Raw genomic sequence first — 576,716 nt, 5'->3', positions numbered from 1 at the left:
AGAGAAGGAAATTTGTGGGAGGTAGTAGAGCTTGTTCCCCTGGCACAGTGACTTTTTACTAATTGGCTTGAATGCTTGCAGCCATAGCCACTAACTACCTTAATCACTCTCATTAACCTTTCCTGCTTACCGGGGTTGGGTCCGGGTGAAGAGGTAAGGGTAGATTGAAGAGGGAGACAAAGGTCAAATATTCTCTTTCATCTCTGTATAACACGATGAATAAAAGTTTAGAGCTTAAGTCAAAATCAGTGAAGGCGGTTTTGGGTATTTGAGTAAAATACAAATGAAACCACTCTGCAGTAAAATGTTGGATGGTCAAAGAAATGGGTAAGTTAAGATGCAGGCTCCTGAGCTAGGGGTGTGGCTCAGGAGTAGAGTGTTTTCCTAGCATGCACAAGGCTCAGCTTCCATTCCAAGCACCACAGGGGGAAAATTTTAGGACAAAACCTCCAGCTCCAGAGGCATGTTTTGGTCTTCTTGAATTTAAGACAAATAAGACACAATAGGAAATGAGCCTGATCCTGTAAACTTACCTTCCCCAACTTATTACTATTTGTGTATAGTAATAATACATTAAAATTTACAAATTATGTACTTTTGACAATCAGGAAAAAATATGCATAAGAAAAGTAAGACTCGCTCATAATTCTACCACACAGATACACTGTTCTGTTTTTTTGTCTGTTTTTCTAAATTGTTTTCAAAAGTCCAATCTTAATTCACATATTTTATAGTTATTATAACCATAAAACAAATGGCAAATTATTTCCTTTATAGCTATAACATATGGGTTTTTAATCATTTAATAGACACTTCTGAAAGTCTATATACTTAAAAGCCAGGAATAAATAAATAAATAAATAAATAACAATGAAAATAAAAAGGAAGGCTGTTGTTTGACTAAAAATATAAAATACTTAGAAGAAAGCACAGGAGAAAACATTGGGATGTTAGATTAGACAAATTATTTTTTTTTAAGAAGGACACAAAAATTATGAAACAAACCAAACCAATAAAAAATAAAGGACTTCATCAAAATCTATTTTTGCAAAATAGAGATTTGAAAAATGACTTTTGGTCAAAATATATTTTTAAAACATTAATTAGAAGGAAACATATAATATCTCCACCCCAACAAAAACTTGATGAAATATTTGAATATACACATCACAAAAGAGAATTTATGAATAGTCATTATGATGTTTTATGTGTCAATCTGACTGGGCTATGGGCTTCCCAGACATTTAGCCACACATTATTCTGGGTGTGTCTGTAAGGGTGTTTCTAGAGATTAACTTTTGGATTGGTAGACTAAGTAAAGCAGATGGGCCCTCCCTCATGTCCTTGGGTCTCATCCAATCAGGTGAAGACCTGGCTAGAGCAACATGGTTGACCAATAGGAAGTTATGTCTGTCTGACTTCTGAGCTGTTGTAACAGGGGTCAACTTCATGCTTTGATCATAACCCTTGCTACTCGGCCACTGTGGCTTATTTTAAAGCTGACATTTAATTTTTCCTTTCTTCTTCTCCCTGTCCCTAACCATGGGGGAAGCAAGATTAACCTTCCCATTCTAGACTGAGTTACCTGTCCTTCAGAAGGAAGTAATGCAGACTTCAGCACTGGCCCTGAAGATCTAAGAAACAGTTATCTCTTAAGGCTACAAGTGAATTATGACCCCTGACAGGGCACAGCTGGAATGTAGTGTTTGAATCACTCTTAAAAGCCCTTTGTTTCCCCTAACAGCATTATGCCTTCAGGACAGGAGTCCCCTGTGTTTCTCCTTTGCTAATAAAGCAATAAAACATCCTTTTCCTTTTTCTCAAAACCTCATCCTCATTATTGGATTGACCCTGGGAACAAAGACTGAGTTTCCAATAACACTGAGACATTGGTTTTCCCTGTCCTCAGAGAACTTACACAATTGGTTGTCCTGGTTCTCAGGGTCAGTTTCTGACAGGAAATACACCACTAGCTCTTCTAGGACTCCAGCTGCAGATTTGGGAAAATTTCAGCCAATTTCTTTTTTTATTTTTTTTTTAATCTTTAAATATGTTCATTTTTATTTCTGACTTTAATAGTCTACAGAAAATTTCTTTTAGGAAAAAAGAATTTTTATTAGACAGTTATACATAGTTGGGTTCATTTTGACAAAATCATATGTGCACGGAAATTAATTTATTCCATTTCAGTTTCCATTTCCCACCATTTCCCTCCTAGTCTCCCTTCCCCTATTTTCCTTCCACTCCCCTACTGATCTTTCTTTTGTTCATTTATTTATTTTTTTTTATCGTTGCTTTGTACATATGCCTAAAGGTGAAATTCCCTGTGGTATATTTATAGATGCAGGTAACATGGTCTTTTGTTAAATTCATTCTACATTTCCTTCCCTTTCCCATTTCTCCTCCCCCTCCCCCCTTCTCCTTGTTCTACTCCACTGATGTCCCTATATCTTTATGATATTTGACCCCCTGCCCCCACTCCTCGGCCTGTCTTCTTTCCCTTACTTTGCTTTAACTTCCACATATGAGAGAAAACATTCAACTCTTGACTTTCTGAGTCTGGCTTATTTCATGTTGCATGATGTTCTCCATCTCCTTCTATTTACTGGCAAAAGTCATAATTTTATTCTTCTTTATGACTGAGTAAAACTTCATTGTTTATATATACCTCATTTTCTTAATCTTTTCATCTACTGATGGGTATTGGGCTGATTCCATAATTTAGCTAAGATATCCTATTGGTTCTGTTTCTCTGTAGAACCCTGAGAAATACGGTAAAAGAACATGAAACATAAAAATTATTAGTCATCAGAAAATGCAAACTAGAACTCCAAAGAGTCATCACCATAAACTTACCAGAGTTACCAAAATCAAGAGGACAGACTATACTAAGCGTTAGAGAGGATATAGAACAATCGACATTTTCACACATTGCCATTGGGAATGTAATGATGATACAACCACTTTGGAAAACAGTTTGGCAATATCTTATGAAATTAAACATTCACTACATATGGTCAAGCAATCTTATCCCAAGAGAATTAAGATAAATGCTCACAAAAGACTTTTGAATTCATAAATATTTATCACTGTTCAGTTAAAAGTGAAAATAACCAAATATTTTCTGCTTCAGGAATTATTACACTGTTATTACATTTATATGAAGTGTAGATGAAGCAGGTCAAGAGGTAAGTGGGGACCAGGCATGGTGGTGCATACCTATAATCCCAGTAGCTGAGAAGGCTGAGGCAGGAGGATCTCAAGTTCAAAGCCAGCCTCAGCAACTTAGTAAGGCCCTAAGCAATTTAGCAAGACTGTGCCTCAAAACAGAAATACAACAAAAGAGGGCTAGGATGTAGCTCAGTGGTTACGTGGCCCTGGGTTCATTTCCCAGTACCAAAAATACATTAAAGATAATTGGGGACAGTCATCATGAAAAGGGATCCTGGTTACATGGTTGTGTACAAACTGCATATTTAAAACAATGAATTGTATTGTACATAAGTTAATCTTTAGCTGGTGAAGAGCAGGAAAAAATAAATGAGAATCATTATAAAGAAAAGCTCTCATATTTGGATGCCTTGACCATACATATGTCACAGAATCATTTTTCCCTTGGTAATATCACCTCTGGTAGATATGACTTTTGGAAAAGGCACTTCTTTGCTTTCATTAGTAATATTTTATTTGTCTTTTGGACACACATAACAAATATTCTGTGTCATTCTTGAGTCTTTTTCTCAGAACCTAATCTTATCTACTTTCAATATCTGTAAACCCATAGGAGCAGAAGGGCATGATCCTTTTCCTCCCCATCATAGGGGTCCTGGTCAACATTCCTATAATAAAAGACAGGCTAACAAGCAAACTTCACAATGGATTTATTTAAACCAAGTTTTATGTGCACAGGAATTTCACAAATGGAGAACCAAAGACCCAGGGGAAATGGTTTTGATGCTTCAGTTTGGCGAAAAGTGGACATTCCTGTAGAAATGTGATTGAAAAAAAGGTTATGATCTAATTGTGATAGACTGAAGGAAAATCCAGCAGGTCCCATCTGTACAAAGTCTTTTTGGCATCTCTGTGTGGCATCTTTCTTTCCATGTGTTTGGTCTATGACTGCATATAGAATATATGGATTGCTTTTGGGGAGAGGGATTCTAGTTTTGATGATCTGTCTTGGAAAAGAGGAATTCTGGTTTCTATTATTCACTTCAGGAGAGAACAAAGGATCAGAGAAAGGAGGGCAAGAGAAGGTCAGAGAGAGACCTGCTTCTCAGACTGTTTCCGAGGGCTTATATCCTCTTTAAGCTCAAAGTACTCCACATGCCAAAACATCACACTTTGGGGTATCATTTTCTGATCTCCAACAGAGTGAAGAAGACAAAGTAAATTGAGATGGAGTAAAAGGGCAAGGAAATACAATGAACGTGACAAAATCAAAGGAATTTATAACAGCAAGCTAAAGTGCTATCAAATCAGCAACTGCCTCATAGTTGAAGACTGTGAGTTATCATATATCTTATAGATGTACCCATTGCTCATTATACAATTTAATTCAACATTTATGTAGTCTTTAGAAAGGAACCTTTTGTGGGATCTTCAGGATTCAAAGATTGGGAGGCACAAAATACTTGTCCTCAGATGATCTAGTGAAGAAACAAGAACTCTAGCAAATATCTGCAATTCAGATTATTATAATGTAACTATATATAAAATGCAATGGCAACCAGATCTGGGAACAATTAATTATGCCTAGAAATTTCAAAAATGACCTCGCAAGTGTGTGTTTTGAGCTGGAGTTTTCTAGGTAAGCAAAAGGAAAGAGAGTTTCTTGTAGAAGGAACCAGCACAGAAGAATGGGATGAGGGGGTGAATATATAGGGAAGATTCAGATTTTAGGGAAAAATTGACTGTAGGATGGCAGATAAAGGAGAGAATGACAAGACAGAGGGTAGAAAGAGTCAAACAGAGGTGGACCATGCTGATGGTTTTATTCTATTCTACAGGAATGGAGAACTAAAATAGGCCTGTAAGCATGGTGCAGCCACTGCTTTGGGGCCATGCCCAGGTCCCCTTCATTGAGTCAATGTATATTTCTTCCACTGTTATACATGTTAGCTGCTAATGTCTCATGACTGCTTTTTGTCTCTGGAGAATTTTCCTTAGCAAGCTACTTTGCCCAGGAAGTCACTCCTCTTCCCCACCAATATCTAGGGCAATCCACAGTCCATGATGGAAGTTATCTGAAGATAGACAACTAGACCCTTTACCCTCAAGGGAAACAACTGTGTTGTTTGAGAGTCCTCCCCTGTGGATTGGGCCAAGGCTTGAACTTCACAAAATTCTACTTACTTTTTCCCCTGTCCTCTTCACTCCCTCCCTTGTGGGGTTGTTGGTTTGTTTTTTTTTTTTGTTTTTTTTTTGTTTTTTTGTTTTTTTGTTTTTTTTGCTTGTTCATTTGTTTTTGTTTTTGTTTTGTTTTGTTTTTCCTGGAAGGACTCCCTCAGTAAATCAAAAGCATCCCATTCCTGTCTTAAGTTCTGTTTCTAGAGAAGCTGAGTAAAAATACTGGGGAATAAGATGATTGGATTTGCATTTCAGAATGAGATCTCAGGATGGTGGAAGTTGGTTGGAGTTTAGCAGAGGGAAACATGCAAGGATGACAGATTTGGGAGGTAATGGGGGCCTGGATCAGGGTCTCAACTGCATGGGGGCAGGAGGAGAGGGAGATGATTCTACTATCTCCTGAGTTAGGATATGTGAAAGAGGAGAAATTTCTAGGATTACTCTCAAGTTTCAAGGACAGTTGGGAGAACCATGATATCAGTTACTGAACTAGATAATGAAAGAGAGAAAACACATCCGGGAGGTAAGATGCAGACAGAATTAGCTTGATACATCTTAAATTGATGTAGCTGATCATCTTAAATGAACCTCACAGGTCATCCAGAAGATAAAAGAGCACAGGATAGAAATGCAGACTTGGGAACCATTGGCATATAATTGGCATTGAAATCATGACCACAGATAAGGGAAAGTGGGCCATAGACAGTCTCTGGAGACCTAAGGCTTGAGAAGTTATTGGAAAAAGAAAAACCAGCTGGAGAGATCACTGAAGGGGTCTATGGGGGAGGAGGAGAACATGGAGAAGCAATTCCACACAGCAGCAACTATATCTGAAGAAGAGAATGGTCTCAGATATTAAGCACAGCAGAGAGTTGAGGTAGCTAAGTCCAGCAATAGATCAACAGAGTTTGGAATTTCTAGATGCTTTTGACCAAATATTTCTTTGGTGGGATTAGAACTAATGGGCATTGAGTTCTGGGGTCACTGGGAGGTGAGATGGTACAGCTCTGATGTTCGAAACAGAAACACTTTGTCCAGTGATTTCTTCCTGCATATTAAGCACTCAGCGTTCTTTTTATTTCTCCCTCATACCTAGTTTTCTGTTTGGGCTGTAGATGTAAATTGTGTATCTGTCAGAAGTTAGAAACACCTTAGGGCTAGGGATGTAGCTCAGTGTTAAAGTCCTTGCCCAGCAAGCTTAAGGCCCTGGGTTCATTCACAGTACCCCCCAAAAACAAAACAAATTTTAAAAAAGCAGAAATATCCCTCAACTATGAGGCAGAGGCAGCCCAGACATTTTTAAAACTGATAAAGTGAGATCCAAGTCAGTCTTTCTGTCCACCTATGACTCACAAACAGCATTAGTTCCTTACACAGATGTCTCTGAGACATCTCTGCCTACCTAGGGCATGTGGATCACATGCTGGATTCACAATCAGCCTCCCTGGTGGCAGAGGCCTTGGGGTGCTGCCCTCCAACTCCAGGAACTAAAGGTTACAGGCACCCCACTACGTAAAAAATACATTTCCCATGGAATCATGTCGACTTGACATTTGTGGAAGAATAAAGAGAAAACTCTCAAAGTTGGACTTCCAAAACTGCTTTTCGTTTTACATCCTTTCCTGTTTCTTTCTCATATACTTCTTTCTTTTAACTAGGTCATTCTTGGTATTAGCAAATTCAGTCTTTTTTCCCCCCATACTCCCATATTAAAAGCATACTGTTTTATTTATTTTTTTTATAATGCAACTTTTTTTAATTGTAAAAAAATGGGATACATGTTGTTTCTCTGTTTGTACATGGAGTAAAGGCATACCATTTGTGTAATCATAAATTTACATAGGGTGATGTTGTTTGATTCATTCTGTTATTTTTTTCTTCCCCCCCAACCCTCCCACCCGTCTTTTCCCTCTATACAGTCCTTCCTTCCTCCATTCTTGCCACCCTCCTTAACCCTAACCCTAAACCTAACACTAACCCTAATGCTAACCCCTCCCACCCCCCATTATATGGCCTCATCCACATATCAGCGAGATCATTCGTCCTTTGGTTTTTTGAGATTTTGATGCCATAATTTTATCATTCTTTATGGCTGAGTAATATTCCATTGTATATATATGCCACAGTTTCTTTATCCATTCATCAATTGAAGGACATCTAGGTTGGTTCCAAAATCTGGCTATGGTGAATTGAGCAGCTATGAACATTGATGTGGCTGTATCTCTGTAGTATGCTGATTTTAGATCCTTTGGGTATAGGCCAAGGAGTGGGATAGCTGGGTCAAATGGTGGTTCCATTACAAGCTTTCTGAGGAATCTCCACACTGCTTTCCAGAGTGGCTGCACTAATTTGCAGCCCCACCAGCAATGTATGAGTGTACCTTTTCCCCCACATCCTCGCCAACACCTATTGTTGTTTGTATTCTTGATAATCGCCATTCTAAGTGGGGTGAGATGGAATCGTAGGGTAGTTTTGATTTGCATTTCTCTTATTACTAGAGATGTTGAACATTTTTTCATATATCTGTTGATTGCTTGTACATCTTCTGTGAAGTGTCTGTTCATTTCCTTAGCCCATTTGTTGATGGGATTATGTGTATTCTTGGGGTAGAGTTTTTTGAGTTCTTTATAGATTCTGGAAATTAGTGCTCTATCTGAAGTATGATTGGCAAAGATTTTCTCCCACTCTGTAGGCTCTTTCTTCACATTACTGATAGTTTCCTTTGCTGAGAGAAAGCTTTTTAGTTTGAATCTATCCCAGTTGTTGATTCTTGCTTTTATTTCTTGTGCTATGGGAGTCCTGTTAAGGAAGTCTGATCTTAAGCTGACATGTTGAAGATTTGGACCTACTTTTTCTTCTATAAGATGCAGGGTCTCTGGTCTGATTCCTAGGTCCTTGATCCATTTTGAGTTGAGTTTTGTGCAGGGTGAGAGATAGGGGTTTAATTTCATTCTGTTGCATATGGTTTTCCAGTTTTCCCAGCACTATTTGTAGAAGAGGCTATCTTTTCTCCATTGCATATTTTTGGCCCCTTTCTCTAGTATGAGAAAATTGTATTTATTTGGGTTTGTGTCCTTGTCCTCTATTCTGTACCATTGACCCACCTGTCTATTTTGGTACCAATACCATGCCGTTTTTGTTACTATTGCTTTGTAATAGAGTTGAAGATCTGGTATTATGATACCCCCTGCTTCACTCTTTCTGCTAAGGATTGCTTTAGCTATTGTGGGTTTCTTATTCTTCCAGATGAATTTCATAATTGCATGCTCTATTTCTGTAAGGAACATCATTGGGATTTTAATTGGAATTGCATTGAATTTGTATAGCACATTAGGTAGTATGGCCATTTTGACAATATTAATTCTGCCTATCCAAGAACATTGGAAATCTTTCCATCTTCTAAGGTTTTCTTTAATTTCTTTCTTTAGTGTTTTGTAGTTCTCATTGTAGAGGTCTTTCACCTCTTTTTTAGATTGATTCTCAAGTTTTTTCTTTTTTTTTTTTTTTGATGCTATTGTGAATGGGGTAGTTTTCCTAACTTCTCTTTCTGAAGATTCATCACTTATGTATAAAAATGCATTAGATTTATGAGCATTGATCTTGTAACCTGCTACTTTACTGAATTCACCTATGAGTTCTAAAAGTTTTCTGGTGGAATTTCTGGGTTCCTAAAAATATATAATCATGTCATCAGCAAACAGGGATAGATTGAGTTCTTCTTTTCCAATTCGTATCCCTTTAATTTCTTTGGTTTGTCTAATTGCTCTGGCTAGAGTCTCAAGAACGATGTTGAATAGAAGTGGTGAAAGAGGGCATCCCTGCCTTGTTCCAGTTTTTAGGGGGAATGCTTTCAGTTTTTCACCATTTAGAATGATATTGGCCATGGGCTTAGTGTAGATGGCCTTTACAATGTTAAGGAATGTTCCCACTATCCCTATTTTTCTAGTGTTTTGAACATGAAGGGATGCTGTATTTTATCGAATGTTTTTCTGCATCTATTGAAATAATCATGTGATTCTTAACTTTAAGTCTGTTGATATGGTGAATGACATTTATTGACTTCCAGATGTTGAACCAAACTTGCATCCCTGGGATAAAACCCACTTGATCATGGTGCACTATCTTTTTAATATATTTTTGGATGCGATTTGCCAAAATTTTGTTGAGAATTTTTGCATCGATGTTCATTAAGGATATTGGTCTGAAATTTTCTTTCTTCGATGTGTCTGTGTCTGGCTTAGGTATCAGTGTGATATTGGCTTCATAGAATGAGTTTGGGAGGGTTCCCTCCTCTTCTATTTCATGGAATACTTTGAGGAGTATTAGAATGAGCTCTTCTTTAAAGGTTTTGTAGAACTTGGCTGAGAAGCCATCTGGTCCTGGACTTTTCTTTGTTGATAGGTTTTGATGACCTCTTCTATCTCATTGCTTGAAATTGATTTATTTAAGTTGTGTATGTCCTCCTCGTTCAGTTTGGGTAATTCATATGTCTCTAGAAACTTGTTGATATCTTCAAGGTTTTCTGTTTTGTTGGAATATAGATTTTCAAAATAGCTTCTAATTATGTTTTGTATTTCACTGGTGTCTATTGTGATAGTTCCTTGTTCATTCTGAATTTTAGTAATTTGAGTTTTCTCCCTCTTTCTCTTTGTTATAAGGGTTTATCAATTTTGTTTATTTTTTCAAAGAACCAACTATTTATTTTGTTAATTTTTCCAATTGTTTCTTTTGTTTCAATTTTGTTGATTTCAGCTCTGATTTTAACGATTTCCTGTCTTCTACTACATTCTGGAGTTAGTCTGCTCTTCTTTTACTAGGGCTTTGAGGTGTAGTGTTAAGTTGTTTATTTGTTGACTTTTACTTCTTTTGTTGAATACGCCCCATGAAATAAATCTTCCTCTAAGTACTGCTTTCATAGTGTCCCAGAGATTTTGTTATCGCATGTACATCAAACAAATCCTTCTCCAGAGAGTTTCAAGATGGCGGCCTAGAGGGTGCCTGCATTTCTTGTTGCTCCAGGATTCAGGATTCAAAAGAGGAGATATTGAGACACTTGGAACCAACTCAAAGCAGCCGGGTGACTCTCTCCCGTTGGGGAGGCGTCCCGGATGGGACAGTAGTCCCGGAACGCAGGGAGCTTTGTGAAGTAGAGATGCCGACAAGACACCCCTCCCCCCACTGGAGCAGTGAACTCGGGCAACTGGGAGCGTCGGAGAGGAGGCCGCTCAGCATAGGGCTGGGACTCGGAGCAACCACTGGGGCTCCGGTGGCTGCCCAGGGGAGGAGTGGCGAGGAGAGCTGTGTGGACTCAGAACACTGGGGCCTGTCCTGAGGAGGAGGAGGAGGAGCATGGCCGCTTGGATTCGGCGTGACTACACCAGAGCTACAGGCGGTTGCCAGAGGAGGAGCGGCGCGGCGAGCTGTTTGGACTTAGAGCAAAGCTTCTGAACACCAGGGCCTGCCCGGAGGAATAGGAGGAGGAGGAGGAGGAGCGCGGCGGGTCGTTTGGACCGGCAGTGACTGCATTAGAGCTCCAGGCAGCTGCTCAGAGGAGGAGGCGATTGGTGAGTTGTTTGGACTTAAAGCGACCGCTCCTGAACACAGGGGGGCTGCCTGGAGGAGAAGCGCGGTGGGTCGCTTGGTCTCGGGTGGCCGCACCAGAGCTCCGGGTGGTTGCCCAGAGACGCGTGCAGCGGGTCACGTGGTTTCAGAGCCACTCAGAGCAACCGCTCCTGAACACCCGGGGGGTTACCTGGAGGTGGAGGAGGAACGGGGAGGGTCACTTCGACTCAGAGTGATTGATTGCCCAGGGTTATGGGTGGTTGGTGGGAGGTGGAGGCACGCAGTGAATTTCTTGGACTCCTAGTGACCGCACCGGAATGCTGGGCGGCTGTCTGGAGGAAGAGGCGTGTGGCGGGTCTCTGGGACTCAGAGCGATTGTACGGGGACCCAGGTGGCTGCTCAGAGGAGGGGCCGCACAGTCAGGTGATTAGGTGCAGAGCAGGGTCCCAGGATCTAGGAGACTTCTTGGTGGAAGAACCGCACAGAGACACGCTTAGGGCGGAGCGAAGGTTCCAGGCCTGCGGGCAGATTCTCTGAGGAGGGGCAGCCTAAGGAGATTCATCTGCAAAGGGTGAGGCTCCCAGGCCCAGGAGGTAGGGCCGGGCCCCTGGGAACTTTGCAGAGGAAGGCAGCCCAGCCCAGGCGGTAGCTGTAAATTTGAGGGGAACCTCTAGGAGGGAACTGACCAGCGAGACCTCCCCACAGGGTGAGTCTTCCCTGCCGGGTGAGGTTTCCCCACAAGGATGGTAAAACCAGAGACACAGGCCCAAACAGGCCTTGCCTCAGCCTGCAGCCTAGTTCCCCTTTGGATGACCATTGGTCAACAAATGCAGGCACCTCTGCCCACTAGCAGGGAATATACCCCACCTGAAGGCCACCACTCCTAGAGAGGCAGCTTCCTTGTGGAACACCGCATTATCAACTTCCTCCAAGACTTCCGCCTACTGAAGGCTAAGGGGAGATATATATAGAAATCTTCAGGGACATTGTATGTCAATAGAGGAAATCTGCAATATCTCAGCAGTCAACTGATACCTGAACAATATGAGAAAACAAGGAAAGAAAATGCTGCAAACAAATCTAGATGTTACATCAATAAAACCCAACAAAGCATGGCAGAAGAAATGACAGAAAAGGAGTTCAGAATGTACATAATTAAAATGATCAGAGAAGCAAATGATGAGATGAAAGAGCAAATGCAGGCATTGAATGATCGCACTAATCGACAGTTAAAAGAGCAAATACAGGACGCAAAAAATCATTTCAATAAAGAGTTAGAGATATTGAAAAAAAAAAAACAAACAGAAATCCTTGACATGAAGGAAACAATAAACCAAATTAAGAACTCCATAGAAAGGATATCCAGTAGGATAGAACACCTGGAAGACAGAACCTCAGACATTGAAGACAAAATATTTAACCTTGAAAACAAAGTTGAACAAACAGAGAAGATGGTAAGAAACCATGAACAGAATCTACAAGAACTATGGGATATCATGAAAAGGCCAAATTTAAGAATTATTGGGATTGAGGAAGGCCTAGAGAAACAAGCCAAAGGAATGAACAATTTATTCAATGAAATAATATCAGAAAATTTCCCAAATCTGAAGAATGAAATGGAAAATCAAGTTCAAGAGGCTTATAGGATTCCAAATGCACAAAATTACAACACATCCACACCAAGGCACATTATAATGAAAATACCTAACATACAAAATAAAGACAGAATTTTAAAGGCTGTGAGAGAAGAGAACAAAATTACATTCAGGGGGAAACCCATATGGCTATGAGCAGATTTTTCAATCCAGACCCTAAAAGCTAGAAGGGCCTGGAACAACATTTTTCAAGCCCTGAAAGAAAATGGATGCCAACCAAGAATCTTATACCCAGCAAAACTTACCTTCAAATTTGACGATGAAATAAAATCCTTCCATGATAAACAAAAGCTAAAAGAATTTACAGAAAGAAAGCCAGCATTACAGAACATTCTCAGCAAAATATTCCATGAGGAAGAGATGAAAAACAAAGAAGCAAATCAGCAAAGGGAGGAATTATCCTAAAGGAAGTGTCAAATAAAGGAGGAAACAAATTGTGTCAAACAAATAAATAAATAAAATTTTAAAAATGAACCAAATGACCGGGACACCAAATCATATCTCAATAATAACTGTGAATGTTAATGGCCTGAATTCATCAATCAAAAGACATAGACTGGCAGATTGGATTAAAAAGAAAGATCCAACAATATGTTGCCTGCAAGAGACTCACCTCATAGAAAAAGATACCCATAGACTAAAGGTGAAAGGATGGGGAAAAACATACCATGCACATGGACTAAGCAAAAAAGCTGAAGTATCCATCCTCATTTCAGATAATGTGAACTTCAAGCCAAAGTTAGTCAGAAAGGATAAAGAAGGTCATTTCATACTGCTTAAGGGAAGCATAAATCAACAAGATATAACAATCATAAACATCTATGCCCCAAACCGTGGCTCATCCATGTATGTCAAACAAATCCTTCTCAATTTCAGAAACCAAATAGACCATAACACAATAATACTAGGTAATTTTAACATGCCTCTCTCACCACTGGACAGATCTTCCAGACAAAAATTGAACAAAGAAACCATAGATCTCAATAACACAATCAATAATTTAGACTTAACGGACATTTATAGTATATACCATCCAACCAAGAGCGAATACACTTTCTTCTCAGCAGCACATGGATCTTTCTCTAAAATAGACCATATATTATGCCACAAAGCTAATGTTAGCAAATACAAAAAGATAGAGACACTACCATGTATTCTATCAGATCATAATGGATTGAAGTGAGAAATAAATTAAAGAGTGAAACACAGAAACTATTCCAACATCTGGAGATTAAACAATATGCTATTATATGATGAATGGATAACAGAAGATATTAGGAAGGAAATTTAAAAATTCTTAGAGGTAAATGAGAACAAAGAAACATCATATCAAAATCTCTGGGACACTATGAAAGCAGTACTTAGAGGGAAATTTATTTCATGGAGCGCATTTAATAAAAGAAGTAAAATTCAAAAAATAAACGACCTAACACTACAGCTCAAAGGCCTAGAAAAAGAAGAACAGACCAGCACCAAAAGTAGTAGAAGACAGGAAATAGTTAAACTCAGAACTGAAATCAATGAAATTGAAATAAAAGAAACAATACTAAAAATTGACAAAATAAATAGTTGGTTCTTCGAAAAAATAAACAAAATTGATAAACCTTTAGCCACTCTAACAAAGCGAAGACGAGAGAAAACCCAAATCACTAAAATTCGGAATGAACAAGGAAATATCACAACAGACACGAGTGAAATACAAAACATAATTAGAAGCTATTTTGAAAATCTATACTCCAACAAAATAGAAAATTTCGAAGCCATCAACAGGTTTCTAGAGACATATGAATTGCCTAAACTGAACGAGGAGGACATACACAATTTAAATAGACCAATTTCAAGTAATGAAGTAGAAGAGGTCATCAAAAGACTACCAACAAAGAAAAGTCTGGGACCAGATGGGTTCTCAGCCGAGTTCTACAAAACCTTTAAAGAAGAGCTCATTCCAATACTTCTCAAAGTATTCCATAAAATAGAAGAGGAGGGAACCCTCCCAAACTCATTCTATGAAGCCAATATTACCCTGATACCCAAACCAGACAGAGACACATCGAGGAAAGAAAATTTCAGACCAATATCATTAATGAACATTGACGCAAAAATTCTCAACAAAATTTTAGCAAATCGCATACAAAAATATATTAAAAAGATAGTGCACCATGATCAAGTGGGTTTCATCCCAGGGATGCAAGCTTGGTTCAACATCAGGAAATCAATAAATGTAATTCACCATATCAATAAACTTAAAGTCAAGAATCACATGATTATTTCAATAGATGCAGAAAAAGCATTTGATAAAATACAGCACCCCTTCATGCTCAAAATACTAGAAAAAATAGGGATAGTGGGAACATTCCTTAACATTGTAAAGGCCATCTACACTAAGCCCATGGATAATATCATTCTAAATGGTGAAAAACTGAAAGCATTCCCCCTAAAAACTGGAACAAGGCAGGGATGCCCTCTTTCACCACTTCTATTCAACATCGTTCTTGAGACTCTGGCCAGAGCAATTAGACAAACCAAAGAAATTAAAGGGATACGAATTGGAAAAGAAGAACTCAAACTATTCCTGTTCGCTGATGACATGATTATATATTCAGAGGAACCTGGAAATTCCACCAGAAAACTCTTAGAACTCATAAGTGAATTCAGTAAAGTAGCAGGTTACAAGATCAATGCCCATAAATCCAACACATTTTTATACATAAGTGATGAATCTTCAGAAAGAGAAATTAGGAAAACTACCCCATTCAAAATAGCCTCGAAAAAAATAAAATACTTGGGAATCAATCTCACAAAAGAGGTGAAAGACCTCTACAATGAGAACTATACAACACTAAAGAAAGAAATTAAAGAACACCTTAGAAGATGGAAAGATCTTTCATGTTCTTGGATAGGAAGAATTAATATTGTCAAAATGGCCATACTACCTAAAGTGGTATACAAATTCAATGCAATTCCAATTAAAATCCCAATGACGTACCTTACAGAAATAGAGCAAGTAATTATGAAATTCATCTGGAAGAATAAGAAACCCAGAATAGCTAAAGCAATCCTTAGCAGGAAGAGTGAAACAGGGGGTATTGCAATACCCGATCTTCAACTCTACTACAAAGCAATAGTAACAAAAACGGCATGGTATTGGTACCAAAATAGAAAGGTAGATCAATGGTACAGAATAGAGGACACGGACACAAACCCAAATAAATACAATTTTCTCATACTAGACAAAGGGGCCAAAAATATGCAATGGAGAAAAGATAGCTTCTTCAACAAATGGTGCTGGGAGAATTGGAAATCCATATGCAACAGAATGAAACTAAACCCATATCTCTCACCATGCACGAAACTAAACTCAAAATGGATTAAGGACCTCGGAATCAGACCAGAGACCCTGCATCTTATAGAAGAAAAAGTAGGTCCTGATCTTCAACATTTCGGCTTAGGACCAGACTTCCTTAACAGGACTCCCATAACACAAGAAATAAAAGCAAGAATCAACAACTGGGATAGATTCAAACTAAAAAGCTTTCTCTCAGCAAAGGAAACTATCAGTAATGTGAAGAAAGAGCCTACAGAGTGGGAGAAAATCTTTGCCAATCATACTTCAGATAGAGCACTAATCTCCAGAATCTATAAAGAACTCAAAAAGCTCTACTCCAGGAATTCAAATAATCCAGTCGACAAATGGGCTAAGGAAATGAATAGACACTTCACAGAAGAAGATCTACAAGCAATCAACAAACATATGGAAAAATGTTCAACATCTCTAGTAATAAGAGAAATGCAAATCAAAACAACCCTAAGATTCCATCTCACCCCAATTAGAATGGCGATTATCAAGAATACGAGCAACAACAGGTGTTGGCGAGGATGTGGGGAGACAGGTACACTCATACATTGCTGGTGGGGCTGCAAATTAGTGCAGCCACTCTGGAAAGCAGTGTGGAGATTCCTTAGAAAACTTGGAATGGACCCTCCATTTGACCCAGCTATCCCACTCCTTGGCCTATACCCAAAGGACTTAAAATCAGCATACTACAGAGATACAGCCACATCAATGTTCATAGCTGCTCAATTCACAATAGCCACACTGTGGAACCAACCTAGATGCCCTTCAATTGATGAATGGATAAAGAAACTGTGGTATATATATACAATGGAATATTACTCAGCCATAAAGAATGATAAAATTATGGCATTTGCAGGCAAATGGATGAAATTGGAGAATATCATGCTAAGTGAGATAAGCCAATCTCAAAAAGCCAAAGGACGTATGATATCGCTAATAAGTGGATGATGACACATAATGGGGGGGAGGGAAGGGTTAGTGTTAGGGTTAGAGTTAGGGTTAAGGAGGGGGGCAAGTATGGAGGAAGGAAGCACTGTATAGAGGGAAAAGAGGGGTGGGAGGGGTGGGGGAAGGGAAGAAATAACAGAATGAATCAAACAACATTGTTCTATGTAAATTTATGATTACACAAATGGTATGCCTTTACACCATGTACAAACAGACAAACAACATGTATCCCATTTGTTTACAATAAATATATAAAAAAAAAACAAATCCTTCTCAATTCCCCAAATAGACCACAACACAATAATACTAGGCGATTTTAACACACCTCTCTCACTGGATAGATCTTCCAAACAAAAATTGAATAAAGAAACCATAGATCTCAATAACACAATCAACAATTTAGACTTAACCGACTTATATAGAATATACCATCCAACAAAGAACGAATTCAGTTCCTTCTCAGCAGCACATGGATCCTTGTCTAAAATAGACCATATTTTGTGCCACAAAGCTACTGTTAGCAAATACAAGAAGATAGAGATACTACCTTGTATTCTATCAGATCATAATGGATTGAAATTAGAAATAAATGACAGAATAAAAAACAGAAACTTCTCCAATACCTGGAGATTAAATAATATGCTATTATATGATGAAAGGATAACAGAAGACATCAGGAGGGAAATAAAAAAATTCTTAGAAGTAAACGAGAACAAAGACACATCATATCAAAATCTCTGGGACACTATGAAAGCATACTAAGTTTTAATGTTAGAAAAAACCATACCAATGTCTATTTCTAACTTGTGTTTTAAGGGCAGTTGTGTTGGAAATAGACATTGGCATGCTATTGGACCCATCCCATGTTTGTCCTTGTTGGGGGCTGTGCCATGTTGGCGGTGCCGTGATGGCGCCTGATCACATCAGCAGCGAGGAGGTTAATTGACATAAGCACACTCAGGTGATTTTCTCGTCCACGCACACAATGTATATGCATGTGTTCTCGAGCACTAATTGCCTGCTCGGAGCGTCTCGCCTAATCTTTGCATAAGAGGCGTGGCCCTGCTCTCCGCCTCCTGGAGGTGATATAAGCGTAGGCAGAGTGAGACAGAGACACAGCAGCCATTAGCAGAAAAGCAGGAGAAGAAAGACACGCACGGCAGCAGCCAGAGGGAAAAACTGCGGCAGCTAGTAGGGAAAAGTGGCGGCAGCTAGCAGGCGTAGCAAGTCTCTCTTCCTCTAAGCAAAGCCTGTCCTTCTCTCAAGGTCTCTCTTAAGCAAAGTCTCTTTCTCTCTGATAAACAAAGTCTCTCTCTCTCTCCTCTCAAAGCAAGTAAACCTCATTTCCTCTATCCTCTATAAATAAACAAGGAAGAAAGTAGTGTACTAAAGAGAAAGATAGAAGTGCCTCAGTTTCCACTCCACCACCCATAAGACCCGTGCAAGTTGTTGCTGCAGGTGGTGACAAATATCCACGGATTTTGGAACCGCAAAGAGCCAGCGACAAATGGTGGCCCGTCCGGGGAGTGGTGGCCCGTCCGGGGAATGGGGAGTATGTAGGGAAGGAAAATTAGCAACAACCTTACAAAAATAAAAGGGAAATCTGCACGGTGGGGAAACTGAGGAACCTCACAGGAATAGGGCAAGGGAAAATTCAAGATCCGCCTCCCGGAATAGATACAGCAGGGAAAGTAGGAACCTTGCAGAAGTCTCTGGCCAGAGCAGTTTAAGGGCGAGGGATAGTAAAAAGAAATAGTGTTGGTCAAAAACTAAAGGTCACAAAGGACACGACAGTGAAGTACAAAAACATGTATTTGTGTTATTTGTGTTTAAAAATAAAATAAGTCAAGTAAAATAAGTCAAGAAAAGTTAAAGTAGTATACAGGAAGCTGAGTCGAAGAGGGCTCAGGTACAGGGAGCTGGGTAAGAAAAACCCCAGCAGAGCTGGGTCAAAGAGGGCCCAGGTACAGGGAGCTGGGTAAAGCAACCCCCAGTGGACTGGCCAGGTATTATTAAAATAAGATTTTGTGTGTTTGTTGTTTGTCAAGAGTTCATGTCTTTGATCAGAATGGATGAAGGAGCTCTGGAATGTGTGTATTTTGTATTGTTTGTGTGTTTGCACTACTGTTAGTGTGGCCTTTGTACAGTGAAGGATAAATTCAGAAATATCATGAATTCAAATTGAAGGGATAATTCAAAAAGAGGCGTGAAAAACATATAACAAGAGGGAGAAGAAGTGCTGGGAGAGATGAAAAAGGAAGTTAGCTGGGGTAACCAGAAACAGGAAAGTTCTGGGGAGGAAGGAAACACTGGGGAAGAATTAGAAAATAAGGAAACCACTGTAAGAGCAGAAATAAGCCCAGGGTTTATAGAGGAAAAGTTGCTCAATGTGCCACAAGGGGATCTTCATAAACAGGATCTAATAGCAACAGAAAAGAACTGTTAAAGAAAACAAAGTGAGGGATAACTGTGTGGTAGTGACTTAGAAAACAATTACTCAGAAAGTTTAAGAATAAGGGAGAAACGTAGGAGAGAGTTAAATGTAATACAAAGAACCCCAAAAAGGAATAACTAAGTGGTAGTGAAAACTTAACAACAAGGGAAAAAGGTAGGAGAGAGCTAAATCTAATATAAAAATCTTAGAGGCAGTTACAACTGATTGGAAAAAGCTATGCAGAGCAGTATTATCTGGAGGACGATGTCTGGCTGGAGAGCTCAGTGGCAAGAAATAGCTGTTGACACTGCTTGCAGAAATGTAGGAGCAAGGTTTCCTGGTGGAAATGTTGGAATGCTAGTAGAAGGCTAATATGCTTCAATAGATACTCAAAATCAGTATGATCCTGGAGTGTATGCACATATATACAGCAGCAAAGAGACAATGCCCTAACAAAAGAAAAGCCAAGAGATAACTATAGTAAAATCTGTTACACCTTGTACCCCAGGCCTCTGCCCAAAGTGCAGAAAGGGAAAACATTGGGTTAACAAGTGCAAATCAGTTACTGATGTTGAGGGCAAGATGTTACCAAATCATTTAAGAAACAAGGCACAGAACTCTTCAACTCCAGGCTCACAAAATGGAAGCAGTTGTCATAGCCCTTGTAGAGTTTGGGGAGTAACAGATCTTTTTGCTGATAGTCATTGCATCACTCAGGCAATTCCTAAACTGGAATTGTTTGGACCCATAGCCCCTCATAAGCTGATTTAGCCACACAGATGATTTTCATCTTTTTCTCAGTAAAGCAAGCTGCTTATTTTCATCCTGTGTAACTTACTTCTAATTCCTCATGTTGATACGTCACCTTTAAGAAGGGTTTATAAGTAAAGGGAAGGGCACTGACTAGAAGGTTAACAGAGTTAATATTGAAAAATGTAGAGAGGGTGAAACAATTGTTTTTTCAGCACAGTTTGGCACCAGATTTTGGGAATTTTAGGTTTTACACTAATAGGTTTGGGTGTGCTTGTGTTAATTCTATCTTACATCTCAAAGCCAGTCAACAGGCTTATGTCATCATAAAATAGGTCATGGCTGCCCTTGAAGCAGAACAATCTCCCAGTATATGGCTTGGTGTGCTGGATCGGTAGTCAAAGACGGGTAAGATTCATGGGGAGCTCATACCAACCTAAGACAGGGTTCTGATGCTTGAAGGTCAGAATTCCGATGACGGGTAAGGATGTTGCTCTGCCGTGGACAACCTAAGACAGACACAATCCCTGCCAGCTTTCTTTTCATTGTATATAAAGAAGGGGGAATTGTTGGGGGCTGTGCCATGTTGGTGGCGCCGGGATGGCGCCTGATCACATTGGCAGCGAGGAGGTTAATTGACATAAGCACACTCAGGTGATTTTCTCGTCCACGCACACAATGTATACGCATGTGTTCTCAAGCACTAATTGCCTGCTCGGAGCGTCTCGCCTTATCTTTGCATAAGAGGCGTGGCCTTGCTCTCCGCCTCCTGGAGGTGATATAAGCGTAGGCGGAGTGAGACAGAGACACAGCAGCCATTAGCAGAAAAGCAGTAGAAGACACACGCAGGGAAAAGCAGCTAGGAAATGCATGATGGCAGCTAGTAGGGAAAAGTGGCACAGCAGCGAGTAGGGGCAGCGGCGGAAGGCAGATGGCGGAACGGAGAACTGAGACGCATCACTAGGGCACCTTGGGTGGACGTACCCTTAGTTCACAGGATGCAGGACTTTAAGGTGTGGCAAGTCTCTTCCTCTAAGCTCTAAGCAAAGCCTGTCTTTCTCTCAAAGTTTCTCTCTTAAGCAAAGTCTCTTTCTCTCTGATAAGTGGGCTCTTTCTCTCTCTCCTCTCAAAGCAAGTAAACCTCATTTCCTCTATCCTCTATAAACAAACAAGCAAGAAAGCAGTGCACTAAAGAGAAAGATAGAAGTGCCTCAGTTTCCACTCCACCACCCATAAGACCCGTGCAAGTTGTGGCTGCAGGCGGTGACAAATATCCACGGATTTTGGAACCGCAAAGAGCCAGCGACAGTCCTCAGATCTGCTCTGCTCCAGTGGCCTCAGGACTTGACCACTTTTTCAGAGAAGAGCCCCAACTGCTGCCCTCTAAGAGGCCCTCCTAATTCCTCAGGCTTTTTTTCAGCTTCCCTTAGAATAGAACCAGGGCAGTGAGATGTTCACCTCTTGACCAGACAGACCATAGCTCCCTCAACAACCAGGTGCAGATGAACAACCCCGCTGCAAGGCATAGGAGCTAACTTTTTTGGCAACTATGCTGAAGGACCAGGTAATATTTCCTAGAAATGTAGAATCAATGTCCTGTGTGACCAACTTTGACCAGTAGGAAATAAAAGATGAAAAAAATGCCAGCAGATGATTTTTGCTCCGCAACAGACTGCAGTGAGGTGTGGTATTTCTACCCACTCTGACTGGGTGACATTCCACCTGCTCAAGCCCTGGCTGTGTATCTTGTGATGTGGTCAGCACAGTATGACATCACTTTGACTTTTTCCTCTTCTTTTTCTATTACAACCCTTACCCCTCACACTACTGCCCTGAAAATATGCCTTTGAATAAAGCCTCAATAGATAAGTTTTGCATCAGATTCCATTTTCTATTGAATCCCAGGGTAAGCCAGAGGCATAAACCTAGAAATGAAACTCGTTTATGGAACTAGAGTTGGAAGTGTCTTTAAAGATTATCAAGTTCAAACAACTACCTACCAGAGGAGATTTTCTTGCCCATGCTTGAGCATGTCTAACAAAGGTTGCTCACTTTCTGGATAGTCTCTCGACACCATTGTAGAGAAAAAGTATGTGGACATATCTTTCTTTTTTTGGGACTGAGTCAGTTGCTCTTATTGTTTTAATTTTAATGTTTACCCATTAGTTCTAGTGCTTACTTCAATAAACAAAAGTTTGGAGAGGCAATTGTTTTGGATGGAGCTCCTACACTAGGCCCCAACAGACCGACCAAACTAAAATGGAATCCCTCATGCTAAATGCCACATAATCTAACTGAAACTTTAAGGAAGCAGATAGACCACACACCCCGACCAGAGAAGATTTCCCTGGAAACAGGAGATTCTTGTCAACCCAAATCAATATCATAAGGAAGTCCCTCTGCTTTAACCCTTTCAAAAAGGTAACCTGCAATAAACTGATGTTGACAATCAGTGTTTCTTTTGCTATGGTTCTGTTTCTTCATTTTCACCTTACAAAACCCATTGTTCTGCCCTTACCCAATGGGAGTGCTCATTCTATTTTGTACAATGGAGGCTGCCCCAATTCATGAACTGCAAATAAAAGTCAGTTACATATAGATATAGATATATAGATATATATAGATATAATTATATTTGCTGTAATTTTATCTTTTGACACTTCTCTTATTTCAATGTCAGACTTGAAAGAAAACCAAGTGTTTTAGTCAGGTTTTTTTGCTGATGCAACTGCAAAACCAGACCAGAACAACTGTAGAGGAGAAAAAGTTTATTGGAGGACTCATGATTTCAAAGGTCTTTGTCCATAGAAGGACAGCTCCATTCCCTGGGGATCCAGGTGAGGCTGAACATCATGGTGGAAGACTGTGGCAGAGGGAAGCAGCTCACATGATGATCAAGAAGGAGAGAGAGAGGAGCGGGGAGAGAGAGAGAGAGAGAGAGAGAGAGAGAGAGAGAGAGAGGAGGAAGGAAGGTAGGGGGAGAGAGGAGGAGAGAGGGGGAGAGAGAGGGAGAGAGATTCAAATATATACCCCCAAAGCCACTCACCAATACCCTACCTCCTCCAGCCACACCACACCTGCCTCCAGTTACCACTCAGTTAATCTCATCAGGATTAATTCACTGATTAGTTTAAGGCTCTCACAACCTAGTCATTTCCCCCCTGAACCCTGTCACATTGTCTCACATATGAGTTTTTGGGGGACACCTCACATACAAACCATAACAACAGGATCCCAGGGTTACTCTGGGGAACCCAAGTCCTTTAAAAAGTGGAGATTTAGAAATTATTCCACTTTTTCAACTATTTTATCCTACTATGAAAAAATAGGGAGTATAACTGAAATTGCTTGATTCGTTTCCCTCTTAATCAGTACATAAGTACAGGTTATGTCTAATTTGAACCCATCTCCCTCTCAATGGTCCAAAAGAAGTTTATGGAATTAAAGGAGGTTGTGTCACCACATAAATTGCACCTTAACCCTGGTTAGTCACTAAAGCACCCAAGACATTTTCCCATGGAGACTCTGTGTTTGCCTCCTGTGTTCCCATTCATATTCACCCACCTGTATCCTGGCACTTACCTCATCGTGTTAGAACTCTTTGCTTATGTCCATCCTCCCCAAAGGTAAAACTGTTGTCTTCATATTCTAGCCCACTCCCTGCCTCTGAACATTGTTGGCCTCAAATGTGAAATGCCTGAGTTAATTAACATTCCTGTTTCCTATCGCTAAGGTAAGAATAAAAATGCAGGTGAACCTGTTCTCTGTCAGGTTAGGATGATTGTTGTTAAATGACTAAGATAAAACATCTGAAAGTTGCACAAGTTTTGCCTAGAATTGCAAAAGAAAATATAAAGTAAAAGTATTTTCACATTCCCAGTAGTGTTTTGGATAAGTGGTTTGAATAGGATTAGTGGGAAAAGATGTAACTTCTTAATCCCCCTCCTTTTAATCTTTATTCTGTGGCTCTTTGTTTTCTTGACATAAAAGTTCTTTTCCCTCCAAACAGAGCTCTTAGATTCCTTTCCTGGTTCCCTGAAGAAAACTTCAGAATCAGAATGTTTGCATCATGCAAACCTGTGGAAACTGTGCCTTTTGGAAAAAGCAGCCGGCAATGCAAGCACATGATACTTCTGTTTTCAGCATTGCTTTTCTTAACATATTTCCCAGAACTACAGTCTGACATAGTTAACATTTTTCCTCTTTTCTTGAAAAAACTAAGTGAAGAGTTATGTTTAGGGATGAAGAGCAGAGTTGGTATTTCAATTTTGCTTTCTCTCAGTGGTGATGGGTTTGTACCTTTTCATCTATCTCTGTCATTATTTACTCTTATCATTAGCAATGTACATTTGTCAAAAAGATGGTTCACTTCAGACTGTGGTCTGTGGCCTTGGAATAAAGTTAAGGTGCTGACCTAGTCCAAGGCACCTTTCATCAAGCTGGCATTAGGACACCTACCTGACTTGGTCTGACAAATACTACTTCTAATGTTACTTCTAATTCTTCCTAAGGAAAATTAACTCATTCCCATCCAGAATCACATTTTTCACTTTTAAAAGCAACAAGTGTGTTAGATTTCTGTCATTGTGACAAAATATCTGATATTGCAACTTCCAAAGAGAAAAAGTTTCTTTGGTGCACACTTTCAGAGGTTTAGGTCCATGGTCACTGGCCCTGTTGCTGTCCCTGTGGTAGCATAATACATCATGGTGTAAGCGTGTGGAGGAAGAAGCCTATTCATCTCATGGCAATCAGGAGGGGGGAAAAAAAAGGAAGAGGAGAGAGTAGGTCGTAAGGGCACACATTCAACGACCTAACTTCCTTCCATTAGGCCCCACTTTCTAAACCTCCCACTGAAGCCAGATTTAAAAACAGGCAGTTATCATAGAATAGGTGATCCAGTCAGACTGGGAAAATGGAGGCTGATTTGAGTCAGGGAAGTGGGAAACCGCCCCTGGAGATTGGAATATTCATGTCTCCAGAGCCTTTGATACTGCCCCTCCGCAAAAGGTTGTTAATAAAGCAACTCCTGAGCAACTTACTCAACTAACTCAAGAGCTACTAACCAATGCCCCCTTGGCTGCTGCTCCCTTCCTCCCTAGCTCTCCACCTTGGCCCTCGCAGCCCACCTGCTCACCCCCTGGTCATCCCAGGATCTTCCAGTCACTATGCAGGGTCAGGGAAAATGAATAAGATAAGGGAGAAGAACGCAGGAGAACATAGGGAAGTGTAGATGTATAAAAGAGACAGGACTTCCTCATCCCACAGATTCCGACTTTGGGTCCCCTTCTTCCACCAGGAGAAGTCTGTTTTACTATCCTTTAATAAAGCTTCTTACTTTCTATTCTATGCTTGCCTCAGCCTGCTCCTCTGGTGCTTACTTCAACATTTGAGGAAGCAGGACTTGTCAAGGATAGTTGGAGGTATCACCTCTACCTCCTCAGAGTGCCACAGGCTGGGGACCAAACCTTCAACATTCAGCCTTGGGGAGATTCAAGGTTCAAACTATAGCAAGTAAGTATCCTCTAAAAATGCACAGAATTACGTGAGAAGGTTAATTTAGGTCTTCCTAGCCATTAATACCTTTGTTCCACTTACTTTATCAAATTAATTATCCAGTAATGTGGCAGATCCCTAGGAGAAGATTTTGATGAGGTAGGGGCAGGAAATGTCAAGATTCTCTCTGAATTCTGGGATAATGTTAACTAAGTAAAGTCTAACGGGGCACCATAATAGGGGTTTATGGCTGTAAAATGATCTAGGAACTTTAGGTGGAAAAACAGGGCCTCTGAAGGAATTTTACAGAGACATTTATCTTGCTTTGCAATTTTTCTTAGTGTCTATTCTTCCTGAAAACAGCCTTTACCCCACTACATTGCTTAAAACAAAACATCAGGAAGCAAGACTGCAAAAGGGAAAGTCAAGTGAAGTATCTATTTTTAATTTGAAACTCTAGCCTAGTTCTTTTAATTAAATATGGTTTGTTGGACTGCTGGAGATGTACTTTGAAAACAAAACACACACACACTCACACTCAATCACACACAATCTGAAAAGAACTTATATCATGTATTTAATATTTAATGTCATCTGTAAGTGGGTAAAACTTTGGTCTAGTTATCTATACCAAAACAATAGCTTTCCATATTTAGATAGGTTGCAAAATGTATTATTTTCCAACCCATGAAGTGACATTGAATAGAGGTCTCCACATTTTAATGTGAAACAGCTATGAGTTTGTAAGAGTGCATGCTGGCTTGCTCTGTGCTCATCTGGAAGAAAGAGAGGAGAATGGAATGCATTTTCATCTCTATCTTGCTAGTTAAATTAGAACTGTGCTCTTCTGTGGGACTGTGCTTAATCACAAAGTAAGTGGCTGGAGTCATGGGGTTGGTAGACATGATCACCATCCTTCTATCCATGAGAGAAGTCTCCAGAATAAAAATCTATGAGTGTAAAGGGCAGGGGTTGAGTGGTAGATAACATAGCCACCAAGTGAAAGCACAAACTAGCCCTCCATTTAAGTTAAGATCTATTCCTCAAGACAAATCCTCCACACTTCCTTTTGAAAAAACAATGGATACATGGACAGACAACAATGGACACATGGACAGATAGCAATGGGAAGAATCAAGTAGAGATGGTCCCTAGCCAACCTCCTACCTTTTAATGGATAACAAGGAGACTTTCCATCATAGCTCTGGCTAGTATTTAGGATGGTCCTCAAGCGTTGCCATGTAATCGCAGAGTTGACTAATGTCCTCCAGTGTGCCTTCATTTCCCTTTGCCCTACTAACTCCTCCCAGGCACATCCAAACTACCCCCTCTCAACCCTGGGGCCTAGATTGAAACCATTGCTTCAGAACAACTCTCCCAGTTCAGGAGCCAACTCTGGGAAAAAGGTGATCAAGCCATTTAAATGTTGCTTTAATATTTAATTTCTGGTGAGTTTATTTAAAAACCTGGAAAGCCTAGAAATGAAAAGGCCTTTATTATTCTATCTGCTACACAACTGACACAATTGTAGCAGACAGACTTGGAGAGTATCTGGGAATAAAAACTCTACATAATATATCAAATTTAACGCAACTCACTATGGTTTTATTCATCCCCGGTGTCCACTAACGTGACCTCCTATCTGCTGCTATTCATGGTTTGAGACTTGGTTTTATGCTCAACTGTCCATTCTTTGGTTTTATAGTAACTAAACTCCTGTCTCTGAGTACAGCTGGGGGATATGCAGATAACTGTAAAGTCATGGGGAACATTTATTACCATCATTATTGAACCCGAGGTATTAAAAGCTATGAAATGGAAACAATCATACTGTGAAACCTTAGGAGCAAAATGCTGACCAATTAAATCTTGAGTATGAAAGCCAAGGATGAAACCTTCTTAATGTGAAAGAAATTAATCCAGCTGTGCTCCACTCTTTAAGATACTGAGAAGCAAAATGCCAAAAAAATTATGGCAAATAAATTTACATCTTAGCTAAAACTCCAGATGTACAAAGGATATTGTATTTGTTATAAGCAAAGCACTGTTAACCTCTATGTGCCTGCTGCTCTGTGGCAGATCTTGAAATGACATACTTACTATTCACTTGTCTTCCCCCACCATACACCACAGCCATGCAGGATTGAACTAGAAATAAAAGACATTGGATTTAGCTCCTTAAAAACCTTTACTACATGCACCTCCAGAATATATAAAGAACTCAAAAGACTCAATACCAAAAAAACAAATAACCCAATCAATAAATGGGCTAAGGAACTGAACAGACACTTCACAGAAGAAGTACAATTGATCAACAAATATGAAAAAATGTTCAACATCTCTAGCAGTTAGAGAAATGCAAAGCAAAACTACTCTAAGATTTCAGCTCACTCCAGTCAGAATGGCAAATATGAAGAATACAAGCAACAATAAATATTGGCAAGGATGTGGTGAAAAAGGGACATTCAGGCATTGCTGTAGTTCTGTAAAGTGGTGCCACTCTGGAAAGCAGTATGGAGATTCCTCAGAAAACTTGGAATGGAACCACCATTTGACTCAGCAATCCCACTCCTCAGTTTATACTCAAAGGACTTAAAATTAGCAAACTACACACAGCCACATCAATGTTTACAGCAGCTCAATTCACAATAGCCAAACTATGGAACCAACCTAGATGCACTTCAACAAATGAGTGAACAAAGAAACTGTGGTAAATATACACAATGAAATATTACTCAGCCACAAAGAAGAATAAAATTATGTCATTTGCAGGTAAATGGATGGTGCTGGAGAATATCATCCTAAGTGAAATAAGCCAAATCCAAAAAACCAAAGGTCAAATGTTTTCTCTAGTATGCAGACGTTAAGTCACAATAAGGGGAGGCTAGGGAAAAATAGAGGGGAGTGAAGGGAGGGGAGGAGGTATGGGGGTAGGAAGGATAGTAGGATGAATCAGACATTGTTACCCTATGTGCATATATAATTACATAACTGGTGTGATTCTACAACATTTACAACCAGAAGAATGAGAAGTTATACTCCATTTATGTATGATGTGTCAAAATACATTCTACTGCTTTGTATAACTAATTAGAACAACAACAACAAAAAGATTTAGCTCCTTCTTTGCAGCCCGTCTCCATACTACCCTGTCTCTCCATCACCTTGGACAAATTACTGGAACTTCCTGAACTCCAGCCCCTTTACCTATCAAGGAGGTTTTTAGACTAGACAAACTTTTACATCGCTTTTCATATTAGAAACTCAGTGCTCTCTAAAATTCTGCTGAGGCAGACTCAACCATGATCATCTTCTCTTTTCTATCTGCCTCATTTCATTTTAAGGCTAGGAAGGACTGTGAAAGGAATGGGGAAAAGGAGGGGAAGATGAAGTGAAGCCCAAGGCACAACTAAAATCAGCCACAAAAATTGGAACAGCAACTGGCTTCATTGCATTTCTTCTCCTTCCTGCCTGAGGTCATATTCAGATCTCTAAGAAACACAGGACTCAGTACTGAGAGCCCAAGAAGTCATTACCTCCCTACCACCTCAATGAAATGAAAGAACTGAAGAGAGGAAACCCAGGAAAGCGTTTCCAGCATCATTCATAATTTGCTGAGTCACTCTGGAGCTGCTCTTGGGTCTGACCTCCTAATTAGGTTTCAGCCATTTGTTTGGGACAGGCACAATGCAGTGTTCTGCGGGACACTGAAATAAGAGGGAGGTGGAGGGCTTTGTGGCTTTGAATGACATGGATCCCTGCAGCTGTGTCACTCAGCCAGCAACATTTTTCCTTGTAATTCTGGGGTTGTTTTTCACCAATGGCTGGGAAGAAGCAGAAGACAAGGCGACATGGACCCCGGCCTCTGCTGGTCCATACACAGTCATTGTGGATCAGGCTGAATGGCAGAGTCTTCCTAAGGACCGGGAGAAGAAAGAAATCAGCAAGACAGAAACCTGGAAGAATCTGGCAAATTCTGATGACCTGGAACTCAGCTCCCCAGGGAGCTGGAATGTGTGAAATAGAGAGTTATGAGAAAGAGGTGACAGGGTCATGACCCTTGAATATCTGTGCTAAGGCTAATCTCCACATCTTGGTTTTGTCACTGTAGGTGAGGGACAATACTTAGAAAACATTTGTTGAGTATCTGCTCTGTCCTAGGCACCTGGATTCTACGACCTTAAGGAGTTGCAGTCTAGTCAGGATGCTTATGACCAGCAAAGCACCAAGACAGACAGACGGTAACAAGAGCTAAGTCAGAGACACCCAGGAGCTGGGGAGGCAGGGGAAGGAGAGATGCCCTTCCCCCTGCCCCCTGTCAGGGACAGGATAGCCTTTCTCCCCTGACTTTCATGGAGCGGAGTGTCTCTCTTCCAGAATTCTGGGCATTTGTCTTTCAAATATGTCATCATTGCCAAACACCACCCTTTTAATGACAGAATTGACTGACTCATTTCGGGTTTTTTGTTTGTTTTTTGTATTTTTGCCAGGAAATGAACCCAGGGGTGCTTAGACACTGAGTCACGTCCCCAAACCTTTTCGGTATTTTATCTAGAGACAGGGTCTCACTGAGTTGCTGAGTGCCTGGCTAAGTTGCTGAGGCTGGCTTTGAACTCACAACCCTCCTGCCTCAGCCTCCTGAGCCACTGGGATTACAGGTGTTCACATCTTGCCCCACCTGACTTTCATTTCTGATTATGGATGACACTGGGTTGTGTACTAACCCTGGAGAACGTAGGCGGACAGGGAGAGAAGATGAGCATCCCTTCCACCAACGCCGCGTGTGGACTGGGTCTTCCTCAGCTACCATCACTCTTGCTCAAGTCACATCCTCTTCCCTAAGTCACATCCTCTTTCCTGTTCCTGGCCAATATCTGTCTTTGCTGTACAACAGAATTTTCTCATTATTTCAGAAGCAGAACTAAGACATGTGAAAATACATAAAAATTATTTCAGAAAAATAATTTTCTAACCTTCTAAAGGAGAAGGGTAATTTTGGATGTAAAGAGGAAAAATACGTATAGAAAAAGAGCTTTTCAAACTTCTTAGAAGATTCTGTTTACCCCAAGCTTTATAGCCAGGAGGTTATCTGTCATGTGTGTTCCACATTGCTCTCCCTGAGTCAGAAAGTGTTGCTACTGTTCTGTCTTCAGTGGAAAAGAGACCAACTCTGAGATATCCCTCTCCATCTCTATTGTCTCTAATGAGTATATAGGGTTTGAATTTATCCAACTTAGATTTGAGCCACTGGTCTGTCATTAACAATGGGTTACTTTCTTTGTCTGAGCCTTCGTTTCCTTTTGTAACTCAGTTTCCATCTATAAAATGGAATACCAATTACACCTAGTCTATAGAATTGTTTATTATGAGGATGTAAGGAAAGAATCTGTTTAAAACACTTAGGACCATGCCTGACACATAGAAAACACTTAAAATTTACATATTGTGATACAGCATAGTCCTAGTGTGCTCAATGGCCACGGGACTACCTTGACCCTACTCTTTTAGAGAATTAAATCTTTAACCCCAAAGGGACTTAGGCTATTAAACCATGGGCTTTGGAATCATTTAAAATAAAATAATCTCTGATTTAGTACTTTTCTGCCACTTACAAACTGCACAATTTGAGGTTTAATCTTGTTAAGCTTCTTTTTCTTCAAATCGGGGATAATAATATCTACCCCATATGTTTGTTGGAAGGATTAAGTGAGCAAATGTATGCAGCTTAGCAAGATACTTAAATAAATTGGTCAATGGTTTCTGCTTTGCTAAGGAAAATGGTCCTTCTCACCATCCCTAGAGATGGTTAAGACATTCCTACATGGCTCCTTGGGTTGTGACTCAAGGTAGCCACAAATAGAAAAGAAACAGAGTAGAAAAAAGATTTAAAAAAATGCCTAAGATGAGTTAGACCAATCAAATACTTGCTTTTAGAAATATGAATGAGAAAAATACCAAGAGAGTTAACTGAAATCAGAAGAATAACAAAACTGAGAAAAGTAATGAAATGCAGTTCAGACTATCAGGGTGCATAATAAATTTCAATTATGAATAAGCAAAGGCTGTAACCATGAAAATAGACATACTAAGTAGAAGCCAAGGACACTGGCAAGAAGAGAACAGAGAACAGACATGTGAATGTATTTGAGTTCCTTTAATAGTGGAATAGTTTAGAGAAGATCCACAAAATGTCATCATTGACTGCCCTGGAGCAGCCTCATGAGGCTGGGTCAAATGTTGGCTTCTGTTCTTGTTTCCCATGCAACTCTCCACCACTTGTCTGCAGGATTCCTCCCCACCCCACCCCTTTCCTTTCCTAAGCTAGTTTGTGTGAGTTCTGCTTTCTATTACTCTAATAAATCCTGTGGCTTTTCTCTCACTCTTGTGTCCTTAGATATCATTTTTCAAATTCACAAGACAACCCACCTATCCATGCTCCATGTTACAATATGACTAGACTGCTGAAAGAGAATTCAAAAAAAAATGTTGAAATACATAGTTTAGGAAGGGTTCTCAAAACTTGGAGAAGAGTCAGGGGAAATAAAGCTGTCATCTTTTTTCTTTCTTTCTTTCTTTCTTTTCGATACTGGCAGTTAAACACAGGGCATATTACCACTGAGTCACATCCCCAGCCCTTTATATTTTTTCTTTTAATTTTGAGACAGGCTCTTTCTAAGTTGCGCAGAACTTTGCTAAGTTGCTGAGGCTGAGTTGCTTTGAACTTGCAAAACTCTTGCCTCAGCCTCCTGAGTTGCTGGGATAACAGGCAAGAACCACCATGCCTGGCAAGACAATCATTTCTTTAACAGAAACACCAATTATGAACTATCCTATCTGCAGAAAGTTAATGAACAGAAGGTGTGGCTTGATAGCAGAGAAAATAAAGTTCAAAAGTCAGATGCTGCCAAGATAGACATACAGACCAATGGTACAGAATAGAAGACACAGAGACAAACCTTCAAAAGATGGTTATCTTGTACTTGACAAAGGTGCCAAAAACATACATTGGAGAAAAGATAGCTTATTCAACAAATGATACTGGGAAAACTGGAGATCCATGTGTAGCAAAATGAAATTAAACCTCTATTTTTCATCCTGCACAAAAATCAACTCAAAGTGGATCAAAGACTTAGGTACTAGAACAGAGACCCTGCACCTAATAAAAGAAAAAGTAGACCCCAATCTTCTCCATGTCAGCTTAAGGCCTGACTTCCTTAACAAGACTAGTAAAGCATAAGAAGTAAAATCAAGATTCAATAAATGGGATGAATTAAAACTAATAAGCTGCTTCTCAGCAAAGAAAACATCAATAACATGAAGCCTACAGAATGGGAAAAAATCTTTACCACATGCACCTCAGATACAGCATTAGTCTCCAGGATATATAAAGAACTCAAAAAACTTAATACCAAAAAAACAAATAACTCAATAAATAAATGGACTAAGGAACTGAACAGACACTTCACAGAAAAAGAAGTACAATTGATCAACAAATATGAAAAAATGTATTGGGCAGAAAGGAACTTTTGATTGGGCAGAAGGGAGTGAGAGGACGGGAAGGAGGGAGTGTGGGGGTGGGAAGGATGGTGGAATGAGACAGACATTATTACCCTATATACATGTATGATTACACTACCAGTGTGACTCTGCACCATGTACAGCCAGAGGAATGAGAATTTGTGCTCCATTTGTGTTCAATTCTATAGTAGAATGCATTTTGACACATTGTACAAACTAAAAAATTAAAAATTAAAAAAAATTGCTATTTTGGTATTGCAGGTATTATAGTACTAGAAGATGATATCAAGATGGAAGACGTAAGAATCCAATGATAGGTCATGAAAACTTCCTGTGAATTAGCATATGACTGGTTGAGTTTGTATCCTTCAGCATTTGTAAGGGTGATAGATGAAAATGAGTCTCTCTGACTAGGATCACTAGAACACTGTAAGAGGTTAATAGACAAGATTTTTAGGATGGGCCCAAGAAAAGATGCCCTTGTGTCTGTAGAAGTGTTAGAATCTAGTGTGGTATAATAAAAATACACTTATCAGATCTTAGTTCCTGGCACAGAATCTCCTATGTGAGAAGAGTGTCTTTCATTTGTAAATGAGATGAATTTTGGCAGGGGCCTTTTGGTAGTTTCAAGATGGGGACTGTTCACCAGAAAGACACGATTAGAGGGCTTGGATTTTAAACTTCTCTTCTATAATCCTAGACTTCCAATGAACTTCTCCATTAGAATATCTCACTACAAGGTTTCAGTGGGCTTGTACAAAATAGTGCTCACTATAAATCCTGTTTTCCTTGTGCTTGCTCCAACAGCACTTATGATAAAATTGGAACCATGCAGAGAAGATCAGCATGGCCCCTGCACAAAATGACACGTAAATTCATGAAGCATTCCCTGCTTTTGTGCAGGAAAATGGATGGAACTTGAGAACATTATGTTAAGCAAAACAAACCAAACTTAAGAAGCCAAGGATTGTATGTTTTCTCTTCATATATGGAAGCTAAAGAGGAAGAAGGAAAAGAAAGGTGGAATTTCATGAAAATGTAAGGGAGATCAATAAGGTACAGGAAATGGATGAACGGGAAGGAAGAGGGGAGGGAAAAGGAAAATACTGGGGAATGATATTGACCAAATTATATTGTTATATTGTATGCATATACGAACATGAAACAATAAATCCCATCATTATGTACAACTATAATGAACCAGTTTAAAAATGGAAAAAAATTAAAAATAAATTCCCACTTCATAATTTCCCCACCTCTTCATGGACCATGATGCTGCCAAGTGTTGGCCTCCAAACCTTGGAATGGACTAGGACCCCAAAGGTCCACCAACACCCTTTGTGGCTTCCTTCTCTATATGCAAATCATTACCTTGCCAAGAATCTGACAGGGGCAGAGTACAGATTTTCCCAAAACCCTTCCTACCTATTTCCACTAGGAAAAGTGCCAACTCACATGTGATCACATGACCAAAGCCTTCCCCAACAATGAAGCTTCTCTTCAGGAACCTCTCTTGCCTCATTCTCAGCAGACGGTCATTCCTACAGCCATCTCCAGGGTGGCAGTTTCCCCTCTTCCCTTCATCCCCTTTTCTCCAACTTTTCCATGGCTAGCATCAGACCGTGTACTGCATGTCTATTACACATGTGTGGCAGCAGCCATATTGCTTACATTTTCCATCTAGATTATTACCCTGTGGCTATCAGTTCATCTAGCAGCTTTGCCCAGGAAAAGATGAACAAGAGACGACTGAGCAGTTGGCATCATTCTCAGCTCTGCTGCCACTGGCTCATTATGTATTGTGGTCACACCCCAGCCACCGACTGCGTAGGGCAGAGATTCCCTCCTCAGAAACCTTCCACGTCACGGCGCACAGCAAAGCGGTGTTGTGATCTGTCAGGGCCAGCTTCTGCGGCATCTGGCTGCTCCCAGAGCATTAGGCATTCTCCTCATCTGGCATTAGGTATTCTTCTCATTCTTCCCATTCTGTGTGCTGGTCACAGGTCGCCTTCTGAATGAGGTGCAGGGCCAAAGCAGGGGCTCCGAGGTGGGAGCCTCACTCTGAAAGGAGTTCACTGCAAAATGTTCACAGATAACACGTGTGTTAGAAGGTGGGTGTCATTATAGACCCCCATTGCCTCAGATGCTCGATTTAGTGAGACCTTGAGGGAAAAGACGAACAGTACTTTATCTTTCAGAAGGTTGGCAAGAAATGCACTAGCACTGACGTTTTCCTTAAAGGGAAAGAAAAAAGGAGATCTTGCAAAATTGCACTCTCTCAAATGCAAATGAAGTCAAATCCCTGGAGGAAATTAAGATACTGTGTGCTGTGTGTACAAACTAAATGGATCTTAGATTGTGTTAAAAACCAAACCCACAGTCATCCCCAAATCTCACGTCTTCTTAAGAATTTTTAACTCAATTCCTAAAAATAAACTCTGCTTTTCCCACAGATAACTCAGAATACTATTTCTTATGCAGCTACCCTCGATGCCACCTCAACATCAATGTAAAAACATAGGAACTGCTTTTTGATCTCTCCCTGAATCAGGAAAATGTATGAGTACATGCATGAATGAGCCAAAAGACCAGCAAAAGCAACACAAACATCACAAGGACATAACTCCAAAGCCAATAGATACCATTTTCATTTAAACCAGAGGACAGATCAAGCTCTAAAAACTGAAAGATGAAGTAATGCTGTTCATGCATGTTCACAAACACTCAGATTCATTTCCTCTGCATTTTACAGTCTTATGCATTCATCATTCTCCCGCACATTCCTTCCTTCTTTGCTCTCACTCCCCCTCCCTCCCTCCCCTCCCTCCCCCACCTCCTTCCAGTGTGATGAGGAAAGAGTCCTAGATACAGGATGTCGAGCCAGAGGGTAAATGAATATAATTTCTGCTAGATATTGCCTAGTCCCCGCTGCCTGTGAGAAGTTCAAACCTAATAGCCCTGTGATTTCACATGAAGATTTTTTGGGATTTTTTGTTTGTTTGTTTGTTTGTTTGTTTGGAGGGGTGGGTTTTTCTGTCAACTCAAGGTTTACCAGGTGGGAAGAAGCCAATACAGAACTCTGCTGGTCTTCTATACCTTCTCCACAAAGTGACATCAGTTCATGCCCATTGACCCGAACTTGTCATATGAATCTGCTGAACGGCAAGGCGTCAGAATTCAGGGACAATAGATCCCAGGTATCTGGTGAGCGGTTACTATACCCAGATGTTTAATCTTTGAGATCATGTATAAAGATTTCACTAGAGGCTCATCAAAGAGCTGTTTGTAATAGAAACAGAAGAAGAAGGGAAGGAAGGAAGGAGGGAAAGAGGAGCGACTCAGAGATTTGACAATAGGGAAGGGTTGGGTATTGGGTATACCAGAGTAAATTGATTCAAGGTATAAACTCTTTTCCAATTTGATTTCCCTTACTCCTTAGATATGTGAACTTGGAAATTATATATAAGTTAGATTTTTATTTCTTTGGCTATAAAATGAGAATGATAAAAATTAATAATATTAATACCCTATAAAGTTATTGTGAAGATTAAACTGTAAAAAGAGAATGCAGAATACTTAGCACATGGCTAGTTCTAGGAAACACTTTGTTATTAAATTTTTCCAGCTATCAAATTATGTAGGAAAATATTTAATGACATGAAAGAGGGTTCACTTTATGATTGTGAATGAAAAAGAAAACTTAAAACTGCTTAGTGTACTCATGGTTCTTTAAAAATCACAAATATGTGCATAGGAAAATCTGGAAGGTACCCCAAGATATGGACAACAGTTGCTTTCAATTTATCCTTTTGTGGAACTTTTTTGTAATAACAAAATAGAATTCTCTCCAAAAATAAAGACAATAAATGTAGATAGAGATTATAGCAAGAGCCAAATTGCTTGTAAATTATAAGTCTTCCCTTTTCCTGCATTTTCAATATGACCTGAAAATGTATCTTCAGTTACACTTATAAAAATGTGAAATTTATGTTCCAAGAAACTAGCCTTCTGTGCCAGCAAGTATAGACACCATGCCCAGAGGCCTTTGGCAAATCTCTTGGATTATTTCAAGTGGAAAAAATGTGTACCCAGAGACAGAGATTTGCATGCAATTGCAATGTTTTTCTGTAACTCTGCTGCCCCTTCATTTGACATCTTCCGGTGAACAGATGCTTCCCACACTATGTCTATGGTACTCTGCCTTCAGAGACTCTCCTGCCTGAAACGACCAGAAGGAAAACATTGAGGCAGTGTACTAAGTGACAGTGTTTCACTCGCTTCATTACTGCTTTAAAAGGTTATAATCCCCATGTCCATATCATTGAATGCTAATTCAGGCTTGACTTTAAAACCTTCTCCTGTGAAATGTAGGCCCTGACACTTTTATAAGTAAATTAATATGCACCTCTAATTTTACAAAAGCACACATAAATTTCAGGTAATTTCAGTGTTTTCACAGAATGAAGATGATCTAGTACTTAATATGCCACTACTAATAATGACCTGAATCTCAGCAACTAAGCTAGATGTCAACCAATTTTAAACCAATCATATACATTTTTCAGTATGTGTTTTGGTATGTGAGACATAGAGTAATAAAACAGAATGCTTTTTATCCACTTTGAAAAGAGAACAAGCGTAGGCCTCTACAGATACTCCCATTTGCCAGATCTGATTTCCCTATTAGCTTATCATAACTTTTTTTCTACAATATAAAAACATGGTAACATTGGAGCATTTAGAGTCCATCATGTTAGCTCCTATTTGATGATGATCTCTTACATATATCTTCTTCACTACCTCATAAAGATCTTTGATACAATTCCATTTTCCCTCCTCAAAATCACTATGAACAAAGATGTTCATACTTTTGGATGATCAAAAAAGAAAAATTACCAAACAATCATGAGAAAGTGAGCCCACATTCAACAGTTCAAATGTTGGATCAGTTGGTTCTAATTCTCAAGTGTGACATAAAATGATCTAAGTTTTAGATCAGATATGGTGAAGAGGACCCTAAAGTTAGTCTCCAGCATGGCCGGACACAAGCTATGGGATCCTACAAATGTTGTCTGATATTTCTGCATCTTAGTTTTTCTTACCATTTAAATTGGAGAAGTTATAACAATGATCAGTAGGATTATCACCATTTATAAAATTCTGTGATTCTATATGCATTTGAATTCCTAACGATTAACTCTAAAAACCAAGTTCTGCAGTTAAACCTGAGCTAAATCTCCATACATCCTTGACAATATTGTGATTAGGATTATTATAGAATATGGTATATATATCACATTACTTTTCTAAGATAGGAAAATACTTAAGTATTTTTTTTTCTGGTACTGGGTACTAAACTCAGGGGTACTCTGCAACTGAGCTACATCACAGTCATTTTTATTTTTTATTTTGAGATAAGATCTTACTAAATTGTCCAGGCTGGTCTTGAACTTGCCATCTTCCTGACTCAGCCTCTAGAGTAGCTGGGATTGTAGACATGTGACACCCCATCTGGTCAGGAAAAATCTTAAATCCAAAACATATTTAACTTCAGGATTAAATAAGGTGAAGACTTGATTATCACCCTTCTAAAAATGACAAAACTGAATCACAGTGAAGTTAGTTAACTTGTTCAAGTTCAAACAGCTAGTAGTACAGGACAGAAAAGGATTCAAACTCAGTCAGCATGACCCTAATTGCCTCTCACTACTGTATTACTATTTTTAACTACCACAGTGCTACAACTACTACAAAGATGACAAAACAATGATTACTTCTATTTCTAGCATGTATCCATGGCATTTAATGCAACCTTGATTTATCATACATTCATTTACTGATAACTACTTTGTGATGTAAGGGGCATCCTAGTAACTACTAGAGAGACAGTCTCAGTTATCAATGTGTACATTCTAGAGATGAGATAAAAACTAAATAAGCAAAATGTAATAAGAAACAAATAATTACAGATTTTAATAAATGTTAATAGGACAGTGATTGGAATAATAAGTTGGGTTGGCCAAATTAACTAGATAAAGTCTTCCCTTGACCTGCAGAAGTCATCTTTCATAAACAAAAAGATGAGTTAGAATAAGCCATTCAATGAGCCATATGTAAGTAATCTAGGTAGAGGAAGGAGAAATCTTGCTTAGAAATAAAAAGTAGCACCTACATCAGGAAACCTGAGAAAAAGCAATGAAACTCAAGAAACCAGAGGCTCAACCTCTGGGTTTTAACTATGAATAGAATCTAGATTTTATTCTAAGTGACATGGGAGGCCATGAGAAATATTTAAACTGGGAAGTGACATGATTATGATTGTGCTCAAAAAGAACAATGCTGTTCTTCATCCTTCAGCAATAGAACATTAGATCATTTAAACAAACTACTTGAGCTGTAAAGTAAACCAACACAGGCATGAACTGTAGCTCAAACATGAATCATATCAATTCCAAATTGGACTAAATTGATTCTGGATTGCTAATGACCCCAAGCTCTTGGCAAAAAAAAAAAAAAAAATGCTCACTGGAGGAAAACATGTTTGTCTTAGTCCTTACATTTTTTCCTACAAATTAATTTCCACTTACTATACCTTGAGCACAAAACATAAACAGACACGTGTAAAACCACATGCAAACCACCAAGAGAAAAGAACTACAGGGACTCTATATATTGGAATATTTCATAGACTCTTCACTTCATGTGTTCTTGTCTAGATTAAAGATTTTAGCCAAGAACTACAAACTTTTTAAAATGACAAATTTGGAGAAGAAAGAAACAGAAAATTATAATTAATAAAAGAGAATAGCTGAAATAAGAACATGATGATGGATTCGAAAGCAGACTGTATATGACTGAATAGAGAATTAATGGACTAGAAGTTGAGCACAAGGAAAGATCCAGAATGAGACATAGGGAAACAAAAAGAGTGCACACGCAGTCATACACACACGTGTGTGAGATCTTCCTTCATGCACACACATGAAAGAAGAACATAAAGTAATGATAGTTTTGAGATACATAAAGTAATGCTTCCTGGAAAAAATAAGACAAAGAATGGAACGGGGCAATATTTTGAGAGAATTTTTCAAAATTATTGAATGGTAAAAGACCTAGTAACCCTCTAGCAGGATAAACACACACACACACACACACACACACACACACACACACACACATTATGCACACATCACAGGGAAATTAAAGTTAAATAAAGTGAAAAACAAAATCTCAAAAGCAGCTAGTGAAAAAAAAACAAATCAGACTTCCTTGAAAGGAGAAACAACTATCACCTGGGTTCTCAAGCAAAGAAACTAAAGTCAGAAGATAATGAAGTGAAATCCTCAAAATGATCGCAGAAAATAACTGCTGATCCAGAGGCAATAACTATAAGATCCTGCAGTCATTAAAACATAATAAGAGGATATAAAGAACAAATTTATGATGAGACATTTAAAAGTAACAAGTAGGTGTAGAAAAGCACCAACTTAACAGAAGTGACATAAAAGGAAACAGAAAATATCTGTATCCTACAATGATTAAAGACATTGAACCCATCACTTAAGTTTGGCCCAGATAATTACACTAGAGAATTCTGCTAAATAAATATATAAGTATTAAATAATGTTGACTAATTAATTAGTTAATTTGATTATTTCATTATTTAATTAAATAACAAATTACTTAATTATATATAAGTAACTCATTATTTAATTAATAAATCTGAGAAGGATAAATCATGACCAGATTGTGTTTATTCCATCAATGCTTACTAGTTTGACATAGAAATTTCATCAATGTGGGTCTCCATATTGACAGAATAAAGGAGAATTTTGATTACTTCATCGGATGAAGATTAGAAATTCAATCAATATAATTCTCCATATTGATTGAAAAAAGGAAAATTATGTGATTATCTCATCAGATGCAGATGAAATGATAAAATTCAATTTATTTTTTGAAGAAAATTCCTGTGCTTAGCAGCTAATTAGTTTTCCTAATTTGATAAAGAGTATCTACAGAGAACTTGCACCAAACATTAACCTTAATGGTGATGTTGAAATTATCCTCTTTGAGATCAGGAACAAAACACCATCACCTACCTTTGGCACCATTGTACTGAAATGTACTGGAACTCATATTCAGTGCAGTGTATCAAGAAAAAGAAATGGACATGAGTAAAGTTGGGAAGAAAGTAAAAAATAGTCATCAGGTAGTAAGGAATTTGTCCTCCAAAGAGAGGTCTATGCTCCAACTCATGAAAGGGAACTGAAACACTTGGAATTTCCATAGTGGTAAAGGTGTTTTTGTTATTCATGGGAGATCCCTCAGATCCCACCTCGTAGTTCATATGCTAGCGATTTGATTTTCGTCAGCCCAACTTCTGTGGAAGGGTGGCTGGAGATGATTCAATCAACCATGCCTGCACAATGGACCCTAGGAAAATTTACAGACATGGAAGCTCAAGTGAGCCTCCCTGGTTGGTAATACACTGCACATATTGTCACACATGACCAGGGGGAGGCAGTGCCATCTGCGACTCCGTTGGCAGAGGACAGCTGACGCTCAATGCCTTCCCAGACCTTGCCTGTGTGTCTCTCCCTTTGGGTGGTTTGGATTTATATCTTTTTCCTTAATAAACAAGACTGTCAGTGAATAGCATTCAGTGAGTTCTGAGTATTTCCAGCAAATTTTCAAACCTGAGGTTGGTTTTGGGAAAACCCTGAACTCTCACTTGGTGTCAGAAGTCTTGGATAAACTAGGCAATCTGTGCCCTTGAGCTCAAGTTTGGTTAACTGCAGATATTCACAAATAATGAATGTGCACATAGAAAAAAATGATAAATTTATAAGATGTTAGATTAATGTGCTTAACAAGATTTGTTGGTTCATGATCTGTATAAAAATATTAATTGTATAGGTACCATCTACAAACTCAAAATTTAAATTAAAAATGTCATTCTCAAATAACATCGAACATATCATCTAGAACCAGAGTATATAGTTCAGTGGTAGAACATCTGCCTAGTATGTGCAAAGTCCTGGGTTTGATCCCCATCACTGACAAAAAAGCAAAAACCAACAAACCATCATATATGTAAATAAATTTATAAATAAATAAATATACATTTATTTATATATGAATTAATAATTTATATACACAAACATATATAAATAAATTCATTTGTATTAAAAATACACAGAATAAACCTAGGGATGAAAGTTTCACAAAAATAGAACAAAATTTCTATTTCTATGTAGAAACTAAGATGTTTCTAAGGAAATTACAATTGACTTGAATAAATTGAGAGATATACTCAGATTTTAAATTGAAGATTCAGTATCTTAAAGATGTACATTATTCACAAATTAATATAGATTAATTTCATTCAATAAATCCCAACTTCAGTTAGTTTCTTTTTATATTCAGATTAGCCAATTTGAATGTGTAAAGTGAAATACACAACCAAGAGTAGCCAAAATACCCATGAAGGACAACACTGGGTAACAAAATTTATTAAAAGTAAGTTGTCCAGTCTACTATTGTCATAGAGAGAGATGAATGGAAAAGTGGGACCAAGTTCGAGATACAAAGGCAGATTCACTTATGTATTAGCACTTGATTTAGGACAAATGTTTAATGGGAAAGCAGCTGAGAGAAAATAATTACTTAATAAATGGTGTTGGAATAATTAAATATCCTTGTTGACCTCTACTTATACCAAAAATCTGTTTTGGATCTAAATGTAAAAAGCAAGACAAAATAATAATAATAATAATTTAGAGAATAAAACAGGAGGGCACCTGTGATTCAACAAGTCACGTGTGACCATCTGAAGGGTTTTGTGCCTATGGATGGTTGTGTTGGTGCATCACACACCTGTGTGTGTGTGTGTGTGTGTGAGTGTGTGTGCTCTCATACGCACAGTCCATCTGCAGGTATGTCTGTGGGGGAACTATGATTGCATGGGCACTTCCTTGCTCCCTGTGACACCTTGGGGCTGTGTGACTGCTTATCTGTGGCTCAGTGATAGGGACCCAGGGTGGCAGTGAGCAGCACTATATAGTTGTGTATGTATACAACTGTGGATGTAGGAATTTGGGGGCCCAGAGGACCTGGCAGGACCATGTGCAATGGTAACTCAAATGCTGAGAAGCTGTTCCTTCCAAGACAGATGACAGCTCTGTCCTTCCCACCTCCCTGGCCAAATACTTCATGAATGGACAGAGGAGTAGCCTGGCTTTGCCCTCCCAGAAAGCTCATCAGTGGGGAGAGTTCACCTTGCCAGGCTCTCTGACCACCCCAGACTCCTCCGTGCCTCCCTCAGACAAGTACTAAGACTCAACTCCTGTTGCTCCTTCCATCTAGAGAGCCCCAATTCTCTGGAATATCAGGACAAAATATTCTGATCAGCTCAGCTTTACAAAAGTCACAACATGTTGGAGCTTGTCATGAGATCTTTGGGATCTTTAGGATCTCATGATAAGGAAATATTTTTTTAAACAAATGAAATTACTAATCACAGAAGAAAGAAGTGTTTGAGTACATTCAAGTGGAGTACTCCTATTTATCAAAAGTCATCATTAAAAGAGATAAAAGGCAAACCACTGCTGACAGAGAGAAAATATTTGCATCATACATATCTTTCCTAGTCTGTTTTCTGTTGCTATTACAGAATATTTTAGACTGAATAATATATAAAGAAAAGAGCTCTGGCTTATTCTTCTTGAGGCTGCAAAGTCCAATATCAAGTTACTGCATCTGATGAGGTGCTGCTTCAAATCATGATGAGAAAATGGAACAAGAAACATGTGTGTGTGGAAGAAAGGAAAAGAGTCAAATTCTCATAATAACTAATCCATTAGCTGAAACCAGATTGCACCAGCTTATGAGAGCTGTTGATGCATATCTCTTCCCAACCTCACATTTAGTGACCTTACACTGGTGGACTGCTATTAGCTGTGAGAGAATTTACATCATAGGAATAGGCAAGTGCTGTCCCCAGGACTTTTCTCCCTGGAGAATCAGTTCCTAAATATTTACTAAGAAAATGTACAAGAATGATCTCAGAAGCATCATTCATTATAAGTCCAAACAGAAATCATCCAGATATCTTTCAAGAAAAGAACAGGTAAATGATTTGTAACCATTAATACAGTGAAATACTGTATACAGTAAAATGAGCAGTCTGAAGCTACCCATAGCAACAGGATAACTTCTCCCAAGCATAATATTGAACAACTGCATTAATAAAAATTGATAAACACTAAAGGATTTCTATGGCATGATATTGTTTATATAAAGCTCAAAATTAGTTAAATTTATAGGACAATAACTTATAGGAAAGCAAAATAAAGAGATAAAAGTTTGAAGAAAAGCAAAGAAGTGATAAGCATGGATATTAGAAAAACAGTTGATATTCATTTTAAAATAAAGGAGTCGTGATTGGGAATGAGGAGAGGGTGGGGTGCTTCAACAGGACTGACGGTGATCTATTTCTTCATCTTAGCTATGGTCATATGGGTTAAGCTGAATATTTGACCTTCAGACAATTGCACATATAGGAATGTAGCCAATAATAGTCCTACCTCCAGGATAAGAATAGAAAGTTCTTGGAAACATGTTCAGAATATAGTAAGCACTAAGGATGAATAAGTGGTAGTAAAAGTAGTAATAGTAGTAGCAATAGCAGTATAAAACAGGATTTTTAAGTGGAATCTGCTCAAGGAAATGGTAATCTTGATATAAAGGAGTTAGAATGGCATTTCAATTGAATATGAGAATGATAAAACATGCATTTTAAATTCAGGTCACTTTCTTCTCTAATGTAGGGCAGATCAAGTGCCGGGAGCCAGTTACACCGTAGTCTATAACACAAAGCTCCTACCTTTGAAGCCAAAGCCTAGAAAAGATAATCCATTCATTCATGTATGCATTTCACAGACATTTGCATGGTCTCTGCTTTGTACCAGTTCTAAAGCTACAAGTAACCATTTCAAGGAATATACATGAATCTTATGAAGACACACAAATAGGCACATTAAAATATTAATGCTATGTCAGAGATTAGTGCACAACGCAATGGGGAAAAGTGCTAGCTAAGAGCCACCTGCTAAATAAATGAAGTGATGAATGAATGTTCTGAATTAAATCAACATACCTCTATTCCATACTCATACTAGTTAGATACATTGGGCAGCTAAAAATTACACTTTGGTACTCCCTTGCAACAAGGGTTCTAAGTGAAAATTATGCTGTCCATGAATGCATTCATGAGATGTGGAAGGAAGGATTGAGGTAGAGCCATTTTTTCCACAGTTACTGCCCTTTCTGCTGAATTGGGAAAGAAAGTGACATGTTTCACTGCTGTCGTATCTGCTATAGTTTGAATATGCCCCCAAAGTTCATGTGTTTGAAAACTTAATCCTCAATTCAACAGTGTTCAACAGTGGGACTGTCAAGAGTTGATTAGCAGTGCTCCAACCTTGTGAATGAGTGTCGTTTTCATGAGTGGGTTAGTTATTGAGTGAGTGGGTTCCCCATAGAAGGCTAAGTTCTGCCTTCTTTTTCTCTCTTGTGCACGTTCTCTGACCATGTGTTGTCTTCCACCATGTTAAGATACAAGAAGGCTCTCCCCAGATACAGGTCCCTCAGTCTTAAACTTTTCAGTTTCTAGAACTGTGAGCCCAATACATTTTTGTTCCTTATAAATTACCAGACTCATGTATTCTGTTATAGCAGCACAAAACTGACAGAGACAGCATCCCTGTGTCCATTCCCCAGTTTCCTGAATATAAAGAATTTGTGCAAGTCCCAAAAGTTTTGTGACCTGGGTTACAGTTGAGGTAGCAATAGTCTCTGCTGAATGCACAGTTCCAGGAATGTACTCCAATGTATCAATGCATATGGTGGGACAATTGTGTTTTTTCTGTAATGTTCCTGAAGGTCCATATTGACCCAGCCCCTTCGATCCTTCTGATGGTTTGTTAGGACCTACCTTCTGTGTTTAATCTCTTTCTGATTTGAGTGACTTCTGTTTTCTATACTGAATTGTAGAATAATACAAGTGGAAGTATGCATTTTCATATGGTAGAATTCATTGGAATAAAGAAGTTTATTTCTCATTATAATTTTAACACCAAGATAGTGTCTATTGTTCTAATTACCACTTTTCTTCAGGAAATTCTATTCTATATCTGCAGATTCATTGTGAAAGAATGTCAGATGGACTACCTGAAATGAGCAAATACATATTCTTACTGATAGCTACTACATAGAAATACAACTTTCTTTTTGCAAAAAAACAAACAAACAAACAAAAAAAACTTTTTCCTTTACTGAACCTGAAGAGTAGTACAAGCTTTCATAGTGTCAAAAATACTCATGTTGTGTATTTTACTTCTAGGAATCAACTGACATTAAAGGGGGAGTCAACTTAACCAAACAAGTGAAATACAGGCTGATAAGTTTTCAAACTTATTTTTAAGGATGCAGTAGATTAAACAAACACACACACACACACACACACACACACACACACACACAAACTCCCAGACACTTTTTGTTCAAGGAATTATGAGAATTAGACTGGAAATTTTCCTAGAAGAAATCTGTTTCTTGAATGCCCAAGAGCTAAGAATAAAGTGAATTGGCAAATGCTGATTCACCAACACATTTGCTTGAAAACCATGATCCCCTTGAGCACAGTAAGAAACCATCTAGGTAGAATTCTCTCCAAAGCTTTCTAATCAGGGAAAAACATATCTCACCAGTCAACAAGGTAGTGATTCTTGTCTTACATTAACCACATAATTTTTTTGGATGTGGAGAGTTCTTTTGATGTCTCTCCCTCAGACATGGTAGGAGTCATGGGGGGAAAATAAAGCATAAAGCTTGCACATGGTAAGTGGTCAAAGAGTGTCTCTTGACTTGATTGTTCGCCATGACCAAAAGCACAAGCCAGCCAGTCCCTGTCTTCTCACAAAGGACAGGAGTGCTTAACATTTATTGAGCACCTACTATGTTTAGCTTATGTCGGTCCTGAGGTACACTGCATTTTCATAGAAACCCTACACAATGGATCCAGTTGCTGTCCGCAGTATACAGGAAAGTGATTTTTGCTAAGTCACATGACCAAAAGATTAGTGCCAGGAAGATAAGCCAGAGGTGACTTTCTTTAGGAGAACTCAATGCTGTCTTTGAGAACACTACACCTCAGATGTGACTTTGTATATAGCCAAATGTGCAGCTACAACCCATTCTCAAATTCTCTCACAGTCTTCAGATGCCTCATAAAGTCTCTGAAGTACTTAGAGATCACAGAGTATTATTTGCAATAGAATACATTTTTTTTTTTTTTTGGCAGAATGAGGAAACATCCCCACTTGTTTGTTTTAGAAATTCAGGTTGCAAGAATGCCTGGGTGGATTATGAGGCAAGAACATCTACATTTCTTCCTGGAGTGTACTTTGTGGGTCTGTGAGTCAATGTTCTGTTGCTGTGACAAAATACTTGAGATAATCAACTTGGAAGAAGGTTCATTTGATGTATTTGTTTATTTAATAATAATATTATTATTGTCATTGTTGTTATTATTATGTGGAGGATTGAACTCAGGAGCTCTTTGCCACTGAGCTACATCCCAAGTCCTTTATAGTTTCTATTTTGGGACAGGGTCTCTCTAAGTTGCTGAGGGTCTCACTAATTTGTTGAGGATGGTCTTGAACTTGCAGTCCTCTTGTCTCAGCCTCCCAAGTTGTTGGGATCACAAGCATATGCCACCATGTCCAGCAGGAAAGGTGTATTTTGATTTATGGTTTCAGAAGTTTCAGTCCATGGTCTCTTGGCTCTGTTGTTTTGGGGGCATATGGTGAGGCAGAATATCATGGTGGGAAACATGTGGTAGCAAAGCTGCTTACCCTATGGAAGCCAGGAGGCAAAAAAAAAAAAAAGAAAGAAAGAAAAGAAAAGAAAAAAGAAGAGTCCAGTGTTCAGATATCCCCTGCCCCAGTGACTTCACTTCCTCCCAGTAGGGTCTCTCACCCCAAACATCCCATTTCCATCACTAGCCCCCAGGCTGGTGACCAAGCCTTTAGAGTATGAGACTTTGGGGGACATTTAAGACTCAAACCATAATGGTGGCATAAGGAACCTTGAGGAGGGGAGAATGCTGCTCTGAAGTAGGCATTACTGTAGGACCGTGCAACACATGCGAGTTTCACAAAAGTGAAAGATCACAATGCTAAACACAAACCAAGAGCTTAAATTCAAGGTCCATCAGTTATGTCAATGAGCCTTATTTTGTTAAAGCTCTACTTTCTTTTCCCTTGGGCACACAAATCCTACTAACTCCAAAATTGCACAGTACTATGTTCTGATATTTTTTAAAGGCCAGTGAATTGCATCACACATCTACCAACTGAGATTTGCCAAGGGGCTGTACTACTGCAGCTCATGATGTATACTCCTCTTATCCTACATTGAAGAACAGTCATTATCAATCCACTTATGCATCAAGCAATTAATTCTTATTAACTCAGCATCTATCTCATACCATCACTGTTTATAAGATGAATTGCCATGCAATAGAGCAGTCACTTATTGAACTGTAAGCCAAAATAAAGATTATGAAATCTTTCCTATAAGTGTAGTATTATTATATAATTATTATAATTTCATATATTATAATAAATAATTTAAGATCTATGTTGAGACTTTTAAAAACTGTGACCTTATTACATATTAAACTTTTTATTTAATGATTCATTTTAGTATCTCCCAGAATGGTATGAGATTAATGCCAAGCCATGGTAACCTCTTATTCTGGCATTTGTATCCAGGTAAAATTAGTTCAATCTGTTTTATTGGGATGGAGCATCATTCCGGGCTCTTCATTTAGCCCTGAATATTATGGGATTCAGCAATGTTGGGTCTCTCTGACTACACATTCTCATCTATCATGACACAGAAACAGCCTGCACATGACCGTTCAGCATGTGTTTCCTTCTTCCTGATTCATATAAAGAATTATTTGCATCTTGTATTCTGGATGTGGAGGAAGAACACAAATGTCAAGTAGCTGAGCTAAGAGTACTTTGGTTTATGGGCAGAGACAACAAAAGCCCAGAGTTATGGACTGGATGTGTCCCTCCAAAATTCATGTTGAAATTCTAACCCCCACGGTCATGGTATTAAGAGATGAGTATTTGAACAATGGAATATTGCTTGGCCATAAAGAAGAATGACTTTATGATATGTGTAAATGGATGGATCTGGAGACTATTATGCTAAGTGAAATAAGCCAATCCCAAGAAACCAAAGGTCAAATGTTGTCTCTGAAATGTGGAAACTAACCGACAATAAGGTGGAGAGAATAGAAATTCAGTGGATTAAACAAAGGGGAATGAAGGGAAGGGAGATGGTAGGAAAAAGAAAGAATGAATCTGACATAACTTTCCTATGAACATATATGAATACCCCACAGTGAATCTCCCCATCATGTTCATCCACAAGGAATTAATTTAAAGATAATAATAACTATGGGTAAATGGCAGAAAGATCAAAAGTGGGAAGGGAACAGGGGGTGGGGAAAGGGAAGAGGAAGGAGAGGTCCTTGGATCTGAATTAGAATAAGATATATTCCATCCATGCTTGTAAATTATGTCAAAGTGGTTTCTACCGCTATGTATAACAGAGAGAGAAAGAGAGAGACAGAGAGAGAGAGAGAGAGACAGAGAGAGATATAAGAGAAATAGATGGGTATTTGAAAGGTGATTAGGTCATGAGGGTGGAGCCCCAAGGATGGGATTAGACACATGAGAGCTTGCTCTTTGCTCTCTACCAACTGAAGAAACAAAGAGGAGATGGTCATATGCAAACAAGTATTGATGCCTTGATCTTGGGCTTCTCAGGGCCCAGGCTGTGAGAAATAAATATCTGTTGTTTAATTTACCTAGTCTGTGGTATTCTGTGATAGCAACCCAGTATCCCAACATTTCCTAAAACAAAGATTAAGTTGCAGCAACAATTCTTTTTAATTTTCCTTTCATCCCCTAACAAAGTATATGGCGTTTACTATGGTGTGTTGGGAGAGGGCTTCAAATAGGATTATGTAATAATACATGTGGGAAAAGTTTCCTTGACCTGTACATGTGGGCTAAACCTTTGAGACAAGCTTGGCTCATTGTTTTGCTTGTTCCTAGTCATGGTTCTTTGGCAGCCCAAAAACAAAACTTCCAAATCTATGACAAAACAAATAGGCCTTTGTCTTTAAGTGAGTTCCATCAAGAACTCAAATGACAACAGTGATGATAAAAGCTGTCAGTACTGACCTGCTGCCACCCCTCCAAATACAGGAATGTCTCAACCCTGAAAGAGAAAAGGAGTCATTGAAGACACTACGTGAGAGAGAACACAGATGGATCCTGGGGCAAAACAGCCCAGCCATCAGGATGAGCACTTGGTACTTGCTCTGGAGTTACCTGTGTTCAGTTCTGATTTGCACACTGCCTTCTGAGGCACACCCTGATCAGGCTATTGCAGCAGAGCAGAAACCAGAAGGTTGCTTGCCTTGGCAATGACCCTGGAGGTTCAGATTTTATTGTTTTAATACAACATAGAGCCTCTGCCTTCCCCAATCAGGCAACTCTATTTTTCCTCCCAGTCAGGAAGTGGGACATCCAGGAAGCCACACAGAGAGAGACTGTCCCTGACTACACCTGATCCAATGACCCAGAGGCTGGTAGATTTTGTCAGTTTGTTAGCATTATTGTGGCAGAAAAAACTTGACCTAGAGTTAGATCTACGTTCCACCTCTATGACTAGGTCTATGATATTGGAAAGTTGTGTGTTTTAGCACCTATCTGTTAGGTCACATTTCCATCACCAGCTTCTCCTGGGTACTTGCACCCCCACACTAACACGCTCTAGCCACAGGGCTGCCATGTTATTACATGATGCCTGCCTCAGGCTGTGGATGAGGGGTGGGGAGACTAGAGACACGGTTCCCTGGAGAACTATGTTCTAATTCTGTTTGCGGCAAAAGGTGTAGAACATGGTAGCTATCAGAGATCATATTTGCTACCATCTAAAGAAACATGATCTACAATAAAACAATGAAAATAAAATCTATGGAAAAATGGGAAGAAAAGATAAAGCAATCTCCTGGCTGCTTTCATATGACCCAGAGGCATTCTTAAGGCTCAAATATATCTGTGCTGTTGCTGCAGCTTGATTATTTAACATCTGTTGGTATCTTCTAATAATAAATAGCTTGGTCAGAATTTAGTGACTTGGAGCCAAAAATCCTGACTAAAATTAGATCTACTATTTATTAGTTTTGCCACATTTACTTGCACAATTGAAGACAATTCTCAGGATGAGGCTGTTGACATTCCAGACAATGTCGACATCAGTCTGAGGGGATGCACACTTACTGGGAATAATTACTAGAAAAAACCTGCAAAGGGACTTCACCCACATCAGTGTAGAACGCCTTCTCCTTGGAAAGAAAAATAAGAGACTCTGGGTTGAAAAATTGGGTAGGGGAGGACACTGAAGGAAACTGGCCTTGTTCCCACTAGCTCTAGTTGTTCCAGAGCATGGTATAGGGTGCTGCACTAGGCTTTCCTACAGATGACCTCTGTATACATTCCCCTCCCTGTCGATGTTGTTATTCAAGAGCATGGATCTTTTGTTGAAATCTGAGATTTCTTTTTTTATTTGTTCTAACTAGTTATACATGATAGTAGAATGTATTTTGACATATTATTCATATATGGAGTATAAGTTCTCATTTTTCTGGTTGTACATGATGCAGATTTAGATTGGTCTTAAAATTATATATGCACATACGATAGTAATGCCCAATTCATTCTCCTATCTTTCCTATTCCTATTCCTCCCTCCCTTCCCTTCATTCTCCTTTGTCTAATCCAAAGTACTTATTGTGAATTAGATCTGCATATCAGAGACAACATACCATCTTTGGTTTGGGGAAATTGGCTTATTTCATTTAGCTTGATATTCTCTAGTCCCATCCACTTACTGGTAGATGCCATAATTTCATTCAAGACTGAGTAATATTCCATTGTGTATATATACCACATTTTCTTTATCCACCCATCTGTTGAACAGCACTTAGATTGGTTCCATAGTTTAACTATTGTGAATTGAGCTTCTATGAACATTGATGTGTTTGCTTCACTGCAGTATGCTGATTTTAAGTCCTTTGGGTAGAAACCAAGGAGTGGGATAACTGAGTCAAATGATGGTTGCATTCCATATTTTCTAAGGAATCTCCATACTGCTTTCCATAGTGGTTGCCCTGAGATTTAATCTTACTCCAGTCAGAATGGGAACTATTGAGAATACAAGCAACAATAAATGTTGGCAAAGATGTGGGGGAAAGGCACACTCATACACTGCTAGTGGGAAATCTGAGATTTCTTGGGTAAAAAATACACCTGCATTTTAGTTTCTATTTTGAAGAGTAACATCCTTCTGGGGGAGAGGCTATTCTATCCTGAAACCTCTTCCTCTTGCCTCCTCTTTTGAGGTAATTAATCTAACATCTTTACCAAACCATAATATTTGTGTCTTTCTCTTTGAGAAACCAGAACAGAAAAATCCATATCAATTTTAATTCATTTGATTTGAAATTTGGTTTGAATAAGGCCAGGCATTGCCCATTCAGTATCTCAAATCCAGAAAAGTGAGTCAATCCTTGAAGTAAACAACTTTGAACTTGCTAAAATTCTGCTGCTTTGTAGAGTGTAGTAGAGCATGTCTGTAATTCCAGCAACTCAGGAGACTGAGGCAGGAGGGTCACAAGTTGAAGGTCAGCCTCAGCAACTTGGTGAGGCCCTAAGCAACTGAGTGAGACCCTATCTCAACATTAAATAAAAGGGATGAGGATGTAACTCAGTGGGAAAGTATTCCCCAGTATAGAGAAAAGAATCCAGCTGCTTTGATTCAGCAAGCCACAGAAGTTTAAAAGAAGGATATCAGAAAAATTTTAGATGGTATCTGTCTCTAAGAAAGGAGCAGTTCAGCAACTCAATGAATAAAATTTAAAGGTTGTCCATCTATTGAAACAAGTTTCTGGATTAGCAAATCAGTTTGTGATATTTTAGTGACGCAATAAAAGATTTCTATTGATTTGAACATAAAAATTTCTATACTTATTGAACAACCCCAAAGTTGGGTATTTTGCACACATTTATTATTCCACTTGATTTAAACAAAAAGCTTTCCAAGCTGGAAATTATAGTCCCATTTTGCATACAGGAATTTGAGGTTCATAAAAATAACTCACCCAGTGTTATAAATAATTGTCAGATTTGGCAAACCCAATTCTGTCTAATGCCTGGCTCAATGCTGTGCCTCATTAACATGATTATTTTTTATTTCTCAAAAGACTTGAAACATCAATAACATCCTCATAGAATTTTTGAGAACCAAATGATATGTGTGTAAAGCCTCTTGGAAAACTGTAAAAGGAATGTACAAATATTAAATGTACTGCTTTAGGTAGTACCTGACAGAATTTTTCACTGAAGGTTTAAATAAAACTATAAAACTAGTGTTGTCTGAAAGTAATAATTACATTCTGAGCAAGCTTAGAAACATCTCTTTATTAACGATGTTTTAGTAATTCCAGATTTGAAATTATATTTTTTCTTTTTTCTTTTATTAATTTTTTATTTGTTCTAATTAGCTGTACATGACAGTAGAATGCATTTATACATTTTGATAAATCATACACAAATGAAATGTAATTTCTCATTTTTCTGATTGTACATATTGTAGGATCACATCAGTCATGCAGTCATAAATGTACATGAGGTAACAATGTTTCACTCTACTGTCCTTCCTACCCCCTTACCCCTTCCTCTCTCTTTACTCCCCTCTGCCTAATATAAAGTAACTCTGTTCTTCCCTAGTGCCCCCAACCCTTATTGTGAAACTACATTTTTAAAACTACCTGTTTCTCCTAGTACTGTTTTTGAGTGTGTTTGTGCTGATTCTGTCTCTAGGGTCTTGCACTCCCATCTCCTTGGTCTCAATTCTTCTCTCTTGTGCTCATTCATGAATTTATCACCTTGCTCTGTTATTTACTCAATGCCCAGCTTTCCTATTGCCAGGATGCTGTTGCACACTAGTCCATATTCTCAGAGTTGTTAAGAGAATAGATTCTGGAGACAGTCCTACATGTTTAAAGTATTGTGTTATTTCTTATGAAATGTGTGATCTGACTTCTTCACCAATCCCTCTGGGTCTAACTTTCTCCTCTGCACATAGGGTCAATATCAGTGCTGACTTCATAGCGTCTTTTATAGTAATGCACATGAAGTACTTCTCACATCATGGCTTAATGTTTATGTGCTGATGCTGTGATCCCTGTAGCTATTTGTTGTGATCTTTGGTTATAAAGGACTCCTTGGTACTCTGGTCATTTCTCCTGTTATTTCTCTCCCCACTCTTTCTGTATTCTGTGGTCAGCATGTATTCCCTCTCTCCTGTGTATTTTCTTTTTCTGTGGACCCACATTCAGAATACTTGCACAAATTGTGCTTGCTTTTCTTCTGCTACGTGCTAATGCTGTCATCTCTAAACCTCTACTTATACTATGTCTCTGGAATTCCTCATAACACTTCAGCCTTCTGCTGAAGCTCAACCCACTGAATTCTGCTTTTGCATTTTAGTTACTCTGGATCCACCTCGGGGTGCAAGTAACTGTTATTAATTGCTATTTGCAATGGCAATATGGTGGGGGTGTTTAAAGTGTGGAGTTTGGATGGAAAGATATAGTTCCAATTCCTGGGTCTGCCATGAACTGTGGGTGTTGAATTTTAAAAACTTGCTTAGACTTCCCAAGTCTACAAATAAAACACATGCTGATCTCATTGAGTTTTTTAAGGATTAAATGAGATAATGTATGTTAAAAATAAAATGCTTGTAAACTGGGAAAGTGCCACACGGACATTATTAGTTGTTATTGTCTTGGAATATGCCATTATTTTATAAAAGAGAATACCATTCTAGGTGAATCAACTAGGAAGGTCATATCTCTAAGAAAGAAAGCAAATACTTTTCCTTCCTTACAGTTCTTCCCATGACCTGATTTTAAAGTATTTTGTGACTCATAGAAAAGTAGTTACCATGTCAAGAGTGTTAAGAAGCAGGAAGAATATTGTCCTGAAACCTCTTTCATTTGCCTCCTCTTTCAAGGTTATTAGTCTAAAGTTTTTGCTAAATCATAATGTTTGCATCTCTTTCTTTGGGGAACTATAATATAGAAAAATCCATAATTAATTTGTACTCATTTAATTAGGAAATTGGAATAATTGTGGCTAATGCTTAACAGTAGCTTACCTTTGCTCTATCTATAAGTTACAATGTTTTCTTGAAATATAATTGTATAATAAATACTACCTACTGATAAAAAATCAGGTAACTACTTTTATAAGTTTTTCTCAGGTAACTTGAAAACATACCTTTAGTAATAATAACTGGTACTATATGACCAGCATGGTTCTTTATAAAATATAAACATACCTAAAAATAATTGACTTAGTAATTTTAAAACCTTCTCATTTGGACACAGAATAGAAGGATAAATTTATCTAAGTAAGATAAGTTTAAAACAGAAAACAATTTGAGACTGCAGCTCAGTGTTAGAGCACTTGCCTAGCATGTACAAGGCCTGGGTTGCATTCCTAGTACCTCAAAAGAAAAAAATTATGAATATCTATGCACACATTGATCTGATTGCTGAAAACTAAAGATAAAAAAAAAATCCTTGAACTCAACCACAGGAACAACACTATGAATAACCTGAACTCTAATCAGAAATAGTAGAAGACAGAAGACAGATGGATAACACCTTTACAGGCAAAGAGGAAAATAACTGCCAACCCAGAATTCTCTACCTCAATAATAATATCCTTCAAAAACTAATGTGATCATTATAGATGGGAATGAAAAATGGCAGTCACTTTGGAAGACAGTCTGGTGATTTCTTACAAATCTAAACCTTCTTTCACCACATGGTTCCACAATCACAGTCCTTGATATTTACCTGCAAATTGAAAACTTATGTCCATACAAAAACATGCACACAAAGTTTATAGTCATTTTATTTACAGTTGACAAAACATGAAATCCACCAGGATCTTCTTCAAGAGATGAACAGATTTGTGGTGGTGTATCCATACAATGGAATATAATTTGGAGAAGAAAAGAAATGAGCAGGGCAGGGGATATGGCTCAGTGGTAGAGCACATGCTTAGCATGCATTAGATATTAAGTTCAATCCCCAGTACAAAGAAGGAAGGAAGGAAGGAAGGAAGGAAGGAAGGAAGGAAGGAAGGAAATGAGCAGGGTAAGTAGCACATGTCTATAATCTGAGTGGCTCAGGAGGCTGAGGAAGGAGGATTGTGAGTTCAAAGCCACCTTAGCAAAATCAAAGTGCTAAGCAACTCAGTGGGACCCTGTCTCTGAATAAAACACAAAATAGGGCTGGGGATGTCATTCAGTGGTCAATTGCTCTTGATTGCAATCCCCGGTACCCAACCCCCCAAAAAAGGAAATGAGTTACAGAACCAAATACACACACACACACAACAACAAAAAGCATATTGTTAGTAAAAGAAATCAACCTAAAATGGCCTTACACTGTACATATTAGGCTTCTCCAGAAAAACAGAACCAGTAGGATGTGCATATGGGTGTATGCATAAAGATTAATTATAAGGACATAGATCACATGATTATGGATGCTGAGAAGTTCAATATCTGCAGTCAGAGAACTGGAGACAGGAGAGCCAATGGTGTAGTTCTAGGCCAATTTCGAGTCCAAAGGGAAGAGAATACTGATGTTGCAGCTTGAAGATAGTCAATTAAAGAAAATTCTCCATTACTCAATCTTTTCATTCTATTCAGGCATGCAAGAGATTGGATGAGGCCCACCATCTTATCCAGAAACATTGTTCCAGACATGCCCAGAATAATGTTTAAACAAATATGCAGGCACCCTGCAGCTCTGTCAAGTTGACATGTAAAATTTATTATCACAATGTATGATTCCAACTGTATGGCATTCCAAATAGAGTAAAGCTATGGAAACATTTAAAAGATCAGTGTTTGCCAGGGATTCATAGGGATGGATAAAGGGAGGCATAGATAGAGCACAGGGGATTTTTAGCACAGTGAAGCTGTTCTGCATGATGCTATAATGGTAGATATGTGACATTACATATTTGTCAAAAACCCATAGAAAATACAACCCCAAGAATGAACTCTAATGCAAACTGTGGAGTTAATATATCAATATTGTTATTGTTATATAATATATAATATTATATAACATATCATATAATGTTATATAATATATCAATATTGTTAATTATATCAATATTGTTTCACCAACTGTAAAAAATATATTGAACTAATGTAAGTTAATGGGGGAAATGGGAGTGGGGGAAAGGAGGTTTATGGGAAGCCCTTGTACTTTGTGTTTGTTTTTCCTATAAAACTAAAACTGCTCTAGAAATTCAAGTTTATTACTTTTTTTAAAAATCTAGGTGAAAGAAAGCACTTTAAGACTTAAAAAAAAAAAAAAATTAACTTTCCCCAGATTGACTGGAAATAGTACCAAAAGGAATCTCAAATCTTTTGGAAAGAGTGAAGAAGAGTACCAGAATTCATAACCACGTGGGTGACTGTAAAAGCTCTTGTTTTCTCTTCCTAATGATTTTATTGGTCAACATAATGTCACCCTGAGGCTAATTAATAACCATGTAAGAGAAAATACAAATTAATTATTCAAAAATAGCCAATAACTTGTATTTTTGATCCTTTAAAAAGCCCCTTTACCTTAATTAAGTTGAATTTCTAAGAGAATTCACTAAGAGATTATTTATGGTATCTAAAAGAAGAAAAAATAGATCAAAAAGTAACAGCTCTTGAACCGAGTTTCGATCACCTCAGGTTGACCTATGCCACTTGGACATCCGCTGTTAAAGAGAATTCCACACAGCTGACAACCTCCAGCTGCAGCCCCTCTGGGATCCACCACAGCATTCAAGATGAGAACATGGGAACATTCTTTGCTGAACAGCTAAACCAATGAGGAAAGGGAAGGTGAGAGGGGAAAGGGGCTATAGGCAGTAAGCTGATGTAGTCTTCTAAGCCACAAAAAGGTTGTTGAATTTTACTGAGGTAGACTCCCATAGTCTCTGGGGAATGGTGAACAGAGGAGAGAGGTGAGCCAACCAACATTTTAACAGGAACTCTGGCTGCTACATTGAGGACGGAGGGTGGACAAGCAAAAGCATGCTCCTCTTCAGGGGCCTCTGTCCTGGCAATTTCTTTTGCTGTATGGTCTTCCTTTAGACACCAGCATCTTGAATCCCCATTGTCTTTATGAAGTGTTTCCAAAGTTATTCGGGTTACAATGAGGTCTACTCAGTCCCCTTTGAGATAGATATATCTATCTCAATGTGTGTGTGTGTGTGTGTGTGTGTGTGTACATACATTTTTTTTAAGTTTATGAAGTGACTTGGAATGTTTCTTCACATCCTTCATGCCCAGAAATGTATTTAAAAGTATCTACTTCGCACGAGTACACACTCTTAGTTGTTTTGTGGCTGGTGGGCACTGCTTCAGAATTTTCTGTACTCCTGGAAGCAGAATACCCCTGGAACTTGTTCTTTCCAAGTACAGCATTTGAAATAACTCATGAGAGGCAGAATGTAAGCCAATTGACTGGAGCCATCAGGGGAATTGGAACTAGACAAGCAAACCAAGATCTAGAATTGGAGAGATATTCAATGACGAATTCACTAGGCTTGACACAGGTAACCATAAAAAAGGGGCTGTAGAGCAGTTGAGGCTTCAATTCTGGAGTCATTCTTGTTAAATCCAGAGTTAGAGGATCTGGTATGTTCCTGGGCAAATCACTTCATCTTTCTGTGTCTCCGTTTCTTCATCTACCAATTAGAGATGAGGATAATTGTAAATCCTAGGGGATGGCAGGATTAACTGAGATAGTTTTGAGTACCTTTAAGAATTAGCCCAGTGACACACAGAGAGGCCAATGGATTTCTAATTTACACCTTTTAAAATGCAAAATGTTTTCTTTCTTCAGACTTTATTCTTTAAGTTTAATTTTTAATTAATTTCTGCCTATGTGTGCATGCATGTTACATATATTATTATGATTACTATATTGTTACTTCCTTTCCCTAAAGTAGATCTTCCTTTATCTAAGAGCAACTGCCATCTCTATAAGAACAATGGGGAGTGTGAGGCTGGGTACCTGAGGTATCTTAAGTGTATTTGAGAGGAAGTAAAGGGTCATGTTGTATACTCACTACACTACCTTAAAAAAATCATCTGTTCATCCTATGTGTTAATTTATGTGCTAACATGAGATTAAACATTCAGCAATTTTACTAGGGGCAATGTCTATGGGAAGGAAAAAAGAAAGAGAGTTGGCCAAGCTGGAACTGTCAGACAAACAAATAGGGTTGATTCCAAGTGATGAAAAGAAAGGCAGGGAGTAGAAGCACCCTAGACTTCCCAGATAAGGAAGGTTCAGCAAAATCTTGAGGAACAGGCAATTCAAAAGCATCCATCAAAGAGTGCCTTATCTGTGCCCTATTTCTTCCTTGGAGCAAATGCTCCGGAAGCACTCAGTCATTAGCTGGGAGTAGCCAGAGGGGCGTAGTTTCCAGCTGAGATTCAAAGTGAGTGGCAGCTTGGTCCTGCTGGGCTGTGCAGTGCTGTGTCCTGGCCCCACATAAAGCCTCAAAACTATCTCATGTTGAGCACTGTAACAATCTGACTGTTGAGACTAGGTTGTCTGCGGACCCAAGTTCATTAACTTTGCTTATCCTTGCTTTGTTTAGATATTTAACTGTCACACCAAACAATTTTTCATCATTTGCAATGATGTGCTATTCTAATGAGATTTAGCTTATCTATAGAACCTAACAAAATGTTCTGTGCTGGAGGAGCCTTTCTCTGATTTATGAATTCCTTCAACGAGTTCATTCATTTCACAATCATGCCTTAAGCACCTCTGTGTGTGAAGCCTGAGCTTGAAGGGCAAATGAGACACCAAAGTCCTTACCCTCACAAGGGATAATGTTACATATTTTTCGTAATGTCTATAATTTCTCTCCTGGAATATAATGGGCTGGGACTTGAAAGATAAACCTTTCTAATGATAAGTTTGAATGATTACAACAGATATTGGTAAGAATATTTTTAAAGAAAAAAAAATAATTAGTCCCACACTTTCAAAGATTTCTTTTTTTTTTTTCTCACTGAAAAATCTTGGTAGAAGTGAGGGTAGATTGACCATTCTGAGCTTTGGGGCCCTTACAGGCCCTCTCCAAACCTCTGGCTTCTCTGTCAAGAATCAGTTCCTCTAGATTCTGATTTAATTTGCTGCCAGGTTTGATGTGACTTACAATAACATTTACACCCTTCTTGTCAAGTCCTGTGCTGCCTGATTGAAACTCTGGTCACATTTTGATTAATTTTGGCCTCTATTTATTCTATGTACTCTCACTGTGGAATTAATTATTTCTGGGGCCCCAAATGCCAAGACTGGCAGAACAATTGATGGGTGCTACCTGGAGTCCTGGAATGCAGCATTGCTTTCCTGTGGCCCATTCCTCAGGGGATATATTTGTCAACAGAGATGGAAATTTGTTCACCAGATTTATATGCAAGTGATCCCTAGTAGTGCAGAAGGTAGTGAGTGCCATAAATCTTGAGAAAACTTTGCATATATCTCTACCCTGGATCCTTTAATATCCTTATACTCTCTGCTCACTAACAACATCACTCCTCATTGGAAAATCTGAGTTAGGCCCTTGGACCTCATAACATTGGTAGAGAAGAGGGAGTAGTTACCTATTTTCTGACCTGGTAATGAGGGTACTGAAAACCTAGACTTTATATGATACCAAAAAAGGCTTATTTATCTTAGATATAGAAATCAAGGTCACCTCTTTTAAATGTTGTAGAATTCTGGTAACTCCCACATGTTGGACACTCAATTAGAAGTACAAATAAAGTCAAAAACTTAAGGAAGATTTCCTTCCTTTAAATGGATCATGTATAATCATTGTAAATGGTGAAATTTAACCCTTGATAAATTCTTTCTCGCCTTGATGTCTATGGACATATTGTTCTCTGGTTGAAACCACTGTATGGTCAAACCAGCTATCTTAGGGAACATTTCTTTGCCTCCACCCTACATTGTAGATCTCTTAGCTTTTAAGACATTTCACTTACAATATATGAAAGTTTTTCATCATAAATTGAAGCCCAAATTTCAGGCCTTCCATTTCAGAAGGAGCAGGTGACTTTAGGTCAGACTAAGTCTTCATTCACCATTACTGTATTTTTATATTAGTCTATGGGTGATCATATATGATACTGACAGTTTCATTCAAACTTTATCTTTTGCTCAGTGGACACGAGTTAGTTATGGGCACTCCTATATGAATCTGGTTATGGAAGCTTGACTTCAAATACAGATTTAGGATCACTGAGAGTAGCATTGATAAATTTAGTAACACTTGAACAGAGAGGGATATAAGGGAGAACACAAGAGGGAGAGGGGCCAACAGCATGGCAGGTCTCACTCTCCAACCCAAGCTGCTCTGGAAAATTTTGCTCAGTGCCATCAAGAACATCCCTCCTTCCTTGACAGATGAAATCATGTGTATTTATCAAGTGCAAATAATGTTTTGGAGAAACAAAAGAAGTGGGCTGGATTCAGAGTGTTATGGCCAATTATAGATGTTTAATCTGCTATCTCATTTTTCAACTGCCCTGCCCCTCTCACTCCCACTCCCCAATGTCTGAAGAAAGTTGGTTTTGTGCTTTCAGGGACCTACATACTCTGTACTCTGCTCATATTCTATTTATTCACTGATGTCTAGAAGAGCAACAAATATTTGTTACGTAGTTGCTGAGATCTACAGCTTGTCAAATGGAACCTAAAATGAGGGTGCCTAGTTGGGGCACATGGATCTTCAAGTAAATTTGGACATGAATCAACATTTATGCCTGACCCATATCAGATAATTCTCCTCCTGCTGGGGGCAGTAAGTCATGGAGCTGTAGCCCCAATTCCATAGGGTTGTCTCAGAGAAGGAAGATGCTATGTAAAGGAGCTGGTGGCCAAGAAAAATATGAAAGAAAAATAGCCAATGCCAGACATTGATTTATTTCGTAGAGGAAACAGGAGTGTGGGGAGCAGGCACTGGGGGCCTGAACACAGAAAGCGTTGCTCCTGAGCTGGCAAAGATGTCTATTACAGAAGGTGGGAACACTGGCAGTCCTGCCCAAAGTTGTCCTTTGTTCCTCCATTGGCACGAATGGATGGCGGCTCCCCTTGAGGTATTTTTGTACTGTGTTCTTCAGTGAGAACGTGGCTGAATAACAGGAGCATCCCATTTTTATTGTTGTTGTTGTTTAAGTCAAGTGGATTACACAATACCTTTGTTATGAGGAATTTGAGTTTTTTTCTATTTTTTTATCCCCTTCGTCATATCATAGCCATTCTTACCTTTACAAATTGTACTTGTAGTTTCTCCACTGTAGAATGATGGGAGGAATAGAGAATTTGGATATCAGTTTGAATTTAAAAGATACTGCCACTCACATCAAAGTGCTCTAGAGAAGTGGTTGGACTGGTTTCCTCATCAGCGGAAATTGGAATACACGGGTCCTCTTTTTCAGAATAGTGGTATCAGTTGAGAATTATGGTTTCAGAGGTTCAGTCCAGGGTCAGCCAACTCCGTAGCTCTGGGCCCAAGATGAGGTAGAACATCATGGCAGAAGGGTGCCACAAAGGAAAGCAGCTCAATACAAGGCAACCAGGAAGCAGAGGGAACTCTGCTCACCAGGGACAAAATATAAACCCTAAAGTCACATTCCCAGTGACTTACTTCCTTCAGAACACCCTACCTGCCTACAGTTATCACCCAGTTAATCCATATCAGTGGATTAATCCATTGATTAAGTTGAAGTTCTCTTGATCTAATCATTTCACCTCTGAAAATTCTTGCATTTTCTCATACATGAGGCTTTGGGGGACATCTCATATCAAAACCATAACGTATGACTTCCCATCTATTTTTGTAAATCAAGTCTTATTGAAACAGTCTTACCTATTCTTTCATATCATCTATGTTATAAAACAGAGTTGGGTAGTTGTACTCCAGGTTCAATGTGGCCACTAAAGTAAAAAATATTTACCATCTGACCTTTCTCAGACAACATTTGCAGACATCTGTCTTAGAGAAATGCTATGGCCAATAGAACTTGTTGAAATTTTACTAAGTAGTAAGCTGTTTATATATAATTTATCAAAAGGAACTGAACTAAGTAAAACCCAGTATTGGGAGGTACTAATCTGAATTTGCCTGAATATCAGTTTCTCCTTCCTCAGATACAGATACTACCCATCCTCTTCCTTTAGAGTAATTAAATTGCCATCTGCTACAGTTGTGATCTGGAATGTTCTCCAAAGTTCCATCAGTTAGAAGCTTATTCTCCACATTGGCACTTTAGGAATTAGTGGAAACTTTAAGAAGTAGGTTCTGATGGGAAGTCTTAGGTCATTAGGGAATGTCCTTGAAGGGGATAGTGTGGGACTAGTGGGAATATAGTCTTCTCTTCTTCCTCTCTTTCATTCCTGACCATGAGGTGATCAGTTCTGTTCCATCGTGTTCTCTCTACCATGATGTACTGCCTAGCTATAGATCCAAAGCAGTGGAACTGATCAACTGTGGATTGAAACTATAAGCCAAAATACATCTTCTCTTCATCGGTTAATTATCTCCACTATTTGTTATAGTAACAGAAAGAGCTAACTTAATACATCATCATAGCCCATATAAGAGGAACTCCTCTGTTGTCTACAAAAACCATAATTCAATCTAGATGTTTTGAAAACATTATACCATTTAATCCACAGTAGGAGGTCTATGTGTCTCACATGTTTGTTTACATTTGTATTATTTTATTTACTTATTTATGCTATGCTTCAGGAAACAAAATTTTTTCCAAAGGCACCCATCTTCTGGTTTCAGAACTATGATTATAGCCAGGAAAGAAATCTTCTAGCCATATACAGGACTTCCTGAAATGATGCCTCATAGAGAGGATAGTAGCTCCCCACTTTCACATCATGTAGTCTTTGTGTTCATTTTAAGCCATAAAACACTGTAGAGATCATCAGATCCAACAGCCTATCATAATGATCCTCTCTGCATAAACAGTCCAGGATGCACAGCCCATGACCTCATAAACCAACCAAATCTATTCCAGGCCAGTTTTCATTATTAATTTATAGTGTTGGTAGCAAACTTTATTGTTTTTATAGACTTTATTATTTCACAGACTTGATCTCATGATTTAACCATCTAGTCAGTGTTTGGATGAATCATGTTTCTGTCTAAAGCCAACACTTTAATGTGGCACTAGATCCCCTCTGTCTCACCTACTCAGTGACATCATCCCAACTAATCCTCTTTTTATCTCTTCTCCACTACTGAAGTATATGCTTCTCAGTATAGGAGCATTACATCTTACTGATATGCTTTTTTATGTGGAAGTTTAAAAAATTCTATTGGTTTTATCATGGTCCAGCTATTTTTCCCATTTCCTTTCTTTCTCAACAAACTTCAATAATTGTTGATATTCATTGACTTCAATTCCTTATTGCTTGATGCTTCCTTCTTAAACAATGTTTTAAAAATTAAGTATAATTTAAGATAAAGTTTTATCCACATTATTTACCTGTATAGTTCAGTCAAGATACAGAACATTACCACCTCCCCCAAAATATTCCCTTGAGCTCCTTTTCAGTTTTGATTTCTATCATTATAGATTCATTTTCATCTATTATTGAATTTTATACATAAGGAATCATACAATGTAAACTCCTTTGGATCTGGTTTCTTCTCCTAATACAGTGTGTCTGAGACTCATCCACATTACTGCATATGTCAGTGATATGTAACTTTTTAAATTCCTATTACTTCACTAATGATGTTTAAAAATCCATTCCCCTATTGATGAACATTTGGGTTTCTTTTCAGTTTTTCATCATTGTGAATAAAGCTTCTCTGGGCAAAAATAAATACTTTTGTGGGCATAATTTTTATATTTCTAGAATACAAATACATCACAAAGATCAGGAATTGCCTCATCATAGAATGGATAAATGTTTGACTTTCATCAGAAACTGCCAAATCATTTTCTAAGTCGCTGTAACATTTTGCAAGCCTTCTGAAATGCATACATTCACAGTTAATGTACTTTTTTCCCTACAAAATTTAGTGTTGTAGTGTTGTGTGGTTATGAAATGATATGTTGTCTCAATATGCTTTCAGGAAGTTTAATAGTATTAAGCATCATCTCATGGAATTACTGACCATTCATATGTGTCCTTTTGTGAAATATCTTTAAATATTTTTCTGATTTTTTTTTTAGAAAAATGAGCTATTCTATTATCAAATTGTGAGTTGTATTATTTTTTCCGTGTGTAAGAAATTACCACAAACTTGATGGCTTAATATTTATTTTCTCACTCTTTCTGTAGCTCAGGAGCCCGGACACAATGGCTAAGCTGTGTCTCATGCTCAGAGTCATACAGATGCCACTAAAGTGGATGGCAGGGACTGGATTCTCATCTGGAGATTGGTGTCCTCTTCCAGGTTCATTTAGACCATTGACAGAATTCAGGTCCTTGTGGTTGTAGGACTGAGATCTTCCTCTCAGAGAGACCCCCCCCACACACCACACACACATCGCATCTCTGTAGATACTTCACAAAGGAAGGAACATCTTGCTTCTTCAAAGCCAGCAGTCAGGGGTATCTCCTGTTTTGAATCTCTTTTGAAAATTTATCACCTGGGGTAACCTCTCTTTTGATTAAAATCACCTTTGTTAATTACATTTTGTTATTAGTTTAATCATTGGTTAAGTCTAAAATCCTTCACCTTTGCCATATAAATCCTTCACCTTTGCATCATCACAGGAGTGACATGCATCATATTTTCACCACATTTACAGGTTGCTCACACCAAGGGGAGGGATTACACAGGGCATATACACCATTGGGCAGGAATCTTGGGACATATTAGAGTAATGCATATAGGAGATGATGTTTTTGAATCTATATCCTAAATATAAGTTCTTTGTCAGAAATATATATTGCAAACTCTGATTTCAGTACTTATTTGCTTATGGTGCCTTTCAATGAGGAAAAACTTTAAATTGTAATAATAGCAATCCGTAAATTTTTTCTTTTATATTAGTGATTTTATGTCTTCTTATGTGTTGTGAAGATACCTATATTTTCTTCTAGAACTTTATAGTGTTGCTTTAATATTCTAGTCTAGGATTCATGTAAAATCATTTGTGTGTGGGTGTATATAATGTGAGGTAGGGCCAAGGTTCCCCTGCCTTGTGTGTATATCCAATCACTGCAGCAAATTTATCACAAAGATTTTTCTTTCTCCACTGAATTGCTTTGATGCCTTTGCCAAATAGCAGTTTTTCATAGACCCTTTATTTTGTTCTGCCAATCTAGTTGATAATTCTTATATAGACATATACTCTATTGATTAGTATAACTTCAGTGTAGACCTTGAAATCAGAAAAGGTCCCCCAACCATGTTCACCCCTTTAAGGACTGCTTTGACATTAGGTCCTGCCCCAACTTTCTCATGTGCACCAGAGGAGGAAACACTTTTTGTCTCTGTGGCTCCCAGTGGATATTCTCACACTAGCCCACACTTGTACTTCAGTCATTTGTCATAAATGTTTCTTCTCACCCATGTACACGGTGCCACTGACTTCTCTCAGGCCAATGAACTCACTTCTTATCTCCAACAAGACCAGACACTCAGCTTTCTAATAAATCTAACACAACCATTTCTGTGCAGTTTACCCACTATTCCTATTAGAGTGAGGGTTATCATATCATCCATGATGATGTCCTCAGTCTAACACAGATGGTTCCCTACCTATGACAGTTTGACTTAGGATTTTACAACTTTATAACTGTGCAAAAGCAAAACACATTCAGTAGAAACAGTACTTTTAATTTCGAATTTTGATCTTTCCCTGGCTATGTGTGGTGTGATACTCTCTTGCCATGTTGGACAACAACATAAGCCACAGTTCCATCACAAGATCGTGAGAGGAAAGAACCAAGACCCTATAGTCTACTGCATTGCTAAGCTGAGATGTTCAGTAGGTTAAGTATTTAAATGTGTATTCATTGAAAAATGTGTTTGTTATAAGTTGAGAGCATCTGTGTTGCTGATTTATTCCAATGTGGCTAAACTAATGTTTATGTTTTCTTACCTTTTTTGATTGGCCTTGCCAGGGCGTTCTCAACTATGTTAATTTTTTCAAAGAAATCACTTTCAGCATTGCTAATTTTCCATTGTTGTTTATCTGTTTTCTATTCACTGATTTCTACTCTTACCTTTATCATATCTTCCTTCTACTAACTTTGAATTAAATTTGCTTTTCCTTGTAGTTTTTTTACATGAAAGCCCAGATAATTGATTTTCACCTTTCTTCCTTGCTAATATGAACATTTGTTGTTAAAAGATTTTAAGGACTACATCAGCTTCATCCTACAAAATTTGATTTTTTTTTTTTACTCTCATTCATTTTTAAAGAGTTCCTGATTTCCTTATTGTTGTTTGTTTTTTTTTTTTTGACCCATGAACAACTTAGAAATGTGTCTTAATTTCCAAATATTTAGAAGTTTCCCAGACATCTTTTTGTTATTGGTTTCCAATTTAATTCACTTTTAGTCTAAGAAGATGTTTCTAAAGATTTTGATCATTTGAAGTTTATTGTGACTTGTTTTTATGGTTCAAAATATGATTTCTATTGGTGAATGTTCTGTGTCTACACATAAAGTAATGTGTTTGCTGTGGCTGTTGATTATATTGCATAAATGTCAATGGTTCATATTTGTTGATAGCAGTGTTCACATTGACTTTAACTTCTGTGTATTTTTATTTTTATTTTTTGCCATCATTGTTTTCTTCTTTTCTCTAATTGTTTTGAGAAATAAATGTTAAAGTCTCCAGCTATCATTCTGGTTATCTCTAGTTTCAGTTATGTCAATTTTTGTTTCAAAGCTCTGTTTTTAGGAATATATACATCTAGAATTGCTATGTCATCCTGATAGGTTGGCATTTGTATTATTTTGAAATAGTCTTTCTTTACTTCTGGTAATTTTGACTTTATGGCATTAATATGATCAAATCAGTTTTCTCATGACTAGAGATTATAAGACATAATTTTTCATATCCTGTGTTTTTACCTGCTTGCCCTTTGATATATAAAATCCATCTTGTAAACAACATGTAATTGGGTTTTACTTTTTAAAATCCATTCCAATAAATGCTCCCTTTTAATTGTATTATTTAGTTTACTCATGTTTACTACTCCATCAATATGGTGAAATTCAACTCTACCATCTACCTTTTCTTAATTTTGTTTGTCTATTTCCAATTGAGTCTAAACCCTTTTTCCCCCCCTTTGGAGTTAAATTGAAGGGTAGCTGGGTGCCCTAGCACATGCTTGTAATCCCAGCAACTTGGGAGGCTGAAGCAGGCTGCTGAAGCAGCCTCAGCAACTTAGTGAGGCCCTGCGCAACTTAGCGAGACCCTGTGTCAAAATAAAAATGGCTATGGGGGCTGGGGCTCAGTAGTAGAGCACTTGCCTAGCATATGTGAATCACTGGGTTCAATTCTCAGCATCGCATATAAATATATAAAATAAAGGTTCATTAACAACTAAAAAGAATATATATATTTAAAGAATGACTAGGCATGTGGCTCAGAGGTAAAGTGCCTCTGGATTCAATCCCCAGTACCAAAATAAATAAATAAATAAAAGTGAAGGGCAACTGGTCAAATTCCTCCTAGAGTTGCTTTGAGCTGTAGGTGTGCCACAAATTTAAATTAGATCAAAATCATCTGGGTTATCTTAATCTCTAATCTCCTACATGCTATAGTGTCTTTTTAATATTGTCATTATTTGAGTTGAGAGGAAATTGGACAACAACTTCAGATATTTTTTATATACCTATAGATTCGACCCCAGCAAGTTTCTGGAGTTGCATGAGAATGTGCTGCATAGGACTTCTCCCTGCTCTGCAGGTCCTCTTGCATTGCAGCTTTCTCTGTAAAATTATGGGCAATGGGAGATGAGAGCTAGGAAGGACCAGGCTAAGAAACTGTTTTTCTTTCTTGTTCGCTTTCTTGCATTTCCATTTTTTGTTTGTTTGCATTTGAATCTCTTGGAGATTCGGTCTGTCCCACCAGCCCACCTGCAGTCTAAAGCTTGACTGACTTTTGGTTTTTAAGTTGGAGATGGACACATGCCCTTTATTATTATTATTATTATTATTTATTTATTTATTTATTTATTTATGTGGTGCTGAGGATCAATTCCAGTGTCCCACACATACCAGGCAAGCACTCTACCACTGAGTCACAACCCCAGCCCCTTGACTGACTTTTTATTGCTTCTGCCAAATTTTGTATGGTAGACCTGCTTCTCTGTTTGCCCAGATCTGGGATGAAAACCACTATGACTCTCCAACCATCTTTGAAGGGCAGTTTCACTGTGGAATTTGATTTGTTAGGGCTTTTTTTGCCTCAAAAGTTCTTTACTAGGCCCACAGTAAATATTATTATTTGTCCATGTTTTCATTGGAAGAAAGGTCTTTATTATGGTTTGGATGTGAGGTATCCCCCATGTGTGAGACAATGCAAGAAGGCTTAGAAGTGAAAGGATTGGGTTATGAGAGCTTTAACTCAATCAGTGAATTAACACCCGATAGGGATTAACTGGGTGGTAACTGAAGGTGGGTAGGGTGTGGCTGGAGGAGGTAGGTCGTTGGGGGCGTGCCTTTGGGGTATATGTTTTGTATCTGGCATATGAAGTCTCTCTCTGCTTTCTGATTATCATGTGAGCTGCTTTTCTTCACCACACTATTCTGCCATCTGCCTCACCGTGAGCCTTGAGGAATGGAGCTAGCTATCTATGGATTGAAACCTCTGAAACCTTGAGCCTCTAAATAAATTTTTCCTCCTCTATGTTGTTCTTGTCAGGCCTTTATAGTCACAGAACTGACAAGGCTGACTAAAATAGTCTTTCATATAGTTCTACACTGAAACTGGAACCTCTTAATTCTTTATTTTCTTGAGCACATTCCAAGCTTGCTTTTATTCTGATTACTCAGCTGAAATATTTTTTATCTAACTCATCAATGATCTCCAATGTTTCTAAACTCAATGGTCAATTCTTAGTCCTCTCCTCTTATTTTATCCATTTAACCATGTGAAATTGTTGATCACACACTTCTTCAAACACACTGTACCTCACTTGGTCCTTGGAATATCACTCTATTGATTCTCCTCCTATCTATATCACTGCTTCTGTGTGTATGTGTATGTGTGTGTGTGTGTGTGTGCGCATGCATGCATTCCTCCCAATCTTCCCTGCTTCTAATTATTGGTGTGGCCTAATGTCACACCTCTTCTCTATTTATGACCATTCTGTGGTGATCTCATCCAGACTCGTGGTTGAAAATGCACTTGCATGTAGATGATTCTGTGATTTATATTTTGAACTCATATTTGTTCTTAAACTCCAGATTTCTAACCATCTATTTAATAATGCAGTCTAACATATAATTTGCATCTCAGACTTAGCATACCCAAAATGAAACTCCTGACTTTGTGCTTAAAATCTGCTTTTTCTGCTTTCTCTCCCAAAAAAGTAAATGGAAACATCATTCTTTCAATTGCCCATGTCAAAATGTCTAATTCCTTTTAAACCCTCTCTCTCTAGTAATTTACAAACAATCCATTAACAAATTCTAAGGCTCTGTATTCAAATTATAGCTAGAATTTCAACACCCATGTCTCTGGTATCACTCTTTCAAGCCACCATCCTCTCCTCCCTGGATTATTCCAATAGCTTCCTCACCAGTTTTCATCTTCCCTTCTGCTACATTCTAACTCCTGTTTGTATTATTATTCTCAACACAGTCAAAAGAGAAATTCTAGTAAACCTTCAATCAAAATATCTGATTGTTGTTCTCTGATGAGAACTGTACTATGGCTTCTTTTCTCCTTCAAAGTCAAAGCTAAAGCCTTTCAATAGATTAGACGATTTTATTTAATCTGGTCCCCAGCCACTTCCTTGACCCCATCTGCTACTTCCTCTCCTTTGTCCATTCTTTTCCGGCCATACTGACCTTCTCGTTATTCTTCACACACAGGGAGCATGCTCTTGCTGCAGGCCTTACTCATATTATACTTTTCAGCTTAGAACATCTCCTTTCAGAAAGCCTCATATTTGCCCAACTTCCTCTAAGTCTTTTACACCCTTTTACTATACTAGCCTCAGTAACACCTCCCGAGTAGAACTGCTCCCAACTTCATGCTGCCTTTCTTCTTTATGGTTTTATAACCCTTTGCGATAGTTATATACTCAGTCATTTTCTTGTTGTCTTTCTTTCATCTCCCATAAAGTATGCTGAATTACAGCAAGAATTTTGCTTATTCCATTCATCACTGTATTACCAGTGTCCAGAACAGTACCAAGTATATAGTATGTGTCAATAAATGTTCTCTGAATGAATGAACAAGCTGTAGACCCACTTGAACCTTTTCACTATTGTTATTAGGTTGTGTGACTCACTCTCACATTTATTTCTGCTAAGTGCTGTGAAACTTTAAGCTATAATGGTATCATTTGGAGGAAACATTTTCCCTATTATTCTTGCTGATTTTCATTTCCTAGAGGCTAACAGTTAGGATCTGAGGCAGAGATATGAGCCATAGTACACTTGGCTGTAAATACCCTTTTGTATTCCTGTCCCTAGACCGTGCCTTGATGCCCCTCTAATCTTGTCTTTTACATTAAAGCTCTACTCTCCTGTCACCTTTAAATCTTCGCTGATTTGCCTTAAGGCACATAGGTCCCAGGAGTAGCACAAAATCTCTGAGCAAATGCAGCATCATCCAAAGACTAATAGCCACATGCTAGTCTGATATGTGTGCAAGGTCCATAGTAAACAGGAGCCTGGGAGTAATTTGCAGCTGGGGACATGAATCAGAAATTAAAACAGAATGAAACTATGTCTTTGTGCTACAAAATGCTAAGAAAACAAAAATAAACATAACAATTCTTCTGAAAATACAGGCAATAAAATTCGTGATGTATAAACACACTATTAGCTTCCATTCTCCTCTCTCCAGGCTGAAGCAACTAACCTGGTAGTGAGGAGACTTGGGTCGTATCCTTCTGTCTCCTGATCTCACTGATGAGCTGTATGACATCAGATATTGGGCTGGGGTTGTGGCTCAGTGGTAGAGCGCTTGCCTGGCATAGGTGAGTCCCTGGGTTCCATCCTCAGCATCACATAAAAATGAATAAAATAAAGGTATTGTATCCATCTACACTAAAAATAAATAATAAAAAAGATAAACCAGCTCTGCTTTCTTGTTTTCTCAGGTCAAAATTCTTGATTTCATTTTCACTCTTTTCTTTCTCTAGTAACTTACATGTCATCCCCCAGAAATCCTGTGACTCTGTCTTCTACTCATATCCAGAATTCAAATACCAAGTTAACTGGTCTCAGGTCACCATCATCTCTTCCCTGGGCTATTATTTTCTTTTTTCCAAGTCTAATAAATCCTGAGATCACTTCAATCTCTTGCACTGGATGAGTCTATGAGTTTTGTGAACATAACACTCCAAACGACTTAATGCATTCTCTCAATATAGGATGTATGCCATTCCTTCCCATTGAAGACAAAATAGGTTTGTGGGCAACTTATATTCTAACAAGCAAATCAGGGGTACCCACTCACAATGGACCCAGGGAATTCAGACCTTGTAGCCAGAATGTGTGGAAATTGGTAAAGTCTGCTGTCTAGTGGTCACTGGAGCTGGTTTTTTCACTAACTACACTACTTTTTTTCAAAAATCTTTTTTTTGTGGACAGTGCCAAAAACCAAAGTAGGAAGAGTGACATGAGCCACCATGTCCTCAGCTTTCAGCTTCAATCTTCAACAATCGTTAACTCCTAACTACTCTTCTTTCATCTATATGTCTAGTCACGGGATTGGATTATTTTAACCCCTAGATTTCACATACTTAAGAATGTATCTTTAAAAGGTAGGAGGTTTTTTCCCCTTAAAACATAGCCACAAATAATTTCTTAAGATCATGATAGAGTCTTAACCAGTTATCAAAATCTATGTTAATAATAAGCTTGTAATGAGTTAGGAAATGAATATAAATTTATGTGGAAGAGAATATAGTATAATGACAACTATGTCAAAAACATGCTAGACAAAAGATGGAATAGAAATGTAACAAAAATGCTCCCTTTGGCGGCAGGCTTCTTCCATGGCCAGCTTCTCGGAGCAGGCCACCCAATGAGAGCCTTTCTGCACAGAGCCAGCTCCAAGTCCCGGAGCAAGCAGCAAGCTCCGGCCCGCAGGCAGCCTCTGGGACCAGGGCAGGGCAGCCAGAGACTTCTCCAAGCAGCCCTGCTCCTCCGGTGGCAGGCTCCTTCCAAGGCCAGCTTCTCAGAGCAGACCGCCCAGTGAGAGCCTTTCCGCACAGAGCCAGCTCCAAGCCCTGGAACCAGTAGCGGGCTAGGGGCAGCTTTCTTCAGAAACACTGCATTATCAAGTTCCTCCAAGACTTCAGGCTACTGAAGGTTGGGAGGTAATATACTGGAAATCTACAGGGACACTATAAGCCAAAGAAGAAATCTGCAATATCTTAGAGTCCCACTGATATCTGACCAATATGAGAAAACAAGGGAAGAAAATGTCCCAAACAAACCTAGATACTATATCAATAAAACCCAATGACAGCACAGCAGAAGAAATGTCAGAAAGGGAGTTCAGAATGTACATAATTAAAACAATCAGGGAAGCAAACGAGGAGATGAAAGAGCAAATGCAGGCATTGAAGGAGGAGATGAAAAAGCAAATGCAGGCATTAAATGATCTCAACAATCAACAGTTAAAAGAGCAAATACGGGAAGCAAGAAATCATTTCAATAAAGAGTTAGAGATACTGAAAATAACCAAACAGAAATACTTGAAATGAAGGAAACAATAAACCAAGTAAAAAACTCCATAGAAAGCATAACCAATAGGATAGAACACCTGGAAGACAGAACATCAGAAATTGAAGACAAAATATTTAACCTTGAAAACAAAGTTGAACAGAGAAGATGGTAAGAAATCATGAACGGAATCTACAAGAATTATGGGATATCATGAAAAGGCCAAATTTAAGAATTTTTGGGATTGAGGAAGGCCTAGAGAAACAAACCAAAGGAATGAACAATCTATTCAATGAAATAATATCAGAAAATTTCCCAAATCTGAAAAATGAAATGGAAAACTAAGTACAAGAGGCCTATAGGACTCCCAAATATGCAAAATTATAACAGTCCCACACCAAGGCACATTATATGAAAATACTTAACATACAAAATAAAGACAGAATTTTAAAGGCCACAAGAGAAAAGAATCAAATTACATTCAGGGGGAAACCAATAAGCATATCAGCAGATTTTTCAATCCAGACCCTAAAAGCTAGAAAGGCCTGGAACAACATTTACCAAGCCCTGAAAGAAAACAGATGCCAACCAAGAATCTTATACCCAACAAAACTTAATTTCAGATATTACGACAAAATAAGATCCTTCCATGATAAACAAAAGCTAAAGGAATTTACAAAAAGAAAGCCGGCATTACAGAACATTCTCAGCAAAATATTCCATGAGGAAGAGATGAAAAACAATGATGCAAATCAGCAACGGGAGGAACTAGCCTAAAGGAATAGCCAAATAAAGGAGAAACCAAATCATGTCAAAAAACAAAAATGAGTCAAATGACTAGGAATACAAATTATATCACAATAATAACCGTGAATGTTAATGGCCTGAACTCATCAATCAAAAGACATAGACTGGCAGATTGGATTAAAAAGAAAAATCCAACAATATGCTGCCTGCAAGAGACTCATCTCATAGAAAGAGATACCCATAGACTAAAGGTGAAAGGATGGGAAAAAACATACCATGCACATGGACTCAGCAAAAAAGCTGGAGTATCCATCCTCATTTCAGATAATGTGGACTTCAAGCCAAAACTAGTCAGAAGGGATAAAGAAGGACATTACATACTGCTTAAGGGAAGCATAAATCAGCAAGACATAACAATCATAAGTATCTATGCCCCGAACATTGGCTCATCCATGTACGTCACACAAAACCTTCTCAATTCCACAAATCAAACAGACCACAACACAATACTACTAGGTGATATTAACACACCTCTCTCACCACTGGATAGATCGTCCAAACAAAAATTGAATAAAGAAACCACAGATCTCAATAACACAATCAACTATTTAGACTTAATGGACATATATAGAATATACCATCCAACAAGGAACGAATACACTTTCTTCTCAGCAGCACATGGATCCTTCTCTAAAATAGACCATATTTTATGCCACAAAGCTACTGTTAGCAAATACAAGAAGATAGAGATACTACTTTGTACTCTATCAGATCATAATGGACTGAAATTAGAAATAAATGACAGAATAAAAAACAGAAACTTCTCCAATACTTGGAGATTAAATAATACACTATTATATGATGAATGGACAACACAAGACATGAGGAGGGAAATAAAAAAATTCTTAGAAGTAAACGAGAACAAAGACACATCATATCAAAATCTCTGGGACACTATGAAAGCAGTACTTAGAGGACTATTTATTTCATGGGGCACATTCAACAAAAGACGTAGAAATCAACAAATAAACGACTTAACACTACAGCTCAAAGCCCTAGAAAAAGAAGAGCAGACCAACACCAAAAGTAGTAGAAGACAGGAAGTAGTTAAAATCAGAGCCGAAATCAATGAAATTGAAACAAAAGAAACAATCGGAAAAATTAACAAAATAAATAGTTGGTTCTTTGAAAAAATAAACAAAATTGATAAACCCTTAGCCACACTAACAAAGAGAAAGAGGGAGAAAACTCAAATTACTAAAATTTGGAATGAACAAGGAAATATCACAACAGACACGAGTGAAATACAGAACATAATTAGAAGCTATTTTGAAAATCTATATTCCAACAAAAATTCTTGTGCTATGGGAGTCCTGTTAAGGAAGTCTGATCCTAAGCCAACAAGTTGAAGATTTGGACCTACTTTTTCTTCTATAAGATGCAGGGTCTCTGGTCTGATTCCGAGGTCCTTGATCCATTTTGAGTTGAGTCTTGTGCAGGGTGAGAGATAGGGGTTTAATTTCATTCTGTTGCATATCGTTTTCCAGTTTTCCCAGCATTTGTGGAAGAGGCTATCTTTTCTCCATTGCATATTTTTGGCACCTTTGTCTAGTATGAGAAAATTGTATTTATTTGGGTTTGTGTCCATGTCCTCTATTCTGTACCATTGATCTACCTGTCTATTTTGGTACCAATACCATGCCGTTTTTGTTACTATTGCTTTGTAGTAGAGTTGAAGATCTGGTATTGTGATACCCCCTGCTTCGCTCTTTCTTCTGATGATATCTTAAGCTATTCTGGGTTTCTTGTTCTTCCAGATGAATTTCATAATTGCTTGTTCTATTTCTGTAAGCTACATCATTGGAATTTTAATTGGAATTGCATTGAATCTGTATAGAACTTTAGGTAGTATGGCCTTTTGACAATATTAATTCTGCCTATCCAAGAACATGGGAGACCTTTCCATCTTCTAAGGTTTTCTTTAATTTCTTTCTTTAGTGTTCTGTAGTTTTCATTGTAGAGGACTTTCACCTCTTTTGTGAGATTGATTTCCAAGTATTTTATTTTTTTCGAGGCTATTGTGAATGGGGTAGTTTTCCTAACTTCTCTTTCTGAAGATTCATCACTTACGTATAAAAATGCATTAGATTTATGAGCATTGATCTTGTAATCTGCTACTTTACTGAATTCACTTATGAGTTCTAAAAGTTTTCTGGTGGAATTTCCAGGTTCCTCTAAATATATAATCATGTCATCAGTGAACAGGGATAGATTGAGTTCTTCTTTTCCAATTCATATCCCTTTAATTCTTTGGTTTGTCTAATTGCTCTGGCTAGAGTTTCAAGAACGATGTTGAATAAAAGTGGTGAAGGAGGGCATCCCTGCCTTGTTCCAGTTTAGGGGGAATGCGTTCAGTTTTTCACCATTTAGAATGATATTAGCCATGGGCTTAGCATAGATGGCCTTTACAATGTTAAGGAATGTTCCCACTATCCCAATTTTTTCTAGTGTTTTGAGCATGAAGGGATGCTGTATTTTATCAAATGCTTTTTCTGCATCTATTGAAATAATCATGTGATTCTTAACTTTTAGTCTGTTGATATGGTGAATGACATTGATTTCTGGATGTTGAACCAACCTTGCATCCCTGGGGTAAAACCCACTTGATCGTGGTGCACTATCTTTTTAATATATTTTTGGATGCAATTTGCTAAAATGTTATTGAGAATTTTTGCATTGATGTTCATTAAGGATATTGGTCTAAAATTTTCTTTCCTCGATGTGTCTCTGTCTGGTTTAGGTAGTAGGGTGATATTGGCTTCATAGAATGAGTTTGGGAGGATTCCCTCCTCTTCTATTTCATGGAATACTTTGAGGAGTATTGGAATGAGTTCTTCTTTAAAGGTTTTGTAGAACTCGGCTGAGAACCCATCTGGTCCCCGACTTTTCTTTGTTGGTAGGCTTTTGATGACCTCTTCTATTTCATTGCTTGAAATTGATTTATTTATGTTGTGTATATCCTCCTTGTTCAGTTAGGTAATTCATATGTCTCTAGGTAATTCGTATTGATAGTTTATTATGAATGAAATACAAAAAATAATAGAAAGCAATACACCTGCCACCAAAAGACTAGGGAAATTGCTGAAATTTACGAACCTAGGTGCACTTCTCAGTTGCTAAATGAGTATAACACCGATAATCATCATTTTTATTTTGAGGATCAAGTATATTCACTCACTATATTTCTGACACCAAGTATGTGTGTGTTTTCCACACCAACAACCAGTTCTCCACCTTTCCAAACACCAACTGCGTGTCCTATAATTCCACTCCATTCTCTGGGTCGACATTGTTAGAATTCAGTCCACGTGTTCAAGAACTCAGTCCTTAAGGACCTTCTGTGCATATTGTCCTACCAACACCTCAAGGTATTCACCACCCCAGAAACACCTCAAACCTCCCAGTTCAGATGTTTAATTACATAGGCATGATTGACTGTCGTTGACCATTGATGTCTAACTCAATTTCCAACTCTTCTCCCCAGTTCATAGGTCAGGTTGTGGAGTTGAAAATTCTAACCCTCTAACCATACCTTGGTCACACCTCTCATCCTTTAGCACAAAAATAGACACACATATTGTTTCAGAGATTCCAAGGGATTTTAAGAGCTTGTGCCAGAAACCCCGGACAAGGACTGAATATTTAATTTTTATTATATCACACCATCAAATGCATAGCTTCTCTTTCCCTGACACAGGCACTTCCTGCCAAGGTAATTCAGTTTAATCTTTTCTTTTGGACTCCATTGTCTCATTTCTTATGACAAACTAGAGCCAAGTTAAAATACAAAAAAAAAAAAAAATCACATTTAGAGTCACCGTTTTCTAAAAAGCATGATTTTTATTAATGTAATATAAAGCCAATGTTGTTGCAAAAGTGAGTTTCTCATTATCATAGGCAGAAATACATAATTTTGTCCTAATACAAAGGTCTCAGAATGATGTTTTTATATCAGATATTAACTGAATTTTATTAAATTTATTTCTGTTGTAGGTCTATCAGAATAAATTTAAGCTCTACTACAACTGCTTCAAAATCATGGTGGCTCATAAGAACATGGGTTTATTTCTGCTCCCATTACACACACCTCTTGAATCATCTGGGATCCCCTCTGCTTATCTTAACATGCCAGGAGTCAGAGCAGCCACCATTGCAAATGCTGCCAGTGTCCATGGTGGAGGGAGAGGGCTCTGGATGGCTTTGAAGTGGCAATAAAATGGTCTGTCCTGGACATGATACCTGATACCTCAGCCCACAACTCATTGTCCAGAACCAGTCATGTGGCCCCACTGTTAGCTATTAAGTAAGTACTTTTAGAGGCAAGCTTCTATAGTTATAAAGAAAGAGCTGCTGACCCTTTAAAAGAAATCTAGCCTTCTTTTGTTTCTGGTGACTGGGGTCCCTAAAGACCTTCCAGAGAAAGTCATAAGAAACTAGTTTCGTCCAGCCAACTTGGCCTAGTCCCTCTTTTAGGTGACCCAGAGTAAACTAAATTCTATCCCCAGGGGGTGTTGCCATCTGCCATATTTTGTACATGCAAGATATGAAGAAACAATCTGAGCATGTTCAGGAATGTGTCCACCTCTACATGTGATGATGAGTCTTTCCTATGAATATGCATAAGTTTCCCCAGTAAAGGTCTGACTTTCTTTGTTAGGGGAGAAGTACTGCCTTGAGAATTCTCCTCAGTGCTCTCCTTACTTGCTGCAAGTAATGAACCTTTATTCACTCCTTTATCTCCAGTTGTTCTTATTGGCTTTGCATTAACCAAACAGCAAACCCATTGTGTTTGGATACACCACTCAACCAAAATAATTTAGAAGATAAGAAGTGCAATTCTGTTCTGTATCCAAAAAGTAGAAAGCTGGAATGTTTGGTGAACAGCATTAACAATAATCACAAGTTGCAAGTGACAGAAGCACAATGCAAGCTACCAAGCAGAAGTGGGGGGGAGGGGGTGGATACAGGACCTAAGATGGTAAAAATGATCAGACCTCAGGAACCATTAGAACCAGATTGGGTGGGGGATCTCGCCTTTCATTCTCCCTTATCTCGCTTTTTGCGCATCTCTTTCATTCTTTCCTAACCATATTCTGACTTCTAAATCTTGGGGATGAGGTGGGGTAGGTAGAAAGGAGACAAGCAGGGAAGGAAAGAGGGATTGTAACTTGAAATATAAAAACTCCACGAACACCCTCACCTCCACCCCACGCACAACTGGCCTGTTTTTCTCCAGGCGTAAATTCTTAAAATGTCCAATAAATCTTAAGGAATTATGTCTAGTTAATTAGTGCTTAGGTACTGTTTTTGCTTACAGAAAGTATTTTTAGAGTGATCGAAAGAAACCTAGAAAGAGGTGTTGTTAGGGACTCATGATATGCAGTCCAAGCACTATTAAATATTATCAACCTGAAAATTCTGAGAAGAATCAGACAACTGTGGCTGGTTCTGTGATCCACCATCAAAAGAATGGAGCTCTTCGACTGCGTCACCCTCTTTCACATCTCATATTCGCTGTTCACAAAGTTTCCTTTCAAAGAAGACTGAGGTTCCCCAAAGTGCTTGTCCTCTCTAGAATGCCCCCTCTCTTTGCCTTTGAGCCCATATCCTGCTCTGTTGCTTGCTTTCCTGAATAAATCTCCTGACTCCCCTGGATAAATCTCTTCCTATGTTCTTTGGATGCCTCCTGAGATTCCTTTCTGTGGTGTAAGTCAAGAACCTGCCAGGACTCAATCCAGATCCCCTTTCCTCTTCTGAGGACCTGCTCAGAATCCATCCAGCAACAGGGACATGTGGATAGGTGGCCACATCAGATCTCTAGGTTTATACTAGAAAACTGCTTCTTCTAGTTCCAGGCGAAAGACATTGAATGCTCACACCTGGGTCAAATGCTCACAAATGATCCAAACAATTTTTCCATATTAGGGCCATTTTGAAGAACAGCAGTGACAACTGCAGTTGGTATATGAACAGGATGTGAACAAGAACCATTCTTAGAGGAAGAGATTATTTGGCAGACAAAAAATAATTTTTTAAGTGTTTGATGCAAGCCTCTTTGTATGTAAGACTAGAAATGTGAAGAAATGTTCTGTGGGTCTAAGGCATAAGAATGTAAAGGGAAAAACAGTTATAAAAATAAGCATTTGGAAAAAAAAAGTAAGCATTTGAATAAACAATGTTTTTGTTCAAGTCTTTATGAGCATGAAGATTTTCTGTATTGTATCACTTACTAAATATCAGGGCTTCATAGTAAACACAGAAATAAATAATAAATACTTTTAAATTTTAGTTACTAACAATGTGGCCTAAAATTGCACACTGCACAAAATGAACAAAAATGTAAGAAGAAAAATGAAAATCTACCATCATGTTGGAGTACTTCAACCACATTGCTCATATTAATCGATAAGACAAACAGATCAAAAATCAGTACACATATAGAATGTTTAAGCAACAAATTAAGAAAATTAATGTGTATGTATATGTGTACCTCTTAGTTGCTGAATATATGTTTTTTCTAGACACACACAAAACAATTAAAAATTGAACTATATAGTAGACCTCATATTTAATGTCTCAAAAAACTTCTAAGGGACTAAAATCAGTTAAGTTTCTCTCAATATCTCATTTGCAATGAAACCAAACCCAAATTCACTCGAAAAAGTAAAGTCCTCATATTTTCACAATTAAGAAGCACATCCATAAGTAGTACATTGATAAAGGAACAAATCTTAAAATGAAAATCAGAGTATATTTAAAAGTGAACAATAATGAGCGTCATATTAGCAATTTGTATGGAGTATAGCTAAAGCAATATGTAAAAAATGTATGACTCTCACAGCTCATAATACCAATCAATAAAGATGAAAAGTATGAGATAAGCATTCAACCCCGGGAATTTAAAAAAAGAGCAAAATAAACCAAAATAAAAAATAAGGAAAAAAATTAATAGATACAAAAGCAAAAAGTAATAAAATAGAAAATAAAATTGATGAATGCAACAAAACTAAAAATTGATCTTTTATAACAACCTATGATAACTACTCAATACTGAAATCTTAAAGAGAATATTGTGAGCAGTTACATGCCAGTAGTTTCAAATGAAATGGATAGATCTTGGAACCATACATCTGACCAAAACTGACACAAAAACAAACAGAAGCCTTTTTATTTTATTTTTTTAATACACTGGGAATTGAACCCTGGGGCTCCTAACCACTGAGCCACATCCTTGGCCCCCTTTTTTAAAATATTTTATTTTGAGACAGGATCTTGTTAATTTTTATATTTTATTTTGAGACAGGATCTTGTTAAGTTGCTTAGGGTCTCCCTAAATTGCTAAAACTGGCTTTGAACTTGCAATCCTACTGTCTCAGCCTCCCTAGCTGCTGGGATTACAGGCATGTGCCACTATGTCCGATAATAGAAGCCTTCTTGATTTCTATATGCTAGACATTTCTAGAAAGCCAGTATATAGTACAATGGACTGAGTAAAGAAATACTCATTCTATGAAACATTAGAAAAGCACTGAAAATGAAGAGACTATAGCAGGATACATGAGCATGGATAAATCTCACAAGTGGAATAATGAAGAAGCAATTCACATAGAGATACATAGAATATGACTTCATTTATACGAAGTTTATAAATCAGTAAGACAAAGCCACAATTGTTTAAAAATTGTAAGATATACTCCATGTTGGTATAAATATGTCAAAATAGACTCTATTATCATGTATAACTAAAAAGAACAAATTAAAAAAAAGGATTACATTAGTCAAGTTTTCATTGCTATGACCACAATATCTAACGAGAACCATTTAGAGGAGACAAAGTTTATTTTGGCTCATGGCTTCAGAGTTTCAGTTCACGGTTGGTCAATTATGTAGCTCTGGGCCTGAGGCAAGGCTGAACATTATTGACAGAAGGGTGTGGCAGAGGAAAGCTTCTCAGCTAAACCAGAAAGCAGAACAAGCAAAGGAGGAGCCCAAGACAAGATATAGTCCAAGGCTACCCACCCATTGATCCACTCCCTCCAGCCATGCCCACCTTCCTATAGTTACCACTCAGTATTCCATTCAAATTACTAATTCATCATTGAATTAATCAACTGATTGCCTAAAAAGCCTATCTCTGAACCTTCCTATATTGGGGACAATGCTTTCAGGGAGACCCTGTCTCAAAATAAAAAGTAAAAAGAGCTAGGGATATTGCTCAGTGGTTAAACACCCCTGGGTTTAATCCCCAGTAATGAAAAAAAAAAAGGAAAAATTAAAACATGAGCTTTTTGGAGGACATTAAAAACCTCAAAAGGATACTGGATAGGTGATGAAACTACAGAGTAATGCAGGGGATCGGTGATCACAGAAGTGAGGGTAATGGTTGTCTGGGGGTCAGGGAAGATCTAGTGGTGGGCAGTGTTGTGTGTTGTTTCATAGCAGAGATAGTGGTTATATGGGCATTTGCTTTATATTTTATTCTTTAAAAATGCACTGGCATTTTAAAAATAAATGCTATCATTATTTAAGATACACAACATGATGCTACGGGACACATATAGACAGTAAAATGGTTACTATAGTGAAGCAAATCAACATAGTCAGCATCTCATACAGATACCCTTTTGTGTGTATGTGGCAAGAGCAGTGAAAAATCTACTCACTGAGCACAAATATCTAGCTGGTACTTTTAAAAACTAACTACAATCTTCATGTTATATGTTAGATCACTTGTCTTGTTCATCTTACATGTCTGCTCCTTTGCATCCTCTCACCTACAACTCTTAATTTCCTCCTCTGCCTTCCTGTTCCTAGTAACCACTGTTTTATTCTTTATCTCTATAATATTTGACTTTTTAAAAATATAGTCTCCCATATGCAGACACATTTCATAAGTTATAAAAAGAATTGTAACCCAAAGATAACTTTTTGGCTCAAAAACATAGATTTCATTTCTGACTAAAAATTAAACTTCAATTGTAAGCATTTTTATAGTCTTTTCCACCACAATTACCTCTATAAATTACAATATATTTATTGACTATTAACTCCCCAGTTCAGGGTTAAGCTTACATTTTTCAATATTAAATTGACATCAGTGGAAGTGAAAAGTTTATCTACGCCTCTATGCTGTCCAATGGGTAGATAATGAGGCACGGGTTCTCTTCAGCTATGGGAGAAAGGGAATAATCAAAAGGTTGGATAAGGTTGCAAATCTTTTAGCATGACATTTAGGACCTGGCTCATCTCATTATTTCCACCAATATACCCAAGAAGGGGTGGCAAGATAAGAGGAAAAATGAAGTCTCCTCCTCTGGTCATTTCAATTTATAGGCTAGCAGATTCATTTTACCAGAAATAAATAGATATATCCCATGTAGGGTAAGTAGTCTATCATTCTTTACAGCACTGGATTTGTGTTTTATTCTCAGTTCCTTTATCTCCAATGCATCCTGTGACAGAAATCTTCCTGCCTTTCTCTTTCCCTAGTTCCCCCTCTCTCTTTTCTTTCCATCCCCCGACCACCTGCGGGGGCGCCTGGCTCTCCCTGCAGTGCTTGACGGAGTTCCACTCAGGATGATTGCAGAGACTCATCCTAAAAGGATTGTAGCCAGATGTATACCTCCCTAGCTTGGATGTTATTCTGTGGAGTTTTCCTAATAATATATTACTCACTTCAGTCTGGGGATCTTGCTAGAGGTGATAGGAATAATTCTACGAATTTCCAGAAAAATATCATGGAGACAAAACACACGTTGAAACCCTGTGATGATTAACCTCACAACAGCAGAATGTTTTTATTATGTTAAAAACCAAACACTGCATTTACTGGCACAGCCGGAACCTGTTGGGGCACAGAAACTTATAGATAACAATGTTCCCCAAGTTCTAAGCACAAAGCACCTCCCAGAGTAGCTACTAGATATGGACCAGCTTATTTTATCAATGGCAAGCCCTGGTGATTAAGTAAGGATAATCTGTAAGGTTACTGTTTTCTCATAATCTTTCGGTAAAAACAATTCCTGCCTATGCTTTGGAAACTTCTTTGATTTATTAGTCACAAGCCTCTCATCAAAGCCTGAAGAAAAATGTATATAAACCCAGCCTTCCCCAGAATAAAGTGGGAATGATTGCACCAGAACTAGAGTCTGTGTCTTTCATTCTCCATCCATCGCCAACGCTGTCTCCCCGCGCCCCCTTACCAGTGTGGAACCCATGGACTCCTGCTGGGGCTGGACCCCGGCAACCACCTTTCTCTTTCTGAGACAGGATCTTGCTGTATTGCCCAGACTGGTCTCAAACTACTAGCCCCAAACTTGTGATCCTCCTGCCTCAGGCTCCCAAGTAGCTGAGATCACAGGTACACATCATTGTATCCAGCTATACTCCAGAAATTTTATTCCCTGCAGACCCTGAGTCAGCTTGAGTAGTGCTTTGTTCAGCAGGAAGAGGAACCCTGAATACAGAATAGTATGACTTACAAGTTAATGAAATCATTTGGAGTACATGCCCCTCACACTTGCGGGAATCTATTGCTCGTGGAGTGAAACCAATGGGGCTAAGCACAGGGGTCCAGGTCATCATCCCATGATGACTAATCAGTACCTGGAGGTGCAAACTGCATTCACCACTTTAGCTGAAGGTGGAAGGAGGGAAAAGAATTCACTGCTAGGTCCCCATGCCTCAACACTGAGCTTCACCATGGACCTTTATGCAGTTTTTGTCCCTGAATTTGATTCAGCCTCCCTTAAGTCTGGCAGAGCACAGAGGATGGGGGCCTAAAACTTCACAAACCAAAGGAGGTACAGCCCTGTTAAAAAATAAAATCCCCCCAATTTTTTCTCCTATGCCTTCATCTATTCTTAAATTTTCAAGGTAATTTAATACTACCTGGTAATCTTGGTCTCAATATGTTCTCATTCACATTGAAAAGAGTCAAGGTGTTTGAAGCCAGAAGACTTGGATTTGGGATCCCTAGAACAAAGAGAGAAAAAAGTTTAAATTTTATTAAATTTATGGGAAGATCTGTATCCAGAGGTTGAAGTCTTGGTTCTAGTTATCCAAAGGCTAAAATATTGCAAGCACATTTCTTATTCTCAGCCTCCTTTCCTGCTTTCATTATACCGATAACATGGCCAGAGGCGCTACTCCTGGCATTGACCTAAGTTCCCATTTGGCAAAGGGAAAATCAGATCAAACTTCCTTGGAGTGTTTCTTGTGCTCTCAAACCAGTTCTGGCATAATTTTTTATCCACGGGGTCAGTCTCCCTAGGGTTCTCCCCAGTTAATTGTCTTTACTCTTCACCATAGCCACTAGCATTAGTAAAAGTAGAAAGGGATAGTTGGTCACTTTTTCTAATCATTAGAATAATAAGAAGCCCAAGAAACATCTGTCATCATTTTGTGAACAATCTAAAACTGGCAATGAGTATATGTATGCACATATGTATGCATGGCACATACTTAATTGCTTGTGAAGTAAACATATGTGCTTTGTATGCATCTATAAATTCCTTCTTGTATCATGCATGCACAAGTGGATGCAAATATCTACAGAATCATACATATGGAGGCCATTATTTTTGTAAATTCCATTCATAATTGATTTTTATTTCAATATAATTCCTTGTGTCTGAAGGCAAGTTCTTACCCAATACACATGATACCATGTTTCTAGGGAGAAAAAATTCCTCCAAAAGAATTTTTAAATTGACATGCATTTTCATTCATTATTTTGAAAATTATGATCCTATTGAAGAAAATATGGAAAGAGCAAACTAAAAACAAATCACTTTGAATCTAAGTGTCCAACACAGTGACTATTAGCATTAGTGTCATTTCTTCCAGTTTCCTTCCTTAAAAATCTTTTTCTTCAGTATTCTTTTTACAACTACCGGTTAAAGTATCTTAATTCAATGAAATAACTCAATAATCTCACTGACAATATTAGCCATTATTTCCTCCCCCAGTAGACTTTAAGTTCCTTGAGGCAGCAACCATTTCTTATGCAACTTTTTATTTCTGAATTTTCTCTTTCCCCAAGGCCTACCCTGGTGACTTGTACCTAGAAAGTATTCATGACTTGTATCTAGAAAGTATTCGATGAGTGTTGCTGAATCATATATTACATGAAAATTGTAGAAGACCTATGAAGCCCTGGGAATAAAAACTCAAGGGTCAAATAAAAGATGGATTTTAAACTGAAGACATAGTAATAAAGTATCTATGCTCGTCCCAGGAGACCAGCCTGATTCCAAATATGCACTCAACATTTGGATTTCTATTTTGTCCAAGTTAATAGTGTTCCAATTTATTGGATCCATTCACAACACCAGCAGATTCCTGTCATTCAAATCAAGTTGACCTGCAGAAATGGATTTACGCAACAGGAAAATGCAAAGTAGATTTTTTTTTTTAAATATATTATCAAATGTTTCTGCTCAGTCTCCAAAGGAAATGGCAGAACTGCTTTTCATGATAAAGAGGATTAACTAAATGAAGAACTACAGTTAATCTCTGAATGTGTCCCTGACTGTTCCGGAGTCTTTTTTTTTTTTAAATAATATTGGAAGGTCTTGGTTTTGCTTGAGTCTTTATCATTGCACCCTCTTTCAGACTGGAAAAGGAGGGCTAGGTGTAAACAAAGTGTGTTGTATGTGAGACTGTCTTTCTTTTTTTGGTACTGGAGATTGAAAGGAGGAATGCTTAACTACTGAGCCATATTCCCCATACCTCTTTAATTTTTATTTTGAGACAGGGTCTTTCTTAGTTGCTTAGGGCCTTGCTAAAGTGCTGAGGCAGTATTTGAACTCAAAATTCTCCTGCCTCAGTCTCCCAAACTGCTGGGATTACAGGTGTGTGCCACCATGCCCAGCTGAATTTTTAAATTTTGTGATAATCATAATACCAAAATAAAATGAAATTTTAATAGAATTATGGTTACTGAGGGTTTGTCATCTCATTAATTCCTCCTCCCAATATTAAATTTGTTCAGCAGTGGTCTCTCAGCCCGGGCTTGAATGCTTTTCACTGTTGGGGGCAGTTAGGGTTATTGCCCCTAACCACAATCAATCTTTAAATGTAGAAATTTCTCCCTTAATTGAACTGAATATTGTCTCCCTGTATCTTCCACTCATTGCTACTATTTCTGAAAGAGACAGCTAATGAGACAGTTGTCCATTAAAGTTCACCTGAACCTGGACCTATTTTCTACCTTTTCAGATCCACCCATCCTCCAGGCTGATCCAGGAGCCTTTAGATACTGGGTGTTAGCAGAAAGAATTGTAGACCTGTGGTGTTATAATATGACTAGATGTAGCCATGGGGAAAGGAATTAGAAGACAGAGGAGGAAACAAGTTCCAAGGCAGAGACACCACTCGAACCAGAACATGAACTTGAAAATTATTTTGAATTCAAATTTTGAGTGCCTGAGATTTTCTATTGGATTCCTAGATCCATTGCCCAATTCATCTCCTACTCCTCTCTGGGCCACTAAGTTGAGGGGACAGGGAAAAGGACCATCCTCTGGGCTGTCTGTACCGAGAAACTTCTAGAAATCATGCTAATAATGCCAATTGGGAGGAAGTATTAAAGCCTGTACCTGTGTCATCTATATTAATCCTTGCAGCCGCCCCCTGTGTTATCATCATTTTACAGATGAGAAAACCATCAACCTAAAAGGTAAGTTGAGGCAGTGTCAGAACAGGGTTTATTGCAGTCAAACTGAGGGAGGTCATTCCAGGGGGAAAACCCACAAATTACAGTTACTGGGATCTGAGGGGTCTGGTTTTATAGATTAAAAAAGGAAGAACAGGAAGGAGGTTACAGCAAACTAGTTGTGAGAATTGCTGTGGTTGACAAGAACAGCACAGGTCCTTGACTGGCCATCATCATTTATATTATACATTCCAGGTAAGAATTTTGATAAGCAGCAAGAAGAATTTTCTAAGTTTTTAATTATTTTAATGACATCAGTGTGTCTATTAGGAACTAAGTGGAAGTAGTTCAAGGTAAAATTAACCACATGATGAGACTCTGGAATCCAAGCAGTGTGACTGCTGTCTCATAATCCTTGTCCACCAGACCTGATAGGGAATTGCAGATCCCGCTGCCCTTTTTTTTTTCTATTCAAACCTGAGCCTCAGACAAGCAAATTTCTTCTTAAAATTAAAACAAATTAATGAGTGGACCAGAGTTCAAACAAGATCTATTAGCCCCTAGAGTTCATGATCCAATCTTTACATTTCACTATCCATATATGTTCTCTGTGGTCATGAACATGGTCATGGAAATGGGGGTGGGATAGGTATGAGGTGCATTGTGTAAGGCACGATGTAAGAGAACATCTAAAATCAGAGCCAACTCAAGTATAATCCTTCAGGGGAATGGAAAGAGATGAATGTTTACTGAGAATCAACTGTATACCAAGTAGAGCACTAGGAACTTAAGATTAATAATAAAGCATATACTGGATAAAATAATCTAAATAATAACCTCTCATTTGAAAACTAAAGATTTGCAGTCATAAGACCTAAATTAAAATGAGTTTCTTAGACCCCATACATATATAGATCTAGCTCTAATTTCATGCTTAATATATTTAACTGATTGATAACAGATGGATAAAAAAATAAAAAGATCAAATTAGTGATGCTTCTAGAAACCCAACAAGATCCAATTTTAGAATGACTAGGAATATAAAATGAATAAGACACAGCACCCCCCCACACACACAAACACACATGCAGGACAAGATAAATGTATGAATCTACACAAGATGGCATATGGTAAGTATCACGCATGAATAGGTAAATGAGAAAACATGAAGAGATGCAGGTTTTAAATAAAGGAGGAGAATAAATGAGAGCCATTTCACTGTCCTTGAATTTCAAGGCTGAGCTTTGTGAAATTGGATAAAAGTAAAACTAAAAATAAAATCTTTTGTTCTTGCACGTAAAACAAGTCCTGATCTACCCACTAAAATGACTAATGATAACTGAGCCAGAGACATGCTTCGGAAGCCATCTGTGAGGACCCACTGCTGTACTTGTTGCCAGCGGGATTTACAGGGAGGAGAGTGGTTTGTTGCACTTCAGACAAACTGCATTTGTGACATCAGGTTTTCCTTTACTGTTAACTGCATTCCAGTAAAATAAACCAGGATTGCTGGTGTCCCTGAGGCCTCCAAAATATTTTCTGCTCAACCTTCCTATCCTCTCACTCTAAGAGCAATTGTTTAACTCTTGAAAGTCGTATATGGTTGTGTTTCTTTAGATAACTCTTCAAGCATTGATAAATTCTGATTTATTTATCTTGGTCATTTGATCCCAAGATTCTGATCTTTAGTCTGTCAATTCCAAATGCCTCAGATTTTCATTTAACAAAGCAAAATGGGAGTTCAGGAACATTGCTAAAGATTTCTAATGTGATGCATGCTAACAAGAGAAGTGGCATCTGTGAATCTTTGAGTTTATTTTCAAAGAAAGTGGAAATGGTAAAAACCAAGGTGCAAATAGTGTGGAATTCCTGTGCTAATGGGGTGACATGGGGTCTTCAGAAAAGAGATCATGTTTCCACACAATGATGGGAACCTATCAGCCATCAGGAAGCAAAGGTGGCACTGGTTGCGGCAGTTACGTTTCTGTTCTCTTCTACTAATTCTTCTGCATCGTGACAGACAAGGTAAATGCTGTAGCTATTTAATACCCTGATCAAAAAGATAATATCTCAGGACTCATTTTCATCAGTAGCAACTATTTTAGTCAGATAAACAGCATGCTATTCTTCACCCACATCTGTGCAAAACATGACATAATTTTTTTTTGAGGGGGGAGGGTGCTGAGGATGGAATCCTGGGCTTCATGCATGCCTGGGAAGTCATATATTGTACCACTGAGCTACATCCCCAGTCCTATGGCCAAATATTTTAACAAAATGGGACTGTTGGATTGTAATGAAGTCAAAATGACTCACATTTTCTTCTTCAATAGTGGTATCTATAAATGTTTAACAACCTGCTTTGGGGGGTAGGAGGCTGGGGAAGGTCCCAGTGTGTAGGATGTGTAGTGTTTGTTGATTTCCATGATATAAGTACTCCCATGACTGCCGATTTCAGGCCACCAACCTGAAACCACCGAATGCGAAATCAGGAAGAGATGTGCAATGCTGTAGGCACCAGTTCCAGCATGACACTACCTATAAACCATGTAAGATTCTACAAATGAAACTTGTCCCTTGAGTTGGCACTCTAATATTCTTCATGACTGAGTTCTGACCTGGCAAGCAATTACATTCAAACTAAGATAGATGTATTTATTTACTATGATATCATCATAGTGAGTATTGAATTTTTTATATGTATTTCCTGATTTCCTGTCCAAGTAAACCATAACTCTAAAAATAAGTGCTGCCACTTAAAGCTGACTTTACATTGCCTATATTCACACATTTCTCTGTGCTTTCCTGGCAAGTCCCAAAATCAAATGCTTTGTGTAGCCTCTTTTGGTAAATGATTATCATTTCTGAGGTATCATGTGTATCTCTAAAGGAACCCTGTGATGGAAATAATATAAGGTAACAGGGAATCCCTTTTGAAATATTTTTACCAGAAGATTTTTGTTGAGTCTCTTAAAATAATTTCATCTCTTTTTCTCTGGATAGTCTCTCCACAGAGTTCAAATTACTACATATGAAGGTCTGCAAATAAGAATGAAAGAGGCAGAGGTAAATAAAAAGAAATGATTGATAAATGAAAGCAATGAACTTTGAAAATGATTCTAAGCTTTTGGACCTGTAGGAGACAAAAATTCCAAGGTCTAAACTCCACAGATTCCTAAAGTAGTTCTGATAATGTAAAAAAGAAAAGAGAAAGAAAGACAGAGAGAGAGAGAGAGAGAGAGATCTGATTTGAGAAAGACACTCAATGAGACTGAGAAACTTTAAGTGATAAACTTCTTCAGGCATTTAGTCTTATCTTTGTTGCCTTTTCCTTTCACCCCTAAGTAAACTTTTTCATCCCCTAAGCTCTTCTAAGGAAGCAGAAGCAGAATCTATCACTCCTTTTGGTAAATGGAACATACTATAAAGCATCATGTGATACTGATCATGAATTCCATCTACTCTTCTCACCTTTTTATTTCTTCCTCCTCCTCCTTCATGTTTTACCTTCATAGAGAACAGAATATGCAACAGTAACTTATCTGCCCATAGCATCAATTCATGCAACTATTTAGGATAAACAAATTGCATTACCATCTCTACCAGCTGGGAACTTTACTTCCCTCACTGTTTCAGTATGTGAGCTCCCATGATAATTGTTTTCTCTGGTTTCTTACTTCTAAAAGTACACGAGGTGCAGCGTGAGACATAAAAAGTGTTGACACTCAGTCAATGCACGTCCATTTCAAGAGAGAATAAAGGTGGCACAGGCAGAGGCAGATAGCATGTGGCCAGAGTGGCAGAGTGGTAGCAGCACTTTGTAAGGAACTAAGTGTCTTTGTAAAATGGTGATGTCCTTCTGTTCTTCAATACTTGATCACATTTTGAGACCACTAAACTTGTAATTGCTTCATTTCCCATTGCTGCTTCCATAAGCACTGAAATATAATTGCTACTTCCCCTACCAGTTCAAGATGACATTGTCTCTTTATTGTGACTATTTATAGTCACAATCACAATCTTTAGATCCTTCCTTCTGAAAAGCACAAAAAGGTGATATTCATTATTCTTTCTTTTCCTGGTCAGTTCTACTTTGAAGGAATATAATAATAGATGGAGTGCTTTAGCATAAAGCCAGAAGAGAGAATCCCCAAACTTCCTTTGGTAATGCTTTCCAGTGCCTTAAAACCCATGATATCTGTGGGACCTTGCACAGAGTAGTTGTTTTATAAAAATCTACTTCTTGAACAAATGAATTAATGGATACCAAAGTGACAAAGGGTTCCAGAGCTACTACCTGAAACCAATCTTTGGGCTATCACACACAGAGATTTCCTCTGCTTCTCCTTTGTGCTGGAGGAGCTTGTGGAAGGCAGGGTATGCTTTTGGTGACCTCTAGATTGTGGTTTTTACTTGGGCATCATCAGTACTTGAGACTATATTTGCTCTGTAGTTTTATTTTTTTGAACTAGCATATTTGGAAATTGGAAATTGTTTCTCAACCCTACCAATATGTTAGTCCAGACTGGCTATGTGTTCTGGTTCCTTGCCCGGCCATTTGTTATTTCATGATGTCCAAGGAAATGACTGGATCTTCATTTAAAATAAAATGTGCTTTTGTAACCAAGTCTGATGTAACAAAATGAAACTTAGGGAATAAATACCTCTTCCTGACGGATAAGAGAAAAATCACAATAGGATTGAGGCTGGGTTTCCTAGTTCAGACATGGGTTATTGGGAATTCTCAGTGGATGGGACTCATGCATGACCAGAGATTTTGTTCAGTGGCATATGGTGAAGTCAGTTGTCCCTACATACTTTGCCCAATAATTCATTTATTATGACTGGGGAAGGGAAGTTTCTAGCATGTTTTATATAAATGATCAGTTGTGCTTTGTGGAGTGATTGGTTAAAGCCATTTTAAAATATAATGTGTGTCAATGTGTGTCATTATCAATACAACTCATAGTGATGCTTATAATACAGTATGCCCTGTACTTCTTTTAAGAGATTTTCTCTTCTAATATGTAGAAGGTATTGCCTGGTATCCTTGTTGAATTTGCACCTGCTATGGCAGAAAGCTGAGTATGACACCTCAGGTGTTAACACCTTGGTTTCATAGAGTGAGAATTGAACTGATTCTCTGCCAAGTCCCAAAGGAATTATTAGAAGTGAATGGAGACTACAAAACACAGGTACTCCTTGATAGTGGAATAACCATTTGATATTCAAAGTCATTTTTGCCCTTACCAGTTAGATTGATATTCCTGCTAGTGTTCTTTAAGATTTAGGTGTATATTTGTGAAGGGTTAAGTTGTGTTGATTATACTCCCTTTGTACAAACTGTTAAATCTTATGAAAATTGGCTATCACAGTTGGGGGAAGTATAGAAATGATCTCAACTGTTTTCAAAATTCATAAATGAAGGCAGGGCCCAAATGGTTGGGGAAATCACCAGATGAAAATAAAACACAAATATCTTTGGTTATAGAGATTGCTCAAGTTTTTGTCCTCAAAGTGTAACAATTTGTTTTTAAAAGTATGCGTATATATTATTTGCTAATAAATATTATTGTTAATAATATGTATATCTTTAAAGGAATAGGAAGGCAGATATATTCAACAAATGAAATAATGTCATTCCTGTAATATGTGAATCCTGATTATTTTCTCATACAATAGACATGTTCCCTTTCTTTGATACTCAATAGGAAGTGCTTGTGTGGCTATGGCTACCATTTTTACTATGTCTTCTTACAAGGTTTCTGGAATCAAGCAGTCCCTGATCAGAATATAAAAGCATTCCATAATGTATTTAAATGAAATATGAAATCATTACCAGTTACTTTGCAAGGGAAAACACCAGAGGACCAGAGAAGAATGGAGTTGAACTTGTATTAAGAAACACCTGTGATGGTACCACAGGTATGCCACATAAAGTCCTGGTTTTGTCAAGTTGAAAACATCACTATTAGAAATTTGATGTGAAAAATCCAAAGCTAACAATATAGTAAATGGGGAAAACTGAAAAATCTAGAACAAGACAAGGATATCCACTCTCACCACTCCTATTTAATATAGTACTAGAAATTTGAATGTGGTTGGTTAGAAAAGTAAACACTGACACTCTCTTTTTATGCATTGAGTTAATGAGTCATAAAAATGTGAAGTCATTTCAGATAAATAAAATAAAGATTAGATAGGGATTAATTCTCAAAGCAAATTAATCCCAAAGTCAATAGTTAGCTCAAGTGTGATGTTTGTTGGAACTTCTGTCAGACCTGTGCTGAAAACAAGCAAGCAATTTGGGACAGTCTTTGACAGCTGGGGTTCATCCTAAATCAAATAAGTGATGGTATGGTATAGATGAAATACATTTAGCAGGGTCATTTGGATCATGTCCTATCAGTTACTATTTTGGCATTATCCTTTTGGTCATGGCATATGACGCCAGCCTACCTAGGGATAATGCTTGGGAGAAAAATCTGTCTGTTAGGAATACATTTTCCATACTCATCATGTATCCCTCCCTTTCTTCCCTCCTTCCTTCTTTTTATCCCCTCCTCTACCTCCTTCTCATCTTCCTCCTTTTCTTCTTCTTCTTTTCATTTTGGTGAGTCTTTGAAGTGAGGAGGAGTTTTCTGTGCTATGGGTGATTTTTAAACAGTCCTCCTAGCATTAGGACCACAGAGGTTTTCAGGTCAATTTGGGCAGATAAGTATGAGAGGTGGTCTAATGAGACTGTATGTTGAAGACTATCTTAAGTTCAACAGAATGCCCACAAAGACCGTGTTAACAGGTAATGCCATGGGATGCTAAATGCTCCTGAAGTGAGAGGCCACCCTTACAACCACCTATTTCAAACTCGATAGCCCATCACCTACTTTTAATCAAAATGAGAAAAGGCAGAAAATTCTCAAAAAAAAAAAAAAAAAAAAGAAAGAAAGAAAATTCTTTGAGAAATTAAAGAAACCAGGTGAGGAGGACCTAGCACAGAAAGAAATGTTTTCTATGTCCATCTCACATCAAGTTAGGGGCCTTCCAGAAAACTAGTTTGGGAACTCAACTGGTGATCTCCAAAGTTTGGAGGACACTAGACCTAGTAACCAATGTATTCCTAAGGAAGTCTAGAGGTGGAAAATCATGGCTTTTTCTTGAAGAAGAAAAAAATAAAACCTAGATGGTAAAGATCTGCACATAAAGAGATTGAGGGACAAAGATATTCAACCTCATGGGCTAAAACTATCCCAGTGGAGAGTTTCTGGCATTGATCATCTTTGAGGGGTCCACCCAGGGAGCCAACTTGGAGGATGAAGTGATAAAGCCTACAGATGTACCTGAGGAAAGAGAAGAAAGATATGCTAAAAGGAAAGGTAACAACAGCTGTCTTGAGTGATTCCCAACATAAGAAAAACCACAGGAGAGAGATCCTTAGGGCTGGGAAGACCTCCAAAGAACCCCAAAGTACCCATGAGAGGAAAACAGTCAGCCTTTGGTATGCATCATACACAAAGAACATCAGGACCAGACACCTGTCTGGTCAAAGAAGATTTTTCTTACCTCTTATCCTTACTCCCTGTGGTGTACAATAGAGTTCCTTCCTTAGGACAGAAAGGCTCATATCTGCCAGGTGTGGTACTACATGCCTGTAATCACAGCAACTGAAGAGGTCGAGTCAGGAGGATCACAAGTTTGGGGTTAGTTTGGGCAACTTAATGAGACCCTCTCTATAAAGAGGGTGGTTGCAGGGAGCTGGTATATGACTTAATGGAAAATTGCTCCATGCTCAATCCCCAGGATGGAAGGAAGGAAGGAAGGAAGGCAGGAAGGAAGGAAGGAAGGAAGGAAGGAAGGAAGGAAGGAAGGAAGGAAGGAAGGAAGGAAGGAAGGAAGGAAGGAAGGAAGGAAGGAAAGTAAGGAAGCAGGGAGGCAGGGTTATGTTTCCAGATTTCTGGAGTGCTGCTGGAACAGGGCCTTGGGCTTCAGCTTCTTTAGGGATTGCCCCCAGAGAAGAATACTGCCTTGCATAATGTTGCAACTTTTTCTAGGGGAGCAGCCCATTCAATGACTGCTTAAAGTGGGGTACAAATAAATCTCCAGATCCTCACTGTGACACGTGATAACTATGACAGACCATCCCAGTTGTGGGGTTCTGCATGGAACCATCTGAATGAAGCCTTGTTGGGATGTTCATACTCTCCCTTGACTCATCCCTTTCACTGGTGTTGATCCCTAGAGCATTCCTTGAATATCCATCTCCATCTCAGATTGATTCCTGAGGAACCCAATCTGCAGCCCTCCTTCCCCTATACCTGATCTACAGGGGCCAAATGCTCTACCACTGAGCTACACCCCCCAACTTAAGGACATCCCCAATTCTAAATTGCGTAAGATATTCAAACTGGATCTTTGAAAATGAATGAGTGACCAGACTAAACTAAAAAAATGGATAGATGCATCCTTCATGAGCAGTAAAGAACAGGTGCACAGTGTGGTCAACAGGGATCCAGTGCAGAGCTGCATTCTGTTCCTATAATCAGTGAACTGATTATAGAAGTGTAGGCTTTAGGAACCTGGGTTTTGAAATCAGTCCTGGGTTTGATTCCAATGTGTCATTCACTTGTATGCAGCCTTGACTTTAACCTCTTGAAGTCATAGTCTAAATATGAAATGGAGAGATTGCTGTGAGGATTAAATGTGAATGTAAGCAAAGCTCTTAGCATAGTGCTTGGCAAGGGCTAAGCATTCAGATTTGCTCTCCTTCTGAACTGCTTTTGTGGTTTCTGTCCACAGTGATCTGTTTCTGTCCAGCAGTGATCTCCTGGAATAGGAGCTATGCAGGAAGTGATGTCTCAGGCCAGGCTGTTCCTTCTCACAGACTGAGTGCAATAAGATAAAGCGAAGAGAGAGTTTATGTAAATCCCAAACCATTTTATTTCCCATGATCAAATTGTAAGTAAAGGCAATGATTCTTTGCAACTTTAATTGGCTTGTTGCAATCATATCTTTTCTAAATTGATTCATGACAACTTGTGTTCAACTTACTAAATCTACCTATCAGCAAAACTGTTTTTTCTCCTGCAGTTACTACACAGATTCATGGGATATGAAGTTTTTTTATACCACCTCCCTTTCCTACCCACATTTTTGGTCTGGAGAGATTTGAATCTTAGTGACTTTTCTGTACACTAAGGGACTCCTTAATCATACTTTCTTTTCCTTTCTTTTTCTTTACCTGGTACTAGGGATCCAACCCAGCTGTGTTTTCTAAATATGACTTATTCATTTTCCATTGGGTTCTCTTGTCTATTTTCACTCTAGTTTCTCTGCTGGAATCTAAACCTTCCCTGTCAATCACTGAGAGATGAACTCAGTGATTTCTGATAAGTATAAGTCAAGAAGACTCCTTCCTTAAGAGTCTAAAGCTTTTGATTGTTTATCACTCACGATATATGCATTGACTTGGACACTATCAAAAATTTAGGAGGCTGGGCATAGTAGTGTACACCTGTAATCCCAGTGGCTTGGGAAGCTGAGGCAGAAGGATGGCAAGTTTAAACCAGCCTCAGCAACTTGGTTAGACCCTGTGTCAGAATAAATAAGTAAATAAGGCTGTGGGTGTGTCTCAGTAATTAAGTGACTCTGGGTTCATTTCCTGGTACCAAAAAAAAAAAAAAAAGGGCACATATTCAAGGGTGTATTGGTCAGCTTTCTGTTATTAAAACAAAGTCTTCAGATAATAAATATATAAAGATAAAAGGTTCACTTTGACTTACACTTTTGGAAATCTTCATCCATGGTACATTGACCCTGTTGCTTTAGGTCTGTAGTAAAACAGTATATCATGGCACCAGCACCTGGCAGAGGAAAGCTCTCACCTCATGACAAGAAGCAAAATAAAGAGAACTAAGAGGTTCTGGGGATCCCACAATCCCCTGTGAGAGCACTCCCTTATTGACCTAAACTTTACTAGGTCCCAACTCTTAAAAGTTTTTGCCACCTCCCAATAGCACCAAGCTGGGGACCAAGCTTTCAAAACATGAAACTTGGGGGTACATCCCAGATCCAAATCATAGCAGTTTCTTTGTGTCAATAAAATTTAAGTTACATAATCTTTTGGAATAATCCTAAGTACGATGATTATATTAGAATTTTAGTTTATGTATCTATAAAGTCAAATAATTGGGCATCAATTAAAAGGAAACTACATGCACCTTTTCCTGCAGTATTAAACATACATATTCTTCACATATTCACTCATAATAATGAGACTGAAACCTACAGAATTCACTTTGTCATTCTAAATCTAGGAATTGTAAACTATAACCCTAATCTAGGTGACTATTAGACCTAGCCCATTAGTTTTGGAGATGATTTGAGCATGCATCTTATTCCACAGAAAAACCCTAGCTACATCCAGTAAATTAATATCTCTTTTGTAAAGAAGGTTGTCTTACATTTAACTCAAACAACTCTTAAAAACTAACTATCTGCTTATAATTACTGACTTTTTCCAAACATGCAAACCCACCTTCCCTAATCAGGTTGTATACCCCAAATTCTGGGAATGTGCATTTTTCAACAGTATAAAATGCTTTCGTTTGGGAACTATTTTGATTTAACATTTATTTTCTGTGAAATTAATCTTAATTTTTTACTGTAATCTTGTATTATTTGTGGCTTCATTAGAGTTTGTTTATTTATAAAGTCTTAAGTTCTTTTAAGTCAAGGGCTTAGAGTTTCTCAGGATGTTAACTCCCATGGCACTTCAAATCCTGAGTATAGACAAGAGACTTAATAAATATCTGTCAAGTTAAAATTTTGAGTTTCAATTTAGCAAAGTCAAACTCTCACTCTCTTCTAAGATCATCTATGTATGTAGTCATATTTTCTTCTTATAATCTTTCCCCATTTCGGTAATTTTCCCTGGAACTGTCCTCCTGGGATTAACCCTCCATCCCACATGAGTTGCTCTGCCTTGTAGTTTTGTTACAACATTCTCTGTTTGCTTCTCCAACCGGATCAAGGTGAAATAATTTTAATCTTGTTTTGTTTTATCCTGTGTCTCCATGTCCTAGCATGTACTAATTGCTAAAATAAATGTTCTGGGAAAGAATAGGAGAGAATTTGAGCAACAATAGAGGAGAAACATTAAAAGAGGGAAATGAAAGATATTTAATGTTCCTCTTCCAACTCTGTTTATCAATTTACCACTGTAAAACTTGAAACCAGTCCATCAGGTTGACATGTTGTTAGACTGTCTTGGTTCATGACAGATTCACTAATTCTTTTTTTTTTTTTTTGGTGCTGGGGATCGAACCCAGGGTCTTGTGCTTACAAGGCAAGCACTCTACCAACTGAGCTATCTCCCCAGCCCCAATCACTAACTCTTTATCTGTTATTTATATTTTCCTATATTTTTTAAAAAGCTATTGAACAGCTAAAAATAAAAACAAAAACCACAAGAATAACAACATTAAAACAAGGGTATAGAACTTAGCACCTCTTAACCAGGGGGAAGTAGATCATTGGCTTAGAAACCTAAGACTGAAGAGAACTCCAGCCACTGAACATAGCAATTAACTCAGAGCATTCTTAATATCATTGTTGGGATGTGAAAATGTCACATACTGCCTTCAAAAAATGCGTAATAGACATAAGCTATTGATAGTGAACTTGAACAAGCATGGAGTAGTTGCAAGTTTACTCATACTTGCTTAAATGATTTATCATAGAAACCATGACCCCAATTGTCAGGAGTTTTGAAGTTCTTAGGTAGGAGTCAGTGAACCCTTCTTTAGCAGGTGCACAGATAGTGGATGCCAGTGAAGCTCAGTTTTATGACATTGACTAATTCTATATTGTTGGTTTCAACAATGGTTTCTTTAAAAAGAAGAAAGAGTGATACCTATGACTACCACTAGAGTCAAAATCTATTATTTTTTTCTTTTTTTAATTTTATTTTAATTAAAAATAATAAATTTACATAGGGCAATGTTGTTTGATTCATTCTGTTATTTTTTTCCCTTCCCCCCAACCCTCCCACCCCTCTTTGCCCTCTATACAGTCCTTCCTTCCTCCATTCTTACCACCCTCCTTATCCCTAACCCTAAACCTAACCCTAACCCTAACGCTAAACCCTCCTACCCCCCCTTATATGTCCACATCCGCTTATCAGCGAGATCATCCGTCCTTTAGTTTTTGAGATTGGCTTATCTCACTTAGCATGATATCCTCCAATTTCATCCATTTCCCTGCAAATGCCATAATTTTATCATTCTTTATGGCGGAATAATATTCCATTGTATATATATGCCACAGTTTCTTTATCCATTCATCAACTGAAGGGCATCTAGGTTGGTTCCACAATCTGGCTATAGTGAATTGAGCAGCTATGAACATTGATGTGGCTGTATCTCTGTAGTATGCTGATTTTAAGTCCTTTGGGTATAGGCCAAGGAGTGGGATAGCTGGGTCAAATGGTGGTTCCATTCCAAGCTTTCTGAGGAATATCCATACTGCTTTCCAGAGTGGCTGCACTAATTTGCAAACCCACCAGCAATGTATGAGTGTACCTTTTCCCCCACATCCTCGCCAACACCTATTGTTGCTTATGTTCTTGATAATCGCCATTCTAATTGGGGTGAGATGAAATCTTAGGGTGGTTTTGATTTGCATTTCTCTTATTACTAGAGATGTTGAACATTTTTTCATATATCTGTTGATTGCTTATACATCTTCTTCTGTGAAGTGTCTTTTCATTTCCTTAGCCCATTTGTTGATTAGATTATTTGTATTCTTGGTGTAGAGTTTTTGAGTTCTTTATAGATTCGGGATATTAGCACTCTATCTGAAGTATGAGTGGCAAAGATATTCTCCCACTCTGTAGGCTCTCTCTTCACATTACTGATAGTTTCCTTTGCTGAGAGAAAGCTTTTTAGTTTGAATCTATCCCAGTTGTTGATTCTTGCTTTTATTTCTTGTGCTGTGGGAGTCCTGTTAAGGAAGTCTGCTCCTAAGCCAACAAGTTGAAGGTTTGGACCTACTTTTTCTTCTATAAGATGGAGGGTCTCTAGTCTGATTCCAAGGTCCTTGATCCATTTTGAGTTGAGTTTTGTTCAGGGTGAGAGATAGAGGTTTAAATTCATTCTGTTGCATATGGTTTTCCAGTTTTCCCAGCACCATTTGTTGAAGAGGCTATCTTTTCTCCATTGCATATTTTTGGCACCTTTGTCTAGTATGAGAAAATTGTATTTATTGGGGTTTATGTCCATGTCCTCTATTCTGTACCATTGATCTACCTGTCTATTTTGGTACCAATACCATGCCGTTTTTGTTACTATTGCTTTGTAATAGAGTTGAAGATCTGGTATTGTGATACCCCCTGCTTCGCTCTTTCTACTGAGGATTGTTTTAGCTATTCTGGGGTTCTTATTCTTCCAGATGAATTTCATAATTGCTTGCTCTATTTCTGTAAGGTATATCTTTGAGATTTTAATTGGAATTGCATTGAATCTATATAGCACTTTAGGTAGTATGGCCATTTTGACAATATTAATTCTTCCTATCCATGAACATGGGAGATCTTTCCATCTTCTAAGGTTTTCTTTAATTTCTTTCTTTAGTGTTCTGTAGTTCTCATTGTAGAGGACTTTCACCTCTTTTGTGAGATTGATTCCCAAGTATTTTATCTTTTTTGATGCTATTGTGAATGGGGTAGTTTTCCTAACTTCTCTTTCTGAAGATTCATCACTTATGTATAAAAATGCATTGGATTTATGAGCATTGATCTTGTAACCTGCTACTTTACTGAATTCACTTATGAGTTCTAAGAGTTTTCTGGTGGAATTTCCAGGTTCCTCTAAATATATAATCATGTCATCAGCGAACAGGGATAGTTTGAGTTTTTCTTTTCCAATTCATATCCCTTTAATTTCTTTGGTTTGTCTAATTGCTCTGGCTAGAGTCTCAAGAATGATGTTGAATAGAAGTGGTGAAAGAGGGCATCCCTGCCTTGTTCCAGTTTTTAGGGGGAATGCTTTCAGTTTTTCACCATTTAGAATGATATTGGCCATGAGCTTAGCGTAGATGGCCTTCACAATGTTAAGGAATGATCCCACTATCCCTATTTTTTCTAGTGTTTTGAGCATGAAGGGATGTTGTATTTTATCAAATGCTTTTTCTGCATCTATTGAAATAATCATGTGATTCTTAACTTTAAGTCTGTTGATATGGTGAATGACATTTATTGATTTCTGGATGTTGAACCAACCTTGCATCCCTGAATAAAATCCACTTGATCGTGGTGCACTATCTTTTTAATATATTTTTGGATGTAATTTGCTAAAATTTTGTTGAGAATTTTTGCGTCGATGTTCATTAAGGATATTGGTCTGAAATTTTCTTTCCTCGATGTGTCTCTCTCTGGCTTAGGTATCAGGGTGATATTGGCTTCATAGAATGAGTTTGGGAGGGTTCCCTCCTCTTCTATTCTATGGTATACTTTGGGAAGTATTGGAATGAGCTCTTCTTTAAAGGTTTTGTACAACTCGGCTGAGAACCCATCTGGTCCCGGACTTTTCTTTGTTGGTAGGCTTTTGATGACCTCTTCTATTTCATTGCTTGAAATTGATTTATTTTAGTTGTGTATGTCCTCCTCGTTCAGTTTAGGTAATTCCTATGTCTCTAGAAACTTGTTGATATCTTCCAGGTTTTCTGTTTTGTTGGAGTATAGATTTTCAAAATAGCTTCTAATTATGTTTTGTATTTCACTCGTGTCTGTTGTGATATTTCCTTCTTCATTCCAAATTTTAGTCATTTGAGTTTTCTCCCTCTTTCTCTTTGTTAGTGTGGCTAAGGGTTTATCAATTTTGTTTATTTTTTCAAAGAACCAACTATTTATTTTGTTAATTTTTCCGATTGTTTCTTTTGTTTCAATTTCGTTGATTTCGGCTCTGATTTTAACTATTTCCTGTCTCCTACTACTTTTGGTGTTGGTCTACTCTTCTTTTTCTAGGGCTTTGAGCTGTAATGTTAGGTCGTTTATTTGTTGATTTCTACTTCTTTTGTTGAATGCGCCCCATGAAATAAATCTTCCTCTCAGTACTGCTTTCATAGTGTCCCAGAGATTTTGATATGATGGTCTTTGTTCTCGTTTACTTCTAAGAATTTTTTTATTTCCCTCCTGATGTCTTCTGTCATCCATTCATCGTATAATAGTGTATTATTTAATCTCCAAGTATTGGAGAAGTGTCTGTTTTTTGTTCTGTCATTTATTTCTAATTTCAGTCCATTATAATCTGATAGAGTACAAGGTAGTATCTCTATCTTCTTGTATTTGCTAACAGTAGCTTTGTGGCATAAGACATGGTCTATTTTAGAGAAGGATCCATGTGTTGCTGAGAAGAAAGTGTATTTTTTCTTTGTTGGATGGTATATTCTATATATGTCTATTAAGTCTAAATAGTTGATTGTGTTATTGAGATCTGTGGTTTCTTTATTCAATTTTTGTTTGGATGATCTATCCAGCGGTGAGAGAGGTGTGTTAAAATCAGCTAGTATTATTGTGTTGTGGTATATTTGATTTCTGGAATTGAGAAGGATTTGTTTGACGTACATGGATGAGCCAATGTTTGGGGCATAGATATTTATGATTGTTATGTCTTTCTGATTTATGATTCCCTTAAGCAGCATGTAATGTCCTTCTTTATCCCTTCTGACTAGTTTTGGCTTGAAGTCCACATTATCAGAAATGAGGATGGATACTCCAGCTTTTTTGCTGTGTCCATGTGCATGGTATGTTTTTTCCCATCCTTTCACCTTTAGTCTATGGGTATCTCTTTCTATGAGATGAGTCTCTTGCAGGCAGCATATTGTTGGATTTTTCTTTTTAATCCAATCTGCCAGTCTATGTCTTTTGATTGATGAGTTCAGGCCATTAACATTCACAGTTATTATTGTGATATAATTTGTATTCCTAGTCATTGGACTCATTTTTGTTTTTTGACATGATTTGGTTTCTCCTTTATTTGGCTATTCCTTTAGGCTAGTTCCTCCCGTTGCTGATTTACATCGTTGTTTTTCATCTCTTCCTCATGGAATGTTCTGTAAGGCCAGCTTTCTTTTTGTAAATTCCTTTAGTTTTTGTTTATCATGGAAGGATCTTATCTCATTGTCAAATCTGAAAGTAAGTTTTGCTGGGTATAAAATTCTTGGTTGGCATCTGTTTTCTTTCAGGTCTTGCTAAATGTTATTCCAGGCCCTTCTACCTTTTAGGGTCTGGATTGAAAAATCTGCTGATATTCTTATTGGTTTCCCCCTGAATGTAATTTGATTTTTTTCTCTCGTGGCCTTTAAAATTGTTTTCATTTTGTATGTTAGGTATTTTCATAATAATGTGCCTTGGTGTAGGTCTGTTGTAATTTTGTATATTTGGAGTCCTATAAGCCTCTTGTACTTGGATTTCCATTTCATTTTTCAGATTTGGGAAATTTTCTGATATTATTTCATTGAATACATTGTTCATTCCTTTGGTTTATTTCTCTAAGCCTTCCTCAATCCCAATAATTCTTAAATTTGGCCTCTTCATGATATCCCATAATTCTTGTAGATTCTGTTCATGATTCCTTACCATCTTTTCTGTTTGGTCAACCTTGTTTTCAAGACTAAATATTTTGTCTTCAATATCTGAGGTTCTGTCTTCCAGGTGATCTATCCTATTGATTATGCTTCCTATGGAGTTGTTAACTTGGTTTATTGTTTCCTTCATTTCAAGGATTTCTGTTTGGTTTTTTTCAGTATCTCTAACTCTTTATTGAAATGCTCTTTTGCTTCCCGTATTTGCTCTTTTAACTGTTGATTGTTGCGTTCATTTAATGCCTGCATTTGTTCTTTCATCTCCTCGTTTGCTTCCCTGATTGTTTTAATTATGTACATTCTGAACTCCCTTTCGGAAATTTCTTCTGCTGTGCTGTCATTGGGTTTTGTTGATATAGTATCTAGGTTTTGTTTCGAACATTTTCTTCCCTTGTTTTCTCATATTGGTCAGATATCAGTGGGACTCTGTGATATTGTAGATTTCCTCTACTGGCTTATAGTGTCCCTGTAGATTTCCAGTGTATCACCTACCAGCCTTCAGTAGCCTGAAGTCTTGGATTAACTTGATAATGTAGTGCTTCCGAAGAACGCTGCCCCTAGCCCGCTACTGGTTTTCAGGTAGAGAGATCTGGAGAGGTCTCTTGCTGCCCAGCCCTGGTCCCAGAAGCTGCTTGCAGGTTGGAGGTCTCCACGGCTTGGGGACTTGTAGCTGGCTCTGTGTAGACAGGCTCTCACTGGGCAGTCTGCCCCTAGAAGCTAGCCTAGAGAGGCGCTTCCTGCCGGAGGGGGCTGGGCTGCTTGGGGAAGTCCCTGGCGCCCTGTGCTTATCTCTGAAGCATCCTGCGGGCGGGCCGGAGCTGGCAGCGGGGTGGGCTGGAGCTGGCCGCGCTGCTTCTGTGCAGAAATGCTCTCCCTGGGGGGCCTGCTCTGCAAGGCTGGAGAATCTGTCCCTGTGGGAGGAGCCCACCACCAGAGTGCACAGAGCTGCCTGTGACTCTATCTGTCCAGTCCTACTCTAATAAGCCACTTGAATCCAGGCCTGCCACCCAACTGAGCTTCACTGGGTGGGGGAGACTCACCCCGCAGCTCATTTTAGTCCGAGTCTCTCAATGCCTCCCCTTCTTGAATCCTGGGTTCTGGAGCAACTGGAGATGCAGTCACCCTCTAGTCCACCATCTTGGATCTATATCTCTATTTTTCTGGATGGTCAAATACAGTAACTGCACATCATTCTCATAACACTTGATTTATGATTAGATTTCAGTTTTAAGAACCAATGGAGAACTAAGCATGAAAGTGTTCCTTGCATTATCATCAGATATTTTGCCATTTACTGTTGAGTTGGACATACTTTATACTAGATACCACGTAATACATATAAGAGAGCATCCTAGTTTGGATGTTGAATAATCCCCAAAGACTCATGTTTTAATGGCTTGGTCCCCCAGAGTGGTGCTATCAGAAGGTGGTAGAATCAAGGTGGTAGAATCAGAAGGAAGTGGGGCTGAAAAAGAAGTTGGGTCATTGGCAGTGTGCCCTTGAAGTGGATTCTGGATCCCCACCCCTTTTCTCATCTTTTATGTTTCCTGGCTCATAATGTAAGTAGTTTTGCTCCACTACATACTCCCCACTATTGCCCTCCTGCACCCACACTAGGAACCCTAAGCAATGTGGCTGCTTGATCATGTACTGAAAACCCCAAAACCCTGAGCCAAAATAAATGTTTTTCCTTTATAAGTTCTCATATATTTTGTTATAATAAGATAATTTTCTCTGTTTTTTTTTTTTTTTTTTGTTATAAGTACAGAAAACCAAATCACACAATAATCAAAGTGAAATTTAGATGATCAGGACCAATAATTGTGAAGTATGTGATTAATATTTCACGGTTATTTAATCATTTAATCACAATTATTTACGTCCAAGGCTGTGAGCACAAAGGCCAAATAAAGTGGAAATTAAATCAATGATCTGATTAGTTTAATCCATTCACACCGTGAGTTAGGAGAATTGTTTTTTGATTCCCAATAGGAGCTTTTAGTTGTAATAAACTATCCAGTTAACCATTTACTATCCTCTTTGTCTCTTTTTCAGTATAGCTATGTATTGTCTATTTATCTGTGCCAATGTGATAGATCTGTCTAATGATTCACTGAAAAGTCAAACTTTGTCACCAAACCATAGCAACTTGACAGATTAACTAGGCAAAGCAACACGGTTGAGTCCCCATTATTGGCAGGTTGTCCACTGAGTTGGCACAAGAATCAGGGTTTCTAAAGCTCAGAAATACTGATACCATCTCATCTGGTTCTGCTTGTAATAAAACCAAAGCCTCTGTGTATCACTATAAACTGACTCTAAGGTCTCATCCTTGGGACTAATTAACCTCTCTCACCACTCCCTATCTTTCTCCAGGTCACTGCAGGGCTCTTGGCCCAGCAGAGATGCTAAAAATGTAAGCAAGACCTGACAGCTTGGTGTTATGAGAAGAGATTTGGAGTTCAACAACCTTGTATAACTCTATTGTTGCCTCTTATTCCAGGTGTCTTTTAGGTAAGTCAGTCATTTTGAGATTTCGTTTCCTTATCTGTAAACTGGTGCTATAGTTTGCATGTACCCTCCTAATTCATGTGTTGGAAGCTTGACCCACAAAGTTGTGATGTTGGGAGGTGGGGCCTAATGAGAGGTGATTGATAAATGTATTCATGTTGTTATCCGGAAGTGATACCATGACGATGAAGGAGTCCGCCTTTCCTGCTTTCTTTTTTGCACACACTTACTTGCCCTTTCACCTTCCACCATGTTATGATGCCGCATGTGGGCCCTTACCAGACACCACTTCTATACTCTTGGACTTTCTAGCCTACAGAACTGTAGCTAAGTAAACTTCTTTTCTTTATAAACTCTCTAGTCTGTTGTATCTTGTTAGAGTAAAAGAAAATAAATTAAAACTCTTGGGAATGGTTATGTATACTCTGTAGGATTTTTGTGAGAAACAAATGATATGCTGATGCCCATGAAAATTGGCCAATACATTAACCAACACAGAATAGGTATGCAAAAAATCAGAATTGTTAGTTTAAAATCAGTCTGTAGGCAACTAGATCCACTTTTTAAATAATTTAACCTTTTTGTTAAAAACTTTCATTGTCATTTCATAGCAAATCAATAATAACTACTTGGGTAAAGGAAATAATGTAGCAATAAAGACACTTCTCATATGGTAGGAGTGATGTGCCATATTAATGTATGCATGTTCTTTAAGAAAACATTTTCAATCTCAGACTACTTTAATATTATTCAAATGGTATTAATTGTTCAAATTTTCTACAGAAATAACCTTATAATTAACCTATGGATTTAGAAAAGGAATTCTATTTTAAGCTGCTGGATCTGCTTCTTGGCAATAAAGAATAGAGTCATTCTTGAGTCAGTGTTTTAATATGGTCTTGCATAGTGTAAAAGTAATTAGGGAGGACATAATGCATACTGCCAGGGAAGATCTAATTATTGAAATGTTTTATTCATTAGTAATATACCTTTGACAAAAACCAGTAATGCTTCCTAAAGTGACATGTGAAAAATAAAACATATCATTACTAAGAAGTATTCACTTGATATTTTTTGATCTGACATGGTACAAAAAAAAGTTCTTTATGTGGAGTTAATGAACCTGGCTTTTAGACCACATACTTTGTGACTTATCAGACAATGGATTTGGGTAGAACATTTAACCTCCATGAGCTTTAGTTTCCTCCTTTTGGAAAGTGGAGCTGGAAGCAACTACTAAGACTGCTTTCAGATAATTTTTCCATGAAGGAAATGTGATAAAGGATATAAACACAAGCTACAAATGTAACTATTATGGAAATGTAAGATATTATTGTTATGAAAGGTTTAAACCAGTGACTTCTTGAAACTTTCAATCTTAGGTTTCACATCATGCAAAGTACCTAATTCAGACAATATTAACAATTCTTGGCCAATGGCATCTGTTAAATTTAGGTTTGAAATCAGTAAAATATGTTTTACTTGAATATTCTATGTAGTTTGGTTATATGGTATAAAATATCAATAGTGACTTATGTAAAGTATTTCTAGAATAAATATAAACATTGATGAGATGCAAATTTGTAACTGAGTACCATTTCTGTAATTAATTGTAAGCAATCAAGATTAATTAAGTGATATAACTGCTGAGGAAAAAGATAACTTATCATTACAATAATGCAGAAAACATTCCTGTGCCAAAGTTCCAAGAACAACATATAGTTCTAGAGTTTATACAGTATTTTCTCATTTTATCCTGTAGTCATTACTTAAGAGCAACAATTCTTTCCCTACTGTGGTTTGAGTCATTGTCCTTCAAAGGTCCATGAATTTAAATGCTTGGTCCCCAGCCCAGTGGTATTGGGAGGTGGTGGAACCTTTAAGAAATGAAGTCTAGTGGGAGGTCTTCCATGCAGTGAGAGAGTGCCCTTAAAGGGGTTATTGGTGCACCAGTACCTTCCTTTTCCTCACTTTACTCCACCACTTGCTGACTACAATGATGTGCTGCTTTGCCATGGGTTCTAAAGTGATTGGGTCAATTGATCCTGCATGGAAGACTTACAGTGAGCTAAAAATAAAACTTTTCTCTTTATTAGTGGATTATCTTAGGTATTTGTTACAGTAACATAAAGATAACTAACACGTCCCCATTTATTTGATGAATTTGAAGCTCATGGAAATCAAATGAAAACCAAGAAAACTATAACTTAAGCAATTAAAGAAGTTAATATTAAAATATGGGTATTTTAATGTCAAGTCTAGTGCTCTTGAAGATAAAAAAGTAAAAATGGGTTATGAAGTGTTAGCAGCCATTCAGCTACCTATTCCCCATGGCTTATTGGGTTTTCATTATGCATAAGGCACTATCAGCCCAGAGAAGGATCAGGCATGGCCCCATTTCCCAAGAAGCCAATGGGTTAGTAGGATAGATAATGCGTAACGCCTAATTTGCATTCAGCAAACGTAAGGGCTATGAAAAATGTTCAGGAAAAAGTGCTACGGGAGTTAGTTAATTCAACAAGTTTAATCATTTTAATAGTGTTTTTGGTGCAAAAAATCCCAAATTACAATTGGTTATCCTCAGGAATACCATTTTTCTTCCCTCTAATAGGTTGAATTGAGTTCAGTTTTATATGAAATGTTCTTTTGAAGGTCACCCAGAAAGTTTCATATAACTGCAATAAACAATAAACTTAGGAATCCAAATAGAAGAAAAAGAATTATGCATAATAATGCACCCACATTTATTTGACATTGTTGAGTCCACTTTAATAATGTCTGACACACTATAGAAAGTAGGTTAAGAAGGAAAAAGTAAAAATTTATGCCTTACCTGATATTTTTGAGCCATAGTAAACATTATCCATGCAATTATTAGTTCAAAAGTTTGCTGTAACACATATACTACCTGTATACGCTTCAAAAAATGGAGAAGGTGGCGACTACCATAGTGTTTTCTCCTGAAGGAGTATGATTTTAAAAATCCATTCAGTTCGAAAACTTTGCTTGATAAGCAAAGCATTTGTTTAAATTCTTCTACAGTAGAACATGCTATTATTATTCTGAATTGGGTATCTATCACAAGTCAAGGTTTGGATTTATTACTGTTATGGTTTAGATGTGGTGACCCCCAAAAGCTCACAAGTGAGACAATGTGAGGTTTGGAGAAGAAATAATTGGGTCATAGTCTTAACCCAATCAGTGATTTAATCCCTTGATAGGGATTAACTGAGTGGTAACTGAAGTGGTAGGGTGTGGTAGGAGGAGGTGGGAACTGGGAAGTGGCTTTGGGTATATATTTGTATCTGGCTAGTGGAGCCTCTCTCTGCCTTTTGATCATCATGTGGGCTGGTTCCCTCTGCCACACTCTTTCTGCTAGGAGATTTTGCCTCACCTAGAGCCCTGGAGAATGGAACCGGACTTCTGTGTACTAAGAGCTCTGAAACTGTGAACCCTCAAATGAACTTTTCCTCTTCTACAATTGTTTTGATCAGATCCTTTAGTCACAGCAGAAAAAAGCTGGCATAAATAATTATCTATAGTATTATAGTGCAGAAGACAGAAATATTCTTTGCAGAAGGGCAATCAGGTTTTTCTAACATCAATATTATAAAAGACTATATAATTATTTGTAGTTATTTAAGTTGTGTATTTATATTTTGAAAAGCAAAGCCAAAGCTGTGAAGAGTAAAAACTTGGAGGAATCCAATGAATTGTAAAATAAATTCTAAGAGTATAAAATGCGAGGTACTATATGATTGAATGTAGGGTATTTACAGTCTTTTAAACCTGGTTCAAATACTTATTTGGAAGTGTAGTTTCTGCTTTAGCTTCAGTTCCTTTACTGAAAAATGGGTTAATGTCATTTATATTGAAGAATAGCTCTGAGACATATTATCCACAGGTTGGTGACACCCAGCACAATTCAGCTTCTGAGAGAAATCAATCTAGCATAACCAAAAAGTGTGTGAGTGTATGTGTTTAGTTGCTCCATTCCCATATTGACTGCTTACAGGGTTTTATTTCAACTAATGTTTCTACAATACCATTTTGGGGGGATGCTGGGGATTGAACCCAGGGCCTGCCACTGAGCAATGCCCCCAACCAATACCATATTTCAATATGAGACTCTGAAAAAATATGAGACACAATCATTGTCCTCACAAAAGTTTGTCAGATTCCAATCCTGAGTCTCTTTCTTCAAAACCATCGTCCAAGCAGGACAGTTCCTGGGAACAATTATGCAAAGGGCTAGAAGAGGGTTCAGTTTGCCCTCTCCAGCTCCCTTCAAAATCACCAGTATGCTGTTTAAATTTACATCCACTACACTAGTTTTTAAACGGACCTGACAAATCCTTAACACTAATGATTTAGCTTTTCCATAAAAAGGCAAACAAAAAATGTTTTGAGCTGCTGACTTCAAAAGACAGCAAAACATAGATTTTAAGATTTAATTATTAACACTGTCACTTTAATCATAATGTTTGTCTGTTTCAGAGTGGGCCCAGGAGGGAAAGCAGACGTAAAAACGCTCGGGAGAGTAAATCCTGGCCGCGGGGGCCTAGAAACTGAGAAAAGAAACTCTATGGCAGTCGGACAACCCACGCCTAACAGTTCAGGTCAAAGCATTGGAGCAGCGTTATTGCGGGCGCTGGATTACTGTCCCAGGGATCAGGTTGGGTCAGTCTCTGGGAGCCTTGTTCAAAGTGGACTCTGAGGGCTGGGGAGCAGTTGGTCCAGCAAGGCTGTCCGCTGAGAACTGCACCAGGATGGGATTTGCATCGCTACAGCCCCAAGTGAAAGTACAGTGCAAGGTTCAAGAAAATACATCTCCCCGTGGCCATTTTCTAGGGGGTGCTAGTTATCCTTTGCTCTAAGTCTCCCATGTCGGGACAAATGGGCTCTCGAGGCGGGAAGTTAGTGAACTTTTAGGTTAGGAAAATGGGAAGCCAGAGCGAGTGGGGCGTCGTGAGGGGGCGCGTTGGATGGGGGCGGGGAAGGGCGGAGGTGGTTTCCTGAGTGTCTCCCTCAGGAACCATCCCCGCGCTCCTACAGCAGGAGGGAGGAGGTGCGTAGACAGCGCTCACTTCTCCACCTGCTTGATGGCTTTCCAGTAAAAATGGGCGAGGGAGAGGCGCAGGGCTTGGGGAAAGGCGGGTAGTTGCCGGAGCCAGCCTCCCGGACTGGGCGCAGCAGCCGGGGCGGCGGCCGCACTCGCAGCCCCGGCCCCCGCCGGGCAGCAGCGACTCTTCACTGCACCAACCTGCGGGCTCGGCTGGCTGGGCCAGCGGCGGCCCCTCCCACCGCACCCCACCCCCGCCGCCGCCGCCGCCGCCGCTTGCCCGGGGCAGGCCCGCGTCCCAGTCGGTGCAGCAAGCAGCCGGAGAGCGGAACGCCCGCTCGGGACCGCAGCCGCCGGGCGACGTCGCGGTCCCCGCCGCCACCACCACCGCACCGGGCACTTATATCTACCAGAGCAGTCTCCCCTCCTCCCTGCATCCCTCAGTCCCCCGCCCCAGCTGTCCGCCCCCTCCCCCGCCCCGTCCCGACCCCGCCCTCGCTCCTTCGGCCCCACTTCTCCTGCGACCGCCCCCTCCCGCCCAGCCGCGCGCTCCCCGCCGGCGTCGGCACTCCGCGCTCCTGCGCCCGCACGCTCTCTCTCCACCCCTGCTTGGCCTCTGGCTCGCCCTTAGTGTTCCACTCCCTGCGCCCTGCTCTCATCCTGAGTCCGCTGCGCGCCGGCTGCCGCCTGGTCATGTCAGGATGGAGATCCGGCAGCACGAGTGGCTCTCGGCCTCCCCCCACGAGGGCTTCGAGCAGATGAGGCTCAAAAGCCGCCCCAAGGAGCCCTCGCCCAGCCTGACCCGAGTGGGCGCGAACTTCTACAGCAGCGTCAAGCAGCAGGACTACAGCGCCAGCGTCTGGCTCCGGAGGAAAGACAAACTCGAGCACGTAAGGACGGCTCATTCCCGGGGGCCTCGGCCGGGCACCTGCCGCACGCACCCCTCTCCGCGGTGGTGACCAGAGCGCGCTCGGGGTTTGGGAGTCGGACGCGGGGACATGGGCGTCCGCTTCCTTGGTCCAACCCCGGGGCTTTTCGTCCTTTAGTTTCTTGCCCTAACGACCAGGCTGAGGGGGAAGAGAGTGGGGATTCCCTTTCAGGCAACCCTTGGCCCCTGCAAACCCAGACTTTCCCACCAGCTTCTCGCGGTAGGGCTCATATGCACTGGGTTTTGGGGGTACCTGTGTGAGGTGTGAGGTGTGCATACAGTGTAAGTGCCATAAGCGTGGCTACGAGGAACTCAGCGTTGCACTGTAGAGGGCTTTAGAGGGGCGTTCTCTTGGGCCTTATGGGTTATTTCACTCAGTCCAGAAACTACAATTTAATGAAATCATAAAGTTATTACAGGAGACCCAGGTTGAGTCCGCGCACAGGCCATTAGTTTTCTGCAGTGTCCTCCTCCGAGGTGGGCGATCTTCTCTACTCAAGCCCAATTAGGGAGAGATTTGCGCGTTACAAGGAAAAAGATGAAAGAATGAGTGCATTTCTCTGCTCCTGGAAACCCGCTCCTCTGCAGGGTGGGAGCCTGCGAGCTAAGATCTCCACTCAAAATGAGTGCGGGTTTCGCGTGCAGTATTATTGGCTCCGGGGTTGAGCCCCTAAGGCTGGCCATTCTGAAAGGAAAAAGTCCTTCTGAAAAGGTGTTTTGTGAATCCATAGTGGCAAATCCGGCCCGTCAGCATCTTTTTAAGCCAAATTAAACTAAGAATTATCTCAAGAGTGTAGCACAACTAGGTAAGGAGAATTGCTATTTTCTTCCCTCAGAACAGGATAATTCAAATTGAGTCTGTTAATGGAATGTGGAGGTTTCCTTGTATTTGGGTCATGACGCCAATAATGATAAAAAAGATAAGACCAAAAACTCCTGGTAACTCACACATCTTCCATGCTGCACCAACCTGAATCCCATTTGCCCCCCCACCCCCACCCCTAGGGCTTTTCTTGGACTTTGCATCACCCAGGGCTTCCCAGGATGAAGCCTTCAAAAAGGTTTTTCTCTATTACAATTTGGGTCTTTTCCTTTTTTCTGAGAACCTGATTAAGTCTCTGGAATGACTAATTCTAAAGCTTGAATTTAAATTTTTGAGTTGACTTACAAGGCTCTATCTTGTGTTTAGAGTCATTTACTAATGCCAGAAAGATGCCTTAGATCCTTAAGACCATGGACCCTTAGAGAGTCTATGAAAGTTGTTTGAAAAGCAACAGCAGTATCAATTTAAAAAGGCACACTCCAGGGACTGGGGTTGTGGCTCAGTGGTAAAGCACTGGCCTAGCATGAGTGAGACACTGGGTTTGATTCTCAGCACCGCATATAAATAAATGAAATAAAGGTCCACTGACATCTCAAAAATATTTTTTTAAAAAAGGCACACTCCAGAATTAACCAAGGAACTGGTGATGTGAGTTTAAAGATGCTAATAGCATCTTTATGTAATTTGGTTCTTGATACTGTTGATTTAGTGCCAGGAAAAAAATGATCCAGCCTAGAATGGTGATAGAACAAGTCTTCATTTTAGTTTCACCCTGAATGTGTGTTCATTTGCAGTTTGTGCTTTTAGCCGATCTATTTCCTTTATTCTCTTACTGAAAATCAATAGTGCAGCCTTCTATGACTGTGTCTTCTTGAGTCACAGATGCTGCATGCATTATACTTAAATGCTTTTCCACTTCGAGATTTTCATTGAAAGTATTGTGCCTACCATGTGGGCCATGGCAGCCTCACCTTTTTGCATGGGATGTGTGTCTCTCCTGAGGATTAGAGACCAAGCAAAGGAAGGAGCTGGTTGTTTGAAAGCATGTGTGCATCTGTGCATTTTTCTTCACTCACATGCTCCAAAAGAGAGCAATGCATTCATTAAATTAAATTCATTAAAGAAATCAATCATCTCATTTGTTATTAAAATCAGCATAGTGTTTGTTCTGCTTTCTCAACTATGTTTCATGAGAGATGTGTATTCTTTTCTGACTTTTCTATTTAAACCCACTTTCAAACAGAAATGGAGTTTTGCTTCAGATGAATTTTGTAATATTCTCCTGCCCCTTTGAGATATCCACAAACAATTGTAATATCTTAGTATTTATGAAAGTGCTATAAAAATTAAAGTCATACAAAGATGTAAAATATTATTGAATTCAAGCACTCAGTATTTATAATATATGTTGGGTTTCATACACTGTGATGTTTCAGGTATACTGATATTAATTTCTAACTCAATATTTGAGTTTTAAAAACCCATGTCAAAGGTAACTTGGTATATGGTTGCCATGCAAAGCATGAGAATATCATGTTAACTTTATCATAGGCAATGTTCTGAACCTTTGTGGTGCTTTCTAGTTCAAATATTGCAGGAATTAGGATGAATGTGTCATAGAAATTAAAAGGTGATGTGTGGTTTTAGAAAACATCTTTCTTATTTGTCTAATCAAATGGATGACCACCATTTTTATTGTTAAAAAATGAATTAATAATTATAATGGAGATCATATGCCTGAAAACAGCCTCTCAGTTATTTTACTGGTACTTTAAAAGCCAACCCAAGTATTAAGGGGATAAATAAATTATGACTTCAAATGACACACGTATTCAGTCATCACAATAACGGGATTCCCTGAGATGAGATGTGGCAGTGTGTGGATTCTGTCAGACTTCAGAGGCATGGCTTAATCTGAAAGTCAATAACAAGATGGAAAGTGACAGCTACAGAATACATTTCCACCCACTTTGCTAAAAGTGAGAATAATTTCTTTCTTTTTCTGGTTTGAAGGCTACTGGATGCATCCCCAGGTTGGACAAGAGGAAAATTACATGAATTGGTTGAGGATCAGAATACTTTGAATACATCTTTAAATTTGATTCCTATCATTGATTGGTCAATACTTAAGAGGAACACCTACCTATTAATAAAGAAGTATATGTAGAGAATTTTTCCATTCCTGAATCATGATTTGAAAAAGGTATAAGCAAGTTGTGTTCTATATCATGAATTCTGGACTTTGAACTCTGCTTAGACATTTTGGGAAAAGGTAAAATTACTGGCCACATACATAATGTTGTCTTGTTAGCTGCACATAAAGCTCTTGGTTCTTAGATTATGCTTCTCGTTCTGTCGTAATGCCTACAGCTTTAGAAGACATTAAGCTTGGGAAGCAATGGAAGAATTATTGTTTGCAGGATCCAATATTTACTTTAGTTATAATGTAGCAGTGAAGAATTATAGTGTAGTAAAAGCAAGAGGGGCAAGGGCCACCCCCCCAACCCCCAGTTCCCCAGGGCTCAGCCCTCTGTGGGATAGGTCACTTTGAGGGCAGTGATTTCATAGGGGTTGACTATCCCACAAGGATAGCATGATATTAGGCTGGTGTCCTTTATGCTATGTGCCCTTTTTGAACTTTTTATCTTTTTTAAAGGGGGAGAGGTGCAGAGGCTACTGTTCTCAGATGCCTGGTTTTATGCCAGTTAAAAGTCTCCTGGTGCTATTAATGGAGAGGGTGATTACTTACTTTTTTCTCTTCTGTATATTCAGTTGACTGTTGCTAAAGTGTGGTTGAAAGTAGGGGTTCTGGTTAGACAGACCTGGGTTTAGACTCTGACTCCATTTCTTACTAACTTTTGCCCTTAGGCAAAGGGCTTACAGTTACCAACATGCACGTTAACATTCCTCCTTGAAGAGTTTGCAGATTCACTGTGATGATTAAATGGGGCAGTCTATGTCTATACTGCAGGAATCAACAGTCCCCAAGTGTCAGGGGCTTGGCACCACCAAAGTGTACTTTTTCTCTCATTCTTCTCAACTCTGCAGGTCTTGGAGGACTGTCCTCTTCTTATCTTTGGTTCTTGATACTGTTGATTTAGTGTGGGTGCTCTTCTTAGGGGCCCTACCTGGTGGAAGCTCCATCCTGATGCTTTTTTCATGATTACCAAGGCAGCTTAAGGGAAATTTGGTAAGTCAAGTGATGACTCTGGGTGCTCCACTCAGAAGTGATACATCCATATGACTCATGTTTATTGGTCAAAGAAAGTTCATGACCAAGGTTTACTTCAAAGGGAGTGAGTGAAGGAGGATTCTCCCAATACCCAGAAGGTAGAAAAGGAGAACACCACTGCTTAACTCTCATGAGGAATACCATAGTACACGAAGTACTTAGTGCAGTGTTGGGCTCATTTGAAATGATCAACAGATAGTACTTATATGTATAATTACTTCTTGGGTACTGCCTAACTCTTTTCTTTAGGTATAATGTAGAACCTTCCCATTCCACCCATAGGGTTCCCAGACTTCACATTTATGATCAGCCTGTTTGCCTTTAATCCTGGACCCAAAGCATCTGGGTCCTTTGGCCAGGCAGTCCAGCTCACTCTCCTGGGACTGTTATGCTGTTGCTTTGCCTGGTTTCCAGTCCGATGTGTGGGTGCCTGACTCTGGCCAGCATGCCATTCCCTGGCTCCTTGCCTGGTCATTCTAAGGGGTCTCTTCTGGTAACCCCTCTCTCTGCTAACCCCTACAAGCAGAGGCCAGCGCACCCTGTCCCCCAACACCTGTTTCTTTCCCAGCTTGTGCTAGTGGAGTTAAGTTGAGCAGTATTTCATTTATCTGCAAGAAGACTGTGATAACTTATTTAAAATGGAAAGAGAAGACTGGAGAGAGAATTGATAAAGAGTAAAAGACAGAATCCTTAATGTTCATACTTGCAGTGAACCATAGTATCTTGATTTAATGTCTTACACTTGAAAGATTGTCTCTTCTGAGTGTGAATTTGCACCTACCTTAATAAAGTTTATGCTGCCAGTGAATAGTAAATAAATGCCAAGTGCACACTTGCCTACTGAAATAAATTATTCACATGATGAGCAAAGAATAAATAGATTAGAGCAAAATTGGTCTCAGTGGTCCCGGCTCATGTTATGTAATGCCATTTATGTCCCACAGAGCAGATCCATGAAAGTGTTATACCCCACAGAGCAGATCAGCAAAGCACAGAAAGACAAAGTTCAGCCTCAGGGAATGGATCTTTCAAATGCTCCATTAAAAGTCAAACAAATAAACAAATAGTCTAGCAAACACTTAAGAACAATTACCAGAATCATTTCCTGTGATTTTGATCAACGGAACAGATTCACTCCAGGCAGACTCAATACTCTGCCTTTCTTACTCAATAGTTAGAGTGTTGAGGTGTCTCATGAGTAGCTTCTAATGGATCTTACTGTTCTGTCCATGTATTTTACTTGTCATTACTACAACTGACTTGTTATTTTCCCACTAATGGACTCCTCTCACTGTGGGTTGCCATTGCAGTTTGTTTTGAAGAAGCTCCAGTTTCTTTGAACTCTGTTGGGTGTGGCTTACTGATTTATCTTAACGTAATCATAACCTGTGACTTACCATATTTAATAGATTTAATTTGAGAAGCTCAAGATGACTTGACTTGAAGATTTCTTTTTCTTAACTTCCCATAACAACTTCTGTCTAGTTTATTTAAAAGTTTTAAGTCTCCTTATAGACTTCTGTAACTGTCTCAGGTGGAAATCTATGTAACTTTCTTTTTAAGGGGTGTGCTGGGGATACCCAGGTCCTCACACATGGTAGTCAAGTGTTCTACCACTTAGTTACACTCCCAGGCCTATGTAGCAGTTTTTAATGATTTTGTTTTAGCTTTAAAGATCAAGAGTTCTGATGAAACTTTTGAACTTCTAGACATGCCTGTAGCTACCATATGCTCGCATATTGACTTGATGGATAGATAGATAACATATACGATAGACTTTATGGCAAGATCTCCCCAGAAACTATGTTTAAAATATATTTTCTAGGGGAGTTAAAGTTACTGAATTGCCTAGGGTTCATACCTTCACAGATTATGCTGTGAATATTCTGGGCACAGTACATGTTGAAGAACAGTTGAAATGCCAAACAGTGGTTGTTGAGGGGAGAGATCATTTTAACCAAAAAAAAAAAAAAGAAGAAGTACAATCCCAAATCCCAAATTTAAGAAGGAAAAGTTCTATTGCGTGATATATATGAAGGAGTCCAAGTTGAACTGTTTGACCTGGTGTCATGACCTTTAGGTGATTAATATGCTTTTTATTCTCCCCAAGTAGACAGTGAGAAACCTTCTAAACATAAAGTTTCTCTGAAGTGAACTATTGTTGTGCCCCAACCAATAAGTTGTGAGGTCTGATCCAACATGGGGAGTTAAGGTGAGAACATGGAACTCATTGGCATAAAAAAAGCACCAACTAGAAGCTCATCAGTTAACAGATAAACGTATTGAGAGTGTCTTGTATGTGAGAGACACTGTGTTAGAATACTGTGAGGACTTTAATTCAACAAGTATTTTTCTGACATGAACTGTGTTGCAGACATTGCAGATTAAACAAAGATAAGATGTTTATGTTTATGTTTTTATGTGCAGTAACAATATGAGATAGCATTATCAATCACACAGAAAAAAACAGTATAAGAATACTACTTCAAAGGGTCTTAATGTCTTAATGTTTGGATAAGGAGAAAGAACAGTTAAAAAATAAGTAATGAATATTGTCATGTATATTGATAGTTTTATAACAAAGTTGAATTTATTCCAGTAATGTGAAGTAGATATACAATTTGAAAATCCATTGATGTAATTAATCACATTAATAGACTAACTAAGAGAGTAAACCCATATTGATCTTGATTTCTCTTTTGCAATCTGCAAAAATCTGTTTAATGTGAGTTGTGGCTATAAATTATGAAGGGAAACAATGAGGCTCCTAGAAAATTTAATTAAGTAAAAAACAAATTCATTACCTGGAACTAGGGAAGAAATTAAGTAGTTTTGATAATTCCAGTTTATTAGGATTGATATATGTTACTACATGAAAACGAAGCACTTTTGTCTTTAAAAGATTACATTTTGAGGGTGAAAAGACAATTCTCAGAGTAGAAGGATATATTTCAATATACCTTCTGACAAAGGCTTTTAACCATAATATATAAGGAGTATCTACAAATAAATAAGGAACTTTAAGAGTTGAAACGAAATGTAAGCAAGGCACTTGAACAGGAACTTCACAGAAGGGGCTATCAGTTATCAGTCATCAAGAAAGTACAAAGTTAAAACAAAAACGTAGAGCATATAACCAAGTAATAGCTAAAATTAAAATGGTTGACAGTAACCAAGTGTTGATGAAAGTAAGGAGCGTTTATAGTTCTCATTACTTCTGGTAGGACTGTAATATGGAACCACTTTAGAAAACTATTGATGGTGTCTATTAAATTGTACATCTTATGACCCAACAATTTAAATCTATATCTATATCTGTATCTATATATGTATATATACCTCAAACAAATGCATTCTCACCTATACCAAAGATATACACTGATGTTTATTGAAGCATTATTTGATTAACCCCCAAGAGAATGCATCTTTAATATCCAACCATAACTGGATGGACTTTATATCGTAATTTATTTCTATAATGTAATACATTAATTGAGCAGTTAGAAGAAATTATGTAATGTATCTATTGCATATGTATGCAATAATGTGAATGACTTTCTTGACATAGTAATGAGTGAAAGAACACAGAGATGATCTGATCCATATATAGGGGAAAAAAACAGGCAATGCTCAATTATGGAACTAGCATTAATGATACCTTTGAGTGTCAAATGGGTTTGAGGGTCTGAGAATGTAGCCTAGTGGTAGAGCACTTGCCTAGCATGCTTGTGGCCATGTGTTCAATCCTTCCCATCTCAACATAGATAAATCATTAGAAATAACAAAAGGGCTTGAGGGAAGCTTCTGGGGAACCAGTATTTTCTCTTTGGGGGGTGGTAGTTATGAAGTAAACATTTACTGAAGATATGCACTTTTGATGTATATCATATGTCAGTGAGGGTTACAAAACGTAAATAAAACTGAGTGCCCTTTACCTTGTTTACTGCTCATCTCTGGCTGTGCCTCCTTAGACCGTTTGCCTCTCCCATCTTATTCTCTTTATCCCACAGCCTTGGGCCACCATGCCCTCCGTCATCATTGTCTTCATGTGGGACTCCTTGTGTCATCTCCCTCATACGGCTTCCCAGGTCCTTCCTCTCCTCACCTCATTATCTGCTTTGAACAACCCTACCGTGGCATTCCATTGTACATATTGCGCTGTATTCTAATTGTTGCTTATTTGTCTTTTCCACTGGAGTACTCCCTCTTTAAGAAATTCTTATTGAGCCCCCTCAATGAACTTAGTGAATTGTGACTGTCTTGGTTCAGAGACCTACAGTCACTCCTTTTCCAAAGAAGGTAGTCAAGGAAGGCTGCACCTTTGTATTGGTGAAGCTAGTGCTGGGCTGAAGAATACTGTTTATAAAGGTTCAATGAGCCCAGGAGGAAGAGTGGCTGGTTGTAGGACAGATCTGAACCAAGACTTTGATCAGAAAATGGGCAGAAAAAGCCTGTTGGGAAGACCAAAGAGGAAAAAAGCCTATTGGGAAGACCAAAGAATTTAGCATGACTGGCACAGAGTTTGTGAAAACACCCACTGTGGGGCCTTCAGTGGACCTGAGGACTTTGAAAACATTGGGCTTTATTTCGTAAGCAAAGGGGAGATAATTGAATAGGTCCTTTATTTGAAAAGTCCAAGTTTCAGGAAATACAGTGGCGTCATGCAGGGTTGAGGATTGAGAGCCTAGAGTTGGGGATACCAGTGCAAAGTGTTTTCAGTGGTCTGTGCAGGACTCGCCAAGGAAGTGACAGGAAGGTGGAGAAGGTGGAAAAAACAAAGAGGCACAGAAGCAGGATGTATTGTAAAATAAGAATTCATAGGACTTGGTGCTGGATTGAATGTGGGGACTCTGAGCAAGCTCATCCATTCAGCAAGCATTTATTGAGTGTTGGGGATGTGCCAGAAATTGCTACTGGCATGATGGCTACAAGAATGAACAGGGAAAATTTTAAAAACTCCTTGGGAGTTGGAATTTTGCCCTGTTCATCTTTGTGTCTTGGACTCAAGCCATTGTTATTGTCTCTATCCACATTATCAATTTTATTATGATAATAATTATCATTAACATGCCAATACTTGCTTTCTAGAAGGAACTGAGCTTCAGGCTTGGGAGATTCAAGTGTGTATGATTGGATCTTTGACATCAGGATACTTGGAATTTACCCTTCAGGACTCAAATTACATTTCATCATCTCTAAACCTAAAACCTAGTTGAGTGTCCATCTTTCTCATGTGGACCTATAACACCATGGGCAGGCATCTATTTCAGCACTTGACATACTGTTAATTGTCTGATTAAGCATCTGTCTTCTCCCCTTATTGGAAAGTTTGAGGACAGTGACAATAACAATGTATTCTGAATGCCCAGCACAATGCCTGGTAGACACCAAATATTGATTAACTTATGTTTTGAAAGAGTGAATGAATGAATGAATTCTTTAGTGAGGCTGGTCTTATCCACATGAGTGGGAGAGCAAGGTAGCTTATTATGTTGCTTGCCAGGTAAATGCTACAGATGCTCAATACAGCAAGAATTCAATGGAAAGAAACATCAGATGCTCCAGGAGAAACTACTGAATAGTCATTCACAAGGTCATGATTAAATGTCAGATGGAGAAGATCATAGGCTGCATCCAAGTCATCACAGGTTGAGACTCTATTGATCTTTTTTTTTAAGACTTGGGAAACAAAGTTACTTTAATAATTTATCTAATGTTATTGTTTATAGGTGGACTTTTTGGAGTGTATTTTATTTGTCATTTATTTTGTCTGTATCTCAGTTTTAATTAGTAAAGAGAGAACATTAGCTTTTTTATTTTCCCTGGACAGTTTGATTGTTGCCCTAAGTCTGCTGGTTCATTATTTTAGTTCCTACATGCTCTGGCTGAGTACTCTTGATCAGAGGCTGGGGAATGTGTCAAAACTGCCAAAATTTCCATAAGATCCTGACAGTCTTGATCATTAAGAATCTCTTCCTGTGATGTCCTGACGCCACTGTTTTCAAACTTTTTTTAATTTCCTAAAATCTTCTTGCTTTAGTTCCTGACATGTGCACATGTTGCTTAAAACCTGTCCTATAAGATTTCTAATACATCTTTTTAAAAAAAAATAAAATTTTGATTTTGGAATAATTTAGATTTAACGAATAGGATTCATAAAGACAATACAAATATTTTCTGTATACTCCTCACCCAATTTCAGTTTTCCCCAGTGCTGATGTTTCAACTCCAGCCTTTATTTGAATTTTACTACTAAATGAATGCCCTTTTTCTGTTCTAGGAATCCATCCAGGGTACCACATTGCATTTGGTTGTCATGTGTGCTTAGTCATGTCTGGGTTGTGACAATTGCATAGGCTTTCCTCATTTTTCTTGACCTTTACAATGTGAAAGCATACCAGGAAAGTGTTTGTAGACCTCTTCTCACTTTGGGCTGGTCTGACATTTTTTTTTTTTTCCTAATGATGAGACTGGGATTGTGAGGTTTTGGGAAAGAGTACTACTGAGATAAAGTGTCCTTCTCATTTCATCATATCAAGTTGTACTTGCTAGCCACATGACATCACTGATAGGTATGGGTCTCAGTCACTTGGTTAAATTAGTGTTTGACAAGTGCCTGCACTGCCTTACATACTCTAAGTGTTGGAAATTAAGTCTGAGGTCCCCACATTCAACAACTCCTGGACTGGAAGTAACAGTATTTATTATTTGGAATTCTTCTTTTAGGAAGATTTATCTCTTTTCTCTCAATATTTATTTGCTCAATCCTTTATATTAGTAGAATTCTTGGATATTTATTTTATACTGTGGATTTAATCAAATTCTTTTGTTCCTTAAGTGGTTCCTGCTTTAGCCATTGGGAAGTTTTTCAGGTCAACTGCTATAACCTTAGATATGCCTGCATATTTTGAGCACCTCCTTATTTCTGGTACTACAAAATTCTCCAAGCTTATCTTGTATTTTTTCTGCTTCTTCTTAATGTGGCCTTAAATATATTTTTTCACAGTATCATCAGCCCTAACTGAATCCACTTTCAAAAGTCTCTACTAAGAGAAATACTTAGTCGTTTAACAGATCCAGTAAAAAATCGATACACATATTTTTTTCTCCTTTGGAAGCACAGGCTTTAATAGTAATAATAAAATGAGTTTTAGTGGGAAAAATTACATAATCATTACAGTTGTGTTAAACTTTCATCCATTTCTTACACTGTACAAAACTCGACCCCTTCCCCCCCAAAACAGCAGCAGATTAACCTCCTTGAACTCATAAAATTATGTCCAACTGAACACACACTATGTGTGTTTGATGTCAATACACATATTTTGATAAAGATGGAATATCTTCATTTGAACTTTCTGTAGAACTCCTTAAATATTCTTAATTAAAACCTGGGTCTGTAAAGTCTCATCTAGATGATAGAAAGAAGTTTTCTACTAAGCAAATGAGAGGGCAGCTGAGTGATTTACTGAGTTTATGTCATATTCAAATACAGCGTGTGCATGTTTATGTGTGTGTGCACATGAATGTGCACACATGTGCATACAACAAACATGTACCTTTTTGTGCAGATTCTCTCATTAACCCCCCACCCCCACCCCCTGGCATCAGTGATTTTTTTTTTTTTTTGTTAGAAGATTAAGTTCTGTACTTGGGTATTAATAATTTCATTCATATTCTAGTTCCTAATTTGGTACTGTTTTCCAACTTCCTTCTTCATGCTTAGAATATCTGGCCTATATATGAAAAGGGGGTCTTCAATGATTAGCCATCAAGCTTTTGTCTTACCTGAGCCAAGATGCTATCATCTGAGGTTTCAAATCCCCTTCAAAAACTTACTTGGGAACTTTTCAATAGTAGCCCATTACACTAAGAAAATATCTCCCAGTAGAACCAAGAAAAGACGGGTAAAAGAGAAGGGAATGTTGTGAGATGTGCAACACAGATTGTTGAAGTGTCACACTCCAAGGCTGATGTTGATGTTCAGTGGGACACTTCAGGAGTGGAGAAATGTTGAAAACATGAAGAATTTGTATCTGGAGTCTTTATCTCTCTTTCCAGGATGTTTTCCCTTCTTTTTCCACCTGCATACTGTATGTGCTGTTCCAGTAGGCTGTCAATAATTCCAACTTTCTCATCCTTCTAATTCTTTATGGGTATGTGCATGTTGGGTGTTCATTCACAATGGTGTCCCATAAACCAAAAAAATGAAATTAATTATTATTATGGTAATTTTTCATTCTAGAGTACATTAAAAAAACAAAACGAGATAATGGCATGACAATTCCCAGGGCTTTGATGAAAATGGTCTGTGGAAAAAAGTGCTTTACTACCCCTCTACACATTTTCTTTAACAAAAGATAAAGGTGAATTGGAAGCCATTCTTCTGAGGGCAAAGGAGGAAGACAGAAGGGCAGATACTCAGGGACCACATGGAGCAGATGACTGGCAAGAGAGAAAGAACATCAGCAACGAGTAGTGTAGAGGGAGGCTTAACATAATCATTGCCAGATGTAACATCAAGATTACTTGTCCAATTTGAGAAGGATATTAGGTGGATAGAGTTATCCTTGATTAAGATTTATTTCTCTAGCTCAGGGTGGCCATTATATAGATACATGAAAAATTTCACATTTCTTCCACTATCACTATAACTCTTGTGAAAGAACTATGGGTTTTAATAAGGAAGGGCCAGTGCAGCATTTTCCTAAATAGAGTTGGAAAGCTGTGTTGAAATGTAGAAGCTGGGTGACCTGCTAACTTCCATTACTTCTGCATGACATCTGTGATTCATATTTGTGTCTCAAAACTTTATAAATTACTGCACTGCAATGAAGTTCAGAGTTGCTTGTGAAAAATTTAGATTAAATGCATTAAATCCCCCCAAAACCTATTATTCTTACTATTTTTTTTTTTTTTTTCTTTTTTGGTATTGGTGCTTTATCACTGAGCTACATCCCCAGTCCCTTTTATTTTTTATTTTGAGACAGGGTCTCACTAAATTGCTGAGGTCAGCCTCAAACTTGTGATTCTCTTGCCTCAGCCTCCTGAGTTGCTCTGATCATAGACATGTGCCACTGTGCCCAGGGTTCTTCTGCTGTTTAAAACCAGAAGCACATTGTTTTGAGCATTAAGATTTGTAGTGATTAAGGTTTAAAGAATTTCTCAACATTAGCTTTGCTAAAGATCATTCTAAGTAACTTAGCAGTCTGGGGAGAAAGAATGGACCCCAGAGGTCAGCTCTAAGTCTCTAAGGAGACAGTGCCCTTGCCAAGGGAACCACTTCCTGCTGTATGCAAAGCTGCTGGGCTACCTGTTCTTCTTGATATGGTCCATGCTGCTTCTAAGGATGGTGTCCCCACTGTGATGACCTTTTCTCCTGCTCTTCTGTGGCTATCAAAGGCACTTGCAGATGCTGAGGCTAAGGCTGGGACTGGGGCTGGCTTATTTACTTGGCTACCTGGGAAAGAATCTCTTCCCATCCACTTCTGTGCTCCACACCATCGTCTTGCTTTCACAGTAATGCTGCTTTATGCTTCCTGTGCCTCTGAGATTTTCTGTGGAAACTGACTTTGCTATTCTTAATCCCTCTTTCTCTTCCTAGGAAAACTATTACTTTATGAAAGCAAAGCTTTAAGGTGGAACTAAGGGATCAGAAATCCATCTTTTTTGAAATTGCTCCTCTTGTCCAGTGCCCAAAGCATATCTTGATTTCTTATTTTGTTTTTCAGGATGCATTCCTTCCTGGGAAGCTCATTATTCACCCTTCCCTAAGATGTTTAAATTCAACAGCTTTGGCCTCCATCCTGAGTCCCTCATGCCCCTGACTGGGAAGTTCATATTCTTCATGAGCTACAAAGGTGTTTGGCATCACTGTCCAATCATCCTCACACATAGGCATCTCAAAGTAGAGAATAGATGTCATAAAATTTAGATTTAATTTCTCTAAAACATTTTCATTGGTGTATAATAATTACAAAGAATAGGAGGTTTATTGTGGCATATTTGTGCATGCACATAACATAATTTGATCAATTTCATCTCCTAATACCTCCTTTTACTCTTTCCCCCCTCCCTGAGATCTCCTTCCTTTAGCATACAGGGAATATCTTTCATGAGATCTGTACCCCGACTCCCATGCTTCCCCCCTTTTTTCTTTCTAACTTCTACATATGAGAGAAAGTATGACTCGATTTTCTGAATCTGACTTATTTTGTGTAACATGATGCTCTCCTGTTCCATCCATTTACCTGAAAATGACACACTTTCATTCTTTCTAATGACTGAATAACACTCCATTGTGTATACATATCCTGTTTTCTTTATTCATCTGTGGAGGGACACCTAGGCTGGTTATAGAACTTGGCTATTGTAAATTGTGCTACTGTAAACATGGGTATGCATGTATTGCTGTAGTATGCTGACTTTAATTTTTTTGGATATACACTGAATTGTGGTATACTGGGTCATATGGTAATTCCATTCCTAGTCTTTGGAAGAAACTTCATACTGATTTCCATAGTAGATGTACTAATTTACATACACCAATTGTGTATGAGTTCCTCTTTTCCCCATCCTCACCAGAAGTTGTTATTATTTGTATTCTTGATGATTGTCGTTTCTAAGTGGAGCAAGGTGAAATTTCAGTGTAGTTTTTTTTTTTTTTTTTTTTTTTTTGGGTGCTGGGTATCAAACCCAGGGCCTTGTGCTTACAAGGCAAGCACTCTACCAACTGAGCTATCTCCCCAGCCCCTCAGTGTAGTTTTGAGATATATATATATATATATATATATATCTCAAATATATATATATATATATTCCCTCTTAATTGCAGCTGGCTTATCATTACACCGTAACTTACCAAACAAAGCACTGAAGCACCAGAAATGCCTCCCAGCACTACAATTCTACACCCTGTCACATATGAATTGTTGAGCAGATGGATCTAATGTTTACCAGGACTTCACCAGTTCTGTATGATTGGCAACAGTGTTTTTCCATAAAGTCTTGAGAAAAAGTGGAAACTTTTGTACTATCTCCAGTCTGTGCTATATATTTGTTTTCCACTTATTGTGCTCTCCAAACCACTTTTACTACTTTTCATTTCAACTCCTACACTTGTGCTTACACTGTTTTTATGACACCATCATTCTGCTTCGCGTCGCTGGTGGCAGAAGGGTGAGGAAAAGGATGATTTCTTAGCAGGCTGGTTAGTCTGTGTGGGGCCGTGACCAGGCAGTATAATTGCAGGGAGAAAACCTGGGCATATTGCCTCCAAGTGCCTCAGGAACCTTATCTTGAGGTCTTAGGATGCTTTTTATTTAATTCATAGCTCAGAGGGTAGGTCTTTTTTTCCTCTGATTCATTATGTAGAACCTTAAGCTCCAATGAGATAATATTATTGGACCTTACCATGATGTCTGAAATGTAAGAAAATCACAAATGTATGAGGAAAATATGCCCATCACAGCCTTACTTAGAAGTACATGCTTAAATAAACTGTTTATTTAAATTTTTTACCATCAGTTTGAATAATAGGCAGACAAGCTATTTGTGTGAATTAGGGTTCTTCAGAGAACCAGAATCAGCAGGACATGTGTATATAGAGAAAGATTTATTTTATGGATTTGTTTATGGAATGTCTTTTTGTTCATCAAGGAAACAAGGAGACTGGTTTTGTCCTAAACTAAATTATCAGACTTTTCCAGAATATGGCAAAAGATAGTGAGAGCAAAACCTTAATGTGTAAAAACAATTAAATATATATATAAAATTGTGAAAGAGTTCTGGAAAATAAATTTTATAGGTCTTAAAATTCTTGCAAAATGGTAAAAGTAATGAAGAGTGTTAAAATTTTGACAAAGAAAAAAAAGAAGTGCATGATTATTTTCTTGATATATTCTTAGGTCGATGCACATGTTGATTGATTCCTTAACTTGGCTACTGTGAATAATTCTGCAATAAATGTAAGTCTGTACCCCATAAATATATATAATTATAATTTTTCAATATTCTGTTAAGAAATGCATCTTTGTGTAGAAATCTCCTCGTAGTATCTAGTAAAACCTTCTTGTTATAAATGAACCATTTCTCCATTGTTCTTTTCTCATCAGAACAATGTTGTATTTTGGATCTTATATATTCCCTCACAAAGGCCCACATACTAAAGGCTTGGATACCAGCCTGTGGCACTGTTGGGAGCTGGTGAGACCTTTAGGATGCAGGGCCTAGTGGAAAGAAGTTAGGTCATTGGGAGCAAGCCCTTGAAGAGAATTGTGGGATCCTGGTCCCTTCCTTTCTCTCTCTTTGCTCCTTGGCTTCCAAAAGGTAAGTGACTTTGCTCCAACACATTCCTGTCATGATGTTCTGCCTCACCACAAGCTCAAAACTACAAGGCCAAATGACCATGGACTGCAATCTCTGAAATGGTGAACCAAAATAAACTTTTTCCTTTATTAAGTTGATTTTCTTGGGTATTTTGTGACAGACAGAAAACTGACCTAATACAAACAGAATAAAAATGTGTTGATTCACTCAAGAGTTTTTTTAGGGGAAACAGCTTCAAACCATCAGTTTAATTTCATAGTAATGTTAATTTTCCAAGATTTGAATCACATATATTATGCTGCATTTTAATAGAATTGCAGTTTGTAAGACAAAATTTTAAAGATTTTCAAATCTTATTTTTCAAAAAAAAAAAAAAAAGTCTGCAGTCAGGAAAACACCTTCTCCCTAAATAACCATAATAGATATTTTAGCATTTCTAAAATAGAGACAAATACATGCTTAAGATAAAAAGTAAACTTAAGCTATAAGTTTGTTTGGGGGAGACATTAGAATTTATACTTAGAAGCCACAGTATAAGAAATGCTTTCATGGATGGAGGCAGTGATTGCAAAAGAATAGCGTGCTGATAATTGCCCTAGGATTAAAGATTCAGTTTGTTTGGTTTAAAAGTGAATTGAGGAACCTTCTGGTTTTATTCAAGGATGATGACTCTCAAGTGAGCCCTGTGGATTGCAGAGTGCCAGAGGTTGGCATCTCAGGCGGTTTGAGTCCAGTAGGCCCTTGAATGATAGTGGTTGGCGCCTATATTTGTCCAGTCTTGACTTACAAAAACTCCAAGAATAAGTCCAAGGTAAATCGTCTGGCTGCCCTTGACGGCACTTTACGGACTGGAAGGAGTAGAATGATGCTTTTGGAGAGGAACCTAAATGTGCAGTTTGTTCCTTTTAAGTCAATTGAATCCGCCTTTTTCCCCCTCAGTGGTGTGTTTGACCTCCCATTCGCTTATATAAAAAAGGACTAAAATATATACAAACTATTTCCTGTAGTTTCTCAGGAGTGAAAAAATGTCAAACATGTATTTTGTAATATTGAAAAGAAACACAACAAAATACAAACTAGGCTTATTTAATCTCTCGCAATTAGGATGCATTCGGCCTTGACGAAGTGAATACTCAGGTCAGAAGGTTTTAAATAGAAAGGAAATTTGCTGTCTTCCTGAAGAAAATTAGTTGTATCATTTAGTTCAGCAGCTTTATTAAGTGGTCAGGTTCCTTTGATTCTTTCTGTATTTCTGCTCTGCATCCCCAGCTTCCAGCTCCTGTCTCCAGTGACAAAATGCCATCAACAATTCCAGGTACCATGTCTTCATTATGAAGAAGAAATTCAAGGGTCCGAAGAGAGCACTTGATCTTATGTACCTTTCTAAGAGCAGTGAAATGTTTCTCAAAAGCTCTTTCCCTCTGGATTTACCCTCACATCTTGTTGACCGAGAGTTCCATGGGGCTATCAGTAAGCCGGTTACTGGCAAGAGGAGTAGGAAACTTCGCTGTCTGAGGTCCTTCTTTGATGTGGACTTCTTTGAAGCACAGGACTGCTGATAACTCATCAAAAGCAGCAGCCTCCTCTTCACAAAAATGGAGGAGGGAATGGTTATTGGGTGGCAAATTGGACCTGCTACACAGCTCTTTGTCCTACATCATTTCTTTTTAATCTCTTCTTCATAAATTTGTTTATAGAAGTCAGGAGATATATACACCCACCTGCACACACAGCACATATGCTCACACACACCCGTGCCTACACCCATGTACACACCCATGCACAAGCCCCCACAAACATGTATCAATACATGACTTAATTATTTATGATTTTCCTGAGACTTTCCTTACTTGATAAATAAGTACACGAAGGATTGCCGTACATTTTTCAGTGTTGTATGTTTCACTTCCTGAAAATTAGCAGTTTTAGTGACTTAATTATAATAAATATTTGGTTATACAGTTTTCTTCTTTTACCATTATTCATTAACAGGAGGCTATTTAAATATGTATTACATGAATTTCTTAAGATTTCATAAGATTTCTTAAGAGGGGGAATATGCATGCGTGGTTACTGAATAGATAAGGGAAGTAATCAAGAGGACTATTCTGGATCACTGTTTCTTGTCTTGGCTAATTTACTAGAGGGTGGCCAGCAAAGGCAAGCACAGAGTTTGAGGGGAGAGATGAATAGTTATGTTTTTTAACATGCTAAGTTTGAGGTTCTTGAGAGGCATCAAGATAGAGATGTAGAAAGCCACATGTGTGTCTGAAATTCAGGAACACATAGACATAGGAATCATCAGTGTATGATAGTAGCTACAATCATGAGAGGTGAGATTAGCAACTGGATTGTGCCTTAGCGTCCTAGCCCACTTCCAGATTTCTGTTCTCTTTATATGAAATCTTTCAAGCCATATCTTAATTTTAGATTAAACAAATAAGAATTGAGAAAGTAAATCTTTTTTGTTTTCCTCCAGCCACATAATGCATTTCACAGATTAAAAGAAATTCTCTTTGGATTTTTCCTTGCTTTATTCCTTAGCCTTTCATATCTCTGAATTCCAGTGAGAAGTGCTTAGTCTCAAGATAACTATAACTGTTTGGTTTTAATTCATTTTCTTTATTAGTATTCATCGTTAAGAATTTACTGTGTTTGTGTCAATGAAATAGGAAGAGGTCAAAAGCACAAATGTGGCAAAGCTAAGGAGAGTTCAAGGTGAAGGTCTTATGCAAATGAATGATAATAACTATGATAAGTTATAATAAGTGTTATTACTCCAACTACTATTATTATTTTTGATATGGTACAGAGAAGTGCAGTGTAGTCATATATACTCCAGTCCAGCTGCTTTGCTTTCTGTTCAGGTTTGTTGGCCCGAGACTACCTGAAGCACCGCAGGTGATGGTGAGTGAGAGAATTTAGGAGATTCAGACATGATGGGACATAATTTTGGATCCTTTAATTAGCCATTGATTCCTTCTTCAGTTTTCTTTTAATCCTGCCTATGTAGTGAAGGGAAAATCTCAATTCAGTGCTAGTGAGCCTTTAACCACTGTGTACCATTAATCTCCCATGTAGAAAATCACAAAAAGAAGGAGAAAGGAGAAGGAGGAGGAGGAGGAGGAGGAGGAGGCGGAGGAGGGGGGGGGGGCGGTGGTGTGGTGGTAGAGGAGACTCAGCAGTCTTCCATGTACAGTACTGTTACAAAATTCTTCTTTTACATAAGTGGATAGTTTGCCATCCTCTGTATCTGCTAGTTCTGTATCCATGGATTCAATCAACCTTAATCAAAAATATTTGAAAAAAATTGCGTGTGTACTAAACATGTACAGACTTTTTTCTTGCCATTATCCCCTAAACATTACAGTATCAACAGCTATTTACATAACTTGCACATTGTACTAGTTATTAAAAATAATCTAGAAATGATTTGACACATATAGGAGAATAGTGTGTAGGTTGTGGATATCACCTGTAGATTTTGGAATTGGAGGGGGGTCCTGGAACTAATCTTCCACAGATACTGAGGAGTGACCATACTTAGTTTAAAAAAAAGTGAGTCAATTAAAAAAATAATACTACCACCATAGGTGCTATGTGGTTATTACTCCTAGTGACTGTCCCTAACTTTCTATCTTTCTTTATTCCATCCTGCATAGCTTGACATTTAGTCATTCTAAACATGATTTTCTGATAAGGATTCTATAATAACCCTCTCTTGAATGGAGTCCAGTGAATCCTTTTTCTTCCTAAGTTATTGTCTGTCCAGCCCATCTTATGACTGACACCCAGTCTATCCCCTCAGCCTGAGATGTTCCAGCCACCTGGGCTCTAGACCTTTCTTTGATCATTCTTATTTTCCTCCTCTTGACCTGCTCACTGCAGGAGTTAGATCCCAAATTCTACCCAACAGCAAAAGCCTTGTTTTACTGCCTTAGCCACTGACTGCCCCAACCCTGGCAGCATTCTTGCTTGTATGAATTTCCATTGCCTCTTTGAACAGTTACTGTAGTTCAGCACCTAGTTGCACTCCTGTTGTTTCAGGTGGTTTTCTCTAACCTGCTAAGCTCCAGAATGCTTTGACCAGTATGCTAGGGCAAGTCATGTTACGCGGCTACTTGGCATCTAAGGCTTGGTCATAAAAGACAATACAGCTTTGGAAACACTCTTGTAGCTCTGAGTTATACAAAAGTGTGACTTCCCTGTTGCCATCTTGCTGTAAGGAAACCTAACAGTATAAGAGAGGCCATGTGTAACAGTTTCAGTGACTGTTCAGCTCAGCCCTGGGTTTGGTTTTTCCAGCCAAGACTCTAGACAGGTGAGTAAAGAGGTGTCTAGGTGATCTCTGTATTTAGTCATTCAAGTCACCCTCGGCCTTTGGAATCTTCCCAAATGGAGGCTCCATATACTTAAGCAAAAATAAGCCTTTACTGTTCTCTGCTCAATTTCCTGATTCACAGACTCCCTGGACATGACAAAATTATTCTTGCTTTATGCCATTGAGATATAGAGTAATGTGTTTTATGGTTATAGACAACCAGAACATTTCCTTAAAAAGATATCATAAATCTTCACAGCTCATCCCCTGTGTAATCCCTCTTATGGCCAATCTCGTTTCTACTAAGACAAACAAAAACATGCAAGTAAAACAAAATTCAGAGTAAAATGCAGAGACTATCAAAAGACAAAAAAGGAAAAAGTAACATAAAACAAAGGCCAAAGATAAAGATATATAGATACAGGTGTATAAGTAGATAAAAATAGATATAAAGATGTAGAGTAATGGCTCACATATACTATTAGCATAACTATTATCAGTAGATTTTATTTATCAACTATTTTAAACTCTAGATCTACTTAAAAGTCCTTTCCTGCAATTATTACTTTTTCTACCAATTTTTATTTCTCTGTAGAGTCTACTTGCTACATATTAAAGCCTGAACAAAAAACAAGAAATGATGTCCAAACTTTTCCCTTAATTATTTTCTCTCAGATATTAATGAGCAATAAATACATGAAAGTTGCTCATTTTATTAACAAAGAGTTGAAAATCAAAGAGTAGTAGAATTTTTAATGTTTTGAAAATGGTACTACTAAATACTGGTGAGGATATAGAAAATGAGTCCTTTCTCTTTTGGGGAGAGTAAATTATGAAACATTTTTGTCTTATAATTTGACAACATACATCAAAAAACTTAACACTGTTAATACCCTTTGACCCTGAATTTTTTTTCTTTAATGAACTTGTGTTAATGTAGTTGCTCTGTGTATATGTGTGTGTGTGTGTGTGTGTGTGTGTGTGTATGGTGTGTGTGTGTGTATATATATATATATAGTACCAGGGATTGAACCCAAGGATGCTTAACCACTGAGACACATCTCCAGTCTTTTTTGTTTTTTATTTTGAGACAGGGTTTTGCTAAGTTGCTTAGGGCCTCACTAAATTGCTGAGGCCGGCTTTGAATTTGTGATTCTCCTACCTCAGCCACCCAAGCCTCTGGGATTACAGGTGTGAGCCACCATGCCTGGCTATGCATACAATCTTTGAGAATGTTCATCACAACATTCACTCATTTATTTATTTATTTAACAGATATTTGTCGACCTCTCCTGTATGGTAGGCAGAATTCTTGGCCTTGGAGGTACTCCACTGAAGAAGGCAAAGTTAATGGCCCTGTTGGGCTTCTATTCTGGTGAGGTAATAGCACTAAACCCATCCATCTGGTATAATTTTAAAATTATAAGAAAAATGAAGAAAAGAAGCAGAGACCAGTTGTGGGGAGTGGGAACTATTTTAGAGACAGCCGGGAAAATTTCTAAAGAAGGTATCTTTAGGATAGTTTTAATTTTAATAGAAGAAAGAGAAAAGGAAAAAGCTTTTAATAACTGAAGACAGAGATTATTGAATAAATTCTGATATATTCAGGCAAAGGAAGAGCATATAGTAATTGAAATGGTGATGCCATATAACTTTTTTCATCAGTTTAAACTCAGAAAAGGAGATTTAAAAAAAAAAAAAGATGTACTGTATATTGTCTATAACTTGTATATTATGTAAGATTATATTTATTATGCAGAGATAAAATGAAAGATGAAAGGATATACTCCCAAATATTAACATAGTTATTTCTGAGTGGTATAAATTAGGAATATTTTTATTTTTTTACATTTGCTTATCTAGATTTCCTAAAGTCTCTGCAATTAGCATGTATCACCTCATATAAGAAGTAAAAAAAAAAAAAAAAATGAAAACGAACTATTCTTTCAAACTTCCTTTCTCTGCTTCTGCTATCTTTCTTTGTCATCTACAGGAAAGCCCTGTGAGGGAATCATCCTCTTTGGAACCATTTACCTTCTTTCCAGTTTGGGCATAGTATGTGGTACTTCATAAATAATGTGTGTGTGTGTGTGTGTGTGTGTGTGTGTATATATATATATATATATATATATATATATATATATATATATATACCAGAAATTGAACCCAGGGCTGCATTACCATTGAGCTACATCCCCAGACCTTTTTATTTTTTATTTTGAAACAGGGTCTCACTGAATTACTTAGGGCCTTGCTAAATTGCTAAGCCTGGCCTGGAATTTGCAATCCTCCTGCCTCAGCCTCTAGAGTTGCTGGGATTACAAGCAGGTACCACCACATAAATGATTCTTAAATGAGTAAATACATGAAAGAAAGCAAAGAATATTTATTGTGCTCTTCTTACATGGTAAGTACAATGCTCAGTACTTTAAATATGTTGTCACAATTAATTTCTGCAGCAATGGTGTGAGAGAGGGGTGAAGTTCTTTTTCTGTTCTGAAAACAGGTTACAGAAGTTAGAAAACTTATTTAAATAGCTAAATAGAAGAACTGGTATATAAGCCCAGGGCATTTCATGACTTTGGGCTTAAGGGGGCTGAGTCTCCATTTCATTGCCTCCTGCATCTCTCCATGCCCACTGCATTTGCACATGCAACACACATACACACACACACACATACACACACACATGCAAACACACAATATGGCCCATACATAAGGAAAATTTGGCAGAAGAGGAAGACCTTTTAGACCTCTGCTTTGCATCTGAGAGGTAGTTATTTTTTCCTTTAATAGCAAGAATTTAGGTATGCTCATCAAGCTTCTATTATTGTAAGGAAATACCTGAGATAATTGACTTAAAGGGTGGAATGGTTTGTTTTGGCTCACAGTTTCTGAAGTTTCAGTCCATGGTTGCTGGCCCTGTTGCTTTGGGCCTGTGGTGACGCAGTACATCATGGTGGAAGCATGTGGCCCAGGAGCTATTCCCTCATGTATGCAGGGAATTAGAGAGAGACAGGAAGGAGCCAGAGTCCCTTCTCCTCAGTGCCCAATCTGCTTTCCCAGCGGCAGGATGGAATAAGGACAAGAAGGGACTCCCTTTCCCCCTTTAGAACATATCCTAGAAGCTGTGCTTTCACACGCGTACCCATCCTCTTGTCTAAAACCGAATCACATGCTGCACCTGGCTGTGCGGGAGGCTGACACATGTAAACCTTGTTTTGGGAAGTCATGTAACCAGCTAACATCCAAATGTGTTCTGAGAGAGCAGATATTGAAAGATACTTAGAAATCAATGTCAGAACCATTTAAGGACTGTTGTAGCATTCTGTAATTCTTTAACTATCCCTAAAAACATGAGTGTTAAAAATTAATTTGGTGTGTGCACATTGCATATGTAAGGACAAATGAAAGAGAATTGTAAACCACAATACTGGCAATTTTTAAGCTACCATTTACTTAGTCCTCTTGTAGAAACAGTCTCTCGAAGTTTGATGAAGTAAAAAGAATGTGAATCCATCCAGAAATGCTTTATAAAAAACTGCCAGTAGGAACATAATCAAGTGATGTTTGATAAGGCTGCAGTAGAAGCTATTAAATCCTTACCTTATATGACATTAAATAGCAGAAACCTCCATTTAAAAAAATTATTCAAAGAGGTGTCAATCTGTGCCTACTGAAGTTGAAACTGACTTTTTCAAGAGTAATTGTATGGAGTATTATTTTCTTCAAAGCTGCCTTCCATTTTCAGAGAGCAAAAATTCAAGCAAGACAGGGCCCCCCTCCGGCCCCCGTTTTATCTGCCTTATGCAGTTTTAAACAGAATTAAATTTATTTTAGTCCTCTTGATTTTTTTCCCCTTTTCACAAATTTTCTGGTAGGAACATAATTCAGCATTCTGAGATATTATTGTGGTCTGAGAAGTATCCCTGGTTGTATAGCTGCAATGCTAAAGAAAGAAAGACTTTCCCTGCCAATGATGATTGCAAAACAAAAGGGAACATTGGAATGTAAGTGCTGGCAATAATTTCTTTTTTATTTCCGTTACACCAATTTGATGCCAAAAATTAATGGGAGCATTGTGGTTACATAATTTAGCATAAAACATGACAAAAAATGTAAGGACCTTATAATATCTCATATACATTTTATAATCACACATTAAGTTACCATAGGAATCTGATTATAAATTACATATTTGGTTAATTTTAACAATTGAATAAATTGTCAAAACACTGTTGTTTAAATCAGTGTTCTCTAAAACTCAAGGAGTCTAAATCCTGATGAGGTTGTTTTGGATTTTAACCAGTGATTTTTAGGGTTGCAAATCAAGCTAATGAAATTTAACCTCCAGTCCTTTTCTCCTCTTGTTCACATTCCCATTTGTTCCCTCCATTTTATTTTCACCCACTTATTCATTCAGCAATTTTCCTTGAACACTAATATGTCTGTAACAAAATTATGTTAAAGACATTCTAAAATAGAAATAACAGCTGAGTAATATCAAATGTATTATTTCCCTTCTAATTATAGAAGGGTTGCTATGTCTTTGCTTGTGTTTCTCCCTGGGATACTTCTGATATCTTGTGTCTTTGTGGCTTTTTTTTTTTTTTTCATTTATGAACTTGTTTGGAATCCAGCTCTAGAACTTTTCTTTTTCTTTGCCCGGAGAAGAAAAAAATATATCAATGGATTCCCCGCTGAAGGAAATGGTGTCAGTATAGCCCTGTTCCTCACTGGACCTGAGGGTGCCAGATGCTGGTGAGCAAGCATTTGTTGAACATCTGCTAAGTTCACAGCCAGAGGCTGGATGTGGGAGACTAGAAGGGGATGGGAAGTTTGCAAAAAGAGATTTGGTGCCTTCTTCTAGAGGTAAGAGATAAAATTTAGTTTGTATCATTTGCTGCTAAGACTGGGTTCAGTTGAGGCAAAGTGTCTATTTGACTTGGCTAAATGATGTATATGTAAGGGTGAGCATCTCTTAAACTAGAGGGAATAATGGTACTCTGTCCTACTGCTTCTTAGCAATGTGGTTACTTAGCTAACAGTGTAGATTCCTGCTTTCAAGGGGGGTCTTGGAGACAAGAGTGAGGTAAGGAGGGAGAGCAAACTGGTATAGGACAAAACAGATGTGGCAGTGTGGCAGGGACTGGCCATGGAGGGGGAAATAAAAGGGGTCTTCATCCTCAGACTGTCTCATCACTTCAGACTTGGCAGGGGTGTGCTGCTGAAGTAAATCGTAACTCAAGAGGAGTAAATAAGAGCAAAGATGAAGATTGAAATAAATAAAAACAAGGCAAGTAAGGACAACTTGGATTTATTTATCCATAGAGACAAAAAAATTAAGGAAATTTATGGTTGTGTTAGCTGATTTTCAAATACAGTGCTTCTTTGACTTACGGCGAGCTTCCATCCTGATAAATCTACCATAAGCTGGAAATACCAGGAGTTGGAAACACACTGAATTCACTTGACCTTCTGCACGTTCTAGCTTAGCAGCACTCTAAGGAATCACTTGTTTCCTCCAGTGATTGCACAGCTAACTGATAGCTATTGCTCACTCTCTGCCCAGTTGCTCAAAAGAGAATTATACCATGTATCACTCACCTGGGACAAGATCAAAATTCAGATTCAAAGTATGGTTTCTATGAAATAAGTATGGCTTTTGCATCTTCATAAAGTCAAAAGTTCATCCGTCAAACCATCTTAAGTTGGGTACCATCTGTGGTCTCATAAAAGGAAGTTTTGCAGAAAGAAAAATGGAGGCCTGGAGAGATGGAGATTATGTAAGAATTCTCCTAATGAAATAATTGGTGATGATGAGGTGATGTTCTTTTTCATGATTGAAATTCTGTGGATGAGAGAGTCAGAAATGAATTTGGACGGTTTTTGGTCATTTTGGAATATAAAATAAACCTTGGCTTGAGGCAGCAAACATCTCCAAATACCAACCGTTTCTGTTACGTAAAGCCTGGTGCAGAGGCAGCCCTGCTGGCTCGAGATGTGATGTGTGGTTCAGGATGCACATGGTGAGTAATTGAGTGATTCCCATGATAGGGACAGATGTGGAGCCTGGAAAAAAGTGATTGGAAACTCACACCCATGGAACCTGCAATAAACCATCTGCTTAAGTCTGCTACCTGCAGGGGAAGGGGTGTGCTGCAGCCCTGCATGTGCAGGCAGTTCATGTAGATCTGTGGAGCATTTAAATAGGGGCTGTCACACACCTGAGTGTGCCGGATGTACGGAACAGGGCTCTGTAGGGCACAGGGAAGAAATAACATCTTGCATAACCTGTGGAAAGGGTATGCAAGTGTCATTTGGCCCTAGTTAGAACTAAGAAGGAAGAAAAGCAGGAAGGACACCTAATCTAGAAGCCATAGAGAAAAGTAGGAGGCACACAGATGCAAAGACAGATGTAATTATTAGAGATGATGAAAGATTGAAAGAGAGGTTTCTGAGATACCTACCTGGTTTCATTCTTAAGGACCCCATTTTAAGTTAAAAAAAGAAAAGCTCATTGCTTAGTTCCTTTTTGGCAGAACTTAGCTGTGAAAAGAGACTTTGCAGTCAGGAATGCTAAGAAGGAAGCTATAGGGGGTATGATTTTGAATACTTTGAATTTCTAGCATCTCTGCTGGAGCCCTGCTTCTGGGGCTGGTTCCATGGGGATGGTGCCTGACCTGGCACTATAGGCAGGAGCACCCTTCGGTAATCAGGGAAGGCTAACATGAATAGTTTGTTAACTGGTCTATGCTGGAGTTCCCCAGGGGAGTGCATGGGTGAGAGTAGAGAGCTCTGCATCCCATGGGGCCCATCCTGGTGGTTCTTCTTTTTCTCTCCAGCTATCCTGGAGGACCCTGTGGCAGCTTCCAGCTGCAGAGGTGGAGAGGGGAGTCTGACAGCTCCTACCTGGCTTCTGCTCGTCCTCCCTACCCAAAGTTTCTCATGTGTTCTGGGCTTGACCATCCCATGATCTGAAAAATTTCCTCTGACCCTGAGAACTAACACTACCCAGATGCAGCACCCCTTATTCAACCTCTGTCCCCTTTCTGCTCTGACCTTGCCTGTCAACGCTTAGACTAACTGCAGTTTTCTGTGTGTCCTCTACCCTTGTGACATTGAATATGAAGTTTAGGAAAAGAATGGACTAACCCCTTCATCCCTGTGGGTCTCCAACTTTTCTTTTTCCCTGGTTAAGCTCATAGATTGCTCTTATTTTTCATTTCAAGAAGATAGTAGTGTGTGACCAGGGTCACGGTGTGTGTGACAGTAATGGCAATCAGCCAAGTAAAACATTTTGAATATCATTTAGGAAAATTGCTAACTTTGAATGTAAGAGTGAGGTATCCTAAGATAGTATACTAGTCAATTTTCCGTGCCATAACAAATACCTGAGATGATCAACTTATAATGAGGAAACATTTATTTTGGCTCATGGGTTTCAGAGGTGGTTGCTTGGCCCTGTTCATTGCACAGTACATCACGGTAGGATTGCATGATGAAGGAAAACTTCACTTCATGGCAGCTGGGAAACAAAAAGAAAGGAAGGTGCTGGGGTCCCCATATCCCCTTCAAGAGCATACTCCCAATGACCTAAACCTCCTTCCTCTAGGGACTTGCTCCTGAGGTTTTCACCCCTTCCGAGTGGTGGCATAGACTGGGACCACACCGTAACACATGGGCCTTTGAAGATAGTCAAGATCCACGCTAAAGTAGATAGTAAGAATTAAAATATTTCTAACTTCTTTTTCTGATGAGCCTTAACTACAAATATATATAGGTCAGGTTTATGAAACAGGAAGAGTGTCCTTACCAGACCCTGAATCTACCAGTACCTTGATCTTGAACTTCCCAGTCTCCAGAACTGTGAGAAATAAATGTTTGTTATTAAATCCACCCACTCCATCACAATCTGCTTTAGCAGCCCAAACTAAGAGACACAGCAGGGATAGATGTTTTGCACACTCATCAGCTGCATGGAGTTGCTGTACTGTGGAATGCTGCATGGTACTAAGCTTTTACACTGGTGATTGGGGAGGACAGACAAAGCATCAGAGGAGAGTAGGATGTATTCATAGAACTATTGGCTGTATGTATGGAAACTAGCCTATGAAGGTAGTAAGAAATAGTCATGTTGAGCTTGATATGTTGCTTACACAGATAAAAATGATAATGTCTAGCAGAGATTGTGAATTTCAAATCTATGATAAATATCTAGCATTCTTGAGCTGCAGGTCCATAAAAAGTTTGACAGTGACAGAGTATTAAGAATGAAGGTGGAAAGGCAAGGCATAAATGAGTCAAATTTTAAGAGTATGTGTGAAAATTTACTCCTGTAATTTCATGGACTTCGAAGTCCTATTAGTGTGAAGGAAGCACGGGAGCTCCAAACAAGGCCCTGAAGTCAATTTTTAAAATGGGGAACACAGTGCCACAGAATGAGGACATATAAAACCCTGAAGGCAGAGTTTCAGGAGAAAGAATGAGGCAACATATTCAACTGGAAAATGAATAGAGAAAGTTGAGAGCAAAATAAAACAGTGGGCTGTGTGGAAAATTTTCTTTGTGGAACACAGCCCAACTCATGGAATGATTTAAATATCTGAAGTATTCAGATATAATATGCAATGACTAGTTTTTATTGTTGTACCATTTTATAAAATTGGATTTTGAGTTGAATGGAACTGGACTATATCCAATGTATTTACCTTGTCAAAGCTTGACAATCTGGTGTTTTATTAAGCAGCTCTGAGTGTGCACATGGACATTTCTGAATGTTATCTACCTCTATTTCTATCTATTCCTCTCTCCATCTATCTATGCATCTATTTGTCTAGTTATAAATGTATGAAAGAGTAGAGAGTGTTTAAGTTTTCTCTTCTAGAATCACAATTAATATCCCTGAGAAGAAAACCTTTAAGTTAATAAATAATTACCCTCAAACATTAGTGAGTGTGGATTTCTAAAAAGAAGGTGCTGTATGTAAGTTTATTGAACTAAGAGTATGAAAACAAAAGAATGTTAAAGACAAGGAGGCTGTCCAGAAGTTTTAAAGATGTAAGATTACCAGGGGGAACTAGGAATATAATTTAGATCAGTTAAACCTGAGACATCTCTTAGTTGAGCTCAAGGCAATAAATGAAGGGAAGATACTTCCATGCCCCAAGGAAATAAATGGGGGAAAAAAATCAAAGCATCGTCTGCATGTATCTCTTCCTTTGCGTTGATATTCAGCATGTCTTCAAAGAGGCAGCATGAGATTCGCCATGACTCTGGTTAGAAATGCAGAACCCAGGGTGCCTCCTCCCAACATCGCTGAGTTAGGATCTGCAAGTTAACCAAGATCACAGTGTGATTTGAAGGCATATTTAAAGTTTGAGAAACACTGTTCTTGGGTACTATATAGCAGTAGGTTGGCTGGGCAAAGTTTTTGGAGGGTATTGAAATCCTCAAGATTAGAGGAAATGAGTAGAGAGAAAATTCTAGAATGCAGGTGTAAGTTCTAGACAAAGGGTTGCAAATAACTGAGGCATTGCTATGTACTCCCAGTATTGAATGTTTTAGAAATAAAGTTTAGGCAATAAATGAGCTGTTCCATGCAGCAAAAGAACCTAGACTAACAGTTAAAGAGAAGAATATGGGTACACACATACACACACACACACACATACACATAATTATTGAGAACATGTGTACCTAAACAAAACTGAAGAGGGTCAAAGTTATAGTTGTGAGGGTTTTTTTTTTTTTTTTTATTTAAAAGAATGAAAGAAAATTTGTGTGTACACACATAATCGTAACATAAGAAAAATGGTGTTTGGTTTATTTTAGAACACTTTAGCAAAGCAGCGGTCTCTGAAGAGCCATGAACAGCTTGCTCATTTTGAATTTCTGGGTTTATTACAAATGAATATGTAAAGGCCTTGAGGTAAGAAGTGGACCTCTGGGAACAGATGGTGCAGAATCACCAATAAGAGCCAAGCCTGAGACGTCCTGCCTCACTAAGTCACCATCGTCATTCCTCAGTACTGGGCTTCAGAACTCACCAACTTCACAGGCCCTGTGTGTAGAGGAAGCTGTAGACCCAGCTCCTTGCAGAGGGTAGCCATTCCAGGGGATCCCTTAAAAAAATCCTGAATCAAAGGTCCCTCCATTCTGAATGGAACTTTTTCTCTGCTTACCAACATTCTGGTGACAGAGATGCTCTAATCATTCCACTTTTCAGCTTCAGTAACCTGTCTTGAGCAAGCTCATTTCTGCTTATTACCAGTGTCTTCTCCACCTGCAGTCCTACAGAAGTTCTTTCTTGCCTGTGCTTGGTGAAATCCTGCAAAATTCAGTTGATTCTGTAAGATCCGACATCGTCACCTCCTCTGTGAGCAGTTTCTTGACTCCCCCTTCTGGACAGACTGCCACAACTACCTAGCCTTCCCCTCTTTCCTTCCTTTCTTAACAAGAGTTTGGTTATTCTGATTATTTTATTATTATTTATTATTATTATTTTTTTAACATAACAATTCTATTACAACAGGATACATATTCATTTTTGAATAGAATAGATATATAAAAAGAGCTTAAGAAGAAAAAAATTATCTACAACCTGTTTTCTAAAGTAATCATTACTAATTTCTTTCTTTCTTTCTTTTCTTTTTTTTGGTACCAGGAATTGAACCCAGGGGTACTTAACCACTGAGTCATGTCCCCAGCCTTTTTTATATTTTTATTTAGAGACAGGATCTTGCTGAGTTGCTTAGGGTCTCACTAAGTCGCTGAGGCTGACTTTGAACTTGTGAACCTGCTGCTGGAATTATAGGGATGCACTACCACACCTGGCTAATCATAACTAATATTTTATTATAATGTATCTAGTCCTCTTTCGGTTCCTTTCTCCCTGTTTCCTCCTTTTTTCCTCCCTCTGGTTGGAGCTTCTGTGTTGTTCTGCGTTGTATGATTTACACTCAAGAAAATATGTGTATAGTTCGATCAGTTTTGACAAATATGTATGCCCGTATGACCAACACTTCGATCAAGATGGACAATGTTTCACCCCAAAAAGTGATGAGCCAGAGACCCACTCATGCTCCCCAGAAATAAGGCCTCTCCCAGCTTCCTGCCACAGGTAACTGCTGACATGGATCTTACCACTGGAGATGAGTTCGCCTGTCCTAGGCTTTGGATAAATGGAAAAACTCTTTTGTGCTTAGATTCTTTCACTCAGCATAATATTTTTGAAATAGATCAATTTTTTTGCTGATGCCAGTAGTTTGTTCCTTTCGTTTCTTAGAGTTTTACTTTCACAAATATTTGCTTGCGTTCACATTCTTATTGCTAGTATTTCCAGAATTCATTTTCAAATTTTTATCCTCAGTATTATTTTTAAATGTCTTTTATTAGCAAACTGTGTGCATGTATGTCTGTTGCTGGGGCCTGAACCTGGGTCCCTGTGCATGCAGGCAACTGCATTATACTCCCAGCTCTGTAAACTTAATTTTTTTTATTTGTTAAATATTTTTGGCTGTAGATGCACATAATATCTTTATCTTATTTATTTTTTATATGGTGCTGAGAATTGAACCCAGTGCCTCACACATGCTAGGTGAGTGAGTGCTCTACCACTACGCCACAACCCCAGCCCAGACTTTATTTTTTAAGCCAGTTTTAGGTTTATAGAAAAACTGAACAGAAAATAGAGAAAATTCCCAGATACTCCCTCTCCCATCCCTCAACATTTTCCTCTCTTATTAACATCTTGCATATTACATTTATAATTATTGATGAGCAAATTTTAAAAATATTTTATTAGAGCATTATAGTTACACATAGTATTGGGTTCATCCTGACGAACTCACATGCATGGAGATTGATTTCAGTTCATGATCCCCCGCTTCCCTCTCATCTTCCCTCCACATCCCTGTTCTCCTTCCTCTACTAGAACTTCCTTTTACTCATGTATTTATGTATTTATATTTGATTGTTTTTTTTTTCTTATACATAAAGGTGAAATCCCCCCATGGTATATTTATATATGCACATAACGTGCTTTTTTTTAAGATTTCATTCTGCATTGCTTCCCCTTTCCCATCCCTGCACTCTGCCTCTTGATCCCCTTCTACATTACTGATCTTCCCTTTATCTTTATATTATCCTGTCCTTCCCTCCCGCTTCCCTTTGTTTTACTCTAGCTTCCACATTTGAGAGAACATTCGACCTTTGAGTTTCTGAGTTAGACTTATTTCACTTGGCATGATATACTCCATTTCCATCTATAGAAGAATGCCAAAATGGCATTTGCTTTTATGACTGAATAGAACGCTGATGTTTATAGATACCGCGGTTTCTTAATCCATGTATCTGTTGATGGGTACCTGTGTTAATTCCACAATTTAGCTATTGTGAATTGTGTTGCTATAAACATTGAGGTGACTCTATCACTATAGTATGCCAATTTTAAATCTTTTGGGATACCAAGGAGTGGAATAACTGGGTTATATGGTGGTTTTTTGAGGAATCTCCATACTATTTTCCAGGGTGGTTGCACTAGTCTGCAATCCCACCAACAATGTACAAGTGTTCCTTTCCCCCCCAAATCTTGCCAGCATTGATTGTTGTTTGTATTCTTGATCATTGCCATTCTGACTGGAGTAAGATGAAATCTTAGTGTAGTTTTGATTTGTATTTCCCTGACTGTTGGAGAGGTTGAACATTTTTTTCATGTATTTGTTGGCCATTTGTGTTTCTTCTTTTGAGAAGTTTCTGTTCTTTTGCCCATTTATTGATTGGATTATTTGGCTTTTTTGGTGTTGTTTTTTGAGTTCTTTATATATTCTGGTTATTAATCCCTTGTCAGAGGAGTAACTAGCCAAGATTTTCTCCCATTCTGTAGGCTCTCTCTTCATGTGTTTAATTTTTTCCTTTGCTATTTGATAGCATCCCACTTAATGATTCTTGGTTTTCTTTCCTATGCTTTGGAGGTCTTGCTAAGGGAGTACATGACAGCACCTATATGATGGAGTGTTGTTCCTATGTTTTCTTCTAGCAATTGTAGGGTTTCTCGTCTAAGTCTTTGATCCATATCAATTTGAGTTTTGTGCAGGGTGAGAGAGAGAGGTCGAGTTTCATCTTTTGACACATAGCTATCCAGTTTTTCTAGCACCATTTGTCAAAAAGGCTGTCTTTTCTCCAAAATACATTTTTGGCACCTTTGTCAAGTATCAGATGTCTGTGTCTTTTATTCTGTTTTATTGGTCTTCATGTCTATTTTGCTGCCAATAGCATGCTGCTTTTGTTACTACAGCTCTGTAGTATACTTGGAAGTCAGGTATTGTGATGCCTCCTGCATCACTTTTCTTGCTTATATTGTTTTGGCTGCTCTGGGTTTCTTATTCTTCCAAATGAATTTAAGAATTGTTTTTTCTAATTCTGTAAATAAGTCATTGGTATTTTGATGGGAATTACATTGAATCTGTATATTGCTTTTGGTAGTATGGTCATTTTGACAATATTAATTCTGCCTATCCAAGAACATGGGATGACTTTACATCTTCTAAGGTCTTCTTCAGTTTCTTTCTTTGTGTTCCATAATTTTCATTATACAGTTCTTTTTTTTTTGGTGGGGGGGGGGGTGCTGGGGATTGAACCCAGGGCCTTGTGCTTACAAGGCAAGCACTCTACCGACTGAGCTATCTCCCCAGCCCCTACAGTTCTTTTACCACCTTGATTAGGTTAATTCCCAATTTTTTTTAGATTATTATGAATGTTAAGGTTTCCTGATTTCTTCCTTGACTGAATCACTGTTGGAGTATAGGAAGGCTATTGATTGAGGGGTGTTGATCTTCTCTCCTGCTACTCTGCTGAACTAGAAGGCTTCTTCTGGTAGAGATTTTTTGGTCTTCTAGATAGAGGATCATGTCATTGGTAAAGAGAAATAATTTGAGTTCTTTTCCTGTTTGTATCCCTTTGGTTACCTTTTCTTGCTCAGTCGATCTGGCTCATGTTTTGAGGACTACATTAAATAGTAGTAGAGAAAGTGGACAGCCTTGTCTAGGTCCTGATTTAAAGGAAATGCTCTCGGTTTTTCTCCATCCCATATGATGTGGACTTTGGGTTTGTCATAAATGACCTTTATAAGGTTGAGGTAAATTTCTTCAATCCCTAGCTTCTCCAATGTTTTTAACATGAATGGGTGCTGGATTTTATCAAAGACCTTTTCTGCATGATCATGTGATTCTTGTCCTTAATTTTGTTTGAGTGGCGAATTACATTTATTGGTTTGTGTGTGCTGAACCAGCCTTGCATCCCTGGAATGAAACCCACTTGATCATAGTGTATTATCTTTTTGGTGTGTTTTTGAATATGACTTGCCAATATTTTGTTAAGGATTTTTTCATCTTTTTCATCAGGGATATTGATCTGTAGTTTTCTTACTTTGATATGTCTTTGGTTTTGGTCTCAGGGTTATACTGACTTCATGGAATGTATTTGGGAGTGTTCTGATCCTTTTAATTTCATGCAATAATTTGAGAAAGATTGGTGTTAATTCTTCTGTAAAGGCCTGGTAGAATTCAGCCGAGGATCCATTTGGTTCCAGGCTTTTCTGTTTTGGAAGACTTTTCATTGCTGTTTCAATTTTATTACTTGATATTGGTCTATTTAGGTTTTCTATGTCTTCCTGATTCAATTTGGTAGGTCAGATGTGCTTAGAAATTTGTCAGTGTCTAGATTCTTCAGTTTATTGGAGTTTAAATTTTAAAAATGGGTTCTGATAATCCTTTGGATTTGAGAAGGATCTGAGAAGGGTCTTTTTCATCTCTGGTTTTGTTGATTTGGGTCTTCTGTCTTTCTTTTGGTTAGCTCGGCTAAGTCAATCTAATTTATTTTATCAAAGAATCAACTCTTTGTTGAATCTATCCTGTGTATTGTTTTCATATTCTCAATTTCATTGATTTTTAACTCTGATCTTAATTATTTCCTGTCTACTACTAGTTTTGGAATTAGTTTGTTCTTTTTCTAAGGCCTTGAGATGGAGCTTATTTATTTGGAATCTCTGTATTTTTTAAATGTGGACAGTCAGAGCTACAAATTTTCCTCATAGAATTTCTTTCATACTGTCTCAGAGATTTTGATAGGTTGTATCTCTGTTCTCATTCAGAAAATATATTTTTTTCTTTTTTGGGTACCAGCGATTGAACTCAGGGACACTTGACCACTGAACCACATCCCTAGCCCTATTTTGTGTTTTATTTAGAGATAGGGTCTCACTGAGTTGCTTAGTCCTCACTTTTGCTGAGGCTGGCTTTGAACTTGTGATCCTCCTGCTTCAGCCTCCTGATTTATGAGTTTCTTGATCTACTGTCATTTATTCTTTTATCTGTTCTTTATTTAAGAGAGTATTATTCAATTTCCATGTGTTTATGTGGTTTATATTATTTTTCTTCCTGCTGATTTCCAGTTTCATTTCATTTTGATCTGAGAGCATGCATGGGATTATATTGATTTTATTTTTGTATTTGCTAAGATATGCTTTGTGGTGTAGAATATCCCTGATTTTTTAAAAAGTTCCGTATGCTACTGAGAAGAGGGTAAATTCAGCTGTTTTCAGGTGAAACATTCTGTATATATCTGTTAGAGTCATTTGACTTATAGTATTTTTTATGTTGGAGATATTTTTGTTGATTGTATGCTTTGATGACCAGTATTATTTTTTTGGTGTCTATTTAGGATTTAATATTGTGGAGTTTTTTTTTTTTTTTTTTAAATATAATTGGGTATGCTGATATTTAGGACATAAATGTTTACTATTATAATATTTTTCTGTTGGATTATTCCTTTTACCAGTATATCATGGCCTTTTTTGTCTCTTCTGATTAATTTTTGCTTTATCAAGTAGGAGAATAACCACTCCTGCCTGTTTTCAGGTTGCATATGTGAGGAATACTTCTTTCCATCCTTTTACCTTTAGACTATGGGTGTCTTTGCCTATAAAATGAGTCTCTGGTGAACAGCATATAGTTGGATCTTGTTTTTAAGTCCTTTCTGGTAAACTATACCTTTTAATTGGGACATTGAGACCATTAACATTCAGCGTTAGTGTGGATATGTGTTTGTGGTTTTCTGCTATTTTGATTTTTTGCTATATTTATTCCTTTCTTGACTCCTGATTTAGTGGATTACTCTTCTATTGATCTCCTTCTGTTTGGGAACTCTGGGAATTGTTTTTTAGTTCCTCTGTGTGACGTTTAGCACCGAGTATTCTTTGTGCTCTTGAGTTCTTTTAGTTTATACTTGTCATGGAAAGTTTTTATTTCCCCCTTGAATTTGAAACTGAGCTTTGCAGGATAGAGTAACTTTGGCTGGTAGTTGATTTCTTTTAAAGCTTGGAATGTCTCATTCCAGACCCTCCTTGATTTTAGGGTCTGTATTGAGAAATCAGAAGTGAGCCTTATTGGTTTGCCTGTAAATGTGACATGATGTTTCTCTTTTGCAGCTTTTAATATTCTTCCCTTATTTTCTACTTTAGGCATTTTGATTTTGATATGTCTTGGAGAGATTCTTATTTGAATAAGTCTGTTTGGGGTCCTCTACATCTCCTGTATATGGTTGTTTCATTTCTGATATGGGAAATGTTTTTTGTAACTATCTCATTGAAAATGTTCTTTATGCCTTTAGTTTGTGTCTTGTTCTCTTCTATCCCAGTGATTCTTAGGTTTGGTCTTTTAATGTTGTCCTAGAGTTCTTGTGTATTCTGATTATGTGCTATAATTTTTTCCTTTTATTGCATTTTGTGTATTCAAGGTCATATACCCTGTCTTCAAAGGCCTGAATTTCTGTCTTCAAGGGATGAAGTTCTATTTTCTATGCAATTAATAGGTTAGTGATGCTTTCAAGTGATTTTTTAGTTTGATCGAATGTGTCTTTAATTTATAGGAATTCTGATTGATTTATTTTCCTGATTTCTGTTTCCTTATTGAAGTGGCCTTTCATCTCCTGTATTTAATCTCTTAATTTGTTCCTTAGATCTTCTTTTAGTTCATTGAACTTTTTAATTTAATTTTTAAAAATTATTTTTATACCAGGGATTGAACCGAAGGGCTCTTTGCCACTGAGCTATATCCCTGGCCTTTTTTTTTCTTTGAGACAGGGTCTTACTAAGTTGCTTTGAGCCTCACTAAGTTGCTGAGGCTGGCTTCAAACTCTGATCCTCCTGCCTCAATCTCCAAAACCATGGGATTACAGGTATGTGCCACCATGCTCAGCAGTTCAGTGGATGTTTTAATAATCAGTTTTTAAATTATCTTTCTCTGGGATTTCATCACTATCACTATCAGTGAGATCCTTTGATGGGAGAGTGTGGATTTATGGGGCCTGTTTTCTCATGTTTTCAGAGATCTTGGACTTGCACATCAATTAAGATGGATTCCTTCATGGATTTCTTCAAAATCTTTCTTGTGTGTGTCCTTTTGTGTGTAATTATCTTATTTGTTCTGGAACTTCTTTCCGCTTTTGATACATGAGTAGATCCCAGGGTCCTCAGGTCCCACCCTCTCTGATTGTTCTTTGGTGAGTCCTTGTTGTAGGTTTAGGACTTTAATCTCCTAATTTCTTTGAGTTGAAATAATTTCGGGGGTCAGGTGGGTTAGATTGTGTGTGGGATGGATTCAGTATTGCTTAGTTGAGACGTGAGTATTTCTCAGCTTCAGGATCTCTACTCTCTCTTCTTGAAGTGTTCCAATCTCTTTTCAGCCCCTCTTGGAGTGGGGAGCCAGGAATGGCACTAACCTTAGCAACATACACTTTAAGATATAGGTCCAGTGTCTACTTTGCTTTCTTTAACACTAATTTCTACCTGTCTAGGAATGGTGGGTTCAGTGTTTAAGAATAGTACCAACAATAAAAGCCCATGAACTAAATCAGGTATTAGACAGAGGTGTCTACTACGTTGGCCAGTATATGATAGTCATACCAATTTGAATGGGGTAGGAATTACATAGTCTTATCATTAGTTTGAGTTTTTATCTCTTCTCTTCTTTGTATGAAAGGGTAGTTAAATATTGTCATTAAGTTGTGTGTGGCACAAGGTGTGCTATCTTTTGGTACCAGAGTTTCCACCCTCTGAACTTGTAGTGTCCCTGTAGGTTCCCAGCACCTCACAGAATAGGGGAAAACAAACAATAGCAACAATCAGTGCAAACAATACCCAGCATTAAAGTAAATACCCAGTTCTTACTATGACATCTTCAACATTAATTACCACAAAAACCAGAACAGGTGAGGTCAGCAGTTGTCAACAGTAAAAACAATAACCATGAACTAGATCTGACTTTAAAGCAAACAGCAGGTGTCACCTATGTTATCCACAGCAGTAATGATTGCATCACCATTAATGGTGGGGACAGGAGTTATATAAACCAATTAGTTCTGAAAAATGGTAAAAATACAGTTAATTAGGAGAAAAGAAAATGTGCTAGGAAAGTAGAAGAGAATTTAGAATTTCAAAAAGTGAACAAGGAATGCAGAATAGATGTAACAGGTAGTGGTTATTAGGAAGAAGAGGAAACACAGGAGGTACAAAGTAAATGAAAAGAGGAAGAGAGGATAGAATCTGGATGTTAGCCAGAGAAGAGAGAGAGAAAGAGACAAGAGAAGCAAACAAGTGAAAATGATACAGAATAAACCAAAATATACTAACCCCAAAACCCAAATCCTCAAAAGATATGACAAGTAAAAATAACTACATTTAAAAATGCTAAAAATGAGATAAAAAGAAACAAATAAGTATATGTATATATGTCTTTGAACCAATCAACCTTGTAAGAATCCCCCCTCTCCCTCCCTTTCTCTCTCTTTGTCTCTGTCTCTGTCTCTGTCTCTGTCTCTGTCTCTGTCTCTCTCTCTCTCTCTCTCACACACACACACACACACACACACACACACACACACACACAATTATTCATGAGGAATAGAGGAAACATTTCCACTGAGGTGAACAAAATAGTTGACCAGAATGTATGGTTACTGTCTGTGCCTGACCCTTTCTTTTAATTTCTTCTTGAGCTGTGTTCTGAGAGACGGAGCAAGGGGTGGGGGTTGTTAATGCCTTCCTGTTTTTGTGCTGTTTTCTGAGCTGCCAGTTGGAGTGACCTAAGACTGAGACTCAGCTTCCCTTCTTATCAGTATGAGGTGGGATGGATTAGGAAGTACTGCCTGTTGGAACTTCGTCCATATAGACCAGGTTGGTGCACTCCAAGGGTAAAGCTTCTGCAGAGTTCTGTGAGTGCAGTTCCATTAGGTGGGGCTTAGGTCTAATCAGGTTTCGGGGGCTTTGTTGGATGGTGTCTGCTTTGGCCTAATTAAATCGACACATTCTTAGGGCATGCCAGTTGCGGATATCTGAGGGGAGTCTGGATCTCAGGAGCCTCCCATGAATTCCACTTGTGGACTAGGGGAGCCAGGCCCATGAACACAGCCTTCCCAGGCTTATTCCCTGACTGTATTCACACCCACCTGTTCAGATTCCTGGACTACTTCATCTGGTCACTTGAGCCACAAGACTCAAAGGAGAAGCGAGTTGAGCTCCTCTTCCCCTTTCCACCTGGAACCCCTGGGTACAGTCTCGTGTGTGCCTGTTTTACTCACATTTTGGTAGGCACACGTTAGGCCACACAACAGGCACTTTCCAGGACAATGTGGTAATGTTCACTCTGGTCTCCTGGCTCCTGTAGCTGCAGCCACGGCCGCAGTGTGACCGCCTCCAGATGGTTTTGCCTCAGTCCTTTGTGGCTAGTTGGGAAAGAGAGAGCACTTTTCAAGCATCAGAGTGAAGTATGGCCTCTGGATCAGATACGTTTAGTCTGCTTTTTTGATCTCAGGCTTTTCCATACCAAATCTGTGTTTCTCCGTGTTCTTCCTCCCTCTGGTGAATCAGTGCTTTCGCTGCCTCTCCCAGCACTAGTGCCACAACCTGCTCAGCTCCAGTGTGTGCTTTCTTCTTTGTTTGTTGTACCCCAATTTCTGAGTACCTAAGACACTTTGAATGTCCAGAATTGAATTTAGTGAAAAACCTCACTGAGAAGCAATACTCCCACAGCTTGAATCCTGAGCCACGGATTGATTAGGACAGCAGCTTTCTTCAGCTCAACCGTGTTTACTTAATAATGAGCAAATATTGATGCAGTATCGTTAGCTAATGTCTGTAGTTTGCATTAAGGTTTACTCATACATTCTCTGGGTTTTTGACAAATGTATAATGGTATGTATCCATCATGACAATATCACATACAATAATTTCACTGCTCTGAATAGCCCTTGTGTTTCACCTGTTCATCCGTCACTCCTCTGAGCCTTGGGTAACCAGTGATTGATCACGCTTGTCTCCTTGTCTCCTTAGTTTTACCTTTCAAGAAATGTTTTATGGTGGAAATCTGTTAGTATATGGCCTTTTTGGACTTGCTTCTTAGCAATATGCATTTAAGAAGCATTCATATTCTTTTTATGGGATGATAGCTTTTTTTTTAGTACTAAATAATATTCCATTGCATGTGTGTATCAGTGTGTTTATCTGTTCATCTCTTGAATGACATTTTGGTTGATTCTAAGTTTAAACAATTATAAATTAAGTGGCTATAAATATCAGTGTGCCAAGTTTTTTTGTGGGTGCTTTTATTTTTTATTTAACTTATTGGGCAAATACCAAGAAGTGCAATTGCTAGATCATATTACCATATGTAAGAGAATGTTTAGTTTTGTAAGAAATTGCCAATCTGTCCTCCAAAATGTTTTTACCATTTTGCATTCCTGCCAGCAATGAATAAGGATCCCTGTTGTTCCACATCCTCATGAGTGTTTAGTATTGTAAGTGTTGTGGATGTTAGTCATCCTAATAGATGTAGACTGGTATCTCACTGTTCTTTTAATTTTCAGTTCCCTGATGATATATCAGGTCAAGCATTTTTTATATGCTTATTTGCTTTCTTTTTATTTTTTATTTTAACAGACTGTATTTTGATTCATTGTACACTAATGGGGTACAACTTTTCATTTCTGTGGTTGTACATGATGTAGATTTGTACCATTCGTGTAATCATACATGCACATAGGGTAATGCTGCCTGTCTCATTTCACCATCTTTCATACCCCCGCCCCTCCTCCCTCTCATTTCCCTCTATGTAATTCAAATTTCCTTCATTCTTCTCTTACCCACACCCTTCCACCCTCATTATGTATCATCATCCACTTATGTGAGAAAACATTTGACCTTTGGTTTTTTGGAATTGGCTTGTTTCACTTAGCATGATATTCTCCAATTCCATCCATTTATCTGTAAATGCCATAATTTTATTCTTCTTTATGACTGAATAATATTCCATTGTGTATATATATCACAGTTTTTTTATTCACTCATCTATTGAAGGGCATCTAGGTTGGTTCCACAATCTAGCTATTGTGAATTGAGCTGCTATAAACATTGATGTGGCTGTGTTACTGTAGTATACTGATTTTAAGTCCTTTGGGTATAAACTGAGGAGTGGGATAACTGGGTCAAAAGAATCCATTCCAAGTTTTCTGAGGAATCACCATACTGCTTTCCAGAGTGGCTGCACCAATTTGCAACTCCACCAGCAATGGACAAATGTGCCCTTTTCCCCACGTCCACACCAACACCTTTTATTGCTTGTGTTCTTGATAATAGCCATTCCAATTGGAGCTAGATGAAATCTTAGGGAGGTTTTGATTTGCATTTCTGTAATAAGTAGAGTTGTTGAACACGTTTTCAAATATTTGTTGATCGCCTGTGTATCTTCTTCTGTAAAATGTCTGCCCAGGTCCTTAGCCCATTTATTGATTGGGGTCTTTGTATTTTTCGTGTAAAGTTTTATAAGTTTGTTATAAATTTGGAGATTAGAGCTCTATCTGAAGTGCATGTGGAAAAGAAGTCCCCACTCTGCAGGCTCTCTTTTCACATTATTGATTGTTTCCTTGGCTGAGAACAAGCTTTTTACTTTGAATCCTTGCTTTCATTCCTTGAGCTTTAGGAGTCTTGTTAAGGAAGTCTGATCCTAACCAACTTGATGGAGATTTAGGCCTACTTTTTCTTCTATTAGGTGCAGCTTCTCTTGTCTGATTCCTAGCTCCTTAATCCATTTTGAGTTGAGTTTTATGCAGGGTGAGAGGTAGAGGTTTAATTTCATTTTACTTCATATGGATTTCCAGTTTTCCCAGCAACATTTTTGAACAAGCTATCTTTTCTCCATTATATGTTTTTGGCATCTTTGTCTAGTATGAGGAAATTGTATTTTTATGGGTTTGTCTCTGTGTCTTCTATTCTGTACCATTGGTCTACCTGTCTATTCTAGTGCAAAATGCCATTTTTGTTACTAATTGCTCTGCAGTATAGTTTAAGGTCTGGTATTGTGATACCTCCTGCTTCACTCTTCTTGCTCAGGATTGCTTTGGCTATTCGAGGCCTCTTGTTCTTCCAGATGAATTTCATGATTGCTTTCTATATTTCTATAAGGAATGTAATTCAGATTTTAAATGGAATTGCATTGAATCTGTATAGTGACTTTGGTAGTATGCCCATTTTGATAATATTAATTCTGCCTATCCAAGAACATGGGAGAACTTTCCATCTTCTAAGGTTTTCATTAATTTCTTTCATTAGTGTTCTGTAGATTTCATTGTAGACGTCTTTCACCTTTTTTGTTAGATTAATTCCCAAGTATTTTACTTTTTGAGGTTATTGTGAATGGAATAGTTTTCCTGATTTCTCTTTCAGAGGATTCATCACTTATGAATTGAAGTGCATTAGATTTATGCATGTTGATATTATATCCTGTTACTTTTCCAAATTCATTAATCAGTTCTAGAAGTTTTCTGATGGGGTTTTTTGGATCCTCTAAATATAGAATCATGTCATCAGCAAATAGTGATAGCTTGAGTTCTTGTTTTCCTATTTATATCCCTTTATTTTCTTTGGTCTGTCTAATTGTTCTGGCTAGTGTTTCAAGGACAGTGTTGAAAAAAGTGGTGACATCCCTGTCTTGTTCCCATTTTTAAAAGGAATGCTTTCAGTTTTTCTCCATTAAGAATGATGTTGGCTGTGGGCTTAGCATAGATAGCCTTTACAATGTTGAGGTATGTTCCTACTATCCCTATTTTTCCTAGTGTTTTGAGCATGAAGGGATGCTGTATTTTATCAAACACTTTCTCAGCATCTATTGAAATAATCATATGTTTCTTAACTTTAAGTCTGTTGATGTGATGAATTATGTTTATTGATTTCTGGATATTGAGCCAACCTTTCATCCCTGGGATAAACCCCACTTGATCATGGTGCACTATATTTTTAATATGTTTTTGGTTGTAGTTTGCCCAAATTTTTGTTAAGGATTTTTACATCTATGTTTATCAGGGATGTTGATCTAAAGTTTTCTTTCCTTGATGAGTCTTTGTCTGGTTTTGGTATCAGTGATACTAATTTGGAAGGGTTCCCTCCTATTCTATTTAATGGAATACTTTAAGGAGTATTGGTATCAGTTCTTCTTTGAAGCTCTTGTAGAACTCGGCTGAGAATCCCTCTAGTCCCAGGTTTTTCCTGGTTAGTAGGCTTTTGATGGTTTCTTCTATTTCATTGCTTGAAATTGATCTGTGTAAATTGTGTATGTCCTCCTCATTCAGTTAGGGAGGATCATATGTCTCTAAAAATTTGTCAATGTCTTTGATATTTTCTGTTTCGTTGGAGTATAGATTTTCAAAGTAGCTTCTAATTATGTATTTCATGGTGTCTGTCGTGATCTTTTCTTTTTCATCCCCCATTCTAGTAGTTCGAGTCTTCTCTCTCCTCTTCATTAGTGTGGCTAAGGGTTTATCAATTTTGTTAACTTTTTCAAGGAACCAAATTTTTGTTTTGTCAATTTTTTGAATTGTTTCTTTTGTTTCAATTTCATTGATTTCAGCTCTGATTTTAATTATTTCCTGTCTTCTACTACTTTTGGTGTTGATCTAGTCTTCTTTTTCTAGGGCTTTGAGATGTAATGTTAGGTCGTTTAGTAGCTGACTCTTTATTCTTTTAATGTATGAACTCAAGGCAATGAATTTTCATCTTAGTACTGCCTTTCATAGTGACCCAGAGATTTTGATATGTTGTATTGTTGTTCTCATTTACCTCTAAGAATTTTTTTTTATCTCCTCCCTGATGTCTTTTGTTACCATTGCATTATTCAATAGCATATTATTTAGTCTCCAGGTGTAGGAGTAGTTTTTGTTTTTTATCATTTTTTCTAATGTCTTTGCATTATGATCTGATAGAATACAAGGTAGTATCTCTATTTTTTTGTGTTTACTAATGGCTGCTTTATGGTATAACATATGGTCTATTTTAGACAAGGATCCATGAGCTGCTGAGAAGAAAGTGTATTCGCTCACTGATGGATGGAATATTCTATATATGTCTGTCAGATCTAAATTATTGATTGTATATTGAGTTCTGTGGTTTCTTTGTTCAATTTTTGTTTGGAAGATCTGACCAATGGTGAGAGAGGTGTGTTAAAGCCACCTAGTGTTACTCTGTTTTGGTCTGTTTGGTTCCTGGAATTGAGAAGGATTCGTTTATCGTACCTGAAAGTGCTATTGTTTGGGGCATAAATATTTATGACTGTTATGTCTTGCTGATTTATGCTTCCCTTAAGCAGTATAAAATGTCCTCCTTTATTTCTTGTGACTAACTTTGGCTTGAAGTCCACTTTATCTGATATGAGAATGGAAAACCCTGCTTTTTTACTGAGTCCATGTGCATGGTATGTTTTTCTCTATCCTTTCACCTTTAGTCTGTGGATGTCTTTTTCTATGAGATGAGTCTCTTGAAGGCAGCATATTGTTGGGTCTTTCTTTTTAACCCAATTTGCCGGTCTATGTCTTTTGATTAACAAGTTTAGGCCATAAATATTTCAGGGTTATTATTGAGATATGACTTGTATTCTTGGTCATGTGGCTTATTTTTGACATTTAATTTGACTTAGTTTCTCCTTTATTTGGCTATTCCTTTAGGGTAGTTCCTCCCTTTGCTGACTTACATTATTGTTTTATATTTCTTCCTCATGGATATTTTGCTGAGAATGTTCTGTAGTGCCGGCTTTCTATTTGTAAATTCCTTTAGCTTTTGTTTATCATGGAAAGATTTTATTTTGTCCAAATATGAAGATAAGTTTTGCTGGGAATGAGATTCTTGGTTGACATCCATTTTCTTTCAGAGCTTGAAAAATGTTGTTCCAGGCCCTTCTTGCTTTTAGGGTCTGGGCTGAGAAATCTGCTGATATCCATATTGGTTTCCTACTATATATAATCTGATGCTTTTCTCTCCCAGCCTTTAAAAACCTGTATTTATTTTATATGTTAGGCATTTTTATTATAACATGCCTTGGTTGTAATTTTGTGTATTTGGTGTCCTGTAAGCCTCTTGTATTTGATTTTTCATTTCATTCTTCAGGTTTGGAAATTTTTCTGATATTATTTTTTAAACAGGTTGTTCAATCCTTTGATTTTTATCTCTGGGCCTTCCTCAATCCCAATAATTCTTAAATTTGGTCTTTTCATGATATCCCATTATTCTTGGAGGTTCCATTCATGATTTCTTACCATCTTCTCAGTTTGGTCAACTTTATTTTGAAGATTAAATATTTTGTCTTCATTGTCTGAAATTCTGTCTTCCAAGTCATCTCTTATATTGGTAATGATTTCTATTAAGTTTTTAATTTTAATTTTTATTGTTTCCTTCATTTCAAGTATTTCTTTTTTCTTTTTTCCTCTAGAATCTCTCTTTGGTGAAATGATCTTTTTCTTCCTGCATTTGCTCTTTTAACTGTTTATTGGAGTGATCATACATTGTCTGCATTTACTGTCTTATCTCATCCTTTGCTTCAAGTATTATTTTAATTAGGTAGATTCTAAACTCCTTTTATGACATTTCTACTGCCATGCTGTCATTGGATTCTATTAAAATAGCATCTTGGTTTGTTTGGGACACTTTCTTCCACTGTTTTTTCATGTTGTTTCTGTATCTTCCCCTCTAGCAGTGAAGATCTGAGGTATTGCAGTTTCTACCCTGTAGGCTTATTGTGACTCTGCAGGTTTCCAATCTCTCCCCTTAAGGGGGGAGATAAATATTAACAGCACCAAATATAAACAATATGCAGCCCTAAACCAGATAGCCCCTATGAAGATGCTATCAGTATTGTAATAATCAGATGGGATGAGTTCAATTATTATCTACAGGACAGCCAATAGGCTTGCAATGAGATCTATAATTTCTTATGGTGGACAAAGAGGATGGGGAGGGGTGTAGAGTGTAACGCTTAATGGGATAAGAAGTGAGTATATAGAGGTACTAAATCATGGGAAGAGTGAGAACGGAATCAAAAGAAGTTGGTTGTTATCAGGAGAAAAGGGAGAAAGTGACTCCAAGGAAACAGGTAATTAAAGGAAAATAGAGTGAGAAAAAATAAAGGAATAAAAAAATTAAAAGTTAAAAAAAAATTAGAGTACAACAGACATTAACTATTCAAACCTTCCAGTGTTCAGTATCCTGATAACAAGAGAGGTACCTGATAAAGAGCGTTCAGTCTCCAGCAGGCATCTTAGGATGGGAATTTCCCCACCCAAAGATGACTGCTTCCCCTTCAAGGATAATCCAAGATGGCTGCACCAGCTTTCAAACAGATGGGGAGCCACAGCATGGACTCTGAGTCCTTGCAGGGCACATTCTGGCCGTGGTCCAGAAGTGGGGTGTGGTCTGGGATGGGCTGGGGTTCGGAAGTGGTGGGCCCTTATTTGCTTTCTTTATATTTTCTTTGGCAATGTGTCTTTTCAAGTCTTGTGCCTATTTTTAAAATAAAGTTATTTGTTTTCTTATTGTTGAGTTTTAAGAGCTTTCCACATAAGGCCTTTGTCAGATGTGTTTTGCAAATAATTTTCTCCCAATCTCTGGCTTTTCTCTTCATTCTCTTGATAGTGTCTCTCATAAAATAGAGTTTTGAGTTTTCATGAAGTCTATCTTGTCATTTATTTCTTTCATGAATTGTGCCTTTTATATTGTTTTTAGAAAGTCATTGACAAACCAAGATCAACAATATTTTCTCCTATGTTATCTTATAGGAGAGTTATACTTTTGTGTTTACTTTTTGATCTGTAATTCATTTGGATTTAATTTTTAGATCTGGTCTAAATTTTTTTTTCAGGTTTTTAAAAAAATATGGAGTTTATTCCTTTTTATTACTGATAAAAATGACCACATAGTATGTTCTGGTGTTAATATACAACATTTTGCCCACCATTCACCTATTGATAAACATTCTCATTGGTTTTGTCTATTGTGAATACAACATAATAACTTCATGCTAATATGGACATTCATGTAGAAGTCTTTGTGTGGACATATATTTTTATTTCTCTAAGGCAGAAACATAGGATTAGAATGACTAGGTTATATGCTGAATGTACCTTTATTTTATTTAATTAAAAAGAAACCTGCCAAAATAATTTGCAAGGTGGTTATATTATTATGAACATTCCACCATTGATGTAGGTGAGTTCTGTTTTCTCCACATCCTTGCCAACACTTAGTACATCAGACTTCATTAATTTTATACATTCTATTATACATGAGATTGCTACTCATTGTGGTTTTACTTTGCATTTGCGCCTAGTGACTAATTGTATTGAACATCATTCTATGTGATTTAATCATTCATGTTTCTATTTTTATGAGGTATCTGTTCAGATCTTTTTAAAAATTTTTAAATTTTTATGTCTTCTTTTTGGGTAAACATGACAATAGAATCTATTTTGATATATTTATACAAGCATGGAGTACATCTTCTTCTAATTAGGACCCCCATCTTGTGGATGTACATGCTGTTGAGAATCACTGTGTTGTGTTCATATATGTACACAGTTAGATAATTCTACTGTCTTTTCATTTCCTATACCCCCTCCCTTCCTTTCATTCCCCTATGTTTAATCCACTGAATTTTTATACTTCCCCCACCCCCTTGTTGTGGGTTAGCACTTTTAGAGAGAACATTTGACATTTAGTTTTTTGGGATTGGCTTATTTCACTTAGCATGGTAGTCTCCAGATCCAGCCATTTACTAGTGAATGGTCATAAAGACATTATTCTTTATGGTTGAGTAATATTCCATTGTGTATACATACCACAATTTCTTTATCCATTCATCTGTTGATGGGAAGCTAGGTTGGTTTCATAGCTTAGCTATTATGAATTGTGCCACTGTAAACATTTATGTGGCTGTGTTACTGTAGTATGTTGATTTTATCTCCTTTGAATGTATACCAAGAAGTGGGTTGACTGGGTCAAGTGGTGGTTCCTTTCTGAATTTTTTGAGGAATATCTGAACTGCTTTACAGCGTGGTTGCACTAATTTGCCATTCCACCAACAATGTATGATTGTACCATTTTCCCCACATCCTCTTCAACATTCATTGTCAATTAACAATTCTTGATAATTGCCATTGTTGTTAGAGTGATGTAAAATCTGTGTAGTTTTTAATTTGCATTTCTCTAATTGCCAGAGGTGTTGAACATATTTTTTATATATTTGTTGATCATTCATATTTCTTCTGTAAAGTGTCTGTCCAGTTTCTTTGCCCATTTATTGATTGGGATATTTGGTTTTTGGTGCTAACATTTTTGAGTTCTTACCCTATGTAAACATATAGTTACACAAATGGTATGCCTCTAATTCATGTACAACCAGAGAAACAAGTTGTATCCCATTTGTTTACAAAAAATAAATAAATAGAATACCCAGTTAAATAAATATTTTGTTAAAATTTAAAAAAAATTTTTTGAGTTCTTTATATATCCTGGAGGTTAATGTTCTGAGATACAAGTGACAAAGATTTTCTCACATTCTGTGGACTTTCAGTTCACATTCTTGATTGTTTCCTTTGCTGTGATGAAATTTTTAATTTTGTTCCATCCCATTTATTGATTCTTGATTTTACTTATTGTGCTGTAGGGGTCTTATTGAGAAAGTGGGTACCTAAGCCCACATTAGGGAGAGTTGGGACTACATTTTCTTCTGGTAAGAGCAGTTTCTGTGGTTTAATGCCTAAGTCCTTGATCCACTTTGAGTTGAGTTTTGTGCAGGGTAAGAGAGAGGGGTTACATTTCCATCTACTACATGTGGATTTCCAGTTTACCCAGCACTATTTGTTGAAGAGGCTATCTTTTCTCCAATGTATGTTTTTGCTCCTTTCTGGTATGAGATAACTGCACTTATGTGGGTTTGTCTTATGTTCTACTCCTTTGATGTTTGTGCCTGTTTTGGTGCCAGTATCATGCTGTTTTTGTTACTATCACTCTGTAATAAAATTTGAGGTCTGGTATTGTGTTTTCTCTTGCTTCCTTTTCTTGCTAAGGATTTCTTTGGCTATTCTGGGCGTCTTATTTTTCCAAATGAATTTCACAACTCCTTTTTCTATTTCTACAAAGAAAGTTATTGAAATTTAAATAAGAATTGCATTAAATCTGTATAGTGCTTTTGGTAGTATGGCCATTTTGACAATATTATTTCTGCCTATTGAAGAACATGGGGAGATCTTCCCATCTTCTAAGGTCTTCCTCAATTTCTTTCTTTAGTGTTCTGTAGTATTCATTGTGGAGGACTTTCACTTCCTTTGTTATACTGATTCTCAAGTTTTTTTTTTTTTTTTTTTTTTGAGGCTCTTGTGAATGGGATGGTTTTCCTAATTTCTTTTTCAACAGATTTATCATTGGAATATAGGAATGCAGTTGATATATCTGTGTTGATCTTGCTGAATTCATTTACGATCTGTAGAAGTCTTCTGATAAAGTAAATGTAAGATCATTTTGTTGGCAAACAGATAGTTTGACCTCTTCTTTTCCTGTTTATATTCTTATAATTTCTTTGTTTTGCCTTATTGTTCTGGCTAGAGTTTCTAGGACTGCGTTGTATAGAAGTGGCAAAAGAGGGCGTCCCTATCTTGTTCTAGTTTTAAGAAGGAATTCTTTATTTTTTCCTCCAGTAGAATGATGTTGGCCTTGTGTTTAGCATAGATAGCTTTTACAATGTTGAGGTATGTTCCTACTATCCCTAGTTTTTCCAGCGTTCTAAACATGAACGGATGCTGTATTTTGTCAAATGCATTTTCTACATCTCTTGAGATAATCATTTGATTTTTTTCATTAAGTTTATTTATGTGGTGAATTCCATTTATTGATTTCCACATATTTAACTAACCTTTGTATTCCTAGGATGAAACCCACTTGATCATGGTTCATTATCTTTTTAGTATTTTTTGTATGCAATTTGCCAGTATTTTATCAAGAATTTTTGCATCTATGTTCATTAAGGATATTGGTCTGAAGTTTTCTTTCCTTGATGTGTTTTTCTCTGATTTTGGTATTAGAGTGATAACTCCCTTCATAGAATGAGTTTGGAAGGGTTCCCTCCTTTTCCATTTCATGGAATAATTTGCTAAGGATTGATGTTAGTTCATCTTTAAAGGTAGAACTCAGCTGAGAATCTGTCTGGTCCAGGGCTTCTCTTTGTAGACTTTTAATGGCTTCTTCAATTTCATTACCTGAAATTGATCTTTTAAAATTTTGTTTCCTCCTGATTCAATTTCAGAAGGTCATGTGTCTCTAGAAATTTGTTTGTCCTCAAAATTTTCTTAATCATTGGAGTTTCTGATTATGCTATTTCAGTAAACTCTGTGGTGATATTTTCTTTTTCATCATGAATTTTAATAATTTGAGTTTTTTCCCTCTTTGTTTTACATGGTCAAGGGTTTATCAATTTTTTTTATTTTTTCAAAGAACCAATTTTTTCTTTTGTCGATTTTTTGCATTTTTTAAATTTCAATTTCATTGAATTCATCTCTGACTGATTATTTTCTGTCTTCTACTGATTTTGGTGTTGATTTGTTCTTTTTCTAGGGCCTTTAGATAATACTAAATTATTTATTTGATGTCTATTTGTTCAATGAATGAGCTCAATGCTGTGAACTTTCCTCTTAGAATAACCTTCATAGTGTCCCAATGATTTTGATATGTTGTATCACTATTTTCATTTAATATTTTTTTGTTTCACCCATGATTTCTTCTGCTGTCCATTCATCATTCAGTAGCACATTATTTAGTGTCCAGATGTTACAGTAGCTTCTATTTATTATTTTTTATCATTGATTTTGAATTTCATTCCTTTATGATATGATAAACTGCAAGGTTTTATGTCTGTTTTTTGTATTTGCCAAGAGTTGCTTTCTGGCATAAGTTATGGTCTATGTTACTGAAGAATCTGTGTGCTGCTGAGAAGAAAGTGTATTCTTCCATTGATGGATGAAATATTCTGTATATGTCTGTTAGGTCTAAATTATTGATTGTATTATTTAGTTCTGCAACTTCTTTTTTTAAATTTCTTTTTAAATTTATTGTTATTGTAAACAAATGGGATACGTGTTGTTTCTCTGTTTGTACATGGAGTAACAGCATACCATTTGTGTAATCATACATTTACATAGGGTAATGATGTTTGATTCATTCCATTATTTTTTCATTCCCCCAACCCCTCCCACCTCTCTTTTCCCTCTCTATACAGTCCCTCCTTCCTCCATTATTGCCCCCTTTCCATCCCCATTACGTGTCATCATCCGCTTATCAGTGAGATCATTCATCTTTTGGATTTTTGAGATTGGCTTATGTCACTTAGCATGATATTCTCCAATTTCATCCATTTGCCTGCAAATGCCATAATTTTATATTTCTTTATAGCTGAGTAATGTTCCGTAGTATATATATATCACAGTGTCTTTATCCATTCATCAATTGAAGGACATCTAGGTTGGTTCCACAGTCTGGCTATTGTGAATTGAGCAGCTATGAACATTGATGTGGCTGTATCTCTGTAGTGTGCTGATTTTAAGTCCTTTGGTATAGGCTGAGGAGTGGGATAGCTGGGTCAAATGGTGGGTGCATTGAAGTTGTCTAAGGAATCTCCACACTGCTTTCCAGAGTGGCTGCACTAATTTGCAACCCCACCAGCAATGGATGAGTGTAACTTTTTCCCCACATCCTTGCCAACACCTGTTGTTGCTTGTATTCTTGATAATCGCCATTCTAAGTGGGGTGAGATGGAATCTTAGGGTAGTTTTGATTTGCATTTCTCTTATAACTGAAGATGGTGAACATTTGTTCATATGTTTGTTGATTGCTTGTAGATCATCTTCTGTGACGCGTCTGTTCATATCCTTAGCCCATTTGTTGATTGGGTTATTTGTATTCTTGGTGTAGAGTTTTATGAGTTCTTTATATATTCTGGAAATGAGTGCTCTATCTGAAGTATGAGTGGCAAAGATATTCTCCCACTCTGTAGGCTCTCTCTTTGCATTGCTGATAGTTTTCTTTGCTGAGAGAAAGCTATTTAGTTTGAATCTATGCCAGTTATTGATTCTTGCTTTTATTTCTTGTGCTATGGGAGTCCTGTTAAGGAAGTCTGATCCTAAGCCAACAAGTTGAAAGTTTGGACCTACTTTTCCTTCTATAAGATGCAGTGTCTCTGGTCTGATTCTGAGGTCCTTGATCCATTTTGAGTTGATTTTTGTGCAGGGTGAGAGATAGGGGTTTAGTTTCATTCTGTTGCATATGGTTTTCGAGTTTTCCCAGCACCATTTGTTGAAGAGGCTATCTTTTCTCCATTGCATATTTTTGGCACCTTTGTCTAGTATGAGAAAATTGTATTTATTTGGGTTTTTGTCCATGTCCTCTATTCTGTACCACTGATCTACCTATTTTGGTACCAATACCATGCTGTTTTTGTTACTATTGCTTTGTAGTATAGTTGAAGTTCTGGTATTGTGATACCCCCTGCTTCATTCTTCCTGCTAAGGATTGCTTTAGCTATTCTGGGTTTCTTATTCTTCCAGATGAATTTCATGATTGTTTGCTGTATTTCTGTAAGATATGTCATTGGGATTTTAATTGGAATTCCATTGAATGTGTATAGCACTTTTTGTAGTATGGTAATTTGACAATATTAATTCTGCCTATCCAAGAACATGGGAGATCTTTCCATGTTCTAAGGTCCTCCTCAATTTCTTTCTTCAATGTTTTGTAGTTTTCATTGTAGAGATCTTTTACCTCTTTGGTTAGATTGATTCCAAAGTATTTTAATTTTTTTGAGGCTATTGCAAATGGAGTTGTTTTCCTCATTTCCCTCTTAGCTGTTCGTCGCTTGCGTATAAAAATGCTTTAGATTTATGCGTGTTGGTTTTATAGCCTGCTATTTTGCTGAATTCATTGATGAGGTCTACAAGTATTCTGGAGGAGGTTTTTGGATCCTCTAAATATAGAATCATGTCATCTGCAAATAGTGACAGCTTAAGTTCCTCTTTTCCTATTCATATCCCTTTAATTTCTTTGGTCTGCCCAATTGCTCTGGCTAGAGTTTCGAGGACAATGTTGAATAGAAGTGGTGAAAGAGGACATCCCTGTCTTGTTCCCATTTTTAAAGGGAATGGTTTCAGTTTTTCTCCATTAAGAATGATGTTGGCCATGGGATTAGCATAAATAGCCTTTACAATATTCAGGTATGTTCCTACCATCCCTATTAATTCTAGTGTTTTGAGCATGAAGGGGTGTTGTATTTTGTCGAACGCTTTTTCTGGGTCAATTGAAATAACCACATGATTCTTATCCTTAAGTCTATTGACATGATGGATTATGTTTATTGATTTATGGATGTTAAACCATTCTTGCATTCCAGGGATGAACCCCACTTCATTGTAGTGCATGATTTTTTTAATATGTTTTAGGATACAGTTTGCCAATATTTTGTTAAGGATCTTAGCATCTATATTCATCAAGGATATTGGTCTAAAATTTTCTTTCCTTGATGTGTCTTTTCCTGGTTTGGGTATGAGGGTGATATTAGCTTCATAGAATGAGTTCTGTAGGGTAACCTCCTTTTCTATTTCCTGGAATACTTTGAGAAGTATTGTAATGAGTTCTTCTTTGAAGGTCTTGTAGAACTCGTCCGAGAATCCGTCTGGTCCTGGGCTTTTCTTGGATGGTAGATTTTTAATGGCTTCTTCTATTTCATTGCTTGATATTGATCTGTTTAAATCGTGTATGTCCTCCAGGTTCAGTTTGGGAGGAGCATACGTCTCTAGAAATTTGTCAATGTCTTCGGTAGTTTCTGTGTTGAGTGGGCCAACCTACATTAGTTGTGTCACAGTGAAATATTAATGAATAGGATGGACCATGGAGGTGTACCTCTAAAAACAAGGTACAGTTAACAGGAGGCTTTACCCAGCATCAATTGTTACCTCCTGAGTGAGCAGAAGGTCATGATCAGATCTGGTGTCTGGTCAAATAGGCTACTATTTTGTTGGAATACAGGTTTTCAAAGTAATTTCTCATTATGTTCTATATGTCAGTGGTGACTGTCATGATATTTCCTTTTTCATTATGAATTTTAGTAATTTGAGTCTTCTCTCTCCTTCTCATTGTTAGTGTGGCTAAGGGTTTGTCTATTTTGTTTATTTTCTCAAAGAACCAACTTTTTGTTTTGTCAATTTTTTGAATTATTTCTTTTGCTTCAATTTCATAGATTTCAGCTCTGATTTTAATTATTTCCTGTCTTCTACTACTTTTGCTGTTAATCTGTTCTTCTTTTTCTATGGTTTTGAGCTGTAATGTTAGGTCATTTAGTTGTTGACTTTTCATTCCTTTCTGGAATGCGCTCCATGCAATGAATTTTCCTCTTAGTACTGTTTTCATAGTGTCCCAGAGATTTTGATATGTTGTATCATCGTTCTCATTGACCTCTAAGAATTTTTTAATCTCCTCCCTGATGTTTTTTGTTATCCATGTTTCATTCAATAGCATATTATTTAGTCTCCAAGTGTTGGAGTAATTTCTCTTTTTTATTTTGTCATTGATTTCTACTCTTAGTCCATTATGATCTGATAGAACACAAGGCAGTATCTCTATTTTTTTGCATTTCCTAAGAACTGCTTTGTGGTATAACATATGGTCTATTTTCCAGAAGGTTCCATGTGCTGCTGAGAAGAAAGTGAATCCACTTGTTGATGGATGGACTATTCTATATATATCTATTAAGTCTAGGTTATTGATTGTGTTATTGAGTTCTATGGTTTCTTTGGTTGGATTTTGTTTGGAAGATCTATCTAGTGGTGACAGCGTTAAATTCACCCAGAATTATTGTGTTGTGGTCTATGTCATTCTTGAAATTGAGAAGGATTTGTTTGATGTACAGGGATGCACCATTTTTTGGGGCATAAATATTTACTATCGTTATGTCTTCCTGATTTATGGTTCCCTTAAGCAGTATGAAATGTCCTTCTTTATCGCTTCTGACTAACTTTGGCTTGAAGTCCACTTTATCTGATATAGGGATGGAAACCCCTGCTTTTTCATTGAGTCCATGTGCGTGGTAGGATTTTTCCTATCTGTTCACCTTTAGTCTGTGGATGTCTTTTTCTATGAGATGAGTCTCTTGCAGGCAGCATATTGTTGGATCTTTCTTTTTAATCCATTCTGCCAGTCTATGTCTTTTGATTGATGAGTTTAGGCCATTAACATTCAGGGTTATTATTGAGATGTCATTTGTAATCCCAGTCATTTGGCTTATTTTTGGTTTTTAAGTTGGCTTGGTTTCTCCTTTGATTGGTTTTCCTCTAAGGTAGTTCCTCCTTTTGCTGACCTCCATTGTTGTTTTTCATTTCCTCCTCATGGAATATTTTGTTGAGAACATTCTGTAGTGCAGGCTTTCTATTTGTAAATTCTTTTAACTTTTGTTCATCATGGAAGGATTTTATTTCATCTTCAAATCTGAAGTTTAGTTTTGCTGGGTATAGGATTCTTGGTTGGCAACCATGTTCTTTCAGAACTTGAAATATGTTGGTCCAGGCCCTTCTTGCTTTTAGAGTCTGGGCTGAGAAGTTGGCTGCTATCCATATTGGTCTCCCCCCATATGTAATCTGATGCTTTTCTCTCGTGGCCTTCAAAATCCTATCTTTATTTTGAATGTTGGGAATTTTCATTATAATGTGCCTTGGAGTGGATATATTGTGATTCTGTGCATTTGGTGTTCTGTAAGCCTCTTGTATTTGATTTTCCATTTCATTCTTCAGGTTTGGGATATTTTCTGATATTATTTCATTGAATAGGTTGTTCATTCCTTTGGTTTGTATCTCTGTGCCTTCCTCAATCCCAATAATTCTTAAATTTGGTCTTTTCATGATGTTCCATAGGTCTTGGAGATTCTGTTCATAATTTCTTACCATCTTTTCTGTTTGGGCAACTTTATTTTCAAGATTAAATATTTTGTCTTCATTGTCTGAGGTTCTGTCTTCCAAGTGGTCTAGTCTTTTGGTGATGCTTTCCATTGAGTTTTTTATTTGGTTTATTGTCTCCTTCATTTCAAGGATTTCCATTTTTTATTTTATTTTATTTTATTTTTTGAGAATCTCTATCTCTTTTTTGAAATGATCTTTTGCTTCCTGCAGGTGCTCTTTCAACTTATTGGTATTATCATTCATTGCCTGCATTTGTTCTCTAATCTCATCCTTTGCTTCGTGAATCATCTTAATCATGTATAATCTCAAGTCCTTTTCTGACATTTCTTCTAACATACTGTCATTAGATTCTATTACTATAGAATCTAGATTTGTTTGGATCATTTTGGTCCCTGGTATTTTCATGTTGTTCATGTATCTTCCCCTCTAGCGCTGCAGATCTGGGGTATTGCAGATTTCCCCCTATAGGCTTATAGTGGCCCTATAGGTTTCCAAAACCCTTTCTTTAAGGGGAGATCAATATTAGCTGTGCCCAGTCTGACACTATGCAATCCTAGATCAAATAGCCCCTATGAGGACAACAACAAAATTGTCCTAATAAACAGAATGATTTCAAATATTATCTTTGGTAAAATGAACAGATTTGCAATAAGGTCTGCAGTTTCTAATGGAAGACAAAGAGGATGCAGGGGGATGTAGAATGTGGCTGTTAATGGGATAAGAAAAGAATATACAGAAGTTCTAGATAATAGAAAGGGTGATAGTGTAATCAAAAGAAATTGGATATTAGCATGCAAAAAAGGGAGAAAGAGACTCTGAGGGAACAGGTAAACAAAAGGAAAAGAGAGCAAGAAAAGTAAAGAAATAAAAACAAAATTTTTCAATAAGGAGAAAAAAGAAAATCTACAGTATAACAGTCATATAGTAATGAAACCTCCCAGTGTTCAGTAGCCTGATGCATGAGAGGTACCTGACAATGAGCTTCAAGCCTCCAGCAGGCGTCTCAGGATGGGTTTTGCCCCATATAATGATCGGAGCTACAGCTTCCAGGATTATCCAAGATGGCTGCTCTGGCTTCGAAATGTGTTGGCAAATGGGGAGCTGCAGCTCAGGGTGTGGACGTGGTCATCAGGAGGTCCTGGGGCGGGATGCGGTTGGTCAGACAGGGTTCCTGGAGGTCCGGTGTGTTTGGTGTGGTTGTGGGATCCTGGAGGCCATTTGCAATCAGTCTCTCTGGGGGCCCGGTGATAGGGCACAGTCAGTTGGTCTGGAGGTTCTGGCAGCAGGGAGCAGTCAGTCGATGTAAGGGCTCCAGAGGCAGGGAGTGATCGGTCGGGCTGAGGTCTCCTGGAGATGGGGCTCAGTCAGTCTGACCAGGGGTCCTATGGGGCCTGGCTGTTGTCTCAAAATGGTGGCAGCCATGTGTAATCAAAATTGCAGGTACTGTGGCAGAGAACTTCCAGGCAACAGCAGGCAGCTGGTGTTCCATTGGCGGTCGGCGATTAGTTTGCTGACTGTTGTCGGACAATCGGGAGGTGAACCTCGTGCTTTTGGTGATGGATAGGTATAAGGCAGGTGATGGACTGGCCAGAGGCAGGCAAATGGTGGATGATAGGTGCCTGACAGTGAACAATCTGCACTCAAAAAAGGTGTCAATATACTAGAAGACTGCAGGTCATTACAGCAGACAAATGGGGTAAACACGAGGGAATCGATTATCCTCTGTTTGAAAGCAGAGTTACAGAGCGACAAGGAACACAGCCTCCCTCTAGTCCGCCATCTTGAATCTCCCCCTGTAACTTCTTTTTTTAGTTTTTGTTTGGAGGATCTATCCTGTAGTGAAAGAGGTATGGTAAAATCACCCAGTATTACTGTTGTCTTCTTGAAATTGAGAGGGGTTTGTTTGATGTATGTAGATGCTCTATGTTTGGGGCATAAATATTTATGATTATGTCTTGTTGATGTATAATTCTTTTAAGCAGTATTAAATGTCCTTCTCTGTCCCTTCTGATTAACTGTGGCTCAAAGTACACTTTATCTGATAAAAGGATTGAAAAGGCTGGTTGTTTACTCAATCCATGTGAGTGATATTTTTTTCCCATCATTTCATTTTCAGTCTGTGAATGTCTTTGCATATGAAGTGAGTCTCGTGGAGATAGTATATTGTTTGGTCTTGTTTTTTAAACCAATCTGCCTACCTATGTCTTTTGATTGATGAAGTTAGGCCATTTATGTTTAATGTTATTATTGAAAGATGATTTTTATTCCCTTGTATTTCAATTTATTTCTAGTTTTTAGTTTGAATTAGCTTCTCCTAGTTGACTATTCTTTTAATGTAGTTCCTCCCTCTGGTGGTTTTTATTTTTTATTTCTTCATCATGAAATATTTTATTGAGCATGTTTTGTAGTGCAGCCTATTTGTGAAGTCTTTTAACTTTTGTTTATCATGTAAAGTTTCTTTTATTCCATCTTCAATTCTGACACTTAACTTTGCTAGGCATAGTATTCTTGTTTGGCATTCATTTTATTTCAGAGCTTTGTATATATTATCCAAAGACCTTGTTTTTAAGATCTAAGTTGAGAAATCTGCATTGGTTTACCTCTAAATGTTACCTGATGTTTTTCTCTAGTAGCCTTTAAAATTCTATTTTTATTCTATATGTTAGGCATTTTCGTAACAATGTGCCGTGGTATGGGTCTATTGTAATTTTGTGTGTTTAGAGTCCTGTATGCCTCCCATTGATTTTTCATTTCATTCTTAATGTTTGGGAAATTTTCTGATATTATTTCACTGAAAAGATTGTGCATTCTTTTAGTTTATATTTCAGAGCCTTCATCTATCTCTGTGAATCTTATATTTGGCCTTTCATATTTTCCCATGCTTCCTGAAATTTGTGTTCATGGTCTCTTCACATATTCTCTCTATGGTCAACTTTCTATTCAAGATTATATATTGCCTGAAACTCTATCTTCCAAATAGTCTAGTTGTTGCTGATGGTTTCCATTGAATTTTTTTTTTTTTTTAGGTGCTGGGGATTTAACCCAGGGTCTTTGGCTTATGAGACAAGTACTCTACCAACCGAGCTATATCCCCAGCCTTCCGTTGAATTTTAAATTTGGTTTATTGATTCCTTCATTCTGAGGGTTTCTGTTTGATTCTTTTTTGGACTCGCTGTTTATTGAAGTGATCTTTCACTTCCTGTATTTTCTCTCTGATTTTAGTCCTTACCTTGTGTTTTACCTTGCAGATCAGTTTAACTTTGAACTTTCTAAATTCCTTCTGACATTTTCTCTACTGTGGTGTCAATGGATTCTGTTATTGAAGCATTTTGGTTTGTTTGGGGTGGTTTGTTCCTTCTCTTTTTCATATTGTTTCTACCCATCTTTCAGTATGAATCTGAGTCAGCAGTTTTCCCCCCATCAATTTGTAGTATCCCTGAAAGTTTCTAGTTCTTCATGGTTTAGGGGGAGACATATAATAACAACAATCAATGCAAACAACATACAGTATTAACTAAGATACTTAGTTCCTACTGTGCCATCTACAAAGCTAATTGGCACAATAAGCAGATATGGTATGATAAGCAATTGCCTATAATAAGAACAGTAAGTTTGCAGAAGGTTTTGCAATTTCAAAATGTGAACAAAGAGAATGTAGAACATTGATGTGACTGTATCTCTGTAGATGCTGATTTTAAGTCCTTTGGGTATAGGCCGAGAGTGGGATAGCTGGGTCAAATGGTGGGCCCATTCCAAGTTTTCTGAGGAATCTCCATACTGCTTTCCAGAGTGGCTGCACTAATTTGCAAACCCACCAGCAGTGTATGAGTGTACCTTTTTCCCCACATCCTCGCCAACAACTATCATTGCTTGTGTTCTTGATAATCGCCATTCTAATTGGGGTGAGATGGAATCTTAGGGTAGTTTTGATTTGCATTTCTCTTATTACTAGAGATGTTGAACATTTTTTCATATGTTTGTTGATTGCTTGTATATCTTCTTCTGTGAAGTGTCTGTTCATTTCCTTAGCCCATTTGTTGATTGGATTATTTGTATTCTTGGTGTAGTGTTTTTTGAGTTCTTTATATATTCTGGAAATTAGTGCTCTATATGAAGTACGAGCGGCAAAGAAAAGATGTAGGATGTGATGCTATGAGGGAGAAGGAGAAAACAGAAGTAAAAAATTATAGGAAGAATGAGAGAACAATAGAATTTGTCTGTTAATAAAACAAAAGAAATCAAGAGAAGTAGACAAGTGAAAACCAGTAGAAAATAAAACCAAAATATACAAATCAAAATCCCTAGGCCTCAAATGACAGTCATGAAAAATAACTACCTTTCAAAATGCTTGAAATGAGAAAAAAGAGACAAATGTGTATATGTATACATGTTCATGAACCTTTCAGCACATGGTCAAAAAAAGAGAAAATCAAAGCAAAGAAGAAAAATAAAATTCTTGATGGAAATTGAAGAATTGTTTCCATTGTGATGGTCAAAATTGTCAGTGTGAGTATATACTCATTGTTCACAAATATCTTTCCATTTCTTCTTGAGGCATGTACTACACACAAGAGTAGTGACTGCAGGCTGTCAAATCCTTCTTTTTCTGTTGCTAGTTAAGTTGCTTTCTGGAGTTCAAAAATTGTCAGCTACCCTTGTTGGCAGTATGAGGTACAGCGGTTGGAGAGCATTGTCTGCTCCCCGCAGGGTGGATTTACTGTAGAGTTCAGAGAGGTGTTCTCATGGGCAGAGCTCCTGACGGTGGGGTTTAGGTCTAGGTAGATCCCAGGTGCTTTCTTGAGTGCGATTGGTCTGAAGATTTTAGATCAGTGCCCCTTCAGAGCTTGGAAGCCACCAATCCACACTGGGAGTCTGCACCCCAGGAGTCTTCCCTGGGTTCTGCTCATGCGTCGGTGGAGTCAATTCTTTACCTGCTTTGCCCCCATGGACCCCCACCCTTGCTGGTCTCCCAGACTCAGTCCCCAAGTACACGGTCTCCCCAGGCCACCAGATCATATTCCTGGTCAGCCTCAGCTGATCCTGCAAGCTGCCAGACTCTAAGGTGGGGGGTGGACCCCAGGATCTCTCAGATCTCTACAACCCATATTCCCCTGGGAAAAACACTCTCTGCCCCTAATTTTCTCCTGGTCTCCTGGGCACACAGAGCTGTGCGGTGGGTGTCTGCCAGGTCTGTTTTTTGGACCCAGCTTGGATTTCCTAGGACTTGCTCCCACAGCCCCTGGCTGCTGGAGCACTGGGGCAAGATTCCTGCCTCTGCTCTCTCGGGACAACTGGGCGATTTGCAGCATCTTTCCTGCATGAGAATATAGTGTAGCATACCTTCTGGAACAGCCCAATAGTGTCCTTGACCTCTGATTTCTTTGTACCAAGACATGCCATTGTGCCACGTGAAATGCAGGATCCCTTAGTCCCTCTTCTTGCTTTGCCCATGGTAGATCAGCTCTGGCAGTTGCCAGCACCAGCAGTGGACTTTCTTCATTATTTTATTGTATTGAACTGTCCCCAAGCTGTTCTGAGAGTCCAGTATTAAATCTCAGTAAAATCCCTCTTTCACCCCACCTCACTGAGAAGCTGTTTATCTGCTTTCTTAGTCTCACGCTGCAGAGCAGCTTGGAAAGCAACTTCTCTACTCCACCATCTTCCAAGAGACTCTGTGTCTGTGCAGATCTTTTGCACATTTTTTTATAGTACCAGGAATTGAGCCCAAGGGCACTTAACCACTGAGCCACATCCCCAGCTCTTTTTATCTTCTATTTTGAGACAGGGTCTCACTGAGTTGCTGAGGCTGTCTTTGAACTTGTGATCCTCCTACCTCAGTCTCTCAAGTCATAGGGGTTACAGGTGTGTGCCACTGTGCCTGACTGTATGCACATTCATTTCATTAGTGTTTTGTAGAACAGACATTTTGCATTTTGATGATGAGTTTATCTTATTCCATATATCTCTTCATCAAAATCATCTTTAAAAATTTTTATATACTCAAAAACATCTTAATAAAAGCTTCCATTTAATGCCTGCTTGGTATGCTATAATATGAATGTCCTGTAATTTATTCACTTATTCCTTTATTATCAGGTTATTAGTTTACTTTTAGTAAACCTTTTAATGTCAATTTTTGTATTTCTGATATAGCAATTCATTCATTATATTATAATTTTCTTACGTGTGCTTCTCCATGAGAACAATGGATTATCAGCTTTTACATCTGTTCTGTATCTAACAGGATCATGAAATAGGATGAACACTAAACAAAGAAACTGGAACATAATAATTACTCACTAGATTTCTCAACAGTGCTGGGGTTGTAGCTCAGTGGTAGAGCACTTGCCTATCACTTGCAAGGCTATGGTTTGATCAGCACACATACACAGATAATTCCCATAAACAAATGAGACTTCCTACTTCGAGTAAGTTAGTCAACAATACTGCTATATGATAGAAGAAACTGATATATAGAGGAGTAGGAAGTAAGGCCAACCAGCTAGTTTCTGGCAGTGGCAGGACTAGGGTCCCAATCACCTCACTGCTGCTCCTCCGCTGTTTCTGCCAGCTCAGTCTGGATTCTCTGAACCAAGCTAGCCACCTGGAAGTCTGAATCTCTGTGTTCCTGTGCTTCATGTTCTCCAAATGGCCGTAGAATGCAGCAAGCTTTAGAAGGCCTTCCTACAGCATAGCTTTCCTGTGGGATTCTGGGTTTAAGGGTCAGACCCTTCTGGAGAGCCCATCAATGGTGATTAGTGGAAACACTCTCCTGCCTTTGAGTATTTTCAGACCCACTCTTCTCTGTCACGTTCCATTTGGCAGCGTGCCCAGATTTTATAGCATTCCATGAGGGTTCCTGTGTAACTGTATGCTTTGAAATGTGCTTTAAAGGACATATTCTTAATGTAGAGCTTTTGCCTAGTAAATGTGCTCAAATTTTACCAGTTGCAGATACCAATAATGGCAGCTTTATGTTTAAAACTTGTATCTAGAGCTTTATTCTGTTCACCTGTATAATAGGGGGACTCACACACATTTTGATATTCCTCATCTCTTTTAGTAGAACTTTGCACTCAAGGTCCATCCAGTTCATATAGTCTTAAAGCAGATTATTCTAAGATTGAATTTATACTGCTGTCCCTTTGCTTTGGCCAATCTTAATATGCCCCTGGGGCCAGTGTTTTCTGCAGCCCCACTCTTTGCTTGGATCGAATCTGATGGCCCAAGCCTTGGCTCACCCTGCCACTTGGAATGCTCTCAACCACCAGAGACTGCTGGACTCATACTGTTGTTCAGCCTGGACACTGTCTACACTTTGCAGCTCAGCCTTTGCCCCCACTGCCATGCCCTTCACCTTTGATCTGCTACTTCCCCCCTCCAGTATGCTATTATGCTCCTCTCTGCCTCACCTGTATACATAGCTCAGTATCCCAGGGAATACTGGTACATACTATTTGTTCCCATATTGATTGAGAAATTACTCTGTGATTGTGTTCTGTGCTTTAGAGTGGCCCAGTGCCACTCAAAAAAGTTGTACAGAATATAAGAAGGCAATTTTATTGATCTTACACCTATCCTGCTCTTTGCATGATGTGAGTGTGACCAGTGAGGAGCACCGTGTCCATAGTACTCGAATAAGAACCACCACATAGTACCCAGATCCAGTACTTCCTTTCAGTCTTGATCCCAACTGAATGTCTTTCTTGGGACTTCTCTCTCCTTTCCTAGAGTTTTTCTTCTGTTGCTTTGTTTGCGTATACCATATCAAATTTCTCTATCTGCCCTGAGTAGTAGACAGCTCTGACTTCTTTTCCCAGGAAGTTCTTCAACCTGCGTGTCAATCATTGGAGGAAAATAAATGTAGGCCAGGGAGGTGGGTTAAGGAAGGGTAATCAGAATATCAGAATTTTAGTTTTGGTCCAGCCATTTCTGCCATCCTGTGATATTTAAATGAAGTATTACTTAGATACTGGCCATTTCTGGAAGTGTTTTGAGCTCCTTAAGGCAATTCTTAGGCCTGTCTGTAATTCAACACCCTTTTAAGAAGAATATCTCTTTAAATGATTCTAGAATATCAGTTCTAGAAAGATAACTGATCCCAGTTATTAATTCTTCCTTATTCTGAGCTGGAATACAGTCATTCTAGAAAGAATGACTGTGATTTTTTCTCTGTCTACCAGCTTTTCAGATGCTTGAAGACAGTCCTCATACTCCCCAGGTTTCTTCTGTTTCTTACTAAGCCCCTCCTTAGAGCGGTTTTCGTGTGCGGCAGTTTGCTAGGGTTAAGCAACAGATACTTATTCATTCACAGTTCTGTAGATTGAAAGCCTAAGATCAAGATGCCAGAGGGCTGATTTCCTCAGAGGGCTTGGAGGGGAGGACCTGTTCCAGACGTGTCCTGTGGCTTACAAGTGCCCTGTCCACTGCCCCTGCAGGGTGGTGCCAAGCATGTTTCCCTGGCATCTTCCTTTTCTCATAGGACTCCACTGATGGCCTCCTTGTAACTTAGTCATCTTTTTAAATACCCTGTCTCCAAATATGATCACATTCTGAGGTACTGGGGCTTGGACTCCAGCACATGAATTTTAGAGGAGGGACACAATTGAGCTGATAGCACTGTGTTTGGAGTCTCCTAATTGCTGTTTCTCTCTCTCTCTCTCTCTGCTGAAGGGGTTCCTGTGAGCTACCTTGGCAGAATATCTTAGAGAACAGGGAGAGATAATTTTGATCAGAGGTTTTCTTTGAAAATTTTTAGTAGCTACTTGCATTTTCTTGCAATGTGGAGGCCTTTCATTGTTTTCTTAATCTTTGTTTCCCCCTCCTTTCTAGTGCACGTGTGTACATACATGCACTTCTGTTATTTGGGTGTGAAGGTAGATTTTCCTCTTATTTGGCCCCCAAGGGGGAGAGCTGACCTCTCCTTGATTAGTGGCTCAGATTTTTCGATTCAAATTCATTTTTTGAGTACTCTTTTTGCTAGGCACTATGCTAGACATGAGAGACAGAAATACATAAGAAACAGATTTTCCCTCTGAGCTATAAATTATGGGGCAGTTTATATACATAATTATGACACAGGGTAGTAAGTGCAGTGATAGAACAAGGAGCAGGCTCCAGAGGTAGCAGGAGAAGGTAGCAATTGACAGAGAGCGGGTAGAGGCTTCACCCCAAAGATTATGTCAGGCTTGGGTTTTGAAAGATAATTAAGGAGATGTCTGAGGGATGTATGTTGTGTTTTGTCAATGACAATACTTATGGATATAAATGAAAGATGATGCAGAAGTGATGCTACTGAAGAGAAAAGAAGGAGCCAGATCAGGGTGTACACCATGCTTGCATTAGGGAAGTTTCAGGAAAGGAACACTTTAACCAGTTTCTGTATTTGGATGATAGCTTTTGTGACAAAGTGGAAAAGATACAGAGGAAAGTGGAAGGAAGGCAAGTTGAGGCTCGATTGTAATATTTTAGATAAGGGATCACAAGAACATAAACTAAAACCATGGCGGTAGAAATCAAGGCAAAGGAATGTAACTGAAGTATAGTTCATATGTAATTTTGGAGGATGTGGCAACAGATTTTTAAAATATTTTATTTATTTTTGCATTTTTAAAATTTTTACAGACTGCATTTTGATTCATTGTGCACAAATGGGGTACAACTTTTCATTTCTGTGGTTGAACACAATGTAGATTCACACCACTCATGTAATCATACATAGACATAGGGTAATACTATCTGTCTCATTCTACTATCTATCCTTCCCCCACCCCCTCCCACCCCATTTTCCTCTACACCATCCAAAGTTCCTTCATTCTTCTCTTCCCTCCCCCTAACACTCCCTCTCATTATGTATCATCATCAACTTATCAGAGAAAACATTTGGCCTTTGGTTTTTTGGGCTTGACCTATTTCACTTAGCATGATATTTTCCAACTTTATCCATTTACCAGCAAATGCCATAATTTTATTCTTCTTTATGGCTGAATGATATTCCATTGCGTATATATACCAGAGTTTCTTTATCCATTCATCTGTTGAAGGGCATCTAGGTTGGTTCCACAATCTAGCTATTGTGAATTGAGCTGCTATGAACATTTATGTGACTGCAACACTGTAGTATGCTGATTTTAAGTCCTTTGGGTATAGGCCAAGGAGTAGGATAGCTCGGTCAAATGGTGGGCCCATTCCAAGTTTTCTGAGGAATCTCCATACTGCTTTCCAGAGTGACTGCACCAATTTGCAACTCCACCAGCCATGTGTGAGTGTGCCTTTTCCCCCACATTCACACCAAGACTTATTATTGCTTGTGTTCTTGATAATAGCCATTCTAATTGGAGTTAGATGAAATCTTAGGGTGATTGTAATTACTAGGGATGATGAGCACTTTTTCATATATTTGTTGATCACCTGTATTTGAATAAGGGGAAGTACAATGAGGAAGCCAGGTTTCTGACTTGGTTTCTGGCTCCACCAGCTGAGCGTAGGACATGAACTAAGAGTAACCTTGGGGATGAGGATGAGTACTATCACACATGTCGACCTCAAGGAACTGCAGGAATCCAGGTGAATGTGGCCAGTGGCACTGAAGGTGAGAGCAAGCCTTACATCTCTGATTCCTTAGCTCAACTTTTCTTCCCTGAAGGTGCCAATTTTGGAAAAGTGTCTCCTTGGAATTAATTCTGCAATGCCTAAGTGTTAAAGCTATTATCATATGGCTTAACAGTCCATTTGGCGCTGGGTTTATTTGTATTTGAAACTCAACAGATTTACAGGTAATTACATTCTACAAAACTAATGTCTTGGGAATTGGAATGTTCTCCAGTAGTTGAAACTCATTTAAAAAAAAAACAAAAACTGAAAAGCACTCATTAGTTTCTGTAGTTGCCTTTTAAAATTTCTTGCTATTTTAAAGGGATTTTTTTTATCAGGTCTTTGATACAACACTAACTTGTAATAGCCCAGTAAATTCTTTTAATGCATACAAGCAACCTTGTATTTTCTTCCCTTGTTTTCCCTAGGAAAATTGTAGACATACTTGCCAGAATCCTAATTACTAGAACTAATCTATGACTTCTAATAAGTATTTCATGTTATGTACTCCATAAGATTATTGTGCTTTTTGGGAGAAAAACTTTTATATGATATTTATCTTTTTCAGTGGACATCATGCTTTGTTAACAGAACATATCTACACTCCTTATTTAGTAGAAATGGAAATACAAGCCAAGTTAATTTTTTCTAATAGCCTTAACATTGCAACTAACCTGTCACATTGATCTACTTTTACATTCTCTGTACTTACTGAATATTGTCTCATTTATCTTCATACTGTTCTGTGAAGGGACCAAGTATCATCTCCCTTTGGAAATTGAATCAAAATGGAGCCACTGCTTTTGACTCAGACATATAGCAAATTTGTATTGAGTCAAAGACCAACTCCACCTTATTTTGTCTTCCCAATTCTATTTCTATCTACTTGTTTTAAATTACTCTACCATTTTCAGTTATTTTTAACTCAGAAGAATGATACATTAGTCTTTAAATCTAGATTTGGGAACTCCGACAGCATGGAGATGTATTGCTAATTGAAATATCCTTTTGGGGGCTCTTATTAAGTATCACTATACTGCTGACTGCTAACTTGCTATTTTAGGCTTATATTTGAACATTCTGACTTCTTTATATTCTCTTCTGTCTCATTTCTCTTTCCATTTTCTTCTTTCTCTTTTCATATAAAATCTCAAGATATTTGGAGATTAAGAACATAAAATGAAACATTTTCTCTTTTCTTTCAATTTCTCTTCTAAAACATTTTAAAACTAATGATTCCATTGTATTGTTTAAAACATAGTCAGATATAAACTTTTAGCATGGGCATGTCTGGATTCTTCATTTGATGGGCTGCTTCATAATCTGAAGTCATCCATGTTTGGAACACATGTATTTGATAAAGTAAGGACTATTAACCAAGAAAAGTAAAATGTTTTCTTCCTATCTTATTTATTTTTAATTAACTACATATATTTTTGAACTCATACATAAAAATGAATTATACATATTAATGGAGTAATGTGTTTTGTTACATGTATATATGTGTAGTATTGTATCAGGTTAAAAAAATCCATCTTCTCCAACATTTATCATTTTTTTGTGGCAAAAACTTTCAAAAATCCTTTCTTCTAGCTTTTTGAAGTATACAGTACATTATTTTTATCTATAGTCTCCTTACTGCACACCAGAACTTACTCTTACCTAACTATAACTTGGTCAACCTTTCCCCATCCAAATAGATATATACTTCATTTTAATTGATTTTTGCTGAAAAAAAAAATGGTAGTTACATATTAAGCCATTTGATGAAATAAAATCACCGATAAACTATTCAAGCCAGAGACTGCTGCATTTAACAGATGAGTACAGTCTGTGGTTGAGAACGTCAAGTACAGAGCATCTGACTCAGGTTTCAGGTTTTTCACACCTGAAAGCAGTTCTGTGTTTTAATTCCAGCAGCCTTGAACAAGAACTTACTACCACACAGCAAGATGTAATCAAACCTTGCCCAGCTTTTGGCCACAGGGACCCACATGATAAGCTAGTTCTGGGATTTGTCTCCAGACTCATAGGGTTATAAAGCAGGGTTCACCTTCTGCCCTGTCAGCTAACCTTGACATTGAACCAGACTGATCCTGGTCACCCAGACACATCCAAAAGCATTCAAGCAAACAAAATGTGCTCCTTGTGCTCAGCCATCTGAGAATGTCTTTGGAAACCATGAGGTTATTAAGCTCATACATCTTCAGATTATCAAACCTTGTGATTCCACTGAACCTCAAGCAGTTCAGCAGTGAGAAATGAGTGCCAGCTCCCTTTTCCATTTTCTGCTTTGTAAACATGTCCAATTTAAGTAAGAACACCTGCCCTTCTGTGAAAAAAATCAGCAATACTTTTCATTTCTTTTTCTATGCTGTTTAGTTCAATGTACCTATTTTTTGCAACATCAAGGAAAATACAAAATTTTGTGGATTATTGAAATCCAACAAGCTGGTCTCTCGGAGTCCTTAAATTTCAAAACAAATGATGTGTGAAAGCAGTTCAGTAAATGATTTCAACAAGTTTCCCTCACTTCACTGACTTAATTAAAGCAAATTGCTTTCAAAAACTACACAAACTGAGATACCATATTTCACTACATAATTGCTACAGATATTATGCCAAAATGTTTTTTTTTTTGCAAAAAAGTGGGGTGCAACCATTATGTGAATTATTTTTTAAATTGTGCCAATATTACTTAAAAATCATTTATTACTGATATGTCTTTGGTATAAGACTAGGATACAGGGATTACTCATGAATGCATGTTAAAATTGAATAGTCCAAATTGATATACATCATTTCTTTGTGACAGTTCAGTGAACATTTTTCTAGTCTGAAAAAAGGTTAATACATTAATCGTTATAAATTTGTCTGTTACAGTCAAAATATTAACTTTGAGAAAATTTACAACAGTATTGCAAAGTATGGACTTGTAAAATTTAATCTTCTGTGTCTGAAGATTCTACAGCATTATCATTGGTTTTGTTATCTAATGGGCCATCCTCAGCACTACATGTATAATATCTGTTTACATTAATAGTGCAGCACTCTAAACAAACCATGCAAGCCAGCTTTTGAAAACATGCTTGACAATACGTGTGCACTGAGAATTCTAGACTCATAGCTCACAATGTACAAGAAGACAGATGCACATCCATATGCCACTGGTGAATGTATTGCTCCTCTGTTTCTTTTTCTTTTCTTTTTCATTTCTGGGGATTAAACCCAGGGTGCTTTACCATTGAGGTACATCCCCAACCATGTTTATTTTTTTATTTTGAAATAGGGTCTTGCTAGCCTTGAACTTGCAAGCCTCAGTGTAGCTGAGATTATAGGCATGTTACCACTGTGTCCTGCTGTTTACCTTGTAAACGGTGTGACAGAATTATACCATATGACAATTATGCAATTAAAGGTAATAAACCAACTTTTGGCCTGAAAAAAAATGATGCAGTGATTTTGTGGTGGTGATGATTATGTGGTAAAATACGGTAGCTAATGGTAGGATTGTGAAGAAAAAAAATCATATTTGGCTTTTCTCCAGCCCATTACGTAATGGACTTGATTGGCTTCAAAGTTCAGAATACATTTTCTTCCAAATGCATGCTGCCACCAAAGAAGTCATAGTTTGTATACATGCTATTTTAGAATTCCAGCTGTTGTCATTGTTCATTGTGTGTGGATATCTAGTGCTCATGGTGCTAGGTATAGAAGAATGGCTGAACCTGGAAGTCCCAGCAAGGTAGGTGATATACTCTGTACCCATTTTGCTCTGGATTTAGCTTCCTAAGTTCCCAGGTGAGTCTGCTGCCTTGTAAGGAACTAGGATGGGACTGGATCCTCAGAAGCTGCATAAATCAGAAAAGTTTCTTGTGAAATGAGAAGACAAAAAGATAGCCAAAGTGTCCATCATTGTTTCTTCCTGAAATAATTTCTCATATTCTGCAACAAAAAGAGATATGGACTGGGGCAGAGGTAAAGAACTTATAAGTTGAAGATGGGAACTGAGCTGTCTGGAGGATGCAGGGTGGGGTGTCACTGATGCACCCGGGACGTGGAGGTGGCTCTTGCTGACATAGCTCCCCTGGGACTATAGAGTGTAAGGAGATAAAAAGTGGAGCTCCAAGCCAGCTCCATCGGGAGCCCTTGAATGAGTTTAGTCCTATGTCACGATGGCATACAAACTTCTTGCTGCTTAAAAACCACTGTTGGTGTGAGAGAACTGCCCACATTGTCATGGACAAGGAGTGATGATAGAGGAGTCCACTAACTTCAAAGAGGAACGATTGAATTTGGTCTCAGCACTTTAAGATATGAGCAGGCCAGGCTGGGGCTCTGAGCACAGCTGAGGTGCCTGGACATGGAAAGAGAAGACAAAGGCAGAAAGGGAAGATAGGCTACTTACTCAATGGGTGAATGGAAGCAGGCATCATTTTCACTTGAAAAAAATGAAAGAATGTCACCAGTTTTATCCATACCTAAGTTAGCACAGCCAGTCATTTGCTAATGAATTATATTTGGCAAGTCAGAACTTTTATTCTCTTTAATCTTTGTCAAAAATATTAATACTGTTAATCATAATAGCAATAAACATTATTGTTCAGTACTAATAATCAGGTATTAATTATGTGGCCAGACTCTAACAGATGCTTAAAGACATTTTCTGTAATGCTTATAACTTTGCATGATAGATCTTACAAGTCTTCTCTGGAGGTTGGTGGTGGGAAAGGGTAACCAACTTGCCCAAAGCTGCCAAGCTAAGTAAGTGATGGCCCCAAAATTCTAACCCAGGTTAGTCTAGTTCTTTAGCCCCTTCTGGATCTTCTTGACAGCCATCTTTTTTTTTTTTTTTTTCTTTTCCCATGTTGGATCAATACAACAAAGGACAAAGATTTCTCATGGGCAGATCATGAGCCTCAGATAGACTATATTATCCATTTGTTGTGCAGGTGATTTTGCTTTGGGCAAGCAACAGATTTCATGGGTTCTGTTCTCAGACCTTTGCCTCTGGACCTACACAGACACCTGTTCTGGTTGTGCAGTCACAGTTCACAGTGCTGCCTGGGGATTCTGGCCTGGGTTCATGCAAGTTCACTGGATGGCAGGGCATGTAGGTTGAAAAGCTTCTCCAAATCCATAGAAAAGACAACTTGATAAAATAAGGGACCAGAATGTGAGAAAGTGAAATTAAAAGACAAGTGGGCAAGAAATGCAAGAAATGCTGCTCAAACTCAGTAGAGAGTTGGGCTATGCAAATTCAAGAATCATTATGGTGCTGTTTTATGTCAACTGTTTTATCAAAAAAAAAAAATTGACTAATAGCTGCAGGGTCAATGAGGAACAAGAACACAGCCCTGTTTGGGGGAATGTAGCTTCTCTGGAGGCCAATTGGCATTATTGACCACATTTTTAAATGCTATATAAATCATCCCACTTTTAGAAATGCATTTTCAAGAAATATAATTTTACATTTATTGTAGGATGTTTAAAATAGTAAACAAACAATCCCAATGTCCATTTCCATGGAGATTGTTAAGCATTGTGTGTCAGTCAGGCATGGTGGTTAATACCAGAGACTTTGGAACCACACTGTTTGTGGTTGTGCTGCCTACTAGCTCTGTGACCTTGAGGAAGTTATTTACCATCTGTGTCTAAGTTTTCTCATCTGTAAAGGGGATAATAAATAGTAACTCCCTCATAGGGCTGTTGTAATGATGAGTGAAGACATCAAGCACTCGGAGCCTGACAACGTAGTAAACATCATGGAACTGCAGTCATCCCCCGTGTCCTCACTTTGCTTTCTGTGGTTTCAGTTCCCTGTGGTTTACTGCAGTCAGAGAACACTAAATGGAAAATTCTAGAAATAAATGATTTCACAAACTTAAAATAATTTTTGCAACAGTATTTTGTTATAACTGTTCTATTTTATTATTGTTAATCTCAAACTATCATAGGTGTGTTTGTGCATGATAGGAAAAAATAGTATATATTAGGAGTTGGTTCTGTTGGTGGTTTTCTTGGAACACATCCCTTGTAGATAAGGGGGGATACCTGTATTTTAGAAGTTGGTTCTGTTGGTGGATTCTTGGAACATATCCCTTGTAGATAAGGGGGATACCTGTATTTTAGAAGTCTTCTGTGAAATGTTACCTTAATCAGCCATCACTATAATGAAATACCAGATTCAGTCAATTTATGAATTAAAGAGATGCTAATTTAGCTCACAGATTGGAAGGTTCAAAGCCCAAGACTGAACAACCTCATTGGTTTGGCCTCTGGGAGTTGGCAGGTTTTGGCACATTATGGTGGCAGCACAGGTAAGAGCTAATGGTTGCATCTTGAATTGGAGCAGAGAGCAAGACAAGACAAGTGGAGTGCCCCAGTGCCTCCCCAGGTCATACCACAGAGACCTCCTGAAGGTCACACCTCCTACAGGTCTGTAGCACCTTTAAAGGCCCCCATAAAACTGTCACGTTTTATATGCTTGTAAATTACTTGAATTTTGTTTACTACAGGTATGTGCTTGTAGTAATAAGGGAAAAATTTACCTTTCTAGCATTTTATAAATTTATTACATATAGCATTTTTGGATATTAATCAAATCATGATATTGGAAAGGCTATCTGGTAGTTTTTGGCATAGCTTAAAAATGGAGATGTTCAGCTTTGGCTAGTTCAGAGCCCACAGCAAGCATCTAAAATCAATAGAGTGCTATGAAAACTCTACCGCTGGGGGACCCGAGCTGTTTGGGAACTCAGAATTTTCTGGCTAAGTTAAAAGACCTTGTTGTGAAAATAACAGATTTTCATTTCCCCTCTAATTTTATAACTCTTGGCACCACAACCTTTGTTTTGCTGAGAAATGTTTGAAAAATAAATGAGTGTACACATTGAGTCTTTAACCACTGAGCCACATCCCCAGCCCTTTTTATGTCTTTATTTTTTATATTTTCCAAGATAAGTGTGCACTTCTTATGCGGTCTAGAGATTGCAGGATTTGTGACACTGGAGGGGCTCTCAGGGAGCGTGGGGGGAGGGGCTTCCTTAGAGCACCGGACTCGAGCCCCAGAGTCACAGATACACTGAAATGGCTTGTGAAGTCTGCAACCAAGGACTGTCGGGAAGCATCTTGCCCCGACGCCTGGGAGCCCCTGTACAGAACAGCAACGCCCGTGCAAGCGCACCACCTGCTGGGCCTGGGTGGTAATTTCAACTTGGATTGTCAGGGCGAGTTAATGAAGAAAATCCTATTTCTGTACTCAAAATTCTGCGCAGAAGTTCCTTATTCCAGTGAGAAGAGGTGGATGGGGCAGTTGCCAAACAGCTATATTTGGTCAAGAAAGGGGATTGTTATGGAATTCTAACAACATTATTTTTATTCTTTTGGGAAGAGCAAAAGATTTTTTTTTTTTTTTGCTATAAAAACCAGAGTTTTTTTTTTCTTATTTTTCTTTAAAATTTTGAGAAATATAAGCAGTACAAAAAACATTGCAGAGAATACTATAACCACCACCTACAAAATATCCAGAACCAACCAGTGCCAATATTTTGTAATCCTGAATACACTTTATCCTTTGAAACTAGAAGAAACAAAATATTACAAAGATGAAATCCCTTTAAAATTTATTTAAAAATTTTGATTTTTCACTAATATGAAAATTGCATATATTTATGAGTACAGTACGATGTTTTAATATATATTTAAGTTGTGGAATTACTAAACCAAGCTACTTTTTTTTCTTTCTGGTGCTGAGGATTGAACCCACTGCCTTGTGCATGCAAGACAAGCACTCTACCAACTGAGCTACATCTACAGCCCTAGACTAAGCTACTTAACACACCTCACATACTTCTTTCTTTGTGGTGAGAACATTTAAAATCTGTTTCCCCAGTTTTGAAATTGTAACACATTATTACTAATTACAACCACAGTGCTGTGCAGCTGGTCTTTAAAACTTGTTCACTCTAATTGAAACTTTGTATTTTTTGAACTACATCTCCATATTACTCAGTTCCTTCCCACCTCCCAGCTCCTAAAGCCACAACTTGAGTCTCTACCTCTATGAGTTTGATTTTTTTAGATTTCCACATAAGTGAGATCATACAGTGTTTGTCTTGTGTGCCTGTCTTATTTCGTTTAGCATATTGTCCTCTTGGTTCATTCAGGCTGCCATAAGTGATAGAATTTCCTTCCTTTTTTAGGGCTGAGTTGTATTCCACTGTGTAAATATTCACCTTTTCTCTATCTATCAGATGAAGTCATTTTGAACCTACCCTTAATCTTATGCCTCTTCCTAATTTCCTGGAAATTACTCTTATTAATTTGGTAAGTATCTGTGTATTTCTTTTTTTTTTTAATATATTTTGATGTTCAGTAAATATTGCTGAATGCCTTCTACAAGCCAGGTAGAACACATAGGAGACATCAGAGGGGGAAAAACAGAGAAAAATGTTTCTAAATATGAAACTTATACACTACCAGAGAGACAAATGAAACTTATGGAATTATGTATTCTATTAGAAAAGAGTGCAATGAGAAAAAATTAAAATTGGTGTAGAATAAGGGGGATCAGAGTTATTTGAATGGTATGAGTAGTTTTTTTTTGGTATAAAATGAGGTGATCAAGATAAACCTTTTTGACAAGGTGAGATCTGAGCAAAGAGTTAAAGGAGATAAAGAGTCAGCGAAGTGGTTGTTAAGAGGAACAGCGGCCAAGGCTAGGAGAGATGTGCCTGGCATTTCAGATAGCAGAGAGGCTGCATTAGATCTAGGGAACAAGTGGAAGGATGAAAGGAGAAGGTATTGACAAGGGCAGGAGTTAGTGGTAGGCCCAGGGGACTGGATCGGGCAGAACCTCTGGACCATTGTTGAAACTTGGGCTCTTACCCTGAGAAAATGGGGAAACCAGGGTTTCAAGTAGGCCAGTGAGCTGATGACTGGATGCCGTGTTGAGATTCAGTTGTAGGGAGGCGGCAGCAGAGGAAGGAAGGACCAGTGGGAGTCTACCATAATAATCCACAAAGGAGGCGACGCTTGCCCCGGCCAGAGTGGAACAGGGTGAAGGTGAGACATAGTCAGTTTCTGGGTATAATCTGAAAGTAAAGTCAGAATGAATTTCTGACAGATTAAATTGAGAGCATGAGAGAAAGAAAGGAGTCCAAGAAGATACTGTGATGATGAGGAGGATGACTGTTCTTGTCATTATCGAGGCTAAATTCACATAAAATGAGCCATTCCGATCCAGTGACACCTAGCACATTCACCGTGACATGGGGCCACATCACCTCTTGTGTCAATTCCTGTCACTGTGACAAACACTTGAGAGGAACACCTTAAAAGGAGGAAAGATGTATTTTGGCACAGTGTCAGAGGTGTCAGTGCATGGTCACTTGGTCCTGTTGCTTTGGGTCTGTGGTGAGGCAGAACATCATGGCAGAAACGTGTAGCAGAGGAGCTGCTCAACTCATGCTGCCCGGGAGACAGAGTGAGAGAAGGAGCCATGGTCCCAGGGTTCCCTTCCAGGGTCCATTCCCAGCGACCTAACTGCCTTCCGTTAGACCCCACCTCCTAATGGATCCACCACCTCTCAGAAGTGCTCTAGGCTGGTGCCCACGCCTTTAGCACACAGGCCTTGGAGGATAATTACCCAGACCTCAGCATAGTTCCAGAACACTTTCAGTGCTCCAAAAGGAAACCCAGACTCATTAAGTGGTCACTCCCCATTGTTTCCTTTCCCAGGTATCTGGTAACCACTAATCTACTTTCTGATACTATGGATTTATCTCTTCTGGATATTTCCTGACTATGGACTCATACAATAGGTGACCTTTTGTGTCTGATTCTTTCACTTAGCATCTGTGTTATAGCATGTGTCAGAACTTTTATAACAAAATCATATTTTGTCATATGGATAGATGCCACGTTTTGTTTCAGCCATTCATGGATATTTGGGTTGGTGCCACCTTTGGTTGTTGCAAAAGTATTGCTGTGAATATTGGTGTTCAAGTATATGTTTGCATACTTATTTTCAGCTCTTTAGAATATGTACCTGTGAGTGGAATCACTGGATCATATGGTAATTCTCTAACTTTTGGAGAAACTGCCAAACTTTTTTCTGCAGTGCACGAACCATGTACCAGCAGTGTATCAGGGTTCCGATTTCTTGACAACACTTGATATTTTCCATTATGCTTTTAAGTTTTTATTTTATCCAGTTCTAGTGAGTGTGATTTCAGAGTTTGGGGCCTATAATAGAGTTTCTATAACAGACAAGAAAGACTTTGTGTACAGTAGGATAGGATGGGATGGATGATCTGTGTCCAGTTTGGATTTGAGATACCTCCTCAACACCCAAGTAGCAGTGTGGAATAGACACTGGAGAGATGAGTCTGGAGTCAGGAGGTTTGGGCTGGAGGTACAATTTGGGGAGTGATTGACATTTGGTTGCTATGTGAGTCTGTGGAACCAAAGCATACACACAAAAGAAAACTAAGGATTGAGTCCAAAGGCACTCCAAATTTAAGAGGTTAGATAAACGAAGTAGTGTCATGTGATGCAGACCAAAAAGGAACACCCAGGAAGGTGACAGAAAAGCAAGTCCATCAACTGAAAGGCCAAGAGGAACAAGCATGTCAAAGAGAAGGAAAACTTGACTGTGTGAGAGGCTCTCAAAGACTCAGTGCCACTGGGCAATGGACCTGGCAATGTGGTGGGCGTGGGCAGCCTTAAGGAGGGCAGTGCCCATGGAATGATGGGGAGTGGAGTCCCCAGAGGGAACGCTTTCCAGGTTTGGTTACAGAGAGGTGAAGGGAAAATGACATGGGAAGGCCTCTTTTAATTTTTTTTTTTTTTAATATGGGAGAAATAGTTGCGTTTTATATGCTGACAAGAGTGATTTAGTATAGAGCAAAAATTATATACACGTGTGTCTGTATATCTGCACACATACATACACACAAACAGCTGCAGAAGAGGGGATGATTACTGAGATGTCCCTGAGAAGTCAGGAGGGAGGGGATGGGATGCAAGGTACGGAGAGCATGACTCTGTCAACCGTGGCGAGACAGAAAGGCAAGCTTAGGAGATTCAGGTGCTGGGAGGTGTGAGGATCAGGCAGTGGGGTCTGTGGAAGTGAAGGAAGAAAGGTCATTAGCTGAGAGTGAGCCAGAAGGAGAAGGTGTTGGAAGTCTGGGAGAGGCGAGGGAATGCGGAAGAGCCCTTGGGAAGGTGGGACGCGGGGTGGAGTAGACGTGGGGGAGTGTTGCTGGGAGCCTGAGGGATCCACGTGTGCGGGCATGAAGCTTGCTTCCCTCCAGCCAGGCTTCGCTGCGTAGGTGGGGAGTGAAGAGTGGGAGACCCCGAGGGCTGGAGGACAGGGAGGTACATCAGAGCTGGGGGCGCTAGGGAGTAGAGGGCGTATGCATCAGAGAGATTCTGCCGGTGGGTTTTGATTTTCTTTGTGTGTATGTGGGGGAGGGGGGTGCGCGCGCACTCGAGGGATTGAACCCAGGACCTCACTCATGCTAAGCATGCAGTCTGCCATTTAGCTACACCCCCAACCCTGGTTTTGATATTAGAATGAAGAAGGAGGAAAGAGACAACATCAAGGGTTGAATATTAGTGTCACAGTACTATGACCTACAGGTTGCAAAACCTAAGAGGGACAAAAATAAATAAAGGTTGGAGGGAGGTTACCTGAGAAAGTGAGAGGAAAAGATAGAAGCTTGTGGGCAGAGTGGGTGGGATGTGTGGAGCTGAGACTTCGAGTTCGTGGTGCTAATGTGGGGGTGAGGCTGAGGCGGGATGGAGGATGAGATTACGGAGAGGGGTGGTTCAAGAAACAGACACCAGAGCGCTGGAAAGATCATCTACGCCTATGCTGAAATGTTGAGGATTGAGCCACAAGTGGTATTGAAAACAGTGACGGCGAGGAAAAAGGAACTGAGCTGGGGTCCGGAGGTAATGGTGACACCGAGGAGCGTCAGGTGATCTGGCCCCATGACCACAGACCCAGAGCTGGTCCTGTTTGGGAGAAGGAAGGGAGAATGAATGTTCTGAGAGCCAGTGAGAGGCGGGGAGGACATCTGCGGGACCTGCCACCCAGCCATGCAAGGTCGAAGGGAGAAGCAACAGCTTCCCCTCAGAGGGCTGCAGGGCACACGGGGGCGCCAGAGGAAGGTCCATGGGAGCAAGGAGTAGGGAAGGTTGAGGAATAGATTCTACTGCACAAATTGTAGAATTGTTGTGTGTGTATTTGCAAACTTTCAAAAGAAAAGCAAAGTCGTATTGAAAATGATATTCGTCGCCCATGATTGCAAATCCCTTCCTAAACGTATGCCTGTGCCTCGGAGAATGGATTGCAGCACCTCTAATACAGCTCCACCGGAGTCCGAGCACGTGAAAAGCCTCTGGAACCTGTTTGTTGAATAAATTAGTGTAAATATCACCATGTCAGGTTGAGATCAAGCAGGGTATGCTAGAGGCCTCGCATTCTGAAAGCCATGTTCTGCTTTCTTTCATGGGTCTGTTGTTCCACCTAAGAAATATGTAGTGAGTGCTGAGTACCTGCTACATGCCGGTGTTGAGCAGGACAAATAAATTCATGGAGCTTAAATTTAAATGAATAAGATTCATGGGCATGATAATAGATTTTTGTTTGAATGAAGAGACTTGTGTGTGATTGCAGTATTTTTACATTAGGCTCCCAAATATTACTGGAAATCTTATTTTTCATTATGTACAACTAGACTTTTTTTCAGTTTGTAACACTTGAGGAGTGTGTGTGTGTGTGTATGTGTGTGTGTGTGTAAGGCAGAAAGATAGAACAGAGAGAATATGAATGGAGGAGCAGGGAAAACTCCAACCAACTTCGAAAGCCTAGAACATGGAGTACAAAATTACAGATTATGAAGTGCAACCTTTTTATTTTGAATTCAGTAATCCAATTTCTACAGTAGACCAAAGAGTACTGTATGGATACATGGTAATGGAATTTAATATTTAAAGAAACAGAAATAATGAGCAAGAATGGTTTTGCTATCTTTGCTGTTGTTTTATTAAGGACATTTTCTTATTGCAAAGCTAGAGACTTTTTTTTTTTTCCTATTCAAATGCATATGCAAGAGAAAGTAGGAAATCATGTTGAATTTGGTAACTGATGAGGGATTTGGGTAAACTAAAGGGCTCTTGTTCTTTCTAAAGAGACAGCAGCTTCTGGTCTCCAGGTCTGGGCTCCAGTGTGGGAGTACAGTCCCAGAGGGCCAGGTCTTCCAGTTTTTTCTAATCAAAAAACTAGATTTTAACGAGGTCCCAAGTTTTTAATCCCACCATTTTTACAACACAGCAAAAGCCAAATAAATTATTCATCCCCCAGGTGGCCAGTTTTATAGATCATCACCAAACAAATGATACTATTTGTAATGTCTGGTAACAGTCATGAACACTTCAGACTGTAATTCCAAATATGCAGACTTACCATTTGATTGATGCCCTTGGCATTCAGATGTTTCAGTCTTTACCACTTTATGTTTTCTCTGTTGAGAGTCCTTCGGACATCTTTGTTCAAAGGAATATTCTGGAATGATGGCATAGTTGTAAATGTGTGCTTACCAATACAGTAGCCACTAGCTGCATGGTACTGAAGAGTATTTGAGATACAGCTAGTGTGACTAAGGAACTGGGGTTCAAACTTTTATTAGATTGGCACTAATTTAATAAACTTAAATTTAAAAGGCCAGTGACCAGTGGCTACCAAACCTTACAGCCAGGTCTGTATAGTTCTCATCCCCACAGAAATCCAATCAAGAGTTACTGAAATTTCAAGCCAAACCAATGTGTGTCTTTGATCACAAAGTAGAACAAGAAGAAGAAAAAACAATCCATTCCAACCAAGGTAGGAATCATGACAAAATTTCATGTCTAAATATATGAAACTTACAAATCAAGCTGACAAACTCTCAAATAAAATATAGTCATCCTTCTACCTCCTACTATGAAGTATTCCTTCAGAGTGGCTGGGAAGGTCAGGTTCAGACTTAGACTCCCTGGACTCCAGGGTCTGTTGTGGAGCATGGTGGCATGGGGGTAGCTGATCTTTCAGTCCCCACTCCAGCTCCACTCTGCACAAATGGCCCGGTGTGCCTGCCGGAAAAGAGTGGAAATTTACATAAGTAGAGCTCTGGGACCCTCTTTGGGACACTTCTGATCCTGCAGTAGGTTCTTTCTTTTCTTCCTCATGGGTGTAGCTGCATTTGACTTCAGACACACACAGCTTTGTAGAACCGCCCTGTATAGTGAGCTCCTGTATTGATTTGGGCACGAAGCTCCCCTCTGGGACAAGCACTATCGTCTGATTGATGCCTTTTGGGATCCCATGTAAGCACCTACCTCATTGCCTACAAATTGAGGGATAATCACTCTTCTAAATGGGCTTGTACTGAATTCTTCAGAGGCAAATTAGAACTGAACTTGGCTGCCGTATTTAGAGTGTTTAAGATCTGAAGCAAGGAATGGGTACAGATGTGACTTTGGTCAAAGGTTAATGAGCATTGTTCACTTCATTAAACTGCTTATTTGCCACCACTGAATTGTCCTCAGCAATGAGCCTCAAAAGATTCTTTGTACTTGGAGCAATAATTTATGCTGGAAGAATTAAGGAATAGAAGATGAATTACATATTGCTTTTAATTTATATAAAGATCAATCCAGTGAGTTCCATGTGATTAAAGTCATTAGTTTAAAAATCAGGAGTCTTAATGCTTAGAATTTATGTCTGGATTATCCGCATCTAAATAAAACCTTTTAGTGACTTAAACATTCTTATATTAAGGTAGATAGAAGGAAAAAAAAAAACAATTATCACACTTAAGTACGCATATATGTATGTAAAAAATTTGAGACGTAATAGTTGAAGGACGGCTTCTGAAGCTTATTTTGAACAGTTGATTTATCACATTCTTTCCTGGTTGAAGGTATCTTTGTCCCAGAATTGTCACTGGTAATAAAAGTCATTTCGTTACTGCTTAGAAAGCTAAGAACTATACCCTTATTGTGGTGTGGCTCCCTCTTGTGGTGGAAAAGAAGAACACATGCATGCACAGTTGAACTGTGGAAGAAAAGTATGAAGGTCCTGGGGATAGTACAGAAAGAGTAAATTGTGATGGTTTGCAAAGATTCAGGGCTTCTAGTAATTTCTCTTGGTAATTCAGGATTGTCTACAGAACATTCAGTATGCTTTCTATTAGATATTTTGGATCTTGCAAAGCTCTGTGAAGTCTGATTTACTACTACCCCCCCCAACAGCACTCAAGTTTTACTGCTGCCTTCATTTCTTCTCTGTGGTAGCCATTTGTTATGATTAGAAACAATCTTGTTAATTTTGTATCTCAAAAGATGCCATAAGTGTAATTAACTAAATATTTTACTCCTGAAATATATTTTGCCGTGTGTTACTCTTCATATGTACAAATGCTTGGCAATCTTGGGTTAGTTTTAGAAAGTGATGGTTCCTTTTTCTTACTGCCTTGACCTAATTTTGCCTCAGCCAACATCAGTTTAAGTCTATTGAAAGAGAAGCCTTTGAATCATTATTAGAAACTGAAAGGCATCCTACATGCTTTATGGTTCTTAAACTAAGTTTGCTTGAGATTAAATGTGAAAGCACCATCTTGCTTGGGTGATTATTCTTAAGTGACTCTATAATCACTGGTCCATGCTGCGCTCTCTCATCCTTGCTGCCTGAATTGGTTGCAGCTGGACAGGGGTGAGTGAGGCTAAATATCTCCAATGCCAGAGAAAAACAGGTCATATAGGAAGATGGAATTTGAACTTCAAATTGGAGATGAGAGAGACAAAGTAAGATAAACAGTTCCCAACACTTTTCTACATTCTTTGCAGGGTGTGGGGGATAGGATATATGAATGTCATTCTTTTGCTATGGACTAATTGGAAGTCTACTTTTCTTTATTTCCTCTGGATTCCTGTGCACCAGAAAGGTCTGGATTGTGGTGACAATAAATGTGTGTCACAGTAACCAGTGGGAGCTTTCATTTTCTTGTGATTATCTTTTTGGAATGCCTAATAAACTTTTCATTAATGCAGGACCAACATTTGAACATATTGAATAGGTGAATAATGAGTACTCTGTGGAGAATGTAATAATGTCTTATTAGGCTTCTCAAATGCATTTTAAATAACTTTGAAAGATGCAATAAAGATTTCATTTAAAAAAATGGATTCACTTATAAGAAAACACTAAATGAAATAGATGCTATTAATATAACTTTTGTCTTAGTCCATTCAGGCTCCTGTAACAAAAATACCATAAATTGAGTCTTATAAACAATGGAAATTTATTGCTGACAACAGTCTTGGAATCTGGGAAATCCAAAATTAAAGCAGTTAGGTTTTTAGTGAGGGCCTGATCTCTGCTTCATCAATGGTAGTTTCTTGCTGTGTGTACACATGATGGAAAGTACAAAGTTCCCTGAGTTCTTCTTGTAAGGGTGCCTTCATAACCCTGTCATCTCCTAAAGACTGCCTCTTAATGCCATCATAATGGGGGATTAGGATTCAACATGTGAATTTTGAGGGGAACATAAAGATTCATACCATAGCATATTTGTGGATGGATTTCTCTTTCCTTGCATGCTTCCATGTTCACAGGGGAGGGAGAAACTCCTTTGGGTCTCTCAGCTCCTGGATCTCAGATATCTGTTTGTCGTACCTGGAGATGCTACCTGTTAGGGTGTGTGGAAGAGCAAATTCTAGGGGTGCAAAGGAAAGAACTGGCCTTTTAAATTTCCACATTTGTTTTAATGAAAATATATAAACTATTGTTTTATAAAAAATTCCAAAACTTTTTTTCTTTCTCTCTCTAGAAATTCTTAATTTCCTTCCTGATGATGTCTGGAGGTGGGTATCAATGAGGTGGCTGTGATTCAGGAATCAAGCTGAGAAGTCTAACAATTTCAATTAACACAAGTATCCACACAATTTTTTACATCAATTTAATCCTGATTCATCCAACAGGCAAATGATTATTCAGAAATCCGCTTTTCATGATCCCTTGTTGTTTCTACTAGGTTAATTTATTCGAGAGACAAAGTCAGTTTTTCTTAGGGGAAAAGGTGCCAATACACTGAGCATTTCTTATTGCAGCAAAAGCACAGATTTTAAATCTGCTTAAGTTTGTGCAGGGCTCTGATACAGATGGAAGGAAGGTGCACACTGACTTTAATGTACCTCCTGCCTTTAGCTTGTCATTCAGTCCTTGGGGAGGATGAAGGGAGGTGGCACAGATAGTGAGTGCTGAGCAGGAGTCCCCATGGGAATTGGTGGTAAAAATCAATCCTGGAAGAGAGTGTTTTATATGCAAAGGCCTGGAAACTTGAGAGAGTATAGCCTTTGGAGGGCCTTGCAAACCAGTTCTTTGTGACTAAAGCATAAAGTACTTCTAGGGGTGTGGTGGGAAAAGAAACTTGAAGGGGCCCCTCCAGGAAGAACCTTATATGACAGGGTGAGTAGTCTTAGTTTTACCTGACATAAGGAGGATGCCATTTAAGAATTTTAAACAGGATCTGAGGGTGTAGGTCAGTGATAGAGTGTTTGCCTAGCATGTGTGAGACCCTGGATTTTCTGGTATGGAAAAAGGGTTAGGGTTAAGGGGGCAGATTTTAAACGGGAATAGCATGTTTACAGACTGACTAGATATGCCTAAACATAAAAATAAAGCCCAGGGCATCCTAGACGTGGCAGAAGATACTGTGTGATTACATGTTCAATGGTTGGCATGGAGATGAGTGCCAGTCAGAGGAGAGGCAGAATTGTCATGGGTTGAAGCCATACGAAATGTCTTCCCGAAGGAGGAAGGCATATCTTTGCACCTTGAAGAATAAGTGGGGAAAAAAGGGTGATGGTTTGCTGATGCTGTTGAGGGGACTTTCATTGCTGACAGAGACAAAGGCTAGTAGGAAGAGGCAGATGAACCTTTTTCCTGGTCATGCTGCAATAGATGTGACCGTCTCATTCTACTGGAGAAGTGTAACTGGGCTTAGTGTAGGAATAGTCAAAGCAGTGTATCTGGGTGTCCTTGAGAAAAGATGTGGGGATTAAATGAGACCCCCAGATTAAGCAACATTGCCTCATTCCACCTTGGGGACAAGTGCCTGACACTCAGAACTGCTGAGCAGTCCTTTAAGGGAATGTATGCAATCCCTAAGTGTCTAGAACCTACTATATATAAGCTTTGAGCTACGTATTAGCCATATATTGTCTCCTCTGGACACCTGATTTGTCTACTGTATCTGCTGTTCGAAAGTCCATTGCCCATAGGCAGTGAAGGTGTGATTGGTTTTCTTGGATGCTGTTGAGTCATAGTTCCTTCTGGATGCTATCAAACCTGATAAGTGCTTTGGACTCTTCTGAAATATCAGATCACTTGGTCTTCAGTATGAATTTTATTTTGCAGGTTGAATGAACTCTGGAACAAGGGTTTAGAGTTTTGCTAATAGTTATTCCTGCACCTTTCTCAACCTAATCATATGAGGGGATGTGAACGTTGTCTTTTTGATAAAAGGAAAAGCAGTTATGAAAGAAACTTAACCTGATAGAATGCATCAGTCTCCAAGCAAAAGTAATTTTTTCCTATTTTTTATTGGTGCACTGTAATTATACATAATAGTGGAATTTGTTGTTACATATTTGTATGTGCACATAATGTAACAATATAATTTGGTTAATATTGTTCCCCAGTATCTCCCCTTTCTCTCTTCTCCTTCTTCCCCCTGGTTCCTTTTTTCTGCTCGATTGGTCCCCCTACTATTTTATTGAGACCCTCCTGACCTTTTTAAAATTTTCTTTTTCACTCTGACTTCCAAGTATGAAACATATGACCCTTGACTTTTTGAGTTTGTCTTGTTTTACTTAATATGATGCTCTCAGGTTCCATCATTTTCCTACAAATGACATAATTTCTTTCTTCTTTATGGCTGAATAAAATTCAGTTATATATATATATATTTTTCTTTATTCATTCTTCTATTGATGGCTACCCAGGCTAATTTCATAATTTAATTATTATAAATTGTGCTGCTACAAACATGGATATGCATGTATCACTGCAGTATACTGATTTTAATTCTTTAGGCTAAATACGGAGGAGTGGTATAGCTGAGTCAGATGGTGACTCTCTTCCTACTCTTTTGAGGAACCCCCATAGTGATTTCCCTAGTGGTTATACTAATTACCACTAGCAGTGTAAAAATGTTATTTTTCCCCCACACCCTTTCCGGCATTTATTATCTTGGTGTTCTGGATGCCTGGCATTCTAATTGAGCTGGAATGAAATGAAATCTCAATGTGGCTTTGATTTGCATTTCCCTAATTGCTAAAGATGTTGAACATTTTTCATGTATTTGTTGGCCATTTGTATGTCTTCTTTTGCAAAGTATCTGTTTAGTTCATTTGCCAATATATTGATTGGATTTTTTATTTTTTATTATTTTGTGGTAGGCTTTTGAAGTTTTTTTGTATATTCTGGATATTAATCCTCTCTTGGTAGAGTAGGTGGCAAAGATTTTCTCCCATTCTGTAGGCTCTCTCTTCTCATTCATGTTTCTTTGGCTGTGCAGAAGATTTTTTTAATTTGATGCTATCCTATTCATTAACATAGTATTATTTCCTGAGCTTTAAGGGTCCTATTGAGGTATATTGCCTGTGGGTATATGTTGGAGTATTGTATCTACATTTTATTCTAGTAGTTGCAAAGTTTCAGTTCTAATTTATAGGTCTGTGATTCATTTTGAGTTGACTTCCATGCAGGCTGAGAGATAGGAATCTAGTTTCATTCTTCTACATATGACTATCTAATTTTCTAGCACCATTTGTTAAAAAGGCTGTCTTTTCTCCAATATACGGTTTTTGGTATCTTGGTCAAGGACGAGATGACTATATCTATGTGGGTTCCTCTCTGTGGGTTCTTTCTTTTCCATTGGCCTGAGTATCTCTTTTTATGCCAGTACTATGCAGATTTTGTTACTATAGCTCTGTAGTATAATTTGAAGTTGGGGATTATTATGCTTTGCCTTTTTTTTTTTTTTTTTTCTTAGAATAAAGAGAAGGGATTTGGCCAATCTGTGGGACTCTGCCAATATTTTCAACAATTCTGGGAAAATAATAATGAATTCATCTAATAAATATCATACAGTGGAATAGATGCCCTAGTGAAGATACAGCCACTCAAGCTCTGGGGTTACTTTTTATTAGAAGGACCAGAACACCCTTGCCATAAAAGATGTCATTTTTGAAAAATGATTCCTTGCACATCAGAGCTCGTGGTACCCTCATCACTAATAAGGACCTTTTTCTGGGTTCTGCCGGGGAAGGGCAGTCCCACGGATTTCAAACATAAGCCCTGATTAATACAGTGCCCATCAGGCTCCAAGCAAAAGGAATTTTTGCCTATTGTGTGGAACTCTGCCAACATTTCCAACAGTTCTGGGAAAATAGTATATTCATTAATTCAGCTAGTAAATACCTTACAATAGAATAGGTGCTAGAGTGGGGATACAGAAGTGAGCAACAGAAATACTGTAATTACCCACCTGGAACTTACAAGTGGGAAGGGAAAGGAAACATTTTGGCAATCAATAGACATTTTTGCTTAAATGGACTATTATTTTGAAGACTCATGGCCTGAGCTTTGGATGAGGTCCAGTTATTCTCGAGTGCTAACTGGGTGGTTAAATCCTTCTGAGGTTAAAATTTTAAGCAATAAAATGTGGTCAAAGCATAGGAAAAGCAAACTGAACAATAGTTTACAATGGAGTGAAAGCCTTTCTGCACAGAACCAGCTCCAAGTCCCTGAGCCAGTGTGTGGCGAGCTCTGGCCCACAGGTTGCTTCAGAGACCAGGACAGGGCAGCCAGGGACTTCCCCAAGCAGCCCGGCTCCCTCCAGCAGGAAGTGCCTTTCTAGGCTAGCTTCTCAGAGCAGACCGCCCAGTGAGAGCCTTTCTACACAGAGCCAGCCACAAGTCCCCAAGCCAGTGGAGACTTCTGACCTGCATGCAGCCTCTGGGACCAGGGCAGGGCAGCCAGAGACCTCTCCAGGCAGACCTGCCCCCTCAGGCCGCAGGCTTTTTCCACGGGGCAATCCAAGATGGCGGACTAGAGGGTGAATGCATCTCCAGTCGCTCCAGAACCCAGAATTCAAGAAGGGGAGGCATTGAGAGACTCAGACTAAAATAGAGCCATGGGGTAGGTCTCCCCCACCCAGTGAAGCTCAGCCCGGGTGGCAGGCTCGGATTCGGGCGGCTATTAGAGTAGGGCAGGGTGGCTAGAGTCTTCTCCAGGCAGCCCTGCACACTCCAGCGGTGGGCTCCTCCCACACGGCCAGCTTCACGGAGCAGGCCCCCGGTGAGAGCCTTTCTGCACAGAGCCAGCTCCAAGCCCTGGAACCAGTAGCGGGCTAGGGGCAGCTTTCTTCGGATGCACTGTGTTATCAAGTTACTCCAAGACTTCAGGCTACTGAAGGCTGGGAGGTGATGCACTGGAAATCTACAGGGACACTATAAGCCAATAGAGGAAATCTGCAATATCACAGAATTCCACTGACATCTGACCAATATGAGAAAACAAGGGAAGAAAATGTCCCAAACAAACCTAGATACTATATCAATAAAACCCAATAACAGCACAGCAGAAAAAATGTCAGAAAGAATGTACATAATTAAAACAATCAGGGAAGCAAACAAGGAGATGAAAGAGCAAATGCAGGCATTGAAGGAGGAGATGAAAGAGCAAATGCAGGCATTAAATGATCGCAACAATCAACAGTTAAAAGAGCAAATGCGGGAAGCAAGAGATCATTTCAATAAAGAGTTAGAGATACTGAAAAAAAAAATCCTTGAAATGAAGGAAACAATAAACCAAGTTAAAAACTCCATAGAAAGCATAACCAATAGGATAGAACACCTGGAAGACAGAATCTCCATAATTATGGAATATCATGAGAAGGCCAAATTTAAGAATTATTGGGATTGAGGAAGGCTTAGAGAAACAAACCAAAGGAATGAACAATCTATTCAAAGAAATAATATCAGAAAATTTCCCAAATCTGAAGAATGAAATGGAAAACCAAGTACAAGAGGCTTATAGGACTCCAAATACACAAAATTACAACAGACCCACACCAAGGCACATTATTATGAAAATACCTAACATAAAAAATAAAGACAGAATTTTAAAGGCCACGAGAGAAAAGAATCAAATTACATTCAGGGGGAAACCAGTAAGAACATCAGCAGATTTTTCAATCCAGACCCTAAAAGCTAGAAGGGCCTGGAAAAACATTTACCAAGCCCTGAAAGAAAATGGATGCCAACCAAGAATCTTATACCCAGCAAAACTTACTTTCAGATTTGACAATGAAATAAGATCCTTCCATGATAAACAAAAGCTAAAGGAATTTAAAAAGAGAGAGCCAGCATTACAGAACATTCTCAACAAAATATTCCATGAGGAAGAGATGAAAAGGAATAGCCAAATAAAGGTGAAACAAAATGTCAAAAAACAAAAATGAGTCAAATGACTGGGAATACAAATCATAACACAATAATAACCCTGAATGTTAATGGCCTGAACTCATCAATCAAAAGACATAGACTGGCAGATTGGATTAAAAAGAAAAATCCAACAATATGCTGCCTGCAAGAGACTCATCTCATAGAAAGAGATACCCATAGACTAAAGGTGAAAGGATGGGAAAAAACATACCATGCACACGGACACAGCAAAAAAGCTGGAGTATCCATCCTCATTTCTGATAATGTGGACTTCAAGCCAAAACTAGTCAGAAGGGATAAAGAAGGACATTACATACTGCTTAAGAGAAGCATAAATCAGCAAGACATAACAATCATAAATATCTATGCCCCAAACATTGGTTCATCCACGTATGTCAAACAAATCCTTCTCAAATCCACAAATCAAATAGACCACAGCACAATAATACTAGCGATTTTAACACACCTCTCTCACCGCTGGATAGATCGTCCAAACAAAAATTGAATGAAGAAACCATAGATCTCAATAACACAATCAACTATTTAGACTTAACCGACTTATATAGAATATACCATCCAACAAAGAACAAATACACTTTCTTCTCAGCAGCACAGGGATCCTTCTCTAAAATAGACCATGTTTTATGCCACAAAGCTACTGTTAGCAAATACAAGAAGATAGAGATACTACCTTGTATTCTATCAGATCATAATGGGTTGAAATTAGAAATAAACGACAGAATAAAAAACAGAAACTTCTCCAATACCTGGAGATTAAATAATACACCATTATATGATGAATGGATAACAGAAGACATCAGGAGGGAAATAAAAAAATTCTTAGAAGTAAACGAGAACAAAGACACATCATATCAAAATCTCTGGGACACTATGAAAGCAGTACTTAGAGGAAGATTTATTTCATGGGGCGCATTCAACAAAAGAAGTAGAAATCAACAAATAAACGACTTAACACTACAGCTCAAAGCCCTAGAAAAAGAAGAGCAGACCAACCCCAAAAGTAGTAAAAGACAGGAAATAGTTAAAATCAGAGCCGAAATCAACGAAATTGAAACAAAAGAAACAATTGGAAAAATTAACAAAATAAATAGTTGGTTCTTTGAGAAAATAAACAAAATTGATAAACCCTTAGCCATGCTAACAAAGAGAAAGAGGGAGAAAACTCAAATTACTAAAATTTGGAATGAACAAGAAAATATCACAACAGACACGAGTGAAATACAAAAAATAATTAGAAGCTGTTTTGAAAATCTATACTCCAACAAAACAGAAAACCTCAAAGACATCACCAAGATTCTAGAGACATATGAATTACCAAAACTGAACGAGGAGTACATACACAACATAAATAAATCAATTTCAAGCAATGAAATAGAAGAGGTCATCAAAAGCCTACCAACAAAGAAAAGTCCGGGACCAGATGGGTTCTCAGCCGAGTTCTACAAAACCTTTAAAGAAGAGCTCATTCCAATACTTCTCAAAGTATTCCATAAAATAGAAGAGGAGGGAACCCTCCCAAACTCATTCTATGAAGCCAATATCACCCTGATACCTAAACCAGACAGAGACACATCGAGGAACGAAAATTTCAGACCAATATCCTTAATGAACATCGACGCAAAAATTCTCAACAAAATTTTAGCAAATTGAATCCAAAAATATATTAAAAAGACAGTGCACCATGATCAAGTGGGTTTTATCCCAGGGATGCAAGGTTGGTTCAACATCCAGAAATCAATAAATGTCATTCACCATATCAACAGACTAAAAGTTAAGAATCACATGATTATTTCAATAGATGCAGTAAAAGCATTTGATAAAATACAGCATCCCTTCATGCTCAAAACACTAGAAAAAATTGGGGTAGTGGGAACATTCCTTAACATTGTAAAGGCCATCTACGCTAAGGCCATGGCCAATATCATTCTAAATGGTGAAAAACTGAAAGCATTCCCCCTAAAAACTGGAACAAGGCAGGGATGCCCTCTTTCACCACTTCTATTCAACATCGTTCTTGAGACTCTGGCCAGAGCAATTAGACAAACCAAAGAAATTAAAGGGATACGAATTAGAAAAGAAGAACTCAAACTATCCCTGTTTGCTGATGACATGATTATATATTTAGAGGAACCTGGAAATTCCACCAGAAAACTCTTAGAACTCATAAGTGAATTCAGTAAAGTAGCAGGTTACAAGATCAATGCTTATAAATCCAATGCATTTTTATACATAAGTGATGAATCTTCAGAAAGAGAAGTTAGGAAAACTACCCCATTCACAATAGCATCGAAAAAAATAAAATACTTGGGAATCAATCTCACAAAAGAGGTGAAAGACCTCTACAATGAGAACTACAGAACACTAAAGAAAGAAATTAAAGAAAACCTTAGAAGATGGAAAGATCTCCCATGTTCTTGTATAGGAAGAATTAATATTGTCAAAATGGCCATACTACCTAAAGTGCTATACAGATTCAATGCAATTCCAATTCGAATCCCAATGATGTACCTCACAGAAATAGAGCAAGCAATTATGAACTTCTTCTGGAAGAATAAGAAACCCAGAATAGCTAAAGCAATCCTCAGAAGAAAGCACGAAGCAGGGGGTATCGCAATACCAGATCTTCAACTCTATTACAAAGCAATAGTAACAAAAACGGCATGCTATTGGTACCAAAATAGACAGGTAGATCAATGGTACAGAATAGAGGACACGGACACAAACCCAAATAAATACAGTTTTCTCATACGAGACAAAGGGGCCAAAAATATGCAATGGAGAAAAGATAGCCTCTTCAACAAATGGTGCTGGGAAAATTCGAAAACCATATGCAACAGAGTGAAATTAAATCCTATCTCTCACCCTGCGCAAAACTCAACTCAAAATAGATCAAGGACCTCGGAATCAGACCAGAGATCCTGCATCTTATAGAAGAAAAAGTAGGTCCAAATCTTCAACTTGTTGGCTTAGGATCAGACTTCCTTAACAGGACTCCCATAGCACAAGAAATAAAAGCAAGAATCAATAACTGGCATAGATTCAAACTAAATAGCTTTCTCTCAGCAAAGAAAACTATCAGCAATGCAAAGAGAGAGCCTACAGAGTGGGAGAATATCTTTGCCAATCATACTTCAGATACAGCGCTAATTTCCAGAATCTATAAAGAACTCAAAAAACTCTGCACCAAGAATACAAATAATCCAATCAACAAATGGGTTAAGGAAATGAACAGAGACTTCACAGAAGAAAATATACAAGCAACCAACAGATATATGAAAAAATGTTCAACATCTCTAGTAATAAGAGAAATGCAAATCAAAACTACCCTAAGATTCCATCTCACCCCACTTAGAATGGCGATTATCAAGAACACAAGCAACAATAGGTGTTGGCGAGGATGTGGGGAAAAAGGTACACTCATACATTGCTGGTGGGGTTGCAAATTAGTGCAGCCACTCTGGAAAGCAGTATGGAGATTCCTCAGAAAGCTTGTAATGGAACCACCATTTGACCCAGCTATCCCACTCCTTGGCCTATACCCAAAGGACTCAAAATCAGCATACTTAGAGATACAGCCACATCAATGTTCATAGCTGCTCAATTCACCATAGCCAGATTGTGGAACCAACCTAGATGCCCTTCAGTTGATGAATGGATAAAGAAACAGTGGCATATATATACAGTGGAATATTACTACGCCATGAAGAATGATAAAATTATGGCATTTGCAGGCAAATGGATGAAATTGGAGAATATCATGCTAAGTGAGATAAGCCAATCTCAAAAAACTAAAGGACCAATGATCTCGCTAATAAGCAGATAAGGACATATAATTGGGAGTAGGAGCGGTTAGCGTTAGGGTTATGTTTAGGGTTAGGGATAAGGAGCGTGGTAAGAATGGAGGAAGGAAGGACTGTTCAGAGGGAAAAGAGGGGTGGGAGGAGTGGGGGGAAGGAAAAAAATAACAGAATGAATTAAACAACATTGCCCTATGTAAATTTATGAATTTTAATTTAAAAAAATAGTTTACAATGATAGAGAAACACAGGCTATATTTTATACATTTTAGGACATAGGGTCCCTGGGTCAAGTTTATTCTTTAAGATACTGCTGTGCTTAGCATGATATTCTCCAGCTCCATTCATTTACTGGCAAGTGCCATTATTTCATTTTTGAGGGGTATTGAGATAGGAAGGATATTAGAATGAATCAGACATTATTACCCTGTGTACATATTTAACTGTATGAGTGGTGGGATTCTACATCATGAATAACCAGAAGAATGAGAAATTATACTCCATTATATATGATGTATCAAAGTATATTCTATTGTCATGTGTAGCTAATTAAAACAAAGAAGAAAAAAATTTTTAAAAAGATAGCTCTGTGCTGCATGCACTATGGTGACCCACAAAGAACTTTTCTTCCCACCTGTTCAGGTTTAATAGCACTACACCAAATGATTTGGTCTGAACTGTGCAGACACCCACCAATGACTGGGCTACTGTAACCACGGAGTGCTCTGTAGCTGTGTTCCTCTTCGTCTCTATCTAGGCAGATGATCCTATACTCAGATTGGAACAGCAGACGTTTCTGCTCAGTTTGGAGGTGTGTAGACATCCCTGTGGTTTCTGCATCCCCTGGGTCAGCTTGAGCTCTTTGGTATAATTTCATTCCACAAGCAACACAACTCATCTTAGTTTAAAAGCAAAAGAGAGAGAAACATAATTGAATGTAGCCGTCCTCGGGATTTGCTAAAATGCTAAATGAGGGGCCCGCATTTTTAAGAGCACATTCCAGGGGAAATTCTGAAATTGCAAGCTGCAGCTCTTTCTCTTTCTGCTTGGTTTGGCTGATTTCCAAAGCACCGAGGCCAGCAATTGAGGGACTGAAATATAATCAGTGGCAATACATTTGCACCACATGAAACCTTCTCTGCCTCCGAAGGCTCCAGTGGCTGAGGGAAGAAGCACATCAGCAACAGCTCCCGGCTGCTACACTCTGCAAGGAGGGAGGATTGAATCACAATGGTAAGAAACTCCGGGAGTTTTCTGCAGACTTCATTTGTTACCTGGGAATGGATAATTAGCGTCTGTTGGTGAAAATGGCTGTTGGTAGCATGAGACTGAACAGCCACTCGAGCTCTGGGGCACTGTCACTTTTTTACTAGAAGGGCAAGAACACACTTGCCACCAGAGAACTGGTTTTTGAAAAATGATTCCTTTTGTGTCAGGGGTAATGATGCCTCGTAATTAATAAGGACCGTTTGCTGGGCTCTGCCAGGGAAGGACAGTCCCACGGTGACCTCAAACGTAAGCCCTGATTAATACAGTCTCTGAAGTGCACTCTTTCTTCTGAAAGTAATTGTAATTTCCATGAGATGTCTTCAAAGAAATCACTGGCAGTTTTTTTTTTTTTTTTTTTTTTTGATATTTTCATATGGAGGGTATAAACTCATTCAGACAGAAGGCACCTTTCTTTTCTGCCTCATGAGTTGTCACAGTTTGGTGAGCATCACTGTTTACTGGAGACATTAAACGTTACTGGAGCAAACTTCTAAGTGATTTCATTTTTCTTTTAAAACTGTCGTATGTAGGCAGTGACAACGGAGCCCATGTTTTAAAAGAAAGTGCTATGTGACTTAGGAGGGAGTTTGTTTGATTCACTCCAGCAAATATTGCCAGGGTGAGGTGCACCTTAATGTAAATCTGTGGTCTTTGGAGGAGGATTTAGAATTCACAGAGGAGTTGACAATGTTGATCTCACTGTCTGCTGTCTGAGTGTATTTTCCAGGTCTTCCTTTCAATCACCTGTGGTACAAGCGGGGACAACTGGGGGTAGAAGTGGAAGGATCAATGGCAGTGGAGCTTCTAGACATTTTCTTTAAAAAATTAAGGGATGAAGGACATTGGTAATAATATTACATAACTTTTAAAAGAAAATAAAACCTATTATTGCATAAATGGATAGCCTGAAATATACTTATTTGACTGCACAGCTGATGTGTGGGAAATGATTATTCCATTTATAATCCAGATGAATGAAGAGACTGCTGATGGGGTGTGGAATTTTTAGAAGTGTCTGACTTTCTAACAACTCAGGGAAGGGAAAACTGGAATTCAGGTTTCTGAGAATACTGTATTTGCCTTCCCTCTCCAGCCCTCAATCATTCATAAGCACACAGGCCGTAGAAATAAAGTTGCAAAGACAAGGTCAGATTTGTCCCTTCTTTGTCAACTTCTGGTGCCATTTGTCTTTGCATCCATTTTAGCAGCCCTGCTAACCTGTTGAGAACTGTAACCCCACCTATTTCTCCTCCATCCAAAAGGATGGGTAAAAGAAATCAGCATGTCCAGCAAGAGGATGAATGGGACTCAATGCTTTGGCTTATTTTGCCTGGATTCTTGGGACATATAAGTGCTTTTCTTCTCTGCATTGGCCTGAGAACATTCTTTAGAGAATTACCAAGGACCAGACTGAAATGCAGATAGAATCCCCTGCCAGTACACTTTGAGCCTACACATAAACATAGTGGGAGTCTTTTGTGACATTCAGAGAGAAAATAAGGAGCAATTCAGGGGTTGAGATAACTGAAGTGCCAATAATACAACTTGATGGATGAAGATGTATAGACCTCCAAAGAGAGGGAATTGCCTTTGAGGTTGGAGGAGGATATGATGGGGAGGGTGACTTCTAATTATTCACATCCAGGCCATTCTCTGGTTGTGCTAATTACTACTTAGAAGGCTGGAAAGAATTATCCAATTGTACATTAAAATAAGAGCTTTGGTCTAAATGAGCTCTTAGTGGTGGACGCTGTTATTATATAAAAAGAAGACCAGTAGTGCAGAGGAAAGGGGTCAGGGAGAGGGAGGAGGGGAGGCAAAGAGGAATTACTAGGGACTGAAATGAAGAAAACTGTGTTATAAGCATTTATAAATATGTCAAGATGAGCCTCATTTATGTATAATGCAGTAATTAAAATATATTTTTTAAAAATGGTCACACTTATACAGTGAAGACCCTAACGAGCTAACTTTTGGGTAGAGAACCCTATTTCACCTTTCATTTTCGTGAGAATTCTGTAAGAGAGAATTGCCTTTAATTGAAAGGGGGCGTGAATCTATGGATTAGATTTTCATTAAGTCCTCTCCATGATGAATGGAAACCAATCATGTTTCTTATCATGCAAATGTGATCAGGTATCTTACTTCCAAGAGAAAAAGATGCTCTCTCTGTTCAAAACAATCTCCTTGACCTCATTAGAATCAGGAACATGTCAGAGCTTGCTGGGTGTTACAGCAAATAAGCCAGTCCTGCTAAGGCTCTGGCTCCTGATTATTTTTTTGTTTGTTTGTTTTCTTTATAAATGTAAAGTGAATGAAAATAATTAAATCTATCCTACATGCTTGCAAACAACTCTAAGTTATTTCAAAGCAAGGGGAATGTGTAGTTAAATTCTTAAATAATGTTTTACAAATATTTAAGCAGTGTGCTGTGTGTTTTATACGTTCGTCTTATCCCTCTTGTACTAAGGCTCATGGAAGGTAAGTGGCTTCTGAAGGACACACAGCTAAGAAGTGGGAGTTCCAGGGTGGGAACAAATGCAGACTAGCTCTGTTGAGAGGGAAGGGACCCTTACTCCTCAAACCACCTCATCCTACTGTTTCCAAGATAGAGGGGAGGGGAGGCAGTTCTAGGCAAGCCTGTGGCAGTAGTTTAGAGATCTTTAGTGATTCAACCTCCAAATTCACTCATCTTTGTCCTTCTTTTTCCCCCTGTTCGTCCTTCCCAGTGTCACCTTAGTTTCCTGTCATTTGCATACTGTTTACATTTGTTTTTGTTACTCTGCTGAAATACTTGAGGCAGGCTAACTTTGTAATGGAAGAAGGTTTATTTAGCTCACAGCACTGGAGGTTCAAGGGTGTGGTACCTTGATCAGCTTGGCTCTGGTGGGGACCTCATGGCGGATGGCTCCACGAGAGGGAGATCACGTCCCTAGGCAGGGAGCCAGACACCCATTCAGGGTCAGGTGGAGGCTTTTACGACAACTCACTCTCCTCAGAATGAATTCAGGGGTTCCTGGGAAATGTCCTAATACCTTTTTAGGGCAGTACCCGGTGACCCAAGGACCTCTAGCCCCCACCTTTTCACATCTCCATGCTGAGGACCGAACTTCCAACACATGAACCCTTCAGGGACAGACCAGATCCAAACCATAGCACATAGAACACTGAAATGCATGCCTTATATTCCCATTCTGGCCGTCCTCCTTCAGTGACTGTCTAGTAACTGGGAGAGAATCTGATGTTGTGGGAAGAGGGTTTAAATTTGCCAAGATCAGGAGTTAAATTTCTGTACTATCCCCTTAATAGTTGTGTGATTTTAGATAGAAATGTGTGTGGGGGGGACTCTTTTAGTCTTCTTATCTGAAAAATGGGCATATGATTCTTACTGCATTGGTTCATTGTAGGGATTTCATTTTTATGTTTGAGTAAAGTAGGATTTTCAATTAAGCTGGAGACCTTGTCAGGGAGAGGAATTAGAGGGAAGCTTTTAAGATTACCTACATACAAGTGATTTATATCAAGATTGAGGAGAGAAAATGAAAAAGAAATCAAAAGAGGACATGAAGGAAGAATCCACCTGAACTCATCAGATGCAAAATGTGAAGGAGAAAAGACAAGACGGCATTTGAAGCAGGTTGCACAAGAAAAGGGAATCTGTCTTGTTGTAATTCTTACATTACCAGGCATGGTGCCTTAGTCTGCTCAGGCTGCTATGAAAATGTATCTTATCCTGGGTTTCTTACAAACAACATAAATTTATTTCTCGTAGTTCTGTAGCATGGTTAGTCCAAGATCAAGGCTGCCTCTTTATTCGGTGTCTGGCATGGGCTCTGTGCTTCATAGGTGGCTCCTCCTAGCTGCATCTTCACATGGTGGAGGGACTAGCTAGTGCCCTGGGGTCTCTTTTATAAGAGCATTAATCCCATTCATGAGGACAGAGCCCTCAGGACCTCATCGCCTCCCAAATGTTGGGGATTGGGGTCAACCCATGAATTTGGGGGGGAAACAAATATTCAGACCATAACAGTGCCTTATACAAAGTAAGTTTTGTGTGTTATTGAATCATAAATAAAGATACAAGTTAAGGAAGAAAAAATCTGAGTCTATAACATGCACACACACACACACGTTATATGAAACACATATGACATATCTACATATGATATACATTGTTTTATATATTGGACTGTGGGTAACAGGCTATAGGCTCTTCTCATAGTTATATGCGTGTGAATTATAATAAAATACACACACACACACACACACACACACACACACACACACACACACCTTGCTATCCAACATCCAGTGAGGTAGTTCAAGCGAATAACAACGTAATGTGCTCTTGGAGAACCATATCAGCTTAAGTTATGACGTGTTCTTTTGATTATGTTCCCGAGGAGAAGGTGCTAATGGCTACAGTGCTGTTTTCTCTAGGGTGAATAACTTACAGCCACACTGGTAAGATGCATAGAAAGATGTGGAGAAGGAAGTATTTGCAAAAAGATCTCCTTCCCACGAAACCAAAGCACATATGATAAAGGTATGAGTGCTTTTATTAATAGGATGGATAAGATGCAGACTGTTGGGAAAAGGGAGTGGAATGTGTTGGTTGGTTTTGAGTTTCTTCTTAAAGATGGTAGTAAGAGCATTAAAACTCTAAATGACACATATCAGCAATATAATGAGAATGAGTAGTCTCTCTGGGTCCGTCTTATGTGGTCTTCAGTGAAGGCGTGCTTGTGATGCATAGAGGGAAGTGCAGAGCTGAAAATAAGCAAATAGGAGCTTGGTTCAAATTTTCATCCCACGGAGCAGCCTCAGTGGTATTGGTGACACTATGGATGCTACACTGGTCCCACTGGGTGACCAGACAAAGGGCAGCACATGGGATGCTAGGGAACATGCCACTGAAGTAGTTGATGATTAAGCCTAATGTTGATTGTAAAATCAATATGACAGATACAAGACAAGAATAAAGAAACTAGTTATCTGGATAGCCTAAAAATTAAATAGTTTTGGGATGGATGAAGTCTCTGGGGAGATGCCTAGAGGATTAGAGGATTCCAAGAGAAAGGGCATGGTTCACTCTGATACTCTTGACAGCAATTGTAAATGTGAACACAAAAGTTCCCTTTTTTCTGGCGGGGGGCGGGGGGCGATACCAGGGATTGAACTCAGGGGCACTCAACCAATGAGCCACATCTCCAGCCCTATTTTGTATTTTATTTGGAGGGTCTTTCTGAGTTGCTTAGTGCCTCACCGAGGCTGGCTTTGAACTTGTGATCTTCCTGCCTCAGCCTCCCAAGCCACTGGGATTACAGGCATGTGGACGGCACCCAGCCAAAACTTCCTTAGGTATTTTGAGGCAGCATTTGTAACTCAGTGGTACAGCCCTTGCCTAGCATGTGTGAGACCTTGGATTTAATCCCTAGCGCTCAAAAAAGAAAACAAACAAACAAAACAAATTTCCTTAGGTATTTCAGGTTGAGCTTACAATATGGTCAAAGTTCATCCTTCCTTTCTTTGTATTTTCTTGATTTAACAATCCTCTTTCATTCCTGATAGGAACTCTCTGGTTCCTATTAGTGTTCATCTCTAACTTTCCATCTTACTCTGTAGATTTAGTAATCCAGTAAGTAGATAGTATTCCCAGTTTATATCCTAGACCCCTCAGTTCTTATTGGTTCTATGAAGTGCCCAGTCTTCATGAAACCCACAACCTGAGTCATCTGCCTGGATGTGGCTCCACCTTAGAAAGGAGAGCATATCTATTTGGAGAAATTTGGTGTCTGGATTCTGAAAATAACCTTGTTTGGATTCATATTATGTGTTGTTCCAGCATCTATTTCCTACCACTCCGACACTTAACATGGTTCTGCTGGAGAAGAGGACTCAACACTTGACACAGTTCTGTTGATCATCCTCCCTCTTGGGGGCCATAGGCGTGGCATGTCTCCATGTGTAGTTGCTTTTTAATATTAATAATCAATATATCATTAGAAACTTATTGGAAAAACATTGGGAAGGTTTTACTGTGTTGGGACACAAAATAGTACACAATAAAAATTTAGTAGTAATACGCAGTAATAGTAAAAATTTAGTAGTAATATTTAGTATAATAGCAGTATACTTTTTTATATAAAAGTAATACTTTTATATAAAAGTAAACAATTGTAGCTATGCTTGAGTTAAAAGGAGCCTGTGATTGCTTTAGTATAATAATTTCTAAATATAGATGGATAAAGAGGCATTGCTCTGAGCTTGGATGCGATATTCAGCCTTCGTTGCTTTCCTAGTCTTAATAGTTGATTCTAGAGATACTCTACATAATAAAAACATTTAGGTTAGTCATAAATATAATTTGTTTTTCCTATGGTTAGTCTAATTCTTTGAGAATCAAAATAAGATTGTAGTCCACCATTAAATGAAATAGAATAGACTAAATATTAACTATAAGTTGATTTCTTTGCCCTTTGTTAATAATAGTAAAAGCTTTTCACTGTTAAACACTGGAGTTCATGGTGGGGTGATTTCTCAGAAAATCTAGTGATGTGTTTGTTCTGGAGGTTGAAGGTTGCCACATCATGGTGCCCTCGGTTTGGCTGGGGGACGGGGTTGTTTTGGTCTGACTGGGAAATAAGGTTGTTTGGGTCTGGGCTGTCACACAGAGGGAATGCATACTTTGGGAAGAAGCATAGGTTGTACTTTTGAAGGTTTTTCTTATTTTAAACTAACCATAAAATGATATAATCATTACTAAAGAAAAAATGTATAAAAAGACTGGCAGAAAAATAGAGATTCAGCCTCAAAACACTTTGTGTCTCTGTCTGCTGTTTCTTCACCACGCCGATGCCTCTCATCCACCTAGGACCCCCACCCGCTGCTAGGGCTGGACCCCGGCATGTTGCATACTTGGATTATTTCCCCTATTTCACTACTGTGCTTATTTTGGTTTCAGTAGTGAAATCAAAATATAACAAGCCTTCTACAAGTGTTTTTAGAGATGGATAAAAAAAGATTTTGTTAAAGAATGAGAAAGAAGGAGGACTCACACCTGTGTAATCTTAAATCTCACTTTTGAACTAATTTCTGCTTTACCCATGTAGTTTTAATGTATCTGATGAACTCTATGACTGGTTAATAAGTTTGAAAAAAGTATGGCTTCTCAGCATAGGTATATTGCAAAGGTTCTTACACCTAAGACTTCAGCAGCGTGTTCAGTCAACATGGAGATTCTGGGTAGTTTATATTTATAACTTAGGTTTGATGCCATTAAAAAAAAGTCAATACCCATTTACCCAATCGAGGACTCAGAAGAATTGCCAATTAAATTTGTGTGAAAGTGCAATAACAAATAATGAATTAATTTTAAGGCACTGAAAATAAATACTGCATAAAAATGCATTTCACTGGTTCTCGAATTTTGTTTCCCCTCCTTGCCTCTCATATTTATCTGTTGGAATGTTGATTTACTTAACCAGAGGTTTTTAAGTTTAAAAAAAAATTAAGATAACATAAAAACTGAAAAAGTGCATAAATCATAAATGTACAACTCACATTTTTGCAAAATGAGCACAATCTTGTAATGAGCACCCAGCTTGAAGAATAGAACATCACTGGCTCCCTGAAGCCATCATGCGGCAACTCGTGATCCTGATTTATAACCCTACGTTAAGATCTACTTATTTTTAAACTTTGCATACCCTTCTTCATTCTCATTTTTAAAAAGAAGCAAATGATCCTATTTCTGTAAAATCACATCAGTGGATTGCTACATATATATGGATAGAGATGAGGGATGTGTTCACCATGCTACTGACAGTGGCACAATTTGGGGGACATTTTGAAAGTTTCTTCTTAGTTCCCCCCTTTTATTTAAATAATGTTCCTTATGACAATGAATATATGTCTTTCATAAAAACAAAACAAAAAACCCAAAACCAATATATCAGTATCTTTATAGGAACTATGATGTTTATAGTAAGCCCTTGCGGACAGGTAGTGGCCAGGGCATCCACCAAGTCACCTGGAGGCCGAGGCTGCCTCACAGTTTGTGTCCTTAGTGGGAAAGAGCTTTGGGGTCCAACCAGAGGATCTCTTAACTTGTTCACAAGAGGTGCAAATAGGGTCCTTTCCTCTTGCCTTAATACCGAAACTCAAGGCCGAGCTACTAAAAACATTGAGAATCGTTGTAAATACTAGAGATAAATTATAAAAAGCAAAGATTAAAACATGTCACAAGTTAATTTCTATGTATCTTTCTAAGGACTGGAAATAATTTAATAGTCATTTGAGGATTTTCATATTGAGATGCACAGGCTTTTGATGGATGGCAAACCATGTCCTCTGGGAAAGGGTGTCTGCCTGGCTCCCTTTTATTTTTCCAAGTTAGGAAATATAGGTTCTTATTTTACCTTAAAAGCAGATGGAAAAGAGCTGGTAACTCTAAATCTTAAGGCAGCTTGACATAAAAATGAGAAAACCAAATAAGACAAGCTTAGTAAGCCAAATTAAATTAAAAATTTTTTTCCTGATTACCAAAGAAAGTTGGTAATCTCAGAAAGTTCATAATGTGTTGACAAGAAAAATAAGATCATTCACAGATAATAACTGTTGTAATTATTGCTGGTTTTCACAACGTTTTTAGCTTTTTAGCATTTTCTCTATATGCCTAGAATTTTTTGTTTGTTTGGTACCAGGGATTGAACCTAACCGTGCTTATTTATTGAGACAGGTTTCACTAGGTTGCTTACAGCCTTGCCAAGTTTCTGAGGCTGACTTCTTCCTGCCTCAGCCTCCCCCGAGCCACTGGGGTTATAGGTCTGTGCCACCATGCCTGACCCTAGTTTTTTCCTTCTATATTTATACATATATTTACACACATCACATACACAGGCGGTTTTTACTAATGTCAGTAGGTTAAGTTTTTTCTTCAGTTGTATGCTCACAGTATCCAGGTTTTGGTTCATGGTGCTTATCACTTTTAAATTATATATTTATTTATACTATTATTTAATTAATGTGCTCTTCCTCAACAGACTGTTTGCTCTCAGTAGTAGAAACCATCTATGCTATCATAATCTTGATGACTAGAATAGTATTTGCATGTTAAATATTTGTTGAAAGAATAATAAATGGACAGGATACATACTGTTTAATTCTGACTTTTTTTTTCATAGCTATCATTTCATAGCTCTCTACCATTATTTCAATGCATATCAATATTTTCCCAATTTCCCTTCAAACCCATTATTTATGATAATGATGAATGAGCACCTTTGTATATATAAGTTTAAGCACTTGCCCAAATCAGTTCTTTCAGTATTTCATTCACGCTATATCATGGAATAAATGACTTCATTTAAAGTGTCAAGTAGAGTAATGGACAGGGCAGTGGAAGGAGGCAGAGCGGGGGCGAAAGAGAGATGTGATTGTGTTTTCAGAAAGAATAATATAGAGTTCTGTGTTTAACGTGCGTTGTGCTTAGTCTGTTAATTGAGAGGAGGACTGGGAAGAGAAGCATGTGAATGAGACCAGCAGGGTTCTCTCAGGTCCTTTGTACCTTAAATCTCTGACTCTGGAAGCTGCACCACCTTGAAGCACAGGGACTCCCTATCCAGCTTTTACTTTGCATATGGTCCTCTTGGCTCTTATAACTGGTCAGTTGTACTGATGTTTATAAATGGTTTATAGTCTGTCCCCAATCAGGTTTACAATACAGTCAGCCTTGTGCAAATCATACCCACTCTTTAATCATTTCACATCAAGCACTGATAATTAGAAACAATGCTCAGGTGGGGTGTAACCTGCCCTACCAATCCTGCAAAGGTGCTATTCCAGTCAACCCACTCAAGACATCAGAGTTGGCTGGTCCTAATTAATTCTTGTGACCAGTGACCTGCTTTCAAGCTTCTAATGGTTTGGCAAAACCAAACATTTTCCCTTTTATCAGGGTGACTCAAAATCATGTTACTGCCTAAAAATAAAAGATTAAAAATATCTACTTTTAAGAAACAAAAATTCCTTCTTTCAAAGACACCCTTAATGCAATTGGGGCTCATCTCGTTAATCTAGATTGAACTGTTTCTTGGAACTGCATTTGATTTCCAATTGCTTGGAACAAGAGCCCCATGTAGACCCTGTTCTAAGTGCTTAGTATTTCCAAACATTACTCTTAGAGATTTTTAAAGGATTGAAATATATGCCAAAACGCTCACTACTGGTCTCAGTAGGTGTTCAGGACCTTATTTTGATGTGGAGTCTCCCAAACTGAACCTTGGTCGATGAAGAACTTTCAGCTGCTTGTGGCTTCTACTATCCCTGTTTTTTTCCCTCTCAGTATATGTGGAACAAAAGGATCTGGCTCTGCTTTGTTTTTTTCCTCAAATATTTATTTGAGGCATGACCTTATTTATTCTAGGAAACTGGAATTTGAGAAAAAGCTCTAAATTGCATGGAATTTGCAATTTATGGGAAAATAGGGCAAACATGTTAATACTGCCTTTCATGGCATGGCTTCACAGCCAATTGAATGGTGTTATGGTTTGAATCTTTAATGTCTCCAAAGGCCCATGTGTTAGAGATTTCATCCCCAGCTTGTGATTACTGGGAGACATGGAAACTTTAAGAGATGGAGCTTAGTGGAAGATATTAGGTTCAGTGGCCCATGTACTCAAAAGAGTTAGTGAGACCCCTGCCTTTCCTCTTTCTCTCTTTTGTTTCTCAACCATGAGCTTTGCTGTGCCACACGCTTGCCACCATGATGTGCTGCCTTGCCATAGGCTCAAAACAATGGGGCCAACCAATCATGGACTTAAATCTCCATAATTGTGAGTCAAAACAAACTTTTTCTTTTTCAAGTTATCTCAGGTGTTTGTTAGAGTAATGGAAAACTGATTAACACAGATGGTCAGATACAATAGGCATTTCCACTGAAAGAGGCATCATCTCACTCAGTTATAATAGGAAAAGCCTGTTTTCCTTCTTCTTTGCTTCCCTTTTCTTCAACAGATACCCATGGATCGCTAGCTGCTTCCCAGCTAGCATGCTCTTGCTTTTTTTCCTGACACATAACTAATCTATCTTTCTTCATCTTCCCAGCTACTAGATATGGCCCCATGATGGACATCAGGCCACTAGCATGCCACTATTGCCAGGCCTGCCCATGAGTGCTTCCCATGCATGCATGTGCTTCTGTGATTTTTCCCTATTCTGCTGGATGAATGCTGCTTATCAGGATTACTTGCCACATGTTAAAGATGGCAAAGATACCATGTGCTTCTGTCTCTGAAGGACCCTGTTGAGCAAAGCCCTCTTCCCCTTCCTCAAGTACAGCTGACTTGAACTCTATGTGAGCAAAACACAAACTGCTTCCATTTGGCCCATTCTGCATTTTGCTTTATTAGAGCAGTGAACTACCCTAATTTTATCAAGTTCCTAGTAGGTTTTAGGCTCTATGCCAGGTGATGAGGATACAGTGGTGACCAAGGAAGATGAGGTCTCTGCCCCTCCTAATGAAGGAAATAAATCATAAACATGTAAACAAACAGAATTTTACATATGGAGATCAGCGCAATGAAGGAAATAGAAACACTGATAGAGATATCCTGTTAGGGGTACATGGCCATAATCTGGAGTTTGAATAAAATGTAGGACTTTGAATGAAATACAGATCTTAACTCCTAAATAGAAATTACTGGCTAAATTCAGAAGGTAAGAAAGTAACTATCAATTAAAGGAAGATGTAGGAAAAATCACAGAAATCTAGGAAAGAACCCAGGTTCCCCTCTAAAACTTTTTCTACTGTTTCCATGAATGGTAAGGAATTTCCAAGAAAATTCCAAATGTCTCTAAAGTTCATGTCCTGATTAGTTGAACACAATCACTTAACTTTAAGTAGGATGTGTGGGTTTCGAAGTGTCCTTGAGTTTTCTTAAAGATTGTAAAGACAGAGATTTGTGCTTAGTGGCTCCAAATGACTTTGCATTGATTTCTCTCCCTTCTGATGCCTTTAATAATCAAAGGAAAAATATCAATGAATAAGGGACTTCAAGGGACTTTAATGGTTTGAATGACCCTTTGTGAAGTGGGAAGTTGGAGAGAGGTGATCTTTTTTATCATAATAGTCTTCAAAACATGATAACATCAGAACTTTTGCTTTTGGTTGAAATGATAAACTTTTGTTACTGGTTAGTATCTTATTCACGGGTAATTTTTGTATCTGAGATACAGAAACATACTCAAACTGACCTAAGTTAAAAACAAAGTTTCATTATGAGCAATCAGGGCATGTTAATAACACCTAGGAGGAAGACAGACATGAGTCTTATGATTCTGGACCTGACTGTGGAGAAGAAATCAGGTGAATTCTCCCATATCTCTTACTGACAATACCTCTGGGTCACAGCACTAATCTATTCTCCTGTTTATCTCTGAATATTCCTGCTCAGGACTCCTTCATTAATATATCAATACAAAACACTGTCCCTCACCAGCTACTGTCCCAAGTGGTAGCCTAACTCCATTTACTGGAGCACCTGCACTCCACTTCCAAATCCCCACGAGTGAGCTTTGGAATGCCCACCCCACCCCATCCCTTCTCTCTGTTGTGGACCCTGATTCAACCAGTCAAGTCTGGGAAGGCAACTCACATGGCCCAACTGCCTCCTAACCCAGGCCATGTGAAGGGTCTCTGAGAACAGATGACATCCACACAAATACAGAGAATAACACCCCCTACCACCTTCCATCCTGAGATCAGCATTTACACATAACGTCATTCCCATATGCACTATTGTAAACATACTTTCTTGACCTAATCTTACTCGTGCCCAAACAATCATAATACCATTATCCCTTTCCCTATTGGAGATTACCCTGAGTGGACCACATATACCTCCTTCACCCAGAGGAGAATTTGGGGCCTATAAAATTACCTTCCTTCTTTTAAAATTTCCTCTGAAAATTTCTTTGGCACTACAGCCAAAGAAAACTATGTGTGCTCCAGAATGCTTGCCTGTCACCCTCTTTACTATTTTGCAACCAATGGAATAAATGATAACTTATCTCCCAAAGTGTAAGAGTGGGTGGAGAGAAAAAAGTTTCAATTTTAAAATGAAGTCAGGAGGTAATACTTTTCCATGATAGTACCTTCATGGGTTAATGAGCCCAGAGCTTGTACAACAACAGCATTGTGATTAGAGCATGCATTCCAGATTTGAATCTCAGCTCAGTCCCTTAGTTTATGACCTTGAGCAAGTGACTTAACTTTTTTGTACCTCAGTCTCTTCATAATCATAGCTAGTTCAAAGGGTGAAATGAGAATTAAACAAGTTGATATCTATGAAGCACTTAGAATATTCACAAAGCTGACACACCATTACTTACACAGAGGTTTGTTAACTAAATTCTTACAGAATGGAGAGAAAGCAATGAGAATGAGTGAATCACGGGGCATCAGTTTTCTGAGCCACTTCCTTGGCAGGTCCTAAAATCTTAACTGCTCCAGTTCCTGCCCACTGGGAAGACAAAGCAAAGACAAGAAGTTTTCTCTAGTTACCTTCTTTGCTGTTTCTGAAAGGAGTTGGGGAAGGTTTCTCCATAGATAGGGATAACTTCAGTTATTACTGTTTTCAGGTATGTCCACTGACTGCTACACCACAACTCTGATCCCTTGTGTGGTCTAATAAAAAAATAAATGCTTGGTCTTTGTCCCTGGTTCTTGGCACAAACTCCTATGACCTTTGGGATTTACTGAGTGGTAGGATTGTCTTTATTATTCATAATGAGTCCCTTCCCCACAACCCCCCACCACCAATACCTGAATTGATGCTAATATGTTGACTCAAGGCAGCCCCTAGAAAACTTTAGATGTGAACTGTTATGTTAGACAACTTTTCACAGCCATGATCAAAATATCTGAGAATAAAAACTTAGAGAGGAGAGATTTATTTTGGCTGAAGGCTTCAGTCCATGGTTGGCCAGCAGAAACATCATGGCAGAAGGGCATGGAGGAAGAAAACTTCTTAGGTCATGGCAGCCAGCTGGGAAGCAGAGGGTGTGTGGCAGTGTAAAGAGAAACCCTTCCAATGGCCTATCCCCAGTGACCTACTTCTTACAATTAGGTTCCATCTCCCAGTAGTCCATTAAGCTATGGATTAGTTCACTGATAAGGCCAAAGCCCTTACGATCCGGTCATTGCCCGAAGTTCCACCTCTGAATCTTACTGCACTGGGAACCACGCTTTCAACACATGAGCTTTTCTGGACACATTTCAGATCCAAACCATAACAATTAGTTATCGGAAAAACTGAGTATTAGATTACAGGGTTAGGATTTGTAAACTTACCTTCGCCCACCCTTAGTATCTGTGGGAAAGAGAGTTCAATCACCAGTAGCCAATTATTTCATCATTTATACCTATGCATTGAAGCCTCCATAAAACACTCTGGAACAGAGAGGCTAAGGGAGCTTTCAAGTGGTGAAAGAATATGTCAGTGTGCTGGGAAGGTGTGTGCCTGGAGAGGGCATGGAGCTTGCACCCCTTTCTCATACTTTGTCCTATGACTCTCTTCCATTTGACTAACCCTGAATCATATCCTTCATAATAAAACTGTAATTTTAAGTATAGTGTTTTCCTGAGCTCTATGAGTCATTCTAGAGAATAATCAAAACTTGTGGGAGGAAGTTGTGGGAACCCCTGAGAGACAGTCAGCCAGGCAGAAGTGCAGGGAGTCTGGGACCTCATTTCAGGCTGGCATCTTCAAAATGCAGGCAGTGTTTGGTACTGCCTCCTTAGCCTGTGGGGTCTGCACTGACTCTGGGTAGTTAGTGTCAGAATTCTGGAACTTTGTCCTTAACTTGGTGGAATCTGCACTAACTGTAATATGTGTCAGAATTGAACTGAATTGTATTTACTCAGGCAGCCCTGCAGAGTTAGTATGGGAATGATGGAGTGGAATTATCGGAAAATAGCAATGCCTTGTTCAAGGGAAACCTAGAATTTATCTCCAGACTCGGATATGTCCTCTTGGTCACTTGATAGACCCTGTGGAGGAGCATGTATGGGACATGCAAATATAATACATATTCACCAATTAATGTAGACTTAACCACATGCATGATTTGTGCCATCATGAATTGGTGCCCTAAGTGCTTGTGCTTGCTATAAAAGCACAGACCTTTAAGTAGTAGTGACCTGAGAGATCGTCTGGTACCTTCTCTTAAGGAGGATATGTAGACTCCAGAAGATCAAGGGACTAATCTTAGGCTTCACATAACCTTCTAGAAGAGGGCTCAGTTGTCAAAACTACTGAATTAGTATATTGATTTCCCATTCCCTCTTGTTTGTCTAACCATGTAGTGGTTTGGCTTTATAACCCAAAGAGAATTCTTTTGTCCTTTGTTCTTTTAAATTCCTAGGCCAATTTTTTTTAGAAAATTTCTTAGAATAGTTGATAAATGTGATAGAAACATTTGACTGTGTGGTGGTGGGTAGAATATGATCCAAACTCCTGATAGTCCAAACTAAAAGCCCTGTTGTTTTTCCAAAGTTGAATATTTAGACAGTAACAGGACACATTGCCATTAGGACTTAAACCAAACAGCACCTGAGCTTTTACTCAAATCCCCATTCCCCCATGGGTATATTCTAAAAACTTAGATCAGTAGACATCAAACTCTTTATAATTAGCTTGCATTTACAGGCTGATTGTTTTCAGTTTCTTCTTTTTTTTTTTTTTCTTTTGGATTAAAAGCTTTTTCTCTCTGTGCACTTGAACCATTGTCTTCAATAATTAATGTGATTTCATTGTGATTTTTTATTTTAAAAAAGGTTAATTCTTAAGTAGAAGAATCAGGAGAACCAAGACATGATAAAATAATTGCTAATGGAGATTTTAATATGAAATGATACTACCAGTTAAATATTTATGATCAGTATATGGGCTCTGGAAGTAACGAGATGGAAACTGCAGTACTGAACGTATCTTTTAACAAGGCAGAAAGGATGACATGATTGGATTAGTATACTAAAGCAGAATGAATACCATACAGATGATTGAAGGATGGAAAATAAGACCTAAGAAGAAAATTTTAAAGAAGAGGTAATTGTTTTCCTTAGAGAATGGAAAATCACAAATGATTGAATATGCATTTGAGTATATGAAAGATTGTTATATCAGAAGTTGGTGATCAACACATTTCCATTACTACCATCAGTGCAAAGAATAGATGGAGTTTCAACCATAGTGGAAATATGAATAAGACACAAAATACTTTTCTGAAAAGTTGGTAGATAGCCTATTGTGATAGGAAGTTTCCAGTCAATGACATTCTTGTGAGTCCACAGTGCAGATCATTGGACTTTTTTTTTTTAATAGTTTTTTTGATAGACATTTATTTATTTATTTGTTTGTTTATTTATTTATTTGTATGTGGTGCCTCACGCATGCTAGGCAAGCACTCTACCGCTGAGCCACAACCCCAGCCCTCCCTGGACTTTTAATGGAGCTTTTTCCTCCTTCTCTATTACTTCTTAGAAATAGTTTCCAGCCTCACCTCTCTGTTTTGGTTTCCCTGAGGTTCTACTTTAATGCTTAGAGTACTGGTAGTTGAAGATTGAAGTACTGAAGAATACTTCAGTGAATATTGAAGAAACTTCAGTGTTATGCTTTCCTTGTAAAGGGGAAACAACTTGTAATCCCCTTGTAAAGGAGATAACAACTAAAAGCATGTAAATCCAGTCTTATAATTTGTAGTGACACTGAATTAGTGAATGCTGACAGTGTTCCTTTATAAAATTCAGGGGTAGGTTTCTGTGAGCCTGTGGTTACATTTTCTTCAAGTAATCAATACATTACCTTGTTTAATGTGTATTTTTGTTTAAACATGGTATGTGTATATATTGTTGATTCCATTAACACTGATCTCACAGCCTATAGCACTGTAGCTCATGCCTGAACAAAGTGTATCTAGAGTGAATTTTCTCCTCAAGGCACAGCATAAACTTCTTGTATTTAGGAACACTGAAGCACTTCAACACTACACACAGGGCCATTTTAAAAACACAAAGTGCAAAAAATGTGGCACTAAATAGATCACAAAAGGGGTACTTCTATATAGTATGAGAACTAAAGAAAAAAGCAGAGTGTCACTTTCTTTGATCTTAGCTGGGAGTATACATTAAGGGCTCAAAATTTTCATCGCTCTACACATGACTGAATGACTTTGAAGATAATGAGTATCAGTTTTACAGTTACAAATAAATTTTAGCAAATAGAAGAATTTGCAGTTAATGGAATCCACAAATAGTGACGCTCAACCATACTACATGTCCAGATTTTTCTTTAAAGCACTTATCTTCATTTTGATTTAATATATAAAAAATTCCTTATTGTTCAGCTGCTTAGAAAGAACAAGGAAAATCTCAATAGGTTGTACCATATTTACAGTGGATGTGTTTCAGAACACCATCAGTATACTAGCAGTTCCCACATCAATAGCCCCTCCCCAACCTCTCTGTTACTTGATTTGGACATCCTGTATCCTCCTTAACATTCCCACTTGTAGGTCTTACAGACATATCAAACCTGCCATATTGAAAAACAATGTCTTCCTGATCTCTCCTTTCCCAGAAGTATGCTTCCCATTTATGTGAATGGAGACCCCATTTTTAGAGTAGTTTAAGTTAGAAATCAAAATCTTCCTTGACTCTTCTTTTCCACTGTCCATGTGCCGCCCATTGGCACCTTGTGACCTCCTTCCATTCACTATGTATCCAAAATTCCACCACCATTCTCCCTTTCCATTGCTACTGCTCTTATTCATGTCAGCATTGCCTGTTGCCTGGACTGTTGTAACAGACTTCTAATGGATCTCTTTGTTACCAGCTTTGCTGCCTGTACCTTCTCAATACAGCAGAGTGATCATTCTGAGATTGTACATGTGGTGGAGGAAAGCTGCTCACTTCATGGCACCTAGGAAGCAGAGAGAAAGAGAAAAAGGTCAGGGATCTGATGTAGTCCCCAAAGGCAGGCCCCTAGTGACTTACTTCCTCCAGCAATGCCCTGCCTGCTTATAGTTTCCCCCACCTCCCAGTATCCTTTCAACTATCACTGATGAGGTCAGAGCCTCATAATCCAATCACTTCCCCAAAGCCTTACCACTGAACAGTGTTGTATTAGGGATCAAACCTTCAACATGTAAGCTTTTGGGATCATTCCAGATCCAAACAATAGCAACAACCACTATTACTCTCTCTCCTGCCCTGGTTTAATTTTTAAAATACTGATTACCACCCGATACCATATATATTTACTGGATGCTGGTTTGTGCTATGATTTCCTCTATAAAGAGTGAGTTCCTTCAGAACAAAAACATTAGTTTGTTCACTGCTTTGCCAGATGCCTGGATCAGTATCTTGCAAACAGTGGGTGTTCACTAAATATTTTTGAATGAATGAATAAATGAACATCGACATCCTTAAAATGTTAAGTGGAAAAAGTAAGGTACAGAATGATATGTTTTGACTGCACTTTATGTACAAAGGGAGATAATAAAAGTGTGTACATGTCTCTGTTCTAGCATTAAATATGAATTCTTGGGGCTACAAAAAATCAGATAAGGATGTTTGCTTCTGAACAGGGGAGTTCTCTGAAGGATGAGAGACACACATTTCTATATCTCACTATATACTCATGCATTCTTAAAATTGCTTGTAACATCTTCCCCTAAACAAACCACAACTGAACAAGTTAGAGAAAAAAAATTTACTGTAAAATCCACTTGAGCACAAGCTATATTTTTGGAAGAATCAGAACTTCAGGAAACCAGTACATATTCTCCATTCCTGCAGAATAAGGGCTCTCAGGCAGTTCCTTTTTTCTTTTTTCTTCACTGTTTTGTGTATTTTTGATAGCTTCTTTTTATTATAAGAAAAAAGGATTGACATTTTTGGGTCATTTTTCCCCTTGCCATCTGCCACAGAAATTTTGACATGGGAAGGAGGTAGGCACCATGTCAAATTGGCAGCACTTAGAGTGCATTTTTCCACTTGAAAAATTCAGACTCCATATCTCGGTCTCATTTTACATGGCCACATTTTCCTGCTAAAGTCTGCCTTTTGTCTCTTTGACATTTTTCCCCTTCCCGTGGCTTTACCCCTATGGTTTTCCATTTGGGTTTCCTGCACCAGAAATCTAATTGGAAAAAAAAAAAAAATGGACAAAATGCCCAGGAAGGTGGCCTTTGTCAGCCCTGTTCCCTCCTTGGCCATGGTGCCCATTGTGTGACCTCAAACACTGCACAGCCTGCTAGTCTTTATGCCAGGGGAGACTTCCTGGGCATGCCTTGAAAAGGGAAGAGAGTTCCATTTGCTTCTTTGTGATCATATTTAAACCTGTATGTCTTGTGGATAAAGGTCTTGGAGATCTGTTATTGGCCTTAAGCTTCAGATTTAGATGGCAGATTTCTCAAGACACACTGTCCTTGTATGAGCCCAGAGCCAGAATGTGGCGAAGATCCTGCCAATATTATGATGTGGCCCCTTAGTCTTCAAGGAAATCCCTTCCATTGGCAGCTTCCCTGGTGACCTTTCCTCCTTTGATTCCTTAGGAATGAATAACTTCCTTCTAATAGTTATCCTTGCAAATGTTAGAATTTCCCATTAATGCTTTTCTATTACCTTTCTCCTGTCCTTCCCAGTAGTTTTTGGATTTGCATATATGGTAGGTGAAAAGCATGGAATGAAAACAAAAGGAAATATAAGAGAAAAATATCATGATGTAAAGTGTCCAACTATTGTTCCCATAGTTTACTACACATAGTAAATGGTGGCATCAATCATGACAGTACTAATTAGAGCATGGAGCTTTATCACTTTCAGTACTCTGAGTGCCCCCTCCTCTTTCATTTCCATCATGCCCCCTTTCATCTTGCTGGCAACATTGGATCATTTCAGTTTAACTTCTGGATGGTCAGAACAGGAGGTTTCTCAGATTTCCTTGTCGGGTTCCTATGACTGATACTGACTTTCAAGGTGGGATTAGGACAATTAAGTGAGTTTACACAACCAGAGAGTTCCCCTGAGAGAGTTCCCCTGAGCCTGCTGGCTTGTAACTCCTGTCTTCATGATCTTCTAACACCGTTGTGACTAAGTGGTCTAATTTTCAAAAAGGAAGAGTTAAGACATCTGGTGGATGTCTTAACCATCAGAACCAGAGTTAACACAGATGAAGGAATATCAGGGTTTATCTCCTGAATAACAAGGTGTTTGACTGTTTGGATATATGTGACTTAAAGTTCTATTGCCTTTGTGGACAAAATTAAATCTGTTATGTTAGGCAAGTGACAGAGTTCATAAATGTTACTGCACTCCCTTTTGTTTCTTTTTAAAGGAGCTAAAACAAAAGAAGTTGCATAAATAAAGCCATGAATGAGAACGATAGCAGGATCTTGGAGTAGCACGAATAGTGCTACATAGGCCACATAGTTGCATCTTTTGAGATCTGATTGAGAGTGGAATAAGAAGGCCTTGATTGGTGTGATGTGGATGAAAGATTTAATTACCATGTGGGAGTGACTCACATTTTTTTCCTTTCCTGGAAAAGGGGTCTCTTTTCTCCTTTAAGAGAGATCATATCCACACAAATTCTTAACAAATATCAGTGTTCCTCAAAGCCTATAGGTTGTCTTGTTTCAGGCAGTAACTTTAAAATCAGAACTAGGTTTCTTTAGAGGAAGAAATAAAGGGGAAGTTATTTTTTAAAATCTACACTTTATTCTTTTTTTGCAGTGCTAGGTTGGAATCTAACCTACACTGTGCAGTTACACAATGATTAGGATGGTATATGGTGTGTTGTGTGTGTTTCACCACAATTTTTCTAAACATGTGTCTTTAGAGATGTGTAGAATGACCCAGGGCTTGGACATTAGGCTTGTCATCAGGTTGAGGGGACACAGGGAAGGCAGGGTCAGAGGAGGTGCTATGCTTAGGAATAATTCCTGCTCCCCGCCACCAGGCAGAACAGGCGATGAGACATTAGTACAGGGACCCAGTGTGAGAGGCTCCCTCTAGAGGTTCAGCGGGCAGGCACAGGAGCATGATGCCCCTCGTCCTTACATTTTCAGAGTTCATCTAGACCCAACACCAAACTAAGAATCTGAGCAAGCAAGTTGGACATGCAAGCCAGTTGGAGGAAGCAAGACTTTGGGTACTGGGCAGTTTAGGACAGGAACTTTATTGTAGGAAGCTACAAATGGCATAGGTAAAGCAACCAGCCAACCACAGGAGTAGGAAAGGGGTGGGGTGAAGCCAGGCACAGCATGGCAAGTACAGGGATGATTTTTGGCCATTTCTAGATGTTTTGGACTTGAATGTTTTTGTCCTTCCCAAGTGCATGTATTAAAACTCCTACCCCACTCTGATGATATTTGGAGGTGGCACTTTTAAGGAGTAACTGTGTTTAGATAATATGAGGGTAGGGCCCCATGATGGAAGGAAGAGAGACCATAGCCCTCTTTCTCTGCTAAGTGAGGACACATAGAGAAGGTGGCCCTTTGCAAGCCAGGAAGAGGGCCCTCACCTAGGAAATTCATTAACTGGCACCTTGAACTTGAACTTCATAGACGTGAACTGTAAGAAATAAACTTCTGTTGTTTAAGCCATCCAGTTAATGGTATTTTGTTATGGCAGCCCAAGAAGTCTAAGACACTGAAGATGTTATGTGCTGGACCTGAGTCTGATGTCCCTGCAGGAGACTGGAGACCACATGAGATTCTAATATTATTTATGGATTCCTGGTCCCTGAGATACATACGGATTCTTAAGTGGCAAAGAAGCCAAGATAATGTTGAGGTGTCCCAGCCTGAGGCATAGCTAATGCTTTATGTAGTTATGCTAGGGAATGGAGAGCAGTAACTTTGTGTGTCTTTGTTTATTACGGGGGGTCTGAAAGTCATGATGGTGGAGATGGGGTGAGTTGACTGACAAAACTACTTAAATTGAATTCTGGATTTATTCCTGGGAAGATAATTACATTCATATCATGAATATTTTCACTTTATAGATTATTGCATTTATGAATGTTATTTGGATGAAGAATAGGGTCAATGAACATGATTTGTATTTTTCCTTTTATATTATGGCCCAATCCTCATGCTGACTTAAACATGCAGAAGTAGTGATTAATCTTGATTATAGGAAGGAAACAATGATTTAGATGCCATTGGGAATGTACTCATGAATAGAAGTAAAAATGGCAATCAGAAAACCAGTTAAAATATTTTGTACAGTTTTCCTGGGTTGTTGCTGATATTTGGGGCTATGTTGACAAAATGCGTGAAGTATAGTCCATTGTTGTTCACAGTCCCTGTAGTTAAACGTAGGCTGCTGATTTGCTTTTCCGTGGGTAAAATTATTTCTGGAAAGCTTTCATTCTCACTCCTGAGTTTAATGCAAAAGTTTTCTGCCAAGCCCAAGTTAAACGGCTGTTGGCAGACTTTAAAGTTGGATCAGCATTCAAGGAAATTCTCTTTGGCTTGGAGGGTTACTTGAACTTTTTCAAGATCAAGTATTCCTTTTCATTTTAATATTATTTGCAACATCTGATTTCTCATCAGATGACTTTTTCATAGTAATTCACCTTTGAACTGTAGCTCCCTGTTCACAGAACCACAGCATCATAAGACTTGAAGGGACCCTGCACCCTGCCTGGCAGGACTACCTCCATCTTCAGAAGAGGGTGCTGCCTACACCTGAGTCAGCTGAGAACCTGTGCCTAGGTCCTCATCATTGTGGACTCTGAAAATGATTCTAACTAAATGAACAACTTTGTCATTGGTTTATTCAAAGTCAAACATTTCTCCACCTGTTTTGCCAGTGTAAGTAATTATTGATATAGTTTGAATCTGGAATGTTCCTAATGGCCCATGGGTTAAAGGCTTTGTTCCCACCCTGTGATGCCATTGGAGAGTGGTGAAAGTAAGAGGTGGAAAGACGTGAGAGGCCTTATGTCCTTGGGGCATGCCCTCATATTTTATGTGGGGGCTCCAGTCCCTTCTCTCTTTCTCTTTGCCTCTCTGGTGGCCATGAGATGAAAGGCCTCCTTCACCATGCACTGCCTTCATGATGTACTATGCCACCACAGGCCCAAAGCAACAAGGACAAGCAACCATAGGCTGAAACTCCCAAAACCATGAGCCAAAATAAACCCTTTCTCTTATTAAGTTGATTATTCCAGGTATTTTATCATAGTAACATAAAACTGACTAATGTAGTCATCATAGTTTCTTCCCCTCCTATTCCTTCTCTACTCCTGTATCTTCTAACCATTAAATTAGTGCAAGGAAAAGTTTGTTTTATAAGGACTTTTTTCCTCCCAGTATAGAACCTTCGTATGAGATTATAAAGTACTAGGAAAATATAGGATAGGGAGCTATGGGTTAAGGAAACAGCTGCTTAGGTTAAATAAGACATTGAGTGAATAAATAATCTGCAGCTGAGAGCTGAGCTAATTGAGGCTATGCGTTTTGCTGATGAATTTTAATGATAACCTGGCATTTTGCACAGATAGGAGTCTTGTATGGATAAACAGTTTAAGGAGTTTCTGTATTAGGGCTAAAGTATCCATCCATGTTTCCAATCACTGTTTACTGGTAACTCTGTACCTACTAAGTTAATTTTTGTTTTAGAATAAATATTGGAAGAGTAGTTAAGCTACTTTTCTAACCAGAGAATAAATATTTCCCCATATAGAATAAAACTGTGAGACTCTGCAATTGGTTTATAAGCCAAGGCAGTTGAACACAAAATAGGAAGCGATTTTGGCTTTCATTTCTGTCATCCACCAGATTTTAGCAAAGTGCATTTTCATTTATTTTAAATGCTTATCAGAGTCTAAAATGGTTGTTTCTTGGAGGAGGTTTTTGCAGCACCCTCTTCTTCCCTAACAGTCTGTTAAAATTCAGCATGCCTACTTCAAGTGCAGACAGTAAGTTAACAGGAAAATATTACAGAAGTGTGTTTGGAAATTTCTGAAAAATTTCTAGAGTCCAATTTCAGCTCTAGAGAAGGGCATATGAGATTCAGCTCTATTTCAATCTGGTTACATTTTTTTCCTCTTCATATCTTTAAAATTTTTTTAATTTAGGCTAAAGAAACACTATCACAAACACTGAAGAAAGTCTAATAATCAGATCTTCTCATTAAAATGGTAGAAAGAATGGAGAAAAAAGACAACTGTCCTTAGAAGCACTGGCTTGCACGCAATGGCAGTTAAAGTCATTTTTCAAAGGCTCACTGCCATTTGTTTATTCCAGTAGACAAGATGAAACAATTTTGTCAGCTAATCATCGATCTGCTTGGAATGATGCACTGGTCTAAGAATAAATACATTAAAAAGGAAAGCAATTAGCTTTCCATATGGGATGATGGAGTTTCTGCCACGTAAAATTTCCAAGAGTTTAAGACTTGCTGATTCAAAAGTATTAAGATGAACTAAGAAAACCTTTTGTGCTCCCATCTGCCACCATTGTTCTTTTTCACTTTTCCTACAGATGACACAAAGTTGGTTATTTAACCACTGAGCGAACTTTTACAAGATTTCTGTGGTCATTAACTCATATGAAACATAATCACATACTCATTGGGATAATTTAGAAGACATGATGCTTTCCCCTGATGAAAGTATAAAGAAAGGCACCCAGATGACAGTTTTATTTGGTAATAATAATTCAGTTATTAGTAACAGTATTGTTAATGTTGATGACGTCCTTTGGAGATGAACTCTGGAAACCTTCTATAGTATTCTTGAGACTTTGATCTCCCAAATGAACGACTTAACTGTAGCTCATAATTATATGTTAATTTTGGTAATTCCAGCTATTGTTACAGATAAGGTACAAAATGTCAGTGAGTTTATAGAGTAGAAACTTCTTTGTTCAACTGAATTTCAAATTGTATATAGCATAAGGTAAGTGTCTTTTCTTTGAGGGATGAGTCAATGGTCTGGGGTCCTTCTGTCTCATTCTGTCACCTTCCACATGTGACTTCTAAAGCATTGATCTTCCTTAAATCAAATGGTGTAATAGCAGAGAGGTCATGATGGCAGTTTCTTCCTGGTGAGGCCTGGTGGTAGGGTGCATCACCTCTGCTCACACCCACCAGCAGGAGCCCAAACAGAAGGCCACACCTACCTATCAGGAAGGCTGGAAATGCATCTAGTGCACCCAACAAGATAAATTTGTTTGGCTAACAATTAGTCTCTGCTCCAGTAACCCAAGAATAAATCTATGTAAGCTATAAAAGTATATTTTTGTTGCTATTGTTTTTACTGCATTTCCTAAGTGTTAAATTGAAGAGACTTACCTCACATTTATATGTAATTTAAAATAGTATGAACCCTTTGGCTCAGTGAGTTGTTTTACTTTAATTCCTGTAGGTGGGAGAAATGCCTGTGAATTGCTGTGCAAATATCCTGAGGCAAAAACAACTTATTCTATAGCTTTTGAAAAGCAGTTAGCAACTGTGGTCTCTAAACTAAAGCACAGCAGTGAGTCTGAGAGAGGGGCCCTGATTTGTGAGTAATTTTACAGGTGGAAAAACAGTAGAACTTGAGAGTTCAGTAGGTTGTAAGTGTTGGGGAGAGAAGAGCCAAGAATCATTCTGTTGTTTTTCCAGAGGGAGGAAAGAAATTTGGAATAAGTTTGGGAATAGGAGACGGTAGAATGAACTCAGGTTTACATATATGAAATTTGAGGTGGCTGGAGGAAACGTTCTGGAGACATTTGGAAATTACATCTGTCATTCAGGGTAGATAATCAGCTTGGAGCATCTAAGTAACACTCAGATCTTCAGATCCCTGAAGTCATGGAATCAGCTCAATTCACCCAGAGAAATGTGAGGAGAGAACGATGCTGTAGAGGCTGCAGGCAAACAGCTGCAGGCTGGAGGCTAATAAGGTCCACTCTAGGCTTAATATTCAAAGATATCCAGTGACATTGTCAGTAGAGCGGGGCCGGGCAGAACCTTACTGAGCGGGGTTATAAAGCCAACGGAGGTGAGAGAAGGGATTAGAAACACTGTCTTCACTTTTATAAGCTCAGCAACAAGGCAAACTCTGAGCAGAGTACAGTGTGGTGTTCAGTAGCATCATTGTTGATTATCTTTTCCAGTTTCTAGATAAAGTGACTTACTGTGAGGAGTTTGTTGGCATTCATTCCATTCAAGGGAGGAGCATTTCAAGTAAAGCTGCAGGGGAAAGAGTTCAGCAGACAATGATGGAAATGAAAGAAAAAACCATTTCAGGTGTGGGATAGAGTAACTTCTTCCACCATTTCCCCCAGGTCATTGCACTTTCGGGGGCTGGACACCCCACCAGGCAGCAGAGTGGAGCTGTGAGCATAACTGCCCTTTTCCAGGAACCTACCATTTCCAGAAGTGGTGGGGACGTCATTGTAGGAGAAGGGGCTTTCTGATGAGAATGTTCACATGCAGAGTGGTATTGATACAAACTCCTGGGGAGATGACTCATGGGATTATTCCCATTTTATAGATGAAGAAACTGAGGACCCAAACAGCCTAAAGATTCTGGAGTCACCAGTTAGTCTTGAGTGAGTATAAATTGATGTTAGGAGTGTATTTGCTCACTGAGATATTTTGCCATGGTGTTCCGTCTGCCAGAAATGACACTTCCTGCTTTTCTGCGACATATGATTTTATTTACATACCCCACCCATCTCACCCTTCAGGCCTGACACAAGGCTTTCCTCCGCTGGAACACCTTTATCTCTCATTTTTCTGATGCGTTTGTGTTTATTGTCTTTTATATCCAGCTGCTGTTTAGTTTTCTTTCTTGGTTTTGATTTGTTGTTGCTGCACATTTTAACCTTTCATAGCTACTGTGGGTTACTGTTTGTTTTGGAAAATGTTTTATCTGCCTGTCTCGACTGTCACCTCATTGTGGGCAGGAGCTTCATTCAGCTCTTCTGTCTTTCTGCAAGTGTTCAGTACAGGAAGGCAAAAACTGGGGCTATGTTTTATGTTGTGATTTTCTCTAGCCAACAATGTACCTCAAAGACTGTGTTCTCAATCTTCGGATATCTATCATTGCAAAGTAATTTCCAAGAGTGTGATGTAATTTGGGGAATAATTCAGTTCTCTTTTTTTTTTTTTTTGCTAAATAATTGCCACTATTACCTACTTAAGTATTCCAGTTGCAGTTTAGAAGCTCGTACATGATATATAAATTATGTATCTTTGAAGAACACTTTGAAAGTCCTGCCATTACTAGATTTACCTTCTAATAATTTGCTATGCTTATTCCACTTTTATAAAAATATTTTTCAAATTATTTTGCATGAAGTAGTGGGCTACATTTTCTCTCCCCTATTCCAAGAAGCTGAACCCGAAAGTGTCCTGGTTCAGGAGGCGGCTTTCTGATAAATGAGTTGCACCAGCCAAGCACTTCTTGCCACGAATTTGGCAGTTTGCTGGGTAGCAGATGTTGTCTTTCTATGCATGCTCTTCCTCTCTTGCCCTTCCTCCCCATGGTAAATATGTCGGGAACAGTACATATATATTTAGTGCTTTTCACTTATCTGGGACAAGCCTATGCCTTGCATGAAAACAGAGTGTCTCTAGCAAAAAGGAACAGACTGGATCATAAATATACTGAGGAAGGAGACTGAAAAATGAGGACCTTCTAGAACCAACCCAAATTAGAGTATGTCTGAGAATCAGACAGTAATTCTTTTGAACTGATCACATGGCTTCCTTTTCTTCAGTTGAAGTGTATCTTGCTTTTACCAACAAGATGGGGTATGCTCTGCTTTAGGGAAACAAGGTATCCCCCAGACATATTTCTGCACATGTGCAGAAAAAGATATTTGCATTTTACAAGGATTCTTCATTTCATCAAATTTTTATTTTTTTAAGCTGAACTTCTTTAATACATTCAAAATATATTTAAATACATTCAAAATTTAGTGACAGTAACATCAACAACAAAATTACATACGTATGAACTTTGAAGAAACTTGCAGTAGATACTAACTCTGTAGTAGCTAGGACTTGGTAACTGGGACCCTCCTTTATACCATTGCCCTTCCAGAGGAAACTTCTAGATGTTCCCAACTTACATATTTACAGTATGCCAGGAATTGTATGATTGTTCTTGACTCCTCACACTGTAAGCTTCCACATCCCATGGCCAGCCTTGGCCATGTGATTTGCTTGGCAAATGGAACCTCAGTGGTGTGCCTCTCCCACAACAAAGGACTGTGTCCTGCCAGGAACTATTTGTTCTTTTCAGCCTCAGTCTGAGAATACTTGCAACGGGCCTACTTTAGTCAGCTATTTCACTGCTGTGATTAATGACCCAACCAGCACAACTGTAAAGGAGGAAAGACTTTTTGGGGGGCTCACGGTTTCAGAGGTCTTAGTCCATATAAGGCCAGCTCCATTCCTTGGGGCTCAAGGTGAGGTTGAACATCATGGTGGGAGAGGGTGGGAGAGGAAAGCAGCTTACATCACGGTAATCAGGAAGCAGAGAGAGACTCCACTCGCTAGATAGAAATATATATACCCCAAAGCTGTGCCCCAATTCCCACCTCCTACCTTCCTTTAGTTACCACTCAGTTAATCCCATGAGGGATTAATTCACTTATTAGGTTAGGACTCTCAAAACCCAATAATTTCTCCTCTGAACCTTCTTACATTGTCTCACACGTGAGCTTTTGGGGGACACCACACATCCAAACCATAACAAGGCCCAAACCCAACCTTTGTTATCAATTGTTTATTTATTCAATAAATCTTTTAAAAATTGCTAGACATAGGTGATACAGTGAAGAACAAAAAGATGGTGTCATTATTCTCATTCAGATTAAAATTCAGTAATTCAAAACATTATTTTTTGGTACTAAAATAACTAAGAGTAAATTATAGGATGTGAAATAGGGAAACTTTTTTTTTTTTTAAAGATAAAACCCTAGAATGCTATGAAGGTCCATATCCAACAAACTCCCCAAATCTTTGAGATATACACCATTGCATTCATTTTAGTAGGAAAGTTTTAGTAGCTTCAACAGGCCTGCGTATGAGATGAGACTGGGGTAATTAATGGGCTCAGGAAAGTACAAGTAGAAAAATAGAGAAATTGGAGCCACTGGAGTATTATGTCAATTCCTTCTAATGCTAGAATTGATTATTCATGTATGAGAAGAAATCAGAAATGTGGGTGCAGAAGCAAACTTTTTGGATGATGTTATTAAGATGTATGCTTAAAGAAATTTCTCATATTTATAGAAAGAGTTAAGTAATAACATATGGGGTAGGAAATCACATAATATCACAAGTATAAAACCTGCTGTAGTCCTTGGGGCTGGAAGAATGAGGTGCCAGTTTTCTCCACAAGAGACTATTCCCAGCAGGTGATGTAACATGTTGACTGAGAGCAAAGGTTCTGGAGGCTGAGCACCTGGGTCTGGTGCTTAGTAATTGAGAGCCTGGGCAAGTAACTTATTTTTTGTTTAATTTCAGTTTTCTCATGCATGTTATGGGGCACATCATAAGAACAGACCAATCACCACTGAGAAGTCCAAATTTGAGAGTCTATTAAGCTGGCTGACTGTCTCACATAATGCCCCAAAAATAGCTATTGGGAGAACAGCCCCGACCATAGGGTTGCAGGGATTTTTATACCATAAATCAGTACATCAATCATAAGTGTTGTTGCTATGATTCAAAATTACAAACTAACATCATGGGATCTGAAGTCATTAGCAGAGGGGAAAGTGGGTCACAATGACCTTACTTAGGTACAAACTAAAGAATGGTTACCAACATCTAAACAATCACTGTTGACATCACCATTAGCATGGTACATTGTTTAGGAAACCAGGAATCAAAAAGAGAACAATTTTTCATTATACAGAAATTACCATTTCTTCACTTTGTATTGCCAAAAAAGTCATGTTAAGCAATTGTTGACGGGTACAGAGGCGAGGTGTTCCCGTGGGAGATTATCCAGTTACCCAGATGATGAACTTTAGAGCTTGCTTGACCCTGATATTTTCTCTCAGATGACAGGTCCAAGACTGAAAGTAACTACTGTAGAACCTACCTTCAGGAGGTATTCAGAATCCATTTTTCACCACTTCTAATGCTACATTTTTGATCTATATCTGTTGTTTCTCCCTTGGATTGTCGCAAAAGCTTTTCTGTTTCTACCCTTATCTCCCCAAGCTCTTGTGCACAGCAGCACAATTGTACTTGAGACAACTATGTTAGATCACTCGCTTTTCTGCTAATAGTCCTTCCTTCCGTTTCTTGTTTCTCTTAAAGTAAAGCTAAAGTCCTTGCAATGGAGCATAAGCTCCTGCTGGACAAGGCCTTGTATTGCCTCACTGACTTTTTCTCTGCTATTCTTCCCCTTGCTCTGTGCCCACCCCTTTCCCCTCTGGCCTTTCTCTTCCACAAAATGGCCCCAGTATTATCACTTCACAACCAATAACTTCTTTCCACTGTCTGGAATATTCTTCCCATAGATTAACCCCCAGAGTAACTTGTCCACCTGCTTCAGGTCTTTACACATGGATTCATCTTAGCAAGCTTCCCCTGGTCATCTTCAAACATTACAACTCTCTCTCTGGTTACATTTACGGCCTCCTGAAGTATGAATTTTTTTTTTTTTTTTTCAGTGCTGGGGTTTGAACCCAGGGCCTTCTGCATGCAAAGCAAGCACTCTACCGACTGAGCTATCTCCCCAGCCCTGAATTTTATTGATTTTTAAAAACTATCTTTTCCCCCTTCCACAAGAAGGGGGAAGACATTTTTGTCTGTGTTCCATCAGTAAATGAATACTTGACTGAATAAATGAAGTAATATGTGAGAGTGCTATATTGACATCAGAGCTGACATGCATTGATGAGACTGTCTTTTTGTCTTTGAGAGCAAATGTTTACCAAAGAAGTTATTAGGGGAATCTATTGAATCTATGCCTTTGTTCACAAGTGAGATTTTTTTTAATCCAGTGGAATAAAGTTTTAATTTTTTTGTTTTCTCTTATAAATGGATTTTTAAACATCTAAAGGTATTTGCTTTTAGGGCTGCCAGAGCTGTAGATTATTAAGAAGCCACTTAGGAATCTAACTAGAATGAAAAGAGGATCAATTATTGACTTGCTTGTTAAAAGTGTATGTTACCTTGTATAAATGTATGTGAGATTGTCTCTAGCTCAAGAAAGCTTTTGTGATGTAATAACATAGGGCATTAGTGCAAGTGAAATAGCATTTTTTTCAAACAACATTTATTTCTAACAATTTTGAAGACTGGAAGTTGGCAATTGGGGTGCTGGCTTGGCTGGGTACTTGGTGAGGGCTATCTTATCTTTTTTTATTAAATTCATATTAATCATACATAATATTAGGGTTAATTTTGACATAATTATAAATGCATGGACTATAATTTGCTCCATTTTAGTCCCTAGTACTTATCCTTACCCTATCTTCCTCCCTTTTCCCGTTTCCTTTTCTCTACTCTACTATCTTTCTGGAAATAGCATTTTTCAACCAATGACCAGGAAGCCAAGAAGTTGTTCTCTATGGGGTAATTGTTCCCTTTAAGGTAATTATACTTATTTTGCTAATTTTTAAAGTTCATGTTATTAACTGAATTTGTTGAATTCTTGCATTTTTCAAAATTCTAGTTGTAGATTCAGTATAAAGAGAAACTAGTAGTCTTCCTTTAGCCTTCTTATGGAAGGATCATAATTACATAATTCCTGTCATATAACTTACCGGAAGTCTTTCTTAGAACACCTGTAGGAAATTGTGCTTCCTCCATTAGTGGAAGTCTTTTTTTTTTTTTTTTTTCAACATTCAACATAGAAAACTTACATACTTTTATAAAGTTGATAGAATATAATGAAATTTTCATGAATCTAAATGTAGCTTCAAGATGTATCAACAAATAATCAATCTAATTTTCTTCATTCCTTTTTTTAATGTCTTCTGTCTTCTTTTCTTCCATGCTAAGAATCTCAGTTCTCAACAACAGTGGATGATATCACTAGAATACCACATCATTACTTTTTTTGCTCAGTTCCACAAGTACACACAAAACAATCTCAGAAAACAACAACCAACATTGCCACAAATAGTACAGTTCACTCAACAAATGTTGTAAGAGTTGCCAGCCTATGTGTCCTTGCATTTTAACATGGGAATAGTTCTTGTGTAGGCATACAGATATATGCACATTTAGGTTAGTTTGCTTTGTTTTATTTTAAATTTTAGGTATTATTCTTTAAAAATTAATTTTGCTTTTAATTATGAAAAATAAGTCAAATCCACTAAACAAGGTAGTTTGAAAGAAGTCTAGCCTCTTGTGACCACTGCATTCTAGAACTTTCCTTCTTCATGAATAATACTTGTTTTTACTTTTATTTTATATTTTTGTTGGTTCTTTTTCAATTCACTTTCTTTTCAACTGATGCAATATTGCTTGATGGAATGAGGTCTATGAATGCTTGGTAGGTAATTAAGAAGTGGGTATACCCATGGTGGGAGTGCTCAAAATTGAATAAACTAGTCCTCTGTACTTGGGTTGTTTCCAGTCTTTTGCTGAGTCACAGAGTCCAATGGTGAATTAATCTTTTCGTGTGTGTGTGTGTGTGTGTGTGTATGTGTGTGTGTGTGTATCCACATATATACTTGTATATGTATATCAATTTTCCCAGAAGAGAAATTCCGGGGTGTCCGTCTAAATGCATATATAAGTTTTCTAGATGCTGCCAAATTCTCCTCCCTAGGAATTGTGTCATTTTGTGCGTCTACCACCAGTACTTCGGAATGACGCTTTCCTTCAGCATCACCAACAGTGTGTCTCCATACTTTTAGATTTTTACCAATATCTTAGGTGAAAAAACTGTATGGAAGTCTATTTCTGATCTGAATTTCTCTTAATTTAAGTGAAACTGAACATTTTAACAAGTAGATGCCTAAGAGAAATTTGCATGTCTTTGCTTGTGAACTCTTCTCCAGCCCATTTCTATAGGGTAATCAGTCTTTTTCCTTTTCCATTTTATTACCCCATTCATCTGTGATACAAATAATGTATTTCCCCAAATTGTCATTTAATTTTTAACTATGCTTATGCTGCACTTGGTCAACAATAGTTTTTTAGCACTACTATTCTATATAAGTAAATGAATTTATCAATCATCTTTTCCTTCTGTGTTTTGAGTCACATTTGGGAAACTTATTCCCTCTCTCAAATTTTAAAGGATTTCAAACATTTTCTACTAGTCTTAGAGTGAATTTATTTACATCAAAATTTTTAATCTGTTTGGAATTATCTTTATATATTTGGCAAATAAAACAAACTAATATTTTCCATGCAATTTTCCTGTTATCTCAATGCAATTTATAGTCTCTTCCTACCCTCAACTGATTTTAAATGCAACCTTTATTGCACCCTAAATTTGCATTTGTCCTTTCTGATGCTTATTAACTCAAAAAGTATTCACCTACCTGACCTATATTATTTATGCTTCTATCAGAGCCATTTCCTTTGGGAAAAGTGAGGAAGATGTGACTATACTCTTAAATTTAGTATCTTTTCATAGGAGTAAAAGTCAGAGTCAAATTGCCCTTTAGATTAATAATCCCACATTTTAACTTGTTCTAAAGTCTTCTCTCCATGTAACCTTTAGTCAGTTAGATGTATCCTTTTACAATGCTCAAGTCATTTTTCTTCTCACTCTTAGTTCCTCTTTCTTCTTTTCTTACACAATTAAGTGCATAATCATAATTTTTGTCTCTGATTATTTCTCAAAGCATTTCCCTGGCTTCCTTACTTCCTACCACTGCCTTAGTTTTCAAACTAAGTGTGTCTCAGTTGGACAATTTTAACAGCGTTTCATCTGATACTTCTTACGATGTTGTCCCTCTCATATTCCTTTTCTCTACAGCTTCCAAGAGGACCTATCTAATATAGCAAGCTGACCTGCCCTGTCTAATACCCTATTTTCAGCAGGAAATAGAATTAGCAAGTCTAATGAGGCCTCCCTCCTCCCTCCTCTACCTCATCCTCTGCCCTTTGTCCCTCATGAGTTAGGTTTTGCATGCCCACACAACTTAGGTGAATCTGATACTCCACATTGTTTAAGATCACTCAGAGCTGCTCTCCTGCGTACAGCTAGTGGCTTGGGATGCTTGCTTCATGCCACCTCTCCATGAAAGCATCTCTTCTCACAGCTTTCCCTTCCCTGAGTAGACCCCAATCTCCAACCCCACAACTCCAGCCCTGCCCCTTGCTCTCTTCTTGTGTTGAAATTATGTGTTAGGCATTTATCCTTCACTTGACTGCAAATTTTGTAAGTGGGAATGAAATCTTCATGAGTCAATTTGGTCCTCCATGAACAATAACCATCCTATTCATTAGTCTCAGTATACATCTCTATAAATAACATTTACTGCACTATACAGTGTAGGGAGTAGTTCATGTGTTTGTTCCCCCTACTAGATTGTGAACATTTTGTGAGATGGAACATTATTTTTTATCCATATTTCCCTAAGCCTAGGACAGTCTGTCCCTTTTAAAAGGACCTCAAAACATTTAATTCCTTGAACAAAAACAAAAAATAGAGAGAGAGAGAGATTGTGATGACAGTGGGTTTGCAAAACATGATTTTGCAGAAATGATTGAAACAACTGAGAATGCCAACCTTAGAAAACAGCATCTCCAAGATGAACAGAAAAAGTGTGTGGTCATAGAGAGTGGAATGGAGGCCAGGTCAGGGCATTTATCAATAGACAAATCAGCTTCGTAGGGTAAATTGAAGGATCCCTTCCAACTAATGGTTGGAAGACCCTCATGGAAAATTACCAAATACCCATTAGAGAGGCTAAAATATAAGATAGTGAAAACATGGGCTGGGGATATAGCTCAGTTGGTAGAGAGCTTGCCTCACAAGTGCAAGTCCCTGTGTTCAATCCCCAGTGCTGCAAAAAAAAAAAAAAAAAGATAGTGAAAACACCAATTCCAGAGAGGATGCAGAGAAACTGGTCACTCATACTTCACCGATAGGAATGTAAAATGGTACAGCACCTCTGAAAGACAGTTTCATAGTTTCTCATAAAATAAAACATGCAATTACCATACAACTCAGTTTTTACACACTTGGGCATTTATTCCAGAGAACTGAAGACTTATGTTCACAGAAAAACATGTACACACCTATTTTAGAGCTTTATTTGTAATGTCCAGAAACTGGATTCAGCCATGATTCGCTATGCAAACTGTGGTACATCCACACTATGAAATACTACTCATCAATAAAATGAAACACACTTGAACCTGGAAAAATCTTGAGAGAGTTATGCTGAGAAAAACAAATGAATCCCAAGAGGTTACCTACTATATGATTCCATTTGTGTCTTTTTGAAATGACCAAATTAGGAACTGCTCAGTATCGTCACTGTGGTAGTGAATACATGAATCGACAAGATAAAATTGTAATAAAAACATAAACACAAATGAGTATAGTAGAACTGGGGAAATCTGAATATGATTGGTGGGTTGTATCAATGCCAATATTGAGTGTAATATTATGCACCAATTTTGCAAGGTGTCACCAATGAGGGAAACAGGGCAGAATGTGCAAGGAATGTTTCTGTATTATTTCTTACAACTGCGTGTCAGTTTACAATGATCTCAGTCTACATCTCAATGTAAACATTGATAATAGCCAAAAAAATCCTACAGAAATGCTGAGATAATTTATAAAATCTATTACACAGAATAATAATAATACTCCACATTAGGAGCTAAAATTCAGACTGCCATTAAAGCCAATGCTAAATGTTAAAGTACACAAAAATTCAGCCTCTTCTTAGAAACCCTGTAGAGAGAGCTCAAGCATTGATTAGAGCTGGCATATGTGACTCTCAAGTGTCCTTCCATTTGAAGAACTTATTATTTACTGATTCTTTCTATTAATTTTAATCTATTTCTTTTATTTATCAAAGTCATCTTGGATCATTATTTTGTCTTCCAAATTGCAGACTTTTCCCCATTTCCATCTTGGAGTGATTTACATCTCTTAATCATACACACACATGCACACACACACACACACACACACACACACACACACTCACACTTTTTTTACTTATTGGGGGCCCTGGTACAACATTCCAACTCTGATCCATTGACTCCCATTCTCTTCTAATTGGTAGGGCTTGGCCACCTAAGATCACACCCCAGAATCCTAGAATCTCAGCACCACACAGGACATTGATAGTGCTTGGGTGCTACGTTTCAAGCCTCAGAATCATGTTTTTATAATTTACTGATAAATATTTAGTGGTGTTTGATTTCTCCTTAGTTTCTGAGTGGGAAAAATAAAAATAAAATAGCATTTTGCAGTGACAATTTATAAAACTCTCTCAACAGTGGTTTTCTTACCAGTGAAGGAATAAGGCACAAAGTGAAATTTCTAGAGATTTGGAAATAATGTCATTGTATTACAGGTCTGTCCAAGAAGACCTATTTATGTAGTCACAGATTTGCTTGTGTGTTAGTCAGCTTTCTGAAGGTATAACAAAAACCTGAGATAAATCAAATTATATGGGGGAAAAAACCCTTTATTTTAGCTGTGGTTTCAGAGGTTTTATATTTTTGGCTTCATTTGAGCTTGGTGGCACAGGACATCATGGCAGGACTACATGGCTTGTTTACTTCATAGTGGCTATGAAACAAACAGCAACAACAACCATAAAACAAGGGATGGGGAAGAAGAGGCCAGAGTTCCAATATCCCTTTCAAGGGCACGCCCCCAATTACCTAAAATTCTCCTACTAGGCTCCGCCTTCTAACGGTTCTTCTGAGGTGGTGGCATCTCATCGTAATAGCACTAAGACTGGAGACCAAGCTCATAATGCACAGGCCTTTGACAGACATTCCATATCCAAATTGTACAGCACCTTGGGTGCTGAGTTTGGGACAGTTCTTATAGTACCTTGGATAATTCCAATTTTCTCTTCTTCCAGTATATCCCTCATTTAGGTGCTTAGCCGTGTGTTCTAAAAGTGTCTTTGTATTTCATCTAGGACTGTCCGATGGATGCTTTCAGCTTCTGCCTGTACAAATAAAGTAAGATGTACAATTTTTTCTTTATGTAATAAATGAAAATGTGAGAAAGAAACTCCTTCCTCTTAATTATTGTCGGGATTTGTCATCATCTTAAGTGAAACAGGCCTCAAGAATCATCTAGTTCCATTTCTTGTGCCCCAATTTAAGTTTTGTACGAGAATTCATATTTCTTCAAAGCATTGTTGTTCTTGATATGTAGAAAACTGCCAAGATAAATAATAGATGAAGAATCAGGCAGGTTGCATCTCATCCAAGGCTGTAATAAACCAGGGATGACAAAACCAGGTCTAGAACACATGGTAGAATTTCCCTCCAAATAAGCTTGGACTGAAAGTTACTTTTCCTAAAATTTTGAAAGAACAGGAACATCACTGTTTTCCTGACTTGTCTCCATAATCATTAACCATCCTTTTCTGTTGAAAATTCTTGACTTCAAAACTTAATCTAGCCTTCATTCTACCTGAACAATTCTTCTAAAACAAAAAAACAGACAACCAAACACTTTACCAAGGTATATTACTCCTCTGTTAAATAAAGCAGCTGAATTTTTAGTTTCCACACAATGTGTGGTTTCAAATAACTTTATAAGCTGAATTAATCTTTAGAGAATGTTTATTTTAAAATGTTTTGATCATTTAAAGGAATTGCAAAGACCTGTTATACTCTGAAGTAGTCTTCATCTATTAAAAGAATACAAAATAGCTGTGGGTAGTGATGTAGAAGAACTCATAACTTAAGTGAAAAAGCAAGCAGAAAAAATATGTATTCTTTGGTTCACTTTTATTTAAAAAAACAAAATTACATATTTGTGTTTATATATATATACATTTTTGTTTTGTATATATATATATATATTTTTGTTTTGTATATACATATATATATATATTCATATATGTGTGTGTATAAAAATGCCTGGAGCTCTCTAAAGAAATATAGCAAACTGTTAACTGTGATTATTTCTGGAGAGGAGTAGAAATGGGGATAGGAGACATTTTAGTATAGATTAGAGTTTCATCCATATTTAAGAAGAGAAATGATGTATTTATTGAAAATTTTAAAAAAGTCATTGTAAGCCTGGGGTTGTGGCTCACTAGTAGAGTGCTTGCATAGCACATGTGAGGCACTAAGTTCAGTACTCAGCACAACATAAAAATAAATAAATAAATAAATAAATAAATAAATAAATAAATAAAAGTATAATTAAATAGAAAAAAAAAAAGTCATTGTAGAACCAAAGAGTATAGGCACACCCCCAGGAAACAAAGAAAACAAAACATAAACTCCCTAACAGTAGTTCATATAACACATACCTCTGTTAAATTAAATGCCTATTCCAATTTGGAAGTTCACTTATAATCCCCTAATGGTTAATAGAAAGCTCTTTACTTATGAGCCAACCATAGGGCGTTCCAAATCTTTTTCTTACCCTAATTCAGTACCTATGGTTAAATTTTATAAAATAAAATATTTTTTTAAGTTGCACTAAGATCTCAATTTGGAAATAGTTTTGAACACTATTCTGAAAGAAGTTAGCCTTTGTCCAAAATCTTGTGGAGACTCAGCATTTCTTTCAAAACTAATGTCAGAACATGGAAGTGGAGCTGACCCTGAGTTCAATTCCCAGCACCAAAAACCACAAAGAAAAATGCATCAGAGTTGGTATCTCTTCATCTTTCCACAAGTTTTTGTAGCTTTTAATCAAAAACTCCCTTGGCAGTCAGCAAGTAACCTGGATATAGGTAGTTGGTTTTATTCTACTTAACACATGCCTAGTGCTGGATCTACAAAATCTCTGGTTGTGTATGTGAAGTAAATTTTCATTAACATTTGAGAAATGCTGATTTTTTATGCTAAAATAAATTCAGAAGTCATTTCTTAGTGACTCAGTGTCGTACAGCTGTCAGCTCTCCCTTTGGAGAAATGGAAGCCACTATAAATGGGAATGGACATGTTTGTTCATTTAGTTATTCTTTACACTGTAATCTGTGGAGTGACTCCAAGATGCCATGACCTGTGCTGAGCTCTGGGTGGACAGAGTAAACTGAACCTAGCAATGAGTCACTTACTGTTCAGACCTGATATCAACTGTCTCCAGGAGACTGGTGCTTTAGGAGGGGATGCCATGGGAACACAAAGGACAAAGGATGTGCACGAAGGCTTATTTGTCATTCTTATAACTCCTGGTAGAGCTGTTAGGAAGGTGCAACTGGATCTGGGTTTTCTAAGATAAGTAGAAGAAAGCAGTGAGAAAGGAGCACATTTAGACAGAAGAAACACAACGAACATGTTGTTGAATCATATGATCATGAAATTGCTGAGGTTTTTAGGTCCACATTGTCAAATATTGTAATTGCATTTGGTGGGACGTAACATTTCCCTGTGACTTGAATAAAGAGTGCTGGGATGAAAGCAGAAGGTGATTCAAGAGTGATGGGCAGGACCAGATGTGGAAGAGAAACCTCTGCATTCTTGACAGATAATCTTTGTTTGGGGGCTGTCTTGTGCATTGTGGGATATTTGGTAGCATCCTTGAGCTCTACCCACTAGATTCCAGTAGCTTTATTTACCAGCTGTGACAAGCAAAAATGCCTTGGACATTGTTAAATGTCCCGGAGGGGAAAATTGCCCCAGTTGAGATAAAGAATTTGAACACAACCTTGAAAACCATGGAAAAGTAATGAAGCAGTTCATGAAGAATATTGGATTTGCAGTGACAGAAAATGAATTAGCCAGAAACAGACAGAAATGGATCTATGTAGAGCTATAGAAATAGTCAGCCAAAAGTGTGGTGGCTAGAAGGATGGGAGACACAGACATAAAGAAAAAGGGAGATGACACAGGTTTGGAAACTGAATTAGGGGAATATGGGGAAGTGGGGAGGGGAGGTGTCTAAAAGGAAGTGTTCCACCATTATTCCCAAAGAAAAAGTGTGAAGATGAGAGAATGAGTCTTGATTGGCAGTAGTCAGGAAGACTAATGTGGGGCATAATAAACAAAGTGTATGTCTAGGGAAACTGAGGATGTGGTGGTAATCACTAGAAATGTTTACAACAAAGATCAGAAATGCCTGCTTCAGCGTCCTTTCTCTCTCACCATCTCCTATCTGTTGGTATAAGAGCAACTGTCACTCTGGCTAACTATGTTATAATTTCTGACATAGTTAAACTCCAAGTAGTGATGAGAATCAAAAATGATTAATTTTCCTCATACCTTGTATATCCAGGTCATCTGAATGTCTATCCTTCTGACTTGGAAGCTCTCCTACCTCTCTTCAACGACCCCTTTCCTTAAGGTCTTAAAAATAACTTCATCAGGAAAACTTTGATGACATCTTTCTATACCCCAAGACTAGTTTAGTTCTGCCTGTTTTATTCTTTCATAGAATCTGGTACATCTTGTGCAATGTAACACATGTTAAGTACTTACCTTGTGATAATCATTTCTTTACTATGCCTCTCCCCTGTGTGTGTGTGTGTGTGTGTGTGTGTGTGTGTGTGTGTTCACTTAAATAATAAGTAAATACTATAAGGCTTCCAATAAATTATTAAGTGTTATGTAAGGTAGGCAACCCTAGTTTAATTATTCACATTTTATTTATTTGTTTATTTTTAATTTTTTAATTGTAGATGGACACAATATCTTTATTTTATTTATTTGTTTATTTGTATGTGGTGCTAAGAATCGAACCCAGTACCTCACATATGCTAGGCAAACATTACACCACTGAGCTACAATCCCAACCTTAATTATTCACATTTTAAATTATTTTCTTTAGTGTTATATAGCTAGAGCTACTTTGAAATCTATTAGCATTTTCATTACAACACTTTGTTTTTCTATCTTTTTACAATGCACTAGAAACCTTAAGTAAAAATTGGCTCTTTGTAAAACTTTTGATGAATGCAATGAAGGTCAATGTAGTGAAGATTTGAGAAAAAAAAAAAAAAAAACCTACTTCTTATTTGTTTTGATCTCTTTTTATTATTGGAGCTATAAAACTATGGATAATCCTATATATCAGTTTATTCTCTAGTTTATATAAATTGTATCCTACAGTTATCCTGTCATAAGTTTAATTGACTAACCACCTTGCACCTGAAATGTATTCCATACCATTCTCTCAGCATGAATAGACTTGAAATCTCTTGCTCATTTTCTCAGCAATACTGTTGGTAGGGAGAGTACTAAAGCATTGGAGAACAGAAGTTTCACATAAGGTGAAGCCTATGAGAGAGAGTATTCTATGTAAAGCAAATATGTTATTTTCCCTTGACCTTAGAATATGACTCCAACCTTATTCAGTCATTCAGCAAATGTTTACTGACCACCCCTATGTACCAGGAACTGCTATAGCCATTGGGAATGTGACAGGCAGGGTCTCTGCCCTCATGATGTCAGTGAGTAGGAGGATGGAGTGAATGGGAAAATGCCAACATTCAAATCAGTATCAGCCACAAGAAATAAAACAGATCAGGGATAGAAGGTGCCAGAATATTTGGGGGGGTAGGTCTATGTAGGGTGAATTCTTTGAGGAAGATCATTTAAACAGATCAGAATGAAGACATTCAAAGGTCAGAAAGGACAGAATGCTAGACAGAGGGAACATCATGTGTAGAGGACTTGAAAAGGCACCATATGTCTAGATGGAATCACACCATGTTACATCTCCCACATAGCCAGAGGAGCCTAAGGTGAGGAACATGATAGAACCATGGTGTTGGAGAGTCAGCAAAGACCAGATCATGGTGGTCCTCACAGGCCATAGGAAGGAATCTGTTTTATCCCAAGAGTGGCGAGAAGTCTGTGAAAGGAGGTAAAGGTCCACATAATCCTGTTTCTGGTTACCAAAGATATCTCTGGCTACTGGGTGGTCAGTAGACCAAAGGGGTAAGAAAAGGCACAGAAGACTGTGTAGCCGCCTGGGCAAGAGGTGAGTGTTACTAGGATGAGGCTGCCAATAGTAGGAGTGCAGAGATGTGTTTCAATTTTGGAATACATTTTGGAGCTATTGTTGATGGGGATCGGTGATGGAAATGATGCAAATAGAAGAAATAGAATCAAGGATCAGCCCCCAGGTGAGGGGCTTGAGCAGAATGACTGCTGGTGTCATTAGCTGGGACAGGAACTATGAAGCAAGGAGCAGACTTTGGGGAAATATCAAGACTTGTGCTTTGCCTGTGTTTGGGATGCTTCTGAGACCTGCTAACAACAGTTTATCTAATAAAAGAACCACAGGTTGGAGCTCAGGGAAGGGACAGAGCCAGAAATAAAATTTAGGCATCACGGGACTGTAGATGATACTTCAAGCTAAAGGGTTGGTTTTCTTCCCTACTTTTCACCACTTCTGTGGACTCCAGTATTTCCTTCTGTCCCATGAAAGTGGCTTCCCTCTAGATTAATGCTTCAGCTGCATCTGTTTTTCTTCCCAATAATACATTAAGAAAAATCGAATGCCCATGGAGATTTATTTGAGGGGAGGTTTTCAGGGGACATGAAGAGTGTGTCATGCTGCAAAGATCCCTAGACTAGGTATCAGAGAACATTGGCTTTAGTGGCTCAGAATAGTGGCCCAACATGGACCACTCCCACCCCAAGCTTCCAGATCCTTATCTGAAAAATAATGGTGATAATAATAGCCAACTCATGGGATGACATGAGGCCTTTGTGTATATAAAAATATAAATACAGTCACACATCTTAATGGCAGGGATGTGCCATTAGGCTGTTTTTTCATTGTGCAAACATCATAGCTTGTACCCCACAAAACTAGATGGTGCCTGAGTGTAACATTAAGGCAGTGAAGGGATTTGGTAAACTTAAGATGTATGAGACTTCTGTCTTTGTAACTGAACATACTATTCTATAGAAAACTGTTTTTTTAATAAGTAGAAGGAATGTTTAGCATGTGTGAGGCTCTGGACTCAATCTGTAGCACCACACATGTACCAAAGAGAGAAAGAGAGAGAGAGAGGAAGAGAGAGAGAGAGAGAGAGAGAGAGAGAGAGAGAGAGAGAGAGAGAGAGAGAGAGAGAGAGGAGTATACTTTAAAATATTAAGAAATGTAACATAGTAAATAAATAAGCCAGTAACAGATGTTTCATATATATATATGAAATACATAATTCTATTTGCTATTATATACATAATTCTGTTCGCTATAAGAAATTTTTCAGCTCCATTAAAATCTGTTGTATATCTGATCTGTCACTGACTGAAGAGATATTATGAGGTATGTGACTGTATAGAAGTAGATTTAGTTTATAGTATGTGCTTGAGTTAAAATATAATTAAATCTAAATTTTAGCTTCCTTGTCTAGAGCATGGAGTTCAAGGTGGATATATTTAACCTTTCCACAACTGAAGCTTTGTGAAAAGCTCATTTTTCATCAGAAGCTGGCACTATGGAGTTTCTTCATTTTGTGTCTCATTAAGCCTGAATAGTCGGGCATTCAGTATATATTGGACAAAGTGTATTAAGAAATTAGCATTTATTTACATTTTTCCTTCCACCCAAGGCCCAGAGACAACAGTTTAAAATAGTCAGCAAGATTCTTTCTGTTTTATAATGATTAAAACATGTTTCTGAGACCAAATAGGGTTTTATTGTCTCGAAGCACTTGCTGCTACTTCTAGGAAAGAATGAATAGGCTCAGCTAATTTTACATATCCAGTATTTTCTTAATTGTTGTTCTGTGTTTTTGTCCAGAATGCATTTAATTTGGAAGCATTCCAAAGTCATGTAAAAGTGAGTGCCAGCATCTTTTTCAAGTACAAATTGGATTTAATAATGTTTATATTGAATGCAGGCAGTTTAGTTATTTCTTTTCACATGAATTCTCTCTGCTCACGCTGAGAAAACCTCTGGTAGAGTGACACTCATTATAACTTTTCTCAATCAATTAACCAATATTTATTGAGCCCCTACTATGTGTGGAACACAGCACTAAGAATGTGAGGAATGCAATTAAGTATCATGCATAGTCCTGCTCTCCAGCTTGTGAATTAATTTCTGAGAGATGGTTGAGCCATGTGAGGAAGGGAAATTCTCATTGAAACTTCTCCACTGCTTGATCAATATATGTGGCCTTTCTTACTGCTTCCCCCAATGATGTCATCTTCCTTAGATTGATATGTTATTGAGGGGGCTTACCAAATCCATGGATCTCTTGTTAGAATTTGGGTCAACTTCAACTTGAAATTTTGTCCTAGTGTTGTATTTATATCTCTGTGGATGCAAAGGTTTCATGAAAGGGGATAAGCATATTCTTTCCTGCTGTATCCTGTGTTATGGTTTGGATATGAGGTGCCCCCAAAAGCTCATGTGTGAGACAATGCAGGAAGGTTCAGAGGAGAAAAGATTGGGTTGTAAGAGTCTTAACCCAATCAGTGCATTAATCCTTGATGGGATTAATTGAAGTGGTAGGGTGTGGCTGGAGGAGGTGGGAATTGGGGGTGTGGCTATGGGGCATATATTTTGTATCTGGAGAGTGGAGACCCTCTCTCTGCTTCCTGATGATGTGAGCTGTTTCCCTCTGCCATGCTCTTCTGCCATGATGTTCTGCCTCACTTCAAGCCCTGAGCAATGAATCCAGTCTTCTATGGACTAAGACCTCTGAAACTGTGAGCCCTCAAATAAACCTTTCCTCCTATAATTGTGCTGGTCAGATCCTTTAGTCACAGCAGTGAAAAAGCTGAGTAAAACAGAAATTGGTACCAGGAATGGGGTCATTGCTGTGACTAACCTGACCATGTGTTTCAGAAGAATTTGGAGCTTTCTGTAATTGGTGGGAGGAATTTTGAGATGTATAGCAGTGCAATCTGGAAATGGTTTAGATTGTTGTAAGCAAAGAGTAATAGCTGATTCTGTTGGGAGCTCAGTAAACATTTCCATTTACAAAAATAGAGGTATAGAAAGAAGGGATGGGACCAAATGAAGACTGAAATCCAGCTGGACAAACAGGTCCTGTATCTCCATGTCTGGCATCTGGGACACATGGCATTGTGACGTTCTCTCCAAAGTCTCGTGTAGCTAGGCCCCTGTGGTCTTGTCGTTTGCAGCCCAAGTGGCCTCTCTCTGGGCTTGTCTCTGCTCAATTCCTGCAACTTTCCTAGGACCATGTCTGATCTTACTGGCATTTCTTAATCTTGGAGGTCTCCACTGCAGCTTCGGCTTCCTCTTCAAATCTCCACATTTTGCCCTCCCAGCGGGTGCCCACAGGGACTCCGACCCTGCTGCACCTTGCCTGGCCTCCAAGGCCTTCCTCTGAAATCCGGTGGAAGCCTCCATGAACCCCTAACTCCAATATCCTGCATTCTTGCAGAACCAGCACCATTTTACAGGTGAACAAAATAGATCTCAGAGTTTAAGCTCAAGATCATCAGCTAGTATAACAAGAATTTTAGCCTTGAAGTTGAAACTCCAAAATCTATGTTCTTTCTATCCAATCATGGTATCTAGGATTATAAGATATTCTGCAAAATACTTGGTGATGAATAGCCAAACACTGTTTTCTTATTACATTTTTGTGCAAAGAGGATTATTGGAAAAGACATCAACCTAAGCTGCAGGTGGGTGCAGAGGTTTTGTGGAAGAGGATGAGCACATTCATTCTTGCCATGACCTGAGTGATCATAATGAAGTTATTTTCAACAAATAAAGTATTTTCAACAGAAAAGGATTGAACCATGAGAAGCTTCCCCAAAGAAACACAGCCCTTAGGAACTTAGTAGTGTTAGATGTGGTGGTGCATGCCTGTAATCCTAGTAGCTCAGGAGGATAAGGAAGGAGGATTGCATGTTTGAGGCCAGCCTCAGCAACTTAACAATGCCCTAAGCAACTTAGCAAGACCCTGTCTCAAAATAAAAAATAAAAAGTGCTCAGTGGTTACGTGTTTCTGGGTTAATGGGTTAAATCCCCAGTACAAAAAAAAAAAAAAAAAAAAAAAAAAAAAAAGGAAGAAAAAGAAAAAAGAACTTAGTACATATGAGCTTTAGTAAGTCTGTAGAATGGAAAGTTGATCCCCCCCGAGCCTGGGTCTAATAACGAGCATCCCTGGGTTGTGTATGTTAGTGCTATATTGTTAGAATCTCTGTGCACCTCTAGTATAAACATAGAAGAAGTTTTCACCTAACCCCCCATATATTATTTGTACTTTCACCACATGTCCTTGATTTACCCCTCTTTCATTTGAATTCATCTTTACTTTCTATAATTAATAGAAAATCTCTAATTTGGAAAATATATCTCCAGTGTATTCTCTAGAAAGGTGCTTGAGTTGAAGTATATCCAAACCTGGATTTTTTTCTTTCACATTTCTAATTTAGCTTTTCAAGCCATCATTGAGTCTCTAAAATGAATTAAATGGACTACCTAAAGCATTATCTCATACTTCCAAATATATTTATTTATTTTTAGGTAAACATGTATGTACATTCTTTCTCTGTTCCAGGAAATCTGGTAAATATTGAGAATAAACAAAAGACATGCAAGGAAGAATTCACACATAAAGTGATATTAGAAAATAGATTGACTCTAGATAGATATTCTATCTCTTAAGCCTTGGTCCTACCTAAAAATAGAATCTCTATTCTTCTTTTATCCTTACCGAAACAGAACACATGTGATGGATAGTTTGCATATATGAGCCCTTATGATTATAATTGTTCATAGTTTCTTAATCCATCTGATAGTCTATGACTTCTTGTTTCACATTTCTTCTCTTAAAATGGTTATTGGGACCAGCGTGACAACTGTGGAGATCATGAAGAGTTTTGAATTCTGGGTATATTTTGAAGTTAACACTCAAGGATTGACCCGTTGGATATGAGGGAAAAAGAGACATCAAAGATGGTTCAAGCAATGAAGGTTGAAGTTGCCTTCAACTGCTGGGTTCCTGGGAGGGATAACCTTGTGAAGTTTGAGGTGCTATTAGGTATCCATTTGGGGAAAGAGTCCAGCTAGGTCTGTGTAGAGATATAAATGTCAAAATTGTCAGAGTCTTATGATATTTAAAGTAACGAAATTAGATGAGAATATTGGTGAAGCTAGGAAATGGAAGAGGTCAAAAGTTGATTCTTGGTTCACTTCAACATTTAGAAATATGAAAGAGAAGGAACTAATGAATGACACCATCTTTGTCAAAAATCAGTTGACTTTAGGTGTGTAGGTTTACTTCTAGGTTGTCTACTCCTTTTCATTGGTCTGTGTTTTTGTTTTTTGATGATACCATGTTTTGGTTACTCCTGCTTTTTAGTATGCTTTGAAGTCAGGCAGCATAATGCTTCTTGCTTGGTGGATCAAGATGGCTCTGTCTATCTAGTGGCATTGGTGGTGGGTGGTTATGGTTTTGTGGTTCCACATAAATTTTGGAGTTGTTTTTTCCAGTTCTGTGGAGAATGTCATTATTATTTTGATACAGATTACTTTGTTCTGTAAATCAGTTTGGATAGTGTGGACTTTTAACAATTTTGATTTTCTAGCCCATGAACACTTTTTGTCCTCTTTAATTTCTTTAATCAATATTTTATAATTTTCATTGTAGAAATCTTTCACTTATTTAGTTAAATTTGTTCCTAGATGTTTTATTTATTTTATTTTTTGTAGGTATTGTAAATGCTTTCTTAATTTTTATTTGCTAATTCACTATTAGTATATAGCAATACTACTGATTTCTGTATGTTGATTTTATATCCCGTAAGTTTGTTGAATTCATGTATTAGTTCCGTTAGCTTTTTGGTGGAGTTTTGAGATTTTCTATATATAAGATCATGTCATCTGCAAACAGGAACAATTTGACTTTCTTGGAAGGCCTTTGTTTTTGTTTTTTCCTTCTCTTGCCTGATTGCTCTGGCTAGGACTTTGAGATCTGAGTTGAATAAAAATGGTAAAATTAGGCATCCTGTCTTATTGTAGAATTTAGAGTAATCTATCAGCTTTTCCTCATCCAGTACAATGTTAGCTGTTGGCTTATTATAAATGGGCTTTATTATGTGAGAAAACTGTATGCATGATGTCCTCAAAGTAAACTGAAAACAGATTTTTCAGGAGTGTGAAATAATGTTATTGATGGGTCAAGGAAAATGAAAACTGAGAGCTGATCTAGCAACATAGAGGCTGTTGCTAACCTCAATACCCTTGACAGTCCTCTGCTGAGGTTTTGGAATTTGGAGACACTCAGACAAATATTTTGAAATAGTTACAGAGAAAGGGAAGTAAGTGTCAAGATAGGACCTGGAGGGGAACGTGTAGTCAGGCAGGTATTTCTATAATAGACATTTCTGCTCTTGGACATCCAACATCCAACTATTCCTTTTTCTCACTCACTAGAAATTGTTGTGCTATAGAGTTATTTTAATAGCTTTTTCTTTACCCCATCAGTCCACCTCACTGGCCATATGAACTGTATTTAAAAATCTTCTTTGTCTGGGTTCCCAGGTTACATTGTTTTGTGTTCTAAGTTCCCATTAGGTGTCATCATTTTTCTTGTCTTTATCACCCCAAAGTGTCAAAATGCACCATTTTTCCTAGTCATTGAGGTCTTATAGTATCTCCAACATTATACATATTGCTATGGTCAAGTTTCTGTCTTGAGCATATCTCCTACCTCTTCTTGCCTAATTCTCAAATGAGTCTTAAGAAAAACAGAAATTAGCAATTCATTATGACAGAGTTTAATGTATGTCTCTGTTAAAGCATAGTTAGCATGTACTTATGTAAGAAGAAATGAAATCTATTTTTCAAGCAGAAAAAAAAACAGGAAAAACAAATTTCCATATACATGGAAGGAAACGGAGGACCTTGTATAAAGTGAAACATCAGGCACAGAAAGATAAAACACCACATGACTCACTTATAAGTGAAATCTAAACAATTTGATCTCATAGAAGTTGAGAGTAGGACAGTGGTTATCAGAAAGAAAAATAGGGTGGGTGGAGGAAGGGGGGCATTGACCAAGTAGTATAATATTGCTTGATAGTAGGAATAAGTTCTAGTGTTGTATGGCACAGTAGGGTGAATATAATTACCAATACTCTATTATATGCCTTAGAATAATTAGAAGAGAAGAATTTGACTGTACCCACTATAAAGAAACTATAAAAGTTTAGGTGACGGATATACTGATTACTTTGGGTTAATCTTACTTAGTATATACATGAATCAAAATGCCACATTGGGGTTGAGGGTGTAGCTCAGTGGTAGAGTGCTTAAGGCACAAGGTCATGGGTTCAATACTTAGCCCTACAAAAAGCAAGGGAAACACATACCAACACATTGTATCTCATAAATATGTACAAATACTATGTGCCAATCAAAAACATTAATTAGAAAAAAGAAAAAGTATCTAAAGATAAATGCCAAAGTTGAACATATTGAAAGCTAATTGCTGCCTATGAAGTCAAACTTGAAGAATTAGTTTTCAGTTGTACAAATGAAAATACATGTCTTAGTAAATGCATTTTATTTTGGAAACATTTCTCTTAAACACATTTTTATCATTCACTTTATACAACATGTTCTTAACTTCTTACATTGCAGACCTCAAATTGAATAAACAGGAGTCAAATGTCCCAAAAGCTTATGTTTTCAAACTTCCCAGTCAGAATTCTCAACTACCAAAACCCCTGAAATGACTTACTGTTTTCCTCCCTGACTCTCTGCCCTCCCTGTACTGACCATGGGCGTCCAGCTTTCAGAGGAGATGATGGATGAAGGAGAGTCACTAGTGAATCTAGGAGGCACAAAGAGGAGGACATCTGCCTTGTCCCAGGGGGACACGGCCGGGCTGCCGTGGGCCAGGTGGTCCTCTCTGCAGACAAGGCTTTTAATGAAGACTGCTTCTTGCCCTGGTCAGTAGGAAACGCCACAGGCAGCACAAGGAGGAAATTGCACAGGCATGAAGGCTAATGTTCGCCTTCAGTGTCTTAGAATTCCCTTGCATGGCATTACTCTGACGCATTCCTCCCTAACTGCACCCTAAAACATGCCCCAAGGCAGAGAGGTATGTATACCCTGGATGTCCTTGCATCTGATTACTGTTTGCTTTATTCACATTAAACCTCTGTTTTCATAACGTGGGTGTCCTATTTCTACAACACCCAGAAATGGAGTAGACACTGGGAATCCCTGTGGAAACTTTCTGGATGAAATTCTGTTTTGGTTATTGGCTGCCTTGCTTATATAGTTGCAAGAATGTGAAGCTTTCTACAATTAACTTCTTGATGTTTACCTCTGCTCCTATAAAATAAATTCCCTGTTTAAACAATAATTCCTTTTATCATTCCTTTAACTTAGACATCTTTTAAAATTTTCCTTACAGTTTTTAAAAAAAATCCCCTAATTGTTGTTTTGCATTGGTCTCACTCTGCTGCCTCATAGTGATATTGAAAATCATGATCAATCTATTAAAATAAACCCCAAAACTAAACTGAAAAAAATATTCTACTGCCCAAAACCTTCTTTTAACATGACATAACACTGAAGCTGAAGTTCCAACTTTTGAGCCACAGATACTTTAACTTTATTCTTTGCTTATCATTTTGGTTATGGCCATGTTTCCGCTGCCATTTCCCAGGTCTTGTGCATGAGAAATTGAGATTTGACTCAACAGGATCTTCCCACAGGTTAAGCCAGGTGTACCTCTGGTGGGTCTAATGGAGGACTGATTTCATGACAGGCTGCATATTAAAATACAGAAACTTTAAATTTTTGCTCTGACAGTAACAACATGGAATCACATATTTTTTATCTGTTTTTTTTTTTTTTTTTTTTTTTTTCTCAGCTGTGTGCACATCATCTCTGTTATTTTCAACCTTTCAGTAGCTGGAATAAACAATTACATCAGGGTCATTTTGACCTTGGCATCAAATAACTGACAATTTGTAGTGTTTTGCTTGTGGAATGTTTTAAAAGCATATTCTTTTGTTTGCACTGGAATAAAGAAGATATAAAGATTGAATCTAAGAATTGAGTGGGAGTTGAAAAGAGTTTAAGCAGAGAACAAGGGAAGAAATAGAGATTCTTTGTATTATCTCTCTGCCCAACTCTGATTTAAGCATCCTATTTTTAAGTTTTTTTTTTTTTTTAATCAGTTGACTGGGAGTAGGGTGGGGTCCATCCTTATCTGGACAGTTTACCCTACTAGCCTTAATTATTTGTGTGATCATTCCTAGTACAGCACATCAGACCTTCCCCACACTCCAGCAATAGTATACTGCAGCGTCCAAGAGTATTCTGTAGAACTGCAAATTTGTCCTGCGATGAGATTATATGGCCTCTTCAGCTCATAAAAAAGATGCGTTGCCTACGTCTAGGATTAGAGGGTTCTACATAAATCCCTGCTTGCCTATTCCTTGAAGCTATTAAGAGAATGCTTACATATTTTATGGGCCCACCATTTATTAATCTCTTTTGAAACATAACTCTGATCACTGTAGAGAAACTGTGTTTATTGTTCAAGTCAGTTTTTCCCTTCTTATATAATTTTATATTGCCCAAGGAAGAGCATAGAAAGCCTAAGTGGCCTATTTATTTCTTGGTCAGATGCTTAGCTACAGCTCAGAAAATGTTAAATAGATAGATTTTTTCCTTTCAAAGAATATTTGAGAGGTTTTTTTCCCCTGGCACGTCGTTCTTCAGAGATTTTATTAGACATTGTTTTTGACAGAGCATCATAAATAATATCTAAACAGGGCTCTTTGCAAGACATACACACTCCTTATAATGATGGCCCAACTTATGCAAACAATTATTATGGATAATTGAAGCCTTTTGAGAGTGTAAGCAATTAGAAGATGTGTATTAAGTTGCATATCCTCATTTTATTAATTAGAAAATTAGCCAGAAAGTTTCATGAACACCAGGTTGCTGGCATTTAAAATTTGTGAATAATTATATTTTCACACTTAAAAATATTGGATCAGTGTGAGGAAATGGTGCAGCGTCCAGCAGCCTATGGAAACTCCCTTATTACACAGTATGCATGAGGGAGAAGAGAACATAATGCAACTTAATGTTTCACTTTCTCTTAACTCAGAACGAGGAAAATCATCTAAAACAATCAGTACTTGCAACTGGTTGGAATATTGTGGAGATCTTGGAGTTCTTGGGAAGACTGTAAAGATAATATGAAATGAAAACACAAACTCTATGAATTGCAAAGTGGAATTTTAAAGTCTGTGCCTGTGGTGGCTCTGGAAATAGCCATTTCTGAAGTAAGTGGGGTTTTGCAGTAGATTCCACTAATAATGCATATTTTTGTGAGGTATCCCTCTGGTTGAACAGCCCCCAATCATAGTGGAAGTCAAGCTCTCAGACTTTTATCTTCCAGGAAAAGTCAGACATCAGTTCCATTATATTTTAGCAAGTATGTGGAGGATATTTCTGAAAACTGCATTGTATCTTTCACACAGGCTGACCAGTCCAAGGCTCTTGCAGGCAAAGCTGTTTGAGAAACAAATGAAAGCTTTGTTTTTTATGTTTAGGATTATGCGAAGTGTGAATGCAGCCTCATCCTCAAATTAAACAATTTTGATTTTTCTGGTATTGGTAAGATTTGGCCTCCCTGAGGATGTCCAAAATGCCATAATTAAGAGGCAAAGAGTTTGCAGATTTTGTGCTTATGAAAGGTAACACAAGTAGCTTCAGGTAGCTTCCACTGAAAGAAGAAACTAAACCAAAGCTTAGCAGACGCTTCCAGAACAGCAAAAAAAAAAAAAAAAAGAAAATCAACAGAAAATGAAAGACAAAAGAAACTTATAAAAATAAAACTTGATCAAAGCAAAAACTCAATAAAGAAAAAGGAAGGGTGGAAAAAGTCAATGAGAAACAAGGAAAGAGACTTTGATATGAAAAATGAGGACATAGAGGAACTTCTTAAAGATACCAAAGTTTTGAAAGTTAGAAAAGAAATTGCATTAATGAAGGGAAAATGTTGAGGAGAGCTTATTAATGAGAGGCAAAAGAAAATTCAGGATAAAAGATGTGAGCCTCTAAGAACTGAGAGAGAATTGCTGATTCCATTTCAGCAGCTGCTAAACATGAGAGAAAAGGAAAAGTGTAAGAGAACGATGTGCTAGACCCACATTTGGTAGACAGCTGACATTTGTTTCTTCCACAAATCAAGACTTTACTAATTTTGTCCTGAAAGCTATCACTTCAGACCTCAGAAAAGCTATTTTATACCTGAGGATATTTTGCTAAAAACATACCAGTCCTTGAAGAAATTTAACAGATGTAAAAACCTATTAGAATGTAATTAACAAGTGTCCATATTAATTTTATTTATTAATTTTGATAATTAAAGCTCATATTTTCCTGGAGAAGGCTTTATACCTTTTTTAATGTGAAGATACATGACAAATAAATATTTTATGGACTATATGTTTTCAATCAGGAAGGTTTCTCCTTATGAGTTGTTTTCCATACTGCCAGAAAAATACCTTTGAGTCATTCTCCAGTGCCCTTCAAATACCCTTATCAACATTTTTTTACTCGTTTTTAACACATTAAATCTCAAGTTTTCAATTCTAAAATATTTCAACAGAATTGATACAGACATGGAAATAGACTAGAAATAATAATCTCAAGCTTACATATAATCATATTAACTAACATTAATGTTATATAATTATTATAATTATTTTTATTACTATATATTAAGTTTAAGTTTTTATGGTGTTCAACATCTGGGACAATGGGTCAAAATGAGTTCATTAAGCTTCCCCAACAAGCTCCACAAAGCTAAGTCCATAAGGCACTTCTCTTTCTTGGGTTATTGGACATGTCAGCAACTTTGGATATGATTATATGACCTCCCCTACTTGAAGCACTCTCCTTTCTTAGATTCCAGGCACCATGATCTCCTGATTACACTCCCCGACTCACTGTCTTTTCATTGTTGGCTGATCCTCCTCTGACCTACCTGCAAACAGTGCTTTAGGGCTTGGCCTCATCTCCCTTCTCATTGTTAACTCCATTCTTTCCCATGGTGATCTCTTCTAGTCCCTTGAAATTAAATGCCATGCCCAATGTTAATAATTATGTTACTATTCATCTCCTTACTTGGCCTTGCCCTTTGGATATTAGCAGTAATCTTCATTGAAAATTCCACATTACAACTCGTTAACATCCCCTTCACTCCAAATCTCTTCTGCCTTCAGGTTTTCTTTTCTCTGTTATTCTCTCCTGTATTCAGTGTCGGGTTGAACCCTGGGAACATCCCTTATTCCTCCACTTCCCTTATACCCTTCCCACAATAGCCAATACACCAACCTCTTGTCTAATTCTACTCCAGGATATTTGGATTCTTCCTCCTATATCTATCTCTCCTCGTTTGCCTCTTGTCTAAATTTGTGAATAGGTGGCATCCTAGCTGTACTTGATGATCCTGCTCTTTTCCTCTTAAAATGTATTCTCTACCAACAGCCAGACAAATCATTTTGAAGAGTTTAAGGACTCTTCTTTTTTTCCTCCCTAATAGTGCTGGAGGTACTGTCAGATTTGGAGCCAAGTGAAGAAGCTATTTGAGGGAGGTGCCAGACAGGCAGGGCTGGGGATTGGTTACATACTGGGAAATTTAACAAATATGTAAAAATAAGAGGTTACTGGGAGTCAGATTTCTTACTGTCAGTGAAGAGAGTTGTCTTCAAGGAGGACAAGAAAATGAACATGGTTTTGTATTAGAATTCTAGTTGTTGGAATGAACATAAGATTTTTAATATGTATATGTATTTATTTCCTAGGTTTGTGCACTGAGAAGGTCTAGGAGAAGCAATGCCCCAATGACATTGAGCAGTTTTAGTACTTAGATCTTGGTTTTTAAATAATACTCTCAACTGAAAGAAAACAGGAATACTTAGAGGGAAGATTTGTTCCAAGATTGGGGCAGAGATAGCGTGAGATGTGTCTAGAACAATTATACCATAAAGGTGAGTTCTCAAGTATTAATGGGGAACTTGTCAAGAGGACAAAGAGGCCAGCTCTGAGGTTTTCCTGGTGGCCATAGCTGGTGAAATTTAAGCACCAAAATAAATAATGAAGGTAATAATATACTATATATGCATTATATGTATTATAGACATTATAATTATATACATATTATTATAAAATATATATGTATTATGGCTTAAATAATATAAAAATTAAAAATTATAAATTTACATTAATATTAGTAAATAAATAGATTTAAAAAGGAGAAAGGAAAGCTCTTTGTTACAGCACAATATCAATTAATAAATGCAGAAGGAATGATAGAATCAGAAAATGATATTAGTTAGCCATCATGGTAATGATGAATTCAGGCAAGAGTTATCAGTGGATGCTGAAAGTAGTTCTGCTGGAGAGTTCTGCATACTCTCAAACTATGTCCCCATGAGATTCTTGTTAGTTACAAAGGGGGAAGTTGTGGCTTTATAGTGGAGAAACCTGATGGACGAAATCTTGATCAAGTGATTGAAGTAAACATCCTCAGTAACAGGGCAAATCGAAATTGTATCTTTCTGATAGGATGAAATAAAAAAAACTCAGTATCACTTTTATGATTCCTGTCAGAAATATATAACCTGGACCTGTTCATGAGGAAGCAGCAGATAAATTCATTTTAAACAAACTTCTACTAAGTAGCTGGTCTGTAATTTTCAAAAATAATGAGGTTAGGAAGGCAAAGGAAGGACTGAGGAACTGTTTGGTATGTAAGGAAATGAGGGAAATGTTACATTGAGGGATGATGAATGATTCTGTGTCAGATCCCTTTGTTATACATTATCAAAATTTAATAGCGTTCTGTGGATTGTATTGTAATATATCATTGTTAATTTTCCGATTGTGCTATAGTTATGTAGTGTGACTGTATATATACTGGACAGAAATATGTATTAAAACAACCACTATGGAAATCAATATGAAGGTCTTCAAAAGACTAGGCTTGGAACTACCATACGATCTAGCTATATACCACTCCTCAGTAATTAAAGTCATTATCCCACAGTAATACATGCATACCCATGTTTATAGCAACACAATTCACAATAGCCAACCTATGGAACCAGCCTAGGTATCTATCAGCATATGAATGGATAAAGAAAATGTGGTGTATACACAATGGAGTTTTATTCAGCCATAAAGAAAAATGAAACTATGTAATTTTTAGGAAAATGGACAGAACCAGAGACCATTGTGTTAAGCAAAATAAGTCAAACTTAGAAGGTCAAGTGTCCTATGTTTTCTCTCATATGCAGAAGCTAGAGAGGAAAAGGGGAAAGAGAGGTAGGGATGGATCTCATGAAAATCAAAAGGAGATCAGTAGAGTAAAGGGACCAAGGTGTGGAAAATGGAGAAGGAGAGAAGTGATGGGGAGTGATATTGGCCAAATTATATTATTATATTGTGGGCATGTACGAATATGTAACAACAAATCCCACTAGTATGTTGCAACTATAATGCACCACCAAAAAAAACAAAGTGGAAAAAAAACGAAATATATACTAAAATATTCAGGGACAAGTCTTCAACCTATTTGCAGGTCTTTCAGAGTAAAAACAAGTTTAATTCCATCATGCCAGTTTTTCTACCTTAAAACCTTTAATGTTTTTCTTTTTACTGAGACTAAAATGCACATCATTGGCCATAGCATAGAAGTCCTTTATGACCTGCCCCTGCTTCATTTCTGCTGAATTCTAACCTAGTGCATTTGCAGTCAGAGTTCTTTCCCCTTCCCTGGAATCTTTCCCCTTCTGAGCTCCTTTGATTAGCTCCTTCAGTTCTCAGGCAAAATTTGGCCACTTCTCCAAGGAGGCCTTCTTCAAACATCCTACCCAAAATGCTCAGCCTCCAGTCTCCATCCTGTTGGCCTGTTTTCTTCCTAAATAACATTTTTCAATATCAGACATTATTTTGCTTTTGTTTTTTTTTTTTAATTTATTATTTATCTCTCCTGTTAGAGTAAAAGTTCTAAAAGAAGAGACCATATCAGTCTTATGTACTATGAGATCTCTAGGACGTGAGAAAATGTCTAAGATTGTAGGCTCTAAATAAATATTTGTTTGATTAATGAATTTAACCCCTTCATTTTAGTCATTAGGCAGTCAGGATAATATAAAACTTTCACTCCAAAATATATCCAATCCAGATATCCCATTATGTATAACTTAGTTTCTATCCTTTCTGCTAAGACAAGTAAGTCTTCATCTATGGACCTCAGCACTTATTATGACATGACAAGTAATGTCATTTATGATACGTAATGACTACATCTATTTACTGTACCTTTGTTTGGGAAAAGAGTTTCCTCCCAATTAAAGTCCCTTTCTGATTTTTATACTATCCAGAGACTATCTAAGCCTCCACTGATCAAAAGTGGACTAATAGTTTTAATAGTAGTTTTGAGAATAGTAGTTTAATGGTAGTTTTAATAGTAGTTTTGAGTTCATTTAAATACTAGAAAAACAGTTCACTTAAATAATTATTTTCAGCATAATATCATTAGCCTAAATTATTTTATTCATGAGGGCATTGCTCAGTGTTAAAGATCGCATATAAGATAGAATATTCTATTGCTCAGCAAGATAATATATAATTCAAACCTCTGGTTTTGGCCACTTCATCATGAATATGGTATAGAGAATTATGCTATTTCATGTCAAGTGGATTTCAACTTGTGTTTTTTCTTTTTCTTTTTCTGTTTTTTTTTTTTTTTCTTGTTAAATAAGGAAAAGTTTTTGGTTTCATTATGATGCATTCTCTTTTTGAGGGTTTGAGTTCATGTGAGCTCATAAATCAACAATGGGACTGTGGGCTATGGAGACTGATGACTTAATAGGTCCTCTTTTGGGCTGAAATTTGTAAATATGCCATCACATTCTTAAATAATAATCATTTTTATCTTCTTTATTTTATAATGCTTTTACATGTTAGAAGCCTTTTTAATATTGGAGAGTCTGCTCTTCCGGGGCTAGCTGATTTCTAAAGATAACAAACAACTTCTTTGCAAACATACTTTGATATGCAAACTAGGCAATCCAAAACCTGTATCCCTGACCATCTCCTTTATCTAATTTTCATACATCAGGATAATATTTCTTCTGCCCTAAGACATCCTTGGGTCAGGTACCAGACAATAGACACCATCTGTAAAGCCCAGAATCACCACTGTTATTCAAATTATCCAATTCCAAACTTGCTCAAACTTGTCTAGCCTGCCTTGCTCATTCTTTCCATAGTAAAGGCTCAGACTCATACGTTCCCCTCCTTTTGTGCCTCCTGATGAACTCTGGTGCTTTTCCACATAATTCTGCATGGCATATCTTGAGAACTCTAAGTAATAAACACATATTTCAAGGCTGTGATTTTACCATACTTGATTTAGGCAGATACCATTTATATTTTTAAACAATTGTGCAGTACAGGAAAGAAAATGTACTTTACATTCCTTCTTCAGAATCCCCAGGGATATCCAGCCTTATTGTTTGACACCTTTGAAAGTGGACAAAAATTCTCCCTCTCTCTTGTTCTTTTTAGTTTTTCATTTTTCTCTTTTTGTGCAGATTCATGTAGAGCAATGCGCTTTGGCTGGAGGTAGGATTTGATTGTATCATATTCCTCCAGAGGAATGATATTCTCCAGTTCACATGTACCTAGAGTTCAATAGAGGAGGCAGGAATTTGCACAGAAGCAAACCCTTGGCTCATATCACAAGGTCATAACATATAATTTGTGCTGGAAATAAAGCAAAGCTATGGAGGTACAGAATGCACCTCTTTCCCCAAAGCAATAAAAATGTAGGCCCTAGGGGTTGCATTGAATATGATTATAGAAAGTGGATTATCACAAAGGTTTGGATTTTTAAAAGTGTTATGGAATATCAGATGGAAATAGAGAAAGAAATTGCATTAAAAGCTTTCCCAGTGAATGGTTCCCAAGGTATTTTGAACACAGACGTGATAAAATTTGAAAATGAATTAATAAGCTTCAAATTGAAGAGCTAAGGATCAAAATTGTTCAAAACTTAGCTGAGTTTTAATAAGCAATTTAGAACTTTGATGAAGAAATGCATAGGCTGGAATGAGCTCTAGGGTGGTAGGATAAAGCAAAGATGGTGGTAGGGGTTGAGGCAGGAAAGGGGGAGAACTTTCCAGGAAGGGAATTCAGCATGAAGCCCACTGATGTCCTTGAGGTGATATAGGAGGATTTTGCTGCTTGGCTGAGAATGTATTTTACTGGGTTTGTGCTCAGGTTCTGCCCCTTCCTAGAGGCATATCCAGGGTTCCCTCATCTAGGAGAATGACAATGGCTATACAGGGTTATTGAAAGGAGTAAAAATCACATGTCACTCGCAGGAGCTTGAGGACTTACCCATTGTAAGTGGAAAATTTCCTAGTGATCTCATGTATTATCCAAAATATATATGAAATTTACTCTGCACCATATTTGGAACATTGAAGAATTTCAATCAATATAAGCCAGAAATGTCATCCCATTGGTTTGCCATAGAACTGTCAAATACCCCAATGTTTGAAAGGAACAGATAACAAGTAAGTATGTTGTGTAACATATTAACACCCATTAATATGTTGGTGTGGATTTATTTCTGTGTTTTGTGGATATTGATGAAAACATAAGTCTATAAACAGTAAGTTGGGCATTAGAGTAAAAGCAGATGTTTGGGGCAATGAGCAGAGGAGAAGTATCTCTATCTTTGAACATGGTCTTTTGAATAAATATGATGGGACAGTAGAAAGAGCTTGAAGAAATATATCTACCTGAACCTACCATAGGGGAAATAATATAACTGTTGAAAAGAGGTAGACCTGTCAGAAAAAGAAATAGCTGCTAAAAAAAAAAAAATGTGAAACATAAAATGTGCTTCTATTTGATCTAAGAAATTATGAAACTCAGTTTTAAAAAAAATGGAAAACAAAACCAAAGAAGTGAAGAGAGCTTTGCTTTAATTCAATGTTGATTGTTTATCTATTTTACTCTTTTCCCAGATAGTGTTTTGCTCCGTATTTCAAGGGAAGATTTGCATATCTTTATGGCTCTTGAAACATAGTTTTCCCTTCTTCCCAAGCCTCTGATATTTTAGCAAGGACTAGTTGTGCCTCCATCCCCCAGTCAAATGTTTACACATAGTTTTATTTGCACAATCCTTTGACCCTAGAGGGATGAGCTGAGATGGAGAGGGAGCTAGAATCAGGGAGATGCTGAGAGGAATAGGCCATAAAGGGTGAAGACAGGGAAACTAGGTACCTTGTTGGGTTCCAGTATGTTCTGGCATGGGAACCTTCTGGCATGGCTGCGGAGTACGTTACTGGTAAGAATACAGATTTCATCTGAGAACAACATCTGCAGGTGGATGGCCTCAGTGAATACTATATGCAGAGCTGCAAAGTACCTGGTATGTGTACCCAGAGGAAAAGTTTGTTGACCCCAGGTCACTGTAGAAGACCAAGGGGTGAGATGAGAGGGAACCAGGGGCTAAAAGGGAAACTTTGGACTATTTAGGAAGAAACCTAAATAGAGAGGCAAAATTCTTCAAGTCCATGTTTCCATCAGCTTTTTTGCTGCAGTGACTGAGAGACCTGACAAGAGTAATTTTAGAAGAATAAGTTTATCTGGGGGCTTATGATTTCAGAATTCTCAGTCCATAGACAGTTGACCCTATTCCTTAGGGCTTGAGGTGAGGCTGAACATCATAGCAGAAGAGTGTGGTAGAGGAAACAGAGAGAGAGCTGTGCTCAATAGCACAAAATATAAAGCCCAAAGGCACACCCCCAGGAACTCACCTCCTCCAGCCACACCCTACTAACCTTCACTTGTCACTCAGTAATTCCTACCAGGGGATTAATGCACTGATCAGGTTAAGGCTCTCGTAATCCAGTCATTTCACCTCTAAACCTTCTTGCGTTGTCTCACACGTGAACTTTTTGGGGAACACCTCACATCTATGCGATAACAGTCCAGACTCATAAACTATTGTTTGTGGTTGGCCTTTTTTTTTTTCCCCTTTAAATTATTTTTTTTATTGTAAAATATTCATACTATAAAATTTACCATTTTGATTATTTTAAATTATACAGTTTAATGGTATTAAATATATTCCTATTGTTGTGCTACCATTACCCTTATTCATCCACAGAGCTTTTCATCTTGCAATCCTGAACTTCTATATCCACGAAGCAGTTGCTCCTCATTCTTCCATTTTCCCCAGGCCCTGGAAACCACCATCTTACTTTCTATCTCTATGAACTCAACTATTCTAAGTATTTCATGTAAGTGGAATTATGCAACATTTGGATTATTTCACTTACCATGATATTTTCAAGATTCATGCATTGTTGTGAATGTGTCAGAAAGTCTTTCCCTTTTAAGGCTGAATAATAGTTCTGTGGATGTATTTTGTATATCCATTCATCTGCTGGCTGCTTTCCACCTTTTGGCTTTTGTGACTCATGCCTCTGTGAACCTCAGCATACAGATCTCTGCTGGAGACTCAGTGTTCCATTCTTTTGACTATACAGTAGTCCTGTTATCCAGTTTTACTTTCCAAGGTCAACTGTGGTCTGAAAATATTAATGGAAAATTACAGAAATAAATAATTCCTAAGTCTGATATATCATCAGAAGGTCAATAGTGTTAGGTCCGTGCTATATCATAGTGTCTGCATTATTCAACTCTTTTCATCTTACCAAGAAGGCATTCTAGTGTCTCACATCATCTCAAGGAGAAGGGTGAGGACAGTATTTTGAAAGAGATATTTTGAAAGAGAGACCACTATCACATAACTCTTATCACAGTATACGTGTTCTATTTTATTACTTGTTATTGCCATTAATCTCTCATTGTACCTAATTTGTATATTAAAATTTAACATAGGTATGCATGTACAGGAAAAATAGTATACATGGGGTTCAGTACTATTTGTGGTTTCAGGCATGCACTGAGACTCTTATCACATAACTCTTGTAGATAAGGAGGGGATACTGTATATCTAAGAGTGGAATTGCTGGATCATATGGTGATTCTAGTTTTTATTTTATTTTTTTTAGGAAATATACTGTTTTTCCCAATGGTACACTATTTTACATTATTACCAATACAGAAGGATTCCACTCTCCCTGCATTCAATTTGAGTCTGACCTTTTAGGAAACTAAATAGCACATATCTTAGGGCTTGGACTCACATCACCCCTCAGAACAATGGAGAACCTTAGATGTAGACAGACAACACAGTTGATTGCACAGAGACATTTGAGGTATAGGCCCCCAAATGGTACCATTCTCTACCAAGATGTAGCCTTAAACTTCTAAACTGTCTCCACTGCCTGCAGATTCTGAGGGAAAAGTTAAGATGTGCATGGTAGGGCCAGGGTGGATGGATGGTCAGCATCTCAGAGGTGTTGAACAAAAAGAGGTGGTTAGGACAGGTGAAAGCGGGAAATGACAGACAGCTATGGAAAGGTACATTGTGAAGCCAGATACGAACAGGTGCTTGGCAGTGGTGTAGAACCCAAATCAACCTCTTTGAAGAGTGGAGGAACTGAAAGAGCTTTGCTGCAAGGAAAGAAAGAACATGTAAACCACGCTTATTCTTTCCTCTTCCTAGTTCTACGATGGTCTAATAATTTATTCTGTGGCTTAGGAGTTTGTAAGGTGATTTGTTTTGCGTTTGAAGGAGTGATAAATATGCTGTGATAGGGAAGCATGAAGGATTGTAGAGCAACTGTTGTTGATGCCTAAACCAAAAGAAGATTTATGAACAGGCCAACAGCAGCTCAGACCTCAGTAAACAGACGCTTTTCTTGTAGAAAATTACTGCGGTATGGACTGCTACTGGAGGCAACTCTGTGACTCAGAGTAACACTTTGTGCAGATAGTCATATACTCCCTCTGGCTCCACAAACCATGCTCTTATAAATCATCTTGCCAGTGGTGAAAACAGCTGTGCTGTGTGCATGGCTTGTGATGGGATTTTACCCAAGAAGGTTGATAAATAAATGAAGAGTGAAGAGGAGAAGAATGTTGGCATCTACAAGAGCAGCAGGCTGCATTTTATGCCTACAGTGATGTTAATTAGCTGAGATTCTCTACATCTGTTAAAATGTCTACTGAAATGTTTAACCCTGCCTTTCCTCCTTCTAGTATTAGTGACCTCATCGTCTCTATTGTAAAACTGCACTTCTTTATCCATCGCCCCAGGACACTATTATTTGTATTTTGGTAGACTTATGATCCCAACAGAGGGACACGTGTCCTGTAGGGAGAGCCCCAGAGAAGTTCAGTCATGGACGGACTGTCGCACTGAATCAAGTGGGGTTGGGGTGAAGGGGCAGCCCTGGGAGATCTGAAAGAGAACACTTAGAGAGCAGTGAAGAGATAAGAGAGGGACTGAAATCCAAAAAGAAAGAAACAAAGAAGGACACGAGGGATGTGCTGGGCAGGAGAAAGCCCAAAGGGAGCAGGGTAGTAAAGAATCCCTAAGAGGGAGTGGAGCCACCAGAATAGTGTTTAGTCATAATGATTCAACACGCTTATGTTCATCAAGTCTCTTCCCACATCAGTAGGAACTTTCTAAAACTTAGTACTGCCGTCTTAAATAGTAGTTTTGGTGGCTAGAAGTGTCCCAGCTGAGAAGGATGATGCCATCCATCTGGATACTGAAGATAATGTCCCTTCAGTGACTGTAAAGTTGAACGAGCTGGTTTAAAGTTTCCTGTCTGCTCCATCTCTAAGCTTGTCTAAATGCACTTTTATACAAGTATGTTGTATGTGTGTGTGTGTGTGTGTGTGTGTGTGTGTGTGTGTGTGTTTCCTTTTTTAAATAAGGGAACTAAGCAACTGAGTGCCAGGGATATCAATGATAAATTTTGCTTTTTGTTTACTTCCCTCTTATGCCCAAAGTCAACCTTGACTTTTTCTTTGCTTTTAAAGTACAGATTGTTGAGTTTTGTCAACAGTGTTTTTTATTTCCTCATCAGTCAGATAAATATCAGCCTTTGCAGTGACCAGAAAACAAATAACTTGGGAAAGAAACAAAACAATCATAACCAGCTGACTTCAGAATAAATTTCCATCACAGTAAGTTGAAAGGACTTGGACTTACTTTAATATATTAAAAGATTCAAAGCTTTTATTTTCTACTTGTTAAAAGCAGAATGTAGAATACAGGTTGCCAAAATAACCCTCAGCTTATCAAAGACTAGCTGATGATTACTTGTCATTTTTGTTGTTGTTGTTCACTTTTATCTCTAGTGGAGGGGAGGAGAGAAGAGAACATGAAAGTACATCATTTTAACTGTTAAAATACTGGCTACTTCATGTTGGCCTTGGCAGTGTTCTTATTCATTCACTAATATTCAGAATAATTATTTTTGCTCTTTGATGAGTACATTGGAAAATCCTTAATTCCCTATTTCAGGAATTAGGTATGCATGAAAGGAAAGGTGGGAGACAGCAGAATTGACCCACTCAAACAGAAATCTTCTGTGAAGTGGATTACCAACCAGTTCCTCCCTCCACCTCAATCCTTGTATCTGGAATGGCCTGTCCAATCCTGTCTGCAACACACACACATACACACACACACACACACACACACACACACACTGTGTGGGGGGTACTTAAGGGCAAAGACTTCCTAGTGGGTTAGATAAAGGGGCATGAAGGGTATAGAGCAGGGATAGGAATAAGAAAGAGAGTGGAATGAATCTGACACAACTTTCCTGTGTACATATATGAACACACCACAGTGAATCTCAACATCCTTTAAATCCACAAGCCTGGGATCCTAATTAGAATAAGATTATTTCATGTTTGTATGAATGTATCAAAATAGATTCTGTTGTCATCTATACCTAAAAAGCACGAACACAGATTTTTTAAAAAGCAAAAGAAAAAAGGGACCAGGACTGTATTTCTGAATCACCAGTGTTAGTACTGTGCATAATGTGTGCTGGATGCTTGGTAAATATTTTAAGAATGAATGCAGCACATTTTTCTCCCCTCTCCTAATGCCACCAGTGACTGCAGGTGGGAGACCAGGCACTGAAGAAGGTCATTTAAGCTCCAGGGTCTTCTCCCTGCCACTCTGTGAGATATAACGGGTATGCCTGCCCTCAAGCCACGGACTGCCGCTGCAGCCTGAGAGTGCCTCTTTTGTGCCATTTGTCCTTTACAAACTAGATTGTTCTTTTTCTTGCTGGTGTCACATTCAATCAGTCAAGCATTGACAGAGAAGAGGTTTACAACTGGGTCACCAGTGGCCTACTCTCGGTGGTTTTCTTACCCAGAAAAGGATAAAATGAAAGGTTGGATCAGATGGCTCTGGGTTTTCTTCACATTCCAAAGGATGGTGATTCTCCAACTGTCCTCTGTAATTCGTGAAACTTTGGATAGTATATATCCTCTGCTTAATAACTTGAAGGGCTTTAAATAAATATAGACAACCTAGGTGTTGTGGCTGATGAGACCCAGTAGTGAACTAGGAAAACTGAGCTGAGAAGTAACTTGCTTTGGGAGTAGCACAAGTAGCCACCTCCCTCCCTCACTGCTGTGAGAGACAGTTTAGATTCAAGGCTTACATGACATACCCAAAAAATAGAGAAAAATACCCAAACAATACAGAATGAACCGTGATCATCTTTAACAAGGTAACCTCTCTGACCTCACAAAATCTCTCTCTCTGCCTGGTGGGGAAGAACAACAGATTTGTACAAGTTCATGGCATATTTCTCTGCATATATACATATTATTGACAATATAGTATTCCATAGGATCACTATATTGTACTCTATTTACCAAATCCTATATTTATGGATAGATTATTTTCCAAATAATTTTTGGAAATTTTTTTCTAATTATTTTCTTTCTTTTTCTTTTCTTCTTTCCTTCTTTTCTTTCTTTCTTTCTTTCTTTCTTTCTTTCTTTCTTTCTTTCTTTCTTTCTTTCTTTCTTTCTTTCTTTTCTCTGTCCTCTCTTTTTCTTTCTCTCTCCCCTTCCTTCCTTCCTGCCTTCCTTCCTGCCTTCCTTCCTTCCTAGGCTGCAGTGAACATCCTTGCTCTTACATCTTTGTGCACAATGTGAACACTTCTGTAAAATTAAGTCTTGAAAGTCAAATTTAAGAGTCAGAGATATTGCATTTAAATTTTTGATAAAATCATTTTTTTAAACTGCCAAATTGCCATTTAACAAGCTCAGTCAGGTTGCAATTTTAACCAATGCTCATTTCCCCAAATCCCCATAAATTAGTTACCGATCTTTTGAATTGTTGCCAAACTCATCTGCAAAAAATAAACGTGCTTATTCGGAAAGAATATGTTTTAGCTACTAAATTTTTTCTTTTTCTATTTCTTTGATTATTTACAAACCCACATAGTTACTTTTCTTTCATTGAGAAGCCTTGAACTGATGGATATATTGACTTTCCTGGATTTATTCTGTTTCTCTTGAGTTTTCTCCCATACATATTAAGACAGCTGCAAGATAAACTGAGGCACATTAAACTTTAAAAAAAATTGAACAAACAGTGATTCATTATCAGAGTGAAGGTGACTTTTTTTCCCACTTTTCTTTAAAATTTGATTCATTCTACACAAATGAGGTACAACTATCACTTCTCTGGTTGTACATGAAGTAAAGTCATACCATTTGCATAATCATACATGTAGATAGGGTAATAATGTTTGTCTTATTGTATTATCTTTCCTTCCCCTCATCCCCTCCCCAACCCTCATTTCCCTCTACAAAATACATTCTTCTTCCATTCTTCCCTTATTCCCCCCCTTTTATGTATCATCTACTTATCAGATGAATCGTTCAGCCTTTGGTTTTTTGGGATTGGCTTATCTCACTTAGCATGATATTCTCCAATTTTATCTATTTCCCTGCAAATGCCGTAATTTTATTCTTCTTTATGACTGAGTAATATTCCATTGTGTATATATGCCACAGTTTCTTTATCCATTTATCAATTGAAGGTTATCTAGGTTGGTTCCACAATCTAGCTATTGTAAATTGAGCAGCCATGAACATTGATGTGGCTGCATCACTGTAGTATGCTGATTTTAAGTCCTTTGGATAGAGGCCACGGAGTGGGATAGCTGGGTCAAATGGTGGCTCCATTCTGAGTTTTCTAAGGAATCTCCACGCTGCTTTCCAGAGTGGCTGCACCTATTTGCAACCCCACCTGCATTGTATGAGTGCACCTTTTTCCCCACATCCTCACCAACACCTACTGATGCTTGTATTCTTGATAATCGCCATTCCAATTGGGGTGAGATGAAATCTTAGGGTAATTTTGATTTGCATTTCTCTAATTAATAGAGATATTGAACATTTTTTCATATGTTTGTTGATTGCTTGTAGATCTTCTTCTGTGAAGTGTCTGCTCATTTCCTCAGCCCATTTATTGATTGGGTTATTTTTATTCTTGGTGTAAATTTTTTGAGCTCTTTAGAGATTCTGGAGATTAGTGCTCTATCTGAAGTATGAGTTTTTTCCCACTCTGTAGGCTCTCTCTTCACATTGTTGATTGTTTCTTTTTCTAAGAAAAAGCTTTTTAGTTTGAAACTATCCCAATTATTGATTCCTGCTTTTATTTCTTGTGCTTTGGGACTCATGTTAAGGAAATCTGCCCCTAAGCCGACATGAGGAAGATTTGGACCTGCTTTTTCTCCTATAAGGTGCAGGATCTCTGGTCCAATTCCCATATCCTTGATCCATTTTGAGTTGAGTTTTGTGCAGGGTGAGAGATAAGGGTTTAGTTTCATTTTGCTGCATATGAATTTCTAATTTTCCCAGCACCATTTGTTGAAGAGGCTATCTTTTCTCCCTTGTATATTTTTGGCAACTTTGTCTGGTATGAGAAAACTGAATTTATGTGGGTTTGTCTCTGTGTCCTCTATTCTGTACCATTGGTCTACCTGTCTATTTTGGTGCCAACACCATGCTGTTTTTGTTACTATTGCTCTGTAGTATGGTTGAAGGTCTGGTATTGTGATACCTCCTGCATTACTCTTCCTGCTAAGGATTGCTTTAGCTATTCTGGGTCTCTTATTCTTCCAAATGAATTTCATGATTGCTTTCTCTATTTCTATGAGGTATGTCCTTGGGATTTTAATTGGAATTGTATTGAATCTGTATATGCTTTTACTAATATGGCCATTTTGACAATATTAATTCTGCCAATCCAAAAACATGGGAGGTCTTCCCATCTTCTAAGGTTTTTGTTAATTTATTTCTTTAGTGTTCCGTAGTTTTCATTGTAGAGGTCTTTCACCTCTTTTGTTAGATTGATTCCCAAGTATTTTGGTTTTTTTGAGGCTATTGTGAATGGGGTAGTTTTCCTAATTTCTCTTTCAGAGAGTTCATCACTTTTGAATAAAAATGTATTATATTTATGAGTGTTGACTTTATATTCTGCTACTTAATTCATTTATTAGTTCTAGAAGTTCTCTGGTGGAATTTTTTGGCTCCTCTAAATATAGAATCATGTCATCAACAAATGGTGATAATTTGAGTCCTTCTTTTCCTATTCGTATCCCTTTAATTTCTTTGGTTTGTCTAATTGCTGTGGCTAGAGTTTCAAGGACAATGTTGAATAGAAGTGGTGAAAGATAGCATCCCTGCCTTGTTCCAGTTTTTAGGGGGAATTCTTTCAGTTTGTCTCCTTTAGAATGATGTTGGCTGTGGGCTTAGCATAGATATGCTTTACAACGTTGAGACATGTTCTTACTATCCCTATTTTTTCCAGTGTTTTGAGCATGAAGGGGTGCTGTATTTTATCAAATGCTTTTTCTGCATCTATTTAATTTAATAATCATGTGATTCTTAAATTTAAGCCTGTTGATGTGGTGAATTACATTTATTGATTTCTGGATATCAACCTTGCATCTTCTGGGATGAAACCCACTTGATCATGGTGCACAAATCTTTTTAATATGTTTTTGTATGTGATTTACTAAAATTTTGTTAGAAATTTTTGCATCTATGTTCATGAGGGATATTGATGTGAAGTTTTCTTTCCTCAATGTGTCTTTATCTGGTTTTGGTATCAGGGTGATATTAGCTTCATAATAATGAGTTTGAAATGATTCCCTCCTCTTCTATTTCTTGGAATGCTTTGAGGAGTAGTGGAATGAATTCTTCTTTGAAGGTCCTGTAGAACTCTGCTGAGAATCCATCTGGTCCCAGACTTTTCTTGGTTGGTAGGCTTGTGATGGCTTCTTCTATTTCATTACTTGAAATTGATCTGTTTAAATTGTGTATGTCCTCCTGATTCAGATTGGATCATGTGTCTCTAAAAACCTGTCAATGCTTTTGTGATTTTCTTTTTTGTTGGAGTATAGATTTTCAAAATAACTTCTAATTATGTTTTGTATTTCAATAGTGTCTGTCGTGATATTTCCTTTTTCATCACAAATTTTAGTAATTTGAGTTTTCTCTCTCCTTCTCTTTCTTAGTGTGATTAAGGGTTTATCAATTTTGTTTATTTTTTCAAAGAACCAACTTTTCATTTTGTCAAGTTTTTGAATTGTTTCTTTTGTTTAATTTTCATTGATTTCAGCTTTGATTTTCATTATTTCCTGTCTTCTACTACTTTTGGTGTTGATCTGTTCTTTTTCTAGGGCTTTGAGCTCTAATGTTGTCATTTATTTGTTTTTTTCTTATTTTATTGAATACGATGCATGCAATGAATTTTCCTCTAAGTACTGCTTTCATAGCACCCCAGAGATTTTGATATGATGTATTGTTGTTCTTGTCAACCTCCAAGAATTTTTTTTTTATCTCCCCCCTGATGTCTTCTGTTATCCTTGCATCATTCAATCGTGTATTGTTTAGTCTCCAAGTGTTGGAGTAGTTTCTGTTTTTAATTTTATCATTGATTTCTCATTTTGTTTCATTATGATCTGATAGAATGCAAAGTAGTAACTTATTTTTTTTTTATTTTCTAAGAGTAGCTTTGTGGCATAACATATGGTCTATTTTAGAGAAGGATCCATGTGCTGCTGAGAAGAAAGTGTATTTGCTTGTTAATGGCTAGAATGTTCTATATATGTCTGTTAAGTCTAAAATTATTGATTGTATATTGCGTTCTGTGGTTTCTTTTTTAAATTTTTGTCTGGAAGATCCATCCAGTGGTGCGAGAGGTATGTTAAAAGTCACCTAGTATTATTGTGTTTTGTTCTATTTGGTTCCTGGAATTGAGAGGAATTTGTTTAACATACATGGATATGCTATTGTTTGGGGCATAAGTATTTATGATTGTTATGTTTTGCTGATTTATGCTTCCCTTAAGCAGTATGAAATGACCTTCTTTATCCCTTCTGACTAACTTAGGCTTGAAGTCCGCTTTATCTGATACGAGGATACAAACCCCCACTTTTTTACTGAGTCCATGCGTGGTAGGTTTTTTCCCATCCTTTCACCTTTAGTCTATGGGTATTTTTTTCTATGAGATGAGTCTCTTGCATATTGTTGGGTCTTTCGTTTTAATCCAATCTTCCTGTCTGTATCTTTTGATTGACACATTTAGGCCATTAACATTCAGGGTTATTGTTAAGGTATAATAACCTGGTCATTTTGGCTTATTTTTGGCTTTTAACTTGATTTATTTTCTGCTTTAATTGGCTATTCATTTAGGGTAGTTTCTCTTTTTTGCTGACTTACATTGTTGTTTTTCATTTCTTCCTTATGGAATATTTTGCTGGGAATGTTTTGTAGTGCAGACTTTCTGTTTGTAAATTTTTTTACTTTTGTTTTTCATGGAAGAATTTTATTTCATCATCAAATCTGAAGGTACGTTTTGCTGGGGATAAGATTCTTGGTTGACATCCATTTTCTTTCAGAGCTTGAAATATGTTGTTCCAGGTACTTCTTGCTTTTAGGGTCTGGGCTGAGAAATCCTCTGATACCAGTATTGGTTTCACCTATATGTAATCTGATGCTTTTCTCTCACAACCTTTAATATCCTATCTTTATTTTGTATGTTAGGTATTTTCATTATAATGTGCCTTGGTGTGGATCTGTTGTAATATTGTACATTTGGTGTCCTGTAAGCCTCTTGTGTTTGATTTTCCATTCCATTCTTCAGTTTTGGGAGATTTCCTGATATTATTTCATTGAACAGATTATTCATTCCTTTGGTTTTTATCTCTGTGCCTTCCTCAATCCCAATAATTCTTAAATTTGGTCTTTTCATGATACCCCATAATTCTTGGAGGTTCTGTTCATGATTTCTTACCATCTTTTCAATTTAGTCAACTTTGTTTTCGATATTAAATATTTTGTCTCATTGTCTGAGGTTCTGTCTTTCAGGTGACCTAGTTTGTTGGTGATGCTTTCTATTGAGTTTTTAATTTGGCTTATTGTTTCCTTTATTTCAAGAATTTCTGTTTGAGTTTTTTTTCAGAATCTCTATCTCTTTGTTGAAATGATCTTTTGCTTCCTGCATTTGCTCTTTTAACTGTTTATTGGTGCAATCATTCATTGCCTGCATTTGCTCTCTTATCTCATAGTTTGCTTCTTAGCTCATTTTAATTATGTAAATTCTGAACTCCCTTTCTGGCCTTTCTTCTGCCATGCTGTCATTGGATTTTTTTGATATAGCATCTAGGTTTGTTTGGGACACTTCTTCCCTTGTTTTCTCATGTTGTTTGTGTATCTTCCCCTCAACCAGTGCGATTCTGAGGTATTATAATTTCCCCCCTATAGACTTATAATATCCCTGCAGGTTTTCAATACCTCATCTTGAAGTGAGAGATCAATATTAGCTGCACACCATACAAACAGTAAGCATCCTTAACCTTATAGTCTCTATTAAGATATTAACCATATTGTCTTAATAAACAAAGATGATGAGTTCAATTATTATCTATAGCATAACCAGTAGATTTGCAATAAGGACCACAATTTTCTAATGGTGGACAAAGAGGATGGGGAGGGGTGTAGGATATAACGTTAATGAGATAAGAAGTGAGTCTATAGAGGTACTATGTTGTAGGAATAGTGAAAGTGGAATTAAAAGAAATAGGTTGTTAGCATGAGAAAAGGGAGAAAGAGTCTCCAAGGAAACAGATAGATAAGAGGAAAATAGTGAGAAAATGTTAATAAAAGAAGAAAGTAGGAATAATAGTAGGTATAATAGGAATAATCATAATACTACAAATAATTTTAAAAATTTACAATAAAACTATTCTGTACTGTTCAAACCTCCTAGTCTTCAGTAGCTTGATGCCTCGAGGAATTTGACAATACAGTGTCCCAAGAAGAGTGTTGTTCCACTATTGATGGTGACCTCCAGACCGGGAATAATCAATGCTAGCAGGCAGTGGCGACCCCACATTGGATAGATGGTCAGCAGCAGCGTGGGCACTAGATGGTGTGGGGGTGGGCTGTGGCACTGGAGACAGTGGGCACTGGGCCTTGGCACAAGAGTAAAGGTGGCTCTTGTTTCCACTCTTTTGTCTATTTTAAACTTGATATTGTTCCCTTTCCTTCTTCCCTTCTTAAGGTGTGCGTTGATGTCATTTACGATCTTAGAGCTATAAATTTCTGTCTATGCATTTCTTTAACTGAATCTCACACATTTTGATGTATTGCATTTTCATTCTCAGTTTGAAATTTTGAGTCTCAATTTCTTCTTTGACCCATGGACTATGAAAAATGCTTTTAATTTACAAATACTTGAGAGTTTTTAAAGAAATCTTTCAGCTATTAATTCTAATTTAATACTCTTTTGGTCAGAGAATATATTTTATATAACTGGAATTCTTTTAACATTGTTGAGACTTGTTTTATAGCCCCGAAAATGATCTATTTTGGCAAATGTTTTATGCATTCTCAAATAAAAAATGAATCTGCTAATTTTCATTGGAATTTTCCATAAATGTCAATTCAGTGAATTTGGTTGATAATGCTGTTCAAGTCTTCTGTGAACATGTTGATTTCTTATCTACTTATTCTATCCATTAATGAGAAAAGGGTTTAAAAAATCACTGAATAACTGAGAATTTTTAATTTATCCTCAAGTTCTATGAGCTTTTGCTTTATGTTTCTTATGAACAATTTGGGTTTTCTGAGTCATGCTTTTTACAACATTTTTAGAGTCCAAAGCAGCCTTGAATCCAGGGCTGACTTTTTTCCATTTTCATTTTATAGGCCATATCTTTATAAACATTCTGCCTGGTGCTCTATGTATTATAAAAACATTTTTTTTTTCCACTCTATGTCTTGGGAACACCAGTTCTCCCTGGCCTGTGGGTGGGTCAGGGATATTCTACCTACTCCTTGCAAGTGGTTATTTTCCAGGGTACAGGTGGTTTTCTCAGACATTTGTGCTGATCAGTACTCAGATAAAGACTCAGGGAGACCTTCTGAAGAGCTTCAGAGCTCTTACGAAGCTCTCCTCTCTCTAGTACTCTGTCCTGCCAACTCTAGCTTACAATTTCCTCCTTAACTTAGATTGGTGGACTCTTCCAGAACTTCTTTTTTTCTGTGCAATTGCATGGAAACTCATTCAGTATGCATGTGATTCTCAGCAGTATGCTCTGGGTTGGTGGGTTACATTATATATAGCTATTAAAGTTTCAGGAGTAAAATAGAATCCCTCAGGAAAAGGGTGCAGAGTGAAGAAAATTCTAAACTAGAACTTTAAGGAACATGATAGTTAAGTGATAACTTTATTATAAGCTTATTTGTAATTTTTTACCTTCATAAAATGTATCATTTTTTTTCCAGTGGTGAAAAATCTAAAAATTTTCTTTCACATCTTTTTAGCATTATTGTTTCCAGAGAAATTGCACCTTGCTATCATACATATATTAGTTACCTTGCTATTATATTTGATTTGTTAGGATTTCATATTTTATAAAAAAGGAAAATATTTCTAGAGTTTTCTCTGAAAACTCTGTCCTAACTCCGCAGTATAGATTTTCTGAATTGGTTCTAGAGTGTGACCATTAATAAGCCACCAGATAAGATTACTCTGGATCTTCTGGGTGTCCTGTTTTCCCTGAAACAGGACCAGGAACTCAACTTAGGAACATATTTAGAACCATAGGAAAATCCTATAAGCCCAAGAATGCTGTGACTCCACAGCTCATGGCCAACTATTCAACCTTAATTTCTACACTAATGGATCACCACAGAGATTTGTTAACTAAAACTCATAATAGTGTGAAAATAAACATTGAGCAGAAAATGACAAAACCAAAAGGAAAATCGTTAGGGAAATATTTAACTCTATAAAACATATCTAGAGATTTCAGATTTAGACACGTAAGTTAAATATCTAAACTGGTATCAAAGTGATAAATCACTTGCCCAGAATGCATGAGGCCCTGGGTTCCATTCTCAGCACTGCAAAACAAACTAACAAAGAAATAAACAATCCATACCCCAACTGTTTTTACCTGGTTTGGTCACTTGGACAGCTCAAAAATTTAATGTCTTAATTTGTACATCTCTCCTATGGACAATAATTGCATGTAATTTCTATGTTTGCAGGGATTAAAAATTATTCACATAAAATGTTATATTTTTAAGATGCCATGATTATGTTTTTTAAAATTTGTCATTTTGTTTTTTTCAACCTTGTAAATAGATGAAAAAGAATATGAATAATTTTAATTTCTGGACACTTTTTGCACATTTTACTTGTATACACGTTTGCAAATTTCTTTTAAGAATCAAATAGTATAAAATCCATTCTTCTGATTTTTAAGTTTAATACTCTTTCTGAAGTTGGAGGTCACATATTTCTATTTCTTATTTGAGGTAAAATGCATTTGGTGAGGATATGATATTCAAATACTTTGAATGTTAGCATGGTTGGATTTATTTATTGACCAAGAAAGCAATTCTTTTACATTTGTACGTAAACTGCAGAGAAAAGTAAAGTCTGACTGATGCTAGATATTATCATTTCAAATTTTATTTTCTCTTAATATGTTGAGCTCATAAATGAAATTTGGGTTATAGTAATGTTTGTTGGTTCTCCTTAAAACTTTACTTTCTTTGATTCAGTTCAATTAAAAAAACAGAAAAGTTTGTTCAAATTGATTTCCAGAATGATCTGTTAGGGATTTGAAAATTAATAAGTCTCTTGGTAACCTGGAGTCTGGATTCATTTATGAGGCTCTTGTGTTATCATTTGAATAGACTCTTTCACTTTTGATGAGGTGGAAATTTAATGAGACTAAGTAAAGGTGCGACCTCATATTATTATGATACATTGTTCCAAGGAGACATTTAAAAGTGAGTATCAGAGTCTGAGTTTTTCTTCTTTGACAAATTAAAATGAAAATACTAGCTCAATTGTTCTTCTTAATAGAATTTATAATAAAGAATTAAGTTAATATAAGTTAATGGAAACGTGTCAGAGTTATTACATCAAAGTACTTCCAATTGGACACAAATTAGCTAGTTCTCATTTACCGCTTTATCGTAAAGAATAAAGGGAAACAAATCAATTTTGCTGTAGTTTAAGCATTTAGTATTGAATTCCCTAAGATGCATTCAAGTGCCCACTGTGTACCTGACATGGTGTATTTAAGCTCTGTCTTCAGGGTTCTTTCTGAGATAATGTTTAATTATACTGCTCTGAGTTAGAGTCTCTTCTATGCTCGTTTAATGTGAATAATATTACACTACTTTAAACCAATCTAAAAACTTGCGTGTGTGTGTGTGTGTGTGTGTGTGTGTGTGTTTCTGTTTACAATTTCTGGGAAAATGGAGAAAATGTTGATTTTTTTTTTGTTATAAATTGAGTAGCTTTTTTTCTTAGATTTTTACAGTAAGGGAGACAATGATATATTCATGTAATGAAATATTATGTGTAACTTAAAACTGCTTTAAAAGAAAATTTAATGATGTTAAAATGGGATCAAGTGACAAAATATAAAACCTTGTATAGGGTAAATTTGATCAGATTGTTAGATAAGTAAATGTAGTATAGGACTACCCAAAATAAATGGCAGGTATGTCTGAATAAGATTGTGAGTAATTTATTATTTTTTTTCATTATATGGGGTTTTTTTTCAAAATAGTTAACAAGTTCTATATTTTGGTCTTATAAATAATGAATATCAATAAAATATGTAAAAAGTAAAGGCCAGGAGGAAACACTTTCTAAATATGTATGTATTGTTTATATTGTTTTTAAGTCCCTACAAAGTAAATGCACGACAAGATTTATATTTAAATCATTAGGATATATTTATCATGATGTCATTAATATTTGAAAATGAGCTACTAAAGGCAAGTAAGTTCTAAGATGAACATGTACTAAGCAGGATTTAGTATTGTTGATAGAGTAGTCCTCTTTATCTATGGTTGTGTTTTCTGAAATTTGTTACCTACAGTCACCTGCACTACAAAAAATATTGAAGTAAAAATTCCAAAAATAATTCTTCATTTTTAAATTGTATGCCATTCTGATTAGTGTGATGAAACTCTCACACCATTCTGCTGTGTCTCTCCTGAGACATGAATCATTCCTTTTACCAGTGTATTCACACTGTATACACTACCTGCCCTTTAGTTACTTAGTAACCTCAGTAATCAGATCAACTGTTGAGGGACTGTAATCCTTATGTTTCAGTAACCTTATTTGGACTCCAAAGTACAAGAGCCATGATGTTGGCAATTTTGTTACAGTCTATTCTCATACATTTTCTTTCTGTTATTAGTTGTTACTATTGTCTTTTTCTAATTTATAAATAGATATACATGCATAGGAAAATATAGTTTATATAGGGTTTGTTATGACATGATTTCAGTTACCCACGGGGGGTTGAAATATATCCTTCATGCATAAGGAGGAACTGCTGTCACTTCAGGGTCCAGATCGTCCTTTCTCTTGGGAACTTACTACAAATGCACATTCTTGAATTCTACCATCAGACGGACTGAAACAGAAACTCTGAAAATGAAACTCAGAGATGTATATTTTAACAAGCCCACCAGGTGGTTATGATGCACAATGAAGTTTTAGAAGTGCTACTCTAGGATTTTGAGTTTTTCTAGCTCAGTTAAGGACTGAGCTGGAAAATTTTCTCAAAAATTTTATGCTAGCTAGACTGGTACATGCCTATGACCCCAAGCTACTCAGGAGGCTGAGTCAGGAAGGACTGCAAGTTTGAAGTGAGTCTAGGGAACTTATTGAGACCTTTATCAAAAAAAAAAAAAAAAAAAAAGGAAGGGGTGGAGGTGGGGTTTGGCAGGGCAGAACTGAGGGATGTAGCCAGTAGAACACTTGCCTAGCATTTATGAGCACCTGGTACAATCCCTGGAATTACAAAAGAAAAGAAAAAAAGAAAGTTTTAGCCTAGAAAATTTCCATCTGTTTCCCTCTCTGTTTTACTTCTTCTTGTCCTGCTTCTCACTCTTCCTCTCTGCTTTTTACTCATAGTTTTGTTGTATTATGTATTTATTTATTTGTTCACTTTATTTTCCTAAAATATTTCAGGCAGCTTTATAGAGGTGCATAAAGTACACAGTATATTAACAGCTGCAAACATTCATTTAATGCTATCTGTGTTCCAGTTACTGTTCTAAGTATTCTTCATAGAGTATCTCATGTAACTAAATTCTCTATAATGACCTTTAAAGTAGTTTTTTTGGCTATCCCCATTTTATAGACAGGAAAGCTAAAGTACAAAGGCAAATAACTTGACCAAGGCATGCAAACCATTAGTGGCAGAATCTAAGCACTCATTCCAAAATTGAAACCCTCAACTGGTTCACTGTGGTGCTTCTTAGAGATAAAATCAATGGGTTAGCTCAGCAGTAAAGTGTTTTCTTGTCCAGCATGAGTGTTATCATCAGTTTGATCCCTAGCACCACAAAAAGTTTAAAAAATATTAATGAGGAATATATAATGAATGGAAAATAAAGGGACAAGACAAATTGTTTTAGTCAGCTTTTTCACTGCTGTGACTAAAGGATCTGACCAGCACAACTGTAGAGGAGAAAAGGTTTATTTGAGGGCTCATGGTTCAGAGGTCTTAGTTCATAGCAGGCCGGCTCCATTCCTCGGGACTGGAGGTGAGGCAGAACATCATGGCAGAAGAGAGGGGCAGAGGGAAGCAGCTTGCATCATCAGGAAGCACAGAAAGAGAGAGAGTCTCCACTCTCCTGATACAAAATATATACCCCAAAGCCACACCCCAATTCCAATCTTCTCCAGCCACACTCTACCACTTCAGTTACCACTCAGTTAATCTCTCAGGGGATTAAATCATTGATTGGGTTAAGAGTTTTATAACCCAATCATTTCTTGTCTGAACCTTCTTGCATCATCTCACACCTAAGCTTTTGGGGGACACCTCATATCCAAACCATAACACAAATGCACAATCTATTCTGCAGGGTTTTATATAGTTGCTAACTGTGTACACTAATTTGCCTCCAGCTCTAGCAGAGAGTGAAAAAGGATGAACCACAAGATTTATGCTGGCCATGGTGGCTCAGGCTTGTAATCCCAGCAGTTTGGGAGACTGAGACAGGAGAATCACAAGTTCAAAACTAACATCAACAAGCAAGTAAGCAACTAAGCAATTAAGTGAGACCCTGTCTCTAAATAAAAATGCAAAATAGGTCTGGGGATGTGGCTGAGTGGTCAAGTGCCCCTGAGTTCAATCCCCTCTAACCCCCTCCCCCACAAAAAAAAAAAAAAAAGATTTATAACACTACTTTGGTTTCCACTATGGAAACCATCTTGTTTTCAATCAGATCATAGCTGAGTCTGGAAAGAAACATTTCATGTGCCTCCATTCCCAGAAACAGCCCCACTGTCATTTTCATTTCATTCATTACCCTTTTGTTTGTTTATACAGTAACTATTTCTGGCACACTTTCTATTTGTTAGTCACTATGCTGATCATTTAGGGATAGAAAGAACAAAACATGATACAGGTCTTAAAGATAACCAAGCTCTTGAGTAAAACAACATTGGTGTTGTCTTCCCTTGGCTTCATTTTTGAGTGTGGAGTGAGAAAAGAACGTGACTTGGAGCAGGGTCATCATGGAAGATGAGACCCGAGGGAGGGTTAGAAAGCACATAAAAGAAGCTTTTGGGAAACACCATGGATCCTGACTCAAATGCCTTTCTTTGTAATATGCACTCTGAGGTTGCATCTTGTAAGAATTGGTCTTGTGAATTTGAGAGGTTCTTTGGATTCCCTAGAAGTCATTTGACTGTAGCAATACTGGGCAGGAGCATGGTAGGAGTGGCAAAGTCAGCAGGTTTCAATGACCTTTTGAAGAGAGAGAGAGAGAGAGAGAGAGAGAGAGAGAGAGAGAGAGAGAGAGAGGGAGGAGAGGAGGGATAGAGGCAGAGAAAGAGTTATTTGTATAAGTATATTTACTCCTTCACTAAGATGATAGCCTTGGTTGGGCTGCCTGGTCAAAGATCACTATTCTTTGTAAATAACCATTAAAGTCACATAGATTTTTAAAAAATTGCCTTTTCTCCTCTTTTCCCTATTTGGATTTATCTCATCGAGGGTGACTTTGTTCATTCGGGCTGCTATAACAAAGTACTATAAAGTGGATGGCTTATCAACAACAAAATTTATTTCTCACAGTTCTGGAGATTAAAAAGTTCAAGATCAAGGAGACACAGATTCAGTGTCTGGTGAGGACTTGCTTCCTGGCTCATAGAGGGCATCTTTTTCCCTCATCCTCGGGTAGTAAATGGGGCGAAGGAGCTCTCCAGGGCTTCTTTCAAGGTCACCAATCCCATTTATAAGAGCTCTGTACTCATAGTCTAATAATCTTACAAAAGACCAGAACTCCTAATGCCGTCACCTTGAGGGTTAAGATTTTAACATGAGAACTCAGGGAGTGGTAACACAAGCATTCAAACCATAGCAGAGAAAACTTAAGCAAACTTATTTGTCCCAGTGGTCACAGCTCCTATCCAGTAATCATGGCCCTGTCTTCTGCCACCTTTCGCTGTGAGTCCCTGAAGGAAAGGATGTCTCTGGTTACAACCTTTGGGCCTAAAGATAAGGAAATGAGTGGCTCTGACCACCTGTAACTTCAGCCTGTATCTCTAAATGAAAATCAAGAGTATGAATGTTGTTTATACCTACGTTCAGTGTTTTGGAATATACTGTGTCTGTTGCATAAACCATGATGCTAGCTAGCATCTGTGATTCATTTTTAATTTGCAACAGTAGAACTTATAGTGATCTTTTCTGAACTGCTTTTGATCAGAAAGAAGAGCAAACTCACTCAAAAGTGTGAATACTGCACTTGAATTATTGAACAAGTTCTAACCATTTAGTGGGGTTTAAAGGTCTTGGGTATTTTCATCCCGAAAACTACCCTTCACTCACAATGCTAAAAGTAATGATGTCTCAAATGATATTCCATGGAATTTGGAAAGCTGTCAGATCTTGAGTTTCCTAAGTGATGGCAGGCAGCCCACTTACGGTTTTCCTCTTCTTTCTTTTCCAGTCTCAGCAGAAGTGCATCGTGATCTTTGCCCTGGTCTGCTGCTTTGCCATTCTAGTTGCATTGATATTTTCAGCCGTGGACATCATGGGAGAGGATGAGGATGGACTCTCAGAAAAAAATTGTCAAAATAAATGTCGGTAAGAGGTAACAAACAAAAATTCTCTTTTAAGGAGTGGGCGAGAGAGTCGAAGAGGACCCTGGGCAATAAAAAGAAAAATATCATAAACACAAATAATCATCCAACTTCCCATTGGGTTAAACTGAAACATGACGTGCCCCATAGAGGCTCTTGATTTTAGACCAAGGCAATAAATAGCAGCAATGATTTGATTCACTTTTCAGTTTCGTCATATCCCATACAGAGTAATGGTCAACAGAATGAAGTGTCACTGTCTGCAAACCTGGAGACATCTTGGTGTGAAGTTTTGGTTTGTTCCTGATGAGCCTGGCAAAAATGAGTGCCCCAGTGGACAGAGAACACTGTGCTAGTTGTTCAAATGGATGATAAACACACACATCTCAGAGAAAAATATCCAGCGTTAAGTTAGGGAATAAATAAGCATTGTCTACAAGAAGACAGGGACCTTCTCGGTCTGTCCCAATTGAGCACAATTTGTTTTTAATCTACAAATCACAACAGCTTTACCAACAGCTTTCTATTTGTGTACAGTCATGCACTGCATAATCATGTTTCTTCAGTCAAGGACAGACCGGCGTAAACAACAGGGGTCCCATGAGATTATGTTGCATGTTGGCATTGCAACTATATAAGTGCACTCTATGGTGTTCTGACAGCAACAAAATGGCCAAAGGGCACGTTCCTCAGAATGTGTCCCCATCCTTAAGTGACACATGACTCATTGTGTCTCTTCAGTTATATTAAATACTATTTCCCTGGGGTTGTTCCCGACGGGTAGAACCATCACGGTAGCTTCAGCCCCATAGATCTCCTCTTTCAACTCTTCCTTGAGCTGCTACTTGTTTTGTTTTAGGACAGGGGAGGAGGTAAAAAAGTACTATGAAGGGGTAGGTAGATAAGAGCTCTATTTTTAAATATGTATTGCTGCAAATTTGAACTGAGGCCACAAAATGACAGTAATTATCAATTAGAGCTTATAATGAATTCAAATTGTGATTTTTTTACCCTATGGAAAGCATTAGTCTAAGTGCCCATCTTTTCTAGCTCAAAATCAACAGCAACTTGATAATCCATAGGTGAATTTTATCCTGGATATTTTGCCTTAAGGTTAAATGTTCTGGCATAGAAAATGTCCTGATAAAACAATTGACTTTTTTTTTTTTTCACCTATGATCCGTTATAATCTAGTTACCAGGCAACAAGTATTATATACAGAACAAAGCATACAAGAAAGAAACCAGCATGCATTTTGGATTTTATTCCTTCATGATACATTTCTATTTTCCAGGCTGAATTTGGGAGAAAAATTGTATTGGGATAATAATAAGCAAAGTAACGGAACAATAGCAGTTTGCTGTCATCTTCTGATAATGCTATTTATTACATGTGAAATACAAACAGTCCATGGACAAAGGGCCAGTAACTCATTTATTGAGTAGGAACACTCTGACTCTCTCTCTCACCTCACCTTATAATGAAGACTTCTGGGTACTTTAAATGCAAACCCCAGCACCTCAAAAGCAATTTTATAGAGGTCAAACCATAAAACCTTCTTTAAGACAAAATATCTAGGACTTTTTCAGCCCTCATTCCCAGGTATTAGTAGGTTACAACAAAAAGGAGAGGTCCTGAGAATTAGATTTCTTTTCATTTGGGGGAAGGTATTATTCACTTGAATTTTTGCTTTTAACTTATGCAACTAGAATTTGGGTTTGGTTATATCTTCTGTCAACAATGAAATTCTGATGATTCAATGCTGCATCTCCCTCCTTCTAGAAAGATAATTCTAATTACCACCATCCTCCTGCTTCCTTTCCTGGGAGTAGTTGAAATCACTACCCTAGTTTCTAGATGTCACCTCTCTGTGCAGCCAGTTTTTTGCAGCCACCTGTGGATCTTACTGCCTTCTACAGCCTCTTCCCTGTGTCCAAAGTTCAGTTGTACATTTTCAGTTCTTTTATTAAGTGCTTCTTGCGTGTTTGCTGTGAGATAGAATCTGGTGTCCCCCTAACTTCCTCCCCTGGAGGCTCCTGCTTTTCCTCCTCTTTCCAAAGCACAGGATTAGGAAGTAGGATATCAGTAATTTCTTACACCCCAATCTGGTTCCCACACCATATTGCACCATTTCTTCTGGGTCATTTTCATTTTAATTTGGTGAAATTTTTGTTACAGCATTCACTCTCTTTTTATCATCTTAAGCAACATCATCTTCCAAATTTCAGGACTTTTTCTCACCTTCTTTTGTGTCTAACCGACCTCCCAACTCTCAGTCCCATCCCTCACCAACATCCTTAGTAACTTGAAAATGTACTAACCAGCACCCTAACATTATCATTTTTAACCACTTGACATCAGTAAATTTAATGTGCACCTTTGTCTTTGCACCTACCTGCCAGCAAACCTCTGCTTCCAAGCGAGGCTAATGCCATTAATGACCCAGGGATGTTGAAATCAGAAAGATCTAAATTCAAATCTACATTGTAGTCACTTTCTATCTCTGTGAACTTGAGCAAGATATTAATTGAATTATTTCATTTGTCACCTATTTGCAGAACACCAAAACACTGAAGGAAGAGTCACAATATAGTTAATGAGACTGTCAGGCAATTTGCCTGGTTGGAAGTATAATGGCAACGTAAGAGGAGGTCTGGGAGAATGTCTTGAATAGTGAAAAAGTAAATCCATTCTTGGATTTACTCCTCTGCTACATCTTGGATGGGTTATGAAGGCTGTTTTAATTTCCCTTAAGAATGATATATTTTTTAAAAAGTCTGTTTCACAAGGTTTAGGAGAATTCAATGAACTTTATAAAGCCATAGCTAATTTTCTCCCCATTCCTTCCAAAGACTCCAGAAATCCTTCTGCTCTATTCCCAACTAGCTTTCCATTCTTTGTAATTCTCCACTTACCCTGAATCATTATCCTGATGTTAGTCTTTGGTTCTGTAGAAATATACAAAAACAACCATGTGAGAACAGAAGGTATTTATTCAGAGCTTGCTAGCAAGCCACCATCACTTGTGTTTTGCAGAGACTCAAAGGCAGGGAAAACTTCCTAAAGGGAAGAAGGGATACAAGTGCTCTGATTGGAGGTTGTTTATATGGGAAAGCTAGAAGTGGCAAGCTACAGGTGGAGCATTCCTTGTTATTGGTTAGGGCAAGCATATTTGGCATATGTAGCTTTCTTTTGATTGGAAGTGGGCATAAAAATTAGAGAACAGTAATTAGTAATCAAGTCCCTGCCATTTTGAGTCTTTTGTCATACAAGTTACTGTTTAGCTCCCTAGATTGTTACCAGAGATAGTGACCTGATTTTCTCTAAGTCTGACATAGAGCAGTCTGACTTCTGGGGCTGGTGAATGGAGATAAGGAGTTGGTTTCCTGGGCAGTTGCTTCAGCTTGTGGGTCAGAGTTCTGTTTTTGCTTACGGTCTGGCCATTGTAGAAGCATTCTTTAATTCCCCGTACCTCATCCTTGTACTAGCAGTCCCTTTCATTTTAATTTTCTTTATCCACTTGCTAGACCACAATTAGCATGTTCCAGTGCTTCCCACAGCATCAAGTCTGATGTGTCCCTTTGGGTCTTTGGCCTCAAGAGTGCTGCCAGTTCTTAAACCGGTCCTATGCAAACTTGTCTTCTGAGCAGCTTTGGCTATTGCTCTACAGCTTTGTCAGCCTGTAGAGAAGAGTTCTACTGTTCTTCGGCTCTCAGTTCTTCCAGCAGGAATGGCCCTGGTTAAAGGATGAGGCTTGCAGAGATATGCCTGTTGAGTATACTGGGGAGGAAGTAGACTCATAGGAGAAAGCACTGCTTATTTGCAGATGCTCACCAGCCTGCCAGTCTCACCTCAACATTCTGTACAAAATTCCAGTCCTTTCTCTATTTCCACACCCCTTTTCCTGTCACTGACTTCCCAGAGTCCTTCTGAGGCCTTACCTCAAGATGGTACCTCACATGGTGCTCATCTTCCAATGACAATTGACTTCACTGAAGTACAGCTTTCTCTCTCTTCAAGAGTCCCTTTTAACCAGGCTCAAATGTCAGATCCTCAGTTGTTAAGTCTGTCTCCTCCTGGTATTATTGCCATAAAGAGTGCTGCATGCTCAGTTCACTCTCTGCTAAAATCTTATTACTTGGTAATTAAACTCCCTCCATGTTTATGGCTCTCCCTTTTCCTGAAAGTTGAAAGAATACTGGCATTCTGCAACCTGTCAGCGTCTTCTCACTATTTTGACAACCTCTCCCAAGATCTCCTCCATCCATGTACTCTTTTCTAAATATATTACTTTAATTCATCTTATTTCTATTAACTAACCTCTATCCTCAGGAGGATTTGTACTCTGAATCATACTGCCCACTCAACATTTCCCCAACTTTTTTACATCTTTCTAAATAATGTTATCTCCCTATAAAACAGTCATGTCTTTTTTGTCTGGCTTGTTTTATTTCTCCCCCTTGTATTATTTTGCTTATAAATTACTGTACTAATAGTACAAAATGATTGTACTCACTTAACAATTCCACCAAATCTATAAAATACCAACTGCTCCTAACTTGGCTTTCAAGTGCCTTTTTATTTATGTATTCTTCTAAGAGAGAGAGTCTCTCTCTCTCTGTTGCCGAGGCTGGCCCTGGGCTCAAGCAGTGTTCCTACCTCACTCAGCCTCCTGAATAGCTGAGACTACAAGCTCATATCACTGTACCCCTTCAAAGTCCCCTTTAGCCAGCCTCAATTGTTAGGTTCAGAGCCAAGATATTTTGACCTCATTAAATGACTTTGGCCAATTTCTTTGAGTCTTGGTCCTGGATTTCTTATACCTCTCACATTTTCCAGTGTGTTTTTAACTTTGATCCAGCTCCCGTGACTTTAAATCTCTATGTCACCTGACTGCCTGAGATGGTGAAAGGCAAATTTTCTAGTCTCTTCTAGGGAACTGTCAGTGGTTTCTGGGGCATCGCTGGATACATAAGGAAAGCTTAAACTGCCAGTTCAGATTGCACACATCCCATAACTTGGTGATTTTATGATTACTAGTGCCCCTAACCATCATCTCACTCCATTCTTTTTTTTTTTTTTTTTTTTTTTTTTTTTTTTTTTCTGGTAGTAGGGATTGAACCCAAGGCTGCTTAACCATTGAGCCACATCCTCAGCCCCTTTTATTTCTTATTTTGAAGACAGGGCCCTGAGGCTGCCTATATATACTTAGGTGGACTTGAAAGATTTCTGTAAGTACTTGGTATGTTAATGCAAGTACTTGTCACACATGGTATCTGACATATGATAAATGTTCAGTAAATTTTGGCTGTTATTATTTTCACCCAGGGACATAAGTTGATTACCGGTATTTGTAGTTTCCTTTCAAGTTTCACCTTTGCTCCAAAATAAGGAAAACTTGATAATTGTTTTCCATTTTTTGTATTAGACATTTCACCTTTATCTATATTAACTTTGATCCACCATGCTTCATCCTTACCCACCCAACCACGTATTTATTTGTTCGTTTGTTTGTTTATATTTTAGAGATAGGGTCTCTCTAGCCGGTCTTATACTCCTAGGCTCAAGCAATCCTTCTGCCTCAGCCTCCCAAGTAGCTGGGACACAGCACCCTACCCAACCTCCAACCCTGTTCTTATTTATTTATTTATTTTTTTGCATTTGGGGGATAGAAGCCAGGGCCCTTCACTTATGAGGTCAGTGCTCTGCCAAGCTACACCCCCTGTCTCAACTGTGTTTTAAAATCAGAATGCTGCTGCCAAATTTAGAAGACTTTGTTTGATTTTGGACTCCTTGCTTGATATCTGAGCACTTTTCTATTTAAAGAAACAGAAAAACTTAAATGTATACTTTCCCCTGCCCATACCCAGAGGAACAAAGAAGAATTTGGAAGCCCAGGGCTCCTGAGACTACAGGTAAATTCCCAGTGCAGGACTGCAAATGGAGTTCCGGTGTACTAGTGAATAAGAGTGACGATTGGTGAAGGAAAGGCGAACACTGGCTCTGGAGCTTTGTGTTTTACACCCTGTCCCAGTTTCTCCAATTCAATCCACATATTTCCTTGATAATTGCCTTGATGTGTTTTCCCTTTTATCAATGTCAGTACCTGGTTTTCTTCTGATTTTCTCAAATCTAAAGAAAGAGAGAAAGTACATACTTAGGTTTAAACTATACAGTTTTTCTTGTATCTACATGAACTTGGATCCACCATGCTTATATTGACACACCCCAAAATATATTTATTCATTTATTTTTTAGAGATCTCACTTTGTTGCCAAGGCTGATCTTGTACTCTGGGGCTCATGCAATCATCCCACTGTATTCAACATAGAAGTGAGCCATTTGATCCCTTTATTCCTGCTGCCCTCTCTTGTCTTTCCTCAGTTCTGAACTCTGCTCCACTTTCCTCTGTTTAGAAATGACCTGGGTGGAGATGGCAACAACCCTAGAGAACTCAGCTCCTCCTGCTTTCTTTCCAGCTCTGAATCCCTGCGAGTGTCTTCACTCATCCTTCCCTCTTCCTGTTTTTATCTCAGAAGTAAAAGATGTCCCTTGCCCTTTCCAGGCTTAGCCCCGTATCCACACAATCCTAAGGAAATAAATGGAGAACAACTGGATGAGAAAAAGCAAAGGCTGTGTCAGAACTTGCTGAAGCAAGGAAGGCGGCCACCATCAATTGCATTTTGGAAGAGACTGGAGGGTAGGCAGAAAAGTGAGAAAGATTCACAGTGGAGAAAAATACTACCTTTTTTCTTTTAAATTAGAAGTATTTTTCTCTGAAAGATAAAATTGTTTATAGTTATGGAGTACTATGTAATGTTTTGATACTTTTATGCCCTGTTTAATGTTTAAATCAGGGTAAACATATCTATCTCCTTTAACATTTATCACTTCTATTTGGTAAAAACATTCAAAATTCTTTCTTCTGGCTTTTTGAAACAAACAGTACATTATTGTTCTATATAATCACCATGCCGTATGATAGTACACCAGAATTTCTTGCTCCTGTCTATTTGCAACTTAGTACCTGTTGATCAACTCTCCTATTCCCTCTCTCCCTCCTACTCTCCCAGCCTCTGGTAACCACCATTTTATTCTCAGGTCAACTTTTTGGATTTCACATATAGTGCAATCACACACTACTTGTCTTTTTATGTCTGGGGTATTTCACTAAACATGATGATCTTCAATTACATCCATGTCATTGCAAAGGACAGAATTTCATTTTTTTGTGTGACTAATATTCCATGGAGTTTATATACCACATTTTCTTTATCCATTCATCTATTGATGGACACTTAGGTTGTTTTCTATTTGTCATCTATTTTGGACCATCCTTCAATCAACATTAGGAGTCCAGATGACTTATCAACATACCAACTTCATTTCCTTTAGATATATATCCAGCAGCATATGGTAGCTCTGTTTTTAATTTTTTGAGGAACCTCCAATCTTTTATCCACATTGACTGTACTAATTTACATTCCCATCAACAGCGTGTAAGAGTTGCCTTTTCTGCACATCCTCCACAGCACTTGCTTGTCTTTTTTGGTAATGCCACTGCTGATATCTCAGTGTGGTTTGATTTGCTTTCTCGGCTTTCTTTCTAAGACTCTACTCTTCTAAGGACATCTGCTTTCTCATTCTACCAGAGACCTGGGCTCAAGAATTTCAGTCTGCTTGGATTCTTCATCCTTTGTCCCCTTCCTACAAATACGAGGCCATTTCTGTAATGGAAACTAACCTTCCACTGGTATTATTAACATTTCGGTCCTTTCATTGTATTCCTAACTGGATTCAAAATTCTGAGAGCAAGAAGTCTACTTTTTCTTTGCGTGTGTTGTAAAGTACCTCCTACATCAATACTAAGTAGCTACTCTTTTTTCATAGGCAACAACTTCCTTGTAAAATAAGTATAAATTACTGGAACAATACTGTTCATTGAGATAATATGTCTGATGTAGATCAATTTGTTATGCTTTCACAGTATATTTTCTTTTGGAGCAGTAACAGCATTATGAGAGGAGAGACTATAAAGTTTATAGATTACATACCTAAATACTATCAAAGAAGTTAGAAACTTGCTGAGGAATTGCTGAAATGAAATAAAATAATCTAACACTATAATTCTTTTAACTAGCATTCAACAAATAACATTTAATAAGGTTAAAGCTTAACTTTTAATGAAGGAAAAGAGAAGTCCCAAACATTTAAATACACATATTTTTATGTTATGCTTTGAAGTTTACTCTTATATGAAATGACATGTATTAATATTTTCATTTCACCATTGAGTCCATTCACAATTTTTCCTGAATTATGAAGTATTTGGTCAGTCTCATATCCAGAAGGTAATATTTGTATTTCCATAGCCAAAAGTCTTGAATATTATTTTAAAAATAATGTTTTATCTTTAACATTTAATGTTTAAGAGGAGGAAATCTGAGAGAGCATGACACTTCCTGATGGTCTATAATTACTACTTGGGAAAGCAGCAGAAGCTAATTATTCCAAAGTTTTGATTTTAATGAAACTTAATATATGACTAATGATGTTGACATTTCCTGTTGCCAGGTTTGTTCTCCAAAAAGATTATTTGAATGTGGTATATATTTCTCAAAAAGTTCACCAAAGGCACAGCCATGTCAGATCATCACAAATAATACTGGGAACAGAAAGTACAAAAGTCTTTTTGGCAGATGGCCTCTTAGCTGCCTTGTCAGAAAGGACCCAAAGTATGCATAATCATTCACAAAGTAAGGTTGGAGGGCCCAACCCTAAACTTGAGACAATAGAGAGCATAGAACAAAAAGGTGATTTAGGAAGGAAAATGAAAAGAAAACCTATGTTGCTGTGCCTGATGGATATTCTGAAGTTTTACAAACAAATCTAGAATTAAAGTTTTTTCTATTCAGAACTTTCCATTAATTCAATTGGCATAATCACAGAAATACACTAAGAAAAATATATGCTGAGAAAATATACTGAGAAAAACAAAGACAGAGCTGCTAAAGAATTCACTGGAACTTTACTTCCCAAACTGGAAACCTTTGAAATTTAGAACAGCTTGCAAATTTGGAATGCAATGTTTAAGGATGTTTCAGACTAGAAACTTTGAACTAGGAATCTCTAAGACATGGTGTAAACAATAAAAGATTCTACAAAGAAACCTCAACAGCAAGTCTGAAGCTAGTTTTCAAATATTATTCATACTTGATTTAATGGTGTGTTAGGAACACTGAACTTGGATTTAGAAGACTTAAGGGTGGTCTCATACCTGCCCCCTTTAAGCTAAGGAATTCATCTAAAATCAATATCAGTATTCTCATTTGTAAAGTAATGTTAACTTCCCTTCTGTACTCTTGTGAGACAAGATAGTCAATGTCTAAGAAATCGAAAAGTGCTTTAAGAACTGAGGTATTGTATGATTCCTTTATTTTTTTTTTAAGCCACACTCCCAAAGACTGAAAATGTCCAGTGCCAGTAATGTCACATTTTAATATAAATCACAGTTGAAACTTTTACAAAGATAGAAAGTGGTTGGCCAGAACCATAACAAGCCATTAAGAGGCTTCAATGCCCAGACCCCTGCTGAGCATCAGAGATCAAGGTGAAGAGTGTAAGTAACACCCAAAAGCAGACTCAGGCTTGGTGTCCAAGAGACCTGAGTGTGTCTCAGCTCAGCCATCTACTGTTCAAACTTGGTCATTTAACCTGCTTGGGTTTGTGAGTACAATTATGGTGTCAATAGTGTTATATATTCCATTGAGTTTTATAAAAAGTGAATTAAAGCAAATAATTTCTTTAGCTAAAAAGGAAAAACGTATGGATCAGAGATCTCTTTCCTCACAGTTAATCTGTAAAACTCATCATCTTAGATTTACATTATTCATTTCCTTTATTGCACCCATATTTCCAAGATATCCTGTTAAATCCTCACTTTTTAAACATATAACTTTATGCAATTGAAAAATGAATATATACAGATGACAAAAATATAAACAGTGTGAGATTACAATGACATAATCCCCTCTCCCATTGTAGATCCTGAGTCGCCTTGCCCAGAGGTGAACACTGCTGACAAGTCCTTGTATGTCCTTCCAGAAACTATTTTTATATGAATATATGCATATGGGCTTATGAATTGTGTATATTTATATATATATGTCCCTTTTTTATTTTCACAAATGGGAGCATATGAACATGCTTTGTACCTTGAACTATTTTTCCCCAGATACCCTTAAACATTAAGACATATAGATCCATGGCCACATAGCACTCTTTGTATGAATATAATCTAATTAATTTAGCCAGCCTCCTATTTTTTTTGAAGGAAATACAGGTTTTCTGGGGATTGTGTTTTTGTTCTGTTGTTATTATAATAAGAAATGCCACAATGTCCACTTTTATATAAATACATCTAGCTATGTATAGTATAGTATCTTTATATTTCTAGAAATAGATATGCTAGATCAAAGGATAGATAGATAATACAAATTTTTTGTTGTTTGTGTTGTGGTACTGAATATTAAACTCAGGGCCTCATACGTGGTAGGCAAGCATCCTACCACTGAGCTATATCCCTACTCCTACAAATTACATTCCAAAGTATCTGCCTTATTAAGATGTAAAATTTCTTGCCAAAGTTGTATAGTACCAAATTCTTTATCTTTGCTAATCTAATAAAAGAAAGTGATTTTTCACAAATTTTTGAGTGATATTAAAAATCTTTCCACACACTATTAGCCATATCTATTCCTTTATCTGTGACATGTCTGTTCATATCCTTTGCCTAACAGGAGACGTGTGACTTGGTAGAGGATCCACTAAACCATAGAAAAACATCTGCAACCAGTAGTCATAATAATAACTATAATAGCAACAAAATAAATAATACCATGTATTATTATGACATCGATCATAGCAAATCTAATTTATCAGAGAGATATAATGAGATTTTTGAACCTGTCTTTTCCATTAAATTAGAAATACCAAATTGTAGAATATATTCATAGGTAATTATTAACATGTTTTACTCTCACAAAACGTTGATCATCTGTGCATCTGTGAGGTGAATTTTCATTATGATCTCTACCTCCAATAATTTAAAAATGGATCAGGCCTGTGTCTTATCATAATGAAGTACTTTACTCTGAGCAATATTTGGAAAATATTGCAGGTTGGGATATTTAATTATCTAACTATTTTGTAGATGCTTTCTTGTCTTTTTCATGCAATTCTCAAAGTTTTTTTTTTACTAATAACAGATGTTAGAGTCAGATATTAAAATTTGATTATTACCTAATATATCCTCTATGCATATCCTGGTAGTCAGTTTGTACCACATAAAGAATCTGGAACTAGATATCCAGGTAAAGGCAGACTGTAGCTCACAACAAATAACCAGTTTGGGGATATCATTGTGTCATTACAGCTATCACTTATTGTGTATCATTAATATGCCAGTGATGATATCAGGTACCTAATGTTATCTTGTAGATTCTTATAAGAAAGCAGATATTATTATCCTGATTTCTTTGATGAAATGATAGGTGTAAAGTGATTCAGTAATCTACCCATTTAGTAACAGAGGAGTATGCTGAATCCCATGGACAGGAAAGTCCCCTTTCTTCTTATTGTCTTAGGTTTAGTTTCTGGAGTCCTGCAGATTAACTGACAAAGGACAAATCGATTAACACATGCATATTTCACATGCATGTATTTCACATGCATATGGGAATGGTCTCATAGAAATGAAATGAAAATGCTAGAAGAGATGGTCATCTTGGAGGCGTATATACTGTTATGGTTTGGATATGAGGTGTCCCTCCAAAGTGCCTGTGTTAATGCAAGAATATTCAGAAGCGTAGTGATTGGATTGTGAGAGCTATAACCTCACCAGCCCTGCCTATGTTAGGTGGTAACTGTAGGTGGGTGGGGAATGACTAGAGGAGGTGGGTCACTAGGGTCATGGCCTGGAAGGGTTCATCTTCCCCGTCTCTGCTTCTGGTCCACCATGAGTTGAGCAACACTTCTCCAACAAGCCCTTTGGCCATGATGTGCTGCCGCAGACCAATGGAATCAGCCCACTGTGGACTGAGTCTCTGATACAGTGAGCCCAAGTAAACTTTCTCCTCTAAGTTGTTCTTGTCATTTTTTTGGTTACAGAGTAACACATGTACCAACTTAACAAAAGGGCAGTGAATTTGTGGAAAGTGTCAAAACAATAGAAAAGGGTTTGAAACTGTTAGGGACAGTAAATGTGGGAAGGTAAATAATGGAAGAAAACTAATAGACGATAAAGTTTATTTAGTAAAATTTGTTTCTGTGAAGCCATCTCAGTACCCAGTTCCTCTGCCATTCATGGCCATGAAATTTCCCTGGTATATGTGATTCATGGCAACTCTCATTTCTCTGAAGTTTCTGCTCTTAATCATGCAGAAGAATCTCCAAAAAGTTCTCTTTCTGTGTCTGTTTATTCTAGTGGCCTTCAACTCAAAATAGTCAACATGCCAAAGTGGCATACTTTGTGATGGCACATTCTGATCTCTTTCAGCTCAGCTCCAGTCTGTCTGCCTGTCCTTATTTTTATGCTCTGAAAGAACCAAGTTAGAGCTGATGTCATGAGGTCTGCCCAACCAAGAGGAGGGAGCAAAGCCATGACATTTGTTACATTGTTCAACGCAATTTGCCCTCCAAGGTCTGAGTGAACATATATCACTGTTTCTTCCAGTGCACACCTCCCTATCAGACTCTGCCTTACTTCTTTGCCTTTGTTTTGTCCAGCAATATAAGCACCTTTTATCATTTGCTTTCAGCTGTTGATACAGATATCCTTCATTTCCTGAACCTGCTGAGAGGGTTTTTCAGTATTGAAGATTGAACCCAGGGGTACTCTGCCATTGAGCTACATCCCTAACCCATTTTTATTCTTATTTGGAGACAAAGAGTCTCAATAAGTTGCCCAGCCTGGTCTCAATTTTTTTTTTTTTTTTTATCTTCCTGCCTCAGTCTCTTGAGTGGCTGAAAATATAGGTGTGTGCCATCAGTACTTGGCTCAGCTTTAAGATTTGTGCTTGTGTGAGTATATGTGTGTGTGTTTGTGTGGTGTGGGGCTGGAAATCAAACCCAGAGCCTTGTGCATGCTAGCATTCTATCACTGAGCTACACAGCAGCACAAGTATATTGAGTCCTAAAATTGAGCTTCAGGAAGACTGTTGGATCTAGATGACTACAGCCAATCAAAAAGTTTGTTTGGGTAATACTCTCTGCTGACCAAAGCATTGGACTTTCTCTCTGGATTTCCCTTCCTTGAGACTTTTCCCTAATCAGGCCCTGGTTCACTCTTCTGTCTTCTTTTTCCAAGAAGGCAAGGGTCCTAAGGTCTCAACCTGCTTCCCCCAGGACCCACCACAGGTAATACCCAGAGGAGAGAGACTGTTTCAGTGAAAACATTGCTGACTGATGGAACTTCTCCACTGACTTTAATACCAGGAGTAGTATATGGGAGGAGAGTCTATTTCTGAAATTTGTAAACCTTTAAAATATAAATCATTGCACTGTGTATTTTTTAATAGCCTAAAATCCATCTGAAGGACTGGGTCACAAGATTGTTTTTCTACATGAGGCAGAGGTTGAGTTTCTTTGAAGTCCTGGGGAGTTCCTCTGCTACACAGGAGACTCAAGTCCCCTTCCAGTTCCACCTGCTCCTTCTTCTGACCTCCCCCTCCTTTACCAACTTCCATCCAAAGCTGTAGTCAGCCCAGATGGCTTACTGGGTCCTAAAAGCACTGAGCTCCTGCAGGCCTCAGTACCTTCATATCTGTTGCTTTCTCTGCTGGGTGCAGCCTTCCCTCTGGTCTCCATCTCTTGGCTTCACCCCAGACAGCCCTCCAAGCTGCTCTGGACTACTATGGTTCCTTTGAGGTTACCATCCCCTTGGTTACCATGCAGCCCATCACTTTCCAATGATAAGTTTTATCTACTGGGGAACACCAAGTGTTAGTTTTTCCAGTAATTTAACCAGTCTCCATAAGAGTCTTAATTTAAAAAGAACCTTGAAGTTATTGAAAATTCCCATTAGAAAGGTGAACTATTAAAAACTTCTGAATTTAATTCAGTTTACAATATTGAGCTGAGCAGGGACTCTTTGTGAGTTTGTTTTTCTTTCCTTTTATATTGTTAAAAAAAATAATAAAAAGCAGCATAACATTACTATGTTGATGTTTTAACGTAGTAAGAATATTGGACATAGGACTTTCTAGAGTTCCCAAAATATTAGCATCAAATATAGCTCTAAAAATATTCCTAGATGAATGAGTTTGGTTTTTGATTCACATTAATGAAAGTTGAATCAACGGGTATTTTAACAACCAAAGTTGCACTTAGTTTAAGTGTGAATCATTCTAGCCTGGAAATATGGTGTTACAGATTGATTATATTGCTTTGTACCTCCTGTGTCTCCTTTTAGGTTCAGGCATTAATTAATAGTCATATTCTTAGAGGTAATAATTGTTATTCTCTGTAGGAAGTCAGGGGATATGAAAGGGTAACAGGTCCTCCTTCAAATGTCTTTTTTTTTTTTTTTTTTTTTTTTTTTGCATTTCCACAACAGGTGAGCTGGGACAAATCTATGCACATGTATGTTTTATTATCATTTCTCTGATTGACTTTTGGTCCCTATTACATATTTAGGAAAGAGGAAAGCAGTGACTTTTGTCCTTTGTATATATTATCATCAAATTTTCATTTCATGTTTAATCCTAGGGATGTCTGCCATGTTGAAGAGTTGCCCATTTGGTTAGGCTAGTAATGCAAACACTTGAGAGATCACATCTTAATTATTGCATACTATTCCATCTTCACTGCTAGACTGCAGGCTTGCCTTACTAATGTTTGCATTTCTGACAGCTGACACAGTGCCAGTGCATTTCATGTCTTAAGTGCTGATGACAGTAGGCATAAAGAAATATAATGCTGAGATAATATATCTGTCCCAATAGTGCCCCAGGTAGAGGGATACTCAATAAATTATAAACTAAGAAAAAGGAAGAAGAATGAAGAAGTGGTATGGCAAGAAAGGAGAATGGAATTAGGGATAGAAAAGCTTTCAAATCTCCATTGAACTTACTAAGGAAACTTGGGAAAGTCACTTTATGCTTCCTGGTTTATGTTTCCCCATCTGTACAATGAGGAGATCATCAAAGGTGATCTCCAAAATTCCTTCTTCCTCTAAAAATTATGAGTCTGTGAAATACCAAAAGGTTGAGATAATTGATATATTTCATTAACACATATGAAAAATACCCAAACAGCCACAGAAATTTTAAACTTTTAGGATTATCTGCCAAAGTTAAATTGATTGATTGACTTTTTCCAGTTAGTCAGTATTTAATAAAGGACTGTATTAAATCTGAAGACAGAAAGAGGAATTATCATTAGTTTCTGCCATTAAGAAAAAATGGGGGAATTTCATGAAAATAGAAGAGGTATCAGTACAATAGAGGAAGGTAACCAGGTGGGAGGGGGAAAGAGGTACTGGGGAATGAAATTGACCAAATTATGTTATGTGCATGTGTAAGTACATGATAATGAAGCCCCCTATTATGTACAATTATAATGCAATTATAATGCATCTATAAAAGATTATCTTTTAAAAAGGAATATGTGAGAGATGGAGGATTTAAGAAACACGTGCATCATTGCATAAAAAAATGCTAAAATGAAGGATATTCTGATTTTAGGGAATTTCAGGAAAGAGCCACTAACTCTAGGGGAATGACAGAACATGTAACTGGATTTCAACAATTCCAGAATCTCTAAATAAGAGCCATAGTATATGTGAAGACTTGAAGATATGAAAAGATAAACTTTGCCACAGTAGAGTGAGCCTTTGGCTCCATACGACGGGAGTACAGAATGTAAGCACAGGAAGCAGAAGAGGCAAATAAGACCATGGTGACCACATGTAGGTCATAAACACCAGGATTAGAAATTTGGACTCTGATTTGAAATTAATTGGAAGTTGTTAAACAGTTAACAAGAGTATGGCCATAATTCTATTTGCATTTCAGGGGAAAATGTAACTATGAACAGGGTGATTAAGTAACCAGCTGTTTCTCAAAGCATATTTCTAGATGCCTTTTTAGAGTCTCCTAGGTGCTTGTTCAATTGCACTTTCCTGGTTTGAATCTAATCCAAAGAATCAGAAGCTCTGTGGGTTTGACTTAAAAATATGCATTAAAAAATATCCTCTTACAATTTGTGCAACTTAAAGAGTTGGGAACCAGTGGGCAAGTGAAGGGAGAGTTAGAAGGTACCTTAAAAGAGCATAGATGTTTAAGTCAGATAAACATTGGACCTCAGTTCTGTCACTGTTTCATTTTAGCCAAGTTACTTAGCATCTTTGATGGTGGGTTTTTCCCTCTATAAATGGGTTTGAGAGTGCCTGCCTCAGAGGGTTACAGTAGGGTTAATTGAGATAACTTATGTAAGACACCTAATAACATTATATGTGCCAGGTTTGGGGGCATATGGCATATTCCCTTGGAATAGTTATTCAAACACTGTGCTCCCCAAGGCTCAGGAATGGGCTATAGAGTACTTGAGAAACTTCCAAATGATTAGGGTTAGGAAGCAGTAGGAATCACACAAAATGTTGGTTCCTGCTACAGTTTGAATTCTAAAAGTCCATAATAAAGACCCATGAATGGGAGGCTTGGTCCCTAACCCATAGCTCTATTGGAAGGTAATAGAGCCTTTAGGAGGTGGGGTCTACTGAGGTGCAGCTCGGTCCCCAGTACAGCAGTGTTCAGAGGTGATTGGATCATGAGGCTCTGACTTAGCTAAATGGGCTTCAGGGGAGAGGCTTTCTTGTAAAAGTGATTCTCTCTCTCTCTCTCTCTTTCTCTCTCTCTGCTTCCTGACCACCATGAGATGAATAATTTCATTCCATGTTCCCCCTGCCATGTTGTACACCAGAGACAAAAAACAGTGTAGCCAGGTGAACATGGATTGAAACCTTTAAAACCATGAGCCAATATAAACCTTTTCTCCTTTAAGTTGATTTCTCTTTGGTATAGTGTCACAGTGATGCAAAGCTAACTAATACAAGGAGAAATAAGACAAAGTTAAAGGGACCTTGATTCTGAGCCAGCTTTTAAGGTTATTAAGCCTATCAAAGTGCCAGTATTTGAGGTAGCCTTTTCTGAGCCCCAAGGGCAGCAAACATTAAAAAAAAAAAAATAGGGCATGGACAATATGGGTAATTTTATTTCTAATCAGAAATGCTATGAGACTATAATGTAAGAAGACTGAATTATAGTTGGCTCTCAAGGTAATTTTGAAAGAGTTCCCAGTAAGTTCTGAGAGCTGCAGGATTGACAGGGGCAAGGTAAACCCCTGAAGTGTCCATTTGTGGGTTATGTTCTGTTCATTGGTTTCTATGTCACTCTGGTCCTGGTCCCTCCAGGTGTGAGAAAAGGGGTTAGCTAATAGCAAGGTCTGGGGTTTGTGGAGGACCATGTCCTTGCGTGTTAGAATGAAAGGATTCAAATTCATTTTTTTTAAATGCCCCTATATATCCTAAGTCACTTTGACCTCAACTTCAGTATTACAGCAGGTTGTTATGTAAGGAGAGTTAATTCAAAATATTTAGAAGTCTGAAAAATAATCACCTAGGGCTCATACATGTTTTTATGGAGGATTTAGGAGAACTTTCTAGAAGTGTACATCTAGCTTTGTATTCAATAAACATTTCATCAGCACCAAGTCCTCCACAAATCCACTTACTTTGTTTTTAACAAAAAGTAATTTGAATTGCCTTTGCTTAGCATGCAAATTAGTTTTTTAATGGAAATGCAGTATGCCTTTGATCATTATAATGTAACCATCTTGTTTTATACTCACCTGATCTGACAGTATCTAGATTTATTCTCATATCTTAGGTTTGGACTCAGAGCTCTTTTTACATTTTAAGTAGCTCTCATTTACTTAAAAATAGTGCTGCCTCTTCAAATGAATTTACAACAAATTGCTTTGTTGTAAAGGGGAGGGTGGAACTGAAATTGATCTTGTTTCCCTTTCTCTCTGTCAGAATTTTATTTCCCATTTTACACATCTGGTGAAAATAAAGATTTTAATGCTTGAATGTCATGATCTGACTCTGCAGGGATGTGCTTGCTTTCTTTGTTGAAAATATAAAGATTTCACAGTATCCTGCATTGAGCATGTTACATTTGTCAACTTTATTATTTTTTCAGCAGTTCATCTATGACTTTTCTGCCTCCTCGTTGCCGGCCATAATCATCTTATGACCATATGGGAAACCTCTGATCCTATGTGCTGAGGCCATTTAAATGTTTAGCACTGAAGAGTGGAAACCTTGTAAAAATGCAAATTTTTCCCTGCTGTTTACACTGGGAGCAAAAATAAATATTTTAATGTGCTTTCTTGCTGATTAAGGATTTTGGAAGGTTCACTTGCTGAATTCTGAATGGGCACAGCAGTTCCCACACACCTAAAGAATTTGAGGAAGGCCACAGGCATTGCCAGCAAAATGTACTAATGTGATCTCTGTTGTGTGCCCACTGTTATAAAAATAACTCCTGATAAATATTAGAGAGGTCCATTACCTCTTCAAGGCAGTGGAACATCCTTAAAGCATTTTGGATGCAAGTCAGGAATGGTTTTCTGTTTCAAAGACATGCCACTACTTTTGTAATGTCAGATTCTTTTGATAAATTGAGGGAGGTGACTATCAACTCTCGCTTTGAAAAGTAGAAAAGTGCACTAACTTAAAGGGAGGGCTGGGAAGATAACTGGAGACAGAATCAATGAGCCTCAGCCTTGCAAGCCTCATATGTGGCCTTTATATTTCCATGAAGTAAAATATTTTGTAATGATGGCAGTATCATCAGCCATCTGAAGTGTTTTTCCTTTCTCTTTCGTTTTCAGTTCTCCTTCCTCTGGTTTGCTCTTTTAATTAAACAAAAAACAAAGGGTTTCTTTCTAGCACAAAAAAAGATTTTCATTCATCAAAATAGTAATAGAATAATAATTTACCATAACATTATCAAATCTTTTGTTCATTCAAAAATATTCATGGACTACTTAATAAATGACAGGCATGGTGAGTTATTGTTCATTGGTCGAGGGTGAGAGGAGAGATGCCTGCCTGGTAGAGTTTAGATTTTAGAGAGGAAGATAATAAACAATAATCTAGATAGATGAGCAGACAGGCAGGTAAATTCATGTTAGAGAGTAGAAAATGCTGTGGAAGGAAGAAAATGTAGTACGATGATAGCAAGGGAACATTGAGAGGGAGGGACTGGTGGCAACTTAAAGTCAGGTACAGTAGTCTCCTCTTACGTGTCAGGGAAGCCTTCTGCAGCACCCAGTGGTTGAAACCATGGATAGTATTGAACTCTATACTTCAGTGTCTTTTCCATCTTAACTGTGTATATAGCACTATAGCTCTCATGGCTTCAGGTGCAACAGCAACACTTACCAAATTTCTTTTTCCTTCTTCACCATTTCACAGATTTATTCTTACTGTGAATCTAAACAACCTCAGCATATGATTTTCTCTTATTCTTTAGTAAGTGGAAGACTTTATCTTTTCACTTAAAGGAAGCACTTTATGGCTTCTCTTTGGCACACCTGGATTGTCACCATCACAACTCTTGTGCTTTGGGGCTGTTATTAAGTAAAATAATGGTTTCTTAAACACAATCATCACGACATCCCCACAGTCAATCTGATAACTGAGAGGGCCACTAAGTGATTATTGGGCGGGTAGTGTATACAGCATGGATGTGCTGAACAAAGGGATGAGTCACATCCTGGATGGAGTGAAGTGGGATAGCATGGGTTTTAATCATGCTACTCTGAGAAATAAATAATTTAAACTTAAGAATTATTTATTTCTGGAATTTTCCATTTAGTTTTTTTCAGACCAAGACTGAATCTGTGGAAAATCAAATCATTGATAAGGGGAAACTATTGTACTCAGGAAGCCCTGGGTATGTGGGGGACGACAACTCCTGGGGGGGAGAAGAAGGGTGGTGGCAACATGGCTGGTGTGTTTGAAGAGGTGTAGAAGACCATGTGGCCAGAGCAAACAAATATGTACATTAAATGAGATCGTTTCTGCCAAGAGTATCTAGCCTACAAGCAAGGCTCCAAAGCTATGAAAACACTCTGCCTTCATCTGAATCCTACCCAACAAAAGTGTAGACATTTCTTAATGTAATCCAGGTGCTCTGGGGTCTTCTGAGTGGTCATTTTAATCAGCTGTGACAAAATGCCTAAGATAAAAGAACTTGAAGGAAAAAAGATTTATTTTGGCTCAGTTTCAGAAGTTCCGTCCATGGTTGTTTAGCCACATCGCTTTGGGCCTGTGGCAACACATTATAACATGGTGGGAAAACATGGTGAAGGAACCTGTTTGTCTCGTGGCTGCCAGGAAGAAAAGAGAGAGGAAGATCTCAGGGTCCCAATATTCCCTTCAAGGCCATGCCACCAGTGGCCTACCTTCCTCCCACTAGGCCCCTCCTTCTCGAGGTTCCTCTGTTCTGCCACCTCCCAATAGCACCACAGACTGGCAAAAAAGCCTCCAACACATGACCCTGACATTTGTCAAGACAATATCTGGCCCTAGTAAGGTTATTTTGCATTGCACAGGCAATCTCACTGATATTTTGATGAGCCGAAAGTCTTTCTGCCTGTTAACCCCATGAGGTATTTTACACTGAACAGAGAATTTCTAAATGGTTGATTATGGAATGTTTTGTTCTACTCCAAGTAGTTTGCAAATTAATCAGTTTAAGAATCTCTGATGAGTTTCTGCAGTATTTTTTTCAACACCATAAGTAGCAATCCTCAACTTTGTGCATTAGAAATATTTGGCGAGTTTTAGAAAAAGTTCTGCTACCCAGGCCCCGCCCCCAAACCAATGAAATCCCAGCCTCTGAAAGTGGAACCGGGTATTTTCTTTCCAGTTCCCTAGCACATTCTATTGGACTTCCAGCGATGGCAATTCCCACTCAAGTGACCTGCCTGAAAACAATTGCCAAGTTCCTTGGAGATTGGTGCCAAGTATGTTTATTTTTGTCTGGTGATACATTGGCTTCTGCCTCTTCGTATTATCATGTCTCCAAGGGTCAGGAGACTTTAAAACTCTCCATCAATGATATTTCTCCATCTTCTCATTTCAGCTTATTTTGTGATTGGTTCACAGACTCCAGGTCCAAAACCAGAACTTTCATCTGTGTACTGCCCTCTTTTCAGATGCTCATGTGCGGCACCAAGCCTCCAGAGCTGAGGGGCTCTGGAAGGAGAGCACATCCTTCTGCAACCCAACTTGAGATCTTGGCCATCTCTACACGGCTGCCTCCACTGCTTTCTTTACCTTAGTTACCCAAAAAGCTTTCATTTTCATTAGCAAGTCTGGGAACATATGTAGATTTAAAAGATCAACATCATTAAACAAAGTATCCACAAGTTATGCTTGAGAGCTGTATTTCATGTTGCACTTGTTCAGCATAAATCCCCCGCCAATCCAGTTGTCCAAAAACATCTCTCCTACAGTGTAATGCCATAAATAAATGGAATGTTAAAATTTCAAATTTACATTTTCAGCAATCATATCCATACCTATCAGTATATTTAAACACATGTGTAATCATTTCACATATTTACATACATATATATGTAATGATCACAAATATACTCTGAAGATCAGCTGACTTTTCTTTAGGAAGACTACTTTTATCCTGACTTTTTTTTTAATTAAGACATTTAATTTTCATTTAATTCTTTTTATGGAATTTCTGTTAAGAAAATAAATCATATTACTTTGTAGTCATTTTATCAGTCTTATATATGATTAAATTACAATGTTTCCTAGGTAAATTAAACTCAGTGGCTCATTATCCTGCCTAAAAAAATGAGCAAATACAATTAATGAAGTACTTATTTTTCAATGGCAGTGTAAGTTTTTTTTTTATTTGTTTTTCGATATATGACAATAGGGTGTACTTTGACACAGTATACATACATGGGATGCAACCCATTACAATTTTGATCCCATTCTTGTTGAACATGACGTGGAGTGTTACAATGGTCATGTATTGATATGTGTGCATAGAAAGTTATGTCCCGTTCTTTCTACTGTCTTTCCTATTCCTATGTTCCCCTTCCCTTCATTCCCCTTTGTCTAATCCAGTGAACTTCTATAATTCCCCTCCCTACCCTCCCTTGTTTTGGGTTAACATTCACATATCAGAGAGAACATTCCACCTTTGGTTTTTTGGAACTGGCTGATTTCTCTTAGCATGATATTCTCCAGTTCCATCCATTTAAGGACAAATGCCATAATTTCATTTTTCTTTATAGCTAAGTAATATTTTATTGTGTGTATATACCACATTTTCTTTATCCATTTATCTGTTGAAGGGCACCTAGGTTTGTTCCATAGTTTAGCTATTATGAATTGAGCTGCATCACTGTAGTTTGCTGATTTTAAGTCCCTTGGGTATAAGCTGAGAAGTGGGATAACTGGGTCAAATGGTGGTTCTAGTCCAAGTTTTCTAAGAATCTCCATACTGCCTTCCATAGTGGTTGCACCAATGTAGGAGTGAAACTTTTCCCCCACATTCTCAACAACATTTATTGTTCCTGTATTCATGATCATTGCCATTCTGACTGGAAAGACATAGAATCTCAGTGTAGTTTTGATTTGCATTTCTCTAATTGCTAGAGATGTTGAACATTTTTTCATAAATTTATTGGCCATTCATATTTCTTCTTCTATGAAGTGTCTGTTCAATGCCTTTGCTTATTTATTGATTGGGCTATTTGATTTTTGGTGTTAAGTTTTTTGAGTTCTTTTTATATCCTGGAGATTATTGCTCTATTTGAAGTGCAGGCGTAAAGATTTTCTCCCATTCTGTAGGCTCCTCTGCTCATGTTCTTGATCGCTTCCTTTGCTGTGAAGAAGCTTTTTACTTTGATGCCATCCCATTTATGGATTCTTGATTTTATTTCTTGTGCTTTAGGAGTCTTATTGAGGAAATCTGTTCCTGAGCTGTTATGATGGAGAGTTGGGCCTACTTTTTCTTCTGGTTGGCACAGGATCTATGGTTTAATGCCTAGGTCCTTGATCAACTTTGAGTTTTGTTCTCCCAGTGTTATTTTTCTTTAACTTTAGTGTTCCATGATCAAAACAAAGCAAAATAAAACCCAAGGAACTCCAGGCTAAGGCTGGAAACTCCTGTTTGGTAGGTTTCTCTGGAGCCCCTCAGGTCCATCCTGGAATCCCGGTCTGAGCTCCTGGGTGACACCCATGGGACAGAACCACACACTTCCACCCCCATTCCCAGGGACAGTCCACTAGGATTGATTTCATTTTTAAATATCTCCTATCTCAGTACCAAAAAATAAAAATAAATGGACAAAAAGTCCTTACTTTTTTCTCTTTTCCTTCCCTTTCCTCTTCTGGATGCCCCATTTACCCCTTTTCTAATTAAAACTAACATTCCTACCAATTTAAAAAACGTTATATGATACCTCTTCTTTACTAGTACATTCATCATTTCCCTGTCGCAGGCTTCCCATAGTCTCCTTTAGGCACTCACAGTGTACAAAATAGTGTCATATAAACCAGAATGTGAAATAACAAACCATGTGATCTAACAGAGCACAGGGCTGGCTGGCGGTGGGACTCATTTGCTTTCTGCCCCTTAGTGCACTTGTTTGGGAACTAGCCCATGATCATCCAGGTCCTGGCATGCCTGCTGGTGGAATATAGCAAGTGTCTCAGAAATAGCAAAGGTGGCCTCCCTCCTTTAAAATGGGCACAGTGGGACTCGGGGTACTAGCATCTGAAAGAACACACATTCTGTAGATCACCTCTCCCCTATGCCTCTTGATCATCTAGGCCAAGGAGCATTTTTACACCCTGCCTGTCCAAGCACTGCTGTGAGCTTTCTTGGGTCACAGGCTCCTTCTTATCCCCAAGGCACGTTGTTTCGCCCTACATTACTGCCACTATTATTCCCTTCTGTGCTTTTCTTCCTAGGCAAACTGCTTTTCCAGAATATTCCAACGTTCTCTTTCCAAGCCCCCACCCCAAGCAGCTGATAAAAACACCAGTCTAAGTAAAGTTTTTTGATACTTCCTTGAGCAGGTACCCAGACTGCATTTGCTTTAACAGTGGCACCCAGAGGCATCGAGAAACAAGGGAAAGGGGCTTTCCCTGGTCGTTCTAGGAAAGGGGGCACACTGTGGTCCGGTTGTTGGGTTCTCAACCCTTCTTCTTCTCCATGGAACATTTCTTCAGCACTTCTCTCAGAAATCTCATGATTACCCTGGAATAGAAAATAGAGTTTATTTTGAACACAGAACACAGCTAAGTTTTTGAATTTTTTTTTTTTTATTTTTTTTTTATTTTTTATTTTTTATTTTTTATTTTTTTTTTTGTTTGTTTGTACATGGCGTAAAGGCATACCATTTGTGTAATCATAAATTTACATAGAGCAATGTTGTTTGATTCATTCTGTTATTTTTTTCCCTTCCCCCCACCCCTCCCACCCCTCTTTACCCTCTATACAGTAGTTCCTTCCTCCATACTTGCCCCCCTCCCTAACCCTAACTCTAACCCTTCCCTCCCCCCCATTTTGTGTCAACCTCCACTTATTAGCGATATCATTCGTCCTTTGGCTTTTTGAGATTGGCTTATCTCACTTAGCATGATATTCTCCAATTTCATCCATTTGCCTGCAAATGTCATAATTTTATCATTCTTTATGGCTGAGTAATATTCCATAGTATATATATACCACAGTTTCTTTATCCACTCATCAATTGAAGGGCATCTAGGTTGGTTCCACAGTCTGGCTATTGTGAATTGAGCAGCTATGAACATTGATGTGGCTGTATTTCTGTAGTATGCAGATTTTAAGTCCTTTGGGTATAGGCCAAGGAGTGGGATAGCTGGGTCAAATGGTGGTTCCATTCCAAGTTTTCTAAGGAATCTCCACACTGCTTTCCATAGCGGCTGCACTAATTTGCAGCCCCACCAGCAGTGTATGAGTGTACCTTTCTCCCCACATCCTCGCCAACACCTGTTGTTGCTCGTATTCTTGATAATCGCCATTCTAATTGGGGTGAGATGGAACCTTAGGGTGGTTTTGATTTGCATTTCTCTTATTACTAGAGATGTTGAACATTTTTCCATATGTTTGTTGATTGCTTGTAGATCTTCTTCTGTGAAGTGTCTATTCATTTCCTTAGCCCATTTGTTGACTGGACTGTTTGAATTCTTGGAGTAGAGTTTTTTGAGTTCTTTATAGATTCTGGAGATTAGTGCTCTATCTGAAGTATGATTGGCAAAGATATTCTCCCACTCTGTAGGCTCTTTCTTCGCATTGCTGATAGTTTCCTTTGCTGAGAGAAAGCTTTTTAGTTTGAATCTATCCCAGTGGTTGATTCTAGCTTTTATTTCTTGTGCTATGGGAGTCCTGTTAAGGAAGTCTGGTCCTAGACCAACAAGGTGAAGATTTGGACCTACTTTTTCTTCTATAATCTGCAGGGTCTCTGGTCTGATTCCGAGGTCCTTAATCCATTTTGAGTTTAGTTTCGTGCATGGTGAGAGATATGGGTTTAGTTTCATTCTGTTGCATATGGATTTCCAATTCTCCCAGCACCATTTGTTGAAGAGGCTATCTTTTCTCTTAGCTATGGACCTATTTCTTTTTTAACTACCTTCTGACCTAGTTCATAATATTATCACCAGAGGCACAGCTAACACAGAATGTGGTTGTTGCTTCACAAGATTAAAAAAGTAATAAGACATAAAAGTTTTAAAAGAAAAATCACAGTTCATTCTAGGTTGGTAGGACTGGCTTTGATTGCAGCTTCTCTTTATAATTGTTAGAATTAAAGAAGTGGAAGGTAAAGTATTTAATAAATTATTGAATACTTCTTAGTTGGAGATTCTTTTATGAAAGTAACTCAAAGTTGATATATTAAATAATTAATAATTATTAAATAATTGATGAATTAAAGTTTATTACCTCAATGTTAATAATAGTAACATTACTTTACCAGAGATGAATACATGCCATAAAATTAAAAAAACAAAACCATAACTGAAGAGATATTTCAAAGTCATTTTTTTCTAACCTTCTTTCTAGATCAGGAGACCTGTCCCCTCAGCTTCAACCAAAAACCATGAGTGAATGTATGTCCACTGGGTCTTCTCAAGCAACAGAGCACAGTTTTTCCTGAGTGAACCAGCTACACTTTGGACATCCTTGTTATTATAAACTATATTGAATATAAATTGACATCTTTGGAATTTTCTGTCAAAAAAGGCACAAATTTTATGTGCTCAAAGTATAGCATATTATTTAATATCCAATAATAATGATAACTGGTATTTATTACATAATTACTAGGTGGTAGGCACTGTGCTAAAGCACTTTATCTCCAATATGTCATTTACTTTTTATATTAGTCCTACAGAATATGACCATTTCCCTCTTCATACACCCAGGAGATAGGCAGAGAGGAGCTAAGTAACCTACCCACAGTCACCCTTGTGGAAAATGTTTGAAACAGGATTGGAGACTAGGTCTATGTGACTTCAGAACCCAAACTCTCAGCCACTGGTTCTCCTTCTAACTCCAATCCTATCTGTACGTATATGTTGAATTCCTATATGCAAAGTAGAACTGAGACTGTCTTGTCCAAGTTACTTCCCCAAGGTAAGTGGAAGCATCCCTCTGATTCCAAAGCCTGTACTTGACACAGGAGTAACTCAGTCTGAAAGCTGCAGATAGTTTCAAAAAATCTAAATGAGTTAGTGAGTTAGCAAGGCAGCTGGAGTTGAGGATCTGTGTTTCCCAGTGCCCACTGGAACTGTTATTTTCCCCCATAACAGAACCTTTGAATTCTAGAGCTTCAAGGGATGTTGAAGACTCCCCTAAATAAGGAGATAAGATTCTCTCTCTAGGAGAAATGAGTAAGAAGAGTAAGACAGAAGGGTAGAAACTGTGGTTTTATTCTGTATTTCTCCAATATGTACTGGGGATCAGACCCAAGGTCTTGCACATGCTAGATAAGCACTCTACCACTGAGCCTTAGCCTAGCATAGCTCTTGACTCGCTATAGGTATTCAGTTTGTCTACTCACTAAAAACATCCACCAAGAAACTTCCATTCTCTTGTAAATTTAGGTAACTGTCATTTCCAATACAGACTCCCTCTATAGATGTTCTTCAACTTACGGTGGAGTTATGTCCCAATAAACTTTTCTTTTTTTTTTTTTTTTTCAGTACTACAGATTGAACCCAGGTCCTCTTGCTTGCTAGGCAAGTACTCTACCCATTGAGCTACATCTCTAGTCCCCTATAAACCCATCTTAAATTGAAGAAACAGTAAAGTCAAAAGTGCATTTAATATACCTAAGCTATCAAACATCATACAGTAAATTGTGACATATCAGGAGTTTCCCCTGGAAGTGGGGTGGGCAGCGGCTGACAGCTCCTGCCTATCATCACAAAGGAATCATACTGCATATTACATGCTAGTTCAAAAAAAGACCAAAATCGAAAAGTATGGTTTCTAACCACTTTTGCACATTGCTAAGTCAAAAAATCATAAATCAAACCTTCATAAGTCCAGGGATGCCTATAAATCCAAACATAATTTAAGTGTCATTCTTTTCAACACAGTTTTTATTTTTATAATCTGGCTTCTACTAATTAAGTTTTGATGCCTGCCTTACAGTCTTTGTTTTCTGTCTAAGAAACTATGGCAGCATAGAGTTCTGACTGCAGTAGTTAAAAGTTGACTGTGAACAGGAGAAAACACTTTCCCTGGCACTTGTCAGTCACCCATTGCAGTGGCCCTAAGGCTGCTGTTTGTTAATATATGGAAATCTCAGGTAGGTAGCTGTTTGACCATATTACACAGAAACACAGAAGGGAAAATGCACAGCTCTTCTCTTTGTTGTTCTGATTTGCATTTAATTGACAGAAATTTGGAAATATTTCAAGCAGCAGACACAAGTAATGTTTTGATTTTTTAAATTACTTAAAATGAAAATTTTACTTAAAAATGTTTTTATAATCTGTTGGTATAAGTTGGGGCTAACAAAGTCATTTCCTTCACTTATCAAAAAAAGCTTGTCAGAGTTAAATTAGTAAAATAGTAAAATTTAATAGTTGTCTAGGAGAGGAAGCCAAGTCCTCTTTCTGTAAGTACATAACTGAATAGTGGGCACCTGAAAATCCAGTCAAGGTGTTTCAGCAAAGCAGTTATTATGTGATTAGAATTTCAGACAGGAAGTTGTGTCTTAAAGGAAAAATAAGAAAAAAGGAAAGAGAAGGGAGTCATTCTGCTATGGAAACATGAGGTGACACATAGAAAAGCCCTGGTTAGAAGGGAAGGAGTTTTCTTCAAGGGAACCAGAAACATTTTTGGCAAGTTAGTTCTTATAATGGGTGAGATGATGCAAACCGCCTTAGATGAGAAACTCTTTGAAGACCAGTGATGTTTTCCTTTCTTGTTAACAGTGAGAATATACACTGTCTAAACCTCCTTGCTCATTCCAAGCTAGGGTAGATTAACACAGAGACATCAGACTCATGTCTCTTTAAATTTGATGAATGCAAGGATCCCCACCATGTGCCAACTAAAGCAGGTTTTTCAACCTGCCAATCTGAAAACCTGACTTTTAGGTAAAGGATTTACCAAATTTCATGACACTACTCAGAATCTCTTTTGAAGATCCATTGACTTCCTCCGAAGTTAGTGATTCCTTTGAGTAATAGCGGTAGCCTTGGCCACAGGGCTAAAGTTCCTGGGTTTCCTTGTTGGTTGCTTCTCTGATCCTAGGTAACCACTAAGTTGGTAAAAAAAAAAAAAAAAAAAATGCCTTTGACATCTGATTCAGAAATCTTTTCTAAGTTCTGACCTTCACTGTCACCTTCTGCATCATGGTTATATTATTCCAAGGTGATCTTCACCTTGCAAACCCTACAGTGGCTGATGCTGATAACAGAATTTCAACTCACTGACATTGAAGTGTCTACCAAGTACAAAACCAATGAAGCATGTTCCCTATAATGGCAGCTTATATCTTTTGCAAAAAAAGTCATTGTATTTGATCATCAAAATGGCAAATCAGCAAAAAGTGCAGGAAGATCAGAAAAGGTAGAAGAACTGGTCTTGGTATTTGACCAAAATGTAGGAAATGAAGGAATCATACAATGAACATTTTTTTTTCTGAGAACAGAGTTTGCTTTTTTTTTTTTTTTTTGACTTTGTTTTTCTACTGTTTTATTAGACATGAGTGTGTTAAAATCAAACCCAACCAGGCCTATATTAAAGATAAGACTTATGTCTATGTGCTGCTTTCTCAAATTGTCATTAGAAATCCCTCAGTAATGGAAGTAAGGAAGATAGGGAGTTAAATCTTTAGTCTGCAGTTATACTATTTTTATGACAATGATAATGGTCAGAACTAAGATTTTACTATAGCAGAATCTGTTCTTACTATTTTATATGCATTATCCCACTTAATCATTGCAACAATCTTGTGAAGTATCAACTCTAAGCAGCTGAGGCTTAAGGAAATATGTAAGGACATCAGCAAGATGGCAGACAAGGAAGCATTAAACAAACATAAAGATTGGCTGAAATCATTTTATAGGACCTTTGGGAATCAGTCAAGGATTTTTGCAGCTGCCAGGTGAATGTCCAATCAAGAAAAATAAACATTCACAGTAGTAGGAGATGAGGTTTTTTTCTCCCACTTCCTAGTGTGGCATGATGTAGTTTGGGGGACATGATGCACACTTGTTCATTCTGCAAACTGGAGAGCTGGACTGAGTTTGCAGTGTTCTAATCTATATGGAGAAAAATGGAGATAATGGTCTCTGAATTTCCTAACCAGGAGTTTAGGCAGCCAAAAGTGCAGAGCTCAGATCTCAAACTAGAGGAAGCTATGTGGACAATAGGCATGGTTCATGAAAATCACAAGGGCTCTACAGACCTGCAGATGCCTAGGGCAAGAGATTTTTGATTGAGGAATACAACAGAACAGGGAAAACCCCAAGAAGAAAAAAAGGTGCAACTCTTAGGGAAACTGAAACATTTAAAACCAGCTGTGTGTATGAGAATGTCAGAATTGTATACACACAGGCCCAGGAAAGACACATGCCTAGAAAAGGCCTGAGAAGATGTCAACCTTTCACATAGGGCTGATTAGTGAAGGTCTCCCGGTGCTTAGGGACAGTGCTCAAAGACTAGAATTGGCTCTTCTTTTCAAATGTCCAGTTTTTGGTTAAAAAACATATGACATGCAAGAAACAGGAATAACACAGGCTGTTCAAAGGAAACAAGTAAATCTCCAGAAACGATCCTTAAAGAAACACTGGCATCATACTTAACACAGACTTAACTCTTAAAGAGTATGCAAACAGTGAAAGGAAATCAGGAGAATTATATATGAACAAAATGAGATTTTCAACAAAGACATGGAATTTATAAAAATAACCAAATAGAAATGCTGAAGCTGAAAATGAAATGATTTGAAAAATTTACCAGAGTAATCTAAGAGCAATCTTGAATAGGCAGAAGAAAAATCAGTGAATCTGAAACCAGATCATTTGAAATTTTTGAGTCTGAAGAGTAAAAGAATAAAGAAAAGTAAACACAGTCTAGGGAACTTGTGGGACCCCATCAAATGGACCAGTGTGTGCATTCTGTGGTCAAAAGGAGGAGAGAGCAAGGCACAAAGGTTATTTGAAGGAACAGTGGCAGAAAATGTCCAAAATTTGAGAAAAGACATTCATATATACTAATATAAGACACTTAAAGAACTGCAAGATAAACCCAAAGAGATCCACACTAAGAGATACTCAAATTGTTGAAAACAAGGACAAAAAGGGGATTTAAAAAAAAGTAAGAAAAAAAAGTGATGTGTCCCATGTTAAGGATCCTCAATAAGATTATCAGTGGTTTTTATCAACAAAAATTATGTAATTTGTGGGAAATCATACAGCTAAGAAGTGGTAGACTTGAACGCAGACCTATTAGTCCAAGGTTATGCTCTTAGCCACAGGTTCTCAAAGTGTGGTCCCTGGGCCAGCAGCATCATACTTTCCTATGTGCATATATGAATACACAACCAGTGAAACTCCATATCATGTACAGCCACAGGAATGGGATCCTAATTAGAATAAGTTATTTCCATATATGTATAATATGTTAAAATACACTCTATTGTCATGTATACCTAAAAAGAACAATGAAAAGAAAGAGAAAGAAAGAAAGGAAAATAAATTCTCAGGCCTCTCCCAGACCTCCTAAGTCAGAAACAGTGGGAACACGGTACAGCAATCCATCAATTTAGGAACTCTAGTTGTTTGAACTGCTTTTTGCCATTAAACTATAATGAACGTATTGCTTTAAAATGCTTGAGGATTTTTTTCACTTCTTGTTATAAGGAAATTATAGTTGTATGGGAACACAAGCCCTGAACACACACAAAAACTTTTAAAATAATTTGTGGTGGCAAAATCTTAAAAAATTGTTACTTAGGGTCTTATTTATTCCATTTAGTGTACTGGTTGCATGCTTCCCTTTAACTCTATGAATACAGTTGCCTCAGAGTATTACAGAGTTTCTGTTTGTTGGTTTACCATATATACACTATTAATACATATAGCCCTAAGGGTTTTGCCTAAAGAGCTATGAATCAGTTCAGGAACTAAAGATTGCTGGGTTAAGATTCTGGAAGTCTGAATTCAAATCAGACCCAGCTCTACCCCTCACTGGCCCTGCTACCTTGAAAAGCAGTGAACTCCGTCTTCATCTCATTTTCTTCCTTATTAAACTAGAAGTGAAATAGCCAGTTTCACAGTTTCTTCTAGTCCTACCCATTCTTGGTAACTATGCCTGGGGCACAGATTTATGGCATATCCTTGATCCTGACATTTTATCTGCAAATTAATCTTTGCCTGCTTCTATCTGCCTCACCTTGTCTTGGTATACAGGAGCTAAGTGTTCTGATCATATACAGGTTGAAAAAAAAGGAATTTTGACCGACCTCCCCAAGAGATTCCATCATTAGTATTTGTGTTATGAAAGAGCCTGAAGAACAGGTGTGACAATTGTTTTTTTCACAGTGCTATTGCTACCTACTCAGTTCAGGAGAGAATTTGGTTCCATTAAGTATGCTGGAAAAGAAATGAAAGAATCCCATTGGTCTTTCTGGGAAGATATCCAAGAGACAGAAGTCACATATGTCTGCCCACAGCCTGTAGAAGAAAGGGAAGGAGACAGGTGCCAGAACTGTGGACTATCTGCTCACAGCATGTGTGTTTAGGGAATATCAGATCAAGCTGAAATGCTGCTTGTGACGGAGTCTCTGAATCTTAACTACATCTTGCTACAACTGCTGCTGCTGCTGCTCATTTATGTCCCAGCCACACATGAGTGCTTTTGGTTTAGAGCCCCCCTCTGAGGGTGACATTTTGTTGGGTTAAAAAAAAAAATAATACTATAACCAAATAAGCTTTGGCATTTAAGTGTGGACTTGGAAAGAACCATTGATTGAGCTATTACCCTGATTCAAACTTTGCATGGCACATTCTGTCTTTTATTATGTCAAGTTATTCCTTTTGACCTTCTCCAGGTAAAATATGTTTTCCATACTCTAAGAATATTTTTAAAAAATAATAAATTATTTATTCCATTCAGACAAGAGCTTGCTCAAAATATCCATATTGAACAGTTATAAAAAAAAGCCTTGGAAAGTCCCATTTTTCATCCTCAAACTTGATCAGAAATGGATTCCCTAATTTGGTTGAATTCTAATCCAATTAGGGAATTGTGGAGGGGGAAATATTGGGGCTATTTCCTGTTAACACAAAATGACCAAGCTGGGTGCAAATTTCATGGACCAGCACCTTCTTTATTCAGCAGTGGAGTCATGCCTTTGGTGGACCCACTTTCCTGATGGAAAATGAGCCACTGGCCAAAGGGGAAATGTGCTTATATAGGTTACACTGAGAGGTGACTTAATCATTGATAGAGAGTATCAGTTTGGGCACTCAGGAAATGAGTTTGTGGGAATTTGAGATTTGTTTTTACTGGGCAATATTTTGACTTGGAGAAGAGCAAAGGGTCTAGGATCAGTGTTCAGTATTTATCTCTTTCCCTCCAGGGTCCCATTATACTGTCACTGGGAAAGGATTTATCTGGGGAAGGATCAATGCTTTGGCTTCCTCCCAGAGACTGCCATTCCAGGCTTGATGGATATTTCCTTCCCAGGGATTTTCTTACCCCTGGATGGTGTTTGCTTCCTGTCTAGGGATTGTCTGGTCGCTGAGGAAGAATGTGTTAGAAAGGATCAGTGTTATCAATGTGTTGCCTTCTTCCTCACTCCCTCTTCCCAGGCCACACTATTTTGGGATTTGTCATTTTCCATATTTCCAGTAAGAAAGCTTGAATTATAAAAGGACAGCTACATGATCTCCAAAGCCTCTTCTTCCTTAATGTACCATTTCCCTCAATGGAAGTTTCCATTTGTCCTCTGCTCTCATGGAAATGCCAGTTTCCCTTGATTTCTTATAGGTTTTCTTCTTCTTCTTCTTCTTTTTTCTTGCCTTGGGCTATACTCTCATTTTTCCCCTCCTGTTCTTTAATAGGAGTGTATTAAAAAGTTTCTAAATACTTTAAAGCTGGCTAATTGGGTAAGTGACTCTCAGTAGAAATAATCAAAAAAGGTTAAACTGTTAAAAATTTAATTTTTCCTTACATAATATATTTTAAACTAAAGCTTATTGCTCACATTTAACTGGTTTCATTCTTATTTGCAAATTATTTCTGATATGTATAAAATAACTATATACATTTATCTACTTGTATGTATACCCTATTTATCTATTGATACATACCATGATTTGCAATCACTTTAAGGAGTTTAATTTTATGAATTTAAAATTGTATAATTTTTTTATATTTTTGTTATTCATTTTTATTTACATTTTTACATTACATGGATGGGATCTCAAAGAATGTCCCTTGTAACCTTGTTATTTTGTAGATGAGAAAACATGTTTGCAAAGTAATAATTTGAGCAGGAGACAGACCCTGGCCTGGAATCAAGTTCCTATGGTTTACAGTTCAGCATTCCTTTTACTAAACCCTAATGTCTCCTACACAGATTCTAATTTTGCCTTATGAATTTTTAAACTTCCAAGATTATAGAGAATTGCAAGATTGAAGTTTTTCATAGCCTTGTTGTAATGAGAGAAAATATAAATTAGAAGGTGATTGGAAGTGAATCAGAAGCCCAAATTTATAGCTTCTTGGATGCTGCTTAAATTCAAAAGTTAATTATAATGGAATATGAGTGAAAGGTTTATTACTCATTATTTAAAATATTTACATATTTATAACAAATTCATGAAAAACACTTGAATGTTAATTTTTCTTATGTCTATAGTACCTAATAATTCTATCACATCATATAATAGAGTTCATAAGTTTTAAAATATGTTGAAATCCATTGAGATGTTAAGTTGAGAAATTACATGAAGGACTGATTACAGCTGTGGGAGAAAATTGAAGCTAGATTTGGCTAATTAATGTGGTACTTGCAGGATTAAAAATTCATCAGTGTATTAATGGAGAGTGGATAATTATTGGTAGAGGCAATAAATGTGTTTTATTATACAGCAAAAAGGAAACAAAGGGAAAGCCTGTCTTGCAAATGTTCATTAGTGTTCATACCCACACTGTTATCCTTACTAGGTCCCCACCAGGGCTGCTTTTGCAGTCTTGTCCTAAAATGGTCATATACACACAAACAACACAGGGAGCTTTCAAGAAGGGAGGCATTGAGCAAGGCAGTTTGGGTGTCAGACAGAACAAAATTTGGAAAACGGTTCTGCTAACAACTGTGACTGGGCCTATTCCATTACACTATTGCCCAAGCCTGGTTATCTTCACATTCAAAATTATAAATAAAACTATCTTATGATCCAGCAGTCCTGCTGCTGGGTCTAGATTTAAAGGAAATGAAATCAATATGTCTCAAAGATATATGCACTTCCAGCTTTATCAAAGCATAGTTCACAGTAGCTAAGAAATGGAAACAACCTGTGTCAGCTGATGAATGAGTAAAGAAAATGTGGTACATATACACAGTGGAATATTATTCAGTCATACACACACACAAAATGAAATTCTGTAATTTGCAATAACATGGATGGGACTGGAAATCATTATGCTACATAAGTAAACCAGGCACAGAAAGAGAAATTCTGCATGATCTCTCTCATATGTGGAATCTAACAAAGTTGATTTCATAGAAGTTGAGTGATTTCCAGAGGTTGTGGAAAATAAGGGTGATGGAGGGATAGAGATAGGTTGATCAGTGGGCAATGAGTTACAGTTTGATAGGAGCAAGAAGTTCTGGGGTCCTGTTGCACAACAGAATAACTATAGGTAACAAAGAGCTGTTATATTGTCATGTTATATGCAGTAAAGTACTGTATATTTCCAAAAGTTAGAAGGACACTGTTTTTACCGTAAAGAAATGACTAATGTTGAGAAGATAGACGTTTACCCTGATTTAAACATTACACAATGTGTACATGTTTCAAAAAATTACATGATACCCCATTAATATGTATAGTGTTATGTTTTATCAGTTAAGTAAACAAAGAATAAGAATAGGAAAGCTAATACCCGTATCCCAAGGTAGTGTGATCGTGTCTGCAAAGTACTTGGCATGCAGGCATACTCAATAAATAACAGCTGAAGTTTTCACAGTATTTTAAAATATATGGCTATTTGAGATTCATGTGCATTTTCCAGTTGTTTTTAATGTTTACAGTTTTGCTCATTTCCTAATTTTGCCCTCTTCTACATTGAATAGCAGCATTCTTTCACAGATACAGATCAGTTTGGGGAACTTTTTCAGCTCCACATGCTGCATGTTGCTAAAATAAAACATAGGAGGATTCAACTTAATTTTCTGTGTCCAGACCTTAAGCACCATTGGTATCTAAAGGTTTCCTTTTCAGTAACATTTTAAGTCCCTTGCCAGCAACAAATGAGCCATTGAATGAAACTTTGGCCTACAAACTGATAATGAGACAAGAGCAAATGGCAGCTCAGCCCAAGACACACATCTCTTAACTCCCCTGATTCTTCCACTGGGAAACTTAATGTAATTTCTTTATTAAAAATTAATGGAAAATGCCACTTCCTGGCAAGGGAGTTGGTGCCTTGATGCCATATTATGGGTTTCATGGGACAAGTTAAGATTTACATGAATTTCCTGTTACCAGTCTATAAAAAGCAAAAAATGTTTGTGTATAAAAGTGTGTGTATGTGAGCTTTAACAAATTCATATTCTCTTTTCAGTAGGATATCATAGAGGTAATATGAGTGAAGTTTTCTGTTTGTTGCCTGATGTTGAGTTGGTTATTTGAGAGAAAATTGTGAATTTCCACAGGGCACAGTTACATCGGTAGAAAGCCAAAGCAAGAGGACTGCTAGAGCCCAGGAGTTCAGGGATAAGCTGGGCAAAATCCCCATCTTTTTAAAGATTTTATGAATTTTAATTTTGTATGTTCTTTCCTTTGACTTAGGAGTAACTGCTCATTTGTGCAGACAGACAAGTACAGGTGATGTTAAAAAATAATGCTGGTTAGATAAGACCACCATTTCTTGCTTCCTGAATATTCTCACAACTTGCTCTCTGATTCCTACCAAATTCCTACATTGTCGAGGCCAAAGGATGTTTCATATGAACCACAGGGTATTCCTTGATCATAGCTTAGCAAACTGCACCATAGTAATGCCATTCAGGGTAACAGTATTCCTCTGACTCATTATAAGACCAAGGACCACATTTGTGTGGTAGGTATGACTCTCAACTGCCAAACCTCCATTCATTAGAAATTCCAGTCATAGGCTTTATATCAGCTTAAATTGGACTCTAAGCCTGATGACTGGTAGGAAAACCTCAGCACTAATTGCCAAGATTGTACAAAATCCCAGAACCTTTTCCAGCAGCAATCATCAGAGGCTCCTTTGGTTACTATCACTAACATCTATTCACACAGCTTTGAGTCCCCTCAATTCTTGGGGCTGGCAAAACTGAGGACCCTGAGCTGGTTTGCCCTCTTTAGGTTCTTTGCTGCTAGTAAAGTCCCCCAAAGGTTCCCCTCTTTCTTTCCAGTCCCGGAGACTTTCTCCTTTCTACCTTGGTGCTTCTAAAGTCATTCCTCCACCCCCTTCCTCTCAGGAATGCCCGGTGTCATCGCTTCAGCAGCTCAGGATTTTGGAAAACAAATAGGGAAATAGAAATGGCTGGTGGGCAATCTCTTCTTTGGGCCCTGAACTGAGGTCCTGACTTCCTCCAGATGAATAAATGAAGGAAACATTTATTATATCTTAATAAGTGGTCCTACATGCTTTGAGAGATCCAAATATAGGAAGTACATAAGTTAATGACTATGTATGCAGAGAATACCTCAGTTGTTGAAAATAGCAACTGGTAACAGTGGTTGACCCTGGGTGCGGGAACTAGAATACTAGCAACTAGGAATGAGTTGCTGGGGATCATCTGGACTATTTGAATTTTCTTAACCTAAGCACATAACACTTCCTACACATATAAGGAAGTTTTCCTTGAATCATAAAAATAGGTTAATAGGTTTAAATCAGAATTATTTTCATTGTCACTAAAGTTTTTTAATAGAAACATTGGATGAAACATTTGGTTTTACCAAAGCCATTTGAGGTTTTTCCTCAATTACTAATATTTTGGTTTTTGTTTTTGAGTCAGGGTCTCTCTATGTTTCCCTGGCTGGCCTCGGATTCCTGGGCTTAAGCCATCTGCCTCTCTTGGCCTCCCAAGTTGCTGGGACTACAGGTATATGCCTCCATGCCTGACTTCTCAATATTTTAAATATTTAGGAAAATAATTAAGTAAGGCAATGCTAAATTTTATTGTTTTTAAATTTTATTTTGGTGGTGCTGGGGGTTGAAACCAGGTCCTTGTGCTTGCTAACCACATGCCATACCATTGAGTTACATCCTCAGACTCTTGAATTTTAAAACTTTGGCATAGAGTTAATAATAATTAAAATTCTATATACACAGAAAGTTGATAGAAACCAATTTATTTCGTTAAGGGAAATACCCCTACAGAGGCTTCTGTGGTACCTATCCTCAGTAAGGGGTCTGGAAGTGAATCAAGTTATAGAATTTATTTGTTCATCCAGCAAAATTTAGTCATTACGAAATTGTCCCATTCCCTTTTGTGTGTCAACTCTGAAGAAATTCAAGCCATATTTGGACTGAAAAGGCACATTTAGAAAAACTATTTTAAACCACTGGAAATGGCACATGTTCTGCCAAATGATGCTGATCACTGTTGGTGGACTTGAAATATAGGAGCTGAAATTGTCTTCTGCCCAGCGTCCCCAGGGAAGGGTACCAACTATAGAGCTCACGAGACAGCTTGTGATTTACAATTGCATCACTCAACAGGGCCACTTAGTTGACACTTTTCCTGCTTTTCAAAAATCATTTTTTAGTTCTCAGAGTAGCATCAGCTATACAACTTTCCTGAACAAGAAACTGCTATGTTAGTCTAAGGATTCTTCCAGATCTACTTTCTCTCAAGATTTTGAGAGAATTACTGAGACAGAAAACTTATACCAAACAAGGTGTTGGACAATCAGTGATGACCAGTCAGCTTCTCACTTGACCAGTATCAGTGGGGTTCACATCAATCTGACATAGGTCATAATGGTGGGCAAGAAAGAATTTGTCAAATGATGAGATTTACTGGGAATTGCTGAGATTCAAAACAGGGAGGAAGAAAGAAAATGGCATAGAATGTTCCTCTCATAATAAATAAATAAGTAGCTCCCACCGTCCCTGAGAAGTGATAGAGCAAAGCATCATTGCTTTGAAGTTACTGGGTAACTTACTGGGTAAGTTACTGGGTAAGTTACTTGGCCTTATTTTAAAAAAACAGATACTAGCAATAATCAATGGTAAATCCTCAATTGCTAAAAATTTGACTATGCTTTAAACCAAAGACAACTTGAAATCAAAAATTGTTAGTCAAGAATTCATTTTAAAATAAATAAACCCAGGGATAAATTTTGACTACATAGGTAGATCAACCTCCTGTATCTTCTACAAGGCAGTGATTGAGGGTCCCTTCCTGTCATGGTTTGAATACACTGTGTCCCGCAGAAACTCAAGAACATTCAGAAGTGAAATAATTAGATTATGAGGGTTGTAACCTAATGAGTGCATTAATCCACTTATATAGATTAACTGGGTGGTAACTGTAGGCAGATAGGGTGTCACTAGAAGAGTTGGGTCACTGGGGGCATGCCTTTTTTGTCCCTGGTGAGCAGAGCTCTGTTTCCTGATTGCAGTATGCTGAGCTGCATTCCTATGTCACACCTTTCTGCCTGATGTTCTGCCTCATCTTGAGCCCAGAGTCATAGGGTGCCAACCCTTGACCTAACTGTGAGCCAAAATAAGCTTTCTTCCTCTGCCTTTTTCTTGTTAAGTTTTCTGGTCACAGAAACACAAAGCTGACTAAAACTTTACCTTTAACATATATTCAACATCTCCCCAGTTTTTTCCACACCCCTCCCCGACACTCAAGCTCTCATGATTTTTTCACCTCAGTGCTAGCCTTTTGCATTTGTCCTCTATTTTTTCTGTTGCTGGGAATTGAACCTGGGACCTAGAGTATGGAATTCATGTGCTCTACTGCTGAGCATCACCTCCAGCCCTGCAGTGGTCTTCTAATTGGTCTGATGTTCCTCTTGAAGGCCCCTGTACATTGGTGGGTCTTCATTTCCTTTCTGGGCCAGCACTGGGAAATATGAAGCCAGAAAAAAATATTTGTTTTGCCATCACGGTGGATTTCCTAGTCGCCATGAGTTGACAGGATGACATATAGAGTGAGGTGGACATGGGAAGCAGCCACTCCACCTTCCCCTCTTTTCCAGTCAATCCCAAAGTTAATAAAAATGAAACAACTGATGAGAAAAAATAAGAAAATACTGAAAAATTGAAAATATATATCAAAAGAACAGAATGCATATATAACTGACAAGGGCTTCTGCAGTATATGCAACAACTTGAACATCATAATGAATTACAACAGTAATAGATAAAAAAAAAAAAAAAAAAAAAAAAAAAAAAACTTTGAATTTTAGAAAATTAATCCTGGAGTCCATACTAATAAAACAAATTTTTTTTTTATTAAAAAATAACATAAAATGGGTGATTTTACAGAAGAGTGCCAACTAACAAATATAAAATGCATGATAGGAAATTACCAATTTGCAGCCAGCATAGTAAAAAATAGATTCAGTCAAGAATCATAGGATCCTTGAAGAATGTTACTTAGTGAAATGCTGGGGAACAGGATATTTGTACCACCTCAATGGGCCTCTGCACAAATTATTTACTAATTATACAGGGAGGAAATTACAGGGAGTTTCAGTCGGAAAATCTGGCAGACATCTTTTTATCCAAATAACCAAGGCTAACGTCACTTGTAGTAGAACCAGCCACTACTCTGCACCACCTGGTACCCTGAATGTGGGAAAACACATCACCTGGGTAGTGTTCCTGCCAAAAATATTGAATCTAAATCTAATCATGAGGCAACAATCAAGCAAACAAATTCAGGATTATTCAGCAAAAGAACTGACTTGGGATCTTCAAAAATATCAGTGTCGTGCAAAACAAAACAAAACAAAACAAAACAAAAATGCTAAAGAACTCTCCTAGACTAAAGGAGATGAAAGGAACATGTTAACTAAATGCCATGAGTGAACATTAATTGGATCTCGTATGTTAAAAAACAAAGTACATTATTGAGACCACTGGAGAAATTTGAATATTGGATAACAGGCCCATATTACATCAAATTTTCTGTGTGATAATTGTGTTTATTTAGAAAAAAACGACTTCCTTAGAAATGTATTCTGAAACTTCAGGAATAATTGCATGATATCTATAACTTAGATACTCAGCTTGTTTGTGTGTATTTGTGTACACAAGATTCTTTCTTGCAATGAATGTATTTGCTGTCCTCTTCAGATTTTCTGTAGATTGGGAAATTTTCAAATCAGGTCCTAATAATGATCTATTACATTAGGCAGTAAAAGAAAGCTCACGTTCACTTTGCATGTTCCAGTTTATTAGATTGCTTTTAGCCAAAATATGTAGAGCCTTCTTAATCACTATGTTGTACCAATTTAAGTTTGGAAAAACTTAAATTGCAGGTTTTCATACTGTGAGTTGTTTTTAAAAATACTGATGCCTTTTATTTTGTGCATACTCTGAAGCAGGCACCGAGCAAAGCACTTCACAGAGATGCTCTCCTCTAATCTTTGTATTGACCTTTTGTCTTTTCAGAAGTGGAAACAGATTTAAGCAGGTTATTAATTTGTTGAAGGTCATGTAGCTCATAACTGGCAGAGATGTGTTTTGTCCCTGTTATTTCAAACCCTTCCTTTCAAACATGTTTCTATATCTCTCTACAATAATACCAAAATGGTGTGTGGAAATGTAATATTTTTTAAAGATTTCTGTAAGTACCGAAACACAGACACACACAGCATGTGTGCACACACATATACACACACCACTTTTAAAAGCTAGCAAATAAGTAGAACTTCATTTTTTTTTACTAGCTTTTAAGAGGGGAACTACAAATATTTCATTGAGAAGGTGCAATATTGCTCCTGGATTAAAGAAGAAATTTTGATGATCACATTAATTTTGGAGGATAAATACACACAATTAAGGAGAACAGTGAGAATTCTATTTTAAACTCTATCAACAAAGTAAAAGTCCTTTTATATCTATTCCACCGAACTCCCTGGACTCACAGTTCAAATCATTTGTAGTTTATTTTCAAGTACTGCGAAAAGAGGCATAAAAAGATTTGGGCGGGATTGTGTCCTTGTATACTCAGCTTGCCTCCCTGTTACTTGATGTCATGAATGGTGCCACGGCCTCTGGGCAGAGCTCTCTTAGAGCCAGGAAGCAGGCATTCCAGGGATTTGCCCAAAGGTGAATTTTAATGAGATCTGCCTATTCCTTTCTTTCCTTGTAGGAGAAGAAAGAGTATATAGCAAGGGCTGTAATGACATGTAAATGAGTTCTGCACATATCCTAATTAGATAGGGCCCCTGGAGAGTAGCCAGCTGTTGGTTGTTAAAGGAAATAAAAGGATAGGTTGCAGCAAGAAGTCATTTCAAAACTGATTTCTAGAGACCTTTTCCAGCAGGGCAAAGGAAACAAGCTCTGTCTCAAAGGAGACCTTCAGGTCAAGTGAGAGAGGGCAACAATGAGGAGGTAAGCAGGCCTTCCTCTGGGGCTTCCTGCTCCCTGAATTCATTCTCCAAACAAAAACCTGGTCCCCAGATCCCCAGTGCTCTGTTTTAATTTTCATTATAAATTCATGATTTCTTTTGATTTTTATTAAAAGCCAAATATTAATAAAAATAAACTTGATCTTCCTCAACTTCCAGGGAATTTTTCACTCTCCTCTTCCATTCTTTCTAGTATCTTTCTCCCTGTCTTCTTCACTTGCCCCAGTTTCTCTACCATCTAGAAATGATTAGCCATTTCCATGTTTGCCTTTGACCCAATTCTCTCTTCCTGAAACTCTCTGATAATCTTACCCTCTACCAAAGTTTCGATCACCAGGGGTGGGGGAGTATGAAAGAGAAGAAAAAAAAATAGATGGTGCATTGCCCATTCAATGAGAACTAACCCCTCTTTGACAGGAAACAATGGATTCTTCCTGAATGGTATTTTCACTGCATAAGTTAAAATGCAAAGTATTACAAAGGAAACCAATAATGTTAAAGCAAAGTTATCAAAATATCTTTTAAAATTTTATGATATGGGAATATATATGTATATATCATGTGCTACATATTTATGAAATAACAATATCTGATCACTACCACAATTAAGGACTTGGAGATGTCAGCAATAACTGTATGAAAAGTCTTCTCCTTATTTAAATTTAACACACCTTTATTCACGTATATGATAAATTCTGCCATCTACTAAAATTTGTCATTCAATCCATCAAGCCTAACTGAAAAATTATGTGTCTCCTTATCATATACTGATATGATAAAGGATACAGAATGTAAAAAATCTATTTAATAGACACAGTTAAACAATTTTCCACATAAACAGAATCTTGGATAAATGGTTAAAATGGTAGACTAACATTAAATGTGGACACATGAAAATTCTGTGTACAACAGTGGTTTTAATAGAAGATATCTGCACTGATTTCTGATAACCAGTTTACTTTCTGTGACTCTTTACCTGATTCTGAATTGTTATCCAGTTCCAAATCTGCCAGCTGCTACCAAAGGGCTATCTCTTCTTGAGTGTTCTCTAACTTCTTTTTGTTGTTTTCCAGTTTGTTACACTTTAGATATGAGGTGTTCTTTAAAAGCTCATGTGAGAGACAAGGCAAGAAGGTTCAAAGGTGAAGTGTTTGGGTTATAAGAGCCTTAACCTAATAAGTACATTAATCCCCTGATAGGGATTAATTAAGTGGTAACTGTAGGCAGGTAGGGTGTGGATGGAGGAGGTGGGTCACCAAGGGGGTACCTTTGAGATTCATATTTTGTCTGTGATGAGGGAAGGGTTCTCTCTCTCTCTCTCTCTCTCTCTCTCTCTTCTCCTCCTCCTCCTTCTTCCCTCTCTCCCTTCCTCCCTTCCTTTCTTCTTCTTTGCCACATCCTGAACTGCTTTCCTCTGCCACACACTTCCACCATGATGTTCTGCCTCACCTCAGGCCCTAAGGAATGGAGTTGGCAGTCTATGGACTGAGACCTCTAAAACCATGAGCCCCAAATAAACTTTTCCTCCTTAAAATTGTTCTCGTCACATTTTTTGGTCACAGCAGTGAAAAAGCTGACTAAAACACAGTTGGTGCTTATTCTTGCCGTTGTTCATTTTATTTCCATTTCTTCTTTACATTCTTTTTTTTTTTTTTTTGCTATTTCTATTTTTTTTATTGTAAACAAATGGGATACCTCTTGTTTCTCTGTTTGTACATGAAGTAGAGGCATATCATTTGTGTACTCTTTACACTCTTGAGTATGTTTTTCTTTTTTTCTATCTTAAAGTCTCTAGAACCCAAATGAGAGGTAGTCTTTCCTGGTGTGTCTCTGGAGCAGAAATAGGTGGCAAAGCTGAATTCTTGTTGGTTTAATGCTTCCTTCTGTTTTTAAAAAGGGCTATTTTTGAAAATAGCATTTCTTGATGGTGGTTTCATATTCTGAGGTAACCACTTCTGTGACGTTTAAAATTAATGGTTGATTTATTTCTTATAGCTGAGAGTCTATAAGCAGCAGCAACTGTAGGTTCTACACTGGGTACTTCAGTTGAAACTGCTTGGTAAGCTACTGTTTTTACTGGAAATAGTCCATCCAAACTTGCCAGAATTCTGCATTTGATGACATATTGTATTTGTGTAAGAGCCAGTATAATGCCAAATCTTGTACCCATACTAAAATGTAACCTGGGAGCATGCATGGCTGTTAAAATATACTCACCATCTGGACACCAAGCAAAATGTATAGAATCAGAAGCCACTAGTTTAGAAATAAGTTTGTAGTATTTAACATCCCACATTCCATTTGTTCTCTGAGATCTCCCAATCTAGCTAGTACTAATATATGTCTGTGAGGGCTATAGTAGTCTTGTTACAAGGACTATTTCTAAAATCAAATACAGGATCACGTTTCAAGTTTAAAATAGTCACTTTGATAGGCATGAAACCTTAAACAGCACAAAACTCAAGAGAACTAGAATTCCAGACCTCTTTAATACATGTGGCTCTGTTTTGGTAATTGTGTTATAGCATTTTATCCATTTGTTGAATGTAGTGCAGTGTTTTTTTCCCTATTTGTAGGAAACAGTTGTTTTGTCAACATCTGTTCTAGCTGTTATCATCACAGTGGTAGTTTTTTTGTTGTTGTTGTTTTGTTTTATTCTATAGCACTGTAACCTTCTTGTCCTTAAAGAAACTTATTGGCTAAAGCTGCATGTGATCCACCAAAGTGGGGGTACTGATGTAATCTAACAAATGAAGGTACATCTTTACTTGCTAGAACATTACTCCCTTGTATTGTTGGGATTCAGGTGATAACACAAAATCGTTAATTTTTCCAAATGTAATTTACTTGCAGTTGTGTTAAAACTGATATTTTTCCCCAAAAAATAAATAAATAAACTCCATCATTAACAACTCAGACAAGATACTTTTTTTTTTTTTTTTCTTACCAGATGGACACTGCTGTTGCATTTTTTTTTTTTTTTTTCTGGATGGAAGATTTCAAACATGTTCCAGTTTTCACATCATAACATTGTAGGTTGAGTATCCCAGCTGTACCATCTTTAAAAGTAGTGTAAGGCTCACATAGCCAAGACAGTGTTTTCTGATGAGAGTTCAGGAAAACTACTTTTGGGAAGCTGAAGGAATGCAGTGGTCCATTGTTAGTGAATTGATGATATTTACTTTTTTTCTAGTAACCCTAGCAAACAATATCCCATATTACTATAAGTATGAACTTTGCAATTTTTTTTTCAGATTCCTAGCTGTCATCTCTAATTTTGAGAAGGGTAGAGAATTGCAACACAGACTTTGTGAAGAATGTCCCAGACCACCTGGAAAATACCCATGAAATGTGGTAGTCCTTTCACCATAGACAGCCCTTTATCCTTGGACTATCAAGAGTAGCATGGATGGTGCCATCTTGTTTTGAAAAAAAAAAATCTTAATAGTGCCAAAATCATAGAATCTGCTAACATTATTCCTGTGGTTGTTTTTGGTCATAACTGAAGGGAATGCTGAATTTTAATTACCAATTAGAGTAAATAAAGATGTAGAAATTCAAGTTAATAGGTACCTATGAGTTGTACCCACAGATCCAAGATTAAGAACACCTGGTCCAAAGATTTTCAAAAGAGACGGGAATACGCATTGATATGCCTAGCAGAAGTCAGTAGAGAACAGTAGGAAGAATGGGATGGTGTGGATCCATCCACAATTGTACAATTATTCTATAGTCCTTATTTCATCTATTTGATTTATCTTGGCTTCTTGAGTCTTCTCATGTCTTTCTCAGTATGTCTTTTATATCAAAGTTTACATTAAAACTAGTCAGTTCTATTTTTTTGGCAGCTATTACATTTTGGTTTTGTTAAGGGGGTTGTTTTTATTGGTTGAATAGTTTTTAAATATATTCATGATTTTAAATATATTTTATGGTTGTAGGGAAGGCTGAAACTGCTGATTTTCTCCAACCATGTATTTATGCCATGTCTAGCTTCTATGAAATGTGAATAAAATCATAATATCAATTTTGACCACTGTCTATTGCCTTTGAAGATTTTGAAGTAGATAAAATTTAACCCTCTCTTACCTTGACTTCCTCACTACTGCCTTCTCCTAGGCTTCTCTTGTCTATCAGCTTCTTTTATGGTCCCTTCTGAAATCCTGTCATCTGTGTCACATGCTGCCAACCTTAAAATGTAGGCATTTCCTCCATGTTCAGTTTTGGGATGGTTTTGTCTTCATGTGTTCTACCTTGACACTATCTCCCAATCCCCAACTTTCATCCTTTCCCGTGTTCCTTGTCAGCATTAACAGACCCTACCTGCCTCTTCCAAATTGTTCAGATTTTAATAAAACTCAGCACACATTCTTTAGACACCTTGTGTTCAGTGTGTTAAGTGCTGGGGATACAAATCTGGACCAACAGAGTAGGTTTCTGCCTTTGCATACTCCACATCTATCAAGGAGAGCAACCTTGAAAATGTGATTTTAAAAATGATAATTAGAGTGAAAGGGTAAGAGTTGATAATTAGGGATCTAACCTACTTTGGGGATATAGGGAAGCCCATCAAGAGGAAGCGATGTTTAGTGTGGAAATTTGAAGGTTTATTGAGAAAGAGCTCAGTGACCAGTGTAGGAATTGGGATTTAGAAACTGTAAAGTAAATGCCAAAATCTAGAGATAATAGCAGGGAAGGAGGGAAGGATGTCAAGTTTGGCTGTCAGTATGAAACTCAAAATAGGGCATCTAATCTCATGAAAATCAAAGGAAGATAGTAGAGGAAAGGGACCAAGAGGTGGGAGGCAGGGAGGGAGGGAGGAGGTGCTGGGGAGTGATATTAGCCAAATTATATTGTTAATATAGTGTGCATGTACAAATATGTAATAACAAATATTATCATTTGTACAACTCTATGAAAAAAAATGTGGAAAACTTAAAGAGGGCGTCTGAGTCTAGTGAAGCTACAGAAGGGCAGGTCACACTGGCAAATTCTTGCCAGCACCATCTTAAAGCCATTGGGGAAGTCCTTAAGAAATTCAATTAGGCATATCATTTAGATTTATGCTTTTTAAAATTAATCCAGCTATGTATGGAAATTAGTTTGGAGAAGGGCCAGAGACCATTGAAGGTATATCAAAGCCCAGTTCAGAGATGCTATGTTTGCTCTGCAAGAAAATCTGAGAGTCCTCGGTGCCTGAATATTACCCCATCACTTGCTCTTCCTACCCATAAAATATTGCATCCTTAGGATTTATTTTCTAAAATGTCCATTGCATGTTACTTTTGTATTCCCATTGACCTAATTCAAACTTCTTGTTTTCCTCTCCAGAACTATTTCAACAGCCTCTTACTCTTCTGATCTGTCATTTTCTAGTTTCCCTTTTCTCCACTTCAGTACCACACAGCTGTGCTGCCAGTTATTCTCCTTATTCCTGTGACATACATTTTGTTTCTGCCAAATGCTTAAACATTAAATACAAACTCTTCTTCCTGCTTCACCACCTCCACAATGCTGACTCCACCATATAAGCTCCTAGCACAAATTTCCTACCTCACACACTACCTCAAAAATGTCCAGCCACACTAACCCTTCTCCCCTTCCTAGCACATCTTTCTCTTCCATCTTGCTTATAAAAAATTCTATATTGAAGACTCATTTCAGGTTCAGCTTCCTTCAATACCTAATGTCCCCAATCAATTAATTTTCCTTCCTGCATTGGTTCCACTTATTCATCTAATTAAACTCCTTACTCTTGTTTCACCATTTACTAAGATCTACTTCCTATTAGAATCCTATTGAATCAGTGAATGTGAGACAGACTCTCCCACAAGAGTATGAATTTCTGGGGACTCAGATTTATCATTATCCTTTCTGCATTATATAAAGTGATTTGCTTGTCCTTTACTTAAAAGTGATCAACAAATGTTAAATGAATTCACAGGTGGTAGTGAGGTGATTTGATTCCAAAATTTTGAATGTCTTGAACCAAATCCCCAAACCCCATGCTGGCTATAATATTCTACATTCACCAAATACACAAGAACATTTTATTAACAGTATTGGATTTGTTTTTGAAGCTGGCTAAATGAAACAAATCCCAGAAGAGTTACAGTTAACAATTTTATTGAGAAGTACTGAATTCTGTGTTGAAAGCTGAAATTCATTCTATGAGTATTTGTCGCACTTAAGTTATTTATTTTTTTAATTATTGTGCTAGGAATGAAACACAGGGCCTGGTGCATGCTAAGCACACTATATGTCATTGAGCTACACCCCCAGACCGCAATTGTGCATCTGTCTCTGGGCATGCAGCTATGAATAAAACAGATTATTGTTCTGGAAGCACATAACAGGTATTGTCAAACAGTTTGGAATTTCTTCATCAAGAATTGCAGAATAGGGCTGGGGAGATAGCTCAGTTGGTAGAGTGCTTGCCTTGCAAGCAAAAGGCCCTGGGTTCGATCCCCAGCACCGTCAAAAAAAAAAAAAAAAAAAAGAATTGCAGAATAATATACATTTATTATATTGGAAAAGTTTTGTTCAGCTTCCTCAGAGAGGTGGTCACAATGGAGATGTGGCCAATACATAACGGCATATACAAAGAGAAAATATAATATTGCTGATTGCAGTTTTTGGGGCTTGATTATTGCTAACGTTTTATACATTTCGTATTTCTGACTTTAATAAAATCTTGTACCAGGCCGTTTTTAGTACTTCTTCTCAGTATTACTTTTTACCTTAGACTGGGAAGCATTAATAGAGGTGTTAAGTGATAATAATCACTTTCATTGAATTCCAACATGAGACCAACATCACACTGGAAATTGAAGATAGACAAACTTAATTTGTGGCCTCAAGTAGCTTGCAGAAGCAGTACCTTATATAATTCCATTGCTGCAAGGAAAAAATTAGGAATGTAGTACTAGAAGATGCTCATGTGGGAAATGCTGAAGTTTTTTTTTTTTTTTCAAGGTCAGTTTGAAACTGGGCATTAGAGACATATACACTGATTTCCTGAAATATTTGTGCTAAGTATGGAAAATAAGAGTGTGAACTCTCAGAACACATTTAGCATAGATGAAACCTCAGAGACCTTTGGTAGGAAGATGTAAAGTATGAGGAAAGTATTCATTCAGAAAAATTTAAGAGTATTTTCCAGATGTCTCTGTATAAATATGTGAAGAAAGATTGATGGCTTCAAATTTGACTAGATTTTGTTTGTTTGTTTTTTTCAAAATCTTTTCTAAGAATTGCCCTGGTGGAAAATATTCCTGAAGGCCTTAACTATTCAGAAAATGCACCATTTCACTTATCACTTTTCCAAGGCTGGATGAATTTACTCAACATGGCCAAAAAGTCTGTTGACATAGTGTCTTCCCATTGGGATCTCAACCACACTCATCCATCAGCATGTCAGGTAAGCTGCATCCTCTCTCTGTGTGATGATTTTACTTATGTGCATCTTACACTCTTTAGTATTCTTTTCCTTCACTCCTCAAGCTCAGCTCATTTTTTAAATTCCACCTTCTCTCAAGAGTTCATGCATATCATCACATTGATCTATATATGTTGTTGTTAATCATATGTTGCTTGGCTCCCACTCGCACCCCAGGTTTTTAAGGGCACAATCATGTTTCCTCTTTGCCTACAATAGGTTCTCCACACAGCATTGTTGTGCCACACAAGTCCAGGGGTGCCATTCACAGCAAAGCACCTGCCAGCAGCAAGGCCCAGAAATGTGCTTTGCACAACCTGCATGTTTACAGATCTATTTCTGTAATTTCTTGCTGAGATATTTATTTGGCAAATTTGTGTTATAATTTACGATTAGGCTCCAGAGCTAACTTTTTAAAGCAGCAGAATCAAACTTTCTAGGGTAGTTGTTTCTTGATTCTGTCATGTTTGGGTGAATAGGAAAAAGAAATGTTATTATTGAAGATAACCATCTTTAGAAAATTGACTAAATGAATTAAGTGATTTCTCAATTAAGTACTCTGGATGTGATAAAATGATTCTGGTTGTTTTTAGTATATTTTTGTCAATATTGATACAAACATGATAATTGCATTGAGCTGTCCTGTCCAAACCTATGACTACTGGCCTATACTTAAGTGTCTTAAATGGGTCAAGGATAACATCAATTTCATCTCTGCAATTAAAAAATGTCTTGGCAGTAAGCATATACTCATTACTTATTGGTGTTTCAAAATCTATTTTTCATTTTTACTATTTTAGTCAAAATTATTAGAAAATAGGTTAAAAAATGCACAAAGTTCCTACTAAAGAATTGAATACATTTACTAAAATTGCTGAAAGTGCACGTGTTCTCCATTTTTCCATTTCTGCTATTTCAGCAACTGTTTCAAGTATTTATTGTTGTGTCATGTATACAGTGGTTTAAAAATATCAGTCATTTTTCGTATTCATGATTTGGGGCAGGATTTGACAGAGGGGTCTTATCTCTGATCCACATAGTGTTTGACGGAGTTCCTGGCCTGGGGCTAGAGGATCCAAGATGGATCACACATATCTTGCATGTCAGCTGGGGTAGCTGGAATGTTCGGGGGTGGCTGCTTGTGTCTGTGTCATTCTGTAAACTGGCTTGGGCTCTAGACGAGGTGCCTAGATCCCAAGAGGACAAAATCAAAAGCTCTAAGACCTGCTAAGACCTAGTTCTGGCATTCCAGAATGTTGTTTCCAGTGTATTTCATTGGATGAAGCAAGTCACAAGTCCAAGATTGGAGGAGTGGCATCCAGATACAGGACTGAGGAGCACTATTGGCAGTGTGTATCTTTGGAGAGGATACACAGCCCACTTTGTGGCCATAGCAATTCATGTTTCTTCCACATGCAAAATACACTCATTTCATCCCTCAAAATTAATTTCTAAGTTCCATTACATGAAAGGTTCAATATCTAGGACCACTTCATGTGTATCAGCTGCAGACCTGAATGAGGTGCCCATATATGGACTTCTCTTGATTTGGAAACACATACTAAAGACTAATTATGTGTCTCCCCACACAGACTCTAAACATGCAGTGTTAAGGCAGGGATAAGGTAATTACAGACACTTTTGTTCAAAAAGGGGGAAAGGGACAGCACATTTTAGTCATTAGTGTGTGGTAATTCTGAATCCAGCCTGGCAAGTGTCACCAGTTTCTCCAACTCGGCAAACAGGAATGCATCTAGACTAGGATCTAGTTCTTTTCCCTAGGCATGGTTTCCTAATCTGCTGCTCTCAAAAGCCCTTTGCTCCACCCTCTGACCATCTGACCATCTGTGTGTCTGTGTTCTTGAGATTCTAAGGTCTAAACCCAGAGCCTCCTAAGGCAAGCGCTCTACCACTGAGCTGCACCCACCCCACTCCTTCCCACCCTGCCCAGGCTATGTTCTTTTTTTTTTCCACTGGATATAATCTGCATTTCCTTTGAACTTACTTTCTTAGCTTGCCTTCTGCTAGTAGAATTTAAAACCAGAGACCTCATTTCATTTTAAACATCTCTGTCCTCTTTCAATCCAGCATGGTACAGCATGGAACATCTTAACAAATTAACATTTAGTAAAAGAACCCACACCACAAATAACTTGCAGACTCGTCTTTCATTTTGCTGGACTATGATTCTTGGTGCTCCAGGTCTTCACCCTTCAAATTGCCAGGAGCAATAGTAGATTAGGAGATGGTTAGTCATGTGTGGCCACAAGAGGAGACAGAGGAGAGACTCAGAAAAACAAAGTTTAGTATACTCGTAGTTACGAGAAACAGAAGGCATGGAACACCACACAGACCACTTGGAAAGACACCAGGGTGGTGGGGAGGCAGAAGGGGCAGGGTCAAGAGAAAAGTTTAGGCCAGAGACTATCTTTGGAAAGACAGGTCTGTCTTTGGAAAGATAAGACAAATAGTTCCTGATTGACTAGTGTGAAAAATTTTTGCAGACTCTAAGCTATAGAGATACTTCTGACTTCCTGGTACCTGTTTGGGGATGATTAAAGCAGAGGAATCTTGCCTACTGGGGTATATGGCTCAAATAAAGGAGTTCTGGATTTAGATTCATTAGTTTGCATATCAAAGTCATGCCCCCCGACTGGTTCTTAGAGGCATTTGTAACCTCTAAGAATTGACTAGCTCTGCTATGGGCAGTCTCTCCCCAGCCAGAAAGGTTTTGTGGAGTTATGAAGACATCACAATATACTGGAAAAAAATTTAAATTACATATGTACTACAGAGCTCTTTTGTCTAGCTGAGAGATCTCCAATACACCCACCACCCTGAGGCCATCTCTTTGAGAATGTTTGGCTGAGTAGAATGATCTCTATATTTCCTCTAAATTCTTCATAAAAACTTAACAGTTTTGTCTTTAGTTCATCTTTTTCATAAGTCTATATACCATGAAATCTTTGATCACCACCCTAAAATTCTCCCAGATTCACAGGTTCATTAGCTACATCTTTTTATCTTCCATTTTACAGCAGGTGGTAGTGTTGCCAAACAGTCTGGCCTTACTCGATTTGAATGGCCCTTCTGAAGGCTCCAAAAGCAATTTATTTACTGTGCTTCTGGCCTTGAGAAGTAGGATGAGATTCTAGCTTTCATCACTATAGTCCCCAAAGCAGTGCCACATGGCTTTAGTTTTTTGCCATGGCAATTCCTATCTCTGTTATCTATTGCTATGTAACAAATATCTCCAAGATATTTTCCTTATTACTTCCTATTACTCTGTGTGTTGGCTGCACAGTTCTTTGACTCCAGTAGTGTCAGCTAGCATCATTCCCATGGTCACACTGGCTGGGAGAGTGGCTGGGGCTGGGCTGTCTGAAGACTGAACAGTTCTCATTCTCCCCATGTGGAGTCTCATCATTCAACGATTTAACCCAAGATTTAGGGTAGCTGGATTCCAGGAGGGTGAAAGTGAAAACTACAAGACCTCTCAATTTCAGAACACTACTTTTGCCACATTCTGTTAGTCAAAGCAGGTCACAGGCCAACCCAGATTCAGGGGAGGGGCAAAAGTCTCCTGGTATAGGGTGCATGTTTACCAGAGGGAAAGAATGTTGACGGCAGACTTTGGAAATAATCTACTATAGCAGATTTGATAACATGAGCGAGAGATGGTTCAAGCTTTCTTTTCTTAGCCCTAGACAAGACCAGCACCAAGCCACTGAAGGGGACAGGAACTTCAAGCTTTTATTGACTTTGAGAGCCATGTAGTGACTAGCACAGGCTGCTATACCACGAGAGCTTGGGGTGTCAACAGCTCTGTCCCACCCCATATATGCCACCAAAAAAAACATGTGTACTAACCACACAATAGAAAGATTTTGACTTTAGGACGTGGTGGCCTAATTATTTCTTTTCTAGTATGCTGTGCCTCAGGAATGCTGGATTTTTCATTTCAAATATACAGTGACCTTTGCTACTCCCCTCCCTGTACCCCATGTTACTATTTCTCTCTGACCCTGCCTAAATCCCACTAGGCCACTATGATTCCTGCAAATAATCTAGACTTGGAGTTCATTGTGTTTGGAGGTCCTAGTACCCTGCAGCATTCCCCAGGGGTGCCCAGTGAGCCCATTTGCAGGATTCCAGGAGATTCTGTAGGCTGGGGCAGTAGTGGAGTGCTCTGTAGTGCAGTTAACTCTGGAGCCTGGTGCGAGGTGGTTCAAACCCCTGGAGCTGAGGCACTCAGATGGCTTCACAGGTAAACTGGAATCCTCCATGGGTGATCTGTGGCCCCCTTTTTGAGAGGGACATAATCTTCCAGAACAAGGACTAAGGACTTCTGACTCTGCTTTTTCTTTCTCTCTTTCCTTCCTTCCTTCCTTTATTTTAGTGGTACTGAGGATTGAACCCAGGGCCTCCCACATGCTGAGCAAGTACTCTGCCACTGAACTACATCTCCAGCCTTAATATATATATATATATTTTTTTTTTTTTTTTTTTTTTTTTTTTTAAGTTGCTAAGTTGCCAAACCTGACCTCAAACTTGTGATCCCCTTGCCTTGGTCCCCTGAGTAGTTGGGATTACAGGCATGCACCATTGGGATTACAGGCATGCACCACTGGGCTCAGCTCTCTTTGTTGCTTTTAATCTGACCTTTCATGCTAATCCTTCAAGTGTGAGCTAACTGTTGCTCCTCAGAGTTTGGCCCTGAATATAGAGGCATCTCTACTACCTGGGAAGATATAAGAAATACAAGTTCTCAGCACAAAACTGAGCCCCACTTGAATCAATCTGCATTTTGACAAGATCCTCAGGTGATTTGTGTGATCAAAAATGTTTGAAAAGTGCTGAACTGTCATTCTGACCTTTTGCCTTAGGGTCTTTCTGTGTCATACTTCTTTAAGTTACATGATGGAAGTAACACCACCCTGCCTGTCTTGCTCACATGGCAATGGGAAAATTGACAGTTGAAGTTAAGTCTGCTTTTACAACACTGCCTGGCACAAGTGCCTGATACACTAGGTACTCGGTATTTGATGAGTAATTAGTCAATGGATTGTGTCACAAATAAATGCAGCTTCACACTTGTTAAAGTGTTAAGAACAGATTGTAGTCAGTAATATATTGACTGCACCAAAGAAGAGGAGTTAGCATAAATTGAAATCATAATTGAACTTTGGCTGCTGCAGAGGTGGCTGAGAGTTTTGAAGTGAGAATAGTGAGAAGCAATAGGGAAATGACCAGGGCTTGAGCAGAGTCAGAGAAGTAAAAATCTCTAAGAAGGTGGGAATGGGGTTTTGATTCATGTGAAAGCCATCTGAGTTTGTTAGCTAACTGATGCTTATGGAAGTTAGGATCCTACCCTCTCAAAGAGACTGGGAATCAGTTAGATATTGACTGAAACAAATAGTAAATTCTTTTGGCAGCTTTTAAATTTTCTTAGATACTTTAAATGGGATTAGAGTCATCCTAATGATGGGTCTTTGAACTGTTGAACACCTTCTTAGTGTTTGTTCACATCTTTTATGAGAGCAGGGGCCAAGGTTGAGACCTAGTTGAGAAGGCTCAGAGGAGCCTGGATTGTGCTTGGTTAAGGAGAGAATCTTCGTCAATTGCATGCTTGAGAATGAATTAAACTGGATGCCATTGATGTAGAAAGATGCTCACAATTAGTCTAAGCCTAGTCTAAGTCACTCTCTAGTAATAGGCCTACTCCCAAGAAATGGAATCTTTCAACTTGCTTCCAATGACCTATTGCTGAACTCACATGCAAGCCTTCAGGAAGAGACTCAGTTTGAACTAATATCTCCTAGTAGAATTGTACTGCGGAAGAGATGCTGAAGAGATGCCTCTTTCCTGCCTCTGTTTCCACTAATAGCATAGTCCTTAAAAGTTTAAATCCAGTAGGTTTTCTTTAGGTTCAAGTTCAATTTCATTTTACCCTTTACAAGGGAGAGATCTGCGTTTGCAAACATGAAGGATAGAAGGGTTTGATTTATTCTGAGAAATAGATTCAAGGGCCTGTGAGGCTGATTGTATGAACAGCTCATCCCACAACTACCTATTCCTGGCCATATCCTGTGGAAAATGGTGTGAGCCAGGAAGGGAACTCTGTTTGAGGGGGTTCCAATGTCTGCAAGGGAGGGGATGTTTTCTTCCACTGGTCTGTTGGTGACCAAGTGATTGCTCTTGTGGAATGTCCTGTATATATTAGGTCCTCACTGGATGAGGACCAGGCATGGACTGTTGTCTTTGAAGAGAGAACAAGCATTCAGAATGGAAAGTTATGATGCCTTTTTTGTTCCCCCACCCATCCACTCACTTCCCACAACCCTAAAGCAGTATGTACAACAGGGCATAGAGTAGAAGGTCTAGGAGAACTTATCTAAATACCAAATCTCTTAGGCATTTAAAGTTTATTTTTAGTTTATTTTTAAAGATCCTCCCTTTTCACTGTGCAGCAATCAGGAATGGACAAAGGAAACAGGTACTTGGTGCCAACATTTCTCTTTGGGTGCAATTCAAGGACCCCTTACCCTATTTTCTTCAGGTCACCATTTTTTTCTACCCCCCCCAGAAGGAGGCACTAGCTGAAAGCCAATATGTTTCCATTTTTACCTGATTTTATCTCCCCAATGGAAAAGAGAATTCAGTGCTCTACTCAACATTTCCAACTTTGGGCAGCTAGTGTTTGTGCCTGTGAGTATGCTTTTATTTTTACCAAGACCTTGTCAATACTGAGATAGACACTGATTGGCTCATTGCTTGTGCATACACATACACACATAATGCCAGGAGATAATGTAATCCTGATTACTCATGAGAGCTTAATTTAAATAGTACCATTCAAAAATATAAATACTACCATTTAAAATATAGTGATATATAATAAACATTGGCTTAGGTTCACAGCATATTGAATATATATGAAATATTTTTATTGGGGGAAATAGTCAAATATGGCATTTGCTTCCAAACCAACAGAGCCTAAATAGCTCTAAATGGGTTCATAAATGGCACACAGATAAACAAGAACTATAACCAAAAAGTAGCCCATCTATTTATTATAATAAGCAAAATGCACCAAGAAGTGGTGTAGGTAGGGGCACATAGGCCCAGCTCCACAGGAAACAGATGCAAATGAACATGGTACATTATATCTGTCTTTCCTCTGGACAAGTAGCAATTTTGTAACAGTGAGTGATGGTCATTATTAATTGGAATGATGAATGCCTGCTTTTGTTTTGCATGAAAATAGACACATTGGTTAAAAATCTGTACCTCCAACAGATTGCTGTTTTGATTCCCACCCTGAAAAATCCCATTTGTCTTTCTTATCTCTCACTGGTTAATTTCATTGTTTCTGTTTCCTTCTGTGCTGATGGAAACTGGACAGTGCTCTCATACTCTATTACAACCATGCTAAGGGCCAGTGAGAGCTACAGTTCCATGGTAACCATTTTTTACAACTTAATGAAAATACATGCTCAGGCAAAGGCTTTTTGTTTCTTTTTGTCTGGATGATGAGTTTAGCCAATAAAATATTGAAATTTACAGGACATTTTGATTGCTAATTTATGAGAGAAAATAATGGGAATTTATGAAATGAAAACTGGTCAGAAAATGCCAGGAAATATGAATGACAAAGGCTGTTAGTAGAGCTACCTGATTCATCGGTAAAAACTCCCATTCTTCATGAGTTCACTGTAAGGAACCAAATAAAATAATTAATGAGCTACAATAACTGAATCTTGCTGAGATGCATTGATGTGAAATCAGTTAGATACTGGCCTCCCAGAGAGCCATGATTGCCAATTGATGATAAATCACAATTGTTTGATTTTGAAAAATTATGATTTTTTTTAAATTGAATAGGACTTGTTGAAATTAATGAGTAGCATGGAGGAGAGCTCAGTGATCCAGGAGGTTGTTTTGGAAAATACAAGTCCAGGTCTTCTCTCTACATGGTAAGTGGTTAGAAGATTTTATAGAAATAAGCCAGGAGAATAGCTTAGGTTTATTTTACATACATAGTAAGTGTGACTATGAGTAAAATGCTAACTCTGTACCTCAATTTCATCATCAAAAGCAGGGTGATTGTACAACCTGTGGTATTGCCGTGTAGATTAAATTAGTGAATAAATGGAAAGTGTGGGAAACAATGTTTGACCATTTTACTACCTGTAGAAGTGTTTATAAATACTGTGAATGTTACTACCGTGCACATTCTTTTATTTGTGTACATATTGCAACTGCAGTTCAAGTCAGTTTAATTCTATTGACCAATAATGAGTTCTTCTTATGAGCTCTACTGAACTAGATACTGGGGTGGTTACAATACTGACAACAGTTAGACTCTGGTAGATAATTAAGATTAGGAAAATTACCATTACGTATAGAATTTTTAATTACATTTGCTTGATTAGTTAAAACTCTATGCATAGCACACACGTGCACGCACACATACACACGCACACACACATGCACTGTCTTGCTCTCACCTACCTGCTCATCAGCGCTTCGTCGTTGTAAACACTGAGAAGCATCTGCTCTATCCTTGGGGATGCAGGTAGCCTCTTCAGCTCTGGCAAATATCTGGAAGGACTGGCCATTCATTCACCACTCCAGAAAGTCCCATTCTCAAGAATTTTTTAACCTCTAGAATACCTTTTTATTGCTCCATTTGTAGATCAGTCATTATCTAGTAAAGTTGTTATCTTATAGGATTTTAATGTATTTGATCGTAGAAGAGTATCATTTCATAGAAAATAACCTACAACCAAAGTCTATGTTTGCTGAAATTAAAAACAACAACAACAGGAGATCCAAGATGGCGGACTAGAAGGAGGCTGCGTTCCTTGTCGCTCCATAATGCTGGTTTCAAGCAGAGGATATCTGTTTCTCGGCGAGGCAGTTTTTGCTGCTTATCGATCCCCTTGTGTTTCCCATTTGTCTGCTGTGATGACCTGCAGTCTGCCAGCATATCAACGCCTTTTTTGAGAGCAGATTGCTCACTATGAGGCGTCTATCATCTGCCATTTGCCTGCCTCTCGCCTGTCCATCACCTGCCTTACACCTATCCATCACCCAGCGCTCGAGGTTCACCTCCCGATCATCCAACAACAGTCAGCAAACTGATCGCCAACCACCAGTGGAGCACCAGCTGCCTGCTGCTGCCTGGAAGTTCACTGTTACAGTACCTGGAGGTTTGATTACACATGGCTGCCGCCATTTTGAGACAACAGCCAGGCCCCGTAGGACTCCTGGCCGAACTGACTGAGCCCCGTCTCCAGGATACCTCTGCCCAACCGATCACTCCCTGCCTCTGGGGCCCTCACATTGACTGACTGCTCCCTGCCGCCACGACCCCCAGACCAACTGACTGCACCCTATCACCGGGACCCCAGACCGACTGATTGCACCCAGACTCCAGAATCCCACAACCACACCAAACACCCTGGACCTCCAGGAACCTTGCTAGACCAACCACATCCTCTCTCCAGGACCTCCAGCTGACCATGTCCACCCCTGAGCTGCAGCTCCCCATTTGCCAACACATTTCGAAGCCAGAGTGGCCATCTTGGATAATCCTGGAAGCAGTAGCTCCGATCTTTGGGTGGGGCAAATCCCATCCTGATACACCTGCTGGAGGCTTGAAGCTCATTGTCAGGTACCTCTCATGCATCAGGCTACTGCACACTGGGAGGTTTCATTACTATATGACTGTTATACAGTAGATTTTCTTTTTTCTCCTTTTTAAAAAATTTAAGTTTTTATTTCTTTACTTTTCTTACTCTCTTTTCCTTTTGTTTACCTGTTCCCTCAGAGTCTCCTTCTCCCTTTTTTGCATGCTAACATCCGATTTCTTTTGATTACACTCTCACACTTTCTATTTTCTAGAACTTCTGTATATTCTTTTCTTATCCCATTAACAGCCACATTCTACATCCCCCTGCATCCTCTTTGTCCTCCATTACAAACTGCAGACCTTATTGCAAATCTTTTCATTTTACCAAAGATAATATTTAAAATAATTCTGTTTATTAGGACAATTTTGTTGTTGTCCTCATGGGGGCTATTTGGTCTAGGATTGCATAGTGTCTGATTTGGGCACTGATAATATTGATCTCCCCTTAAAGAAAGGGTTTTGGAAACCTATAAGCCACTATAAGCCTATAGGGGGAAATCTGCAATACCCCAGATCTGCACTGCTAGAGGGGAAGATACATGAACAACATGAAAAAACAAGGGAAGAAAGTGATCCAAACAAATCTAGATTCTATATTAATAGAATCCAATGACAGTATATTAGAAGAAATGTCAGAAAAGGACTTCAGATTAAACATGATTAAGATGATTCGCAAAGCAAAGGATGAGATAAGAGAGCAAATGCAGGCAATGAATGATAATACCAATAAGCTGAAAGAGCACCTGCATGAAGCAAAAGATCATTTCAACAAAGAGATAGAGATTCTCAAAAAGAAAAAAAAAAAAAAAAAATGGAAATTCTTGAAATGAAGGAGACAATAAACCAAATAAAAAACTCAATGGAAAGCATGACCAAAAGTCTAGACCACTTGAAAGACAGAACCTCAGACAATGAAGACAAAATATTTAATCTTGAAAATAAAGTTGCCCAAACAGAGAAGGTGGTAAGAAATCATGAACAGAATCTCTAAGAACTATGAGACATCATAAAAAGACCAAATTTAAGAATTATTGGGATTGAGGAATGCACAGAGATACAAACCAAAGGAATGAACAACCTATTCAATGAAATAATATCAGAAAATTTCTCAAACCTGAAGAATGAAATGGAAAATCAAATACAAGAGGCTTACAGAACATCAAATGCACAGAATCACAACAGAGTCACACCAAGGCACATTATAATGAAAATTCCTAACATTCAAAATAAAGATAGGATTTTGAAGGCCGCGAGAGAAAAACATGAGATTACATATAGGGGGAGACCAATACGGATAGCAGCCGACTTCTCAACCCAGACTCTAAAAGCTAGAAGGGCCGGGAACAACGTATTTCAAGTTCTGAAAGAACATGGTTGCCAACCAAGAATCCTATACTCAGCAAAACTAACCTTCAGATTTGAAGATGAAATAAAATCCTTCCATGATAAACTAAAGTTAAAAGAATTTACAAATAGAAAGCCTACGCTACAGAATGTTCTCAACAAAATATTCCATGAGGAAGAAATGAAAAAACAACAATGTAGGTCAGCAAAGGGAGGAACTACCCTAGAGAAAAACCACTCAAAGGAGAAACCAAGCCAACTTAAAAACCAAAAATAAGCCAAATGACTGGGAATACAAATCATATCTCAATAATAACCCTGAAGTTAATGGCCTAATCTCATCAATCAAAAGACATAGACTGGCAGAATGGATTAAAAAGAAAGACCCAACAATATGCTGCCTGCAAGAGACTCATCTCATAGAAAGACATCCACAGACTAAAGGTGAAAGAATGGGGAAAAACCTACCACGCACATGGACTCAGTAAAAAAGTGGGGGTTTCCATACTTATATCAGATAAAGTGGACTTCAAGCAAAAGTTAGTCAGAAGGGATAAAGAAGGACATTTCATACTGCTTAAGGGAACCATAAATCAGGAAGACATTACGATAGTAAATATTTATGCCCCAAACAATGGTGCATCCCTGTACATCAAACAAATCCTTCTCAATTTCAGGAATCACATAGACCACAACACAATAATTCTGGGTGACTTTAACGCACCACTGTCACCACTAGATAGAGCTTCCAAACAAAATCCAACCAAAGAAGCCATAGAACTCAATAACACAATCAATAACCTAGACTTAATAGACATATACAGAATATTCCATCCATCAAGGAGTGGATTCACTTTCTTCTCAGCAGCACATGGAACCTTCTGGAAAATAGACCATATGTTATGCCACAAAGCAGCCCTTAGGAAATGCAAAAAAAATAGAGATACTGCCTTGTGTTCTATCAGATCATAATGGACTGAGAGTAGAAATCAATGACAAAATAAAAAAGGGAAATTACTCCAACACCTGGAGACTAAATAATATGCTATTGAATGAAACATGGATAACAAAAAACATCAGGGAGAATATAAAAAATTCTTAGAGGTCAATGAGAATGACGATACAACATATCAAAATCTCTGGGACACTATGAAAGTGGAACTAAGAGGAAAATTCATTGCATGGAGCGCATTCCAGAAAAGAATGAAAAGTCAACAACTAAATGACCTAACATTACAGCTCAAAGCCCTAGAAAAAGAAGAACAGAATAACAGCAAAAGTAGTAGAAGACAGGAAATAATTAAAATCAGAGCTGGAATCAATGAAATTGAAACAAAAGAAACTATTCAAAAAATTGACAAAACAAAAAGTTGGTTCTTTGAGAAAGTAAGCAAATTAGAAAAACCCTTACCCACACTAACAAAGAGAAGGAGACAGAAGACTCAAATTACAAAAATACATGATATAAAAGGAAATATCGTGACAGACACCACTGAGATACAGAACATGAGAAGCTACTTTGAAAATCTGTATTCCAACAAAATAGAAACTACCGAAGACATTGACAAATTCCTAGAGACATATGCTCCTCCCAAACTGAACCAGGAGGACATACACAATTTAAGGAGATCAATATCAAGCAATGAAATAGAAGAAGCCATTAAAAATCTACCATCCAAGAAAAGCCCAGGACCAGACGGATTCTCAGCTGAGTTCTACAAGAACTTCAAAGACGAAGTCATTCCAATACTTCTCAAAGTATTTCAGGAAATAGAAAAGGAGGTTACCCTACCTAACTCATTCTATGAAGCTAATATCACCCTCATACCCAAACCAGGAAAAGACACATCAAGGAAAAGAAATTTTAGACCAATATCCTTGATGAATATAGAAGCAAAGATCCTTAACAAAATATTGGCAAACTGTATCCAAAAACATATTAAGAAAATTGTGCACCACAATCAAGTGGGGTTCATCCCTGGAATGCAAGGATGGTTTAACATTCGTAAATCAATAAACGTAATCCATCATGTCAATAGACTTAAGGATAAGAATCATATGGTTATTTCAATTGACACAGAAAAAGTGTTCGATAAAATACAACACCTCTTCATGCTCAAATACTAGAAAAAATAGGGATAGTAGGAACATACCTGAACATTGTAAAGGCTATTTATGCTTAGCCCATGGCCATCATCATTCTTAATGGAGAAAAACTGAATCCATTCCCTTTAAAAACGGGAACAAGACAGGGATGTCCTCTTTCACCACTTCTATTCAACATTGTCCTCAAAATTCTAGCCAGAGCAATTAGGCAGACTAAAGAAATTAAAGGGATACAAATAGGAAAAGAGGAACTTAAGCTGTCACTATTTGCAGATGACATGATTCTATATTTAGAGGATCCAAAAACCTCCTCCAGAAAACTTCTAGACGTCATCAATGAATTCAGCAAAATAGCAGGCTATAAAATCAACATGCATAAATCTAAAGCATTTTTATACACAAGCGATGAAACAGCTGAAAGGGAAATGAGGAAAACAACTCCATTTGCAATAGCCTCAAAAAAAATAAAATACTTGAGAATCAATCTAACCAAAGAGGTAAAAGATCTCTACAATGAAAACTACAAAACATTGAATAAAGAAATTAAGGAAGACCTTAGAAGATGGAAAGATCTCCCATGTTCTTGGATAGGCAGAATTAATATTGTCAAAATGGCCATACTACCAAAAGTGCTATACAGATTCAATGCAATCCCAATTAAAATCCCAATGATGTACCTTACAGAAATAAAGCAAGCAATTTTGAAATTCATCTGGAAGGATAAGAAACCCAGAATAGCTAAAGCAATCCTTAGCAGGAAGAATAAAACAGGGGGTATCGCAATACCAGAATTTCAACTATACTACAAGGGAATAGTAACAAAAACATGGTATTGGCACCAAAATAGACAGGAAGATCAATGGTACAGAATAGAGGACACGGACACAAACCCAAATAATTACAATTTTCTCATACTAGACAAAGGTGCCAAAAATATGCAATGGAGAAAAGATAGCCTCTTCAGCAAATGGTGCTGGGAAAACTGGAAATCCATATGCAACAGAATGAAACTAAACCCCTCTCACCTTGCACAAAAATCAACTCACAATGGATGAAGGACCTTGAAATCAGACCAGAGACACTGCATCTTATAGAAGAAAAAGTAGGTCCAAATCTTCACCTTGTTGGCTTAGGATCAGACTTCCTTAACAGGACTCCCATAGCACAAGAAATAAAAGCAAGAATTAATAAGTGGGATAGATTCAAACTAAATAGCTTTCTGTCAGCAAAGGAAACTATCAGCAATGTGAAGAGAGAGCCTACAGAATGAGAGAATATCTTTTCCACTCATACTTCAGATACAGCACTAATTTCTAGAATATATAAAGAACTCAAAAAACTCTACACGAAGAATACAAATAACCCAATCAACAAATGGGCTAAGGATATGAACAGACACTTCACAGAAGAAGATCTACATGCAATCAACAAATATATGAAAAAACGTTCACCATCTTTAGTAATAAGAGAAATGCAAATCAAAACTACACTAAGATTCCATCTCACCCCAATTAGAATGGCGATTATCAAGAATACAAGCAACAATAGGTGTTGGAAAGGGTGTGGGGAAAAAGGTACACTCATACATTGCTGGTGGGGCTGCAAATTAGTGCAGTCACTCTGGAAAGCAGTGTGGAGATTCCTTAGAAAACTTGGAATGGACCCACCATTTGACCCAGCTATCCCACTCCTCGGCCTATACCCAAAGGACTTAAAAGCAGCATACTACAGAGATACAGCCACATCAATGTTCATAGCTGCTCAGTTCACAATAGCCAGACTGTGGAACCAACCTAGATGCCCTTCAGTTGATGAATGGATAAAGAAACTGTGGTATATATATATATACAATGGAATATTACTCAGCTATAAAGAATAATAAAATTATGGCATTTGCAGGCAAATGGATGAAATTGGAGAATATCATGTTAAGTGAGATAAGCCAATCTCAAAAATCCAAAAGACAAATGATCTCACTGATAAGCGGATGATGACACGTAATGGGGGGTGGGAGGGGGGCAAGAATGGAGGAAGGAGGGACTGTATAGAGGGAAAAGAGAGGTGGGAGGGGTGGGGGGGGAGGAAAAAATAACGGAATGAATTAAACATCATTACTCTATGTAAATGTATGAATATGCAAATGGTATGCTGTTACTCCATGTACAAACAGAAACAGCATGTATCCCATTTGTTTACAATAAAAATAAATTTTAAAAATAATAAAATAAAATCAAATAAAACAACAACAACAACAACAATTCATGTGTATCTCCCTGGACAACTCACATCTTCAATCTTGAACACATGGGAAGTAACTAGTGTCACTTCCGATTTTTACTGATTGTCAGTTCATTGGGTTTTAGCTCCTCTTTGTTTTTGTTTCACATTGAAGTCTCTTAGGACCTGGCAATGTTCAGCTCTCTCACTTGGATGTTGGTGGAATTCTCCCTGCCGTCTGATTCATGTAGCTGCACCCATGTGACTCAGGTCTCCAGGTGCTGTCTTATATCCCACTCATTCCCTCCTCTCATTGTTCATTCTTCCTAACTGGCTATCAGTGTAATTTAACCAACAGACAAGGGCTTTTGTTTCATCTAATTTATAAAATTTTCCTTGTCATGTTTATCTCACAGACATCCTTATGATATGTCTAATAAAATATCTAGTCATCCTGTGGCCTGGTCACAAAATAGTTAATTAAAATTTCTATTCTTAGTGATTATTTTTAACCCAAGAAGAATAAAATCACAGTATATCCTACTTTTCCTTTTGCCTGAAAAGAGATAAGCATAGGAGATGGAGATTGGATCCTTTAGATGAAATTTTTTGAGTAGTGCAGTCCGGGAAAGCAGAGTATTCTTACATAGCCTGGGAAACATCTTTGATGTTGATATAGATCCTGAGAGTTGGTACACATTTATTTCTAAGTATTATGACAAGTCCCCACATTGTGCCTTATCTCAAAGGGAGAAGCAAAACATGTATAACTTAATGAAACCATATTTGCAATACATACTAATGCTCATTTGTTAATTGACTCAGTTCAGAATGGGTTATTTTCTTAAATTCAGTACTCAGAACTTGATTTCATAGCAAAGACAAACTAGCAGGGTTAGAAGGCATATAGCATAAACATGATAGGTATATTGGTCAGTTTCATATCACTATAATAAAATACCTGAAGAAAACTAACTTGTCAAGAGAAAGGGCTTATTGTGGGCCACAGTTTAGGAGTCTCCAGTCCATGATTGAATGGCCCATTGGTTTTGGGTCTCTGGTGAGGCATCACATCATGGCAAGCATATGGTGGAAAATACTGCTCACGACATGAGCTGGAAAGCAGAAGAGAAAGAGCCCAGAGTCTCACATTCCCCTTTGAGGACACACCCCATGGTGGTGCCTAGTGGGTCCACCACATAAATATGACATAGGCTCCAGAATCCAGGAATATAAGGAATGCTCAAATATAAGCTACTACCACTAGGTTCCACCATCTCCCAGTAGTGCCACTCTGAGGACCAAGCCTTTTACACATGGACCTTTGGGGGACATTTAACCAAACCATAGATATTAAATGTATTTAACATAGCTAATGGTTTAGTTGTTGTGGTTACACTGAACCCGTGTCAAAACTTCTCTGATCCTCAACTTCTTCATCTATAAAATATGTCTGATAATGGCCTCACTCATTGCTTTGAAAATTTGATTAGAAAATGTTTGTAAAACAATAAAAAACAGAGCTCATAAAAGATAGGGATGTCCAAAGGCTCAGTCTGTTTGCCCCACAACAGAAACCAATTGGTTGAGAGGCAAGGCAGTGTCAGGAAAAGAATGTTAGGGTGAGCTGGCTGATGGGAAGAGGGTGAATCAGCATCCTAAAGGATCACCCAGCTGGAAAGCTGATTTTAGAGTAGTTTATATGGAAGATGAGTGATGGCTGATTGACAGATGCCTTCCCACGGTGGAGGTTTGTGACCAAATGGTGCATACCTGATCTTCATCACCTCAGTCATAAGATGTTTTCCAGTTCTGCAGATTTTAAGACCAAAGATTATTATTAAGTCTGGCAATTTTTGGCACTGATTAGTTCGCCTAATATATCTACTGACATCTTAAACAAGGCAAGTTGCCCCAAAGCCCTCTTGCTGATCTCCAAAATCATGTCTTTCATGTCATGAAAGAAAACATAGTTCACCTGATGATTATGAAAGATAAGAGTAAAATGACTTTGGTTGGCATAACATCTGGTTCCAATGCTCAGCTTCAGTTCTTTAAGGTCACTATATCTTTATGTTATTATTAGGATGTTTACCTTTGGGAAAAAGGAAAAGCATACAATTGGAAGAACACAGGGAAGACTGATGCTGGTAATGTTTTGTCCTGATCGGGTAGTGGTTCTACAATGATATTTTATTTTGCGTGTATATTATATTAATTGGCTTTGTTTTGGCTGCAGTAAAAAAAAATCCACAATTTATCAGTGATCACAAAAATAACAACAAAGTTAGTGCTGTTTTCACTTTTTAAAAATATTTTTAGTTGTAGATGGACACAGTGCCTTTATTAAATTTGTTTATATAATTTATGTGGTGCTTTATATCGAACCCAGTGCCTCACACATGCTAGGCAAGCCCTCTACCACTGAGCCACAACCACAGCGCATCATTTTGGATTTTCTAGGGCAGGACATTGAATTTAGTGGACACTTGACTTTGTCCATAATCTTAGAGCAGGAATAATATTCAATTTTCCATCAAAATTTCAACTTCTATGAAAAGAGTTCAAGAAAAATCTACCCAGAATACAAATCCAAATTATTCTTCAGGGTTCAGGTGAAAGAAAGAGAAAGAAAAATGTGCATATTTTTAGGTAGATTCTCAGCCTCCACCACTGATGTGGTAGTTTGCAATCATGACAGTCATTCGGAGTCACCTGGGAAGCTTTAAAAATACACTGATGCTCAGGTCCACCATACTTGAGTTAGATCAGAATATTTGGAGAGGGGCCCGGCTTTGATACTTTCAAAAAATGCCTAGAGGTTTCCACTGGGCCGCCAGGGTAGCAAATCACTATTTGAAACCATCCCAGTCTAATAAACATCGTTCAGTTTTTCTCAGTTTGGAGACAGGGTCAGGTTGGTACCTTCCTCTCCCTGTTTGTCAACCTAATTTTGCTTGTTTCAGTTTGATCCTGTTTATTGTAGTTCTTTCGTGATGATATAAATGGGTAGCAGCTTGTATGGGATCATTCCATGTATTCCTGGATTTGGGGGCCTGTATCAGATTTATTCTTGTGGCTTTGTTGTCTAGTGTGTGGCCAGGGAGAGGAGGGGGAAGCTCAATGATGGTTGATTTGAAATAGTTACGACTCTTGAGCCTTTTCATTTCCAGCCAAGTATGATTTCAGTAGAACTCCTGGCACAGCGTCAGCGCGAAGCTAGCATAACCTCCCAGACGGTGTCCCCTTGTTTAAAATAGCATCTTTTCCCTGCCACACATCAACGCTCGGCAAATGCTTATTTATAAACTAGCATTCTTCCATTTGAAGTGTAGCAACTAAATGATTTCAGATGTGCCTCTTATTGAACAAAGGTTTGTCAAGGTACCAAACTATTTGCTGGGCATGCAAAGTCAAAGAAGTAATGGTCCCTACTCTACCCTCAGAGCTCAAAGGGTATGGTGAGAGAGACATACAAACCTGCCCAAGAATTCAGAATGGCAGAACAGCAACGCAAGGAGCTGCCAAGGAGTAAGCTTGTCAAAGTTGCCTCTGCTCTTGGCTTCTCAGCTGAACTCGCGGGCTGCTGTGGATTCCGTTCCTCATGCCATTCCTATTCTTTCCTGATAAATTCCTGCTGCTTCCTTTTCCCCATCTGTTGATTAAGTCTGACTGGGCTCCTGCTTGCTTGTCAGAGTATTTCCAAGAGAAATCATTATTCTGATATAAACTCATAGGAAATGTCACATCATTAACAAGATTTCAACCTCTGTGATTCCTTTTAAATCTAGGCATATAGATGTGAATAAACCATTAGCCCAAAGAAGCTCTTCCCAATTCTTTAGATTAAATAATTACTTTCCTTAAGGTTGTCTTCTATGAGTCTTATTTGCTTGTTTTCACTGTTTATCTTCTATGTTTTCTGTCTCCCTATGGTTTTCTTTTTAGTGCTTTCTTTTAAATAGAACAGACTAGATTTTGTATTATAATAGCAAGTAGTCAGTGTAAAACATTTGGAAAACTATACAGAAATGCAAAAGAAAGCAAATCATCCATTTGGCCATCAAAAAAAGTTTTTGACAGTTTGATATTTTATGCATAATTTATATACATAATGCTCATATTATATAAGCAAATTTATATCCTAATTTTGAACTTGTCATGATAAAATAAGCACATTTCCATTTTATTAGAAATACTGGTAAATATTTTTAATTGACTACACGATATGCAGTGGAGTGAATTCACCAGATGACACTTACGTAACTATTTCTTTTTTTATTTAATCTTATTTATTTTTATGTTTACAGACTGCATTTTGATTCATTGTACACAAATGGGTACAACTTTTCATTTCTGTGGTGGTACACAATGTAGATTCACACCATTTGTGTAATCACACATGTACATAGGGTAATGATGTTTGTCTCATTCCACTGTCTTTCCTTCCCCTGCCCTGCCTCATTTCACTCTACACAATCCAAAGTTCCTCCATTCTCTTACCTTCCCCCCCCATTATGTATCATCATCCACTTATCAGAGAAAACACTTGGACTTTGGTGTTTGGGGATTGGCTTATTTCACTTAGCCTGATATTCTCCAGTTCCATCCATTTACATGTAAATGCCATTATTTTATTCTTCTTTATGGTTGAATAATATTCCATTGTGTATATATACTACAGTTTCTTTATCCAGTCATCTATCGAAGGGCATCTAGGTTGATTCCACAATCTAGCTATTGTGAATTGAGCTGCTATAAATATTGGCATGGCTGCGTTACTGTCGTATATTGATTTTAAGTCCTCTGGGTATAAACTGAGGAGTGGGATAACTGGGTCAAATGGTAGGTCCATTCCAAATTTTCTGAGGAATCTCCACACTGCTTTCCAGAGTGGCTGCACCAATTTGCAACTCCACCAACAATGTATGAGTGTGCCTTTTCCCCCATATCCATGCCAACACCTATTATTGCTTGTATTCTTGATAATAACCATTCTAATTGGGGTGAGATGAAATCTTTGGGTGATTTTGATTTGCATTTCTCTAATTACTAGAGATGTTGAACACTTTTTCATATATTTGTTGATTGCCTGTATATCTTCTTCTGTGAAGTGTCTGCCTAGTTCCTTAACCCATTTATTGATTAGGTTCTTTGTATTTTTGTTGTAAAGTTTTTTAAGTTCTTTATAAATTTTGGAGATTAGTGCTCTATCTGAAGTGTGTGTAGAAAACATTTTCTCCCACTCTGTTGGCTCTCTTTTCACATTATTAATTATTTCCTTTGTTGAGAAAAAGCTTTCTAGTTTGAATTCATCCCATTTATTGATTCTTGCTTTCATTTCTTGTCCTCTGGGAGTCTTGTTAAGGAAGTCTGGTCCTAAGCCAACATAATGAAGATTCCGGCCCACTTTTTCTTCTATTTGGTGAAGGGTCTCAGGTCTAATTTCTAGATCCTTGATCCACTTTGAGTTGAGTTTTGTACAGGTGAGAGATAGGGTTTTAGTTTCATTTTACTGCGTATGGATTTCCAGTTTTCCCAGCACCATTTGTTGAAGAGGCTGTCTTTTCTGCATTGTATGTTTTTGGCACCTTTGTCTAGTATGAGATACCTGTATTTATGTGGGTTTGTCTCTGTGTCTTCTATTCTGTACCATTGGTATACCTGTCTGTTTTGGTGCCAATACCATGCTGTAGACAGACCAAAGAAATTAAAGGAATACAAATAGGAAAAGAAGAACTCAAGCTATCACTATTTGCCAACAACATGATTCTAAATTTAACGGATCCAAAAAACTCCATCAAAAAAAATTCTAGAACTAATAAATAAATTCAACAAAGTAGCAGGATATAAAATCAACACACATAAATCTAATGCATTTCTGTTCATAAGTGATGAATCCTCTGGAAGAGAAATGAGGAAAACTACTCCATTCACAATAACCTCAAAAATTATAAAATACTTGGGAATCAATCTAACAAAAGAGGTGAAAGACCTCTACAATGAAAACTACAGAACACTAAAGAAAGAAATTAAAGAACACCTTAGAAGATGGAAAGTTCTCCCATGCTCTTGGATAGGCAGAATTAATATTGTCTAAATGACCATTTTACCAAAGGCACTATACAGATTCAATGCAATTCCAATTAAAATCCCAATGAGGTACCTCATGGAAATAGAGGAAGCAATCATGGAATTCATCTGGAGGAATAAGAGAAACAGAATAGCCAAAGCACTCCTGGGCAGGAAAGGTGATGCAGGAGGTATCACAATACCAGACCTTAATATAACTATTTCTATTATGGAGCATTATAGTTCTCCACGCACATTTCTGAATAAATTCTGCTACAGTAAATATGTTTGTCCTAAAGGATTTTTTTCTTTTTGCTAATTTGCCCAGGGTCAAGTCTCAGAAGTGGAATTAGTGGGCTAAGGATCCTCAGCTGCTTTAGGACCATGGGATTTTCAGGGAGCCTATGGGGCGTGCTCATTGTTGCTCCCTGGGTTGCTGCAGTCTCCTCAGAGGGAGATTTTGAAGGACTTCTGCCCCTGTTCTTTGTAAGTCCCTCTCCCCACTAGGAACAAGTAATTTTGAAAGCGTTCTGGTCCCAGTCGCACCTCTTTTTTCTACAGCAAAGGGATGGTGCTGGTCTAGGGATGCCACTCTTCCAGACACACTGCTGTTAACAGGGCCAAGATAACATTATCTGCCTATCCTTTGTAGCTAGAGTGTATGCTCAAGCAACCCCCAAACTACTTTCATGCTTCTGCAGGATTTCAGCTGCTCAGGGCCTTGTTACAAACAAGCAGCTCCTGATATTAATTCCTTGCTATTTCCTGGCCCATATTGGCATTATGAGCCTATTCATCTCTCTTCATCTGCCCCTGACAAGAATGGCTATGTTCATGCTCGTGGGATGCATAATTGAGATAACCATCATTAGGCAGGATCTTGATAATTAACTATTCAGAATAATTAAAGCTCCCAATGAGACGGGCCTGTTACTAACCAGTGTATGGGCAGCCTGCTCATCTTCACAGCACACGCTTTCTGTTGGTATCAAGGAGCTGGGCCTGTGGCACTGTCTAAACTCCTGAAGCTCTGTGATTCATGATCTCAAGGCTTTGATGAAGAGAGGCAATGGGCACACCTTCTGGCTTTGAATGAAGAAGTCTGTATTTCCAGTGGTAGATCCTGAGCGTTTCTGAGGATCCAGCTACCGTCCCCAGCTCCACCCTCTGCCTCAAACCCCAAGTCTAATCATTGCACATCCCACTGTTGTATCTCACAAATACCTGAATTCCCTCCAGTTTTGTTTTGTTTCGTTTTGTTGTCAAAGAACGACTCTGTCACAGGCCACATTATCTCCAACATTTTGTACTTTAAATCACCCAGTTTTTCCCTGTGTCAATCATTCCATAATTTGCATCAACTTCTTTTTTAGAAATATACATATATAAATATATTTATAAATATATACATACATATATATATTAAATTTGTGTAACTATTTCTATTATGGGGCCTCAGAGTTCTCCTCCCCCCTTTTCTGAATAAATGCTGCTACAGTAAATATCTTTATTCAAAATAATTTTTTCTTTTTGCTAATTTACAAATGTAGCAAATATATATGTGACCCTGAGCAAATATACATATATATACATATACATGTAATATATTCATATGTATATATTTTTTTGAGCAATGCACACACACACATACTTTTTTTTTGTTTTTTCACAGTATCGGGCTGGAACTCAGGGCCTTGCACATGATAGGCAAGTGTTCTCCTGCTGAGCTACACCTTTAGCCCTAGAGCAAAAAGTTGATTGTGATTGCATAAAACCCTCTGAGGCCCACATTCCTTTCTAGATGAGGTCAAAACTTCATGTCCCTACTTTCTTCTCGAGCTTTTGTTTCCACTTGCACTCTGCAACAGGTTTCTGCCTGGAATATCCCCATTTCCCTTGCTCCCTATGGGGAATTTCCCTGAAGGCCTTCGGCTGGTTATTCGTTTCCCCCTAGATCTGTAGTTCCTCTGTCCTGGAATTTGTCACATCAGGCTGCATTTGCTTCTTTATTTGCTTATTCCTCACTTGATATCCAACTTATCCAGTCCCTGGCATGTAGTAGGGAACCAGCAAATGTGTTGAATGAATTTACTTAGAAGATACATCTCCCTGTCTCAAGGGCATTTGAAAATAAAAATTGACACTGACTAATATACAAGCAAATAATATATTAATATTTGTATCCTTTTGTGTCTTTGTTCAGTGTTTCAGTTTGTATATCTTATAAACTGTAAAATGCAACTTTGGATGGTGTAGAGAAAAATGGGGCTGGATGGGGTGAGGGAAGGAAAGACGATAGACTGAGACAGACAGTATTATACTACGTACATGTATGATTACATGAATGGTGTGAATCTACATTGTGTACAACCATAGAAATAAAAAGTTGTACCCCATTTGTGTACAATGAATCAAAATGCAGCCTGTAAAAATAAAAATTAAAAAAATAAGTAAATAAACTTTAAAATGCAAGTAAATATATACAACATCAATTTTATAGTAAGTTTAATTAATTGGTTAAATAAATAATGACATGAGTCCAAAGGGACTCTGTATACATATGGTCTTAATTCTTTAGTCACAAATTTCAATAAATAAATAAATAAATAAATGAATAAAGGCAGGTGTATTGCTTCAAAAAATACTATAGTTTAAAATAAATCCTAATTTTTTTCTCAATGAATGTTTAATATGTTTAATAAATCATATTTCATTTTAATTTGACTTAAACTTTCTTTAAATGCACATTTATATTTATATAATATATATAGTACACAAATATGGATGCATATAAAAGTACATATAATGTATATGTATATAAATGTACATTTAAAGAAGGATAATAGAACACACAGATTGCACAATAGCATATCCAATATGAATCCTTCTGCATTTTTCCATGCTCATAGAATCATACACACACACACACACACACACACACACACACACACACACTGGTGCTTATACGTCTTTGTTATACATTTTTAAATAGGAGTCTCCTGGGTAGGAGGAAGCAATATGTTGAAGTTTCTTTTCCTCAAATTGGTGATAAGAGTAAATGTTGATGCTCTTAAATGTTCTTCAGCCTCTGAGTGGAAAGAGATTGAGCTTTTCACTGTCCCATTTAAAGCTTCGCTTGACTATATAAAGCATCCCCTTAGGTCTGCTGGACATGTAGGCTTGCTTTCCCTAGGCATGCCTAATCTCATACTTTGCCTCACATTTTATTGGATGGTTGACCTTATCTTATTAACTTTTAATATATTTTTGAAGAGTACAGTTATTAACCCTTCATCTCTTATTTGCATAACAAATATTCCAAATTTGTTGCTTTTTATTAACCTTGTGGTACCTTTTTAAAAATTGGTTCTTTTTATTTATACATGACAGTAGAATCCATTTTGACATAATTATACAAGCACAGAATATATCTTTTCTAATTCAGACCCTAGTACCTCTCCTTCCCCTTCCCTCTCCCTCTTCCCACTCCCTTCCCCTCCATCCATATATATACACATATACATACATATATATATATACACACACACATATATTTTATTACTTCTACATATCTACCTTAAGTATTCTTTTTTTTTTTTTTTTTTCGGTTTGTTTTTGGTTTTGTGGCCATTGTAACAAATTTCCACAGACTTTTTGCTTTAAAGCATTGGAAATGTGCATTCTCACAGTTCTGGAGGTCAGGAGTCCTGTTTCAATGGGCTGAACCTAAGGTGTCAGCAGGGAGATGGCCCCTGTAGACACTCTAGGGGAGAATCAGTCCTTGTCTCTTCATCTTCTGGTGGCTGCCTGCATTCCTACATTCTGCAGTCTTCCAGGCTAGTGTGTTCAATTCTCTTTGCTTTCATGTTGGCTTCTCCTTTTGTTATGTCAAGTTCCCCTCCTGCCTCTATCTTGTTAAGTGCACTGGTGATTGCATTGATTGCATTTAGGATTATCCTCAGATAATCTAGGATAATCTCCTTGTCATAAACCCTTTAATTTGATCACATCTTCAGATTCTGTTGTAAATAAGCTAACACTGGTAGGTTCTGGAGATTAGGACCTGACAGCCATGGAATCATTCTATAGCCTACTACAACTTGGTCAAGGTTCCCCCACTCCAAGACTGTTCATGTGGTTGCCTAGAGTTTAAAGTAGTAGCACATCCTCATTATGACTGTCGATATTTTATTTGTGGTATAATCTAGGGATCTTTCCTTCCACTTGTGCCGAATGAAACCATTTTATCCTTTACACATAAAATTAAAACAATCTTTGCTATTGATAAAAATCTGTGCATACCATTTCTGGATCCTCTGTGAAGATCTCTTACACACTTAATTCTATTCAGTTCTATTCTTCTTAATTCTATTTATTCTATTCTTATGCTTTCACCATGTTGACCACTATGACTTTTTAGTATGTTCTTTTTTGTAACACTGTAGACAGAGTTATCAATTTCTTTCTGACAATAGATATTGCTTCATTTCATGGTTTTGCTATGAAATGCTTACCTATTTGTAGCTTTCTATAGAATGAACTTACTCTTTTTTCTCCTCCACTGTTAGGATAATTTAATAGTGAGTTATTCAGTTTCCAAGGAGGTAATATTCGTTTTATGAGTTACATGTTAACAATCTGGTTTTCTTTTTCCATTTTGTTAGATTATGAACAGAGAATGAAGCACATAGAATATCTCATTATAATTTTTTGCTTTACTACTACAGATTGAACCCAGGGGCTCACGTATGATAGGCAAACACTCTACCACTGAGCTATATCCCCAGTCCTTTTTATTTTATTTTGAGAACTTGAGATCCTCCTACCTTAGCCTCTTGAGTAGCTGGGATTACAGGCGTGTATCGCTACCCCCAGCTCATTCATTATAACTTTCTGTCAGATTTTTTTATTTTTTATTTTGAGACAGGGTCTCGCTGAGTTACTGGGGGGCCTTGCTAGGTTGCTGAGCCTGGCTTTGAACTTGTGATCGTCCTGTCTCAGCCTCCCAAGCTGCTGGGATTATAGGCATGTACTACTATGCCTGGCTACTTGTTTAGACTTCTTATTGGCAGTTACAATACAGACTTTTATAAATGTTCTATCGATAGACAAAATGTGGTTCTGAGGGAATATGGTATATAGAATAAGAAATATTAAAAAAAAGTGTGCACATATCAAGTTTATTGACAGTATTATTTAATTTTCATGTATTCCCATTTATTTTCTTTTAGATCTGCCCAAATTGGGAAGATGTATTTTACAGTGTTTTATTATATCACTGTTTTAATTGCATTTATATTAGTATTTGCTTTATATATTTACTTGCTGTGCTGTCTGATGCATATTAATTTGTTACTGTCCAAACTCCATAAAGTTTGCCATTACATAATAATGGCCTACTTTTCAATCTAGTGCGTTGTCCTTCTCTGTTCTTCTGTTCTTTACTGACATTATTTATCCTTTTGTTTGCAGATCACTGTTTCTTAAATGTTATTTTCATTATCACTTTACCTAGTGCTTACCATTTCCGTATCCTCTGTGAAACTCTCTTGCACACTTAATTCTATTCTGTATGCCTGTAGTCCCAACAACTCGGGAGGCTGAAACAGGAGAATTGAAAGTTCAAGGCCAGCCTCAGCAACTTAGCAAAGCCCTGTCACAAATAAAAAGTAAAACGAACTGGGATGGTAGGTCCAGTGGTTAAGCACCCCTGGGTTCAATACCTGCTACCAAAAACAAAACAAAACCCTCATTATCACTTTACCTAGAAACCTTTTTAGGATCTTTTTCCATGAATCCTCCCTCCCCCCTGAATTTTTAATACACAAATGTACTGTGAATGTACTGTATGTAAAACCATGTGTTAATGGTAAAAAGAGTGTTTTAGTCAGCTTTTTCACTGCTGTGACTAAAAGACCTGACTAGCACAATTAGAGGAGGAATCATTTATTTGGGGCTCAGTTCCAAATGGTTTCAGGGGGCTCCGTCCAGGGGCAGCCGACTCCATTCCCTAAGGCTTGAGGTGAGGCAAAAAGAGTGTGAAGTGGCTTTTATGATGATCAGAAAGCAGAGAGAGAGAGAGAGAGAGAGACTCTGCTTACCAGATAGAAAATATAAACCCCAAAGGCACACCCCCAATGACCCACCTCCTCCAGCCACACTTTACCTACCTTGAATTACCACTCAGTTAATCCCCAACAAGGAATTAATTCATGGACCGGGTTATGAGTTAAGGCTCTCATAACCCAATCATTTCTCCTCTAAACCTTCTTGCATTATCTCACACATAAGCTTTTGGGGGACACCAAACCACAAGAGAGAGCAACATTCATCTTCACCCAAGAACCAGTTTTCAGCCCCATTGGGAAAATATCTCCTCCACCAAAAGTGTGCATTAGCCAGACACAGTGGCGCACCCCTGTAATCCCAGTGGCTCAGAAGGCTGAGGTAGGAGGAATGCAAGTTCAAAGCCAGCCTCAGAACTGAGCAAGGCCCTAAGCAACTTAGCAAGACCTTGCCTCTAAATAAAAAAATTTAAAAGGGCTGGGGATGTGGCTCAGTGGTTAAGTGTCCCTGGGTTCAATCCCTGATACACACACACACACACACACACACACAAATGCACGTGATAGATTTTCAATAGACTTCTCCTGTTTTATGTCCTCCTATTAAGAATCCTTGTTTGGGGCAAGTGTCCCAAGCCTTTATACCTATAATATTTCTTGCCACTCATTTCTTTTCCTCTTCATTGTCTTTGATGGTCTTCAGTTTTATTTACTGTTTGGTTGGACTCCTTTCTTAAATCTATTCCTCATGTGAGTTTTGGAGGCAATACAGTATATCTACAAATATTTCTTTCTCTTACCCTAGCTGGCAAACTCATTGTGTGGGGAAAGGATTCTTGGGCTTGAGTCTTTGCCTGTCATGGAGCATCTTGGTGTTATAGATGGTTAGTTCTATGCCAGTCTCTTTGATATGTTTTCCTTGATAATTTTTTTTTTCTTTTGGATGGAAGTTTATAAGAGTTTTCTCTTTGTTTTGATGTCCAGTTATTTTCTAGAACATACCTAGATGTATGTCTACATCAAAAGCACCTCCATCTTCAGGTATCTTTTCAACTCTTCTTAGATTCTGGTCTATCCTCAACTTAACTATTTTCTACTATTTCAGATTTACTTTTTTTTTTTTTTGCCTCTTTTTTTCTTCCAATGCACCTACTAGCCATGTTGTATCTTTTTAATTTACTTGTGAGCCTTTTTCTCCCTTATCCTCGTGTGTGTGTGTGTGTGTGTGTGTGTGTGTGTGTGTGTGTGTGTGTGTGTGTGTGTGTGTGTGTGTGAGACTGCTTGGAGATATTTCTTCCATTTGGTGCTTGGGTCACTAATATGGGCTTCAACAATGGTCATACTGTTCTTTAATTGCATAGCAAAATGGTCACATACAGAGAATGACACTGAATCCAGAAGAGAAACATAGACCTGACTTTACCTTCAGCAAGCTGTGTGACATTAGCACAACATTCAACTTTCTTGTGCCTCTGTCCTCATTTTGAAAGCAAGGCGATTGATAAACTATGGATGGCTATCATATTTCCAGCTCTGACATTCTTATTTTGTGTGAAATCTCAGTATCTTGAAAGTTCAGTATCTTGAAAGTATACCTCACTAGTGTTTTTCCAGTTGTGTTCTCTGAAGTATAGCAATTCTGCACAGGAGAACAGAGAGAGATGAGAGAAGATGTTAAGCATAATTTTTATTTGAACAAAGAATTCAACTGCTAATACAAGCTTGAAAACCACCAGCATATTTGAAATACTCCTCAGAACTCATCTTACTGAGCATGACTTTCTTCTTGTTTCCTTTTGATAGTTTTGCTTTTCCCCTTCATGTTATATTTGGGCATTTCATCCTTCCATCAGTAGTTTTGGGTCAACAGAAACTAGCAGTATTTATAACCTCATGTTCTTGGGATTGAAAGGTATCAGAATATGCTGTCCTACGAATAATCTACATGCCAAAGAAGAGTATGCCTTTGGAGCTAAAAGCAACTGAGATCCAATATCTATTGGAGAAACTCCTTACCTCTCCCCAACTGCCTAAAAATAGAGTATATATTTTCCTTTCTGCAAAGGAAATTTACATTGATAAAGAAAACTTCCCAGAGAAACAAGTTGTGCCCCATTTGTTTACAATAAAAAAAAATTTAAAAAATACAAAAGAATAAAATTTCAGTAGAATTTCAAATCAAAAAAGAAAGAAAGAAAACTTGCATTTGTAAGAAGCATCTCCATATTAGGAGGAGAACTACTCCTGAAGACAACTCTTATCACCTGAGAGACCTGTAGGGGCAACATCAAGACAACCCTAGTTTACCATGCCTTCTCTCCCCTCACTTTCCTGTAACTTGCCTTACCTCCCAGAGGCTCCAAACCCCTTTTACATTGTCTAGCCTAAGATGTTCTGAAGAAGCCTTAATCATGTGTCATTTCCTTGAGTCTCATTGCTTTCTGGAACTCTCATGCATGTGTGTATCTATATGTACATAATTTAAATTTCTTTTTCTCTGGTTAATCTGCCTTATCAGTTTGATTCATGGGCCTAGGCAGTGAACCTAGGAGGGGTAGAGAAAAAGATTGACTTTTCTCCCTATGGAACTGGAAAGACCTCCTATGTTAAGCAGCTCCTTCAAAGTCACCAAAGAGCTGAACCCAACCTCTGTCCTCAGACTATAGCTTCCTCCACAGGACTGTACTGTCCATCATAATGTTTTTGCAGAGTTCATGAAAAATTGACTTAAAGTAGGTCATCGTGCCTGAGCCACTTTGAGATGATTTATTTAAGTTGGAGTTGTTGGTTAATGTTTTTCAACAGAAAGAGCAAGATTTTAAATTGCTGGTGTTTAAAAGCTAAGGGGCTTTTGTTATTCCTTTATTAAAAAATGATGAGCGAATTTAACTCAGAAAGCACTAAGCCTCAGTGCAGATCTCTGTACAGAGTAGGTGTTTAATAACCTTTGGAAGTTATTACATTTTGAATGTCATAGCAAAAATGACTGGGCAGAAAGATGACACACTGAAGATGGGAGATTTAATAGAAGTTTCATCTCAAGCCCAAGGACGGAAGTTCTACCAAGCCCAAGTTCATTTAGTGAGCGTTGATTAAAATTTTTAAGATTTCTCAGTGCATGTTATCAGCACATGCTAAATGTAAAAACATGCCTTATTGATTGACAGTGATAATATCTGTAGATTTTGGGATTTCTACTTTCATTAATGTTTTAGTCTTTAGTTAAATTTCACTGAATAGCATAGAAGGAATCAGTTTAAGGCAGAGAACTGGAAATACAGATAGGTTAGATGATATCTTTTGTTTTATTTGAGCTAAATATGTTTTGTTAAATATATTTTTATAGGAGCAAAAATAAATGAATTCATTTAAAAGTACTGGCCTACCTAACCATGGGATATCACCAAACACACCAAGTGTTTGTGAAAGAAAAAATACAAACAGCCTTTGTGAATATGTGTTAATCATGAGTCTGCACTGTGGCGGGCCATCTGGGCCATGTAGACATCATCAGATCTCCTTGGAGGAGGACCTAAGCTGATGAGGAAGGCTGTGTGATGTAGCCTTGTAATGTGGCTCTCCCACATCAAGCCTCTCAAATCTTAACTCTCCATAGGAAATTTAAAATGTACATACACACTTAAATCAGAAAATGAGTAGATGTGTTTCCTCCCTTTCCTGTCTTTGTGTCTGTGTCTCTGTCTCTATCTGTCTCTCTCTTTTTCCCTCCCTCTCCACTTCTGCCGCTTTTATAAAGAAGGTGTTTACAACAGTCAGATGCACTCACTCCATAAACTGCCCAGGAAGGCCTGGTTTGGGGTGAGGCTGTTCCAGGCACTGAGGTGCAGAGTAACTCGGTTGCTTATGATGAGCTCCACTTCAAGTGGAGCCATCTTAATTTCTGCTAATAGGATGCATGACATGGAGTGCAATTGCTACCCTCATTCAGCACCCAGGACTATGGACCTTGGCTCTGGTGGCCAGCTTCAGGCTATAGAGCTCAGCTGGATGGTGCCAGACACTCCTTTCTACTCTCAGCTGTCCCCCAGCACAGGCACATCGGCCCCCTCCCAGTACTGCAGAGCCACAGGCTCTTCATTTCTGGCTTTGATCTTTTTTGCCTCTTGGGTACAGTTTGATCTTTTTTGCCTCTTGGGTACAGTTAAGACCCAAGCCTTATTGCCTATCTTGGCCTTTTGTGTTTGTGATCCAACAACAAAAACAACAAAACCCCAAAAAATCAATAAAAGAAGCCAAGTTCCCTTTATGATAAGGAATCTATCAAAACACAAGGAAAAATAGAGTAATATTAGAGTCTCCTGACCTGAGATCAGGTAATGACTTGTGGACCTACTATTGTTCAGTCTCTCTAGGATTAAAACTTATTATAACAATTATATGCCTGTGAGAATCTTGTAAGAAGAACCTTTATTTTTCAGTTCACTTATTTTTAGACAGAACATTAGTTGAATTCAGTAAAGCAAGTTTTAAACAAAAAGAGTGATTCACATAAATAACTGATTAGTGTCCATAAGTCCCTCCCATAATAGCTAACACTTAATGGGTACTTCTGCTTAACTCTTTTCATTTCACAAACACCTTTTGAAGTAAGCTTCAGTGGTATCTAAATTTTATAGAGAAAGAACCTGGAAATTAGTGAGATTAAGAAACACAGTTTGTAACTTGGAAAACCTGCTACAAACCAGGTCTTTCTGGGCCAAATGCAACTGTTTAATATTCTGTACTACCTCTTTATGTGTAGGTAACTATAGATTTAATAAGTAGAAGAAAGGTAAATTTGCATTGTATTATTGAAATTATTATTGCAGTGATTACTGAGTTGCACAATACTCAAAAAGACAAAATGCAACTATGTTCATGCTTCTATTCTTTATTGAAATACTTGAGAGAATTTCACAAATCTTCTGATTACCAATTATTGAAGTACTTGCCTTTTACAAATGGAATGAACGGTTATAACTTTTAATGAATTTATTTATATCTATTTAAACTGCAACATTTAGGTTTTCTGATTTTCTTTGTCTCTGACTCTTTTTACCAGGGCCAACGTCTTTTTGAAAAATTGCTCCAGCTGACTTCACAAAATATTGAAATCAAGCTAGTGAGTGATGTGACAGCTGATTCAAAGGTATTAGAAGCCTTGAAATTAAAGGGTAAGGCCAAGGTTGATATGCTACTTTACCACTGGGTATTCTGTTAAAATACCTTGAATTTCACTTAAATAATATATAATTTCTTTATAATCAGTTCATTTCATTTAGTATGCTTCTTATTTCTTCTTTGAAAAATAGCCTGATTAAAGTTTTTAAATAAGGAAACTAATCAATGCTACTGGGATTTAAAAAAATATATTTCTCATATTAGTTTATGCAAAATAATCTACTGGCCATTAAATGATAATTAATTGGTAAGAAGAATCTTCTCTGAACACCTCAATGATGTAATTAGAAAAAAAGGTTCACTTCCCATTAGAATGAACAATGAATTTCCGTTTTTCTCTTGCCCATCAAATGAAAACCCTCTGTATGCTACATAATCTTTAAAATAATAAAGTTAGGTCTAGAAGTCTATGGAACACTGCCTAATTCCACAGGGGATTGCCACTCACATGACCACTTTGCATTTGGTCTCACCGTCTCACGAAGATCGAGAATCATTCTAACACAACTTTCTTTTTCTCTATTCTTCTCTAACTGAACTCTCACTTCCAAAGTTTTTAAATGTTTGTAAAAGTTTTATCCAGAATTTACCATCTCAGCTGTAAGCCTTTAAAAAGCACTTGAGAACCAGTGAATGTATCCAAGCCACTATGTGTCAGTGAGTCTCAGGGGTTCACCTGATGGCCTCATGTCTCCTGCATCTGCTGTTTGAACATTCTGTGCATGTTCACTTGTCTTCCCCACATCAAGTGAAAATACCTTGTAAAATACGGGACAGATTATAGTAGGTAGACCAGGCCTGTCCTCCTGCAGAAGGAAAAAGTGAAGCGATAAAGAATATTAAATGACACAAACATATAGAAGACATTACCTTGAGCAAACAAATGAACCTTGTGCTGGTCAGTTTTGCATCACTGTAACAAAGTACCTGAGACAGATAATCAACTTATAAGGTTTATTGTGGCTCATAGTGTCAGAAGCTTTAGTCCATGGTCACTTGACCCTGTTGCTTTTGAGTTTGGTGGCACAATATCATGGTGGGAGCATGTGGTGGAAGAGGCCTGTTTATCTCAAGCAGACAGGAAGTGAGAGAGAGAGAGACAGGAAGGGGCCATGGTCCCAATATCCCCTTCAAGGACGTGCCCCCAATGTCCTATTTCCTTCTAATAGGCCCCACGTCTTAAAGGTTCCACCTCCTCCTCAGTGCCACTGGTTGGTGATCAAGCCTTTAACATGATCCTTTGGGGAATACTTGTCCAAATCATATAGTGAACCTGTCACCATACATAGCATTTTATTCTGTGCATAGGAAAACAATGAAAATGTACAGGGCTGGGGAGATAGCTCAGTTGGTAGAGTGCTTGCCTTGTAAGCACAAGGCCCTGGGTTCAATCCCCAGTACCACAAAAAAAAAGAAAAGAAAATGTCTGTAATATTGCTGGGTTTGAAATGCTTGCTTGTGTTACTTGAGAAGCGTATCTGTGTGTCAGGAGAGGGACGCTGGGGAGTAAATCCATGTGTACTTACCTCTGAGCTGCCCCACGGCCCTTTCTATTTTTTATTTTTGTGACAGGGTCTCTTTAAGTTGCAAAGGCTGACCTGGAACTTGTGATCCTCTTGCCTCAGATTCTGAGTAGCAGGGATTACTAGCTGCAGCAAAAGATTTTTGAAAAACTAGAACATATCAGGTTGAGTGGATTGACATACAGAATCATCATGGCTTAGAAATGTACTATTAGTTTTCTCACTTACAAAATATGTAATTGGGTTCCCACCGTCTGAGAATTTGTTGTCCCACACACACTTTAGGAGTGGATTTCTTTGGGTTAACTGAGGGCACCTACATTTGCAGGCATTTCTTATTAAATCCACTTGCATCTCCTTTGGGCTTGATTGTTCTGGAAGTAGAGAAGCAGATGAGTTGGGAAGGGGAGAGGCAGTCAGAAAGTTCTGTTATTTCTTTTTTTTTTTTTTTTTTTGCTTTTAATTTTTTACAGACTGCATTTTGATTCATTGTACCCAAATGGGGTACATCATTTCATTTCTATGGTTGTACATGATGTAGATTCACACCATTCATGTAATCATACATGTACATAGGATAATGATGCCTGTCTCATTCCACCATTTTTCATACCCCCTCCTTCTCATTTCCTTCTACATATTCTAAAGTTCCCCCATTATTCTCTCATTCCCCAGCCCCCACCTCCATTAGATGTCATTCTTCACTTACATTCAGCCTTTGGTTTTTGGGGATTGGCTTATTTCACTTAGCATAATAGTCTCCAATTCCATCCATTTATTTGCAAATGCCATAATATTATTCTTCTTTATGGCTGAATAATATTCCACTGTGTATATATACCACAGTTTCTTTATCCATTCATCTGTTTAAGGGCATCTAGGTGGGTTTCACAATCTAGCTATTATGAACTGAGCTGCTGTAAACATTGATGTAGCTGTGTTACTGTAGTTGCTGATTTTAGGTTCTTGAATGTATATCCACACATCTTTTCCTTGCTATGGCCCTTGCTAATACTTAGAAACTCAACCAAAAGTTAAAACTAATGGGTCCTGGGGCAATAACCAACTGTCTTAGATGTTGCTGAATATGTGGCTACCCAGAGATCCTTCACTCAGTTTCTCCCACTCCCTTCTCACAGCCTCTCATCTTGACTCAGAAGTCAGGAAGATCAACCATCCCCACCTTCTCAAGCTGTGGCTCAAAGGTGGGGTGGTTTTGAAACACAATTCCCATGAAGTCCTTGAACCCAGAGAGAGATTTGATTTTACACAAGGATCCCTATAAATTCGAAACAGATTTTACTATTGGTTTTCTTAATGTCACTTACAAACCAGCTCCATCTGCATCCTTCATAAACATACCAAATGCAGTATGTTAATTCACCTCACACGCTGCTTCCCCCACCTCCCAACAATAGCAGCTATTGTCCCTTTCCCTCAGTGAGGTTCTATCTGCCCACTCATGTTAGAAACTAAATTCCACATTTAAAAATATATGAATGTGAATATATATAGGTACATATATATATATTTTATAAAATCTGCTCCTCTGTCTTTCTCCTAGATATCACCTTTTCTTCTCAACTGCCACTGTTCTATTTCAGATCTTTAATAATTTTCTCGGGCCTTGCCCCACCACATACTCTCCACACAGCCAAAGAGATTTTTTTTCATAACATGATTATTGCCCATTCAAGCCCAACCTAAGTTGTGTGTATATGTGAGTGTGCCTAAATGTTATGCAAAAATTACTATCGAAGACTATCAGACACGAAATAAAAGGCACAAGTGGTAAGTCAACCATTCAGTGAAGTTTTACAAAATATACACATCTCTATAACCCCTTCACAGATGGACATGTAGAACATTGCAAGCATCTCAGAAAGTTCCATCATTCTGTCTTGTAGAGAAACCAGTCTCTGGTTTCTCTACAGAGAACCACTCTTTCAACTTCTACCACCATCACTTGTCTTTCTTTGATTTTTATATAAAAAGAATCACAAAGTTCTTTTATATCTGGGTTATTTCGCTCTATTTTAGGTTTATAAGACACAGACATATTTCATATAGTAGTAACTTTCTTTTACATTGCTGTATAGTGTTCCACAGTATGAATATAATACAATGCATTTATTTTGCAGGTGATGAAGATTTGGTTGTTATATGTAATACTACTATGAGCATTCTTATACATTCTTTTTGGTGCCCATGTATACAAATTTCTGTTGAATATTTACCCAAAAGTAGAATTTCCAACAGCACATAGACTATATGTATGTTGAACTTCAACAGATAATGCCAGTCACTTTCCAAGTGGTTGTATCAGTTTATACTACCATAGGCATGCCCCATATCCTCACAAAATTTGATATTCTTTTTAATTTTATCCATTCTTATGAGTATGTATTGTGTTGTGACTTTAGTGTTCAATTCCCTGATGGCTAATAATGTTAAACTCTCATATGCTTATTGACCATTTCTAACTACCTTTATAAGGTGCCCATTCAATTTTGTTCAATGTTATTTTATCTTTTGTTTGTTGTTTGTTATTTTCTTATTATTTGTCTGGATTTGAATCCTTTGTTGGATATATGTATCATCTCCCATTTGATACATTTGATACTGTTTTCATTCTTCTAGTGTAGTCTTGATAAGTATAAATTCTTAATTTTAATGAAACTGAATTTATTAGGTTTTTCTTTGTTTTGTGTGCTTATTGCATTCTGTGTAGAAAATATTTGTCATTACAAGGTCCTGAAAATATTCTCACTTGTTTTGTCCTAGATTGTGGTATTATTTTACTGTTCATATTGAAGTCTAGAGCCAGACATGGTGGTGCACACATGTAATCCCAGCAACTTAGGAAGCCGAGGTAGGAGGATCTCGAGTTCGAACCCAGCCTCAGCAACTTAGCACTTAGCGAGACCCTAAGCAACTCAGCAAGGCCCTGTCTCTAATAAAATATTAAAAAGGACTGGGGATGTGGCTCAGTAGTTAAGCCACCCTCTGGGTTCAATCCCTGGTACCACCCTGCCGCCAAAAAAAATCTGAATTTTCAGATTTAAGTCTACTTAGGTTAGGACTTAATTTGTATATTGTGTGAAATAGGGGTAAAGGTTAATTTTTATTTATATAAAAGCTATTGATTGAAAAAAAATCTTCACAGCATTTCAGAAGCATCCTTGTTAAAAATTAGGTGACACTATGTTTGGGTCTGTTTCGGAATTCTCTACATTGCATTGGTTTACTTGTCTATCCTAGAACAAAGGCCACGCTGTTTAATTACTGTGGCTTTAAAATACATGTTGTGGATGATCTGACGTTTTCATCTTTGTTTTTTACCTTTAAAACTGCCTTAGTTATCCTTGACCCTTCAGATATAAAATAAATTTAACTATCATTTTGCCACATAACTGCTTAATATTACACTGATTCCAAGGGAGAATTGACATTAACAATATTGACTCGGACTGGGGATATATATGCTCAGCCGGTAGAGTGCTTACCTCGCATGAGCTCTGGCCCTGGATTCAATCCCCAGCATCACAAAAAAAAAAAAAAAAAAAAAAAAAAAAACAATATTGACTCTTCAGCTTCATGAATCAGGAAGGCTATAATATTTCCTCTTGTACTTTAACTGCATCTGTTAGGTTGTTAATGTGACATAAGTTTCTTAATTATTTTTCAATGTAATAAAGTTTCTGATTTCTACTGCAACTTCTCTTTTGAATCATGGGCTATTTAGAAATGCAGTCCTTGATCTTCAAACATTTGGGGGATTATTCTACTTACCTTCTTGTTATTTTCACTACAGTCAGAGAATCCAGACTTAAGTCCCTTGACATTTTTGGAAAATTGCTTTGTGAATTTTTTATTCCTGAAACAAGTTTGCTTTACCAAGCCTAAGTCTTTTTAATGCTTTCATTTGACTTTTCGTTTTTGTTTTTGCATTTTGTTAACTCTTAGAGTTGTCTCGGCCAGAGGTGGTCCCAAAACCTCCTTCATCATAACTGAAAAGTGGAGTAAATGTACTGTGGCTTTTGTTTGCCTCAGATGTGGGTCCAAATGGTTGAACTCAGAGATAAGCTAAATAAGAGGGAGGGTCGTTTTTTGATCCCACTGCTTCTTTCTTCAAGTGGGATGTACCACCTGCAACCAACATTTGGTTTCCTGGGAGTGATTGTGACAACTTTCTTATGTCCTCTTCTCCCTGCTCAAGCCTCCCAGCAAATACTGGTGATGTCTCATTTCTCACCAAACCTGACCCTGGTAATATCACAACAATATTCTTGAAAAGTTTATACTACTAATCAAATTTTTATTTTTGATTGTGTATCTTAAAAGACAATATTATTTCTCAGCAATGCTACTGTATTTATCATTCTTGTATTTCATAGTTACCCTTGCAATGAAATTTCTAATTTAGAAGATTTATTTTTAATTGTCCATCAAAACCATGGCAATGCAGTGAACTTTCTATAATATGACTACAATAATTAATGTCCTTGGAGCCTAGTAAAAATTAAAAACAAAGTCAGAATATATTTATTTTCTTTTGGGAAAAATCACTTTTATTTCTTCATGGTTGAATGATAATTTTTTAATAGAATGACTAGTGAAATTAAAGTCATAAGACATTTAAAGTCAGTGACCTGGAAATAAAATCCATGTTTCTTTCTTCTTTTTTTTTCTTTCTTCCTTTTTGTTTTTAAATGCATTTAAAACTACAGGATCCGAAATCTCCCTTTTGGTCTCATTCTTATTATTTACTATTATTAATTCTCCAAGCATATGAAAGCTAGTCATGTTTTCTCAAATACAACCTACTTTTAAAGGGTTCTGTTTCCTAAAGCCTCCTTCTCACTATACCAGAAACCTTCTCTCTCTCCATGTCAATTTGTAAGGAGCATTTCATTTTTCACAGTCTTAAACCTTACCTATTATTTTTTTCCATTAGTCTTCATCTCTTTTTTTGTGGCTGGTCTTACCATCTTCTTTCCCTCATTGTTCTATTAGTTATATATTCAGCAACCATTTCTTGAATATCTGTAATGTGGTGAGAAGATTGACACAGGTGAAATAAACTGAGCAAGGAATTCCTAAAACATCTATACGGAGTCCAGTTTTGCTGAGTGACCTTTTGCATTAGTCCTCCATGCTCATGTTGTCCACTTAGCCAGCATCACCTCTGCACCAGCAGAGTGCTCATGAGGCCATGGAGCTGAAGACACAGAATGTTCTTTCATGGTCTCTTTTTTTCTAATCAGAATTCCAGTCTGCTTATTTTCTAAGCCTACCTGCAAATGTGAAAGGAAGTTGATCAGACAGTAACCAGGTCTCCTCCTCCCTCCTCCAGGGGTTCTTAAATAGTTTGTTAATCAAACATTGAGAAACTGCAAAAGCCCTGTCATGCCACCAGCAACAACAACCAGGACTCTACAGTGACAACTCTGACACGGCTTAGTCTATACTAAGATGCATCTCCTCGCTGTTGGAGATGTTAAGATGTGACAACAGTGTGTTTTAGAATCAGTGGCACATGATGATAAGGATTGCTTTAAAACCTTCATCAGCAGATTATAAAATTCAATTTAGCAACCTTTAATAAATTAAATTAAAACTGACCATTCCTAATACTCCACTGAGAGAGAGAGAGAGAGAGAGAGAGAGATAGAGAGAGAGAGATCCTAAACTAGGTCTCCTGTAACTGCTTCTGTGCAGTATAGTGAGCCATACTCGGTGAATGGAAATTCTGAGAATTCAGGCTGTGTCAGATTCAAAAAACACAGGGATATCTTCAACAGAACCCTTGAAGGCTGGTGCATTCAGTGATAGGAAGTGTTCCTCTCCAAAGAAAGTAAATAAGGAAAGAACAACAAAAAGCTGCTGATTTACCTGAAATAGGAGATTATGCAAATCAGTTTTATATGCGATTTCTATATGAAAACCAATATGAGAATTATAAAACCTGAAATAAACTGGAGAAGAGAGGGCATCATGGAGAAGACAAAGAGGATAGAAGAACCCATATTCTTAGGTTGTATGCAGCATGATAAAATTGCAAGCCAAATGAAAAGAGAAGAATGCATGAAAAGGCTCAGGTGATTCATTCTGCTGACATCGTCTGCTAAGAGGTACTGACCCTACAAATAACAAGTTCCACTTGCAGGTTAAATTCTGTCACTTGATGCAGTTTGTTATTTTTTAAAGAAACATTAAAAATATTTTATAGCCGACATGTAAACATATTTATCATGTATACATGTTTGGAAATATGTGTACATTGTGGAGTGTCTAAATTGAGCTAATTAAAATATGCATTACTTCATATATTAATCATTTTTGGTGAAGAGAACATTTCAAATCTATCTTAGCAATTTTCAAGAGCACAAATTAATACATTATTATTAACTATAGTCACTGTGCTATACAGTAAATCTCTTCTCATTATAGGCAATCAGTCCACTTACACAACCACAGAAAGAAATTCATCCTTCAGCTTGGTGGAACTCCAGTGAATCTCCATGTTGCACCTCTTTCTTTTGAAGTCACAGTCCTCTGTGGGCTCGGGAGGGCTAGACAGTCTTAACAAACTTTCAGTTTGTTAGAATCAAACATGCATTCTCCCTCCTCCTTTCTCTCCTGCGCACAACCCTGCAAGTGATTAAACCCAGAGCTTGGTGTTTGCTGCCTCTGCTTTATGACATCTTTAAGGACCTGATAACAGAGCTACTGTGTGAGGTTCTCTTTTGTTTAGCTAGAGCATTCATGTGTCAGGAATCTTCTTTCCTCTTTGGATTCTTCAGATAGAGAGATAGAGAGATGTGTATGATAGATAGAAGATAGAGATATGATAGTAGGAAGATGAACATGGATGATAGATATGATGGGGGTAGGTAGAGATAGGTAGATAGATAGATAGATAGATAGATAGATAGATAGATAGATAGATAGATAGATAGATTAGATGGATGGATGGATGGATGGATGGATGGATGGATGGATGATAGATAGATAGATAGATAGATAGATAGATAGATAGATAGATAGATAGATAGATAGATAGATAGGATCTTAGTTGATTTGTACTGCTATAGCAAAATACCCAAGACTGAGTAATTTATAAAGAACGAAAGTATATTTTTTCATAGTTAGGGATCTGGAAGTCCAAGATCAAGGTCCTGGCCCTGGTGTCTGGTGAGGGCCTGGTTTCTGCTTCCAAGATCAAGCCTTGTTGCTACATCCTCTGGAGGGGGTGAATGCTGTGACCTCTCATGGTAGAAGAGACATAGAGGCAGAAAAGGGTCTAGACTAGCTCCCTCCAGCTCCTTATAAATACCAGTCCATTCATGACTTAATCACTTCCTAAAGTCACCACCTCTTAGTACCACCACAATGGGATTAAATTTCAGCACACAGCAGAGAGATAATCTGCAAATCTTCCTATGAGATTTTAAATATAAAGTTCTAGTGTTCTCTACCTTTTTATCCATACTGTCTCATTTCTTTTTCTTTCAAAAATTTTTCTCTTTTAAATTTTTTTTCTGTTTTAAATTTTTTTGAGACCAAGTCTCACTAGGCTGCCCAGGCTTGTTTTGAACCCCTAAGCTCAAGCAGTCCTCCTGCCCCAGCCTCCCTATAGCTGGGACTATAGGCACATGCTGCTGGCTTATCTCGTCTCATGTCTGTAACCCTGGGTGAAGACAATGCAAGTGTGCCTTGGAATGGACTTTCCATCACTGTGATAGTGCTCAACCCTCTACCTCTCCTGCAACCCCTCATCTGTGCCCTTTGTGACTAAAGTCATAAATCTCAGGCAGTCTGTGGTTTGAGTAAAGCTAACATTTAGGACTTTCCCTCAATAGCACTACATACTAAGCAAGTAAGCCAATTAGGCAAAGTCTTTCCTGTATTGTTGGATAACCAATAGCCACAGGGTCCTAACGAGCATTGGTTGGGCATCTTCAACAGTAGATATCTAATCAGTGTTAACTTGTGACCATATTTTATTCATTTAAATCAGAATTTTAATTGTTGAACTGCTGGTAAGACTAAAGCCCTTTCACTCATGGTTACGACACTATATTTTAAAATTATTGTTCTCTGGCTTTCTTTTAGGTACATTGTTTTAACAAAAAGGAGAGAGGGATGCTGTGTGCTGTATTCTGTTATCAAATATTCTGACATAACTTTTCTACATACACCACATGAATCCCACCATTGTGTACTCCACAAGACTGATGTCCTAATTAGAATAAAATGTATTCCATGCATGTATAATTTTATCAAAATGAACTCTACTGTCAAGTATAACTAAAAAGAGCCACTTAAAAAAAAAAGAGGGTCCCCAAAGTATAACATTGGGGAAAAAATTCTAAGTGTAATCCTTGCCATTGCTTATGTGAATTCAAGAAGGCTGTATTCATTCACCAATATAACCCATTTTGATGTTCACATCTATCAGTTAAGCATAACAAACCTAAAAGTAGAATAGATTCCTAAGTTTGAGCATAGGAGTTGCACAAATATTTAAATTAATGCAGCTGCCCCAGTTTCCAACTTGAACATTTTACAAAGCAATTTTGTAACTGCTTACACCAAATCAGTAAAGTATAATTTGAGATTTTATGCTTATTGAGTTTTTTTTCAATACTTAGGTCTTACTATTTTATAAGTATTCCAAAGTCTAACTCTTCAAGTCGGTTATGCTTGCATGTGTCAATATAAGCATTAAGAAGAATGTTTTTATGATTTTCCCAGAGTAAACTTCATATTGTTCCAGCTTACATTTTCACAGTCTGAAAGGTTGCTGTCGTTAAGCAACCTGAACATTTCAGAGGGCCTTCTGTTGTCCTGGTGCAGGACTATCCTGGTGGCCATCAGGATAGTGACATTCTTGGGCAGGAGGCAGATGCACTGTCTTCTCTTGAGCCTGCTCTGCAATGACCTAGACAACTGTCATGGTGCCCTTGCTGTCACCCAGGCATGTTGCTTTGTCTCTGCTTTCATTTCACACCTTTTCAGAGGGAATAATACTTGGGCTTATGCTTGAGTACACAAAGCTGGTGCCTTTGTTCTTCTATACAGGGCAGTCAGGATTCATCACAGAATTGTCTTCCCCCTTTCTTTGCAGCACACCAGCTACTTAGCAGCAAGGCAGGAGCTCCTCAACCTGCACTTGTTTGGATACGTTAAGCTTGAGTGATGTGTAGCAAGTAAATTAGTGTAACAATGAGGAGCAGGTCCTTTGGTGCTACATAGACTTCTGCTATAATTCTGGACCTGTCATTACTGTGATGCAAGTTACTTTCTCTGAGCCTCAGTGTCCTCTCCAATAAAAAGGTGATAATAACCTCCCTTGGGTATATGTAAATTAGTTAATGTATAAAAAGTATCTGGTGCTAATGCCTTGTTCATAATAAACTGTTAATGACACCCACCACAATCCACGTCTTCATTTACCCAGTCTAATTGGTTGGTGCCTCTTAGTCCAGACTGGATTTGTTTCTGGTCCCTACAGCGTGCTCCAAACCCTGTGGTTTTCTAATGAAAGGAAGACCCCAGTTCTGATTTGTGTGTTACCAGTCATCTTTGGGAATGCAGCTGGTTTGTCTGCCTTTGTGGTTGTGCAGTAACTCCTGCCGGCTCCTGTTTGTGGTAGAAATTGTCTAGCTGGACACACCAGTGCCACCCCATCTGTGTTTTCATTTTCTGTTCTAAAAGCCCAAGTTAGGTTAGCAATTTGATGCGTTTTAACTTCCAGGGGGTGCATCTGATACATACGGTAGAGTCCTACCATCATCCATTTGTTCTAAAACATAGAATCTTTTGCTAAAGGTTCTATTTTTATCCCTAATACATAAGAGCCTTGGCAGGCTTGGCATTTTCAAGGAAACTATGTGCATTATGCAAGGAGAATCTTTAGCTATTCAATGTCATGGTGGCTTTCTGCATTTCCATTCTGTTGATGCTGGAATCTGGGAGGATGTTCTTTGACAGGGGAAGACGAATCGATGTATAAATGTAAATAAAGGGATACATAATACCCTCCCTGAAAGGCTGCATGATTTCCAGCAATCTCATGAACATCATTTTTAGCAACTAGTTTACTCTTTTGGAGTGTCTCGTAAGCTTTGTGCAACCATCACACATCAAGGTTCTGAAGAAGACTGAAGACAGGCTTATGTCTCTGGTCTACTGATCACTGGCTTTGAGCGATCTTTGCCTGACCTGGAGGAGCCACATTGAGAATATCCATTGCCTTTATTAGTGAATGAGGTCTCTTCTGTGACTGACTCTCCATTTTCAAGGTGGACACCCTAATTGAACCTACTCTTTTAATCAATGCTGTAAGAATAGTGTGAATTAAGATGCAACACTGTATTTCTCGTTCCCAGCAAGCTGCTCAGCATGAACTGTCACAGTGTTTATTATTTCTGTGCCTTCTTTCCATCTTTCTATGCCATGTTTTATCCTGTTTTTTTTTCTTTTGTTTTTCTTTTGCTGCTAATTTACTTTTTCCTTTCTCCTAGTGTTTCATTTTAAAAATAAATTCCCTAGCAACAGGTATTTCAAAGATTCACGGCTGCCCTAAATCTCCTAACCAATATCTTTCCCTCATCCTAATATCATCTCTCCTGTACAAAACACGACAAATGTCATGCACATACATTGTCTGTATATCCAAGCCCATCATCACCTCCTTTCCTCCAGCCTCAGAGGAATGTCTTTGGTTGTCTTCCAAGGCCAACCCTTCCACCTGTAGCATCTGGTCCCACTTTCTCAGGGACTGTATTCTGCTTTTCCCTCCTACCTTTACAGCTACACTCTGGTTTTTACAGTTCTCACCCCTCAACACATATGCATACTCAAGTCAACTTGGGAAAAGAAGAAACCCAGCAGCACCCATCATGGATCCCTGCTGGCTGCCGCCCCTCCTCCCTTCTGCCCTTTTCTTCATGTTCAGGTTTACATTCTGCCATCTCAATCTTCTAATTGCCTCCTCTGTGCAGTTTCAAATCACAGCAGTCTGCCTTCTGCTCTGACTCCCCTGAAACTTACCTTGCCAGAGTCAACCGGGTCTACTGGATGTGCAACTCCCCGGATATATTTTATACTTTATGCCATATGACTTTTCTGCAGCTTTGAACACTGTGTGTCCTACTCTTTTCTCTTCCTCTGAACTGTCCAGTCTTTTGGTTTTTCTGACACTGTTCATTCTACATGTCCCTCCTGTGTAGGCTACACCTTCTTGGTCTCTTGCTGATTTTGAATGTACTATCTTTTCCTTAAATGTTAACTCCTTCTATTACTTTTCTTCTTCCCTTCCCTTTTCTTGACTTTCCACACTCTCTCTACATTGATTAGTGCATTCATTCTGCGGCTTCATTCATCACCTCAATACAACCTACATATTGTTTTTCCTGAGCCCCAGACTCAAAAAATGCTCCATGGTTTAACATTTAATGTTAAATTTTAAGTGGAAATTTAACATTTCCACTTGCATATTCATGTAATACCTCAAAATCAACTCATCTAAAAATTAAATGAGTGTACCATTCCACCCTCCACGACCTCAGATCCTTAGTTCTAGCTCAGTAAATGATGACTGTCCTACTAGCCGCAGGAAGGAATCTAGAGTCATCCTTCTCTTTTTTCTAAATTCTAAAATCAAATCAGCCTGCAGTTCTAATAGAGGTATTATCTTAAAATCTCTAGAAATGGTTCCCCTTTTCCCTCTCAAGCACTTTTACTGTAGCTTAGACCTTTGTTATTTCTCAGTGGAATGACTGCAAAGAGCATCCGAACCATTTTCCAGACTCCAGTCTTCCTGTATTCTCCACATAGAAAGCGCTCACCCGGATCATCAAATTTCCTTGTCCCTTCTTTCCCTTAACATTTTTCAGTGGCTTACGTGCTCCAACATAGGGTTTCTGTGACATTAGGGGCCTTGTGTTATGATTTGGATCTGGAATGCCCCCTGAAGTCTCATGTGTTCAGAGGTGGTGCTTTTGAGAAAGGACTGGATCATGGGGGCTCAGACCTCATCAGTTACTCCATCGATGGTTAAATGGACAGCTCTTAGTCCAGACTGCATTCCTCTGGACTAAGACCCCCCAGTGAGACCCTGTTGGAGGAAGTAGTGCCCTTTCTCTCTCTCTGGCTGCCTTTCTCTCTCTCTCTCTTTTTTTCTCTCTCTCTCTCCTTCCTTACTAAGAGAATGGTACTAAAAAGGAATTTCCTTATATTTTAACTTTAGAAACGGTTCTCAAATGTTATACTACTTAGTAAATGATAGGACAAGCATTTCAAAAGTAAAAAATACTATGTAAATGCTGCTATAGTTTGGTTGTTGAACGTCCCTCCTAGGCCCATGTATTAAAGGCTTGGAGTCAGGTAGGCTCTATTGGGAAGCATGGAACCTTTAGGGGGTGGAGCCTAGTGGGAGGTCTTTAGGTCATTGGGGGCATGACCTTGAAGGGGGTTGTGGAACTCCAGGTCTCCTCTTCACTGTCTTGCTTCCTAGCAACGAGGTTTGTGGTTTTGCTCCTCCACGCTCTCATCATGATTTGTGCCTCACCGTATGCCCATATCAATGGGGTTAGAATCTCTAAAATTGTGCCTTTTTTCTTTATATGTTGATTATCTCAGGTATTTGTTATGGTCACAGAAAACTGACTAATACAAATACTAGTTTCCATAGAAATTTACGTGGTACCTTTCACCTAATAGAAAAAAATATTTTAAAATGGCATTTGAAGTCTTGTTATGATTCAAACTACTTTGGTTTGTGTTTCTGTTCCTTTAATAAGTGTCTGTGGAGATCAGAGGTGGGAGCATATTTTCAGTGTGCTTTTCCTCATGTTCATTTGCCCACTTGGAGGATAGGGTCGGGGTCATGTGGCTCTTAGTAACCCGTGTGGTTTGCCAAGTTGTTCCAAGTTCTTCCTTAATCCATATGGTAAATTAACCCAGACAGGCAGAGATAGAAGTGATTTCCTTCTCAACAGAAGGTGAAGAGTACTAATGTTTGACTACCTCTCTTATAGATTTTCTGACCTTTTTTTAGCGTTCATTGAATGCATTGAAGGAGTATTTGAAATAGTCTTCATCTGATTTGAGCTGCTATCACAGAATACCTGGGATTGGGTAATTTTTATTTTTTAAGTTTTAAAATTTTTCTTTTCTTTTTTTTCTTTCTTTCTTTTTTTTTTTTTTTTTTTTTACTTTTTGGTACTGAGAATTGAACCCAGGGTGCTTAACTGGTGAGCCACACCCCCATCCTTTTCTTTTCTTTTTCTTCTTTTTTTCCTTCCTTCCTTCCTTCCTTCCTTCCTTCCTTCCTTCCTTCCTTCCTTCCTTCTTTCTTTCTTTCTTTCTTTCTTTCTTTCTTTCTTTCCTTTCTTTCCTTTCTTTTGAGACAGGGTCTCACTGACCTGCTTAGTGCCTCACTAAGTTGCTGAGGCTGGTTTTGAACTTGTGATCCTCCTGCCTCAGCCTCCCGAGCTGCTGGGATTACAGGTGTGTGCCACCATGCCTGCTTGGGTAATATTTAAAGAACAAAAATTTATATCCCACAGTTTGCGAGGCTAGGACACCAAGATCAAGGTGCCGACATCTGGTAAAGATGGAAGGGCAAAAGAGAGGACCAACTCCCTTGTCAAGCCCCTTTATAAGGGCCTTAATTTCATTCCCAGAGGTAGAGGTCTTCATGACCTAATCGCCTCTTAAAAATCCTACCTGCTAATACCATTACATTGGCCATTAAGTTTCAATACATGTGTTTTGAACAGGAAACTGATAAATATGGTCCCTCTTGAAGAAAGGGCACATCGCAAAGTAGCTATATAACAAAATATAAAATAACTAATATAATAACCACATAACAATGTGGAACCAAAGACCACATTCATTCCACATGTGCTTTAATAATAGCTATAGCAACTTGAGAGAAAGCAGCAAGACCAGAGGTGCTGTGAGTCATGGTGGGGCTTGTACCTGTGGATGGTCACGGCCCCAGTGGAGACGGGACTCACGACAGGTGGGATCTGGCTGCAGTCATCCCGTGTTTTGGGCCTGTTACCCTCAGGTTGTCACGACAGCTGCTAACAGTGAGTTAGGTTCACAGAGGTTATTTACACAAATGTGCACTGCATTATAGTTCTCAAAATTAGGAAAAGTAAACAAAGGGACAGCGAATGATGGGATCAACAGTCATCCTTTGAGGAATGTTGAGAGGGAACTGCCAGTAATGTGGAGAAAATGTTCAGACTATGTTGCCAAGTGAAAAGCAGTCATCTAAGAAACAGGAGCCACTGTATTATTTCATCTTTGTTCAAGGATAATCTAATTTATGTATGTGTAAAGGTTTACTCTAGAGCGTTAGAGTGTTAATGAGGTTGCTGCTTTTGAATGTTGAGATTACAGCTGATTTTGTTCTGTTTTTCTGTGATGTGTGTGTGTGTGTGTGTGTGTGTGTGTGTGTGTGTGTGTGTGTCTATACTGTCTTTTCTATGCAAGTATAGGGCGTAGACCGAAAACTGATTCGAGTGGAATAAGTCCCTGGCTTTGCCCTCTGTGTGCCCTCTGTGAGTTATTCAACCTCTTGAAACTTCAATCTCCTGATCTACCTGGGACTAATAATAGAAGCTGTTGCATAATGTTGTTCTGAAGATGAATGAGATAATCCATGTGAAGCATTTAACACAGTGCCTGGCACATGATAGGTACTTTAAAACACTTTTCAAAAAAAATATTGAGCATATTTTATGAAGGAGGAAATACTAGGAAGGAGAAGGAAGGAAGGAAGGAGAAAGGAATGGGGAGGGAATATAAATTCACTCCTTAGATGCTGCCTTAAAATACAAGCTGGCAGCAGGGTCTGCATGGTCAGGGGCCATAGTTCTGAGCCAGACAAGGACCAAATCACACTTCTGTGCTTGGCAGATCTGCACTTGGGACACGTGACCTAAAGAACAACTCCCCATCCCTACCCCCTATCCTCCCAGGGAAACTCCCTCATTTATATCCTAAAGGGCTTCTGAAAATGTGAACACATAAATATTGGATGAGAACGAGTTAAAACTACCAGAAGAGATTAAATCTTTCATGTGGTTCTGAGGAGGAGGTATGCAGACATAGGATGTAACTCATCCTGACAGGCTTTAGGATGGGTCTGTGCTTCCTCATGAAGCCAAACTTTAGTTTCCCAGGAAGCCTGCATCCTTGGGCCCCCACACACTGTGCAAAACAGGCTCCCCTTGATTTGAAACTGTTATGTTCAACAAAGAGGCTGATGAATGAACCTAATTATTCACAAAGCAAAGCTGATGAGAAGGCAAATGCCAACCTGTGAAAATGAAGTCTGTGTTGCTGTGTTCCCGCAAGTGACTTTCCTGTCATTATGCCCAAGTAAGGATTGTTCATGCATCAGTGTGGGGAAGGCATTGCTGAAAAACTTCAATAGCACCTTTACTCTGCTTTTGTTCTTCCTTGCCTGCAAATTATACTCATCTTTTAAATTAACCTTCACTTAAAGGCTTATTTTTTTTTTCCTTTTCTTTTCCTAAACCACAGAAGTCAATGTTATAGCGGTTCAAGTTTGAAAAACAAAAGTATCTTATATGTTATTGGAAAAACAACAATGTGGTAATTTACTTGGAACCATTTTTGAGGCTCCCGGCATAATCAGTATTGACAAAATTTGTTCATAAGCTAAGTGGGGTTTTATATGATTTAGGCTTTTTCTTTTTCTCACCTTTATTTTTTATTACATTTTTTTTAATTGACACATAGTAATCGTACATATCTAGGGTGTACAGTGTGGCATTCCAACTGTATACAATGTGTCCTTATCAGATCAGGGTAATTAGCATATCTGTCCCCACAGACATTGTTAAGGTTTGGATCTGGAGTGTGCCTCAGAAGGCTCCTGTATTAACAGCATGGTTCTGAGTGCTGCGATGGTCAGAGGTGGGGTTTTTAGGAAATGATTGAATCATGAGGGCTGTAGCCTCTTCAGTGAATTAATCCACTTGATGGATTAGTAATTTGAATGGACTACTGGGTGGTAATTGTAGACAGATGGGGTGTGGCTAGAGGGAATAGGTCTCTGGGAAGTAGCCCTTAGGCACGCTGTCTGTCCCTAGCCCTTCACCCCACCCCTTTCTCTGCATTTGCCAACTGCCATGAGCCGAGCAGCTTTCCTCTATCACACCCTTCAGTCATGATGTTTCTGCCTTGGAGCTGGAGCTGGCTGACTGTGGACTGAACCTCTGAAACAATGAGCCAAAATAAATCTTTCCTTCTCTAAGTTGTTCTTGTGAGGTATTTGGGGCCCAGAGATGAAAGACTGACTAATAACAAATATATATCTCTTGTTTTTGAGAACATGTAAATCTCCTCTATTAGCTATTTTGAAATATTCAATTCATGGTTCACCACAGTTACCCTACTGTGCTATACAGCACTAGAAGTTATTCCTCCTTCCTACTACACCCCTGTACCCATTAACTATTAGCTCTCCATCTCTCCTTGACCTAAGACTGTAAAATAACTCATTAACATTTTGGAAGTAATACAGGGTTAACTAAGGTTCTGATTTCCCTTTGGCTTTTTGAGTTTGCTATTCATCTTATTTTGATTTGCAAATTCTACTAGAATATTATTTTCTGATTGTATTACTGAGATCACACTTAAAAAAATAAGATATTTTTGTCCAAGATTGCTCATGGCTCAGAAGTCTACAATCAACAGCCAGTGGTTGACCACCTACTAAGCCATCACAAAATGTTAAGGTCTTGACCCCTGAAGTCTCAGAACAATGTGAGTTTTGCTTAATTTTTCCATAATGGACTTTCCAAAAGGGAGCAGTACTCCTTTCTGACACCTTACTCACTCCCTAATAGTAGCTGGAAACTGCACCCTGGTTATTCTCATCTTCTCAGTTGTCTCTGAACCCATGGTTTTGCAAGAGACTCAGGTGAATTCACACCCATTTAAAACCAGTTCTTGGCTGTGTGAATCTGTTCTCACTAGCTAAAGTACCCATTGAGTTTCCCCCATGTATGAATTCCTATCAGTATCTAATCTGCATTAGACATTCTACAACTTATTTAGGCTCTGCTTTGTCTGCTCCTTATACCCATTTGTGTCCTCCGTTATCGTGAATAGGGATCAAGACTCCCTGGATCACTTCTGCTACATCATTAGGAGCTTGGGTCAGTTTCAGTGCCTCCTGGCAAGGCTTCACTGCAGAGGATATCACATGAAACTGCAAGTTAGCCAGATTTGGTGACACTTGCCTGTAGTGCCAGCTATTCCAGAGGATGAGGCAAGAGGATCACAAGCCCAGGAGTTTAAGCCTAGCCTGGGCAACATAGTGCAGTCCTTTTCAAAACAAAAACAAAACAAAACAAAATTGCAAGTTAGGTGGATACAAATAAAATGTCTTCCCTAATTTCCCACTGTCACAAAGAATGACACTGCACTGAGCATTCTCTCTGTCCCAAGACATTCCCTGTCCCACCAGAGATAGGCACCATATTTATACCATATCAGGTAAAATATGTATATTCTTCATTAAACAGGAAATATATTCATTCTGAATTGTCATGAGGCTTAGAAAAAGTCCAGAAAATCCATGAGCTTTAAGGAACAGAGAAGAGACAATCCTACGCTTCCTAAATTGCACGATGGCCAGGAAATAGAAATATCAGCTGCTATTTAAAAAGTCATGGTTTTGAGGAACTTATATATTAGTTTTACAATTCAAGAAGCACATTCAGTGTGAATAGATATATTTGCAATGTTTCACATTAAAAAGCAAAATCTCTCTTGACCCTAGCAGAATATTGTTAGGTTATGCTCAATCAGTTGATTAGCTCATGATGCCTCAGGCAGAGAAAGAAGTCCAGAGAGCTCTGATAGTTACACCCAGAATTTGCATTTTTGGGGTGTTAGAGAAGCCCCCATCTGTAGAAGACCCAGCAAGAGTTTCCCAAACTGTATGTCCCTCTTGCACCATTTCTTCCATAGTTCCCTGAACTAGAAGACACTGTGTCAGTTGAATGGAGCTGAATTCCCTGCTGTGCATATCGCACTACCAGTGTTCAATAAATATTAACTGACTTGAATTTCCAGACAAGAGTGATTTCAGCTGTTCGATAGTGAGAGTGGACTCCTCTGGTAATAGCACCTCTCCCTGAATTATGCAGTACTTTGCCCTCTGGTCCAGCTGTAAGCTCTTCCCAGTGTATAGCTCATCTTCATAGCTACAGTCTAAACCCACCTCATTTTATTTGTCCTTTAAGAGAATCCAAGAATGCCATGTCCATTTCTGGATTCCAGGAAGGAGTTATACACACTGTGATCCCTTCTTGTCTAGCTTGTTTGGTCAGACTGTTCTTAAACTGCCTTTTCTTGCCCAAGCCCACTTCTCTTCCACTCCTCAGCTCAGTCTTGACACCCCTAGATGCCCGAAGCAGGCCTCTGGCATATGTGTTAAATGTGTGCCAACCCAGCATTTGTGACCCAGCAAGCTGTCTCTTTGGCAGCCTCAGATGCCTCCTTTCCCTTTCCTCATTTTTTTTTTTCTATTTCAGACTCTGTTTAGTTACTCAGTTAAAATTGCCTTTATGTTGATCCTTGCTGGGGTGAAGGAGCAAGGAATGAGTTCCTAAGGGATAAAGAGAGATGTGGAACTCAGATTTTTGTCATGAAAACCTTCCTGGATTCACCAAGAGATGGGATATGTATTCACCTGTCAGTTGCTATAAAAGTTCCATGTTAGGGGCTACTTTGATTTACCAATTTTTTTTTTTAATTTATCAAGACATTCACACATACAGATGCACCAATCTTCAGTGTATGTATATCACTGTTGTTAATAATAATTGTCATAACTAACAGATGTTGTTCCGTGTACTTTACCCATATTCCTATTTAGCTCTCAGACATTCCTAAGATGTAGATAATGTTATTAGTTTTTTATTATTTTTTGTATAGATATTAATATTTTACAGATGAGAAGACTGAAACACCAAAAGGTGAAATCACATGTCTAAGGTCAATGGTTAGTGGATGATAAAAGATACCTGTTTGTTCTTGGCGCAGTGCCCCAGGCATGTGATTTTAGTCAATATTATTGTATCTTGAAAATTAAGTATCTAACAGAGACCTTAGAAAATAACAAAAACATCCATCCTCTTCTGTTTAACAACCTTCAGATTACACTGAAAAAAATGTCTTAAGAAATCTCTTTTGGCCCAACTATGTATAATCTAGTCATTTTAAAATATTTATTTTGAAATTAAGCAAAGCACAGTTGTTGGCACTCATCAAGACAGGCTGAAGAATATGGGCTGGCACCATTCCTGGGTCCTGGGTAAAACTGCACATATTGGAATGAAATAAGACAGGTAACAATTCTCGCAGTAAAACTACAGCAGGCTACTTAATCATTTATCAATTCATTCATTCATTCTTTTAACAAATATTTATTTGCTTTTACAGTGTGCCAGACACTGATGGAAATGACTTGATCTGAATTGGATTTTTAAAAGATTATTTTGGCTTTGTGTGGAGAATAGACTGGAGTGGAATCAAGGCAGAGAAACAGCTAATGGGCTCTTGGGGTACCCCCTGGCAAGAGATAAAAGTGACTTGGACTAGTAAGATGAAAAGAAACATATTTGAAATATAGTTTGGAGAGAGAACAATAGAACTTGGTTTATGTGTTTGTGTGGGGATGTGGGTGAGATAAAGAGACAGAACAAAGATGGACCCCTGGGTGTTATTATGTACTGAATCGAAGATGTCATCACTATACCGTCTATATGAGAAATCTAGTAGAAATAGGCTTGTTGTTTGGGGGAAAATAAAGATCTCTACACATAGAGAGATTAATTTAGGTCTGACCTGTATGAAGCTGAAGCTCCAACAAGTCAAATCTTTACATATTGTTTGGGGAGTCAGCAGCATGTAGATATTTATAGCCACAGAGCTGGGTAAGATTCTCATAGGAGTGGGAATAGTTGTAGAACAGGGCTCAGGACCAAGCCCAAGGACTTTCCAATATTTGAGAGGATTGAGGAAGCTAGCAATTTGTAGAACTGGGGAAGGAGGAATAAGTAAAGTAGAAGGAAGAAGGAAGGACAAATTTTGTCAAATCTTGCTGAAAAGTCAAGTCAGCTGAGAATAGAAAAGGATCCATTGGATTTGGCAGCATGGAGTTATAGGTGAACTAAATAAGAGCAACCTCAGGCAGATTGAAGTGGATTGAAATGTCATTGGTCAGGTAAAGAAACAGAGATGAGTATGAATGACTCATTCCAAAAATTTTGCTATGAAGTGAAACAAATAAGAAGGTGGATAGAGAGGGAGGTAGAAACCAAACTGATTAGAGAAACTGAAAATGTTGTATGGTAGTACTGTTAACTAGCAATTTGAGATGATATTTCTAATTGAAATGGATTGCTGTAATTATGAGGTTTCTTTAGTAACCATTAGCTGTGAAAGCACAGGTAAGTCAAAAGATAAGACTCATCAGAGTATCTTATCTTACCAGGAGAATGTTATAGAGAAGATGACCATGAAATAAAAACTTGCTTTAAAAATGATGAATAGGACTGGGGATATAGCTCAGTTGGTAGAGTGCTTGTCTTGCAAGCAAAAGGCCCTGGGTTCAATCTCCAATACCGCAAAAAAGAAAAAAAAAAAAAAAAAAAGATGCATGTATGTTTAAGGAGATGGAAATGCTAGTTGTCCTGAATGGATCATAGAACATTGTATACACATAGAGGATTATCACCTGTACCCCATAAATATGTACAAGTATTATGTATCAGTTAAAAAGAAAGAAATAGTAAACAGAATAACAAAGAACTAGTCTAACCACCATCGTGAAAGTCAAGCATATTTTGTTACAATGCATTAAACGAAATTGATAAAATTCTACCTACAACCATAATGAAATAATTTTAATACTTCTTTTGTACTTTATCAGATGAAGTACAGTTTTCATCTATGGTACTATCATACACTTTAAGAGTTTGCTGGACCTTTGTCAGTGTAATTAGATTTAACAATAAAGGAAAAAACAAAACAGTATTGCCACAGTCTTATGACTGTCTCTACTGCAAAAGCTGAATTGTGGCTATTATGTTGAACCTCAGCACCATAACATAGTCCAGATATTTTTTAAGAGTTGTGTCTCACACTTTAGTGGTGTACACCGCTACTACAAGTGTTTCCGAAGGGTGATGCACGTGGATCATAAGTTCAAAGTCAGCCTTTGCACTTAGTGAGACCCTGTAAAAAAAAAAAAAAAAATTGTGTGGTAGTGAAAAAGTGGTAAGGCCAATAATTTGGAAATATTGGTGAAGACAGAATGGAGACCTAGAGCAAGTGAGTTAGAAGGAGAGGAGGTAGAGTTTGTAAACTGTGAATCTTAAAATTGGCATTTCAGTTAACTGGTAATCAGAAAGTCAAGTCAAGTGTACTGAGGAAATAGATTACTACAGAGAAAAAGAGGCAAAAAAAAAAAAAAAAATCACTGAAGGTGGAGGGAAAGGAAAATGATCCCAGATGTAAGCAAAGTAAGAGGGGAATAAAAATCCTGGAAAGGGTAAACATGTTTAAGCATATATTGACCACACAAAACGATACTAACAGTGTCTTCTGAAATTTAAAATATATGTAGAATTAAAATACATGATAAAAATTGCATAAAAAATAAGAGGAATGGCCAGACACAGTGGCTCATGCCTATAATCCCAGTGGCTTGGGAGGCTAAGGCAGGAGGATAGCAAGTTTGAGGCCAGCCTCAGCAACTCAGCAAGGTCCTCAGCAACTTAGGGAGACCTTATCACAAAATAAAAAATAAAAAAGGGCTGGGGATAGAGCTCAATGGTAAAGCACCCCTGCATTCACTCTGATACCAAAAAAAAAAAAAAAGTAAGAGAGAATAAGTGGAGTTTGTGTACATTCTTTGCATTGTCCCAGATGTGGCAGAAATACCAATTTAAGGTAGTTTCTAGTCAAGGAACCAGTTATGAAGTTAGTTCATGATAACCACTTAAAGGAATGGGTTATATAAGTTGAAAACCAATTGCAAGATAATATTTTCAACCCAAATATATTAGTCATTATACTAAATGTTAATTGTATAATTCTCCAACTAAAAGGCAAAAATATCCCACTTTATATATTAAGTGACTGAAAGTTTGGCATTAAAAGGAATGAAAATTATCTTACATGCATTATTAACCAAAGGAGAATTGGCATAGCTCTACTAGTAACAAAGAAGACTTTCATGCAGGAAGAATCACTACAGATAAAGATGGTCATTTCATAATAATTAGAAAGTCAATCCAACAGGAAGATATAACTATCATAATTTTATGTGGCCCTAAAAACTGTGTCAAACTAACTTGCAGAACAAAAATAACACATTTATAATCATAGCTAGAGCTTTATGCACTAAGAAAACAACTAATAAAATAGGCATGGAAGAAAAACCAATGACAATAAAGACATTTGAGCAATATATATATAGAAGACTACAAGTGTGATGTGTATACTTTACTAAGCTATACTTTACTGTAGCTACAAACACTACAGTTAATAAATGCACACTTGTTTCAACTGGAATATGCCATTGGCATCTTTCAAGGAAGTGGGAACAGTCATGTGGAATGTAGAGACTAAAATAGAGCACCTTCTATGACTAGGTCTCACAAAAAAGAGATGGTAGGGTTAGTACCCAGTAGTAAGAAACAGTTGTTTCAGAGGCAAAAGCAGTTATCATGTTCCTTGTCTACTAAGAATGTCACAGTGACAGGAAAATGAATGAAAAAATGCTAGTGCTGTCTGGTAATAAATTAAATAAATATATAGAAAGACTATGAACAACGTTTCTGTGTGTTCCTTTAATATCTGTGTTAGTCAGCTTTTCGTTGTTGTAACAAAATACCTGAGAAAAACAATTTAAAGGAGAAAATGTTTTGGTTCATAGTTTCAGAGGTTTCAGTCCATGGTTGACTGGCCCCATTTTCTCTGGGCCTGTGGTAAGACAGAACATCCTGGCAAAGGGACCTGGGGAAGCTAAACTGCTCACCTCATAGCAACCAGGAAGCGACGGCCAGTGGGGGATTGGGGGGTAAGCAGGGACAAGATACAGTCCCCAAAGTCATGTCCCCAAGGACCCACTCCCTTAACTAGATCCCATCTCCTACAGTTTCCACTCACTTCCAGTATCCATCAACTATGAATCCATGAATGGATGCATCAGTTAATGAGGTTAGTACCCTCATCATCCAGTTACTTCCCCAAAGCCCCACCTCTGAACATTGCTGCACTGAGAACCAAGATTTCAGCCCGTGAGCTTCCGAGGGCCTCTCCAAATCCAAATCATAACAGTAGTCTTATCAATTAATACATAGATACCCTCGAACAAGGCTTAATCATATATTCACTATTCTTGTGACGTTTCAGAGGCACTTTTTTCTTGAGTTTAAAAAGTTTGAAATGGATAAAAGATCAATGTCCTTAATACCCAAAGATATTTTCCAATTATAGTTATTTGTCAGTTACAAATATATGAACAACTAAATTTTCTAAGTGGAACCAGATATGAAGAGAAAATGCACAGAAAAAAAGATTGTACCAACATAAAGATCACATAAGACTCAGATTCTCGAAGACACTCCTATTTAAAGAAATACAAATGAAAACAACAAGCAGTTGTCATTTTTTAAAATCTGTCAGGTTGAATTTACTTGGTTTTGACCAACTTAGTCTCTCTGGGCTTTGGTTTCCTCATTTATAGAACAAAGAACAAGATTGTGTGTGTGTGTGTGTGTATGTGTGTGTGTACTGTATTTTATGTAAATAAACTAATATAAAGAAGAATTTTTTTTCTTTTTGGCCCTTTCTAATATTTTTTGTACTTGTAGAAGACCAAGAGATAAGAAATAGGAAATAAGTTTTGAGGCGTATTTGAATTCACCTATGAATGGGTTATTGGACTGGTAAAAGCTGGAGAAGCCTGTACCTAAACCAGCCTGAGTATACAGCAAGTGGCCCCTTGGATCCGCCAGGCCTCCTTGGAATTCTTTTACCACAGAACCTGATTCCAGAGAATTTGCTTACCACAGTCAACATAGTGGCAGATTTTAACAAATCACCTTATTTGTCATTTTCAGTACATCTAAATAACTATGCTGTCAGGTCTGGGAAGGTACCTCCCTTCAATGAAATTTGGAAAAGCTCAATTGTCAGTTGGAAATGACAGTTGATATAAGAAAAGAACATTGTGTTCAGACATTTTGCTAGTGCTACTTAATTTTTAGGTGTTTCTTGAATAGGAATTCAGACATTTTGCCATCTTATAACCCCTGTGACTCTGAAAAGATGTTCAGTAGAATTTTTTTCAACACAAAAAACACTTAACTAACCTCAGAATTTTCTACCCTTCAAAGCTATTGTGTTAGTCTTTCATTACTATAATAAAATATCTCAGATAATTCACTTAAAAAGAGAAAAGGTTTGTTTTGGCCTGGTTGGTTGGCCTCATGGCTCTTGGGCCTGTAGTGAAGCAGCACATCATAGAGGGGAGTATATGGTAGAACAAAACTGCTCACTTCATAATGCCTGGGAAGCAGAGAGACAGAAGAGGGAACAGGGTTCCACAGTCCCCTTTAAGAGCATGCCCCACACTGAACTAAAGCCCTCTCATTAGATTCCACTTCTTAAGGACTCTACCACCTCCCAATAGTCCCCAGGACCAGGGACCAACCCTCTAACATAAGGGCCTTTGAGGGACGTTTCTCCCAACCATGTCTATGTCTGTTTCCATAAGATGCCATCTTGACATCACATAAGTGCTACAAAGAATACTGGTGAACCTGACCAACAGTTTCAGAAGAAAACACCAACCTTTGTATAGAACAGTTTAGTGAGACTTAACATTTTATGAGGTCCTTTTTAATTCCTGGTTCAGTCTTTTTATCTCTTCTTTGATAATGAGAAAAATAGATCAATTATTAGATAATAACACTGCTGATGATATTTCTCTCCATTTTTGTTCAGTCTAGCATTTTCCTTGTTGAAATTATGCCTTTTGTAATTGCCTCAGTTTTTGTCCCAGACCGATTCTTTTTCTGTCTTTTATTAAGCTAATAGAGAACTTAGCCCAGGCCAGGAGGCACTTCAGAGAGAAAGCATCAACATGAGGAGAGAGGACAAAGTTCTTTTAATTAATTTTCTTCCTTCTCTCTTCACCAACCAGCCCTTACTCCCTGGTGCCTCCACCTGCATCTTGGACATCCTTTTCTTTTTCTGGGTTACATTTTCCTCCATTCTTAAGCAAGAGATTTTTCTATTTTCTGTGCCTTTGGGGCCTGAAACTCCCTGACCTTCCTCATATACTTACTTTCAGACTCCAAAGAGCCCGTATCTTGGAGGAGGGGAGCACCCACAAGCCAAAATGAGAAAGAAGATCATCAGAATTACTCATAAAATACCAATTTGATTCTGAGGTCATTACATTAACTTCTAAATGATTCACAAGTCATTATCTGCCCCAACTGTGTTGTTCCAGCACAGCTGTTGAAGGAGCTGACTATTATAAATCATTAACAATATTAAGGGAAAATAATGTTTGGGGACAACACTGGAGATGGAAAATTAAACCAGTAGAGATGCTGAGCAGGAGAAAGCCATGAAAGTTGGAGGCTGGCTGTCTGCCAGGGGGAAGAGAGACGTTTCAGAGTCCATCCAGGGAATAGATGGAGCTGCCTAACTAGTGGAGAGATCTGTGAATCAGGGCAGAAACTTCTCTAAAGAACAAGAATTCTGGCCTCTTGTCATGTGCAGAGGGAGATACAGGTTTGACAACCAGCTAGGAAAGTCCTGAGGATGTTGACAGTTAGGAACAGTGGAGGGAGCGTTGGTTCCAGATAAAGAAATCTAAGGTCCATGCAGAAGAAGCTTTCTTATCAGCCTCCCTTTTGATAGCCATGAAACAAGGAGGGCGGAGATGCATGCAACTTTTGACAGGTCTTTTTAAAATTAACTGTACCAAAGCACAGTGGGCAAACCCAACTATAACACTAATAATAATAATAACAACTAATATTTATTGAGTATTAGGTGACAGTTATTAACTGCTTTAGTATTTTCAGTAGCTTTAATGAAACTATTGTTTCCTTTTTGTGGACAAGACTAGGAGAGACTGACTAGCCTAAGGTGACAAGATAGTAAGAGCAAGCTGGGCAGATTGCCTGATTAATAGAACTCCCCAGTCCATCAGAATCTGCTGCTCAGTCTGATGGCTTCAGTTGCCTGTTGCTAGATCCAAGTTCTGAGAGACACAGCAAAATTGATTTCTTTACAATGCTTTGTATTTGGTCTTATATGATAATTTTATATTAATCAGAGTAGCTGTACATAAGCACAACATATTTCCACAGCCACCCAGGGAAGGGAAAGCTCTTCTAAGGATTGCCTTTGATAATTCTAATGGATATAAAATAAAATTAATAAGATAATTTTGAATTATTAGAGGTACGTTTGTAAACTTCTCATCACTCTGACCAAAATGCCTGACAAGAACAGCTTACAGGAGGAAAAGTTTATTTTGGCTCACAGTATCAGAGGTTCAGTCCATGATCAGCTGAATCCATTTCTTTGAACCCAGGTAAAGCAGAACACCATGGCAGAAGAGTGGTGGTAGAGGAAAACTGCTCACCTCGTGTTGACCAGAAAGGGAGGGAAGGAGGAACCAGGGAGACAAAATATAATTCCCAAAGGGCATCCTCCAGTGACCATGCAGCCCTGTCCTACCTGACTGTTAATCCATTCAAATTAAGATGGACTGATTAGATGATGGCTATCATAATCTAATCATTTCATCTCCTGCATCAACACAGGACCTTTTAGGGGATACCTCATATCCAGACCATAAAAAGAGGTGCCATAAAAATAGGTGAAGTACAGGTAAATATATGATAACCTCTGCTACTTTTAGAGTTTGGGCCTTCCAATCCTTACAATCATTCCACCTACCAATAAGGACTGTTCCTTCCTGAGCACCCACAGTGACTGGGGAACTCAGAAGAAGTCACACAGCTCTTATTGTTAGTTCTCAAACAGTTCCATGGAGCACAAAATTTCCATAGCATGTTCCAGGCCCCTGTAGAGCTTTAGATGAATAAAATACAAGTCCCTATGTTCAGTTTATAGTTCAGTGGGATAAATATAAGACCCTTGAATAACTATGATATGAGGAAGGATGGAGTAATTGTTCCTCAGACTGTTACGGGTTTTGAATTGTTACCATTTGCTTCATGACGTAATACAGAATCCAAGAGCTTACATGTCTTCGTGGAAAACATATTTCAAACCTGAGGCAGCTCCAGGTATCCTGCGTGAACTGGCATCTGTGGCAAGCCTCCCAGCGAGTGAGGCCCCAGACAAGGTATCTGGACAGAACTCATGATGCCCTTCCAAGATTGAATAAGAGCCTGCTGTGAATCCCACCACTCTCCTTGAGGTCCCTGTTTGGTTCCTCAAGCATCCAGAGGTGCTGCTTGTTCTGATAGCTACATAAACATACATAGCCTAATCATTCCATTTTTATACTTGCTCATGTCTCAGGGTTTACATTTTCAAATAGGGATTCTGTGACTTGAAAAATTTGACTTTCCCAGACAACTCTTAAAGAATTACTTAGTTATTGGTGTCTTGCACAAAATTTTACCAATAATTAATTTTCTCTCTCTCCAAAGTCCATTTCTCTTTCTCTTTCCCCAAAACTCCCCATTCTTTTAGTTGAGCCCTGGGAACTCTTCATTTCAGTAGCATGTCTTGAGCACCTCCCCATGGTCCCTTGTAGGTGTATCTATCACTTACCATGGAGGGACACCAGCCTTCCTTCTAACAAGGAACATTTTCTTGGCTCTCAGTCCATCTCCACGATGCTTCTGCAGACAACAGTAGGGCAGGCTAGCTAAAGAGGCAACAGGAGGCAGGGCATCCACGAAGCGCATGAAGGGAGTGGTGTTTAATGCCAGAAACCATAAACTCTTTAATCTAAAGGACTTCTGGCATTGGATGATTTATTTTCAGTATTCTTTAGTGTTATGAACAGACACTTCTTTTGTGATCATAGCTGGGTGTGACTAATATTTCCTCACTAATAGATTTTCTCACATGTTCCTTTCTCCTCTCCTCCCCTCTCCTCTCCCCTCCCCTTCTCTCCCCTCCTCCCCTCTCTTCTCCCTCTCTCAATATTATGTGTACTAGTCTGTGTTCAGTTGGGAGATAGAAACCACCATTGCAACTTAAAATTGAGAGATTTAGTATAAAGAATGACTTATCTCTAAACATGACTATAAGGCATAAGAAAAGTCCATCTGCTACTCTGAACAGTAGCGGGGGACCTAAGGCTGGGGTCAGACACATTGGAGAAGGAGTGGTTGCAGTTCAATGGAGAACAGAGAAGTAGGCTGGTGTGCCCAGGCTGGAGCTGATTTATAGTCACTGGGCAAGAAGAAAGCAACTCTCCAGGAAGCAGGTGATCTGCATTTGTTGGACAGGGCCTGAAGAAGGTTTGGGACATAGAGGTTGTAGAGGCCTGGGTATAACTTTTCTTTGAGTGGAGTTGTGAGAAAGAATACAGGAGACACAGTATGGTATAAGTAAGAACCAAATGTTGTATGGAATTATATATGCTACATACATATATATATATATATAATATACTCTCATTATTTATCTGGAATTCAAATTTAACTCAGAGTCTGGTTTTGTTTTTCTAAATCTGGCAATTCTTTCAGTCTCCAGGGTACAGGCAGAACACAGGTGAGCCATGGTAGCTGGTCAGAAGCGTAAAGAAGCAGAAGAAACAGAGGCTCTGACACGGGCAGGAGTCCTGGGATACGTAGTATCTGTGTGAAAAGAACACAAGAGAGTCACCGGGAGGCCAGTTCAGGCTGCAGTGTTGATGAATGGCCTTGCATGAGTGGCTGGTGCTGAGCACTACTGGATGTCCTCAGGCCCACCCCACTGGCCCACCGTGCACTTACTGGAAAAGCAGGCGTGCCTTCTTCATGCACTGTCCCTCCAGCATGTCTACTAACAAGCTCAACCTGTGCTCCCTATGCAGGAGAAAGGTTTATGGGAATTCCCTTCATTATCATAAAGCAGGAATTAAAGGCTGAATTTGAACTGAGAGGAAATGATTGCCAACTATCATTTGAAGCTCTATTTCCCCCCTGCCAACTACAGAAAGTATATTTTTACCCATTTTATAAGGTGCCCTTACTTTGATATAAGATATGATCAACCCACATTAATTAAGCACAATTTCCACAGGAAAAAAATGACAATGTCTGATATTTGTCAGGATCATGGAATTTAATAGCTTATTTACCTAGTCAGTCACCTTATTTTTTTTCTTCTATTATTTTAAAAGTAAAAAAGAAGTTGAGAGAAATAAGCTTAAGAGAATTCCCCTGAGCTGCACATAACTGATATGCCTTCTGTTCCATGATTAATGATGGAAAGAGAGTCATCTGCTCATTGCTTGTTTGTATGAAAAAAAAAAAAAACAATAACAACAACTTTCCAGGATTCTGGATTATTTTGCATTTTAAAATACAAAGAAGGCTGTCAACTTGTAAGTACAAGTCATTAATACAAATTCCTGATGATTTTCAACCCAGAAGATATTTCACAACTGGGATTCTTTTTTTTTTTTTTTTTTTTCCTAATGAGGGGAATGAAATTTTAGGAAAAGGAAGCTGAAAGAGAAATGGCTTCTAGAACATATGTAAAGGTCAGCTTGCTAGACCTTCCACCTGCTACCAAAGATGAATCTGTATTTTTAAAAGCAGATTATTTTTCCTCCATGGTGTTATATCTTTATGATGGATATCTTTACTATATCTTTAGCTTATGAAAACCCTATTCAGAAACTCTATTTTGTTATAGAACAAAAGATTTTGCAGGTTTCAAACCTCTCTTTGACTCTCTTAATAGTATTTAAATTCTATTGACTTCTAAGTATAAGTCTTACAAGTTGAATTATTTTGTTTCATTTTCCAAAAGCAAAAGTAATTTCTGCAGGAAATTGAGGAGAAACTACTCATATTTTTTTTTTAATTTTATTTTTTTTTTTTTATTGTAAACAAATGGGATACATGTTGTTTCTCTGATTGTACATGGCGTAAAGGCATACCATTTGTGTAATCATAAATTTACATAGAGCAATGTTGTTTGATTCATTCTGTTATTTTTTCCCTTCCCCCCACCCCTCCCACCCCTCTTTACCCTCTATACAGTAGTTCCTTCCTCCATACTTGCCCCCCTCCCTAACCCTTACTCTAACCCTTCCCTCCCCCCCATTATGTGTCAACCTCCACTTATTAGCGATATCATTCGTCCTTTGGCTTTTTGAGATTGGCTTATCTCACTTAGCATGATATTCTCCAATTTCATCCATTTGCCTGCAAATGTCATAATTTTATCATTCTTTATGGCTGAGTAATATTCCATAGTATATATATACCACAGTTTCTTTATCCACTCATCAATTGAAGGGCATCTAGGTTGGTTCCACAGTCTGGCTATTGTGAATTGAGCAGCTATGAACATTGATGTGGCTGTATTTCTGTAGTATGCAGATTTTAAGTCCTTTGGGTATAGGCCAAGGAGTGGGATAGCTGGGTCAAATGGTGGTTCCATTCCAAGTTTTCTAAGGAATCTCCACACTGCTTTCCATAGCGGCTGCACTAATTTGCAGCCCCACCAGCAGTGTATGAGTGTACCTTTCTCCCCACATCCTCGCCAACACCTGTTGTTGCTCGTATTCTTGATAATCGCCATTCTAATTGGGGTGAGATGGAACCTTAGGGTGGTTTTGATTTGCATTTCTCTTATTACTAGAGATGTTGAACATTTTTCCATATGTTTGTTGATTGCTTGTAGATCTTCTTCTGTGAAGTGTCTATTCATTTCCTTAGCCCATTTGTTGACTGGACTGTTTGAATTCTTGGAGTAGAGTTTTTTGAGTTCTTTATAGATTCTGGAGATTAGTGCTCTATCTGAAGTATGATTGGCAAAGATATTCTCCCACTCTGTAGGCTCTTTCTTCGCATTGCTGATAGTTTCCTTTGCTGAGAGAAAGCTTTTTAGTTTGAATCTATCCCAGTTATTGATTCTTGCTTTTATTTCTTGTGCTATGGGAGTTCTGTTAAGGAAGTCTGGTCCTAAGCCGACATGTTGAAGATCTGGACCTACTTTTTCTTCTATAATCTGCAGGATCTCTGGTCTGATTCCGAGGTCCTTAATCCATTTTGAGTTTAGTTTCGTGCATGGTGAGAGATATGGGTTTAGTTTCATTCTGTTGCATATGGATTTCCAATTCTCCCAGCACCATTTGTTGAAGAGGCTATCTTTTCTCCATTGCATATTTTTGGCCCCTTTGTCTAGTATGAGAAAATTGTATTTATTTGGGTTTGTGGCCGTGTCCTCTATTCTGTACCATTGATCTACCTTTCTATTTTGGTACCAATACCATGCCGTTTTTGTTACTATTGCTTTGTAGTAGAGTTGAAGATCTGGTATTGCGATACCCCCTGTTTCACTCTTCCTGCTAAGGATTGCTTTAGCTATTCTGGGTTTCTTATTCTTCCAGATGAATTTCATAATTGCCTGCTCTATTTCTGTAAGGTACGTCATTGGGATTTTAATTGGAATTGCATTGAATTTGTATAGCACTTTAGGTAGTATGGCCATTTTGACAATATTAATTCTTCCTATCCAAGAACATGGAAGATCTTTCCATCTTCTAAGGTGTTCTTTAATTTCTTTCTTTAGTGTTGTATAGTTCTCATTGTAGAGGTCTTTCACCTCTTTTGTGAGATTGATTCCCAAGTATTTTATTTTTTTCGAGGCTATTGTGAATGGGGTAGTTTTCCTAATTTCTCTTTCTGAAGATTCATCACTTATGTATAAAAATGCGTTGGATTTATGGGCATTGATCTTGTAACCTGCTACTTTACTGAAATCACTTATGAGTTCTAAGAGTTTTCTGGTGGAATTTCCAGGTTCCTCTAAATATATAATCATGTCATCAGCGAACAGGGATAGTTTGAGTTCTTCTTTTCCAATTCGTATCCCTTTAATTTCTTTGGTTTGTCTAATTGCTCTGGCCAGAGTCTCAAGAACGATGTTGAATAGAAGTGGTGAAAGAGGGCATCCCTGCCTTGTTCCAGTTTTTAGGGGGAATGCTTTCAGTTTTTCACCATTTAGAATGATATTAGCCATGGGCTTAGCATAAATGGCCTTTACAATATTAAGGAATGTTCCCACTATCCCTATTTTTTCTAGTGTTTTGAGCATGAAGGGGTGCTGTATTTTATCAAATGCTTTTTCTGCATCTATTGAAATAATCATGTGATTCTTGACTTTAAGTCTATTAATATGGTGAATTACGTTTATTGATTTCCTGATGTTGAACCAACCTTGCATCCCTGGGATGAAACCCACTTGATCATGGTGCACTATCTTTTTAATATGTTTTTGTATGCGATTTGCTAAAATTTTGTTGAGAATTTTTGCGTCGATGTTCATTAAGGATATTGGTCTGAAATTTTCTTTCCTTGATGAGTCTCTGTCTGGTTTAGGTATCAGTGTGATATTGGCTTCATAGAATGAGTTTAGGAGGGTTCCCTCCTCTTCTATTTTATGGAATACTTTGAGAAGTATTGGAATGAGCTCTTCCTTAAAGGTTTTGTAGAACTCGGCTGAGAACCCATCTGGTCCCGGACTTTTCTTTGTTGGTAGGCTTTTGATGACTTCTTCTATTTCAGTACTTGAAATTGGTCTATTTAAATTGTTTATGTCCTCCTCATTCAGTTTAGGCAATTCATATGTCTCTAGAAACCTGTTGATGTCTTCGAAATGTTCTATTTTGTTGGAGTATAGATTTTCAAAATAGCTTCTAATTATGTTTTGTATTTCCATCCTGTCTGTAGTGATATTTCCTTGTTCATTCCGAATTTTAGTGATTTGGGTTTTCTCTCGTCTTCTCTTTGTTAGTGTGGCTAAAGGTTTATCAATTTTGTTTATTTTTTCGAAGAACCAACTATTTATTTTGTCAATTTTTTGTATTGTTTCTTTTGTTTCAATTTCATTGATTTCAGCTCTGAGTTTAACTATTTCCTGTCTTCTACTACTTTTGGTGCTGTTCTGTTCTTCTTTTTCTAAGGCTTTGAGCTGTAGTGTTAGGTTGTTTATTTGTTGAGTTTTACTTCTTTTATTAAATGCGCTCCATGAAATAAATTTCCCTCTAAGTACTGCTTTCATAGTGTCCCAGAGGTTTTGATATGATGTTTCTTTGTTCTCATTTACCTCTAAGAATTTTTTAATTTCCTTCCTAATATCTTCTGTTATCCATTCATCATATAATAGCATATTGTTTAATCTCCAGATGTTGGAATAGTTTCTGTGTTTTACTCTTTCATTTATTTCTAACTTCAATCCATTATGATCTGATAGAATACAAGGTAGTGTCTCTATCTTCTTGTATTTGCTAACATTAGCTTTGTGGCATAATATATGGTCTATTTTAGAGAAGGATCCATGTGCTGCTGAGAAGAAAGTGTATTCACTCTTGGTTGGATGGAATATTCTATAAATGTTCGTTAAGTCTAAATTATTGATTGTGTTGTTGAGATCTATGGTTTCTTTGCTCAATTTTTGTCTGGAAGATCTGTCCAGTGGTGAGAGCGGCGTGTTAAAATCACCTAGTATTATTGTGTTGTGGTCTATTTGGTTTCTGAAATTGAGAAGGATTTGTTTGACATACATAGATGAGCCACTGTTTGGGGCATAGATGTTTATGATTGTTATATCTTGCTGATTTATGCTTCCCTTAAGCAGTATGAAATGACCTTCTTTATCCCTTCTGACTAACTTTGGCTTGAAGTCCACATTATCGGAAATGAGGATGGATACTCCAGCTTTTTTGCTGAGTCCATGTGCATGGTATGTTTTTCCCCATCCTTTCACCTTTAGTCTATGGGTATCTTTTTCTATGAGGTGAGTCTCTTGCAGGCAACATATTGTTGGATCTTTCTTTTTAATCCAATCTGCCAGTCTATGTCTTTTGATTGATGAATTCAGGCCATTAACGTTCAGGGTTATTATAGAGAAATGATTTGGTTTCCCGGTCATTTGGTTCATTTTTAAAATTTTGTTTATTTATTTGTTTGACACAACTTGTTTCCTCCTTTATTTGACAATTCCTTTAGGATAATTCCTCCCTTTGCTGATTTGCTTCTTTGTTTTTCATCTCTTCCTCATGGAATATTTTGTTGAGAATGTTCTGTAATGCTGGCTTTCTTTTTGTAAATTCTTTTAGCTTTTGTTTATCATGGAAGGATTTTATTTCATCGTCAAATTTGAAGGTAAGTTTTGCTGGGTATAAGATTCTTGGTTGGCATCCATTTTCTTTCAGGGCTTGAAAAATGTTGTTCCAGGACCTTCTAGCTTTTAGGGTCTGGATTGAAAAATCTGCTGATATGCGTATTGGTTTCCCCCTGAATGTAATTTGGTTCTTTTCTCTCACAGCCTTTAAAATTCTGTCTTTATTTTGTATGTTAGGTATTTTCATTATAATGTGCCTTGGTGTGGGTCTGTTGTAATTTTGTGTATTTGGAGTCCTGTAAGCCTCTTGAACTTGATTTTCCATTTCATTCTTCAGATTTGGGAAATTTTCTGATATTATTTCATTGAATAGGTTGTTCATTCCTTTGGCTTGTTTCTCTAGGCCTTCCTCAATCCCAATAATTCTTAAATTTGGCCTTTTCATGATATCCCATAGTTCTTGTAGATTCTGTTCATGATTTCTTACCATCTTCTCTGTTTGTTCAGCTTTGTTTTCAAGGTTAAATATTTTGTCTTCAATGTCTGAGGTTCTGTCTTCCAGGTGTTCTATCCTACTGGATATCCTTTCTATGGAGTTCTTAATTTGGTTTATTGTTTCCTTCATGTCAAGGATTTCTGTTTGGTTTTTTTTCAATATCTCTAACTCTTTATTGAAATGATCTTTTGCTTCCTGTATTTGCTCTTTTAACTGTCGATTGGTGCGATCAATCAATGCTTGCATTTGCTCTTTCATCTCATCATTCAATGCTTGCATTTGCTCTTTCATCTCCTCGTTTGCTTCTCTGATCATTTTAATTATGTACATTCTGAACTCCTTTTCTGTCATTTCTTCTGCCATGCTGTCATTGGGTTTTATTGATGTAACATCTAGATTTGTTTGCAGCATTTTCTTTCCTTGTTTTCTCATGTTGTTCAGATATCAGTGGACCGCTGAGATATTGCAGATTTCCTCTGTTGATTTACAATGACCCTGAAGATTTCTATATATATCCCCTCTTAGCCTTCAGTAGGCTGAAGTCTTGGAGAAGGTTGATAATGCGGTGCTCCACAAGGAAGCTGCCTCTCTAGGAGTGGTGGCCTTCAGGTGGGGTATATTCCCTGCTAGTGGGCAGAGGTGCCTCCACTTGTTGACCAATGGTCATCCAAAGGGGACCTAGGCTGTGGGCTGAGGCAAGGCCTGTTTGGGCCTGAGCCTCTGGTTTTACCGTCCTTGTGGGAAACCTCACCCAGCAGGGAAGACTCACCCGGTGGGGAGGTCTCGCTGGTCAGTTTCCTCCTAGAGGTTCCCCTCAATTTACAGCTACTGCCTGGGCTGGGCTGCCTTCCTCTGCAAAGTTTTCAGGGGCCCGGCCCTACCTCCTGGGCCTGGGAGCCTCACCCTTCGCAGATGAATCTCCTTAGGCTGCCCCTCCTCAGAGAATTTGCCCATAGGCCTGGAACCTTCGCTCCGCCCTAAGCCTGTCTCTGTGCGGCTCTTCCACCCAGAAGCCTCCTAGATCCTGGGACCCTGTTCTGCACCTAATCACCTGGCTGCGTGGCCCCTCCTCTGAGCAGCCACCTGTGGCCCCGAACAATCGCTCTGAGTCCCAGAGACCCGCCACAGGCCTCTTCCTCCAGACAGCCGCCCAGTATGCCGGTGCGGTCACTAGGAGTCCAAGAAACTCACTTCGTGCCTCCTCCTCCCACCAACCACCCGTAGCCCGGGGCAATCAATCACTCCGAGTCGAAGTGACCCTGCCCGTTCCTCCTCCTTCTCCAGATAACCCCCCGGGTGTTCAGGAGCAGTCCCTCTGAGTGGCTCTGAATCCACGTGACCCGCTGCACGGGTCCTCTGAGCAACCGCCCGGAGCTCTGGTGTGGTCCCTCAAGTCCAAGCGTCCCACCACGCTTCTCCTCCAGGCAGCCCCCCTGTGTTCAGGAGCTGTCACTTTAAGACCAAACAACTCACCACTCGCCTTCTCCTCTGAGCCGCCACCTGGAGCGCTAATGCAGTCACTGCGAGTCCAAAGGACCCGCCGCGCTCCTTCTCCTCCTTCTCCTACTCCTCCGGGCAGGCCCCGGGGTTCAGAAGTGGTCAGGGTCCAAACAGCTCGCCACGCAGCCCCTTCTCTGGCAACCGCCTGTAGTTCCCGTATAGTCACCCGAATCCAAGCGGCTGCTCCTCTTCCTCCTCGTCCTCAGGGCAGGCCCCGGGGTTCAGAAGCGTCGTTCTGATTCCAAACAGCTCGCCGCGCGGCTTCTCCTCTGGCAACCGCCTGCAGCTCTGGCGCAGTCTCTCGGAATCCAAGTGGCCACGCTCCTCTCCTCCTCCTCAGGGCAGGCCCCGGTGTCCTGAGTCCACACAGTTCTCCCCGCCACTCCTCCCCCGGGCAGCCGCCGGAGCCCCAGTGGCTGCTCCGAGTCCCAGCGCTGTGCCGACCGGCCTCCTCTATGGCGCTCCAGCGGGGGGAGGGGCGTCTCGCCGGCAGTTCTACTTCACAAAGTTTCCTGCGTTCCGGGACCCCCGTCCCATCCGGGGTGCCCCCCCAGGGGGTGAGAGTCACCTGGCTACTTTGAGTTGGTCCCAAGCGTCTCAATATCTCCTCTCTTGAATCCTGAGTTCTGGAGCAACACGTAATGCAGCCACCCTCTAGGCCGCCATCTTGAAAACCCTCATATTCTTGAATAAGTAGACAAACTGATATTTTTTTAAAAAGTACATAAAAATTTAGGCCAAATGAGAAACTCATGAAAATAGATAAATAATTCAATCACTTTTTCAAGATAGGTCATACTTTCTGAGAGCTATCACTTTAGATTGGACCCCTCCAAAGTGTTTCTTGGAATTCACTGGACTACCAGGGCTTCTCTAACCAAATATACTGGGTGGCTTATACCCAGCAAAATGCATTTCTCACAGTTCTGGAAACTATGAGGTACCCCTGAGCTGCACATAACTGATATACCTTTCTGTTCCATGGTTAATGATGGAAAGAGAGTCATCAGTATCTGGTGAGGACCCAATTCCTGGTTCAAAGATGGCACCTTCTCACTGTGTCCTCACATGGTAGAGGGGGCAAGGGGTCTCCATTGGGCGTCTCTAATCCCATCCACTTGGAACCACATTCAGACCCGAGCACCCACCACAGTCCCTTGTGTATCAGCTTGAGTCGTGCACTCTGAAAACCACGATTATGAAAAATGGGACCTTAGTTTAAGTAGTTTCTTTCTTGCAACAGGGATGCAACAGGGGTTTTCTGAAGAACTTGTTCCTATTTTCTTCCCTGGTAGCCACGAAGGGGACGTGGAATAAAATATTGCTCCAGGTATAGAGTGTTGCTAACAATGTGCCTATCTTGGAGGTACATTACAGGGACCTCTTGGGGAACACAGCTCTGTGTTTAAAGGAAGTAGCACACAACAACTTCAGGAAGAGCAAGGAGCATGGTACGTTGCTATGCCAGCTTCCTACCTGATCATTGCCTGAAACTGCTTCTTTTAAGGGACCCCCATTTTCCTTCTTAACACATACACGATATTCTCCTTCTCCCCAAAATCCTGATGCTTGCATATTCTTGATTTTTGTTTCCTTACCAGTCCTGGGAATATTTCCCATTTCAAATTTCTGATTTTCTCAGATTGAAAACTAAGAGGCTTTATTAGGTTTACACACAGTTTTCTTCTGAGTACTGTGCACAAACATTAATCATAAAGAATTTAATTTTAAAAGGCTATATGACATGATTGATTTACCACGTGATTGTGAAGAAAGTTGTCTGATTTCTCAGTATTTTTTGAAGGAAAAATATGTCTGAAGATGATCCATTCATTTACTCATTCATTCATTCAACAGATGTTGATTGAATTTCTCTGGGTGGGGCTAAGTCATAGCCCTATTGTTACCTTCATGAGACTTATACTCTAGCAAAAAAGACAGAAGTTAAACAAGAGATGACTTTTGAGAGAGTGATTCCAGAAGGTACTGCACAGGAATTTGTCTGAGCACATCCCTCACACAGGGATAATACCTCCATCTATTAATATGTTTTGGAGCTCACAATGGCTATGTACTCTTATTTCATCCTCATTTTGCAGAGGAGCAAACTAGGGCACACGAAGCTAAATGACTTGCTCAGGGATTCTCAGCCACTAAGAGGTAGAAACAGGATTCAGACCAGGAACTCAGACTTCAGGGCCCTCAAGTCCACACAAGGGGCTAACCAGAGACATCTTCCATAGAACTTTTCTTTCTAGAACGTCCTTCTCACCTCCTTCCCTCTTCTGATATTTTTTCTTTCCCGTCCTCTGTTGAGTAGGTTTATTGGTGGAATCAGGCTGAGAAAGGAACACACTGGAGTAGGAATTGGGACATATCATGTGCTAGCATGTCAAGGATGGTGCTATGTGTCACTGTATGCCACCAAGAATCAGAAAGACCTCAGCAGGTATTAAACTCACAGAAGATATATCTCCAGGTATTAAGCTGGACTACCCAAACCCTCTTTCTGTGTCCCTGCTTCTGCCACACTACCTGCCTCCCATTTATTGCACTTGGCTCCCCTGTCACATTCCTTGGTGATTCTTGTTGACACCAGGAGTTATTTTTTTACCTTGTCCTTGTCTTGTGTATGGTTTAACTTTTACCCACTGCTTCATTAGAAAGAATTTCAGTGTCACTGTCCTTGTCCTGTGGCAAAAGTTGGACCACAGCAGTGAGATGTGATGGCCATTGATGGTAAGATGTTGAGTTCTGAAGTCTTAAGAGTGATAAGAAGAACTTAGGATCCTTAGAGCTGTGAAAAGCTGCCAGCATAAAGCTTCCCAGTCATCGAATACAAGCTTGACTGTGAAGAATACTGAAGACACCTTCCCTCCTTCCCCTCTTCTGAGTTCTATGATAACTTGATAAACACATTCCTGTCTCATTTACAATGGAAAACAACATTATACATATATTTTTTTTTTCTGAGTGAAGAACAGTAAATGTTAAAACTGTTGGTTCTTGAAGGAAGGGACAATTGAAGTGTCAACATTTGGGAGTTATGTTTGTGTTAGAAAGTTCTGTCTGGCTGCCTAATTTTTCCTTTTGTTATGAAATTCAGCTTGGAATGGAACCATCTTTAAAGTTTAATTTAACCATTCCTCCCACATATAAAGGATTGCTTTTCTAGATCATTTCCTTCACAGTGCTGGTTCCTTATTGCCTTAGTATATTGGGAGGCCACAACTGATTTCCTTCAGTTGTTCAGAGAGAGAGAAAGGGAGGGAGAGAGTCTTGCCAACTTTTATTTATTCACTCATTCATTTATTGTCTTTCTTTTCATGTTTCTTGGACCCCTAAAACATGGCCAGCACTATGCTACTTGCTGAAGTTAATGGACAAAGCCAGCCTCTCAAGGAGCCCCCCATTCCCTCCCTCCCTCTCCCCATTATCTCTTTTTTCCGTTAGCCTTTGTTAAGGGAGAATATTAAATAGCTCCCTCATTAGAAATCAGTCTTTTTCTAATAGATTCATTTCAAAATCACCATTTGTAAAAGCAGCATGTCTGTAGACGTTAGAATAATTCAGATCGTTGTGCAGTTCTGAGCAAGAGGCAAGCAGAATCCTGAATTTTCAGTAAAAACCTTGGGTCTGAGCTTACTTTGCCACTGTGGGCATGAGGCAAGTCATTTCCTCCCAGATTCTTGGTCCCTTGTGCCTGTCCTGGATATAAAACCAAAGAATATGTAAAGTACTATACAAATATAATGATGTGTTATTTTTAATAATTTGATGATTACTTTTTCTTTTCATGACAAAGATTGAATGAAGTTGCATAAGCACTTAAAATTTTATATTTAACTATTTTCCCTTTCAATTATATAAACTCAAATGCAGAAAAAAACATAATTGGCAATACATGCTTTTACGTTTTTGATTAATATTTTCCCAATAAAATACATATCCCCAAATTATTTAGGTATATAGCTCCCTCATTTAAAAATGCTATTTCAAAATTTGATCATTTCCTGGAGAAATTTATACTTTAGTTGTGAACACAAAGCATTTTATTTTCCCTCAGACTATTTTCTAGTTTTTGTGGTTTTTTTTTTTTTTTTGGTGGGGTGGTAGCAGGGGTTAAACTCAGGTGTGCTTAACCACATCCCTGACCCTTTTACTTTCTATTTGGGACAGGGTCTCACTAAGTTGCTGAGACTGGCTTTGAACTTGGCAATCCTACCTCAGCCTCTCAAACCACTGGGATTACATGTGTGTACCACTATACCTAGCGATTTTCTAATTTTTATTTTTACTGTTAAAATATCTGATAAAGTATAATTCATAGTAACTAAACTTTGCATACTATCATCTTTATTTCTCTCTGACAGGTGTTTTGTTTTTTTTTTTTTTTTTTTTTTTTTTTTTTTTTTTTTGGTAGTGCTGGGGATTGAACCCAGGGCCTGTGCTTGACAGGCAAGTACTCTATCAACTGAGCTATATCTCCAGGCCCTCTCTGACAGCTTTTGAAATCACTGTTTATTTCCAGTGTTCTGAAATTTTATTATGATATGTATGTGTGTCTTTTTTGTATTTCTTGCCAAGGATTGGTGGGGTGTTAAATTTAGACTCTCAAGTCCTTTAATTGTTGGAAATTTTACTTTAATATTTGCTTTATTGATTTCTTTCTGATTTTCTTTAAAACTGTAATAATTAGATTTTTAATCTTCATTAAATCCTCTCATTTCTGACCTTTCTTCTTTATATCTTTCTCCCATTTTCCTACTTCTAAGGACATGTGTTTTTCTCCCTTTAAGACTTTGAGGGAGTTTTAGATAGCTCTTTCATGCATCAACTTTTCAACTATTATTTCAATTTCTTTGTGTTTAGTCTGTTTTGGAAGTAGATTATCTCACTGGATCTTCTGGATCATCATTTCGGTTTTCAGTGCTACCAATCATGTAGTGATTGCTTTGATTGAATTTCATTTCGGATTTTTTTTTTAATTTCTAAGAACATGACTGTGTTAGCTTTCCATCACTGTGACAAAATGTGATAAACAACTTGTAAGGAGGAAAAGTTTCTTTTGACTGATGGTTTCAGAGGTTTCAGCCCATGGTCACTGGGTGTCATTGCTTTTGGGCCTGTGGTGGCACTGTACACCATGTTGGGAGCACATGGTAGAGAAAGCTATTTCCTTCATGATGACCAGGAAGCCAGGAAAGAGAGAGGAGGAGAATCCAGGGTCCCAGTGTCCCCTTCAAGGACACACCCTCAATGATCTAACTTCCTGCCTGTAGGCCTCAATTCCTAAAAAATCCACCATTTTCCAATAGCAACACAGGCTGGCAAGCCTTTAACACACGGGCTTTAGAGGAGACACTCAAGATCCAAACTACAGCAGCTGACTGCTGACCAGTTCTAAGTGGAACTTGCTTTTACAGATTTTTATGGCCCCGGAGCTTTACTTTTAATTATACTTTCTTCCTGAGTCTTGGAATCTTTGGTTCGTTTAAAGATAACAAAAGTCCGTTTTCAGGATATTTCTGTTTTTATCTGTGGGGAGGAGTCTTTATATTCCTCTGCCCTGAGAGCATAGCCCTGAGGATAACAGGTTGTTTGTTGAGGAATTTAACATCCTATTGACTTAAGCCAGAACAGGATCAGAATGGCCTTATGTAAGTTGCTTTTTAAAAGAAAGCCTGTGGAGAGCCAATACATAGGCCTAGTCTACGGAATTATCCCCTTAACCTCATGTTCCTCCTGCTCGGGTCTATCTGTTATCTATCAAAAAGATGTGTTAAAATTTAAAAAGCAGTGTACTCTTCAGATTCACTTTTTTCACAACTGGAACAAGCAATTCATTATTTTTAACATTTTCCTCCTGTCGCTTAACTGAATGATTTGAAGGCAGATTTGTGTCATAATAAGGTGTTTTTACTTTTTGGCCTGTGAGCCAATGGGCTGTAAAATTTTGCTAAATTGATGGAACTGTAGTGATTAATAAAAGTTAAAGCTCCCAAGAACAGGCTATGACCTTTTCCTTTGTTCATGAAAATTAAAATAGAAGAATAGATTGATTGATAAGATAGATTTTTGCTGTAAACCTTGCTTCCAGGAAACATTTAAATGCCTTTCCAGTAGCCTATAATTAATAACTGATACATTTCCTTTTACTCACACTTACGTCTCCTAATCTGTTTAAAAGCTAGTGATAAACTTATTTTTATGTTGCTATTAGTGATACATACAAATGTGGTAAAAACATATTTTAGAAACAAGACAATGGTGCACATTGAATTTAGGATAGTGGTTGCATCTTAGTGAAGAGGTAGGGATATAGTACCAGGCAAACAAATTTAATGGAGGATTTATCACCCTTAGGACTGTCAACATTTGAGGTTGAGTAACCCTGTTTTAGAGAGCTATTCTGTGCTCCTTGGCATCCCCAACAGTTGTCACAAGCAAAAAATGTCTCCACATATTGCCACATGTCCCCTGGGAAGCTGGTAGAGAAGACTGAATCCATCCCAATTGAGAAACATGACTTTAATCTCATTGTATGGTAATTCTAGTTTTTAGTTAGGTAGAAGATCCACAAATGTCCATTGTAGTATTGTGCTTTATAATTTACTTACAAGTTACATATATCCTTCTGAATGTATAATTGTTACATCATAAAATTTATTAAAGTTGCTGACAACGTGCTTTCAACAGGGAAATTTCTGGAAACAATCTTGGAGATAGAGTCTGATTTTCATCATGGGGATCCATGAAGAATGTGGAACTTTATTTTCCACTTTTAACCACAATTGACCGGTTTACTTTAGTGTCATTGTGATAATTGCTTTGACGGAATGTTTCTTTAAAAATTCTCATGTTTTAAATCATTTAATCATGTAACTGGTCCAGCTGACTCTCTTATAAATTATGTGAGTTTTTAGGCCCAAACCAATGATTTGGGGTCAAATACTAAAAATATACATATAGATATTGCAGGACTTCTCAAATTATGTATGCACAAAATAAAGTACAATGTTATCTGATTAATAACATTAGAATAACTTAGTAAAGAAACAGAACCCCTCTTTAATAATATGATTTTTGTTCTAAAAATTTAGAGGAACTCAAAGTAAAACAAAGGTCTGAGGTCTGTGGTGATGGGTCATGGACATTCTTCCTGCTATTTCATTCTCCATTCTCCGTCCCTGCCCCTCAGGGTTGGCTTCTCCTCTTTTCTTGTGGACAGTCATGCCAATTTCTTTATGTGGGTCACTGTTCAGCATAGTTTATTTTCATAAGCTGACTGTAATTCCATATTGAATTCCCCAAAGAGGAAATTTGATTGGCTCGGCTTAGGTCAGGTGACTACATTAGGTCCAATCAGCTATGGCCAAAGACATTAAATAGATTCATGTGGTACCTAAATTTTCCCATTTTCTGTCATATGGGAGCATTATGAAAAAGAAGATGTTGTCAGGGAAGACATTCCCATATGTGCTATATGTAATATCAACTAAAAGAAATGCTCTGTGAAGATTTTATTTTTCTTTCATGAGACAGGAGGGAGAACTAGCTCCCATAATTTTTCTTATCTTCACTGGACTTAAAAATGGAATTTTTTAACCAGATGTCTCCTACAGTTGCTCATTTCCCCTGAGTATTTTCCATATGTGTGAGTGTGATGAATAGATGAGAACATTCTACTGGGAAATCTCTCCAGAATCTTACATGTGGAAATTTTTATAGTGGAATATCTTTTGTCCATTTGAAGATCCTGGTTTCATATTATTCTAGAGGTAACAACACATTTCTGGAGGACATTCCAAGTGGAAATGATTGTTAATAATTCTTTTAACAATTTTAGATCTGAACAAGTATCCTGAGATGAATTAACCACTACTGCTCAAATTGTATGGTAAATCTAGTTGTTAGTAAATTGGAAGAGGTAGGGTAAATTAAATGAGTCTAGATATTTTTAAGTTGATAATAAAGGATCAGAATCACAAACAGTATGTCCTAAAAATCAAATACAGACCAAAGGATGACCTCTAGAGATCTGAACTGTAATAGACTGGGGATCACCTTGAACCCCACCCATGTAATATCATCCACAACTGCATTACCCATGAAGAATGTTGAGGAGCTCTAAAATCTGCCTCTGCCAAGTGAGACATGGGATACATCTATGGTAAGCAATTGTGATGTTGGGAAGTTTTATGTGTATGTATAGTGAACTTGGTTCTCCATTGTATTAACATTAATTAATTTCTAATTCATTGTGGCAGTATACTTTATTCTTTAAATAACTAATGAATAATGTTTTAGTTTATATTTTCTTATTTTTGTTAGATTTCAAGTAAACATACTTTCTACTTATACAGTGTTTTGGTTAATGCCATAAGAATAACTTGTGTATTAGTCAGCTTTTCATCACTTTAACTAAAATACCTGACATAAACAACTTAGAGGAGCAGATTTGTTTTGGTTCATGGTTTCAGAGGTTTTAGTCCATGGTCAACTGGCTCCATTGGGACTATGGGACTGTGGTAAGGTACAGCGTCATGGTGGAGAGGGTGTGGTGGAGCAGAGCTGCTCATCTCATGGTGACTGGAAAGCAGAGGGAGGGAGGGAGGGGATGTGGACAAGATATAGTTCCCAAGGACTAAGTTCCAATTAAGTTCCGCCTTGTATCGTTTCCACCACCTTCATTTAGCTATGAATCCCTCAAAGGATTCATCCATTGGTGAGGTGAAAGCCCTCATGATCCAGTCACTTCCAAGAGCTCCACCCTGCTGCACTGGGGAGCGATCCTTCAATCAATATTTCCTATGGGAAATATTCCAGATCCAAACCACAATGAGTAAAGAAACAACCTTTCGAAAGCCAGGAGCATTCTTTATTAAATTTCAACCAAGCATTTAAAGCTCAAAGGAGTTGTAATGAGTAATTTGGAATTTCAGGAACTTTAACCTTTGCCTTCACAAGCAAAACCTGGGGATTACCCAGACTTCTTTACCCTGATTCATGTAACCACTTAGGAACTTTCTGTTCACACCATTAGGTCGGTGTTTGTAGCTTTACACTTCAGAGTTCTGAACTTGGTTTTTTGTCTATTTGTCTAAATTTAATTAGGACTGCCCAAATATCTTTACAAATATTTTATAAAGCAGTTGTAGAAACAGGGACATGCTCTTCATTTATCACTTTTGGCATTGAAAAGCATTCAAGTTGCTAATAGTTACTATTGATCATCAGTGAAACAAGTAGGGTGTCAAGCTAAACAAGGAGGAGCTGCAGAGATCTGAACTCAACAGCAACAGTCATGCACAGCTCTCAGCAATAGTTCTGATGCAGCATGTGGCTGTAATGTACACATCTCTCAGTGATATACTGCAATCTTTGCCCTGTGAGTCATGAGCTACACACAGAGGAACTGGCACAATATTTTTTTCTTGCTAAAAATTAAGTCTGTAAAAATAAAAATCACTTATATATGTATGTATACACACACACACACACACACACACACACACACACACACCCCTTAGTTGTAGATTAACACAATACCTTTATTTATTTATTTATATGTGGTGCTGAGGATCCAAACCCTTTGCCTCACCCATGCTAGGGAAGCACTCTACCACTGAGCCACAACCCCAACCCCTGAAAATTGTTTAATCAAGCTTAATTAAGTATACTTTTAAAGTTGTAATAAAGTGTGTTTATTTGAATCAAGCTAGATTTAAATATATAATCTTAGAAGTCTATAATATTTAAAGGAACAACTTAATATAAATGTATGTGCATAGTCCCACTACTGCAAAAAGTAATATATTAACAACATTTCATAATTAAATATATTTTATGCTCAGAAAAAATTGGATTTTAACTGTTTCTAATAAATATGTAAACCACCAGGATAAGAAAAAATTTTAAATCAATCAACAAAAAAATCTGAACGTGTACATAGATATAAATTCCTTTAAGTGAAAGATTAACTAATATGCTTGTGATAAACTCAGGTAAACATTGGGTATGATGAAATGAATATCTGTCCAGTTACAAATTAAGATAAAAGCATGTGTTTTCCAAGATAAATGAAAGATAGTTAGAAAAACAAATAGATAATTCTTAATGGGGAAATGATATTTCTAGATATGTCATTAAATATTTTCAGTAGATTTTCTTATACCACATAACATAGTAATTTATTTTTTAATTTATTTTTGTTGTACACAAATGGGATACATACTGTTTCTCTGTACATGAAGTAAAGGCCTACCATTTGTGTAATCATACTTTTACATAGGATAATAGTGTTTGATTCATTGTTATCCCCCCCCCCACCCTTCCCCACCCCTCTTTTCCCTCTATACAATACCTTTTTCCTCCATTCTTACGTCCTTCCCACTCCCCACTATGTGTCATCATCCAGTGATCAGGGAGATCATTTGTCCTTTGGATTTTTGAGATTGGCTTATCTCACTTAACATGATATTCTCTAATTTCATCCATTTGCCTGCAAATGCCATAATTTTATTATTCTTTATGGCTGAGTAATATTCCATTGTATGTATATATACCACAGTTTCTTTTCCATTCATCAATTGAAGGACATCTAGGTTGGTTCCACAGTCTGGCTATTGTGAATTGAGCAGCTATGAACATTGATGTGGCTGTATTTCTGTAGTATGCTGATTTTAAGTCCTTTGGGTATAGGCCAAGGAGTGGGATAGCTGGGTCAAATGGTGGTTCCATTCCAAGTTTTCTAAGGAATTTCCACTGCTTTCCAGAGTGGCTGCACTAATTTGCAGCCCCACCTGCAATGTATGAGTGTACATTTGTCCCCACGTCCTCGCCAACACCTGTTGCTGCCATAGTAATTTATTATATAACATGGGTGTCTTAATGACAGGTCTGTGTTCTGAAAGTTGTGTCATTCAGTTATTTTTATTGTTGTGTAAGCAACATAGTGTCCTTACAAAAACTAAGATAGCTACAATATCACTAGGCAGTTGGTCCTTGACAGGAACATCTTTATATAGTACCTGAGTGTATACTAAAATAGGGGAATAAGATAGGCCATCTAGAATCATTGTAACAAGGCTCTCTTGGTACTAGGCACATGGAGTTGTTCAGTATATGGGAGTTACTGTGATTACATATAGCTTGATCTCTACACAGAGTTCTGCTGGGTTTTATGCAGTTGTCTCTGCCCCTGAGCAGAACACTGAAGACAGTTACTGCCTCCCATGCTCCTGGCCTTCACTAGGGATTCCCTCATACAGTGATGGAGACTCCCCTTGTTGATCTCTCACATACTTGGTGCCCTCTTCCTCTCTGAACCTCAGGAATTGGAGCACATCTTGACTGTGTCAAAGATGACACTGCTGTCAACTGAATGTCTGTGTCCATCCACAATCTGTACGTTGAAATCCTAACCACCAAGGTGATAATGTTAGAAGGTGGGCCTTCCAGAGGTGGTTAGGTTATGAGAGTGGAGTCCTCACAAAAAGAATTTGTGCCCCTATAAGACACTCCAGAATAACCCCCTGCTCCTTCCCCCATGTGGGGACACAGTGAGAAGGCACCATCTATAAACCGGAAGGTGGGGTCTCACCAGACACCCAATCTGCCAGTTCCTTGAACTTGGACTTCGCATCCTCTAGAACTGTGAGAAATAAATTTGTGTTGTTTATAACTTACCCAGTTTATGGCATTTTGTTACAGCAGCCCAAATGAACTGAGATAACATTTTAGTATGCCTGAATTTCAATCAGTCATTTTAGACCTTTTATCCCTAATTTCATATAGCATAACATTCTGATATATGTTAATCAATAAAGATTTTCCAAAGGAAGGCCACTGTTTCTTTGTAAAATAATTTTAGCTATCAATAGGGAGCTATATAGGCTCTAGATGAAAAGTCACATAAGACCCAGGGTCTCCTAAGTCAGATTCTTTGGGCTAAAATACGAGGTGAAGTAATATGGTAACATGGTAATTTTAGGGAAATATATATGCAGTATGGGATGGAGGTCAAAATGTAGGTCCCAGTGGACCCTTCAGATAAGCTCAGTGCTTCCTTGGAGAGCCAGTGGGGAGGGGTTGCAAGGGACCTCCTGAGAATAGATGGGGACTCTAGGAACTAACAAAGAGTCCCAGGCAAGGAAGCAGCAGGTCATGGGTCCGAGTTTCAGAGGCAAAGCCCCAGGCCAAGAGGTAAAGACCAGCCAATGTCATAGAGGGTTCAAATTGCTTCTAGGCAGAATAAGGCCTTGATTAGAGCCGGGGGCTGAAGCTGGAATCTGGGGGTAAGCACCAAGGTCACCTTCTTTCTTTTCTTTGCAGAAACTCAAAAAGGTCCTTTCAGTGCTGGCCAGTTTATTGCTATTGAAAAATGTGGTCAGATGAAGTTGAATTTTGCCCCCTCATTCTCTCTCTCTCTCTCTCTCTCTCTCTCTCTCTCACACACACACACACACACACACACACACACACACACACACAAAGATATGTTGAATACCTAACCCCTCAGTAGCTCAGAATGTGACCTTAGTTGGAAATACATTTGTTGCAGGTATAAATTAGTCAAGATGAGATTATACTATAGTGTGTTGGGCCTAAATCCAACATGACTAGTGTCTTCATAAGAGAACACAGACGCAGGAGAGGATTCCATGTGACTGGAGAGCAGAGATTGAAGTGCTGCCACTTCAAGCCAAGAAGCGCCAAAGATTGACAGCCACAAGAACTAGGAAGACATAAGGAAGGATTCTCAAAAGAGGAAGCATGGCCCTGCCAACACTTTGACTTCGAATATCTGTGTTTTGTTTGTTTTGTTTGTGTGGTGCTGGGGTTGAACTCTGGACCTCACGCTTGTGAAGCATGCACTCTATCACTCAGTACTACCCCTGCCCAATTTTGGACTGCTAACTTTCAGAACTATGCATCTACTGTTTTAAGTCACCCAATTTGTAGTGCTCTGTCATGGCATCCCTAGGAAACTAAGATGATCTCCAGAGAGCAGCTGTGCCTCTGGGCCTGTGCACTTCCATGAAGATTCAAGTCTCGCTATAATAGCTGTGGCAACCTCTTGCTTTGGACATTCAAATTTTGCTGTACCCAATGGTTTCTCACCTGGCATCTAGCACTCCTCCTTGGATGTTCCTATACCAGAATGGCTGGAAGCTGAGGAACATGTTCCCATTGTTTCTAGAATAAAGAAAGTACCCCACCCTCAAATAAAATCTGCCTGGGTGCTCCTAGCCCCTCAGATCTTCCCCTAGTTCCACAGTCTCTCTTTCCATCCTCTTGTCACAAGGATCCCAGAGTTACATTTTCCCAAGAATTAGGGGTTAAATTCATGGTGTTAATCACTCTCCTGCTTTTCTGATATCCTTAGGCATACAATGTTATGTACTCCTCGCAATGAAGATTCTGACAGTGAGGTGTGCTACAGGAATACATTCTCTCCATTAATACTGACTGTCCGCAGACAAACAGTTTAGTTCATTAAATATATGCATATAGGTCAGTTCTTTTAAAGAGAATGGACCTTTAGCAGAAATGTATTTAAATGCCCTGGTAATGAATGGACTCATGCTTCTTTTGAGAGGTCTTCAATGCATTTGAGACAGCAATACTTTAAGACTTCGCCGTGAAGCCTACCACATTCGGATTAAAACAGTTGGTCAAATTCAGCCCTTGGGAGGTGTTTTTGGTTTTAATGGTTATCTAAGTGATTGAACTGTCCAAGATTGCATTTTAGTAAAGGCTTGAATAATCATTGCTCAGATTAAGAATGATCAGATAAAGAAAGGCCAAAAAGAGACCAAATCCTAACTAAATAATGAAGGAGGAAATGAAAAAGTAAAGGCAAGTGAAAAAGCAAGAAGGGTGAAATAATGTATAGAAAGTATAACAAGGCCAATTTCTTGTTGGGAAGATTCATAGTACCGAACAAGGCTGATCCTTTTGTTTATTGCAAAATTCCATTAAATTACTCCAAAAGGAAAAAGAATGATTTGTCCATTTATCTCACCTTCCAGATGGTAAGTGTTGGAACAGGATTTTCAAAGAGATCCGGGTGACTTGAGAGGCCATTGTCTTGTCACTATGTACAGAGCCTCCTCTGCGAATATGTAGGAAAAACCTATTTTGTTCTGTTTTGTTCTTTGGAGTCTTCCTTTTTGGGAACAGAGTAGCAGCTTCAGGGCCTTTGCTGGTTTCCCTGAGTCTCAATTGTGTTAAAGGGCAGACCATGAATATTGCTGCAGGTCATTGACTGATTGGCAGTACAGAACGTTGAAACAAAGGCTAACCAGGTCTCCTTGAACTCCTAGGAGCCGAGGTGACCTACATGAACATGACTGCCTACAACAAGGGCCGGCTGCAGTCCTCCTTCTGGATTGTGGACAAACAGCACGTTTACATTGGCAGCGCCGGTTTGGACTGGCGATCCCTGGGACAGGTAATCTTCCCACATTGTCTAAACTCAAAGTTCTGTCAACATCAAAACTTCTGCCTCGATAAGGCACTCACTCAGCCATCTCTGCAGTGCTTGAGGGAATGAAGATGTAGAGCGTTCTTTATTTCTATTTTCACTTTTTGCAGTGCTGGGGTTCTAACTCGGGGCCTCGTGCACACGAAGCACACACTCCACCACTGAGCCAGACCCCCAGGCACCAGCATTTGTTATTTTTATCTTGTGCCGTTTTAAGAGATTCACCTTTGTTCACTGTGGAACGATGAACCTTTCCTTGTCAAAATCTTTTTACCAAAAACTAAAATAAAATGAAAGGAAGATAACAAAATAATTGCCATTGCTTCAGCGCTTTTGCGGTTCAGATCCTACTCTCTCTTGGATTCTTCAAAGCTGATTGGTACGTAATGTTGTAAGTCCCCCAAAAAGGAAACCCCAACTCTGTCCCATGGATCCACGGCAACCCCAATCAACCGCAGGAGGCGTCACTTGATGCAAACCGCAAGAGGTGTTTATTCCAGCGCTCTGGGACCCGACTCATGACTCACGCAGGAGTCGAGGAGTCGAGTCCCTAGCAGAAAATCTTGTAGGTTTATAAAGGCAGAGACCACACGTCGGGAGGGGTCACACATGAAAAGGGGAAAAGGGGGAACAAAGCTGCCGGGAAATTCCAAAGGGGGTCTGGGTTTGCTGATAACATACAACATGTTTCACAATGTTTTACAACAGGGTGTAGATTCTGGTGTCTTAACTGCCTGAATACTATCTTGCTCCAATTACTCTTTTACTCTCTGTTTGGGGCTGTTTCCTGGAACAGCTTTAAGGGCTTTGTTCCCGTCACTAGGAGGGAGACCTTAGGGAGTTGGGATAAAATAGACAGCTTAAAAAAATGTCCATTCTTTCAATGTATATATCCCAAACCTGAATCTTCAAGATGATCTCACATAAGCCATGAGACAGAGAAAAACATATAAATTCAGCATGGGATATTAAGTTTTGGGATAGTGATACCGCCATTTACCAGTGACGAGTTCTGCTCCTTCTAATGTTGAAGATTGAACACTAGAGAAGCACGCCAAGGCAACCATATTAAGCAGGTTTTTATTTAAAGGTAATAATTCAGACTTCTCCCGGCAGGAAGAAGGGGGCCATGGCTGATGTTCTAAAGTCCCAAGAAGTGAGCACATCCTACATCTTTTATAGGTTAAAGTCTCTTTTGTTCTCCAGTTCTCTCCCTGCTTATCTCTCCTTCCTGCCTATGTGACTAGGCCTGGTTTTTCATTAAGTGAGAAGCCATGGGCAGGGGGAGGGCCAGGGTGATTCAGGCAGATAAGGGCCCAGGGGGCACCAATTAGCAGCTCCTTGCTTGCAGTCCTTGATAAAGACAGGTAAATTTAGTGACATTCCATTTTTCCAGGGGCAGTCTCCAACTTCCAGAGGCAGATGGCTTTATGGCCTCCATTTCCTCGATTTGACCCAATCCCCTATTTCTACACTAACTACCTGTTAATTCTGGCTTCAGTAGTAACCATTTCAGTTATTCCTTTAAAGAGCCTGAAGATGAAAACACTATCCTTTTACTCTTTGCAAATGATTAACTTCAAATGTCTTAAAAATACACTTAAACCATCTTATAATTTTCATATATTTACATTTGCCAGACACAATACATAGAGGTTTAGAAAACTGCCATCTTTCCATTGGTCAACTGCAGCAGGAAGTGCCTGGTCACTGGGTGCTTAGGAGGACACTAATCAACTTTGCACAGTACAGAGCCCTACACTCCCCATCCAGCATAGCTGATCTCTTTTGACATTAAGATCACTGAATTCACCAAGTGAATTGCCCTGTACTTCACTTGATCTCTTATGGGAAAGAAAATATTTGGGTGCAGATAGGTCCCTAACTGTGGAGAAAGAGGGCATCACATTGTATAAGTCTGATAAGGGCAACATCACTTTTGTATTGTTAATTTTATGTACTTAACTATTTAAATGAGAAAATTCATGTTTCTTTTGAATAAAGACATCATCAAAAATTGAGAAAGCATTGCTTATGTTTTCTCAGAAAATTAGGAGGAGCCCTGTATAGATTTTTAAAAATGATCCTGAATAAGAGTAATTCAAAATAATAGTAACAATAATGGTAACTATAACTAGCATATACTAAATACCATATGCTATTGGAAGCTATTTGTTTGAGTCAGCTATTTCACTGCTGTGACTACAAGGACCCACCCCACACAAATATAAAGAAGGAAGAGTTTATTTGAAGGCTCATGGTTTTAGTCCTTAAAAGGCCGGCTCCATTCCTCAGGTCTTGAGGTGAGACAGAATGTCTTGGCAGAAGAGTATGACAGAAGGAAGCAGCTCACATCATCAGGAAGAAGCAAGAGAAAGAAAGAGAGACTCAATTCTCCAGATATAAAGTATATACCCCATAGCCACACCCCAATTCTCCCATCTGGGATTAATTCACTGATTGGGTTAAGACTCTTACAACCCAATCATTTCTCCTCCAAACCTTCCTGCATTATCTCATGTGAGCTTTTGGGGGACACCTCACATCCAAACCATAACATTCCACCCCTGGTCCCTAAAAGCTCACAACCATCTCACAATGCAAAATACGTTTTGTCTATTTCCACAAATCCCCACAGTATCAAAAACTCTGAGATTGCTTGAAGTTCAAGTCCAAAATCTTCTCTGAGGCTCAAGGCAATCTTGTATTGTGAGCGTGTATAAAATCAAAAGCAATTTACAAATATCCAACATACGGAGGTACTGAGTAAACATTGCCATTTACAAAAATAGGGGCATAGAAAGAAGGGATGGGACCAAAACAAGACCAATCCAACTGGGCAAACAGATTCTGTAGTTCTGTGTTTGGCATCTGGAGCTCGTGGCATGTTGTCCTCTCCAAAGGGCTTGTGTAGCCCCGCCCCTATGGCCTTGGTTGTTGCAGCCCAAGAGGCCTTTCTATTGGCTTGTCTCTGCATGTTTCCTGCAGCTTTCTTAGGACAATGTCTCATGTGACTGGCATTTCTTAATCTCAGGGGTTTCCACTGCGGCTTCGGCTACCTCTCCAACTCTTCACACTTTGACTTCTCAGGGGGTGCCTGCTGCACCTTGCCTGGCCTCCCAGGCCTTCCTTTGAAATCTTGGTAGAAGCTTCCATGAGCCCCTAACTCCAGCATCCTGCATGTCTTCAGAACCAGCGCCACATGGTTGGCCCCAAGGTTTTGCTGTCATCTCAAGCAGTAACTAAGCCTCCCAGGACGCTGGCTGCAGCAGCCTCTGAGTATCTGGGTGGCTAAGCATGTTCAAAAACCTTTGTAGGCCCGGTGATACAAGAAGGGTGCCCTACCGGTCTCATCTCAAGAGAATTTTCACCTTTACTCCCTTGAGCTTGAGGTGGGATTGGTCTTGCCAGCTCCTGAGATGCCCTCAAGTTATCTTTCTTATTGTTTCTAGGCAAAGTCTTTAGCATTTCTGTAGTGTCTTTAACAACTTCAACTTCCTTATTAGCCCTACTCCAGCCTTTCAAGTTCACTTTTTCCAAATCTTTCTGCTCTACCTTCTGCTGCTGATTATCAAAATAAATTTGGCTAAAAGCCACCAGCAATATCCGTCCCTCTTCCTGAATGCTATGCTGCCTAGACATTTCTTCCACCAGATTAAGAAGTCCATCACTTCTAAAACCAGCCTCATAGAAAGCCTCAGGACAAGGACAAAATGCAGACAACTTCTCAGCCAGAACATAAAACGAAAGGCCTCTACTCCAAATTCCAATAGAGTCCTCCTTGTCTGAACCCTCTTGAGCTCTGTCTTCACTAATCAAGATCCTATCACCCTCTGGTCTTCTGAGCTTATACCAGAATCCACCATTAATCTCTGCTTACAACAATCTAAACCATTTCCAGATTTCTCTGCTATACATTACACAATTCCTCCCACCAATTCCAAAAACCTCCAAAATCTTCTGAAACACATGGTCAGGTTACTCATAGCAATGGCCCCTCTCTTGATACCAATTTCTGTTGTAGCTATTTTGCTGCTGTGACTAAAAGGACCCAACCAGCACAATTATAGAGGAGGAAGAGTTTATTTGAAGGTTCATGGTTTTAGTCCATAGAAGGCCAGCTCCATTCCTCAGGTCTTGAGGTGAGGCAGAACGTCTTAGCAGAAGAGTGAGGCAGAGGGAAGCAGCTCACATCATCAGATGCAGAGAGAAAGAGAGAGAGAGAGAAGAGAGACTGCACTATCCAGAGTGGAGTCCCCCATAGCCATGCCCCAATTCCCACCTCCTCCAGCCACACCCTACCACTTCAATTAATCCCAGGTGGGATTAATTCACTGATTGGATTAAGACTCTTTTAACCCAATCACTTCTCCTCTCAACCTTCCTGCATTGTCTCTCACACGTGAGCTTTTGGGAGGATACCTCGCATCTAAACCATAACACTATTTAAATGAATATTTGTTTAAACCTCACAGTTATCCTATGAGGTAAATACTGTTGTTGTCTCCATTTCATAGACAAGTAGACTTGAGCCCAGAACTGTTTCAACTTTGAAACTTTTAAGTCTGCTTTTCCAAGTAATTTTGAGATGAAAACACTAATTTTGATTCTGTACGTTTCATGTTTAGTGGCCTTATAAACACACGTATAAAAATATCAATTATAACAACATTGGTTTACCTCAGAAACAAGAAATAAGGCAATAGCATATAAAACCTCTTTAATTTAGAGTACTTAGAGGAAACTAACTTATGGCAATGTCTCAGTTCATCTTTTATTTTTTGTACTTAAAAATAAATATTTGCCCAGTAACTTTCAGTTGGATAGCGTATAATCAATACATAAACTTGGTTCTATAGCAATAGTGATTATATGTAAATTCTACTGCTAAGTGATTTTTAAATTCTGAATAGTTTGAGGATTATCTGGTTTATTTTTAGAAAATCTCCTTTCCCACCACCCAATTTTATTTGTTTTGTCATTCACTGTTATTGATTGATAGGGTCTAAAGATTTGTGATTTCTATTTGAATGACTAAGGCTTATTGACATTTTCCCCCAAAGTTTTAGAACAAATTATCTTGTTCTAAAAGGAATTACCTTTATGTTCTTCTACTCCCTTTCTTAGACTAACAGACATGTAGGAAAGTGTTGATTTCTTTGCTTGAAAATTATTACTTTGTCTTTGTTTTGGCCTACTGTTCTTTGTTTTGCCAAAAGTAAGCTGATCTTTAAAATGTTCATTCTGCACCTATGTAGTCATTTGAATATTATTCCTGTTGAGATGGATCATCATCATGAAATGTGAAATTTTCTCCACTTTTAACATAGTAAATTCAGAGTAAGGATAACCTGAAAATTATTTCCTCTTATCTAATGAAGAATTAAAGTTGTCTGATGATCCTTCATTGATTACACATTCCCAAGCAGTAGCTAGCTAGAGTTCCTTCCTATTATAGAGAAGACCAGAGTTGTCCCTGAGTCAGTGCAAATTGGGACACGCATAAGCAATTTCTGTTTCACAATCACTTCAGCTCTTTCTTAAGGACCTGTCAGCTCCTAATGATTCATTTAAAGACATTCTTAGGAGGAATCAGATTTGCAAACTCTACCTTATGTCATTGCATGGAGTTGGTCTCTGTAGCTATGTCTAGAAGAAATGTCACTCTGACCTAGTCATGTAGTTTATTTGTTCTCTGCTTCTAAGTCACTTAATTAGGGACAATAAATAGGGTACAGTGGGGCACACCTGCAATACCAGTGATTCAGGAAGCTAAGGCAGGAGGATTGCAAGTTCCAGGCCTGCTTTGGCAACTTGACAAGACCCTCCCTCAAAATAAAAAATAAAAAATTAAAAGAAGGTTTGGGGTGTGGCTTGGTGGTAAAATGTCCCTGGGTTCAATCTCCAGAGAGAATAAACAGATATTTTTTAGGTTTTCTCCTTCAACTTGAAAATACCAACAAAGCTATACTTTAAAAAAACCTAAATGGATTAACATGATATTTCTTAAGTATAGAGTAAACATAACATAGGGATTAAAAAATAAATTTATCTTATAACCCACCATAAGTAAATTCACAGATAGGAAAACCATGAAAAAAATAGTACTTCCAAACTCCTCTTAAAAAGAAGGTAGGTGAAGCATTTGAATAAAAAGTAAATATTGATGGGAAATGTTTTAGCCATCAGTAATTTCAAGCCATATGGGCTTTCCCATATGAACTTCTTTTGTGGAAGTCTGTGTTCTTCTATTGGTTGTAAATTTAATGACAGGTTAAACTTCTTGGACGTCAGGGAATTGGGACAAGGCAGGTGAAAGAAATATTTTCCAAAGACTACTATTTATGTGACAGGCACTGTGCTAATAACTTTACAAATATTTTTTCACTTGCCATAATAATCTAAAGATAGTTGTTGTATTTACCTTGCTAAGAAAGATAATATTGGAAAAATAACAACCAAACAAATCCCATTTCTGCTTTTTTTTTTTTTTCTTCCTGCAAAATAATAAAGCATTTTCTAACATTCGCAGGAATTAAGCATTTGGACATGATTCTCATATTCTTAGATTGACAGTTAAATCGACAAAGTCTGCATCTTTCATTTAATTTCTAGCAATTTGGGACTCAGATATCAATCAACCCAAAGTTACTGTTTTCTCTGCTGCTACACCAAGTTCTCAAAAACTAAAATAAATCTCATTTTTACTCTCATAGCAATCTTTCCTATTTTCTTCCCATAAGAGACTATATTCTTTGATGGAGGTGGTGAAGAGGACTAAATTGGGGAGCAGGCAGATTTAAACTCTTCTACGTGAACACTTGACATTCCGTCACCTTCCCTGTTTATGTATGTCAACTGCCAACCTACTCAGGACTTCTTTCTAATCAGCATTCCTTTCTCAGCACACCTGTGCACAAATACTGCCTCCTTTCTGTCTACTCTTTCCCCAGAGCTCACAGTTTGGGATTATATTATATACTGATTTATATATATATATATTTATACTATATATATATTTATAATATATATAAATATATATTATACTGTATATTTACAGTATATATTTATATACTGATTTTAATACATCTTCCAAGTTTCAAGTTCAGCCTATGCCATCAGCTTTATGTTTTGTGAGGTTTTTCAGTGAAATCTATGGTGATTGCTATCAACGATCGCCTCAAGTCTACGGGAACAGAGAAACAACATGTATCCCATTTGTTTACAATAAAAAAAAAAAAAAAAAAAACATAAAACTAATGACAACAGCTTCAGTTTTTTGCGGGCATTCTCCGTGTGAAACATTCTTCTAAACATGCAAAGAGTCTGAACTCGTTCGATTTTCACAATGATTCTTTCTTATATATAATACAAAGAAAGAAGGTGAGAACCAGGTAAGTAAGTTACCCGAGGTCACCTTTCAGGAAGTGGCAAAGTGAGAATTCAGACCCTGGTCCTTTAGCAATAAATCCCTCGTTCTTATTTGACTGTCACTAATTTTTTAAAATAAATTAGGTTTAAGTGAAATTATTTTCTTTCATGATCTTTCTGTAATGCTTAGAGATTCTCCCCACCCTCATCCTTTTCTTTAAGAAAAATTAACACAAATGATGAAGAAACCCTCCTCTCGTTCCCCTCTTTCCCACTGCAGACCATGATGATGATGAGGGTGGGGCCACCCAGGGTACACCTACTCTTGCTCAATACTCCAAACCCCCTACATCTGTGGGTCCAATGTCAAGACGAGGGTCCGAGTGTGTTTGCTCCTGTTTTCCTCACCTCTGATGGATGGATCAGGGGCTCCCTTAGAATTCTGAGCCACAGAAAGTGCTGTGGGAAGAAAGAGAACCCCACCACAGGCTTCCCAGCCAGGGGTCTGCATCTGTGAAAGTGCCATAGAGGAAACAAAAAAATACAGCGCTGAGGAAGCAAACAAAAGACAACCAGCATGTGAAGCTGAAAAGAAAGTGCGCAGCAGTCATCAAACCCGCAGGGCTCTGGAGGCGGGAAGCTGAAATAGGAGAAGCTGGATGGAAAATAAGAAAATCACGTTTTTAGAAAAAGTTACATTTGCAATTTTTCCAAAAAAGCTCTCTTAGATAAACTATTACCTGGAGTCAAAGGTGGGATTATGTAGGTTCCTTGATCACTAGAATCAGCACCTCCAGAGATGGGAAATTTTTAAACTGTGTACTTTAATATAATTAAAACAAGAATAGGCCTACTTACAGTCTGTGAATGTGAGCACATTTTAATCTTAGCCAACCTTTATGTGAAAAGAATTAAAAGGAAGGTATGAAAACAGATCAGCTCGGGTGGGGGGGCACAGGCATTTGGGAGCTATAAGATACTGATGATTACATCATGTATACTTGATTACAACCCAGGAGGCATGATCCATAAACTCAGCAACCTGCCCAGACCTTCCACTGTAATTCAGGTGGGGGGTGGTGAATTCAGCTGCCCAGGATCAGCTCTGTATCTGGGTATCTGGAATCGTTGAAGCATTTCATCTTGGAACTGAAAATTACATCAGAAAATATCCAGTGTGGTGTTTTCCAAGGAGTGTTATGTGAAATGCTTTTTCAGTGAGCTAGATGTCATGGTCATTGCCTGAGAAAAAGATTCTGTGCTGGCAAAAATTGCGAAACTATGGGTTTAATTTAAATGGATTTCTTCACTGTGGGAGTCCCAGGCCTTTAATATGCTAATGTGCCTTGTGAATCTCTCAGAGAGTGGAGAGCATACAGCACTCCTCCAAGCTGGCTGACCATGAAACACTTTTCATGATTGATTTCATGGATCAGGTGTTCCTTGTCTGCCTATGTACACAAATGCTGGTCTAAACCAACATCTCCCAGTTCACTGATGGGAACACTGAGGTGGGGCCCAGGGAGCTGCCAGGTCACTTACCCTGTACACAGTCTCCCCTCAGTAACCACAGGGATTTCCAGCATTCAACCAACCTCAGATCAAAAATATTCATTAAAGAAATCATATCTGTATTGATCCCATACCTATTTTTTCTTGTCATTATTTCCTGAATAATACCGTGTAACAATTGCTTGCATAGGATTTACAGTACACTGGTACTGTAAATCCTATGGTGTGTGTAAACTAGAGATGATTTAATATATACAGTAGTGTCACTGGAGAAGGGATCTCTCCAGGATAGAGTCCTGAGGTGTTCCCAGGGAAGAGGGGGAACTCAACTCAGGACAAGTAGGGTCCTTTATATGGTGTTGGAAAAGAATTTCAGCATATGCTGACAGTGACACAGAGATTTGTTTAGGAAAGAAAGGTGTACACATTCAAAGGAGAATGCAGGCCATGGAGAGGGACAGACAGCAGCCCATTGGTCCAGGGTATTCATACTGATAGAGAATAGCTACGGGTTGGACTAGAGGAGGAGCCAGCGTAGTTACCAGATTTTGCACCAGTTTTCCCTGCTGTGTTTTACCTGTATCATGTTACTTTTTCAGGTGAGCCCCTAAGGAGGGCCAAGGACCTGGGTTAAGGGCATGGGCGGAGTAGCCCAGGAGTTGCTTGTTTTGAGTTTCAAATATTGATGGGAGTGTTCTGCATTCCAGCGGTTCATGGGTGCTTCTCTCTTGAGACTCAGCGTGTCTTTATTTTTCTATATCTCTAAATTCCTCTCTCAGTAAGATGTGTGTGGATTACAAATAAGCAAATATTATGGCATTGTATAAAGGGACTTGAGTATCTAAAGAGTGTGGTATCCCCTGGGGTTTTGGAATCAGTCCTCCAGGGATACTGAGGGATAACTGGACCTCCCATTTGTTCTGTTTCTCTGCTGGAGATCCTTGAATAATACAGGAGGTGACTACAAGAACTGAAAGAAAGATGTGTTGGGAGAGGCCTGGAAGAGCTATGTGTCACCGTAGTTGAAGGGCCATGAGGAAGGAACCAGAGGGGGCAGTGACATGGGAAAGTGGGTCTGGGTGACTGGGAAAAGGACCATACTGTCAAATGAAAATAGAGAAGGTCAGCAGAAGGGGTAGTTCCCCTGTGTAGTGGGTTGTTAGAGAAGAAGCAAAGAGACTGGCTGATATGGATGCTTCTTATCTACCAGCTTAAGTACCTGAACGTGAGAGGCCTTTGAACTGAAAGCTACTGATTTCATCAGAGCTGTCTGACAGTGCTCATTTGGTGGGGGGGCACTGATGTGAATCACAGTTCCTCTGCCTCACCAAGCATTGTCACGTCTTTCAGGTCTCCCTGCCGGCTGAGGTTGTAACCCGGCATTAATCATGAGAAAGGGCCCCAAGACTTAAAGTGTCTTCCATTCCATCTTCTTGTCCCCATTTATTTCAATTAAAAGAGAAAGGGCCAAGTTGGAGTTGTGAAGACCCCATGTGCATGGCAGTGGGCAGGAGGTCACTGTCGTATACCCCATGCTGCCATTGCTCTTCGGTGCTAACCCTGAGCTGACGTTTTTCTCAGAATTTATGAGTTTCAAAAGACATGCTTCAGCTCCTTGGGAAGCGGTGCATTGGTGACACACGTAACTAGTTATCAGAACCAGAATGAAAATGGAGCAAAGTAATTCAATCGCAAATACGGCAGAGAATAATTAATATTCCTTAGGACACTGTAATGAAGGAAAACAAATGATTAATACTCCCTATTGATTTAAAAGATTACCCGTGCTTCTCAGAAAGGTCATTTTTGTTTGCATATGCATTTTTAAATAAATGAGGAGGTGGAAGTCCCTATTTTTCATATAATATAGGTACTAACGAACTGCAGTTTTATAACAAAGTCATGCATATTTTCTACAATTTTTAAAGTGGCAATGTGGAAAACAGTCTTGCTCAAAAGAAGCATAAATTGGAAGTCCTTTTTCCTGGTCTCCCATGGGAAGCATCCTTACAAAGCCAGTTTCTGTTGTAGTCTCAATTTATACAATTACACAAGTAATAACAGAACCACTTGACCTCTCTGCTTGCCCTTCCTAAAATGAGATTTAGAGATTTAGGTTATTCCCAAGTGCAATTTATTTTTTTCTGAAATATTTCCTCCTATGCCCTTCCAACCTCCACTTCCTGAATATGTTCTAAATGACATGGGAGCCTTCGATATCTTCATGGGACATGTCTCAAGGGCTCTATCCTGGTGACTTTTTCCCTTTCATGTTTGGTAAAAGTTCCTCTTAAAGCTGGACATGATCTCACATAATTTCCTCTACTCTGGAGAGGCTAAAGGAAAAGAATCACAAATATGAGATCAGACTGAACAACTTAGCTGAGATCCTGTCTCAAAATAAAGAACACAATATGGGGGGATGTAGCACAGTGGCAGAGTGCCTCTCGGTTGAAACCAGTCCTACAGACAAACAACCAAATGTCCCTCTTAAAATATGATGCACAGAATTCAGGTATGATTCTTCAAAAGTAGCCTCCCCATTGAGGACTTTGCTTCTACTCAGACAGCACCATACTTTTGAAAACAGAGTCTGAATCTAGATTTGCTGTTTGCCAGTCTCATTGCTTTTGTTGTCCATTACTAAGCTTGCTGTTTGACAGCATAGCACAGTGTTTGGAGTCAGAATTGAAAAATTTTGTTCTAACCCTTGCAGTTATATAACCCAAGGACATTATTTTACCTCCTTGAGTTTCCATTTGTTCATCTCTACATCTGGACTAATGATAATGACCTCATGCAATTGTTAGTGAGACCAAACAGGATTCTAAAATGCAGCTGGCACCATACCTGCAACTTGGTTCCTGATCAATAAACTGGCCATTGAGCTGATGATAAGGAAACTTGGTAAGTTGCCTAAGTCGATAAACAGGGAGATGCCAGAAGCACTTGTGCTTATTTATTGTCTTTGGTAAAGATTTCATAAATCTCCCTAGGTTTGCTCACAAACACTGTTCCAGTTAACAGTATAGTGAGGTAGGTGACACATCTACATCTAACACTTGCTGTTCAAGATTATTATCAATGCTAATACCTAGATGACTATTAACCAAGTTTCTAAGTGACACAAATCTGGGAGACAGATTTTAAAACAAAGCATAGGATTTCAGTGAGTGAGTTAGACCAATGTTTACAAGAGGAAATTGAACAGGAGTGTGGAAATAAATGAAGACCATGCAAATGAGAATAAGCAAGGGCTCTAGCAAGGGAATCAGCCACCACCACTTGAGTTTGGCAGAAACTCAAAGGCAGGCAGAGGGAACCTAGAGGCATGGCTCAGTGGTAGAGCCCTTATCTAGCATGTGTGAGGTCCTGGGTTCCATCCCCAGCACACAAAAACCAAACACTTGACTCTGGAGCAGTGGTGCATGCCTGTATTCCCAGCTTTTCCAGAGGCTGAATGTTGAGGATCACCTAAGCCCAGAGTTGGGAGACCAGGCTGAGCAACATAGGAAGACCCTACTTCAGAAAACAAAACAAAACACTGCCACATCACTGTTACCCAGCAGTGGGTCTCTGGGTTCTTGTCTTCCCTAAAGTTCAATCCAGAGACACAGGCAGAAAAGGCATAAAGGGTACATTCAATGAAATGGAAGTATGCTCCAAAGTGCATGGAATGGGCTGCCTCCAAAAGAGAAGATGGCCTGGGATTTTCCTCCTGGAGAGAGATTATTTTTGGACTGGGAAGCTGCCCCCTCATGTATTATGTATTTGGTTACCGTGGTTTCCCACCATGGCTTAGCGCAACTTGGCCAATTTTGCCATGTTGGGAATTTTTCCAGCATAGACCATTGCTGTTTTCTCCAAATTGACGGGAAGCTGCCTGACTTAAGAAGGCGGTGTATCTGGCCATTTGGGTGCCACCAGGGGCAGAAACTGAATTTCCTTTCCCCACCTACCTTGCTGTGTCTATGTAGCTACCTTCTCTAACAAAAGAAAGCAAAGCAGTAAGAAAGCTTCATGCTGGAAAAAAAGACAAGAGTGGGCTTTGGTTGGAGAGTTTGCATGTGCTCTAACTAGAAGCAGAGCCTTCTTCATGATTGGCTAGGGAGCATATTTGGCTTTCTCTGGTTGGTCCTAAGTTGGAAGCAGGGGCAAAAATGAAATTAACTGGTCATTATCAAGCAAGTCCTGGCCATTTGGGCTGATTGCTTCAAGGGTTATTGTTTGGCTTCCTGGAACATTTGCTGTAGATGGTAGGTTGGTTTTCAGGGCTGTTTGCTGCAGGTTGTGGGTCAGAATTCTATTTTTTTTTTTTTTTTTCTGTTTTCTTCCTTATTTATTTGTAATATATGGATTTTGTTTGTTTATTTTGTTTTGTTTTTACAGACTGCATTTTGATCCATTTAGAATTCTATTTTTGTATATGATCTGACTATTTGTGTATTCAGCCTCTGGATATAACAATGCCCTTCTCTTAAAACCCCCATCCTCACTTCTCTGCCTCCCCACAAACTGGCTTTAGAATCCCTACTAAATGTCTGGGAACCCATATTGAGAATCAAGACAGGGTGTCACCTGTTAATTACACGAAATTCCAGCACCTACTTCAGTGTTGAGTATATAAGGTGCTTAAAAAAATGTTATCACTGAATGCACAAATTAACAAGTAGAGTGTGTTTAGTTGTGAGGTGAGCCTTAAAGCAGCAACATATGATAACTGGAATTAAAGACTGGAAATCACAGGAGAAAGGATTTGCACCAATGCAAATAAGAATTTATCAGCCCCAAAGCTGTCTATCATTGAACAGGCCAGACTCATGAAGAAGTTAGTTCCCAGGTGGTTAACCCTTTGGCATTCAATGGGTGGGACTGTTTTAGTGACCAGAAATAGTTCATTTTGTCGGGGTGTATTCTTGAGGGCAGGAAAAGATGCCCAGAGTTAAAGTAGCTGTAATTTCTTAATCAAAGCTTACACACTAAAAGCTCAATAGATGTGAGCTACCACCAGCAGCAGCATTGTTCACAACCTGCTAGCACATGTCAGGAAGGATCCAGGACATCTCTGCCTGTCTTAAGTCACCATACAGATACAGTCGCCATGCAGGAGGCTGGTCACACTCACTCACTCTTTAAGTTGGGTTTATGACAGGTCAGTGACCTTTGCCAAAAGCTGGTCCACACCAATAATTACATTTTTAACATTGCCCTCACAAAGGTTGAGAAAATGTTATTATGAAAATAATATGGATTCATCTTACTTGAGTGGAATATTGGTTTTAAGTAAAGAAAGTGAAATGGTTCATTAATCTGCTAATTGGTTGCCTATAAAAATCACATTCAGTCTGTTATTAAAGCTTCTTACCATAAAAAAAATAATAATAATATAGAAAAATCTCACTGTAAACCTTGAAGGGTTGTATTTGCCTCTGTTTCTATTTGTCTTTTAAATAATACTTAGGTAAAATACCAACTGGAAAAGCTTGTTGAATACATGTGTAAAGATTTTTTTTTTTATTGTAAACAAATGGGATACATGTTGTTTCTCTGTTTGTACATGGCGTAAAGGCATACCATTTGTGTAATCATAAATTTACATAGAGTAATGTTGTTTGATTCATTCTGTTATTTTTTCCCTTCCCCCCACCCCTCCCACCCCTCTTTACCCTCTATACAGTACTTCCTTCCTCCATACTTGCCCCCCTCCCTAACCCTAACTCTAACCCTAACACTAACCCTTCCCTCCCCCCCATTATGTGTCATCCTCCACTTATTAGCGATATCATTCGTCCTTTGGCTTTTTGAGATTGGCTTATCTCACTTAGCATGATATTCTCCAATTTCATCCATTTGCCTGCAAATGCCATAATTTTATCATTCTTTATGGCTGAGTAATATTCCATTGTATATATATACCACAGTTTCTTTATCCACTCATCAAGATTTTGTTTCTTTCCACAAAAGTTTATTTAAAATGTTGAAACACAGTTTCTTTGAGGGCTCAATCAGACCTAGGAAATGCATTTATTTTAACGAACTGTATTAACAAGGATTTACTTAGGTGAATTTTATGGCCCCATTTTTCCCACTTCCTGGCTTTCATATTTTAATTGGAAAAAAATTGGATTGTATGTTCTTGATACAATGACTTGCAAGAACACTGCCTTTACACCATACGTCATTCTGCATACTTCAAGTGTAACAAGCTCAAGCATCTATTATTATAATTAGCTGTCACTTCCGTCCTTTACTGTTGAATTCACCAACAGCAATTCTGTCATATTTTTAAAAACCTTTTCTGAAGCTTTAATTCCCTTAGCAAACTGGGTATGGAAAATTAACTCCTTTGCCTTGCACCGTTTCAACATGGTCTTCTTAACTCCCACCCACAGACTACTAAGTTAATTCATGTTGTTTTCGTCAAAGCTGAATGTATCATATTCAGACCTTCAGAACTATCTAAAAATACCCTTCCCCTTCTGAACTGCCTGTGGTGCTACATATGTTTATTCTAGAAATGGTGGTTCTGAATTTTAGCCTTACAATTTTATGGGATAAATCATGCCTCATAATACAGATTTTTTTTTTCTTTTTTTGGTGCTAGGATTAACCCTGAACCTTGTGCATACTAAACACACACTCTACCACTGAACTACAACCACAGCCCCATAAGGCAAGATTAAGATAAACCACACACAGGAATACAATGCTATTAGGCTTATAGTTTTGAGTAAGAGCTTTCTACTTTTTAGACTTCTCCCATGAACACTGATTCATTCAGTTTGCACAGCAGCCATATGAGATACCTAGGACTGGCTTTATTGTCCTTATTTATACATCAGCAGACAGTCTACAAGAGGCTAACTGAAAAAGTTCTGAAATCATTCCATCAGTTAGCATCATAGTTAGGACTTGAACTTAAACTTCTGATTAATGCAACATATTTTGCCTGGACCACACCGTTTCTCTTAATAATTGGCCATATGGGCTAATTAGAACATATAGTAATTAGAACATATAATACCATCCCACATAGTTCCACAGTTCTAGAAAGTGTATACTTAAGAGTCTTCTTTTAACAGCAATTCAACCTAAAACTGAAAAATATGCAAATAAAGGCCCTACACAGCCAGGATTCCCCAAAGCAACTGCCTCTTACTTATTGGAGCACCTCTTAGGACCTGATTCTTAGGCTCATTATAGATCTAATTAATTCCCAAACTCGTGGCCTATAAGAAGTCACAAGTTAGAAAAATAATGATACCTCAGTCAAGTAAGAGCTGTGCAGGGAGGCAGGAATAAACGCACTGACCAATGAAACCAACACAGCAATTCTAGGATTCCAAAATTAGTATAAGTTAGCCCACAGGTGTCCCTGCCAACACTGGGGCTCCTGGTCTCCAGCCTGACTGTGCTTTCACTTTAGAAAAAGGAAAAAGTCTATCCATTTGGTGCTTCTTGTTCAGGGCGAAAGAAACATGCTTAAACCTTTCAGAGAATGACTCACAAGGCAGCTTGAAGGCTTAGTCTGCACAGCAATGAACTCTCTCATTAGAAAACAGTATATATGCATGGATGTGTGTGTGTGTGTTTAATTTAATACGCAAACCTAAAGAGTTCTAGATTGCTAAAAAAAAAAAAAAAAAAAAAAAAAGCATTTAGAGCAGGTAAACAGGCCAGTTTCAATGGGGAAGACTGGCCATATGGGAAGTACCACTACTACAAAAATCAGTTCGTCTATGGTTCTGTAAGAGGTTTGGAACATTGAAAGCTGAAAAGAAGCCTTCCATGCCATTTACACATGGCATCAATGTAAATTTATCTTTATTTCCAAATTTGTGGACAAAGTCAAAATTTGTGTCAATTTGTGTCAAAAGTCAAATATTTATCATCTGTCTGCCAAGAGGTTTCAGCAGGGAGCATCTCTAAAACATACTTGACCTGCTGCAAACTGCTGTCACTTCCCTGCCACTAATTGTCAATTCCCTATTGTTTTCATCTGTTCATTCATTAATTCATTCAGCAGGGGTGTGCTCAGCATTTATTTTGTGCCAGGCTCTATTGAAAATACTAGAGGTGCAATGGGCAGAGGCCCATTTATTTTCACATTATACTAAAAATAAACAAGTGAACAAATATTTATAATGAAGTGTGATGACTGTGTAGTTAGCTTGGTCCACAAGAGGATCAGGAATGCTTTCTTAGATGAGAGGATACCTGAGCTTGAAGACTTGGTAGAGAGGAGCAGGGTGAAGAAAGGTTTTCCTTTGCACAAAGACAGAGCGAAGTTTGGTTCAGAGAGAAGGCCATCAGTAGCCTGGGTGGCCACAGCCTGCAATGTCAATCATGAGTGGAGAGATAAGACAGAGTCTAGGGCCTCAGGTGTCATGCAGAAAAGCACAGACTTAGCCTATGGACCATGGAAGATATTTGAAAGGGTCTAGGCAGGAAATGGACAACTATGGTGAAATGTAATGGAAAGGACTGAGACTGAGATAAGGAAACCACTTAGGAAGCCATTGAAGAAATGGAGCAGGGTGAGATTGAGCTTCTAAACTACATCAGTGGCTATGAGGAAGGGTCGGCCAAGCCACCCTAGGCTTACTTATTACCTGCCTTCAACTTTAGGTTCCTCACCATCTCACATCTCCTGAAAGAAGCTGCAGACTCCAAGGCAGTGTCATGAAGCCCACAGGCCTTCTCCTCAGAGGAGTATAACTCATTTAATTTCCGTTAACAAAGTGTGATGACTTTGTTAGAGGCATACATGTGTGCATGTATACAAATAGGCACTAAAAAATATATACCAACATGTTCATGGTTGTGTTAGTGACCTTTTTATCATTGTGACAAAAGGCCTTTCTCAGAAGGAAAGATTTCTTTTGGCTCAGGGTTTCAAAGGTTTGAGGCCATGGTCAGCTGGCTCCATTGCCTTGAGCCTGAGGTGAGGCAGGATATCAAGGCAGAAGGGCATGGTGGTGAAAACGTGCAAAGCTCAGGGCAACCAGGAAGCAGAAAGAGAGAGATAGAGGAAGGGACCAGGGACAAGATATAGCCCCCAAGGGCACACCCCCAAGGACCCACTCCCTTCACACTGGGTCCCATATTCCACCATCATCATTGAGCTATGAATTCATCAGTGGATTAGTCCGTTGATAAGGTTGGAGCCCTCATGATGCAGTCACTTCCCCAAAGCCCCACCTCTGAACATCGCTACTCTGGGGACCAAGTCTTCAACATGTGAACCTTTGGGGAACATTCCAGATCTAAACCATAGGAACTGTGATTGCCTCCAAAGTAGGAAACAGATGGGAAGGAGGAGAGGAGGATCTAGAAAGACCATATTGCTTTAGTGTGAACATACATATTTAAACATAGTTATATTTGAAAGTTCATTTAATTTTAATTTGAGAAATTGATTATATATAGCATTATAAACATTTAGTATGTATATGTGCATGTAGGTGTATACGTATATGTGTGTGTTGTCATACTATGTATGTGTATATGTATGTGTGTATGTGTGTGTGTGTGTGTGTGCATGTGTGTGTGTGTGTGCTGTCATACCATGATAGAACTATACTTGCCAAAGAGAAATTTTAAAGTATTGATTCTGTAGCTAGGAATTTATTATTAAAGTCCTTTCAAGTCTCCTGAGCTCCTAAATAATTAATACCTCTGTGCTATTGTTTGGATAAATGTCCCCCAAATGCCGAAGTGTTGGCAGCTTGGTCTCCAGCAGATGGCACTATTGGGAGATGGTGAAACCTACAAGAGGTGAGGCCTTGTGGGAGAAAGTTAGGTGAGTGGGGGAGTGCCCTTGAAGAGAATAGTGGAATCCCAGTCCCTTCCTCTCTCTCTTCTGCTTCCCACTTACCATAAGATGAGCAGATTCTCCCCTCCTTGCCACAGAACCAAAAGCAATGGGGCCAAGTGACCGTAGAATGAAACTCCTAAAATCAAGAACTAAAATAAATCTTTTTTTCTTTTAAGTTGAGTGTCTTAGGTATTTTGTCACACTGACAGGAAGCTTACTAACACACCCTGTAAGCCTGACCCAAGCTTTGACCTACTGGGTATCAGTTGCAAAACAGATATGAGATTATGCACTTCGCCCACATGGCGCTTCTCCTGACCCACTGTAACTTATCAACAGAGGTCAGTAAGGACAAGGTTCCACAGGAGTTCTTACAGTGCTTTTACCATATATGGACACAGGCACAGAATTTTCCTAATGTGTTTCTTAATACAAATTCAAAGGTTTATTTGCCTTCTGGCTTTATATATATATATATATATATACTGGGATCAAATGAAATTTAATTCTCTTGCTTCAGTCTAGTTAATCTTTTTTGGCTTTTGCCAAACAAATAATAATAAAATAGCTCAGATCATGTTCACAATCTATCGCATGTTATTTTCTACCTTAAAGTCTGTTTCTCATTTATTTATTCTGCCTCTCCTCATGTAAGATAAATTTCCATTTCTCCTTTTCTCTCTCGGCCCCCTTATCTTGGTCACTTGCGTTTTGACCATCTTTGAGTTACATGGGTTAACTCCTGCTTCTGAATATTTATCTATTTCTAAACTTAATCCTTGAGCCAAAGGTAGGAATGAGACGAATGCTTCTCCCTTTATTCCATTTAGTTATCTTCTCAGAGGCATTTTTCTTGGGGAAGGCGATGATAGCAGATTGTCTAAGTCTCTGTGGTCTCCCTAGTGTGTAGCAGTCCCAGATGAAATCCTCTATGAAATGTATAGAGACATGTAGGTCTAGAGAGGGAGGAAAAGCAGCCCTGGATCCTTCTCTAACTCTGAAATTGCCTGCCATACAGTCTTGGAGATTGTATCTCAAACAGATGGAAAATGCATATTTAAAGCAGCCTTTAATATTTTTATTTTCAAGTTATTTTTAATTGTCATTGTCAGTTTCTTTGGTGTCATTTGATGTTCACACCCAGTACTAAGAAAAAAATGAGAAAGACTTCGAAAGAAAAGACGTGGCTCATAGGTTCAGACATAAGCGCCAAAGCAGAAGAGACTAAAGAACAGGTAAGGCCTGGGAACATTTTCTAAGAAAAATAAATTCATTTGGGGGAGCTCTCCCCTTTGCACACTTAGGCAGAATCCCCCTGGACAGCAGGCCTCACCAGTAACAACACTTGACTGGTACATTTCAAGTGAAAGGAAGCTCACTTCTGCTTGAGCAGTTTATTCCTAAATTTCTCTTTTTATGAGAAACATCTTCCTCATTGTTAATCCCAAGTTGGCCTCCCAGGTTTTTGATACCGTGATCCAAATTCTAGAAAGTATGTTCTTAGAGGCTCCAGAATAATGATGACAGTGTACACTTAGAAACTTGCAAGCATCCAGTGTCCATCCCATCAGAAAACAGATATGTAAGAAGCCTTATCCTTGGGGCCAGGTGTTTCCAGGGCCAACCCCTTGGTCAGAGATACAAGGAAGGCAAAAGAGTTGTGTGGTCCACTCTGCTGTTGTGACAGCTAGATTGCACATGGAGAAGAGTGGTCTTGTATCTTTCAGGCCAGTACTCACTGTGGTTGGATAGAGGAGTTTTTTTAGTTTAGTATTCAAACAATTTTTCTAAGTGGTTCCACAGTTTATTAGCTCCTCAGCAGGTGAAATGCTTTTACAGCAAATATCCCAGTGAAGACTTTAGAAGGATAATCCTTCCTGCCAGTTGTCCACAGTTAATTTCCAAAATGCTGTCTTTCACATTAATTTATCGGATCCTTCCACAGCCTTCCACAGCAAAGGGAGCCTTTATTACTACCCTGAAGGCACAGAGATGGAACGGACATTCAGATTCTAAAAGATTGACCCAAAGACATGGTGCTAAGAAGTGGCTAAACTGAGGTGACTGCTTCTGGTCTCCGTGGGAAGTGAATCTGATGTTCCTCACACAGCTGACACCATAACAAAAGGCCCTTAGAATAAGGATTTAGTGTCTCCAACTATCAAACATGGTCTACAAGGAATGATCAATGAGGAAAATGTCTCCTTCAGTCCCAGTCCCAGCCGTCAGTCAGCCAGCAACCCCCAGCTGTGTGTTTGCAAGGTGAGCCCTTGAGGGAGAGACTGCTCTACTGTGGTTGAGCTTCCAGGTAGATTTTCTCTGTCTTCCAGCAGCTGTTCAAATCCTTTGACTTTTCTCTCACCATCTTAGGGACCCAGCAATAAAGGCCTCCCTGAATTCTCAAACTTCCCCAGAATGATGTAATATTTTAAGAGTATGATAGACAGTTTTCCATTAGTATAACAAATGCCTAACATAATCAACTTTAGAGGAAACGTCTATTTTAGCTCACAATTTTGGAGGTTTCAGTCCATGATTGGTTACTCTTATTGCTTTTGGGCCTGTGAAGAGGTAGCAGTTGTGGTGGGAGTATGGGATGGAGCAAACCCACTCACCTCATGGCCAGGAAGTGAAAGAGAGGAAGAGGTAGGGGTTTGGAGGTTCCACTATTCTTTTGAAAAGCACTTTCCCAGATTCCTAAAGACCTCCCACTAGGCCCCAGCTCCTAAAAGTTACATACCTCAAAACAGCACCACTCAGGGAACAAATCTTTAACACAGGGGCCATCCCAGATCTAAACCATAACAATGAGAATTTCCAGAAGAGAAAAGTAGTGGGAAGTTATTTCTACTTTTTTTCTGTATTTCTTTAATTGATTGACTTATTCATTGTATTAGACCATGTCAGACATTAGAGATAAAAATTGACCAATAAAAATATATAGCCCTGCCTTCGGTGAAGTGAGAGTCAGGTTACAAAACAAAGAAATAAAATAAATCTAATTGGTGCCAAATAAGGAATACCTAGTTACTGTGATAAATGATAATGGGAGGTAAAGATGGACAGGGATCAATTTTACCTCCCGTGATTGGAGCTCTCTCTGAAAATGTAGTATTGAGACCTAAAAGACTACGAAAGAGGAAGGGGATAGGAATGTGGATGCAATTCCAGGAAGACTGAATGGCTTATAGAAGACCTAGAGAACTTTCCTAACTTGCTCTACCTAGGAACTGATAAAAATAATAATAATAATAATAATTAAAACAACTATCACATCCACAATAGCCTCAAAAAAAATAAAGCATTTGGGAATCAATCTAACAAAAGAGGTAAAACGCCTCTTCAATGAAAACTACAGAACACTAAAGAAAGAAATGGAAGAAGACCTTAGAAGATGGAAAGATCTCCCATGTTCTTGGATAGGCAATATAAGTATTATCAAAATTACCATACTACTATACAGATTTAATGAAATTCCTTAAAATTCCAATGACATTCTTCAGAGAAATAGAAAAGGCCATTATGAAATTCATTTGGAAAAATAAGAGGCCCAGAATACCCAAAGAAATCCTCAGTGAAAAAAAGTGAAGCAGGAGGCATCACAATACCAGACCTTAAATTACTATAGAGCTATAGTGACAAAAACGGCATGGTATTGGCACCAAAACAGACATGAAGACCAATGGTACAGAATATAAGACACAGAGACAAACCCACAAAAATACAGTTAAGTCGTACTAAACAAACATTGGAGAAAAGATAGCTTCTTCAACAAATGGTGCTGGGAAAACTGGAAATCCATATATAGCAAAATGAAATTAAACCACTATCTCTCACCCTGCACAAAACTCAAAGTGGATCAAAGACCTAGGCTTTGGACCAGAGACTCTGCACCTACGAGAAGAAAAAGTAGGCCCAAATCTCCATCATGTCAGCTTAGGAACTGAACTTCTCAACAAGACTCCTAAAGCACAAGAAGTAAAATCAAGAATCAATAAATGAGATAGTATCAAATTAAAAAGCTTCTTCACAGCAAAGGAAACAATCAAGAAAGTGAATAGAGAACCTACAGAATGGGAGAAAATATTTACCACCTGCACCTCAGACAGAGCATTAATCCCCAGGATATATAAAGATATCAAAAAAGTTAACACCAAAAAAACAACCCAATCAATAAATGGGCAAATGAACTGAACAGGCACTTTGCAGAAGAAATATGGATGGTCAAAAAATATATGAAAAAATGTTCAACATCTTTAGCAAATAGAGAAAAGCAAATCAAAACTACTCTAAGATTTCATTTCACTCCAGTCAGAATAGCAATTATCAAGAGTTCAAACAACAATAAACATTGGCGAGGATGTGGGGAAAAAGGTACACTCATACATTTCCGGTCGGACTACAAATTGGTGCAACAACTATGGGAAGTGGTATGAAGATTCCTCAGAAAACTTGGAAAGGAACTACCATTTGACCCAGCTATCACAGGCCTTGGCTTATAGCCAAAGGACTTAAAATCAGCATGTTACAGTAATGCAGCCACATCAATGTTTTTAATAGCTCAATTCACAATAGCTAAGCTATGGAACCAACCTAGTGCCCTTCAACTGATGAATGGATAAAGAAAATGGATATAGACACAAGGGACTATCACTCAGCCTTAAGGAAGAATGAAATAATGGCATTTGCCAGTAAATGGATGGAACTGGAGACTATCATGCTAAGTGAAATAAGCCAATACCAAGAAACCAAAGGCTGAATGTTTTCTCTGATATGCAGATGCTAACACACAATAAATGGGGGTGGGGGGTAAGAAGTTCATTGGATTAGACAAAGGGGAATAAAGGGAAGGGAATAGGAAAGACAGTAGAATGAATTGGACATAACTTTCTTATGCTCATATATGAATACACGACCACTGTAACTCCACGTCACGTACAACCACAAGAATGGGAAGTTATACTCCGTGTATGTATCATATGTCAAAATAGTTCTACTAAAAAGAACAAATAAAAATTAAAAAAAAAAAAAAATGTAACAGACCCTAAGTGCTCCCTCTTCTGCATCCTTTACTTCTGTGGCCTGCAGCTCTCCCCTCCTCCCTACTCAAGGACCTCGACCTCTTCAGTACTTTAGGGAGCCCATTTAACTGTCTTCTGTGTCCCACTAGCAGTTCCTGTTATGTTACAGGTAGAACTTCCAAGTTTCTTGCGTACTTTTTCCTACTTTTTGAAAAAACTTGTTCTCAAAAATGCTGACCAGACACAGCAGGAATCTACCAGTTTTATTTCTCCCCCCTGGAGACATCCTTCCTGGACCATTTATTGGACATGCAAAGAACGGTTAGAGCCAAAATACAGAAGCATCTGAATTACAGGAGAAGATCACTGTGGCCTCTGCACAGGGTCAAGGAAGGGGATGTGAGGTGCCCATGAGGAAAGCTTTGCCAGCATATTGGGAAAGAGTGGGTTTGCAACTCCTCCTTGGAGGCTGTGTCCCAAGGACCTGCTGAAACTGCCAACTTAGTAGGGGTGATGTCAATTACTCCGATGAGGAAACTAGGTGGTGCGAACAGGTTTGGACATTTTTATCTTAAGATAAAATATTTACAAAGAATCCAAAAGTCGATGTCAGGTAGACAGTTAAAAATAGAGGCTTGGAGAGCTGAGGAGATAGCTCAGCTGGTAGAGTGCTTGCCTTGCAAGCATAAAGCCCTGAGTTTGATCCCCAGTACCGCAAAAAAAAAAAAAAAGAGAGGCTTGGAGCAGGGTGTGGTGGTGTGTGTCCATCATCCCATGACTACAAGGCTGAGGCAGGAGGATTGCAAGTTCTAGGCTAGCTCAACAATTTACTGAGACCCTGTCTCAAAAATTAAAAAGGATTGGGCATATAGTTCAGTGTAGAGCACCTTTGGGTTCAACTCCCAGTACCAAAAAATAAAACAGAGACTTGGAGCTGAGAGATGAGATGAGTGTGAACACCTAAGTCTATGCTTCATGTGGGCTGGGAGGCAGCTGGCACCCACAGGCACAGCCTTGTGGCTCAGCTCCCCTGCTTGTTCCCCGAGATTGGCAGTGCTTATGCCTTTCCAGACCTTTCCATGAAGGTACTGTTGGGCAGACATGGTCTTTCTTTTCTCTCTCACTCTTTCTGCTTCCTCTCCCCTATGGTTCTATCATCCTTCCCCTGCAGTCTTCTTTCCCCCATTTCTCCTCTCTCTCACCACCTCCTCCCCTGCTCACTCTAGCTGTATCTCCTTTTTTCCCTCTCAACCCCCTCCCTGTCCCTTTGTGGTGCTGGGGGAGTCGACCCAGAGCCTCAGGCATGCGCAGCAGGTGCACTACCACTGAGCTACACCTCCAGCCTCTCTTCTTTTTTGAAACCTTCATTCCAGCCTACATACTCTCTCATTCTTGCCTAATCTGTCCTGCTCATCTTCTCTCTCCCTTTTTCTTCTTCTCTGGGTTTGATTCTTTTCCTGCAGCTATTTCATTTCTTTCCTCCAAGAGAGAAAGAGAGAGAGAAAGGAAGGAAGGAAGGAAGGAGAGAGGGAGGGAGGGAGGGAGGGAGGGAGGGAGGAATTCTTCGAACTTTCTCAAATGGGTAGACTATATTTTAGATTCCTAATCCTAACCATGAAACAGCAGATGAGTTTAGTTCCTCCAGGGAAAAAGTCAACACAGTTCACTTAGCCTTGGGAATCTTCCCTAGTCCTTCACTGCTCATCAAAGCCTTTAGGAGGAAACCTCAGCTGGGTTAAGTTCATCATCGCTGGTGATGATACAACCTATTCCAGTCTATTGCCCTGCACAATTCTCCGTCCATTATGTCACTTATTCCCTTTCCACCTCCTTTGTCAGTTCACAGATGATGTGTGAAGCCAGATCCAAGGCACTTCACAGAGCTACCTCTGATGAAACCCCACGAAAACTCAGAAGAGTACAAAGTTCACAACTGTCTTGTTTCTAAGCTACTGAGCAGTTGATGTTTGACTTCCTCACGCTAAAGCTTCCTTTGAGCTCTGTAGCAACAAACATCAACAGCCATCTTTTGCCTTTTAATTTTTTAAATGAATAACTAAAAGCATCTGTTCAGTGGATATAGATTGAATGGACAGGATGTGCAGAACGCTGTGGTGCCACTAGCACAAAGATGACTAGATCATGGCTCTTTCCTTGAGGAGTGCCTTCCTGTCCAAGAATCCTGTGATAGGAATGCACAGTGAAGAGGGAGACACCCAACACTGCCCAAGGAGATCAAGCTGGGAAGAGCTTCGTGGGGGCAGCATTTGAGTTTTGAGTTGAATTTGCACAACACACCCCCATCCCTGCCGTGTCTGAACCTGGCCATCTGTTGACCTCAACTTTCTCCACTTTTCTCCCCATCTATGACATCCCAAGACCCTGGCTGCCCTCTGCTCCATGACCCTATTGGGCCAGTGACCCTGCTCAGGGCCTGGCCTCTGCCCCTGCTCCTTCTAACATGGTTCTTGCCCCGTTGTTCCATCACGCATCCCGTGCTCCATGCCGCCCGATCCGAGCAGCCTCCGAACCTCCCCAGCTGCCCACCTGGGCCTCTCTGCCACTTTACCAATTTTATCTTCCCAGCATGCATCTGTGCCTGGAATTGTCTCACACAGCTGTTTATTGCTTGCCTTCCTGCTCTGTAAGAAGAGGCTTATTTTTGTCATTTCAATTCAGTGACATGGGCCATGTAACTTATGTGAGAAAATGAAAAGAGAGACCCATTGAAGTTCTAATTAGAGGAGTAAAGAGACCCTGAAGGGGATCACGAGTATGATTCTCTGACAGTTTTCCTTCTACAGCATCTCTAGGCCCCAGGCAAGCTTTGCAGTGCTGTCTTATCATTCTCTTTGTCTTCTCTGAAAATAAAACTGAATTTTGCTTATGGCCATCTAGCAAATAGCTAACTTTAGTTCTTCCTCCTCTAGACTTCAGCTGCTTGAGTGACTTTCTCTCTCTTGTTAATACCATAGCCTCAAGTGCCTAAAACAGTGACGTAGGAAGGTGCTCTATAAATACTTGTTAACTAACTGATGCATGCCACCCAGACTGGAGAGAATTCTAAAATTCTATAGCCACATCCCCTTTCCTTCACTGTCTGCTGGCCACAGACTACGTCAAACTAATCCACCTGTCTCTCTCCCTCCCTCTTTCTATCTCTCTCTCCAAACTTATACATTTTTTATTGCAACTTCTTTTTTTGTTAAAAAAAATTATTTGTTCTAATTAGTTATACATGACAGTAGAATGCATTTTGATACGTCATACCAAACTGACAAATTTGATTAGAAAGGACATTTCTCTTTTATTTGACAATTAGCCCGTATATCTCCATTCGGATATGCTCTACATTCCACATCTGTAATTATTTGAGAGTTGCAAAATAGTAGCAAACTTTTACAACATTTTAAAATTCAAACTGTCAACTTCCATGTGCCTGAATTATGAAGTATTCTACAATCCCAAATTGAAATAGCTAGAAACCGCTCACCCAGTAATCCACAGTTCCCTTGGAGCCATCTCATTCTGCAGACGCATTCCATCAGTCCTCATCCTCTGGGACCACCCAGCTGTGGCTGACATGCACAGCATCCTCCTATCTGCAGCTGCTCTCCAGGTTTGGCTCTTAGCCTTCTCTCTCCCTTCAGCATTCCCTGGATCATCACACCAATGCCAGTTTCAATTCTTTTTGCCAATGGTGTTATGTACATAAGAATCTCTAGACCCAAATTCTTTCCCAACTTTCAATTCAATTTGCAAACACAAATTTCTACCTCCAGCCACTGCACCTGATCTCTGACTTAAAAATAACTAAACATGGATGCAGTGTCTCCTTTTGCCCTACCCTAACAACTCCTTGCCTCTTTATCATCACTGTTTCTATACATTGTTCCTCAGCTATTTTATCTAAAAACTACGGTCATCTCTAACTTCTCTCTCCCCGCTCCCCATCACATTTCATGTTTCTTATTGATTTCTAAGTGATGAACTTTCAGAGACGATGCATCCCCCCACAATAGAGTCACCCTCCCATTTTATGTGTATGCTGGAGAATGCCCTTAGTAGTCTGCCCTGTGACTGACTAGCCCCACATGACATCTTCCTGTTTCTAGTCTCTATTGTCATCAGTTTTGAATTACACTCACTTAATGGATGTTCCTAAATTACTGCACCCCTCCAGCACTCAGAAATCTCCAGTGACTCTCCTTGCCTGACATTCAAAGCTCTCAATGTCACACCCATCCATTTTTCTAACTATAACGTCTGTGGCCCCTTCCACCAGCCAATACTATTAATTATTCCTGGGCAAGGTTCCTAGTTCTCATCTTGGTTTGTACCTACTTTTCTCTTACATGGAATGCTTTCCCCTATCCTATGGCAGGTGACATTTCTATGTATTACATAATCAGAGCTGTAAATAGTGAAACACGTACAAAGGTTTATTTGTAAGGTCTAAGAAAGAAAGAACAGGGAACAACCCATGAATCTAACAAATGAATAGTAAAATAAATTATGCTACAGTTACTTAATGAAACACCATGCAGGCATTAAATATTATGCCTTCAAGAAATATTTAATGAGAAGAGTAAGTTTTGAAATTGTATGCAGAAGGTTATCTCTGTGGGTACATATGTGATAACATTAATAATTTATATATAAGTGAGGAACATGTTTGACTTCAAATAGCAACAACAAAAGCCAATATTGACTAAATAGACCAGTATTGAGTTTTATGCAAGAAAAATCGATGAGGAGGCAGTGCTGAATTGACACGGTGGCCCAGGGATGCCATGTAAGACCCCAGAGTCTTTCTGCCTGTCTGCCTTTGTCCTAATATTTTTGCATTATAGTCAAATGGTGACTGAAAATCCACATTGCAGGAAGCAAGTAGTCAGAGGGCAAAGCAATTTCTTTTTCTAAGGGCCTAGATCTCTCTTTGGGCAGGGAGGCCCACCTGGTTCACTGCTTTCACCTCTCAGGGCTCCTGTCCATCTCTAACCCAGAGAAGAGGTTGTGACTATGTGCTGGGTGAACCAACTGGCAGTGTTTGCTATGGTAGATGTACTTGGGGGATTAATTTAAAGGGTTGGTTTTAATCTCTAATGATACTAGAAAAATACACGTTATTTTTATATGACTAAAAAAGAGAAAAATAATTTTTAAATTGAAATTTTTCAGAAACAGCTACCCATTCAATTGTATTTTATTACACATTTCATCTTCTTCTTAAAACAATTTTTTCCCAAAGCAAAGTTGAAGATTATTTACTTATTAATATATTTTATTTGTTCTAATTAGTTATACATGACAGTAGTATGCATTTTGACACATCATACATAAATGGAGTATAATTTCTCATTCATCTAGTTGCACATGAAATAGAGTTACCCAGGGCATGTAATCATACATGCACATAGAGTAATAATGTCCAATTCATTCTACTGTCATTCCTACCCCCATATGCCCTCCCCTCCCTTTACTCCCCTCTGTCTAGTTCCCCACTTATTGTGAATTAGCATCTGCATATCAGAGGAAACATTCAGCCTTTGGTTCTTTGGGGTTGGCTTATTTCACTTAGCATGATACTCTCCAGTTTCATCCGTTTACCAGCAAATGCCATAATTTCATTCTTCTTTAAGGCTGAGTAATATTCCATTGTGTATATATACCACAGTTTCTTTGTCCATTCACCTGTTGAAGGACAACTAGGTTGGTTCCACGGTTTAGCTATTGTGAATTGAGCTGCTGTAAACATTGATGTGACTGCATCACTGTAGTATGCTGATTTTAAGTCCTTTGGGTATAAATCAAGGAGTGTGATAGCTGGGTCAAAAGGTGGTTCTATTCCAAAGTTAAAGCATTAATTTTAACAAGTGTGTGACTGTTTTTGTTTATATGTTTGCCTCAAGTAGCATGTTGAAAGAGGATAGATTTTTAAAGTAGGAAAACCATGAATTTGAATTGCTTGTATGTCCATGACTAAATTATATAATCTGAAAAAAACCTCACTTTTTTCATCTATAAAATGGTGATTATATTATCTTACAGGGTTTTTGTAAAAAGTATATGAAATTAAATGAGGAAATATGGAAGGGACTTAATAACTTTTCAAAAGCTAGTTCTCTTTCTCCTGAAAATTCATGAAAGACTATATCTTTCTCATTAACCTCTATTTTGTCTTTTATTTTAGTCATTTGTATAGTTTGTCATTTCTTAGCTTCTCCTAATAAGGACCAGTGACTATACATTATTTTTTTAAATACACTTCTTACTGAATGTGGGATAGTACCTAGCCCACTGTACTTAACCAACCAATATATGAAAATTGAATTGATATTTTATGATAAAATACTTAAATTATCTATGGCATGATAACTGCCAAGAAACTGATTGTATTGCTCTCTCCTCCACATTCGGGGTTAGGATGTGGGTAATGATCGGGACTGCGGCCAACCACCTATTTATGGGTAATCGCTCTGAGTAGTGCAGACAGATGCTGGCTCCCCAGTAGTCGTCAGGAAGCCACAGGAGTCTGGGGTCTCCTGGAATGCTGTCAACACCCCACGCTGAGAAGCTTTCTCATTCCTTCCAATGAAAGAGAAAAAAAAAAAAAGACTCTCAAGTTAAATTTAAAACACCAACTTGAAAACACAAAAATTAGCAAACTTACTCATTTCACTTCATTTCAGTGACACAGCCAGTACATTTTTAGAAAATGAAAAGAGAGACCCATAAAGGTTCTATTTAGGAAGTTAAGAGACCCTCGAGGAGATCATGGTTATGATTCTCTGACAAATAAACCGTTTCTCTTCTATAATATCTTTATGCCCCGGGCTAGACTTGTGATGATGCCTTATCTGAAAACATAACAATTTTGTTTGTGGACATCTAGAAAATAGCTACGGTTATCCATCCTCCCTTACTTCCAAATCAAAATCATGAAAAAAAAATGCATTATTCAGTTTTATTAATATCCCTGCTCATAACCTCCCAAACAATGCACACACAAAGTAATTCCATTTTAGAAGTTTCCAGTCGGACGTGCGGGTGATTGTTTTTACCCCGTCTCTTTCTCCCGTACTGTCTTTAGCTCCTCAGGCCTATGGTAGTTTCCTATTGCATTTGGCAAATGAAGCATCGTTCATTTAGGGTAGCAATGTGGGGTTGGGCTGCCCTAATTATATATATGAGGCCAGTTGGAATATAGCCTCACTCATTCCAGGAAGACACTGTGACAAATGTGTGTTTTCCTGGGTGGATTCCAAAAGACATAAACACAGACTGCCAGCTGTTTATTAAGGCACCAGTGCTCAGGTCTTCGATCATTGTTTCATGTAATATGATGTAAGTCAGTCAAGCTATTTGCTTAAAAAGCCTGCTAGGAGGTGGAGAAGGAAAGGTGGGAAATGGCGGATGGAGTCCCTGGGCTTGGTAGGGAAGTTCTGGTGGTCCACCCCAAGGTTCTGACTCTTGGATGACATCTGCTCTTTATCTCAGGATCCATTTCTCCCATCCCCTGGTGAAAAACAGCAAAATATTAAAATGCTCTGTTCCTCCATACACAGTCCCACCTTCTTCTTCTAACACCTGTTTTTCTCTGATATGATAGTGCAGTGGGTCTTCAGTCCCACTAGTGGAAAATAAGGAGTTTCAAGCTTCAAGGTGAAAAACCCTTTGAATTTTAACTTCTCAGAATCCAAAGATAATTTAGAGACATATTTCCCAAACTATGGATGGAGTCACTCTGGGACACTGCCGCAAACCCAGACAGGTGCTGAAGGATATTTAAAATTTCCAAAGCAAGCACAGCAAAATTTCTCTGGTCACCACAGAAGCTACTGTGTTGAAGTCGTTCATCATTTCCATGTTTTTTTGGTGAAGCTAGGATTTTGGTGGTTGCCTTAATAAAAAGCAGGTATTGGGCAACAATCTGTGGATGTTTTAGTCAGATTTTTTTTCTGCTGTCATCAAAAGTCCTGACAAGAACAACTAGAGGAGGAAAAGTTTATTTTGGAGCTCACAGTTTCAGAGGTCTCAGTCCATAGAAGGCCGGCTCCATTCCTTAGGGCTGGAGGTGGAGTGGAACATCATGGCAGAAGAGTGTGATGGAGGAAGGAGGCTCAGGATATCACATCAGGAAGCAGAGAGACAGTCTCCACTGGCCAGGAATAAAATATATGCCCAAAGACATATATCCCAGTGACCCACCTCCTCCAGCCACACTCTGCTTGCCTACAGTCACCATTCATTAATCCCTATCAGGGGATTAACACACTGAGTTAAACTCTCAAACCCGATCATTTCACCTTTAAACCTCCTTGCATTGTCTCACATATAAATGATCTTTTAGGGGACGCATAATATCTAAAACATAACAGTAGAACAGGAAATGAAGCAATGTCTAATTTGATTCCAAGGTTTGAGAAGTTGTGCAGTGTCCAACAGGTACATGCCTCCCACTAGTAAGGAATTACGATTATTCAGGAATGGGAATTTTTTTTTTCTTTTCTGTGTTCATTTTTTTCCAACAGCTACTAAGTTGTTAGGATATAAATAAATATAAGGTCATTGGGACCAAACTACTTAATAAATCAAACTTTTGACTTAAAGGTGCCATGAAAGAATTATTGAGACAGTAAGGGTGCTGTGATGTAATTAAGTTGGGGAACTCCTGACTTAGAGTCAGCTAGCTCAACTAGTCTACGCAGCCCTTTAATGACATTAAAAATATTCAACAAGGAACAATGTATTACTAAAATACTTAAACTTTATGGTATGAAAAAGCATACTACAGTTTATCTCTGTACTCTTTAGGGAAGTTTGCAAATCTTGTTTAAAAAATGAATACTCAAGTTAGGTTTGGAGGTGATGGGCATTACATCAATATTCAGCTTTCCTTTGGTTGTTGTTGCCTATCCAGTTTAAGGTAAAATAAAATAAAACCTCCACCACCCCTTTCTTTTAGAGGGTACTGTGTTTGGCTTTCTACTGGTCCTTGACAGTACCTGAGAATTTGGAAATAAAGACCACATAGTGAGGATGCCATGTAATTATGGGATACAGGGAGAGAGGAGAAAGCCCTGGAAATTATATAGGTTGGTAGATAGATAGATAGATAGATAGATAGATAGATAGATAGATAGATAGATAGATAGATAGATGATAGAATCTCAGAATAGTAAGTCTGCAATTTTCCAGAAACACTTAAGACTTACACCTTGGAGAACCTAATAAATTTCTCTGGAGTGTCTACGACCCCATCAGAAAGTTCAACATGAGTTTAACCTGCAGGATGGAGAAGCTGTAGGTTACGTGGCACTGGGGCAGAGGTCGTTATTAGTTCCCAGAACTACAGACGTCCTGGCCCGGGAACAACTATAGAAAGGAGAGGCAGTTGAGCTACTGCCTCAGAAAAGCACCTTAAACACAGTGGGTCCTGCATTTATCTTCATTTATGTTGCAGGAAAGGCAATAGCAACTCACCAGGCCTTTCAACACGCGCGCGCGCACACACACACACACACACACACACACACACATACACGCGCGTGCTCACATACATGCAAACGCATACATATTTTTGAAATTTATGTGTGTGTGTGTGTGAATATATTGTTTTAATTAGCCTGTGCATTACTGTGGCCAAAATACCTGACAAGAGCAACTCAGAGGAGGGAAAGTTTGGGCGCATGGTTTCAAAGGTGTCAGTCCACAGACTCCATTGCTCTGGGTCCGAGGTGAGGGAGCACATCATGGGGGAAAGGCCCTGCAGAGCAAAGTTTCTCAGCTCATGGCAGGGCCAGGGAGCAGAAAGAGCTCCTTGCTTGCTAGGGACAAAATATAAACCCCAAAGGCTGGGGAGTGATAGTGGTCAGATTATATTGTACGCATGTGTGAATACTTAACAAATCCCATCATTAAGCACTATAATGTGCCAATGAAAAAATGTGGGAAAAGAAACCCCAAAGGCACACCTCCAGTGAATTACTTCATCTACCACATCCTACCTGCCTACAGTTACCACCCAGTTAGCCCATTCAAGTGGATTAATCTGCTGATCAGGTGACAGCTTTCATAATCTGATCATTTCACCACTGAACATTGTCACAGTTTTTCACACATGAGCTTTTGGGGACTACCTTATATCCAAACCATACAACCACAAGACTGGGATCCTAATTAGAATAAGATATACTCCATGTTTGTATAAATATATCAAAATAAACTCTGCTGTCATGTAAAATAAATAAATAAATAAATACTCATAGCATGTGTGTTTGTATAGTGTGTGTGTGTGTGTGTGTGTGTATGTGTGTAAAGCTATGGAAATGGAAATAACTTACAATAAGAACTTTTGATTATTATGCAATAAAAACTACCATTTGCTGAGTACCTCCTTGTCTTAGGCCCTGTATTAGTTTATACATATTTCCTCTGACCCGCTTCCAACTCTAAGCAAGATAGGCAGAAACATCCACACCTTACCAGATGAGCCACCGTAATCTCCCAGGACCTGCATCTGGTCAGTGGCAGAGTCAGGATTCAATCCAGGTCAGTTTGATGCCAAAGCTTGTATGTGTCCCACTTACCATCCTGCCTCAGCATTACCCTAAGTTTAAATAATTCAAACTAAAAGCAAAAGCATTTGAGATTTCAGTGAGCATGCCCTGAATATGTGACGATTCTTAAAAGAAGCTCCTGGGTTAACTATAAACTGGTTTCTCTCTCTCTCTCTCTCTCTCTCTCTCTCTCTCTCTCTCTCTCTCTCCCTACACACACACACACACACACACACACACACACAATCCTACGTACAAGGATTTCAGGGTAGAAAACTGCTTGGGGGCAGCACAGGCACAGATAGATTCCAAGAAGGCAAAGAGGACTTCCTCTCACTCCCTGTCTTCATAGTGTGGGCCATGGCTCCTTGTGAGGGCTAAGGGTGGGAACTTCAAGACTTTTTCCTGTCAAGAAGGTTATTTAATCACTGACCAGTTTCAGATTGCAGGTACAAGGTGAAGAAATTGAGTTTTTGTCAGTTTTAATATTTTTCACTTCCCTGCAGACAAGGCACCCTGTTACTGCTGGCCAGGTACCAAAACCCTCCACGCCGGGCCCTCTTCATGCTCCCTGTCTACTTCCTCACAGACAATAGTGGGACATTTTGCTAAAGGTCTCTCCTGACGCTTTCCCTAGGGTATGACTTATTCCCACTGATTAGGGCCCAAGAAATCTACTCCTTAAAAATCTTCAGGAGGGAAGATAATTCCTACATGCACCTGTCTGTGATACCTCACATATCCTTGTATGAATGGTACATCTGCAAGTGATTGCTCATACGATTAAATGGAATTATAATATCAACTATTACATACAACATTTCAAATATTCTCATCGGAGTCTCCCGAACACCCAGCTCCCCCTCAGCAACCGTCTGCATGGCCCTGAGTCATTCCTGGTTATTCTGTCATTGTTAGGAGGACAGTAGCAATGTCCCCATTTTTTTTTTTTTTCAGTCCCACAGCAAAGTTTATTTGCACCAGAGTAGAATGTTAAAGACTCAAAGAAAGCCATTTTTTTCTGAATTGTAGAAGGTATGTGTCTTTCTACACATGTGGAGAGGTCAGTGGCTCCTGGACAGAATCCGATTTCCTTAAGTCATCCTTTGTTTCCATTTCATTCTGTAATGACAGATTCTGCAGCAGCTTGTACTTCTGTGGAGATTACGTTATGATTTGAGTGTTAATTAATGCATTCATAGCTGGCAGCAAAGTATGAACATCCCACTCACTAAACAGAGGGAATCATTGAAATGACACCATCTTGTCTTTCTTGAAAACCTATGCTAGTCTGGGAAATTCAAAACCAGAAAAGGAATAGGGCAGGACGGAGGAGGAAAAGGATGGCCCTGGGATGGGTTCATGAAGAAGATTCCATTTTACAAGCTTCATTTCTCCCTGGGACACAGTGCTAGACCTTGTAGATAAGAGCAATCCAGGTACATTGCTTTAAGACTTACGGAGCTGTGATCAATGAGAAGTGTTGTACTTTGGCTTTAGTTGAACCCTGGAAGTTGAAACACAGGCTGAACCGTGGCATCCATAACACACAAAACCGGAATAGTTAGCTACATGGCAGGTTCGTGATGTGGACAATCACGATAGTATTTCAGAACTCAGAGAGTGGATAAAGAGGTTTCTGGACCCTGCATAAGCTTTAACCTGGAAGGCTGGTTTAAAACATTGGTCAGCTCAGGGAATATATTTGTCATCAATTAGGCCATTATGTCTAGATGCAAACAGTTGATTAACATGTATTTCAAAAAGTGGGTACCATCTCCGTGATCAAGAGTTAGTTGTTTGGAGTCTATCTTTGTCCCAATATTAGAACCAGAATCTTTGTTTATATGACTGTTTCTCTTGATCTCTGCCTAACTTCTGGACAGGATTGTAGACATCTTGGAAAGTTGTATGATAACTAGCAGTCCAAGCACTTTGGGACCCAGGAGTAATAAGAGATCAAAGGAAATCCCTCCACTGGTCTTTTGTTGGAGTCTTCTATCTCTGGACCTCATTAGCTTCTTAGAATCCGAATTGCAGCAAAAGAGGTAGTGGACTATTCTTGAAAAGGAACATTTATTCGTAGATTTTTATGGAAAATTCTCAAGAGTCTCCAGTCTGGAATAAAGGAAGCCAATTAGGTTGGCCTGCTATAATTTAAAACCATTTAATTAGAATGGTTTTTTGTGTTTTGGGAGCTACTAATGGTTGGCCAAGAAAAGGAGACTCAGTGTAACTAGAAAGATCCTTCCAGTATTCATTTATGGTGTTTATGAGGGAATTAAAGCATTCACAACCATATGGACTAATTTGAAATTCTCTTTTACTTGTGTTGTGAGCCTAAATTCATCAGGGCCTCTTCTCTTCTCCCTTTTCTTTGACTTTGTAAGTAGAGGCCCAGAAATTCATTTTATAAAATTTAATTAATTCACCAGGCACAGTTGTTCACACCTGTAATCCCAGCAACTAGGGAGGCTGAGGCAGGAGGATTAAGAGTTCAAGACCAACCTCAACAACTTAGTAAGGCCCTGTCACAAAATAAGATAGAAAGGCCTGGGGATGTAGCTCAGTGGTACCATGCCTCTGGGTTCAATCCCCAGCACCACAGAATAATAATAATAATAATAATAATAGTAATAATAATAATTCAAAGCTATTACGATAATCTCTGTGTGAATGAGTAAAGTCTGATGCAGAATACATTTAAAGAAGTGATATTCTATTATTTTAGGTGCATATATCATACAGAACACCAAAGCAGCTACAGATGCAATTTTCAAGCAGATGTTGCACAGCAGATTTTTGTTTTAATGAGCCAGTAACTCATTCTTAACCAGCATGGTTTGCATGCCAGCAGTAATGCTCAAAATACATTGGAACGTTTGACTAGGTTAAAGATTTACTCCAAATGACCTTAAAACTCCTCTCACCTCATCAATAATACAAAAGCATACTGAAGTTCCTGTCAAATTAGTATGATCTTAAATTTGTGTTGCATGTAATTTACTTCTTATTTTAAACATATACTTGAGAAAAGCTCTCATTCTCAAGACCTTTTTCTCAACCATTTATGTCTTCTCACCTCTGCCCAGAAGCAGTGGAGTTACTGGGACTTAAATGCTTCTTTTCCCATCTCTGGTAGATTGATAGTTACAAACTATTCCTAGCAAAAATAAATATTCATTAAATGAAAAACTAAAAATTGAAATTTCTTGCCTTTCATGACATGTCCATATTACCCATAAGATGTAGAGATTTCATTTGTTGGCCCAATGCATACATTCTTTGTGTTCAGTCAGATGTTTCCCGTAAGAGCCATTGTTCAGTCATCCAGACAGTAACATGAATAAACCAACATCTATAAGATTTTCAAAAGACCAGTCGTTCTTAATTAAGGATTGCATACTTATCACCAGGCATTCGTTTGTTTTTATAAATGCTAGAGATTCTGCAGGGCCACGGTGGTGCATGCCTGTGATCCCAGCAACTCAGAAGACTGAGACAGGAGGATCACAAGTTTGAGGCCAGCCTCAGCCATTGAGCAATAAGGTTAGCACCTTATCGAGACATTGTCTGAAAATAAATAAATAAATAACTGGAGATGTGGCTCAGTAAAAGCACCCCTGAGTTCAATTCACTTTCCCAAAAAGGAATGAATAAATGCTAGAAATTCTGGTTCCATCAATTTGGGGTTACACCCTACCCTGAGTATTTTGAAATACTTGCCTGGTATATTTTATAGTGGAATCTAGAGAAGAAATTCCTCCTTCTTAAATAAGTAGTCCACATTTATAAGTAACAACTCAAACTCCTGTGAATTTTACCTCCTTATCTTCAGTAGTAATTGCATAAACAATTATTGAAATGTTTCGAAGACAATTACAAATCCGTGTAAAAAGCATAAGCAACTTTCCTACTTAAATCTTTGCAATAATGGGTGTCTAATCCATGCCAAATTATTATTTTTTTTTTAATCTCTGCCATGACACACTTTATGGATTGACTTCCCACAGTCAGTCATGCCTGTGGATGTGTCTACTGAATGTGTGATTTGGGGTTAGCCTCTGCACCTCTCTGTGCCTCAATGGCCTCATCTCTAAAATGGGAATAAGAAACTGATATTTACCTTTTAGTGTTGTTATGAGGGCTCAAGGAGATTTATGTGAATTACTTAGAACTTATTCAGGCAATTATCAAAGGTCGTATTAAAATTATTATCTTTGACACTATAGTGCTACTATTACTGTCACTGCTGCTTCCAGGACCCTGCTCTGGCCAATTTACTAGCTGTATGGCCACCTTTTTTTGTGTCTCACTCTCTGAAAGCTACCAGAATCAAGTGACTGTGACTTTATAGTAGGGATAAATATAAATCCATCTAATTTATAAAACCAAAGTGTGTTTCAGTCTTTGGCTCTTTTATTTTACCAACCACAGTGATAGGTAAAACTCACAACTCAGTGAGGCACACAGCACCTCATACCACTGGCCATAGTAGCTCAAAAACTATACCAGTTGTCTGTGAATTTTAAAGAAGGGTGAATTCTCCCATTTCCCCCAAATTGACTTCCTTCCTGAATAACTGTGCTATTAGTCAACAGCTATTTCACCATAACTTCAAGTCGATTTCTTGAGGAAACCTTACTAATTTTCTCTCTTTGTCGGATAAAAAATGGGGAAGATTTCAAATTCCCCGTACTTGGGCAACAAAAGTAGACAAATGGACCATATCAAACTAAGAGGCTTCTGCACAGCAAAGGAAACAATCAACAGAGTGAAGCAACACCCTACAGAATGGGAGAAAATATTTGCAAACTATTCACCTGACAATCCAATATAAAGTTCTCAAAAAGAAAAAAACCTGCAATTAGAATATGGTCTAAAGACTGGAATAGATACTTCTCAAAAGAAGACATAGATGACCATGTATATTAAAAAAATGCTCAACCTCACTAATAATCAGAGAAATGTAAATCAAAACCATAATGAGATGTCATCTTACTCCCTCCCCCATTAGAATGGCAAAAAGACCAAGAGTGGCAAATGCGGGTGTGACGATGGAGAAAGGGGAGCTCTTTTTTTTTTGTCCTGGAGATTGAACCCGGGGCATTCAACCACTGAGCCAAAATCCCAGCCCTATTTTGTATTTTATTTAGAGACAGGGTCTCACTGAGTTGCTTACTGCCTTGCAGTTGCTGAGGCTGGCTTTGAACTTGCGATCCTCCTACCTCAGCCTCCTGAGCTGCTGGGATTACGGGCGTGTGCCACCATGCCCAGCAAAAGGGGAGCTCTTATAGGCTGTGGTGGGAATGTACAGTCTATTATGGAAAACAGCATGGTGATTCTTCAAAAAACTGAAAATAGAACTACCATATGATCCAGCAATTCCACTACTGGGCTTACATGCAAAGGAGATGAAATCATTATACCAAAGAGACCTTTGCATTCCATTTTTATTGTGGCACTATGCACAATAGCTAAGATATGAAAACGTTCATCTGTGGATGAACAGATAAAGAGAACATGGTAAATATATGTGTATGTATGTGTGTGTGTATATATATATATATATATATATATAAAATATTATTTAACCATAAAAAAAGAATGAAATCCAATCATTTGCAGCAACCTAGATGGAACTGGAGGTCATTATGTTAAGTGAGATTATAACCAAACACAAAAACATAAAAACCACAAGTCCATAATCATTTGTAAAATTAAAATGTCAGTCTCTTGGAATGGAGTGGGACAGTGGTCACTAGAGTCTGGCAGGGCAGGGGGTGGGATGGAAAAAAGTTAGATAAGGGGCATAAAAGCAGTTAGAGAAGAGGAACTAGTCCTGGTTTTCTATAACCAGTAGGGTAAGTATTGTTAAAAACAATCTATGATCTATTTTAAAATGACTGGAAAAGAGGAGTATGAAATTCCCAACACATAAAAATGATGGTTTGAAAAGATGGAAGGGCTTATTTTTCTGATTTATTATTACACATAGCACTCATGTATTGAATTACCCCATAAAGTTGGTATACCCCATAGAGATGTACAAATACTATGACTCAAAAAAAACACAAAATCTTTTAGTAACTACAGAGGTGGAAAATCACTTTCCAAATTAAATCTCTGTTTTCCCTGACATGTCCTTGAAATTTGTGCAAGGATTGTGAATTTAGTGCTGCACATTCTCTGCCAAAGAGAAAATCTTCTATACCAAAGATAAAGCAATTATACATGTGATCCAAGGCCCGTGTGTGCACCCATGGGCATAGGCAGTGGTGAACAGAGCAAGTGTGTTTAGAATAGAATTTACTTTCACATTTTCCTTAACCATATCCATCAGTTCATAAGGACCTAAATGTTGTTCTTAGGTTTCCAAGTGTTTCCCATTGTGAAGATTTGAAAGATGCTTTTGGCACATTCACATCCAACTGCTTGCTGGCAGGCAGTTGTTTACTTTAAGGTCACACACATCCTCTTTATCAAACTAAGGATATCGGCAGATTTTTCTTAAATTTCCATAAATAAAATTTCAGCTTGTGCTGGAGAAGATGCCCTCTTGCAAGAGGTCACTGCAACCTCAGGATGGTGTAAGCAACTTGTCCTAGAAATATTGTTGCAAAATGGTAAGATGGTTCAGACCACAGTCACTTGTTTTTCTTGTTTAATGAAACACTGAGCCCTGTTCTTGCTCCTTCTCAAGAAAGAACTCTTTGCTGAGGAGAATCAAGACAGAGGTGGGAAGATAGTTCAACAGAAAGAGACTTCTCCCGGCTGGTGTTTGCTCCCCTGGGGAGCTTTCCCTACTCCTCAAAGAAAAAAACTCTTCATAGGATGATAATTTTTCTATGATTGGTAGGGTAGTACTAACAAGGGGGGAAACAATCAGACATGGTGCTGTGCGGAAGGATACAGACTTTGCATTTTAGTCAGAACAGCAGGAAATCCACAGAAGGAAAAAGCCTGCAAAACTTTACAAGTAACTTACAAATACTTGGAAATAAATCATGTATAAACCAAGTATAGATGTGCTCGGCAGTTGTACAATGAGTTGCAGAAGTAATTGGAGGCTCACGTGAGATAACTTAGGCAGAGCTTTCCAAAAGTAGTGTAACAAAGGTGTTGAAAATGGAAGGATTTCTGAAGTGATGTAGAAGTGGAAGTAAACTTCCTATCCACACCCATTATAAACCTATCCTACTGCCAAAGAGATTTCTTAACCCACTGAATGTTCAATATGCTTCTGCACTTAAATACAATGAATTTGAGTTTGGGTTAAAAAAAAAAAAAAAGGATTTCTAAAACTCACTTTCTTTGCTTCTGGTGTCTTTCTCTTGCCCTGAATTCTATTGTAAATGAAACATCCATATGTTGATCATTGACATGGCTCAATATTTGACAGATATCAAATTAAGATTTAAGGAGGGTATTTCCCTTTTTCCTTTTTTTTAACTTATATTTCCACTGGTTCCTTATGTCCTTACCTAGTCCTAAGATGTTTATGGCATGCATAACCAAACCAAACCATATCTGATAAAATACCAATGGATACAAGAAATAGAAAGAACCAGGTTGGGAAGTCTCTCCCTCCTATTTTTTGGTAAGAGTATAATTGAACATTGCTAATACGCTTTTTTTTTTTTTTTTTTTTTTTTTTTTTTGACTTATTAAGCTTCTTTTGTGTTCAGAACATAAATGGAAGACATCAATGCCTCTTTTCCATCTCGCTAGGTTAGAAGGTGTTTTCACCCCATGCTGCCATCTATCTTCCACCCCCAAGTATTCTTAACCTAAAAATAATGAACATTCTTTGTGATTCTGGTGTGCTTTAAGTTGTTTAATCTTTAAATGTAGTAGACACCTGTTTGCAAGGTTTATTAATTTAAGTGAGCCAGAGCAAATCTCTACAATACTGCAACCTTGATCCCAAGAGAGAAGCTAGAACTAAATATTGTTAGAAATGCTCAAACAAATACACAGTATTATTCTGTATAAATAATTGCTAGGATCTCATCCCTGGATAATGTTTTAATACATTGAAATAGTCTACAGAATTAAGACAAGGAAATAGCTAAGCTTAGGAAGTAACACAGACATTGGCTTCCTGGAGATTTGGGGCTAGACAATTTTCTTTGTACTTCTGGTTTCTCAGTTACAGAGTGAAAATAATCATATTGACCTGCTTCTTAGGTAATGGTTGTAGTCATTGCCTAGTGGCATTTCAACTGATAAATTAGCGTTCTGCCAAGGGAGAATGATTGATGGAGTATAACAATGAAAAAGCACTTTAGCAGTGACAACACTCAGCAAAAAGCATCCAGTTTATTCAGAAGAGAAAGAGCTGCTTCTTCCTATTGAGCAAAAAACAAAGGTTTCTGCTTCTAGCGTTCCTGTTTCATTCTGTGATGTCAATCTTTGAAAATTTTAATTGGAAATTTAATTTTGGGTAAGATTCACAGGAGAATTTAGCTTTCAGTCCCAACTTGTTACTTGAATAAATGTCCTCATCTTCTTGATGAAGTTCATTTTATTTAAAAATGAAGTCAAGTGTTTATTTCTTGCCCACCAAGTAGGCAGGAACCCACCTTTGAAACATGCAAAGTTGACAATGTTTGCTCCATTGCCAAGGCTGACCAGCTGTGTAGGTTGTCCTGAGATGTTGAACTTGCAAGGACTTGTGACATAAATCAAAGAATCTGTCCTCTTTTGCCATGGCAGCTTCAGTTCTTCATGTGGTTGTACCTCAGTGTTCTTCGTCTTGACTGAGAAGTCATTGAAGACTCCAATATATGCCTAATGGCCCATGCTAGAAATTCATAATCTCTTCTCTTCATAATCTCTTCTCTCATGATAGATGTTACTTCTGAAAAGCATCTTAACCACTACAGTGAGCAAAGCAAACTAAGGAAGGTGAGGAGGGTGGGGAAAAAAAAAAAAAAAAATATATATATATATATATATTTTTTTTTTCATGCTGGGGATTGAACCCTAGGCCTTGTGCATATGAAGCAAGCACTGTAACAACTATATCCCCAGCCCCTAGGGTGAAATCTCCTAAGAAGAATCATCAGCTCTGATTCTGTGCATAATCTCACCTGCAGTCTTCACAACATTACATTTCACATGACCACAAAGAACTTCTGGGCAAACCCAAGGGAAGACATCCTAACTATCCCAAGTATTTGGGAAGGATACTCCTCCCAAAGTTAGGTTCATTTTTATAACATAAGAAACTGCACACAAGGAAAAATACATACAAAATCCACCGACTTTAATGCTATTATCTTTTTCTGTTTCCACCAATCATCATCCAAAGATGATGTTCATATAGCTGTAAACTATAAAATGCACAAAAGTATATATTTAAGTGTTCCTTATTTAAAATACAGGAAATATTATTGTAATGAATTTAAAATACTAGTTTAAAATAAATATCATAAGCCCCTCCTCATACATTGCATTGTTAATTTAGTTCTTTTTAAAAATATTTTTTTACTTGTAGATGGATGCAATACTTTTTTATTTACTTATTTTTATGTGGTGCTGAAGATCAAACCCAGTGCTTCACATGTGCTAGGCAAGTGCTCTACCACTGAACTACAACCCCAACCCTGATTTGGTTCGTAACAGAGAGACAATCATGCTGTATCTAGTATTTCGTAATATTTTCTCTGCACTTTAGCCCATGAACTGAGAATTTTCTAGAGTCAATAAATAATTGCAATATCACGAAAGGCTTAATAATATATTCACTTTTGTGAACATATTGTAGTTTATTTAACTACACCCCAGTGGCCATTTATGTTGCCTCCAACTTCCTGTTCTAACATGCACCTATGAGAGCAGGAATGTGATGTTAACAACTCAGTGACTATTGAGTTAGGGGGTGATCTCTCTAGGTCTTACCTTCTTAATCTTTAAAATGAGAGATTTCAAATAGTTATTTCTGAGGAAACTTCTGACTTCTGATTTTCTGTGGGGTTTCTGCTTGGGATGGAAAAAGCTGGAAAGAACATTGCTCTTATAGTAACCAAAAAAAAAAAAAAAAAAAAAAGGAAAATCAGACAATTTACAAAATTCACAGCTTGTCTTGAATACATCATAGAATTGATATTGCAGCGCAATTAACTAATCCAGAAACTAAGAGCAAAGAGACAGGACATAGCACTTCCTCAGCTGAGAAGAACACTGGCATACATGTGTAAAAAGAGTTCATCTAACATTGTCAATGAATTCCTAAAAGCCAGTGTGTATATCAAGAGACTATAGAGCCATTGTCAAATGCAGACCCAAGGAGATACAGTACCAATCTTAGGATTTTCTCCGTGGACCTCACCAGGTATCACAAAAATGATTGGCATGATTCTTAAGAAAGCCTCCCTCATTGCTAAGTCTGGGGTTAAGGAACAGCAGTTTCTGCAGTAAAGGCCTAGACGTATCATATTTAAACTACTGCAAACCAAAGATTCAAGACAGAGAAAAGTTCAAAAAGCATATTGCACATGGGAACAATAACAAGATTTACAGTGCTCTTTTTTTTTGTATTTGTTGTTTTTAGATAAACATGACAGTAGGGTATATTTTGACATATTATACATACATGGAGTTCAACCCACTACAATTTTGATCCCGTTCTTGTGGTTGAGCATGATGTGGAGTTACACTGGTTGTGTAGTCATATATGAGTATAGGAAAGTTATGTCTGATTAATTCTACTGTCTTTTCTTTCCATTCCCCTCCCTTCACTTCATTCCCCTTAGTCTAATCTAATGAACTTCTGTGCTTCCTCTCCCTACCCTCTCCTGTTATGGGTTAGCATTCACAGAGAGAATATTTGACTTTCGGTGTTTTGGACTGGCTTATTTCACTTTACATGATAGTCTCCAGTTCCATTCATTTACCAGCAAATGCCATAATTTTAATGTTCTTTATAGCTTAGTAATATTCCATTGTGTATATATGCATTTTCTTTACTGATTCATCTGTTGAAAGCACAGAACGAGAAATAAGAATGGTCAAAAAATACATGAAAAATTATTCAACATCTCTAGCAATTAGAGTAATGCAAATTAAAACTACATTGAGATTCCATCTCACTCCAGTCAGAATGGCAATTATTAAGAATACAAGTAACAATAAATGTTGGCAAGGATGTGGGGGGAAAATGTTCACTCATACATTGCTGGTGGGACTGCAAATTGGTGCAACTACTCTGAAAAGTAATATGGAGATTCCTTAGAAAACTTGGGATGAAACCGCTATGCCACTCCTTGGCTTATGCCCAAAGGACTTAAAATCAGAAAACTACAGTGATGCAGCCACATTAATGCTTATTGCAGCTCAATTCACAATAGCCAGGTTACAGTGGTCTTATTGGATATTGTGCAAACCACAAAATTTAAGTGTTGCAGGGGGACCCTTTCCACCCAGAATTTTACAATTAGTGAAAATCTCTTTTTTAAAATTAGGAAGAAGTAATGAAGAACAAATACAGCATTTAACTAACAAAAATTGAGAAAATTCAGTAACAGCAGAACTGCTCTGTAAAGATGATATAGGGAGTCCCTCAGCAGTAAGAAATATGGTAACAGAAAAATACTTGAAAATTAAAGATGCACCAAAAAATGAGAATACACTAAACAATGAAGAGCACAGGAAACATGATAAATTAAAGCAAATTAAAAATACTTTTTCTTTTTTATAGTTATAAAAGATAACTGATTCGACAAGAAAATACCAATGTATTCTGTGTTTTAGAATATTTAAAAGTAAAATCTATTAAAGCAATAGCATGAAAGATGGGAGGAATAAACAGAGATTATTGTAAGGTCCTTGTACTTCCAAGTGTCATAATGTTATTTAAAGGAAAACAAATTAATTAAAAAGGTATATTGAAAGTCTACAACAACTAAAAACCACTAAAAAACTTAATGCATAAATAATTATCTGAGAATGGATATTAAAATGGAACAATGAATCCAAGTGAAGAAAATGAATCCAAGGGAAGAAAATCTCTTTAAAAAAACAAACAGTTTGTATAAATGGAAAATATCTGTCAAGATAGCATAATTTAATTTAACCATATCATTAGTTACATTAAATAGAATTATTGTAGATGGGTATGGTAGTGCATGCCTATAATCAAGCTTCTCAATAGTCTGAGGCAGGAGGATCATAAGATTGAGACCAGCCTCAGCAACTTAACAAGACTCTGTCTCAAAATTTAAAAACGGAAAAGGACTGGGGGCCTAGTCTAATGGTAGAGCACCCCTGGGTTCAGCCCCCCCAGGACCACACATACACACACAAAAGGTACTTAGTGTAAATATACCACTTGAAAAGCTAAAATTGTCAGATTGTTTGAAAAAGCAAGGCTCAGTTTTTTATATATATATATATATTTTAATGCCACTTTAAATATGAATATATAAATAGGTCCAAAATAAAAGGATGGAAAAATATTTACTCTGCTACCACTAGTCAAAAGAGCTGGAAAAGCAATAGTAATAGTAAACAAAGGAGAATTCAGAAACGGGACTATTGCCAGAGACAAAGAAGGACATTACCTATTGATAAAGGGTCAATCTCCCAGAATCCATAAAAATCATAGATATATGCACTCAGATTCCTCAGAAAGCTTGGAATGGAACCACCATTTGACCCAGCTATCCCACTCCTTGGCCAATACCCAATGGACTTAAAATCAGCATACTACAGAGATACAGCCACATCAGTGTTCATAGCTGCTCAATTCACCATAGCCAGATTGTGGAACCAACCTAGATGCCCTTCAGTTGAAGAATGGATAAAGAAACTGTGGTGTATATATACAATGGAATATTACTCAGCCATAAAGAATAATAAAATTATGGCATTTGCAGGCAAATGGATGAAATTGGAGAATATCATGCTAAGTGAGATAAGCCAATCTCAAAAAACCAAAGAACGAATGATCTCACTGATAAGCGGATGATGACACATAATAGGGGGTGAGAGGAGGGCAAGAATGGAGGAAGGAGGAACTGTATAGAGGGAAAAGAGGGGTGGGAGGGGTGGGGGGAGAAAAAAATAACAGAATGAATTGAACACCATTACCCTATGTAAATGTATGATTACACAAATGGTATGCTGTTACTCCATGTACAAACAGAAACAACATGTATCCCATTTGTTTACAATAAAAATAAATTTAAAAAAAGATATATGCACTCAGTAAGACAACTTTAAAATATATTAGGAAAAACAAATTGGTACAAGTAGAGAGAAAATTGGTAATGCTAAAGAAAACCTGAGAAACACTGTCAACAACCTGACCTAACTACTGTTTACAGAACATTTAATCCCAAAACAGTAATATAGATTTTATTTTTGAGTGCACATGGAGCATTGTCCAAAATATTCCACATTATCAACTGTAAACAAAACCTTACATAGTTCAAAAAGTTGAAATTATACAAAATGTGTTCTTTTATCATGAGTGAAATTAAGAATCTTTGAATTAAAAACTAGAAAACAATTTTTTAAAAACTCCATAAAATATCCCACATATTGGCTATGTTAAGATGAAATCAAAGGGAATTTGGATAATAATTTGAATTGTGTGAAAATTAAAATAGCATATCAAAATGTGTAGAAAGACTGGTATAGCACCAGTTCAGAGCACTTCCTTAGCATTTGTTTGATTTCTATTAGCACACACACACAAACACATGTGCACAGACATAACTAAAGCAGTGCCTTGAGGAAAATTTATAACACAAAATGCTTCTATTAGGAAGAAGGTGTCACATTAATGATATCAAAATTGATTTTTAAACAAAGTATCAAAACCAATACATTTAGCTAGACTAATCAAGCATAAAGTAACAAATTATAAGTATTAAGAATGGAAAAGCAGACATCACTACAGAGCCTGAGAACATCAAAAAACTAAAGAGAGAATAACCTGAACAATACTATGGTCTAAGTTTGATGACTTAAATGAAATAAGTATTTTCAAGACCACCTACTCCCAATATTCAATCAAGAAAAAAAAAAAAAGATAAATAATACTTTCTTTCTAATGAAATTGAATATATAGTAAATAACTCATACAAAGAAAACTCCAGGCTCAGATAGCTTCACACCTGAGAATTCTAATAAATATTCAGTGATGAAACAGAAGCAATTCCCAATAAACTCTTCCAAAATGTAAAAAAAAAGGAAATACTTCTCAGCTCCTCTTATCTTGCCTGCATTTCCCAAATATCAAAAATGAGATAGATGCGATATAAGAAAGGAAAAATCAATATCTTTCATGAACAGTAACATAGTTTTCTACCACATACTAGCAAATCAAATGCACCTGCATATAGAAAAATAATATATCTTCATCAAGCAGAATCTATCCCAGGAAGGCAAAGCCAATTCTGTATTTTAAAATTGATCAACATAATATGCTATACAAAAGACCAAAGAAGCAAAATAATAAAATTACCACAATTAGTACAGATAAAGCCTTTGACAAAATGTAACATCCATTCATGAAACTCAAAAAATTAGAAATAAAAGGAAACTCCATTAACTTAGTGCAGAATATCTACAAAAAACTACAGCTAGCTTCATGTTAATGGTAAAAAATAAATGCTTTCTCCCTCAGGTTAACAAGGCAATATCTGTTCTTATCAATTCTATTGCACAATGGAGGACATAATCAGTGCAGTAAGGAATGTAGATGGAAGGATGAAATAAAACTCTCTACTTGTGAATGACATCACCATCTATATAAAACTCCCTAAAGAAGCTACAAAAATATCACCAAAACTAAGTTTAGAACAGTTTTATAATACAAAATCAACATACAAAAATTATATTTATATGCTTTCTGTATTTTCAATGTTTCTACATACAAAATCAGTGTTCTTTATAATAGCACAAATAATTGGAAATTAAAATAGTAATCATTTACAATATACCAAAACCATGAAATATTTAGCCTAACTCTTACAAAATAATAATCTGAATAATACTTTACTTTCTAATGGAATGTTAATAACCACAAAGCACTGATCAAATAAAATTTAAAAATACTCTAAAAAGGAGAGATATATTGTATCTGTGATTTAGAAGATGCAATGTTGTTATAATATCATTTCTCTCCAAATTGATTACAAGTTCAATGCAATGCCAACCAAATTCATAACTTTTGTAGAAATTGACAATTGGTTTCTCAAATTTATTTAGAAAGGCTAAGAAATTAGAATAGCCAAAACAACTTGGAAATAGTATAAAGATGGATAACTTATACTAACTGCACAATAAAGCTGAAGTTTACACAATGGCATACGGAAGAAAGATAGGCATGTAGATCAATAAAACAGAAGAGCATACAGAAATATAGCTACACATATATGGTTGGTTGATTTATAACAAAAGTGCAAAGGCAATTAATTTTCAACCAATGATGCTGTAAAAATTGGGAATCAATAAGCAAGAAAATGAAGCTAGATTCATACTTCACATCTCATGCAAGGATAAGCTCAAAATCATACTTCTAAATAGTCGAACTAAAACTAAAAAAATTTCAGAGATAAATATTTATGGCTGTGGGTCAGGCAAAGATTTCTTGGCTAAACCAGGCATGGTAGTGCATGCCTGTAATCCCAGCAACTTTAGAGACAGGAGGATTGAAAATTTACCCCAGTACCAAACAAACAAAAGTTCTTGGCTAAAATATTCAAAACATGATCTATGAGGGAAAATGGATAAATTAGATTTCATCAAAATAAAGGACTTATATTTGAAATAAGCTTTTATGTAAATGAAAATACAAGCTTCAGACCGAGAAAACATTTACAAATCATCTGTCTAATAAAGGAATATGTAAGATTCAAACCCAACGAAACCTAAACTTCAATAGGAAAAAAATCAATTAAAAAAATGAGTGAAGTTATGGACACTTTCCATGCAGATGACAAAGAAGCATATGTTCAACATCAATCATTAAAGAAATACAAATTAAAATCACAATATGGTACCACTACACGTATATTAGAATAATGAAATTTTTTAAAAAAATTAAATACCAAGTTCCAGCCAGGATAAGAAGCAGGTTAAATTACATACAAGTGCTGGTAGTAATGTAAAATGACGAAGACACTTTGGGAAACAGTTTGCAATTTCTTTTCGAGTTAAACATATACTGACTATATGACTTCGTATTTTCACTCCAAATGAAACAGAAACTGTATTCTCACAAAAAAAATGTACACATGAATATTTACAGCAGCTTTATTTGCAATCACAATAACATGAAACTACCTACAAGCTTCGCAACTGAAGAATAGACATACAAATTGGCACCACCTATACAATGAAATGGTACTCAGCAACACCGAGGAACTAACCTGTATTCTTCACAACTTGAATGACTCTCTATGCATTAGGTTAAATGAACAGGATTCAAAGAACTGCACACTCTGTGATATGACATCCTTATAAATGCAAAAAGTAGTGACAAAATTTGTAATTTTTGCCCAGGACTGGAGTTTGAAGAGTGGAAAGAGGCATGGGAAAATCTGAGGGATAATGCTGTTCTACATCTTGATTGTGGTGTTGGCTTAATGATGTATTTAAAAGTTCTAAGAACAGTATACAAAAAAGGGGGAATTTTGCCACACATAAATTATATCTTAATAAAAATGGAAAATACCTGTGGTTTTATAATGGTATTGGTTTTAAAAGCCAAGCTGGAAAAAAAAAACAATCATCAGTAACTGCATATTAGTTTTGAACATATTAACTCTTTGGTAATGCAGGAGAAGGTGGTGTTTCCAAATAATCTTGAATAAGCACAGAATTTTAGGAAAGATTTTCTGTGGGTCCCTCTTTCCTGTGGAGAAAATGAAACCAATATCCAAAAACATCTGGCTTTCAACATTCATGTGTGTATACTAAGCTGGGGTAATCTCAGTGAACATTGATAAGCAGCTCTTACAAATTACACTCCATGCTTGCTACACATAGGTCTTGCTGCCATTTTAACAACAACAAAAATTTTTTTTAATATGTAAAATTTCTATTTTATGTATCATAAAAATAAAGAAAAATATCTGAAGAATTGTTGTTAGTCCTTCTATAATTTTTAAAGGTTATGGCAGGTTATAAAGATTATCTATGTGTGTATATGTATATATATTTATTCATATATATTTTATATTTTTCTTTATATATTATATATTTATACATATATATACATACACAGAGAAATAAAATGATTTGAAGAGAAATTGAAGACATCTCTACTACAAGGTAAGATATTTAAATAAATAGAGACCTGTGGTTTATTCACTGTTATATAGTCTGTATTTCCATAAATATTATTTATCAAAGAAGAAAAATTACTCTGCCCTTTCATATAAATGTTAAGGCATATACTAGTTTCCAGATTGTAGTATCTTTGTATGAATTTCAACTCTAATTTACAAATAAAAAGGTCATTTGGAATCACAAAGGGAAATCTGTTAAACTGTTAAAAACTGAGTGAATACAAAAGTTTAAAGGCAAGAAGAAAAGAAACCAGAACTGTTTCAGAACCAGAGAGAAAATGTACAAACAAGATCAATTTCTTTCTTTCCTTACACATTTTTCCTTCTGGGCTTAGTCCTCACTCGAGCTTGGCAAACAACACTGGTAACAATGACAGCATGATCAATCAGCTGGATTGATGAATTCATCTGGGATTCCCCACTTTTTATGTCTATCTCTTCCTCAACTTTTAAGAAGAACCTCTCAGAAACAGAGAAATGGAAAATTTTCCTATGTACATTTAAGAAAATTGGAAACGGGGTGAGGGGAGAGACTTCCCAGTTGTGAAAAAGAAAAGAAGTTGGGTCCCTCATCTGACAGAACATCTTTGTGGTAGGACTCACATGGATTTTCTCCTTCAGATCTCCTTCCTTTTTTATGTTGAAGAAGTTCATTAATCTTTTGTGACACTGAATCTTTTGGTTCATCTCCATATTTTTGTTTGTCCTTTGTCTCCTTCTGTGGGTTCTTCTTAAATGCAGAGTTCTATCCTCAGGTTATGGTGTTCCCTTGGATTTCATCCATTCATTAATTTATTCAACAAATATTTCTTTATTAAAAATCTACTATGTGTTATGCCCTGGAAATACAGCAGTCAGCACGGCAAGCAAGGCCATTGCTTTCATGGAGGGACAATATAAATAGACCAGATACACCGAAAATATAATCCATCCTGAACAGCCTACTCATTCTTCCTGAGGGAATCACCTACTCATTAACAGGGATGTGGGTTTTGTGTGAATGGTTCTCACAATTATGTCTCACATTTATATCCCTCCCTTGTGCTCCCCAATTGAGAGTCAGCACCTCATTGGCGAGAAGACTGCACAGTGGTTAAGAGTATGAATATGGGAGCTGCTCTGCCTATGTTCAAATGCCAGTTCCACTCCTCATTAAATGTGTGGCCTCAATTGCTCTGTGCCTCATTGTCCCATGTGTTAAGTGGGGATAATAATGGTACCTATCCACATGGTTATTCTGAGAATTAAGGAAATTCATACACACAAGAATTATAAAAGACTAAGAACTCAATTAATGTTACCTTTTTACCAACATTAATAATAATAAATCAAAACTTGTGTTCTCCAAACACACATCAGACCATGTCTGCATCAAATCTGCTGTATCCATTGCCCATTCAAGTCACCCACTTTAGCACAGAAGTCAGCCTCCCTCTTTCCACTCCCTCTTCTGCACACCCGCTCCTTCTCTGAGTCCTGCCACAATTGCCTCCTTTCTCTGTGGGTCAGAACTTCTTTCCTTGGCCCTTTTCTAATCCTTCCTCAGAGAATTGAGTAACATGACCTCCCTTCATCAATACCCCAACCAGACTGATGCTCTGAGGACCAACTCAACCTGCAGATGTTTAGTCAGTGATATTAAAGTGTAGATCAAGTTTGCATGTCATTACATGGGACATACACTCTTTGGGTTCAGTCTCAGCCCCTTCTATTCATCAGTTTTACACATATTTATATTCCATATTTGTTCCGGCCCCTAAGGCAGTCGAGTTTCCAACCCCTAATATAGAGGATAAGGGCCCACTCCTTGGTACACCAGTCTCAGTGGTCTGGAGACCACCACCACCAGACTTCCCCTCCTACCACTCTCTCTCCCAAATGTCAAGAGATTGTGCTCCTGACATCTCTCATTTCCTGACCTTTGTACATGTTGATTCTTCTCCTGGATATGTCCTCCCCATTCTGCTCTTTGAAACTTTAGGTATAATTTCAGGATCCTTCAATATCCTCAGATTTCACTACCTCCAGGAAACCATTTCACATCCACCTAAGTCAGAAGTCATCTGCCAGTTGAATTATGCAGCTATGTTAATCACAGATTATTTGGCAAAAACCTAGGGACTTCCTCTACATACTTTACCAGCTAAATTCCATATGTGATCTAGGGGGTAAAAATTCTTTCTAATCCTGTACAATATTTCCCTTACATGAATCCTACAGAATGCTGGTGATACTTTTCTTAAGACACTAGTCAGATTCTGCCTTGTTTCATTGTTCATTTTATGATTTTTCTCTTTTCTGAATTATCATCACTCTTTCATAGCCCAGCCCCCATGCTCCTACTTATATACCAGGAATACACTTTGCTCATAAGCTTATCCTGCTTTCCTAATACAGTGCATTGTACATAAGAGGTGCTGAGAATTTAATTATTGGATTGAATTGAATTATTTATAAATCCTGGTTACCAATCTTATGAACTGATAAGCAGTTATCATCTTTCTCCAAAAATTATATTACTAAGAAGATTGTCAGAAAGTATTATTTTATAAATATACATAGGACTTTTTCTAACAATGTCTGATTGTCATACTGTGTCCTGTGCTATAAATGCCTGCAGTTGTCTAGTTCATTCGAATTTTTGATGATAGCTATGTCTTAGCAACCCAAAAACATGTGGAAAGAATGTGACTTTCACTTGAGGTAAAAATGAGAATTTAGAAACTGGCAAACAAAGCATCTGGCCCTTTTTAAATCTTTTTTTATTAGATGAACACATATTATTTGGGTTCATCCCAACAAACTCATACATGTGTGGAATTTGATTTCAGTTCATGATCCCCTCTTTTCTCTTTCCCTTTTCCCTCCTATGCTCGCTCCCCTTTCTTTTTCTCCTTCCTCTACTCCACTAGACTTCCTTTCTCTTGTCGATTTATTTATATTTGATTTTTTCCTTCTACCTATGGATAAAGGTGAAGTTTCCCGTGGTATATTTATGTATGCATATAACATGCTTTTTGAAGAATTCCTTGCCTCCCCTTTCCCATTCTTCCACTCTGCCTCTAGATCTCCTTCTACACTACTGCTCTTTATGTTATCCTATCTTTCCCTTCCCCTTTTCTTTGTTTTGCTTTGGCTTCTGCATATGAGATAAAACATTTATTCTGCTCTTGTCTGAGTTTATCTTATTTCAGTTAACATCATGTTCTCCATTTCCATCCATTTACCAGCAAATGCCATAATTTCATGTAGATGTTCAGAGACGGGTTCACTGAGGATGAGGACAAATAATGCCTACCCTACCTAGCCTTACCCAGCACACTTACTCAGGCATCGGAGATCGAGCTCTGAAGGCACGGATCTAATTTTATTTAGGGTTGCACAGGACATATATAGGCACATTATCCAATCAGGTTAACACGTTTGTTAAAGTATAACAGAGTCAGCCTATAGGTGAACTATACGTCAAGGGTCCAGGTAGCATGAATAAACCAAGCATGCCTAAGCAATTCTGCCCAGCAACAGGTCTGAGACAAAGGACTGGGGGAATGGAAAGCTCCTGCACACAGCATGAGGCAAGGCTGCGCGGGCGAGCTCACATCACAGCTTTCTGGGATGCTTGACAGAACGAGGCCTCCCCTCAGTTCAAACGCAGCCTCAACAGCTGCAAAGACCTTCATTCCATGGCGAGTCTTTACCATTACCTCGGTTCCTCTGTTCAGACTGTTTGGCTTACTCAGACCATGGTGTCAGTGACTGCTGTCAGATAAGCTTGAGGAATGTTCCCTACAATTTCATTCATTTTTCTGTGACTCAGTAGAACTCCATTGTGCATGCATGTGTGTGTGTGTGTGTGTGTGTGTGTGTGTGTGTGTGTGTGAAATAAAATCCATTCATCTATTGACAGGTATATGGGTTGATTCCATAATTTAGCTATTGAGAATTGTGCTGCTATAAATATTGAGGTAGCTGTATTGCTATAGTAAGCCATTCTGGCCTTTCTTTTTTCCATATTTGGTGGTGTTGCTTTCATTTCTACCATCAGGTGATAATTATTGACCAACATTCTCTGCCATTGGTATTTTGTATCTCTGTGATTCTGATGCATTTTGAAGATGCTTTCAGGTCAGAGGTCAGATCCATGGTCAATCAGATTGTATACTCTCCTGCGCATGCTAGATATGGATGCACTCTGTATTATGGTGCTTTTGTTGTTCTTCTTCTAATTAGTTATACATGATAGTAGAATGTATTTTGACATGTTATACATATGTGGAGTGTAACTTCTCATTCTTCTGGTTGTACATGATATAGAATTACATTGGGCATGTAATCATATATGCACATAGAATAATGATGTCCAATTCTGACATTAAAGAATCTTGCATGTTTAAACTACATTGGGCTGGCTACTTGACAATCCTTAAGACATTTGTAATATTGTTGGAAGCACTTCTCTCCCATGATATTGCCAATCTGCTTTTAAATAAGAGAACCCTAAAATCTGCTTTTATTGTGTTTGTTCTTAAGACAATGTTGGTTATATTCATGGGATAATGGTATTAATTTTTGTTGTAAATTTTCTCAGTGCCTCACATGAATTTCTGTTCGAGCCCAGTAAAACATACCATTTTTTTTTATAGCCTTTGGTCAGCCAGTGACCAAGCAGCTATTGAACTGTCTTCCATACTTTTTTCTTTCTTTCTTTAAAAAATTTAACCTTTATTTATTTGTATTTATTTGTTTTTATGTGATGCTAAGGATCGAACCCAGTGGCTCACCAGTGCTAGGCAAGCACTCTACCACTGAGCTACAGCCCCAGCCCTTCTTTCATTAAGAGAGTCTTCCATGTCCCTTTTTAAGGAAGAGTCTCCCCGCCCAAGATCCTTTAAGATGATGACTTAATCCCATGAGCTGAAAAATTGATCACACATCAAATTATACTGTTCTAGTGTGTGCATGTGCTAATATGTAACAATAAATCCTACCATCATGTACAGCTATAAGGCACCAATAAAAAAGTGCGAAAATTGATTACACACATTTTGCAAATGTGAAATTGTTACATGAGAACATTTCAGATTTTAGTTATCCTATTTTTGGACATTAACACTTTCTCTAGCATCCCCATGTCAAGTTTGACAAAGATGATGGTTAGATATGTATTGAAGCTATGATAGGATGCAACATAAGGACATGAAACTGATACCACAGCTTCAGTGCTTTGGCTAATTTAGGGGAGTTAAACTCTAGGAACTAACTAAAGAATCAAACATGGATTTGGTTCATTTCAATTGTGTTTTCATACTCCAACCCATGCTTTCTCTGTGACGGTACGATATCAATTTATTAACCAATGTTGGAACATTTTGGGCAATTGCCATATTCAGAGCACTATTGTGGAGAAGAAGTAGTGAATACTGACATGAAAAATACAGCAGATCTGAAAGCAATGGGGTAAGTCAAGAATACATTATGACATGGCACAAAGACAAATGTCACATTTTTAAAATTCTAGCTAAGTGTCTTTTTTACTTACGCAAGGGAGAGTGGAAGTTATTTGGAGTACTCATACCTGATCCAGATTCATGGGAATGGCCATAGAGAAGGAGATTGTGAGTATTAAATGTAGGAACTCATTCCCGGACTTTAATGAATAAATAAAACTCTTCTCTTACCTTCATGAAATCCATGCCATTTTTTTAAAAAACATGCCCAGGAATCAGAAGATGGTGAACAGACTATCAATTTATCACTGGTGAAGCTGGAGTATAGAAAATGTAATTTAGATATGTGATCAGATTGGGCCTTTTACCAACTCCCCAAAATTGAATTTTCCCAAGTTAAAGGCAGAGCAGCTGCAAATCTGCAGGTTGTTCCTGTGCATACCCCAAGGAGAACAGGAGCAAATGTTCAGAGGCCAAGCTGTCAGGAAGGAGAGGGAGAGCCAGCACTCTGCCTGCTGGAATCATTTCCCAGTTTCACTAGGGAGATTACTCCCCAGGGGGAGAAGGGAGTGACAGAAAGTAGTGAGAGAACTCGTGGGGTTATTGTGATGATTATACATGTTCTTACATATACACAAATACATATGCATCTGTGCGTGTGTGTGTGCGTGCATGTGTGCACACAGACATGAAGGAGGGAGGGGGAGGAAAAGAAAGGAAGAGAAAGGAAGAGGGGGTAGGCAAGCAGGCAGACAGGTGGGCAAAAAGCCAGTCTTCTCATTCATCCTACAAATGAACCTAGTATGTTATTTGAACCACATTATTGGACAAAGGCATCCAGGACCCCAAATCACAGGTCATTCTATGAAAAATAACTTCTCCATTTGAAACCTCAGTTTTCTCATTTTAAAATAACATTGAACTAACTCTTGTCTAAGATTCTTGAATTCTCTCCTGCCTCTTCAGTTAGTTGGGTTTCGTCTGGCGAGCACTGTTATTCCCACTTGGTGGTCATAGAAAATAAGACATCAATAAGTTAAGTGGCACAAGCCACCCACTGAGGGAGCAAAGGGGCAGGAGAGCAGCACACTTCTGAGCAGGAGGCTGTCTTTGAGCTCCCAGAATTTAATCCTTCTGTTTTTTTTTTTTTTTTTTTTCAATCCACAGTAACAAAAATTTTACCTTGAGGGCAGAAATAAAATGAAGTTAGAGCTCCTAATAATTAAATCTCCTGCAGCAACTCAGAATATAAATCAGTAGCTAAACTGGATGCAAGGAAGTTGCTCACAGTTGCAAGTTCTTTTGTCTTTGTCAAGAAAATTAAAGAAATACTTGTTTGCATTTCTGTAAAATCATAAAATCAATGCACTGGACATCTGTAAATGATAAATTGAGGTACGGTTAAGCTAACTTGTATTAATTATTCTGAATTACAGTAAAGAATGATGCTAATGTCCCTTCTTTCCCCATTCTGCTGACAACAGCATCCATCAGACTCCTGCTCTGGTTTCTGCTTCACCAATAAAACCATCAAATCAGGCCTGTCTTTGGTTACACTGCCTCTCATTTTCTAGCTAAAAGGGATCTCTGCTTCTTTGCTTGCTACATTCCTTTGATAAACACCAATCACTTTCCAGTAATTGTGAGAAAATAACAAATAAAACTATTTCTTTTTCTAGTACAATTATATGTTTTCCTGAATTCTTTCATTGTTTTGAAACTCAAAACACCTTGTCAGAAAAAAAGGACATGCAAATAAACAGCAGGACTTGACTCTCCCCCACCAGAGGGGAGGGGGGCGGACTTCTAGTCTCAAGGTTTCACTTTGTAAATAATTCTTCCTGAAAATGCAGTATTAAATCAGCCTTTAAGTATCATCCCAGCTTCCTTGCTTACCAGCTTTGCAACTGTGCAAGTCCCATAACCTTTCTGTACCTTGGTTTTCCTGCCTGGGAAAGGAACTCTAAGGTTTAAAGAATGCAGACGTGTAAAGCATTTAGAGCAATACATGGTACACAATCGGCACTTTCATAAATTAGCATTGCTTCTATTGTTGTGTCTCCCAGAAAATTAGATTGATAGTGCCTCCTTGTTTGTATGGAATCCAAAAACCCTTACCAAAGTCTCCCACACCTTATTACGTCCCAGTGCAAGGGACAAGAAGGAGCATTGATTGAACTGGAGTTTTGAACAAAATAATTGCCCTTAGAACTGCTTCTTGACAGGATGCTGCAGTTATTTGAGGCCCTATGCCTCTCTTAGCTCTTAACACTTTACCTACTTTGTGGAAAAAAGAATCGAGTCCTTCCTAGTATTATTTCTGTTCCAAAGAAGTATTAGCTAATAAACCTCTGACTTATTGAAGATATTTTATTTCAAACAATCGGACCATTCAGTAAACCAGTTTGACTTATTTCTGACTGCATAGATCACCTATGTGACTTAACTAAAGAGTCAGAACAGCCCATTGGGCTGTGCAGCTCTGTGTAACCAGCCACTGAGGTGGAGTAGGGCTGAGCAACCTGCCACTTGGCAGGAGACCAAGCTCTGGCAGGTATGGTTTGTCTTACCGCTAAGACCTCATGAAGAATGCCTCCACTAATCAATCCAACTTTTGCCTTTTTCTTCCTTTAATAAAAGAGACAAGGACACTTGTCAGAAGCCCAAATCTCTTTTTTTTCCTGCTGCCAGTGTTTATTTACAAGGTTTGTTCATAAACTCGCCCTAAATTTTTGCTCTGCATGAAAAATCTGCAAAACATAAGCCAGTTTCAATTTTTCCATCTTCAACAGCAGCCTAAATCAAATATGTATAACTGGAAATGGATTTGAGTCATCTAAGGCTGAGAGAAAGATACTTACATGAAGTTTAATTCTCTTTACCTCTCTAGAGGACAAGGGCTTGTTTTTTTCCTTTGCCTTCAGTTCTAAAGCTGAATGTAGACTTAGATGGAATGATGTCAGGGGTTGCAGACAAAAGCTCATAAATCAGCCACTTAGTTTACACAACAAGGGAAAAGGAACACTAAATCACTGTTTAGAAGAGTTATTAGAAATACTAGTAGCTAGAGAAAACTCTAGAGAGTACATGGGGAGACAGTGCCCACTTGCATCTGGATGATGAGAATGTTCATAAATACACTAAGGATGTTCATAAATATGCTTCCCTTCATCTGATCATACTAAAAGAAACAAACTCACTCAAAATTATGATGCCATTAAATAAGCATTTTTTTTATGCTTGCAGTTTTTCCATTAGCCTCTGAAGATTTGGTTCACAGGATTTCAAGATTTCAAGTATGTGATGGTACACATTCCAAAATGAGTTATGTAGCAGAACTAGAGACCCAAAGAGAAAGTGATGCTAGAGAGGTCTCATGGGGCGTTATTTGGCTTTAGGTCCTAGTAAGTGAAGCTTCTTCCCAACATATAGCCTTTCCTTATTTCTGTCCACAGATGTTATTATTACCATTGTTTGCTCATTTCCCTTAAAGTATTTCTTCTCTGGTACCTGAGCACCTCACATGCGCATCTGATACCTTCATCTAAAAAGTGACATAGGGTAGAATAACACTGTCAACCTATTGAGTATTGGTCACCATGAGCCAGGACACTGATCATCAGTGATCTCACAACCCTATGTTAATGCAACTGGTCTCCAGCCAAATCATTTAACAGTGATTCAATCTCATGAAAAATCTATTCTTATCTTCCTGGGTTTTCCAGGAAAATCCAACTGAGCTTCCTGGAATATTCTGTGGAGAGAATTGCATGAGTCTTGAGAACAGTGGTGTCTGCTGACTTCAATAGGACTGTAAGCATAATAGGACCTAAACATGAATTCATTCAATGGTGTCATTGGTCCTTCTTCCATGCTTTGTTGGAAATTGACTTTTGTTCAAGTAGTCACACTTAAGCATAGAAACATCCCTAGTTAAGAATCCCTAGTTATGCATCTGGTATGGTAGAAAATGCTGGGAGAATTCCCCCAAGGATATGAGGGTACATCCAAAGACAAGGCTAAGGCAGGTGAAGCAGTGGAAAGAATCAGACCAAGGAGCCAAAACAAACTGGGTTCACATGTGAGTTCTGCTATGAATTAGCAATTGGCAAAGTTACCTGGGGCAAGATTAGTGACCATGGTCTCAGTGCTCTTTCATGAAATAGGAAATAGAAGATTACCTCAAAGTATGTCCTGTTCTCATACACTATAGATATAATTAAAATTATGATTATAATTGGCCTAGCACAAACCATTTTGGCCATACTATGGACCTGAAGATAAAATATATACACCCTAAACAAAGAATTAATAGTGTCCTAGTATGTGACAGAGTTATCAGTGTTCTGCATTCTGGTCTTTTACACTCTGTTATCTTTTTAAGTATGTGCATTTTTATTTGATAAAAATTAACTTTTCATGAATAAAGAACATTTGTTGACTCCCATTCATTAAGTAGAACTAATAATGCCTTGTCCCACTTGATTCCCAAAGCCATCATCTAGTTAGTGTTTCAAATATCAGACAAATTCTTTTTAAACAATTATTTCAGTTGATAAATTCCCTGGAAGCCCAATGACCAGTGCTTTTATTTTTTTATTCCTAAGCTTGTTCCAAATTTGGGTACTTTCAAGGGGCAGTTGACCCAAAAACCCTAGACATTGCCTTCCATAGGCTCAGGTATTGCAGAAGAACCCCCACGGAAGTTATCCTTTCCCCTCTACTTGGACCCTTTTACTACTGGGTTTTTTCATAAGTGCTGTGCTTGTCCAGATTTGAAACCCTAGCAGAGAAGTCCACATAAGCTTGGTATAACCTCTCTACTTTTCTCTCCCCTACCTTCCAGCTACTTTCCTGTCCCCCAGAGACCTTTCAGCAGACATTTAAGGCAACCTATGATCTTGCTGCAAACTACTTATTTTTCCTGTGTTCTGCTGTATGCACTACCCTAGCAAAATTGAGTGACACATTGTTATTTCACCGTCCCCTATTTGTCCCAGCTCCTGTGCTGTTTATGCCACCTGCCATCACCTGCTAAACACTGAAGTTCATGACCAGTAGAGCTGACTTGGAGAATGAAGTGGAAATGTCATATTTCATACATATCAAATAGCCAATCTGTTGTTAACCATTCTGGCATCAATTCAGTCTAGCCACAAATGGTCTGTGATGAATGAATTTTATTTTCTTGCACTTGTGACAGAAATGTCACATTAGTGGTTAAAGTGAAATTCTTTATAAAGAATTGTGCAACATCTGATTCAGCAAATCAATTCTGTGTGTGTGTGTGTGTGTGTGTGTGTGTGTGTGGTGCTGGGGATTGAACCCAGGGCCTTGTGCTTGCAAGGCGAGCACTCTACTAACTGAGCTATCTCACCAGCCCCGCAAATCAATTCTTTAAAGCAATGGTGTAGTAGAAGAATTCTCAGAAAGTAGAAGAAGAAAGGTAGTAGACCTTGGTATGGCTGAAACTATTGCTCTACAAGCCAGAAGCTCGATGTTTTACCTGCACTTTCTTTTATTCTTCATAGAAATTCTATGATGTATACCTATTTACAGATGAAGGAAGTGAAGAATTGCCTTGTCCAGTGTGGAGTTAGTATCTTCAGAGTTTGCTCCAGGAGAGGACTTGCTGTGTCCTAATTAGGTCTTTTTCCTATGCCCAGAGCTATACTAGTCACCACCCTGGCATCCTTCTGAATATCAATTTTCAAAATAAGAATTTTCCAGAGCAACTATTTTTCTTCATATATGGAGATCTTTCAGTTCTACTGTGTCTGCTTTTTGTGTTATTATTCCACATGTCAATAGAAAGACAACAGTGGCAGTCAGGACAGCTACTTTGCTCTATAATAAATGTTATTGGCTTTGATCCATCTCCAGCCATAGAAGGGAGGGCATGACCCTCGTGCACAGATTCAGGGACAAGTATCCTGAGGAAAGAGGTAGATAGGGATGTATCACATTCTTACTCACACTTTGAACAGAAATTTTCAAACATAGGTGTTGGTCATGCATGAGCAAATAACCAGGAAAAACCAAAGGTTTGATGTGGCAAAAACAAATAATGCCAAAGAGATCTGACTACTGTAAAACTCATGACCACTGAGTTTGTGTTTTGGCCACTCAGAGAGCCCAATGATTCCCTGTTTTTGACTTTCATTGTATTCTTTCTCTTGCTACACTCAGGCTTAGACAGTGGTGAAGTTTTTAAGGCAGTGACAAGACTGTGTTGAGCTCTGCACCAAATGGTTAACAGGTGCAGGAAGCATGCGTACAAAACAATTTGTTCATTGATCTAAAGCCTGCATTGATACTGATCATTGAGTGCCAATCAATACTATTGGTCAAAATTATTATTATTAAATTCTAACAGTAAAACTTAGATATTCCGATGCACTGAAATTTAAGAGTTGAGTAACTTGCTCAAGGCTATCCAATAAGCAGAGTAGAGTCAAGATGACCTGCCTTGTCTGACTTTCAAACCCCAGGGGATCACCAGCCACATGCAGAATCCAAAAGGAGTTGTTCCTGATGGAAGTTCTCCAGACAGTATTAGGGAGCAAGGTCAGGTAGGGAGAAGCAGTTGGAAACTGAGCTACACCAAAGAAATACTTGCACAGGTGCACAAAGACAGAAGTATAGAGATGCTCATTGCTTCATTTTTTGCATTAGACAGAATATAGAATGAAGTTCATCAGTGAATTAAATAATTTATGTCCATCCACTCTGTGTTATTGTGGAGCTAGACAAAAGAATGACAGTACCAATACAGATGAACATGGAAAGATCTTCAGGGTACGTTGTGTTGGAGAGTTCTCATGGCAAGGTCACCTAGTGCATGACCTCTCCTATAACCCTGAGTAAAGTGTCTAGAATAGGAACTGGAAAAAAAGGGTAGGAAAAGAGTTTAATATCAGTGGACCCCAGATTCCTCAAGAACCAAGGTCTCCTTAACAAATCCCACATTGAGTGATCAAGTCCTATCTGATAGAAACTGGTGCGTATTTGTGTGCTGTTCTTTCCTGACCAAAATTCAACTTTGTCACTTCAATGACTAAATCAGAAATCATTTGTGATTTTTACAAAGTCATGCTGGATTCAGATGAGGCCAGCACAGCTATGTTCCTGGGCATATTTGATCAGGGATCAGAAAATCTGCAAATTCTTAATTTACCATTGAATAGCTCTTTAACTTATTTTTATTTACCTCTGAGACCTGTACTTTCCTCATCCATGCATTGAGGGAGGTTGCAAAATAATCTCTAAGGGCTCCTTGCTGCGAGGTTCTATTGGTCTATTACTCTTTAGGATTGTGTAATGTTAAAAGAATGATAATCGAAAACATTTACATTCTAAGCCTCTAATGTGTATTAACCATCTTAAGTCTTATAACAACTATATGAAATAAATACCATCATCTCCATTTTATAGAATAAGATGCCAACATCCACAGACTAATAGATTGTCTAAAGTCAACACAGTTAGAAAGTTTTGAAGCAACAACCTAAGTCCAGGCATTACAACTCCAGAATCCATGATTCTAAGCATTATGTTATATTGCAATTAACAGTCACCCTCTGTATTACTGCACAATTTAAGGATCTGTACAAAAAAAAAAATGGTGTCAAGGAAACAAATCTGAAGAGCCAATATTAAAAATAGAGATAAATATGAGGAAATTATCTGTAAAGACAAAATGCAAAAGGCAAACCCAAGTTCTACAAAGTTCTTCAGCATTTTGATAACATATCTCTTCTATATACCATAAAGTGACAATAGCCATATACTTCTTTGTAACAACAAATGCAAGAAAAAAGATGTCATTGTTATTGCATTAGTATGCAATTTTTTATCTGAAAATAACATCATTAGGTGCACATGGCATTGATGCTTTCAATTTTAATTTCACAGATGAAAGAGCTTGGCGTCATCTTCTACAACTGCAGCTGCCTGGTCCTAGATTTACAAAGGATATTTGCTTTATATAGTTCATTAAAATTCAAAAGCAGAGTACCTCAGACCTGGTCCAAGAGGCTCTACGGAGTCTATGACAATGAAAAGAAATTGCAACTTCAGCTGAACGAAACCAAATCTCAAGCATTTGTGTCGGTGAGTTGTCTGCCCTCTTTTTCCTCCCCTCCTGCTCCTTTTTCCTCCAAAGGCTTTTTATTATGTCTGAATGTTTCAAGTGTGATCTTGTATTAAACAAAAAAGAATTAGGCAGATTGGTTCTATTGCATCCCTTGAGGAGTTCAAATGTGTCCTCTCCTATGCTCTGTCACATGCTGTCCCCAATTATAACAACAATGCATCTTAATAATCATTCCGGGTTTCAGATACTTTGGGTTGCCTGATTTGATCCCCACAGTCATTCCATAAGGTAGAGATGGAATTGTGACCATTTCACAAAAGCAGTTGTTCAAACTTTTCTAACTAGCACATAATCCATCACGTGGGGAGTCCATCAGAAGTCCATCTTGGTCTTCTGACATTAAAGCTGGTTAGCCTGTTTTCCATTCTCTGTATAAATTATTTTTCAGATGCATTAGCTGTCAAACTCTTTGATGAGATAAATCCAAGGGAATCTCAGTGTATAAAACAGACAAAAGCAGAGCTTCTGAATTTGATGGGAGCTGGCAGACAAGAGGTCCACTCAATAGGACAAGACTTCTTGCACTCAGCTTCTAGGCCTCTAACTCCACTGAAAACCAACAGCTTCCCCTTCCCCTGCTGTCATTGCCTCCCTGGACTACTATCCAACTGCCCACACTCCACAGCTAATCCTGCAGAGATACTGGGAACACAGTATAGATACTCAAACTAAGAATCAGCTAGAGAGCCTGTTTAAATGGAGATTGACGATCCCTCCTCCCCCACCAAGGAACTGATCCACTGCATCTGGGGTGACAGCTTAGAAGTCTGATTTTACATCAGGCTTCTAAATTGATCCTGATACTCCAAGACACTTCTCCAAACCATGTTCCCAATTTAATGTTATACTGCTCTTTCTCCCTTGATTGATATCAGTGCTTTTATGCCAACAACTTTTATGTCACTAAAGAGCATTTTGTTGAACAGTGAATTATATCCTTTTTGCCTGTTCACATGAAAAAACAATCCAAACGTTTACAAAGGTAGTACTAGAGGGGAAAAAGGGGTTTGAAGTTGTTTTGTCTTAAATAACAAATTCACATAAATATGCATAGAAGTAAATTACTAAAAAGGATTTTCATCAAATAGAAACTTAAGAACTCTTTTTTTATGCTAACGTGGGGGTCAAGAACGCAACAGCAAGTAGCATATTGCACAGGGCCTTGTACTAACAAATTATTTCAAATATACACTTCATTTGTCTCAAAATGACTCTGTAAGACCAGAAGGCCAGCTAGTATTCCCAATTTGTATATGAACAGTGACATGATGTCCCAAGCAAGCAGTCCAGCAGAACAGAATAGAAACAACAAGACATAGATGAATTAATGAACAAATTTTGGATAATCACTGGAGTTTGAATTTAAAGTTTGAATCTTAGAAATAAGTAAAGGAAGTTGTTGCATAAATTTAACTTTTGACCCTTAAAAAAGGAAGGAGTCTCCTTTGTTGGTTCTAAAGTTAACATAGGTGGCCCCAGATCTTTAATAAAACTTATGGAAATACAAAGCTTTTGTCATATTCTGGGACAAATCTAGAAGTTGCTTATTAAAAGAGCCAAAAACTGAGCTGTAAAACATTTACTCAGGTAATCTTTCAAAGTATGCAATGCTTTTGTTTTCTGTTTTCATTTAATTTAATCTCTTATTTTATTTCTATTTCTTATTAATAATGTCAAGCCTTACTTTGAGTTTTAATTCAACAGACATTGATTGAAAATCATTTTTGAAGAGGTATAAAATTTTACAGGTATTTTTTAAAAAGTCAGAAAACTTCTGCTATTGAAATTAAGCTCCTTGATCTCACCTCTGTTCTAAAATTTATCACATTTTTATAACTATGTTCCACTATTTTATAAGGCTCTGAAAATCATATACTATATTCTCTTTGTCCTTAGTATTCCCAGCACCTCATTTAGGTGCTCTCTAAAAGCAGCAATAAATGTTGGATTGAATTTATTAGTAGTAATATTAATGGAAATTTCCAGAATGCACATAGTTTTTTCAGTAGTGTATGCCAAACAAATGACAAATTTATTTAAATTCAACGTATTTGTTGTAAAACATCTTTAGTCTATAAGATTAAGTTGCACATACAGATTAAGTTGCAGATTAAGTTGCATATCTACAATATTTGAAGATATTAAAAGTAATCATCCCCAAAATGAATTTTAGATCATTGATGACAACATAATTTAATATATATTTTAAGTTACAATGTAAATAAGGGTTTTATCTAATTTTCTCATGGACCACAAACAGGTCCTTGGTTAGATTTAACCATGTGATTTCTAGTAGCATAAGATCAGATCATTGTAATTTTCTTATATTTCCCATTGAAATCCCAAGATAAGAATAATGGCTGGCTGAGATTTTGTGTTGCCGATATATTTTTAGAGTCCTTAAAATCATGCACTTACTTTCCAGGACAAAGACTAGCTAGTTCAAGGTCTATTCTTATTGATCTAGCTGCCAGACAATGGCATTTCTTGTTGTTTATTGTTCAGTGCATTCACACATCCGTCTTGTATACTGAGATATATTTAGTGAGAGGGCAGAAGCCAAGTAAAACTCGGTGCTACTGTTAAAAAAATACCATATTATATTCTTCTTTAGAACTCTAGTGTGTGTTGTTAATTACATTTTAACGGCTTCATTGAGACATAATTAATTTATCATAAAATTCACCCTTCAGTGGGTTTTGGTATAGTCACAGAGTTCTTTAACCATTTCCATCATTGTAACTTCAAAACATTTCCTTCACCACAAAGAAAAGCCCCATACTAATTAGCTGCCACTCTCCATTTTCTTCTTCCCCCAACCACTGGCAACCACACATCTACTTTCTTTTTATGATCTTGTTTTTCCTGGACATTTCATCTAAATGGGATGATACAATATATAATCTTTTGTGATGTATTTCTTTCATCTTAATAATGATATGAAGGTTTATCCACATTGTGGGGTGTATCATTACTTCTTTTATTTCTTTCTATGGTCAAATAACATTCCATTGTATGGATATTCCACATTTTGTCTATGCATCTAATTGATGGACATTTGGGTGTTTCTATCTTCTGGCTATTGAGAATAGTGCCACTATGAACCTTCATGTACAAGTTTTTGTTTGAACACCTGTTTTAAATTCTTCAGGGTTTATATTTGGGAATACAATTTCTGAGTACTATGGTACTCTATGTTGAACAATTTGAGAAACTGCCAAACAGTTTTCCAAGCTGGTTATACCATTGTAAAATCACACCAGCAATACATGAGGGTTTCAATCTCTCCACATCCTTATTTAGGCCTCTTAGTGGGTATGAAATTGAATCTCATTGTGGTACTGATTTGCATCTTTTTGTGCTTATTAGCTATTTGTATATCTTGTTTGGAGGAATGCTTATTAAATACTTTGTCTTTTTTTCAAATTAAGTTTTTTTTAATTGAGTTGTAAGAGTTCTTTATATATTCTGGATACAAGGCCCTTATCACATACATGTTTTGCAAATATTTTCTCCCATTCTGTGGGTTGTCTTTTCATATTTAATTACATTTTAAAGTCTAAAGTATAGACTTTAAAAACCAGAAAACCATGATGAAATAAATAAATAAATAAATAATCTGCTAAAGTCTTTACAAGGCAGGTATTGAATGACTATGCCAAATAATTACATACATATATATAAGATGCCTATTGATCTATGAGAGAAACCTAGATTAACCCAGAAACAAGATATCTTGAGAGTTCTTGATTGGTAAGAGACTATCCCAGAACTGAAATATAGAATAGAATCTACATTTTCTCTCTTCTACTTTGTGGTAGGATAAAGGGAGACCCCGAGTCAGGCTCAGAAAATTCATTCAGGAGTGCTAAGAGGAAAATTTCACAGCCTTCTCTTTAATTATACAGTTGGAACTAGTTAATTTCCTATACCGAAGCAGTAAATTCTTCTTTTATGTTGTAGTTTATTCATTTATACCTTGAGCAAACATTTTTAAGACAATAGTATATCTAGATACTGTCTACAAAGGTAGAGGACTCTGGAACATGTTAGAACACATAGGGAAGTACCACCAGCCCCCAGGTGTGAGGGCACTGATGTACATAATCATGCCTCCCCTTAAGGAACACATGGAACACCTTCCAAGTTTTGGATATTGTGTTAGGCAAGGGAGCATGGGAACCATTAAGGCTGATAAGTACTAATGAAGATGAGTTCAAATGTGTTTGGAAATACCTAGAATAAAGTAACTCCAACTAGAAGTGGAGTTTGGGGGTTGAACTGACTCCAACATTTATTAATTTAAGAAACACTTGCACATTCATTTCACAAATGTACTGAGCATGTAATTTGTGCGTGGGGCAAGGCGGAAGAGATAGAGCATTAAGCAGCTCGTGTGCATGAATACAAAGACAAATGAATGAACATTTGCATGAACACAAAGACAAATGAATGACGTGCCGGGCACCCCGTGCCAGAGTGAAGTTCCACAAAGCAGAATCATACCTTCATCACAGTGCCTAGACCAGAGCCTGGAGCATGGCAGGCACTTGAGAAGATCTGTTGATTGAATGAAAACAAGCACAGATAAGGGCACAGCACCCAGGCAGGGAACAAACCATTCTCTTATTTGAACTTCAAGGTGAACCAGTGGGAAAATTGTGTTATTGTCATTAATTCCACTAAAAAACAGAGACTCAGAGGTGTAAGAGACATGCCCAGATGTCTCAGGCTATAAGTGCTGGAATCTAAAGCTCTTCCTCTTTCCTATAGATTAAAGACATGATATCCAAACTTGTAAAACAACAGCAAATGTAGAGAGACCACCAACATCTCTGCTTAAATTTGTTTCTCTCCAAAAACAAAATCCAGTTTGGGATCATGTGATACAATTTAGGAACTTCTTAACTGAAAAAGAGGATACTTAGACACATTTCAGAGTTAGCCAAGGAGCCTGTCCAGAGATGAGATCCTCACTTCTCCATAACAACCTGAAGCATGTTTAAAGCAAACCCAAAGGGCTAAGAAAATTAAATAATTTGCATATTTAATTTTAATGAGAATGAATAAGAGACAATCCTTGAAATCAATCTAGAAACAGTGCAGCTGAGGAGGGGAGGCAAGTTCAGGTAATTACAATATAAATTTGAATATGATAAATAAGAAATAAATTCCAGAGGTGGCTAATGGTGATGCTTGCATAGCAATGTGAATGCACAGGGTGTCCTTGATCTGTACATTTTAAAACTGGCCAAGATGGTAAAAAAGAAAAAAAGAAATTTATAGTATGAAAGCATAGAGAAGCGACCACTGGTTGAGGAGCTAAAAGAAAATTTCATGGAGATGGTATTTGAGCTGGAATTAAGAGACCTGAACCAACAGGACTTGGGTAGCCAAAACAAAGGAAGCATGTCAGCTGGAGGGGCCAGCTGAGCAAATGCCCAGAAACAGATAAGATGAGGACACAGATATGAGCTGGTGATTATTTCAGTTTTGGGGACACAGACAGCATGATTGCCAGCAAATAAGGAAGCAGAGCAACAGCTACGGATATGTCCCTCCCTGTGAGTTTAGACTGGATTCTCCAAGATCAGAAGTCAGTTTATCCAGAGAGTGACATGCATTTGTTAAATATCACAGGGGGCAAGGCAATACACTAGGAAGTATCATAAAGCCCCTGCAAGGGAGGGACTGACAGAAGAAACACTACAGAAGCAGGAGCTTTCTGTTTGGGTGACAGATAGACTCTACATCTGTGTGTTGGGGAAAGAGTTTAAGACGAGCCTTGTTGTTATTGTTGTTTATGACTTTATTGCTGTTAAAACTTGGAAGCTCATCCTCATTCCAAAAGAAAAATAATTTAAATAATCAAAAGCACATCCTGTCCATCCCCTGCCAAAAGGACTTTCTGAAGAGGGACACTGCAGGGTGTCTGACCTTCAGCCTGCTCCTTTCTTACCTCCAAGCTCCATCTCAGGAGGGCAACCATTCCAGTCACTTCATTTCATAGATCTATGAGCTGGGATGGGGCCCCCTACCCATGCACAGTAAAGAATCGTCCTGGAAGTGACCTGGGACTCTGACTACCCAACACTGCCATTTATTCCAGGCAGTTTAAAAAACCATTTATTCAGCCTTTTGGTGCTAACCACTCCTTGCATTATTTGTGCACTGAGACTGGCCATAGTGTATTGCTTGTCAAAGAAAGGAACTATAAGGAACACTATTTTCAATCCCCTCCCGTGGAAAAATAATGAGAAAAAATGCCTCCCCAGCTTTGCCATAGCAACATCATATTTTTATAAGATGGAAACTTCAGGCAAACATGAGAAAAAAATACCTGAAGCCATAATTTGCCTCTTTTTTCATTTTGCTGAAGTCTGGCAGAATGTCCTTCTTCTCTGACTCTCCTGATGGATTTGGGCATCTTAATAACTCACTCGGTTTTTCCTGTAGGATTATTGATGGTCCCTTCTTGACAATCAACATGTCTCTTCCTGATTCACTGAAAGATTTGGGGGTGGGGAATAAATAAATAAACACCAAGATTTTTAGATTTTGTGTCTTGAATATTTTCATGGCTACTTCACCTTTCAAATGAAATGACTTCTGGAATAAATTGCTTGTTACATCCATGCATATGTAAGTTTATATGGTAACACTTGAGGAAGTTAACAACTATCTGTGATGGGGAGGTATTGCAGAATCACACAAGATTGGAGCTGGAGTGCTTACGTGGGGATGTCTGTATTGAAAGTGAAAATTCTCTCCTAAGCCAGACATAAAGGACAGTCAGGAGACACATCTCATTTCTCCTTTATCTCTCTGTGCCTCAGCTTTTATAAGACTGAGAATATTTTTTGTTTAATCTGATCAAGAAGCAGAAAGTAGCCAGGTGTGATGACACCTACCTATAATCCCAGTGACTAGGGAAGCTGAGTCAGAAGGATCGCAAGTTCAAGGCCAGCCTCAGAAATTTAGTGGAGCTCTCAGGAACTTAGCAAGACCCCGTCTCAAAATAAAAAATTTAAAAGATCTGAGAATGCAGCTTAATGGTAGAGCACCCTAAGTTTAAATCTCTAGTAGCAAAAAGGAAGAGAGAGAGAGAGAGAGAGAGAGAGAGAGAGAGAGAGAGAGAGAGAGAGAGAGAGAGAGAGAGAAAAGAAGAAGAAGAAGAAGAAAGTAGGTTTGCAAAAATTAATTGAAAGCTAAAGTAAATAAAGAAAATAAATTCTCAGATGCCAATAATTAAAACTCTAAAATTTGGGGGGTTTTGTCTTCACAGAATTCTCCCAAACTCTTTTGCCCTAAAAACAGAAGTTTTGACATAGACGCCATCTACAGCGTGATAGATGACGCCAAACAGTACGTGTACATTGCCGTCATGGACTACCTGCCTATCTCCAGCACTAGCACCAAAAGGTCAGTGAGTGTCCACCTTCTAGTTAGAACCCAGTCTTCAAAACCAGTCAATAAACAAGGGACCACAGAACAAACCAGCCTGGTCATGGAAACACTATCACATTGCATCAAGAAGGGCACACTGTTCAGATATGCCTGGGTGCATTTGAAGTTTACCCAGACACATCTCCTCCCCAGATTTAAGAGGTCAGGGTCTTAACTGAGTGCTGTACAGCACACTTGCAATCCCAGTTACTCTGGAGGCTGAGACAAGAGGATTTCAAATTCAAAGTCAGCCTCAGCCACTTAGTGAGACTCAAGCAACTTATTGAGACCCAGTCTCAAAATTAAATAAAAAGGGCTGGGAATGTGGCACAATGGCTAAGCACCTCTGGGTTCAATTCCCAGTACCAAAAAATAGCAGGGGTTGGGGTTGGGGTGCCAGGTTCTGGTCCGACAGAAGTAGCTCAGTAGTTCACATTATTGGCATGAGAGCAATTTCAGAAAGAAGGTTCTCACTTTGAAAATTAAAGTACAAAGTAAATTAAATACAAAGTAAAGTAAAATAAAATAAAGACTAGGGGTGCAGCTCAGTGGTAGAGCACTTACCTAACATCGCATGAGACCTTTGATTTGATACTGAGCACTGCAAAATAAACAAATAAATAAAATAGAGTACTGTTTGGAAAATTATTATTTTAATATTATTAATGAGGATATACAAAAAGATGTGCTGAATGTAACTGAATAGTCTTGCCAGATTTTCCTTAAAGGAGATAATTGCTCTCTTGTTTCAAAGCAATCTTCATTAAATGCCTCATTTTCATATATATTCTCAATGTAAAGGAGAAGGAAATTAAAAATATATATGCTCTCAGTCAATGCATCCCTCTGTGAGAGAAAGTGAACATCTTAAAAATGTAGTATTTTTAGAAACAATTCATAATTATTTAAGCATGCAAATACTTGAAATAAACTCAGGGACAGAATTTATGATTTTTTCTTTGCAAAAATCTTTGCATGTATAAATGCATGGCCATGCCCGACTCCCATTTTTGCTTTCTTCTGAAAATATAGAGATTCAGGTGCTTGTCGGTGTTCTGAATAATTAGTTTAAACCAGGAAATGTTTTCAAAATGCACATTTCTGGAAGTGCAACCCAAGACTTTTTTAATTTGGAAAATTATAATTTCAAAATAACCATTTACTGAGGTTAAATGATTACGTGCGCCCTGTATTGCTTGAATATTTTTCATATTGCTAACCCCATATGCATAATATGTAACTTCTTTATGCAAATCATACAGAATTGCAGTCTTCCAGAAAATGAGCACTCTTGATGACAGTCAGTGTAGAAGCATTTTAAGCTGCAAGATGCACATAATTAAGACACTTTTGCTTTAAAATATTGTGCATCCTTTGAACATTCATGGACTCCCCCTTGCACGCTCGCGCCCGCGCGCGCGCACACACACACACACACACACACCTTCACTTCTTTTCTACCTTTCCTTTTTTTAAAAAAGTTTCCCTCTGTTGCTTATTTTATTTTCTCTTGTTATTGATTTTAGATTCAGTTCTAGGCTTCAGTTTCATTTTGAATTGACATTGAAACAAACAGGTTTTGCCTAATTTTCCTGTTATGGAAAAGGAGAATAAGGCAAATTCATGGATTTCTGTTTTCAGATAGGAAGAGGCCTGCTCACGTTAACAAAACCTGTGTTCCATGAAGACCCATAAACAAAATTGAAATCCTTCATGGTCAAGGGGGAAAGAATTATGAAGGATCTAAAATATCTTGGAAATATTAAAAAGGAAATTAAAAGAATGTTAAAGAACTGAGACCCAAAATTGTTGTAGATGTACTCAGAGAATACTTCTTTTATTGTATTTTTTAAATTTCAAAACAAAAGGTGTTTTTAACTTTCGAAACAAAAGGTCATCAAAGAAAAATAAGTGGTTCATATACCCAGGTTATAATTAAACTTTTCTAAATCAAATGGTATTTTTTAAAAAGTCAGATTGGTTACTCATGTTTACATAGTACTGGAAAAGCTTTTTAGGAGTGAATTCTATTTTAATGAACAAGTAAAAACTATCAAATTTCATTGTGTTCATGAAATTAATAATATCTTAAAGACTTTTTAGTCTATTTGCTGCTAATATCCAAGTGAAAGAGAAAAAAATGCACACACTCCCAAATAAGAATTGAGTGACAGCCTGTGAAAAAACTTACACCATCGTTTAGTGTCAGTGTTAGAATTTCTGATTTTCAAGGTAGTAGGAAGTGAATGGAACAATGATGTACAACTAAGAAAATCCTGTAGTAAAAAATCAAAAGCCCTGCTCCACCTCGTCCTGCTATAGCAATCAAGTTCTCTTTCTATAGTCCATTCACTTAATTATTTAGGTCTCAGTTTGAGGTTATTCATGATTTATTCCTTCAACCACTTGGAATACATCTTTCAGAAGGAAACTGGTCAATGTGTGAAGGACTAATAAAAATGTAGCCTGATTAGTCCTTGAAGTTCAATAGTCTTCTCTTCCCACAATTTCTTTCTACTGCTTCCATACTTGCCGGTTGAAAATATGAAAGGGAAAATTCCAGAAATAAACAATTCAGAAATTTTAAATGATTTGTATTATAGTCTCTTGCTGTAATTGTTCTACTGTTAATTATTATTGTTAATATTTTATTGTATTTTAATTTATAAATTTTATTTTATGCTAGAGATGTGTGCATTAGGAAAAACATAGTACATATAGGATTCAGTACTGTTGGTGGTTTCAGGCATCCACTAGGGTCTTGGATATGGGTCACCCATGGATAAGCAGGATCTATATCAATCTCTTTCATTTATTAATATCTATTCATTTAACAAACATTTATACAGCACTGTGTACTCATGGTTAAAGCATGATCAGCATATGGTCCCAGAGGTTCCATCTGATAGGGGCAGGTGGACACAGAACATCTTATTAGAATGCAGTGGTACAGATGGAGCAATCGATGTATAAAAAATACCGTGGTTGTTCCATGAAAGAACACCTGTGGTACAGCTCCAGGATTAGAGGAAGCTTACAGGAGGACCTGCTACCGAGTTGCACTTCAAAATATTCATGAACATTTGTGAAAGGTATAAGAAATGCAGTTTTCCAAATGAAAGGGACAACTTGAACAAAGTTTCAGATGGAGGAAAGAAGCCTGGGAAATTCAGTGCTGGATCACAGAGCCCAAGGCAAGGTGGTGAGAGATCAAATTGGAGGGAAGCAGGGACCAGGAGGCAGGGCCTGACTACTGGCGAGTCTTCTGAGTTTGGGGAACCTCTTGTGTGTTTTACTCAAAGAAGAAATGTGACCAGATCTGCTTTTAGTCGGTTCATTTTGGTGATCATGAAGGAGGTACTTGACAGGGATGGGACTGGAGGCAGAGAAACCAACTTGGAGCAAAAGACTGAGGTGATTTTTCCCTGTAGGACTCAGTTTTGTGGGTACAGAAATAGACAAAAAGAAAATTATAGCACTGATCCTTGATTTAGATTTTTGTCATAAGTGAGAGTAAGGTGGAGGAGCAAGTGCTGTGCAGGTTATCAGACCTGGAATGAGACACCAGGAGGATGGGAGTCATTGGAGAGATCCTAGGGCTGCAGCCCATATAAGGTCAAAGAGCAGGTTTTATGCAATTGAGAGAGCAGAGGACTTGGAGGGCAGGAGGCTAGCTTTAGATACAAAGAGACGACATGTAAAGAAGCAGTGATCATGACAGACAGGCAAAGGTTCTGAATAATTTATCATGAGTCCAGATAGTGGATTGGCCCAGAATTAGGGCAAGATTTGAATGAGTAAACAAAGCCCTACAAATGCAGAGGAAATAAGGTATGTAAGCTATGGTTCTTAAAATAAGGAAGTTGTTTGGTTTTTCACAGGAGAATTAAGTGGCTGTTCTGGAAGTGACATTGGCGGGGGCAGGGAAGGAAGAGTAGGAAGCTGTCCTCACAGTTTAAACCAAGTGGCTAGAGGGTGGGAGGAAACTACATGGCAGGTCTTTAAGAGAAGCTATGACCTTTGGGAAGAATCAGGACGTGACTAAGGCAGAGGGTTAAGAATTCAGGGAGGAGGTTGAGGCTGTAAAGGAAACTGATTGCCTGATGGAGGAATCCAAATGACCAGTCCAGGGGTGGGAGGTAGAGGAGTCCTGGGGGACTTGGCCAGGAGAGGTGATGCCAAGGACAGTCTGGAAATAAGAGTGTGAAAAAGCTAAGGTAATCAGAGCAGAAATTCTTGTAGAGATAGTTACCCAAGAAGAGAGGTCGGAGGGGCATTTGGGGACAGAGGAGCTGCTCAAAGCTCTTAACTAAAATTGTGTTGAAAAATTGATCCTTAGTGCACATATGGACTCCAGGCCAAGTAGTGTGGGAGGTGAGGTGAAGGAGTCCACAGTGGGGGTCGTTCTCTCTGCACCCTAGGGCTCTGCAGCCCGGGCCCCAGTGGTGAGCATCCTTCTTTAAGGCAGGTGCAAGTCCCAGTCAAGCTTCATTTTTTTTTGCCTAACCCAAAAGACTTGCATTTTTTCAACCTACCTTACCGGATTTTTTGTTTATTCCAGAATAGAATAATGATCAGAGAGTAATTGAAATGTTTTCTGCAGTGCAGTAAATTTTCTTCCCCAAACTAACTTATTTTCTTTATTTTTATCTGTATGGATATTACTGCTAAAGGACTTACTGGCCAGACCTGGATGGGAAAATAAGAGAAGCATTAGTTTTGCGAAGTGTTAAAGTTCGACTTCTTATAAGCTTCTGGAAGGAGACGGACCCCCTCACATTTAACTTTATTTCATCTCTTAAAGCTATTTGTACAGAAATAGCCAACTGCAGTTTGAAAGTTGTAAGTATCATATTGACTATGCTATTAAGTAGGTTGTATTTCCTTTGCATGTCTGTGAAATCCATGAGCATACACATGCACATAGGCTTCCAATAAGAATGAGAGAGTAAAAAATACTTCAGGAGGTAGGAAGTTATGTTTCAAAACCGTCACACACAAAACAAAGACAGTGGACCCAAATTTCCTCTGTCCAGTCCTCTTCAAACACATCTTCTTGGTCTCTCTGTTTCGTTTGAACTGCTTCATTCACCAACTGTTCTTCCTGTCCACCTGTGACTGGTGGAGTATTGGAACATGCTCTAACTAAGACTCCACAGTCCCAGTGATGCCCTGGTCTGGGTTTCCACACTGGTTTCCAGGTCCCCTGGGCTACATGCCAATCCATTTCTGAAAACCTCGAGGAAGGCAAGTTTGGGAATTGGTAATACTCTAAATGTGCTCGCTCTCCAGCTCATCTTTGACTGTCTCCATCCTCCACACGGACCTTTGTGCATGCTATGCCCTCTGCCTACAACACTCTTCTCCGTGTTTTACCTGACTAATGGCCACCAACCTTTTAGGTCTCAGCTTTGTCCAGGCCTCTATGTAATCATTCAACACGTGTGTGAGAACAAGCTTTATGGCAGGCCCTCTTCTAGGCAGTTGGGCTGTAGTCCTCTTGGTTATAGGAACCCAGGATGAGAATTGCTTTGCAATATCAACTTTGACATATGGCTTCTGACCCTCACTACTCAATCAAGACAAGTGGGAGGTTGGAAGATCATGTGGGAGACTTTACAGTTCAGGCCCAGAGGTGGTGAGAATCCTTTAGTTTGCATTCCACTGCCCAGACACCACGCACATGGGGACACCTTTGGGCAAGGGAGGCTTGTGAGCATGTTCAGAAGGCTAGCTGTGTTTCCAAGGGAACAGAATAGGTCTGTGAATCACCGTAGTCTGAAGTTCTGGGCACCTGCTATCCCACTATACTCTTCCCACATGGAGAACCCTCTTCCCTCTGTGAGGCAGAAAATGCCAATTTTCATCCAGTCGCTGCACAGCTCTGTTCAACTGATTTTTGTAAACTGAGGCAGCCATTCCTATGTGTCTGGGTTCACAAATCAGGGTAAGTATTGGAAATAGAAACAGATCTGTGGTTACTACCACAGATGTTTCCCAGATTTGCAAATGAATGAAATAACCAGGAATTGGATCAGAGCACCAATGTAGTTTGAAATCAAATATCACAGATCTGAGAAGTTGCTATATAATCCCCAGAAGCCTAGCAGAGACACTGGAGGATAGAGTCCAATTGTGTTTAATACCTTTCCACAGAGAAGGGGATGCTAGAGATTGTTTCAGCCCAAGAACAGCATTTTCCAGGTAATTGAAGTGGCATAAAGGGCCCAGGGGGAAATCAAGCAAGACTAGAAACAGGTGTCTAGTTCACCAACATATTCTCAGAGCCCAGCATGATGCCTGGCACAGTGTTCAAATATGTGTCGAATGAGCAAAAGTATGAATGAATGAAGTCAACGAATGAAGCTAGCAAAGGCAGAGTGATAAGTTTCTGTAAGACAGTGAGAGAGGGAACAGAGTTCAGAACAATGCCCAAGTCCGAGGCATGGTTAGTCATTTTCCGTGGCCTCTGATGCCCAGGGAGTCATCACAGTAGAAGAGCACTACTGTCACACTTAGGAGGTGTAGCAGGAGCAGAAAGGAGAGTCCTGGCCCTTGGGCACATTGCTTTCATGCCCTGCAACTTCCCTTTGCCCATGTCAGGGGTCCTGTCTGCCAGCTCTTTTCTGACCCTAGAGCACACCTGCTTTCTAAGGCCCCTGCAGTTGAAACCTCCCAAGGGTGTGAAATGTTGAGTGCCTTTATTGAAGACTTGCAAGAAATTCCAAGGAAAGTAGAATCCTTCCATCATCATAACCTCTGTAGTACTTCATCAGTTTCATCTTTTTGCACACAGATGGTCACATTTCTTGAATAAGCTAAACATTAAAAGCTCACCACTGGCCATTTTATTAAATAGAGGTCATGTATTTCTAAGCTCAAGACAAGCCAGGGTGGGACAGAAGCTTATGACCCCAATATCGAGAACACAGATGGCTGATGAGCTCTTCCAAGCAAAGTGGGTGTTGGACTCTTGCATACAGCATATCTGCAGGAGCCTTGGAGCACTGCTAAGGAAGACGGCTTGGGGACTGGACAGGGAACTCTGTCCTTGGAAGAGTGGGCACCTCACACCCCTGATGTAGGTTTATACCCACAAGGAGATCAAAAAAAGGGACTGCAGCTCACAGGACTGTTCCACTTAGCAAGTATTTATTTTTTAATAAAGTAACAAATCACTTTCAAAATGACTTTGCTGTCTCTTACAACATATCTAATAATGTCAGCGAATTTCTGACTGATTTCTGCTGTCATGTTAGTCTCCCAGATTAATCTGTCTCTCCTCTTTGGGGTCATCATTGACTTTCTAGAGTAAATGGGTTCTCACTAAAGCCTCAAGCTGTGACTCCGTCCTTGACTTAACTTAGGATGCGTATTTTTTTCCTTTTCAAATATTGATTCTATAGTAATATCTTCCTCTAAAGGAAACAGTCTAATGTGTGGACACGTTAATAATAGAATGTCCAAGCAAGCTGACTGCTTGTTTTGTTTTGTTTATTTTTACACACTGCATTTTGATTAATTGTACACAAATGGAGTACAACTTTTCATTTCTATGGTTGTACACAGATTCACCCCATTTGTGTAATCATGCATGTACATAGGGTAATGATGTCTGTCTCATTCCACCATCTTTCATACCCCCACCCTTCCCCCCTCTCATTTCCCTCTACATAATCCAAAGTTTCTCCATTCTTTTCTTACCCCCACCCTCCCATGCCCATTATGTATCATCATCCACTTATCAGAGAAAACATTTGGTCTTTGGTTTTTTGGTATTGGCTTATCTCACTTAGCATGATATTCTCCAATTCCATTCATTTACCTGCAAATGCCATAATTTTAGTCTTCTTTATGACTGAATAATATTCCATTGTATATTTATATACCACAGTTTCTTTATCCATTTATCTATTGAAGGGCATCTATTTTGGTTCCACAGTCTAGCTATTGTGAGAACTGACTGCTTGTTGTCAGCCAATAATGATACTCTCAAAACTGATGTGACTTTGTGAGTATACAACTATGACTTGGGAGTATTCTCAGGATATTAAGTCAGTCTGATGACTCCACAAACCAGAAAATTTTGTGGAAGACAGGAACTGAGGAAATCAGGTGAACCAGGTAGCATTGCCTATAACCATGGTGATACAGCCCTGGGAGAACATTCCTCTGTGTTGTGAATAGCATTACTTGGATGGTAGATTTTGGCCTGTGCACCATGGATCTCGAGGGTTTTGCAAAAGAAAAAAATCAGCCTGGAAGGGACCTTTCTCATTCTGGAGCATAGGCTAGGAAGACCAACTCTCATTGTTCCCCATGCCAAATTTAAACACTTACAGTTTTGAAACTATACATGAGGTCTCCTTTTCTAGGTATCATGTCATTTTTCTCTGTGCCTCTTCCTTCCTTTTAATACAAATGATCTCATAACTATAAGACACAGAATTCCAGGCTGAGTCTGGGAATGTAGCTAAGTGGTAGATCACTTGCCTACCACGCTTGAAGCCCTGGGTTCAATCACCAGCAACACACACACAGGATCCGTGCCATTGTTTTCCAGTGTTGAGATCTGAGACCTTCACCTTTGATGGGCGTGAGCTCAACCATTAGAGTCCTACTAACTCAGTCAGTCAAAACTATCCACACTCTACTGTCATGTATTTCTAAAAAGAACAAATTAAAAAATAAACAACAAAATAACTTCATCCAACACTTGGCAAATCCAACAGACCCAGGAAAGCCAGACTTGATCATTCCTGCTCTGGGCCCACATTCTCCTTGTTCTCCACCTTTGGCCTTGGCTGGAGTGGAAACAGGCTTTTGGGGTCATGGTGAAGTTGAAAGTCAAGACTCATAGTTTGCAGTTATGGCTTGAGTTACCTACTGAAAGAGCTTGGAGAGCTGTGTAAATGGAAAGTATTTGTTCTTGGGGCAAACTGTCTTGTGACCTTTGTGAATCCCCAGGCTAATCAGCTAGTCGTTGATATAATGTATGCAAGGTGTAAGAATATTCATTCAGTTCATTGGCATGCTTGACAGAAAGCTCCCTGAGGTGTGCTTCAAATGCCAGTGCACCCTGGTGAATAAGACAAAGAGAATTAAACAACCTTCTGGCCCTCACCCTGTTGAAAGAATGAATTTTATAGCTTAAAAGTGTTAATTATAGACCTAGTCAAGCATGCTAATTTTCTCTCTTGTTGCCTATATAAATTTGAGAATAAAAATAGCTTCCTCTATACAAAGTAACAGGAGTATGGTTTTAATAACCCAATATGAGGTCTACTGTTGACATTTGGATAATTCACTCCTTTGTGCATTTGAACAAGACCAAAAACATTCTCTATTCACCTGCTTCTTTTTTTTTTTTTTTTTCTCCTTACAGAAATTTTTTGATCTGGAAAGAGAGAATGCTTGTGCAACAAAAGAACAAAAGAATCACACATTTCCTAAATTAAATCGCAACAAGTACATGGTGACAGATGGAGCAGCTTATATTGGTAGGTGTCAGGGCTGGAAAGCTCCTCAGGGGTCGCCCAGGAAGTGCTGGTCCAGCTGGACCTCAGTGATGGACCATGGTGAGGGGCAGCACCTTGAAGCCATGGCTGCTGACTAGGAGGCCCTGGCGCTCAGGAAACAGGAGGGTGAGGGCGAAGAGCTCTTCAGACCGGTCATCTCCTCTGAGGCCTGATTCACGTACTAGGAGATCATGGAAGATGTCTTCACATCAGTGCATTTCAGTTCTCTGGCCCACTTGCCTCGTTTTATAGTCAAGGAGGCAAGTGACTCACAAAGGTGATGCCTGGCACCAGAACAAGGACCACAAGCCAGTGGGTCATGGGGAGGCAATCATTGTAGTTGTTCAGTGACAGAACGTACACTCTCCGGGCCACAATCCTATCCCTGCAATTTTCTAAATCTCTAACTTTGAACAATTTCCTTGAACCCTCTAAACCCCAGTTTTTCTTATCGGTAAAGGCTAATGGCTAATGACAGTTTCTACTTCTATGGGTGAAGAAGTATATTAAATGAGATAATATACACAGAGCACCTGGCACAAACATAAAACCCAATTAATATTAGCTATTATTATGAAGGTAATAAGGTTCCAGATACATAGACCATGATATGGGTGGAATTATTTTCTAACATATCAAGTTTATTCTAATTTTCTATGCTGTCTATGAGCCCTGGGTGGTCCCTTCACTGGAAACATCATGGGTAGAAGTTGAAATTATCACCGGGTGGGGGAGACTCACCCCAAGGCTCTATTTTAGTCCGAGTCTCTCAATGCCTCCCCTTCTTGAATCCTGGGTTCTGGAGTGACTGGAGATGCAGTCACCCTCAGGACTTAAAATCAGCATACTACAGAGATACAGCCACATCAATGTTCATAGCTGCTCAATTCACCATAGCCAGATTGTGGAACCAACCTAGATGCCCTTCAGTTGATGAATGGATAAAGAAACTGTGGCATATATATACAATGGAATATTACTCCACCATGAAGAATGATAAAATTATGGCATTTGCAGGCAAATGGATGAAATTGGAGGATATCATGCTAAGTGAGATAAGCCAATCTCAAAAAACTAAAGGACGAATGATCTCACTGATAAGCGGATGAGGACATATAAGGGGGGGGGGGTAGGACAGGTTAGCGTTAGGGTTAGGGTTAGGTTTAGGGTTAGGGATAAGGAGGGTGGTAAGAATGGAGGAAGGAAGGACTATATGGAGGGAAACGAGGGGTGGGAGGGGTGGGGGGGAAGGGAAAAAATAACAGAATGAATCAAACAACATTGCCCTATGTAAATTTATGATTTTTAATTAAAATAAATAAATTTAAAAAATTTAAAAAAGAAGTTGAAATTATCTATACAGAATAGGTACATAAATCCAAAATAGCAGTGTGCCTATTACATTGCACAAAGTGGCACTCTCAACAAAGAAAAGAAAAATATGTTTGTGGGAATGTAGGAACATGGAATTCATATTAATTCTTTTTTTTTTGAAATTCAGTGGATGGATTAAAAAAGTATAGTCTTAACTTTAAAAAGCACTTTATATTATTTGATTCTCAGCAACATTGTCAATAGGGCGACTTTTATCATCTGCAGTTTAGAAATGAGAACACTTGGGCTGTAAAACATAAAATGTCTTAACTATGCAGGTGCAGGGGGAAGGGACTAGAATCCAGACCACACAGCCCCTTGGCCATGTAGAGGTTTACTAACTCCTGGCTCAGTGTGAAGATGCTCTTTTTCCAATTTTAATAGCCATAGCATCATTTTATTAAAAAAAATTATTGGAACATCCATAAATGTTTATCATTCTGGTTGTTCCGGAACATAAGCATATTATTTTTGTCCTCTTGGCAATTCAAAAATGCGATTATTTGGATTTTCTCATGTTTATCGATTTAGGAAAAATAGGATGAAATCAGATTCCTTTTAAGCAAGTGATGAAAAGCAAACCCAAAATTGTCTACTGAAAAACAGGAAATTTGGCACAATTATTTGGAAATCCAGGGATGGATGAAGTTCAGGCACAGTGGGATTTAGAGATCCAAATCTGGACATTTTACTTTGAGTTTTACTTAAAGTAAGGTTCTATGGGCACCTTTAGTAGTAACTTGCAGTAATATTCAAGTGTTCTTTTGATAAGTGAGTGTTTTGGAATCAGACAACCTATATTTTCATTCCAACACTGATACAAGCTGTGACACTAGAAAGTCACGTGATCAATATAAGCTTCCATCTCCTTTTCTGTGGAATGGTGATTATAACATTCACCCTTTGGTTTGCATGAGGATTAAATGAGCTAATATATGAATAGCTCCCAACATTGTCTCTCTGATTTGTCTAGATCCTTAGCAAATATTGATTCTTTGCTCTCTCTTGTGCTTCCCTATCTAAGGCATTTTTAAATGAGTTCATTTTGCATTCAACATTTTAGCGAAACATTCATTCCCTAGAGTGAAGCATGCTACTACAGTAAGAATATTCAAAGAACATCAAAAGGGAAGATTCATTGATAACCTAAATAATTATCAGCAAGGTCTGGAAATCTCCTACATTGTCACTCAGACACTTGATGAGAATGAGGAATTAGGAAAAATCTACACCAGGGCCTTGCATGGAATCACAGATCCATCAGGTTTTTGTAAGATTTACAGAAGAATCCTCAAATCGTGTCATTTCTCTAATTTGAATGCTCCAGAGTATACTTGAGTCAAGCTCTGAAAACTGGTCTGGAAGGAGGTTTGAATTATTAGGGGATTGGCCCAGGGGCAGGTTACTGGTAGGGTACTCATGCACCCTCCCAAGCGCGCCACTTGCATCCTAAGCGTTATGTTCCTCAGGGCAACACTTCTGTTCTGGCAACCAGGGCCTCAGTGTGCATTTTTGGAAGTTGAATAGCAGTCTCAAAAAAGGATGGGTAAAACTGCATCTTGATTTTTAAAAATACTGAACTATATATGTGCTTTTGAATGTTAGCCAAACCACCAGGAAGTGGAAGGTCAAAAAACATCACATTGGTGTAAGAATTCCTCTGCCAGCCTATGAAAGCTTCCCAGGGCTGTACTTCCTGAGAAGAACCTAATGAAAGCATCTGGGAATCACTAAAGAGTCTGGATATCGGCTTCACCCATTATACTAAAGGGAAAAGCCAGATTCACAAAATAAGACTTCAAAATCTTTTCACCTTCCTCTTTTCCTCCTCTTCATGTTGCCCCCAAAGCTTTCTTCTTTTTCCTTCAGAGAGTGTGGTCTGCAAATGAATGGAGCAGAAATATTGATGTGTCTGTGATGCTCCCGACCCTGGGCTGAGGTTGTGGTCCAGGGCGAAGAGCACAATTTGAAGTACAATGGATGGATGCCTTTAGGATCAGAGGTGACCTGTGGAAAAGATGTTAAGTGTGGGCTGTAGAGTTCCATTTCACTTCACACCTCAGCTCTGATATTTTTTACTCTTAACTTGAACAACTTACTTGATCTTTCTGTGCCTTAATTTCCTCATCAGTATAATGGAATTAGTTTGTTCCCTCATAGAATTACAATGAATATCGAATGAGATAATGAAATGAGACTGTGTTTTTCTGCCCTTGGTAGAGTGCCTCGTACTTAAACACTTTAAAAATGGTGTGATTTTAGTGTATTATCCAAATTCCAAAAGTGAGCAAGACCACAGGGGCTTTTTTTATTAAATGAATAGGTGATGTGTCTGCCAGTGGGTCCCTGAGTAGCTGCCAATCTCCAGCATAGACATGCAAACCTGAATTCACCTGGCACTGAACATTTACATAGTAAGTAGCCTCTGAGTGTGGCTGTGTGTCCAAGAGCTCATGGTCAGGAACAGCATTGGCAAAGAGGGTCTCCCCAACACAGTATCATGCACCAAATATTTGTAAGACAGTTCGCTAATTTATAGCAGAAAAATTCTTCCAAAGCATGTCTATCATGAAGCCATTGAGAGCATCATTACGGTGTTTATTAGGATGGCAGGTAATGGGTTGGGATGGAGAAGAAAGGAAAGAGAGAGGGGGATCCTAGTTCGTACTGATAACATTTGATATAGGGACTTGGTATTCTTAGGCCTTGAGGCATAAACTTAAGGAGGAAAATGTAATCCATGGGGTGCATATGGAAAAGGGAGTTGGCATATCTGGGAGTGTAGGAACCAAAGGATGAGATTGTAAAGAGGCAGCTATGTTCCTTTTCCTAGCAGCCTCTCCCACAGATGGCTACAGGCACTGGATCAAGGTTATCCAAGGACACATGAGCTCAGCATTTTATTCAGCAAGTATTTCTGCAGTGAGACCTGAATTGCAACTGAGGGAATGGAAGGCTAGTCTTGACATTTAGAAACTCTCCATTCCCTTTATGGAACTAGCTCTTAACCAAAAAAGGAAAATAAAACCAGGAGTTTAGATCATACGTGGGATGGTGGTCACTTATAAACTAATTTTTGTGAGTCTCAACATGGTTCAATATTTTTTAGAGAGAATGCTTCTTTTGTCATACCGTAGAGAGCTCATGGAACCTGGAGATCTGGGTTCATCACTGATTAGTCATAGGACACTGGGCAAATTTATTTATCCCTTTGAGCCTCCCTCTCCTCCTTTGTAAAGTCAACATAAATCCTACCAATCATGAAATAAGGCATATAAATACCAAGTACAATGCTTTGCTCATAGTAGGCACTTAGTAAGTGATAGTCCCTCTGCCCTTAGACTCCCTTATATCCTAGGCTCATTACTAGCTTCTCTCAATGTTCCAATGTCCTAACCATTTATCTGTCCACAAGATGTCATCCTCTCTTTGGGGTAGGCTCTGTCTTCTCTTAATTAAATTTCAAGGCATCTCTCACTACACAGTGGAATGCTTCTTTCTTGACCCATCTAGCCAGAGTTAGAAAGTCCTTCTGTCCTAATGGGTGACATCGTGTGTATTCTTCTCTTGTACTAGTACATGCTTTTTGTATTACAACTATTGTGTTTCCTTCCTGGACTTCTTGAAGGCAGGGATGCCATTTTCACCTTTATATTAGTAGCTCCTAATGTAGGACCTGTTAGACTAATGTCACCTAGGGGCACTCAATTAATATTCATTGAATGAAGAACAAATAAGACCGAAGAAAAAAAATGCTGCTGTGCCCTTCTGAGGAGAAAACTTTGTTGTGCTGGAACCCTTTCCCTATTTGATACCAAAGACAAGAGACTCAACATGGGCATTATGAATTGTCCAACCCTCTGATCTTCTTCCACCTTGCAAATGAATGGTATGGAGATTATTACCCTCTCTTGGGGTAGATTCCAGCCTTACTAGTTCCCTCAAAACTCATAGAGAAAAGACAATATGAAGAGACATAAGGAGAAAAGGACTAACTGTAAGCCAAGGAGAGAGGTCTGGAGCAGGTCCTTCCCTCAGCCCATGGAAGGAACCAATTTTGCTGGCACATTGATTACGTCTCCAGAACTGTGTGAGAAGCAATTTGTTGTTTCAGTCACTGAGTTTGTGGTACTGTGAAGCCAGCCCTAGAAAACAAACACACTGGTTAACACCAGGCAGTCTCATGTGGGAGCTTGTTCTCAAAACAACCACCTGAATTCCTGGGCCAAAGGGCCTAATATTGGACCCAGGAAATGATGCACATCCCAATTGGGGAGCATTTATGTACTCAGGAACCAGTACTTCTCTGGATTCAGCTTTTCCCTTAATGTAAAAGTTTTTCAGCATTATGCTTGTATGTATGGACTAGATGTTGTCTCTTTGGGAAGGTAGTAATTGTTCACAGGATTTTTAAGCATATTCCTATATATTTTAAGTGTTGCTGTATTTAGTGTGTCTTGTGAATGTCAATAAGAAATAACATTTACAAAAAGGAACAGCAGATTCCTTGTTTTGAGTTTCAACTTGCGCAAAGCTGAAGCAAATGCCAAAATAATATGCAAATATTAATAGGCCATATGTAAGACTTCTTGGAATTTTTTTTTTTTTTTTTGAGCTGTCAGCACAATTCAAGTTCTCTCTCATTATTCCTGGGTATTTATTTTATAATTTTTAAAATAGAATCTGCTCTGTATTTCATTATATTGGGACTATTCCCCAGTGGATCCTAACTCCTCACCCTTATATCTTTGTTTGCAGGAAATTTTGACTGGGTAGGGAATGATTTTACCCAGAATGCTGGCACGGGCCTTGTTATCAACCAGGCAGATGTGCGGAACAACAGAAGCATCATTAAGCAACTTAAAGATGTATTTGAAAGGGACTGGTATTCACCTTATGCCAAAACCTTACAGCCAACCAAACAGCCGAACTGTTCAAGCCTGTTCAAGCTCTCACGCCCCTCCAACAAAACTGCCACATACAATGCCAGTGGGAAGGAACCCTCGAGTGTATAGCGGAGCGAACAGACAACAGCTCCGTATTTCGTATTTATACATAAAGGACTTGAGGAGAGAAAAACAATTTAATATGTCTTTTTTTTAGGGGAAAAAGCACACTTATAAAAATGTTCTCTGAATGACATGTACTCTTCTAGCTAACCGGATCTTAGCACCATGTATACTAAAATTAAGAATTTTGTATTTGTTACTTCTGACAGAGAATGTCATTCTGGCTTAGAAGTTAGTTTTTATGTTTGCATATGGATTTTAAGACTTCAATTCCTGTTTCCCATTCCTGTCTGGTTTTAGAGCTTTTCCAGCCAACCCACCTGGTCAGTTCTTAGGAAACTTAGCATGAGGTGAGCTCTTTGCTTTCACACCATTCTGAGCACTGCTGATCTGGAGAGGAAGGTGAAGATTTCATCTAGGAAGAGACTGAGCAAATCAAGTGTTTATCCTTGAAAACCCTCTCCCAGTTCAATCCAGACCTGAGAATGAACAGATTCCATCTCATGCCAGCCTTCAACAGCCCTGAAAAATACCTTTTTTTGTTTGTTTGTTTCCTTGTTCATTGTCTTCCAATACCATAGGTTTTATTTAGTATCATTTTTTTCTTCTCACAAAATGTTCTTATTACATAGCATCCCTCTATTCACCTCAACATTAGTTCCAAGTATGATAACATCTTTTGAAAATGTATAATTCCTTTAGAATGCATACAAAATGGAAATAGCAGTCTTTATAATTTTTACCTTTCAACTGCATTCTTTTCCCCTACCAAATTGCTTATTTTAAAACCACAGCAAGCAATATGTATCCTTTCTCTTAAGCTCAGAAAAAAAAAAAGTGATATAGCCACATGCTAATATTCAGCAAGCTATTAAGTCTGCATTTTAAGAACAAAGTAGTTTTTCAACATTTTTGTTTAGTTATGGTATTATAAAGGAAAGGTCTCTCTGCATCAGTGGATTTTAATTTCTTTAGGATCATTATGCTGTTAAGAGTATGCCAGCAAACGTTTATAGAGCTATTTAATATACCTTCTGCTATTTAATATACCAAATGCTTTTCAGAGAAATGCAATTTAAATACTGTGCGTAACATATTTTACTAAGAAACAGAAATATTGGATTATTGTTCTATAATGTCATTGTGTGTTGGTGTTTTATATCTATACAATATATAACCATGTATTAATGGAGACTGTTGCTACACAAGAGAGAGGGATGGTCTCTTCAGAGCCCAGAGAGGGTGGCCAGGATGCCCACGTCCAGTGCAGCCCCTGACTCTGTGGCTCAGAATAGAGTGCTTCACTCCTTGGCCTCTGGTTTTCTATTGCTAATGTAGAGACAGTGATACTCACCTACCTCGCAAGAATGTTGTCATGGTAGGAGATATTTATAACTTGTTTTGAAATCAAAAGAACCTATATAAATGCTAAGCATTATAATATATAATCTTTTTCTTGAAATAATCTTTGTGGTGTCCTGGTAGAATCAGTAAAGTTCATCCCCGAGAACCCAGAAGGGAAAACAAATCCACAACTTCCAGTGGCAAATGTGGATAACAAGAACACAGCAGCACAGAAACCCTGGTGGAGATCTGAATTGTCAACATCTTGATGGAACATTTTCTCGGATCACTTTGGTATAAATAATATCAACACAAAACTAGACATTGTACTAGGGATTGTTCTTTAGGACCAGCATATCATATGTGTGTTTTTGGAACAAGGACAAGCAATTTCATTTATTCTTTCTCATTTCTAGAGATTGATTTTGAATATGCCAAAAAAGACTGATGGAGGAACCTATGAATCTTTTCTAATGGGTTCTCTTAATGTTAAATGGACCACTGTTGGTCACCTAGTGATCATGTTACTTTCCTTTCTTAATGTTTCCAAGTACTGCTTCACCAGATATTTTACCAGTTAAGAGAACTGAAAGGGAGCTGTGTTTTTAAGGATAACGTGTTTTTATGACAGATTGGGGGTATTCTAAATGATATTATTCATCAATAATGACCAGCCCATAAGACTCTGTAAAAATATTTAGCATATCCCCAATCCTTGTTTGAGTTGGGAGTTATCCTGTCAGTCACCTGAGTAAAGGCGGCTTTGGTGATCACTTTGAAAAGAAAGAAAGAAAAGAGTAGAGGTGAAGACAAACAAATCTACCAAGTGTCTCCTTGGACAAACAAAAGCAACCTGGTTGGGTTTGAAAAGGACATTCAAAGGGAAAAATATAGCTGCTTCCTTGCTGGTTCCCAAGATGTCTCTTGGGGTATTTTTCCACAGTCATGGGTCAAGGTAAGCATAGGGCCATGGGGACCCCTCACTGTCATTGTCTTTCGTGTGCATGCGGTAAGAAAAGAGAACGTCATCTTTTGTGAAATAATCGTCATTGCCATTTCTGCCAATTCCTATCAAAATGGCAGTGCCAGGCAGAGCTCTCCTTGACACAGCAACCCCCTCATCAGGGTGGTCAGGGCAGCAGCCACACAGGCAAGGACACTGACCCCACAGGGCAACGCTGACCTTCTGCGGCATCCAGAAAATAGTCCCTGTGCAGAGTGTCGTAAAAGGGTTCATGTCTCCTCAGAGAAGATTTCATTCTACAGAACTCTCTCCTTCATTTGAATGTTACTCTACCCTCTAGATGTAGACTTCCACTCTTTTAGACTTTTTCTGTGCTACATAGATCACTAACTTCCATTCTTCCCACTCCCAAACATCCCAGGAAATATTCCTCAAGAAGAAAGGAACGCAAATCAAAAACTCCTTAATCTGAGACTATTCTGGTGAATATCCATGCCAGAAATTATAAGGAGGGTGACTAGTGACCTTCATCTTTTCTCCATAAACACTCTTGGAGTTATTTTTCAAGTGAGGGGTGGGGAACCAAACAGAATTTGAGACTCTGTTTTAGATTTCTCTTTTGCTAATATGAACCTAGTGCCTTATTTCCTCTCATACATTGATTTCAAACAATACCCCACTACATGAGGACGTTTCTGCATACTCTGGAGTACAATAAGGCCTTGTGCGGGGACTACCGGTTGAAAACTTGCACAGGAGCATCAGTGCATTTCAGGCAGCCTGCTGTCTTCCCTGGCCACATATCTTTTGTCATCCCCAAGTCAAATCATTGACATTCACTCTCAAATGTCCACTGCATTGTCACAGGCCACTCACATATCAAATAATTGAATCACAGCTTATCACACCACGGGAGAGGAAGCGGAACACTCTGAGATTGTATCTGTGCTCTGTAAACACCACCTTCTGGGTACCCAAAAATGAATCAAAGTAAGACACACTGAAAATGTTCCCATGTGTCTTTAAGGAGACTTGTAAAGAGATGCTTCATAGATTTCCAAGGTCCTGAGGAACACAGAATGAAAATTTGTGTCTTTATAAAGTCAAAGCAGGCTCAGCGAGAGCAACGGAAGGTCTGTGGGAAACTGCGTTTGTGTAGCTCTGGGCGTCACTTTCCTCTGACTCTGTGCTGTGGCTTGGCTCTTAGTAAAGATGGGTCGGATCACATTTCTGGTTGATCTTACCCATTGAAAAACATGTTTTATTAATGCAGTTACTGGTTTATTCAAGTGCCTCAATGAACCTGGGACTGAGCAGCTCATTTCCCACCAGCCTGCAGTTATTCTCAAGTGACTTCAATTTGTTCAGAGATTTTTGTTTGTTCGTAGAAACTTTTAGTGAACTAAATTCCAGGGGAAAAAAATAAAAAGACTATAAGAATTTCTTGATAGGATCAGATCTAGGGTCCGTCTGTCTCAGGAATTCTGTCCTAGAATATGCCAGGGTTTGTTTTTTTTTTTCCATATGCATGATCATTTGTATGCATTTCTCTGTCCAGAATTCATTCCATCATTTTTAACAGGTAAAATGTTAAAAAGCTGCCTTTACTCGCAATAGAACAGTCATCTCCTGTAACGAAAGATACTTTGCCATTGGTTATTCAAATTCAGTCCTTTATAAACAGCTCCATATATTGTGCACAGATGTTCAGTTCTATTTTTTCCTTGGACTTATTCTCAATGAACTGGTGCATTTTATTATAAACCTTTTAAAGGAGAATTGAACATAACTTCCATTTGATCTAAGGTAGATTGGATAAAGGACTCTATATTCAACATTTTCCATTTGCTATGAATTTAGCATCTTTTCCTTTTATATATTGTTAACCAAATACCTGCTTACCATTTTTTACCTTATTGACTTAAGTTGATGGAAGTTTTCTAATAGCCCCAAAGTCAACCCCAGCTCATAAACTACCTTTCCCATTTGACAATATTCCTATGTTTGGCAGAATTATGAAGATATTGCTTTTTGTGGTGACTAGATAGGTATTCTTCAGAAGTTTCTTAAAACTACAAAAACTGAATTTTCACATTTCGACCCATTAGCAGTCTTATAGTTACAGAGTTCTAAAAGTTCACCGATTTCTTAGTCTCTTTTGGCAATGTAACAAAAAGGAATGCAAGGCATAATAGGTGATGCATTTTTTTTTTTCTTGCTGTGTTTAGGACTGCTAAGCTTCCATTTCTGTTACAAAAGGATATCTTGAATTTTTAATGTACCTTTCTGGATATAGGATAAACTTGTACCCAGGCATATCTACATTATTAACTTTCAGATCCCTAAATAAATCATTGTGATGAAAAGCTGAATTGGCGGGGGTGGGAGAATCATTAAAATTATTAAAGATTTACCAGATGCTCATCTTTTTTCAGAAGTAAATATTATATGGTTTTTCATCCTATAAGATGGGGGCATATTCTTTTTTCACCTCAGTATTATCTCAGAAACAAACCAGCCTCTCCTGCTATTATAAGTAATAAATAAGATAAATGCACCTGGTCCGATAGGCTAAGGGTCCAGTGTTTTGTATATTTACTCACTATGCATCTTTGTAATACTATTCCTATCTCTTAAAAAAAAAAACAGAAAGAAAGAAAGAAAGAAAGAAAGAAAGAGAAAGGAAGAAAGGTTCGTTCCCAGTATGTGTTGATTTGGTGTAAATAAATTATGCTTTTTTAGTGAAGCAACAGTTGTAGAGACTATGCTCTGTACTCTGGTCCAGTTAACAGAAAAGATGCTAGTGGGTGCCAATTCTGCTACTTCATATACTTCCCATCACACTCTCTTCTATCTCTGCCTAAATCCATAATCAAATACCCTATGTCTTCTTGGCAAATCCATTGGGTTTTGTTTTCTTCCCTGGCCTCACTCATGCTAGGCAAACACTCTACCACTGAGCTATTCCCCCAGACCCCAACAAACCCATTTTGAACCTGAAGTTTAGAGCTTACCTTGAAAGACATCTAAACTAACCCCTCCAAATGCACAAATTCCTTTCCCATCTGTCCACTCAGAAATTAAGGGCATACCCCAGTCAAACAATTTGGAACGCTTAGTACATAGTGCCTTTCACAGGATAAAATTTAGTTGATTTGCTAAAATAATTTGGATTTGAGGAAAAGACTTAATCTCTGAATCAAAGACAAAAAAAAATATGAAGCATTTTTTAAAGTTGTCATTTGAGAATTTAGCAAAAGCTTAACAAAGTGGACTTTCTGAATCCATAGTAGTCAATACTAATTATTTAATTTTATTGACAGTTTCTAACACCAATAATTATATAATAGTTTTATGAGAAACCTGTGCAAGGAGTCCAATTCAACAGGAGTAAAGGTGAAGATTATTTGTGATTTATTTTTATTTCATACAAGAGAAAATTAGTAAGGGGTAGTTCCCTTTTTGTTAAATGGATGTTTGGCCCTTAAACCCATTCCTTTGGTCTCAGACATATTAAAAAATGAATTCCTTTATGGACTCTACTATTTTCCATGAGTAAAAAATTCTGAGAAAATAGTTAAGACTTTCTGAGTTCCTTTTAAGATACAAGAACAGACAAACCCAGTTTCTAATTTAGTGTGTTCTTGTTTAACCAATCTTAGGAATATGACCTCAATTTTCAGGATTAAAAATGTTGAAATTATATGTAATCTACCAACATAAATGATAAGTGAAAATTTTTAAAGACAACTCAGAAAATACAATCCAACAACATTCATGTGAAGCTAAAATGTCACTTGCTTTTATTGAGAAGTGGGGATTGTCTACCTCTTTAGAAAGTGCATGTTATAAAAAACAACAGTCAAAAAATGCAATAAAAGAAAAGTTTCAGAAAAGTTATGGTATTGACAGAGTACTTTGAAAACCCTGTGTGGGAAAGTTTCATTAAGAAACAAAAGCTGTTTTGTCCCTAGCAATAAAGCTGTATGTTATTATCTATATTTCGTGGGTGACTCTATAATTTTCCTGATGTCCTGGAAAGACCAGGTCCACAGTTCCTACACAAGCAAATTATGTTCTCTGTCATGAAAGCTCTCCATGCTGTCCACACCAATTGCACCAAGGTTCAGTACATGACTCAAAGTGAGTCATTTACAGGCCACTCTGCGGGCCGAAGGAAAGGATGTATTGAAAAGTACCTGGTCCGGTCCATCAGAGTCTGAATGTGAGAGAGAGAGAAAACAAGCAGAGAGCAGCAAAATGGCACATTCACCATGATGCTGCCATGTTAGAGCAGGAATGACAATGACTTCCACCATCAAGACAGCTAGAGTTCTGCTCTCAGGTTCCTGGGGAAATGATTGACTGAATGAGTGTGGACTTTATAGTTACTGGGTTGCTTTCTTATCTTCCTTACTTTCTTATGTATTGACATAAATAAACTCACATTAACTGAGATCATGTGACTGTGTTTGTTCTTCACAATCTGGAAGTGCTTAATGACCAACTTAATGAAGTGGAAGTTGTCCTCATGCCTAAGTAGCTTGACAAGTAAAAAAGGAAGGAAGAGAAACATATAGTATATCCTGTTTTCATTAGTCATGGATCCTCATCTAAACATGAGTGTCTCTGTGGTAAACCATGCAAATCTATCCCATAAATATTAAATATCAAATCAACAGTAACCTAGACTTATAAAAATGAATTGGTAGCATTGAGCATAGAAACACATACACACACACTTCAGAGATGACTACATGATAGACAGAGGTTGTCACAGAGAGAAGGGAAATTCAAAGTCCTGAAGCCCAGACCCATTATTTTCTGTATGAGAAAAATGAAGCATAGGACACACACTAGTTAAGCAGGCAGATGTGTTATAAATTTAGATAGTGTTTTTAAATATATATTCTAATGATTGACTTAATAAATGCAAAAATTGCTAATAATAGGCTGAATATTTGGTGTAAATGAGTATTCTATAGGGATTTGTAGAAGACAGAATGAAAACATCCCTAAGAGTTCTGACAAAGAAAGATGGATCTTTTAGATGGGAAAAAGTGTTAGTGGGGTCAAGGTACATTTAGGTTGGTTTTGCCCCCAACTTTGGATAGACATTAGAAAGATATCAGAAGGAGGTCTTTGGTTACGTGTTCTTTTTTCACACATAACCCATCAAGAGCAATCATTCAAAAGTGAAAAGAATGCCATGAACTATCACTTAATTTATGGATTGAAAACAAAATTCTGTATTTTGTAGTTTGTCTCTCTGTTCCTTTGTAGTTATTTATATTAAAAGGATACATAAGATAGACAATTTAAGAAGTCTAAGGTCTTCTGACAGTGATATATTGCTGAATTGCTACTATGTGTATGTAATTAGGGAAGCCTAATTATATGATAACATAATGTGACAGTAGGTTGTGTGTGTCAATTTGGCTAAGCTAGGTGCCCAGTTATTCAAAGACATGTTAACCTAGGTGTGTCTGTGAATGCATTTTGTAGATGTCATGAAAGTCTAATCAGTTTTGTTTTGTTTTTTTTTAAGTAAGGAAGATTACACTCAATCATTTGTGTGGGCCTGACCCAATCAGGACTTTACCAGCAGAATGGAGGCTTTCAGATAAAGAAATTCTCTCTGTTGCCTGAACATCAGGTCCGACCTGAGCATTCCAGCCTGCACATCCTGATGGGCTGCCCTATAGATTTCAGAACTTCCTGACAGGTCCCCAAAACACATAAGCCCATTCCTTCCAACAAGTCAATCTCTGGGTATGTATGTATATACTAGCTCTATTTTCTCTGTGGAACCCTGATACAGATGGTAATAAGCAATCCCCACATCTCAGTGGTTAAAACCAGGTTTTTTTTCTTTTTATTTTTTCCCCTCATACTACATATTCATTATGCATCAGTAGGGGTGCTTTGTTCATCGTGGTCACTCAGGGACTGAGTAAAGGTTTCTGGTCTCCATGCCAGAGGAAGAGGAAATTGCTGGAGAGGGTTTTACATCTGCAATTAAATTCTCTAAGCAGGAAGTAGCACAGTCACTTTTGCTCATAAGACAATGACTAGAATTGGTCACGTGATCTCACCCAGCCTAATGACGGGCAATATAATCCTACTGGCATTTCTGAAATGGTAGAGAATCTAAAATATTAGTGGGCAGCATTAATGACTGACATAGTTAATCACAAAAACAAACTTATCAGTATGCTTCTCATTTAGATTAAGGACAAATTCATGAGGACCAAAGGTAAGGAATGCTTAAGAATGATTAAAAATATAAAAATCCTAGAATCAGAATTATATTCTAAAGAAGGATAAATGAAACCAAAATAGGTCATGCTAAACTTTGGTGTCAATACCATTAAAAAAAGAAAAAAAAAAAAAAAAAAAAAAAAAGGCCACACTCTTTTTTTTTTTTTTTTTTTTTATTGTAAACAAATGGGATACATGTTGTTTCTCTGTTTGTACATGGCGTAAAGGCATACCATTTGTGTAATCATAAATTTACATAGAGCAATGTTGTTTGATTCATTCTGTTATTTTTTTCCCTTCCCCCCACCCCTCCCACCCCTCTTTACCTCTCTACAGTAGTTCCTTCCTCCATACTTGCCCCCCTCCCTAACCCTAACTCTAACCCTAACACTAACCCTTCCCTCCCCCCATTATGTGTCATCATCCACTTATTAGCGATATCATTCTTCCTTTGGCTTTTTGAGATTGGCTTATCTCACTTAGCATGATATTCTCCAATTTCATCCATTTGCCTGCAAATGTCATAATTTTATCATTCTTTATGGCTGAGTAATATTCCATTGTATATATATACCACAGTTTCTTTATCCACTCATCAATTGAAGGGCATCTAGGTTGGTTCCACAGTCTGGCTATTGTGAATTGAGCAGCTATGAACATTGATGTGGCTGTATTTCTGTAGTATGCAGATTTTAAGTCCTTTGGGTATAGGCCAAGGAGTGGGATAGCTGGGTCAAATGGTGGTTCCATTCCAAGTTTTCTAAGGAATCTCCACACTGCTTTCCAGAGTGGCTGCACTAATTTGCAGCCCCACCAGCAGTGTATGAGTGTACCTTTCTCCCCACATCCTCGCCAACACCTGTTGTTGCTCGTATTCTTGATAATCGCCATTCTAATTGGGGTGAGATGGAATCTTAGGGTGGTTTTGATTTGCATTTCTCTTATTACTAGAGATGTTGAACATTTTTCCATATGTTTGTTGATTGCTTGTAGATCTTCTTCTGTGAAGTGTCTATTCATTTCCTTAGCCCATTTGTTGACTGGACTATTTGAATTCTTGGAGTAGAGTTTTTTGAGTTCTTTATAGATTCTGGAGATTAGTGCTCTATCTGAAGTATGATTGGCAAAGATATTCTTAAGATGTACTAAAAGATGTCAACCAGCTGACTTAATCAGGCAAAGGCAAAAATAATCATGAGTCTAAGGGATTCAAATAACTTTCTTTAATGTGGTCCCCAGTTCTAAATATCTATTTAGGTAGAGTTCAGTGCCTACCAACATGTAAAATAACATAAATAAGAACATAAGAGAGGAGTGATCTCAGATGAGCTTTGGTTTGTTTAAGACTTTTATGAATGTGCTATTTCCAAGTACTGGTCACTAATCTTTATCTTATTATCTTCACAAAATAAAAGATTCTACTTCTTTAATATAGGTTAACTTCCCCTTTTAAATAAATGATGTGTTCCTTTTTTTTCATGTTGCCAATATCTCATAAAATTATATCTCAGGAGGCTGCTGGGTACAGTGGCACATACCTATAATTCCAGCAACTCAGGAGGCTGAGGCAGGAGGATTGAGAGTTCAAACCCAGCCTCAGTGAGGCCCTAAGCAACTCAGCAAGACCCTATCTCTAAATAAAATATAAAAAAGGTCTGGGGATGTGACTCAGTGGTTAAGCACACCTGAGTTCAATCCCTAGTACCAAAAAATTATATCTCACGAGGCTAGAGAACCCTTTAACAAGACATCATTTATTCTTTAAAAAACTTTTTCACTTTCATACATGCTGGGCTCATTTTGAGGGATAAGAATACAACAAATATTGTGGCATATGTGTGAACTAAAACATAAGGGAGAACCACACAGTTTAACATTTATTAAGTACTCCTTCCTACAATTCTGGAGTTATGGCTGTGAAACAGACAATAATGAATGAAATATTGTCCTGGTGCTCAAGGGATCTTGTGGTCTAGTACAGAAAGCAAATCAACATAAGTCTATCCAGTCTGAGCAAGTAACTTTGGAACATTTGCCTGTCACAGTGTCCTGGCTGGTTTTATCATTAGAAGTATACACATGACCCACACCAGGTAAATGGTCCTCCACTTACCATGTTGCAGGCACCAAAAGGCAACATGAAGAATTTTGACAGCAAACAGAAAACTGTGATTTAAAAATCAAATTCTAGAATTTTAAAAACAGAAATCAATAATAAAAATTCAATTGACACAGATCAGAAAAAATATCCATATCATATAGTAGAAAGACACAGAGATAAAAAATCAGAACAAACCAAAGAGCTGTATATAGCTGATCTAACATGGAGGCTAAGGCAGGAGGATCCGAGAGTTCAAAGCCAGTCTTAGCAACTTAGTGAGGCCCTAAGCAATCAATGAGACTCTGTCTCTATATAAAGCAAAAAAAGGGATGGGGATGTGGCTTAGTGGTTAAGTGCTCCTGAGTTCAATCCCTGGTACCAAAAAAAAAAAAAAAAAAAAAAAAAAATCTGACATGAATAAATGGTATCAAAGAGGAAAAGGATAGAATGGAACAGTTACCATATTTGAAAATACAAAGAATGAAACACTTCAAAAACTAATGAAAGATATGAACCCATAGTTTCTAGAATTTCTGTGTGGGGCTGGGGTTGTGGCTCAGTGGTACAGCACTTGCCTAGCATGTGTGACGCACTGGGTTTGATCCTCAGCACCACATTTAAATAAATAAATTAAATAAATAAATCTATTGTGTCCATCTACAACTAAAGACAAAATTTTTTTAAGAATTTCTGTGAACCACAAGCAAGATAAATACAAAGAAAAACACTCCTAAGCACATCATGGGAAAACACTTAAGTACCAAAGAACAAAATCAGAAAGAAAAAATTCAGATTACCTGGCCCCTCCCCCCACTGGAGCAGTGAACTCGGACAACTGGGAGCGTCGTAGAGGAGGCCGCTCAGCACAGCGCTGGGACTCGGAGCCACCACTGGGGCTCTGGAGGCTGCCTAGGGGAGGAGCGGCGAGGAGAGCTGTGTGAACTCAGAACACCGGGGCCTGCCCTGAGGAGGAGGAGGAGGAGCGTGGCCGCGAGCTGTTTGGACTTAGACCAACTGCTTCTGAACACCGGGGCCTACCTGAGGACGAGGAGGAGGAAGAGGAGCGCGGTCGCTTGGATTCGGAGTGACTGCACCAGAGCTACAGGCGGTTGCCAGAGGAGGGGCTACGTGGCGAGCTATTTGGACTCAGACCACTTCGGAACACCGGGGCCTGCCCGGAGGAGTAGGAGGAGGAGGAGGAGGAGCGCGGCAGGTCGTTTGGACTCACAGTGACTGCATTGGAGCTCCAGGGGGCTGCTCAGAAGAGGAGGCGATTGGTGAGTGGTTTGGATTTAAAGCGACCGCTCCTGAACACAGGGGGGCTGCCTGGAGGAGAAGTGCGGTGGGTCGCTTGGTCTCCAGTGGCCACACCAGAGCTCCGGGCGGCTGCCCAGGGGACGCGTGCAGTGGGTCACGTGGATTCAGAGCCACTCAGAGTGACTGCTCCTGAACACCCGGGGGGTTACCTGGAGGAGGAGGAGGAACAGGGAGGATCATTTTGACTCGGAGTGATTGATTGCCCCGGGCTACGGGTGGTCGGTGGGAGGAGGAGGCACGCAGTGAGTTGCTTGGACTCCTAGTGACCGCACTGGAATACTGGGCGGCTGCCTGGAGGAAGAGGCGTGTGGCGGGTCTCTGGGACGCAGAGCGATTGTACGGGGCCCCAGGTGGCTGCTCAGAGAAGGGGCCGCATAGCCAGGCGATTAGGTGCAGAGCAAGGTCCCAGGATCTAGGAGGCTTCCTGGTGGAAGAGCCGCACAGAGACAGGCTTAGGGGCGGAGTGAAAGTTCCAGGACTGCGGGCAGATTCTCTGAGGAGGGGCAGCCTAAAGAGATTCATCTGCGAAGGGTGAGGCTCCCAGGCCCAGGAGGTAGGGCCGGGCCCCTGGGAACTTTGCAGAGGAAGGCAACCCAGCCCAGGCAGTAGCTGTAAATTGAGGGGAACCTCTAGGAGGGAACTGACCAGCGAGACCTCCCCACCGGGTGAGTCTTCCCTGCCGGGTGAGGTTTTCCCACAAGAACGGAAAAACCAGAGACACAGGCCCAAACAGGCCTTGCCTCAGCCCGCAGCCTAGGTCCCCTTTGGATGACCATTGGTCAACAAGTGGAGGCACCTCTGCCCACTAGCAGGGATTATACCCCACCTGAAGGCCACCACTCCTAGAGAGGCAGCTTCCTTGTGGAGCACCGCATTATCAACTTCCTCCAAGACTTCAGCCTACTGAAGGCTAAGAGGGGATATATATAGAAATCTTCAGGGACATTGTAAGTCAATAGAGGAAATCTGCATATCTCAGCGGTCCACTGATACCTGAACAATATGAGAAAACAAGGAAAGAAAATGCTGCAAACAAATCTAGATGTTACATCAATAAAACCCAATGACAGCATGGCAGAAGAAATGACAGAAAAGGAGTTCAGATTGTACATAATTAAAATGATCAGGGAAGCAAACGATGAGATGAAAGAGCAAATGCAGGCATTGAATGATCGCACCAATCAACAGTTAAAAGAGCAAATATAGGAAGCAAAAGATCATTTCAATAAAGAGTTAGAGATATTGAAAAAAAACCAAACAGAAATCCTTGACATGAAGGAAACAATAAACCAAATTAAGAACTCCATAGAAAGGATATCCAGTAGGATAGAACACCTGGAAGACAGAACCTCAGACATTGAAGACAAAATATGTAACCTTAAAAACAAAGTTGAACAAACAGAGAAGATGGTAAGAAATCATGAACAGAATCTACAAGAACTATGGGATATCATGAAAAGGCCAAATTTAAGAATTATTGGGATTGAGGAAGACTTAGAGAAACAAACCAAAGGAATGAACAATCTCTTCAATGAAATAATATCAGAAAATTTCCCAAATCTGAAGAATGAAATGGAAAATCAAGTTCAAGAGGCTTATAGGACTCCAAATACACAAAATTACAACAGACCAACACCAAGGCACATTATAATGAAAATGCCTAACATACAAAATAAAGACAGAATTTTAAAGGCTGTGAGAGAAAAGAACCAAATTACATTCAGGGGGAAACCAATACGGATATCAGCAGATTTTTCAATCCAGACCCTAAAAGCTAGAAGGGCCTGGAACAATATTTTTCAAGGCCTGAAAGAAAATGGATGCCAACCAAGAACCTTATACCCAGCAAAACTTACCTTCAAATTTGATGATGAAATAAAATCCTTCCATGATAAACAAAAGCTAAAAGAATTTACAAAAAGAAAGCCAGCATTACAGAACATTCTCAGTAAAATATTCCATGAGGAAGAGATGAAAAACAAAGAAGCAAATCAGCAAAGGGAGGAATTATCCTAAAGGAATTGTCAAATAAAGGAGGAAACAAGTTGTGTCAAACAAATAAATAAATAAAATTTAAAAAATGAACCAAATGACCGGGAAACCAAATCATATCTCAATAATAACCCTGAATGTTAATGGCCTGAACTCATCAATCAAAAGACATAGACGGGCAGATTGGATTAAAAAGAAAGATCCAACAATATGTTGCCTGCAAGAGACTCACCTCATAGAAAAAGATACCCATAGACTAAAGGTGAAAGGATGGGGAAAAACATACCATGCACATGGACTCAGCAAAAAAGCTGGAGTATCCATCCTCATTTCTGATAATGTGGACTTCAAGCCAAAGTTAGTCAGAAGGGATAAAGAAGGTCATTTCATACTGCTTAAGGGAAGCATAAATCAGCAAGATATAACAATCATAAACATCTATGCCCCAAACAGTGGCTCATCCATGTATGTCAAACAAATCCTTCTCAATTTCAGAAACCAAATAGACCACAACACAATAATACTAGGTGATTTTAACACGCCTCTCTCACCACTGGACAGATCTTCCAGACAAAAATTGAACAAAGAAACCATAGATCTCAATAACACAATCAATAATTTAGACTTAATGGACATTTATAGAATATACCATCCAAAGAAGAGCGAATACACTTTCTTCTCAGCAGCACATGAATCCTTCTCTAAAATAGACCATATATTATGCCACAAAGCTAATGTTAGCAAATACAAGAAGATAGAGACACTACCATGTATTCTATCAGATCATAATGGATTGAAGTTAGAAATAAATGAAAGAGTAAAACACAGAAATTATTCCAACATCTGGAGATTAAACAATATGCTACTATATGATGAATGGAAAACAGAAGATATTAGGAAGGAAATTTAAAAATTCTTAGAGGCAAATGAGAACAAAGAAACATCATATCAAAATCTCTGGGACACTATGAAAGCAGTACTTAGAGGGAAATTTATTTCATGGAGCGCATTTAATAAAAGAAGTAAAACTCAACAAATAAACAACCTAACACTACAGCTCAAAGGCCTAGAAAAAGAAGAACAGACCAGCACCAAAAGTAGTAGAAGACAGGAAATAGTTAAACTCAGAGCTGAAATCAATGAAATTGAAACAAAAGAAACAATACAAAAAATTGACAAAATAAATAGCTGCTTCTTCGAAAAAATAAACAAAATTGATAAACCTTTAGCCACACTAACAAAGAGAAGATGAGAGAAAACCCAAGTCACTAAAATTCGGAATGAACAAGGAAATATCACAACAGACAGGATTGAAATACAAAACATAATTAGAAGCTATTTTGAAAATCTATACTCCAACAAAACAGAAAACCTCGAAGACATCAACAGGTTTCTAGAGACATATGAATTGCCTAAACTGAACGAGGAGGACATACACAATTTAAATAGACCAATTTCAAGTACTGAAATAGAAGAAGTCATCAAAAGTCTACCAACAAAGAAAAGTCCGGGACCAGATGGGTTCTCAGCCGAGTTCTACAAAACCTTTAAAGAAGACCTCATTCCAATACTTCTCAAAGTATTCCATAAAATAGAAAAGGAGGGAACCCTCCCAAACTCATTCTATGAAGCCAATATCACACTGATACCTAAACCAGACAGAGACTCATCAAGGAAAGAAAATTTCAGACCAATATCCTTAATGAACATCGACGCAAAAATTCTCAATAAAATTTTAGCAAATCGCATACAAAAACATATTAAAAAGATAGTGCACCATGATCAAGTGGGTTTCATCCCAGGGATGCAAGGTTGGTTCAACATCAGGAAATCAATAAATGTCATTCACCATATCAATAGACTTAAAGTCAAGAATCACATGATTATTTCAATAGATGCAGAAAAAGCATTTGATAGAATACAGCACCCCTTCATGCTCAAAACACTAGAAAAAATAGGGATAGTGGGAACATTCCTTAACATTGTAAAGGCCATTTATGCTAAGCCCATGGCTAATATCATTCTAAATGGTGAAAAACTGAAAGCATTCCCCCTAAAAACTGGAACAAGGCAGGGATGCCCTCTTTCACCACTTCTATTCAACATCGTTCTTGAGACTCTGGCCAGAGCAATTAGACAAACCAAAGAAATTAAAGGGATACGAATTGGAAAAAAGAACTCAAACTATCCCTGTTCGCTGATGACATGATTATATATTTAGAGGAACCTGGAAATTCCACCAGAAAACTCTTAGAACTCATAAGTGAATTCAGTAAAATAGCAGGTTACAAGATCAATGCTCATAAATCCAATGCATTTTTATACATAAGTGATGAATCTTCAGAAAGAGAAATTAGGAAAACTACCCCATTCACAGTAGCATCGAAAAAAATAAAATACTTGGGAATCAATCTCACAAAAGAGGTGAAAGACCTCTACAATGAGAACTACAGAACACTAAAGAAAGAAATTAAAGAACACCTTAGAAGATGGAAAGATCTTCCATGTTCTTGGATAGGAAGAATTTATATTGTCAAAATGGCCATACTACCTAAAGTGCTATACAAATTCAATACAATTCCAATTAAAATCCCAATGACGTACCTTACAGAAATAGAGCAAGCAATTATGAAATTCATCTGGAAGAATAAGAAACCCAGAATAGCTAAAGCAATCCTTAGCAGGAAGAGTGAAACAGGGGGTATTGCAATACCCGATCTTCAATTCTACTACAAAGCAATAGTAACAAAAACAGCATGGTATTGGTACCAAAATAGAAAGATAGATCAATGGTACAGAATAGAGGACACGGACACAAACCCAAATAAATACAATTTTCTCATACTCGACAAAGGTGCCAAAAATATGCAATGGAGAAAAGATAGCCTCTTCAACAAATGGTGCTGGGAGAATTGGAAATCCATATGCAACAGAATGAAACTAAACCCATATCTCTCACCATGCACGAAACTAAACTCAAAATGGATTAAGGACCTCGGAATCAGACCAGAGACCCTGCAGATTATAGAAGAAAAAGTAGGTCCAGATCTTCAACATGTCAGCTTAGGACCAGACTTCCTTAACAGGACTCCCATAGCACAAGAAATAAAAGCAAGAATCAATAACTGGGATAGATTCAAACTAAAAAGCTTTCTCTCAGCAAAGGAAACTATCAGCAATGCGAAGAAAGAGCCTACAGAGTGGGAGAAAATCTTTGCCAATCATACTTCAGATAGAGCACTAATCTCCAGAATCTATAAAGAACTCAAAAAACTCTACTCCAAGAATTCAAATAATCCAGTTGACAAATGGGCTAAGGAAATGAATAGACACTTCACAGAAGAAGATCTACAAGCAATCAACAAACATATGGAAAAATGCTCAACATCTCTAGTAATAAGAGAAATGCAAATCAAAACCACCCTAAGATTCCATCTCACCCCAATTAGAATGGCGATTATCAAGAATACGAGCCACAACAGGTGTTGGCGAGGATGTGGGGAGAAAGGTACACTCATACATTGCTGGTGGGACTGCAAATTAGTGCAGCCACTCTGGAAAGCAGTGTGGAGATTCCTTAGAAAACTTGGAATGGACCCTCCATTTGACCCAGCTATCCCACTCCTTGGCCTATACCCAAAGGACTTAAAATCAGCATACTACAGAGATACAGCCACATCAATGTTCATAGCTGCTCAATTCACAATAGCCAGACTGTGGAACCAACCTAGATACCCTTCAATTGATGAGTGGATAAAGAAACTGTGGTATATATATACAATGGAATATTACTCAGCCATAAAGAATGATAAAATTATGGCATTTGCAGGCAAATGGATGAAATTGGAGGATATCATGCTAAGTGAGATAAGCCAATCTCAAAAAGCCAAAGGAAGAATGATATTGCTAATAAGTGGATGATGACACATAATGGGGGGAGGGAAGGGTTAGTGTTAGGGTTAGAGTTAGGGTTAGGGAGGGGGGCAAGTATGGAGAAAAGAAGCTCTGTATAGAAGGAAAAGAGGGGTGGGAGGGGTGGCGGGAAGGGAAAAAAGAAAAAAAGAAAAAAAAATTCAGATTACCTTCAAAGTAGCCACAGTAAATGATCACTGAATCTTTAACTGAAACAAGTACAGAAGGTGAGGGAATGGATAACAACTTCAAAGTGCTGTAAAGAGCCTGTCAATTTAGACTTGTTTACCCAGTAACAAAAACATTTTCCAAAAGATATTTAACTGATTTTGGTGGTGCACACCTGTAATCCCAGAGACTTGGGAGGCTGAGGCAGGAGGATTACAAGTTAAAGGCCAGCCTCAGCAATTTGGCAAGGCCCTACACAACTTATTCAGATCCTGTCTCAAAATAAAAAAATAAAAAGGACTGGGGATGTAGTTTGGTGTTAGACCACTCCTGGGATAAATCTCCTAAAGGGTTTTCAGGCAGAAGGCAAATAAAGCTGGTTGTGCACTCATAGAGTTCCAGTTACTCCGGAGGCTTAGGCAGGAGGATCACTTGAGCCCAGAAGTTCAAGGCCAGCCTGGGCAACATGCCAAGAACCTATCTCAAAAAGAAAAAAAAAAAAAATAGATACATACAAATAAGTTTGGCAAAATAAATATATAACTACAGAAAAAAAAAAAAAAAAACAGAGAGAATTTAAACACCTATCAACAATCAAATCCAAGTTGGTAGACATGGGAAAGTGAGGAGTAAACGGAGTTGAATTTCTCTAGAGGCCTTTATTGTCCAGGATGAAGGAATGAAGGCACTTGTTTACCTAAGATCTTAATAAACCAAGGATGCACATTGTAAATATTAAAGGAACGGAAGTACACACACACACACACACAGCCCAACTCTGCCATCAAGGGAGGGATATATAGTCAATAACTAATAAATGGGGGATAGAAGATTAATAATAATTGATTTGTTAGGAGGCAAGAATAGAGAGACAAAGACAGAGCAAACCAGACAATTAGAAAGCAATAGTAAGGTGGTAGATTAACCAAATTAATTCATAATTACCTTAATTTTAGACCAAATAAATACCTAGTTTTTTTTTTAATATTTTGTTTTAGTTGTAGGTGGACACAATACCTTTATTTTATTTTTATGTGGTGCTGAGGATTGAATCCAGGGCCTCATGCATGCTATGTGAGTGCTCTACCACTGAGCCACAACACTAGCCCCCCTACTTTATTTAAAAGAGAAAATTTTCTGATTTTCTAAATCTAATTCTATGCTACTTTAGGAATTTTGAGATTTGCCTTAAATATAAGAATCTGAAGAAGTCAAAAATTAATGCAAAAGCATCTTTTCCTTTTGTTTTTCATCAGTTTCTGCAAGGCATGTTTAAAAATTTACCTATTCCACTAGGACTCTGGAGTCCATACTAGGCTTAGTCAAAAACCTAAGATGAAGACTTTAGCCTGGAAAAATTTTGACATTTCAAAATTATAAAAAGTACATTGGTGACTAAATGCAAGAAATAAAATGCAAACATTTTTAAAAAGAAAATGGGTAAGAATCACCCAAGCTATAGAAAAGGGTGTGAAACAAATGGCTATAGAAATGACCAGGTCAGGACGGGGGACATAACTCAGTTGGTAGGGTGCTTGCCTTGCAAGCATCAAAGCCCTGGGTTCAATCGCCAGCACTGGAAAAGAAAAAAAAAAAAAAGACCAGGTCATATTTCCTTGATCTAGTTATAAGTTCCTTTTCAACCCAGGTAATGCTTGGCATTAAATAAAAATATAACCCGTCTGGACCACACTTTTTATTCTTTTGTCATAGTCAACAATAAAAAATAAAGGTCCTACGTAAAAAAAAAAAAAAATCAATCTGTAAAACAGTGGATTAGAATGCTATTTCCACCATGGGGATTATTCCATTTCCTACCTGATAGTTCAGGTAGCTCTGCTGTGAAGTTACACAGTGGCACCTACATGTCTTGATTGCACTTAAAAACATAAACTCAGGTTGACATTTTTAAAATCCACTGTACAAAAATGTTGTGAAATGTTCCATGATTCCATGAGGAAAATACTCAGCATCAACATTCAGCTCCTGGGTCTTTACAGGAAAAGAGCTGAGTCTGCAGCAGGAACTGGGGGGTGACTCAGACTGAGTGTGTGCTTAGCCTGCATGAAACCGGGCCTCATTCCCCAGCACTTAAAAAAAAAAAAAAAAAATATATATATATATATATGCAGCCAAATCAGTGACCATCTCTCATTACCTATCCATCCTGAGTAGAGGGCGGATGCCCAATGGGAATCTTGACCCCACTTTCCATGAGGAGAGGTGCCCCGGAGCCAGTCTAGTAGACTGCTGTGTCTCCACCACTCAGCACTCCAGGTAGCCGCAGTAGGAGGTGATAAGCAGTCCACCATCCCTTCAAGGACATGCCCCACGACCTCAACCTCCCACCACGCCCCACCTCTGAAAATTCCCACTACCTCCCAGTGAAACAGAAAAGAGTAGGCAGTCCAGAGCAGGCGAGGGATTGTAAAAGTCTACAGAGGGCAAACAGGAGTCTTTTTAACACACCCTGACTTTATAAAACAGTTCCACTTCGTGGAGAGGGACTTCATAACCCCGCCCGCTCCTGATCACGGACAATTGAAATATCAAGAATCAGTCAATAGTGAATGAAGTTTTAGTTGAAATGCAGTGTTGAAAATCTGAACTCATGTGGATATGTAGTTGGAAAAGAGAAGGCCATTTTTAGCGTTTTCAGATAATTGTACTGATTCTTCTTATTATTGCATCCAAATTTGACAAACAGTAGTTTTTAAATGTGGAATATGAAATTGTCAATAAAACTTCCCTGGCATTTTCAACACTTCATTAACCCATGTAGGATTTTTTTTTAACATTGTGCAACATTGTATGTGATACATCAGACATAAATAGAGTCCCACCCCTCCCCAGCCTCTGGACACCACTTTTCTACTCTCTACTTCTATGAGATCAACTATTTAAGATTCCACATAGGAGTGAGATCATGTAGTATTCATCTTTTCGTGCCTGGCTTATTTCACTTAGCATAATGTCCTCCAGGCTCATCCGGGTTGTCTCAAATGACTTTCACTTTTTGTGGCTTAATAGTATTCCATTATAGAAATGATAAATGTTGAAAGTGATAGATATGTGAATTACCCTGATTTGATCATTGCACACTATATACCTGTATGGAAACATCACTCCTTGCCCCCATAAACATGTATAATCATTGTGTGTCAACTGAAAATAAAACTTAAAAAATAATTTCACAACAGGTTGAATGTGGAGAAGATATGAGAATCCAGCTGTCTTATATTATTCAAGACACTGAAGATTTGTAAAACTGTAAGACAATGCTGTTCTCACTATTCTTTTGAAAATACAGTTTTCTATTAAAATATTTTCCTCTTGAAAAAATATTTTTAAGATATTTTATTTGTGTTAACATAATGAATCTATTATTGTTGTTTAAATAAATTAATAAATATATTACATTTTCAAAAAAATAAAAGAACCAATCAAGAGGAGTTTATGGAGTTCTCCTCATGTGCCTTTAAAAGACTTAAAAGGCACTCTTACCCCTCCCAGGCACACTGAGCCGGAGTTCTGAGTCTCTCTCTCATTTTTAAATTTTTAAGAAAATTCCTGCTCACTTGCTTGCCTGGGCTCTCCCAGCATTCATTCTTTGACTCTGAACCACAAACCAGATCCCAGCTCCTGCCGGTAACATCTCCGGTGCCACACTTGACAGCACGGCTTTAACACGTGGGCCTTGGGAAGGCCCTTAAGACCCACCGACCCACTGGGTGTCCTGGCACCGCCTGTGATCCAGACTGAGGGAGGAAGATGGGAAGTTCAAGACCAGCCTCAGCAATTTAGTGAGGTCTTCAGCAACTTAGTGGGACCTGGTCTCACAAAAAAGGCTGAGGTTGTGGCTCAGTGGTAAATCACCCCAGGCTAGGTTCAATCCTCAGTGAAAAAGAAAAAAAGAAAAGAAACACCAACCAACCCCTCCCTACCTGTGTTAGCGTTTATCACTCACACCAAAAACCTGAGGGGAGCAACCATTGCCCCACCTAAAGTTTTCCGAATCAGTTCATCAGACCATCCCACGCTCCTATGCATTACCCCACCCCTTGCCTCCTGCCGTAGTTCTGCTCCTAAATGTCCCCCAAAGACCCGGGTGCCAGTCTTGGCTCCTGGCCTGTGATGCCATTGAGAGGTGGTGGATCCTTCAGAAGGAGCCTAGTGGGAGGAAGTTAGGCCATCGGAACGTGCCCTTAAAGGAAACACTGGAATCCCTCCGACCCCTTCCTTTACTTCCTGGCCACCTTAAGGGAACAAGCCTTTCCTCCACCACGTGCTCCCTCTTACTGTACAGAGCAGCCACAGGCTCCAAGCAACCGGGCCAAGCAACCATGGACCGAAACCTCTGGGACTATGAGACCAAAAAAAAGACCTTTCTTCTTTCTAAATTCATAATCTCAGGTATTTTGTCACAAAAGATAAATAACCTATTATCTTTTATTAGGACACAACTTCTTGCCTCCAATATTGCTTTCAAGGAAGCTAGAAATCTATTCTCAACATGCTCATTTAACCCCAGACTGACCACTTAAAATATTTTGCTGATGCCCCATTTGTGTGTGTGTGTGTGTGTGTGTGTGTGTGTGTGTATGTGTGTGTAAAACTATTTCCTTATTCTGACTCATGAGGAGTTCAGATCTGTCCCCTGGACCTCTCATATTCATCCTATTATTTCCCATCCTGAACAGCACATTAATTTTCTTTCTTACATTTCTGTGTCATTTCCTCTCCTGAATCCCTGAGCCTGTGCTTACTAGATGATACCTACTTGCCATTATGACTGGTCCCAAGCACCCTCTCCTCTTCCCTGACCTCCGTCCACATTGCTCCATGCTGCAGATGATGCTATCACACCAGGCGTCAGACAGCCTATGTCACATGGTTCACTACAACTTAACAGTGTGCTTGGTCCCAGCACACTGTGGGGTCTTTGAAAACAGCAATGTCTCATCCCCACTCACCCAGTGCTCAAAAATGTTTGTGGGAAAAAATTAATAAATAAATGTGCCCATTATAGTGAAATATATATTCTGGAACTATGGTATTAGAAAAATACAAAGAAGCCAGGCATGGTGGCACAGACCTGTGGTCCCAGTGACTCTAGAGGCTGGGGCAGAAGGGTCAAAAGTTCAAGGCCAGTCTCGGAACTTAGCAATGCCCTAAACCACTTATTGAAAACTTGTCTCAAAATAAAAATAAAAAAAGGTTTGTGATAAAGTGCCTCTAGATTTAATCCCCAGTACCAAAGGAAAAAAAATTAGAAAAAGAAAACTACAGATTTGAATATTGGTTCTGCTACTTATTTTAGCTGTGGGATGTTGGGCATATTAACTAATATCTCCAAACCTCTCTTTTTTAAAAAAAAGTGTTATTTTTAGATATACATGATAATAGAGTATATTTTCACATATTATACATACATGGAATAAAACTTATTCTAATTAGGATCCCATTCTTGTAGTTATACATGATGTGATGTTTCACTGGTTGTGTATTCATATATGAACATAGGGAAATTATGTATGATTCATTCTACTATCTTTCCAATTCTCATGCCTCCTCCCTTCCCTTCATTCCCTTTTGTCTAATTCAATGAACTTCTATTCTTCCCTTCCCACCCCCATTGTGTGTTAGCATTCACATATCAGAGAGAACGTTTGACCTTTGATTTTGGGAGATTGGCTTATTTCACTTACCATGATAGTCTCCAGTTCCATCCATTTACCAGCAAAAGCTGCAATTTCATTCTTCTTTATGGCTGAGTAATATTCCATTGTGTATACCTACAACATTTTCTTTATTCATTGATCTGTTGAAGGTCACCTAGGTTGGTTCCATAGCATAGCTATTGTGAATTGAGCTGCTATAAACATTGATGTGGCTGTGTCACTGTAATATGCTGATTTTAAGTCTTTTGGGATATATACCAAAGAGTGGGATAACTGGGTCAAATTGTGGTTCCATTCCAAGTATTCTGAGGAATCTCCATACTACTTTTCAGAGTGCAAATCTCTTTCCTCACCTGAAACAAACTCATCAAAAGAAGCTCATATGCAGCTTAATTTTTTTTTTCAAAAAATTGGAATGGCTTTTACTTATTTTACTTCTTCAAAGACTTAAAATAGCCAGGTGCAATGGTGCATGCCCATAATCCCAGTGGCTCTGGAGGCTGAGGCAGGAGTACTGCAAGTTCAAAGCCAACCTCAACAACTTAATGAGGCCCTAAGCAACTTAGTGAGACCCTGTCTCTAAATCAAATAATAAAAAATTTAAAAATTAAAAGCAGGGACTGGTGATATAGCTCAGTGGTTAAGCACCCCTGGGTTCAATCCCTGGTACAAAAAAAAAAAAAAAAAAGAGTTAAAATAACATGATTATTTTTTTCTTTTCCACTTTTGTGTTATTTGTGAGCTTATTATTTGTAAGCAACAGGTAAGATTAGAATACATGCACAGGAAATATTGTGTCTTTGTTTAAATCAAATTAAGTTCAGCTCAATATCCACTTACTCTCTCCAAACATGGATTTTCAACACTGGTCATCTGTTATGGCAAGAGAACCCATGGCTCAACACAAGTGTGGTGATGTTACACAATCCCAAAAGCAGTCCCGCTGTTTTGGCTGTCACAGGCTTTATTCCTGTTAGCATGCAGGTTACTATGGATCCCGAGTGTGCCAGGACCCATTTTAACCTCAAAACTAACCAGTGGATTTTCCTTAGACCATTCTAACCTAAAATTTCTCCATTCTAGCACCGAAAAAAAAAAAAGACTGTGTTCTATCTTTTAGTATAAGCGGAGTTGGGTCCTAAGGAACACCATCTTGTTGCATTCTTGGAGATGGAACAATTTCTTGTCTTTTTTCATTCTTTAAGTGAGGGTACGCAATGGTGAGTTCAGGTAGAGACTGTTCCAGTTAGCAAACAGCCTCGTGTGAATCACATGGAAATGAATGTATGCTCTGTCTTGATAGATGAGGAATCACTGAGCTGGGATAAGGTTTCAGAAGTCTCCGTCCTTAGATGGCCGAGCCTGTTGCTCTGGGCCCAAGGTGAGAGAACATCACGGCAGAAGAGTGTGGTGGAGGAAAGTGGTTCAGTACATCACACGAGGAACAGAGAGAGTCTAAGGCTTATCTTTTGTCCAACATCAGTCTGTGCACCTGAAAACTCTTAGATAGTGCATCCCTTGTGTGGTACAATCAGACTTTCCTGAAACCACACACTAGTCCCTGTGACTGGAGTGATTTTCTTCCAATTTCCTCTTCCATTATTCATAAATAATCTCTTGAGTGATTTCTACAAAGAAATAGGCATCCATTCTATGATCAGGTTTACTAGTTTATTTTTCAGCACATAATTTATTTCTAAGTAACTACTAGTCACTTCACATTTGCTTCCAATTTATGGACTAAAATTATGTCCTTCACCTCAGGGATTAATTTGATTTTGAATGTCATTTTCACAAACATGCATAAAGGCACTTGTCAGTCTCAGCTCCTATGGCAAGAACTGTGGCAGGTCTGCTTCTGCCCTTTGGGGCCATATCACTTTCAGAATTGCTGGTGCCATCCATCACCTCAAATCTACAACTCAAGGGCTGGAAATGTATGAGCACCATGGCAGTCCTCCCCTCCCCACAAGAGGGTGACCGTCACTCCAGGGAATTTCCCATTAGTACAGCCTTATTTCCTATCCTGCTTCTTCTTTCTTCTTTTTATTCTCCCACCGGTTTCTGTCCTGTGGAAGTGGAATGTATGGGGAACAGGGGACATGAAAAAGGAGGAGACACTCTTTTACCTCCTTTGCCACTCATTGCCCCATTTTCTCTCAATTCTGTCCAACCTTAGTAAGGTTCCAGAAAAACCAAGGATTCTGGTCTTTATAGGAAACTTGAATTGGACCCAGTTGGTTGGACCCATTCTACCAGTTACCAGTGTCTTACATGGAGAAGGATGTTGCTTCAGAGTGCTGACCTATGGTGAGGCCTCCTTTGGAAAGAAGTGAGTATGGAAACATTTTCTATCCCAGAATATCCTCTCTGAATCCTGGGGTGCACACCCCTAGCCAAACGTGTATAGATGATGTTAGATATACAAGATATTCAAGTATAGACATCCAAGCGAAAGAAACACATTGGAAGGGACACTTTGTGGGTGCAAGTAGATTCAAAACAGGAGAAAAACAAAATAGCTTCATGACATCTCATGTTTAATATCTAATTTCAATACCTAATTTATAGTCAGAGTTTTCCACATACTAAAATATGTAATAGGACAATTATGTACTTTCCATATATATATATATATATATATATGAAATTTTCCATTATGACAGACTTTTATACAAATGCAGAAGCAATATACAAAATTTAATATGATTTTGAAATGCTATGTTTTTGTTAACTTTGGGTTTTTTTTTAATGCTACATTTTTACAGTATGACAAACCATAACACTATTTTTGTGTCCCTGTAAGAATTGGGCCAGTATCCTCACACTTTATTTTAATAACCTTCTATATAATAGCTGCTAAAATCTATTACTGGATATGTTCTGATGAACACTTTTTAGAAAAGTGTTTCAAGAAAAAGATTTCCATTTGTTTCTTTAGAGGGAATGAAAGATTTTCTTATCATAGCAATGCTTCTATAATAAAAGTATTGGGCATCTAGCTCTAATCATGTAATAAAGCCTGTCAGAAAGAATTCTTCCAAAGGGTGCATACATAAGGTAGAAAAATAATCCAATATTCCATAATAGAATAACTGGAAATATTCTTCATGACTTTAAAATAATATATTTTATTTCTCAGCCAATAACTATCCAAGGAAAGTTTTCTATTCAGTTCCTATCATCTTCCTCCAGGTCCTGGGAATCCTGCCCATTCTTACAGTAGAGAAAAAGAAGTTCACTTACAGAGGAGATAGACAGAGAGATGACACACATCATGGAGAGGCAGCCTCTTAATTTAGACATCTAATCTAAATGTATGCCCAGAAGGAGAAGAAAATGTGCTTTGGTGGACACTTAACAGTCTCTGATTCAGTGAGTGACAGATATGACTAAATATGCACCAATAATTCAGAAAGAGTGAACTAGATTAGGAAGTTGTCTCCATCCATTTGGGACCTTATACAAAGGGATAGTTTATAAGCAACAGAAATTTATTTTTCATAGTCCTGGGAGGTCCCAAATCAAGAGCTGGCAGATTTATTTTCTGGTGCACTGACAATTGCCTTCTCGCTGTCCTGATATGGCAGAAGGGGCTCGGGAAGCTCTGTAGGGCCTTTGTATAAGAGCACTAATCCAATTGAAAGGATTAGTCACTGCTATGGTTTGGATCTTGAGGGTTAAAGGCCATGTGTTAAAGGATTGTCCCCAGGGAGGAACTGTTGGGAGATGGTGGAATCTTTAAGAGGTGGGACCTAGTGGAAGGTATTCAAGTAATGGGGGCATCGCCTTTGAAGGAAACTGTGGGACTTCAGTGTCCTCCCCTTTCTCTTCCTGTCATAACATGAGTGTTTCTCCTCCCCCGATAGGCTTCCTACCATAGCAGCCCTACCAGAGGCCTAAGAGCAAATAGCTCTGCCTAATCCTGAACTGGAGCCTCTAAAATCATGAGCCAGAATAAACCTTTCCTCTTGATAAGTTGATTATCTCAGTTATTTGTTATAGTAATAGAATACCAACTAATATGGATACTCACTCACCTTGGAAAGGCCTCACTCCCAATATAATTGCTTTAGGGCTTAGTACTGCATTGTATCAATTTGAGGACATGAACATTCAAATGACAGCAGAAAGGAGAAATTGACTTGCTATATTGCCACAGGTGTCCTAGCTTTTTGATGTCTGCATTCCAAATCCACTGTTATGATGAAATTATAATGGGTTGATGGAACACATGTACTTTTTTAAAGTTGTAGATATATATATATATATATATATATATATATTTATGCACACATACAAATTTATCACTTTAACATGTTTTAAGATTATAGTTCAGTAGCATTAAATATGTTCACATTTCTATGCAGCCTTCACCACTAACCATCTTCTCCAGGTCTTTTATATCATCCCAAACTGAAACTTTCTGCCCATTAAACAATAGCCCCTATTCCCTCTCTCTCTCTCTCCAGACCCTCCTACTTCTATTCTATTTTCTCTCCTTTTTTTCCTTTATTGGTCCTGATTCACTTAACCACTGAACCACGTCCCCAAAACACTCTCCTGTTTTTGAGATAGGATCTCACTAAGTCCTCAGGGGCCTTGATAAGTTGCTGAGGTTGGTCTTGCACTTGGCATCCTCCTGCCTCAGCCTCCTGAGTCATGGGATTATGGATATGCTCCATTATATCCAGCTCTACTTTCTTCTATGAATTTGACTATTCTAGATACCATGTGTAAAATCATACGATATTTGTCTTATGTCTGGTTTATTTAATTTAGCATAATATTTCACATACAATTTTTTTCACATACACCTCTTGACTCTTACCCAGGGTCACCAAACTATAAGGTAAAGCACAGAGTTCCTAGATTTCCAAGCCTGCCCAAAACATTTGACTCCAACTGCATGAAATTAGGGTGTGGTATAGACTGAACTGTGGCCCTGAAAATTCATAGATTGAAGCCCAAAACTTCGTATGTGATTTTATTGCAGCTATAAAATTTAAGGAACTTATAAAAGTTAAATGGCCTCATAAGGGTGAAACCTTAATCAAATAGAAGTATCAGCCTTATAAAATTGGAAGGGACACCAGAGACCTGTCCCTCCATCACTTGAGGACACAGAGGGAAGACAGCTGAGTGTGAGCAGGAGGAGAACCTTCACCAGGAGTCAGATAGGTTGGCACCACGATGATCTTGACTTTCATCCTTCAGAATTTAAATTTCTGTCCTAAGCCACTTAGTCTGTGGTATTTTATACATACATGCTGTACATGCTGACTATGTTAGGATCCAAATACAAAGTTAGAGGAAAAATTCACACAAAACCACTCCAACACTAACTGGATTCCCAATTCCACTCTCAAGTTTGGTTATTTACTAGAAGGACTCACAAGGCTCAGCAGAAGATATTATACTGAGGGCATATATTATTATAGGGAAAATAAATGGATTAAACTCAGCCAAAGGAAGAGGCACAAGGGGCAGAGAGTGAGAGGGTTCCAAATGCAAGGCTTCCGTAGTCCTCATGACCCGTTACCCTCCAGCATGATGCGTGACAACAGGCGTGAACTGCCGGCAGGACAGCTCTCCAGAGTGCAGTGCGAGGGAGCAAGAAATGCTTTAGGCATCAGGGAAGGGGATTGCAACTCATTTGCTGGGAAAGGAACACGCCACGCTCAGATTTTTAAATTATTTTCTATTTTCGTGTATCAGTGTGACTATGTCATTGGCAAAAGAATTATGTGCATCCTCCTAAGGTTTCCAAGACTTTATTTATCTCCCAGATAACCTGCCCATGATTGTCTGGAAAGCCTGATAACGGGAGGTTCTATTTCTCAAGGATGCAGATATTGATTCCCTATCTTGATTTTCAAAGTCCTTCCACTGATGGCTTTCACTAGCAGTCATGGCTGAAAAACTCATTCCTATGTGGAAGAACTGCCCCCCTCAGACTGTCAACTTGTGTACCTCTGAAAGCTCAGAATAAAAGAGAGAGAAAGGAAGAGCATTAATTTTTTTCTTATGCACTTTTGTATCATTTGGAATATGATAACCATGTATGATATCCATCCCCAACACTTTGTTCAAAACCAAAAGCCCCAGACCCGTAAGATGCTTCTGTGGATTTTAGCTTGACATTCTCCATCACCTGCAACCCAAATTATTATTAGCTATTCTTCTTGAAGACATGTTATCTCCACTGCTCAATGGTGTGGAACAGCTGTTTACTTAAAATGACTGGAAGACAAATGAGCAAAGAGAATCTGGTTGTCAGATATGACAAATTCCTACAAGAAATCCCCTTTTCCTATCTCCCACCTATACTGGCTTGGGGTTTGCTACATAACACATATGGAGGAAAAGACACATTTGCTTTGCTGTGAGTGCTGTAAGTGCTGTGGACGTTTCTCCTAAGTGCACTGCGGAAAGGAAGCCTAAAAATACCTCTGCAACACATTTTACACCAAGCGACATATTTTCACATATTTTCTCTCAACGGTTTTTATAACCAACTATGCCACATATTTAATGGCAGATATTACTATTAAGATTAGTCTTAACAAGTTTGTAGATTATGACAAAGGATCCCAGGGAAGTAAAATAACAGGAAGAATATGGAGACTTTTTTACAACACCATTGACTCTTGAATAAGTCGTATTCAAAACCAAAAAAATTATCTTACAATTTATTTTGCTACAAAACAATCCCATAGTATGAAGTATAATGGCTGCTCTCTCTTAAGCATGTGCTATATGCTAGACACTGCACATGCATTGTTGCTGATCTTTACCTGCAAGGTGTAAATTATTATGACCAGCTTAGAGATAAAGAAAATGAGGTTACGAATGGTTTCCAATCTTGCCCATGGTTATAATTTGTATTATTGGTGTGTCAGTCAACCTTCCATCACCATAAAAACATATTTTGAGATAATCAACTTATAAAGACAAAAAGTTTATTTTGGCTCATAGTTTCAGGGGTTCCAGTGCATGATCACTTGGCCCCATTGCTTTGGGCCTGTCACTGCAACATAGTGAGAAAATTTGCTCACATCTCAGGCCAGGGATCAAGAAAGGCAAAGAGGGGACTGAGGTCCTACAATCCTATATGCTCCCAATGACCTAAGAACCTCCCACCAAGTAAAATGTATTGCACTTCTTTTCAGTAGCACCCCGTAGGTGCTACTTTAACACACGGGCACTTGAGGGAACATTCAACATCCAAAGTCTAGCACCTGGATTCAAATCCAGCTTTCACTTCCAGGCCCATTTGTCGTTCCCTACAATGCAGTTTCTTGCCATGAATCCCCTTACTGCTACAAGAATCCATCATTGCAGGAGGAAGCATCTGTTCCCAATGCTGTTGTACTCCCATCTGGTTTCAGTGAGATCGAACTATTTACACCCTCCACTGTCACATTTCGTCCTTTGAACAGAACTGTCAGATCCCTTTCTTTTGTCAAGTCTCAAACAGCTGCCATAGAATTCATTTCTTTCTCAACCACAAAACAGATTCCCAAAGTGGTATTCAAATTGAGTCTTGAGGTTATACTACATTGATTTTTTTTTTATCTAATAACCATCCATCCCATCTACTCACCACATTCTTGGCTACATCAATATTCATTATGTTTTTTTAGATAAAAAAAAATATTCCAACAGAAACAATTTATGATGTCTTGCCGGATCACTAACAAAGATGAATGAGACAAAGGCCAATACACTAGGGCTGGCAAATGAACGTTTAAAAGCACTTGGCTTCTATACTTGGAATCTCCACTTTGTCAGTGGTACATGATGCTATAAGGTCTGTGCTGGTGAAATACAGATTCTGAATGCTGCCCAGGTTGATCAGAATTGTCTCTGAAAAACCATTATTTAGGAAATGGGAACCGAGGGAAAGACCCTTCTACTGAGTCCCCTTACCATTCCCCACCCCCAGAATGGGTGAACTCTGTAAATTTTAGATAGGAGATCTACAAAATCCCAGATAGCAAACCAAACAGTCTAAGAGGCCAAGTATTACTCCACTGTAGGTAAAGAAAAAAGTCAAGCATCATGGTGTGGTTATAACAGGATCCCACGGAATCATCAAATTTAAGCAGGAGCATTGAAAAGGGCTTGGGATTATGAAACAGACGCTCTGAAACCAGACAGGCATCCTGTGCCAGTGGAGAGATTCATGTTTGCTGCTGCCTTGCCGCTCTACCAGCGGAGTGTCTACGAATAAATCTTTTTGAGTCCTGTTTACTTCATTTGTAGAGAGGGAATACTGCCTCCATTATGTAGGCAGTACATTTTATGTGAAAATCCAACCAGCTAGAGTTGTCCCTTGGTATCTGCAGGGGGTTGGCTCCAGGACACCCTTCAGATACCAAACTGCCGATGCTCGAGTCCTTTATATAAAATGCCATTGTGTTTGCATGTAATTCATGCACATCCTCCCATATACTTTAAATCATTTCTAGATTACTTATAATACCTAACCCAATGAAAATTCTATGTAAACAGTCATTATGCTGCATTGTTTGGGGAACAATGATAAGCAGGGAAAGCCTGTACATGTTTAATACAGATGTAACTTTTTTCTCTAAATAGTTTTGATTCACAGTTGGTTGAATCCATGGGTGCAAAACTTGTGGATACAGAGGACCAACTCTCATGCATTTGAAAATCCTACATAAATGTTATTTGTCATTAAACTGAACAAAGGTACTCATTTTCACTCAGGGTCAGGAGGGTAGCAGAGTCACACTCTCCATACAGGTGGTGGATGCAATTTCTACTCCTTTTTTTCGTACCATGGATTGAATTCGGAGGCCCTCAACCACTGAGCCACACCCCCAGCCCTATTTTCTATTTTATTCAGAAACAGGATGTCACAAAATTGCTTAGTACCTCACTGTTCCTAAGGCTGGCTCTGAACTCGCGATCCTCCTGCCTCAACCTCCCGAGCTGCTGGGATTACAGACATTTGCCACCCCGACCGGCTCCAATTTCTACTCTTGAACATGCTTCAAGCAGATGTAGCTAGAACATTGATTGATGCTGAATCATCAGGGGAAGAGTTTGAGGTATTTAGTCTTTTTTCAAAATTATGCATCGAATTAAAAAGCATCTTAGTAGTTGGGGTCAAAATTTCCCTCAGTGAATTGTGGAGGGGCTCACTTTGTTTCAGAACACACTTTAATCAGCAGCATGGAGATAAATGGGGAGGCCTTGATGACATAGGTAAGAAGAGTCAAGGCAACATCACTAGACCTGTGCACTTGAGATCAGAGCGGGAATTTGCCAGATCTGAGAGAAGTGGGCCAGACCACACAGAAATTGGCAAGCACCACCATTTCAGAAACGGCTGAAAGATGTCTGGAAAGGTTAAGGGCGCGTCTTCAGTTGCTTGTGTTGTAATATAAATCTCTCTGCCACCTTCAGTTTTCAGTAAATCATCTTCACTCATAAATCAATGTGCTGAGACTGTCTAATTCAGTGTAAGCAAGAGGCTAAAGCCAGTGGTGACCTTGGGAATATAAGACCCTCGGGAACACCTGGGCATCTTGGAGTGCACTTTAGAAGGGGTTGCATCCACTGGGCAAGATAAGTGACCCCAGCTGATCCCTGAGTAATCACATGCTCCTCAGCACAGCAAGTCACTGCTCCCTCTGGAAGACCAAAATGCACTGAATGAAGTACAGAATACACAATTGCAGTGCGTGTTCCTGTTCTCCTCAGATTCATAAGAGGAATCCTTACCCCTCCATGGGAGCTGGGGCTTCTGGGAGGTGGTTAGGGTTGGATGATGTCTTCGAGATTGGAATACCCATGATGGAATTGGTGTCCTTACGTAAAAGAGGAAGAAATTAGAGCTTTCACTCTGGTGTGTATGTGTGCATGTGTGTGTCCGCATGTGCACGCACAGGCACGCACAGAGGTATTTCATCTGAGAAATAACTAGGCAGAGGACCTAAGAACCTGATCACACTGATGCCCTGACTTCAAAACTATAAGAAGTAAGTGTTTGTTTTTAAGCCTCTTAGTGCATATGTGTTATAGCCAGCTTCTGGAGCTTGGATCTAGGGTGCCCCCCAAAAGCCCATGTGTTAAAATCTTAGTCCACAGCTTGGCACTATTGGGAGGTGGTGGAACAATGGTTCCAGGTAAGTAGTCTCTACAATAGTAGAGTCTAGTGGAAGGGTGTCTGGTCTCCCGGGAATGCCTTTGAAGGGGATATCGGGACCAATCCTTTTCTGTCTCTTTCTTTCATGTTCTGGCCATCAAGTGAATGATATGTTCCAACACACGCTCCCTGCCATGATGTGCTACAGGCCCCAAACATCAGGATCAATTGGTCATGGATTGGAACCACCCAAACTGTGAGCCAGAATAAGTCTTTCCCTTATAAGTTGATTATCTTAGGTATTTTTTGACAGTGAACAACAGGTAACACTCAGTACAAAAACATTAAAATAGACTCAAAATGAGATTTAGTGCAAAATGGCTACATCCTTCAGGATTGTAGTTTGTTTGTTCTTCTCCGCAGTGACCATTTCAAACCCCTTCTACTTTCCTAAAACTCTTGTTCCATCTCTTGAGCTCATTCTAGCTGAGGCTGATCCCCCAACGGTGCAGTGCTCTAGAATCTGTGCATTCTCCTTGGGTGCCCTAAGTATCTTCCCTCTGTCTCCTTTGTCTTCATTCTCTTCCTCTCCCTTGGCTTCTCCTTCAATACAGGTTTATCCCACTTTTCAACTCCCATCTTCTCTCTACCTGTTATGGTTTATATATGAGGTAACCCCCAAAAGTCCATGTGTGACACAATGCAAGAAAGTTTAAAGGTGAAACGACTGGGGTTTGAGAGCCTTTAACTCATCAGTGCATTATCTCCCTGTTAGAGATTAACTGGATGGTACTATAGGCAGGTAGAGTGTGTCTAGGGGAGGTGGGTCATTGGATTTTGTCCCTGATGAGCCACAGTCTCTCTGCTTCCCGGTGCCATATCCTGCTTTCCTCCACCACACTCTTCCACCATGAAGTTCTGCCTGCCCTCAGGTCCAGAGCAACGGAACCAGCTATCTATGCACAGAGACCTCTGAAATTGTGAGCCTCAAGTAAACTTTTCCTCCTTTAATTGTTCTTGTCAGGTCTTTTGGTCAAAGCAGTGAAAAAGATGACTAAAACACCATCCATTGCTCTAGTAATTTTCTTTCCTTTCCAGCCAAAGTCCTAAAACCACACTTCTTCATTATTCACTAGCTTCTCAGCCCTTTGTGACATGGCTTTCCCACGTTGGCCACTCCACTGAAACTGCTGGTACCAGTGTCACCAAATTTCTCTCTTTTTAATGCTCTATTTTCCTCATATCATTGATGGGATTTGACAAAATCCACTCCCCTCTTCTTTCAAACCCTGTTCTCTTGGTGTTCCTTGGTCTCCACCATACTGTAAACAGTTGGATTACTTCCTGACACTGATACTACTCAAGTTCCTTCCTTCCTTCCTTCCTTCCTTCCTTCCTTCCTTCCTTCCTTCCTTCCTTCCTTTTTTCTTTCTTTCTTCCTTTCTTTTTCTTTCTTTCTTGTTTTTTTTTAATTGGTTCATCATGATTATACATAACAATGGAATTCATTGTTACATATTTGTACATACACACAAAATAATTTAGTCAATTTAGCTCCCTAGAGCCTCCCCTTTTCCGCCCCTCTTCCCTCTCCCTGGTCCTATTCCTCCACTCTACTAACCTTCTGGCTCCTTTTCAAGTCAAACTTACTGTGACTCTGCATAAGATGCTGATGCTTCTCAGAGTTCTTCCATTGCTTCTCCTCTTCTTCTCTGCTCTCCTCACTTTACCGGCTCTCTCTAGGCAATTTTATACACTCCTCTGGTTTCAATGATGCCTTCAGAGCTTCATATTCTTCTCATTGAACATTTCTATTTGGACTTCCCATTTTTACCTCCATTCCCCAAAAGTGAATATTTCCCCCCTTTCCACTTCTTCTCCCAGACTTCCTCCCTATCTCAGCCCAATTTTTAAAATTTATTTATTGATTGATTGATTGATGGTACTGGGGATCGAACTTAGGGCCTTGTGCTTGTGAGGCAAGCACTCTACCAGCTGAACTATCTCCCCAGCCCTAAAATTTTTTTATTTCTTCTTTTTAGTTATACATGACAATAGAGTGTATTTTGACATATTATACATACATGGTGTATAACTTCCATTCTTCTGGTACATGATGTGAAATTACATCGGTTGAGTATTCATATGTGACCATAGGAAAGTTATGTCCAATTCATTCTACTGTTTTTCCTATTTCTATCACTCCTCCATTTCCTTCATTCCTTTTTGTCTAATCCAAAATACTTTTATTCTTCCCTCCACTCCCTTATTGTGTTAGCATCTGCATATTAGAGAGAATATTTGACCTTTGTTTTTTAGATTTGCTTACTTCATTTAGCATGAGTCTCTAGATTCATCCAATTACCAGCAAAAGTCATAAAATCATTCTTTTTTTATGCTTGAGTAGTAGTCCGTTGTGTATATATACACCACATTTTCTTTATCCATTCATCTGTTGAAAGGCACCTAGATTTGTTCTATTGCTTGGTTACTGTGAACTGAGTTGCTGTAAACATTGATGTGACTGTGTCACTATAGTACACTGATTTTAAGTCTTTTGAATAACCTGAGGAGTGGGATAACTGGAACAACTGGTGGTTCTATTTCAAGTTTTCTGAGGAATCTCCATACTACTTTCCATAGAAGTTGCACCAATTTGCAGTCCCACCAGCAATGTACGAGTCTACCTTTCTCCCCACATCCTCACCAACATTTATTGTTGCTTGTATTCTTGATAATTGCCATTCTGACTGGAGTGAGATGGAATCTTAGTGTAGTTTTAATTTGCATTTCTCTAATTGCTAGATAGGTTGAACATTTTTTCATATATTTTTGACCATTTGTATTTCTTCTTCTGTGATGTGCCTGTTCAGTTTCTTTGCCTGTTTATTAATTGGGTTATTATTTTTTGTTGTTGTTAAGTTTTTTGAGTTCTTTATGTATGCTGGAAATTAATATTCTATCTGAGGGGCAGATGGCAAAGATTTTCTCCCATTCTGTAGGCTTTCTTCAAACTCTTGATTATTTCCTTTGCTGTAAAGAAGCTTTTTACTTTGATGCATCCATTTATTGATTCTTGATTTTACGTCTTACACTTTAGGAGTCTCGATGAGGAATTCAGTTCCTAAGCTGACATGATGGAGATTTGGGCCTACTTTTTCTTCTAATAGGAAGAGGGTCCCTGGTTTAATGCCTACATCCTTGATACACTTTGAATTGAGTTTTTTGCAGGGTGAGAGATAGGAGTTTAATTTCATTTTGCTACATAGGATTTCTAGTTTTCCCAGCACCATTTGTTAAATAGGCTATCTTTTCTCCAATGTATGTTTATGGCACTTTGTCTAGTATGAGATAACTGTGTTTATGTGGATTTGTCTCTGTGTCTTCTATTCTGTACCATTGGTCTTCATGTCTGTTTGGGTGCCAATACCATGCCGTTTTTGTTACTCTAGCTCTGTAGTATAACTTAAAGTCTGGTATTGTGATGCCTCCTGCTTCACTTTTCTCACTGAGGATTGTGTTGCCAATTCTGGGTCTCTTATTTTTCCAAAAGAATTTCATGACTGCTTTTTCTATTTCTATGAAGAACATCATTGGGATTTTACTAGGAACTGCATTAAACCTATATAGCACTTTTTGGAATATGGTCATTTTGACAATATTTATTGTCTATCCAAGAACATGGGAAATTTTTCCATCTTCTAAGATCTTCAATTTCTTTCTTTAGTGTTCTGTAGTTTTCACTGTAGACGACTTTTACCTCTTTTGTTAGATTGATTCCCAAATATTTTATCTTTTTTGAGGCTATTGTGAATGGAATAAATTTCCTAATTTCTCTTTCAGTGAACTCATCACTGAAGTATAGGAACACAATTGATTTATGTCAACCCAATTCTTATGTCTTAAATGTCCATATCTTTCTTCAATCCTCACTTCTTCTCCCTCTCCCAAGCTTTTAATCACCAATTTTTATTGATTCAATTTCCTCAATATTTCTCCAAACTGTTCACTTCTCCTTTTCTCTGTCAACCACAGTTTGTACCACCATCAATTGTCACTCAAGTTACTCCAGCAACTTCCTATCTGGTCCCCTACTCCCAATTTTGCACTTTAGATTAATAGATTAATTCTTTAATCGTCCATATTGATCTCTCCCAAACATAATTTTAATCATGTTACTTCCTTGCTTACAACTTCCAATGACCCATAAATTGCCCAGGGATCCAGTTCAGACTGTTAAACATGGTTCAAGGCCATTCAAGGCCTGGCCTCTAACCACTTCTGCTATCTCTTTTTATACCTCACTCCATTCTCTTCCCATCAAATGTGTCTTATTACTTCTTGTATATCCATTACCAGGTTTGTTGTCTGCCATATGATAGGGGTGCAGTTTATATTTTTTTAATTTAAATTTTTAAATGGCATTTTTCTTGTTCAGTCAAGCCAATAAACTGCAGGTATATTAATATCCTAGGGCTGCTGTAACAGAGTACCACAGACTGGGTGGCCTTAAACATAGAAATTAATTCTTTCTAGCCTGTTGGAAGGTAGATGTTCAAAATCAAGGTGTTGGATAGTAAGTTCCTCCTGGAGGCTTGAGGGTGGGTCCCTAAAGCAAAGGGACACAGCAAAGCACCATGTTCCTGAATGCCCCCTTTCTGTTTCCAAAAATCTAGCCACATAATGGGAACAATGAGGGCAGTATTTGTCTGTTTGTCAAAAATTGAATCTTACTACTCATTTGTTTTATTGTTAATAAAGTTGCATGTATTTTCTAGTCTATAAACTATTTTATTCCCTCATCTGTGAATAATATTTTATATGCTTAAAATTTGTATGGAGTCTTAATATCTTTCTTATAAATATGTACAGGCTCTTTATATTTGAAGCCTATTAGTACTTGTGGCAATAATTTTTCCTGATTTGTGGCTTATCTCTCCTTTCTGTTTTGTTTCTTCTTAATAAAATCTTTAAAATGATTCATGTTTCAAGTTTAAAGTCACACTGAATCAGCAGGCATTTTGGTCTGCCAATATGTGTGGTTATCAGCGTCTCATGAGGTTAGTTTTTCTGATAGAGTCAAGACTATACATGGAACCCACAGGAGCACATAGCAGGGATTTTAAAGGACATAGCAAGGACCAGAAAATAGGGAGGGATCAAGTTAATAATACTGAAGTGCGCTCAGAAGTCTCCTGTAGGCCTGGTGGCCCATAAGGTAAGCTTTCTAAAAGCTTTGCATTGTTCTATAATGTTTTAAAGTCAGTATAATTTAGCTTTAGTCTAATGTAAATAAATGACTGGAAGTCTTCCCTTTCTGAAACGGACAATGAGACAATATTCTCAAATTTTGGAAAATAAAAATATTACTTTAGAAATGCAATTTATGGCACTCTTACAAATCTTTTTTTAAAAATATATATTTTATCAATCCTATCTGTGCATATTCTCATATAGATTACTGGGACCTTTTGATCTATTTGAAAGGACCTTTCATGCTGTTGCTATAATAAGCTCAGATTCAGAGAGACATGGTGGTTAGTAACAAGAGATTGGATCTTTAGGTGACCAAGGTTCAATATCAAAGATATGTGGCTTTGTGCATGCCTCTTAATTTCTATGAACCCTGGCTTATTTGTTTGTAAAGTAAAAATCATAACTTTTCTCCCAATGGCAATGTGAAGATTAAATGATTTAATGTTTATAAAAGTACCTAGATAGGTTTACAGTGGTTGCTTAATGTTCATTCCCAGCCCTCTCACTTTACTGGGGCCAGATGTGCACTCCACTGCCCAAGGTTTGTGATAGATAATGGACTGAACCCAGATGTACTTAACCTCTGAGCCACAGTCACAACCACATCCCCAGTCCTTTTTATTTTTTATTTTGAGACAATCTCACTAAGTTGCTTAGGGCCTCACTAAGTAATTTGCTTAGGTTGGCTTTGAACTTGCAATCCTCCTGCCTCAGCCTCCAGAGCTGCTGGGATTACAGGTGTGTGTCACCAAGATTTTTTGGGGGTGGTGGCAGGGTACCGAGGATTGAACTCAGAGGCACGAATCCATGTTCTACAGCCAGAGACTAAAAAGAGCAATACAGTAACCAGGAGAAAGACATTATAAGTATTGACATATTAATATGTATGACAGCCTGGTCTGGTGTTATACAATTTATACATTATTAGATCATTTGGTCCTCAGTACAAACTCATTACATATTACATTTCCACACTGTGGATGGAAAAATGAAAACTGGCAAATTTTAAGTTACTGCTTCAGGTTCTGCAGATAAGAAGTAGAGGAGCCAGCATGGATAGTCAGGCCTGTATGAGAGAGCAACTAAGTTTGCCAGAACATTGCAAAGCTAAGGCTCCCCAATATGTTAAGGGATTTGGGGGTTTCACTAAGCTGAGAAATGGGGAAAAAGAGGAATCAAAGAGGTAAACTGGATTTTTTTTTTTTTTTTAGAAGAAACTGACACAACTACCATCTATCTCCCACTAACCAGTCCCATATTTGGCACTTATTTGAGCAAAGTACTAGAGGGTGAAGATAAAATAATAAGCAAAAGTGGAATCTGCAACCTCGTGGAGCAAACAGGCTCAGGGACAGAGTCTCATTATTTGAACAAATGTGAAGTATAAGAAACTAACAGGAGACAGGTTGGAATGTTGTGACTGCTGGTCTTAAGGAGTTCAAGAGCCAGATGCCTCTGGAAACAGGAAGAGGAAAGAAATCAGTCTCTTCTAGAGGCTTTAGGCCCTGATGACACCTTAATTTTACCTCAGTGAGACCCGTTTTTTTATATATATATCTAAAGTGAGGAGTAGTAGTAGTAGTAATAGTATTTTGGTACTAGGAATTGAACCCAGGAGTGCTTTTCCACTGAGCTACATCCCTAGTTTTTAATTTTTATTTATTTATTTTATTTATGTATTTTTTAATTTATTTTGTGGTACTGGTGATTGAACCCAGGGCCTTGTGCCTGACAGGCGAGCTCTCTATGAACTGAGCTATATCCCCAGCCCTTATTTTTTATTTTGAGACAGGGCCTTGCTAAGTTTCAAGCTGGTCTCCAACTTGCAATCCTCCTGCCTCAGCCTCCCAAGTTGCTGGGATTACAGGTATTAGCCACCATCCCCTGCTCAGTGAGAACCTTTTAGACTTCTAATCTCCAGATCTGTCAGAGAATAACTATGGAATTTTGAAGATTTATTCTACAAATATTTATTGGTATAATTTTTTGCTGAGAATACTACTGTAAACATAACTAAATTTCCTTGGGAAATTCCATTCCAATATACAAAGGAAGACACAAAAGAAAATGACAAGTGTTTTTATAATAAAGTTTTATAGAAGAAACAATGATGGTGGAGATAGAGACTAAGCATGGAGATAATATTTGATATGAAAACTTTCTTGGATAGGAATAGAAAAGCCATACTTTAGGTGGCTGCTTTAGACTTTTTTTTTTTTTTTTTTTTTTTTGGTCACTGTGACCAAAAAACCTGAAAAGAACTATTAAAGGAAGAAAAGCATATTTGATTCACAGTTTCAGATGTCACAGTTCATACATGGCTGGCTGACTGCATAGCTCTGGGCTCAAGGTGAGGCAGAATGTCATGGTGGGTTAGGGTGTGACAGAGGAAAGCAGCTCAGGACATGGCAACAAGAAAGTAGAGAGCAAATGTGTTGTTTTATATCACCAACATGGGGGTAACTTGTCACAGCAACCATAGGACACTAATACAGTGGGAACTCATGGAAATCTTCCTGTGGGCTTTGAAACTGAGGTCTGAAAAACTCCTAGAAGTTACCTGGCTAAAGAGGCCGAGAGTAGAGTCCATTCAGAGTTGGCAGATGAGGCTGAAACAACTAAAGAAGGGGTGGTGATGAGCTGAGCAGGCATTCACGCAGGCAGGGCCACATAAGCCACGTTCAAAACCCCATCTCTGCGGAGCGCAGTGGCATGTAACTGTAATCCCAGCTGCTCAGGAGGCTGAGGCAGGAAGATTGCAACTTCAAAGCCAGTCTCATCTACATAGCAAGATCTTAAGCAACTTAGAGACACCCTGTCTCAAAAGAAAAAAAGAAAGTGGACTGGGGATGCTGCACATTGTTTAAGCACCCCTGGGTTCAATCCCTGGTATCCCCCCAGAAAAGATCCACTCTCTATTTAATTAAAGTGTAAAAATAGAAGCAATGGGAATCCTTGCAAGGGCTTAAATCTGAGGATGGCCTTATCAAAGTTTTGCTTAATAATATTATTAAGTTCAGACTAGTCCCCTATCTCACTCTACGAGCTTATCTCACAGTACTCAAAAATGCAAATTAATATAAACAGAGACAACAAAAAGGGCAAATAGGCAGATATGATAAACTCCAAAGTCAACAACAAATGATATACATATTATCTCCAAGACATTCTCTCTTCCCATGTAAAGGAATAACTGAAAGTGGACACCCATACCCAAAAGAAGTCCGATCAATACTTCATATGGCTGTGATCAGTGATTATGGTAAATCAAGATTTGCTTTCATACTAAAATCTGGAATGAAATTTGGAATAACAGGTCAGGAGTTTTCTGTTGACCATCAAGCCTGGTACGACATCTAGTGGTCAAGTTACTAATGTCATTTCTTCCCTCTTGGCTTGATTTAGTCAAACTGAAGATAATAACTACCCTGAAACCAATAAATACTGAGCAACAGCTCAGGACTGGAGGGAGATTCAAGAATGAAAAATGTGCTGCTCTGTTCCCATTGGAGTTTGCAGATTCCATAGAGAGTAGACAGAGACAAGTGTTTAAATCCCCAAGGGGGACAGAGGGCTGTCGTATTGGCTATGTCCGTCCACCTTTAGCAGGCGTTTGGCGTATAGATGGCAAAAAGAGAGGCCTGAGCTGGAGATGTAGCTTTGGATTCCATCAGTGAGTAGGCGATGGTGGAGACTTGGGTGTGGATGATGCACAGGAGCACTTAGCACTGTGACTGGTGCAGAATGACTGTGCAATACATATTTACTATTATAAAATTTTATCAAAATGTCAAAGGCAGTGGGCCTCTGAGCACAAGGATTATGGCTGTAATCCCAGCAACTCAAGAGGCAAAGGCAGGAGGATCCAAGTTTGAGATCAGCCTCAGCAACTTAGTGGGACTCTATCTCCAAAATAAAATAAAAAGGACTGGAAGATGTAGCTCAGTGGTAGAGGGCCCCTGGGTTCAGTCCCCAGCACCACAAAAATAAAACAAAACAAAAATGCTGAATAGCCTGTGATAGCAAAGAGAGGGACCCTCCAAGAAGTTTTCGAGTACTACTACATGGAAACTCTTTTGTTTAATAAAGTGATTTAAGTGTCGGATCGCAGAAGCAAGTAAATACACATTTTATCATAGCTGAAATGCCAGCTTTTGGTGCCTCTAACATTCTAAATTTGGGAGATTATTTATGTTCTCTGAGATACTTCCCCAAATGTGAAACAGGATAAAAACACAACCTCACAAAAACTTTGCATGTCAACTGAGATAACATTTGTAAAAAGGATTTTAGGGCTGGGGCTTTAGCTCAGAGGTAGCGCAATTGCCTTGCATCTGTGAGGCACTGGGTTCGATCCTCAGCACCACATGAAAATAGATGAATAAACAAAGACATTGTGTCCCTCTACAACTAAAAAATATTTAAAGAAAAAGGAAAAAAGATGTTAAGCCATAAAATACTACACTCACATAAAGGGTCTGTTTTAGCAAGCTTTTTCTCTGCTGTGACTAAAAGACCCAACCAGAACAAATTAAGAGGAGGAAAAGTTTATTTGCGTGCTAACAGTTTCAGAGGACTCAATCCATAGACAACAGGCTCCATTCCTCCAGGTGAGGCAGAACATTATGGAGGAAGAGTGTAGTGGAGGGAAGTAGCTCACAGGACCAGGAAGCAGAGACTCCACTAGCCAGATATCCCAAAGCCCTGCCCCCAGTGCCCTACCTCCTCCACCCACACCCTACCTGCCTTCAATCACCAGTTAATCCCATCAGGTGATTAATTCACTGATTGAGTTAAGGCTCTCACAACCTAATCATTTTTCCTCCAAACCCTCTCACGTTGTCTCACATGTGAGCTTTTGGGGGACACCTCACATCCAAACCATAACAAGGTCTGTATTAAGTGAGCAGCCAGGAGGCTTATTGTATAAAGGAAATGCTGAACCACTTCAAATCATAATCCAAAAAATGAAGCCATGCAGGAAGATCATCTGGTCAATTTATTAGATATGTTCATTTACCAAAAATGGCTTCATCTCTTATCTGTTTTGGTTAAAGGTACTGATAGGAATTTATTGAGGAACTTTTAACATACTTTTAAATTCAGCGGTTCAGATAGAAAATTTTCAGTTTGTTATTTTTCTTAATTCATCTGTAACAATTTCTGACTTGCCAATGGTTAGGCGGGTTTCGGGTGTAATTCGAGTTTCACTCATTAACTTTATAGTGCTTCTGATAATCATATGTTTACAGCTATAACTTTTCAAATTTGAGTTCCAACTCATTCAATTTACTATTATAACCCTTTCCTTCATGCTTATTTGAATACTTTTTCTGACTCATTAAAATCCTTATATGACTAAGGAGGCAGGACAATTTCACATTCTTCTTGTTTGAAACCAAGTTTCAGTGCTCATTTATTTTTTGGTACTGAGTATTTTACCCAGGAGCACTTTACCACCAAGCTACAACCCCAGCCTTATCTATCTATCTATCATCTATCTATCTATTGGAGACAGGGCCTCACTAAGTTACTGAGGTTGGTCTTAAACTTGCTATTCTCCTGCCTCAGTCTTCGAGTTGCTGGGATTACAGGCGGATGCCACTCCATCCAGCAAATTTCAGTGCTTTAGAAGTAGTTTGGCAAAATTCTTATTTTTTTCTGATAATTTTAATTTTAATTCATTGAATTTAACTTAATTGAAGTGGAAATTCAATTTAATTTAAATTTTTCTAAGGATGAATTTAAATGGGAATTTAAAGCTTTATGGAGTTAAATTAAGTCTAATTAAAATGATTAAAGTGTTTTTCAAACTTTCGTTTGAACATATTACTCATTTAAAGTTTTTTAACTTTGAACTTAGTATTGTTGGGAAAATATGTAAAAGTATAGGATATCATTTGAGAAATTGACAAATTAATATAAAATGTTTGTGTTCTGAAAATAAACAAACAAATAAAAACATGCTAAACAATGTTCTACAGTGAGCAACACCCCCAGTGAAAATAACATTTTTTTAAAAGAAATAAGGAATTAATACTATCACATGGAATGCAAAAATTGGGTTGAAATTTATAGTGAAATGATTTATTTTATACAGATTTCTGCTTAGAATTTTTAGAAATATTCTGGGAATTCTTTTTCTTTTTTCTTTTTTTTGTTTTTGAGGTGCCAGGGATGGAACCCAGGGCCTCACCCATGCTAGGCAAGCACTCTACCACTGAGTTACATTCCCCAGTCCCAGGGCAATTTTTATGTGTTAAATTTTATGTTTAGAAGTTTATCATGAGTGAACGAAATTGAACATTTGTGTCAATGCTGTTATAACCACAATCAGGAAATTTGCTAAGTGTGGTGGTTTGTTGTGTGGTAAATTTGGAGAATTGGCTCTCTCAAACTGATTCACAGTAATTTCGTGTGGCTAACACATGGAACAGCAGAGGGTGACAGAGTCAAGGTCCTCTGCCTGACCAAATTTTACAGATGTGTGTATATGCAAAGGGGAGCTTAATATTCACATACTGCAGTACTAGAACTTGTTGATGTTGTCAGTAAATAGTTCCATCAAGTGTCCAGGTAATTCAAATTTCTAATCTCGTGTTTCATTCCAAAGTAAATTGCTTCAGTAATTTTCCTGTTCAAAAAATATAAAGCAAAGCTAATGTTTTAAAGAGATAAACTCAGCTGGGTGCAGTGGTGAACGTCTGTAATTCCAGTGGCTCAGGAGGCTGAGGCAGGAGGACCACAAGTTCAAAGCCAGCCTCAGCAACTTAGCAAGACACTAAGCAACTTACGGAGACCCTGTCTCAAAATAAAAAGTAAAAAGGTTTGGGGATGTGGTTTAGCAGTTAAGCGCCCCTGGGTTCAATCCCTAGCATCATCATCATCATCATCATCATCATCATCATAATAGAGATAAACTTAAAGCTAAACTGGCAGTTCTTGAGTGGTTTTAACTTCATCCTATTCCATGATGTGAATCATTCTATAATAATCTTCACCTATCAGAGAAACATTCCTTAACCTGAAAAAGGGCTCCTGAGACTTGGTAACAAACAACCCAGTTGATGCATAATTGAGGGCACAGAGAGGAACTGATCCACTTTCACCTTGAGGGAAGATGCTCTTAACAAATACTTATTTGTATCTTTCACTATTCTTGTTGCCAAAAGCTCAGTCCTCTTCCTGGATGCCAATCCAATAATGAGGACACAGCTTTGAGAAAAAGGAAAAAGAAGTTTTATTGCTTTGCTAGCAAAGAAGAAACACAGGGGACTTCTGTCCCAAAGGCTATGATTCTGCCCATTGGCAGGAACAGGGAGTTGTTTTTTGTTTGTTTGTTTGTTTTTTATTGTAAACAAATGGGATACATGTTGTTTCTCTGTACATGGAGTAAAGGCATACCATTTGTGTAATCATAATTTTACATAGGGTGAAATTGGAGAATATCATGCTAAGTGAGATAAGCCAATCTCAAAAAACCAAAGGGAGTTTTTTAAGAGGTGATTCAAAGGCTCTCTGTGTTCTCTGTTGGAGTTGTAATTCACTTGTTAAATTGGGAGTTAGTCATTTCTGAGATCTGGTACCATCCCCAAAGTCTGGATTACTACGTTCCTATGGTGGGTGTGCACTCAAAGACAGATAAATCTGTCTAGGAGGGGGAAAAAGGTAATTCTGTTTCCCCTGAGATTAGGGAGGGGAAAGATTAGGGAGGAGCAGGGAGAGAGGAAGAGAAAAAACATGTCCAATTGAAAAATAAGTTGCAGTGGTAGAGCAGCAAGGGCTATATTCAAAGCATAAAGTGGACCACTGTTACATTCTTACTAATTATTGGTTGAAAATAAGCCAAATTCATTCATATTTACTGAACTATGGGCACGTTCAAAGATAAACATAAGTGTGTACCTGACAACACTGTAATTGCAGGAAATAGTTTAGGAGAAAAGATACTCCCTTTAACGAGGTCCTGGTAGAAAACAGGATCATGCCCAGCTTCCCTGAGTGTTAGGCAAACCCTACTTGCAACAGATGCTGAAAACAAGAAATGCCTCTGGTTCTTGGAAAAAGAGGCTTGATTTTCCCCTTTCTGACTGCTTCCAGGAATGCCTCTTTCCAGACTCCCTCACTCTTCACAGTAGATTTATTTTTTCCTCTTGCTACACTCTGTGTCTAAGGGATTAGTAAATCCTGGAATGCCTCCTGATGCCAGCACATCATTTCTCATCCCAGGTGGGGGTGTGGGGTAGGGGGTCAGACCCCAGCACCTGTGAGGTTGAGTCAGGAAAGGGGAGGAACCAGGCTTTCTGGCAGTGGATGGTGGGAGTTGTGGAGCAGGGTCACAGCTCATTTCTCCTGGCAGCAAAGGATCTGGAAACAGCCTCCTCAGCCCCAGTCTGAGCTGCTCCACCTTCAGTTCCAAGGGTTGTAACGTGAGAACATTGGTTGGAACTGGGTTCTTTGTATTTGGGGGAATATAAAGCGCACAGTTGAGATCAGCACTTGGGAATCCCTTCAGCAGAAGGAATAGAGGTTCTGTGCTTGTACAGCTCTAACTCTGGAGCAGCTAGGGGGACTGTTTCAGGAAGTGTTTTCCCTGACAGCAAAGGTTCTATTTGAGCTAATTTTAAATTCTAGAATGGAAAGCATTATATCATAATGGGTTCTGGTGGCGTATAGTCATGCACAAATCTCACCAGCTGTGTGATCCTGAGCAAATTACTTCAACTCTCTGAGCTTCATTTGTCTTTTTCCCTCCAGAAGGACTAAATAAGAAAGTGGATTAACCATCTCAGCGCCTAACATGTATACATGCTCTAAGAACGTCAGCCAGATGACTTTGCACATGATAAAACTTCAGTGGCGATAATAAGGGTGATGAAGACTGGTGGATGCTGTTTTCAGTGCCCAGATCCCCTCTCCAGGACTGAATCACGTCTTTCCTCAGCTGTGGGAGTACTGGCGGTAAATACTAGAAGCAAGTGCACTGTGGTTTGAGAACTAAAGAGTAAACAGTATAAAGACTATGGAATTTCACATCTGTTGCTGGGGGATATCCATGCTTTCCAGAAAGTAAATGAAATGCTGAAAGTGATTCATCACCAATTAAAGGCAAAGCATGAAGTCCAGAAGTTCTCCTCAGCAGAGACTCTCATGTCCTACAACTCCAGAGGAGACTGAACTGTCCGTCAAGTCTTATTTGTTTTGCCAACATCAGGACCCTGGTTGAAGATTATTAAAATTCAAGATTTGGGATTAGATATATCTGGGTCAATGCACTTGAAAATCCTGAACCCTTGAGGTTCCCTTGAAAAATCTAGTCTGCTCTTCCCAGGTAAAGGTTTTACTTGCCTCTTGCCTGAAGATCATGCAGTAATGTTTGCCTTAGAAGACAACACGTATCCCTGCTCAGAATATACCTCATCTCTCCTACTGGTCACTATGCTGACAACTAGGTCTGGGTTACAATATAGTCCAGCTGAGTAAACTGGGACCTCAATTTGGTCATTAGCAAATGGCCAGTAGGAGAGGTAGGGCTTAGCCTCCATTCCAGGGAGCTGCAAGAGTTAGCCAACAGCATGCACCCCGGGAATCAAGAGAGAACATATGGGCCTGGATTCTGCATGTGCTGGTTGGGAGGGATGTATGAAACGTAAAGTAAGGACGTTGAGAAGTTGGGAAGGCATGAAAAGTAAAAGTTAGATAAGGGAAATGTTACTGACAGAAGAACATTTTCCCCTTATATGGATTTGGTTTACTGGCAAGGAACCTGAAAGATGTTGCTACTGGTATGATGCTAGGGTAGCTATTGGAAGCTCAAACAAGCAGTAGCTGCCGTAGTTCCCTCTTCTGCCAGATGTAGGATATCTGCTGGAGAATTTTTTTATTATTATTCATTTAGGTACTGAGGATAGAACCCAGGGGCACTCTGCCACTGAGCCACCTCCTCACCCCTCTTTAATTTTTATTTTGAGACAGAGTCTTGCTAAGTTTGATGAGGCTTGTCTCAAACTTGAGATCCTCCTGTCTCAGGCTTCCAAGTGGCTAGGATGACATGGCTGCCCACCCACCTGGCTTCTGCTGGAACATGGTTTCAGATACTTGATATCTGACTCTTCATTTGCCAACCCATTCTTTTCATCCCTAATAAGGAGAATTGAAAAAAGTTTGCATGTTGTGATCAAAACAGTTGACAAGAACAACTTAAAGAAGGAAAAAGTTTACTTTGGCTCACAGATCCTGAGATTTAGTTCATGGTCAGCCAAGTCCATTGCGCTGGGCCCAAGGTAAGGCAGAACATCAAGACAGAAGGGCATGATGGGGGAGCACTGCTCCCTTCAGACCATCTAGGAAGCAGAGAGAGTGGGGACTTTTGACATTTTGGGCTTTTTCCCCTTTATTCCATCCAGGTTGGGAGAAGTTCAGGAAAAGACATACCCTTGAATATACCCTCTAGTTCCATCCCATATCTAAAGATGAAGTGGATAGTCCAGGCTGAATCTAATGGTCCTTCATAAAAGCATCTGGATTAACTTAAGTCCTTTGTGAGCAAAGCCCATCTTTGGCCTTCACCCTTCCTTAGGCTAGCCATAGCCCGGCCTCTACCCTGGGAACTGTTGTCAAAGAAACAGACCAAAAAAGACTGCTCTGGCTATCATCACTGGAGACATCTGTGCCCTGGGCATGTGGGAGGTCCATCATCAAGGATGGTGCAAAATCAGGGCCAGGGCTAGGACCAGCTAGAGCCAAGAGGAGCACCTAACACAGGAGTGATCTCTCCCTCTGAAGAGACACCTTTCCAACCCCCAGTGATCCCCAAAAACATGACAGAAGATCTGGGCACCTGTGGATCATTTCCTCAGCTATGGTGAGAAGACTGTAAGGATGTCAACTCTCATGTACTTTCTCCCATGTACAGGGTTCTTCTCTATCCTGGCAGAAGATGGACATCACACACAGAGCATATCTCCTCCTGAGGTCTTCAGAGTAAGCCCACCGGCTCTCTCCTGAAGAAGAGCCAGCCCCAGAGGGGCTCTTGCCTCTTCATTAGGCCAAAAGCATTCTCTTGCCTCTCCTCACGTCTGACCCTTTGCTAATGCAGGGTACTAAGTGTAAGGAATCCCATGAAAAGCACGCCAGACACGGGAAATCGCATAAGGGAGTTTATTAAGCAAACAGAGTGTCTCCCTGCAGGGTAAGAGAGACAATGAGAGGAAAAGAGAAAGGAAATACAAAGGGTGCGCGCTAGAGAGAGTGGAAAGCGAGGAGGAGAAAGAAAGCAAGTCAGGGGGAGAGAAAAGCTAGAGAGAAGATGGCGGGGTAGCTACCCTAAAGCAGGTGAATTCCACCAGGCTAACAGGGGACCAATAACAGAGAAGGATACTTGCAAGCTGACTGATGAACCAATAGCTAGCTAGGATGTTCACAGACTGACAGTAGTTGGGAGGCAGGGAAATGGCTGCAACAGAAAGGGTGGAGAGAGCAGCTTTGTACATTACACCAAGCCAGCAAAGGGGCCCTGCAGATGCCCTGGGAAGCCTGCTGTGCTTTCCATAAGCAAATCAGGGGCTGAATCAAAGGACAGATACGCCTTTTCAAGTGCACTGCAGCCAAGCCGGGCAAGGTGGTGGGGCAGAAGGGACTGGCCAAGACAGAAGCCTAGTGAATAGGCAACAAAGACTTTTTTTCTAAGCACAGGGGTCTCCTAAGGCCTCCTGCTTCCAGACTACCTGAGTATTACAGCCCGGCAGAGGCCTGGCAGAATGAGAGTGAGCAGGGCAGCCCCAGGCCTGCTCCCACCACAGGTTTTTATCCTAGGACCCACCAAAGGGACTGAAGGAAGAGGGGCAGATGGCAGGAAGGTCAAGGGGGCAGCAGCAGTTAGCAAGACCCTTAGCTGAGATTAACTCTAGGAGGGGAAGGGCACACAGCAGGGCTGAGTTCACCCCATTTTCCCCTTGCCTGGACCCTGCTGGAGCTTTCCCCAGGTGCTCAGCAGGAGGGGATATCACAGAGGGACTGAGGTCTGCATCCAGAAGCTCTTGACCTGGACCCCAAAAGGCACATTTTAATTGGTTTCCAAAAGTTCATATGCTGTGGCAATACAGGGTAAGCTGCATCTTAAAGGGCACTCGTGATGACAAAGATAAAAGCTAGAATGGAGTGAGCCAGGGAGGAGTGACGGTGCATGCCTGTGATCAGAGTGCCTTGAGAGGCTGAGGAAGGAGGACAGCTAGTTCAAAGCCAGCCTCAGCAATTTAGTGAGGCCCTAAGGAATTCATCGAGACCCTGTCTCTAAATAAACTATAAAAAAAGGACTGGGGGGCTGGGGAGATGTGCTTTTTGCAAGCACAAAGCCCTGGGTTTGATCCCCAGCACCATGCCAAAAAAAAAAAAAAAAAAAGGGTGGGGGGACTGGGGATGTGGTTTTGTGGTTAAGCATCCCTGGGTTCAATCCCCAGTACCAAAAATAAATAAAATAAAATGGAGTGAAATAATGTTTGGATTTCAACCTTCTGCCTTGAGCTTGTGAGCTCTGTCCTCCCACCCTGAGTGAGCTGTATTTGGGCTGGGAGAGTTCATGCCCCTGCCACAGCAGCAATCCCCTTTCACAGATCTCCCAGGTCCCCACTGTAATGTGTAAAGCTGCTCCCCCACCCACCAGGTACAGCCATTTTGCCTGCCTCCCCACCACTTGTCAATCTGCACTCTGCCCGCCTCTTATGTTACAGGAATTTGTGGCTTACGCTGCCGCCATTTTCCTGCTTCCAACGTTACATCCTAACATGCTATTGGTTCATCAGTCAGCTTGCAAGAATTCTCCTCCGCTATTGGCTCCTTCCAGCCCGCGAAATTCCAATATCTGGGAGAAGCCATACGCCATCTTTCTCTTTTGCCCCTTCTTTTCGCCCTGAGCAGACGCGCTGCTCGTCCGCATAAATAAAGTCTCTTGCGTGAGATCTCGTGTCTGCGGAGCATTTTTTCTGGGAGCTATTGGCGAGCCACAACTGAGCCAAGCAAGCGAGTGGCGGCTGCCTTACATCTCGGGAGCACGCAGCGGTGGCTACCGCCGCCCAAGTTGAGCTGCATTTTTACCCCTAACACCCACCAGCCCCTGAGAAGGCACAAAGACCAGGTGAGCCAGGGACAGTGGTGCACACCTGTTATATCAATGGCTTGGGAGATTGAGGCAGGAGGATCTCAAGTTCAAAGCCAGCCTCAGCAACTTAGTGAGGCCCTAAGCAACTTTGTGAGACCCCCATCTCTAAATAAAAATAAATACAAAAAGGGCTGGAAATGTGGTCTAGTGGTTAAGCACCTCTAAGTTCAATCCCTGGTACAAAAAAAAAAAAAAAAGCCCAGGGATGCTTTCATAGAAGACTAGGCAATATCCTGAAGAGGCCTTGGGAATCTTTGACCTCTATGAAATGGAAACATTGAAGGAGACTTTGGCTTCCTTGGCCCTCTAACCTGCAGAGGCCTCTTTATTTTAGAAGTACACATTTCATTTCCATTTTGTGATAATTTCCCAAACCTGTTTTCTCACTGTCCTCCACAGTTGTGGCCAGGAAGGATGAAGGGCAGCAGTATAGAAGCCAGAATTGGGGACAGGCAGTTAGTGTAGAAATAGGGGGTGGGGTCAGATCGAGGAAACGGAGGCCATGAAAGCCATCTGCCTCTGGAAGTTGGAGACTGCCCCTGGGAGAATAGAATGTCAAGGATCTCCGGAGCCCATTGATTACCAAAGTTACCTGCCCTTATCAAGGACTGCAGGCAAGGAGCTGCTAATTAATGCCCCCTGGGCCCTTGCCTGGCTGAATCACTTTGGCCCTCCCCCCGCCCTATCCACTTCTCATTTTTTTCATCTCACCTGCAAAACTGGGCCTAGTCATGCAGGCAGGAAGGAGAGATAATGGGGGAGAGAACTGGAGAACAAAAGAGACCCTAACCTATAAAAGATGTAGGGTGCGCTCACTTCTTAGGACTTTAGAACATCAGCCATGGCCCCCTTCTCCCTCCCAGGAGAAGTCTGTATTATTACCTTTAAATAAAACCTGCTTAATATACTTGCCTTGGTGTGCTTCTCTGATGTTATACTCAACACCTGAGGAAGCAGAACTCGACACCAGTAAAAGGCGGTATCAGTGGCAACAGGAAGCACAGATGATCCATCCTAGTCACTCCTGGAGCCCCAAACACCCCACTGGTCAAGCGTGGTCTATTTTTAATCACATTGGAGAAACTGAGTCAGCTTAGGAGACTCCTCAGGAATGGTTAAAATCATCCCAGAGGGCATTACAGAGCCAGAAGAGGACCTTGATGGAACCAGAGTGATGCCAACCTTAGGGGCCCTGGGAGGCTCTGAAATCTGTACTCTGAAATCTGAAACAGCAATGCTATGGAAGGAATAGTGATCCTGAGGGCATGCCAAGCCAGAGGTCTATCACTGGGCTGCACCCCAGCTTCTGTACTCATCGTAAAGCTCTGTTTACATAGCAACTACATTTTTGGTTTGTTTTTGACTGTTTTGGACTTGTTTTTTCAGGGCCAAGAACTGAACCCACAGCCTCGCACATACTAGCCAAGCCCTCTGCCACTGATTAACCTTACAGATATTAATGTAGGTGTGATGGGTGTTAGGGGTCGCTGGCTCAGTTGTGGCTCCCCGGTAGCTCCCAGAAAAACGCTCCGCAGACACGAGAACTCACGCAAAAGACTTTATTTTAAGGGAACGTAAGGTCCGCTCGGGATGGAAAAAGAAAAACATGGTGTATGGCTTCTCCCAGATATTGGAATTTCGAGGGCTGGGAGGAACCAATCACGGAGGAGAATTCTTGCAGACTGACTGATGGACCAATAACATGTTAGAACATAACGTGGGAGGCAGCAAGATGGCAGCAGCGTAAGCCGGAAATTCCTCTAACGTAAGAGGTGGGCAGAATGCAAACTGACAGGTGATGGGGAGGCCGGAAATTCCTGTAACAGAAGAGGTGGGCCGAATGCAGATTGACAGGTAGTGGGGAAGCCGGAAATTCCTGTAAGGGAAGAGGCGCGTGGAGCGCAGATTGACAAGTGGTTGGGAAGCGGAAAATTCCTGTAACGGGAGAGAAGGGCTTTATACCTTACAATGGGCTGACAGATCTGACTCCATGAGAATGTTATAGGCCAGACTCTAAGGGAAATGACTAAACAGGCTCCATTTTGCTCTGAGACTCCATGTTATGTAGGAAATAAGATTCTCCCATGGGAACACCCCACCTCTGTGCCCATCATCAGTTACTTAGTATGACATGTTTAATAATATACAATGGCAACTCCTATGTAGTAAAAAAATTGCTCTCTTTTGATTCCTATTGCTCCTAAACAATGTGCCATGTGAACAGTGATTGTGTGGATGTTAGCAACCATTCTTTAGTTTGTACCTAGGTAAGGGTCATTTTGGCCCACTTCCCCTTCTGTCGATGATCTCATGATGTTAATGTGTAATTTCGAATCATAGCAACAGGCACTTATGATTAATGTAATTTTTGGTATAAGAACCCCTACAACCCTGTGGTCGGGGCTGTTCTCCCAATAGCCATTTTTGAGGGCATTGTGTGAGACAGTCAGCCGGCCGGCTTAATAAAGACTCTCAAATTTGGACTTCTCAGTGGTGATCGGTCTGTTCTTAGGTTGTGCCCCATAACTATAGGAAGACTTCACGAAATTTCTATTCACATTTCATAAGAAGGAGAAAACTGTCTTGTTTAAGATGAAAATTTTGAGGAGGAGGAAATGGACAATAATTTCAAATGTTGAGGATCAGTTATGAAATAGAGCTGAAAAGAGGGATTTGTGTGCACTGCTGACCCTCCAAGAGCAGTGCCTTTCACGTTGGGACAGACCCCAGATTGCAGAGCTGCAGAAGCCAGAGGCACTGAGCTAAGTGGAAAGAGGAGCTCAAACCAGGCTTTCTCTGGGCTCCAGGAAGTGCAAGCAGAGAGGGCCTGGCTATTAGCTACCCCGAGTGTGAGCACTGTGACAGCGCTCCTATTTATTGAGCTTCGGCTGTGTCATTTCCTATATATGTGCACATCGCATACATTTCCACATTTAATCCTAACGCTACTCCATGAGACCAGTGAGACCCTATCCATCTTGCTAATGAACTCATTTGCTGTGTGAGTTCCAACGAGGTTAACTTTCTAGTAAGCAGGAGTTAGAACCCATCTGTTTCTAAAGCTCTTTTTACGACAGTCACATGCCTGGTAGCGCCAAGGGAAGGTTGACTGGTTGTTATTTTAAGAAAGGAGAGACTTAGGCATGGTCATTGGCGGAAAGGAATAAATCCTCTCTAATCCCTATGCCGAGCCTCCCAGTCTCTGTCACCTCTTATCTTCCTAGCTCACGCTCCAGTTCCAAATGTCTTCCACCTTATTAATATATGCTCTGAGAAGACGGAGGTGGGGCCAGATGGGGTGAGAATGTGGTTAGTGGGAATCAAAATGACATCAGCTTGCCAGGTTTGGGGGCACTCTGCTATGATCTCCGCTATTCTGGAGGCTGAAGCAAAGAGTCACAAATCCAAGACCAGCCTCAGCAACTTAGCAAGACCCTATCTCAAAACAAAAAAACAAAAAGGAATGGAGATGTAGTTCAATGGTAAAGTACCCCTGTGTTCAATCCCCAGGACTTGGTGTTGGGGGAGGCAGGGACAAAACAAAATACCTCAGCCATCTTGTTTCACATACTTTGTCTTCATAACAGGTCAAGCTTCGAAACATATTTCCCACTGCCAATGTCTGATCTGCATTGTAAGCAAGGTAAGTTTTCTGTTTATTAAAATATAACCTGAGCACAGTGGTACACACCTGTAATCCCAGCATCTTGGGAGACTGAGGCAGGAGAATGGCAAGTTCAAGGTCAGCCTCAGCAATTTAGAGAGTCCCTAAGCAACTTAACAAGACCCTGTCTCAAAAAAAAAAAAAAAAAAAAAAAAAAAAAAATTAATTAAAAAAATAAAAGGACTGGGGATTTAGTTCAGTGGTAAAGTGCCCTGGTTCAATCTTCAGTTCCAAAATAAAATAAAATATCTATAGATAGGACTCCAGGCAAGGGTGAGCACTTTCTCCAGCCATTTTCCCCAGAGCTGTTCCTATACCTTACCTCCAAATCCACATAGCTTTGACATTGAGGGACTGGAATCACCTCCCAGATGCCTCCGCCTTCACCCCCAACCCCAGAAGTACTAACCAGGTCAGATAGCACCCTGGACACCCTGGTCCCCTAAAAAAAAAAAAAAAAAAAAAAAGTAGAAGTGAAGTGGGAGGGAAGACACATATATGAAGATGAGATTTGGTAGCAGATACTATGCTAGTATCTTTACATATACTGGTTCATTTAATTCACATACTCACTCTGAGTTAGTATTAGTGAAATAATTGTAAACAACACTCGATAAACTAAGTCATTTATCCAAGATCAGAACTTAAGGTAAATAGGTGAGAGGTTCATGCCTAAAACTAGCTTTGCCTGGTCTTGGAGTCTGGGCCTGCCATTGGGAATTGGAACATCTGGATTGGGTCCCACCTAAAGTGCATTCTGGCCAAGTGGTCTGAAGCACAAAAATGTCCTCAGCATAAGGCAGTTTCACCTCTCCAAAGCCCTCAGCCCAGAACTTGGCTGTTGGAGTTTATAGCCAATGATTTTATTATGGATCCTAATTTCTTTAGCAAAGAAACATCTTGAACTGGTCATGAACAAAGTGACTTTCTCTGACCAGGGAGCAGGTGGCTATTCCATTTCCATCCTCAGAACTGACCTCCTGCTGCCCAGGGAGGGGATGGGGGGAAAAGGGAGGGTGAGGAGAACCTGATGTCACTCAGTCCTACATAAGGGCCTCTTTTAGGCTCCTGCAGGCAATTTGGAAGCAGCTGGAGGAGTGAGTTAGGTCCTGGTTGTGGGATTTTTTTTTTTTTTTCTTTCTTTCTTTCTAAAGACAGACACAAACACAGCTGTTCAGTAAAAATGCCGCCTCCACAGAAAATCCCAAACCTCAAACCTTTCAAGCAGAGGAAGAGCTTAGGTAAAGTTCTTGGGGAGCTCTCTGAGTTACCAGAGAAAGAACAGAGCAAAAGATGCAGCCTGCTCTTACTCTCTACTTATTCTTTTGTACTTGAACTATTCACAGCAACCAGACAACAGGAAGTTGCTGGAATCCGGACAAAGTTCCCAAACAAGATCCCGGTAAGACTCCATTGTACTTCTTTAGTGGGACCTGGGATCCTGTCCTTTGAATAAACCAAGACCAGCTGGAGGCCTCCCTCTCTCTGTTCCAAGTTCCTACACACAAGCTCTGAATTTCATTCTGAAGGGCTGAAACTCTTGACAGGTGATAGTGGAGCGCTACCCCAGAGAGCAGTTCTTGCCCCTGCTGGACAAAACCAAGTTTCTGGTCCCGCAGGAGCTGACAATGACCCAGTTCCTCAGTCTCATCCGGTAAGTAACAATGCACGCATGAGCTTGTGTGTGTGCATGCGTGAGTGTGTGCTGTGCATACCTGGGCCTTTTCTTTGCTGTTTGGTTGTTTGATTTGGGGGATGGGGGGGAGTTAAGGAGAAGATAGATTGGTTTTTATGACTCATCTTTTAGATTTTGTAGTGCCCTGAAAAGATAGTTTTAGAAATTATTTTAAACAGGTGGAGAGAACCCCCCAGACAACAGTCCTAAAGACAGTTACAAGCTGCCAAGATTTCTAAGAATTTCCTAAAGTAGTCTTGGCTCCCAAGCTGGTCCAGAAGAGCCTTTTTTTCCCCAGATACCATCTGAAACCTAGTCTGCCTGTCCCCTGGAGCGATTCCTCCTCCCAGTGTCTGTGCGCCTGGGGAACAGGACCTTTTAAAGGGGAAGGGCTTTTTGCACTACTCAGAACTTGAAGTTGGAGCACAGGAAGGTATTCCCAAAAATGCTCTCCTCCCTTTGGTTTAAAACAGAGACACAGCCAAGAAAATGCAGCTAGTTTTAAAGCATAAACCGGTTCAATGAAAAGTGGGGAGAAAATAGAGATAGTGGGGAAGTCTTTTTCTTGATATTGGGGTTTGAACCCAGGGGTGCTTTTCCACTGAGCTACATTCCCAGTCCTCTTTGCTTTTATAAATATTTATTTATTTATTTATTGGTACTGCAAATTAAACCGAGGGGTGCTTAACCACTGAGCCACATCCCCAGCCCTTTTTATTTTTATGTATTTATGTTTTTGTTGTCAATTGACCTTTATTTAATTAATTAATTTATTCATATGTGGTGCTGAGAATCAAACCCAGTGCCTCACACATGCTAGGCAAGTGCTCTACTACTGAGCTACCCAGCCCCCCTTTATATTTTTTATTTTGAGACAGGTTCTCACCAAATTGCTTAGGGCCTCACTAAACTGCTGAGGCTGGCTTTGAACTTCCCATCCTCCTGCCTTAGGCTCCAGAGTTGCTGAGATAAACTAGCATGCACCACCACACCTGCCTATTTTTATTTATTTTTTTAGGTACTGGGATTGAACTCAGGGGTTCTTAACCAGTGAGTCACATCCCTGGCCCTTTTTATATTTTATTTTGAGACAGGGTCTCAATAAGTTGCTTAGGGTCTCCCAAGTTGCTGAGGCTGGCTTTGAACTTTCAATCCAATCCTGCTTCCTCAGTCTCCTGAGTTGCTGGGATTGCAGCATGTACCACTGCACTCAGTTATTTTTTAAGACAGGCTCTCACTAAGTTGCTGAGGCTGGCCTCCAACTTGCAGTCCCCCAACTCAGCCTCCTGAATCTCTGGAGGTGGAGGAATCTTCATAGAGTTGAAAAGTCTGTTTGGACCAGTGAATGTTCGATTTGGGTTTAATTTTGTTTCACTGCGTTAAGAGCATTCCCTTTTTCTCCTCTCAAGGACACTTCCTTGATAAGGTTAGTCTGGTGTGCATGCAGGTGATGGGGGCGGGAATGAAAGTCAGGATCAGATCCCAACATCAGGGCTGGGGATGTCGCCCAGTGGTGGAGTGCCCTTAGCATGTGTGAGAGATTAGGGGTTCCACCCTCAGCAGAAAAAAATAAAAATTCTGGATCCCAACACATTGCTCTCGTAGTTCTTGATCCCCACCACACCCCCCACAAAAGCCCTTCAAGTTCTGAGACCATTCGCTCTTGTGTCACCATGGTTCTCAACCTAATCCCCATCCCGACATTTGGTTCTCCTCAGTGATTTTTGAGCACCAGCTATGTTTCTGGGGTGCTTTCCAGGCTCTGTGGATGTAGCCAAGAACAGGATAAAGAGTCCCTGTCCCTAGTCTTCTCCCCAACAGGGACACCCCTCCCTCATCCAAAGCAACCTGCAGAAGATGGAGACAAAAGCTCTGGGAACAAGAGTCTTCCTTCCCTGCTGGTAGCAACACTCCCAGCCCCAGCTCTCCCCATCCCCGTTGCAGAACAGTCATCTTCTAACCAAAGACAGCTGGACAGTTGTCAGGGCCGGAACCTTTGGGTTATCGCGGGAGGGATTATATGGCTGTAAGATGCACCGAGTTCCAGTCCCACCTCCCACTGCTCCATGGCCTTAGCCCACCTGCAAGTTTGAAGCTCTGATGTTGGAGTGCCAGTGTCACCAATTAAAGTGAACAGAAGTGTGTGCTCAAGGTGAGACCAAGCCTTCCCCTGGGTATCTGTGTTGTCATGCTGTCATCCACTCCAGATGAACTGAAACTTAACTGCTCTTGACACCTAAAGCATGTCCAAATAAACTTCGCTGCCTCCCTATCTCTTTGATGTGGGGGAGTAATGGCAGGGTGAAGGAAGGGTGCACTTTGAGGCAGAAGATCCCCTCCAATGGCCATCCCCAGGCTGTCCAACAATGAAACATGCTGGAGATACCATGCATTGCCTTTGTATCTTTGGGGAAAATACCTTTAATGTTGTACCAAACTGGGGCTTATTTGCTCAGAATTTTTATATTGACAAGTCTCCTCATTATTAATGGGATTATCTTACACTTTGGGCCTAGCTGGAAGGCTGTGTGGTTCCTACATCTCCTGGGAAGGGGTAGGGAGCAGATCAGTCTTCCTGAGCATCATGATCCTGTAGATTCTTGGGCAACCCCTCATGTCACCTTCCTCCCCATCCCAGGAACCGCATGGTCCTGAGGGCCACTGAAGCCTTTTACCTGCTGGTGAACAACAAGAGCCTGGTCAGCATGAATGTGACCATGGCAGAGATCTACAGGGACTACAAGGATGAGGATGGCTTCGTGTACATGACCTACGCCTCCCAGGAGACATTCGGTTCCTTAGGGTCAGCAGACCGCAGTGACCTCGGGTACAGATCTGCAATCCTCACTAGCCCGCTTCAAGAAGAACTTGTCCTCTGAACTGTGCACCAGATGCTGGCGGAAGGAACTGATTTTCTTCTGTGTGTACATTGCAGGGACCAGAAGGCAGGGTTGGGGTGATCAGCTCCAACCAGTGACAGCACAGCTGTGGTCCTTCCTGGTTTACCTTTTCCATGCTCCATGCTCTTATAGTCTCTAAGAAAAATATGGGCTTTTGTAAGATTTATAAATAGCAACTGTCTTCTAAATAAGAAATGTTTAGCTTGTATGATGGTTTTGTATAATGAGTGGACAATGTGTGTTAAGTGTCATCTGTGGTGGAGGTGAGTTCACTCTTAAGAATTGATTTCACATTGGTAGAGTGCTTGTCTCTCAAGCATGAGGCCCTGGATTCAATCCCCAGCACCACAAAAAAAAAAAAAAAAAAAAAAAAAAATTGATTTCACTCCCTGCAGGGAGGATTCCTGTGTGGAGGTGGATTCATGGAGGGAGGTGGGTTCATGTAGAACCTCTGGCCGGTAGATGGGTCTCTGTGAAACCAGGTGAAACTAGTGCAAACCATGATCAACTCATTTGGGGGATTCTTATCTATTCTTAGAAAGACTATTTCCTCAGCATTCACTCTTCTGGGTCATTTCCTCTTACTTCCTTTGTTGGTCTATGCCATATATATTTATGTCAAACTTATAACTTCTCAACATAAAGTCATTAAAACCATCTGAGTGTTTACTGTGTGCCAGGCTTCATTCTAAGCAATTTATGTGCATTATTAGTTCCTTACCACAACTCTCTATATTTAACTATTATCATATTACAGATAAGGAAGCTGAGGCCCAGAAAAGCCAAGAGCAGCTTCAGATTCACACAACACAGGCCACCAGAACTCAAGGTCAGGGAATCTGGTTTTAGAAGCCTTTAGCCTAGCTGTATGCTAGGTTCCCTACATAAAGGGTAGGTACTCTACTCAATGAGTGCCTACTTGATCCTTGAATTATACAGTGTTGGGTGACAATAATGTGGTCTTGGGGGATTCAGATGTCAACTGGAGGATTCAGCTGCACTCCTGAGATGCATCAGCAGTGAGCTGTGTCATTCAGCAGCAGCACAGCAAGCATGAACGCTCCAACTGTGTTAAAGGGCATTGGCCACATAAGGTTTTACAGGGAATTCAGCTTGAGCTGGGTTTTGGAGTGTGAATGAGAATTTGTTTAGGAAAGAGTTTTATTTATTCATATTCAGCAAACATTTATTGAGTGCTTACTTTTTGCTAAACACTATCCTGGGTCCTGAAAATATGACGAACAAAACAGGCAAAACAAAACAAAAGAGATCCCAGTCCTCATGGAGTTCACTTTAGTTAAAGGCATGCACAAATTTGCAACAATGAATCCCAATCACATGTATGATTATAATGCACCAATAAAAATATGGGAAAATCCAATAAAAATGATTCTAGCAAAGGAAGACAAATTATATTCAAATACATATAAGTACAATAAAGAAGAAAGATGGAGACAGAGGAGAAGAAAACAAGATGATTGGCAAATGGAATCCATTATCTAGAATGGTCTAAGGAGGGAGTAATTTTCATTTGGATCAAAATGCTGAAAAGGAGACAGTGGTAGAAAAATAGCATTTGTTGAAGAAGCTGAGGCTCAGAGATGGTGTGATCTCCCTAAGGGCCCCCAGCAGCACTGGGCCTGGTGTGTACCCTCAGCTCCCTTTGAGGGGTCTACTGTTCCCTGCTCCAGGCTGCTCTCCTGCCAGCAGCTGTCCTTTTCCCTTCCTGGCTTGCCAGATAAGTCCATTCCTTCAACACTCATCTTTCAAGTTGTCTCTGCCATATACCAAGTAAAAACATTGTCTCCTGAATTTACTGTCCAAACAAATCCTTGTTGCTTTACCTTGATCCAATGAAGATATTTTCCAAAAAAATCTACTTCCTAGGATTGACTTTGAACTTGATGAAGGTCCTTGGTCCCTGAATATTCACTTAACTCTTCGTGGCCAGTGCTGTTCCTCTTGCTTTCTGTCTTCTTCTCCAGTCTCTTGATCTTTCTTGGATCACAACATAATGAGCTACAGTCCCAGCCCTTTTTAGTTTTTTGAGACAGGGTCTCACTAAGTTGCTGAGGCTGGCCTTGAACTTGTGATCTTCCTGCCTCAGCCTCCTGAGTTGTGGGATTAGAGATGTGCACTTCCATACTGACTGGGTGAGCTCGTTTGATCTTTAAGATCCGCCCTAGTATAGCTCCCTCTTACACATAAGCAGTTAGCATGGAGATGTTAAAGATGTTTTCAGTTGCCTTGTTTAGGGTAGGCATTGCTTGGTCCTTAGCCAAACCTCAGTGCATGAATCAACAACCACTCAGTTATGCGGCTTAAGAAATTTGGGCGGGGCTGGGGAGATGGCTCAGTCGGTAGAGTGCTTGCCTTGTAAGCACAAGGCCCTGGGTTCGGTCCCCCCCCCCAAAAAAAAAGAAAGAAAAAAAAAGAAATTTGGGCAAGGGGATTTCAGAAAGTGTACAGTAACAACAGGTTATCTGTGCTCCAACATGTCTGGGGACTCAGTTGGGAAGACATAAAAGTGAGTGACTTAAAGGGCTGGGAGCTGGAATAATCTGGGGGCTTTCCATTCACCTCCCTGGCCTCTGGGCTGAGCTGACTTGAGGCTGGGCCCAGCTGAGACTGAGAACTGAAATGACTCTAAGAGGCTTCTCAACATGCGGGCTGGATTCCAGGCGGGAGCATCATCAGAAGAAACATCTGGAGGATGGGGATATGGGCCAGATAGCTCAGAGGTAAAGCACTTGCCTAGCATATTC

At 38.5% G+C, this 576,716-nt stretch overlaps 2 protein-coding genes across 6 annotated transcripts; both read left to right on the top strand.

Annotated features, from left to right (window-relative positions):
• The first annotated feature begins 113,439 nt into the window (after positions 1-113,439).
• PLD5 (phospholipase D family member 5) lies at positions 113,440-520,204 on the top strand. Of its 5 annotated transcripts, none has more exons than XM_079106126.1 (10): positions 113,440-113,798; positions 289,749-289,885; positions 339,590-339,758; positions 372,340-372,451; positions 424,742-424,869; positions 489,853-490,050; positions 497,379-497,515; positions 502,213-502,381; positions 506,925-507,039; positions 513,190-520,204. In XM_079106126.1, the coding sequence occupies exons 1-10, from the start codon at positions 113,610-113,612 to the stop codon at positions 513,444-513,446; spliced, it is 1,611 nt and encodes a 536-aa protein (XP_078962252.1). In that variant the 5' UTR covers positions 113,440-113,609; the 3' UTR covers positions 513,447-520,204. The 5 variants fall into 5 exon arrangements, with proteins under 5 accessions (XP_078962252.1, XP_078962255.1, XP_078962253.1 ...); XM_079106129.1 differs by having other exon boundaries at positions 113,668-113,798; positions 289,749-289,892; XM_079106127.1 differs by lacking the exon at positions 113,440-113,798 and adding an exon at positions 208,166-209,103.
• Positions 520,205-570,470: 50,266 nt separating this feature from the next.
• Positions 570,471-574,237, top strand: MAP1LC3C (microtubule associated protein 1 light chain 3 gamma). Its single transcript, XM_079106987.1, has 4 exons — positions 570,471-570,617; positions 570,723-570,778; positions 570,924-571,030; positions 573,690-574,237. The coding sequence occupies exons 1-4, from the start codon at positions 570,560-570,562 to the stop codon at positions 573,928-573,930; spliced, it is 462 nt and encodes a 153-aa protein (XP_078963113.1). The 5' UTR covers positions 570,471-570,559; the 3' UTR covers positions 573,931-574,237.
• The last annotated feature ends 2,479 nt before the right edge of the window (positions 574,238-576,716 follow it).

The sequence above is a fragment of the Sciurus vulgaris genome (genome assembly GCF_902686455.1).
Source record: "Sciurus vulgaris genome assembly, chromosome: 12".
In the NCBI taxonomy this organism is placed as follows: Eukaryota; Metazoa; Chordata; class Mammalia; order Rodentia; family Sciuridae; genus Sciurus; species Sciurus vulgaris.
The sequence above is the reverse complement of the archived record's forward strand: the minus strand, read 5'-3'. Positions and strand labels throughout refer to the sequence as shown.

Excerpts from the sequence above, each read along its gene's own strand:
- PLD5 (XM_079106126.1), top strand. The coding sequence starts at position 113,610 with ATGGAGATCCGGCAGCACGAGTGGCTCTCGGCCTCCCCCCACGAGGGC. Across the intron at positions 289,886-339,589 it reads AATTGTCAAAATAAATGTCG|AATTGCCCTGGTGGAAAATA; the intron begins GTAAGAGGTAAC and ends ATCTTTTCTAAG. Across the intron at positions 507,040-513,189 it reads AGATGGAGCAGCTTATATTG|GAAATTTTGACTGGGTAGGG; the intron begins GTAGGTGTCAGG and ends CTTTGTTTGCAG.
- MAP1LC3C (XM_079106987.1), top strand. The coding sequence starts at position 570,560 with ATGCCGCCTCCACAGAAAATCCCAAACCTCAAACCTTTCAAGCAGAGG. Across the intron at positions 570,618-570,722 it reads CAAGCAGAGGAAGAGCTTAG|CAACCAGACAACAGGAAGTT; the intron begins GTAAAGTTCTTG and ends AACTATTCACAG. Across the intron at positions 570,779-570,923 it reads AGTTCCCAAACAAGATCCCG|GTGATAGTGGAGCGCTACCC; the intron begins GTAAGACTCCAT and ends AACTCTTGACAG.